At 35.8% G+C, this 576,716-nt stretch overlaps 11 protein-coding genes across 12 annotated transcripts; 4 read left to right on the forward strand and 7 right to left on the reverse strand.

Annotated features, from left to right (window-relative positions):
• Nucleotides 1–112,331: 112,331 nt before the first annotated feature.
• On the reverse strand, nucleotides 112,332–112,689 carry LOC129752835 (larval cuticle protein LCP-14-like). The gene is made up of 2 exons (XM_055748617.1): nucleotides 112,675–112,689; nucleotides 112,332–112,613 (listed from the first exon to the last, which is right to left on the reverse strand). The coding sequence occupies exons 1-2, from the start codon at nucleotides 112,687–112,689 to the stop codon at nucleotides 112,332–112,334; spliced, it is 297 nt and encodes a 98-aa protein (XP_055604592.1).
• Nucleotides 112,690–134,207: 21,518 nt separating this feature from the next.
• Nucleotides 134,208–135,800, reverse strand: LOC129758298 (toll-like receptor 3). The gene is made up of 2 exons (XM_055755778.1): nucleotides 135,660–135,800; nucleotides 134,208–135,596 (listed from the first exon to the last, which is right to left on the reverse strand). The coding sequence occupies exons 1-2, from the start codon at nucleotides 135,698–135,700 to the stop codon at nucleotides 134,312–134,314; spliced, it is 1,326 nt and encodes a 441-aa protein (XP_055611753.1). The 5' UTR covers nucleotides 135,701–135,800; the 3' UTR covers nucleotides 134,208–134,311.
• A 25,720-nt stretch (nucleotides 135,801–161,520) lies between these two features.
• On the forward strand, nucleotides 161,521–456,183 carry LOC129758299 (Krueppel-like factor luna). The gene is made up of 4 exons (XM_055755779.1): nucleotides 161,521–161,575; nucleotides 302,374–303,154; nucleotides 320,860–321,000; nucleotides 454,652–456,183. The coding sequence occupies exons 2-4, from the start codon at nucleotides 302,386–302,388 to the stop codon at nucleotides 454,825–454,827; spliced, it is 1,086 nt and encodes a 361-aa protein (XP_055611754.1). The 5' UTR covers nucleotides 161,521–161,575; nucleotides 302,374–302,385; the 3' UTR covers nucleotides 454,828–456,183.
• LOC129758301 (cuticle protein CP14.6-like) lies at nucleotides 162,047–162,819 on the reverse strand. Its single transcript, XM_055755781.1, has 2 exons — nucleotides 162,688–162,819; nucleotides 162,047–162,626 (listed from the first exon to the last, which is right to left on the reverse strand). Exons 1-2 carry the CDS (start codon nucleotides 162,700–162,702, stop codon nucleotides 162,168–162,170), a joined length of 474 nt encoding a protein of 157 aa, XP_055611756.1. The 5' UTR covers nucleotides 162,703–162,819; the 3' UTR covers nucleotides 162,047–162,167.
• On the reverse strand, nucleotides 215,525–216,346 carry LOC129752836 (uncharacterized). The gene has a single exon (XM_055748619.1). It carries the CDS (start codon nucleotides 216,344–216,346, stop codon nucleotides 215,525–215,527), a length of 822 nt encoding a protein of 273 aa, XP_055604594.1.
• Nucleotides 406,299–408,027, reverse strand: LOC129758297 (uncharacterized). The gene is made up of 2 exons (XM_055755777.1): nucleotides 407,877–408,027; nucleotides 406,299–407,817 (listed from the first exon to the last, which is right to left on the reverse strand). Exons 1-2 carry the CDS (start codon nucleotides 407,900–407,902, stop codon nucleotides 406,299–406,301), a joined length of 1,545 nt encoding a protein of 514 aa, XP_055611752.1. The 5' UTR covers nucleotides 407,903–408,027.
• Nucleotides 431,226–432,111, reverse strand: LOC129758300 (uncharacterized). Its single transcript, XM_055755780.1, has one exon. It carries the CDS (start codon nucleotides 431,979–431,981, stop codon nucleotides 431,250–431,252), a length of 732 nt encoding a protein of 243 aa, XP_055611755.1. The 5' UTR covers nucleotides 431,982–432,111; the 3' UTR covers nucleotides 431,226–431,249.
• Nucleotides 456,184–490,895: 34,712 nt separating the features above from the next.
• LOC129756060 (leucine-rich repeat-containing protein 15-like) lies at nucleotides 490,896–492,547 on the forward strand. Of its 2 annotated transcripts, none has more exons than XM_055752813.1 (2): nucleotides 490,896–491,019; nucleotides 491,091–492,547. In XM_055752813.1, the coding sequence occupies exons 1-2, from the start codon at nucleotides 490,979–490,981 to the stop codon at nucleotides 492,526–492,528; spliced, it is 1,479 nt and encodes a 492-aa protein (XP_055608788.1). In that variant the 5' UTR covers nucleotides 490,896–490,978; the 3' UTR covers nucleotides 492,529–492,547. The 2 variants fall into 2 exon arrangements, with proteins under 2 accessions (XP_055608788.1, XP_055608789.1); XM_055752814.1 differs by having other exon boundaries at nucleotides 490,923–491,032.
• A 29,523-nt stretch (nucleotides 492,548–522,070) lies between these two features.
• On the forward strand, nucleotides 522,071–523,098 carry LOC129752837 (uncharacterized protein K02A2.6-like). Its single transcript, XM_055748620.1, has 2 exons — nucleotides 522,071–522,468; nucleotides 522,525–523,098. The coding sequence occupies exons 1-2, from the start codon at nucleotides 522,071–522,073 to the stop codon at nucleotides 523,096–523,098; spliced, it is 972 nt and encodes a 323-aa protein (XP_055604595.1).
• A 10,586-nt stretch (nucleotides 523,099–533,684) lies between these two features.
• Nucleotides 533,685–539,573, reverse strand: LOC129756648 (breast cancer type 2 susceptibility protein homolog). The gene is made up of 6 exons (XM_055753570.1): nucleotides 538,771–539,573; nucleotides 537,902–538,700; nucleotides 536,166–537,641; nucleotides 535,235–536,019; nucleotides 534,955–535,172; nucleotides 533,685–534,890 (listed from the first exon to the last, which is right to left on the reverse strand). The coding sequence occupies exons 1-6, from the start codon at nucleotides 539,504–539,506 to the stop codon at nucleotides 533,787–533,789; spliced, it is 5,118 nt and encodes a 1,705-aa protein (XP_055609545.1). The 5' UTR covers nucleotides 539,507–539,573; the 3' UTR covers nucleotides 533,685–533,786.
• An 18,596-nt stretch (nucleotides 539,574–558,169) lies between these two features.
• LOC129752838 (uncharacterized) lies at nucleotides 558,170–558,919 on the forward strand. Its single transcript, XM_055748621.1, has one exon. The coding sequence runs from the start codon at nucleotides 558,170–558,172 to the stop codon at nucleotides 558,917–558,919; it is 750 nt and encodes a 249-aa protein (XP_055604596.1).
• Nucleotides 558,920–576,716: the final 17,797 nt, after the last annotated feature.

The following is a 576,716-nucleotide window of genomic DNA, read 5'->3' on the forward strand; positions in this document are numbered from 1 at the left end:
AGGAAAAAGCTTCGACACTGACACTCTTATTTTACTACTGTACCCAGAAATAATCTCCCTCGTCAGAAAGATAATAAACTTTAAAAAAAATCACTAAAGTTTCTCCACCTTCATCACTGATTCAAAATAACTTTCTTTGAATTTTTTATTCAAATCGATAAAAAAAATCCTTCCGGATCTAAATAGACATCTTCTTCACTCCACAAATCGACAAAAATGCACGGATTGAACTCGAATTCTATTACCGGTTTTCCCGAAAATCTATCTTCACCAACATCAAGAATTTTCGTTATGTTTAAGTAAATTAATCACTACAATGACTAACTTCGAAAAAATCTTAATAATGGAAAACAAAAATTTAATTTAAAGACCACAGAAGAAAAACGCGGTCGCGGAAAAACAAACGACCGTTCTCGAGCAAGGCCAACTTAGCCATTCAGTTTAATAAAAATTGGAATATTTGAAAAAAAATGAAATAATTTTGCACTGGGTCTTTCTTAATTTTCGCTGTCACTTTTCTCTCAATAAAGGTACTTAAAAATTAGAATTTCCAACCACATATATTTTAGAGCTGAACCCTTGAAAAGGTTATTTAAAAATAAAATTTTGATTTTTTCAATTTCAATTTGTAGATCAGACCCAGTACCAGTTTTAAGATGGAATAAGAGTATTGCGTTTCAGACTTTAATTGAATGCATTTGAATGTCGATTATAAACGATAATTTGGATATCAAATCTGAATAGCAAACTGGAACTTAATTTGAAATAGGAATACATAATTGAATCGTTTTCTCAAACTTGGATACTAGACTGCCCCAAAATTGTATGGGAAATTTAAAACCTGAAAAATGTTATGCGCTGCAGGCTAAAATTGATCCTAGGCCTAGTACAAGATCTCATGCCAAATTTGGGCCAGATCGGATCACGAGAAGGGTTCGCTCATACCACCCTAAAAAAATTAGCTCATTTTTGAAGCCAAATAATTTTTTTTTATCTCGAAATCCCATACAAACTTCAGACTCGTTGAGCGACCCCTTCCCGTGATCCGATCCAGTCCAAATTTGGCATGAGATCTTGTACTACACACTATTAATTTTTTGGTGTAAATTTATGTCAAATTGGATGCACAAAATTGAAGCATCATTTTTGACATAAATTTACACGAAATAAGACAAAAACGCTTGAAGACATAAATTCTCGAAGACATAAAATTGCAAAGAAAAGGATGTAATTTTATGTCAAACTGGATGCACATAAATAAAACATCGCATTTCACATAAAATTACATTGTTTTTGACATAAAATGACACGAGTACATAAATTCATTAATTTATGGCGCTTCTTTTTGGTTACATCATATGTGATGTAATTTTACAAAGGTTTTATTGTAGGGTTTTTTCGTTTCCAATAAGAAATCAAAAGAATTTGTTTTTTTTTTTAATTTTATAGGCATTTGTTTACATTTTAAAGATAGCATTGACCTCTACACTTGAAGATAATCACACAATTGAACCACTTATCTATATATTTTCAAAAACTACGTTCACGAAAGAAATTTATTAATTGGGTTCCATGATGGCAGATTTTTAGATGCACTTTCCTTTGTACTTGAAAAGCGCAGCACCTACGGCAGTTTCGCACGACAATCCGAGACGTTCCCCTTACGGTCCTTGGCCATCCTCGGTTTTACGAATGGCACCAGCGTTCTTCTTCTGGTCTACTTGAAAAACTTGACCTCCGTGGAAATCGTCGCTAAATAAAAATTTGTTAAAGAATAAAACAATAATAACTACCGGGTATAATAAATTGACAGAAAGTCTCACCTGAACAACTTCGATTAGTTTTTGAAGCAGATTTCCGATGGGTAACATTGTAGTGCATTTCTCTGCCAGCGACCGGCATAGATTCTTCCTTTAATTCAATTTCAACGCCTGTCTTAGCTTTTCTAAAGGTTGGAGTGCGAAACGAATCAATATTGGCTCCCCAGAACACCAAATCACATCCAGAAGCATCTAGATTATTCTTCCGATTTCCAATACCTGGCTTTTGGACCGCGACGACAGTAACTGTAGGGGGAATTTTAAATTATTGCTTGTTTTTCAAACGTTTTTTTATACTTACTTATTTCATCGATGTCAATCAAATTATTCACTTCGGGAGAGTTTTTCTTATGTTTTTTGAACATGCTTCTCAATATTTTTTTTGACCTTTTTTCAGTTCACACTTCGTTGGCCCTGGTGACCACTTCATTGGACGTAATTAGCGTACTTGCTCAATTCCACAGACTATTTGAAACAGTACGTAGTTCCTGCAACACAAAAAACATAAACAAAATTGCCTTGTTTTGTTATGATTTTTAGTTTAATTTTGGTAGTGAATTCTAATACAAATTAGGGATTCCGAAGACAAGAATATTTTACTGAAAGGGAAATTAAACATTTTTCTAATAAACAAAAATATATAAAAATTCTTGTTTCCAATAGAATTATTGTTTATATATAACTCAATTAAATTTATTTTACTTTACGTATTCCCGGACTCTAATCCTTAATTTAGATTCATAAAAAATACTACTATTCTACTCCGCAATCTTGTTTGAAATAACCTAGTATTAAAACTGTTGATGTTCAAACTAAATCAATTTGATGATTGGATTTAGAGTTTGGTTATTGTATTATTGTTGATTCAAATTTCAAAATAAAAAATTTAAAGCTATAAAATTTTAAATAAAAATTTCTAAAACTGATAGTTGATTCTAAGAATCAAATGCAGTAGTTGAATACATTTTCCATTTCGAATAACATTCAAATTGAAATTCTTTTGTAAAATAATTTTAGTTCAATCTTGATATTTGTTTGTTTTTGTACCGAATATAAAATCATGGAAATGTTTTAAAAAAGGGGACATTACACTTACCTTAGAGTTGTTCTTGGTCAATTTCTTAGATTTGAATATTTGATCGTAATGAAATCCACAATACTTCTGTCGTTCTTCCGCACCTCTTGTAAACCGGAGGAATCCGAGCGCGCTGTGGAATGGGACAAGTAGAATCGCTTCATTTGATAAGATCAACTGCACTCAATTCCTTTTAAAGGGTGATTATTACTCCATCAAAGCAGTCGTCTTTTTGTTCCGGAAAAATCTAACAGATTGTAATACTGGTGTGACCCTAACATTTCTACCAAACAAGGCTCACGGGTTAACTTCTCGAACTCTGGGAACTATGAGGCCAGCCAATAGAGGGTATCCAGGTTCCGATAGGCATTTGGCACTGGAAACATCTCTAGGTGCTCCATTTCCGACGTGCATTTTTTCGTCGGGTCTAGTATTCATAATTGAATAATTATTATCCACTTGAAGCACAGATCTGTCGAAAAAAAATTATTATCATGAACATAAGATGTGTACCTTAAAACCAAGTGTGGGAGGATCAGTACAAACTTTTGGAATTGGCGCTGGAACTTACCGTGCATCTAAATCAGCTGGACCACGTAGATATTTTTTTTTCTTTGGGTTTTGATGTCTAGGGCAAATTTGCCCAACTCGTCAACCCCAACGCCCCCAAATGTAACAAAATGTACAGACCGCACAGACAGATTTTCTTACAACATTCTGGCTGTTTACAATTCTTGTTTTTTTGTCTCGAGTTTGACCGTTTTGTTTACGTTGACTTTTCTCTTCTATCGGTGTAAGAGCGTACGGCGTAAAACAGGGCGTGTACAGCTTCGGGTGTGTTCTTATACCAATACACGGAATCGTCCATCTTGTGACAGGCAATCGTAATCGTAGGCATGGGAGGCGAACAATTAGCTGTCAAAAACCGCTCCGTCTCCACCCCCCACCAATGCGAAACTTTTGGTACCCCTTGCCTACTTTTCCTCAATATGCAACCACCCGTAGCTGTAGGCACGCTGGCGTAAACGGTGTTAATCGCGATGTTTAAATAAATCACGCGGTGGATCTCAAATAAATAAACACGATAAAATACTTTGTAGCTTGACTTTTGACAAAATCGTGTTCCATTTATGTAATATTAGTGTTATTAGATTTCAGTGCTGTTAACAGTTCAATCATTTTTTATTTTGTAATTTTACGTTAAGAAATCGCGTTCCTTGTAATGTAATGTTGAGGGTTATCAATTTCAGTGCTCTTAAGGATTCAGATTTTTTTTTTGCTGTGTAGCAAAAACATGGTGATATAATTTTTGTGACTATTTAATTATATTTAACATTTCATTCATAAAACAATCGAATGCTATTTATCAAATCAACTGCCTGGAATGAAATGCCTTGAAGGAAACGGGATGAAGGCATGAAGGTAATCAAAGTAAGTTTTACTGTTCGATGGAGTGTTTTGGTAAGTCGGATCTTAATAGTGTATTTGAATATTTATAATAGGCTAAATTAAAAAATCTATTCCTATTCAGCGACTGAGTCCAGCTTTGGATTTTAAAACTGAAAATGAGGCATAACTTAAAATCTTGCTCTCTTATTTCGTTTTCAATTTATTGTTCTGTTGTCTCAGTAATCTAATTCTTGTGCGTAGTAAAACCATTTTCAATCAAGTATCACACTTTAAAAAAAATATTTTAAATTGTACTACCCAATGTAAGAATGTGTTAACTTAAATGTTTCGCTTGCGGATTTTTTTTATGCAAGATGCAGGCGCATAGGAAATTCGCTTTTTCTAAACTTATATTCAATGTTTGTTAGAGGTTTGAGTCAGAAAATTTAACAATTTTAAAAGTTATAAAAATATTTTTTCCGCGAGCGAGTACTGTATTTGCTCATTCATTTAAAGGTTCAAAATTAACATATTTTGTATGAAACATTAATCCAACAAAAACTAATTGGTATAATTTTAAAATGACTAGTAGCGATATATTTACTGCGCAATTTTCAAGTATCGTTTTACCGAATTAATAATACAGATTACTTACGGTTTTTTATAGCCGTTTCAGCAATTTCCGCTCGATAGATTCGGTGTCGATATTGTAGGAACCCAATTAGATCCATCATGGTGCTGCTGGAATCGGATCCTCGGTTGTTGTTGATGAACGATGCTACTACTGCCAGCGTCAGTCAGTGTTCTGCTGTTGGTTCCACTTATCTAGCAGCTTCTGGAGATCTTCAAAGGCAGGCCTCGTTTCAGGGATCTCACTGCCTGCCAGCTTTGGATTGATGACGATCAGTTTAATTGAATCATATTATTTCTTTAGAAAACTAAATTAACGTGTAATCACCTTTTGGGACTGCCGCAGCAAAACATCCTATCCACTCGATTTCCCGAAACAATTGACTGTTTCGTCACTTCTTCGCTGAACGGGAAATAATCTCAAGCAGCTTTACTAACGAAATGATTCCGCGGGGACCATGCTCATTTTTTGGTAACACTCATTCTAAACGAAAGAGGGAAATGTTCTTATTTGTCCTTTAATTCTAACCCGCGGCATGCTACTTGAAAGGTTGTCAATGACTGTTTGATTTCAACTCCTGTTTTTCTTTTTCGCTATCGTTTTTAAATTCATGACATAAAAATACATCCTTAATGAAATAAATTTAAATCTTTTTAAGCTTAACATTCGTTCAAAAGTGTAAATTCTTGTGGTGTGTGTCGTTTAGATAAAGAATGATGTAAAATTAGATCTGATCTGGATTAGGTAAAGAAAACCATTAGGTGTTTAAGCGTTTCTAGCTCGTTTAATTTTAGAAAATTTTTGGTGTGTAGGCTTAGGATCAATTTAAGCCTGCAGCTCAAAACTTTTTAAAAAGTCGGGTCATTTGGGGCACTCTATTGGATACTTGATATTGATTTAAAACGTTTTATCGTACTTTAACCTAAATTATGAGCTCCAATACATTGTTCAACTAATTTCCGAAACAAATCGGAACACAAACCGGCATTTCCGGTTCCATCTTCTGTAGCCAACCTGGCACACAATGTATAAGGAAAAATCACTTGTTTTGGTAAATTTACAGCCTCACTTTGTTTCTGATTTTCGTTCTGTTTCATGAGAACTTTCTTCAGAGTTTGCCATCTTAGGCAAATAAACAAAAAAAAATAAATAAATAAATCCATTGCTGTAGTACCCTCAAAAGTTCAAAGTCATGATAATTGAATGTTTTGTTTCTCGTCGATCCAAAAACTTCAATTCACTACGACAAACAAATACAGTCAAATAGTCATCCTTTTGTTGTGAGTGTGGACAATTTTCTGGTGCAAAAATGGAAGGAAAACAAGTGTAGCGGCAAATAACTGCTAGCTCATCGGTTAATTAAAAATTGAACACTGCCACTTTAAAAGAGTCAGGAAGGAAAAGCGGCAAAGTGAAAAAAAAATAAAAAATAAAGAAAAGTTGAACCACTTCCCGAAAGCTTGTCCCAGCCAGGGGAAAATGAATCTCATTATTTTGTCATTAATTATCGCGGCGCACAAGTGGAGGTCAGAACCGTTTTTCTCTTTCCGGTTCGAGGAGACTTTGTGACGGCGGACGACTACGGGAAGAAAGGATTGAGGCAAGGATAATTTGTACCAAATATTGTAAAAATAATGCAGACCAAATGGCGGGAATCCATTATTTTTCCGCAAGTGGGTCAAATTGAGTGATTGATACGAGAGTCAGTGAGCTTTGTGAGATGATGAACTTATCTTTTATTAATGTTTTGAATTTAAAACAACAATTTTAATGTTCGAAAGAGCTTTAAACTTGTTTTTCAATAACAAATACCTACTGATATTGTTTCGAATCTTATTGTTAAACGATTCATCTCTATTCGTAGATAACCGTTAGGAAAAAGCATTGCCTACTAAAAGGCGTTGCATTTTTGAGAAATGAAACTTGTAAAAATTCGAATTATTGAATGTATTACGCTGTCCTTGTAAAAAAAAGAATCAATATTTACCTTTTCTAGTAATGTGTTTTGAATAATGACCTCACAGATCAAATTCATCTCGTGAAAAACTCGATTCCATGTTCCTTTGAACGCAGAACGTCCCGATTCCTCCCTTGAATTTGATAGCCAAGATCTGGCAGGTTTTCGAGAGTAGATAAATGATCTCGATGTGTCGTTGTCATAAAATACGGACACTTCCATCGATTCCCTCGACTCAAACCTTGATGAACTCTCCCGACTTGACAAAAGAAGTTCGCAGGACAAACATGATGCCGGAAGGAACCATCTTTGGCACCAGGGAATGGCCAACGGAACGCGAGCTCGGCGAAACACGATAACGACTTTTTGGGCTCATCTCTAAACACGCCACATATCCTCTCATCGGTGAGCCCGGTCGTTAATATTATCCCCTTTTTTTTTATCAAGAAGCCTCTTGTGGCCAACGGCAAATTCATTACATTCCTACCGTTCGTTGATGGACGTAGGCTGAGGCCATAAATCTGTTAGCCGGCACACTACTGTGCATGAGGCCGGAGAAGTCTGGTGTTGCCATTTTCTTTTTACAAGAGGAGCTGACGAGGAATGGGGAGATTTTTGCTGCTTTTATCGTGTCCGTGATTGAATCTAAACCAACCGCCATCCATAACCGGGCCACGTGGCGTAGTTTGCTCGAAATTGTGTTCTTTTTTACTGTTTCGTGTTCATATTTGTTAGTGCGTGCGTGAATGCGTGTGTGGGGAACATGTTTTACTGCCTTTTGCAGCTCAAGAAGTTTATAGTGTCCTCTTGAATTATGGGGGTTTGATTTGGTGGTTTTTTTTCAAGCCTATTTTTATAAGGATTTGCGTATAATCCTCGCGAAGAAGATTGTTCATTGATTCCAAAAGTAATTGATTCCATTTATTCCGGGACATTTTTGGGGAAGCACTTCGAAACTCGTTTAACGGAATGTTCGATATAGATTCATATGAGCTTTGAAGAATTTGCAGAGGAATCAATGGAATGATAAAATTAAAAATACAATATATGCTTACATTGTCATCTACAAAACAAACCCTTCCAATGAGTTATGTTATTTTAATTAGTATGTTTACATTGGGAAACATGAGAAAATAGATAGAAAAAATTGAAAGGAGGGACAAGCTTCAATTAGTATTCGAGCCAAACTTCTTACCCATTTTAATACAGGAGCCCGCACATACAGTTTCCTCTGAAGGGAAACTGACAAATATTTTCAGCAAACATCAAATTCCGAGCATTCCCTGGTGCAGCAAATAAAACTACCTTCGAATGCAAACATTAGGTTGCAGAGGTGGAGGCAGGAATGATTTTTCAAAAAGTCGAATGAAACAGTTACAACATTACCGATTTGGAACTACTACCCCGAAGGCTATTTTGTGTCCTGAAACAACTTCTTTTCCAGTTCCACGCGACCCATTGAATATTTATCACCAGGATGGCAAAAACATTTTGCCTCGGATTTCTGTCTATTCATTGCGAGCAGGTTGGTCTTTTGCAGCCTCCAGTTTGGTCCTCTGCAAATATCATCCCAAAAATAGAGCCCGAAACAAGCAAACTTCATTCGATCCTCTGTTCCTACACCTGTGAGAATTGAAACAGCACACCAGCGAAGAATAGTTAGTTTCTGCAGTTTTAGTGTTTGGTTGAACAAATTGCGAAGCATGGTTTTATGAAAGTCCCGAAATTATGAGAAAAACCCTCTATTTGCATTTATCTACACGTGCTTACCAGCTCTGTCATGAAACAGATTCTGTTTAGGTCTAGAGTCTAGACTTTGAAAATTTATCTGTACCTACATACTTTTAATATGTCCTAATATGTATTTTTCATTTTGAGAATTCATATAAATATTTTTTTATAACTCGTTTATTTGATTGGAAAACAGGAATAAAGAGTGATAAGCTAACTTTGGACCACACAAATATTCAAAGCCCCTTGCAACTGTTTGTATGATTTTCTATCAGAATTCGATTAAGGTTATCAGCATAATTCATTCCTTTCCGCCTGAGCAATATTGTTATAAACATTAAAACAGTTTCTCTCATCAATGGGTTAACATGAATTTGTTCAACAAACTTATGTCAAAAATGGCTACCTCGAATACCTCTTTAGCTGTTGGAAACATATTTTATATCCCCGTCGTATTATATACGTTTTCACCAGCGTTATACTTTAAAGCTTGAAATTAATCTGAATATTTGTCCACTACTAATTTTGGAAAAGAAATTAACAACTTAATTTTTTACACCTCTCAGAGCTACGACCAAATTTACTTGTGCCTCAAAAAGATATTCTACAGACCGGAAAAAAATAACAAACCATTTTTTTACACGCAAAAGTAGAAGTAAATCATTGTAGCGGTCTAGAAAATAACTATGAATTTTGCTTCTAAAGCCTGGTTTACACTTCCCGTAAAAATGAACGTGCATGAATATTATTTTATCAATAACTGAACAACGCGACTAAACTAGATTTCGTAACTTGGTGGAATTGATGGGGAATTGTTGAAAGATAAAAATCCAAAATTTGGATTTATTTAATGGCCTTGTTGTTTAAAACCTTCTAGACTTGTTCTGGCGGAGGAATCGGAATAACAACAGTTCATGGAGGGTTTAAACAACACAAACAGATGTATTTTGATCTTTCAACTTTCCCCCATTTTGACTTTTCATTCCCCATGCGCGGGCGCCAATCGAGTATTCTATGATAATGTTCAAGCTCTCCACAACTCTCTTCAGTTGCAAAATGTAAAATAGATTCTCAGATTTGTAAATTACTTGCTATTTTTGTCACTTCAACTCAAAATTTCTCTTGAAAAATATTTCGAACAATAAGAACTATAGATGAAAAAAATGGTGATAGTTATGCTAAATAATTTCAGCGAATATTACTAAGCAGCCAGAAAAAGTTTTGCGAATCACAATATTTCTACTATAATTTATTTAGAATTAAATATTTTCATTTACATTAAGAAAGTTTGCTCGATTGGCTCCCGTCATTATCTTTGCCATGGCGGCTTCCGCTTAACTTTAAAATGCTATAATCACTGAAAATCGCTCGAAACCCTCACAATATTGATACTGGGTGAAAGGGCTAAACGAGTAAAAGTCTAAATTCGCGTTCTGACGTTTTCTTGTAATCCAATATGGTGGCTTTCAATTAACTATTAATGCTGTAAATTACTGAAAATAAAAAAAAGCTCGAACCAACTACAGTCTCCGTTCGTTTTTGACAAAATTAAAATTAAAAATTATCAAAATTGGTCTGAAATTAATCGAAGATTACGTTAATTACAATAACAATAGTTTTTTTTAGTAATAAGTGAAAAAAAGAGATGAAACTGCTCGATTTTGGCAACACAAATCGAACGGGGTCTGTATTTGAACTTAGATACAACAAAATAAAACTTGATGATGATGATCCTGGATGATTTAAAACAAAAAAAAAACATGGAACTTCAGCATTAAACAACAATATTAAACAAAATTAAACATGACAAAACTTGATGATCGAAAGAAAAACTGGACAAAGCTAGAGCAAACAAGATAATTCAAGAAATTACATTATAAAACCGATCGATCAATAAGATTAACATGAAACATGGTTTAAAAAGACAAAAACACGATAATCAAGACAAAACTAAATAATTCAAAATTTAACAAAAAAGCAACATAAAAATATGACAAAATAAAATAAAAGAGTAAAACAAGGCAAAAAAACAAAAACAAAATAAAAATAAAGTAAACAAACTTAATAAAAATTAAATAGTTAAAACATTATATAAAAAACGTTATTAAAATTAGACGAATAAGAAATTGAATTGAAATAAAAATAAGAGTTTAGAGGCTAACCGAAGCCTTCAATTAGGATTGACCCAACTTTTATCTTTTATATATTTTTCTTTTTCATTTTAAATTACTGTTTTCTTTTTTTTTAGTTTTTATCTTGTTTTTATCTTATTTGGTCATTTAATTATTGTTTATATTAGAAAGGTCGGTATTTTTTGCTTGTATCATCCAGTTCCATCATGATTTTTTTAAGTAAAATTCGGTTTTATTTTGATAATTATGGTAATCTGTTATGAATTTTATAGTTTCCTATTGTTGTGTTTTGATTTATATTGTTCTATCGTTATATTTTACGTAATTTTTTTGTTCTGTCTTGTTTTGCCTTGTTTTAGTAAAAGTTTCTTGTTTTTTTTTATTTAAATATTATTTATTTCTGTCTTATTGAACCCCTTTCTTCTTGTTTACCTTGGATAATCTGGTTTTTGTTTTGTTTTTTTTTTATTGTTGATTTTATTCTACTTTATTTCATTTTTAATCTTTTTCTATATGATTTGACATTAACTTATCTTGGTTCATTTTGATTTATCATGTTTGACCTTATTTAATCCAGTTTCATTCAAACGCATTTTAATCCTACTAGTTTTGTTAAGTCTTGTTTGTATTTGTTTAGTTACGTTTTGTTAAATTTCACATTGTAGATTTTTTTAATTTAGTTTTCTGTTGTTTTTCCCCAGTTGAAATTAGTTTGATTTTTTCCTTAATTACATTTTTATAGTTTTTTCTTGTTTTATTGTTAACTTTTTTCCGAATAATTTCATTCAATTCGAATGCGATGTTCGACCATCCGCAGCATTTTAAAGATCAGCGGAAGTCACCATCTTGGGTGGCGTCAGATAGCCAAATGCAACTTTTTGTGGAGAACAGTAATAAGACTATTCTGTTTTAAACCGCTATTTTAATAACCATTATAAAGCTACCCAATGCTTAATTGACTTACGCCATGTTGGCTGCAAAATTTAAAATGTCAAGTATTGGAATATTGTTTGTTTGTTTTCTTAATTTTTAAAGAGACTTTAAATTTAAGTATTGGAATAATGGGTGGCCACTTAAATATTGGAATTTCTCTTTTATGCTGTAAAAATAAAGTCAAGTCTACTTAAAGAAGATTTGATTTATTGGAATTAAAGGTACGTTGTCCATTATTGAAAAAATCAATTGTTTGCAGTTCTTAGCACCAAGGTTGCCGAAAAAAAATCTGACTTTCTGTGATTTTACCCAAAAATTCTGTGATGGTTTTCTGTGATGGAAACAGCAAAAATTCCTTTGGAAAGTCATGAAAAAGCAAGTCTTTTTTACATTTCACTAGAGAAAAATCAATAAACTTTACCGATCTTGTCATGTTTTTCCTAAACAAAGTTAAAAATCCAAATTTTATATTGACATAAAAAATATAATTTTGGAAATACGTACAATATTTAAAAAAGATCTGTGAAATCTATGTATATTTTCAAAATTCTGTGTTCTGTGACACAGAATCTGTGATAAAAATTTGCTCAAAATTCATAGATGTTTCTGTGATTTCGGCAACCTTGTTTGGTACTCCAATTATTTTTATACACCAATGAGCTCAAAGTTCCGAAAAAAAATCTTCGATCATCTTCGACAATGAGAAAGATTTGTCGGGTTGTGGTTCTTGGGTACAAATGGGATCGAATGGGTATTCAGGAAGGGTTGTGTATTTTAGGGCCCTTGTCTTCTTTCGGCACCTAACTTTTTTAAATGTCTTTCCAATGCAATGTACTAGTGAGAACAATTGAACTTTTTGGTGGCATCCCGTTGGCTCAGTGGATCCTTGATGTTGAAGGCACGAGAAAGAGAACGAAGTCCTTTTGCGTCCATAATGCTCGCTGGTCTTCCACTACTTTGCTTGCGAGTAGTTGTTGGGGATTTTACGATATGGTCAACAGTGGAAACTGCCACATTTTCACTTTTAAAATGTTGTACTACTTATATACTTTTTGCCGAGAGTTTTGTTCAGTTCGTAGAACTGTACAGCGCGCTTGCGAAACGCTTCTTATTTCGATGGCATTTTGAGCAAAACTGGGAAAACATAAACAATACATAAAATGCGGGCATAAAGAGGAGAAGAAAAGCTAACACATACACACTCTCATTTTTCAGGTTTAAATTCAATGTTTGCGATGTCATGTATTACAATTATATAAGAAAAAAATGTCGCTCAATTTTTTTTTTCCCATCAAAATAAATATTTCGATAAAATATCATTATTCCAATGGTTTGACAAGGCGCATTCATTTCAAGATATCATTTCATTAACATCTACTTGGAATCTTAACAGGCATTAAAAAGAGGCTTAAAGCTAAAAATGTTATTTGGGAAGCGTCGTTCTCTGCAAAATGTGGCAGGAACATCAATTGGGGATCTCTGCAGAAACTTTTTTTTTCATCTCCAATCCTGATGCGGTTTTTGGTTAAAATGTTTGTCTCAGGTCGAAATTCTAGAAAATAAATCATGAAAAGCAATCGGGCAGTAAAGAAAAAAAGTTATCTATTAAAAACCAATATTTTTTACTCCTGACTGAGTAAGGTTTTCAACGTGGTTGTGCAAAATTGTTATCTCTTCTCTACCGTTCCTTCTTGGATAACTTTTCAATGCGTGTTCCAATCCTGACGAATTTTTCACCACCTTATAAACAAACCTTCAAAATCAAAACGCTGTCAAAAGTCAAATGGAGGCCCTGCACTAAATAAAAGAAAACGACCAATACTAGGTGGCACAAGCCTTACCAGCTTTATTAGTTTTAAGTTAACTTTGTTTACTTAAATAAATAAAAACATAACGTGCAACTTCCAAAGGAAAAATTTCAACAACGCCGCCGAAGCCGAGTGATCGACTGATAAAACAATCAATCGGAGAAGGGAAATTGCCTCTCAAATTCTAGTCGCGATTCCATCCACAATTGCCCACGAGCAACAATAATTCAAATTTGTCCGAACAAAATTCGATTATACGGCTATAACATCATTGCTTGGCCAGACCCGTCGTGGCGTGAAGCCTAGTGACACGGTCCTTGCTTGAGTAGGTAGCGTAGTAGTAGGAAGGACCGTAAACCCGAAACGGTGATGGTTCGGCTCCTCTCATCGATAATGCAAGCTGCGACACTTTCGTTATTTCACCGGCTTTTTCTTTTTTTTTCTGTTTGAAGCTGCTCCTTGCTGCTGCTGCTAGTCCAACCATGTTCTATATTTTCCCAAAACGACAGCTCTCACGACACGTGCTGTGAATTTTGATTAGTTTGTCGAGGCTGCTGCTGAGTCGCTCGAGCGAAACGTTATTAGTCAACACTCTGATCCACGTCAAGTTGGTTCATTCTTTCTCAATTATCGGTTTACGCGCCTTCGGATGCTGGGCTTGGACAAGAACAAAGTGGAAAAAGCCACCACCAATCGCTTAAATTTCATCTCAATTTGATTTATTCCGGTGGCGCTGAAGGCCCATAAACAATGCCACACGACGACGACGACGACGACGACGATGCGATGCTCAAATTCTGAGCAACAAAATTTTCTAGGCAAATTCTCAACAACCGGTCATCATTGTTGAACGCTGGGAAGGATAAGAAATTTAATACCATCATCGAACAGTTTGGCCATAAGCCAGTTGGTAGACAACGAGCATTTTTGGCCCAGCAGCTTCTCTCTCTGTAGATATTGGGCTTTCTTCCGTTTTGCCTTCTGGTAAGAGTCTTTTAACGATTCTGAACACGTAGGGTTAATTTTTGGTTGATATTATTTATTGCTGAGAGCACGCACTTCCTTAGCTTTTCCATCATCGATTTCCGTAAATGCCTTCGGAAAAACTGTCATACGATTATCCAGCTGCCAGTTTGGGAAATGTTTGGATGTTTTATCGCTAGACTTTTATTTACGGCTTCTTAAGCCACCGTCTCAACATATGTCTTTCGATTGTATTGTCGGTCGAATTGATTTTTCAGTTTGGATTTATGTTGTCTATTTTTCAATTGGATTACACATAAATCGTATAAATTCAATTTTGTACAATCTCAAACGCTAGGCACGTTTTTCAGTACATATAATTAAGGATAGATGTTCGTTCTATTTTGATCATGTGAAAGTGCAGATGACATAAAACCATATCTATAGATTCTGAAAATTTATTTTCTTGAAAAAATATTCTTGAATAAATTCCTTATTGGTATCGATTTCTGGAAAGGGCATATGTTCATATTGTACTAACATGAGGGTTTTAAACTTTCCATTATACATAGGGGAGAACTGTACAAGACGCACCAGTGAGGTAAAATGGCCCATGCCATTCTTTCTCAAAAATACACTAACCTCTGGCTCCGAATGGTGTTTTTCTACATTTTTATTGTAACAAACGAGCTTTTTCATCATTTTTTAGATGAAGAGTTCACACAAACGACTTTAATTATTAGAAACAGATGGATTAGTGGATTCTGCCTAAAACTTGTTATTTTTCTCGGTTAACATATAAGGTTTTATGGTAAACCAGTCAGCGCTATCTCATCAAACTGCAGCTTTTCGTTATAACACTAGTATGCACTTTCGAATGACTATTATTAATTTATTATATTTTACTAACTTCCCACAAATTTTAACTAAAGTTAATGATATCAAAATTGGGGCAGAATGCCCGCAAAACCACGTGTTTTGGGCTCAAATTTGGAATGCTGTTAAATTTTGAGAAAAACAAAATGTCGAAACAAAATGTCTTTCTTTTTATTTGCTGACTCCCAAACTACGATAAGAATGCATAATTATAACAAATTTCGTCCTTGTTTGAGTTAAAAAGGTGCACCAATATTTGACTCGAAAAAATTATTTGCGCCATGTTTGCCGCGATATCAGTCAAGAAATTGAAGTTCGTTGTCACCTGAAGGCGTTTTACCTATAAGGATATAAAAAAGTTAATTTTGAAAAGCAAAATTTTCGTTAAATTAAGCAATAATAAATGATTTTTGCCAAAGTATGGTTAGTTTACAAAAATACGATGAACATGTAATAAAATATTCCATTGTTCCATTTTTCACCACCCTTTCGGAATGGCGCGTTCTGTCCACTAGTTTTGACGTACTACCCCGCGGCTTGTTTTCTGGCTGTTTAAGATTTTCACAAAAATATTACTAAAATCGTGTTTTTTACATATAATTTCTTTTTGATAAGATGTAAATGTGATCCCTGAATCGTCGTGAACTTTCAATTTGGTTCATAGATGATGGGTATCGCTGTAAATAGCGATTATGCTTAAGTGGTGCGTCTTGTACAGTTTTCCCCTACATCTAAAAATAGTATTTTTTAAGAAGGGGCAGTCACGATGCTCTTAGCGCCGAAAACATAAAAACGGCAAAATCTGAAAAGAAAACGATGTTTGTTTTTATTGTTCTTGAGATTCAAAAACAATGTAAATTTGTTTTCTCTATTAGATATAGATTTCCGGAGACAATTATCATCAGAGTTGGAAATACGCGACCATTAGTAGTGCGGCCATTGGGTCTCGCACGGTACAACAATTAAAAATGTGTTTATTAAAACTTCTAAAATTTTAAATGCACATAAATGCAGGCTATTTCGTTTGCATAAATGTAATTGATATTTCCAGTTCCCTATAAGGCCGGCCCAAATTTCAAATCCTTCTTTTGACACTCGGAGTTGGAACATCGCGAGGGGGGGATAATAAAAAATAATGTGAAAAACAAAGGAATTGGAATAAAGTTCACGAAAGCTTGTATGCAACCAAATTGCATACTATATCATTCCACAAAAAATATAAATCAGGTGATTTTTTAACGGAAAATTCAATAAAACCACAGATGAAATAAAACCAAGAATACAAAAGGTGAAATAACTCCCATCTATAACAATTTGCGTTTTGGTCTGGCAATCTTTAGGATATTTAAATATTTTTTAAACACTTTAAACTTTATTATTTCCGCCTTCAGGTTTTTTTTGGAAATTTCGAAAGGGGGGGGGGGCTGACAAAAGAAGATTTGTTCGCATTTCTTATCATCCTCACTTAACTCTCTAGTGCCCAACCCCGCTTTTAGGCGGGGTATACTGAAATAGTCATAAAACCGCATCGATTAGTTGGTTTTACATTTTTCCTTGGCTAGGTAATTATTCTTATTACTCAAAATTGTTTGACAAGCCTTTGTTGAAAGTTACAGCTAAGAGAAGCTTAAAAACATGAGAAAACTGTAAATAGATCAATTTGGTAGCCTCTCAGAAATCCTTGATCCATGTGTTTTTCGATCTAAAAAAAATGATTGGCTTCTAAGAGGAATTGCAGTGGTTGCATTTGGAATGGTAATGATCAAAATTCCACAACTGCTTAACAAATTGCAACAATATGCAACAATAAGCACATTTTCACTCTCTCTAAGCACCGGTTTCTCTCATTTTAACTTACACCTTCTAATTCTTTCTAACAAATTACCACAAATTCAATCATTGGCTGCAAAATTTGTTTGATCATTGACGATGATTCTCCGTTTATCTCAGTCCCCTGGGTTGTTATGTCAAAAAGTTACAACCATTCTGGATTGATTTTTAGGGACAAAAATACCCCAAGTTAGAAAACAGAGATGAAACATAAACATCGTCTAAAGACGAGGATGGGAAAGTAGGACATCAATTTAAAAAATATGCACAATAAAGCTTAGTTTATTTAAAATTTGGACACTTAAATTTGGTTATAAATAAATTTCTAGTGATCGGACATGCAAAATGTTGACAGCGTTGTGTTACCTGTCGAAATTTAAAACTAGCGCATTGCCGAGATATGCAGATGCGAGAGAAGAAGACAAAAATCATTGTGCACAGTTTTCTTCAAATTCTGAAATCGAGAGCTGTCAGAGTGCGGTTGCGTTTTTTGTCACGGTCGTTATTGTCGTTTTGCTTCATTATTCTTAGAAATTTATTTTTTCACGCGATTTTTTATAGCTGCAAAATTAAAACTCTTTAAATTGAATAATATAAAGTGAACGTGACTGTATTTAAGTTAAAGATTCGTTGTTTTATAACCAGGTTGGAAAGTTTAAATTTTATCAGTTCTTGTGTGAAGATGTGAACTGTAAGTGTGATTGAAAAAGGGCTTCTGATCGCGAATAGATTTGGTTTACTAATTTCTAATAATAAGTAGGTATTTCAATTAATATGGAGACAATAAGCTAAAAAAGTGATTAACGCGAGTAAGAAAGGTTGAAGTGTCGATGTATTAACCCTTTCCTTCCCATGGCAGCACAGGTGATCCACAAATTTGCAAAGCTCGCATTTGAACTGGGCGCTTTGGATCAGCACCATTTTTTCACCGATTGTGTAGATATGAGTGAAGAAACATTGCACGAAATTTGAAGAAAATCGGTTAGCTAGGTTTTGCTTGGCAGATCAAAAGCTGCAAAAAAGTCGGATTTTTTTCAAATTTAAATCAAGTTGTCATTTGTTGTTCAATAACTTGACAAGTTTTTATAATTTCTTTCAAATAAAAATACTGACGTGCTGAAGGTTGCTTATGCAAGCAGAATCAAATGATGGTTTACTTAGATTTCAACTAAAACATGTAAATTTTTGAGTAAGTAAAGTGGATCACGTGTGATACACTGGGAACAAAACGTACTTTTCTTCTTGTGAAGCTTCTAATCAATACTCATGAAAATCATTTCGTCATAAAAAAAAATCGCTTCAGGATAATTATTTCATCTGCTTAAATGACCACATGTCTCGAAATATTTGTAAAAGTTCGTGATTTTCTCGAAAAACGGCATGTTTTGTTTTCCTTGAGCAAAGTGTCATGGCGGCCATTGTTCAAGGCAAAAATAAAAATTTCAAATATTTCAATAAATAGACATTCGAGGGATGCGCATACCAAAGAAGTTTTTTATCAAATAGGATCGTTTCTGTTTGTGATCAATCAAGTGATGAAATTCCATGTTTTTTTGCAATTATTTCCTGTTTTTCATTTGCACCCTATGTGTTGTTATCTTCCCAATGGAGCACATATGATCCACCTCAAAACCCAAATTTATCAAATGGATCATTAAAGTAGGCTTAAATTATGCATCTTTTGTTCTAGAACTTTAGCTATAAATCAATATTTCTATTTTTAAAACGTGAAAAACCTGGTGGGAAGGAAAGGGTTAACATCAGCATGTCGGTCGCGTATTTTTTGAGAAAAAAAAACCCATGTGGTAACCATATTTGTAAATTTTGTTTGTTGGCATATGAGGAGGAATTAATTAAACCGTGCACTAAGTATTACGTTTGAGCCCTGATGCTTAGCCTAAATTCCGTCCGATCTCTTCAGGGTGTTCGGTTGATCTTCACCAGGAAAGTACGGGCGATTCCGACCCAGACCTTTAATAAGACAGATTTCTGCCGTCTTGTGGCCTTTAATACGTTTGCATGGGTTCGTTATCTTTCTGGCAACCAAAATCTGTAGTTCTGTTTTTTCTCGAACGAATTCATCGGCAGAAAACACGTTATTCTCCAATTTTTTCATGCGCGGCCCGCGTAAGCTGCACCTTCGCCCTTTCTACCCGCTCTTGCTTCTGTTCAAACGAGAGGTCTTGAAATCTTAGGATCTTGTAAGGCTGAGCCCAAAGATCATCTTCCTAGATCCGTCGGCGATTTTGATCCGGTGTATTAAAATCTATCAACCATTTAGTATTCTACGCCAAAAATTCTCTCAGGGTGCATCCAAGGTTGCCGAAAAAAATTCTGTGTTTTGGCGAAAAAAAATTCTGACTTTCTGTGATTTTACCCATAAATTCTGTGACGGTTTCATTCAAAAATCATGTCAACATCACCAATTTTAATCATAATGTTTCAATTCAAAGATTAATATACAAAATTAATATTGACACGAAAAATTGAATTTTGAAAAAACGTCCCTAATTTCAAAATTCTGTGAAATCTGTGAATATTCTAAAAATTCTGAGTTCTGTGACACAGATTCTGTGACGAAAATTGCCTAAAAATTCTGTGAAATTATAGATTTTTCTGTGATTTCGGCAACCTTGGGTGCATCTAGATGATCTTCACCATGGTAGGTGTCGCCACTGTAGCTTGACGATCCCCACCATACTATACTTGGGTACTTCTAATCTCCAGGTATCTTCCAAGTGTGAGCCAAAAAAAAAAAACATACACTCATTGGACAACTCACGAAATATGTCTTTCTACCCTTTCACAGCCTGGAACTAGGCAATCAAAGCACTATGTTAAGGTTCGAGGACTGTTTTTACAAAAAAAAACACTTGATTACAAAATTAACAAAAATATCCTCTGACATCTTAGACATAATGTTAACAAGGTGACAAGGTGTTATCTAACTCGGTTTGGTATACTTCGAAATAATCACTCCTAAAGTTTTGTAGTAGTTCAATTGCCGGACCCTGTACATCCCAAGTAAGCATTTTAGTTTTATACTAACCTGCAAGCCCGCTATGAAATTGCGTTATAAAACAACTCCGAGCTATATAAACCGCATTAAAACATTTATAAAACACTTATCAGAGTAAAAAGGCCGACCTACAGAAGGTTCTGAAGAACTAATTTCAAGTATTTTATACAACCTTATTGGGGTTTCTTTGAGTTGTCAAGTTTTACTTCGAGTAGAAAAATTTCTGCGTGAATGGTTATTTTTCGAGCATTGGTTTTAAAATTGAATAGTTCAAGAAAAAATATTCTGGCCGAACTACTCACACGATAAGATGGTTCCATTTGATCATAAATAATAAAATATTTAGGAAAATAATAATAACTTTGATCTTTTTCGACATTCACTGGCATAAATTTTATGCGCATCAAATTTTATCGGTTAATTTTTCAAAAAACTCGCCAAAATACGAGCGCCAGTATAGTTTTTCGAAATAAAAGACTTAAATGCATAAATTTAAATAACAATCATCCAAAAACATATTTCGATTCCTGTATGGATGCCTATGTTGTCTATACATGATAATTTAATAGATTTGTTTTGCAAATAAAGCGGTAATTTTAGGTTTTCATGCGATTTTTTTAATAAAATGCTCAATTTTCATAAAAAAATATGGCGTTTCGTCTTAAACACCTATTTGACTTGTTGAAACTATTTACACGTCAAACTTGTCTCGAAAGTTGTTATTATAGGAACAGCTTTTCTTAAATTATAATAAACAAAGCAAATTTTCTTTTAAAAATTCATGATTGCATTAAATAAAAGAAAAAACAGATTGCGATTCACTTTTTATTGTTATCATTAATGTGACTCACTACATCCATACCACCATTTAAAAACCGGATTCCACCGTAAAATACACAAGATTCTCTTTGGGGGTCGTTGGCGGATCATTTCGATTTCCTTCGTCACAGCAACGCAGCAACTCTGACACCTAATACGACGGATCTTCCGGGTATTCTGCTTGAGAAAAAGCATCCTAGGGTACACACTTCCTCCACCACAGCCATGAACACGGAACATCAAGCATCGGGGCAATTCCGCTGATTTGAAGATGCATTTTTCCAGATATTACCTGCAGCTGAAAAAAAGATTAGAAACAACATAAAAGGATTATCAAGTAATAAAAAAATACCTTTTTGATTGAGGAAATCGGACGCAAAATTTTCGTTGCCACCTGATAAACTCACTTTGTTGTTTTCCCTCTTGTTTTTTTCTTGTTCTTCTTCTGTATCTCAATCTGTTGACACTTGACATTTTGACCGGGTTTTATAGCGAGGTTTAGAAACTGCTTTATAGCGGCTTTCAAAACCGCTATATACACGGAAGATAAAATATTCTGATTGAGGTTTTTAAAAATACTCTGAAGATAGATTGTGTAACGGTCTTGTCAAAATACGCTTCACAGCTATCAAGACTTCTGTAATTACATTATAAAACTTCCATTTTTGTCTATAAAACCATCAGGAGTTTAAAAAGTTGCTGGGGATAGGTAGCTGATGGTTTAAAGTACAAGTTTGCATAAAACCCTCCACAGCTTGTGCATTGATTTTTAAGTATTACCTCTATATTTTAAGCTAGAAATCAATGGAGAAAAACAAATCAAAGACAAGAAATAAAAGATGAGTTGTTTATTTTGTAGAATATTTAACATCAGACCATTCGATGGAATCTGTGCACCGATCTAAAAAAAAGTCCCTCAAATTTACTTCTGCCTAGAAATTTCCGAAAATGCGTCACAACCAGAGCGAAAATGGAAACAATAGAAGTGGCTGTGCTCACTAGTCCTGCCATTTTCCGCGCATAATGGAGCAACTGATCATTTTCCATCCAATTACATAGCAAAAGTCGCGTTCTTTGTAACTTTGTCTCAACTTCTTTTAGAGCAACAAGAGTCCACCACCATGGCCGACTTCCGCGTTTGGCACCCACCCTCGCCTCGCTTGGCCACCGCATCCCCTTCCACTCCTGATAAATTCCGGTTCGGTCCGATCCGGGCAGCAGCAAAGCAACACGAGGACGGCGACGACAATGATGGACAGTTTTTGCTCCAGGGATGGCCCGAACTGAACGAGGGAGAATGCCGTTTGAACTTTTACCCAGTTAATTTGCGTAACATTTTAGCTGCCGTAATGACGTTTCGTTCGCTGTTCCGTTGTCATCGAACCGTTTCCGAGTGTGCCCTTGATCCGAGCCAGGCCAGACTAGAAGAGAGGAAGGGCGGGAGAGAAAACACCATTTCGAGTTTTGATTACAATAATGATACCGTGTCAATGGTTCAGAGCCAGAAGACAACGAACCATGGCCATGTTTCCACGAACGAACAGCATCTTCAATGGCTTTTATTGTCGGTGAAGCGCGTGGGTCAGCAAACTGATACTTTAAATGTCGAATAAAGCATTTAAGGATTGATAAATGTGTTTCAGTGCTAGGGAGACACTCATTAAATCTGCCTACACAGAAAAAAAATTTGAATCCTTAACAACACTGAAATTGAAAAACCTTTAATATTACATGACGTTGAACGCAATTTATTGATGTAAATTTATAGATTGAAAAAAGTTGAAACCATAATAGCACTGAATTCGAATGACATGAATTTTACTTGACACGGAACGCGATTATTTGATGTAAATTTACATCACATATGATGTAAATAAAAAGAAGCATCACATATGACGGAATTTTCAGTGCGAATTAAATATTACACGTCTTAAATATTTACATGTCTTTCAAATTTTACACGTCTTTTGAAATTCATAGTCGTGTGATATTCAACTCGCTCTGAAAATTCCATAATATGTGTTACTTCTTTTTCGTTACATCATATGTGATGTAATTTTACAAATGTTTTTGGTCGCACACAATTCTTAACAACACTGAATAAGAAGTTTATTAAAATTACACGTCATGGAATGTGATAACGACATTGAATTTGTGTTTAATCAATATTACATATCCATGTCATGTAAAATTATAAACTGTCATGAACAGGACTATAGACAAAAGTAAACAAAGTGTCAAGTCAAGTTGTGCACCAAAGTATTTGTTTTAAGCAGTTTTCCCGCGAGTGAGGTTCCCGGAGATCTTCGTGAAGCAGGGATGCGGTTCCGTAAGCGGCTCCACGTTACTGAACTTAGGATCCGGGGAAGAAAATGAAAGGGTGAAGTGAATTCTAATAAAAAAAAATTGCGTGCTAATGCTTAACAAATTTTTGTTGCTAAATAAAATAAATTAAATAAGTTATAAAAAGGTTTAATTTTTATGAAGAGATGAGAAAATTTTATTATTGAATCATATAAACAAAAATAAAACAAAACAAATTCCAATTGGAAAGTTTCTCTTCCAATATTCAGTGAGATTATAATTTACATCATTTTTATTTTACACGTTGCAAAATTTTACATCTTTTCTATTTTACACGTTGCAAAATTTCACTGGCGTGTAATTTCCAACTAGCACTGAAAATTCCGTCATATATGATGCTTCTTTTTATTTACATCACATGTGATGTGATTTTACAGATTTTTTTCGTTGTGTGTAGGCCAAGAGTGGTTTGCTTGCAAACCAACCAGTGAAAAATGTTGTAATTAGATCCCTTTAATTTGATTTATTTCGTTCAAATTGAAATAGTCAATTAAGTATTATAAATTTTTTCAGAACGTCTTGGGATTTATCGGCTTCTGATATTTTACGTTACAGTAAAATTTCTTTGGAATTCTGACTTGATCCCATCATTTTAAGAACTCTCTTAACCTTCGACCATTTCTGGCACAGAACGTCACACTCGTTGGTTTTGAGACGATTATTCAGTCACGTAACAGCTAGAATGGTCTCATTGCGATAAAAACACTGTTCACGTAACGCTCGTCAACTTTGTCCTTCGAGTCGCAGATTGGGGTCAGTGGCCTTCCATTCGTTTTTCTCACTCTTTCGATGTTCTCACCCGCCCGGTCTGATCTGCCTTTGCCTAACCAGAACGCTCTCAGCTTGGTGCAGCATCCGATGCCAAACGTCCACTGTGATAAACCTTCCTACTTTACGATCCATATTTCCCTACCCCACTACTGGCTCCGCTCGGTCTAACCATTCACTGGATCTTTTTTTTTTGGAACATCCCCGGCCGGCTGGAGGTTCATTTTAGGCTCCCGGTTGGTTTCCTGTACAAGGTAAATAAACGCATTCTTATGGTCTATCACATCGGGGCGGCACTCTTTCATTTGGGGATGGCGAAATGCTTTTAATATGCACAGAATTTTCGTTTTCAGACTTGGAATAGGTACCTTCCTACAGAGAACACAACCAAACCTTACGCGACGATACGTGATATTTTCCAAATAGAGTAAGGTACCGACCCACATTAGTGGGAGATGTGGGATCACGGTTTCAGTTTCATGCTATCAGCATCACCACAAATGTCAGGCATTTACACAGCGCAGCAGTATGAACGCATGAAAAACGAGAAATCTTTATTTGGACACACATCACGCATTTGAGGAATTTGGATTCCTTAAGAGCAAGTTCACTGGTGTTGGGAAAAAGTGGTAGAAATTTTGACATTTTGAAAATTTTTCCATGCAAAAATGTTTTCAAGATCGTGGGGCGTTGTATTTTTTTACAACACTGTTTCTATTTCAGCCGTATGTGATAGAAATATTGCTATTTTTGTATCACAGCATGCGAAAATACAACACGTGTTGTAAAAAAACTAGAAGGCCACAGATCTTGAAAATGTTTTTGCATGGCAAAATTTTCAAAATATGCCGTAAGTGTCAAAATTTCTACCACTTTTTCCCAACACCAGTGAACTTGCTTTAAGTTGATAAACTGTGATCAACAGCATGGGTTACTATGATTAATTTGGGTGCCATGAATCCAAATATCAAATTAGAAATTTTTTTTATCAGCTTGTATTTTAGAAATAACCATTGAAAATGGGTTTAAATCATTGAAGAAATTTCTGCATTTCTGCAAAACCTCATAAATTGAGTAAATAAAACGGTTTCAAATCAATTGTCAACTTTTCTCAAGACCGAAAAGTGCAAATTTGATCTATTATTTTTTTTTTTCCTACAGTAATGCTAGTAATGAGGTGTTTTCAAATTTTGAAAAATTGTAGAATTCAACTTTTAAGGGAATTATTCATTACCTTGATTTTTTTCGCCTGTAGATTTGAGGCCCTTGGAGGGGTATTATAAGTGCATTATTTCGAGAAAACACGCTTTGAGTTTTTATGTCTGACCATTTTCCATTCATTTTTCAAAAATTTGTATTTTTAAAAATGAAATTTTAAAATTCAGAAGAAGACTCTGAGGACCAAATTTGTTAGTTCATCAGATATCAATTTCATCCAAAACGCAATTTAACTTCATTTCAAAACTTATAAACATCGTATCAACAAAACTGGAGGTGACAGACAAAATCTAAGAAAAGATTAGTGTTCAGGACGCCAAATTTTCAAAAGACAAGCTCCAAAATGCTGTTTCCATCATTAATCAACTAAATTCTTTCAATAAGTTTTTAAAATGGTAAGATGTTTTTATTGAAAAAAATCCTTCTGCAAAACTTATATTTTTAATCTACATATTTTGTTTAAGTTTTCAAATAAATTTTTCGAATTTTAAAGAATCGTTGTAAAGCTTAGTTCTTTTAGAAATGGTACACTTTCTTTTGCTGACAGCTCAGTTACTAGTAATCGGACATTCAATTTTGACAGCATTTTGTTGCCTTTGAAAATTGCTAACCGACCTATCTTTTCAAAATTTAAAATTCACGCGTTTTTTTAAGATATATGCGATGCAAGAAAAAACAAAAAAAAAATATTTTGCACAGTTCCTTCAAAAACATTTATTAATAAATTGATAACTGACAAAACCGTTGATTATTCAAAGAATTGCCGTGTGTGAGTGGTGGAAAAGTATGTAAACACTGTCCAAAACATCCGCAAATAAAGCATTGTATTGAGGTTCATGATCGGCAACTACGGTTAAAGGTCATCAGGGCAGTCTAGTCTTATACCAGAATTTTGAATTTGGAATAAGCAAAAAACTAAGTGTAGATCGCTGAAATGTCCAGCAATTTTATTCTCCGATAAGCTAAAAGTGTTGCAGTCATTCAATCCTAACCTCAAACAACAAAGTTTTGTTTGTTCCAGAGCTCGTAAGCTGTACAGCCGGTAACGGCTATGAGACAGATGATATCTGATGGAAATATAATGATTTTCCAAGACTCTGCTTCTGTGGAAAAAATAACGATTTTAAAAACAAAAACTTTGGTTTCTGCTGTTTTTCAAAGCCTAAAAAGAGTAAACTTGTATGTACCCTTCGCAAACCTACAATCTATACCAACCGATTATTCTCATGATGGTTTTTCTTCGTTATTGTCTGGTTTTATAAGCAGAAATTCCACTAAAACGCTTTTAAGTGGCTAATCAAGTTTTGTTAATTTCGAAACAGCAGCATCCACTTCATTGCAAACAGTTTCTTTTAAATGAGAAGTATTGGACCGAAAAATAGCAGAAATTGAAGGAGGAGAACTCAGCCACCCATAACACAGATTTGACAAAGTGAAAGATGGGAAAACTGATCAATATCATGACTGAAAAATGTGTGCGCCGGCCGATGCACTGTGGTCCAAAAGGGCTAAAAGTGGAACTTTTTTCGTAGCGCCTTTGTCTTTTATCTTATTTCTTTAGTGTCTTCAGAACATTTGCTCCTTCAAACATCAGGTATCAGGTATCAGAATGGGGGTAGGCTTAATAGCGGCACGTTATCCAAACATACGGGAAAATTGTGCCTAGCCTTTTTTTTATCCAAGATTTCATCATTTACCTGAGAAACCTGAAAAACCTATAAAAGGAAGAAATAAATTCAATCTATTTAAGATGGCATAAAGCCTTTCCACTAGGGATTATTAGCATTAAAGCTCTTTTCTACATTCGGTAAGGAATGATAGAATGTTTTTTAAGTTTAATTTCTTAAACTCAGATTCGCTTAAAGCGTAAGATCCCAGAGTACGAAAACGTAGTCTGGCAAATGAGGGACAGTTACATATAAGATGGAAGGGATCTTCCACATCTGATTCACAACTAACACATACTGGAGATTCAGCACGCTGAATGTTGTGCATGTGATAGTTGAGTTTACAATGACCGGAGAGTGCTCTGATCAAGATGCTGCAATGAGATTTATTTAAAGTTAATAAGTAACTCGATATGATTGGAGATGGTTTTTCTAAAAATAATTTAGTTTGACGACAAGTGTCCAACTCTTCCCAGTATCGTTCATGCTGGTTAGAGGACCAAGTTTGAATTTGGTTTCTGAACCAACATGGTGATATTGGGACAGCCGGCTCTGGTCCGTAAAATTCCTTTTCCGACCCAGCTCTAGCGAGTTCGTCGGCGCATTCGTTTCCAAAAATTCCCTTATGTCCGGGTACCCATAGAAGGTTTAATCCATTGCCTTCAGCAAGTTCTTCGATTGCTTTCCGGCATGCGATTACCAGTTTTGATCTAGAACTGGAAGCACTGAGTGATTTGATAGCTGCTTGGCTATCTGAACAGAAATAAATTGTTCTGAACATAATCTTCTTTTGAAGTGCAATTTGCACTCCATACATAATAGCATATAGCTCAGCCTGAAAGACTGTACAATATTTTCCTAGAGGTTGAGCATATTCTATGTTCAACTCGTGACAGTAAATGCCTGCACCTGCACGGCCGTTTGATAATGAACCGTCAGTATAGAATACAATATGAGAGGACATTTGGTCCTCTACGAAACCTGATAACCATTCTTGAGGAGAAGGAAATTTGACTTTGAATCCCATGTAGGGAAAACTACTCGAGAGTGTTAAATCGTTTGGCGCTAGATTAAACTTGTTTAATCTAACTAATTCAGGCCACACATTTGTATGACTCGATGATCTTTCGATATTTCCTGACAGCCAGAGACCAACTGCCTGTAGACGAAAAGCACATGAGAAGGCTTCCTGTTTTAGGAACAAGTGTAGAGGTTTGATAGAAAACAGAGCCTCTAGTGCTGCAGTAGGAGTTGTAGTGAACGATCCGGACATCCCCAAAAGACACATTCTTTGAAGGTGATTTAGTTTAGTCCGAACTGTTGCAACTTCTCCTTTCTGCCACCACACTAGACACCCATAGGCCAGAATTGGTCTTACTATTGTGGAATAAATCCAGTGAATATGTTTGGGTTTGAGTCCCCAGTTTTTTCCGATTGCACGTCGGCATTGTCCGAAGGCCATGCATGCTTTTTTGATTCTGAATTCGATGTGATCAGACCAGTTTAATTTGGAGTCAAGAATGATACCCAAATATTTAACTTGATTAGACACGGTGATTTCGGAACCATAAAACAGCAGAGGGCGCACCCCGCGGGTGATACGTTTTTTAGTAAATAAAACCATATTAGTTTTTAGAGGATTAACTGAAAGTTCTACATGAGAACACCATCGTTCAACAGAGCGCAGAGCTTGTTGCATTATATCAAATAATGTGCTTATGCACAAACCTCTTACCAGCAGAAGATAATCATCTGCGAATCCATAGGTTGGTATTCCACGGTCATTGAGTTTTCTCAACAAGCCGTCTGCAACTAGGTTCCACAAAAGAGGTGATAGTACACCTCCCTGTGGGCAACCACGTGTGCTAACTTTTGTTATTGAAGCCTGTCTTAAAGACGAATGAAGATTCCTGTTACTTAGCATTGCGCTAATCCAGTTAGTTATAACACTAGGCACTCCATGAAGTAGTGCCGCATCCATTATTGATGTAAACGAGACATTATCAAATGCTCCTTCTATGTCTAGAAATGCTCCTAGACATGATTCTTTCTGTGAAAAACTATTTTCAATGTTATGTACTACGTTGTGCAGAAGAGTTAATGTTGATTTTCCTGTTTGGTATGCATGTTGTGTCGCATTAAGCAGATGTTGGGCAAGGCATTCTTGCCTGATATGATGATCAATTAAACGTTCAAGTGCTTTTAATAGAAATGAACTTAGACTAATAGGACGAAAGCTTTTGGCTTCGTCGTATGATGATCGTCCCCCTTTAGGGATGAATTTCACGGCTATCTGCCGCCAAAGTTTAGGAATATATCCATGAGCAAAACTGCTTATCATTATTTTTCTTAATATGTGTTTGAAATGATCGAAACCTTTTTGAAGCAAAACTGGAAATAAACCGTCACTTCCAGGAGATTTGTATTGAGCAAAACCATCGATTGCCCATTTGATCGATTCTGTAGTAACTATTTTCCGAGCAAAATGCAAGGAATCTAGACTTCCAGAAAAGAACTCAGGCTCTATCGATGAATCTTGATCAACACATCCTGGAAAGTGAGTATTGAATAGACAACTTAATGTTTCTTCGTCGTTTGATGTATAATCACCACTAGGGGTTTTAAGGTATGAAACCTGATAATCTTTTGATTTGGCTAAGACTTTATTTAACCTACTTGCTTCGTGCAAGCTTGAAATGTTTGTGCAGTAGTTCTGCCAACTTGAGCGTTCGGCAGCTCGTGTTGCTTTCCGGTAAGCTCTGCGAGCCAACTTGAAAGCATCAAAACCTTCCGTGCGCCTTCGGTTCCAAGAGCGTCTGCAGTTTTTTCGTAATTTACTGAGATTTGAGTTCCACCATGGTGTACTGTTTTTGTTGAATTTCAACGTTCGTAAGGGACATGCTTCTTCATAAGAATTTAAAATAATTTCGGTGGTTTTTGCAACCACTTCATCCAACTCAGAAGGAGTAGTAATTTCAGGTGTATATCCATGAAATTTAATAGCAATATGCTCCAAATATAGGTCCCAATTAGTTGTTCTTGGGTTTCTGAATGTTATTGTTTCTAAAAACTCACCTGAGTGTTCAAAATAGATAAACCTGTGGTCAGAAATCGATTCTTCGTTAGGCACATGCCAATTTGAAATTTCCTGAGAAATTGTTCTAGAACAAAGTGTGATGTCAATCACCTCTTCTCTGTCACACCTAACAAAAGTTGGTTTATTTCCTACATTTAGAATTTCTAAATCAGTGCTGCTTAAATATTCCATTAAATTTAAGCCTCTCAGATTGATATCTGAGCTACCCCATACAAAATGATGGGCATTGGCATCACAGCCAATTACAAGAGGTATATTTTGTGATTCACAGAATGAAATGACATTTTTTAAATCATCCGTAGGGGATGATTGTTCATATGGCGAGTATGCTGAACAGTAGACGTATTTTCTATCAGGCAGCGAAACCTGAACGACGCAAATATCTCTTGTTGTTAGATTGGGTATAAGTGTTGCATTTAAAGAATTGTTTATCAATATACATGCACGAGGCATCATTCGGGCATTAGTCATTCCAATTACACTGAACACAGTAAAGTTAGGTTTGAGCAAATTCCCTAAGTAAAAAGTTCCATTTCGGAAATAGGGTTCTTGGACCAAGGCGATTGATGCAGTTCCATTAAGGATTAAACGACATAAGTTCAGTGTAGCGGTTCTTTTGTGCTGCAGATTTATCTGTGCAACCTTAATAGAAAGCATTTCTATCAAAGAATTCCACACATATTTCCATCACACACAAGAACCTCTGCACCTTCATATCGACGCATGAAGCGGGGTATCCCATACAGGATGAAAATTTTAAAATCGTGTGTATAATCTGAATCCCACGAGTTGCCAGGAAAAATACGGCCCTTTGCACCAGTGCCTGGCTATAGTGCAGACCTTAACAACGTTCTGCTTAAGATAGGATTATTATACACCCTCCTACCCCCACTTTGGGGCCCGCAGGCACAGAACCACCTTGAAGCGGGTGTTTACAAAATTTAGGAGAATACAACTCGTGCATGCGCATTAATAGCAATAAGCACAATTGGTGAATCCTCCCTGAAGAAACTTGGCTTGGAACCAAGCCAAGGTTCCCCCCTCCCAATGTGATAGTCGCATTTGAAGAATGACTAACGCATATGGGAAGTACTGGATAAGTCGCCTTTTACGACGTGGACCAGTATCCCAGTGGTAGTATTCTATAAGCCGCCACCACACAGCAACATCTTATTTCTTTAGTGTCTTCAGAACATTTGCTCCTTCAAACATGCTTCATAACTTGAAAACATCAAAAGTTAGTCAAAGATCACTATAAAAAAATTTAAAATTCTAACTTTTTTAATTCAATAGATAGAGCTTTACTTTATACTACAAAGTTGTAGAATACGTGAAAATATGAAACACATCAAATATATGCTTGTTGTGTTCAAACATAAGCGCGTGGAGACAAATGACAACAACACCAATTTGTTGCACTTAGTTTAAGCTTCAATGTGGTTCATTAGTTTTCAAAAATTTACTTGCACGTTTTTGCAATAAGCGCTCGTGAAGTTGAGTAAAAATAAAACTTAATATTGCATTAAGTTGGCTAGGAAACGTCGTAGAATGTTGAAATCTTTTTCAAAACGTGTGATTTGAATACTTCAACAAGTGTTCAGAACATCTTATTCATGTAAATCCTCATCCAATTATAGTTAAGTTAAAAAAAAACTAACTTTTAAATAACTTTCAAACAAAAGCCTTTATAACTCTGCTTTGAAAAGAGATAGAGTTTTGATGTTTTGAACAAAGTTTCATATTTTCACGTATTCTACAACTTTGTAGCATAAAGTTAAGCTCTATCTATTGAAATAAAAAGGTTAGGATTTTCAATTTCTTTTATAGTGAACTTTGAATAACTTTTGATGTTTTCAAGTTATGAAGCATGTTTGAAGGAGCAAATGTTCTAAAGACACTTTCATGGGTGGCCAACATTTTCAACAGGCGGGCCAAATTTCAGAATTTTTTTGTGGCTGGCGGGCCACAAAAACAAATTGTTCTGGAGTATTCAAAAAAAAAAAACAACAGATTTCTGAAAACGCTTAGGAAAAAACATTTGCATTGGTCACATCGAGTTAAGATTCATCATAATAAGTAAATTTTGTTACTTGCATATTTTTATAAATTTCGCTCCATTTGAAAAATAGGAGAAATATAATGCAATACGAAATGAATTATCCTTCCCAACTTATGTATGTTGTCAAGGAATTTAAAACCTCTACGGTTTATTCATCCCAAAAATATCAAATTTCCTGACAACATTGGACAACAGTCAATTTTATGGTCTTCAAATTGAAATAAAATGACCGCCTTTTTCCAAAGATTTCAAGTTCACCGTTCTTCTTAGAATCATTTGATAGACAAATTAGGAAAAACTGCAGAATTGAATTGTTGAAAAAAAGTAACGGTCACAAGCTTTTGACATTTAAAAGAATAATTATTTCAAAATTTTAATTTCACAAAGTAACATCAACTCAATCGAATTATTTTCAAATTTTCTATCATCACGATTTGACAAGTGTATTAGGAAAGATTTCTTCAAACAGGGTGAATACGAGTTTGATTGTTTTATTATCATTGCACCTTCTTTAAGTAATTTTTTTTAAAGTCGTTCTTCTGAGAGATTGGTCAGTACCAAACCTGTTCTAGTTTAATTCTACTACCCAACTGCAAAATCTGTCTAGTTTTTCATTATTGATGTACATAAATACAAAGCACGTTTCCAATTAAAATATGTTTGGATTCGGTTTAATTTCAACAATATACCCTTTTCTGAAAAGATGAGCAAAAAATTAAAAATAGGAAAAATTTGCAGAGCCAACTTTCAATATGTTACATAATTTGCAAAAGTTATTTAATTTTTATGGATGATCGATGGTTTTGAAATAGAATTTAAGTTACGAATGAATGATTGAAGTTGTTGTGAAAGTACAATTTCAATGTTGATGTTGATATGATTCGGTGATTTTATTTTTAATTTTAACAATATTGATAGGGTCTTATGCACTATCTTTCTGAGGCTATCCAAACTCCTCAATATTGAAACGAGAGTTCGCTTGAACGCTCTTCATACCAACGATATGTAGCCACCAAAACTTAATCGAAAAACATTGAAAAATGTGTGATGGAATTTACAGATAATGTGTTAAATGCCATACAATTTTGATATTTTAAAAATTGTAATTGCAATCGTTTTTTTCCGTGACGGTAATTTTTTTTGTAAAGATCCCTAAAACTCAAAAGGGTATAAGTGTAAAAATTATTGATTTTGAGTCAATAATGCCAAATAATTATTCATGTTTCGAATAATATTTGGTGATTTTTTTTCAGATTTTTTTAATTACATTTGGATCATTTTACGTTCGTCAGAAAATTGCAAATGTTCGAAAAATGTATGGAAAATGGCCAAACACAACAATTTAAAAGCGCGTTCTTTCGAAATTAGTTTATAAACACTTTTATTCTTTTGCCTTATATCAGTTCCAAGAAATGGCCAGATATTTGTTTTGAATTTAGCTAGTTTTGATTCAGATATATTTATGCAAATGATATATGAAGAATAAAAAAACGTTCAGTTCTTAGAATAAGGGTTTTCCCAAATTAGCTTCGCGGGCCACAAAAAGTTGGTCGCGGGCCACATGTGGCCCGCGGGCCATGTTTTGGCCACCCATACTTTAGAGATAAGATATAAGACAGAGGCGCTACGAAAAAAGTTCCACTTTTAGCCCTTTTAGACCACTGTGCGATGGGAGATACCGAGAATGAAGTAGAAATTTTTCTTGCAAAAAACGATAAATAATTTTTTTTTCAAGAACTATCATTAGATTACCTTCATTTCCTTTTTTTTTTAGTCAAGCTATTTAAGTAATAGTAGGGGAGAGTAGGGTAAGGTGGGCTATGGGGAAACGTGTGCCACTCTGAATATCTAAGATGTATGTTGAGATAAAGATAATTTTTTTTTCAAATCCAAAAAATATTGCTTTTTTCAAACAGTCAGAACTTGGGGAAAATAACTTATTAAAAATTAAAAAAAAAGCCAAATGATACCTTAAAAATGTAGAAAACCAGACCATTTTATAATTTTCATTTTATCTTTTATAATAAAGAAGTAATGGAACAAAGAAAAAAGTGGCCCACGATTCCCCACTCTTCCATAATATTTTTGATAAGTTTTACTTTGATTTTCAATCCTGATTTTTATGTTTATAAAAAAATATTTTTTCGGAAACCTATAAATCTAAGTTTTTGATAATAAAAATAAAGTTTCTTTATGTAGTCTTTTCCAGGACCCAAGATTCCAATAAACGGCATCGATTAATTCAAAGCTTAAAATTTCAAACTTCAAAGTTAAGTTTAGTAGCTTAAGCAAAGATCCTGAGTTCTGAAATTTCATAAAAACCATGAAACTGAACTTTAGTAACTGAAGAATCGACACAAAATTTGATAATCTTAATGAATTGAATGTGGAAAAAGATAAGATTAAAAACATATAAATATCTATATTAGAGCAACTTGACTTTGAGATCGTTTTTATAATAAAAATAATTGGAGAATGATCATTTGGAAAATGATATGCTGAATTCAGGATATTTACTTCAGTAGAGGATAATCTTTTGGTTAAATCACTTGAAAATGTTTTTCAATACGTATTTCAATTCCAAGACAGAAATTGGGGTGGAAATTCAATAAAGAAACTCAGTGTTGCCGATTGGTCAAATATAAACAACTACAGTTTTTTTTTATAGATTTTGTTTTCAAAAACAGGTTTTTAAGAGACATAAAGGTTTATAATTTTTAAAAATTCTCGGAAATACCCGATATTAACCTGGATACTACCAGGTAAAATTCGGAAATGTTTATCATACAGCTTCTCTGTTCTCTTTTAGCTCTGTTAGCCAGATTTGACGAAATTAGCTGCTATTTTAGTGCAGTAAGTAACCATTACTTGGAAAGTTAATGTAATAATAAATATTATGATCGTGCAAGTCGTTTGCAAATATATAATGTTAATGAGTAGATGTTTTTTTTTTCTTTTTTTACCTGTTCTGTTCAGAATTTCCTGACTGCTATGTTTCGATTTAAAAAAAAATTAAAAAAAGAGGTGTTTTTTTACATATTCTTCATATATTTTTTTCGAATTCGGTTTACATTATGAAATTAAATACCAAGATTTTGATATTTTCTGCCCGCCAAATGCGGAAGAACTCCTTCACAGCTTACTCTAGAGGCCCCCCTTAACTTATGTAAGAGAAAAGCTTTTCTAGGTATTATATTATATTTCAAGTTTTAATTCCGATTGATGTTCTAGTTTTGATTTCATTTCATAGATTTGTAGAAATTGAAGTAGTATAATTAAAGAAATGTTGAATTTTTTTCCCCTATAGACCCCCTCTCACCCGCAAGGAAATTGCCGCCTTTGCGCCCCCCCCCCCACTTAGTCCTTATGGCAATGTGTACTCAATTATTATATGCTTCGTGCTTCCAATATTTACAATCAAATTTTCAGTTCCTGATTGATCATTCAAGAAATCACTCATTACCCTTTTTCAGTTTTAGCTTTCATTGATGAATTGAACATGTTGTTTAATAAACCTTCCAATTGAAACTGAAAAAAAAATTAAGATCAATAATAAACAAATATTTTCTTTTTGCTGAACAATTTTTAATCATGGTTAATTTCTAACCTCTTTTTTTTACAAACGCGTTTTGATTTCTTTTTTTAATCTGGTGTTTTTTTGAAATTTCAATTCGCATTATTTTTCTGGTGTTTCAGAAATATTGATTTAAATTTGTAAAACTGCTTGAAATCTGTTTTCAATCAAATTTCTAGTTAAGAATGAGGATCATAATTTTAAATAGTTTATGACTTACAGGAGATCGCATTTATTGAAAACATTGACTCTGATTGATTTTAAATCGTATTAGTAAAACTTATTATTTTTTCGAGCATTTTTATGGTCGTACATGAGTAACCAAATGGTTTAGACATGAATTTATTGATTTGATGAGCTTTTTTGATATTTTTATTATTTCTAGCTGAATTTAAATTCCGACCCCCCTTTGCCGGGTCCTTCGCACGGGCCTGACACATTTAATTTCAAAATCAAAAGATTTCCATAAACAAGTACCTAATGTTGGAAAGGTCATTTTTTAGTGGTTTTCATTAAATTTGTAGCTCTTACTCTGTTTTAAAGTATGTCATGAATCTTCAATTTAACACTTGATTTACCAAATATTTGTTCTACAAATTCTGTAATCTCTCGATTTATTTTATCTGAGCATGTTTGGTGGTAACAACGTCATTGTATTTAAAATATTTTTGCTCATAATCTGTGCTATTGCATGTTAGTTTTAATCCTTCAACTTTTTTTTCACGAAAATTAGATGTTGTTTTTCTACATTCTGCAAAAATATACTTGTATCAATAATTAATAATATAGATGATCTTCAAACTTCACTAATTTCGGATTACTTGCAAATCCGTCCACCAGGAGCGCCACGATATAAGCAAAAGTGTGTTTCTATTTTAAATGAAGCAACAGACTGAGTCGATTTGGGGACATTTTTGAATTTCTCAAACTCTGGACTCTGATGTCTAAAAAATTTCGTTTCTGTTTAAAACTCATCCATTATTTTTTTTACAGAATTTTAAAGTAACGTTTATATGATTAAATTTGAACTTACTTTTCATGCAATACCTTTCGAGGCATCAGCAGTGATGTCAGTCAATGGGGTGAGTTTTTTTAAAAAAAAGTTCCATTTCCCAATAAGAGATGGCACTGATCAAAATGGTTCCTTTAAGCCTAGTCCACACTAGGAGACGGTTCGTCTCGAAACGGTCTCAGCGTCTCCCATTTTCTTCGGGAGACACTGAGACCGTCTTAGGCTTCCAACAACAACAACAGACAACAAAGTTCGTCTCATAACAAAAATCGCAGTTCATGTTGCCTAGTGTGGACTAGGCTTTAGACAAAAATTTGTATGGAAAAATTGAGAGTCGCATTTTTTTAATTTTTTTGACGTACCTGGCACACTTTTTAAAAACTTCTAAAGGTTCCCACACATTTTCCGGATCGATTGCCCCCGGAGCTGATATCGAACGAGGTGGTGAAAGTAGTTAAAATCGCGAAAAACTGTCGGTGAGAGAGTAATTCTTTTTGTTTTGAATTTCTATTCTGGGGGCAGCAGGGCTGCCAGTTGGAATGTATTTTTATGTTTCGTGAAATTTTCTTAGTTTTAAGCGGGCCATATGACTACACCACATTTGTACGAATACGATGAAATTCGATGACATTCTGTCGCTGTAAACAGGATTTGCATCGTGTATGGCACTGCTGGAATGAGCGCTCACACGGGTTGGGTAGAAGCGGTCCTGAATATTTTGTGCAAACCACCCTCTGTGGTGGTTTTTTGTTGTTGCTATTGCTCTTTTCGCCACAATCGTTTGTGTTCGCACGAAATTTGTTTGTATCGTGTGTGGGCGAACAAAAATGAAACAATCGTCGTAAAATCATCGAATTTGTACACGCCATTTGTGTAGTCTATGGCCCGCTTTACACATAAACATATGAAGAAAATTTTATTATTGGATTTGTTTTTTTTTAATGATACCAGTTTAAGTAAATCGTAAAGGCTGATGTTGAGCTGTCCTGATAAATTCATGATAGTACTGTTACAAGGATGTGATTGACTTTGGTAAATTGTAAACAATTCGTTTGCATCAGATTTGTAACTTATAATCGGCTCCCAGTTATTAATTTAATATTGACGTCTACGATGTATTTTAACCATACGCTCGTATGGCTCTCTTAGAATTCATTTATAGACCATATTAAAGCTCTAAATCTATTCAGTATTTGAACCAATTATGTAATATGATTATCGTCAATATTGTTTGAGTAAAATCTATAATTTTTTAAACGAGGTTGTAAGCTTCTTCATGAAATATGGATTACTTAGTAAATGTTATGCTACAAAACAATATTGTTATTATTATGCCAACTGGGTTGGGTTATAGTTAAAACTAGAAGACGGCATTCTGTATTGGTCGGAGAAATGGGTTGGGACTAATTCCAGCAACCAATATTGATAAATCAGCAGTTCTACATAATAAATACGAAATCATATTTTTCATACTTCAAAAGGATTTAAATGTTATCATTTGGCAACCCTTTCGATTCCAATCCGTTTTTGTTTTGCTTTATTCTCTTTTTCTACACGATTGTAAATTTTTACGTAATGAACCAAAATTTTAACCCTCTCTCACTAAAATAATGACACCAGCGTAACTACAGCTACGGGTGGTTGCATATTGAGGAAAAGTAGTCAAGGGGTACCAAAAGTTTCTCATTGGTGGGGGGTGGAAACGGAGCGCTTTTTGACAGCGAATTGTTCGCCTACCATGCCTACGATAACGATTGCCTGTCACAAGATGGACGATTCCGTGTATTGGTATAAGAGCACACCCGAAGCTATACACGCCCTGAATGACACTTTACATCAGGGGTGCCAGCTGGTTTTGTCAAAAATCAGAACACTCCAAGAGAGAAAATAAAGATTTTTAAGGACAGCACTAAGTTGATGGAAGTAAGGGGCCGTTCACTAATTATGTAAGCACGATTTCGGAAATTTTCGCCCCCCTTGGTAAGAAAAAGTAAGATTTTTCTAAACCCCCCTCCCTCCTTAGTAAGATCTTACGCTTTTAATTCTATAAGAAATTGACACGTTTTTTTTTTCAAAAACTGGCTTAAAATATTAAAAATGTGTCACCCATGCTTCAAAGCAGAGCACTTTTTAAGTAAAACTTAATAACTGCATTTGAAAAGCATAATTCATACAAAACAATAGATGAAATGTCTTAAACGATTATAGAAAAGATTAAGTTTTAAGGACATAGCATGTTCGGGGTTACAATAATCTTCAAGAAATTTCCAGAATCGAATAAACAATATAAAATCTAAATTCCGATTAAAAAACAAGTGAGAGATCAGGTGAGCGTAAGGTACCATAAAAAATGTTTTGTTTTTCAACTAAAAATCAAAAAAATATATTATTCTATGCTTCTACAATTGGTGCGAAAATGTTTAACGACAACTACGTTGTTAATTGACCTAAAAGCTGACGTTTACTTCAGCGATAAGCGATAAATTTTTACAATTTTTTTTCGGTAAATAGTTTGTAAAATTTAGAGTTGATAGTGGCTTGGTTGGTATCACTGAAAAAACTGTCTAGAAATTTATCATCTTAAAGCCCCCATATCGATTTTTAAGGACTTCTGATTGATGAATTCATTTTCGAAATAAAATGTTTTCAAATCGTGGTTTCCGAACGCACCATTTCTCTTTTTGTTTCCATAAATTTCTCAATTAAAAAGATTTTTATGGTGAAAAGCGAATAGCGACGATCTTTATAAATAATTTGATTTAGTGTTTCTGGTGACATGTGTGTTTGTATTGGTTCTTCATTAATTTTCTAGAACCTGCAACTTTTTTTTTGATTAATTAAAAAAAATAATTAAAAGATTAAGAACATAACATCAAAATTACCAACAAATAGGTAGTGAGAAATAAAAATAAAACCTGAGTAATATGGTTTCGTATGGCTGTGACGAATTATCAATGTAACATTTCTTACGTAAGATTTTTGGAAACCTCCCCTACCCCCCTAGTAAGAGATCGTATGCAAATGTGTAGACCCCTCCCCCCCTATGTGCTTACGTGATTAGTGAACGGCCCCTAATATGCAGTTATGCTTAGAATGCATGAATAAAGACAATGAATATGGTTATCGCTGGTCCACTGAGTGCATGGTTTCGATTCCCACCTCGGTACTGGGTGTTGGGTAAAACTTAAGATGTCCACGTTTATATTCACTTTGTTAAGTCTACATCGGCTATGGCCACGTAAGTCTTTGAAAAAAAAAACAAGTGCCGTAGAAACCATAAATTCTGAAACAGGAACAGCTTCTTGGCTGGCCTGCAGTTTGAATCGAAAAATACCACTTAAATATCATCTGATTCAGAGAATGCCGTCAGTGATTTGGATTTAGCTTGGAAATTGGCATTTTTTTTTTTGAAAATCAGGTCGTTTTAAAAACCATTTTCTGAAAACCAGGACATTTCTAAAGTCAATGAAAATTCTGGATGGTTTCTCAAAAAGCAGATTCTTAAAATTTAGGACACCTGGCACCTCTGCTTTTAAATAAATTGGTTAATTTTGGAAGGAAAAATCAGTTAAGTTTAATAACCGTGTAATTAGAATGAAGGAAAAACGTAAACAAGTGCTGAAAAATAATATTATGTGAAATGGATAAACAAAACAGGTGTCGTCGAGCTGCGCCGGATCTTCGGTCGCTAGCTGGGACATCGGTCACTTTCAAGAATGCGGAAATTCAACTCAGTCTGGTCTATACACCATCAAATGTTGACTCCAGCTACAATATCGCCAAGCAGCGCGACCGCCTTGAGGGAGCTGATAGAACAGCGCCGGCTGTGACAGCTGAAACCCATTCCGAGGATGGTAAGATCATCATGAATTAGTGGTTTTCATTGCTTAGTTCAGGTGTGAACAGGAAAAGATAGATAAACACAAGTTCAACGCAGATTTTTTTTTTCAAAATTGTCTATTATTACATCGACTAGTGATTGCTGACTAATACATTGTTTTTACAGGATTGTTTCCCTGATGATGATGTTGATTTGGGCAGTGCAACGGACCGCTGAAACAATATTGGTCGATATCACATCGATTGCGACATGGCCAACGAGCTAGCCACCACTTCAGCGGGGAGAATAGAAACGAATAGTCAAGAAGAAAAATGTTGATGTAAGATTGTGAATAATTTGAATCAATTTTAACTAGAGATGCGAAAGACCTCTGAGGTCAATAAACAATTTAAAAAAATCATTTCCAAATGCCTTTTGAAAATACTAGAAATCCGAAATGCCATTTTGTATATTAACATACAATAATTTCAATAACATAAGTATCGTATTTTCGAATTTATTCTCGGTAAGCTTCCTGTTCACCTCTTGCACAATTTTCGGAATTGGAGCCGGAGCAGCTGCTGATATAGAAAGTTGAAAAACAGTTTCTGTGAATATCGCGTGGAAAACGGTGTTCCGGGATCACTGCAGTCTTCCTGGAGCAGATCTCCCTGTGATGCTTCCGGAGATTTTTCACGGAGGAATTCCATGAACGTATCAGCACAAAGATGACATGATGATCAGTGGCCACTGTTTATTCGAAATCTCTCTTCCCAAAACTAAATATAAAATGATCGAAACGGATTGAAACAAAAAACTTGTCACGAATTTTTGTTTACCTTGTTAAACTAAAAATTTATTACATTGAAACTTGAAAAAACTAACCTCAAAATTCGTGTAATGTAGATTTTGTTTCGTTTACTTTTTTATGCCTGTTTTGGCAGTCTGTATTTTTACATGAAATTATCCCGTTCTTTGTAATATATTTATATTATTTGAATTCCATGTTCTTATAACAATCTGTGTCGTGTAATTTTAAGACCGTAAACCGTATTAACAGCGACAGAATTTATTCGGATGTTATTTCATTTGCAAAAACGAATGTTGAAAAGTTCCTTTTTTTGAATTCTCTAAAAAATTTAAACTTTCTGTATAATACAGATAAGAAAATGCGTGAAAATTTATATTTCTTAATTAGATTTCATTGTTTTACCTTCCTCAAACTGAATTTTGAGTTCAATTTCTTGGCCGTGCAACTACAAAAAATATCAATTAATAAAGTGTTCAAAGTTTAGCGTGTAAAATCAAATTGGAAAATCAAGATCATAACAAAATGGATAAAATTTTCTCTCTTTCAAATGATTCCCTCTCTCCACTGAGAGGGAACTAGTGGCGGCTCCAAGCGGTCGTTATGTGCGGGCGCTTGCCGACACAGGCCATTGAATTTATTGTTTATCAATGCCAAAAGACATACCCCTGTTAAACACCTTCTAACTTTTTTTTCCTAATAAGATACGAAGTTACGGCCTTCAACAAAGTTGTTCAACGAAAAATTTTTCATGAGAAAATTTAGAAAGGCAGGCTCGATTCCACGGAAGAAACAAAAATAATGTTGATTGTTCATTACAAAATATTCTATTTTCCCATACAAACAAAAAAGTTAAAAATTACTTATATAAACCGTACTTAAAAATTCTGCCAAAAACATGGATGAGTTCAAAAATTCAAAAATGACCCCAAATTGACTGAGTCTGATGAAGCAAGCTTTAAAAGCAGTTGTTTGTTTGACAGAAATCGTAGTTTATCTATTTTTCTGTTACTATTTGAATTAAACTTTTTGATTTTCAATAAAAATATAAATCCAATCATTGAATCAGTGTCTCAAAATTATTCAAAAAAAATTGGTAATAATCATCAGAAACCTTTTCAAAGCACCATTTCAACCGTTTCCGACTTATCTCTTAAATAAATCTGTTTTTAACCTTTGCAAGGCCCTAGAACGTTACATTCTCGGTTCCGAACAGCCCAGCTGTGCCATGGTTCTATGCTGTGTACGTACACCCTGGTCTAGGAATGATTCATACCCGTCCGTCCGTGCCCGGATCCACATGCATAGGGATGACATTGCGGTTGAATTTCTCGTCGTAAAACTCCGGACCTCCGACCGGACGAAACCCCCAAAAGACGTATCTCGTCGAAAGAATGCCCTTCCTAGCATCTCGTTGCATCCATGAGTGGGACCAGTGCAGCGCAGACGGAAATGATGACCGGATGCTGTTGAACTCGTACGGTTGTTCCTACTGAAAATTTGACAAAATGCAACAGTCAGTGGTTGGCGGATTTGTTCGGAATGACCACTTTTTAGGCCAGTAGACAAAACTAGTTCATTTTTTTCTTCTGTTGCCCTCCTGCTTCTTTCTGCCTCCTCCATCATCGGCCAGACCAGACGTTGCCCTAGTCGACCAAATCGAAATCCCTGCAATGCCCCGAAACCCCGGAAGGTCCCACGCCGATAGGCCAACAACAGAGCGTTTCGGGGCAGCTTTGCAAATTTATGCTTTCAACGTGAGTCGATCCATGTCGGCAAATGATTTCCATACAAAGCTGTTCTACATTGTTCAACTGCCACAATCACACGAACGCAAGCAAAGCAAGGATTGTATGTTTGTATGTGTGTGCTGGGCATGTGTAGGTATACATTCAGGGGACTTTGAAATGCTATCGCATGTTGCTATTGGAAAGATATATATTTTTAAAGATAATAAAAGGGAACCGAAAACGGCCCGACATGATGGTGGTATTATCATTGGTCAACCGAGCGACCCAAACCACCCACCAGATTTGTTCTATGGCCGGGGTCTAGTCTGGCCTATGTTTGCAACTTTTAGGGGGGAGGGCCTTAGGTGGATCCCATTGCAGGAAGGTGGGTACCTATAATTTCAAGCTAGGCCGTTCGAGAAGGGGATCAAAACAGGCAGCAGCGCAGCGTGAGGTATATTGGGTGTGAATGTTTTCATCGTTCGATGTGCATATATTTGTAGAGCAAATATTTTCTAAAGGATAAAATGGATATCGGTTGTCGAAATTGGATGTTAACAATTGGTGAGTGGGGCAGTGGGTTTGGTTTTTTGGCCATGACGATACTCGGGATTGCGAAATGATGTTTCTGAAATTAAACTGCCCTCGTTAAAAGTAAGTTTGGGCTGTGATTGCGTTGTTTCACCCGGCTCAAAGCCGTGAAATCAATTGTTCAAACATCCATTTGCGTTTTAACAAGTTTTGTTTGAGGATTCGATTATTTTTGTCTGAATGTGTTTTAAATGCAGCGCAGTAATTGTTCGGTTGAATGTGTTTTTTAATAAAAAAAAAGTCTTTAGTGAACAACATCAACTATCAAATTGGTTAAGAGTTTAAAAATTAGATTCTCGGTGTTTAGCCGAACTTTGTAAAACGATGCTTAAAAAAGGGAAATCCCTTGTTGCTTTACAACTTCACGGTGTGTATCGCAAAAGCATTTAAGGAAAAAAATATTTACAGTTGCCACGGTATGTATATAGAAGATATTTAAAAAAAGAAGAAAAAAACAGTAGGTTACACTATTTTTTCAGAAACGGAACTTTCAGGCAAAATTCGAATATTTGGTCGGTGAGTCTCCATACCCTTTGTTTTTTTAAAGATTTGTTGTCCATATTTATAAATTTTATTCTGTAAAAGCATTGTTGTTTTCTATTTTTTTTAATTCAAGTTTTTGTCATTCTAGAACATAACAAAATTCCACGCTTGGAAAGATTAGTGATTTGGATTTTATGAAAAAATTTTTAAACATTTTTTAATTTTTTTTAATTCATTATTTTGAATATCTTTGTTATGATAGGTGATATCAAAATGTAACATGAATGCATTTTCATATATGTATTTTTTTTTGTTTCGATTATAGTCGTTTTACGAGCTTTATGGCATTGGCGACTTTATCAACGTTGCAGTTGGCGGATCGTTATTGAAAAACTTATCCGGTACAACTGCGTTCGATGTTTGCTCTTGGGCTCGAACTTGCGGACATCGGCTCAGGAGACAACAGACTTGCCAACTGAGCTATATCACAAGCCCATCATATATGTATATCTTGGAAAACTAATTCTGGTGAAATATAATTTTAAGATACATGAATAACAACATTCCAACATCCTTTGATTGGTTTCTATGTTTTTAACTTGTTCTCTGAAATAATTCCAAAATATTTTATGCTGAGATTTATGAATGAGGCATACCTATGGATACGCACTTAATGATACCACTCGTTTATGGCATTTTTGAAATTTTGTTTACATCAGTTCAAATTTAAACAAATCTCAGCAGACCAGTTTTCAATAGAATTTTAGATATAAAAGTAAAAGTACTTACACTGAAAAACCGTACACCTTCGGCTACATAATATCAATTTCAATTTTTTTTCTCATATTGAAGGTGAATAAATTTTATATCAATCTTTTGATTTTCATTTTTGCGAAAGACTTTAAGTACTATTTATATCTTTGAGTTCATGATCAACAAAACGATGAAAAAGTTTTTTTCAGGAAAAAAAACTAATTTCAATCAGAATTATGCATTTTGTTTTTTTTTTTTTATTTCAATGGAATTCTTTGCTAATTCAAACTAATGATTTTTAGAAGTTTTTATCATAATTAGTATAACATTGAAGAAGTCATGAGTTCTTTTCCATAACATTAATGTCCATTAATGTTCTTTTTAGTAAAGAAAACTGCAGTGTACAGTAGAATAACTAAACTAATTAAATAAGGGATGAACAAAACATGATGAATCTAACAAAAAGATAGAAATGCATTTTTATGGAATAATTTCAAATTTATCCCAGTTTTAGACAAAATTGATCCAATAAAAAAAATTTCCTATTAACTTCAAAATTCAATTTTAAACAATGAATTCAAGAAGTTATTATAATAATATAAACTGTAGAAACTAAGATAATTTTACCTTCATTTTAATGCTAGCTCTTTTAATAAAATTGAAGAAACGCAGTGTACAGCAGGGTTTCTAAAATTGGGCTAGAAAAAAACTATAAAACTCGTTTAATAAAACACTTTTGGCTATAAATGATCATTGCGTCAAAAAAAAGTAACATGCCAAATATAAGCTAAATTGAACTGCTGTTGCGACTAACATTAAGTCTGAAGTGCTAATGTGCTATTGTGATTTAAGACATTTTACTCAGAAGAAGTATAAATACTGATTTCTTATCAAAATTTGTTTTTAGCGGATCATTTATTTTTGAATGTAGATTTTCTTAAATCAATGCTTAAATTAGGACAAATGTTTCTACTCCAGATCGCAACACGATAAGCGTTATCACAAAAAAGTTATAGCGATTCCTTGTATTGGCTGATTTTCTTAATCATTGAGTATATTTTTAAATAAAATTCCCTCCGGTTTTTTAACAATCAGAAAATCAAGAGTTAACGAATTCAAAGAGATTCATTTATGGAGATGTATTATTCCAGATAGTTATAATAATTTTAAATAATTTGACAAGATTTCCCAGCAATCATGAAATCGCATTAAAATTGATAGCTAAATCGTTATCAATGATAATGCATATCGCTACTCCTACCAATTTAGTAAACGATCGTTACAAAGAGTACTTAAAGTCGGTATGAATCGAATATGATAAAAACTCCGCCATATTTGCAAATTTATTCTACCGCGCGGGAGTCAAAAGAGGAAACAACCTCGTTGTTCTCTCTGCGATAAGCAGTGCAACCAGATTGCTGAAAACCAGATGGTTTATTTTTATAGAAAATCGTTAATGAGAGAGGCAGCAAATATTGTCACTGGCCACGGTTTGCATGCATTTAGAGTAAAATTTATGCTTTCTCGCATACTTTCAGTTGTATAAATTGTATAAATTGTTGTTCAATATCGTCCTGTTTGTGTAATTCTTATTGCTTAAGCCATATATGTATGTATATTGTTTCCACTTTGGTAGGTAAATGCTGTTTTTTTTTAGTTTTGTACGATGATTCTATGATGTTTATAAAACGTATAACAAAGTTTGTTGAAAAATAAACCTTCAAAAATGTTTGCTGGGTCCCCAGCCTATTTTTAAATTTTTTTATTTACTTCAAGTTTAAAATTTATCACATTTGTGAAAAATATTGCAACGCTAAAGTTTTGGTATGAAATGACTTTTCTGGTAAATATGAATTTATAGCGAAAACCTTGCGTGAATACACTCAAAATCCAGTGCAAAATTTAATCAAAGTTTTAGAAAATCTGAGAAATTGCAAATTGACAAAAATTCTAAGTCAGCTACCTTTTAAAATTTGTCAAAAATTCTGTGTTTCGTATTTTGAAAATCTTAAGATGCGAAAATGTTCCGCATTACGTCAAATTTTCAATAATCTTTTAAAAATTTATCTGATGTGACTTAAACAATTTTGACGGTTTATTGATTGAAGAGAACGTTTTTCACACCACTTTTTAACATTTTTGTAGTCATGATCTTAATTTTTTTTTAAATATATCCTCGTGTGCAACGTATAGCTAGTTTCAGCTTTCTTGGACACTAAGTGATTTATTTAGCATTCCGTAGCATTCGGATTTTTTTCTTAAACTTTGAATAACGAAAAACAGAAGTCATGAAGGTGAATTACGTCTGAGAGACATAATTTGTTTGAGTTACATTACGAGGTTTCCAAAACTATTTATGTTGTAAAAATTGGCTGAGGAACCAGAGAGGTATAGCGGTTTAAAGCTAGGAGTGTCGAATTGACACTCAAGGTTTGATTAGAGAGTTTTTTTCCTGGATTTTCAAGGTGCGCCCATAAAAAAATTAATGATTTAAAATTGAATATTCCAAGAATTCATCGAGGGTTTCCGAAGAAATTGTTATTTGAATGCACTCGAATAAAGTTACAAGCCGCCAAACTTCCAATAGTGTCATATTGACACTCACGAGAGGATTGGGGATAGTGATGATCCTCTCAGGCCTCTAAAATTAAGCTTTCTAAGTGCCGAGAAATATGCAATACAGTGCCCCAAATGACCCGACTTATGAAAAAGTTAAGTGCTGCAGGCTATAATTGATCCTAGGTCTAGTGCAAGATCTCATGCCAAATTGGGGCCAGATCTGATCACGGGAAGGGGTCGCTCAACGAGCCTGAAGTTTGTATGGAATTTTGAGACATTTTGTTCTGAAGAAACATGATAAACCAGTTTTTCTTGAATAACTTTGGTTTCCTTCGGCCGGTTTCTTCCGGGCTAACTTTTTTAAGGGTGGTATTCATAATTGTTAATCAGTCGGGACGTAATGAACACCACTCTTAAAATAGTTAGCCCACTTTTGAAGCCTAATAACTTTTTTATATTAACTCGAATCGATTTGCAGTCCTCGGATTAAATATTTGTCATAATTTGGGCTTTAAGAAAACCCGTTTTTAAAAGAAATCGGCCGAAGGAAAAAAAAGTTATTCATGAAATACTGGTTTTTCATGTTTCTCCCGAACAAAATGTCTCAAAATACCATACAAACTTCAGGCTCGTTGAGTGACCCCTTCCCGTGATCAGATCTGGCCGAAATTTGGCATGAGATCTTGCACTATGATCAATTTTACCCTGCAGCGTTTTACAAGTTTTAAATTTCCCTTACAAATTTGGGGCAGTCTAGTGTGCAATATTTCGTTTTAATCTAGCTACACAATTTTGATTTCAAGGTTAAAATTTGTGAATCCATTAAATTAAATTTGTGCACTTTTAGCTTAAATTGTAGGAAATTTTGTTACAGCATTTTGTAGTTTTTTTCCTGATGCTTTTAACTTGTTTTCCTGACACTAGTAAAACTATGTTATCGGCGTAAACAAAGGTTTGAATTCCACGAGGAATTTTTTCGAATATTGTCTCCATAGCAATGAGGAAAAGTGTCACAGCAAGGACCGATCCTTGAGGTACTCCATTTCTTTGAGATTTTAAATCAGAGAGGGTTCCACCAACTAGTACTTTAAAAGATCTATGCGTTAAAAAATCTTGTATGAACATGTACAGATTTCCGCTAATTCCCCATTTTGCTAGAGTAGCAAGGATAGGTGCTCTTTGAGCAGTATCATACGCTTTGCTAAGGTCGAGCAAAGCCAACTCTGAATGCTGTTTATTTTCGAAGGGTGTGTCTAAGGCGGCTTCCAGTTCTGCAAGGTACTGTTCTACCCCTCTTCCTTTTCTGAACGCGTATTGATTTGGGCTCCACAATTTCCGGTCTTCTATCCACTGAACAAGTCTTCGGTTCACCATGCGCTCCATCGTTTTACCTATACAACTCGTGAGAGATATTGGCCTATGATTTTCGACTTTCTTTGGATCTTTCCCCGGCTTTGCCAATGGTATAATTGTCGCTTCTTTCCAGTTGGATGGAAAAACTCCATTCTCCCATAGCTCATTAAAACAGTCAAGGAGTTGTGTTTTTGTTGCAATCGGAAGGCGTCGTATCATTTCGTTGCTGACGTTGTCTGGCCCGACAGATTTGCCTTTTTTTGATTTGGTTGCAACAAAAAACTCCTGAATTGAAAATTTTCTTTCCATTTCAGAAACGTCTTTCCTATTTCGTCGGTTTGTTCTCGGTGGAAGAGGAAAAGGTAGTTGTGGTTGGTTGGACATTGTTTGGATGTGGTCACCTAGACAGTCCGCAATCTGTTGGTGATCATCGGTTATCCCTCCTGGAGTTTCAAGAACAATTCTCGGAGGTTTCCGTTTCCCCGAAAAGCGATTAAAGTTTTGCCACATCACAGATGTTGGCGTGTCTGGTGAAAAAGAAGCGACCAAATTTTCCCAACTAGTTTTTTTTGCTTTTATGATTCCACTACGTGCAGCGTTGCGAGATGCTTGGAACAAACGTGATCAAATGGGCTGATGGAATTAAGTTCACAATTTCGTCAGAAAAATCTAACATTCTCCACATTTGCAGAAGAAGACGACACAAAGCAATTCCGTCAATCACGATTGATGGAAAAAACGTTCCAGAAGTGAAAAAAGCCCGTATCCTTGGAGTGACATTCACAAAAACGCTCAACTTTACCTCCCACATTTTCGAAACTAAGGCAGCGCTAGAATCTCGCCTCAACCTATTACGTGCAATTGGTGGTCGACCTTATGGTGGTCAAAGGAAATGCCTACTAAACGTGTTCAGTAGCATAGGTGAATCTAAGATCTTTTATGCGATCAATACTATAGGGCGAAAAGGTCCCAACTCACTCAAACCACTCATGCCCAACTATAATGCTGGTATACGCATCGCTGGCGGAGCCATGCGTAGCAGCCCCGTCCTGTCTATCCACGCAGAAAGTGGAACACTTCCATGGAAATACCGCCTTATCGAGCGTTTGACAACAAATGCCATTCGCATGCTTGCAAAACCACATGGAACAACCACTCCAGCCTCGGAAAGGTCATTGCAGGAGTTTCAATCGTTAACTGGAAAAGCGGTCCCCATAGTTGCTCGCTCTAATATGGTTTGTACCCGACCATGGAATTCCAATATGCCCAACGTTGACTGGTCGATAAAACACAGGTTCAAAGTAGGAGAAAGTAACCGAAAGGCCGTCCAACTATTTAAAAATCACCAGGAACAACGATATTCGAATTTTTTGCAGATCTACACTGATGGATCAGTTGCGAATAGGCAGGTTGGCATTGGAATATTAAGCAGAAACAAAGAGCTCTCCTTCCAGCTACCAGAGGAATGCACCATTTTTTCCGCAGAAGCCATGGCCATTTTGTTAGCCCTCAAGAACATAGCGAAGAAATCAAGGTATCCTGCAGTTGTTTTCTCGGATTCAGCCAGCGTTTTAGCAGCAGTAGAGTCGGGAAAATCGTTCCATCCTTGGATACAAGAGATTGAAGAGAAATTGCATCAACTTAAAAGCACTTTATGTTGGGTCCCCGGTCATGTGGGCATTGAAGGCAACAGCAAAGCAGATGAATTGGCCGAGAAGGGTAGGAGTGGCCCGAGGATGTCAGTTGAGATTCCGGCTCAGGACATTATCACATGGGTTAGGTCAGAGATAAGATCGAAATGGGAAGCAGAATGGATAGATAATCGGGAACTCTTTTTAAGAAGGATAAAAAGTAACACTCGGAATTGGAAGGATAGAGGAAGTCCTTTAGAACAACGTGCTTTGACCAGGCTACGAATTGGGCATACGAAGTTGACACACCTGGAGTTCTTCACGAGAGGAATAACAACATGCATCACCTGCAACAAACCGCAAACGGTTTCCCACATCATCGGAGAATGCAGATTATACGCAACGGAAAGGCAAAACAGCGGAATTAGTTACGACCCATCGACAGCGTTAAGCGCAATTAACGAAGACAAACTAATAATTTTTCTGAAAAGTGCTAGAATATTAGATAAAATCTAGAGTTAAGAAACAGTGTAAACGTTAAAAATTTCCTAAGAGGACGAATGACCATGTTGGTTAAAATCCTCTATAAATAAACAAATTAGAATAGAATAGAATAGTAGGAAATTTTTGGGATATTGAAAACGAAGCATTGTGTTCGTACTTTTTTGATATTTTAATATTTTAAACAAAATTATGCCATTTTTGTGGTTCTTGTTTGTATGTTTTAATTTTTGTCGATCTTGGTTCTTCTCTTTTTTTTTAAATTATGGTCGTTCTTGACATTATTTTCAGTTGGGTCATTTTTTTCTTATTTTTCATTATTTATCATTTTTGTCATTTTTGTCATTTTTGTCATTTTTGTCATTTTTGTCATTTTTGTCATTTTCGTCATTTTTGTCATTTTTGTCATTTTTGTCATTTTTGTCATTTTTATCATTTTTGTCATTTTTGTCATTTTTGTCATTTTTGTCATTTTTGTCATTTTTGTCATTTTTGTCATTTTTGTCATTTTTGTCATTTTTGTCATTTTTGTCATTTTTGTCATTTTTGTCATTTTAGTCATTTTTGTCATTTTTGTCATTTTCGTCATTTTTGTCATTTTTGTCATTTTGTCATTTTGTCATTTTTGTCATTTTTGTCATTTTTGACATTTTTAATTTTTATCATTTTTGTCATTTTCGTCATTTTTGTCATTTTTGTCATTTTTGTCATTTTTGTCATTTTTGTCATTTTTGTCATTTATGTCTTTTTTGTCATTTTTGTCATTTTTGTATTTTTATTTTTATTGTATTTTTATTTTATTTTAGTCATTCAGGATTTATCTGATCCAAGTTTGATTGATAGCTTCCAAAAATTCAAAATCTTTTTGCATGGATGCGCCCGCGATTTGCATCTACGTTATTTTGAACGCTGAATCTATCATTCTTTGCGCATTTCAAGTTTTTCCTCAAAGATTGAAATCAATGATTTGCAATCAGATATGCTTACTCTTTTGACTCTCTGTAGTTAAAAGTGTTCAAAGGTGCTCTCCTCCAGAATGCACAAAGTGTACAAGTTTTGCTTCAAGCTTACAAATATTGCATGCGTTTGGCATAGTTACTCCAGCCCGTTTGATGAGCCTAGCCACAACTTCAGTTGGGGAATGATTTCAGGAAACCCGGGGAAGAAGGAGCAAATTTGAATTATTATACATCCTTTATCATAATAGAAAATCATTTCATATTCTGCATGTTACTTCCATCCAGCATCCGGCAGTAGGTATATTGAATCCGAACCGATTCGCATTATCGGTGGGATGCAGACTTTTCTTTTGGGCCCCAATCTCGTCCTGGGGTTTTCTTCGGATCCGGAAGTTTCTGCCGGAGAAGGCTTCCCCAGCTTGAGACGTTGCACAAAAGACACGTGTAAAAGAACAATTGCATACTCATGGGAATTATGAATTTACATCAATTTTTTTTTCTTTTGTTTTTTTGTTTTTTTTTGTACTTTTGCATTATGGGAAAGATTTCTTTTTGAATATATGAGCGATTTTGAGAACGAGACGTGATTTAATTCAGTTTATAGTTTTGTCATTCATTATATGAAAGAGGGAGAGACTTGTGTCGAGGAAGTTGAAATGGATTGTGTCATTGATACTTGGATGAAATAAAAAGCTTTTCGTTTGAAATCTTTACTTCAGTGGCAATTTCAAATGAGAAATTGTTCTGAGCACAACAATATTTCTTAATATCAATAATCGGGGCAGATTTGAGTCAATTTTATAATATTTCTTTCAAATTCAGCACTTTAAGCCCACCATTTCGAATTAGATGGTTTAATTTGTAGACTTAAAAAAACTGAATGAAAGAAGAAAATACTCAGGGAAACAAATTTGAACTTTTAATAAACAAACAATTTTAACTTTAGATGATCAGTATCGTGTAGCGAGTCATGTATCTCAGTTATTTAGGTGCTAAATTTAATTTTAGCTATATTTTTAGAACAACCATTAATCAAACCATTTTTATTTATCAGCTTCAAAACTTTGACGAAATTTGAGCGACTCAATACGCCTGATCATGCAAGAATTTGTCAGAGCAAAACAAAACCTAATTAAATCATTGTTTTATGCAAAACAAGTGCTTTTCAGCATCAAACAAGTTTTATTAAAAATCACTAAATAAGAAAGTAAAATTTTGAACCTTCGCACTGGTCGGTAGATTGATGAGAGAAATTTGACGTTTAAAAGATTTTTTTCTTTTTTTATTCAGTCTTCCTCCCCCAGGTTTGAGCCCCCTGGAAAAAGATGCTTCTGTCCCAGCATGTCGACAGCACAAAAACAATAACAAACGCGAAAAAAACTCTACTCATGCTGGGAACCAATTTTTTTTTTATGTGAGCTCGATGTGAAAGAATGTACGAGAATAAATACTATATTAACAATTGCATGTGAATCTCAGTGGAAAAATATCCTTTTAAGAGATTCACAGAACAAAATAAAAATTTACTCGATTATGATAAACTTAAAATAAGGCTATACTAACATTAAACTAATGCTGTCTTAAAGTATAATTAAAAAGTTTGAGAACCACTACCCTAGCCGAATGAAAAAATAAAATAATAAGAATGATTTTGAACGACAGTTATTTTATTCCACCAGTGATATTGCTATAAAGCTATTCAATAACATCTATTTGCTGGTGTTTTTCAATGAAAGGTAATTGCGAAACGGGGGCTACGCCATTGTTGAAGATTCCATATATTATCTTAACGCCACATTTATCTCCTCTGGAAGTGAGTTCTGTAATTGATTTTGGGAAAACGTATCGCACCATTTATTTCTTATCTCTTTCAATTTTTTGTTCTCTTTCCCGGATCCTTAAAAACACGGTTCCGGAAAGCGTACGTATCTATACACGTCCGGTTCAATTGGCGGCGCTCGCAATTGATTCCGACGAGCGAGCCAGAGAAGGGATCCCATTTGTATGCTGCACGTTGAGTGTGAACATGTGTAGCTCATTTTTTACTTTGATGTTGTTCTATTCCGGATGAAGTAAATCTAATAAAGGATATTTCATTCGAAACCTGTTAAGTTCGTTCGTGTCAACTGTCAGGCGATTGTTTCCGAGTATTTAGAGGAAACGGTGTTTTTATTTCATTTTGTTTGCACGTAATGTTTCCATATTTTTTATTTTAGAAAGCATCGTAATTCTATGTTACAAATTGGACGTCAGCGATCATTTGACTACTGAACTATTGATTGAATTGAAAAAGTTTTAGCCTGATGATTAATTTATTTTTTTCTTCTCTTTTCAGGTATGCTTGAACGAACTATGATCAACTTTTACATCAAAGGCAAGTTTTTACAAAAAAAAATCGTGTCATTCGAATCCATTAGTTTGAAACAAAACAACGTATAATTTGTAACATATTTGTAATTGTAACATCACAGCAAAAGAATCGTCATGATTCACGAAATCGATAACTAAATCCCATCCATTTACTTGCAACGACTCATATTCGCATTCATTACTAAGGAATGGATTAAAAAGCGAATCTGAAACCCCGATTCAATATTGTTTCCTCGTAAAACTTTAGAACATTATCACCTTAAGCCTTTGTTGATAGACGAACAAAACCAAACCCAAACCACCAAAAGCTCGCCGATTGTTCAACGTTTAAGGTTGTCTGTTGGTCGTTCGGGTCTACCCGAATAAGAAAATACTGTTACCAAACAGTTACTATAATAGTTATACAACTATTTAGAACAGCGTAAAAAAACTTTTAGTAAACGATAACTGACATCGTAAAAAACATTCCACTAAATGTGAAATCCAAAACGACGGTCTGTTGAATATGGCGTTAAGTTATGTTACTGTTTAAAACTGTTAAAACAATTGTATGGGGCAACTGTTCTACAAACAGTTTGATAAAGGTTTATAAAACGCTTATGAACAACGTTTTCAGGGTGTTGGACTGTTTCTCGAATAAATATATGTGCATGCCTTTTTCGATGATTTATCAAACCGTATCCAAAACTGTTATAGTAATCGAAATGAAGATTATACGAATCGTTTGTACCAATATTACTGTATATTTGATGGTGTCTAATATAACGAACCATAAAAAAAAATGTAAGATTAGATCATGTCGTTAAACTTTTATAAGACGATAACCTCAAAGCTTAATAAATTCTAAAGAATAATGTTCATCAATCATCAAACTATTCTCAAAACCTTTTATTTTTCCGTAATTGTATGATCGTGTTATAAGTTTTTCATGACAATTTTCTATCCAATTGAACACTAACACTGGGTTAAATTTAGATATCCTTCAGAAGCTGTGGATCCTAATGTGAGGCCGGTTCAGCTAGGGGGTCGAGTTGGTCCATTGAAGGCTTCGTCACCGGGATAAGTGGTGCTTCCGAGAGATCTGTGATATTGCCACTCAAAATTGGTCACATTCTCAAACACGGAATGGCACGTTTCTCGAAATTTTTCCTCCATCAGTATTGCTGAAACAAAAACAATAAAATATTAGTACCTATTTAATTTCAAAATTAAGAAATAATTAACAAGTTTCCAATCATATTAATCTTCACTAACCGATGATGGTTTGCAGCTTCTTTGTCCTACTTCGTTTACATTTCATCAAACCAGGGAGGGGCAGGAAATCATCCATCCTAACCAACCGACTGCTGCTACCTCTTCGGAAGTGCTGTTTGCTCGTTCCCGATCTCCGAAAGCCGGTGTTCCATCTCCGCACACCTCGATAGCAAAAACAAAATCGCCAGTGCTGTCATTGTAGCTTATTCCACCTATTTTCATCATTTTTATGCTACAGTTCAATGGTAAAATGATGTGGTGTGGTTCTTCCGGAGACAGTCGCATCGGTTTTGATTCTTTGGATTTACACGAGCTGGGATTCGTAGTGGTGGCCGGCTGCATTCTGGAGTGGTGAGGAAACGCTGAATCCAAGAACCGGATGAGTAGGTGCTTATTGAAGAACTCCGAGAACGCGAGACAAAATAACAATGAAATGAAATGCGATAAAAATGAAAACAAACTCAACGCCATTTTGAATTCTGATTGTCCTCTCTGATGAAGGCAGTGATGCCAGTTGACTGGTATTGAAAATTTTTCAGGAAATTCGAATTAATTATTTATTTGAGCCATATTTGTTGAAGTTGTTTTTGATAATATTTATATCGATTGAAAAAAAAAAAATTGAAATACAGTACTGATCATAATTGTATAAAGATTGGAAGCACGCGCACTGTCACTTCTACTTTGAACATCCATAACATTTTTTACTCTGAAGATATTTTTTGATCAAATTTACTGCGTAAAATAGATCAACTATCACACTATTATCCCCTATTATATCACAAAATTTGAGTTTTCTGAAGATTTTGTGGTCAGAGTTGTTGATCAAAAAATATCATCAGAGTAAAAAGTTATGGAAGTTCAAAGTCAAAGTGACATACGTGCTTTCAATTTCTATGCAATGATGAACGGTACAGTATGTTAAAAGAAGAATGATAAAGTTGAATGTTTACGTGTTTACTGAGTTTTATAATAATCTTCATATAAATATGAAGATGAATATAAACGTATTTATGCCACAGTTTAAAATTTATCCTTTATAAGTATAAATAGAGATGAAAAAACGATATGAACTAAAATACAAAATAATGTTGTTCATTCATATTTTCTTTAAGTTGTAAACTCATAAAAAAATTCTAAGAAAAATACAGATTATTAATTTATCGCGAATCAAAATTATTTAAAATCTTCCTGGCATCTCGGACTGCTAGTTTCGCTGAGTGAAAAATGCGCACGTTCGAGGTTTTAGTTCAAGATCATCTTTACCTTTCATATAAACATAACTTTTTACATGAACGTGAATGATTCGTTTTATTCCTTCTTGAAAAAAAAATCAAACAAGGTTTCACATTATTTCTACGACTACATGAACAGTCACTATTTCTGGATTAGTTTAATTACAGTATTGATTATACAAGTTAGGGTTTTTTAACATGCGGGTAAATATTAATTTTTCGAAATTACCTCAATCGTTCACGTTCGGAAGGAATTACCTATCTATCAGAGGCGAGGAGGAGGAGTAGAAAGTGGGCAAGCTGCCATTCTGTAACACCGAGATAATAACCTCGACAACCGACAAAGATTATATCGCAAACTTTTTCCCACGGTCGGTGGTGTTGAGGATTTGCCGAAAACGCCATTTCCGGTTTCAGGAATAATTCGACGAATACGGATTCAGCCGTTTTGCTGAGGGCGTGTTGAAGTTTGTTGATAGATGTCATTTAATAAGACAATTTATTCAAAAAACATCTTGTGTAAAGTCTGTTGCAATATAATAGATTCATTCCCGAGATAAGTGAAACCTGAAAAGGGTTCAACTATCTGTGTAACAATATAATTGTCTTCACAATTTGAATTTTACATTACAGAATTCAATACCTACTGTTTACTTTTATTTCTCTGTGCTTTTATCATAAGCATGCAAATGCAAAAAATGACCAAGGGATTTTGTTTAAAAAAAATCCTATTTTTTCCATAGAATCCAGGCCTATTTTATTTAAGCAAACATGAAAATTATGTTGATGCACATCTGAACCAGTTCATGACATAGGTTTGCCTCAGACTCAGTCGATTTTGGGTTATCTTTGAATTTTTGAAATCCTGAGATCTTTAAACATATGTTTTGGTTCAAAACATATCCATGATTGTTGGAGAGAAATCAACATAATTTTCATTTCTTCTGTGAAAAAAGCCTTCAATCGTTTTTTGAACCAAATTTAATTTTCAATTTGGCAAGGACAAATCAAGAGTTAGTTTTGATTTTGTCATATGAACCCCTCGGCATGTTTTGAGAAAATCGATTTTCAAATTTCGAATCACGTTTTCAATTCTCATTTTATAAGTGCTGGTCTAATTCGTTTACAAATTTGCAAGTTAATTTTAAATTGGTCGCGAAACATGCTGATGTATTCTAAATTCGCAAATATTAAGTTTTAATGAATGAAGATTTTCTTACGCCCAACTTACAGTCAAACGATAAGTTTCATTCCAAAAACTGACTTAATTAACTCAAATCTTCAGTAATTTATTCGGAGTTACTTGTAGAAAAGCTTTAGACATTAATCGTATTCATCCTAACCGCGGGAACCTTGCTTACTGGGAGTGACCTTTTAGAACCCACCTGGACATTTCCGACCACAATCTGAGACGCCACAGGCCAATCGAGGAATGTGAAAAATTACCCACAGTTTTTAATCATATTGGCTGCCTATGCAATGTCAAAAATAATGCGAGCTATTCACACAGAGAAAAGTTACCCAGACAACCAGAAGTCGTATTTTATTTTACAGATTACATCGTATAGAATGTTATTTATACTCATTTTCGTATATCTGCACCTACAATGTGCGGTCCATGCATATTCTTTATCGTATTTAAAAGCATTGCATGATTTTATTACGACAAGAAGTATTTATGTACAAATAAACTCGACCTTTGTGTACGACAATTCGCAAAAAATCCGTGAAACGACCTATATACGGTGATCAGCCGTGATTGAGAGATTTTGTCGTGCTATGCATGAAAAAATTCGAAATAAAAAACGTATATAACTGCATTGATTCGTAATAATGTGCATGCAATCGTATACCTTTGCAAATTAATTCGCATGTCTGATTTTCGTAAAACGTATTTGCTGGCAATCGTAAAAGAATACAAAACAGTTCAATAAAATCGTTTATGATAATGGGATTCGATGATTGGAATCGTATTAAAGGAGGCTTCAAAATGTTGGTCTATTTTTAGATCATCGATGACGCGTTCTACGATTTAAAAGATTTAAGTTATAGAAATATACGATTTGCTTTTGGTTCAAGGGATTTTGAAGCAAATCCCCTTGAATTTATATATTCCAGATAGCGTCGAGGAACCATCATGAGCTTCTGATCGAATCGTCAGGGGATCAAGTCCAAGCGCTAACAATAAATTCATGAACGTGGAAAAAAATCAGCAATCAGGCAAATAATAAATGTGTACGATATAAACTTGAATTTGACAGCAAAAAAACACATTTCTTTGAAACAATCTTAATTTTATTATTTTTTGGGGATGAATAAACCAATTGGTTTAAAATCCCAAAAAAAAATATATTTTTTCAACTGACGGAAAATGAGAGCCCTGCCCTCAAGTCGCAAAAGACGACCAAATAAGTCGTCAAACTTTCCATATTGTTACGAAAAATGTCGTATATTACAACCTCAATCATCTATATGATGATGTGAATTGTCATAGTATATTCCAAAAAGAATCAGGGTAGTCGTAAATGATGCGCATGACAAGTCGTGCAAATCGTAATTTAATACAATCCAAATCAAGAATATGTTTGCTAATGTACCTATATGGCCTCCAAAATGATACGTATATACTGGTTTTGCTACATTATATACGATATGTTTACACGTATATTTGCACGTATATTTGCGTTGCAAATTCGAAATACCCACCAAATGGTTGTCTGGGTAAGCTTGTTGTACTTACCTGACATCTATTTGCAGCGTCTCACTACTTCTGTTGACCGTTTCCTTTACGTTTTCGCTAAATTTTCAACACTTACCCAAGCGACGATGCACAACGTCGTAAAACCACCTCGCCGAACTGTTTATTTTGCATCCTATTGCATATAGCTCACGGCGGCTGAGCAAAACGACGAAAAAACCCCAATTGCTCTTAAAATCAGATACGTCCTTACTTCAAATGATTTTGATTAAGTTATTCATTGATCAAACGAAACCAAGTTTTTGCCGAACATAAAATACGTTTTAATCAATCGTTTGCAGTCAATAAGTCAAATTTGTTATTATTGATTCAGACGGCCTAATCCAAACAAACTCTAGAAATCTTCTTAGACATAGAAGTTATAAACTGGCATTCGAGGTTTGTATTATGACATTGAACAAATAAAAAATCATCTGTCTTGGCATCAGCAGTCATGATTTTTTAGTGACACAAGAAATATCTCTAAATATTCACCATATTATAACTTATTTGCATTGAATGATTAGAAGCTACGATCTTCGACAAAGTTGTTCAGCAGGAAAATTTAAAATTAAAAAATTAAAAAAAAAACTCGGTCCCAAAAAGCTTAGCTTAGATTGTTTGATTATCCACTAATAAGCAAATTTCCACTTTTTTCTTGAATGAATTAATTTTCAATTGATTATTCGTTAATATTTTTCACGATGAGTAATAAATCTCAGTTAGTAAATATACAATTTTGTATAAATGTATCCTATCAATACTATCTTTCTTCTCTTCTAATATATAAAGATGAGTTGGACTATATATGTTTGTTTGTTGGTTTGTATGCACCTTATACAAATCCACACCGCTGAACCGATCAGCCTGAAATTTGGTACAGAGATGTAGTTGAACCAGGGTAAGGTTTTAGTAATAGTTTTGAGCTTCTCCCACCTAAGAAAAGGGACCCTCCCATACAACGTTCTATTTTATTCCCACGAACCAAAAGTCATGGCACCCATTTTGGCAGCCGATTTTCGTTTCCGTTAGCGGGGTTTTTTTTCACCATCATTATGGGCCGAGCATTAGCAACGACCATTCAAAGTTCACGTATAGGTACTGGAAAGCAAATCAAAGCTTGCTGATCATTGAAAATTTGAAAGGGGGAATTTTGGCGGGTATTTTTATTCCTTCTTCTATTCTAAGCACGTGGTACTGGTAAGAGGTATTTGAATGCAATAATGAGCCTACATTTTGGATTGAAAAATACAACTAGCCTGTAAGAAATATATTGAATAGAGTTGTAGTGATTTTCAAAGTGCTCCCTACCGCCGCTGGGGTGCTTTGAGAGTCTACATAAATATGCAGTGAACAGTGAATTGACTTCTTCAGCTGAAAGAACCGATTTTCATAAATTCCAGCTTTTATGAACCAACTATTGTCGAATTTTTAGAATCTCTCATAGAGAAAGAAAAAAAAATAATAAGATTCAGAGTTATAAGTTGAAGGCCTTGATTTCAACGCTTTAATAGCCGTCGGGAAATTTTAACGGGGGATTAGAAAATTGATCGTGTATCTGGAAAAACTTTTGGTTCCGTTGGAAACAAATCCATTACATGAAACTTTAATTAATTAAATCTGAGGTTTTCAGTTTTATGCAGTTCTATTTCTATGGCCAATTTATAACTTTTGAGACAATTTGTTCAATTCTACCATCCAATTAAGATAAAACTTATAGTAGAACCGTTTAGTACTGCGAATTTGAACAAATGATCTTTAAAATTGATCACACTTCACAAGCATTAATGGGATGAATTTCCAAGAATAGGAACATTGAAATGTAACTCACATATAAAATTAGAATGGTTACTTCGGTTCAGAGGTGGTTTGTTTTCAAAAACTTCAAAAAAACTAAATGTGGAACTTTCACATTTAAGACCAAGTACCCATAAAACAGTGTGAAATAAAAAGCGAAAAAAGTTCACAAATAGTTTAAAACATGCAATGTGATTCTTCAACATGGTTTAACCAGATTCGGATGATAGTTTAGAAATTTCAAAGTAGATTAAGGTCTAATATACCATTGTACAGGGAGATCATCCGTCTTGAAAAATGGAATGATATCCTAAAGAGATTTTTATTAGAGGCAGGATACGAAAGATATCAAAACAATTTGATCATTTGAAGATAACAAATAAAAGTCCAAATCTTTTCCAGCTTCCTAAAAAATGGTGGTTGAAAAAAATGTTTATCGTGATGAATAAGCTTTCAAGGAAAATTATTTTGTATGTCTTTTAATTTAAAGCTTATACCTTTAAGTTTTTTCATAATATGAAAACGATAAACACAGTGAATAATTTCAATAAAAAACTGAACAATGGCCAAAGATGCGCAAAATTGCTTATAATGATATAGTTTAATATAAAAATTCTGAAATTCAAACGACTCATTTTGATTTATATTTTATGAGAACCCGAGCATAGCCGGGTAAAATCAGCTAGTTCTTATTAAATTTATGAACTTTTGAAAATAACATCCACGCAGAAAGCTTATTCGTAGGTTTTTATTTTTTGCGGAAGTTAAGTGAAGTTAAGTTTTTAATTTTTATTTTTTTTAATAGGGGAGAGTGGGGCATCGTGGGCCATGGGGAAACGTGGGCCACTTTTAATATCTCAGATGTGTGTTGAGATAAAAATCTCAAACCAACTGTCATCGTCGTCGCTTTGCGTGAGCATATATTCCTATATGTTGCTGCTTCTTTTATTTATCAAGCTAAAAAAAGTTAGAAAAATTTACTTACATAATTAAAAAAACACCCGCTAATTTCATCGATGGGGAACCTAAAGTGCATAACAAAAATATGCTAATACGCTTATGATCTTAGTTTTGTCATGATCTTTCACATGGAAAAGGAATTTTTGATGAAACATCAATAAGTCACACAAACGCAACCAATTTGCAAATCATAGCTTGTGGGGAATCGTGGGCCACACATCTTGAATCAACTATATTTTTATGTTTTTATACACCTTCAGAACTTAAAATACGTTTTACCTATCTGTAAAGTTTTCTTATGCCAAATAAAGAGTTATGAAAAATATTTTGTCCATCCCATATAAGAAATTTTGCCAAAACGTTCTCGAGCCAGGTTTTAGAATCTATGCGATCATACACAGCTCTCTTTTTTATTTCATCATCTGAAATTGCTTTAAAATAACAAAATGAATTAGGAAATCACAGTTTTGGGTCAACTCATAAACTTTGCATGTTATTTGGTCAATTTGGAATAGGTGGCCCACGATTCCCCACCATTTTTCAAAATCAAAAAAATATTGCTTTTTTTCAAACAGTCAGAATTTGAGGAAAATAACTTATTAAAAATTAAAAAAAAACCTTACGATACCTTGAAAATGTAGAAAACCATACCATTTTTTATTTTCATTTTATCTTTTATAACAAAGAAGTTACGGAACAACGAAAAAAAGTGGCCCATGATTCCCCACTCTCCCATATATATTTCTATAAACTTGAAAAAAATTAATGGAAATTTATTTCAACCTGTTTTCTGCTAACTTACAACGTATTACAGATCTGGTGGGATTATTGGAAAGTCGGTTGGTTGATAACTATTGATTAGTGAGCTTAGAAGACTGGATCCAGCAGTTTTGTTGATAACTTGATTTCTACACATTCCTTGTGCATTTTTTCTATAAATTCTCTGTTGGATCTAGCTGACATATGTGTGTATGGTTCGATTTTTCAACAATTTTATACCAAGACGTAGTCCCAAGAAAATCGTGCGATGATCACGAGATAGCATAGCTAGCTTAACGGTCGTTATAAATTCCATTTAGCTCTTCGCTTTTTTTTCTCAATAATTTTTTTTATTTTTTTTAGCCTGTAGGTATTACCTTTACCCTAACGACCTGGGGAAAACTCCATCGAATGATGCTAAAATCCATAACTAGTAACATGAGTATTGAATCTAAATGAGCTTAAATTCTGTGAGACCAATAAACAGTTTCAGCCTCAAAGTTTGGATTTTGAGACATAAACCAAGATTCTTTTAGATTTCTTCAACCCTGGTATTGAAATCCAAGAAGATGCCGAGTCACTTGCGGGTGAAGCGGTTCGATTACGCCCGTAGGATCTGTGATTGAGTGAAATTTCAGCAATGTTTTCGAAGAAAATGAACATTTTCCTTGAAAAAACAGCCTGATTGAAACTATTAAACTCAGAGCTGAGAAGACTGATGACCAGGGTGTCCAAGATCTACAAAAAGTCAAATCCGACTCGTCCCGTTGGGAAAAAAAACTAGGCGCAGTTTCTAACCCTACCAGTTTTTTTCGACCATGGCCGTAGGAACCCCCTCCATGAGGGTCCAAAAATGTCCAGCAAAATGTTCTTCTCTAAAGTCGAATTTTTAAATTCTTAGTCAAATTTTGAGGAATGACAAAAGTGAATCAAGAGTAAAAGTCTCGATTCAGAACTAAGGCCAAAATGTCGAAATCTTATCCCAGGTTCAGAATTCTACTACAATTTTTCAAACATTTTCTCACTTATTGATGGATATTTAAAGAATGCACTCGAAATTTTTTTGACGAAAAATGCTATCAAAAGTAAATTTAAAAAAAAAATAAGTTGGTGTTTAAACTTTATATACAGTCTTTAGTCCCGAATATCGAATTTTTAGTAAAGATTAGACTTACTAAAGTTGCCAGATTACCTGGATTTGGCGCGAATGTTTTCACTTTATTTGCAAGATCAAGAAAATTTAAATTACGTATTCGTAATTATGTATTTTGCTTCCAAAGCTGTTTTTTGTGCATACTTTATTCAAATAAACTATATAATTTGTTTCGATGAAATCAAAAACCATTTTTCGAGTTTTATACTTCTTGGTTTTAATAGAAAATTCCCAAATTTGCTTGAATATTGCCCAGGTATTGGGTCGTAAACTTATAATAGTCCGGATTTTTCCTGCCCGGATAAGTGCGGAAAAATATCTATTAAAATGTGTAGCCTGTGATCGGATTATGGAATCTGTATCCAGTTCAATATTTTTGATTTTAAGTTCGGTTCATCGTTGGGACAAAATCCAGATTCGAAACTTGGATTTGCATTCGAAGCTAGAATAAGACTCGTTTTTCATGTTCGAAACTCATCATTCCGGAATATTTAAAGGAAATATGCAAAACTACAAACCATTTTTAAGACTTGGATTTGAAATTTTTACTCTTAATCTAATGCAGAATTTAAAAACCTATAAAAATTGATAAAAGTGATTCATAAATGAAATATCAGAGTCTAATCATTCGGTATTTTCATTCAGATTCACTAGTTGAATTACGAATAAACAATTGAAGGACTTATTGATAAAATGCATATAGAAAATCAACGAGGATCATAATTATTCGGAATTTTTGTCTGGAATTTAGATTCAGAAAGCGATTTCAATTCTGGAATTTCCCAAAAAACACAAAACAGATAAAAACCACTTCATTTTCAAAATTGCGTTCTTTGAAAAATCTTAATTTTAATTTAATTTTGTTTCTCAGCATTTCAAAAATGCAATAAATTATATTGATCATTTTTTTTGTTGATAAGGTATCTTGTACTTAATCTTCAAGTTCAGGAAAAATCAACTGGAAATATATTTTACTGGTTATTTATTTAGCATTTATTTTTATTCTTGATACTTCAAAAACAAAAATTGAAACAAAAATTCGAATGTATCGAGTTAACAAGAACTGGAAATAAATCTGATTAGGAAGCCAAACTTTAACTCCATCATAAATACAATTTTGTGGTTATGAGTTAAAGACAATCATAAAGAAAACTCGCGATCTTTTAAACCTTTCGAAAAGTTTACTTGAAACAATAATAGATATTTTTAAATGTCATTATCCATTACGATTGTTCGAAAATAGGGGTCTTATCCAGAACCAAAACCACGTGGATTGAAGTCATTCCCTTGCCTGTTAAAAGACCTCATGCCAAATTTCAGATCATTTGGTTTACTCTGGGGAGTCGCTCAACGGCCCTCAAGTTTGACACCATTTGCATCGGGTGATCTCTCAAGCAAATGTATACGTCTAGATTAAGAATACTAAATTTGCAGAGCAATCGGTGTCTGTGTATGAAAGTTAAAGCCGAAAAAAAAGGATTTTGCAGATTCATGTGTTAAATTTACATACAAACTTAAAGCCAGTTGAGCTAAATACTCCTAAGAGTTAATCAAACTAACTAAAATTTGGCATGGAGCCTTCTGGCATGCTCAAGATCGGTTTCAGCTTCGAAAGTTTTGATTCCAGAGCACAAACATTCTTTTTTTTATCAATGTGACTACAATAATCAAAGTTTCTACTGATCAGTTTTCTTGAGGAAATGCGATATTTTTTAACTTTTGAACACGACCCTTAGGCAAAAAATACTAGAATGAACCACAATGATTAAAAAGCCCATAAATTTAACTCGAAGTAAAACGTAATTAAACTTTTTTTCTCAACCATCAACAAGCCCTGCTTGATTATGAAAATTCATCCGAGAATTATTCGTTTAGCATCCCTGGGATAACCGAAGCCATTTTCCTTTGCCCAATGGGTCGGGGATTTCTTTGTGGGGTTTTGGTTTTTTTCCTTCGCAGACAATAACAGTTGGTAACCCAGCAACGATCGCCAAATCCCTGTCTGTGGGTAATTTTTCTCTCTTCAGCTTCTCTTTCCTAATGCTATCGAAAAAGGTAGGACTGAACTTTTTGGAGCTCGGCTCAAGTTTGGACACAAGTTTTCTTCGGTTCTCTGCAGCTGGGTCTTGCCATGCGAATGGTTTTAGCACGATGGACAGATGCAGTGTTCCAGTTTTTGGTCCAAAAGACTTCGGTGTAGCTTTTTTGGACCGCCATTACGTACTGTTGGCAGGAAAAGTTGAGAGAAAAATCAGCCTCCGGTCAGTGTTCCAAGGATTCTTGTCTCCCTCAAAAGGGTGTTGCGGAAAATTTTATCATTTTACGGTTTTGCATTAGGAGATTCCCGTCCGGCGTCGTGTTGTGTTCTGCTTGCCTTTGGCCTCGTTTTCGGGAGAACGAGCTTGGGAAGGAGGCATTTGAATGGTTGCGTGCATATTTTTGCCAGAACCAGGGAGGGTTGGCTTTCATTAAAATATTTGTCGGGATTAGCCGTAAAACTTTGCCCTGACTAATATTCATTTATTATCTAAATACGGAGCTGAGGGTGATAGGAATCAATTTTTAGTGCAAAAGTTTCACTTCCGAGTTGCTTCCTTCGGTTCAACTTTATTCGTCGCATTCAATTACAGATTGTGGTAAAGTGGACCGAAAAAAAACTCACTATTTATGTCTGAGGATTGAACGAGTTTTCAAATAAATTTCCACTGGATGCAAAGCGTAAATTTAAAGTTGTGTTTGCGGAAATGGGCGTGAAGATGAAAACAGTTGAAACAACTTGTATTTGTTGTGTGGGTGCTATTTAACTTTGAATAGGTTTTCTATTTTTTAACAATGTTAATTTCTTTTTTCTTCTTCTTCTTCTTCTTCTTCTTCTTTTACCAACATAGCCAAAACGTGTAAGCATCCTGGAAAATGAAATGACTTGCGTCCTTCATTTTTCTTTTCAACGTTATCTCTGTTACATAAAACATGCATTGCAGAGATAACTACGGCCAGGCCAACCATGTGGTAATTACCGCAAGAGATTCTGGAGCAAGGGGAGGAATAAAGCGTGGAGTTCCCTACCAAACGCTTCATATGGATTACTTAAATACCTACAGCATAATTTTAAAATAGCTACACTAATCTAATGACAATGTGTATTCGGAAAATAACGTTTAATGTAATAGAAAAGGTTTGATCTCACCAAATAAGTCTTGGGAGTTCTCGTCAGAAAACTTTTCCTCTAGTCCGGAGCAGCTGACTTTAAAATTCCTTCTGAACTCCCCCAACCAGGATTCAGCATGCCGAAACAAAGTACGAACCACTCCGGAAACAACCACCAGTCACTTAATCTATCATTTTACACTGTTTAATTTTAATATTTCTAGTTTTATTGAAATTTAATTTAAAAAAAATCATGGACGAAAACAAATACGCGTGCGATGCCAAAAAATCATGGCTTACTCCTCTAACAATGTTAATTTCTTTTTTCTAGAAAACTGAAAATCCTGTCCATTACACTCCACCGCATCAAATGACTCAAACTATATTACATTCAGTACCGTTCATAGCTCTTCGAAAATTGGTTATGAACACCTATAACATGCTACATAGCTTAAAATTTACATTTTCAAAGGTGATGAAATGTATGTACTATGCCAAAGCTTTTTCATAATCCCCAGTTAATATAAAACGATCGCGCATAGCCATATCGGCTAAATTTCAACTGAGAATACCCTGTTGCATAACTGCCGGGCGCAATGAATAAGACCTGCTCGACTTGTGACGAAGCGATTAACGGTATTGAGCAAATAGTTTGCAGAGGTGTTTGCGGCAAGCTTTTCCATTTCGGATGTACGGGTATAACAAAAAGTTTGGCACGACAAATCGATACATTTTCTAAGAATGTTTTCTGGTTTTGTAACGATTGTGCCGAATTATTCTCTAACAATAGTTTTCGTTCTATGGCCTTGAACAAACCGCCTGAAATTAATGCCCTGGATCAGCTTACAAACGCAATTACCGAAATGCGCTAGACATACAACAGCTTGCTCCAAAACCTATTCCTGCCCCCGTATGGAACAAGGCGACACCTACGTCAGAATTAAGGCGCCCACTTAAACGAATTAGAATTCCTGATGCCGCCTCGACTGAACCATGCAAACTTGGATCAAAACAAGCGACAGGAGATATTGCATCCATTCCATTATGCGATGAAGAAAACTCGAAGCTATTCTGGATCTATTTGTCTCGTATTAAACCCGATGTGACTGAAGATGCAGTTAGGGCTATGGTCCAAGCCAACCTTGGCGTGAATGAAATAAATGTAACAAAACTAGTTCCTAGAGGCAGTGACATAAGCTCGTTCCGGTTTATTTCATTTAAAGTTGGCGTTTCTCCCGACTTAAAAGTGAAAGCGCTGGACCCTGAATCATGGCCAAAAGGGTTGTTCTTCCGCGAGTTTTTGGATTACAACTTCAGACAATTTCGTGGACCGCTGTAGAGATCGCCATTTTATACCCACCATTCCTGCTGCAAATGAAATCAAAAACTACGAATCTGTTTCGCCGCTTTCTTATTGGATATCGGGACGCACTTCTCAAGCCAATTCGGAAGCTCTTTTCTCTGGCCACCAACGACTGATTGTTCCTGCATCAAGCCGTCCCGTTTTTCGGTCAGGTGGTCCAGGGGGAGGCTTCCAATTGCCATTTCAAGGCAAGTATTTGTCCCATTTGAGCACTTCTTCCGGTCATGCATCTTTGCCTTCTAGCCCCGCTTCATGCGCATCCGATGTTACTATTTTTTCGGCTTATTACGACATTCGAATTCTCGAGGACGTCAACTCATCGCTTCAACCTGCCACTAGCAACACCTCGGACAGCGAAACTATTTCGCCATATTCTCAATGGTCACCGGGACGCACCACTCATGCCAATTCGGAAGCTCTCTACTCTGGCCACCAACGATCGATTGTTCCTGCACCAAGTCGTCCCGTTTATCGATCAGGTGGTCCAGTGGGAGGCTTCCAATTGCCATGTCACGGCAAGTATTTGTGTCATTTAGGCATTTCTCCCGGTGATGTATATATGCCTTCCAGCCCCGCTCCGTGTACATCGGATATGATTGTTTCTGTCGTCGAGGATATCAACTTAACGCTTCAGCCTGCCACTGGTTCACCGGGACGCAACGGATTGAGCACAATGGAGTCCCCAGAGCCCTTCGTCACAGTCGCGCAGTTTCCAGCCAGCGTCAACAGTCGTCCCGGCCCTGTGTTCGAAGAAGGCAACGGGGTTCTCCAGCCTGTGCGTTCAGGCAAGTACCCATATTTATTTCCCAATGCGTTCAGTGATTGTCCATCGCCTTCCAGCATGCACCCCATTCATCATCGTAATACTGCGGAAACAACACATCGTACTACTGATCCGCATGGTTTGCGCGTATACTATCAAAATGTTCGTGGGCTGAAATCAAAAATCTCCGAGTGTTTTATCTCAACATCAGAGCTCGGTTACGATGTTTACACCTTTACCGAAACCTGGCTTGACTCTTCTGTACCTTCAAGTCAACTTTTCTGTTCAGACTACACTGTTTTTCGTTGTGACAGAAATATTTCCAACAGTAGGCGTAGTCGTGGTGGAGGAGTCCTTGTAGCTATTTCGAGCAAATATAGCTCATCCATCGTAACAATTGGAAATGCCAGTAGCATTGAAAACTTGTGGGTGAAAGTGTCTTGTGCACATAGTTCGTTTGATCGGCTTAGCGTATATTCCACCAGAAAAAAGCCAAGACATATCAATTCTAGATCTTCAGATTCTTCTCTTTCGGAAGTTAGATTGCAACATTCTTCATGCGGTATGATTTTTCTAGGCGATTTTAACCAACCTCAACTACTGTGGATCCCTGGTCATGGCAACAGCCTGTCGGTCGATTCCACATCAATGATGAGTACGGCAAGTGCCTCTTTAGTGGATGGGACTGTCTTGAATGGAATGCATCAAAGAAACGGAATACGGAACCAGTATAATCGAATGTTGGATTTAGTATTCACTGATGAGTCTATTTTGATAAGCACCATCATCGAGGCCTGCGAAGTTGTTATTCCAATAGACGTGCATCATCCTCCGCTTGAGTTTGACATTTCTTTCCCGAAACCTGTAGGTTTTGTTGATGAATTCGATGCATCTGCTCGTAATTTTCGTCGTGCTGATTTTGAGTTAATGAACCGAGCGCTTTCTGAAATTGACTGGACGATTCTCCAAAGATGTACTGATGTAGATATGGCTGTGAGTACATTCTGCTCCATTATGACTGAAGTTTTCGATAATTCTGCACCGCTGGTTCGGCCTCCGCTCCGACCTCCTTGGATAAATATTCGACTAAAACGGTTAAAACGGCATCGATCAAAATGGTTACGACAGTTTAGTAGCTCCCGCTGTCAGTTTATCAAAATGAAATTAAATGATGCCACCAGAAGATATCGGATCTACAATCGTTTTTGCTATCGTCGCTATTTGGATCGCACGCAATCTAAGCTTCGCCGCAACCCAAAAACGTTCTGGAAGTTTGTTAACAATAAAAGAAAGGAGTCTGGTCTACCTGCGATGCTTCAATTGAAAGACAGAACTGCCAAATCTTCTGCTGAGAAATGTAACCTCTTTGCCAGTCATTTTTCCAGTGTTTTTCCGATGCATTCGTTAAGTACAGATCAAATCAATGCAGCCGTCACTCTGTTACACAGAGATGTGTTAGACCTCGACATCTTCGCGATTACTGAAGAAATGGTTCTTGATGCTATCAACAATTTGAAGTTTTCTACCTCAGTCGGAAAAGATGGAATACCTTCGTGCGTTTTGAAAAGATGTAGCGCCATACTAGTAAAACCTCTAACTCACATATTTAATCAGTCCTTCGATCAACAAAAATTTCCTGACATCTGGAAAAGATCATTCATGAGCCCTGTGTTTAAAAAAGGTGACAAATAGGATGTGAGTAATTATCGAGGTGTCACGTCGCTTGCTGCCTGCTCGAAGGTTTTGGAGAGGATCGTCAATGATGTAATGTTTTCAGCGTGCCGGAATTGGATTTCTGAAAATCAGCATGGATTTTTTCCCAAACGATCAGTAACCTCAAACCTGACAGTGTTTACCTCATTATGTTTATCCAATATTGATGGCGGAAAGCAAATTGATGCTATATATACGGATATTACAGCTGCGTTTGATTCAGTGAATCACGAAATTTTGCTCAGAAAGTTACGTCGTTTAGGATTTTCGGAAAGACTGTGTATATGGATCAGAAGCTACCTAACAAACCGTCATTTAGCAGTCAGAATTGGCTCCACTGAATCAACAGAATTCAATCCGATTGCAGGGGTACCACAAGGTAGTAATTTGGGACCATTATTGTTCACGCTGTTCTGCAATGATATAAACACGCTTCTTGCTGGATGTGGAGTACTCATGTATGCGGATGATCTGAAAATATTTCTGATCATAAACAGTCTTGCTGATTGCTACGAATTACAACAATACCTTGATACAGTAGTGAACTGGTGTGCTGTCAACTGTCTGGTTTTGAGTGTTGCTAAGTGTTGTATCATAACATTTGGACGCAGGAAACAGCCTTTTTTGTACGATTATAATATTGTTGGCGAACAATTACATCGTGTAGACCGAATAAAGGATCTTGGTGTTATTTTAGACAGTCATATGACTTTTAAGCACCACTACTCTGCTACTATTGAAAAAGCTAACCGGATGCTGGGATTTATAATTCGTATGAGCAAAGAATTTACTGATCCTGCCTGCCTGCGAGCTCTATACTGCTGTTTGGTTCGTTCAACATTAGAATCTGCAAGCCTTGTTTGGTGGCCATTTGAAGCTGTATGGATTGCACGTTTTGAAGCTATTCAAAGAAGATTTGTGCGATATGCTCTTCGGGAGTTGCCTTGGGAGAATCCTCTAAACCTGCCACCGTATGCCCAGCGTTGTGCTTTACTGGGTCTTCACACTCTCTCGGATCGTCATGTCATCGGCCAATCACTGTTCGTGACGAAGGTTTTACGAAATGAAATCGACTGTTCATGGTTGCTATCTCGCTGTAATATCTATGCTCCAGAAAGAGCTCTTCGAAATCGAGACTGGCTTTCACTCGAATCAAGAAGTACGCGGTATGGTAGTAACGACCCTTTACGGTCTGCAAAAATTAGCTTCCTACGATTTTATACGCTTTTCGACTTCAATGTATGTACCACAACCTTTAAACGTCGTATTGAATCTTATCTAAGAGACGAATTGAGAAATAATAGTTGAAAAATCATCGCTCGAACAATTTATTTATTTATGTAACCTTAAATTAAGTTTTAGCATTAAGACAACTATGTCAGACGATTTAAAAGCAACAATAAACAATAAACAATAAACTAAAGTATGTTGATATTTAAATAAAATTGTTTTTTTTTTAAATATGTACAAGAAAACTAATTGTTTATTTGAAAATGGAAAAAAATATGAATTCACCTCAATCGCTTCCAAAAATCAATACAAGCAGAGAATCAATAATAAACTGATTGCTCTCCAGCTCCACTTCCAGTCATCCATTAGCACTTAAACAATCCGTTTTAAAGTAATCCCATAATTGGTGCACCCAATTTTATAGCAACTCTGCATAAAGCATTTTCGCACAGGCACTGACTGTTTTCCCTGGGAGTAAATTGAAATTTTCATTAAATTTTCAACGGTTCAACGAGTGCAGGTGGAGAACAACAAACAACCCTTGGAAAGCCTACCACTTACTTTGGCCCCATCCAATTCCAGGGCGAACGGGAGGCAGAAAACTCGGCATGGGAAATCCTTTCACTTTTTTCCTGTTTTTGCAACTTTCAACAAAGTCGCACAACTGAAGAGTTTGCGAGAGAAGCTCAACGATGGCAAAACAATCGAGCGAATAAAAATATAGGCAAAGTCTGAAAGCAGCAGTTCTACTCTAGTGGAAAATGAAACAAAAAAAAAGAAAACGCTCCAAGGTAAATAAAGATCTCTGCCGCTCGGCTCGTTCGCCACATCATAACATTTTCCTTTGCCGAATCACGAGGGGGTGACTTCATTCAGGTCGGTCGGATGATTCCAGTTTTCAGTCAACCTTCTGGAAAAGGACCTTGCGACGAAAAACCACCCACCCACCAATCTTCTTCAGACTTGTCCACGGGAAATCACGAAGAAAATAGAAAACAAAAAAAAAACTTGGCATTGAAGGAGCGAATGAAGGAGACAATGACAAAGTTCCCCATTGTCTTACAACTTATAAGAATGTTTAAGCCGCATTCTAGTCCACGTTCTGGGCGGTGTTTTTCCATTGTTTGTCGCCACTTCTTTGGGTTTCGGATTTGGTTTTGTGTATCAACAACGGAAACCGCCCGGTTTCTTCATTTATTCGCTCAGTTGAAGTTGAGGTAGGTATAGTTTTTTTCCGCTATTATTACCGTTTGGAAACAGATCATTTCCCAGGTCGGCGGAAGTGGGCCACCCTATACTTCCGGCGATACTTTTGCTCGAATTGATTCAGATTGGACGATTTTAAGCTGCCTAAGTGCAGTAAATAAAGACTGTCAAATAGTTGTCAGATTCAGAAAATTGTTACTTGAACATTTAAACCAAAACTAAATTCTTCAATTATTGCATCAAAATCTAAATCTAAGTTTAAAAAAAAAACTGAATCTGAAATCTTAATTTGACATATTAAATTTGAAATGGATAAATGTAGCATTTGAACAGTTTTAATTTAATATTAATATCGAGGTGCCTAGTGGTAAGATTTAGCCTTTTTAAGGATCCGTAGATTCTGCTACATTGTTTGTTTACTTGCCTTTTCCATGACAGTTCATGATCAAAGATTACGCCAAGATTTTCCGCAAAATCGGAGAAAATAATTTCAGAGTCTGCCAAATGAAGTCTCGGAAGATCTGAATCCCTATTCCATCTATTAAAAACCAGAGCTTTAGTTTTTACTGGGTTTATAGGTAGAAGGTTTAAGTAGGACCATTCATTAACTTTTAGTAAGTCATAATTAATTTAATCACAAACATCACTTAGGGGCACTGATTTGTCAGAGCAAAAATATATTTGCACGTCATCAGCAAACATTTGAATATTGCAATATTTAAGAACTGTAGGAAGATCATTTATGAAGAGTGAAAAAAGAAGTGGACCTAGAATTGATCCTTGAAGAACTCCTGACTCAATGGGCATCAGGACAGACAAACAGCTATCAAGGAATACAGCCTGTTCACGACCCTGAAGGTATGATTTAATCATTTTCGCTGCGGGTCCAGAAAAATAAAATTTAGAAATTAATTTTTCGATGAGCTTCTTATGGGTCACCCTGTCGAACGCTTTAGCAAAATCTATCAATAGAAGAACTGCTAACCCTTTTTTATCAAGACAAGCGGCAATATCATTACGCACTTTTATCAAAGTAGTTTCTGTACTATGGTGAGCTCTAAATCCAGATTGACTATTGCTCAAAAGGTTATTCTCATTGATATAGTCTGAAATTTGTTGTTTAATCAGCTTTTCGAATATTTTTGAGATGGAGCTTAGAAGTCTAATAGGTCTTAAATTAGTTATATCGTGATTATTCGATTTTTTTGGAATTGGAATAACTTTAACTTTTTTCCATTGAAACGGAAATTTAGATGTTCTAATAATTGTATTAAAAAGATGGTTTAAAATAGGCAGTATATAGGGAAGAACAATTTTTACAAGTTTAATAGGGATATTATCGGGTCCAGTAGCGTTGGATTCAATAGAGGCTATTGCATTCACTATTTTATATTCATAAAACGATTTGAATTGGAAACCGGTTGAGGTTTGTGGAATGAAGATTTCTTCACTATTATCAGATATAAAATATGAACAAAAGTAATCATTCACATCTGAGACTGAAAAATTAGAAATGGATGAAATTTTTTCTTCTTTACTCAGACCGAATGCTTTTAAATTATTCCAAAACTTTTTAGCGGGTAAATTTATGTTTAATTTAAGCCTGTCGTGTGCAATTTTAGCTTTTGAAATTAGGAAATTGACTTTATTACGCAACCTTTTGAATAACAGTTTGTCGTATTCAAATTTTGTTCGTTTCCATGTTCTATAAGCTAGATCTCTGTTGATCATAGCTACTTCTATGTCACGATTAAACCATGCATTTTTCCGATGTTTTCTTAGCTTCGGAGAAAAAAGGAATCGTGCAAAGATTCTAAAAAAGAATTTAAAATTTCGACCAGTAGGTACATATAGGTATCCGAATCATCTATGCTGAAAAAAAGTTCCAATTCATATCATTCAGATATTGGGAAAGTCTACTATGATCATAATTAATGTAGTCACGGAACCAGTAACCATCACAATCATTCTGTTTAGAGAAATTGAGGGCTGCAAAAACCACGCTGAAAACCTCGGAGTCATTTTCGATCGGGATCTTTCTTGGAACCGTCAGATCAATGCTCAATGCTGTAAAATCTATGGTGCACTCAAAAGATTAAACCTAACGACAAATCACCTGGATGTCTCTACTAAACTTAAACTTTTCAAGACTTATGTTTTCCCCTTGTTCATTTATGGAGATTTTCTTTATTCTAATGCTTTAGAAAGATCCGTAAACAGAATGCGCATTGCTCTTAATTCCTGCGTAAGATACGTTTTCAATTTGTCGCGTTTCTCTCGAGTGTCACACTTGCAAAAATTACTCATCGGCTGTTCTTTCGATAACTTTCAGAAATATCGCTCATGTGTGATAATGCATAGGATTTTAAAAACAGGAAACCCGCTTTATTTGAAAACTTTACTAATCCCATTAAGGGGGGGTAGGGTCTAATGGGTATAAAAAAACACCATTTTCACGATTTTTTTCTAGAGCTATCGTTCAAACAAATGTATTCAAATTTTTTGCATTATACAAAGCATTGTTAAAAGAACATTTAGTAATTTTTTCGTAGAAAAATATTGAAAAAATGAGCCGGTGACGGAGCATTTTCGAGGATGCCTTTTAGAAAACAGGATTTGCGGTGGACACTTTATCTCAGCACAGAATCATCTGAAGTCAAAAAATCAGAGCAAAATATTTTTAATAGATGTTTTTCTGGACCCCAACGTTTTTATTTAACTTAAAAATATTTTTAAGAAATTTTTGTGGCTGTTTGAAGTAAAAACTACGATTTTTCACTTAAAAATCCGCCATTTTTCACCTCTAAAATCTCCCCAAAGTAAAAAAATCAAAAAAGAAAAACGTTGGGGTCTGGTATTTTATATGTAGAAAATATACTCCAAATTTGAAAAGAATCGGATAAGTAGTTTTCAAATGACGATGTCCACGGACTTTAAAAATGTGCTTTCGAGAAAAACGCGTTTGAAGTTTTTGCTCTTGCTTTCTTGCAGTATTAGATAGGAGGAGATAAAGGCCTATAACTTCTACAATTTTGCTTCAATTGACTTGAAAATTTGACACAACATTCTTGAAATGTTTTACTATAAGAAAACAAAAAAATAAAAAAATCGATTTTTTGAAAGTGTTAGACCCTACCCCCCCCCTTAAGGAATTCTCGAACTGGTAATATTGTTATCCCTCCGCATAGTTCGACTTACTACGGTAGATCCTTTTTCGTTAGAGGTATTGTTAGTTGGAATAATCTTCCTCTCAATTTAAAAACAATTCAAAACAAATCAGAGTTCAAAAGGTGTTTGCTAGAGGAATTCGTGGAGTAGAACGGCATTTAAAACGTAACAAATTAGGAACGATTAGTTATTAGTTATAAAAAATACAAGAAAACAACCTACCACATTGTAACAATTAAAAAGATTGTAATCTTACGTTGCAAGAATGAAATAAAGAGATAATAATAAATAATAAAAATCAATCGTGGTTAGACACACCGGGTAAGGAAATTTGACTAAATTTGTGGATGCTTTCTGTTGAATCCGTCAGTAAAAGATCAAGTAGTGAAGAACCAAAGTTATGGAAAAAAGTTGGTTTCCTATTAACATTTGTAAAACTTGAGCAAGACAAAGTATCCTTGAAGATTTCGATTCTTGGAGATCGTTTTAAAAGAAGTCTCTGATCAAAAACGAATTATTATAATGTATCGTATATTGCTGAAAATGATCTTGAAGAGCGTCTTGTTAACAATCATCTTCTTGTTTTATGTTCAGAGCATTTTTTTTTCTGATGCCAGGTTCAATTTAAAGCTCCGTAAAACGTATATTTGATCGAAAAAACTTTGGTCCGGATAGTTGGCCCGAGATGCAATTTCCATTCCCACATAAACAGCAATTTGCGTTAAACAGCACCTGACACATTGCTGAGAAAGTGAACAAAAAAAAGCGCCAAATTACAGCGTGCGATAACACGTGCTCCAGATATCACCGGTAATGGCACTTTTTTGGGTCCTTCTACCTGTTCGTTGAAAATGGTTTCCCAGAAAAAGCATTCAAGCTCCAAGATTTTTGCCGGCTCCTGGAGATGTTAGTAAGTGAAAAAATAAAGGAAAAATCGATCCCGATGCGCTATATCGTTAATCAGTAAGAGGCTGCATGCAGCAGGATGGTCTTCTTTCTACGTCTCCGCTGTCGGCCAGAGCTTCTGTACTAAATTTGAATAAAGCTCCTTATAACCACCACGATGCTGGCAAATGGGCATGGCACGGTCCTAGACTTTAGTATCTTGACTTTCTTCTCGGGGTCTTGGTCGAGCGCCTTTTATGCTAAGCTACACGGACTAAACGATTTCACTGATGGCTATCTTTCTGCAGCAGCGAAGATCCTGCATCTTTTACGCTAATCTATCGCGCGGGAATAACGGAATGGCTTTTGGCGCTATTGCTATAAAGCCAACCAGTCTGGGGTTTTGAGGAAACGAGAAAAAAAACAGCATCACCACCAGTTTCGAATAAACCAATATAAGAGTGTATCGCGCGCTTTTATCTGCGGCGATATAGACAGAGTGAGGTTAGAGAGAGAAGAAGTGATATTAAAAACAACCTTTCGCAGCGCTGGATCACTTTAAACGGCAAAACGGGGGCTCCGGACGATACACAAATTTCATGTAGTCTAAACAGAGTGATAGAGTAGGAAAAAATAATATCGAAGTAGATGAGCAACAAAAAACACATCGCCCAAATCCACCGGACGAGAGACAGACAGCTTGAAAGTCGTAAAAAATCGCAGCACCAAAACAATTTTGCAACAAACATCGCTTATGGGAGATCATGAAAAAAGCACACCATGCCAAGCCAATCGAGGGAGAAAACCAGAGTTTAGGAGGTTATTATTATGGCAGCGAACCGATATGGAGTTACCCTTCTCCGGTGGATGGTGGCAAAGCTGATACCTATACACGTGCTCCAAACTCGATGAATGGAAGAAACATAACGCTTCACATACCGGTAGGCGCAAGCGATTTCGTAAGTTTTATACTTTGCTACGCTTCAAAGGTTCAGATCGATTCACGCTTATGGCAGGCAGCAAAGCGATGATGTACCTACCTAGGTGCCCATGTATGGTAGATGAGTAACATGGATGCAGCAGAAATCTCGACCCTCTGTATTGCTGTGAACACGAAAACTGTTTTATGAATGAAACTTTGCAAATAATAATAATAAAGTCACACAGTGTACAAAATTGTAAAAAAAATTAAAGTGAATATTTTTTTGGAAAACGTATGCCAGAAGCTATTTGGAGCTTTGAGCAGTTTAAACTCTTAGCATCACCTATCAAACGCACTAGGATTGAAAAAAAATCTATCATGTGAAGCCAAAAAACATTCTTTGAAGGTGTGTAGACAAAGAATTAGACAAAAAATAATTTTAGAAAATTTTGAATTCCTCATTTTTAGCTCTAAATGTAATCAGATGCATTCAAAAGTTAAGATTAGTTGCGTTAATTTGATTTATGACGAAAATGAAAAAAAAATAGAACTAAACTTCAAATAACATAAATAGTAAAAATCTGTCATGCACTCCAGCAGAATTCGTAGCCAAAAAACTCACTGTTGTGCAGTTTTGTTCTTTATGTTCATTTTTATAGAAAGCAGAATGAAGTATTGAGTTCAGATAAGAAAGAAACAACTTCTGTTCAGCATAATATTGTTCAACAGCCTTCAGAAGCAATGAAAACAACCGCAAATTCTTCAAATTTAAACTCATATACTGCTTAATTTTACCTCAGCCAAACTACCTTGTCAGATAATTTTTAACCTTTTTAATAAGGTTCACCGGCTCAAGTGCAAACGGATTTCACCATAATTCTACATTCGTGTCCTTGTTGAGGATTTAATAAAGAAAAAGCCGATTTTCGAAAGCAGTTAACACAGCTTAAAATTTTAGATGTAAAATCTTATATTTTAGATTTTTGTTAAATTTAATCCTTGTTACTTACAATTTCAGTGTTTTAAGTGGCTTTCGCGTCCGAACAATTAGATTTAAGTACTTTTAAATACAATTTGAATTAAGTGTAATTGTAATGTTGAGTTCTCAACTCGTGTGTTCTCTAACTTTTCTGTTTTGGTCCAACGGCCGTCGATAAGAGTCCTTTCACAGAGAGTCGCTATGAAATGGAAGACAATTTTTCAAAGAGCCGATAGTCTTCGATGTTGTTACGACGTCCAGTGTTGCTGATGTTAACAGTCCTAGAAAAATATGTATATTAGACCGCTGCAAAAAATGCATTTTTGCTGCCATATTTTTTTTCGATGCCTTTTGGGTCACCAAGCTTCAGTGTAAAATTTGAGATGATTTGGTTGATTTCTGTATTAGCGTCACAAGATTCAATTTTGTATGGAAATTGGTATGAAGAAGAATTTTTCTCGTACTAAATCATCCAGAAAATTAAAATAAGCTAAAATGAAGTCTGTTAATTATTGATTTGCCTATTCTTAACCTTCCAAAGCCGTTCGCTAAATATCCGTTTCAGGGAAATATGCGTTGTAATTTGATTTCGTTCTCCTGGCTGTAAATGTTAACCGATTTTGATGATATTATATTCATTATGTAGGCAATTTATTCTAATTACTCAACATTTCAAAATAAAGTCGATATGTATTACCAGGTTTTCAGAAACTGGTTCAGAAAGTTAAAAGTTCGAAAAATCAATTTTATTTTTAAAATACTCATAGCTTCTGACAGATTTTCTGTATTAAACTATTACATTGATGTTTGAAATTGTCAAGAATCCATCTATCCGACAATGTATAGATATGTTGGGGTCCAATGAAAGTTTTTACCGCTATGACAGATCTTCCGGTAGAAAAAAGTCTTACTTTAAAAAAACGACATCCAGTTTTGGCTTTGCTTAGCTGTATTTCATTTCTCAATGAACCGATTTTAAAAACTCAAATTTTAGTTTTTTAGCGTTAATTTGATCATTATTTTCATAGAACATACTTGGTATGTCAAAACTACCAGTTCATCAGTATATTGGAATGATGATAAAGATGTTTGAAATATGCGCGTCGGGTCATATTGACCCGAACGGCTTTGGAGGGTTAAGCTTCATTTTTTGCTTACATGAAAAGAAGCTAAATAAATCATGAAAAAAGTGATAATTATTTTAAAATGAAAAATTTGAATCCATTGGAAAGTGTTCAAAACGGCAGTTTTTGGTTTCTAGAGCTTTCAATAGTTTCAAGAAATATTATTGCAAAGGTTATTAAAAGAAACTAACTCATTGGCTATGTAAATCAGTTTTTTGGTATTTTTTTATATTCATCCTTCAGTAAAATAGCTTTCAAATAAGCATTCAAAAATGCTAAAATTAAAAAATGGACCTTTTGAAAACATTTTTTTGTATAACTTTGAATCTCTTTTCCAGGGTACATATTTTTTTTTTTGTTTTTGATAGGAGTTTAACCCATTTAGGTCATTCTTCCTCGAAGGGTACATATTAGGTTTGTGGTTTGTTTACAAAAAATGTAGGGGAGATAAGGGCATAAACAGCACCCGGGGCATAATGAGCACTCCTGTTTTCTACAAAAGTGCGTATTTTCTTGAATAAATTTTCACGAGGATTTGTTTCGTACTTCCTGTAGTATTAATTTTTCACCAAAAAAGAAATATGCTCATCGTCTTTACAAAAATATTTTTAAAAAAAACCAGCTAGGTTCTCAAGTGACGATATTATTATAATATTTGTGCACCACGAAATAAGCTTTCATGACCTTTAAATCATCTTGATCTAAAATGTACGCACTACAACATGATGTACACATTGTTACTCAATTTTTACCATCATTAAATTTTTGATTTTTACTTTTATCAATTTTAAAACGCGTTTTTACTTAAATTTGTTGACTCGGGGCGAACAGAGCACTATCAATCGGGGCACGATGAGCGTTTTCTGCCGTATAATCTAGCAGCGAATTCAACTCGATGTAGTCCACTGAATTGTAGAGCTACAGCTTGACTAGTTTACATCTGAAGATTTGGCCTATTGGTAAGGTGACACCGAGCCGGAGAAGTAATCAGACTTGAATTCGATTCCTGTTCGCGGTGATTTTTTTTTTTTCATTTACCATTCATGATCGATTGTTATGATAGTTACATTATACGGCTAGAAGCATCATCCGCCAAACAAATCACCAGAAACAGCTATGAGCATGCATGTGTGAATTGTTTGTACTCTACAAACAGACCTAGATTATTTGGTTATTGCTTTGTTTGATGGATCTACGCCTCACCATTTAGTGCAAAATGCATCGATCATGAATGATAAATGAAAAAAAAATGTCGAATCGAACTCGAGTCCACTGATTATCTCTACGACACCTTACCAATAGGCCAAATCGTCATATGAAACAAGTCAAGCTGTAGGTCTATAATTCAGTTGACTTCATCGAGTTGAATTCGCTAATAGATTCCCGGCAAAAAATGATCATCGTTCCCCGATTTATGGTGCTTATACTGCCCCGGGGGGGTTCTCATTGTGCGCCTCTAGTGACTGGTTTTCAGTTTTCGGCAAAAAAAAATTAAAATGCATTTTCGAACGTTTTTATCTACTTTTTTAAGCTTCAGCCAATTAGGAAATATACTATTTAAGTGTCTGAACAAGAAACAATGATGTAATACATTACACATATTATAGCTGTTTCTATGGTTAAAAAAGCATTTTACTAAAGGTGGCCGGCCATTATGCCCTTATCTCCCCCACTGCAAGAATCAAGGAATATTAATAATCCAAAGTTATATTTTTCTGAACTTCCAATTTTGATTTTTGAATGCAAAGATATATGTATGTTATCCCATAAAAATTTCCATACAAAATCAAAACTCTTTGGGCCAATTCAGTACTCAACGAATCGCTTCCGTAAATTTATTGCCATTTTCAGTAGCCAAAGCAACCCAAAAAAGTCATGGGAGGTGCAAAACTTTATAATTTTTCAAAAATGCTGTTTTAACATGAAGGAATAAGTGCTTTGGCGATATAATCTAAAATTCAACTCCAGAACTTAAAATAAAGAAAAAAAATCACTTTTTCCTAGATTCAAAGAATTTTAGAACTGATTTTGTTTAATTTTAAGGCGCTGAATCCAAATTGATTTCTTTTTCTATTAACTGTTGTTTCGATAAATCTTTTAAAAAAGGTATGAATTAATCTGCATTTTTTTGAAAAACTGTTGTGCATAACAAAGATTTAGAAAAAAGTTTTGATTAAATTTTCAATTTTCCCGAAGACCATGAGTAGTTGTGACTTTTAAGAAAAAGATTACAGAATTTCTTTTCTCAATATTTTTTATTCAAAAAGCCTGGGTTTTGCAGCAAAACCAAACCAAAATCTTAAATTGAGTTACCATAATCCATCATTATTAAGTCAAATGTATTTTTTTTTACTTTTGTCATTGAAACTTGTAATCATTTCTAGGAATTGAAATTAGATTAGAACGCCATTGACTTGATAAATAAATTATTTTACATGTATTTATTTTTATCTCTTTCTCTTGATTTTTTTTTAGGGAAACCAGGATTTTTAAGTTGAATATTTTGAAATCTTTTGCCCAGATTTTGTCGGTTGTTTGTGTCCCGAATATGCCCGGCACGGATACGTTTAGAAAAAAATCTGGAAATTTTATGTAGTAGACAAAATTCTTGAAAAAAATTGGTTACATTTTCATGCGTTCTAGTTCGAATAAAATGAAAAAAAATCGTATGTATACTTGAAATTCGGAATCAAATCATTGAAAATGAAGTTCCAAAAGTATCGTACGTGACAATCTGATTTTGGTAATCTTATTTCATAAAAAAAATATTTGGAAATAACGAGAGAGGAAGATCGAGAGATAACCAGGACTAACAATGAGAATTGTATTTAGAATTGATGATAATAATACGATATTTCCGAATCACTTATTCAGTAAATATTTCAGAATAATTTTGAAGTATCACAATCACGTTTTAATTCATTAAATTTATTTTCAAAAACTAATCTCAATCACTTTTTTTTTTCAAACGTATTGCTCCTATGAGAATAATTAAAATTCTGTTGTGAGCCTTGCGCTGATCTGAAAGAGCCCAGAAATAAATAACAAATAGTTTCATCTTTATTTTCTTATTCATTTATATTATTTTCATTACAAATAAGACCCTCAGAGCCAAAGGGGTATAAGTGACAAAATAGTCGATTTTGAGTTAATAGCCCAGAGATTTTTCATATTTCAAACTATATCTGGTGATTTTTTCGAATTTTTAGAAATTGTTTTACATACTTTTACATTTGAAAGAAAAATAAAAATTCTCGAAAAATGTATAGGAACTGACCAAACACAACAATTTAAAAGCGCGTTTTCTCGAAATAAGTTTTTATGCACTTAAACCCCTTTGGCTCCAAGGTCCTCAAAATACATTTCTAACGACAAATTCCATAAAGAGCTCAAAAGCTGATAACTTTTTAAATTTTCAGATCACACAAATTATGAAAATCTTTTTTTTTCTAACATAGCATATTATAGGTTCACAGATTTAAATTGATATGAAGGATATTGAATAAAGTATGATTGGAAATTTAGATAAACAGATTTTCAATTCATGTCAAACAATAATTGTCACCAGATATTTCCGTTCCTTTATATTGACTGATTTAAGAAAATTTTGGAAAATCTCTACTTTCGTAGTTTGGAGAATTGGAGGTATTTATAGCAATTTTATTGATTTATCTGATTAGTTCAAATTTAAGTTGGGATACCAATAAAAAAATGATAAATGTTCCTTTTACAATAACATTTTGAGGAAAATTTCACATCTCTTGATATAAATATATTATTGTTTGAAAGTTTTTTTTATTCAATGAAATGAAGACTTCGATTCAAATAGCAACATTTTCAAACCGTATCTCCAACATTTATCAGGAACCAATTTCGAATTTGTGGAATACCATTAAAAGAACAAAATCCTTCCTTTAAAATAATTGGCTAAACTGAACATGAATGAGCTAGGCTTTAAGTAATCTGGTAAACCAAACTAAAAATACTTTGAATGAAGGAAGTGCTATGGGAATAATAAAAACTCATCCTCCCCATGTACAATGTTTTGTCAAGTCTATTTCTAAAAAGAGCCAAAAATCTGGAACTATATCGTGAAGTGGCAAAATTAATTTTCCGCAGCTTCCGTTTCCGTCCGACAAAATTAGAGCAGCATCCGGAGAGTCCGAGAAGAACAGATAACAGGAAAAGAGATGACCGAAACATTAAAAAAAACTAAATCCTATAAATGGCAAACTCGAACGCTACCAGAGTGGTTTCGCTTCCGCTTTCTGAAGCGTTTAATCATTTTATCCCCTGGAATTTTCAGTGATTTGCTTCTGCAAAGATTGATATTTCTGGTTATCATTTTAAACGCTGTTGCAAACGGAATTAACACATTCATAAGCATGCATATGAATGTGGATAGATTCTGATCAAATTTATTTCTAACAATGTTCCTCGAAAATATAAACCTGCATTCTTTTTAAGACGTTTTACTTTGAAAGTTTCCCAGTTTTTCATTTGAATTGGATTGGATAGAGAAGAGTTTCCTCAACGCAGCATCTGTCATCTTGAAGAAATCACCCTGGAAATAGAGATCCATTCTCATCTTAATCATTGGGAAAGCTACAATAACAATTCTTTGTTCCCTCCTGAAAACGAAAAACTAAACCACTCCAAATTCCATTGAAGCATCTTGAAGGGCTTCGGCCTTTCTGCGACTGTCAAGCGACACAGTCGGTGTGATGAAATAAGAATCACAAATTGAGGTCAACCATCGCCATTTGTTTCATCCGGTTGCTGATTTTCATTTTCATCTCTATCATCACCTGCTTTATTCATTCGAAAGAAATGCTTTCGTTGTTCTTCCTTAGACCTATTCAGAGAATAGGTAGGTTTAGTAGATTGCAGACCAAGTTACACTCTATATTAGAAGAAAATTGAAACCTACCGTCGTCGTCCTCGCGTCTGTGTCTGGCAAGGACAGAAGGCATTTTTCCGAAGATTCCTGCTCCTGCCCGAAAGTGAAATGCTTTTGTTCCATTCATCGGCCTAGCTGTTTTATTTAGGCTAATCTACTTTCACTTTCGCTGGGGCGTTTTGGTTCCTTTATTCGTCGACACTTTTCCCACAGATGGTTCCAACCGATTCAATTTGGATTTTCTTTCTTTTTTTTTTTGGTGCGAGGGTGGATTCTTTCATTCCGACTACTCCGTGTTTATATTTTCACGCCCCTGCTCCCAAATTTGAGAAGGAGTGACGCGACGGCTTTTTTCCTCCCTCCCCCGGCCTCATTTCCTTCATCAGTCTATATTTTCATTAGGGCGATGAAATCTCATTTTCCTTCGACTCAGGATATCAAATGAAACTGAATGCGATAGTAGTGGCTGGATGCTGCTGAGCCGCAGGTTTTTGGCTGCCACGAAACTCCACCTTTCTCGTTTATTTGGTGTTTTTTTGGCTCTCCTTTTTTCCGCACGGGATGGGAGCAACCTTTTCATGGCCACAGAGCAATATTTGGGTAGGCTTCCCGAATGAGCCAAAATATTACAATGAAATAAGACTGCCGGAAGCGACTGTGCGGCTTAAAGAGATCCTTATTTGTTGCCAGCGAGAAAAAAATCGATAAAGCAAAATGGTAAGGTTGTATTCAATGAAGAACAAAGTCCATTTTTTAAACAAGGCCGAAATTGGATTCATAAACTAGAGACTTGAGAAAACAAGATTTTTTTTTATCGGAGCAATATACACATTTTAAAATTAAAATTTATAGAACGAGATGCTACATAATTAAAATAAAATTAAAATGCTCATGATATGGCTGGCACAACTATGCGGCAAACACATTTGAACAGAAATTCGTGTAGTGTGTTGGAATTATAATTATTTTTCATTGAAAAATATTGAAGTATTTTCAAACTAAATTTCTTAGAATGTAATCATTAAAAGTTTTGTAAACTTGAATGATAAACATATTTCGTGCTATCTAACGTGGCATCGATATATTTCAATTCGAAGAGCACGGTTTTTGGCCGTCTTCAGTTGTCGCAGTTGATTAGTGACCCAGGAAGCTCGTGGGTTGGAGGGTAAGCTACGTTTCGGAACATGGCGGTCAATTATATAGTTCAGTATGTTTGAAAAAGTCGCAGCGGCTGCATCGGGATTAGACATATGGAGCTCGTTCTCCCATTCGATAGATTCTAGGACGAGTGAGATAGCTTGGTAGTCGACGTTTTTGAAGTCCTGGTAGAAAGGAGCGGTTTACTCTATAGGAGCGTTAACTCTAGTGACATCGGGTGAGACCACTAAAGCTGGGTGATGGAAAACAACTTTAACAAGAGGAGCGGGAGCTAAAACAATAGTCGGATTCCTGAAGCCTTTGTTTATGAAGCAGAGGTCTAGCATACGGCCGTTTTCGTTTAAAAAGCTGTTGATCTGGCGAAGAGTCGCGGCGCTCAAAGAGTCCAGGAAGATGTTGGAAGGAGCCGAGAAATAGGAGCGCATAGGATCTGGGAACAAAAAGCCGCCATTGGAAGGGCACCATTTCAAGCCAGGCATGTTGAAATCACCGATAACAAGTATGTCATCTTTGGGAGAGCAGATTGAGCTTACTTTGGATAAGCACCGCGAGAAAGACTGAGCTACAAGCAGGTCACTAGAGCGATCAGGAGACACGTACACTACGCATAAGTATCAATGTGGGCCCAAAGAAGCTCCCAGAAACTGTCTTCGATAAGCTGAGCCGGGAGTCTAGAGTTGACAGCAAGTAAAACTCCGCCTCCAGTTGACTTTTTACTGTTCAGGGGGGTCCGATCGCAACGGAACACTGCATAATCACCACAGACGAACTCAGGGCCGGGACGCTGGCAGGAAACGGCGCAACTGAGTCGAAGGGCTCAGAGGTCTCCGTAGTTCCTGATACGTTGCGTCCCGGTGCTGGAGGCCCAGTGGAGGTACTTGCTTAAGAAAGCGGTCTGGAGAATCCCCTCGCCACAAACGAACTCAGGGCCAGGACGACTGAAGACGCAGGCGGGAAACAGCACGACTGAGTCGAAGGGCTCCGGGGTCTCTATAAAGCGATCGTCGCTGCGTCCTGGTGCTGAAACCCAAGATATGACCGAGATACTTGCGGGCGGGAATGAGCGGTGGTTTGCGTAGCGTCTGTGTTCGGGTGAAATATTATCGCATAGAGATAAAGTTCTTGAAAGGGATGAGTAGGTACTTGCCAGGATATGTAGGCTGGAGGACCTCATCGCCAAAATCGAACTCAGGGCTGGGACGGCTGATGACGCTGGCTTGAAACAGCGCGACTGAGTCGAGTGGCTTTGAGGCCTCCCAAGTGTCAAATTCGTTGCGTTCCAGTGGAGAAATCCAAGAACCACTTCCCGGAATCGATGAACCATCACAAAACAATCGGCAGGGAGCTACGGTCTCTTCGTCGTTATCAGCTAAGGTGGGAACTGGGCGAATTCCACCAACTAAGATTCTTGATTCGTCTACTTCGGGGGCACCGTTGCGGTCGTGGATCGAGCAGTGTTGATTATACGCGGGGTGATGGCTTGCGGCTGGCTGGATAACTTGAACCGATGGGGCAGAAGTCAAAGGCCACCGGTTGAAGTTTTTTAGCTGGTCCACAAATTCACGGAAAAGGATCCTCGTAGGCCAAGTCAATGGACTTAACGCGACACCTTTAACTGTTGGATCTAATCCGATTTTGAACGAAACGAAATTCCTGGTGGAGCCATCCACACCTTTTGGGAGCAATCGCTTCACATCTACCAGCAAAGTAAGGTCAAGACAGCGGGATAGAATTTTGCTGACATCCTCATCCTTTATCTGGGGCTGAAGTCCTGCTGAATTAAGCCAAAACTTCGGTGTCGGAGGAGGAGGTACAATGAACGGAACAGAAAGATCACTGAGATCGACGGACTCGGTCCCAGTCATTGTAGACGACACAAGTGAAAAACCGCCATTGTCACGGCGACGCTTATAGTTCAGTGATGGGTGCGCTTGTGGTGTTCCTTTTAGTGGTGGAAATGAGTGTATCGTCTTTGGAGGGTTTTTCTTAGAGGCTATATCATCGACCTTTTTCGATAATAAGTCGAGCTGGAGCGTAAGCTTATCGAGAACATTACCAGGGTAATCATTAATTGAAGCGGGATTATCTTTCTTCAACGCAAAATTGTCAATATAGCAACGAATGCTACGCCCATCTAGATCAGCACGGCATGGGGTACAAAAAAATATTACCTTGCCCTGTGTGAACAGTTCTCTATTGAGCCGGATATTAAACCCACAACACTGTTGGCTGATGTGAAAAAGTTTACCGCAGAAACCACATCCGATCGGCTCAAGATCGTTGATCACCAATTGACATTCCCCACACAGCTTCTTCTTCTTTATATTGGCAGTTTGGTTGAAGGAAAATGATATCGAAAAAAAAAAATCAAAAATCTTATGCGTAGAAAATTTTTGGTGCAGTTCCTCGTCTGTTCTAAACGAAATCTGTGCCAACGGGACCAGATCAAAACAAGACAACAACAACAATTGTGTAATTTCAAGTATTTTCGCGTGGAATTCAATGTGGAGACAATAAACACAAAGGACAGAAACAGAAACGAAACTAACAACGGGAGAAACAACTTCATAAAATGAAAAAAATACGTTGTTTTTTTCTGATCAAATGTCTTTCAACAAAAAAAGAGTACATTTGGTAAAATCTCACAAAAAGAAGAGTACGCCCATATTTCGATCGAATAAAAGTACATGTACTCTTCAAAGAGTACGTATGGTATCCCTAATCAAATTCGAAAGATTATGAGCTGAAGCTTCATGATCAGCAAATTTGTAAAGGCATTATTATGAACATTTTTTGGCAACTAGTTTTATAAATTAGCAGTATTATTTATTATCACTACTTTCAATCGCTTCAACGAATATGTAGCAATAAATGGCAAGTTAAGATGCATTTTCTGGCATTGAATTCAGCGATTGCTGATTTTGTTTTTATCCTTCACGACTTAAGCATTTTTATGAGTTGAATTGACGTTGCATGTGACTCGCAGTCTAGCGAATTATGAAAATTAAAGAAAAAAAAACAAATAAAATTAGTCAGGATCAAATATGTCCCAAAATCTTCATTATTTCCGCAATGAAATTATTTACCTGAAAATGCAAAGCCAATCCATGCCGCTTGCCACAGCCGAATAATAATATGCTTATCAACCTTAATTTCATACTAAATCCATCCTTGAGCGAAACTTCAGTCTGACCATCTGAGTCTCATCCCAAATAATCTGCCCTACTATTTTGCATTGCAAATTCCGGTTTTCTTTCGGTTGCAGAAAAAGAGCCCAGACATTCTGTGCCGGGGCCGGGAAAGAAACGGACCATCTTCTTATCATATGATGGCATTGCAATGCGAGTGACCTGTTCCGTTCCTTTTTGCGTCTTTCGATGCGGCAACTTCCCCAAATCCGGAATACGGGAAAAAATAACGGAAAACACGTCACCAAACATTCCGTCTCTTCGCCGAGGTAGAAATTGGAAAATGTCTAATTCCGGAAGATCCACTTTCCTTCTGGGAAAGTCTGTGCTGGAGCAAGCTCTGACACTCGCCCGACAGGATGTCATCATGGAATTTCCATCTCGGGGAGACATGCGAAAAACCGAAAGGACTTCACCGATTACGGTTCAAGCAAAAATAAACCAATTGTCTCACAAAGGCGGGGGAAAACAAGGAAAACTTGGCGGAAAAAATCCAGACATATTCTCCCCGGACTTGACTTGAGAGATTTCCAACCGGGCGCATTTCTTCTTGTTCCTTTATTTTTCCCATGGCATTGCATAAATCTATGTCATTCTGGTTTTTTCTCCAGCTTCCTTTCGGTTGGGCGCGGTAGTGGATTTTATTTTTTCGACAGTTCAAGAAAAATCCCACTTCATCAGAAAGGCAAATTCTAAACCGTTCGTTCGTTCGTTGGCTGTTGCATACTGAAAAGATGCACCTGCTGCCCTTTTGTGTCTGCTTCAAGGCTCCAGCTTATTTCTTGCCATCGTCATCCTACTAGTCGTAGTCCTCTTTCATCGGCAGCGTCGTTCTTCGTAGAGCCGTTCATTCTGGGAGGCTATTATAAGAAAGATCCACTTTTATGAAACTCATTGTCTTTATCGCGGGGAAAATGACTAACTCACGGGCTAAGACGACTTTAAGCGGTTGTTAAATGGCAGAATTAAAAACAGATTACAGCTTCTCAGTTGGGGTTCCACTTTCTCTATTGGCGGGATTTACCGGAATGGAGCAGACAAACAGCTTTAACCCGTTAATCTGCTGGAATTTTATTATTTCTATCCATTTTTATCTATACCTGTGGAAATAAATTCTGACTGTTCTCAAAGTTAACTGTTACGTTATGAAGACTTTCTATTCATATTTAGTATTATAATCCATAATCTTAAAAGAAAACCTTAGGTACCGTAAACGAGGGAATAGATAGTCATCATTAGCTAAGTCTGAAGTTTGAATATATGAAAACTGTTTTCTACGTTTGAAAGCCTTAAAATTGGATTTCACATAGGCTAAATTTGGTTTGTAGTTGGAGATTTTTTTTGTGTTATTTAAAATCTAATCTTGAAGTTTTAAAATATCTGTTTTTTTCGAAGACTCACAAACAAACACCTCTCATGATGAAATGATAGCATTCAGAAGCAAATGGGTTGTTTTATATGAAAGTTTAAATTCTTTCCTTTGTATAAGTATAGTTTTAGAGTTATTTTAATGGTTGTTTGGATCTAGGCAGTAAATAAGTAACACTTATTTTGATAGCAAGTTGCTTCATCAAAGTGTAAAGCGATACTTGTCAGAATGTGTCCTGTACATCTACAGTTAAAGATACACGAGTACACCTAAGAAGTTCAACTTTACTTTTGGAGATTTCATGAATTATCCAAAATGATTCGATAAATTTGACAAGTCTGTGGTTGTATAAATTTAAAAAATAAATATTCGTCCTATTAAGCAGAATACTTAACTCAACTAAAAACCATATAAAGAACATAGGAACAGTAGGAGGACCTAGGGGATTGTATGTTGGTAAAATTTCATTTGTTTTTGAGGCCAAAACATATTGAGAAATGTTTGTAATTCTTGCCCCTAAATGTATGCAGCAACATTGTCCATCTTTTGAGTATATTTGTTTTTGAAAGAAAACGTAGAAAAATTCAATTGAGTCCAAACAAAAAATTACTGTTATTGATGTTTTAACCCTTCTGTGCTAATTGGCATCAAATCAATAATTTCAAAGATGATAAGATACGTTAAAACCAAAGTGATCAATGTTACCCCGAAACATGAAATCTGGTTTTGTAACAAACAGTCAGTTAAAGCCACTTATGTCGTTTGAATATTCTGCTATCAATGATCATGTTTTATACTCCTTATTTCAGTAAGTATTTGAAAACTTTAATGTTTAACAAAAAAAGCAACCCCTTCCAAAATATTCGAAAATGAATTTAAAAAGTGATCAATGTTTCCCCAGTTTACAGTACTCGTTGTTTTGTTTGTTGGACAAATCTTACTTAAGATTTACCATTCTTAGTATTCTTGCCTCCATAGAGTAGAACATCTGCACTTGCCAATTTGTGGCCCGCGGAGCATTGATGAGCTTCCGAGTTATGAAAACAACATGATTCTTATAGAACAGCAAGGACATAATATTTTTGAACTTCTTGTAAATGGGAAAATTTTAAAAAACCTCGAATTAATTTCAAATTTTTGATCTTTTAGATTAGAATCAAGTAATTCGTTGCATTTGAGTCATAAAAATTGAACATGAAAATCCATGCAAACTATTCAACATATAAATATATTCAAAGCCTTGAAATAAAAGCCAAACATCACCAAAATGCCAAAATATGCTAGTTTTGAACTTGATATTGAAATTTGAGATTATTTCAAGATATTAGAAAGCATCATGTGCTTTTTTATGCAATTAGAACACAATTTCAACGTAGGCTTATTGCCAGGATTATTACAAATGGAACACTGCGAAATGTGCTGCAATACTCAGTTAAAAAGAAATATCATCAGGTTGGTCTGGAAGGACTTCATGAAACAAATTTGGATAAAGTGAAGTATCCTGAATTTTATAAACATGGTTTGTTGATGAAGAGTTGCTAGCAAACCGGGAATTTCGGGAAAATGTTCGATATCTCACTACTTCACCAGCAAACCAGAAATGAACTGGAAGGTTCAGCGAAAAATCGAGAAAATTGTTATTTTTTTTAAATTTTCCTACAAATTAAAAAAAATGTTTCCATCCAAGAATGTAAGAAATTGTGGGTTGTGATGTGATAATAAAAGAGCTATTTCAAAAGTATAGGAATATTTTACATCGGAATTTTTTAAAGTTTACAGAACTTTAATCGCAGACGTGTGAATGAATTGATTTGAACGAAATTCGGCTTAAAATCATCTCAGGCATCATTTTTCATTTAAAACAACTTGAGAAAATTTTAACATCTATGTAGAGAAAAAATCTTTCTCAAAGACTCCTGTCCAATAAAAGTTTCAAGCATATAATTTTCATATCGAAAAGAAAACAATTTTTTTTTTTGAAGAATAAAAAGATATCTTTATTTATCACTCAAAAACTGCTTCATTCCATGTTCCAAAAAGTTTAAAAAAATTTAAACCAAACTAACATAAAACTAACAGTTTCTATAGATATTCACGTGTCAGTAAAAGTTTGGGGGTGAATTTTTTATATTGTTGACGTGATTTTTAATTTGAGCTTTCGTTTATTCCATTCGAATCGATAAGCTGATGAATGATTTTCTTTTTAAATCGTCACAATTTTTTGTCAATTTTCCTGATTAGGATCGTATTTACTTTATGTTGTTTTAACCCTTCGTTTCATGTTTTTTTTTCCATAAAATTTATTTAAAACAGTTGAAAATGATGAGTACATCAAGAGAAAAAATTAAAATAAAATACGATTTTTCCATTTTTTCATACATTGATGGTTGTAAATTTGTAACTTTATGAAACGAAGGGTTAATAAAAGGATAAACCAACACGATTTTTGGAAAAAGTCTCTTTCTTCATATTATACATTTTCGATAATTTTCTGCTATTAACATTTTAGTACAGCTCTGTAAAATTTTCATGAAGCCAAATTTTAATTTTTGTGACTTGACTCGAAGAGGTTTTAAATTGCAGAACCCATTCGATTTTGGCAAAATCCGTGCAAAAACGTTCGTTTTTTTGGCAACATCCAAAAAAGATGGATATTTTTGTAACTTTTATTTATTTTTATTTTTATTTTTATTTCAAATAAATCCAAATTAGTGTAAAACATAATATGAGCATGAAACTTTTAAATTTGGCCTAATAATATTAGTTTTATACAGTAGACAAATATTTTTTTTTATTTTTGCCAAATTATAAAAAAAAATGGTAATAGAATGTTTGACATCAATTTTGATCAATTTGAAATAAAAGATAATAAAAAAGTGACAAAAAACCGATCGATTTTGGCAACATTCGATTTGTGCTACATAAAATTTGTGGGTGTGTTGCCAAAAACGAACGGGATTTGTATTAATATTCCAAAATATCTCGTATTCTCAAAACTGTTAATATCTTTGATAAGCCATATGTTTTCATATTAAAATCTTATGAAATAAGAACTAAAAAAAATCATATTTTTTCCCCAAGAAAAACCGGAAAAAAACGAAAAATCGCTGGCAACCCTTGACATCTTTTTTTATGTTTTGATTATAGCCATTCGATCATCTTTGTGGCATTTGAAACTTTATATCATCGATGCAATTTGCGGACAGTTATTGAAAAACTTATCCGGTTCAACTGTGTTCGATATTTACTCTAGGGCTCGAACTCACAGACATCGGCTCAGGAAGCAACTGATTTGCCAACTGAGCTATATCGCAAGCCACTACTTTTGATAACAATTTTTTTAATGAGTTTAGCAATTATTAATACAGCAAAAAACATAATTTTTTTTCAATAACACGACTGAACGAGTTTGAAGTTGTTATTTTGAGCCCTATAAAAGTTTGGCTTCTAAAATTAAAAAAAAAATGAAATTGTTTCGGTCAAACATTCATTGTTCATGTTCATTGATTACTGGAAGATGTTTGTTATTCATTGAGATTAAAAAGATTTATTACCGTCAAACGAGGCATCATGCAAGAGCAGGGGTAGATGCAACATTTGTATACCACAACACTCATTAAATTTTTATTTCAATATACTGTAATAAAGTTATCATTGAATGATAACAAATTGATGATGATATTGTTTTAAATATCCTGAAAGAGTTTTTTAAAGTTTTTGATTCTCCTAAAAAAATTTAAAAAATCGAGCAATTGATGTACAAATTTTTACATTTTTCGGTGCCGTAAAAAACATTGCCTAGTATGACGGATTGGCTTAATGATATCACCTGCAAACTTTATATTGCTTTTATTATCCTATACCAGCACTGTTGGTGTAAAAATATGTTTCGAACAATCACTAATTTTTTTAAATAAATATTTTAATAATGCACTTAACTGTCTGGGGCAAAATGCAACAAAATTAAAATCAGAACTAAACCTCATAAATCTCGTTTCCATATGCTGGAAGATGATTGTTTTGCATTATGCGTTTGCTAACATTCAAATTTCATCCATTCTAAGATTTATTTTCATGATTTAAGCTAAGAGAATATTTGAAGTATTTTTTTACCCCTAAATGTATGCAGCAAATTAACACTTTTTCCAGAAAAAAAAATTTTGACAGAAAAAATATAAAATTTAATTAGAACAAAACCAAAAATTACATTACAATGACATCACAAATGTATCAAAAACTTTAAACGTTTTCATTAGATTTTTCATCAATTACAGAGTTTGTTGCAACTTTCCGCTTTTTCTTAGTAGGGTGAACATCGCATGTTTTTGTAAATTTAAAAATAACTGGTAAAACCAATAATTTTTCTGACTACGTTAGTTTGGTGTCTCATCAACCTTAAAACTTTTACTTCTGGTACAGTATGATTATCTGTAAACATTAAGATTTAAGAAACCATTGAAGTTGAAAAATGTTGCATGTTGCCCCAGTTGACGGTATCTGGAAAAAAACATCATCAAATAAGAAAAATCTATTTTTTTCTGCATATTGAAATAAAGTAACAGAATATAAGTTATTTTTTTTAAACTCTGGAATATTTCAAAAAATTTTAATGGTTTTTTTTTGATAATTTTATATATTTAAATATGTTGAAAACATTCTTTGAAAGTATGAAAGGAAAAAATATGTGCTGACAAAAAAATTTTGACTCGCAGATAAATCACATTTCTAAAATTTCGCCCGCTAGCTGGAAATGTAGGCGACCCATGATTTAGTTAGACCCTTATGAAAAATGGATGATATATTTTCTCTATGGTTAAATCGACACTTTGGCGTTTATAAATTAAGTGGGAAAAATATTTTACTCACTAAAACTTTAAAGATCAATTAGCGATTTGAGGATTGGCGTTTTTGTGGCACTGAAAAATATTATGTCGTTTGCCAACCTTTATCGTTCTAATGTGAAAGAGTGAAATGAAATTTTATTTCGAAACAATACTTGTAAATATTGGAAATAGATTTTCTTGGACTCTGTTCCGAATAAGTTGAAAGTTTAAGGATTCATTCTGCTTTAGTTTCTTTTTATATTGCTATAAATCCCAAAAGCAAAGAAAAAAAGTAAAACTCTACAGCCCGAGTATGGAGCGAAAGTTCAAATTGAACTTCATTGCATTAATTTCTGCTACACATTTAAGCAGCAGCTGGCGATAAAAACAAAGAAAGCTCCCAAAGAGAGTCAGTCAGAAAATAGGAACAGTACATTACATTTATTTTTCCACCGATGCCATTTAGCGTAAGTGGATTCCCTGGTTTTCGTCCGTACATATATGCGTTCTCACTCTTGTAGTAGGAACCGGAAACGGTGCAGTTTCCGCAATGACGGGCGAGAGAGAGAGTGAACAAAAAACTCAAAGATTCTCAAGAAAACGAAGGAATCAAATAATGCTCTGCCATCGTTGCGATGTTCATTGCTCTGACGGTTCAGTAGTGCACTTTAGAGATGCCAGATTCAGTCAGATAGAAACCTTAAAAATCGATCCTACTGATGAAAAGAGGTGAACGTTTTTGTGGCGTACATTTTTGTAGGCAGTTATGTGAATGAGTTGTTTTGGGAACTTTCGTTTTATATACTGAAAAAATTACCTTATGCACTTTGAAAAAGTTGTCTAATCAAATCTTAACTTTTAAATTATAATTATATAGGGAAAAAAGCACTTCAAATTTTTAGAATTAGAACTAGTGTATTGATATTCTCTTAAATGTTTTTAAACTTTTTAATTTTACAAAAACTGATTTTTTGCAACCAGTCTGAGATAATATCCGATGCCGTTCCCAGTTCTCTTCTCAACGTAAGAACTATTCCGGAAGCTATTAGCCTCCAAGATTCCGATGCATATGGCACCCTATTGCACATAAAGGAAAGTCAAAAAGAATCTACCGCAATTGGGCGCTAGAATACGACCGGATACTCAGTCTCAGTTTTCCCCGAAGCTTGGTGCATTGAAACTAGATTGAATTTAGCGCGGCTAAAGTGAGTTTTCTTCACCACATAACCTGGTTTTAAGAGGGCCACATTCTTTCTGTAGATGTCTGCTCCTCGAAAGAAAGGTGGCATTTTCGCGGGATATCTCCTACCGATAGAAAGAAAAGCTACACACCTAGCTATAAGAAAGCTTTCAGCTCATACGACTGTTGAAATGCGAAATTCACTTTATCTCAACTATTGCATTATCGTGCTTTCGTTCTGAAGCAGCTTCCTGGTGTTTGCTGGAATTAGATCTAACCTAACAAATCGTTGAACCTAATGCGCTTTTCAACTCTGACAATGAAAAACATTATTGCTAGCATCTCGTCAGCTCAATTTATCATCATAAAGATAATCTCTAAAACAACCCACCTTTTGAAAAATCACTTTCACTAACGACTGTTTTTTTTTCTTCTCTTCATCCGTTTCAGGTAATTCATTAACATTCCAAGCATTTCAACCGAGAATAATTTGGATCTGGATCATCCCAGAAGAAATTGTCCTGGATACACGGGGAAAAAACTGCTGCCCAAAGTCATCATCAACCATCCGCCAGAGGCAAAGCACGAAAGCCCAAAACCGAGCCTGCAATCCTATGAACAAAAAATATAATTTAACATTTTTTCAATTTTGCTTTGTTGACGGGTGGAATGACGAGCTCGTCCACAAAAGGTAGGAAGCCCGTGTTTTTATTCGCCTTTAGTGCAAATTGTTTTTTTTCTTCTGTTCTTTCAACTTACACCATTGTCACTGACCTCCATCGAGAATCGGAACCGGAAAGGATGGATCAAAGGGCACAAAATTGGGTTTTGATGTTGGTTTTTTTTCTGTTTGTTTTAGCTTGAAGAATTTATTATTTTCCGGTTGTTATATTTTAAGAAAAACAATTTATTTTATCATTAAAAGTTATAATCGATACGAGCATTCGGCAGGATATCTTTTACAGAAAACAAGTAAATTAATATTCATAATGTCGGGAATACGCAATCAGATTTAGCAAAGATGAGGAAATATTTCTGAGGATTTGAAATTGTTTTAAAGTCGAACGAATCAAAGTTTCTCTCGATTGAACAACTAAAGGCGACCCTCTAACGCATTGTTCGAGTTAAAAAAAAATTATGAAAAAGGTACAAATTTCTAAAAGAAAATATAATTAACCCAAGAAATACTGTTATTTATTTAAAGCTTGATTGAAATTAAGTGATTGAAAAACTTTTAGAAGACTGCAAGTAGTTTTGAACTAAGCGTAACTTTAGACATAAATATAAACCTTCCTAAAAGTTTTTTTTTAATTTTCCATACATTTTATGAGAGAAAAAACGAAACGAAAATGTCTGCATTTTTTTTGTTATTTTTATTATTGTTTTCATTGAGTCAAGATATGTTAAGCAGTGTTTGCAAAAATATTAAAAAGATTCAAATTAGAATTCTCACTTAGTTTTAGGGATTTTTTTTGTAATCTGACTATTTGCGCCGGGAGATCTTCCCCAAAATTAAAAATTATGTTCAGTTTTACGACTTAAAATTCATTCAGATTTCTAACATTTTTATTTTTCGAGTTAGATTCGGTGAATTTTTTCTGTGAATAAAATATTTAAATTAATTTAAATATAAATACAAATTAATTTTCAACAGAAATCATAAAAAAAGCACATCAAAATGCATTGAAATTTTATCAGCTTTTCAAATAAAATATACAAGAAATTTTGAGAAATAACGTTTGACACGATAAATTGCAAACAAGCTTTATATGGTGATGAAGACTGCACTTTAAGAGAACATGTTTAGCATATCAACAATTTTTCATGTTAAAGGTCAGTACTTAAAATTTCCTAAACATTTTATTTGAAAATCTGATAAATTCTCAATGCGTTCTGATGTGCTATTTTATGATTTCCGATGAAAAGTATAACAGTTATGTAGCGTTGAAATATGGTTTTATTTTGTTTTGAAAAAAAAAAATCTTACCGAATTTTATTCGAAAAATTTTTAATTCAGAAATTGTTAGAGCAAGTTCACTGGTGTTGGGAAAAAGTGGTAGAAATTTTGACATTTTGAAAATTTTACCATGCAAAACTGTATTCAAGATCTTTGGGCGTTGTATTTTTATACAGCACTGTTTCTTTTTCAGCCGTATGTGATAGAAATATTGCTATTTTTGTATCACAGCATGCGAAACTCAACACGTGTTGTTAAAAACTTGAAGGCCACAGATTTTGAAAATGTTTTTGCATGGCAAAATTTTCAAAACGTGCAAAAAGTGACAAAATTTCTACCACTTTTTCCAACACCAGTGAACTTGCTCTTAGAAGTCTGAAAAAATACTGTCGTAAAAATGAACCATTTTTCAATTTTCGGGAAGATCTAAAGACCCCCGGCGCAATCCCTTCAGATAATATAAAAAATCCCCTCCTCTTAATCCTTAAATGCGAAGTGTTGTTTTAAGACAACACTAATTAAAATCCAAATATCATGGAAACGCGGGATTTTTAAGTAAGGCGTAAAAAATAATATTTTTGGAATTAAAAGAAATTAGCCTATGGTATTTTTTTTAACGATATTTTAATCAGTGTGTGAGATATCGATGAAAGTATGCAGACAAATTTCAAAAATAAAATTTATTTATTTATTAGAAAAAAGAGTTTTTGGAAATTCGCTATACTTTCTTCAAATTTGTAAGTTCTATAACATATTTTAATCTCAATTAATCACAAACATCTTTCTGCACCTAATGAACGATGTTTGGAAGATTTCGAAAGCAATTGCATTATCAATGATTTTACTTAGGTATGGTCATATTAAGATATCAATCAATAAAGCAGATATCAAAGTTTAAATTCAATCGTACCTTTTTTAAGTTATATTCAAAAATGAAATGAGTTTAAAATTTCAAAATCTCAGGATTGCCTTGAAATCTAAGGCCGTGCGAAAAGGGGGGGGGGGGGTTTAGGGGTTTTACCCCCCTCCTCATGAAGATTTTTTTCAAGTGAAATTTTCGCGGAGTTTGGAAAATTACTTAACCTTAAAAGGTGTTTAAAAATAAGTGTTAACCGGCAAGTCAGAAAATTGGCTCGCCCCCGGCGGAATTTACTATTAAATCACCCTAGGCTTGAGACATTTCATCTTCCGACACTGTATGTCGTTCACAAATTGAACTAATTTTTAATTGTAAACTTTAAATTGCAATTCAATTACCCTTTTGTATTGAATTTCTAAATTAAACATACAAAAACCTTATCTCGTCTTTAGAATGGGTTTTTATTAAGAAGTGTAACGAAACAAGAACCGAGTTTGAAACGAACAATGTTAAATTCAAAATCAATTCATCGGATATTAATTTTATACATCAACAAGTTGGAAACTATGTAACAGCCGTTTACCTCTGACGATGGTCAAAAGAATTAACAAAAAAATCTTAAATCTAACCCTCTTCCCTATCACTAAAAATTTTGATTAAAAAGGTCATTTATGTCATTGAAAATGTTATGCTGGTATGAAATATTCTTCAAGAAACCCATTTCAATCTCAATTTTTTTTTGTGTTTCTTGTTTTTCTAAATACTCAACATCAAATTTGAAAAGGTTTGGATAAATTACACAATGTCACAAAATTTACATTTTCCCATCAGCAATGAATTTAAAACGTAAATTTGATTAATTTGGGTGCCCTGAATCTAAATATGAATTTTCTATCAGAGTATGTTTTTCAAATAACTTTTCAAAATAGGTTAAAATTATTAAAGGATGTTCTGCGCTTTTTTGACAAAACTTGAAAACAAAAACATAACATTTTAAAATAAGAGTTTTCAATCAGTTATCAACTTAACCCAAGACTTCAAATATTTTGAGAAAAAAATTTAGAAGTTTTCTATTTGTTTACTTTTTCTCACCAAATTTTGTATTCAAAAATATTAACACACTATCTAAAATTCAGATTTAAGATTTGGTACCGGATAGTGTTGTCTCGAGCATTTAGTCGTTGAACTAAGTAAAAAGACGAAAAATGAAACATAAGAATAGAGAGAATTAAAAAAAAAGGGGGCTCACAACTACATATAGACTGTAAATTGAACTAATGAATAAAAGTCGCTCCAGACCAGAACTTGAATAAAAATCAAATTTATGTTCAATATGTTCAGATGAGTTCAAAAGATTCAGAGTCCCTCTGTATTCGAAAATTAGTTATTTTGCCAAAAACTAAAAGTTACAACTTGATGTTGATGAAGTACCGTAAAACGGGGTAGCATTGATCACTGCGGAAAATTTTATCAACTTGAAATTTTTCCAAAAAATCATCAACTACTAATTCTAAAGTAGAAACATCTCAAAACTTTCTCCCACGTTTAAAAACCTTTAAGTTGAGTTTTAAATTGGGAAATTTTGGTTTGTTTTTGAAAATTTCAAATGTAAGTAAAAATGTTATTTCAAAATCTTTAAATATCTAATTTTTCGAAGGCTCGCAAACAAACACCCTTTCTGATGAAATCAAAGCGTTTAGAAGTAGCAGGTTGATTTATATGAGGGTTCCACTTTTTTTCCTTAGTAAATGTTTAGTTTGGGGGTAGTTTTTGTTGTATTTTGAGGTTAATTTTTGATATTTAAAAAATAGCGACATTTTCCAAGAGTAAGGAAGTCTGGAACAATAGGCAAGAAATCCTATCAAATGGTAAAATTTGAAGGAAACATCAAAGGGGAAAAGTGCGAGGGCCTAGGAAATTGAATGAAGGCAAAATTTCGTTTGTTTTTGCAGTAAAAACTTTATAAGGATTTATTTAGCCCCTGAATTTATGCAGCATCATTGTTCATCATTCGATTTTAATTGTTGTTCGACCTTAACGCATTAAGGACCGCGAAGAAATCTAGACCAAGAAACACCGAAATTCAGCATTGTATATTTCAGAATTCACTGGACCAAAAGTTACAAATTAAGTCTCTTTGAGCCACCGAAAGTGTTGTATTCAATTTTGTAGAGTTTCATGATTAATTTTATATCATTTGGGTTTGTTCCGAACTGCCTTAGCAATTGATAAACTAGCATTTGTAAATATTATGAAGGTGTTTTGTATCCTTTATAATCAACAAAACTCGTTAAAACCGTCAAAACAGAGACTGATCAATGTTACCCCAAAGCATCAAATTCTAAACTAAATCAAAATTGATTTTTAAATAAAATTTAAAGTAGTCTAATAAATTTCTGCAACCATGTTGTACAATCATAGAAGTCCAGTACCGTCAAACGGGGCATCATGCAACAGCGGGGTTCGATGCAACATTTATATAACACTACATTGAATCAATTTTTAATTTAATGTATTGTAATAAAGTTATCTTTTAATGATAACAAAATGATGATGACATAATTTCTCGCATCTTAAGCTAGTTGTCTTAAGTTTTTTATTTTTATGCAAAATTTGAAAAATCGAGCAATAAATGTACAAATTTTAACATTTTTTGATGCCGAAAAAAACTTTACCCAGTATGACGGATCGGCTTGATAAAATTACCTACAAACTTTTTACAGGTTTCCTAATATTATACCAACATTGTTGGTGTAAAAATATTTTTCGAACAATCACCCAATTTTATTAAATGAATATTTTTAATATTCAGTTAGGTGTCTGTGGTTAAATGCAACAAAATGCAAATCAAAGAAATACCTTGTAAATCTCGTTTCCATGTGTTGGAATATGAATGTTTTGAATCACATTTAAATTTCATTCATCCAAACATTTATTTTTATGATTTCAGCTTTTAGAATTTTTCGTAGTATTTTTTAACTCCTAAATGTATGCAGCATCCTTAATTTCAGAAAAAAATGTGAAAATTTGTTATTACAGACCCAAAAACTACTGCAATTGGTGTTGTCATGCGTAATGATCTTTAAAACATCGCAAATATATTAAAAATTATGAATTTTCGTACGTGTTCATAGGATTTTTCATTAAAAACAAAGTTTGTTGCAAGTTACCCCATTTTCTAAGAAGGGTGAAAATCGCATGTTTTTAGAAAATTAAAAATAACTGAAGAAACCAATAATTTTTTTAACTATGCCAATTTGATGTCCGAGCATCCTTAAAACTTTTGATGCATAAAGGATACGATTAACTGTGAACATAAGTTTTTTAGAAGCTATTGAAGTTGAAAATTGTTGCATGTTACCCCAGTTGACGGTACTGATTTTAAAAATATGAAACATGCCACATTCCCCTTAACAGAATATTAATCGTAAAATATTGGAAAAGGTGATCAATTCTATGCAGTTTTACGGTACCTCCTTTTATTCACTTATTCATCGATAAATTCGCAATGTAATCCGCTTACAGATTAAATTCATAAAAACACTCTTCCAGTGACAATTTTTGTTTGACAAACCCAATCCTGGATTTGACATTCGGCTCTTGTACCGTGGGATGATGGTCTGAAATTCTAGCACACATTTGCTTATCCCATAAATCGGCCACAGATCTGTCCCGGTTAAATCGGTCCCATTCTAAGCTGGCAGCCAAGCCTTTCAAGAACATGACCCCCGATAAATGGATTCGGTTTCCAAACTTCCTTATCGCGATGGCATTTGGATTCCGATTCCGTCAAAGGGATTCCCAGGAGTCCAACATTTTACTTAGCTTCGTTCCTTCGAAACGACGACGACACTATTCCTGATGATGGCCACCATATGTGTATGTTTATATCTACATGGGAAAGTTGTTTACGCTTCATCCGTCTGAAAATCCGGAATCCCATTTCTTTCCTGGCAAATATCTTTCCGAATGTTTTATCTCTCGTAGACATCCCCATTAGAAGTCAGTTTAAATCCTTTTTCGGAAGGAATATTGGCTGAATGGTGGAAGCTTAGAATGGGAGAAAAAAAAAGTATACCTCGGAATGATCTTTGGCTGAAAACGTAAGTAGAAAGCTTCTTTTCCCCGGCTGCAACGACAACGTGGCTTCGCTAAGGTTGTTGGCAAATGTTTCTCGATTTTTGATTATCTCAAATCGGATTACCATCAGAGGCGAGTCTCCTCCGATGGGAATTTGGGAGGATGTGCTGCTGAAATCATTGGGTCAAGTTATTTGCTCACATAAAAGACACTAGCTAGATACATGAATGGCTGCCATCCAGCCAACAACGAACGGATGGCAGGACTTAAGGCGAGTAGCAAAGGTAGAGCAGGAATCCATTTCAACCTTTTCTGTTTTCACCTTTTTAAGGGTGAAGCTCCAGGATCTGTCGGAATTGAGGACAAGGAAGTGCTCAGTTTGCTACGGGTGTGGAAGACGATGAATAAATGGTTGCTGTGGGAAGGGATTACACTAAACTAGTTAAGTTTGTTCTATTAGGTCGAGCCTAGATCCAGTCTTAGAAGGTCGGCGATGATGATGGCAATGAAATCTGGGAATGGAAACCTGAACGAGCTCATAGATTATTTAAGGCTTATTCGAAAATTAAAACTTCAAGCAGAAGACCGGAAGATTTTTGTGTTAAAAGTCATATGGATGATATTGAAAGAAAAATCTTGAAAAAAGGTGAAGTGTTGTTGTTTAAGGATGCAGCCGTTACAAATTCGAATGCGTTTTCCAATCTGAACCATGTTTTGAGATTTTAATTCATGATTTGTTGAATTAAATCTGGATCTAAACTTATGTTGAATGACTTCTGTTTCTATTTATATGTCTTTAATCAAGGGATACGTACTCTTTTTAGAGTACAGGTACCCTTTTTTGATCGAAAAATGGGCGTACTATTCTTTTTATGTTCAATGACATTTGATCAGAAAAACCAACGTATTTCTTCCATTTTAATTTGTAGTTTCACATCGTATGCTAAAACTACGGAAGGAATAAAGCTTACAACAAATTACTTAAACATTTTTGTTTTAATGAACATGCATTTTTAGCCGTTATAAACAATGAGCGCGATGATCTTCTTTGAAAATGCATACAGTAATAAATATGCACAAATTTTAGTTATAGTACAAGAAAAAAAAGGAAATTTAAACATAACCTCCAAGACATTAACAGTATTTGATTAAATTGAAATACCTCGGTGCTACCTAAGATAGCACGAAATATGTACAGTAGAATCCCGCTTATCCGAGCTTCCGCGTTATTCGAGCCACCATTTTTATCTAAAATGCAAGGAAAAATGTGATTTATTCTCACGATGTATTGTTAAGCTATTAAAATGACGTTTTTGGCTAGTTTAAGATCTAAACTTACCAGAAACGTTGAATAAATAGGAAAATAAAATCCATGGAAGAACCGAGCTATGCGCCTGGATGATATGCAATATCAGCACAAAAGGATTCGTTTAATCCGAGGTGGTCTCTACCCGACTACCTCGAGTAAGCGGGGTTCTGCTGTACATTCTCTTGCATACCATCCGGGCGCAAGGCTCGATAAATATATAGGTATCGAATTTTTAATAGGCGAATGCGCCAACATCGCTGTTTCGAGAAAAACGCGTTCAAAGTTTGACAGCTCCATAAGCTGCCAGCAAAAATATTATTTTGTTCCCTTCATTTCTCGAAAATCAAATATCCTTTAAATATCAAAATGTAGGTCTTCGAACGTACGTTTTCACCCAGCTGATAACTCAGTTTGTTTACATTTGGCGTATTCGAAAATTTGCTACCTATTCAAAATTTGCTACCGATATGCATCTCGTGTCAACCTGGTGGCTCTTCTGTTTAACGTTTCTCCTGACGTTTTGGTAACCCTACTTAAAACCCAATCTTTCCTTGGCACGATGGACGGTGCTGAGAGGGAATGCCACTTTTTTGCCACATTCCAAACTGAGGCAGCCTTCCTACGTTAGCATGCACGACTTTCCGGTCCAAAGTTTTGTCCACAAAGCTGCTTTCCTCTCCATACTGCCGAATCGCATTTCGGACCGCTCCAATGCTTATTTGTTCCATTTACGCCAACTGACTCAGCGAAATGTTGAGCAAAGTTCAACATTTGTGCACGATTTTTGGTGCGCTTCAGGGAAAATGCTTCTCGTTTTCACGAAAATGAAGAAAACTGGAGCTCACGATTCGCAGAGTTTTACGTTGAACTGTAAACCACTACACACAGCATAAATCACTTGTTTCTCGTTATCCGGAATGAGCAGGGTTCTATAAAAGTCGTGCTTGGACATAATGGGACACTCTATAGTTTCCCAGCTAACATGAAATCGTAATAGAAATGATAATCCAAATCGATTAGTAACACATTTTCAATAACCGTCGTAATCAAGTTGGTATTAAGTGCTTTTCTATCATTCATTTACGACAAGCTTTACCCAAAAAAAGATGAATCGGATAGCAGTTTAAAGTCAATTCGTGAATATGTCTCCAAAAAGTTGAGAATATGCTAATTCGAGTTTTACGATTTAAGAGAACTGATTTACGATAAATGGGCGGTCCTTCAATTGACACTCTATCCTGTCTCTTCCTTTGACCGGTTCATAAAAAGAAAATCAGACCTATAGAGCTATAGCGTGGATCATTTCAACTGAAGAAATGGCATCGTGGTAGGATATCGGACAGCGAACTCGGAGGACTGAAGTTCAAATCTCGATCGGGGAATTTTTTTTTCGTTTTATTTTGCTTTTTGTGGGAAAATCGAATCGTTGGAATCTTGTCATTGTAGATATATCGCCTCCACTTCTGTAGCTATATGTTATTTTGGTAAGTTTAATACAATCTTTTCATCTGGTAGATTTGTTTGAATAATTCTGTTGTTCCTGCGTTATACCTTCATAAATTTTTGCTGGGTTGTGCTGCTGATCGTATTCGTATGTTGAATACCGTCGTGTGAAAGTCTCAACAAAACCGTATCCTAAAATTAGCTACAATCTTATGCAATTTATTGATACAACAGCTGAAAAAAGAACGAAATCGAACAGAGCAGCGCATAAACTTCCGAATTTTACAGGCTGAACATTCATCATGATCTAGGAGATTGATACTGTTTTTTTAGCAAAAGAAGGAAACATTGAGATTGAAATTGAAATTGAGATCATGAAATTTGTAATTTTCTAAAAAATTGATAAATATTTTAATTTATGTGTTCATAACTAAATTTTTTGAGCAAGTTCTACAGTAATAATCATAAAAGGGTTTATGGAAAGCTAAAATGCGATATAGACTCGGGTGTTAAGTTTTGATGAAAAAAAAAATTCTTGATTTTTGTTGAGTCATTCCTGGGTTTTGACCAAATTTGCCCAGAAATTGCACACCATTTTGGTTGTCAATTTTGAAATCAAAGGCGGGATTTTACCAGGTCTAAATAGAAAATAGCACGGATACGTGATGAAAAAATTCTGACAACCTTCAAGGAATATTCAAATAAGGTAGTGCCGAGAGCCATATTGGACTTTTTTGTGACGTCAAAAAAATGATAGTATCGAAAATTTATATGAGAATGGTAGGAATTTCAAAGAAAAACACCTTTTAGAATGAAAATGCATTCGAATTTCATTTCGATTATGTTGTAAGGCCTCTATTTCACTATGTTATGAAGTTTTTTGGTCCGTTGAAGATTGCATTCTGTTTTTTTCTTATTTTATCAATGAATGCAACGTCGCCTTTAAGATAAAACGTGCAAAAATGAAGAAAAAAACAGCTTTTAAAAGGTCTAGCTAATAGATATTGGGTGTTCAACTGATTGTCATGATTTTAGTTCAACTGGTTTACCATGTTCAATTGTTATGTAGAACAATTAACATCAATAAACGATTGTTAACCCTCATCCGCATTAGATTTCATTACCCTAATCAGCACTTGTGACACCACAAGCTCAAATCGTTATAACTTTTGGCGTGTTAGACCGATTTAAACAAAACTTACATCAATAGAAACCTTGTAATGTCAGTGAAATATGTTTAGAACATTATATATAGCTAAAGTTACTAGTTTTCTCGTTATTCAGCATGAAAGAAAAAAAATCTGAAAAAACATGCCTCACAAAAACTGCTGTAGTTTATATGTTACAGGTCCAAAAAAATATTTGCCTTATGCATTTGAAAGCTGAAGTTAATGCCTACATCATGAAGACAAGAAATATTTTTTTAATTTTTTTTTAATGAAATGGTCACAAAAAGTTAAAAAAAAGTGGTCTAAAACCCTACTTTTCATTCGATTGCTAGTAAATACTGTTTGAGCGATGGTAGAGTTTTGAAAAAAATATGACTACAAAATATATAAAAATTCTAACATTTTGCGGTCTTTAGATTTTTGATGCAACGAAAATTGAATTTACTGGAATTTTTCAAAGTTCACTACTTTGCGCGATTTTTTTACAAATTGAAATTTCATCTCTTTTTGTGGTCCACCGTCAGGTTGTACCCGGATTATCAGTGCTTTTACTTTGTTTGGACCAACCAAGAGTATATTCATTGGAAAGCACATTTAATCTTCATTCTAGTGCTGCAATTCACGCTGTGAGATTTCACAAAAATATGAAAATTATAAACGTAAAATCATTCCTGAATTTCTAGAACTACAAGCACCTCGTCCAGCAAAACGTGTTTGTTTGCTCTCCGAGTAGGTACGGTGGGTGCTGATTCGGGCAGAGAGCGAAGCCGACAAACGAAATAATGATGCGTGTCGTACATTTCTTGGTTGAAAATATTCTATTGAGAGTAGTTTGCATTTGCTAGTCACGACACGCATCATTATTTCGTCTTTCGGCTTCGCTCTCTGCCCGAATCACCACCCACCGTACCTACTCGGGGAGCAAACAAAGTTATATGAAGTTCATAATAGGTAATTCAAACGACTTAAATAGATTTTACTTTTGTGGTGTCAAAATGACACCAAAAGTCGAAAAAGGGAGTTTTTTTTGTCCAGGCTTCCAGGGTTCGTCCATAAAAAAAGTAAAGATGCAATATTGAAGAACTTTTGAATTCATTTAGGGTCCCCGAAGAAATTTTTGTATTTTGAAGCTTCTGAAAAAAGTTACAAGCCTTCAAACTTGCAATGGTGTCAAAATGACACCCTAATGCGGATGAGGGTTAAATCAGTTTACTAAAATGCCAATAAAAGATTGATGTTTTGTATAAAAATTTGTGTTTTGATCACTATATTGCAATGAGGAGCTTAAACTGTACTGATTTGAACATTTTCATGTAAGACTTTGAAATAATTTTAAAGTTCAGCAAATTTCAATGGGGGAAATGCACCATTTTTTCTAACTTCGATGGTCTAATTTATAGAAAAATTATTCGAAAATGCAACTTTTTTGTACCGATCTTGAAAAGTAAGAATCCTTCTGCAATAACATGTTATCAAAGTGAAAAATTTCTAGCAGATTTGTCGAATTATCAACGAAAATGATAAGTTTCCTAATAAATTAACAAATTTTGCGTGATTGTGACGTCTCAGCCTGTACCAATACTAGAGCAGGGCTGCCTTGGCACTACCTTCTTTAAAAATTCCTTGGGCAACCTTAGCATAAAAGCAGTCACACCACCTAGCTTTCTTGCCAAGGAATAGGGATAGCAAAAGAACTTAGTTTATAAGAAAATATTCATATTGCAATTTTTTAATTTTGAAATTTCTAGCTTAAATAAAGTCGTGGAAATTTGCAAAAGAATTTTTTTTTTAAATCTCAGTCTTGTAAATTTTAACAACATGAATTTGTATAAATTTCATTTTTAAAATTGATATAACACTTTCGGAGGCATTCCTCCGATAGATCGAATCACGCTTGGCAAACTATGTGTGATGGAAGATTCAACTTTACCTGTATAGTATTTAGTAGTTGACCAGTACTGAAAAAATGGTATGTGATGATGATGCCTCTAAATGAAATTCTACTCGCTTATTTTCTCCATTCTTCATTTCTTTTAATTTCCTATCCGTCTATAAAATTATCCTAATCTTTATACATTACGGATCAAATACGAGATATCTCGTTTTTTCGCTTGATGCAAGTGTGCTACACTGAGAAGCATAACTCAAAACTTATACGTTTTATAAAGAAACTTTATTCTGCCTAATTGTGTACAACACTTTCGATAACTCAATAAAACGCAAAATGTGTAGATTTTTTGTCCACTCGTTTCTGAGATAGAGAATTATAAATTTTGGTATTTTTTGGGCTAAGATTTCTTTGCGGTCCTTAATGTGTAAAGATGACCTTGTTTTAGAAAAAAAAGTCACTTTTCACCGATATGACCGATAAACTAAGTAACGAACAAATTGCGGGGATTGATCTCTTCATTTAAGAATAACTTGAATATAAAGCAATAGCACGACTATTTCTGAAACAGCAGTAATTTTGACAATATAATGTTTTTTTTCATCTCACCACAACAAAATTCTGTATGCTTATAGATTTTCCACTGATTCCAATCAGCAGTTCGTTTGTTTTCAAAAATTTTTGCAAATGGGAGCGGTGGCTGAATAATGCTTGAAAACTACTGATTCAGAAAACACACTGATTAATCTCCTATGTTTTTAAAAATAATTGATAGGTATTCTGACTACAAATTCGAACAAATCTTGTGATTTTAAAGATATGTATACCTATCTTTTAAATTAATATTATCAAGTTTTAAATGGACATGAAATGTGCTCGGAAAGCACATGATGCTATGACATAAGATTTATGTATACATACGCGTTGAACATGGAGAATCCGATCAAATATCAAAAGCCAATAATTGTGTCGGCCTTCGAGACAGTTTGGGTTGAAACCATAAGCAGAAAATCATTCCCAGTTTCTTAGGAAACTTCCTGGATATTGCACGGACTCAATCACATTATTTGCTAAATTTTACATGAAACTCAAGCCGAGCTATGGTAGATTCATATTTTTTAACCTAAATCTATTATTTTAGAGTTATTCGCAATAAATTCAAAATAAAAAAGAAATAAGCAAGCTTTGAATTTGATTTAGGATTTGGTGATACATATACTTCGATGAAAAAATATAAATTTGGAGTAATTTCATGTTAAGTTTGTCTTTTTTTTTTAAATAATGCTTGGATTTTGCTAACATTTTCCCGTTTTTGGATTACGAAATTAGAAATTAAATGCTCGGTATTTACCAAGTTTTTCCTAAATTTCCCTGGATTGGCAATCCCTGATAAGTTTCAAAAAAAAATGGACTGCTATATTCTGACTGTCACCCTTCACGCAGCGAAATCTTCAAAAAAGTGTGTAAAATTTCAAATATTGACATCCAAAAAATACGTTGAACGAATTGAAACAGTGACATCTATTGCGCCGTTCAAAAGTAACAAATCAAATTTTCAAGTGCCCAGTTTTCGAAAAGACTTAATCGCATATGAGCTCATTAATAAAATTAAACTTATACAGCTCTAAAATAGACGGGTTCAATTTATTGCTAAATAAATGCAATAGGAGTTACCTTTGGCTCTACAGAATTTCACTTTCTTTATTTCTGCACTACTGAGGCAGTCAAAACAACTAACAGTTTTGGTATAAGTTTTTGCACTTCTCAGCGTATCGGCTATATCCAGTCAATTAGCAACATTCTTGACGATCAGTCTTACCATCAGAACTGATTCTTAGTTATCTCAAAGCGGGTTACTTTCGAGTATCGCTTTTGCATCTCACTGTTCAAAATTTAGTCCTTCTTGCTTGAAGGAAATAGCGATAAACTTTTAAGATATTTTTCCATGATGCAACGTTACGAAAGTGTCAAAAAACTTCAACAGCGATTTTCTTGAAGCATGCTAAACAGTTCATACAACCTGTTCAAAACTGACCAAAATTTTGTTTGTTTTTTCTTAGTTTGTTTTTGACATTTCTCTTTGCTGTGTTTGGAGACATTTGGTGGCCCAGCCAAAAAACAAAAATTGGTTCAAAACGGTAGTTGGAAATTTTATACAAGTTTCGTAGGCTAGCTTGTACGTCTGTTCTCTGTGCCCATATTCAGAATCAACACTCCTTAATATAAAATGCCTATATATTATTAAACATAAAAACGGTTGAAATAAAATCTGGGAACTCTTTACTCTTTATTAGAAAAGATCTCAACTTATTTCTAACCACGGATTATCTCCGGACGGAAGCCCATTTCATCAGCCACGTATCGAACCGTGTAGAGAACTCCATCCGATCCGGTGTAAGAATATTCACCGGTAATACGAGCGCCATCAGTACTGGCCGCATTTGCCTTGATCCCGTTGCTGGTTTCGAATTCGTAGCTGAACGATCCATCCGGATTGTTTGTTTGTTCCTGCCGGACGATTGTGGCCGCAGCATCATCCGGACCTGGCCTGGCAACAACCAGCACAATCCCCACCGATAACAGGAAGGTGATGAACTGCTGGTAAAATTTAGAATGAGAGTCTTTTACGATAGCTTAGCGTAGAGTTTAAACTTACCACAAATTTGACCATTTTGCTGTACTTGTGGCGGTTTCGAATTGCTGCGGAAATATGACACCAAACTGCACGCAAACGTATGGTTTTATAGTGGCTTGCCCAAATCTTAACGTGCTCAAGCGATTGCTTAATTTAGGCAGAAATCCGAAACAAGGATTCCATTAACAGGCTAACTTTTGGTTTGAAGAGATAAAAGCAAAACATCGGTATTGCAACAAATGGGCGACAACGAAACCCCATCTTACCCCCAACTTCAGAGTTTTGTACAATTTGCGCTAGAGCTCTCTAGGTCGTCTAGTGGCAAATAAACCGAGCGAGTGAGCAAACGAGTGATGAAAAAGGAAAGGGGAAGACGAGAATCGGTAACCGGATCCGAAAAACGAAAGAACCTTCCTTTGGAGATGTGAAGATGTACCTTACAAACTCCCCCTCATGTTGTCGGGGTATGGAGAGATCCGTAAATTTCCAACAAAACCATCTAGCATCGGTTGTTTGCAATAAAAACACAACCTTTTTATCCGGTCTTGTCGGAGTCAGTCGAACGAAGCATTTGCCAACCGGTTGCTCTTGATGTGGATGGCTCTGAGAATGTGTGGGTGTATGTGTGTTGGGTTGGAAAAAACCAGCGCTTGAAGTGGGTGGTCGAAACAAACGGGACGATTGCGTAAGACGAGGGAAACAAAAATCTCCGGAAGGACGAAGGTCAGCAATGTAAGAAAAGTGCGTGATGCGAGAGAGATCGAGAGTTTCGTTTATTCTGAATGGAAGAAGGATGGCGAAGGGCGAAGAGGAGGAAGTCGGGAGCATATGAACAAAAACATGAACCCAGAAAACGTGATTTGCCTTATCAAATGTGGGGTATCGATTCGAGTGGAACGAATATCAGGAACCGATTTGCCGTTGCTTATTGCTTGGGTATTTTGTTGTGACGTCCGTTCTGGATGTTAAATTACGGAAGAAAAGTTAAGCGACTGGGAGGTTTCGACGATTCCTCGAAGCCAAGGGTTAGTCGTGTTGTGTTGTGTTGTGTTTCGGTCCTTCAGTATTACTTTCCTTCTTCCTGAGCTATCATCATCATTCTGGACATGTGTGTTGTTTCTTCATATTGAAACGGATGAATAAAATAAGCGTTTCTAATAACGAAAGAGGATATCCATCATCCAGTTGTCCATTTGTCGGAATCGATGGAGCCAACCGGAAGACTGCATTCGGAATCCATTTCACTTGATGGCTGCAGGTTATGGAGCAGACATTTATCAAAAAAGCATACTTTTTGTCATGCTGACTTCGACGATCTTGTACCAGAAATAACTGCTGCAAGATGTGTATCTGACAAATTGAAAAAGATAATGGCCTACCATCGATCAATCTAACGATATTTGCATCTTATGAGATAATATTATTTGTTCAATAAATGTATTAAACATTAAACATCAATTTGTTCGAAACATTTAAAAAACACTTGTTTATTTGTCTATCCAAACATTATCCACAGGTCTGTTGACAAATTTTTCCCTATTAGTTCTCATTTCACAGTTTGAAAGTATCAGACAAAGAAATTTATAAAAGTTTGTCTACTACCCTAGAGTTATTGCATAGGGAAGAGTGGGGTAAAATCGGCCATGGGGAGACGTGGGTCACTCTAAATATCTCAGCTGTGTGTTGAGATAAAAATCTCAATCCAACTGTCATCGTCGTCACTTGGCGTAAGCATGTTTTTCTATTTTTGTTGACTTATTTACGTATAATAAACTTCTTTCATTTCACTAATCTAGAAAAATGTACTTACATAATTAAACAAGCACTCGAAAAATTGCATCCCTTGGAGACCTGAAGTACGAAACAAAAATATGTTCATACGCTTATGATCTTAGTTTTGCCATGTTCTTTCACGCAGATAAGGATTTTTTTTATGAAATATCAATGAGTCACATAAACGCAACCAATTTGCAAATCATAGCTTGTGGGGAGTCGTGGGCCACATTTTGTGGAGTATTTCGGGCCACCTACATATATTTAGGTGTTTTTATACATATTCGGAACATAAAATACGATTTTCCTACCTGAAAAAATTTCTTATGCCAAATAAAGAGATGTGAAAAGCATTTTTTTTAATATTTTTCCAATACGATGGATACGAACATAAATCTTATATATGGAATTTTGCCGAAACGTTCGCGAGCCAGGAATTAGGAACTATTTGATCATACACAACTCTCTATTGTATTTCTTCATCTGAAATTGCTTTAATATAACTAAATTAATTATGAAATTTCAGTTTTTGGTCAACTCATAAACTTTGCACCTTTTTTAGTCAATTTGGATTTGGTGGCCCACGTTTCCCCACAATTTTTCAAAATTAAATAAAAAATACTTTTTAAAAACAGTCAGAACTTGGAAAATTGATCTATTTAAAAATAGAAAAAAAAAACGCCTTATGATACCTTAAAAATGTAGAGAACCTTTCCATTTATTTTTTTTTTTCTTTTTATCTTATATAATAAAGAAGTTATGAAGCAAAGGAAATAAGGGGCCAATGATACCCCACTCTCTCCTACTTTAAGGCGCAATTTTCTAGTTTTTAAATGAATACAGTCTTTGAGTAATTTTTTACAGATACAGTACCGTTCATAATTGTATAGAAATGGCAAGCACGCGCACTGTCACTTCGACTTTGAACTTCCGTAACTTTTGACTCTGATGATATTTTTTGATCAAATTTTCTGCGTTAGATAGATCAACTATCACACTATTATATCACAAAATTTGAGCTTTCTGAAGTTTGTGTGGCCTGAGATACAGTCATTCTACGAAAATCGGACTTTTTGGACTTTTTTCATTCAAATTGTAATATCTCAGAAACTACGCTACATTTTTTATTGAAATTTTGCAGAGTGATTGTTGAAATGTAAAGCTATCATGTCTGAAGTTTTTGAAAAGTTTTATCGATGGGATCAAAAGTTACGGGAGGTACAATTTTTCAGGCATGAACCTAAAAATGCGATTTCTATAGAATTTTGGACGATTGTTTTCATAGGAAACTCCTTTTTTTTATGTTTAACAACCAGTAAATCTATTTCAACCAAAAAATCAAAACAATATTGCGAGATTCTGATTTCAAAACACTAATTGATCTTTAATTTCATTTTTTCATTTCATCATTGGTTTTGCCCGACATTTTTTGACTGATTTGTGGATGGAAACGATTATGTTTTCTTGAATCGTCCAAAATTCTATAGAAATCGCATTTTTAGGTTCATGCCTGAAAAATTGTTCCTCTCGTAACTTTTGATCCCATCAATAAAACTTCCCAAAAACTTCAGACATGGTTACTTTATATTTCAACAATCACTCTGCAAAATTTCAACAAAAAATGTAGTGTAGTTCCTGAGATATTGCAGTATGAATGAGAAAAGTCCAAAAAGTCAAATTTTCGTAGAATTACTGTATCTCAGGCCACACAAACTTTAGAAAGCTCAAATTTTGTGATATAATAGTGTGATAGTTGATCTATCTAACGCAGAAAATTTGATCAAAAAATATCATCAGAGTCAAAAGTTATGGAAGTTCAAAGTCGAAGTGACAGTGCGCGTGCTTCCAATTTCTATACAATTATGAACGGTACTGTAATTACTGAATTAACATTAGTTATTGGACAAAAATTAGTAATTTCGTGATAATCTATATAATCTTGAGCGAAATATTCAATGCTATTCTACAGAACGATAGGCAAAACCTTACAACATTCAGGTTCAGAATTCTACAGTTTTTCAAAGTTTTCTCACCTATTGATAGTTCTTCATTTTTGAATAATAAATTTTACATAAGATTTAATTCATTTAAGAGATTCTTTCATATCATTATTCCTAATTTTCGAAACTCATACGCATTTTTTTTATATTGAGATAATATTTTCAAACACAGCAAAGCTTCAAAATGGCGATAAAGATTCTTCATTCGAAATTTTTATTTTTATTTTAACTTTCAAGTCAGTTTAGAAAAACATAATTGAAATAAAAAAATAATCATTGAAACCCAAAACATCAAAACTAAAAAAAAATATTCATGATTGAGAGCTTTGAAACTAATTTCAATATTTGGCTCATATTTGAAATTCTTATCTAGAATCTAAATTCAGAAATCGTTTTTCTTGTTGTAGCTTTCAGTACCGTAAAACGGGGTAACTTTGATCACCGGGGTAAATTTGACCAGCAATAAACCTTTCCACATTATCATCAATAACTCAGTCTATAGTTTGAATTTATGAAAACTGTTTTCTGTTAGTTAAGAATCACATTTCAAAATCTTTAAATATCTATTTTTCCAAGGTTCGCAAACAAACAGCTCACCTGATGATACCAAAAAGCATTTAGATGCAAATGGGTTGTTTAATGAGAAAGAACAACTTTTTTTTCTTTGAATATGAACAGTTATAGTGCTATTTTTATAGTCATTGATTGATAAATTTTTGATATTTAAAAAATAAGGACATTTTCCAAGAGTAAGCCCTTATTGGACAAATGGATAGGAACCCTATCAAATCGTTAACTTTGAAGAAAAAAATGAAAATGAAAATAGTGGAAGGGCCTGAGGAAATGTGTGATGGTAAAATTTCAGTTGTATTTTGAAGCTTAAACTATTTAGCAATTATAATTAATTTTGCCCCTAAATGTAGGCAGCATCATTGTTATTTTTTCGATCAAAAATATTTTCAAAATAAAACGATGAAAATCAAGGTTAAATTGATAAACTAGTATTTGTAAATATGATAAAGGAGTTTTGTATTATTTTTGGTCAAGAAAACTCGTTAAAACCGTCAGAATAGAGACTGATCAATGTAACCCCCAGGCTTATAACTCTGATTGCGAGTTCGACTTTAAATTTCATTTTTTTTTCTCTTTAAGAAACTTTTAGTCTTTGGCTGGTTCGTCTCTGCGACTCTGTCAAATATTTAACCGAACTCAGTTCGTTTGCTATTCAGCTAAAAAATGACAAATATAAGTTGATTTTAAAATATTTTGCAAATTTTGTCACATGAAAAACGTACTTTAAAAAAACCATTTGGAAAGTATGTGGTGATGAAGAAACATGTACCTTCTCTTAAAGAAATTTCAAGAAAATCCATAGGCTTTGACGTATTGTAAAACATTCAAGAGTCAAATTTCATACTTAAATCTTTAACTAGGTTCGAGTTTGTATGAATCTGGTTTGTACTGTGAAATTTTAATCATTCTTACTTGAATTTAATTTTCCGTTACGTTTAAATTCTTTGTTTTTGTTCAATAGTTTGACAAATTTAGCATTTAATTGAGCATAGAATTAACTTTTTATTTTAAATTGAAGGCTTTCTAAAAAAAAATTGTAAGTTCAAATCAAGTAAGCAAAATAAAAATAGCTAAATTATCCCTTTTTAACTCGTACTTGCCCGGATATTTAATTTAAAACAAATGTGAAAGGTCCAGCCTGTGCGCATATTTCATTTTTTTAAAAACCCTTATTTTGTTCGGATTTATTTAAATTTATTTTGCTAATTCAAACAATTATAAATACCGTCAACTGGGGCATCATGCAACACTTCAATGATTCTAAATCTTAATGTCATTAACTTGTATAAAAAAAAAATTAAGGTTTATCGGACATCAAATTGACGTAGTTAGATTTTTTTTAATTGCAAAAACTTGCAATTTCACCCTGCAATGAAAAAGAGGTTAGTTACAACAAACTTGGTTTTTAATGGAAAATCAAATGCAAACGTTTGAAGATTTATAGTTTTTTTTTTATATATTTGTGATGTCATAACGCTTATAGCACCAATGGAATTTATTTTTGGTTTTGTTCGAATTAAATTTTACATTTTTCTGTCTAAAATGTTTTGAAGAAAAAGCGTGAGGATGGGGGTAAAAAAATACTTCAAAAAATCCTACAAGCTGAAATCATGAAAATTAATGTTCGGATAGATGAACTGGTAGCTGATTTATGAAAATACTCATTTTAAAAAAAAAAGGTGATTGTCCGAAGTACAATTTTTTACCAACAGTGTTGGTATAGAACATAGGTCGGCAACCTGCGGCTCGCGAGCCGCATGCGGCTCTTTCTATGTATAACTGCGGCTCTTTAGCTGAATGTGTAAGAATTTTGAAAGTCCTCGAAATTTTCTAGAGTAAACGGACGCAACATAAGTTTTCTTTCGGTTCAGGTAATATTTCCCAGGATTCAAAAAGAAACCAAAAAACAATCATAAAACAAATTAACAGCATCTTGTCAGTAGGAAGTTTTCCATTGAATTTGTTTTCTTGGTTGTTCTAATTTAATCGGATTAAAACCGAGCATTTTTCAATCGATTAAGAAATTGAGTTTGTTTATCTTGAGTTGAATATTTTTATAATATTTTTTTTCACCACCGTTCTTATTAAATACGAATATCAGGCGATGATTTTAATAATGCTTTGAATACTGATGATAATTGTTATGTGTAATAAAATTTCTTTCTTGAATTTTTTTGTTTTTAATTCTTTCTAATATTGAACTCCATCTCTCAATAAGCTTTTTCAAATCCATGAAAGCATTTCACAAATATTCAAAAATTCAAGTTCTTCGTTCTAATTTTGAACATGAGTTCAAGTGAACAATTTTTTCAAGTTTGTTAAAAAATATTTTTGTAAACCGGGAGCAGAGGGCTGGGTCTAATTTGAGAATGTCATATATTATATGAATTTTATGTATTTATTCGAAGGAGCAACTTTAAACAGTAAAGAAGCATTTTATTCCATGAACTTTCATGTATCTTAGTACAACTATTTTTAAAATTTAAAAACTTCATGATCCTTATAAAAGTTGATTTTGATTTCTAAGTTTTTATCAGAATTTTGGTTTTGGTTTGTTTTATGAAGCGATGATCAACACAACGTCAAAAAACTAAAATTTGAGTTTAAAAAATCGGTTCGATATAAAAAGAAATACAGCAAAGCAAAGCCAAAGTTAGATGTCTATTATTATGTAAGATTTATTATTGTGCCGGGAGATCCGAAATAGCTATCAAAACTTTCTTTGGACCCCAGCATATTTCTACATCATCGGACGAATCTATTCTTGACGATTCCTAAAATCTAAGATGCACTGAAATAAGCAAATTTGTCATGGATTATAAGTATTTAAAAAAAAATTTTGGCTGCTTGAAATATTTTTAATTTGTTTTGTTTTGAAAAATTGAAAAATTAAAATAAATTATTCACACAACGAATCTCATATCATTAAAATCGGTTAACATTTTCGGCCAGGGAACCGCCAACAAACTTCTTAAATGGTTAACATTACAAATTCGTAAGCGAAAACTGAAAATTAATTCAACAAATTAAAATATTTTCTAGAAAAAATTTAATAGATTAAGTTCCAAATCACTAATTGCATAAAAATTTAAAATATGAATTTGTTATTAGAATTCATAGATATTTTGACAGAAGGATCAATCTGAATCCATGATATATTTGAGACTCAGAGGTTTAGACGTTATTTCATTAGTATGGAGAAGAAACAACTTGAAAAGGTTACGATTTTGAACAGAATTGAGAATTTAAATATTCCTTATCGAAAAATATATTTTTTTCCTGTTTCTATTTTATCAGAAATCTAAATGAGAACTAGAGAGCTGAATCGGAATGCTGTAATAAAACAAATTAAAAGAAATTTTAATAAATTTTATGAGGTTATAATATTTTATAATAAATGAACCTTAATGGCTTTTAACGGACGTTTAAAAACAAATAAATTTCAGGCTTATTAGTAGAATTTGAAGAAAAAAATAATAGTGACAAACCATCGTTTAGTTAAACCTCTTGTAGTATGTATTTTTATGATATAAAACTTTCAATGCTTCTTTTTAAATATTCCAACAAAACACATAGAAAGTTTTTTTTTATCTGGGAATAGGTGTTAGGAAAGAATTGCACCAAAGTTTTAAATTATACATTTTATCAGGTCACAATGGCAAATCGCCAAAACGTTACTAAGCTATACTCGCTTTGTAAATGTTTTCATTCAGAAGTTGCCGATAAAACAACGAAAATCTGTGAGAAAGGATAATAAAACTGAGTTCACATCAGGATGCAATGTATCTCAGCGATCACCACTATTTGCAGTAAGGATGAAATGAAATGCGGCTCTTTCAAACATGGAAATTTCATTAATTTGCAGTTTTTGGCTCTTCTGTCTCAAAAGGTTGCCGACCGCTGGTATAGAATAATAAAAGCAATATGAAGTTGGTAAGTGATATCATTAAGCCAATCCCGTCATACTGTGTAAAGTTTTCTACGTAATTGAAAAATGTGAAAAATTTTACATCTATTGTTCGATTTTTTAAATTTACTATGAGAATCAAAAACTGCTGTTGCATGATGCCCGTTTGATGATACTCAATAAGATACAGAATTCGATGTTATGCTCGATTTTAGATAGCTAAAATTTGAAAAATCAAAACTTATAATATCTCTGTTTCCTGATCTAAATCAAACAAGGATAACTTTGTTATCAATTTGAATTCAAAAATCGTACTTTTCTACCTAATCAACCTATTTCATTCCATGAAAAATAATTTATTCATCCAAATAGTTTCATATGTTTTCAGAAGATCAAGAGGATTAAGATTTTTTTTTATTTAATGAAGAATTTTTATTGTTGAAATTTTTGAGGGTTTCATTTATCAGAATTATCGATTTAACTACAATCTAATGCTGATTCCATTCTATAATTCCAACTTCTGTGTTTATTATACCGGTAGTCTCTTTAACGAATTCGTTCCTCAAACTTCATTCTGATTTTGATATAAATTCTAATGTATTTTTAATATTTAACCTGAACAATGATCTCGAATGGATATTTAGCAAAACTATGTTTAAAGATTTACTTCTTATTTATTTTTGGAATCTTAAAATTCAATCGAATATTTCAATAACAAATCTTACTACATAAAATGAAAATCCGTGAAATAAATATTGCACTTCTTGCTTAACTGAAATTAGACATTTAATTCTGGATGCAGAATTCCAAATCTGGATTTTTCAATTTCATGCTGATCCTCGAAATAAAATCGTGAATCAGATAAGGTGCTAAGTTCTTTAAAATAACGATCAATTTTCAAATAGGGTCTTGAATGATTTTCCTTTTTTTAATTGGAATGATTCACCTGCCTTCGTTAAAATATTTACAATTAGTGTCTAAATACAAAACAGATTTGATTTCAACGTTTTGAACTGAGTTTTTAATGAAAAATTCAACTCTAATATCACTTCACAGTAGGATCGGATTCGTAATTTGATTTTTAAGTATAGTGTAGTGTATCTCTTCTTCGAGTGTTGGAACATAATGGAGTAGGGGTGTTTTAGACCGAACCACCCCCCTCCCCCTGTTTCTACGGCCATGTTAGAGACAATAATGAAAAAGTTGCTTCTTCAATTCATCACGTAGCTATATCAGAGTTTTTTTCATAGCTAAATTTACAGGTTCGATGGCTTTTCTCTTGCATGTTTTTAGTTTTCTGATGACTTTTAATTTCAGCTGGGATGCTTTGACAAGTATGTAATAAAGCTTTGAAACAAACAAAATCGTGTGTGTGTGTGTGTATAATTTTAGCAGAGTCCTTGTAACTGTAATGAATAAATTGTATATGACGTTTAATCTAAACTTTAGATTTAAAGAGCCTGTTTGTAAACGTTTTCTAGAGTTTCTAAAAAGCGGGTATACAATTGTGAAACATTGAAAATACCTCTATTATACAATAAAAAATTCACTAAAGCCAAATGGCCTAAACAGGCATGTCAAACTGGAGGTTTGCGGGCCACATGCGGCCCGCGGCCTCGGTCAATGCGGCCCGCGTAGCCCCGTCTTAAATTGTCACAAAAAAAACACCACTGATTTTTATGTAAAATATTTCTGCAAAAAACTAAAGTTAAGTGTTACGTTTTCAACTTCATTAAAGTTCCAGCATGTGCAAACCAGTTTCAGATACTATAAATTTCTATCCGTTCTCGTGGCTTGAAGCATCGCCAATTTTCGACATTTTTGGAAGACATTAGATATGAATAAGATTGTGTTTCCTACTACACAGAAGTACGCTGGCTTTCCTGCTGCGAGAAGAAATAATAATTTTCGGAAATGAAAGGTGAACCTGATGAACATTTTCAAGCAGAGCAGGGCAGGGTTCAAGATTTGGCAAAATAGTTCCTCTTCAGCCTTGATCGAGTTCGGTTGTTTTTTTTCTCTACTTGAGTCTAAAGGCTATAGTCATAGTTTTGGTGCGGTGAAGATCACCTTGTGGCCATGAGCCCTTCTCCCGGTTGTCATCCAGATAGGACGATTCCTATTTGGATGGACCGAAATAACCTGTACGGTCGTTTACACTACTTGTTCCTTCGAGGAACGGGTGATAAAGGTCTTCCTAAGAACCCTTTCGTGATTGGGAAGTCAGTCGAAAGACATGCCGGTAAGGTTGACAGTGGATATTACGATTCCAAAAGTCAATGGTACGTTTTGAAAGTACGAAGTGAAGAACAGGTTGAAAAACTTGAACAGCTTACGAATCTGATCGACGGGACACCAATCGAAATTGGGAAACACCCTCGGTTGAACTTTAGAAAGTTCGTGGTTCAATGCCACGAGGTTGGAGATATGACGAATGATGAGCTTCTCACAGAACTAGCACCACAAAAGATAACCAAAGTTCAACGGATAACAAAAAAAAAAACGCCGAGTGGAGCCGTTGGAACTCCAACGTTTATTTTGACTATCAACAGCACTATCGTGCCTGAATTTATCGATTTTGGTTTGCTTCGCTTAAGAACCCGAATATATTATCCGTTGCCCATGCTCTGCCGCAAATGCCTACAATATGGTCATCCCAAGGCCAAATGTACGAGTCCAATCGCGTGTATAAAATGTTCCGGATAGCATGAGAGCACTACGTGTCAAAATGATTCGTTTTGCTTAAACTGCAAAGAAAACCACAGCCCTCTTGACCGCAGCTGTATTATCTGGAAAACCGAAGTATCTTTACTCAAACTCGCCACAGATCAAAATATCTCCCTAACAGAAGCAAGGAAAAAAATCACATCCACCACCAACCAACCAAGTACTAGCTACGCAAATATTGCAAAATTGCAACAACAAAAGCCAGACAACAAACCACACCGAAGGCATCCAGCATCAACCCGAAAGAAGTCCAACAACAGCAGCAACAATCCCACTTTAATTCAAAACGAAGCCACCAGAAGCCGACTTTATCAGCACCAGCTTAACAAACCAGTGCAAAGGCGCAAACGGATTCTCCACCGAAGAAAAGGAATGATCCGAAACACACTTGTGTGGGGCGCCAATGCATCGATTAATCAACACAACTATGCAGCCCTTCCGAGCGGCACTCAAGTCACTCCAGGTTTAAAGTGATAGCGTAGCAGGTAGGCATCAGCTTGGTGTTGGTGACGCAGCGTGTTCCGCGGTCGAAGAATATTGTACGGCTGTGTGAGTAAGCGCCACACAGCGCAGAGTTTGCTTGAGTGTCCTCGTCAGTAGGAACGCGCCGGCGAAGGCAACAGGCCGCTAAGGCTTAGTGCCATCAGTTATTATGATGTGTGGTTTCCTTGTCGATATCGAGCTACACATTTTGGCGACCGACAGGCATTTTACGGTATAGTTTAAGAAACGGTAAAAAAAAGAACGTGTTGTGGAAGCCACCCATCTTAAAGTTAATCAAAAAGTATGACCACGTGATTTGAAAATTGAAGAGTGAAAATGTGACCAGTGTTGTAAAATTTACAGGAAGTTATAAATGTTGAGAATTGAAAGTGTTGGAAAAAAAGCGTTTTCGAGAAGAATACAAATAAATGCATTTCCGGCAGTGGTGCAAAAATCACAGTTAGGCAGAAAAAAAGTTAAAGATTATCAAAGCTTAGTGATATTAAAAAAAAATGGATATTAAACTATGAATAAGCGTTGAGGAATGTTTATAAAAAGCGCATTGGAAGGACAGCTTTGAGAGGAAGTGTGTTGGGAGGACCACTTCAAGTAATAAATGATTTAGCGAGTCGGGAGGACAGCTAAAGAAAAATGCGAGTTGGGAGGACCGCAAAAGGCAAAGCGCGTCGGGAGGACAGCTTTGAGTGTGTCGTTAAGAACATTATTTATGAAAAATGTTGCACTTTAAACAACAAATGAAATAGCGAGTCAGGAGGACAACTAGAGTTAACTGCGAGTTGGGAGGACCGCAAAAGAAAAATGCGTGTCGGGTGGACAGCTTTGAATGCATTGAAAGGATCACTCTTGTGTATTTTTTTTCTCTTTTTAAAAAAAGAAGTGTGTTGAAAGGACCACTTCAAGCAATAAATATAAGCAAATCCAAGGACAGCTGAATTCTAGTTAAGAAGACCACATGAGAGAAAGCCTGACACGATGATAGTCCTGGGTGTGTCGGAAGGACCACTCCGGGGCCGTTCAAATATTACGTAACACATTTTTCGGTCATTCTCAACCCCCCCACCCCCTACGTAACGCATTTGTCTCAGATTTTCTATCCTTAATCCACAAAGCGTAACAAACTCTTACACCCCCTCCCCCCCCCCCCCCCCCCCCCTAAACGCGTTACGTAATATTTGAATGGCCCCTCCTTAAAAATCACTGAATGGCAAACTAAGCATATTGGAAGGGCTACTTACTTGAAACAATGAATAAAGTAGCAAATCAAGAGAACAGCAAAGAGTGCTTATTGGGAGACCGCATATTAAGAAACAAAAAAAGTGTGTCAGGAAAATAGTTTTACCTCAAGTTTGTTTGGATTGAATGCATGGCTGATTTTAGCCAAGTGTGCTGAGAGGATCACGGAAAAAAAGGACGTAACACGGGGACTAGATTCATAAAACATGTTAACAGACTCAGTAAGCTGTGCAAGGAATATTTCGGAAATCAGAAAAGAGCTTAGAGTCAATTTAAAAAAAAAGCAAAAAATCTAAAGAAAGCGAAAGAATGTGAGCTGAAAGGAAAGTTAATATTAGGTTCATTTTTTTCTGTTTTCCTTTGATTAAGAGTGGAAACAAAACAACAAAAACTCTTAAAAAAAACAGACTTTATTAGAAACAGATTGCACAATAATAAAAATATGACTGCAAATGTTTTCAGTCGTTTTTAAGAACTTCTGCTTGGAAAATTTAATACGAAAACGAAAATTGCTGTGCATGAAGTGCATTTAAATCAGAAAGAAATTTTAATTTGGCCAGGGACAACTTGAATAATCTAAAATAGAAAATAACGTGATTTTAAAACTCCATTAAGTTAGTTCCTTTTTTTTTTCGAAAATAAATATCAAAACAATCTAACATATCAGAAACATACAATTTGGCAAGCCTGCCTCTCTGATTTGAAACCACAAGTTTCTTTGTTTGCATAGCTTTCGATAGTATGTGTGGGGCTATAGTTCGTAGTGAAGTGGGATCGAAAAGGAAAGAGAAATGATTCCTTCTACATATATACAGTTTGTCTTTGTTTACCGCATACCTTGAAAAGTGCAAAGTTTTGAGCTCGTTTTCACTACATAATCAATATCTATAGATGACAGTGTTTTTAAAGTTTGGTGCAGACTGGTGCAGAATTTTTAGCATATTTAGCACAGCAGCTTTAAACATACCAATAAAATTATTCTGACTTCAAAAAATATTAATAGTTTAACAAAGTGACTGAATAAAGAAACTACAGGAGGTTAAACATCAAAAATTGAAACACTGAAATTGCGAAAAATAGCTAAACCTCCATGATGATTGTAATTAATTCTCTATTTCGTCGGTACAGAAATTGGTCAAAAAACGTATAGCTGTGAGACTTTTTTAGGAACGTACAGAAATCGATGTGGCAACGCTAGCTATGCCTAGGGGATAACGACACGAAAACAACATGCCAGCCCAGTTATTGACAATATATGCGTAGCTGATGGAGCTGATGATGGGTTTGAAGGTTTTGCATGACTGGGAGTGTGTGAGTCGGATGCAGCGGATACAGCGGAGAGAAAGAATGGCTAAAGGTTATTCCATCCATACGTATACATACATAACGACATTGTAATGGTACAAGCGTTGGCTGTTGCGCCCAGGAAAGGGAGAGCGTTCCATTGCGCACGCGACGGACTTTTCAGTGGATGCGTCGCTCTTTTAGTTTGCTCTGTTACACGACGTATGTATGCCTGAGCCTATGAGATCGAATTTGACGATTTGAATTTAGTTTGATACTATTCTCGATTCAAAAATTAAGCGCGCTTGAGAGAAGCTAAGATTCTAATAACCTCCTTGTAAAAAAAAATGAATTAAATTCAAGTAAAGTGTATCTTTACTAAAATAAATAACTTTGGTATTCTATCATATCCAGAATAGCTATGATAATAGAAAAAAACTATAGACTGTAGATTGACAATTTGTACATAAAAATTATCTGCATGCGGCTTTTTAAACTGGTTTTTCTTTCGTCGTATAATGATTCACTGGAAAATAAAATCTTTTTCAATAATTAAAAAAATCTTTGAGAAGAAGGAAGATGTGTGGGGCGCCAATGCATCGATTAATCAACACAACTATGCAGCCCTTCCGAGCGGCACTCAAGTCACTCCAGGTTTAAAGTGATAGCGTAGCAGGTAGGCATCAGCTTGGTGTTGGTGACGCAGCGTGTTCCGCGGTCGAAGAATATTGTACGGCTGTGTGAGTAAGCGCCACACAGCGCAGAGTTTGCTTGAGTGTCCTCGTCAGTAGGAACGCGCCAGCGAAGGCAACAGGCCGCTAAGGCTTAGTGCCATCAGTTATTATGATGTGTGGTTTCCTTGTCGATATCGAGCTACACAACACTAACTGCTCTTCCTCCGATCCAGAAATGGATGGTTATAGTGATCAGAGCAATATTAGAAAACCCCCCATCTTCACTTATGAGAAGCAGTGTAAATCAGCCACTGTCTCTCATGATAGGAAGCCCAAACCTAATCCTTTCCCGTTCCCCATCCCAAATAAACCCAAATTTAGATTTAAAAAAAAAGAATTACTATATGCTGACCAGCTGCAAACAAAAACTTTGTATAAAGTGAAATGCCTTATAAATAAAGTGTTAAATAAAAAAAAATAATTGCTGAACATAATACAGCACTATCTCCTTACAGTGAAAAAATAATTTTCGTATCTAAGGAGTTTTATGAACCACCACAAAATGTTTCATTCAAAAGTAGCGCCTTGTGATGTTGTACAACTTTGTCTTGGACACCAAATGTCTTAAACCTAAGGCAAGAACGCAAATAATTGTTTCCCGCTAAATTTCATTTCTGGACCACTGTGCACTGGCCACCTGCAAGATTTGAACTTTAAACTTCAAGGATAAAAAAAAAATATCATAGCTGCTTGTGATGATTGTAAAAAACTTTCAAGCGAAGTTACGGTTATGGATCAACCAAATTTCCAAAGAAAACCATTTGCACTTCTCTAAGTGTCAAGAACTGAAAAAATCAAATGAGGCTTCATCATTTGGTAAATACGTACTTCACCTAGAATCGTTGCTAGATGCATTTAAAAGCCGTTTTCGCGACTTTAATTCATACGAGCAAGAATTTTCGTTGTTTGTATCTCCATTTTCGTTTGCTCCTGAAAATGCTGCTGATAATTTGCAACTAGATTTGATAGAGCTGCAGTGCGATTCATTATTAAAAGCGAAAAACATTGAAGTGGCTGTACCAAAATTTTAAAGCTACGTTGAGTTACGGAAATTTGTTGCCAGAATTCTTGCAATGTTTGCAAGTACCTATCTATGTGAGCAGTTTTTCCCACAATGAAAGCTACAAAAACTCCTCATCTTTCGAGATTATTGTCGTGTCTGGCCGTTTATCTTTCCATGGAACATCCACCATGTTCCCTCGAAGCGGCTTCACCAATAATTTTTTTTTCTGCAAACCCACTATCAACTGCTTTTCTTCAGCTCTCTCTGTAAAACTGACACTTTCATTTTCTCTCCCAAATTTCGAACTTCGAGAACTATAACCGAAAACATTCTCTCTCTCCCTTTTCCAGAATGAACTTTCTTCTCAATCATTGATATTTTTGTATCCCTTTTAGCCAAGTCGCTATCTACGTGGCTATAGGGTGAATGGTGAATATCTTGTATGATTTGTAATTAGTTTCTTTTTCTTATATCTTATTCAATTTGATATTTACATCAAATTATTATACATATTAATTATTATAACCCAATATTCTCTACATTCGCCTTCACCTCTATTCCTAGTCTTAAAATACGTTATGATTTAACATATGTTGTTTATGTTGTCAATGTATCGAACCATGATCAAATTAAAAATATATCGAAAATTTTATTTCGTTTATCGTTTCACTTTTCTAATGTTAGTATTAGATTTATCATTTTCCTGGTATCTCAATATCCATCCCTTTGAAAGTTAAATAAAAGCGCTTAGTCACATAAACATATATTTTAAGCTATAGAGTATTTAATAAAATTTGTAATTCATATTCATATTGTTTGTAATTGGCTGTTTGAGTTTTTACCCATTTCTTATAGTAACCAACCTTATATCCAATACATTTCATTCCCTGAATTTGTTTCAGTGTTCAACTTGCGTTCAATCTTGAACGAAATAACAGTAGAAGATCCAAAAAATTGTTGTTCTGTTTGAAAGAAAACAAAACAAAGCAATTTCGGTTTAGTAAGTAATGACTAACTATTTTAAGCATTTTACAGAAAATTAAATATCAACTTCTTGATTAAATTTAGGTTTACGATTCTGCACCTCTAGTGGTACATATTCTACCATTTACGGACCTGGCGGAAAGGAAAAATTACGAACGTCTCTACTGACAAGAACCCATAGCGCCCTCGAAATAATATGGGTACTTCCAAACACAGCTTGCCAGTCGATATTCATCGAAGATACACCAATCCAGCTAGATGGCCAATCCATATTCAAATTAGTGACCATATCACCATCTTCATTATTGCACCTTCCCCACCATGTAGGTACACAACATATTAGTTACTTTTGAATTCCAAGGACTCAGCACGATGGATAAAAAAATATCCTAATTTCTGTAGCAAATCAGTCAATAACTACTTCCTTTTTTTAATATTAAATTAACCTTTTTGTGTTTGATTGTCTACTATCTATTATAATAATGGTTATCAACGAAGTGGTCAGATATGACCTATCCTATTCTTATTTTAGGATTTCATAGTAATTTTTTTTTTAACCAAAAACCATTGTAATATTTGCTTGAACTTTAAAGCATCTTCTGCTTTCAAATAATACAGGCTTAAATTAACTAAATCTTTTTCATTTGATCAAAACATACAAATAACCTGTATCACCTGTACTATGTACGCATGCTAAAATCCAACTTTATTGTTTTCTTTTTTAAGTTTCAATCATTAAATATGATAAATTTATTACCATAGATAATTGGTATTTTAATTTTAGCTTTTAAATTTATGTTTGATTTCTGTCAATACAACTAGAACAAATATCAAAACTAGTTTTTTTTTTGAATATTTAAACGTCTACACAATTGTATTTATGAACTGTTTCTAACCGCTAAAATGTTAAAGAATTTTTTTTTAAAATTACATGAATGTGAACTTTCTTGTTAAATAAGTGTTAATGTCATACAACCAATTATACAACAATTGCGAAGGTTGCGAAATTTCAACCAATCTACCTATTTTTTTTTACATCCCCTTGAATTGTACGACACGAATGTCAGAAAGATGGTAAAGAGCCACTTATGAAACTTAACAACAACATTTCAATTGCATCAGTTTACTGAATGTCTTTATTTCAAGTAGATTATGATTTAAATATGATAGTCAGTTTTAATGTCAAATGACAAAAAGTGTCTCAAATTCATAACATCTTGTTGTTCCAAATATAGATATGTAAACTTCTCGAAGTTTTCTTTATTCGAAACTAATGTCAAAAGAAAAATTGGTGTTTATTTTAAATCCGAGAATGAATAAGTATGTGTGAAAATGAGGGATCAATTATCAACAAAAGGTTTAGAAAATTCAGACGATTCAAATCAATGTCTATGACTTAAGTTTAAATTTACAAGATTTTATAACAATTGTAAACTCTACTTTCAACGTATCTCATAAGGATAAAATTTGAACAACAACAAGAACTGTATGGTTCTCTCATAAAACTTTATAATGATTCAACTTCCGAAAACAGAAAGTCAATTAGTTTAAAAAAGTAATCTTTTTAATTTGGCATTAGTATCCATTCCATGTATAAAATCCTCCTTAGAAATTTTCTAAACTTTACATTGATTAATCTACGATAAAGGTTGTATATCTGACTTTTCCTTTCTTATAATGAAACTGTTAATCCTTTGGGGATGTTCAATCACCCCAACGGGACTTTATTCAGAATATAATTCGACTGATCTTCGATCAACCCTGTAGGGACTTTCATTAACCCTAAGGGACTATTCATGACTTTCTCAAAATGAAGCAGTTTACCCTTTGGGGACTTTCAATCAGCCCAACGGGACTTTATTCAGAATATAATTCGACTGATCTTGATCAACCCTGTAGGGACTTTTATTAACCCTTAAGGACATTACATGACTTTCTCAAAATGAAGCAGTTTACCCTTTGGGGACTTTCAGTCACCCCAACGGGACTTTATTCAGAATATAATTCGACTGATCTTCGATCAACCCTGTAGGGACTTTCATTAACCCTAAGGGACTATACATGACTTTCTCAAAATGAAACAGTTTAACCTTTGCGGACTTTCAATCACCCCAACGGGACTTTATTTAGAATATAATTCATCTGATCTTGATCAACCCTGTAGGGACTTTCATTAACCCTAAGGGACTATACATGACTTTCTCAAAATGAAGCAGTTTACCCTTTGGGGACTTTCAATCACCCCAACGGGACTTTATTCAGAATATGATTCATCTGATCTTGATCAACCCTGTAGGGACTTTCATTAACCCTAAGGGACTATACATGACTTTCTCAAAATGAAACAGTTTACCCTTTGGGGACTTTCAATCACCCCAACGGGACTTTATTCAGAATATGATTCATCTAATCTTGATCAACCCTGTAGGGACTTTCATTAACTCTAAGGGACTATACATGACTTTCTCAATATGAAACAGTTTACCCTTTGGGGACTTTCAATCACCCCAACGGGACTTTATTCAGAATATAATTCGACTGATATTCGATCAACCCTGTAGGGACTTTCATTAACCCTAAGGGACTATACATGACTTACTCAAAATGAAGCAGTTTACCCTTTGGGGACTTTCAATCACCCCAACGGGACTTTATTCAGAATATAATTCGACTGATATTCGATCAACCCTGTAGGGACTTTCATTAACCCTAAGGGACTATACATGACTTTCTCAAAATGAAACAGTTTACCCTTTGGGGACTTTCAATCACCCCAACGGGACTTTATTCAGAATATAATTCGACTGATCTTGATCAACCCTGTAGGGACTTTCATTAACCCTAAGGGACTATAAATGACTTTCTCAATATGAAACAGTTTACCCTTTGGGGACTTTCAATCACCCCAACGGGACTTTATTCAGAATATAATTCGACTGATCTTCGATCAACCCTGTAGGGACTTTCATTAACCCTAAGGGGCTATACATGACTTTCTCAAAATGAAACAGTTTACCCTTTGGGGACTTTCAATCACCCCAACGGGACTTTATTCAGAATATAATTCGAATGATCTTGATCAATACTGTAGGGACTTTTATTAACCCTAAGGGACTTTACATGACTTTCTCAAAATGAAGTAGTTTATCCTTTGGGGACTTTCAATCACCCCAACGGGACTTTATTTAGAATATGATTCATCTGATCTTGATCAACCCTGTAGAGACTTTCATTAACCCTAAGGGACTTTACATGACTTTCTCAAAATGAAGCAGTTTACCCTTTGGGGACTTTCAATCACCCCAACGGGACTTTATTCAGAATATGATTCATCTGATCTTGATCAACCCTGTAGGGACTTTCATTAACCCTAAGGGACTATACATGACTTTCTCAAAATGAAACAACATTTATCTCTTTTTTCATAACTCTTAAAGACTATTTCACTCATTTTTTTCTTCTTAAAAGAAAAATCAATAGCTTAAAAATTTATCTTGAGGATAAAATTCCAAATTGTAACGGACTTTCGATCATCATCCTTGTTCGATCGTTAAGCATCATTAAGTCTGAGTAACCTATCAGAGCTACCATTACTTCTATTCTTTTTTTTTTCTTTTCACATTTCACAATTTACCCATCAATGAATAAAGAATTAAGTCTTTTAATCACGATCAAACTCACTCAGTTGATGATCGTGTTTGATGTTTTTTCTTTTTCAATTTCTGAAAAATATACTTTCATCGACATAAAGCTATGTGAGTTCATGGCAAAATTTTACTAAAATGTGCGGAATTAAAGCAATTGAATAATCAATTTGAAAAATTTGGCCACATTACCATTAAACAGCAACACTTCTTTTATTTTTTATTCATCCAGCTCCGCCATTTTGTTGTATCAGAAAGCGTTTTTTTTAACTATTACTTCTTATAGGCACTTAGAGCTATGTTCTCTATACAATCAAATTTTTAAAACATACCTTCAGGGAGACTTGACCACGCCATTGTCGTGTCTGGCCGTTTATCTTTCCATGGAACATCCACCATGTTCCCTCGAAGCGGCTTCACCAATAATTTTTTTTTTCTGCAAACCCACTATCAACTGCTTTTCTTCAGCTCTCTCTGTAAACTGACACTTTCATTTTCTCTCCCAAATTTCGAACTTCGCGAACTATAACCGAAAACATTCTCTCTCTCCCTTTTCCAGAATGAACTTTCTTCTCAATCATTGATATTTTTGTATCCCTTTTAGCCAAGTCGCTATCTACGTGGCTATAGGGTGAATGGTGAATATCTTGTATGATTTGTAATTAGTTTCTTTTTCTTATATCTTATTCAATTTGATATTTACATCAAATTATTATACATATTAATTATTATAACCCAATATTCTCTACAATTATGTGATAAAAATTTATCAAAAATAATGAAAGTGTCAGTTGCAAATAAACTTCAACCTGATATAAATAAACTAGTAACTCAGAAAAGATGTCAAGTATCAGGACAATAGATATAATGCATTATAATAAAATAATGTTTAATATTAAAAGCTTTGATTAATATTTAACTCAAAATTTCATTCCAAGTTTACTTGTAACTATATTCCATTGCATTGTATCTAATCTCCGCGAAACTAATATGTTATGTTTTCTAACTGATTTTGGCTGCGGCCCTCTACGTCATAGAAAATTTTTAATGCGGCCCGCACACTTAAACGAGCTTGACATGGCTGGCCTAAAGACTATAGAGTGTTACTGAAATCAAACTTTTTTACGGTAGGAACTTAAACTGAAGGAATTGGATGGTCATCATGAGAGAAAATAGTTATTTCGTTCATTCGATTTTTCCCTCCACTGACTTTAATAATCTGCCAAACCCTCACATCCTCACACACAATTGATGTTATCTAAAATCTAAGAATCCATCCATGTAATCGTCCCTCAGGAGCAGCAAATTCCATTCGACAGGCGTTGACCTTTCTTGCACTTATCCACCTCGACTTTGTACTCGGTGAAAGTTTGCTTGAGTTCCTTCTGCAAATCAGCAATTTTATCGCACCGGAAATCGTTGCCCTCCAGCATCATTCGAACTAGGACCGGGAATTTATCGTTGATTTTCTTCGCCGTCATCTGAACGAGCTTATTGTGGCTCAAATTTAGGGTGATGATTCGAGGCACCGTTCTCAGGATATCCAAATCCAGATGCGTTAGCTGATTGCGAGAAAGGTGGATGTACTTCAGGTGAGTTGCGTCACTCGTTAGGGTGTTGGAAATCGAAGACAGTTGGTTTCCATCCAGCTTGAGAAGAATCAGTCCTTTGAACTTGTTAATCGATCGGAAATCGAAGCTAGTCAATTGATTGTTGGATAGATCTAGCGTCACTAGCTTGTTGAAGTTCGGAACTTGATCAATGCTTGTCAATTTATTGTGCGAAAGCCTCAAGAATATGAGGGCCGGATTCTTTCCAGTAACTGTCAGTGATTGGATCTGATTGTTTGAAGCCACTAATTTACGTAGATTTTCCGGAATATTGACAGATTTCAGCTTATTGAAGCTAACGTCAACGGCATCCACTGAGTATTCCTGTTGGAGTTGTTGTAAATCGAAGCTTTGTAGCTCATTATGAGAAACGTTGACTGAAACGATCGATCGACAAGTTGCGAACGTTGTGTCATCCAATTGGGATAGTTTATTATTTTGCAGTTCAACAGTTTCCAACGATTCCAGAGGAACGAAAATTTTCGAAGGCAAAGAAGTTATTTGGTTGCTCCCCAAGTTAAGGACCTTCAGCTGTCTCAACCCTTTGAAGGCATTCGGTTTAACACTGTTTATACTGTTTTGAGTCAAATCTAGACTATTCAACTTTGATGTTTCTTCAAACAGATTGCTTTCCAGTTCCGATATCTTGTTCCCGGTAAGATTCAATTCCCTTAATTTGCCTGCACCAGCCAAAGATTCTTTCGTAAAGTGTTTTATATCACTGAAGCTGACATCCACTAGTTCCAAATCGGGAATGTTTCGAAACAGCACTGCCGGGAATTGAGTTAGGGAAGACGAATCGAATTTTACGTTTCTTACTGAAGGACCCGATGCAGGGCTCGAAAATTGAGCCTGCTCCGCCTGATTGGAAGCCTTAAGCTGCACATCTCGGAATGTACAAAGCTTTTCTTCGCCGATGGTGCACGAATATTGACGGGCAAAGTTTGCCTGTATCAGGAGAAATAGTCTGCGGAAAAAAACAAATTTTGTTTTAATGTTGAAAAAGATTTTGAATTCGAGATATACTCACGACAAAAGTTTCACAATACGCCTGACGTTGCTCATTTTCATGCGTTGCAAGCGCTGTTCCGGTAACTACTGAAACAAGATTTGCTCTCACTTGCGTTTTCTTTTATTAATTTTGTTTTTTTTTTCGATTGTTTTCCCCCATCCATCATAAAATAGTAAACTTTCCTATGTATAAAAAGCTCTAACATTCATCAGCTCCTGTTAATGTTCCTGGTCGCATCAGCTACGTTTGTTGTTATTATAATAACTGATAACGCTGCGCTCGGTTATTTATTGCCACACTCTTTGAATCTGTTCCTTGGGGTTTACCATTCTGAGGTAGAAAAAACACTTATCAGCATTGGCGGATTTGACCTACACTGATGAGATCAACAGAAAAAATAGTAATGATTCTTGGAATTTAGGGTTAGTTGCCCTACTTTGGACCCATTAAGCGGTGGTTTTTGAATTATCAAGGTTTTCTCACGAATGGACGGGAAATTTATATCCTTCAGGAAGTTCATTTATAAGTCATGATCTTATCTGCAAGTTTCAATGAAAATTTTCAACATGGGTTTCGCCATTATTGAGAGATTTGCAAAGATATGGATGATTTAAATTTCCAACTTTGAACCTACTGTTCCTATTTTGGTACTGAGCCGGTTCCTTTCATTGGACCTAGAACTAAAACTCCTATACAAAGTTTGATTTTTCGAAAATAAATAAACAAATTTGTTGTAAATGTAAACTTAAATCAATTAATATCATAAAATAGTATTACAGCTTTTTAATATTTAAAAAACTGAAATTTCTGTTATGAATATTTCCAACACTTTTATTCCCCGTCAGCTCTATCAGCAAAACGATAGCTGAAACTTGATTGTGTTTACTTACTTATAGTTTATTTGCGTAAATCTGGCAAAAATGTTGGAAATATTCAGTATTGGTCCTGAATTATGCCCCAATTAAAGATTCGCAAGATTGTTGATTTGTTGGTTTTGATACAAAGATTTGGTGATGTCAGGTCTAAACATGGAACATCAAAGTCGAAAGTTTCCTATATTTGGACCCTTTGTAAATTTTCCGAGTTTTCCATTGATTTCCATGAATTTTTTGAAAAATGGGTAATATGGTTCATATTCTTCACAGTGAAAGTAATTTCCCTTTAAATTTTTGCTTGGAAAGTAAAAAAATCGTGATTTTTCCTTAAACACTCCAATTTCTCAATACGCGCCCCACTAAATGAGCTTTCTGATTTACCACTGATGAAGAGGTACATTTTTAAAAACGTTGAAAATTTTATCAGAAAGACTTTTGATGGCAAAAAACGGTATGGTAGGGTTCAGGAAGAATAAGAGTTCATCGTGTGCATAGGAATATCTTTATTTTATGCCAGCAAAATGAATTATTTTCAATTTTCGGCATTTTAGGACTAAAGTAGGCTCTAGGTCCAAAGTAGGAGCACTCACCCTACTTCCAATCATACATATGAATGTTGTTCAAAACACCTGATCACAAACTTTTCCTGAATGGAGGAGTTTGATAGTGAATTGTATGATGACATGCAGATGCAAATCACAACTATTTCAGCCTATGAATTGCGGAAAACACTAGGGGGGAATGGAGATACTTGATTCCATTTTCTTATTTTCATCATATCTTATGAAAATTTAAAAAAAAACTCGCCGTTGATTACAGATTCTGAAAGCATATAATTTTGAATGCATCAAATATATGGACGATGCTTGATCCCGTAATGTTTTGAAACATTTTCGCAGAGTGAAAAAAATGTGATTTTTTTCCCAGTTAAAGGAGACTTGATCTTTGATTCAATGATACCGTCAACTGGGGCATCATGCAACACTTTTTAACTTCAGTGGCTTCTAGAAAAATAATGTTCACAGATAATCATACCGCTTGTGCATCAAAAGCTTTAAAGTTGATGGGACATCAAATTGGCGTAGTCTTAAAAAATTATTGGTTTCACCAGTTATTTTTAGAATCTAAATAAACATGCGATTGGCACCATTTGTGAAAGAAAGGGGTAAGTTACAACAAACTTTGTTTTTAATGAAAAATCAAATGAAAACGTTTGAAAATTTATAGCTTTTGATATATTCGTGATGTCATAATTTCGTCATATTTCCGTTTGCACGAATAAAATTTAAGATTTTAGATTTTTTTCAGTCAAATATGTTTTTAAACAAAAAGCATATGGGTGCTGCATACATTTAGGGGTAAAAAATATTACAAAAAAATGTACTAGCTGTAATCATAAAAATTAATGATTGGATGGCTGAAAATTTAACAAACGCGTGATGCAAAACAATCATATAACAGCACATGCAAACGAGATTTAAAAGGGGATTTTTGATTAGCATTTTGATGAAAATATGAAAATATTTATTTAAAAAAATTTGGTGATTGTCGGAAAAATATTTCTACATCAACAGTGTCGATATGGGATAATAAAAGCAATATGAAGTTTGTAGGTGATATCATTCAGCCAATCCGTGGCATCGAAAAATGTTAAAAATTTGTACCTTAGTGCCTTTTTTTCTATCAAATTATTTGTTAATTCTCAGTTTTAAAGTCTTAGACAAAGAGAATTTTAAAAGTTTTTCTTCAATCCTACAGTCATAGCATGCTTTCAAGCGAAAATGTATTTTTTACAAATCAATCGTTATTTTTTTCACCAGGCTAACATTGGATAGGCTGAACACTTTACGGATGCTCTGGTATTACGTCATAATGAAGTTCACTTCATTCCTCAATGATTGACATACTGGAATGAATATTAGTGATAAATTTGGCTTCATGTTGGAAACAATTTGAAATGATGAAAATGATCTTTAAGTCACATTCAGTAAAACTGTTGTCATTAAAAAATTAATAACTCAGAAAATTTATATTTTTTTAATAATTTTTTTTGAAGTAGGTAACAGCATTTTTTTGCTCTATTTGGTATACTTCTCTAGAACATGACATTTTTGATAACGATTACAGTAACGAGATATAGCTGAGAGATACCCTCATTCTCCCCTTTCTTAAAATGGGCTAATCGGTAGTTTTCGGACCATTTTCGTTTTTGTTTCATAAAATTTTGCTTGTTCATCTCACGATTTGTTTAAGACAATGTTTTTTCAAAATCCAAATTAAACAAAATCAATGAAAATAAAGTAACAAGGATACAAATTCAGAACAGTTGTTTTGTCGCCTTCGGAAAGGTTTTGAATTATGGTACCTTTATATTAGGCTTGCCAGATAATTTCAGAAAAAAGCGGAACATTTAAAATTTATATAACCTAACTAATACCTTTAGCCAAAGTTGTTCAAAGTTCACTCAGTTTTTCTAAAATGCGTCGGTTTACACGGTTTTTAGCCATAAGCACGGTCTTTTTCCACGGTTCTCGCGAAGGAACAAGTTATTTGAGAGAAAATATTTCAAATTCTACATGCTAACGCGTAAAAAGCTTCCTGTACCGTGGTTGAATTAAAAGGAATCTTTCGATTGCTTTGATTCAGCTTCCTGTAATTATAAAATATATTTCTAATTTTTTTTTAAACTTCAAAAACTTTTGAAATCTCCCATCATTGTTTACTTTGGACAATTGAGACGAAAAACGTGTTGTTTAATAAAAAGCAATTTTATTAGTATTCCGGTGAAAATTTAATATCTATAATCATTTGGAAGCAAGATCGCTCAACTGAATCAGAATGTAATGCTAAAAACTTCAGGATTATTTAATTTTGTCTTTTATAAATTATGAAAAATGCTGATTATTTTGAGTTGACGTTTCTGAAAGATTTTCTGTGCTGAACCAATGAATTGAAATTGAGGCTAAAGATTGATTTTTTCTAGTGTAAGGCAGTGCACTTTATCAAAGTTTTCCAAGAAAAAAAAGCAGGACATTTTGAGGAAAAAGCAGAACGGTGGGACATTCAATAAAAAAGCGGGACATGTCCCGTTTTTCATGATTTTTTCAACCTAGCTGTCATCTTCCATTCTTTAATTCGAAAAAATGTTACTAATGGTGCCTACTTTCAGGGGCATAAAATTTCAAAAAAAAAATACTTTGAAAAAAAATCTGTATTTAAAAAACGGTAAAAGCCAGAAGTTTATTATTAACTTACGTTTTCTGGGATGAGAAGCTTTACAATTACTCATTTGAATTGTGAAGAAAAAAAAAGGTCAACAGAAAAAGAAGCAATTAACCAGTTAAGTTCTTAAGTGTATCCGCATTTGAATAGAATTTTGTACTTAAGAACTTTGTGAACAAACAATCAAAAACACAAAAATTTAAAAAAATGAATTGTACGGCAGGAATCAAGAAAAAAATTTCATTTAAAGATATCTTTTTCAACTTTCAGTATATCTCTCTCGATTTTTGAATAAAAATTTTGTGTTTCTCACATAATTTCCAAAAGCAATTAAAATACTTTGCACTAATTCAGAACTGGACGGGTCGCTTCTACAAATTTTATAGCTATATCTGGCAACAAAAACAACCAAAAAAGTCATGGGAGGTGTTAAAATTTAAATATTTGATATTTCCACCCAAAGCTTGCAGCGGTCTTGTGTACCTAAGCACTGTCAACTGGGGCAACATACTTTTGAACTTCAATGGTTTCTAAAAAAATAATTGTCCAAAAGTAGTCATACGGTATATTTATGAATCAAAAGTTTTAAGGTTGATGAGACATCAAATTGACGTAGTAAGAAAAAAAGAATTGGTTTCCTCTGAAATTTTTAATTTTTTAAAAGCATGCAATTTTCATCCTTCTCAGAAAAGGGAGTAAATTGCAACAAATTATGTTTTCAATAAAAGTTCTAATCAAAACTAAGGAAAATCTGTAATTTTTGATGAATTTATGATGCCATAAAGCCAAAACGCAAAAAAACATCAATTGCACTAATTTTGATTTTGTTCTAAGTAAATTTTTAATATTTTTTCTGTCATCAAAGCTGTTCCATTGTTTTGCTTAAATTCAGGGATAAAAATATTATAAAAAATACTTGCTGAAATCATTAAAATAAATATACGGATAGATGATATTTTCATGTTAAAATACACGTAATGCAAAAAAAATCACATTCAGCATATAGAAACGAGATTTATGAGGTGCCACTTTGATTTGCATTAAAATTTTTTTTTTTTTTAAATTTTGAGGATTGTCCGAAAAATATTTTTACACCAACATTGGTAAAGATGTTTTCCATGCAAACATCCGTCAAAAAAAAAAATGAAATCGTCCTTTTTGTGATCATGAATCTCTTTTTCTAGCCGGCACCATTTTTGATCGCGTTAATCGATTTTGACGAAACTTGGCCTGGGGCTAGATCAAACATTTTTACATCTTTGGACTTAATTTCAAGATTATTTAATGAAAATTGTCATAGATACAGCAAATTTGGTGAAGCAATTCCCAATTTCCCTTTTTTTTTTGAGAATAGCTGTATCTTTGTTTCCAGTCATTTTAAAGACTTCAAATTTTGTAAAGCATCAGTTGGATAGTTGAATTGAATTTGTTGATTTCTCAATCAGTTTGGTGTCAGCCATGTACATCCGAAGAATTTATACGGCTGGGTTGTCGTAACGAGTCAAATGTAAATTACCGTCATTATTTAAATCTATAAACATCAACTTATTAATTACTTTGTTTCTTTGCTTGCTTTCGGCAACATTTGGCGAGGAATTGTTTGGCAGAAACTGATTCTTCTTCTGACATTTGCCTCTCTAAGAGTCTCATTATTTCACACAATTTCCTGTTTTAAACGCTTGTTGCATAATTGCTTATTTCCTAAATTTGTGAAATATTTTGTCAGTGAAGCACCTTTTAAACTTGAACAGGGACAAAACTTGTTATAATTATGCATTCTGATCTTGATTTGGGAGTCAGCATATACAAAGAATGATATAATCGTTTTGATTCTCGGGTTTTCTCAAAAGTAATCGTTATTCAAAAAATGAGCTTAATTAAAATACGTAGTCTGGCGCGCATTCTGTCCCAATTTTAATATGATTGTTTTTGGTAATTTTTTTTGGGAAGTTAGAAAAATGTATTTAAAAAAATACCTATAGTCATCTGAAACTGCATAATGGATGAAACGGTCAAAATTTTGTCAAGCCTGTAAATTTGGTCAAGTACAGTACTTCATTTTCAAGTTTAATTAGTATAAAATTCAGGAAAAATATTCAGTTAGGCTTCCGCTTTTTCAAATCCGAAATGCCGGGCCTTACGCTTAACCCTTGCCATCAGATTTCGCACAGCCACCTTGTCCACCTTCTTTGCAGCAGAAAGCCAGTTTGCCTTGAACTGCTGCTCGTCCTTAGCAGTTTTTTTGGTTTTCTTTAGGCTCCGCTTGACAATAGCCCAGTATTTCTCAATTGGGCGGAGCTCTGGCGTGTTGGGAGGGTTCTTGTCCTTGGGAACCACCTACACGTTGTTGGCGGCGTACCACTCCATGGCCTTTTTACCGTAATGACAAGATGCCAAATCCGGCCAAAACAGTACGGAACAACCGTGTTTCTTCTGGAAAGGCAGCAGACGTTTATTCAAACACTCTTTCACGTAAATTTCTTAGTTGACAGTCCCAGAAGCTATGAAAATGCTGCTTTTCAAGCCACAGGATGGCTTGCCAAACCAGATTTTTCTTCGCGAACTTTGACAGTTTCATGTGCTTGAAAATATCTGCTACCTTTCCCCTTCCTATAAAACTCCTGTCCCGGAAGCTGCTTGTAGTCGGCTTTGACGTAGGTTTCGTCGTCCATTACCACACAGTCAAACTTCGTCAGCATCGTCGTGTACAGCCTCCGGGATCGCGCTTTTGCCGTCGTATTTTGTTTATCATCGCGATTTGGAGTCACTACCTTCTGGTAAGTCGATAGTCCTGCTCGTTTTTTGGCTCGATGCACGGTTGTAGACGATTCACCCAGCTTATTTGCGCCATCTCGGAGAGAGAGAGGTTAGGGTTTGGCTTGAAACTACCGGCAACTCTCTTTGTCGTCTCAGCGGCTTCCGGTTTTCGATTTTCCCCCAATCCAGACTTCCTGGCTGTCGACAAACGTTTCCCAAACACTTTAATTACATTTGTAACGGTTGATTTGGCAACTTTTAGCGATTTTGCCAGCTTTGCGTGCGAGTAGCTCGGAATTTCGCGATGCGCGAGCAAAATTTTGATACGCTGCTCTTCTTCCTTGGACGGCATTTTGACAACTGAAGAGTGAATTCCAAAATCAAAATACTAGCAACATTCTACACACATATACACACCTTCAAAATGAGGGGTGTTCAGGTTTTTTAAATGTAAAATTCAAAGAAATACGTCAAGTTGATATTGACCAAATTTTGACCGTTTCACCCTTTACGATTGGAAAAACGAAAAGCTACAGTTTTATCAAAAAGAAGAAATTGATATTTGTTCCGGCCTTACAAGTTTCACGCCGATTCGATTAATCCTTCTGTTTATTTTATTTACATAGTAAATCCTTCTGTTTCTTAGAATTAAAATAGTTTTAATGAAATTTCCACCAAAGAAATCAAAGAAAAGCATATTTGTCGCAATAAAAAAGAAGAATAATCTAGAAACCATAGGTTAGGGTATTTTTGAGAAATAATGACATGGGCCATTTTGCCCTGCTGGTGCGTCTTGTACAGTTCTCCCCTAAACCGCCTATGTCATTCGGATAACCGGAGATTTCTTTTGGTTGTCAAACAGCGGATTTCGCATAACACCATAAAAAAAAATCCGGAAAGGCATGATCACTATGGGAAGAGTCTCGGTATTCAAAGTCTAAGTTTTATTTTTTCGATCGCTCAACCATGCTGCTGTCAATGGTTTGTGCAACCCTAAAAATTCCCATCTATTACTATACCATATTTCTTCCTCTGCCAAATATGGGGTTTGGCAGCGAAATAAAAACACACCAGTTAAGTTCGTGAAATTTGTCAAACAAACTATTTTATAATTAATGCTACCCCCTCGGTCGGCACAATGGGAAATCGGGCTGTCGTCGTCACACCGTTTTCTGTGGTCAGAACAATGTCTCGGCGAAAATTTGCTGAGGTAGCTAAGTAAATAAAATATCCCTACCAATCCAATTAAAAGTTTCCATCGCGCGCGCTTTTGTGTAGAATCGGCGGCGCCGCCCGCCCGTCAGTTTCGGTGGACGGAAACAGGAAGTGAGGGAGGATGCTGCACGAGCTTGTGGGGGAAGTTCCGGACGACGACAACAACGGCTGGCAGCAGATGCAAATGCAGATGCAAATCATTTGTCGGTATTTGCAGTTTGAAATCGTTTTTCTTTCAAAATTTCAAGTGATGGAAGAAAAACAATGAACAAATCGGTCACAGCAGTAAGTCGAAGACAAAAACAAGCAGTTGACGGAAGTAGTTTCTCGCAGTTGCTATTGAAGTTTGAATATTTATTCAGGTTTTTTTTGTTAGTTTTTGGAAATAAATTTTGTTTTAACAGGAAGCATCCTACTGGTAAACCCGAATCAGAATTTTATCACGACGAAATTATCGACAGTGAACTATTTAATCAGACCACAAAATGTAGAATTTTAAAGTCTCACCACCCACCCGCGACAAAATACTTTCTAGATAAACTGCACGTTCGAAAGTCGCGATTGTGCCCTTTGGCACAATTTCCGGTTGGGTTTTGGTATTTGCTGTACACCCAGATGCTACAAACTAGCTTTTGGTGCAATGCAGCAGCAGGTGGGAAAACATGAAGAATCCTGTTATTTAAGAAATGAGCGAATGAGTTAGTCTAGTCACAAACACTCTAAAGTGAAGATAACAGAATGTTCTATTGTACTTTGATGAACATGAGCGGCATTCTCAGCCTTACCGGTAATCTTTGTTATGTTTTCCGCAAATGAACGACGCATTTGCTACAAGTATGCCAAAAATAGCATTTTACAGAAACCGCTTGAAGTCACACGCATCAAAAGCATTTGGCAACCCTGCTTTGCGAGCAGCATCATAAAAGCACCAACCGTTGACAAAACGCCATAAAACTGCTTGTTACATGGACTTTGTTCTGATCGTCCTTCCGCGAGGCTTTTCAACGTTGATGTGTTCTGTTTATGTCTGCAGTTTTGGAATCTCGGCTGTGAAATACGCGAAATCTGTTCCATCGTCGGCCGCAAATGTTTTCCTCTGTATGAAGGTAACATCGCAAAAGGTTGTCGTCCTAGATATGGAGCAACGGCGCTGTTGGAAAAATCATTCGCGATAGGCTCCACATAAAAGTGCACGGAACACGGACGCACTTCGAGCATGTTATGTTACCTACCGAAGGAATTCTGCGAGATTGACAATCCTGCCATGTGTGTGTGTGTGGGAGTGTGGGAGGAATATGATGGTGGAATCTGAGGTAGGACAAAGTTTCAATACCGTTTGGTTCCGGGCTCAATGCCGCGGGTTGTGTTTCGCATATTCCACATAACCTTCCCGGGCCAAAGTGGCTGACTCTTGGTGTGTGCGCTATTTGTGGTGATGGCAACAGAATTTGCAAAAACCTCCTGAAAGTAGGTAATAGGAATGCTCGGTGAAAAGAGAAAAAAATGGTGTCATTAAGGGCAAAAAGCTTGACTGTATTCATCTATCGGATCGAGTAAGTTTTCCGAAACAATTTGTTGAATTTTTTTTTTCAATTTTATCGCTATCATATTAGCACAAAATAATAGATTCATTTGAACGTTTATTAAAATAAGTTAAACTAGTAATTAGTAAATAAAAAATTGTGTTTTCTCCAAAGTAGAAATCCCAAGAATAGTTTTCTTTTGCCAAGAATCTTAGCAAAACTTTCATTGATTGTATTCCATTCCAACCTAATGCTGAAAAGTGTAACACCTGCTGATTGACGAGGTTGCAAAAGCATTTTAACAGATTTCATTTTCGGTTGTATGGCAGCATGAAGCCTGAAAGCTGGCGAAAATCCGGAAGCACTCGCGTTAAGTTGATAAACTCATTTCGGGAGCTTTTCCCATTTATGCTCAACAATAAAAATCGATTAGGCTGCTTGTGTGACATCATCGCAAAAGGGGCTCCAGCAGCCAAACTGAGATTGATCCAGATTTTGAAATGTGTTTATCGAGCTAAAACTCCCATCAGCTGGATGGATTGAATGATGAAAATTGTTGAACGTAATTGAATCTTTGAATTTTTTTTGGGATGGAAATCTAAACATTGGCACTCAAACCCAATTTTATGTTTTGTAAATTCCAGATTGTTTAATTCGCCAAACGGTAAACGGGAGTGTAGTAACTTTTCATTTAATATTAAATTTTGTTTCTCTCTGAAAGGACGCTCGACGTTCCTTCCCAAAATTCGTTAACTGAATGACGCATTAAAATGAATGCAACACGCCAGAAGATTAAAACACATGCTTTTTCATTTATACCTTCTCATTCACCGCCAGCGAACACGATTCGCGAACAGTCGTCTCGCTCCCACCTCATATTTCTATTGATAAGTTCACGCACAAATTTCGCAAGAGAGACAGACTTTCAACGTTCCATATTATCTCTCGGAGCGACCACTCGGCTCTCAACTTTCTTTTCCTTTTTTCCGGTTACACACTAATACTGTTCTGGTCATTTATTAAAATATACAAAACTCATTTTATGATTCATTCAGCTACTGTATACTACAGGGAGATGATCTAAATTTAAAACGTGTGTGATGTGATTTATTGAACTTTAAGGAAAAGATCAAATCATGTTGCATTGAAAGTATATTTAAGACATTCCGTTCAGTTCTTCCATCAAGCTCTCCATAATTCCATTTTCTGACAAATAACTCATGAGTCTTCTTGACGATGAACCATAATACTCAACTCTAGATTCGATTTCCGTATTGCAAACTGAACGGATATGTTCATTTTGTACAGTTTAAATCAGTTCACCCTTTTGAAAATTGAAATTTTAAGACCTGAGAAGATATATTCAAGGTTTGAAAATTTGAAAAGCGCTTTTGCCAGGTTTATTGTTTCATTGATATATTTGAACGTCGTGTATGATTACAATTGGAACTACATTATTAGAAATTTGACATCGATAAATTAACTAAAACAACAAAAATATCTCGAATATCCTAATCTTCATTCCTGATACCTTGTCAGTTTTTCCACACCATCATTTTAACTCGCAAACCCTTTTCGGGGACCTAGGTATGCATGTTCGATCCGGAAACGACCAGAAACGAACGGATATTCAAACGGGATATTCACTTTATCTCTTACGAGTCGTTTCGGGGTGGATCCTGTGCCAAACCATCTATTGATGGTCATGATGGGTGTCGGTCGGTCGGTTGCTGTCATTCGAGTTGGTGTAACTTTTCATCATTTCCCCCTTTCGAATGACCCGATGATGGTCAATGCAAAGACGGGTTTGCATCAGCCCATAAGTCCAATAGAGGGCAGAACGAAAATAGAGAGTTTAATTTTACACCGAATGCATGACGACCAATGAATCCAAATTAGGGTATCGGCTTAAACCATGACCTAAAAAAGGAAAGAAAAACTATGTTTTATGTAGTACTAGTCAATAACATTGAAATAGATGTCATTTAATTCTAAATACTTACATAACGATGCCTTAGAAATCGCAGGAGCAACAAGACTGGCCTGTTCACCATTATTCACATTTCATGTGACTTACTGAATATTCGGTAGAAAGTAGATCTTCAATACGGACGATTACGGACGGAAGCTCTGCGAGAGGCGCTGCCAGGTGCAGCCAGAGCTGCGCAAAATGAGACGAAATACATAAAATCGCACCAGAAATGATATCTAAAATCGTTAACAATGTTAATGCGAATCGCAATTCCTACCAAATAAGTAAAAAAACGTAAAAATGATTAGGTTTAAAGTCGGCATGATTCGGATATGATAAAAAGTGTTGGATTTAAGTGAAAAAACAATTTTGTTGGGGTAGATTTTGTCAATTCCGCTTTATCGAAAAATGTTGGGCAATAGTCAAGCAGAAGATGAAAAAGAATGGTAGGACGACTCGAGATGCAACAGAGATGAAGAGATGGTGGAACAAAATGGCCGCTGAGGTCAGCGAACAGGGTTTCCAAACTATGATGAGTGGTATTTGACGAAAAGTTCGGAATTCCATCAAAACCACATCGAAATATTTTGTTTCCTTTAAAGTGCAATAAAAACCTACATTTTGAGCACAACACATTTTTATTTCGTTTACATAGCTCCGAGATAGACCCGATATAATGCTTCCAGATTTAGGATGATCTATGCTCTATTGGAGACCTCCCCCACCACGAACACTTGTTTTGCTGAGAAGACATCTTTGAAATCTTCTTCAAATCACTTAAGGCTTGAAGTAAGAATTTTGTCTACCGGATGTTCCGGGATAGCGGCCAATACTTCCTTTGGACCACCAAAAACTTATACATCCATGGATAGATTTATTCTTGAAAATTCCAAATATTATAAAATCAGCGCAATATTTGGAACCTGTCACAAGTTATAAGCATTCTAAAAAGAGCTCTTTTTCGGGACTTTTTTCATTCGGAATCAGCGCTTGGTGATCTCGTCAAATATTTCGACTTATTTTTTGGATATCAAGAAACTAGAATAAATTATCTATACAATGAATAAAAATTCATCGAAATCGGTCAATATTTACGGCCAGGAGAACGTACGTAAACTAGAGGTCGAATTTATCTAAAATAGATTTGTACGGAAATTTTGCGAACGGCTTTGGAAGGTTAATTATCCATCGAAAATAAACTGTGGCAAAATGAGTAATTCAAATACTCATTATATGGAAAGTTGTTGAAACAACTGCCCACATTGAAGTGAATAGAAAGAAAACGTACCATATTTACATATTGTTTAAAGAGATTTTTGAAAATGTGCTGGTTATGAAACAATGCCGAAACTGAAATTGATGAATCCAATTCCATTGAGAAGGCAACATGAAATAAAACTGAAATTTTAAGCAAGTCGTGAGGACAGCTTGATGATGTTCATAGTTTCAAGCGGGTTGAGAGGACAGCCTGAACGTATCGATAAAAATTTGAAGCGAGTTGAGAGAACAGCTTGAATTTAGAAGGCGAGTTGAGAAAACAGCCTATGCTTGCGAGTTGAGAGGACCGCAAAGTAAAAACAGCGTGTTGAGAGGACAGCTGTATTGAAATCTAAAGGCAAGTTGAGAGGACTGCCTGAACGTATCGATAAAAATTTCAAGCGAGTTGAGAGGACCGCAAAGTAAAAACAGCGTGTTGAGAGGACAGCTGTATTGAAATTTAAAGGCGAGTTGAGAGGACAGCCTGAACGTATCGATAAAAATTTCAAGCGAGTTGAGAGGACAGCTTGAAATTAGAAGGAGAGTTGAGAGGACAGCCTATGCATGTGAGTTGAGAAGACCGCAAAGTAAGAACAGCGTGTTGAGAGGTCAGCTGTATTGAAATAATGATGAGTTGACAGGACAGCCTGTGAATTGTGAGTTTTAAGGAGCGCAAAATAAAAACAGCGTGTCGAGAAAACAGTTGTATTTTATTACAAGACGAGTTGATTGGTCAACCTATGAATTGTCAGTTGGAAAGACCGAAAAATAAAAACAGTGTGTTGAGAGGACAGCTGTATTGGAAAAAGGCGAGCTGAGACAGCAGCCGATGCACTCGATTTAGGGTAATCGGACGATGAGTTGTGAGACGGTCCGAAGATAAGAAACTAGAAAGTTGAAAGTAGGAGAAGATGCTTTGGTAGAAAGGTAGCAAGTTGAAAACAATTGATGGAAGAAATTGTGTGGGAGCTATGAGTAAAAGAGATGAGTACAAGATAAGAAGTTGATATGATGAGAAAATAAGTTTATTAGAAGATTAAAAGATCCAGAAAATTAAAGGTGAATATCAGAACGCAACAAGTTTCGAAAATGAAATAATTATTAGTAAAATAGATGAAAAGTGATAATATGAGATGAATGGCAGAATTAATCAAGCTTCAAATAGTCGGTGAAAAAGAGAAAGAGTGATAATTCAATAGAGTTAATATGGTTTAACTTTTTTTTTTTCAAACAAAACTTGTTCGAACAGTTTTTCTTCTGAGAAAAAGGGAGATGTGAGGCACACGAATGGATGTATGTGTATATCATACATTCCCTCTGTGTGAATGGGTTAAACGCATACCGCGTCATCCCACATCAGCCTGCGGAGAGTCCGTCAGTCGGTTGGTGAGCAAACGAGCAAGCCGAGTAGAGCGTGCAGTTCCCGCTGCAATAAGTGATCCGGTGCCCCCCTGGTGCTGCTACCGAGCTTCGGAGCTCCGGACAGATCAGAACATTTGGCGACCGTGACAGGACTACCATCTCCCATACCACCTTATTATTTCATTAAATTTTTTCTACTTCTCAGCACAGGCGCTGGCTTTCAATATTTACAAGAAAAACAAAAATGGAATTTCTTAGTTTGATTTTTAACCGGTTTCTTATTGATTTAAAAAATCCTTACCTATACTTTGTCAGTATAAGCTTTCCCCGATGAATAAATTTAATTCACTGATGGTTTAATTTAATACCGTCAAACGGAGCACTATGTAACAGCAGGGTCACCATTTTTTTTTTTAATTAGGTAACCAGTCTGGGCTAAAAGGCATCAAAGTGCAAATCACAATTTCAACCATTCAAATATCAATTTTTATGAATTCAACTAGTTGAAATTTTTGAAGTATTTTTAACAACTAAATGTATGCAGGACCCTTTTGCTTTTTCTTTAAAAACATTTTTGAAGAAAAAAATGTTAAATATAATTCGAACAAACATCACAATTATATAAAAAAATATAAATTTTCAAACTTTTTCATTCCATTTTTCATTAACAACAAAGTTCTTTGCAATTTACCCCTTATTCTTAGTAGGATGAAAACACAGGTTTTTGTAAATTTAAAAATAACTAATGAAACATACAATTTCCCATTAACCTTCCAATCTTTGATGTACAAGCGGTATGATTATCTGTGGTCATTAAGTTTTTAGAAGTTATTGAAGCTGAAAAGTGTTGCTTGATACTCCAGTTGACGGTATCCATTTTGTTAAAATCGATCAACAATCAAGTGAGTTTTAAAGCAATTATTTTATAAAACGCTTTTTTCATAGGAGTAAAGGGGGGAAACCAGCGTCCTATTATCTATTCATCTATAAATGGTCCCCTTTCTAAAATATTTCTAAAAGTTTTTGAGAAATTTTTTGTTCGTTTTATGAATGTTCATGTTGCTTTGACATATAAAAGAAAAAGCTTACTCCTGAGTTAATATGATAAAAAAAAATTCTAGTCAGATAGTTGATTTCAGTTTCATAAATTTCAGGTAAGTAACGTACTTTTCTGGGCCCTCAAACCTGCAGCTTTGAAATTTATGAGATTTTGAGACCATATTTTCTCATTGTCCATTGCATTGCTCTGAAAATATGGCATTGTGAAATTTACACCTTCCTCCAACAATTGTCATACTGAAATGAATGTGTTTTAAATTTAATTTTATTTTGAATGTTGTTCGGCACATTCTAGAACATAAAATAATCAGTTTTATTCTTTATGACAAAACGTGACAAAAAAAATTGTTAAAAGCACGTTCAAGTTGGTTCGACGTAGTCAAAAGTGAAAAAAGTTGGGTATTTTTATCCAGAACTAGCTGACCCGGTGTGCTTTGCTACACCTTTCAAAAACAAATAGTATTTTCAGAAACTATTCAAATTTTTATTGTTTTGTTGGCATTATTTTAAATCAAATTATAACATAATTCTAAAGCAACCGCTATAAAATGAGAGCTGCAGCTGGAGTTTTGAATTGCAGTACAAAGATGACTGAAACTAATTTTTTGAATCTTGAGCTATAAATTTGTGTTAAAGATCTGAAAATTTTAATCTGTTTCTTTAAACTTCACCCTGAGCTGGGAGGGCCCAAATTAATCGTACACAAACAATCTAACTTATAAAATATGGTTGTTTTTGCTTGATATGTTCTAGATTTATGCTAAAAACTGATAAGAGAGCCCCCTCCCCTGTTCTTTCTTTCATCTCCTGCTGAATGGAGGTCGTGATCTTTAATAATCATACCCATTTTTTGCGTTCCCGAAAATCCTCTTATTTCAAATATAGTTCTATTGATTGGTTGATAAGTTTTTAAGCTTTACAACGAAATGTATATGGAGCCTTCTCCTTTCTTCCCCTCTCTACACTGTAAAGCGTAAGGGTCTAAAACAATCGTAGAAATATATCTCGTAACCAAGTACTTTTCCATGTCATATTTGTGTCCATTTGTTGGCTTCGTTAGAACTTATTCGTTGAGAACTTATGCTAATAAAATTGTATTGGGCTCACCTCCCTCCTCCTTTGTACCTACTCACTGAAAGTGTGTCATATAATCATAGAATCATACCAAAATGATTTTCATGTTAAGTTTTGTCCATTTCTCGGATTTTGTAAAAAAAAAGTTAAATGTAAGCCTCCTCTTCCCCTCCTATATTCCTAATTCTATCATCCTATTGCAAGAAAGGAATTGTTTCACATTGAAAAAGTATTTTTCGTACTCAAATGCTTTTTGATGCCAAATTTGGTTTCATTTGCTCGATTAATTCTCGAGTTATGCAAAAACATTGTATGGAAGCCCCCCTTTCCTCCTTTATATCTTTCCGCTAAAAAAGATGGGGCCTCAATTTATAATAGAAACATTTCTCGTATCCAAATATCCTCACATGCCAAATATGGTTCAAATTGATCGATCAACTCTCTAGTTATACTGAAAATTGTAAGGGAGACCTCTACTCCCCCTATTCATCCACCTCTTTGAAGGAGTGAGGGATACCAAATATTCATAGAAGAATTTCTCGTACCCAAATATCGTTCCATGCCAAATTTGGCTCCATTTGCTGTTGTAGGTCTTGAGAAATGCAGTAATAACTGAATGAAACTTCCCTCCCTCTTTCCTTTCTCCCGCTGAAAAAAAGGAAGGGGTCTTAAATAATCATAAGAATATGTCACGTTCCCAAATACCCGCCCATGCCAAATTTCGTTCCATTTGCTTAATTAGTTATTGTGTTTTGTAAAAATTATAAAAGAGGCCCCCTCCCCTCTTTATATCTCCCTACTGGAAAGAGGGAGGGGTCCCAGATAATCATAGTAATATTTGTCGTATCCAAATACCCTCCCATGCCAAATTTGGTTCCATTTGCTTTATTAGTTTTTGAGTTATGTATAAAAATATGAAAGAGGGCCCTCCCCCTTTCTACTGAAAAGAGGGAGGGATCTCAAATAATCATTGAAATATTTTTCGTATCAAAATACCTATCCATGCCAAATTTGGTTCCAATATCTTGATTAGTTTTCGAGTTATCTCCCCTTCCTATCACCCCACTGAGAGGAGGGAGGGGTACCTTATATTCATAGAAATATTCCCCGTCCCCAAATACCACCCCATGCCAAATTTGATACCATTTGCTTGATTGGTTCTCGAGTTATGCAAAAAATTGACTATTGTTTGGGAGGCCCCTCCCCCCCTTCCTGTTAGGGGGAGGGGTCTCAAACCATAATAGGAACCTTCCCCTGCCTCCAATACCCCCACCTACCAAGTTTCACGCAAATCGGTTCAGTAGTTTCTGAGTCTATAGGGAACAGACAGACAGACAGACAGACAGAAATTCATTTTTATATATATAGATTATGGTAAGAAAAAAAAAGCATGCTCTTTTTAATAAGAAAGTCTAGAAGGCCTACTTGGAACTAAAATTTATAAGAAAGAAATATTAGAAACAGTGAAGCCCTCAGATGTATTTTTTACTCAAAATGAGCAACTTTCACTCTAAAACCTTTTTATAGCCGCCTTCTATCGAGATACTCTTCTCGGTTCATCCGAAAATTTACTCTAAACAAGCCATTGCATGACACCTTTTCCAAATGGAAGAAAAATCCATCCAATTTTTCTCTCAATTCGTTTGTTTTTGTTTTTTTTTCGGACTATTGGATTGCCATCACCCAATTGTTTCCTCCTACGAATTTCACTTTAGCACTACTGTCGTTGGCCGTTGCCGATTTTCTGGGAGTAACGAAAACAAATAGTAAATATTTACGGTAACGACGGAAGTTGCAATCAATGGCCTTCAACCTGGTCTCGATGATGGTTGGTCGGAATTGGGATTGAATAGAAGATATACAGAAAAAAAAGAAGACAGAAACAAATACAAGCAAGGGCACAACTGGAAGAAAGCCAAACATGCCAAAAAGTCACCACGAAAATCAAACAGTCTTTCCATTCTTGGCTGGACCTCGGGAAGTGTTTTGAAATTGGAAAAAAGTGTGACGATTTCGAAACAAAGAAGAGCAGGTGGAAAAAATGAAAATGCAATCAAGCCAAAGCGATGGAAAAAAAATTATAAAATAGAAAACAACAGAAACAAGTACCTATAATTCGTCTACCCTAAGTTGTGACTTGCCAAGTTAAAGTTTCGTTTTTCCTGAAACTTTAACTTTCCTTACCATTAGTGTTATCTTTGTTTTCAAACACAACGTAAGATCTACAATCTAACTGCAGTCTAGTCACAAAATTGAAGGGTCGATTTGAGCCAGTCCAGGAAATAAAGTCGGAAGTATCGATCTCCCTTTTGCTTTCTGATTTTCTGTCGGGTACGAACCATTTTAAGAACAACTTTATTTCTTATGCCGCGCCAAGCCGTTGTTTTCTTCCTGCCCATTTTTATCGTATTTTTTTTACTCTCTCTCTCGGCTTGGAATAGGATAGCCGAAAGGCTCCCGGGGTTGCCACACAGTTACTAACCGGTAGCAGACAGCTTCCGAAACAAAACGGAAATTTAATGGAATTACACAGTCCTGTACCTATCCGGTATTGATCCAGATTTTACCTCTGTGCGATTTTGGCTGTAAGTTAGCTGATAACCGAAACCATTGAAGTTTCCATCAGTTTTGGGGTAAAAAGTGTTTTTGATCAGCTGTTTTCGTGAATCCAAAGTTGTTCGTGGAATCAAAAGGGTTATTTTTAACCCTTCATTTATTTATTTTTTTGTTTTTCAACTATCAGTTCAAAGATTTTTAAATAAAGTGTTACATAAAAAATATTTGAAAATACATTTTTTTCTCTCACTTTTTTATTTATTTCGCCAAACATTGTTGGCCACATATATAATAACTTAAAGCTAGGGATTACAATTTTCAAATAAACTTAAAGATAATGATTTTTCTTTACATTTACAAAGTCAGGTTCTTCGGTGCCTGTTACCGTAAAAACCTTTTTCAGCTGCTGTTTTGACACAGTAAAGTCTATGTTCTCATAATATTAAACAATTCATTGGACTATATTTTCCATAATCAGTTTGAGTAGAGGTTATAATGATAAGATTTCTTGTTCTTAAATGACGGCAAGGACAATAAAAGTTTAATTAATTTAGTAGATAAGCAGAATGAACGCGGTGATTAATTATGTCACGAAACAGATTGCAGCAAACTCTCTTCTTACACTTAATGTTTCTATGCTTATAAGCAGGCAACATGATCCATAGCTAGGTAATTGGCTGAAACCATCCTAAATTTTGTAAAGCGAATAGAACAAATTGTTTCTGGACTGATTCCAAACGGCTTTTATGTGAAATTTGAAAAGGCGACCACACAACGCAACAATACTCAAGAATGGATCTAACATAAGCTGTGTACAATGATTTTATTGTGTATGGGTCTTTGTTTTATAAATGCTTACATACTGTTTGATTTCTGTATAATTGAGGTAAGTTTTGAGTCCAATATAACTCCAAGGTCTCTAATCTTTTTGACTCTCTCTACAGGATCATCTCTTCATCATCATCTCAGGATCATCTTACAATTTCATAAGACAAACGTTTTCTTCTGGTAAATTCAATATTTGAACATTTTGCCACGTTAAGTTTGAGCAGACTTTTAATGCACCATTTGTTAAATACATTAACTTCATTTTGAAACATTCTAAAGTCGCTATTTACTTTCATATAAAGTTTCATATCATCAGCATAAATTAGCACATTTGACTGCTTGAGAAGACAAGTTATATCATTTACGTATAAAATAAATAATAGGGGGCCGAGATGGGAGCCTTGAGGCACACCAGAAGTAACGGAGATACTTTTTGAAAGTGAACCATCTAACAACTTGTGAGCGGTTCGTTAATAGGTACCTCATCCATTTCAGTAGGTGTGAACAGAATCCCTGTTTATTTAATTTAAAAATTAACCTGGGAATGTCAATTCTATCAAAAGCTTTACTGAAGTCCGTGTATGAAGCCTGTACAGAATTACCGCGATCCATACAACTAATATTATAGGTAACAAACTCGAGTAAATTAGTGGCTGTAGATTTTCCTTTATTAAATCCATGTTGCTTTTCAGTAATTAGTGTTTTAATTTGGTTATATATTTTTTTCTTTCACTAAAGCTTTGAAAAGTTTTGGTATGCACGATAAAATGGCTATGCCCCTGTAATTTTTTATGTTAGATTTTTTTCCTGAATTAAATATGGCTACAAAAAATGATTCTTTCCATAATGAGGCTTGTCGGGAAGCGCCCTAAACTAGCGACCGCTTGGAGTCGCCACTCTCAGTGCACGCTCACTCCAGTATACTCAAATCGATACACGCTGACTTTTTTTTCTTAATCTAAAACACACACTTAAATTTATAAAACTTTACACATTATGCAGTTTTCGAATATTTAGAATGGAATGGAAATATAAGTTTTTAATAACTGATCGTTGCAGATTAATTTTTGAGTTACAAATGTTACCATTTATCAAAAGCAATGTTAATAAAAAATTTGATATCTTTTTGTATTCGACATCCCCAACATTAAGTTTCAAGCTCCTCGATCAGAATATTCGGCATAGATTGTTCTGTGTGAGGATCTGAACGCGGATGTCAAAACATAAATTGAATTATTCAAAAAATTCAAATAATTGAGAAATGTCCGTTGCATGGTTGGATTTTGTGAATTGTTGTGCAGTTGCAGCCATTTCTCCAACTTGCCAACTTTCTTCCACTTAGTTTTTAAGGTAAAATTTATTTAATACAATTAAACTTTGGAAAAATAAGATAGCATCTAATCCAATTCTAGTAGTGTTAGTTTGAGTCATGGTTACGTGCGCTGCATACCTATCATGATTTTCTCATGACTTGAGACGACGATGGGGATGGTTCGAACTTTGGCTCGACGACTATTGGAGACAAAACAAACACAATGATTTTGATTTCACTCACTTTTTACTTAATCCTCTAATTTTGATAATTTGGAATTTGTAAGGTTATTAAAAATCTCATTCCGGTTTGACAGCTATATATTCGCTAATTATGTGTGGAGTAATCGGTGTAAAAAGTAGATGACTTTTCTCGCTAGCTATGGATTACTCAGATCTCGCCTAAAATAGCGCACTCGCCTGCGCTATCATCAGGACGATGACAAAGTGAATATAAACAAATAAACATGATCAATTAAATAGTTAGATATTGTGTCTAAAATTTTGATCTACAAAAAAGACAAAGTTTTTTAATCATTCGAAAGGATTAATCGTTGATTTCAATTCTATATTGAACTAAATCTCTTGAAGCAGCGTCGAAAATGCCGACTTTAGATCCAAATCCTAGCTCTTTGATTTGGAAGCGTTAGTTCCATGTGTGTATTTTTTTATGCTTCAAAGTAAATTCTTTTTGAGTTGATGGAATTTATTCTGTCAAATCGAACGCTTTCATCCTTATAAAATATGAATTTGTTGCGATGTCAAATAATAATTAAAAACATATTTTTATATAAACACATTAAAACCCAATGTTTTATTTCGGATTCTTGCACTACACGCACATATAATCCCCCGGCCATTTAATGACGATAATGATGTGTAGAAATCTTTTTCATCCAGAGTTTGCGTTGCACTTGAAAATATTTCCAAATCTAGCGGTCCGAATGCATAGTTGTTTATCACCGGAGACGGTGAAAAGACAGCCATTTCGTTTGTCCATCATCTTTCAGATTCTTGCCTGGAGATTACTGAGGCCGCCGCAACCTAGGGCGCAGGATTTTGATATGTTACCTTGGTTATAGATGTGCCCTTGTAAATTTACGTGGCCCTGATGAAAAAAAAGAAACAAGCGCTAATGATAAAATTTCAGGTTTTTATTTTATTTTATATAATCACCATTATTTATCTAAACTCTTTCCGGGTGAACTTTTGATTGATTTAAACACTTTTCGTTATTAATAAAAAAAACAGCAACAAATTTCCACCCGTCTTCCTACTTGAGTTGTTGGATCTTCTAAACTTGACTGCTGCGATTAATTTCAAACTGTTCCAAACATGAGTGCGCACCCATTTTCGAATATGAACTTCAACTTGCACAGTTCAACACGTACTTCGATGGTACTGTACAGGTGTGTTTATGAACTTCGTTACACATCGCACATGGGTTGCTCTTTGAAGACTGGTTACTAATGATTAATTGACTAGAAACTAATGAATTTGAGCATTTTCAAGCGCCAAAATATTAGAATTCAGAATATCAGACAATTGAAGATTTGTTTTGAGTCGTAGGAAACAAAAATGATGTTTGCTGTGTAAGTTATAAACAGTATTCAAAAACAACTATTGAATGATTGATTGAATGATTGTATTATTTGAATTGATAAAACACTCATTTGAGTTTCAGGATTCAAACCATTCAAAATCTAGCCAACTATTTTTTGATTTCCTTAACTTGAACTAATAGTTAATTGTAACCGACAGACTGCGTTAATAAATTACAAATTACATGAATGATTCCTACAATAACATATTATGTGAGTAAAATGGAAAACTAGTTAATAAATCAAAATGAGTGAGAAAATTGGAGCGTGTGTTTATGTAAACAACAATTTTCGACCACGTGGCGACGAAAATTCAAAACATTATCAGGGATGCCAATTTGATGAAAATTTCATTATTCCTCAAAAATCTTGGGCCACAATTCAATTTACATTACTTTGGGATAATTCCTCTAAAGAAATGGTATCTAGTGTAATGATACCGGATTGGCTGGTTTTACGCGGATTTTCAAAGATAAAAATTAGGAAAGCGAGGTTTGGGGGTGGTATGCATTTAAAGGAAAAAATTATAAATAAGATCAATGCCACTCAGGTGTCTCGAGAAAATATAATTTTTCATGTTTAAATTTCGCAATTCCTGAAATTCGATAAAAATATTGGGATTTGGACTGATTAGCCCGGTTTTTAATTTGAAAATTTTGAGTTCCAATGAGCGGATTTTGCAAAGATTTCTGGTCAATATGTCCAGGTTGGTTCGGCCTGGATACGTTCTGGAGAGGTTAATCATGTGACATTTTGGATTTTGTCACTGTTCTGAATATATCCAAAATCTATATAAGATTTCACAATCATTTAAGAAGGTTTATCGTAGGAACAACAAAACTTTATATAGAAAACAGCTACAAAAATAGAGACAAAATTTCTATAATTTTCCAACAAAAACTAAATATCACTACTATCATGTTTGCGATGGTGATCAAATAAGTCTTAAAAGTAAGTTTGGATAACCGTTTCTACTACGATTTCATGTAAGCTGGGTTGAAGTGTCAATTTAAAAGCAAACAAAAACTATATTTAAAAAAAAATAAATTGATAAGAATAAATTTCAAATTATAAAATCTTTTCAATAATTAATCACAATTATTTCGTCTATAAGCGGAAATTTTTGGTTAATTTGAATTGATTAATATTTAATCTTTCTGAGATATTTTTGTTTACAATATTAGACAAACTTGGTTTTCGAAAGAATTTCTAGTAAATTAGAAATCGACGTATCTCTATATGAAAATTCAATAAGTTTATGTGGTTTATCACAGTTCGGTTTGGCAGAATACGACACGGTTGTAAAATTTTGTCATTTTTTCAATGTAGATGCTAGATATAGATAAAATTCGGTTTTCCAGCTCCCAGCGTTTGTTAATTTCTATTCACTTATAATAATATTTAGAATTAAAGAAATAATAATTTAAGGAATTATTAATTGTGGCAAAAATTTTACGAAAATAAACATACTGCAACTGGCAACTTTGCCACCGTCCAAAAAGTAAACAAACCGGGAAAAATTCGAAAAGTTTTTCGCGATTTCAACCATTTTCACCACCTCATTCGGCATCAACACCGAGCGCAAATGATGCGGGACATTAATGGAAATCTTTGGAACTCTTCAAAAAGTGTGCCACCCTCACCAAAAAAAATTGAAAAATGCAAGTAGATTTTTTTCCATACAAAGTTTTATCAAAAAGAACCAATTTGATCAGCGCCACCTGTTAGTGAATAGTGAACTAGGGTGTCAAAAATCATACGCCATTGAGGAAAACGCCTGATTTTAATGAAAAGTTAAATAGAAGAAACAATGGCATACTCAGTTCATTTACTAGATTTTTCAAAAGAAGTGGAGGAATTCCATCAGGCCCGGGCCCTTGAGTGCTGTCTAAGGAAGAAATGGTTTTAAATATTTCTTCAAAGGAAATTGATTCTACTACAGTTAATGCCGTTTAATCAGAGAGATAACTAAGAATCGTAGCAAGCCGTGCTCGGGAACGGATGTGATTTTTCTGACGTCGCGTTTTTCCGCTTGGGTTTTCTTGAATAATTTTTTGTGCATTTGAAAGTTTCTTGATTTTTGCGCAGTTATAATTTTTACATCATTTAAGCGTTGAACAGGTTTTAAAGTAAATATTTGGTCCGCTTGAAACCTCATTATATTTTGTAGATAAGAAAGTGAGATTTCAGTGAAGTAGTCCAAAATAGCATTCATTTCGGTTTATAAAGTTAAGATACCAAAGTGAAGAGGACTGAGCTAAGCCCGAGGACCAACCTGACCCAACTTTAAGTCTCCAGCTGCCGTTGAGAATAGCTTTATACATTAATATCCGGGTCGAAAGATAAGTGGTTAAAATTATGCTTAGTTTTATGAAGGATTAATCACCGTAATTTATGTTTGTAGATTTAATTTATCGGCCTAGCGATGAAAAGTGATGTCTTTTTTAGTAGGGACATCTAAAGATAAGGATTTTTTTTTTCATATAGGTGGATAGAAGGTTAGATGAAATGAAAGATATTGAAAATGAGCGGGTAGAATTTATTTAGAAGCATATCATCACATATCAAATTTTTGTTCCTCACGGGCCTACTACTATGAAGCGGTAGATACAGATAAAGTTGCATCTACTACCACACATTAGTAGGCCAAGCGTGGTCCGCCCCACAAGGGAAAACTTGCAGTTCGTCAAATTGAAAAATGCATGTGAGCACTTATTTTGATAAAACTGCGGTGAATCCGTGCACCCATGATACATACAAACAGACATACATATATACATACATAAGATACGAAATTACAGTCTTCGACAAAGCTGAAAATTTAAAGAATTTTTAAATTGGTACAAAAACCATTAGCCTACTCGGCTCCACAGAAGAAACAAGACGATGTTGATTTTTTAGTACAAAATATTCAATTTTCCCATCAAACATAAAAGTTCAAATCTACTCATGTAAACGTTACTTAAAAATTCTGCAAAAAATTATGGATGAGTTTCGAACCAATTTGAATTTTTTAAGACCCCAAGGTTTGAGAAACTCAAAAATGACGCCAAATCGACTCAGTCTACTACTTAATATATTGCATTGGTTCTCATTCGAAAGTATTGATAAAACTCAAACATAACAATTCGTCAAATTAAATTTGAGCCATTCCTAAGATAAATCCAAATTTTAATACATATTTTTTCTTTTCTCTATTCCAGGTAATCTCAATTTCCGACTGATGATTCGGAATCCGGTAATGAGCTCGCTGAGAAGCAATTTCCATTTCACCCCAATCCACGGGAAGTGGAATCGATAGAAGCAAAACACCATCCACCAGGTAACTGATGAAGTCTCCAAGGCTCTCGTCCCTGGCAATGCCATCAGTCTGCCGGGCGAACCATTTGTAAATAAAGATTGCACATTAAAATTTCACCGATAGATTTGCTCACCATGAATAATTAATCGCTATCTGGACTCCGGTGGGGGTGGGCGAAGAATGTTGTGACTCATCTTCTCGTTCAATTTTATTTTGCTTCTCGCTTTACGCTTCGGGCTCCGGCTTCGAGAGAAAGTGGAAATTCTAACCGAAGCGAACTGTTCTCAGCGTTGGGGATGGAAAGCTTACAATAAAAGTGAAAATTACTGGCGAGATTGAAATACTTTTCGTTTGTTGAGCTTTTTTTTTTGTCGAGCCAGAGTTCGCCAAACCAGAGACAGAGGAAAAACGATTGCAAAATAATGCTGACAAGGCAAGTATTTCAAGGATTTTCATTTTACATTCACCTGAAAACAAGTTATTTTTGAAGATGCGCGGAAAACAATTTATCTATTTAAGGCAAAGTTTGTACAGAACAGAGAAATTGAGCTACAAAACTTGGGGAATGTTACATTTGCTTATGTTTGTCGGAAATTTATTTCCAACCTTCTATCTAGCCCTGGAGTCCTCTCAATCTGGCTAGAACGGCGTCCAGGAAGGCAGCGTTGTAGTTGGGATCGTTTGGAGGATTGGCGCGGATTTCTTCCAAACTTTTGATGACGTGATCTGGCACAGCAGGTTCCACTGGCAGGTGAGATCCTTGAGGCTGGAATCCACCCTGGTCAGCAACGTAGGTTACCTGAATCCTATCGCCTTCCGGAGCTGTGTAAGAAAATTCTCCCGTAGCTGCCACACCATCTTGACTGCTGGCGGCTGCCCGAATTCCATTGCTAGTTTCAAACACGTGACTGTACGAACCATCCGGATTAATCTGCTGCTCTTGGGTAATCACAGTTGCATCAGCATCTGGTCCACCGGGTGAAGCAGCTCGTCGCTGCAGAGGAGCGGCGTTTTGCTGATAGTATCGCTGAGGGATGGCCAAAGTACACGATGCAATCAGCAGGATGATTCCCTAAATTGAAGGAAAAAAAAAAATATTACAAGGAAGTTTTTCAATTAAGCGTTTGCCTTACAGTTTTTTGGATCATTTTGAAATTGTTTGAACAGTTGCTACAAATGTACGAGAGATAACCGAATTGTCGACTGATAGTTCTGTGAGCATTCGTATTTGCTTATATAGTTAACCGGTAAAGGCATGCGACAGAGGGTGGCATAAACGATTAGCCATATTCACAAGAGAAAAAAAAACCCGAAGAATTTTAGATGCGAAACTAATGTGATCAGAACACACCCGATTCAATCGTTCATGGGCAACCGATCATCGCGAAAGCAAACGAAATCATGATGATCATCGTGGATGGGGTTCACTGCCATACGCAAAATATGATCTGCCTTCTTGTCGGCAAAACAAGCTGAAAACATGCAGCAAAGTTGGATGACACCCCGGGTGACGATTTTGAACCCCTAAACGCAGCTCCTTATATGTGACGGGTGGACGTGCCTGGTTTACTAGTTAAATACCTACTGCTTTAAGAAATTATTTTATGTTTATTTTTTTCTATTTTTTTTTATCCTATTGAAACAGGGCAGAAGAAGAATTTGTTAAACAGGTATCAGATATAGAGCACTTCCGCAATTCGTAATTTGTGAAACTAGAACTTATGTTAAAAATTTGAAGTTGTGTTTCGACTGTCATGGATGAAGAAAACAATCTTTTTGTGATTGGAAGGAAACTTAGATAAAAGACTAGAGTGTCCTAGCAGGGATTTCCCAACTGGGAGTTCCCAGGAATAAAGAAAATTTGGAAATTTCTGAATCCCGGAAAACGCTGAAAAATCTCGGGAATATCCGAAACCAATAAATTATTAAAAATTCACATGATCGTTGTTGGAAAAATAGATCAGATTAAGCAAGGGAAGTTATAGTTTTACCTTGATATAACACTTAGACAAAACTTTTTTTTTCTAAATCTGGTTTATACATTGAATTTTATAAAAAAAAATGTTTTTTCGTTCGAAAACTTAGTGTAAAATGAAAAACGAAAGAAAAATCTATAAAACCAAACAATTCCATTAAAGAAACGCTACGAGAAAAATTTGAATGTCCTATTATGTAACACTCATCATTTGTAACTTCCGTATCACAAACTGTAACTCACTGCAACATCTCATTTAGGCTTGCCAGTCCGATATCTTACCCAGTGCACAATCTGAGCCAGTTTACAAACGAAAGTTCATTGTCATAGTCTTTTTGCCACCGCCGATTACCAAAAAACGGACTGTATTGGCTCTGTCGTTTGGTCGGTGTTTTTTCATCCTGCTTTATCTGTGATGAGAAAAAAATTAAAATGGGGTGGGAATTGAAAACTAGAAACTGTTTTCTATTGCCAGCCGGTTTAACACGTTCGTCGCCACGCTCATTTTGGTAGTTTTGCTAGCCGGGCCCAAAGAAATTTTCGGAGAGAGAAAGCAAAGAGGGAGAATTCCCATATTTGAAACGTGTGGCGAAGCTGAGCGGTAAACTCAAGTAAGAGAGCGTCACCTGCTTTTTGATGTGACGGGGCCCCCCAGGAAATACACCCGTCTGCCGAATATGGGTGACGTGGCGACGAACGTGTTAAACGCACAGCTCATGTTGGCTGGTGTTTTTTCTGCCGTCGGTTGGAAACAAAGTTTTTTTTTCTAAGCCTGTTTACATACGCACGCAGCGCTCAGTACATCATTGGACAATAGGGTATTGGATAGGTTTTGTTTGGGTTCTTTCAGACATATGCAATGCGGTTACGCCGAGAGGACAATGAAAGTTATTAGAAAGCTTGATAATGCCGATCTGGCATAGAACCTTATACCGATAGTTCCACCTCCAAGGAAGTTCATTATTGGAGTAGAGTTTGATTAGTGGTTGTAGTTAATAATGCCAAACGATTCTTCGTATAAGTATTAGTGTTAATTTCAAGTTTTTATATTTTAATTTATATTTTTTCGTTTAAATGAAAACTGTAACCACCTGGAATTTTCCTCAAAAATCGTTTTTATTTCCTATTTAGCTCTGGGGGTTTCAAACTGTTAACAAAGTTTGGAAATGACAAAGTGCGTAACGGAATTTCTACACAGCTTAGCTTCAAAATTGATGAAAATTCCACGAAAAATAGAAATCTATTGAAGGTACGTTGCGTATCTAAAAGTTTCGAGGAAATTATTTCACTTTTTTTAACGACAGAATAAATAAAACATATTTATATTGAAAGGTGTACTAGTGAAATTTTTCTCATGATTTCTGATGACGGTAAGCAAAATGTAGTGGTAAATACACTGATTGGAAAAGGGCACCCATATCAAAAAATCTACTACTTCACATGATGATTTTACGCTTCTGTAACTATTTTTTATCTTAAGTTTGTGACTTTGAAAATTATCTTTTGAGATGTTTGATGATGAAATCATCACTTAGTACTTAGTGATCCTTCCAACGTATTTCTTTGTTCCAACGCTTCCTGGCAATGTTTTCGATTATCAAAATCATAAACTTTAACAGAAATAAATTGAAATAAAATTGGAAAAATGTTTCAAACTAATATAATGTATATACATATTTTTTTCAATTTGCAATTGAAATCAAATCGCTCGGCCCCCATAATTCATCGCAATTTTTCGACAACGAAGAGGAAACTGACTTGCAAGAATTTGCATTACACCAAAACAAACAATGTTTTGGTTCTGCTGCAATCGCCAGCAATGTGGATCCGCCGAAACCGTGAGTATCAACACCTCCCCTCAATTCGCAGATTGAGGATGCTGAACAGTTTCGCGTACCTCGCCCTTGGTAACGCCTTCGTGAACGCATCAGCTGGCTGATCCTCAGTAGAGATGTGTCTCAAAGAAAGCTGACCGCTTCTTACGATCTCCCTGATGAATGCATACTTCACATCCAGATGCTTCATCCGCTGATGGGTTCGCGCCTATTCCAGGTACTGGGTGCATGGGATGTTGTACTCCATCGAAGTGAAATCACTTAGGAAGTTTTTTCACCGCATACCACAGGGCTCCAGACGATGACGTTTCGTTGACCACGAAATAAGATTCTCGAAATGGATCCGAGTTTGCGTATCTGGGGTATACCAACGCCATATCGGTTATACGTCGAAGGTATCGCAGAACACGCTTCAGGCCTTGCCAATGTCTATCGGCCGGGCTGGCCTGATATTTGCTAAGTGAGCTTACTGCAGCACTGATATTCTGATGACTGCAAACAACCGATCAAATCGTTGAACGGCTGCTCGGTGATAACCGCACCGTTGTTGAACTGCGTCCATCAAACATTCGTATCAGAGACAGAATGGGTTTCCTGTAACCTGGGATAAGCTAACCGCTTCCCAAATCTCGCTCTTATCCGGGGCTGCGTGATAGTTGCTTAGTGCGCTAACAGCAGCACTGATGTTCGGCCTCGAAAACAGCAAACAACCGATCAAACCGTTGAACGGCTGCTCAGTGATAACCTTACTTCGTTCAGCCCGAGTCTAGTTCCTTTCTGAGCTTGTTGACGATTCGAAGTTGCTCTTTCTCATCATGAGCGGATACGTTAGCCACGTAGCGTTGATGAGCTTCTCCTGTTCGCTGAATGCTTCTCTGGGCCGGTTCGGGATTAACGGAATCTTGATCATCATCGTTGCTTCCGTTGAAGTCGCTCTCGTTTCGCACCCTACGCTGACGGGCACCAGAATCGCGAATCTTGCGTTGACTGGGGTGGCTGATAACCTCAGCGTGCGATCGTACAACATATCTTGAGTGTTGTGTTCTGGTAACCCCAGAAAAGCATTCCCTTGTGGCTAACAAAGCCCTCTCTCGGTGGCTCCGAGAATTAGCCAGACTTCGATCGACAGAACTGATTCAAAATGCCTCAGAAATCAAGAGGTGGATGAATTCGCTAGCAGCGAACCACCTCTTCCGAAGCACCCGAAGCAGCTTCCATCCATCGAAGACATGCTACAGACACAGCTACAAAGCACGAGAATGATCTTCTCGACTCCAACCCTTTGATCGCTACAAAAAGCGGGAAGGCAAAGTTCAGCAACAAACATCCAATCTGACTCTGTGTTGCTAAAGTTTCTGGTAACTAACCGTCGTCGAAAATACTTCCTCCTAAGCCACAGAAAAATCAAACTGTAGGCTTGGATAAGCTCATTCGTGCTGACTACAGCGTAGCTCCACATCACGAGAGTAACCCTCTCGAACAGCTTCTTCCAATCTCCGATCCGGGCTAATCCTCCATCTGGAGCATTCGGACCTGACCAATCCTGGTTACAGATCCCGAGAGTCCTGCTCCCGGCCGTCGAAAATGAAACCATTCTGCTAACCGCAGCGCGGTTCTTGTTGGCATCGAGAGTGACCCTCTTGGAACCCGACTCCCCGGCCTCGAGCTCCAGTGGCACCTTCTGGCTGACCTGAAGCATCTCGTGGCCTCTACGCTGACGATCCTCTGCGCTGTTGGTTTTCTGCGATTGGATCAGCTCATAGCTGCTGACCACAGCGCACAACCACAGCACGAGAGTAACCCTCTCGGCTATCAGCTCCACCCAATTTTTCCGGGGTGGACCTACCGACTTTCGCGCTGAACCATCTCGGTTGCGGATCCTGGGACTCCTCCCGGCCGTCGATCGTGAGCTCACGCTTGCTAACCGCAACGTGGCTCGTGACGGCATCGAGAGTAACCCTCTCAATCCGTGAACCTCCCCGGGCTCTGGCGGTACCTCCTGACTGGCCGTGGACTTTTGGCTGCCTGGCCTCTGCCCTGGCTGGTCCATCTCTGCTGGCTCGGGGACCCTAGGTTTGCTCGTCTCGGCGCTGGCTGGTTCTCCATTAGCTGGCTGGCCCTCTTCGGTGGTCCTCTGGCTGGTGGCTGGCCCCTCGACCTGGCTGGTCCTTCTGCACTGATCGCTGATGAACTTACTAACCGCAAGTATTGAGAGTACCCCTCTCACTAACTCTTTGTTCCTTAATCCAGACGTATCTGGGCCCATAACCTGTTGAAAACGCAGGTTCCAGTGGTGGAATAGAGTTATCCTTATTCATGTTTTTGGACTTGTGATAAAGCTCAGTTGACAAGTCTGTTGTCTCCGGAGCCGATGTCCGCGAGTTTGAGCCCAAGAGTAAACATCGAACACAGTTAGACCGGATAAGTTTTTCAATAACGATCCGCCAACTGCAACGTTGATAAAGTCGCGAATGCCATAAAGATGGTAAAATGAAAATAATCGAAACAAAAAAAAATAATTTATTCATGTTTCGTCTGTGAGGTCAGTAGAATACATCTATATTAATTAGCGATAGCTAATTGTCACTTTCCACTTCTTATATTCCCTAACCGGGAAATTACTCATTTCTCAATGAGTACTTTGATATTCTTACCCAGAATATCTGGACATACTGTTGTGTTACCACAAACCCAATTCGAGTATTCCCGCCTAACCGTGTGATGATGCAAACATTTGTACTGCGTTTATCATCATCATCTGTCATCAGCAATCATTGATCTATTGTTCTCGATTGCGAATTGGAAATAGCAAGAGGAACCAAAACAAACAATATTTTGGTTCTGCTGCAACCGGCAGCAATGTGGATCCGCCGAAACCGTGAGTATCAACATTGATAAATAATATGAATGTAGGTAATCAGCATTACTAACAACGCACGGTTTTGAGTGAACAATGGAATGATAGCATAGCTATGGTTGATGCACAATCAAGAGGATTGTTTTTGAGATAATTACCAAATTGTACAAATTATTTACTAACTGTAGCGTACATAGTTCCAAATAAATTGAAGTGCTTAGACATACATACATATATCTTCAAATTCACACATTTTTAATGTTTCATTCCAATGATATGGTATCTTTAAATCTTCTTATATATAAAAATGGAGGCGTTTTCTTTGTGATAACATCACGTATGAATGGTCGCTCGGAATGAAGTGAAATTTGGTATCCGAGGGTTTTTTGGGTCAGAGATGGTTTGTATAATACTTTCAAGAATCTCGCTTTTTATGAAAGGGGGGTCCCCATACAAAATTATCTCTTCAATCTTCTTATATATAAAAATGGAGGCGTTTTCTTTGTGATAACATCACGTATGAATGGTCGGTCGGAATGAAGTGAAATTTGGTATCCGAGGGTTTTTTGGGTCAGAGTTGATTTGTATAATACTTTCAAGAATCTCACTTTTTATGAAAGGGGGGTCCCCATACAAAGTTATCTCTTCTTCACATCTTATATATAAAAATGGAGGCGTTTTCTTTGTGATAACATCACGTATGAATGGTCGGTCGGAATGAAGTGAAATTTGGTATCCGAGGGTTTTTTGGGTCAGAGATGGTTTGTTTAATACTTTCAAGAATCTCACTTTTTATGAAAGGGGGGTCCCCATACAAAGTTATCTCCTCTTCACATCTTATATATAAAAATGGAGGCGTTTTCTTTGTGATAACATCACGTATGAATGGTCGGTCGGAATGAAGTGAAATTTTGTATCCGAGGGTTTTTTGGGTCAGAGATGGTTTGTATAATACTTTCAAGAATCTCGCTTTTTATGAAAGGGGGGTCCCCATACAAAATTATCTCTTCAATTCTTATATATAAAAATGGAGGCGTTTTCTTTGTGATAACATCACGTATGAATGGTCGGTCGGAATGAAGTGAAATTTGGTATCCGAGGGTTTTTTGGGTCAGAGATGGTTTGTATAATAGTTCCAAGAATCTCACTTATTATGAAAGGGGGGTCCCCATACAAAGTTATCTCTTCTTCACATCTTATATATAAAAATGGAGGCGTTTTCTTTGTGATAACATCACGTATGAATGGTCGGTCGGAATGAAGTGAAATTTGGTATCCGAGGGTTTTTTGGGTCAGAGATGATTTGTATAATACTTTCAAGAATCTCACTTTTTATGAAAGGGGGGTCCCCATACAAAGTTATCTCTTCTTCACATCTTATATATAAAAATTGTTACGGACTCTCCGTAACAACTGGGAGAACCATGTATCGGGAATTAAAGGCAAACAAATTTTGAATTGTATACTTAGATAGAGTAGGATATTTATCTCAACTCCCAGGTCCTTCGTTCTCCATTCCTATCCCCCAGAAGCTGACAGCATAATTCGGTGAAAAACTGAAGCTCAGACAGTGTAACTGGCAACGCTGTTGGAAATTTGACGTTTGCGAAGAGAGGAGAGAAAAAAGCCCGGCAAGATTGCGTGGCGTGGCAGGTTAGCTGGCGGGTCGAGAACGAAGCCACGAGGATTTTGTCTTTGTCGTCGTCCGAGAGCAGACGTTTTTCCCCGTGCACCCAGCTCCGTGGAACAGTCAACCCACGTGCTCAGGAGGTTCTCCAGACTGACCGTCAACTAAAGTCTGCGTTTCGGAAGTGCCCTTAGCTCTCGATTATTGGCTTCCTGGCAATTCCGCACATCCGGTCCTGATAGCCGCCAGGGGTTGTTAGGGGGCGGACCAAGGGTCCGATAAATCCGGTTCTGCTAGCTGTGACCGGGCGCCTTGGCATTCGGTGCTTCCACGTCAAGGAACGACCAAGAACCTCGGGGACCGAGCCTAGGAGCCTCTGGCCGCCACCGAGCTACACTGGTGGCCGCCCTGGTGCAAGACGTCATCCACGTGCCAGCTATTTTCAAGGGGCACCCGCGCGGCACCCAACACCCGCCGGGGATACCCACCGCCGTGGACAAGAGCAAATGAAACGACCAGGCCTATCGTCTATCGAAGTCATCACGCTGGACCCAACAGCCGGCTATCCTCTGGTTTCCGTCGCTACGCACGCTCACACAACAGCAAGTATAAACCTCCTAAAATTGTCGTACGTGTTCCGCCAAGGGCCCCAACGTTCCTGAACGGCCGCATCGTCCCTTTTCCCCTTCCCTAACAAAAATGTGACCCAATAAATAACCCCTAAAATGTACATCAACGTGTTATAAATGCATGCCCGAAAACCCCGATTCATTGGCCTCCCTGTTTCGCTGCACCCTACTTCAGAGTTGTGAATTCGCCTCAGGTAAGAGAAGCCGACCCTGTGTATAACGACGACTGAGCTAGCCATCGTTACACTTGGCGATCCGCGAAAATAGTTCAAAAAAATATTCTATTTCTTTCCGGAAATCGTATATTTTTTCGATGCTTACCAGGGGTGATTCACGATTGCTGTTATCGTGACTGTTTCGTTGTTCGTCAAAACCGCATAATAGTTCGTTCCATAGATCCGTTAAATTCGTTGATTGTTAAATTAACTGTTCGTATCATAATATAAATTTTCAGAACCCAAAACCTTTACCATTATCTAGTTTTTGATTTATCATAAACCAGAATAATCGATCAGTGTTTTCAATCATATCGAGTTCAATAGTTCAAGTGCACCAGCTGTTAATTACAGGATTCAGTGATACGATCTGTTTTTTTCCATTGTCCCACTTCAAATATTTTGACAGTGATAAACATGAATTTAATCCTCGAAAGCGAACTCGAATCCTATTTTTATAGGGTACGCGTGGACCATCTGGAGGAAGATGAGATCGAGTTCGAGTTAGAAATAAGAGACATTGAGTGTGAACAATTCGGTAGCAATATCTCTAGAAAAAAACGTTGCCTTAGGGAGCGGCTAAAGCTTGAAAAGGAAGAAACATCCAGAATCGAAAAGAAATTTAGACGTGATCCGTTACAGGAGATTCAGGTTTGTGAGAAAAAACTGGTACAGGTTGAAGAAGATTGTTTTTACACAAACGTGAAGAAAGTATCGCAAAGATACCTCTCTTTGCTTTTACATTTGGGATGCCGTGTTAAACTTATTAAACAACACACCCTAGAAGATAAATTCGAAATTCTAAATAACCTACTCCAACGTGTCCTATTTATAATTAATAAATATTTCATGGGAAATACGGACCTCGAAGAGGCCCAGGTGAATGTAGGAGAAGAAGGCCTGCCAGCTCTCTTCGAGGAACCTTTACCCGAACCCACAAACGTTTCACCGGCTAGAGAAGAAACGAACCAAATCGCAATGCTGCAAATCGAAGAACCAGATCCGTTTGTGGATCAAGATCTGGTTAACTCGTTAACAAGATTAGGTCTTCTGGATTCCGGTTCGGTAGATCGAAAGAACCTTCGCGACGGTATTCTTAATCTTGAAAATGAACTATACCAGCTACGACGATTGAAAGATAAACGGCTATCCTCGCAAATCGATAATGTCACCCCGAAATCATCGTCGAGAGGGGCGATTCCAAAAACATCAGAAATTCCGATGCCACCTTCAATATCAACAAGCATGACATCTTTTCCAATCCCATTTCCCTCGGTTCATTCATCGTTGAGCGTAACGTCGAATGAGCCTTTGAATGTGAGCTTTCCGACACCATCCACAAATCGAAATCCACGAAACTCAATTCCACTGACGACCCAATCGTTGACAGGTAGCTCACAATACCCCACGACCAACACGAACCCACCGATATTCACCACAGGGACTCGCCCGAGCGTCTCGGCGAGCTACCCAACAGAATATCCGTTCCCGTACTACGGTCAACCGTATTGGCCCCCATATTTTCCAAACGTACAAAACATCACACCATATTCCCCATGGCCAATCCCAAGCATGCCCCCCGCGGTTCCTAACGGTTATTTCCCGATGTCGGGAACGGGATTGGCCACGTCTCACTCTTTAGGGCTACACCATCAGCACATAAATTTTATCCCGCAACCGACCACATGCAGTGGCCCCAACGCGTACAGCCCTTTACATCCCCGGGATCAGCCCGTTGACCCCGTGGTATCTTATGCAAAACCAAACAGTTCAAGTTTTCCCATAGTTTCGCAGAATAACCAACTAGACTTAAACCCCAGCGTTAGGAACATCGGTGACAACCATCCCCGCGTTCGTTCCCACAAAGCCCTTCCAGTATCGAAATGGAACTTGGATAAGTATTCCGGGACGGACCAGGGCTTAAAATTGAACGAATTTTTGATGTTGGTTAGCCAACACGCACTATCCGAGAGGACCTTAGACGATGAGTTGTTTGACTCAGCCTTTCATTTATTTTCAGGCCCGGCGTTAAACTGGTATATGACCATGAGAGCCGCAGGGCGGTTAAATAATTGGGAACATTTAGTAACCGAGTTGAGAAACACGTTTGTTCACCCTGAACTTGACTCCTTAGTCCGTAATAGAATCTATCAAAGACGTCAACAAAGGAACGAAACATTTCAAGACTTCTATTACGACATGGAGAGTATGTTCAGGTCCATGAACCATCCATTCGATGATACTGAGAAGCTCAATGTTCTGAAAAGAAACATGCGCTCGGACTATAAGAAATCGGTTTTATGGCAGCCCTTAAACAGTTTAGTCGAACTACTAGATGCTGGTCATCGCCTCGACGCGTCTAATTTTTCACTTTATACGAAAGTCTTCGGAAACGAAAAATCAGCCAACGTAGTTTCGGAAACCCAAGCCGGCCGTTGGACAGCTAGGGACCGAGACAACGATAACCGTGCTCGAAAAAAAGATGCAGGCCTAGAAAACAAGAATAAGTGGGGGAGGAGTAAAGAAGAACACCATAAGAAGAAAGGGGAGTCCGAACGGAATCCACGTATGGACAATAAATCAAGGGGTCTAAGCCCTAAAGACGACCCCCAAGAACCTAGTTCATCCAAGCCGAGACGTACTTTAGAGTACCTGATCGAGGGTCATAGACCCCCTGACCTTAATCAGTGTCTTAATTGCCGACTAACAAGCCACACCTTAGAGCAATGTAAGGCGTACAGAGGAGCAATGTGTCTCGTTTGTGGGTTCAAAGGCTACGAAACCCACAATTGCCCGTATTGCCGAAAAAACGGGTTACAGGCGACCGAAATACGCCGGTCGCCGAACCCAAAGGCGTAACCCACATTCCCAAAGACCACCCTCTTAATGATTTTTGGGAACTAGTTCCCAGTAGTTACTATGAGTCAGATTCTTTAGAGAGCATGCTCATATCTTTACAGGCTTACAATGACAATCGTCCTTACGCAAGCATTAAAATATTCGGAATTCCAACACAAGGGATGCTGGACTCCGGTAGCCAGCTTACTCTTATAAGTAAAGAGATTTATTCTAAGTTATCACGAATTAAACTCAAACCACTAACCCACCCTACAACCGTACGATCGGCAAACGGGTCGAATTTGAAAGTGCTAGGTCAACTACAAGTACCGTATCAGTTTGCCAGTCAAGTAAAATTAGTACCGACATTAGTAATCGAAAAATTGACCGTGCCATGCATTTTGGGCATGGATTTTTGGGTTAGATTCAAAATCTGGCCTACGATCCAAAATTGCGCCTTAATTGAGGCTAAACATGCCGAAGGTGATCCACCTACACCAGCCCACCATTCTGTGAAGGAGTTGGAAGAGCTAGAGGCCACCAAACTTCTCTTCAAGGTCGCGAATCCAAACGAGCTTCCTGTCACCCACCTGACGGAGCATCATATTGAAATCGCCGACGAATGGCGAGGGAAACCTCCAGTTCGTCAGTTTCCATACACGCTTTCCCCGAAAGTACATGAGAAGGTTTCACAAGAGTTAAAACGCTTGCTAAATGCGGGGATAATCGAACGGGCTAGCTCGGATTGGTCTTCTAACGTAGTGCCGGTTATAAAACCCTCGGGTAAAGTTAGACTTTGCCTTGACGCCAGAAAAATCAATGAACGGACCGTACCAGACGCGTACCCGTTACCACACCCAGGGCGGATCCTAGGACTACTTCCGAAAGCCCGACATCTAAGTACCATCGATCTGTCGGAAGCTTTTCTCCAAATTCCGTTGGAAAAAGCTTCCCGACGGTACACTGCATTCAGTGTACAGGGCCGCGGAATGTTTCAATTCTGTCGGTTGCCATTTGGCTTGCGAAACAGCGCTCAGGAGCTGTCACGCCTTATGGACAAGATTCTCGGACACGGTGAGTTGGAACCGAACGTCTTTGTATACCTTGATGACATCATCATCGTAACAGAGACGTTCGACGACCACCTCCGCCTTCTCCGAGAAATCGCATCTCGTTTGTCCCAGGCAAATCTAGCGATAAACATAGAAAAATCGAAGTTCGGGGTTCCGGAACTGCCATTCCTAGGATACCTGCTGTCCACAGATGGGCTACGAGCTGACCCGGAAAAGATTAAGGCCATAGTAGACTACGAACGACCATCCACTATCACGAAGCTCCGCAGGTTCCTAGGGATGGCCAATTATTACCGGCGTTTCATCGACGACTTCAGCGGCATCACTGCGCCCCTGTCGGACCTTTTGAAAACTAAGTCAAAAGTCTTGAGCTGGACGGAATCGGCCGAGGAAGCTTTCAGCTTGGTGAAAGAAAAACTGATATCGTCTCCGATTCTATCATCTCCTGATTTTGACAAAGAATTCCAGATCCAAACAGACGCCAGTGATGTCGCAGTGGCCGGGGTCTTGACCCAAATCCAAGAGGGTAGTGAGAAAGTAATCGCTTACTTTTCTCACAAACTTTCTTCAGCTCAGAAAAACTACCACGCCTGCGAAAAAGAGGCTCTGGCCGCGTTGTTGTCGATAGAGGCTTTTCGGGGGTACGTGGAAGGTTCCCACTTCCAGCTTATCACAGATTCCTCTGCGTTGACCCACCTCATGACCGCGAAGTGGAAAACTGCTTCGCGATGCAGTCGGTGGTGCCTTCAGTTGCAGCAGTACAATATGACAATCATTCATAGGAAGGGCAAAGAGAACATTGTACCCGATGCCCTGTCGCGCAGTGTCTCTGTAGTTACTCAGATTTCTAATGATGATTGGTATAACCATGTCCTAGAAAACGTTGTTGATAACCCTGATGATTTCGTGGATTTCCGGTTAGATGACGGGGTCCTTTTTAAATTTGTTGCTGGGAAGGAAGAGCCCCGGGACACCCGGTACGATTGGAAAAAGGTTCCACCCCCGCAAGAACGTCCGGATATCATCAGAGAGGGCCATGACGAGTCCATGCATTTGGGATTCGAAAAAACGCTTTTTCGAATACGACAACATTATTTCTGGCCCAAAATGACTTCCGAGATCCGAGATTATGTCTCGCGATGTAGGATCTGTAAGGAAATAAAAGCACCAAATGTTGCATGTACACCCACGATGGGAGAGCAGAGGCTAACGAAGCATCCGTGGCAGATAATAGCTTTGGACTTCATAGGCCCACTCCCACGAAGTCGCAATCAAAATCAATACATCCTCTCCATTGTTGATCTGCATACCAAATGGACCATGCTGCTTCCTTTCCGCCGAATTGACAGTATTAAGTTCTGTGCGGCTCTCAAGGACCAGTGGTTTTATCGAAATTCGGTGCCAGAAATTATTATCACAGACAACGCCACTTGTTTTCTATCGAAAGAGTTTAAGGCTCTATTGAGTAGGTTTGACGTCCGGCATTGGCTGAACGCGAAGTATCACTCGCAGGCGAACCCGGTGGAGCGGGTCAATCGCACAGTCAATGCCGCGATCCGTTCTTATGCACGCCAAGATCAGAAACTCTGGGACCTGAGACTTTCAGAAGTTGAAACCATTTTAAACTCCACTATTCACTCAGCCACGAATGTTACTCCTTTTTACGCCTCACACGGTTATGAGATGATCCATAAAGGGCCAGAACACAATCTTCCTTCGCCGAATGATGAAGGCGAGGGCCAAAATTTTGAATGTCAGCAGAAGGAGTTGTTCGGGATGATTAACGACCTCGTGAAACGAAATCTCAAGAAAGCTCACGAAGAGAGCAGAAAACGGTATGACCTCCGACATCGCCGGTTTTCAAAAAAGTACGAAGTAGGGCAGATGGTCTTCCGCAAGAACATGAAACCATCCTGTGCCATTGAAAACTATAACGCAAAATATGGGCCCCAATATTTGCCGGCCATCGTTCGTGCGAGAATTGGTTCGTCTTCCTACAGATTAGATGATCTCGAGGGCAAGTCCTTGGGCATCTGGCCAGCTGAACATTTAAAACCAGCATAGTATGTTTCGGTTCGATCAATATTCAGAAAATGAGAACAATCTCTGACTCTCAGGGGAAGAGTTGTTTCTTTTATTTTGTCATGCTAAATAAAATGTTCCGGTAAGAAAAACATTCATTATCCAAGAGCACCTATAAAGAAAAGGGAACAAAAACACATCAATAATAGGTTCGGAATCCGTTTAAAAATCACGAAGATAACGTTGATAAAGACTTACCAGATACAACAGGGAACAAAAGTAATAGAATGAATCCATTCTAGCACTGGCTCCGGGTCCGACCACCGGGAAATCCTAAAAGGTTTGCTAGGGAAATTCTTGGAAGGTTCATGGTGAGAAAGGCAAACCAATTATGTTTGTGTTATTCCTCCTGTACGCTGGCTCTTACTTGTTTCTAAACAAAACGGGTCACGTTCACAGAAAACAAAGCGCCGCGTTCGCGTCAGATTCGCGCAAAGCAAAAAAGGAATCAATTTTAAGAGGGGAGTATCCTCTCGTAAACGAAAAAGCAGAAAATATTATTCACCAAAAATTGGAAATTTGCTAGAGTTTCGTAATGTTAACATTAATTACAAAATAATTAGTTTTAATTCCAAATGGTCAGAGGAAACGAGTTCAAAGTCTATACCGCCGCAGGAATAAGGCTATTGATTTATGGTTTCTTTAATTTAACACAGCTGAAATTAAAAGTGCACTTAATTAGTAGTAAAACAAGGCAGATCATGACTGTCCTTGAAACATACTCTAGTAAGATAGAATATAGGGCCCTATAAGATTTAATCGTTAAGGAAAAGCGCTTCTAGAATAAGTTATTGATCGATTATGATTGACTTCACCGTAAAATAAGGTTGGGTACTGTTTAGGAGGGGTTAGGGATGTTGACTCTTTATCTGTTAAAATCGCAAGTCGCTATGCGGAACAGTTACGATAATAACGACAGAAAAAAATTATGATTTCATAATTTTTTTTTTTTGGAGAGAGGGATTATTGTTACGGACTCTCCGTAACAACTGGGAGAACCATGTATCGGGAATTAAAGGCAAACAAATTTTGAATTGTATACTTAGATAGAGTAGGATATTTATCTCAACTCCCAGGTCCTTCGTTCTCCATTCCTATCCCCCAGAAGCTGACAGCATAATTCGGTGAAAAACTGAAGCTCAGACAGTGTAACTGGCAACGCTGTTGGAAATTTGACGTTTGCGAAGAGAGGAGAGAAAAAAGCCCGGCAAGATTGCGTGGCGTGGCAGGTTAGCTGGCGGGTCGAGAACGAAGCCACGAGGATTTTGTCTTTGTCGTCGTCCGAGAGCAGACGTTTTTCCCCGTGCACCCAGCTCCGTGGAACAGTCAACCCACGTGCTCAGGAGGTTCTCCAGACTGACCGTCAACTAAAGTCTGCGTTTCGGAAGTGCCCTTAGCTCTCGATTATTGGCTTCCTGGCAATTCCGCACATCCGGTCCTGATAGCCGCCAGGGGTTGTTAGGGGGCGGACCAAGGGTCCGATAAATCCGGTTCTGCTAGCTGTGACCGGGCGCCTTGGCATTCGGTGCTTCCACGTCAAGGAACGACCAAGAACCTCGGGGACCGAGCCTAGGAGCCTCTGGCCGCCACCGAGCTACACTGGTGGCCGCCCTGGTGCAAGACGTCATCCACGTGCCAGCTATTTTCAAGGGGCACCCGCGCGGCACCCAACACCCGCCGGGGATACCCACCGCCGTGGGCAAGAGCAAATGAAACGACCAGGCCTATCGTCTATCGAAGTCATCACGCTGGACCCAACAGCCGGCTATCCTCTGGTTTCCGTCGCTACGCACGCTCACACAACAGCAAGTATAAACCTCCTAAAATTGTCGTACGTGTTCCGCCAAGGGCCCCAACGTTCCTGAACGGCCGCATCGTCCCTTTTCCCCTTCCCTAACAAAAATGTGACCCAATAAATAACCCCTAAAATGTACATCAACGTGTTATAAATGCATGCCCGAAAACCCCGATTCATTGGCCTCCCTGTTTCGCTGCACCCTACTTCAGAGTTGTGAATTCGCCTCAGGTAAGAGAAGCCGACCCTGTGTATAACGACGACTGAGCTAGCCATCGTTACAAAATGGAGGCGTTTTCTTTGTAATAACATCACGTATGAATGGTCGGTCGGAATGAAGTGAAATTTGGTATCCGAGGGTTTTTTGGGTCAGAGATGGTTTGTATAATAGTTCCAAGAATCTCACTTATTATGAAAGGGGGGTCCCCATACAAAGTTATCTCTTCCCATCTCTTCTTCACATCTTATATATAAAAATGGAGGCGTTTTCTTTGTAATAACATCACGTATGAATGGTCGGTCGGAATGAAGTGAAATTTGGTATCCGAGGGTTTTTTGGGTCAGAGATGGTTTGTATAATAGTTTCAAGGATCTCACTTTTGATGATAGGGGGTCCCAATACAAATTAAACTTTATTTGTTACGATTTCCATAAGAATCTATTGGCGAGCACAATGCAGTTAAGGACGTGTAGATGAAATTAAACATTTATTACGATTTATACTTTAGAAGGTAAAACGAAGTTTACCGGGTCAGCTAGTTATATATAAAAATGGAGGCGTTTTCTTTGTGATAACATCACGTATGAATGGTCGGTCGGAATGAAGTGAAATTTGGTATCCGAGGGTTTTTTGGGTCAGAGATGGTTTGTATAATACTTTCAAGAATCTCACTTTTTATGAAAGGGGGATCCCCATACAAAGTTATCTCCTCTTCACATCTTATATATAAAAATGGAGGCGTTTTCTTTGTAATAACATCACGTATGAATGGTCGGTCGGAATGAAGTGAAATTTGGTATCCGAGGGTTTTTTGGGTCAGAGATGGTTTGTATAATACTTTCAAGAATCTCGCTTTTTATGAAAGGGGGGTCCCCATACAAAGTTATCTCCTCTTCACATCTTCTTATCTTATATATAAAAATGGAGGCGTTTTCTTTGTGATAACATCACGTATGAATGGTCGGTCGGAATGAAGTGAAATTTGGTATCCGAGGGTTTTTTGGGTCAGAGATGGTTTGTATAATAGTTCCAAGAATCTCACTTATTATGAAAGGGGGGTCCCCATACAAAGTTATCTCTTCCCATCTCTTCTTCACATCTTATATATAAAAATGGAGGCGTTTTCTTTGTAATAACATCACGTATGAATGGTCGGTCGGAATGAAGTGAAATTTGGTATCCGAGGGTTTTTTGGGTCAGAGATGGTTTGTATAATACTTTCAAGAATCTCGCTTTTTATGAAAGGGGGGTCCCCATACAAAGTTATCTCCTCTTCACATCTTCTTATCTTATATATAAAAATGGAGGCGTTTTCTTTGTGATAACATCACGTATGAATGGTCGGTCGGAATGAAGTGAAATTTGGTATCCGAGGGTTTTTTGGGTCAGAGATGGTTTGTATAATAGTTCCAAGAATCTCACTTATTATGAAAGGGGGGTCCCCATACAAAGTTATCTCTTCTTCACATCTTATATATAAAAATGGAGGCGTTTTCTTTGTGATAACATCACGTATGAATGGTCGGTCGGAATGAAGTGAAATTTGGTATCCGAGGGTTTTTTGGGTCAGAGATGGTTTGTATAATACTTTCAAGAATCTCGCTTTTTATGAAAGGGGGGTCCCCATACAAAATTATCTCTTCAATCTTCTTATATATAAAAATGGAGGCGTTTTCTTTGTGATAACATCACGTATGAATGGTCGGTCGGAATGAAGTGAAATTTGGTATCCGAGGGTTTTTTGGGTCAGAGATGATTTGTATAATACTTTCAAGAATCTCACTTTTTATGAAAGGGGGGTCCCCATACAAAGTTATCTCTTCTTCACATCTTATATATAAAAATGGAGGCGTTTTCTTTGTAATAACATCACGTATGAATGGTCGGTCGGAATGAAGTGAAATTTGGTATCCGAGGGTTTTTTGGGTCAGAGATGGTTTGTATAATAGTTCCAAGAATCTCACTTATTATGAAAGGGGGGTCCCCATACAAAGTTATCTCTTCCCATCTCTTCTTCACATCTTATATATAAAAATGGAGGCGTTTTCTTTGTAATAACATCACGTATGAATGGTCGGTCGGAATGAAGTGAAATTTGGTATCCGAGGGTTTTTTGGGTCAGAGATGGTTTGTATAATAGTTTCAAGGATCTCACTTTTGATGATAGGGGGTCCCAATACAAATTAAACTTTATTTGTTACGATTTCCATAAGAATCTATTGGCGAGCACAATGCAGTTAAGGACGTGTAGATGAAATTAAACATTTATTACGATTTATACTTTAGAAGGTAAAACGAAGTTTACCGGGTCAGCTAGTTTTATATATTTCAGGTATGATTATTTTTGGATTTATTATCTGAAAACATTAAATGATTCTTACATTTTCTAACTTAAAGAGGGATACAGCAATTCTATGAATGAATGAAAAATTTGACGTTTTAAACTTCATTCGCTCAAACTGCAATATTTCACAAACGACCAAACACTTAGCTTCGCCGAAAGGTCACTGAGAGTTTTTTTTTTTTGGAAAACTCAAACCAATACTTCTCCACATTCTCTGTATGAGAATACTCAAAATTCTGTACAGAATAAAAGCTATGATTTTATGTCGCATTCATTCTGATCCCTTCTATAGAAGGAGGAATAATACTTGACATATGTTTGATCATTTGTTTTATTTTATTTAATAATTAATTTTCATCAAAATGGGTTTGGAAAAAATTAAGGAAAATCAAATCTATATTGAATTGCCGTATCGCAAGTCCCAAATATTCTATCTTGAAAACTTGCATTGGGCTGATTTTTTTGCAACTTTATACAACAACTTTATGTTAGAATAAAGAAACGAAGATTTCCTTTAAAAAGCTTTTTTTTGCGAAAAATTTTAATGCTCGATAAAAACTTGAATAGACGAGCTGAACCAGTCTAATGCTCATTCCGCACACAGGGTAGCCAGGTTTTTTATTTTATTTATTTATTTATTTCGCCAAACATCGTAGGCTACATATGTATTCTTAAAACTAGTAGTACAATCTTAATATTACTTTAAATACTACAATATTAGGTTCTTAAGTGCCTGTTGCCGTAAAAAGCACTTTTTAGCTGCTGTTTAGACATAGTAAAATCTATGTTCTGGTAGTTTTTATTATAATTCTTCATTAGACAATTGATTGGACTATTTTTACCATAATCAGTTCGAGCAGAGGTTAAAATAAACAGATTTCTAGTTCTCAACTGGCGACTCGGACAATAAAAGTTTAACTGATTTAGTAGATAAGTAGACTGAACACGCTGATTAATTATGTCGTTTACAAAGGAGATTGCAGCAAATTCTCTTCTAACAGTTAATGGTTCAATATTTATTAGTAAACAGCGTGATTCGTAGCTTGGTAATTGGCTCTGAGACCATCCTAGATTTCGTAAAGCAAATAGAACAAATTGTTTCTGAATGGATTCTAAACGGTTTTTATGAGAAATTTGAACGGGGGACCACACAACGCTACAGTACTCAAGTATGGATCGGACATAAGCTGTGTACAATGTTTTTACTGTATATGGGTCTTGAAAATTATAACTAAAACGTTTTATAAAGCCAAGCATACTATTTGATTTTTGAATCACTGAGTTATAGTGATCTACAAAGGTAAGTTTTGAGTCCAATATAACACCTAGATCTCTGGTCTTATTGATTCTCTCCACAGGCTCATTTCCTAATGTAACAATTTCATATGACGGATATTTTTTCCTTGTAAATACAATATGTGAACATTTTTTCACGTTTAGTTCAAGTAGACTTTTACTGCACCATTTGTAAAAAATATTTATTTCATTTTGAAACACCCTGAAATCTTCTTCGTTATTGACTATCATATAGAGCTTCATATCGTCTGCATATATAAGCACGTTTAGCTGGTTCAGTAAATAAGTAATGTCATTGATGTATAATATAAATAATAAGGGACCGAGATGGGAGCCTTGAGGCACACCAGATGTAACGGAGATGCTTTTCGAAAGTGAACCATTGAATCTAACAATTTGTTTACGGTTTGTCAAATACGACTCAATCCATTTCAGCAGTTGTGCACTGAATCCGTTTTTATGTAGTTTTAAAATTAACAAAGGGATGTCGATTCTATCAAAAGCTTTACTGAAGTCCGTGTATAGAGCCTGAACGGAATTTCCTTGATCCATGGAGTGGATGTTATAAGAAACGAATTCAAGTAAATTAGTCGCTGTAGATCGTCCTTTAACAAATCCATGTTGCTTTTCAGTTATGAGTGTTTTTATTTGATTATATATTTTTTGATTCACTATTGCTTCAAAAAGTTTCGGTATGCACGATAAGATTGCTATACCCCGGTAATTTTTAATGTCAGACTTTTTCCCCGACTTGAAAATAGGTACAAGAAAAGATTTGCCTGTAGAACACAGACTTTTGACCCTTCGCCAGATATTGGTCAGACACAGATTTTGCCCTATTTTTTGCACAGAGTGCCCAAATAAAAATTAGGGTAGTGCCATTGTTGAAGTATTTTTTTACCTTTGTTAAAAAATTTTTCAAGAATTTCGGACTCTAAGAGCCACAATCTGCGAAAATTTAATATTTGCTCAAATTAAGACATAATTCTTTGACTAAAAAAATAAAAACAGCCATTTTTGATTGGGAGAAAAATTGGCTAAAAAACAAATAAAACTCTACAGCAATATCATAACTGTTTGTCAACAAGTCTTCTTTAATGAATTCTGGAAGAGTTCACAAATTAAAGTGATCAATCATTGGTTCACAGAAAACGCCACTGTTTTAATTGTTGAACGTTCAATCTTGCAGTACTCGTTTCGTAAAGAAATGCATGTACCAGTTATTGAACAAACATCGGTTGGTGTTGGGAAATATAAACAAACTGTTTCTTGGTTGCTATCCCAACCAAAATCGCCCTCTTCAAAGCATACAATCAAGCGAAATACCCCTAAATATATACAATGATTCCAATGTTTACGTGTTCACCATTGTCTGTTCAATATTGGAATTATTGTGTTCAATAACTGGGGCAAAATAAATTTTGAATAAAAACGCTTAAATGATGATTTTTAAACATATTTCCGTGAAAAAAACATGTCGATTCGAAGCTGTGGAGCAAGTTACACTATCAAAATTTCATCCAGAAAATCTTTCGTTATTTGTTGTGGGCCACAAATTCTCTGAATCCCAAAGATGGTGTTCAATATCATAGTGTTCTTACCCTATTTTTTCGAAGAGAAATAACAATAACGGATTAAACTCATGTCTTAAAAAAACATGTAGTTTCGCTGTCAAGACGATTGAGTTAGTACCTGAGAAGTAGGCGAGGCTTTTTACGCAACGCACGCGTTTTTTCATCCGTCCGCTAAATTTCTGAATTTTATCAATAAATAAAAGTAAAACCGGTGAAAAAATGTTATTACCGAATAACCGGGATCCAGTGATAATGTGGCCACCAGTTTTCAGACAAAATCAGAAGTTTCGTGTTCTAAAAAAAGGATGAAATTTGAGGAAAATAGAAAAAATTGGTTGTTGGAAAAAACACGTGCAGGGGTTGAGACTTTCGTTAATTTAAATCTCGTCGTAAACTTCCAATTGGTAAACCAGTAAAGATTCTGTCTATTTATGTGTAATTTGTGTTGAAGGATGCTGTTAAAGAGAGAGGGTTGGAAAGGGATCATTGCGAAATGGGGGAATTGAGGATGATGAGAATATAACTATTTGCCAGCCATTGGGAAATTGATAAATTTTGATTGGCATAGATGCGCGATGTTTTAAAAAAACTAGCACTAGGCAATCTAAGGTGGTGTAGAAGTGAGAGGGGAAGGAAAATGGTTTTTGGTGAGTAGGGAGTGAAACGTAACAGGTTTGTTTCAACTGGAGACGGAACAAGTGGAAATGGAAATAGAAAAAGGAAGAAAATATTGTCTAGAAAAGTTTAAAAGTGCGGTAACTGAGAGGGAGTGAAAAAGAAAAGTGTTCCTTTGCTGTCTCGGCTGTGCTGATTGCTGGCCGAAAACCCTGGCTGTTGGTTTCGCTCGGATTGCTTCGATTGAATTTCCTGAGATTTCGTGAGCTAAGTATATTCTTTCTGTTTCTAATTCAATTCAATTTATGTTTGAAGTATGACCCTTACCATGGAGGGGCCAGGGCAGTGGTTTTTTTTCTCATTCTGTACCATAGAGACAGATTGGTGTCCTAGCTAAACACATTGAGGCACATTTTTCTTCTGTGGCACGTTCTAAAATGCTTCGTTTTGTTGCATCTTTGTCCCGCGATATGGTGCTGCATATGAATGCTCGCTTTTTCACTATTTCGAAGTAATAACGACTTTTATGCCTAAATTTTCACAGAATCTTCTGAAAGAGTGAGGAAGGGGCAATTATAGTTCAAAGAGTTGTACTATTTGTACTTTGCAGATAGCGAAGTTCAATGCAGGATCACCTAGTGGAATTTCTGCACGTTGTAAGGAAAATTAACACGTTGTAAGGAAAATTTTTAACAAGATCAAACTATGAATAATCAACGTCAACATCTTAACCTTGCACTCATATAAATGAAGTGCTCATATAAAAATTTATCCTCTGAATATACTTATACTATAGAAATTTTCTCAACAGAATTCCCCTAAATATTATATTCGTAGTTTGAACCGCATTTGACGTTGTATAATGTGCTATTTGTTTTTATCATTAAATTATTGTGAAAGAAGTTTTTCTGGGAGAAGGGGGTTGGGAACACTAATCATGATTTTTTTGTTCTTCTAATGTTTCTTTTCAAGAGCGAGCAAAGGCGCTATATCCTAGGTCAATGACCAGAAATGACAGTGCATCGAAATCTTAAACTCCGAATTTTTACTATTATATGCTATTCACGATAATATTTAAATTGCAGTTTAAAAATAATTATAGTTAAACGAAAAAAATAAGGAAATTGAAAGAAAATGTTACCTTTACAACGGAGTTTTCGATTTCTGTGCAGAAAAACATCATTTCCATCCATAGAAGGACGAATCCACACGGGCCATCATCAAGGAGCACATAAAATTTAGCATATGTGCTTCCAACGTTATAATCTTAGTTGTTGCCATGGAAACGTATGGTACTGTTGTCCACGTTTCTTCCTCCCTGTGTTCCAGTTGTCTCTGCGTTCAATACTGCACAGTGGGCCCGGCCATGTTAAGATGAGTAGTAAATGTACTTTTACTACTCACCGGGATGCTGACAAGATCTGGCTGTGTATGTATCATAAGCATAAGCATAAGCATAAGCAAGACGATTGAGTTAGTACCTATTCATATTTGTAGAAATAACAACAAATCTGCAAGAATCAACACGGTCTGGCTTATTATTTTTGCCATCCCGTCTAACAAGCTTCTTTCTTGACCAGTTTGGTCGGATATAAGAGGTCAGCAATAGTTTTTTTTCCTCTCTTGTGCCCCTGTACAAAGTTAGGGGTTAGCCAGCAGTAGTGTCGCATCACCGAAGTGCATCATCATCATCGTCTTCTTGATCATCCCCCAACAATAATAATGACCCACTCATCATACTCAATGTGAAGTATGGATATTCGCCATCACACGAACGACACCACATCTCACATTCGGTTGTTTCTCTTCGGTCAGCAACAAGTTTCCTTTTGGTGGTCTTTGGCTGCTTCTTTCACACTTTTCGATGCAGTAGTTCACCGAGCAAAGGTCAATCTGGCTCGGATAAATTAAGGCTTTGATTGCCCCGAAGAGAACCGGTATGTCCTCTCTTGGCGGGGCAAGTTTTGGGCCCAAAGTCGAGTGTCCTAGAAGAGGCCATGCAAGGCAGGCATGTTCGTTCGGTCAATGAATGCGTGCGTTATGGGCACTAATTTTCAACTGATCTTTGAAAATGTCACATTTGATTGATAAATGCTCACATTGAACTTGATTGATTTGCATGATCCAAGTTTAGATAAACGAATGTGTTAAAAATCACGCTGTCCGAATCCTGAATTAGGCTTTGAGTAATGATGACTCGAATGCAAATAAGTTGCACTCTGTGTGAAGTGGTTAACAATTGTTATCCGTGGAATTGATTCGTAAATGAAGGCAGTACAAAGTCTTCAAACTACAGTAGAACCCATTTTATCCGAGGTAATCGGGGGAAGGATCACATCGGATAAGTAAAACCTTGAATTACAAGAAAAACATATAAATCTCTATCCTTTTGCTCAGTATTTGCATATCTTCCAGGCGCATAGCTTGGTGAATAATGTTAATGTATTGAGTCAATATTTTTCTACATTAAACTCGCCAAAAACTTTGATTACATAGCATAACACTATTTTCAGGTGATAAAAAATAAATGCAAAATGATATTATATGGAAATATTGGCTCTGAAGCTAGGATAACAGGAGTTCGGATCAGCGAGTTACTACTGTATCCATTGTTGTTCCAAACCAAATGTTTTCAGAATTCTAACATCATTTGATAATAATATCCATGATAAAAAAAAAGTCATACCCTCTGTTGAAAAAATTACACTTCTGAAAATTTTTCTCATCACTTTCTTCTTTTAGAACTCAATGATCCAACTTTGTTAACTGATCTTTTATTCAAACGATTTCACCCGACCTTGGCTGCACTTTAATTTTTCAGTGCCCAAGTTTGACTCGAATCTTTTCTTTGCGAAAACACTTGAAAGATTATCGTCGAGCAACTTAGTCCGACTAATTAAAACCAGATTCAGCTGAACAATGTCCACTCAAAAGCTCAAATTTTTCACTAATTGAGAGGTGAAAAGTGCCGGAGATCGTTTTGCTTCCTTCGAGAAAAGATTCCGAGCTTTGGAAACCATTTTGGGCAAATCTCCGCCTATCAACGCCAACCCATCTCCGCAGGAATTTTCGACCCCCGCGAGGAATGAAGATTGGAATGGCAGGAGAAGGCAAGAGCCGCGGAGTAAGTAAGGTACAGCGGAATTTCCCTGCCATTTTCATGCCATTTGAGCACGAAGCAATGAGCGCAACCACTCTTATCGCGAGGCAATTATCAAATTTCCTAATTTTTCGCCAGGGCTGCGATGTCACGTCAAAACAACCACGTGGTTCGGTGAAAGCGAGCGAGAAAATTGGATCCTGGCCCGGATAAGTTGTAAGAGAAGGAGAGTGGGAGGAATACCCCGGACCAGTTCTGATGCTTGGCGAAAAATCCTCGCGAGGGCAATTTCTCGAACCAGATGAAATTCAAACCAAACAACAACAACTACAGAAGAGATGAAGAAGATGACTCCTTCAACGGTAACAAGAATAACAACAACATAAACAAAAAGAAGCGAGATTGGACGAGGGCTGGCTGCCAGATCTACGAAAAACGAACGCCATATGCTCGTTTCCAGGGCTTTATGGCTGCCGATTTTTCACTGATAGCCTCCACTTTCGGGGGTTTATATCCAAGTGAAAATGATCTGATAATGACGAGATCTCTGTTGGGGTAAATGTGCGATAATTTGACGCTGTTCTTTTCAATAATAACTAGCAATAAAGAAGCATCTACCGCATACCTACCATTTTGAATTTTGGTGGTGGAGCTGTGGCATTAATTGCTCACAAATTGAACTAATGTCTTCAGTCAAATCAGATTATTAATCGTTTAGTGGGTGATTATTCTCGGATTAAAACTTTAAGAATTTTATACTGAATTAATTGTAAACTCATGTTGGCACAGTTGCTTAAGTTAAGCTTGTGAGAGGTCGATATTAAGAACATTGATATTTAATGCAATCGGAATTGAAGAGCTTTTTTCATTTAATTATGGAAAATATTTCCAATTTTAATCATGGACATTCGGTGATTTTTTACAGATTTTTTGGAAAATTTAAATATGAGTTCGAAAATTTTAGCGGATTCACTGATTATTTTTACGTAACATTCGGTAAATTTTACCGAACAAACTTTGAAAGTTCGGTGAATAACTTATCGTTAAAATAAATTACCGAAATCATAGTTTTCTAGGCAGTGCATGTTGATAGTTTTGAGAGAACTGAAACGTTTTATCATACACCAAGACCACTAGCCGCACCCCAAATTATCACATTTCCTCATGACAACCCTCTACCTTATCTGAAGTACCTTTGTGCACATTTTAGTATGTAGAAAACATAAACTTTGTTAAATAATCTACTGATTTCAGTCAATTAGTTTGCTAAAAATGTGTGTGAGTGTCCACGGTGCTTTAAGAAGGTAGTTGCTTCTGATGTGTAAAAAAAAAGGAAAATTTAAGAAATTGGTTGCTTAAGAAGAGTTATGTTAAGACCAACATAGGCTTTCAACTAAATATAACAATCTTTGATGTATTACATGTCAATATTCACTTCAATGTTAGCATCTAGCTGGAACGCCGGTCTGTCTGAAAGTCAAAAACCCGGCAGCCCGGCAGTCAACTTCCTGCAACAAACAAAACTCAAGACGTCGTATATTTACAAGGGAGAAAAATCGAACTCACCAGGCAAGAAAATGAAAGATGAGATAAATTTGATTAATTCTTGCTCACAAAAGTCTTGCCTAATAGCTGAAAACAAAAGGCAACCGACAAAGTTTTTCCAGCCAGTCGAGGCAGCCAGCCAACATTCCGGAAGTGGCGCCCCCTTGAAGGGCAGTTTATCTGATGGCTGCCTGCCTTTCAGTCAGTTCAGCCTGCCAGTCAGCAGCACCGGAAAATGGGAAAAAGCCAAATCAAAGGATTTCCAACTGAGCAGCAGCTGCCATCCATCGCTCCATCTGCTAGGAAAGAAGTCACATCGCAGTCGCAGATCTTCATCTCTCATCTGGCTTGCTCGTTCCGTGCTATTGGTTACGCAATGGTGGCGCCACCTTCCGCTGGAATGAGTGGAAACATCCTCCTACACGCTCGTTTTTTTTTTAACCATAAATGATTGTTTTTCATACATTTTATGGTATTTTAAGAAGAACTCCTAAAATTGTTGTTTTTCAACCGTTATGAATCGTTAAATTTCAACCATTTTCCGAGTTCATGAAGAAAATGTTGATAATGGTTAAAATTCAACAAAAAAATGACTGAAAAAACAGTCGCCATGTTTATCGTTCAAGTGCATGATTGTTTTGTTTTTGATTCCGCTTTGGACTCGCTAGTAAATTAAAAAAAACTGTACTGGATGACTTGAAAATACAAATTGTAAGTATTTGCTTGATATTAACAGTAAATATATTAAATTAAATGAATTGAATTTCTATTCCATTTTCAGACAAGAGTGATTCAAGAGCAACTATAGTCAAGAAGTCAAGAGCAGCAGCAGTTCCGCCGCAGACAGAAATTCGTCGGTTCTCTCAACGGAATCCTAACTTTATTTTGCTCCAGTTGCCGTCACGTCTTTGGGTAAGTACATGCCATTTTTGGAAATCCTGTCAACTGCATTAATACCCATAAAAATAAAAATTACAGGTTAACCGGAACTTCCTACATTTGCTGCATCAAGAGGTTTCGTTTGTGTCAGTTCAGAAATTTGCGAGGGAAAATACCAGCGCTAAAATAACAGTAGATCGGGGAGCGTGCTGTATAAACATCAGAGGAACAGCAGCTGAGCATCCGTAATTTAACTGTGACATAAGAGGCCGACATGAGGATAATTGATGCAATCATCCCTCAACCGGCTAAACTATCTTCCGCCAGTTCTTTCACCAACACCAACAGTACAGATTCCGAAGTAGGCAATTTAAAACATGAATTTTTTTAAATAAAAATCTGTTCAGTATCTCAGATTTCTTTTTGAATTTATAATAAGCTTAATTGAATGAAATTTCAGACGATTCATATTTAAAAAGAAAATATTTCCTATTAGTTTCGATCCATTTTTATTTTTTCGACCATGCTTGAAAAATAACCATTATCCTTAGTTCTCTATGGAATCTCATTTTATGAGTTTTCACTGAAAACTCATAAAACGACTTGATCCACAAAACTGTCATTATGGTTATTTTTCAAACTTTAATGGTTGAACGTGGCCCAGCGTGTAATGGATAAGGAGAAGGAGGTGTCTCAAGACGCAGAACTTTAGGCGTAATTCTATTGAGACAGACTTGTTTTTCGGTCACTTGAAAAGAGTGCCTCATTTATTGTCGGTAAGTTGCGGTGGAGATGGTTCGAATTGGATTATCAGATTGCGAAAAGCACGCTGTGAGGAGATTAAATTACAATAACGACAAATCATTCGCACGTGACGAGATCAATAAGCGGGTCTGTCAAAAACAACAACACCTGATTTTTTACAAATTATCAACAGAGAAATGTAGGCACAAACAAAAGTTGGTAAGCTACTGTGATAAACAGCAACAAATCGGTGCTTTCTTAAGAGTTAGGCTAAATCAATCTTACTTCAATCATGCTACAAATTGAGTTCATTTATTTCTTAAATGTTATGTTTTCGTATATTCAAATCGAATAAGCTTCATTTGGACTTCAGTTTCTGCAGACTCAGCAAACATAATTCAAACAAATAGGTATATATCAGATTAAATTATTGTATTAAACTTATCAAAGGAGCATAAAGCTACAAAAGTGGAGGCGATATATCTACAATGATAAGATTCCAAGGATTCGATTTCCCCACAAAAAGCAAAATAATCGATTTTAAGTAATTTGGGTAGAACGAAAAAAAATTTCCTTGACCGAGATTTGAACTCCAGTCCTTCGAGATGGCTGTCCGATTTCTTACCTCGATGCCAACTCATCAGTTGATTTGATCCACGCTATAGCTCTATATGTGAGATTTTTTTTTTAAAAACCGGTCAAAGGAAGAAAAGGAGAGACCGAATAGACTGTCAATTGAAGGACCGCCCATTTTTCGTAAATTAGTTCACTTTTAGATAGCTCAAATCGTTAACGTGGAATTATCATATTCTCAATTTTTTGAAGACAAATTTACGAATGGGCTAAACTGCTATCCGATTTAACTTTTCTTGAGCAAAGCTTGTCGTAAATGAATGATCGAAAATCACTCAATACCAACGTGTTTACAATGGTTATCAAAAATGTCTTAATTTAGTCGATTTGGATTATCATTTCTATTACGAGTTCATGTTAGCGGGGAAGAGTCGTGGTTTATTAGCATTCAAAAGCTCAGTCATACTTGATTGGAGGATGAGGATACCTCGAAGCTTTCGAAAGGGTTTCTACTTATACTCGAAACTCGACCTATAAGGTTTTTTGTTTTTTGAAAAAAAAAAACAGGAGGATTTCTATAGAATACATTCATCAGTTCCAACTTCTGCTTAGTTTTTTTGTCATTTTAGTATTTTTTCTAATTTTTGTCATTTTGTTGTTTTTTCGTCATATCTGCCATCTATTGAATTTAAGTCATTTCTGTGATTCTAACCTCTTTTGTCATTAATGATATTTGTGTCATCAATGTCATTGACGTCATTAATGTGTTTTATGTCATTTTTGTCGTTTATTGAATTCATGTAATTTATGTCATTTATAACATTTATGTCATTTATGTCATTTATATCATTTATGTCATTATGTTTGCGGTCGTTGTCCTGTTGGAACTGCCACTTTAGGGGCATCTCCCACTCGGCGTGTGGCAGCATTACCACTGATGAACTGATGTACAAGCTAAGCCTTGAAACGTGTGTAAAGTTCCAACGATCGTTTTCAATCAATTTTATGTGTTTTGGTTGAGACACCAGATGTCTCCAAGGACACCAGAGAGAACTGTCAAGAAGAAAGTGAAATGTAAACAAAACAAAATAACAAATTATTAGTCAGTTATGAATATGTCGAATTACTATTTGACGAGTTTTGAAGATTCGCAACACATTTATGATTTGCGTAATGGAAATTTTTTAGCTTTAAGCTGTTTTTCTAATTGTTTCAAACTAGCATGAAGCACTAAGGGGCCGTTCAGATACCACGTGGACAGAAAAATGAGATTTTTGACCCCCTCCTCCCCCTCCGCGGACAAGCGTGGACATTTGGCTAACCCCTACCCCCCTCCTCGGATGTCCACATGGACACATTTGAAAAAGTTTTTATTTTAAACTAGCTGAACCGGTAAACTTCGTTTTACCCGTTACTTGATAAATCGTTGGAAAATGTTTCCAGATCATTAACTTCTTTGTGCTCGTTAATCAGTTTTCATGAAAATCGTCTTCAAGTTGTTCGAGTTTTTCCCGTTTCTAGTTAATTTTGTATGGGGACCCCCCTTCCATAAAAAGCGAGATTCTTGAAACTATTATACAAACCATCTCTGCCCGAAAAACTCTCGGATACCAAATTTCACTTCATTATGACTGACCATTCATACGTGATGGTGTTACAGAGAAAACGCCTCCATTTTTATATATAAGATATCTATAATTTGACAGTTAGAAAATACCACTTTTTGCCTTTTTGTTATAGAAATGGCTGATTTTAAAACCGATTAAGAATGTCCTGATATAAAAAATATTTCAAAATTTTAAATTTCTTAATTATCATATTTATAACTTGCTTTCAAGTAGCTACTTACTGTTTAAACTTAAACTGATAAAGTATGCCATTCTAAGATTTTGATTTAAACATAAAGATTCTTAATATTTATTCACCTTTAGAAAATATTTTGAAAGTAAGTTTGTCCACGTGGACATGATCCAAACCCCTACCCCCCTCTCCGTGGACAAGCGTGGACATTTCCATACCCCCTCCCCCCCTAAGTTGTCCACGTGGTATGTGAATGGCCCCTAAATAGAAACAGATATAATACGATAAAATGCTCGCTCAGAATAGCCTAGAATCGGTATTGTTTCATGAGATTTTTAATTTTAAACTCAACTGGATAAAATAACTGGTTCGTCTGGCTTGTCCGAAGTTCTTAGTTAGTCTTTTTTAGTAAAAAGAATGAAGATAAAATGAAACAGGCAAATTTACCTTGCTGTGAATATATTGAAGCCGCCCATTCTACTACGATGTTAATTCATCAATTTTTGAGATCATATACGATTGTGCTCTTCCAAGAATGAGGTACTTCAAAAGTTTAATCGGCTTGTTTAAATGATAGCATTCGAAAATTTGTACTGGTTTCTGGAATATAATAATTCAAGCTTGTACATCTGTTTGTTATTTCGGCAGTCTTTGTAGTGAAAAAAAAAATGATAATGCTATTTTCCCCAGCTTAAAATTATTCGTGGTTAATCTAATTGTATAGAATAATTCGTCTTATTGTATTTAAATTTATTCATTTTTGAATTCAAATACCATTGCGTCCTTTCGAAAAATTGTTACATTTAAAAGAGCTATCTAGAAACAGTGCCATCTATTGCACCGTTCAAAAGTTAGAAATCTAGCAATAGATGGCACTGTTTTTCGTCATTTTTTAACGGCTTCTTTAAAATAGAGCACTGGAAATTTTACACAAGTTTCTGAAGATTTTTTGTTCGAGCTTGTACATCTGTGGCATTACTTCCCGAAGTATCTGCGCGTAGAGATGCTGGTCCATAATCCGGTCGATCCAGTACAAGGGACCCGCCCCGTACCAAGAAAAGCACCCCCACACCATGATGCTACCTCCTCCATGTTTGAATGTTTTATTTGTATACAGGGGCATATACGCACAGCCGAGTAGGCGATGTACCCAACTCTTTCCGTCCGAGCCGATGAGGTTCACTTTGGTCTCATCCGCCTACAGCACATTTCTCCATAGTTTCTCCTTTTCCGGACCGACCCAATCGAAGTGGTCCTTCGCATACTTCAGACAGGCCTTCAAGTGCTTCGGCGTCAGCATCGGCACCTTCCTTCTTCTTCTTCTTCTTCTTCTTCTTCTAGCACCAACATGGCCAATACTTGTATGCATCCTGGAAAATGATGAACTTGCGTTCCTCATTTTTCTTTTCAACATAGTATCTGATACATAGAACATGCATTGCAGATACTACTACGGCCAGGCCAACCATGAGATGTAAAACGCAAAAGATACAGAAACAAGGGAGGAATGAAGCGTGGAGTTCCCTACCAAACGCTTCACATGGTTATGTTGGATTTGATAATGTTCAGTTTGTAAAGTTAAAATCATAATGAAAAACAAAAATATTAAATGGATTGATCTCACCCGAAACTTTCAGAGTTTGACGTCAATACCACAGGTAACCCAACCTTATTGCAGCCAACAGGATTTGTATGATGTTTTTTTCTTACGCCCATTTTGTTTATCACAATCGATATCACTGATAAAGCTTTCAGTTTGCCACAGTTCTTCCATTTCTATAATTTTCACTGAAACTTTTGTTTCTTCAAACTGTGATTTTGATTTTTTTCCTCCTAAATTTTATGCAGATTCACGATGTTAAAAATTTTTGAGCGGCTGTCAAACACCTCGGCGTCAGCATCGGCACCTTCCGGAGACTTTTTCCTCCTAGTCCCTTCTCCGCCAACCGTCGCTGAACCGTCCGGGAACTCACAGATAAGTTCAGCTCATCTCTGATCTGCTTGGACGCTTTGAGAGGGTCCTTTTGCGAGGCCCGCTTGATTGCCGAATCGTCCTTCGGCGTCGTTTTGCGGGGGCGGCCGGTCAGTTCCCGTTTGCCGGTGCTGTGAAGCGCGTTGAAAACGGAAGTTTTCGACCTTTCTAAGTAGTCGGCAATCTCGCATTGGCTTTTGCCAGCCTTGTACAGATTCCGGATGATCGCTCGCTGGACCTCCGTGGAGTGCTGTGCCCGACCCATCGCTTTTTCGCTGAAAACAGAGTAGGAGGAAGCAAATCTTTATTTTTTGTTTGTTTTCATGACACCGAAAACAACACCTTTTCTTCAAATCTAGAGCGCTGAAAATGCTGGAACAGCCGAACCGATGAGCTGGTCTTATTTTATGACGCGACTTTTTTCACCCTCTGACAGCTTTCTGGTCGAGTAAAACAAAGTTGGCATACTACAATAAGTGCTTGCCGCTAGGTGTCGCATATTATTATATTTGAATTGGCAGTTTAAAGGTGATTTGAATACTTTGCATTAGAGCGGTCCTATTCTATTGTCCGACACTGTATGTCATTTATGTCATTTATGTCATTCATTTCATTTATTTAATTTATGTCATTTATGTCATTTATGTCATTTTTGTCATTTATGTCATTTATATCATTTATGTCATTTATGTCATTTGTGTCATTTATGTCATTTATGACATTTATGTCATTATGACATTTTTGTGATTCTTTTTTTAATTTTTTCGATTTTGTTGTTACTGTCTGTTTTTATACCTAAGTGTTATAATTTTTTATGAAATCTTTTTTATTTATTTTTTAATAATTTCAGGAACATCCTTTCGAGAAAATAATTAAACTACCCTAGTTCAGAATTGAAAATCAGGTGCATACAAGCATAGTAATGATAAGTTGAAATCAAATAAATACATAAAAAGTCAATTTCCGGCCAAAACTTATTTCAAAATAACATCAGATATCCAAATATTTTACATTTAAAAAAAAATAGCACTAGCACAAATGTTCCATTTCCCTGATTAAAAATCGAAGCTATGAGGCATCCACAAATTAGGTCCAAATATGCTGAAACTTTACGCAGACCAGTTTTTGGGCCAATCGACATCATTTTTATGACCGGTTTTTGACATAAGGTACACCGGGGTAAGTGTGGACGCGGGGTATGTGTGGACGATGGCTATTAAAACAATACTGTGCACTATTTTTTCAAACTTTTAATGCAAAATGTTCAATTTACTTGTAATCTATCCAATAACTGTGAAAAAGATACGATTCAGACAGTAACGGATATTTACAGCGACTTTTTTTGAATTTTCTATTTTCAACTACGTTGTAGAGTTGATGTGCATCTTTTTCGATCGCAAATTTCTCCTAAGCTAGCTGGCTCTCGACGAAAAACTTTACATTGAAACAATCCTCACATTCCAAACAACCAATTAGGAAAAGAAACGACGGTTAAAAATGAAGAAAAAAGAGTTTATTTACAAAAAACTAAAATTTTGTCTCCAACCCCTACCTGGGGTAAGTGTGGACGGCTTTAAAAAGACTTGATATTTTCAATTTTTTTTCAATTTTCTGTCCTTCATCCTTCATGAATTGGATTATTTAGCTATATTTAGCATTCGTATCATGAAAAGTTGGGTAAACTACTTGTTTGTTCTGTGTTTTTGATAAAATCGAATCTCGTGTGTTGCAACATAAATTACACACAATAATTATTGAAAGTTGCCTTACTAATAGTATCATGAACTTTTTTCAAAATTTTGGACGGTTCGAGCCATAAAGTAACGTATTCAACCAAGAAAACACATTTTTTTTGGAAAATTTCCTGAGAAATCAAAAGGAAAATCTACCGTCCACACTTACCCCATAAAGCGGGGTAACTGAAGACACCAGCCGTCCATAACAATTTACGTGATAACTTTTCTCGCTTTGCTTCTATCGAGCTCATCTCTTCAGCGTTTGTAAACAACATGTTCTGCATCCCATTGAACGTAATTTTATGAAAATTGCTCCACTGCTGATTTTTCAATGATTTTTTAAAATTGAACTATACGAAAACCCGTCCACACTTACCCCGGTGTACCTTAACTAGTTTTTCTGCCTTCCTACTGTGTTTCTTGAACTAGATTTTGGTGCTTTAATTCCATGGAAATCTTTTTTAAAAAAAATAAATCTATTTGTCGTTCAAGCTTCACTGACGATAAGTGGATTAGCGTTCTTGGTCGGATACCCTCGAAACTCCTTTAATCATCAATTTCAACACACTATCGACTACATTGAGTATACCAAACACTATTATTATCTTTTTATAAATGTGAGATAAAACATGCATTTCAGTTAGTTATACTATTTATCATGAGGCATTTATCAAATCTCTTACCGATACGATGAAAAAAATGTATGTTAATCTTTTTTAGTAAATCCAGCTCCTGCTGAAGAACAACAGCCCGAAAAAATTATTCCTAGAAAAAAAAAATGAATCAGACATTTTCAAAAGAACTTTGCTTGTGTATTTGAAAGTTTTTTTTTTAGTTTTCATTTCAACCGATTTTCAACCAAGAATCGAAAACAGCAAAACTTTCCCAGGAGTTTGACGACAATCGAGCAAAACAACTGCAAACATCTCAACAATACTTCAATTTATTAAACTTGTATGGATTTTGACAGCACATCCTTTGGCACCACACAAGTACCCTAAAGTTTATTTCCTTCATCAATAGAAGGGAAAGGCAAAGTGTAACCATCTCACAAAAGCTCGATTCTCGAAATGGCAAAGTGAAAAATATTGCGGAACAATCCCGTCACCGTCACCATCTTCATCTTTAGAGCCACAGCCAGGCAGCGCAGCGGTAGGGATTTTTCTGGTTTTTTTTCTTTCTCTCTCATTTGTAAAATATTTTCTCTGAAAGCAGAAGCTCGATGCAATTTCCACCGGCAGCAATGGCAACATTTCAGTTTTCTCCAATCAGCCAGCAGTAAGCAGCAACTGTTTGTGTTTGGTTTCCGATTTCTTATGGACAAAATCGACCGTGAGGAAAAGTCTCGACTAGCTTATTCTTATGATTCTTTCCGAAGTTGAACTTATCCCGCCAGGCAGCATTTCTATTTTGGCGTTCGAAAAGTGGCGTCGTCGCCAAATGGAAAATTATTTCTCTGCCTGTGACGTTTCGGAAATAGATTCGTTCCTATTGATAAAATTTTATGAAACTGTTTATGAGAATCCACGTGTGTATCCATCCGAACAGCTGGACCAAGCGAGGTCGTTCCTGGGTAGTTGGACCCAGAGGAATGGGAAGGGTTTTTCCTAGCACAGGGCAACAAAAGTTTCCCAATCGGTTCAAGTGGGATGTCCTGGAGCGTGCCTTGAGATGTCTGGGTCTGCTGTACCGGCGATTCCACCCCCAGCATCATTTCTTAGCCCCCAGATTGTCCGTTGGACTTCCTTGAGGTTCTTCCTTGTCGGTGTCGGACTTTCTCGGACTTCTCGGGAAGACCTGGTGGGGAAGAAGGAACCTATACTGACGAGCTGGGTGCTGGTGATAAGACTTTTCCTTTTCCTTTGAATCGACCGACCGAACCAAACAGTTTCATACCTACCTTCTACTTGCTGGCTACAGCAAAGCTAGTCCACTGTAGTGCAAGCATCTTATTGTTGAAGCAAGCACGAGGGAAACTCCTAGAGGGAATGCCGAATGCTGCACAAAGCCAAGTGCAAGAAACTCTGCCATAGAAAGAAACCTCAAACAAGAAAAGCAGAAGAAACCCGAAAACTATTTCATGCTGGGTTGGTTGGGCTAGTTTTTATTCAGGAGTATCTTTCTTATTCTACTGTTGGATTGCTCTAAATCAATGAAGTGGTGCCATCAAATGGATGCTTTCGGATGATACTAACATTCGATCATAAATTTTATGTTTTGATATTGGATTATAAGGAACTGTCTTATCCTTATAACTGGCACAAATCGAGAATTTATACACTATCAAAGCATATAACATCAAATTCAAGTCAATGTCTATATGGAATAAATTAGGAAAAAAATATTTGTATAAATCATTTGATATTTGATAACAATGTTATATCAAGTAGGTATAAGGTATCCTCAAGGTAGGCCACGAATTTTGATTGTCGGTAGAACAAGACCATAATGTTTTGTTGAAAGCCTAAGAAGGTTTTGTGGCCATAGTTAATTTCCAACAGTTTCTCAATTCTGAACATTATGAAAAAAAACCTTGGTTGAAACTCACGCTTTGAATGACTTATTTAAACCTATCCCAAATCTAATTCTTGTCATAATTACCTAAGAAATTGTTACTAAGCACTATGAATTATGTAACACTATAAAACACTTACGAGAATTCAAGAGGATTTAAATGCTTGTAAAGCTGATTGAAGATTCTTGATTCAGAGTACGAAATCTATGATTTTTGGATCAATATATTTTTATTTGTTGATCCCAAGAGTAAACATCTATCACAATTGCTCCGAATAAGTCGCGAATGACATAAAGATTTTAAAACGACTATAATCGAAAGAAAAAAATATTTTTATTTGATATGAACCATTTCAATTTTATTACAAACTAAGGTCAATTATTTTCTTTTGAACAAAATATTTACGCATAATTATTATCAATTTAAAACCAGTTTCATCTCTTGAATATTAGCTATTTGATCAATCAATTTGTTGAAAAACTATTCAATAAACCTCACTGTAATTTGAATTGCGAATAAATTTCAGTTTAAGTCTCCTAGGTCAGTATTTGTCTAGATTTATAACTAATAGAGTTTTTCATTGGGGTCATGGTCATGAATCCTTAATGGAAGGGACCCAAAAATACCTTTCAAATTGATGGATCAAAACGTGATGTATGTCCTCTCAAAAGACGAAGTAAATAAAGAGAAAATGTTCCAAACCAAAAAATTTATTTTAGAAAATGAGAGTTATTTCACCTATTATATTCTTGATTTAATTGGATTTTTCTATAAAAAATTACTTGATTTATAGGTTTTGAGCAATGATTTAGTATGCAAGTTTGTTACATACAAGCTTCCGTGTAATTTATTCCTATTTATTTGTTTTTGGCGTTATTTTTTAATAAAACCCCCCCTCTCGCTATGTTTCAATTCCGAGTGAGAAAAGAAGGATTTGAAATTTGTTTCGGCCTAATTTAACTAAATAATAAAACAATTCGATTTTTTTGAGAACCCCGAAGAGGAAAATAATTAACGTTCGTGGCTTTCGAATTTCATCGCCGGTGTCATCGAAAGGCGCTAGAAATCGAGATTCGAGAACGTAAGTGGAGATGGATTGGGCACACGCTGCGAAGAGATGAAAACGAGATTTGCAGAGAGGCGCTTGACTGGAATCCAGATGGGCATCGAAGAAGAGGCAGGCTCAAAAGCTCGTGGCGGCGAAGTCTAGCCGCTGAAATCCGCACAGTTGACGAGAACCTTGGCTGGCAGCAAGTGAAGACGCTGGCTCCGGATCGCCAGCAGTGAAGATCTTTTATCTCAGCCCTATGCGCCGGTCAATCGGCGCTGGACCCTTAGGTAGGTAGGTAGGCTTTCGAATTTGAAAAAAATAGAATATTCAAACGGGTATTCTATTCCCTTTTGTATTCCAGATTTTTTCAAGTTTTCGATCAAAAATAATTCTTGTGCTGATTGTGTTTTGTGCAATTTTATTGCATACAAGTTTTTGTATAATTATTTAAAGTTTATTGAAATATTGCACTATTTTCAATTGAAAAATCCCACCACCCCCCACAGAATTTTACATTTGTACCGGATCTATTGCATTAACAGTGTCGGAAAATAGAATAGGACCACAGCTCAATCCAAAGCAGAAAGTGACAAAACTTTGAGAAAAAAAAAAATTCCATTTAAGTGCATCAAACCATTTACAAATTGTAAATTCCATTCTTCGAAGAAATTAAAATCATCCGTAGTTAAAACAATTGTCCTTTATTTAAAAATGCGTTTTGAGCATACTTACTGTCTAAAATAACGCGACATAAAATAGCACCGCTTTAGAATTCATGGTAAAAAAATTTAAAAAAAAAGGAAATTCATACCGTGATCGATTTGCAGGGTTAGTACATGGTAGTATAACCCTTAATACGCACCCGGTTCGGCATCGACTCCACCAGCTTTTGGCACGTTCTCACCGGGATAGCGTACCACACCGTCTGGATTCTCTCCCACAGCTGCTGCTTGTTTTTTGGTTTTTCGGTGTACACCTTACGTTTAACTATTTCCTATTGGTTCTCTATGGGATTGAGATCAGGGGACTGTGCCACTCCATAACGTCTACCTTATTATCCTGGAACCACTTTTTAACCGTTTTAGCGGTATGTTTGGGGTCGTTGTCCTGCTGGAACTGTCACTTTAGGGGCATCTCCCACTCGGCGTGTGGCAGCATTACTTCCCGAAGTATCTGGGCGTCGAGATGCTGGTCCATAATCCGGTCGATCCAGTACAAGACGTCCTTCGGCGTCGTTTTGCGGGGGCGGCCGGTCAGTTCCCGTTTGCCGGTGCTGTGAAGCGCGTTGAAAACGAAAGTTTTCGACCTTCCTAAGTAGTCGGCAATCTCGCATTGGCTTTTGCCAGCCTTGTACAGATTCCGGATGATCGCTCGCTGGACCTCCGTGCAGTGCTGTACCCGACCCATCGCTTTTTCGCTGAAAACAGAGTAGGAGGAAGGAAATCTTTATTTTTTGTTTGTTTTCATGATTTACATGATTAATTTTATGGGAAATTCTTACCAGGAACACGAAAATGGACAAACAACACCGAAAACAACACCTTTTCTTCAAATCTAGAGCGCTGAAAATGCCGGAACAGCCGAACCGATGAGCTGGTCTTATTTTATGACGCGACTTTTTTCACCCTCTGACAGCTTTCTGGTCGAGTAGAACAAACGGGTTACTTTGATTGCAACAAATGTGCAGCATACAAAGTTGGCATACTACAATAAGCGCTTCCCGCTGTTAAATTCCTTGAAAAAAAAATGCTTGCCGCTAGGTATCGCATATTATTATATTTGAATTGGCAGTTTAAAGGTGATTTGAATATTTTGCATTAGAGCGGTCCTATTCTATTGTCCGACACTGTATAATGTTAATACAAGCAGCTTTAAACAGAACAATTCCACAATGACAAAAATGACAAAGAATAACTAAAAAAATATGGAGAAGGACAAAAATAGCAAATATGACAAAAAAGTAAACATTAAAAAAAAACAAGAATGCATTTAAAACATGATAAAAAATGTCTAAAAATGGTTTAAAATTTACTGAAAATTGCGTTAAAGATAATAACAATAGTTTTTTTTTGTGGTTATAGAGCATTTCCTGAGACAGATGGTGGTAGGGTAGCAGTTTGTTTTTGTTTTGAAAAATGTATACACCTACTGGTCGCCATTTTGAACTTGGGAGATTAGCACTGTTTAATTATTTCTTCAAAAGATATAATTTTTCCAATTAACGTTACATAACATCAACATTACCTTCAAAGTATGTCATGTCTACAATTTTTTAATTTTAGCTAGTTACAAAAAATTAAGAATTTTGCAACCATTACTATTGCACCTCCAATTTGGTTTCGTTACTATTCGGCCATTGAACATGCGTAGTGATGTTGTTATTTTTACCCTACCACCAAATGCCGAAAATTGTAAACATGAGAAATCAGCTGTTCGGTTGACAAGTCGGGAAATACCTTATAAGTAAAAAAAATGTTGAAAAAAACATGAGATGTTTGCAAGACATATCTTATGCTCGGGCTTGTTGTCAAAATCAAACGGGGTCTGTATTTAGAATTTTATACAAAATTGTATCATACAACTTTAAAAAAAAATCTTTTGAAAATTCCATACTAAATGTTTGCTTTTTTAACGATATTAACGGTATAAAACAACGTTTTGAGATCAAAATTGGGACACGAAAGTTTTCAGGGACGGGTAATCGATTTCAAGTGTTCAGTAGTAGTATTGGGGAGGGGGGAGGGCTCGGAAGAAGGGATGGTCCATATTAATTGTTCAACGCATTTGAGCTATTATCGTGATTGAATTTTAAGGAAAATTTGAATAATTTCGATACTATGCATCGGATTGACACAAATTCATACATGAGCGTTTTACAATACGGATAATCTGTTCTTGATTTAAATTGACTGTTGATTGTTTTTGCAATTATTCCGTCATTATTCATCGGAACAAGAAAAACATTCGTACTCAGCTGTTTTTTTTCTTGACGGTCAAACAGTTTCTTATATTAAATTTCAGTTTTGTGTTTTCGAAATTCTAATAACAATACTAAAATGCCTAATAAATTGCTAATAAATTCGGTAAGTCATTGAAAAAAATATTCAAAATTATGTAATTCCATGTTTCTTTGTAAATATTGAAGGAACAAAGCACTTTAAAAAATTAAAATTTTGCTTTGAAGTTGCTAATTGTAATCATTTCTGAAATTTTTCTTAAATTTGCTAAGAATTAGTGATCGATTCAACAGAATTAATTCAAAATATTAAAAATAAGTGGAACGTTTATAAACTCTCAAGTGCAGATAATAGAGTAAAAAATTTCAAGCTCTAAATATGTTTTCGTTGCCAATTAAAACATAAGGTCTGGCAGGAACCTGACAAGGAGAAAGGGTTGAAGATGTGTTTATCTTTTTAAAATTTAAACCAGAACATGTTTTGAACAAACAAAAGTTTCGAATTATCAAACAAAGAAAAACTTATTCTAAAATAATTCAATAAATTAAGATTCAATAAATTCAAGAAAATTTAAAAAAAAACTATAGGGGAGAGTGGGGTATCGTGGGCCATGGGGAAACGTGGGCCACTTTTAATATCTCTGATGTGTGTTAAGATAAAAATCTCGAACCAACTGTCATCGTCGTCGCTTTGCGTGAGCATTCATTTCTATATATTGTTGACTTAAATACGCATCATATGCTTCTTTTATTTATCAAGTTAAAAAAGTTGGAAAAATTTACTCACATAATTAAAAAAAACACCCGCTAATTTCATCGATGGGGAACCTAAAGTTCATAACAAAAATAAGCTCATACGCTTATGATCTTAGTTTTGTCTTGATCTTTCACGTGGAAAAGGAATTTTTGATGAAACATCAATAAATCACACAAACGCAACCAATTTGCAAATCATAGCTTGTGGAGAATCGTGGATCACACATCTTTAACCACCTATATTTTTATGTTTTTATACGCATTCTGAATTTAAAATACGTTTTCCATATCTGTAAAGTTTTCGTATGCCAAATGAAGAGTTATGAAAAATATTTTGTTCATCTATATAAAGAATTTTGACAAAACGTTCGCGAGGCAGGTTTTGGAATTTAGTCGATCATACACAGCTCTCTTTTTTATTTCATCATCTGAAATTGCTTTAAAATAACGAAATGAATTATGAAATCACAGTTTTGGGTCATCTCATAAACTGTGCATGTTATTTGGTCAATTTGGATTTAGTGGCCCACGATTCCCCACCATTTTTCAAAATCCAAAATATATTGCTTTTTTTCAAACAGTCAGAATTTGGGGAAAATAATTTATTAAAAATTAAAAAAAAACCTTGTGATACCTTGAAAATGTAGAAAACCATGGAAGCATGGAACTACGAAAAAAAGTGACTCATGATAACCCACTTTCCCATACTAAAAAATCAGTAAATTCATTTAAAAATATAAATAAGTTATGAAAATCAAAAAGATAAATTATTAAGAAAATAAAGTTTCAATAAAGTTTCAATAAAATGTCTAGCCATTTAGAAAATGTATTTAAAGAATTTGATTAAAAACTCAAGATAGCAACATTAGTTTATTTGGTAAATTTTGGCGTCCTGAAATCGAATCTTTAAACAGATTTCGTCTATCGCCACTAGTTTTGAGGATATAGAGTTTATAAGTTTAAAAAATGAATATGAAAGTGAAACGAAGTGAAATCAATCGACTAAAAAATCTATATAAAAAAATCCGGTTCCGAATTTCATTTAATTCAGGAAAAATTTTTTGATCTTGATGATGATGAATGATCTAAAACGGTTAAATTCTACAGTTTAAAAAATTGGAAAGATATTCCAACAAATGTTGCTAACATTTCTGAAGATTAAATAAATGTTTTTTTCAGTTGAACCTGTTTGTTGAAACCTGATAATATCTAATTTTTTGCTTTTGAAAATATCGAAAAATCAATTATGGTTGCAACTTCTTTCGAAATTTGTTAAAATTTCCTTATCCAACAGAATTGGGAAAAGTAAACAAATAGAAATCATCTCTAATCTTTTTTCACACTAGTAGAAATAACTCGCAGTCTTAGTAAAAGATAATAATAAATTAAAATCGTTCATATTGATTTTTTTTTAAATGTTTTATCAAAAAGTTCCGAATATTCTAAAATGATTTTTACATATATTTAAAGTTACACAACAAAAGCTGATAGAAAAAAAAACTAATTTGAATTTTGTTAAATTTAAATTTTGTTAAATTTAAATTTGCCCTAAAGTTTATTGCACCTTGAAAAAATGTGAGGTTTGTGGCACTGCCAAGCTAAAATTTGTTTTCTGAAGATTTTTAACATTATTAGCCAAAAAAACAGAATTAGCCAAAAAACTTAAACCTCAACTTTATTATAGGGGGAAGTTGTCTACTACCGGACACTTAAGGTTTTAAAGCAATAACTTCAAAAATAGATTTTTGTATATAATGGTTTCTCTACTGATTTGAAGAGTATCAATATTATGATCACTTAACAATATTAGAAAAAAAATTAATTTACAACAAATTCATGTGGTAAGAGAAATCATTTTATGTTAGTTTTCACTCATTTCGAAAAGTGTCGTCTATGGCCGGACACTTCGAATTTCATCCCCAAAGTTGTCATCAATGGCACATAAACGTAGCAAAATGACTGAAATCACTTGCTTAGGTCTTGTGAGTACGTGTTTTCCAATATTGAACATTCTATAAGCCATTCATAAAAGTTTTTTTTGACAAACCAGAATGTACATTTGTTTCGAAAAAACTAGAGTAAAATTGTCTATGACCGGACAGCAAAATTTAAAGTTTATCCGAGGAACAAAATAGTTTGTTTCTTGAATCCGTATCTTCAGCGAACCATTTGAGGGTGCTATAGAGATGAAATAATGAAAGTTTCAAGTTGAAATCATTCATAATTTTGAATATTTTCTTGTCCGGTCATAGACAACAATATGGTGTCCGGTCATAGAGAAATCGCATTTTTTTTTATTTTCCTAATATTTTGTTTGAACTTCCGATTTGTTATCTTACATCTACTGAAGTCGAAAGATAACCAACCAACGATGACGTTTATGTGCAATTCACATTTGACAAGCCGTAAAAACTGATCACAATATAAATGTAAAGTTTGGGCGATCCTCGCCGAACTACTAGGTGAAAGCTTTCAAAGCCTATAATTGGTTTACCTTTTCAGATTGGATTACCATATTTCTAACACCATATCAGGCTTCTATTTACTTTATTTTCATGGTGTTAAAATATTTTTAGGATAATGCGTTTTCGAAAAATCAATGTTGTCCGGTCATAGGAGGTGTCCGATCATAGACGACTTCCCCCTACATCACTTTGATTATTTACAAACGTCATTACAAAGTTTCTGCTAGTTAAACTTTGTAATGACGTTTGTAAATAATCAAAGTGATGTATAATAAAGTTGAGGTTTAAGTTTTTTGGCAAATTCTGTTGACAATCGTAAGTTTTATAAGCCTGTCACATGGCTACCAATTTGTTGATATGTAAAATTAATATTCGATGAATGAATTTTGGAATTTTAATGGTTAGCTTTAAATTCTGAACTTGAACGTTTACACTTGTTAATAAAAACACATTCTAAATACAACCCATTTTCTTGTCAAGAGAAAAGTTTCAATACAGATGGTCTTTTGAATTGCAAAGTGAAATTTACAATTCTAAATTAGTATCAATTTAGAAACGTCTTAAAATTAAATGTCTTAGGCCTTGATCGATCTATACTTAATTCCGCCGGAGGCTAGTGAATTTTCTGACATGTTTATTACAATAATTTTTCAACACCTTTTGGGATCAAGTAACTTCCCATTACTACGGTAAATTCCTTTCTTGAACTGAACATTTTACTTGTAAAAATTCTCCATAGGGGGGTTAAACTCTTTGGTGCAATGCTATAGTAGGCGATTTTGTTGTTGTAGGATAAAAACGATTATGAAAGCCAAATAATTGAAGCTTAATCTTTAAATGAGCTTAAACCATATTCTGAATAAGTGATACAAGTGATACTTACATACATATGTGCATAACACATTTACGATTGAGGTAATCCTGTTCTTTTACATTTTTAATGAAAATGCTTGTCAGGCAACTCTTCCTGTACTGTCTGACAAGTTCCTTCAAGGAAAACCTGTTTCACAGATAGTTCTGCATCTTATATCGCTTTTTGAGTTCAATTATGGTTTTCTCGGAATCCCAATGCAGCTCCCGCACACCCAGTCCATGCACTTCTCCATCTGCTCGCCCAAATTTCGCCGGTTTGCCAAGGAAATCAGTCCAACACACTTGGGCTAGCAGAACTTTCTCCATTGGTCACCTTCCCTTCGAGACTTTCTTCTCGAATTTTCTTCTTGGGCCAAAGGGAAAATCCCTTCGAAGAAGACAGGACGCAGCTTCCTCCGTGCTTTCGGAAGTTTCATAGTTCCAAACCCAGCTCCTACACACATACACATGCATTCAGAAGGAATAAGAAGAAGTATTGTGCAATCACTTTTATGATTTATTAAAGAACCATTCATAGATGACTCGGGCTGAATTTGCCAAGCGCAGCGGGATTTCGGCCAAGATCACCACCAGAATTGACCGAGGGACTTTGTAAGAGTTGATGGGTCCATTCAGGGTTTCGTTTTTTTTTTGCTCCTGCCATGAAGTTCAGAACACGCGGGTGGAATCGTAAAGTAGGGTTTCGCTTTTTTTGTGAAATGAATTTCAACTAGCGCTGCAAGGAATCATTCAATAAGCCCAATCAAGAGAAAACTTCTTCTTTTTTTTAATTTGATATTTTCAAATAGTTTGGTGCCTGTTTTGGACTGGAATTCTACTTCATTCGCTTCTTCCAAATTCAATAAATACTGCCTTCCACTTCAGCTGTTGGATAACAATTGGGGGAAAAAATGAAAATAAAATCACTTTAGCTATAAATTATCGAAATTAATCAAGTTCTAGATTATTCATTGCGCTAATATTCCTAGTTCAAGCTAGAGCTTAGATAAGCTTAGCTTATAAGAATCTTCATTCCACAGCAGATGCTGCAAAAGTAATGAACCTGAACATTCCAAACAATCTAAATATTTCACTTCGGAAACCGTTCCGCTTTCCCGAAAAAGATCTACCCAAACCGAAGACAAAAAAAACCCTTGTCACACGAGCTAATAAATACAACCTAATCGTGTACCTGTTATTCGGCCTGTTTGACTGAAAGGAGAAAATTTGTACTCAGATTCCTGCCACCAGAAACCGAAGATCCGAAACAGAGAAAAATCTGTTTTCCGCCGTTGTGAACATTTGGCGTTTAGCATTGTCAAGATTTTATCTGCCAATTTTCAACTTTTCCCCGGCTCCAACCCACGCAAAAGGACAAAATGAAGAGAGAAAAAAAATCCTCCCATAACGAAGCTTTGCGAAAAATGACCGGTTGTCCGGTTTCGGTTGAGGAAGAAACTTTGTGTTCCCTCTTTCGTTTTATCTAATATTTAATTTTGACCGCAAAAATGATAAAGTCCATCTCCGATTCACCACAAGGCAGGAGGAACTTTTTCGGTCTTGTGATTTCCGGATCCGAATTTGTTTGAACCCTTTGTTGTTACGGTTTCTCCTCTTTATGATTAGATCAAATTATTTTCCGACTTCGCAAAGGGACGTTTTAACTAAATGCTGCTTCCATTTAACATCATCTTAGTGGGGTCTTGAAAATTTGTTGATGAAGTTAACATATTCTTGAATTCTTGAAAATTGAATCGATTTAACTTTGTGAAGGAAGAATCATCATCACGATTAAGAACTCAACAAAAAACATGTTACCTGTTTTAAAATATTTCATATACGCATTAAAAAAAAAAAGCTTTTTAGAAAATATGCTTTCTTGTATTTAATACCGTCAATTGGGGCATCTTGCAACACTTTTCAACTTCAATAGCTTCTAGTTAAAAACTTAATGATCACAGATATCCATGCCGCTTTAACATAAAAAGTTTTAAGGTTTATGGGAAAACAAATTGACTTTGTCAGAACAACTATTGGCTACACAAGTTTTTTTTTTTAATTTACAAAAACATGCCATTTTCACCCTACTATGAAAAAAGGGTAAGTTGCAGTTGGAAAATTCAATGGAAACGTTTGAAAAGCACCATTTATAGTAGTTTTTGGTTATGATCGAATTAAATTTTACATTTCACCTGTCAAAAGCATGAGGGTGCTGCATACATTTAGGGGTAAAAATACTACAAAAAAATCTACTTCCTCAAATCCTAAAAATTAATGCTTGGATGGATTAAATTTTGAAATTTGCAAACGTGAGATGCAAAACAATCATATTCCACCATAGGGAAACGAGATTTGAAAGATGAATCTTTGATTTGCATTATGATGCGTTTTAGCTCAGACTGGTAAGTAAATTATAAAAATATTTATTTAAAAAAATGGTAACTGTACGAAAACTATTTTTACACTAACAGAGTTGCAATATAAAGTTTGTAAGTGATGTCATTAAGCCAATGCGTCATACTGGGTAAAGTTTATATCGGCATCGAAAAATGTAAAATTTTTTTACATCTATTGTCCGATTTTTTCTTGTTATTATTCTTTGTGAGTCAAAGACTTAAAAAACTATCTCACGATGGAGAAACTATGTCATAATAATTTTGTTATAATGATACAATTTGAGTCGGGTCAAGCTTTAAGCCAAAATCAGCCCTTTAACTTAAGTTGTCACAGATTAAAAAACATTCATTTATTTTTAGTTACTTTGAATGTACAATGTTCAAAACATGTTTATCTAAAAATCCATACTAATGACAACTGTTTGACAAGCATTTGTTTCGATTATAGTCGTTTCACCATCTTTATGGCATTCGCGACTTTATTAACGTTGCAGTTGGTGGATCGTGATTGAAAAACTTATCAGGTACAACTGTGTTTGATGTTTACTCTTGGGCTCGAATTCGCGGACATCGGCTCAGGAGACAACAGATTTGCCAACTGAGCTATATCACAAGCCCTTATGGTAGAAGAGATGAAATATTAACCCCGTCTGAAGGCGGGGATGAAAAAAATGATAACAAATCAGCAAATTTGTTATATATTTTACTTCTCGTATAAGTTGAAATATCTCAGTTCTCAGTTATTTGTAAAACTATTATAAAATACCTGCAAGTCAGGCTTAATATGTTTCTAAATTTAGGAAGAAATTTGCTAGACAACTACAACCAAAATAGCATAGAAAGTGAAGTTCCTTAGCCCCAGTGCACAATGGGCAAAAAGTGTATAAACCTCGAAGAAATTCAATATCTTCCCTCATACTCGAAACAAATCCATGAAAAAGAACTTTCCTTTAGTGAAAAATTCCAGAAAATAATTGGACATAGTTTCAGACGCCGCACAAGCTTACGAACGGAATTATAGTGCCTTTTTAACCCCTTATTCCCCTATATTTTGTAAACAATCCAGAAAAAACTTACTTAGACTTCAAAACTTTGAACAAAAATAGATTTATCTTGTGTGATTTTTTCTTAGAAATCGAATAGAGATTCAGTCACCGCACGCTTCAGAAAATGGAGCTATGGCCGTTTTTACCCTCAATTCCCCTATATTTTTCAATTACTTAAGATGAAAGCATGTTCGGCCTTCCAAATTCAACCAAATTGATTTTTTCCGAGGAATCCAATGAAGGCTGTTTGAGTCACTGCCAACTTCGGCAAATATAGTTATGGCAGTTTTATCCTCAATTCCCCTACATTTTTCAAATAGTTGAGAAAACGCATGTTCGGAATTGAAGATTTTGAACCAAATGGGGCTTATCTTATGTGATTTCTTCCGAGGAATCCAATGAAGGCTATTTGAGCCACCGAACGCTTCGGAAAATGGAGTTAGGGCTGTTTGTATCCTCAAATCTTCCACATTTTTTAATTATTTCTGAAAAAAGCATGTTCGGACTTGAAAATTTGCGGACTTATCTTATGCAATTTTTTCCGAGAAATCCAACGAAGCCTGTTTGGGCCACCGCACGGATTGGAAACTGGAGTTATGGCTGTTTCACCCCCAATTTCCCAACATTTTTTAAAATGTTCAGAAAAAGTAAGTTCAGACTTTGAAACTTTGAACAAAAATAGACCTATCTTGTGTGACTTTTTCAAAGGAATCCAACGAAGCCTATTTGAGCTACCGCACGCATTGGAAACAGGAGTTATGGCTGCTTCATGCTCAATTCCCTTACATTTTTCAAATATTCAGAAACGCATGTTCCGACTTGACAATTTTGACTAAATGAGACTTATCTTATGGGATTTTTCCAAGCAATTCAATGAAGGCTGTTTGAGACACCGCACGCTTCGGAAAATGGAGCTATGGCTATTTTTCCCTAAATTACCCTACTTTTTTCAAAAAATTGCATAAGAGAAGTCTTATTTGGTTCAAAATTTTCAAGTCTGAACATGCTTTTTTCAGAAATAATGCGGCGTCTGAAACTATGTCCAATCGCTTCTCTAGAATTTTTCACTAAAAGAAGTTCTTTTTCATGAATTTGTTTCGAGTAAGAGAGAAGATATTGAATTTCTTCGCGGTATATACACTTTTTACCCCATTGTGCAGTGGTTATGCAATTAGTTAAAAATAGTTAAACTAAGGGTGACCAATATTTTCTGCTGGCGTGCCAGATTTTAGGAATATGATTTATCTGCGGGCCAAAAATTTCTGGTCAGCACATTTTTTTTTCCTTTCATGCTTTTAAAGTATGTTTTAAAATACTTAGTTGAACAATATTATGAAAAAACGCATTTACTTTGAAGTTGAAAAAAAAATTAAGATGATATGCAGAAAAATAAAAAAAATCAGTTTTTTATTAAATGCTGTAATTCTACAGATTGGGAAATCTTTGAATCTCAATGAGTAACAAACACCTTCCAGTAAAAAATGAAAAATGTTTGATAGAAATTAGGGAAATAGTATGAAAATAATTTAACAATTTTAATTTTATATGTTGCTGCATCGATAATTGCTACACTCATTTAAAAAAGCGATATCCAAGGTAGTGGGTTGTGATAAAGCTCAGAGCTGTACTGAAATGTCAATTGCTAAAAATAATCGGAAATGTATCAAGTGAAGAAAGAGACTTTTTCTCCAAAAATAAAGTCGGTTTATCGTTATATGAAAACTACATAAAGCTGATCCAAAACAAGAAAGTTTGATAAAAAAAATTGCGACTATTAAAAAAAAAATCATTCATCAGCATATCAATTGAAATTATCCTCAAACTTTAATTTTTCAAAATTAATATTGAACATTAGCCTTCGTAAGTACTGACATGTTGATATGTATAGAAACATAAATTGAAGCAATAAGAGCGACGAATAAAAATATCCAAACTAACTCTTTCAAATAACTGGTTTGCTTTTCGATGTGAGAAATCATAAGCTTAAAAACTTTGCAGGAAAGAAAACTTTGAGTACGCTTTTTTACTCCTAAGGTGAGAAATTAGTATTAAGTATTTTAGAAAAAAATAAGCCTGATATAATTTTTAGCCAAATTTCGTTCAAATCAATTCATTCGCACGACTGCGATCAAACTTCTGTAAACTTTAAAAAGATCTGATGAGAAATATGATGAGAAATATGAAAGAGATTTGCTACTACCATATTAAGTTGAACCCAAAAATTTCTTAAACTCTTGGTTAGGCATATTGTTTGAAATATGTGTGACATTTTTTTCGTTTTTTTCGGTTTCCTAGATATTTCAAACTTTTTCCTGGATTCCCGGTTTTCCCGGATTGCTAGCTACCCTTCATCAACAAACCATATTTTTAAAATGCAATATACTTCACTTTATCCTAATTTGATTTAAGAAACCCATCCCGAACAACCTGATGATTTTTTTTCTTTATTTATTTAAGTTACATTTGTAATAATCCTGGCAATAAGCTTACGTTATGGGGAAATTGTGTTCTTAACGCATACGAACAGGCCCGTGCGAAGGACCCGTCCATGGGGGGGAGGGGGTAATGTGAATTTCCGATGAAATCTATTTAAACTTAAGAGAAATTATTGAAAACACATAAATAATGATTAAATTCAATCTGGTAAAAATGAAAATATCATTCAGTGATTATTCTTATATTTATCGAAATAAATGTCTAAAATGTTTTATTGAAGTTCACAATAAAAACTTTCTAAATTTAAAATACAACATATTCAATTCATCATCTCTAACAATTTACAGGTTGTGAAATGGGTGATTTCTTGAATGATCAATTACAAAACTGATAAAAAAGGTATTCCAAGAGTTGTTTTAAATATTGAGATCTTAAAGTATTTATTAAATTAATATTTGCTTATTGAAATTAACTCTTAAAGTTACTAATTAGAATCGTTTTTCGAACTTTTCATAAATGATGGTCAACTCTAAAAAGATGATTAAAGATAATAAAAATAAATGATAGCATATTAAACTGATGAGCTAACAAATCTACATAAAAGTAAAAACTGACTCTGAATTTATTTATTACACTGTTTTAATAAGGAAATAATATTTTTATAATGATGATGACGATGAATGATCTTAAAAGTTAAATTCTTCATATTTTTAAGTTTGGAAAAATAAGTATTTTTGATATGACTGAAAAAAGTTTTAAAAATGGTTTTATTTCATTTAAAAAAATTTTTGAAGTCTGCAAAACGATTAGAATTTTGCTCAGAAATATATATTAAATTCAATTAAGTTAAAACTTACTGAAAATTCTTTAAAATTCTAATATTTTACAGAATTGGAAAAATTTACCAAAAAGATAACCTCTCTAGGTTTTTTTCGCAGAAGCATAATTTGATTGCGGTCTTGAAAATAGGTGATTTACCTATAGCTTTTTTTTGTTTTTCTTCACAGTTTTGTCAGAAAAGCGTAGAATTTTTAGAAATAATTTTTGCCTTTGTTTAGGATAGCAAAATAATTAAAACAAAATTAGGGTCTAAATTCTGTGCACCTCAGAAAAAGATGAATTTTGTGGAATTTTTCAAAACCCTTTTGAATGTGGAGTTGAGTTGGATTTAGAAGAATAAGAAAAACAAAATAAAATTAAGGTGAAAAATGGTTTTCTGAATATTTCATATCAGCATTAAATATGTTATGAAATAAACTTATAAAACTTTTTCCTGAGAGATAAGTAATAAAGTAATGGATGAAATTGTTAAGAGATCTTCTTGATAAATACTAATTTTAAAGACGAGGTAGGGGTTTTTTTTTGTGTCAAGATTTAAGTTTGAATACAGATGGCTTATAAAATTGCCAATCGAAATTAACAATTAAACATAATTTTCAGATCTTGAACGACGTGTAGTGTCGTTCAATAAAATGTGTAAGTTTTTGAGTGATATATGAATGAATACCGCCGGAGGCGAGGCAATTTTCTGACATGTTCATTTACACTTATTTTAAAACACCTTTTGGTATCAAGTAATTTCAACTTTCTACTGTAAATTCATTTGTTGAACAAAAAACTTTTCTTGGGAAAAATCTCCATGGAGGGAGTTAAACCCCTAAAACCCCCCGCGTTCGCACGACACGAAAGCACACGAGACTTTTCAATATCTTTAAATCTGAATCTGTTCTCAAATTCCAATGTCAAGTCAATATCAGCGTTCTTGTACTTTTTGGTGATGTTTCGCTTAATTCAAACTCTTGAATAAATTTATACGTTCAGTAGTTCGCACGGATTTTCAAGTTCAATGAACCGACTTTTTCTTTTGCCTCCAAAGGTACGATTAGTTATTTGATTTAAATTCTAGAAAGCGAAAATTTGAAAAAAATATCGAGAATTTTTATTTTTTTTTTTTTATTTATTCATTCGATTTGCAGCTAAGAAGTTTTTCAACTGTTGAAGCCACCACACTGGTGAAACATTTTGTGTGCAAGTCTTACTAACTAACTTTTTTTTTTAGATATATAATTCAACAATTTAGCTCTTAATTATTATAATTCAAATGGAACACCGCATCAGAGTTTATGAGGGAATAAAAAGGGAATCAAAAAAGGAAACTAGAGAATATTTTCAATTAACAATTGTTATCTGGTAAATCATGAACGTCACTAATTTTCAATGCATTTGAGTTTTCATCTTTTTTTATGAAAACAGAACCATTCGAGAACCAAACAAACTTATAATTGTTATCATTCCTAAATTTTCTCGCTATTCCCAGCAGCCGTTGATTCAAGCTCGTTAGTCGGTGGTTAAAGTAGATTCGTTGGTCGATGTTCAGTCCTATATCGATGCAGTTTAGCGGTTTTGCACGACCCATCCTCATGATTTTATCCTTCAGCGAAACGTTTATGAAGCGAACCAAGATCGGAGGTACACCTCTTGCATTTGATGAAGTTAGACGCGTGATACCAATGGTTTCGTGGGAACTGCAGGATAGCCCCAACGCACTCAAGATGTTGCCAAACAGGTTATCGAGATTTTCGTTCACTAGCTGCACTACATTAGAGATTAATAAGTGACTCTCTATGGAACATTGTTTTATTTTGTTTAGCTCATAGTTCAACTCCTCAATATGCTGTTGTGCTTGATCTTGATCATTCTTCAGTTCGGTTATTTCTAATTTCATTGATGAAACCAACGTTTTCTGATCATCAACAGAAATTTTAACGTTCTCGAATTCATCCGAAATAAATTGTTGAGAGGACTTCACTTCTTGAACTTCATGTTGTAGCTTTTCGATTGACTTCTCAATATTTTGCGCGATGTTATCAATCCGTGAATTAGTTGATTTGCTGGCATTCATGATATCCTCTTTTATCATGCGATGTAATTCCAGAAGAGTAATCTCTGAACCACCCTGACCTGCATCCAGCTCATGATGATCATCGCTGTTCATCTCACTAGCGGTTGCTTCAACTCTTTGTTTTTTTCGGGTTTCTTGGGCGGCATCCATAAACTACGTAACGCAAAAAACGCACTTTTTTGACCCCCTCCCCCCCCCCCGTATGTCACAAATCGTAACGCTTCGACGTACCCCCCTATGATAATTACGTAACGCTGAAAATGACCCCCTCCCCCCATTCTTTCATGACTTTAAATACTGATTTTCAAAGGTAAGAAAAGATTTAAACATACATTTTTTACATTCTTCAAAACGGCATTAACACCTATCCTAATTTTAGATTCATTCATGATAGCTCTCTGATAAAATAAAATGATTGTCTTATTACAAGTTGTTCTGTGCTTGTGAACAGATGATCTACCTTGTTTTATTTATTTTGTTCACGGAGCATAACTTGTTATGCAAAATATACTCCACTTAATATTATTCGTTGGAATATCCAAAATTGCACTTTTTAAATCAATTGAGAAAAATAGTAAAATTTCCGTCTTAAGGTTGAATTGAGTTCTTGGGGGTAAATTTATAGAATATTCGGTTTTTCCAACGGTTATTTCCTGGTTTTTTCGACATCCAACATTTTAAAAAGTCTATCTCAGAATTTTTATAGAGGTTACAAACAAGTTCAAACATGCTGAAGCTTGCAAATTTTAAGCTAATTTTGGTTTGCTTATCATTCTGCAAAAATTGCATGACATCAAAAGTGCAGCGATTAAACTGAAATTCTTAAGGAAAAAATCGTTACGTAACGATGAGCATACCTCCCCCCCTCCCCTATGTCACAATTCGTAACGCTCGAGCTTACTCCCTCCCCCCCCTAGAAACGTTACGTAATTAATGGATGCCCCCTTGTTGCTTGTCCGGTGAGAGCGTATCATCAGTAGAATTGTTTATTTGCAGCTTGTTTTTGTTGCGTTTCGTCATTCCGTAACAGCGAGAGTCTTGCGATCCCGAAATGATGACCAAAAACAATGGAATGGAGATTCACCAATTGTTCAACACAGAAAAAGGCTTAAAAATTAACGAATTTAAGCAAAACTGGTTGTACTTCAATTGTCTGGGGTAAGTCGGAAGTTTCTTCAAAGCCTTGCACAAATTTGAGCGGCGTATGCGAGATAATACACTTCAATTAGTGATAGCGAAAGCAGCACGTAAAGAAACCGGTACCGATACTTGCACACGACGTTTAATTTTTATTTACAAGTTGTAAAAAGTTTACAAATATTATGGCCTTGCTCTGTTTCATAAGTTTAATTCTTTTTTCGCAACATTGGCCACCCATTAGTTAAACATTTTTCCTCGGCGATGAAGTTTTTCGAAGAACAAAATTTTTTATAATCATTAAAAAAAAAATTTGTAGGGAAAACTGTTCAAGACGCACCATCGGGGTAAGATGGCCCTTTTCATTATTTCTCAAAAAAAAAACGCTCAATTATGGCTTCAAATGGTGTTTATCTTCATTTTCTAATGTAGCAAACAAGCTTTTCCATCCTTTCTTTGGTGAAAAGTTCATTTAAACGACATACATTCTTAGAAAAAGAAGGAATAATGGAATCTACGTGAAAGTTAAAAATTTTCATTATTAACATATAAGCACAAACAAAATATAAGGTTTCATGGTAAACCCGCCTGCGCAGTCTGATAAAACTGCTGCTTATCTTTTTTTTCCACTCGTATGCCTTTTCGGATGACAATACATGTTTTGTCATATTCTACTAACTTCCCACAAATTTGAACTAAAAACAATCATTTCAAAATTGGAGCAGAATGCCAGCAAGGCCACGTGTTTTACGCTCAAATTTATAATTCCGTTTTATTTTTCAGAACAACCGAATATCGAATTGAAATGTCTTTCTTCTTATTGGCTGACTTTCTAATTACGATAAAAATGCATAATCCTAACAAATTGCGCCCTTGTGCACCAATATTTGTTTCGAAAAAATCAACTGCCGCCATATTTGCCACACTATCATTCAATAAGCTAAATTTTGTTGCCTACTTAAAGGCGTTTACCTATAAGGATATCAAAAAGTGTATAAAATGCAGAATTTTTTATGAGTTCAGCAATAACAAATGATTTTTTGCCAAAGTATGGTTAATTTACAGAAATATGTTGAACATGTTACTAAACATTTGGTGTTAAAATCATAATATTCCATATAATCAGCATGACATTTCTGTCCACCCTTATGGTATGGTGCGTTCTGTCGGTTCTGTCCACTAGTTTTGGCGTTCTACCCCACGGTGTTTTTTTCAACCGTTCCATTTAAATATCTATTTAAATATCATCAAAATCAAGTCTTTAACATTTTTTTTCTTTTTAGTAAGACGTAAATTAGATCCGTAAATCGACAGTTACATTCAATTTGGTTCTTAAATGATTTTTAGCGCTGTGAATACCGTGCTTGACTGTTGCGTTCTGTACAGTTTTCCCCCATATTTTTTTTAGCGGAAACCAAAATTTTTATTTTGTAGGGTTAATATTACTGGCGTCACATACCTATCACCAAAACTAATTTAAATCTTGGCATGTCTTGGCTTCAATAAGATTTCCGTTTTTGCTTTGAAGTATAAAACCTCGTCTTAAACGTTTTTTAATTCGGGAAAACCCTTAACAACGCTTGATTGACAAGATATTGGTTCTCATCATTAGATATGCAGAAAAAAGACCCACCCATCCTCTTGATGCTAAAACAACCCTTTCCCCAATGTTAACAATTTTTTCCCACTTTTCAACCGTTTTCTTACCCATCCTACGAAGAGCAAATTAGAGTAAATACGAAAATTACCCTTTCAGATCAGCGGATAGAGGGCACTTCTACTCCTACAACATGGCATGGCACGTGGATGCTTTTGGTGGCTGGGGCGGAGGAAAAAATATGACACGAGGGCATAAAAAACACTTGAAGAAATTATTCAGCATCAACGAGCCTCTCCTTTCAGACGTTTTTTTCCATTAACATTTCCTATCATTTGCAGTGAACCACAAATAGCTGCAAGGGAGGATCGAATGGAATGTAGAGCAGTTATATTTCTGCAGGAGGAAGGAAAAAAAAAGTCTTGAACGCTGAACCACCAGAACCAGTCAACCAATAGCAGAGTGTTTACGCTACTACACAGAAAAAAAAGAAGTGGAAGGGCGAGAAAAAGCTTCAACAGAACACAATGGAAAATAATGATGGAAATTTTCCACTAATTTGTGCGAGAAGCTTAATTACAGCTGAAGGGGAAAATTAAAATCATAATGCTCTAACCGTCATCGAGCTGGGTGAGCGATGGTGTTTTTGCACAGCATTTCCGTGTATTAGCGCAGGCTCTTCTTCCTCGTTCTCTCCACCCTCTCTCGCAAATGTCTCATTCCCTTTCGGCCAAAGTTCTTTGACTGGTCCTGCCACGTCCAACTCAGTCAGTCAGCAACGCGACGATAAAAAAAATGGGAAAATTTAAAATAGATGTGAAAATTTAAAATACATTTCAGCCAAGTGAAATGCGCGTTATTGTTAATTAAATTAAACTGTCCGCTGCAAATGAAATCGGGTTTCATATTTTTTTTCTGCTATAGAAACAGCAAAATAAATTAACATGAAAGTGAAACCATATTGAATCAGATGAAACTGGTTGTTGCTATATGTTTCCGATCATAACATTTAACGAGATTAGTAAATGAAAAAAATTGACTCGGCCATTCATGCTGAACTGAACCCAGGTATGCGGAGATAGCTGAAACTGGTTAAGTTTGAAAAAAGTCATTCGACAGATTTCCAATCACTCATCAGAACCCTTTCGTTTGTACAATGTTAAGCTACAAACTTAATTCCTAAAAGTTGATTTTTTTTTTAATTCAATTAACCATCTCTAAATTCCATTTTTTTCCTTCGCTGAAAATGAACAGAGGTTTAGTTATATGATAACAAGCAACTTTCGTTTTACGAAAACGTCAATTTTTACTAAATTTGCATAACCACAAGGGCTAATGAATTACCTTTCAATGCTTTTTCGGTTGTAGTTTTACACACTTCAACCATTTCTTCCTAAATTTCGGAACGTTTTAAACTTTTCCACAAATAACTAAGACATTATACGAAAAGTAAGAAATGTGCACATTTGTCTGTTTTTTTTCGTTTTATCCCAACCCCTCATTTGAACGGGGTTGAAATTTTATATCTTTTACCTAACTTAAGATCATTTTTGTCTCATAAATTTAATCCATAATGGATGTAGCTCGTAAACCTGAATACCGATAAGTTTTTAAGATAAAAAACAAATGGAACAAGGATTCAAGATAACATATTTTCCCGACGTTTTGTTCTTTTTTAAATAATTTGGCATCAACATTTTAAACGGAGATTTTTCTATTCCGATTTTCAAAAAGAAGGGAGACAGAATCAAATCTGTCACTTTCCCATAACTTTGTCAGATATTGTCCGATCTTTTTTTCCAAACTAGGGAACCCTTAGCGACTTTTTTTTGTTGCTTCGATTATAGTCGTTGTAACATCTTTATGTAATTCGTGACATATACTAACGATACAGTTGGCGGACAATCATTGAAAAACTTATCCAGTGCAAATGTGATCGATGTTTACTCTTGGGCTCGAAATCACGGACATCGCCTACTGAGCTATATCACAAGCTCTACACTTTGAACACTTTATATTGGTCCAACGCATTTTACTCAGCTGCCAGAAATTATTTCGACCCACGCTTAAGTTAGAAAATCAGAACCGAGCTAACTTTAAGCCACACATTTTCTTCCAGATAACTTGTTATGCCGACGTTTTGTGCATTTTTAAGTCATTTGGCATCAACATTTGAAACGGAGATTTTTCTATTTTGATTTTTAAAAAGGAGAGACAGGATCAAATTTGTCACTTTCCCATAACTTGGTCAGATATTGTCCGATCATTTTTTCCAAAGCTAGGCAACCCTCACACACTTACAATTATTTTGAAAACCAGGACCTAGTTAATATTTAGCCACCAATTTTCTTCTAGATAGCATGTTATGCCGAGGTTTTGTGCATTTTGGCATCAACATTTGAAACGGAGATTTTTTCTACTTCGATTAGATACTATCCGATCTTTTTTTTCCAAAGCTAGGCAACCCTCAGAGAACATTCTGAACACATTCCGATTTGTCCAACACACCTTCAATTATTTTGAACTGCTGCCGGATAATTTTCGATTCCTGCGAGCCGGGTAGAAAATCAGAATCTAGTTCATTTGCAGTCACACATTTTCTTTCAAATAACATGTTATTCCGAAATTTTATGCATTCTTAAGTTATTTGGTATCAACGTTTGAAACGGCGATTTTTTAGCTATTTCTTTTTTAAAAAGGAGAGAGGACGTATATTACAATCTGTATGGTTTATCTTTTTAGCAAGGACATGTAGGAACAAATAAACAAAATTCAGCTCTCGTCAGAGGATTTGCAGCACATGCAGCAATTAAAGAAAATACCTCACATCTTTATTTAAACAAATGTTTGGCTAAATAAGTTACATTAACTGTTAACATTGCCTTAAATGATAATATTATCATAATTGTTAGTATATTAGATTAACTTTCAATTTTTACATTATTTGTGAGGAATTTTATAAATATGTTATTATTGGATAGGTTCGTATATGCTTAAATCTATCACCAACTTGTGATAAATTCATTGGCTTCATTGGTGAAAAATGACGTCCTTTTTAGAAAAGCCATCTTAAGATCATGTTTTTTTTTTATATATGGATAGAAAGTTAGAAGAAATGAAAGATGGAGAAAATGAGCGTGTAGAATTTATTTTAAATTAAATAACAAAAATACATTACATTGACAGGTGTAAGCTGTCAAAAAGGTGGGCTGAAAAAAAATTGTACTGTTATTTACTGTAAAGGAATTGTTTCATTCTCAAAATACTGTACACAGTTGGCTTGAAGAACAAAGAATAATTTATGTTTTAACTCATTGTGGAACTCCTGAACTCTTGAGAACGACTGTTCAGCTTCAGTCTGCATGTGCAACTCAATATAGCCACTTAGATCCACCCCTAAAAGATCGTCTTGCTCCTCATCCAACTCCCACCCTTGCTGATGCTAGTTGAATGATTCTTCTAATAAACTCATCCTTCCTCAAACCAGGCTTGTGCGAGAACTTAAGAAAGTGCTGCGAAGAAATCTCTGTCCTCTTTGAAAAAAAGCTCAGTGTTGTGTAGACACGCTAACATCCAGCTCTAACTGGTACTTTCAGCTCTTCCGTTGAGCTTTCCTCTTTTTGCCAGATTGTAAAAAGATCATCCGTTTTTAACGTTTTTTTTTGGTTTTGTTTCGTTTGGCAGGGCTCGAGTGGAAACGACGTAATCAGGTCAAAAATTGTAATTCACCCACAATTATTGAAGTTTGAAATATTCCACATGATAAAAACAGTTTCCTAAAAAGTATGAAGCAATAACTAGACTGTGCTTCCGAAGTTTCCAATAAAATAATGATCAAGCTTCAATTCAAGATTGCGTTTGCGTCATTCATTGTTATGCCCCGTGTCATGACTATGACGACGACGACGACGACATTGCAGCCGATATTCCGCCCTTGTGAGAATCGTTTCTAATTCACGCCTGTCCAACTGAGATGGTGCTGGTCCTGGTCCCGGTGATGTTCTTCGGTTATTCTCGAACGTTCCGAAGAGAAATCTTTCGGCGAGAAGGCGTGTCAATTGGTGTGTATCGTTCTAATTTATAGCCCGCAATTAATCCTGGTCCGGGTTGCACCCACGCTACGCCAAGCCACGCCACGCCAGGCATTCCCAGAACCGTTTGCGCCAAGAGGGCTTTTCTCGCCGACCCACCACGGCTAAACGATTACGAATGCGTTCTTTTTCCGGTTCGCTCTGCTAACCCACTGAGACGGAAGCATCCAGACAGTCAGTAGTGCCTTTTGCTTTGCTTTCGCTGTGGTCTAGAAGAAAACTTTTGGTGGAAAAAGATAAGACAACCTCCGGCAAAAACACTGATGCACACTACCCATCTCAACTACTACAACTAGTACTGGTGCTGCTGACTGCATTTTCGGGAAAATTTGTTACGTCCAACACCACGGGAGCTGGGAGGGTTTTCCAAATGTTAAAAGGATGTAAATGAAACTGAGTTTGTCACCGGCCGATGAATTATGGCTAAACGTTAAAGCAGTTATTCAACTTTTGGGGTGGGCAGTTTTTTTATGGTAATGGTTTAGGAACAGTTACGAAAATTGTTCTTTAAAATCAAATGCATTTATTTCTTGGGAAATAAAAGTTACAACTTAAATTCACCAAGAAACAACGCATTTAAATACTTGCAAATTATAAGGAAATGGATCAAACGGCGAAGATTGGTGAAGAATGAACATAAGTTGATCCTAGGAAGCTACATAGGTAGGTATATGAAACTCAGTTTACATTATTTTTATCATAATTAAAATTTTGGTATTTTATATAAACTGGAATTTTAGCGAGGCGGGACAACTATAAAAAGGCACCACAAATTTGTTTCAAAAACAAAAATTTTAGAGGAATTTGAAAAATATGATGATCCGATAAACTCTACAGAACAAATCTTTTTTAATGTTAAAACTAAGCCATTTTAAATATTTTAAAAATCTCCAAGATCATAGGGAAGAATTTAATTTTAAATTAAATCCCTAAAGATTCTAGCTTCCTTTAAAAGGGTGAGTGATGGCAAGAGGGACAATATTATTTATGATTATTTTATAACTTCTTTTAGTTCAACAGTCTCGTGTCTCTGTTTCTTTTTTTTTCTAGGACATTACCCGGTTAACACAGATTAAGTCAACTTGCATCTGGAAGTTTTATCATGGTCTTATTATGGCAATTTTTGTGCAGCTCGTTTTATGACGGTTTTGATTATGGTCATGCAAAATGCTTATATTCTTGTTTCGGCCATATGACAAAAATCACATTTAACCGCCACTCTATAGGCATTGGGTGAAAGGGCTAAACAAGAAAAAGTCGAATCATTCCCTTCCGACGACATCTTGAAATCCAAGATGGCGGCTTCCGCTGATCTTAAAATTAATGTTAATCACTGAAAATCACATGAAACCCCCAAAATATGAGTATTGAGAGAAATATCTAAACTAGAAGAAGTCAAATTTTGCAATCTTACGCCATCTTGATATCCAATATGGCGGCTGCCACTGAACATTAAAATGCTGTTAATCACTGGAAATCGCATGAAACTTCCACAATATGGGTATTGGGTGAAAGGGCCAAACGAATAGAAGTCGAAGTTCGCTATCAGACGCCATCTTGAAATCCAAAATAATATTAATCACTGAAAATCAAATGAAATTCCCACGAATTGTCGAGACCGATCGTTTTGGCGGCCATCTTATCCTTACTTTTCTTTCCTTCATTTGTTTCTGATTTTACCACAGCCCTCCTTACTCACAGAAATTAGTCTATAAACTGAACTCCTTTATTCTCTACACTTTTGTTCGACCTATCCTTTATTTGATCTCTCTCACGCTTCCTATTGGAAAAAAAATACACCGTCTTAGCCGATTTAGGCTTAACAGAATGAATAAATGACGCGGACAACTTAAGATTAACATTTAACACCCAGTACCGAAATGGGAATCGAACCCATGCCATCAGTGGACCAGCGATTACCGTCGTACCACGCTAACCACTCGACCACCGAGACGTACAGGCCTATTGAAACTCTCCGCAATCTTCCTGTTCTCTTTTAATAATACTCAGAGACTCAGGTATGTAATTCAAATCTGAATTTGTTGGCTCGTTCTTTTGAACATGTTCCCGAGAGCCAAATCGTTCGATATTTCCGAGTGGCTTTGCAATGGTCTTTTCTGATTTTGTTATACTTATATTATTTAATATCGATTGCCAATAAGTTCATATTTATTCCTTTTCACTTAGAATTCCGTTGATTATATTTATTTTCTATGCCTAGCCCACATCTTATTTTCTAAAACCAGAGTATTGGATGGAAGCAATAACAAGAAGTCGTCGAATTTCGCTATCTGAAAAATTCGAATTTCGCTTTCTGATGCCATCTTGAAATCCAAGATGGTGGCTTTCGATTACCTTTAAAAATGCGCCCAAAACTCTCCGTAGTGAACAACACGCGAAACCGGCGCCCGCCTCGGTTAAATATCGCGCGACTGAAGCAACCTGAGGTCGCGGCAGACTACGCGCAATCGGTCTAAGCAGCGCTGCCGGCAGAGGGCGAGCTTGACGAAGCCCCTCTCGAGGACTGTTGGGATACCATCAAAACAGCCATCAACAGTGCTGCGGAGAACGTCATCGGTTATGTGGAGCGATCTCGACGGAACGACTGGTTCGACGAGGAGTGTAGGAGGGTGATGGACGAAGAGAATGCCGCGCGGGCGGCAGTAGTGCAGAGAGGCACCCGTCGAAATGTGGAAAATCACCGACAGCGGAAGAGGCAGCGAGTCCGACTTTTCCAGGAGAAAAAGCGCCGCCTGGAGGAGGAGGAGCTCGAGGAGCTGGAGCAGCTGCATCGTTCCCAAGAAACACGAAAGTTCTATCAGAGACTCAACGCATCCCGCAAAGGCTTCGTGCCGCAAGCCGAAATGTGCCGGGATAAGGACGGGGGTATCCTGACGGACAATCGTGAGGTGATGAAAAGGTGGAAGCAGCACTTCGATGAACACCTGAACAGCGCACATGCAGGAGATCAAGACGGTGGGGGAAGGTACATCGCCGGCGTAGCCAACGACGAAGACGAGCCACTCCCAACGATGAGTGAAGTTAAGGAAGCCATTCGCCAGCTGAATAGAAACAAGTCGGCTGGGAAGGATGGCATCGCAGCTGAACTCATCAAAATGGGCCCGGACAGGTTGGCCGATTGCCTACACCGGTTGATAGTGCGGATCTGGGACATAGAACAGCTACCGGAGGAGTGGAAGGAGGGGGTAATATGCCCCATCTACAAGAAGGGCGACAAATTGGACTGTGAGAACTACCGAGCGATCACTGTCCTCAATGCCGCCTACAAAGTGTTGTCCCGAATCCTACTCCGCCGCCTAACGCCACAAGCAAACAGATTCGTGGGAAGTCATCAAGCCGGCTGCATGGAGGGACGGTCAACGACGGAACCGATATTCACATTACGGCAAATCCTCCAAAACTGCGAAATGCGGGGCACGATTTTCAACAGATCCAGTCAACTTATCTGCTTTGCCGATGACATTGATATTTATAGTCGCGACTCTACGGCGAACCCAGTATCCAGAAGGTGGGGAAAGCTGGCCGGATACGCTGGGCGGGACATGTTTGCGAGAATGCCGGTCGACTGTCCTGCAAAACAGATGTTCGCTACGAATCCGGTAGGAACAAGACGAGCGGGGACGCAACGAGCGAGGACGCAACGAGCGAGGTGGAGCGTGATCTGGCGAACGTGGGGTGCCCGAGAAATTGGAGAACGGTTGCCATGGACCGAGTGAATTTTAGGAATTATGTTCGTCAAGTTATGTCGTGAGACGGAATACTATGTAAATAAATAACTAGACAAACCAGTGAGAAAAAATTGACTTTTTTATCACTTCTTCATTCATATTTTCGGATTGAGCTTAAAAAACCTCTCACATTCCTATCTTTTTCTCAAATTTTAGCTAACTTTTGGGTTCTTTAGGACTTCTTAAATGATTAACCATGTGAACTTTGGTCTAATAGCTGATTTCCAGCTGTTTTTGGCCTCCCACGGGGACATTTCTGGATTTTTCTCGATCCTGGCCAAAAAAATTTGCCAATGAACTTCAGTGTTGGACGCTATCTCAAAAACCACTTGACAAATTGTCACTAAATTTTTAGCACGTAAACATTACATTACTTGGTAGCTTCACTGAAAATTTCATCAATTTTAAACACGAATTCAACAGTTATTCACCAAACAATGTGTTTCATTTTTTTTTTCGAATACACATTTGAATTAAATCCGATTTCAGGTTTTGAATTTTACTTTTGTACTCCCATGTCTGTATTTCCTTGGAGTTTGAATTGATTTCTTTTTTTTTAACCAGCTGACCCGGTAAACTTCGTTATTCCTTTTACTTAATAAATCGTTGGAAAATGTTCAACTTTATCTTCATGTCTTTTTCGTGCTCTTGTATCAATTTTCATGAAAATCGTCATAAATTTGTTCGAGTTGTGTCTCATTTCAAGTTTATTTTTTATGGGAGCCTATCTTCCATAAAATGTTAGATTCTCGAGTCTAGTATACAAACCATCTTTAACCCGAAAAAGTTTGTCGGAAAAACCCTTGGATATCTAATTCTACTTCATTCCGGCCGTCCGTTTAAACGTGATAGTGTTACAAAGAAAACGCCTCCATTTTTATATATAAGACCCATTCCAAGCACCCCTCAACTGGAGAACCGATTTTTATTTTTCATTATCCAAAAATAAATTGCATAGCGTTAGAATGGTTATTTCTTGAGTGTCGTTTTCCATTAAAAGATTTTCAGCTACCTTTTTTTAGAATTGCGTATGTTAACGTTGAAATTTAAAAATTTTAGTATGAAATTAAATTCATTTTTGCAAATATTTTTTATTTATAACATAACTTTGTCAAAAATCTAGCTATGTCAAAAACAATAATTGCAAAATGATGGTAAAAAGCCATCTTTTAAGCATGATATAAGATAAATAACAGTCACTGCAAGTTTACGCTCCAGAATCGTTGATAAAGGTATCTATTTTTAAGCGTTGTGACGTCACGAAAATTCTACTGTTTTTAAATTTGTGATTTACTGAAATTTCACATATTGTCGAAAATTGGAGGTCTCTTAAAATTTTTTGAGTGGAATTTAATGCAATTTTAAGATTGAAAATCGGTTTAGCAGGTTGTGAGTTGCACCCGGATAAAGAATGCGTTGTGACGTCACGAAAATTTATTTACTTTTTTTCGAAAACGTTCAAGACTTTTTACTTCAACACTATGATAGTATTTCTTCAATACAAGTTCAGCACAACAATGTGCTTCAATAAACGAATTCTATTATCAAGTTTTTAAAGAAACTAGTTTTTTTGCATTAACTCAGTTGTTTTTAATCATTTCTAATAAAACATATAAAACAGCGCTTTAAAACGCTTGATTCAAGAGTAAACAAACTATCAAACAAATGAAATCCTCATCGATTTTGTAAAAGAATATTTGTGAATCATAAAGCAGGTAGTTATCTGTGATTTGAATAAAAATCTTGCAAAAGATCAAGTTCTTCATATATCTATGTTAGAATGAAAAACGCCGCTAGTAGCTTCTATTTCTTTCTGGCATTATGTTAAAAAAAAATATGTTCCATGAAATAAATGTAATGAGATTAAAAAAAATCTTTGAACATGGTAAACTTAATAGATTAATTTTCTTATTAAAAAATTCATAACATTTTCATAGAAAATTAATTAATAAAATTAATTACATTATTTTAATAAAAAAAAACTGCCTTTATTGAAATTTTCAGCTCAAAGAATGTCACTAGAAAATCCAAATCGAACCCCGTGTTCACATAAAATCTCACAAAAGAGACTTTGAACTGAATTACAAAATTTAATAAATTCAAATATGTACTAGGCTAGGCTACTACTAGCACAAGGTCTTATGCAAAATTTGGGTCAGATTATTCTAAGGAAAGAGGTTGCGCAACGCACCTGAAGTTTGTATGGAATTATGTAGATTATGTTCGGCATGATAAAAAAAAACCGTTTTCCGTCAATAATTTAGGTCTTTATCAACCAATTTTTCTTTTAATTTGAATATTTTAAAGCTCTGATTATGACAATATTACATCTGAGGAACGCGTTTCGATTAGAGTTATCATAAAACAGCTATAACGTTCAAAATAAGCGTCGATTAACGATCATTCAGGTATTTTTTTTTTGTATTTGACCCATCAGAAGCTAATTTTTGAAACTCAAAAACCTTTTTAACTAAACCATTTTTGAAATGGGATCTTGAGATAAACTATTTGTCATAATGAAGGTTTTGTGAATGACTATAATTAAAACAAATCAGCCGATAGGGACTTCAGAAATTGGTGCATAACTTGGTTTTAATGTCCTTCCAAACCCAATTTCTCATAATTCCATACAAATTTTAGGCTCATTGTGTCCTTTATTTCCGTAGGCCAATCCCCAAATTCGGCACTGGACTTTGTGTTAGGCCTAGAATCTATTTAAGCTTGCAACTTATAAGATTTTCATTAGATGGCTGATTTAGGCACTCCAGTGTCGATTAACTATCTTTGAAAAGATCGAAGGCTTTGAAATTATCATTTATTTTTCCTTTCCTTTGCAATTAAAGATTAAAAAGATTCAGAAACACATTTCAACGCTTTTACGAATAAATATTTCCTAGGTTTAGTTCTGTCCTAAATAATATTCACATGATCGCACAAATAAAAACTCCGAATAAAATTGATGTGAGCAGTGTTGCAAACCTTATCTGCTTATATGGGCCTTTGAGATTTAATTTCTTTTAATTTTTGGGAATAAATGGATCGATTTCATCACCAAATCACATTATTTATTGAGTTTTTGAGCATTTTTAGTAAATTAAGCATTCATTTTAAGATTATACTTTGATTTATTTCATGTAGCTAACCATAAAATTTCGTGACGTCACAACGCTTTGCAAAACCCTGCTTAAAAAAAATGGTGCGTTGTGACGTCACGAAACTGAATCGCCCTAAAATAAATTGAAATCAAAATTTGAAAAATCAAAAACAGCGATTTGTTCGTTGTAATGAATCGATACTTTCCTGAAATTTTCATAAAATTTGATCAAATAGAAGAGCAGAAAAATGCGGCGAATTAAATTTTGACCTTATAATGTACAATTTTTAACAATGTGCGATATGACCTGTAAAACTTACATACAATATACCAAAAAATTGTTTTGCAAACGTTGTGACGTCACGCTGGAATGGGTCATAAGGTTTTGGATTCTTAGTATGAATGAACTTTTTTGATGCTACTCCCTAAATGCCATGATGGAAATATTTGTACTGTTTTTGTTTATGATACTAGACATTATTGTTATTTGAATGCCATATATTGAAATCATTTCCAGTTCTTATTCTCTGGGACGGCATAAATATGAAAAATATGCTTTATAGCCCCCTCTCCTCAGAAAATTTTCCCCGGGCTCCTATTGGCTTAATCCGGCTCTGATAATGCCTCAGTTGACGGTAACTTCTTTTAATTCAGTAGATATCAGTAGTTGTTATGTTTTCCCCTGACGGAACAGCCTCGTGTATCGGTTTTTTTTTCTTGGACATTAGTTTGATAAGGCAAGAGGCTTTATCCTAATTCGGGAAAAGAATTTCATTCATTACGAAGTTTCAGTCTGCCTTTGAGTAGTTTCGCAAAACCTCCTGAATTGGTACGTAATACGTATAGATATCTCCAACGTCGTCTCAAAAAAATCTTGTATAAAATCTAAGCCTTTTCCTAAATTATAGGAGCTAAGACTTCATCACTACTTACTTGATTAGAAAAATGTTAGTTTACTTTTTGTATTCCGATGTTGTTGACATACTTTCGCAGAATTTGTCCGTTGCTTCAAGGTTTCAGTACACAAACGAGTGCAACAAAAACTCGTCATGAAATATTGTCAATCAAACATTCCCCGAAACGGATAATCCTACCAGACATATCGCGAAAATGCGCTCCTCCCTTCACCCAGTAGGAAGGACTCTGAGTGCGTTCCTCAAAACAACAAACATCCCCCCAAGTCTGTACGAATCGAGGCGCTTCCAAACCGCCCAGTCCAACCAGAGAGACGATTAATCATTGCCCGGGCGATGAAATTGCTGCGAAATTGTTTTTCACGCTACATTTGGCTCTTGTTGTAGCAAATGTTCCTTCCTTCAATCAATTTGACTGTGGGACACTACTTCTCCCGGGGGATGATCATATCCGGACTTCGTCTGTCTGTTTCATGTGTAGGAACCATAGTAAAATTGCTGTCGTATTTGCCTGAACGCCCAGCCCAAGCAAGGACCACTGCACTACATTTGGTCGGAGGGATGCTGTGGAGTAGGTACAGTACAACAGCAACTTCCGCTCACTCGCTCGCTATGGCAACTTTAAGTGGCCAATTGCTTCCTGCAAAAGTGGAACACCAATCTCTTTCCTCTGGCGGCAAACACATAGCTGGAATCGATTCTTCGGTTTTTCCCCCTCAACTTTGCTCTGCAGTTGTGACTGAAGCTTATTCGGACAGCATCGTAAAAAGAGGATACGCTGTTAGCTGTCATTTTCGGGAGGAAATACAAGCGAATTAGGCCAAGCGAGTTGGCGAAGGTATTCGTCAACTAATATCTGAGTACAGCTCATTACACAGAATGATGATTCTAAGTTTGGATTCGTGATGTTTTTGGATTCACATTAACCAACCTAGTTCATGATTATTGACAGTTAAAATAAATTACTACAAAACCATTTTAAAACAGTTGAAACAACTAAGAAACTATCTTAAGTTAATTTCATTAAAAACCAAAAATGTACATCCACTGCAAAGGAAACAGACATTCTGCTAATGATGAATTTTGATTTTCACTACGAATCTACCAGCTTTGAAACCCGGTAAGAAGAGAAGCATTTCTCGCTTCAGTTCCAGTTTGTCTGACCACAGCTGTGCGACTCAACTTAAATTTTATTACTGACAAAAAATAGGTTTCACATGTGAAGGCTCGAGTCCTTAACGGGATGAAGTACACGACGAAATCCACGTAGCACATCCTCGTACGACAGAATATTCCCATCCATTCATTCATTCATTCATTCATTCAGCCATTCGTTCGTGTAGGAGTGAGTGGAGTCTTTCATGAGCACACAAAAAGTCATTCTGGCAGATATCGCACAAGAGATGGCAGCCCATGGAGTACAATTGAATAAGTGCAGCACTTGCATGGAATGAAATTTAAATTACATCAGAGTGACACGTAGCTTAAATTATTAAATTAACAGCAGGGAATTACTCGTACTGAATCATGTTTTGATCATCTTCCTCTGTTCCGGATTCTTTTCTGTGTTTTCGCCAGCATCCCCCATCCTGGCGAAGGAAGAAAAAAAAACTTCCAGGATGAAAATCGTCGGATAAAACGCCAAGTGTGATATTCTTTCAGAAGTGGTTTAGTCTGCATGTGTTGTGTTTGAGCTGAGCGGATGCTGCAGAGTATCGCGTACATCAGACACAGCAAAAAACGCCCGCTGTGATGTGGTATTCCGGTACCTTGTAATGATTCTTCGTTGTTGTTAGCAATCATGACAGTTTGCTCGTGCAAGGCTACCGATAAGGCCAATCCGTTCGATGGATTTTCTCCTATTTTCGGTGGAGGCGCGCTGCGTATCTGATCCAGCAGCAGCCAGAAAACGTCTACCCAAGCCAATATCGATTGATTGGAAATTCCAACGGTTCGGTTTGACGCATCCCAGACAGGAAAGAAACACTGGAGGTTGTGAACTTCGGGGAAAAAAGATGTTGCGCAATTTTTCGCCGATCAATTAATTATTAAAGGTTAACGGTCTAAAGTTAAAGCAGTACAGCTTATTCAGAAAATATTGTCCTCTATTTGCTAAATTCGCATTTGATACTCATTTTGATTTTTTTTTTTAAATTAATAAAAAACTTGGTTGAAATCAAAACATCTTTGTGTTATAGACAATTCAAATTCCTGATCTGAAAAAATATTGTAATAGAAATACTTATGCATATGAACATTTGTGCTGAAATATTAACGAATTATTTTCATTTCTTTTTTCAGGTAAACAAAAAAAATTATAATTCAGACACAGGTGAGTGTATCGTTATTGCGTAATACAATTACTGCAATGAATAGTATAAAAAGCAAATGTTAGAACCTTTTGATTTCCTTTTCATTGACCTTATTTTAAAAAGAAACTCATATAAATGTTCGATAACAACATCCGAAAACAATCGATTCGAAGAGGACAACTGACTGGTAGTAAGCAACAACTTTTCTCCCGTCGTTGTTTGGTCAACCACACGTCGTTGGCACCATTCGGCGGAAAAACAACTTTTACGCACGTCATACGGGTGAAATCCGGTCATCAGCAGAGAACACAAAACCAAAACCAAAAAAAAGAAATCCAACCCACAACTCAGTTTGGAAGTACGACGGACGACGGTCAAAGGCGACGACATCTTGTGTTTTTTCATCTATTATTTCTTCTAGCCTTCTCTGGGCCCCTGAGGAGGTTCCTACAAACCAGGACCCGGATTGTTATTTGGCTTTGAGGCAATTAGGATCGTATAGCGCTGATGTCGCCGCCCCACGCTAGCTCTATTTGGATAGGGATCCAAACTTTGATGTTTTTCTTCCTGCCGTCGGTCGCCGGTGGAAAAACCACAGCGCAGCAGGAGAAAAAATAAAGTCATTCGTGTCAAAACAATCAACGCACCGTTTCAGGCAGATTAAAAGAAGATTATCTACACACAAAAGGACTATTTTTATAACGAAGTTCTTTGGGAGTCGACTTTAAGGACTTGGTGGAATTTGGGGTAGAATATACGTGACATTGACATTAATTGTCGATTGTTTTGATAATTAAAGTTCCCGTGGAAGAAAATCAGTCAGGAACCTTGCTTCGTACTCTACGCGAAAATAATTGAGAGAATTTCCCTAATTTTTTTGAAAGGACCAAAGTTTATCTTAAACATTAAAACAGACGGATAATTTTTTTTGGGAAAAAAAAATCATACCTAGAGAGCATGAAATCAATTTGGAGAAACAGTTTTCTTCTATTTCACTCGTTCATTACAGATGTAAAAGATCTTGATCACTGTTTTGAATAAATTTCGAATAATCTCGAAACAAGAAAACCAGGTAAAAGTTTATTAAAACATGTCACGATTTAAGACAATTAGAGTTATATTATTTGGTATACTTTATCACCAAGTTCAGGTGAATCATGATAACTGAAACAGGAGTTTTATTTAAGTTGGCTCATTGCATTTTCATTTTAAATTCAAAGTCAATTCCTGTATTCAGAAGATTTTTCATATAAACAGTTGCGTTCGAAACAGAGAGGACACTCTTCCAACTTTGACAAGCTGCCATTTCTCTCTCGGTTGATATTTTTTCATTAAATGTTCACACAATTTAGGTCAACTAATCAACTAACGTTCTACAAAATTTGAAGTCCTTACAATCGCTGGAAACAAAGATACAGCTTTACCCGTAAAAAAGGGAGCTTGGAATTGCTTCACTAAATTCGCTGTATCTTTAACCATTTTCATCGAAAAATCTTGAAATTTGATCCAAAGATGTGAAAATATTTGATCTAGTACCAGGCCAAGTTTTGCTAAAATCGATGATCGTGATCAAAAATGGTGCCGGAGAGAAAATGAGCTTCATTATCGCTTAACAGACCACCATTTCTTTCTTTTTCGGACGGATGTTTGTATGGAAAACATCGTTATCAACTTTTTTTCACAAAATCCAAACTTATCACAAAGTTTTTTTTTTCTAAATTGATAAAAACCTCATCCGTACTATGTTTAGGCATAAAAAATGTTTTAACAGAGTTCAAACTAAGAAGAACATTGACGAAACTTCGCTTGGCACTAGATAAAACATTAATACATCTTTGGACCAAGTTTCAAGATTTTTCGATGAAAATTGTCAAAGATACAGCTAATTTAGTGAAGCAATTTCAAATTTTGGTGAACGTTAGTTTAATATTTGAACTAGATTGTGTGAAAATTTTATGAAAAAATATCAACCGAGAGGGAAACGGCAGCTTGTTAAAGTTGGAAGAGAGTATGCGATTTCATTCTATTTTGAACGCAACTGTTGGTACCGTAAAACGGGGTAACTTTGACCATCAATAAATTTTTCCACATTATCATCAATAACTTAGTCCATAGTTAGATTGAAAACTGTTTCCTACATTAGAAAGTCTATGATTTGAATTTGAAATAGACAAAATTTGATTTATATTTGAAATTTTTTTCAGTAAGTAAAAATGTAATTTCAAAATCTTAAAATATCAATTTTTTCCAAGGCTTGGAACAAACAGCTCTCCTGATTATATCAAAAATTATTTAGAAGCAAACGGGTGGTTGAATGTGAAAGAACAACTTTAATTCTTTGTATATGTATAGTTATAGTGCTATTTTTATAGTCATTTAATGATAAAATTTTGATATTTAAAAAGTAAGGACATTTTCCAATAGTGAGCCCTTATTGGACAAATTGATAGGAACCCTATCAAATGATTAGCTTTGAAGAATAAATGAAAATGGAAATAGTGGGAGGGCCTAGGGGAATGTATGGAGGTGAAATTTCTTTGTATTTTGAAGCTAAATTTATTTAGCAATTATTATAATTTTTGCCTCTAGAGGTAGGCAGCATCGCAGTTATTTTTCGATTATAAATATTTTTAATATAAAACGTTGAAAAGCAAGGTAAAATTGATAAATTAGAATTTAAAAACAATTATGAAGGTGTTTTGTATACTTTATGATCAAGAAAACTCGTTAAAACCTTCAGAATAGAGACTGATCAATGTCACCCCAAAGTATCCAAACCTGAACAGAGACGAAAACGATTTTAAAATCAAATTTAAAGAGGTGTAATAAATTTCTGCACCCATGTTTTACGTTCATAGGAGTCCAGTACTTTAAAAATATAAAACATGATTCAATTCAAGTTTAAACTACTGTTACTATACGTACGCTTTTAAGAGTACATGTACTCTTTTTCGATCGAGAAATGGGCATAGTCTTCTTTTTCTGAAATTTTACGAAATGTTCTCTTTTTTTATGAAAGCCATTTAATCAGAAAAATGATCTTGTTTGTTTTAGAATCTATATAAAGTGTGTTTACCACACTAATACCAGAAATACGATAGAAATGGAACTTACAAATACTTTCAATATCTTACCTTAATATTCCATATTTATGTAGGCATCTTTTTATCGCCATTTATAGTGAGCGCAATAAGCGCCTATGAGTATGCAATAAATCAACAGTTATCAAATAGCACAGAAAGAGAGAAAAAGTGAAAAACGATCACATGAACAATTTTTTTTTTTATTAAATCACATCAAATCAAAGTTTACAATTCAAGAAAATGTTAGCACGTGTATTTCGATGAAATAAGCTCAAGAAACATACATTTAAAAAAAACAGTAGTTTTGAGTTGGATTTTGCTGAGATTTTTGATAAATCTGGGCATTTTTCCTCGATATGTAGGCAACCGGACTAATTCTTTTTTCTCTCTTTGAAAATGCATACAACCTGGAATGCTTAGTAATTCCTATTACTCGTGAAAAATTGGCAGTATTTGAATAAATTGAAATAACTCTTTTTTTATACAGTTTTTCTTACTTCTTTGGAAATTTTTTTCATTGTACTCTTTTTAGCATTGCGGGATATTGTAACGCTAGTTTAAACTAACATCTCAAATTCTTTCTGAGGTCTGAAAAAAGCGTTCAAGATGAGTTTAAAAAAAATTTTAACCTTAATTTAGAGTTAAATGCAAATATGTAGTGAAGGTTCAAAACCCGGACAAGAATTTACATAAATTTTGATTTAATTTGACATCAGCACTAATTACACTAGTTTACATCATTTTTTTACTTTTAACTGCTGAACATTTTTAATGAAAACAATTTAAATATATTCAGTGAAACAATTTTTAATACTGCCAATATGGAATTTTTGAAAATTAAAAATGGAGTTGTACTTACATCCAAATAGAGATGTACCGAATAGTGGTATTCGGCGAACGGCCGAATACCGATTATTGACCTTTTCAACTATTCGGCCAAACGAATATTCGGCCGAATATTCGGTCGAATGTTCTTTTGAGTTTTAATTAAAAAAAAACTTAAGCGATTATTTCAATGCTTTCTATTAATTCCATATTAATGCTCCTCATGTTTTTAGTCGATTATTTTCAACCAGATGATATCAGATTATTACAAGATGTTTTAAGTGGGAGTCTTTCTGATTTATTAGATGTCCACCAATAACTGAAAAGATATCAGATGACTAGTCGCTTCTCGGGCGTTTATCACCAAAGAGTTTGCTTTCCTGTGAAATCTGGGATAAAATATGTCGAAACAGGTGCCAAGCTATTTGAAATTGCGTCTCTGATATTGAATTAAATGAATTGAAATTGAATTGAAAATATTGATTAAGCATACCATACTTTCAACCACACGAATCCACACGGTCGGACATTCGGGACGATTTTTGAAAAAAAAATTCAAAAAATCAGAACTAACGTATATTTTGAAATTTTCAAAAAAATATTTTTGAACACAAAATCTTAAAAATTTTAAAGAGGAATTTGACTTTTTTATTTGATTTTGCAAATAATCTTAATAAACCCGAGCAAAACTCGGGAAGTTTTAATCAATATCTGGACATCCCGGCCATATTTGACTTATATGGATTCTTTACTGGATTTATAGGCAAGCCTAAGTATATCCAGGAAATCTGGAATAAACTATAATCAAAGTATAAAGCGATACCGTTCAGCATTCTCTTGTACGATCTACAGTGAAAGATACGCGGATACACATTAGATGTTTTGCTGAAACCATAAGTTTTTAATGATGGTGTTGTTTTTACAATATAACTTTTGGATATTTATAAATTATCCCAAATTATTCGAAATATTTACAAGTCTGTAGTAGATATTCGGCCGAATACTTAGCTCAACTATTCGGTGAGCCGAATATTCGGTTTAACGGTTTTTCGGCGGTATTCGGCGCCGAATATTCGGCCGACCGAATATTCGGTACATCTCTACATCCAAATATTTGGGATTTCTCAACACAAAATTGATTTTTTTGCATATTGAAGGTGAATGAATTTGCTATAGGATATATGAACTTCATTTTAGCGTATTATTTACTAAGGATTTTTAAGGATTTTTTTTTCTTCGGTGGTTAAGGATTCGATGGTAATATTTTAAAAATCTTATAATCTATGGAACTTAAATGTCAATTCAAATAAAAAGTTTCAATTTGTTATCTATCAAAATCCTTTAAAAGTTGTAGACAAAGCCGAATTAAGGGGGAGGGGCAATTGCCCCGATCCACCCAGCTCAGGGGGGGCTCCGAGAACAAAAATGTTTTAGCATTACTTCAATCATACTACTTTAATTTCTACAAATCTATCAAAAGAAATCAAAAATATAAAATCGGAATGAAAACTTGAAATATAAAAACTAAAGGGGCCCTCGTGAAATAATATCTAGAATAGTCTTTTTCTTACATAACTTACGAGGGCCCCCTAGAATAAGCAGTGAAGGAGATCTTGGTGTTGAATTTCAAATTTTCCAACCCAAAATCTAGACAAAAATTAGGGTTAAAATCAGGATAGTCTGTACCGACCAGGAAATATAAAGAAAAACATCTCATTTTAATTACATACATTTTTTTTCTCTATAATAAAGAAAAAAAAATTACATACAAACGTCTTGCTCAATAATAATGATTATTATTACTTCAACTTTTCAAGAAATGGAAACTGCACTATAATAGCAGATAATTTCTCAAAAACTGGCTCACAGTGCTAAGAGAGAATAGAGAAGCTTTATGTAAACATTTCAGAATTTTACCCGGGCTATATCCGGGTTAATGCCGGATTCACTTTTCAATCATTATTATTGACATTCTAAAACATTTTCCCTCCTTATTTTTGAGAATAAAACTCAGACAAAACTGTAGTTGCTTAAATTGAACCAATCGACAATACAAAGTTTCTTTATTGAATTTCCATCCCAATTTAGGTCTTAAACTTGAAATTTGTATTAAAACATTTTCAACTGATTTAACCAAAATTTTATAATCATAAATATCCTGAATTCAGCATATCATTTTCCAAAAGATCATTCTCAAATTATTATAAAAACGATCTCATAGTTCAGTTGCTAATATCATTGAGTGATTTTTTGAACATGAATTTTTCTGTTTTCAATCTTATCTTTATTCAATATCAATTCATTGAGATTTCCAAGTCTTGTATTGTCTAATTACTGAAGTTCTGTTTCATGGTTTTTTCTGAATTTTGAGAAATCAGAATGTTTGTTTAAGGTACTAAACTGATTAGAATTCCTTATCTGACTTTTTTCAATGATAACTGATTCTGTGATTAAGTTATTTAATCTTTATTCTTATCTTTATTCTGTTTTTTTTTTTCAATTGATCATTTTTGCACTTATACCCCTAAGGCTTTGAGGGCATCGAATGAAACTTTTGTTACATTTGGAATAACAATTTGATAACAATTTTGTTTATCTGATGAGAATCATATTTATTCGCAGCTCATGAAAACGTTTTTTTTTTTGTTTCAAAGATAATAAATTGAAATTCACATTTGGTGCAATTTCTGCTTTGGTAACTTTGACTTCTCTCTTTATTTTTTTTTTTAATTTAATTCATATTTTGTATATCAATACTTGATTTGAAACTATGATTTAAGATTTGAGACACTGAATTGTGGTTTTGAGTATAAGTTGATTTTAAGTCCTGAATTCTTAAACTCTTGTATCTGTATCTCTATGGAATTTGAATTTAATCATTTTATTTAGTTTTTTGAATTTTGTGTTATATGTTTCAAATCTTCATGATAATTCCCAATTGTCATCAGGTAAATATTTCGCGATGGAGTACAAACCAGACGATTAATGATGAAATGAAAATCATATAAAATATTGATCCGGTCATTTTTCTAAATCAGAGAATTTTATTTGGTAATAAGGGTTTTAAACAGGAAGAATAAATTTTGCATTTTGCAGCTCAAACCAGAGCTTTCATTATTTTTTTTTTAACGGGCTTGTGATATAGCTCAGTTGGCAAGTCTGTTGTCTCCTGAGCCGATTTCCGCGAGTTCGAGCCCAAGAGTAAACATCGAACACAGTTGTACCGGATAAGTTTTTCAATAACGATCCGCCAACTGTAACGTTGATAAAGTCGCGAATGCCATTTTTTTTTTTTAAATATGTCTTTATTTGTATCAAATCATGATTACACTTATATTACATTATTGCATTAAACTAGGTGTTCAGCTCAATAATGAACTGTTCATAGCCCTATAAGTAACTAGATTATAAAAATTTATTTATAAGATTTAAATTTGCTGAGCGCAATCAAATTTTTAATGTAGGAGAACATCCTGTAATAGCAAAAATATTTTATACTTAAAACTAAACACTATCTTAAAATTAAACTAAACATAAAGAGAACGAATCTCTGCGATGGAAGACTGCATCGATTTGCCTCTGAAGTTGGAGATGATTTTGTTGGCCATCTCTTCGATAGATTCAATGCCTGCAATCCGATGAAGATCTTCGGTGCTGTGCCAAGGTGGAAGCCGCAAAATCATTTTCAGAACTTTGTTCTGAATCCTCTGGATGACTTTCTTCCTCGTCGCGCAGCAGCTAGACCAAATCGGAACTGCATACATGATCGCTGGTCGGAAAACTTGTTTGTAGATGAGCATCTTATTTCGCAGACACAACCGGGATTTCCTGTTGATGAGAGAATAAAGAGATTTAGTGTATTTATTACATTTAGATTGAATATCTTCAATGTGATTTTTAAAAGTAAGATTCCGATCAAGTGTAAGTCCCAAGTACTTCACGTGATCAGACCATTCTAATGAAACCCCATTAAAAGTTATGGAATGATTTTCATTAGGTTTTAAAAAATTTGCTCTTGGCTTATGGGGAAATAAAATAAGTTGAGTTTTGGAAGCGTTAGGAGAAATTTTCCACATTTTCAAGTAATTCAAAAAGGAATTTAAATTTTGTTGCAATCTACTGCGTACCACCCGTAAATTTCGACCTTTTGCTGGAAGCAAAGTATCATCAGCAAATAATCTTCTACCTTTTCCTTCTGGTACATCAGGAAGATCAGAAGTAAAAATATTGTATAAAATTGGCCCAAGTATACTGCCTTGAGGGACACCAGCTCTAATGGGTGTCCTTTCAGAGCATGAATTTTGATAGCTTACTTGTAAGGTTCGGCTAGTCAAATAATTTTGAATAATTTTGGTGAGATATACAGGAAAATCAAATCGAGCTAATTTAGCTACTAAACCTTTGTGCCAAACACTGTCAAAAGCTTTTTCAATATCAAGAAGAGCAACACCAGTTGAATAACCTTCAGATTTGCTAGCGTTAATCATATTAGTTACACTCAAAAGTTGATGTGTAGTAGAATGTCCATGACGAAAACCAAATTGTTCATCAGGGAAAATGGAATTCTGATTAATGTGAATCATCATTCTATTCAAAATAACTCTCTCAAATAGTTTACTTAAAGATGGAAGCAAACTAATTGGTCGATAACTTGAAGGCTCTGAAGCACTTTTTCCAGGTTTCAAAATTGGAGTTACTTTGGCATTTTTCCATTTATTGGGAAAATAGGCCAAGTGAAAACATTTGTTGAAAATTTTAACTAAAAAATTTAAAGTGCTTTCAGGCAACTTTTTAAGAAGAATATAGAAAATCCCATCTTCCCCTGGAGCTTTCATATTTTTAAATTTTTTGAAAATCAATTTAAGTTCATCAATATTTGTCTCACAAGAACTTTCAAACACATTTTGCTTAGAAAGAATATCATCAAATTCTAGGGAAATTTGAGCATCAATTGGACTTACAACGTTTAAATTGAAATCATGAGCAGACTCAAATTGTTGGGCTAATTTTTGAGCCTTTTCTGAATTAGTTAAAAGAAGTTTATCCCCATCTTTCAAAGTAGGAATTGGCTTCTGGGGCTTTTTCAAAATTTTAGTTAATTTCCAAAATGGCTTTGAGTAGGGTTTTATGTCCTCTACTGCTTTAGCAAAATTTTCATTACGAATGAAATTTAAACGACGTTTGATCTCTTTTTGAAGGTCGCAATAAATTAATTTCAAATAAGGATCCCTAGTACGTTGATATTGGCGTCGACGAATGTTTTTCAGTCGTATCAAAAACTGAAGATCATCATCAATTAAAGGTTGATTGAATTTATGTTTAACTTTAGGTATTGAAGCGGCTTTAGCATTGACTATTGCAGTTGTCAAATTTTCTACAGCCAAATCAATATCTTCTATTGAATTCAGTGGAACGTTTACATCTAAATTACGTTCAATAAAATTCATATATCGCTCCCAGTTAGCCTTTTGAAAGTTAAAAGTTGATTTTAAAGGGTTTTCAATGGGACTTTGGGATAAAGAAAATGTTACTGGAAGGTGGTCTGAATCGAGGTCCGCATGAGTAACTAATTGACTACAATGCTCGCCTAAATCCGTTAGAACCAAATCAATTGTGGAGGGATTTCTAATTGAAGAAAAACAAGTATGCCCATTAGGATATTCAACAGTATAATAACCTGCAGAGCAGTCATTAAACAAAATATTCCCATTTGAATTTGATGAAATATTATTCCAAGATCGGTGTTTTGCATTAAAGTCACCAATAATAAAAAATTTAGATTTATTTCTGGTGAGTTTTTGTAAATCTCCCTTCAAAAAATTTTTCTGTTCACCGCTACATTGAAAAGGCAAATATGCGGCAACAATTATAATTTTCCCCATAGAAGTTTCTAATTCAATTCCAATTGTTTCTAAGACTTTTGTATTGAAAGAAGGAAGAAGTCTAAATTTGAGACGACTATTGATGACAATAGCTACACCCCCACCTTGTCGATCAAGTCGATCATTTCGTAAAATTGCAAAGCATTGCTTTTCAAGTTATTGTCTGGCTTTAAAAAAGTTTCAGTGATGGCAGCAATATGTATGTTTTGAGTTTTCAAAAATAAAAAGAATTCATCTTGGTTAGCCAGCAAAGATCTAGCGTTCCAATTCATAATATTTAAACATCTATTTGGATCCATGAGGGAATCGCAAAGTCATAATAATTTTGTTAGCATAATTAAAAGAAGTTTGGAAAGCTTCAAACATTGAATTTGCTTTCAACATAAGTTGCATCATTTCCATTAAATTTTGATGCAAAAATTTTAATTTTTCCTCAGTAATCTCACCCAAATCAACAAAATTGTTAGAATCAGAAGAGGAAGGAGAAGAAAAAGTATTTGAATTTCGGGGATTTTCCCAAGCCTTCGCATGAACGTTGAGACTTGGTTTTTTCCCATTTTTATTAGTTAAACCTGAAGAGGGCAACCCATTTTCAACCACCTCTGAGAACGATAAACAACGAGTCTGGGGCGCAGAATCAGCCCAGGTAACATTAAAATCACTTCGGGTATTACCCAGCCGTGATTCCAATGTAGACCGAGGCTGAATGCGAACAGGCAGGTTGTTTGCCGGCCCGACGTGTGAAGACGAAAAAGAGGAAGGAGGAGAAGAAACTTTTCTGGAAACTTTGGGATTTTTCCTAGAAGCAATAATTTTTGCCCTGATGGGACAGTCTAGCGAATTCGAGGAATGATTACCTGCGCAATTTGCACACTTAAAAAATTCTGTTTTTGGCTTATCACCACCAAAAAGGCATTTAGATTTTTCATGATCGAATGAGCCGCAAAACATGCATCTGGCATTCATTCTACAATTTTTAGTGCCATGACAAAAAGCTTGACAACGACGACATTGCGTAATATTTTGAAGAAAATTGGTAGAAGATTTACGAAAAGGTTCGAATTTGATTCGACAATGAAACATAAGACGAGCCTTTTCAAGAATTTGCAAATTATTAACCTGATCCTTTTTAAAATGGATCAAATAAAGTTCAGGAGCAAAACCAACACTACTGATATTATTCGTGTTGGTTCTTTTCCTCATTTGAATTACTTGAATTGGAGAAAAACCTAACAAAGAATTTAATTCAGCTGTGATCTCATCCGGTGTCTGATCGCCAGTGAGACCACGAAGTACCACTTTAAATGGACGATCACTTCTAGTGTCGTACGTAAAAAATTGGTGTTTTTTATTATTCAAATAATTTAAAACCTTTTGAAAATCATTAAAAGATTCCGCCAATATACGAGCAGTTCCCCTTCGACCGATCTGAAAAGAAATCTTCACATCCTTGACGGAAGCGACGATTTCTTTTCGAAAGGCATTGAAGTCAGGAATCGTGACCGTTATTGGTGGAATCTTTTCGTTTTTAAGAGTATAAGAAGAAGAAGAAGGTTTCTTAGTACTCTTATCAGAATTAAATATGAATATTTCCTCATCACCGATGTTATGAAGGACATCGAATGAATTGGAAATTTCAACTTTTTTGGCAGATGGCCCTGGATTAGGTTCAGCAATCCGTTTTCTTCCGGCCCTTGAGCCGGCCGAAGACTTCCCCATGCTGGAAAGAAAAGAGAAAATATGAATAAAAGAAAATGAAAATAATTTTAGCACTGAAAAGTGCTGATTGAAATACAGGTAAGGAAAAAATAAATAATGTAAAATGTTCCTGCAGGTACACAGCAACGATACGATGCTCCGGCGTACGTGTTGACGGCTCAACGGTACAGATGGAAGTGACCGCGAATGCCATAAAGATGGTAAAACGACTATAATCGAAACAAAAAAAAAAAAAAAAAAAATTTTTTTTTTTTTTTTAATTTCTAAACTCTTCCGCAATGATTGCACGTGATTTATTAACAACTAGCTGACCCGGTAAACTTCGTTTTACCTGTTACTTATCAAATCGTTGGAAAATGTTTACAGTTCTTTAACTTCTTTGTGCTCGTGAATCAGTTTTCATGAAAATCGTCTTCAAGTTGTTGGAGTTTTGTACCGTTTTTAGTTGATTTTGTATAGGAGCCCCTCTTCCATAAAAAGTGAGATTCTTGAAACTATTATACAAACCATCTCTGACCCAAAAAACCCTCGGATACCAAATTTCACTTCATTCCGACCGACCATTCATACGTGATGTTGTTACAAAGAAAACGCCTCCATTTTTATATATAAGATTTTTATTTGAAGGTACCGGAAACTATCTTCTACGCAGACAACAGACAGTAAACTGAACTCATCTCCAGTTCTTTTTCACTTTTAAAATGTTTTCTATTCTCTTGGAAAACAGTTGAAAAATAAAGAATCATAGGGCCTCCTTGAAAAATTGCCCCAAGCCCCCGGGATGGCTTTATCCGGCCCTGGTTGTAAAAGTTATGGTTAATTTACCTCAACAGAAATGCTTACTGTGTTTCATTAAAAAATTTTAAAGGTTAAACATAACTTGTTGGAAGAAATTCTACAATTTCTTATCGATTTTGATAGATAACCACTTGAAATCTTGTTCAAATATCATAATTTTTCATAGAAGTCATTGAATTTAGAAAAAATAACAGAATTTCAAGGCTGTGATATCAATTTTATTTTTGAACAGCCTTAAATATAATTCAGAATCTGCTATGTGTTTCGATAGCAAAAGAACAATGTTTCGAGAGTTTTTATTCTAAATTCCTGGATTTTTCCTTAACTTACCGTACATTGCCCATTGTGTACATTGAAGACTGTGAAACGTTTGGATTTATGTGGGCTTTGAAAATTATCAAAGGTAATTTTGGCAGAGATATTTGGAAAAAGAAATAAAATAATAAATAATTTGTGTGGGAGTTCAAAAATTTGAGAATTTCTAATTTGCCATACAACCTTGAAGCGTTGAATTGGGACATACATTCAGGGGTAAAAAACATTGAATTTTTTTTTTTCGCATACTTATGATGATACCTAAAAGGATTCTAGTGGAATTAAGGAGCCACCGTCATTTGAAATTCAACACAACCTTATTTACTTCGGTTAAACGTGGTCTTTGTTTTAAGTGCGTAGGCAACAGTCAAAAACTGAATTTTGATCGAAATGAGAAAAAATGTTCTATAGTATCGGTTAAATTCCCTGGCTTTTTGCGGTTTTTTTTTACTTTAAGGTGCAGAGACATTTTTTAGCAAAATATTTTCAACATCAGCTTCAGTATTTCTTACGAACCCGAACATCCGCATACATATGCGTACATTGCTGTTAATAACCGCAACAAACCCTTACCTCGATGCTCTGCGACAGGACGGTTCTGTCATCAAAAGTTTATAAAACTTGGTACAGAAGCTTCCTACAATATTTGAATCGGCACATGGTGGCAATGAATTCCCGGGAAAAAGAGTAGGTGATTGGGTTGAAACATGACCGAAAAGGTAGGTTCTTATGAATGTGTATCGAAGACCCTTTTCGAACCTGCAACGATTTTACGATTTCCCTACGCCACTCCGGTTGAATTATCTACACAGAACGGCAATAACGCCATGTACCCGGGGATAATTCCGTTTTTTTTATTCTCAGTTTGCGACTGGAAGAAAAAAACGAATCAAATCGATTCCAACTGAAGCCTCAAGAGGATTGATATTATATCGCAGTCAATGCCAATTGAATGTATCCCTTTCCATTACTTCCACAAACAATTTTATACTATTTTAATTGCCAACCGACGAGCAAAAATGGTGGAATCAGAATGAAGAACAACATTTTCCGGAGAATTGACTACTGATATACAAAAGATCCAATCGGAAACTTTTCATGTGCTTCATTAACTTTTCTCCATCCTCTTTACATCATGGAAGTATATCTTGTTTGTTCTGATCACATGATTCTGCCTTCACAGCCAGCCAGAAGACTTCCCTCTCGAGTGGCACCGGATGCTGGCTTTCCGAAAACTTGGCATCGGTAGTGTGAATATTCATCCTCTGCTCGATAGACTGTGTGGAATGGAATCTATTTTTGCATTCACCATCGACGCTGACGAGACGAATCCAATCACCAGTATCTCTTTAGAATTGTTATATGTATTATCCATTCTAATGAATTTGTTTAAGTATCATTATCTGAGATTGTTTGTGCTCTGCTCGACGATTCCTTTAAAATTAACGGTGTGCAATAATGACCGGAAAGAGTGAAAGACTCGATTTGCCATTGCTGAGTGGTTTTGCTGCCATATGAAAAGCCCTCGGGAAAATTCTGATCAGGAGTTTCCACCGGATGGCAAGAAACCGGATGCTGGTCCATTCAGACTCAGACTCACAACTGATACCTGTGCGAACTGATACTCAATTGGCAATGGAATGTATGCGGTGATGATGAAGAACTTCCGGGATCAGCGAGATACATAGCAGTTTACTATATCACTGTCGGTGCTTTGATTCGTTCTCCGGGGTCAAATCGAATGGATTGGAATCGTTTGATTGGTTAAAGTTTTGCTGCTGAAGAGTGATTTGGCCAAGCTCAGGCGGAAGCTGTGGTTTTACGACTTTGCCTTTTATAATTTTCTTATGGATTGTGGAATACTTAATACGAAAATTCATTAGATTTTTCCTAAATAAACTCTAATTAATTGAATAAGCCGTTTTAAAATATTGAATTTTTCATCTGAAATAATGAACTGTGTCATGGATTGAGTTTAGATTATAATGTTTTAAGATGATACGAATAAGTTCTAAACTATTGAAGTGTATTCCAAATCTTCATTTGAAATCTTCTATCTGAATTAAGGGTTCAACATCGTCTTAAAGTGCTCACAATTTATTCAAAGATGAGGACAGAACATCAACTCAATTTTTTTTCGTTGAAAATTTTTTCTCCAAGACCCCATTTACAGCAAATGCCTAACACCTGCTCGTTATTCTGCCGTAAATTAGCAAATCCCTGAGGGCCAACGTTCTCCCCAACAGAAACAAGCTTGTAATTATATCTGATCCAATTTTCTTCATTTCGCTCATCAATTTTGATCGCTGATATTAGCTGGGAAAGAATCTTCCTCGTTTTTGAAAGCTAGAAAACAATGACCAATCCCAATTTGCGGTAGCCGCCATTCCTGTGTAATTGGTTCATCAGCGGTGGATATTTTCAGCAAGGCATAGTTGAAATACCACCCCGAAAGGAATGATTTGAAATTCATTATTCTATTACTGCAAACTAGGACTAGCCAGCCTTAACAGCTGGTTTCCTGATTATCCGTCATTTATCAGTGCCAGAATTACCAAATTACTTTCAAATCGCTTACCGCTGAAGCCGGGATACGAAGAAATTCTTGGATCCATCAAAATTTAAACCGCCTTAATTTAGATACCCAATTTTTCTGCCCACTGCTAGGAGTGTTTCAAATTCAAGATTATCGCTGAACAACCGCAAACGATTATCATTTAGTAAGGCCATTACCATTTTCGTCTAAATTACGCTAGAAATGTTCTACGGGCCGCTAGGATCTGTGTGTTGTGAGAAATCGCTTTGAGTTCGATAGAAATAAAAACAGTAGATGAGCGCTTTCTGGAAAATTGGTAGGAAAAAACTCAATTGAAAACGCTTTTAAAAAGGGCTTCACAAAAAAAACAAACCATCTCGTAATAACTAGAGTAAACCAATTGCAGAAGTAACTTCCGCCATCAACGTGCGCGAGTGAGTGAACGTGTTTGTACCTTCCTACCGACATGTTAGGAAGAGGGAACAAGATGACAGTTATTTATTTATTGGAAATTCTTTCCCGTGTCCTCGTCGCCCGCCATTTTGAGCTCATTGCTCCACTGGGAAATGCTTCATCATATTTTCGTCATCCATCGTCATCGTCTTCGTCGTCTTTTCAACTTAGGCGTTCGTCGTCGTCCCTCGGATGAAAAGATGAAGATGATAGCATCGACATCGGTGGGCAGAAAAGAGACTCCATATATTTTACAGGTAAACCTTAACGACATTCCTCGCGAGAAGCCCGGGGTGGTTCTAGAATAAATTGTCGGATGGAAGAAAAATATTTAAAATGAATGAAGAAAACAGCAATGTGGGTTAAAAAAAATTGATTTGTTCACTTAAGAAAACCAAAAAAAATGTCAACACACATGGTATACAAAATAATTTTTATTTCTTCAAAAATTACTATCAGACAATGCAAAAAATTAAGATCTTAAAATTACAAATTAGAAATCATACTTTTTAATGAGATCTTGAGACTGAAAGCTGACAATAAATCCTCAATTAATACAACAGTCACATCCAAAAACAGAATTTTTCTTTTGAAATCAAAATGACATTTTGAGAAATGTTGAGTTTTTTTAAGAAGTTTTTAGTTCATCAAACATCAAACATTATTCTGAACTCTAAAATCTCATATGAATGATAACTTTGACAGTGCTTTAAATATGACTTATTTTATAACACTAAGAAAATCTTCTTCGTATGCTGAAATGGAACAGCAAACAATAAAACCTTTACATTTTACATTTTTACAATTGGGGACGTTTTCTTAAATTCATCATATCTCTTTGGAAAAAATTAGCAGCTCGATAACTTTTGCATTTTCTGACAACGGGTAATTTCAAGCTTTTATGATCCAAGAGTTAGAACGATACATGAACCCATAGATGAACTAAACGCATTCGTGAGACGTAAACAAATTTTGATATTTTCAAGTTATAGAGGACTTGGTCCTTTATTAAAAAAGCACTGACATTAGGCAAAATAGAAATATTAAAGTTCCATTGACTATTTTTGGTCATTACTTCTCATTTCAAAGTTTCTAATTGTCAGACAACGAGAATTTTAAAAGTTTGTCTTCTATTCTGCTGTCATTACATAATTAAAGGCGCATTTTCTAAGTTTTAGACAAATACAATATTTCGAGTTCTTTTTATCAGGTAATCACTGGGTAAAGTTTTTGAACAAATATTAGTAAATTCGTGCTAAGCAATGGATCGTGACATCCACAGAAAAAAAAAATCTTTTTGGACTCTAGGGATCAATTGAACCCATATCCTACATTTCGGAAAACTTTTTCTCAACAGAAATTGAAAGTTGAACATGGCTTACAAAATACGGCATTGCGAAGTTCATGTTACAATTTAACGATTTTCGTGTTGGAATATATTCTTTTAATAGGAATTTTTTATGTGAGAAACATTTTAAATTGATCGAAAAGGAACTTCAAGTCACATTTAGTTACATTTTTCAAAAAAAGTTCTGAACTGAACTGAAAAATCATTTTTTTCAAAATGGGTTGAAATAAAAGCATTGCTGTTTTGTTCTTTCTAGCGCATTTTTCTAGAACAATTGATCTTTATAAGACGTTCCAGTTTAGAATAGGGTTACCATTTCAATGCCGAACAAAGTACATTGAGATAATTTTCATTGTTTTGTTTACATTGTATACTCAACGGCGCTTAATGTCTTAAAATTTTAGACCGATGCACACAGGAGTATGTAGAACAAAAAGTTGGCCAAAAGTGTTTTTGATGTTAATACGCAGTCATACATTTAAAGATCTTGGAATAAGTCTATTAAAATAATATAAAAGTTTATGAAAATTTTTTTAGCCAATTCAATCCCCTAGCAGTGATTTTTAAGCTTTCTGATTTTAATAAATAATCGATATCAGTATTAAATCCGCTTGATACTTCAAATATTATCCTGCACCTTGAACGATACAAATAACAATGAATTATTATAAAAAAAAAAATCCTCTTAGTTTTTTACCACTTGATTGTAATGATTTCTTTTCAAATTTGCATCAAAAATTCTTTTAGTTGTTTTATGTAATGGGCTTCAAAAAGACTCTGCATTTCAGCTGTTTTTACAGGTGTCTTAGAAACTTTTTGATTATTTCCAAAGCATGCGTATATCCTGCTGCCGCATAGCTTAAGGAATGTTCTAAGGCACGATTGTATGGAGGTTCTGTGTTTTTCTTCGCTATTTTCGTCTATTTAGAGCACAAATGAGCACATCGCGCAGAATAGAGCAAAAAATTTCAATGAGCCTTTTCTCTAAAAAAATAAGATGTGCTTCTATAGAGCGATCTCTATACTCTATACTGCATGATTATTCTAAACAGCTAAGCTCCTTAAATTTAACGTTCATTTTGCAAACAAATATTTTCAAATTAATTTGAATAAATACACATTTTCGTAGATGACGGAAAGAATTAAAGAAACATAAGCTATCAAAGAACGAAAGAACATAAGCCGTAAATATCATGAATTTTTCGAAAAAGATACAACGGCTCACCGGCAGGACTTGAACCTGCAATCTCCGCTTCAGTACAACGGCGCGTTAGCCAATTTCACCACGGTGAACGTGAACGGTGAACCCGAGCAATCGAGCTCTGCCGATCAACTGCTGGACCTTCTATCGATAACACAATGTATATCCCGCATGTGATCTTTCCCGCTATTGATCTCTCTTGTTTCTCTAACCCCACCCATCGACTCGGGATTTAAGCCGAGCGAGCACATGGTCGATTGCTTCGGGTTTGCCGGTTTCATCACGTTCACCGTGGTGAAATTGGCTAACGCGCCGTTGTACTGAAGCGGAGATTGCAGGTTCAAGTCCTGCCGGTGAGCCGTTGTATCTTTTTCGAACAATTCATGATATTTACGGCTTATGTTCTTTCGTTCTTTGATAGCTTATGTTTCTTTAATTCTTTCCGTCATCTACGAAAATGTGATTATTTTCAGGTACAAAGATGTACCAAACGATTTTATAACATCAGTATTGATTTGAATAAATACTCGACTAGGAACCCGTAGCTTAAAATCAAACAGTTTTCTTTGTTAACATTTTTAAAAAGAATAGAGAATAACAACACAGCAACTTTTATACATGTTACACGAGATTAACATTAATGAAAATGATTCATTGGGTAAATAAATTATTTGCAATAAGCACGAAAAAAAAATTCAAACTATAATTCGTAAATCAATTTTTTTTGAGCGTCTCAATTTTTCAAATTCAACATTCAAAATATCACGAGTGCGGAAGTATGCGGAAATTTTTTCTTCTGTCCATGATTAATGATGTTACGAATTTTCAAATGATCTAAAAATTTGTTGCTGGGATCATAAAAAAAAAACACTTATGTATTTAACAAAAAAAAGCCTTGAAAACTGCAAACAAAATAAAGAGTTTTTGAAAGCTTCATATACAGCACCTGAATCATTTTTTTTTTGCTACCACTTTAGAACAAATATCAACTTCTTCTTTTGTTACCCCCACCCCCCCCCCCCCCCCTTTGAAATTTTTTGAAAGCTTGAAGTATTTCATGGATTTTTATCCAATATCCGAAAGATTGTAAGAGCAAAAACCAAATTTTGGAAGATGAGCGTTTTATAACCTTTTATATTCTTAGTTATATTGAATTTTTCGAAAAAAAAAATAGTTGATTTCTCTATAGCTTTTGTTCAATGATATGGTTTGTAATTTTTTTAAATACAAGCTTTCGTGCAATTTATTCTAGTTTATTAGTTTTTTGCATTATTTAAAATAACGTTGTAACATAAGCTTCGCAGATTGCCCTGTTTTATCCGGGTTTGTCCGGATATTTGATGGAAAATTTCGAGAAAGTCCGGTCTGGCCTGGTTGCCCGGATATCGTGAAAAAAGTTAGGATATTGCCCGGATTTTTTCACAATTTTCACAAAGAAACCAAAAAAAATCAAAGTTTTTGAGTAAGTTTCAGCCCAATCGATTAACAGTATGGAAATTTTTAACGATTATTTCAAATAATTTTGCTGATTTACTTTTATAAACCTTTAAATATTTAAGTGTTCAAAAAGTTTTTGGAAGTCTGCAATTACATTAATAAAATATTAATTTCATTTTTTTTGCATATTTTCTATGCTTTTTTATATAATAACACCTAAATTTTGCCCGGTTTTTGCCTAGTTTTTGGGTTTGAAAAATTTTAATTCATGCCCGGATTTTGCCAGGTTTTTTAAAAAAAATTCCCGGAATTGCTGGGCCCGGATGGGAGTGGAATAAATTCTGGCAACCTTATTCTAACATTCATTCAAATTCTTCTTTTTATATTTTGTTATCAAGTCACTTCTAAAACTTGTTACCACATGTTGAACTGGGCGGCAATTTTTATACGATTTGCTGTAAAATTGCAGTTGATAGAAATATTGGTGTTCCACCAGACGCTATTCTTCGTAAAAAAAATACTAAATATTGAAAAACTGAATGGTAGATACATGGTGTTAAATATATTCAAGAAGCAAATAAACTTAAAAATCATATTAAAAGTTCATTTATTAATTTTGACTTTTTGCCAGGTTTTTGGGTGAAATACTCCTGTTTGCGATGGCTAGATCATGAAAATTTATTATTCATTAATTAAATCTGCACTCCGTTGTCATTAGCATATTTATCTACTCAGTGCTTTGAATTTTTAGATAGAACAAATTTACAAAAAAAAAATGTGATGGGAAATAATTCCGAACTGATTTTGATTTGTTTAGGGAATCTGATCCCAATATGAAAATTTACAAATATGAATTTTCTCTAACAGCTTCAGTTTCTGAGAAAAAATGCATTTATAACAAAAAAGGACGTTCCAATTTAAATCACAACTCAAATGGATGTATGAATATTAATTATTAATTTTTATGACGACAATCTAGCTTCTGAGATAAATGTCAAATAAAATGTATTTTGGTTTGTTTTCTGTTTAGTCTGTTTAGTCTGTTTCTTGATTAACCTCATTTCCGTTTATACTCCGTAGAGTTACAGACAATATTTTGCACTCCTTAGAGATATTTTGCATTCTTTTAGACTCCGAAGAGTCTACAATTCCATTTTCGTTTCTTTTTGTGTTACATTTTCGGTGTGTATTCATCTTTACGTCAATGGACTTGCAATTTTTCCTGAGCTTAGTTTGAAACCGGAGGGATTCGATCTCCAGGATTATAATTGGCTAGCGCAAGAATATCCTGGATTTTTGTATTCTAAGTTATTCTTAGCAAATTCAAAAGAAACTATTTGAGTGTTATAAACAAGGTCGTTATAAAAGACATAACCAGCAATTGTTCAAGAGCTAACAACTCTCTTTAGAGGCTTTTCTTATGATAGCTGGAGTGGAATGATTCAAGCTACAAGTTTTGAAATTGTCAATGTCCCATTTCAGGCCTTTAAGTTAAGGTTGCCTAATTGCTTAGTTTGCCCGGATATTTTACTCAAAATTTTAGTAAAGTTCGGTCCTACCCGGTTGCTCGGATGTCATTGAAAAAAGCCCGGATTTTTTTCGGATTTATTCACTTTATCTGACAAACCATACAACAAAAAAAAAACAAATAGTGTTAAATTTTGTTTATTAATGGGTCCAAAACAAAAATTCTTAAGCGAGTTTTATAAAAATAATCATAAAAGGTTTTTTAGAAACCATAAATATGATTTAAAATCAGCTGATAAGTTTTGATGAAAAAAATTTATTGTCAAGTTTTTTTTTCTTGATTTTTGTTGAGTTATTTTCGGATTTCGACCAAATTTGCCCACATGTTGCTCAGAATTTTGATCGACAATTTCTAACTCCAATGCTCGGATTTTGCCAGGTTTTAGATAAAATTTCCCGGATTTGTCCGGTCCGGATATGTCCTGTAAAAAATCTGGCGACCTTTGTTTAAGCACAGAAAACAAAGTTTCAGTCAGTTTTGAACAGGTCGTATGAGGGCATGATTGAAGAAAATCGCTGTTTAAAGTTTCGTAACACACTTTTCATGTTGCATAACGAAAAAATATCTTAAACTTTTTTGCTATTTTCTTCAAACAAACTTGAAGTACCGTAAACTGGGGGAACTTTGATCACTTTTTTCATTCGTTTTTGAATATTTTGAAAGGGGTTGTTTTTTCGTAATACCTAAAAGCTTTAAAACCCTTACTGATGTGAGGAGTATTAAACATGATCATTGATTGCAGTAAATTCAATCGACATTGATTAAATGTTTGTTACAAAACCAGATTTCGAGTTTCGGGGTAACTTTGATCACTCTGGTTTTTACGTATCTCAACGTCTTCAAATTTATTGTTTTGATGCCATTCAGCACAGAAGGCTCAAAACATCGATAACAGTAATTAATTGTTTGGACGCAATTAAATTTTCCAACGTTTTTTTTTTCAAAACCAAAAATGCTCGAAAGATGGACAATGTTATTGCATACATTTTGGGGCAAAAATTATAAACATTTCCCAATATTTTTTGGCCTCAAAAACAAATAAAATTTTACCTTCATGCAACTCCCTAAGTCCTCGTACTGTTCTCATTTTCTTTGTTTCTTCAAACTTAACCGTTTTATAGGGTTTTTAGATATTTTTTCTATACGGGCTTTTTCATGGGAAATGACCGTTTTTTTAATATCCAGAAATTATCATCAAATGACTATAAAAATAACACTTAAACTTAACCTAAACAAAGAAAAAAGTTGAACTTTCGCATAAAACAACCCTTTTGCTCCTAAATGCTCAAATTTGATCTGGAGAGATGTTTGTTTGTGAGCCTTCAAAAAACTAGATATTTTATGATTTTAAAATTATATTTTGAGTATTGTTAAAAATATCCTAATAAAAACGAAATTTAGCTCATTTGTAACTCAATTTACAGGCTTTCAAACGTAGTCAACAGTTTTCAGATATTTCAACTTTATACATAGAAAATGATGATTATCTGCAAAAATTGCATGTTGATCAAAGTTACCCCGCTGATCAAAGTTCCCCCAGTTTACGGTACTAAATTTTGAAGAATGGGATGCAAAAGTGATACTAAGCTAGAAAGTAACCCGTTTTGAGATATCTAGAATCTGCTGGCTGAGACTGATCGTCAAAAATGTTCCTATTTGACTGGACATTTTCGTCCCTCTGACTCAGATCATCTTTTAAAAAGTGCAAAAACTTATTCCAAAGCTGTTAGTTATTGGGACTGCCTTAGAATGCAAAATAATGGAAATAAAACTTACTTTACACTTATTTAGCAATAAACTACAGCCGTGAATTAAAAGTGAGGCAATGATTAATTTATTATTTATGAGTTCATGTTTGATTACGCCTTTTCGAAATGTGAGTACATTGAAAGTTGATTTGTATCTTTTGATCGTCGCAATAGATGGCATTGTTTCAAGTCAATTTTTAACGTATTTTTCTGATGATAGCATTCGAAATTTTACATACTTTTCGGAAGATTTTTTGTTCGTCAGTTAAGTGTATTGGTAAAGATGACAATGCGGAAGCACTTTATCATTCGAAACGATCTGTTCTGTTGTTCATGTTTGTGATCTTAGCAGTCTTGAGTAGATTTAATCCAACCAAAAGTTTTTGGCAGTATTTACGGTAGTGAATTATGTTTAAAAGATTCACATTTACTTAAATAAAACCTTAAAAGATTTAAATCTTTGCTAAGATAGTTCAGTGGCACCACCCCAGGATCGGCTTGGAAATTCAAGGAGAAAATCCAAGTGGGAAAGTCCCTTTCGGTTGACATCCTCTGGTTTTGTAAGCCTATAATGTTTTCCTCTTTCGTCGTCGAAGTAATGTTTTTCCTTGCTCGACTAAGAGGGGAGCACCGAAGACCAAAAAAATAGCACTGGGAAATCTTAATCCTCTTTCGCTAATCGACCTACTCAGAAGTGGCAAAGGGAACGTACGGAACGGTGATCCAAAAGAGCCCTGAAATGAGAGGAGCAGACCACCTGAAGAAGGGTGGGGTTAGATGGAATCCGGCCAAGGTTTGGTTCGCTTCGGAAGATTGACTTATTTATAAAGCCTTTTGACGATGATGGCAAAGAATCGTGCCGTTTTGGTGAAATATCGGGGGCTATTTGTGGATTTTGTCTGGTAACGGGTGTCAATATGAGAGCACAGGTGGATGATAATCCACGTTAGTCGATGATGGAGTGGCAAGGTGTGATATCTGTCAGGCTATAATCAGCCCCGTTCCATATTAAGCGAATGAATGTTCGATAACGAAATACAGTCTGTGAAATTTGATTTATTGCCTCAACGGCAGGGCAATGTCAGGAGCATCATCCGACTGCCGAAGGTTGATGGGGTTAAAGGCACATCTTGAACCATTTATTGTTGGCGCTTTCCAATATGTGGGTGAACGTGAGCAAATTGGCGAAATGTTTATTGATCCCTTAGTCGGAAATAACGAGTCACTTGTCACCTCACTACCATATATCCTGGGCCTGTCATTTGGCAAAGTTCCACGTATGGATCATATTTTATTTATCGTTGGTTAATACCAACTCATTTGCGTTCCCCGATAAGCTTCCTTTTAAATCACGTGATTGTTATAGGAATCGAATCTGCAAATCTCATTCCGTCAACTTGCGGTAAACTTCCGGTCTTATTTAAACAAAAACTATACTGTCCATTTCCAGAGTTTTCTCGGAAAATGTTTAACCCAAAATACCATTTTTGTTCCCGAAATTCGCCTTCAACTGGACTCACCACATGAAGCATTGCGAAGCTGAAACCAAGTTAATTAAATGAACTGTCAACACAAATATAATTTTGCACACCAGAAACCAACGGTTCTCTTCTATTCGAAATGATCGGAGACGGGTGATTTTTTTTTGTTTTTTTTCATACTTTTTCCGCCATTTCTACCGAAAATTGCGACACTGGGCAGTGAGTATATCTGGAGCCGCCACACTCCAATTTCAAAATGGCAATGAGAGCATTTGGCCACGCTACGCTGCCATTCAGGGCATCGCTGCTGCTGCTGTCCGTCTGCCGTTCGTTGTTGGTCAGCCGTGGCTTTCGGAGCAGTTTTCACGTTTTCGCCTGCCGTGTACCTCAATTATGGTCCAGCCAGCCAGCCAGGATGGGTGACGGTCAATTTCGACGACAGTCGCATGACCAGTCAGAAACAGTCGGCTGTCATGCCGAGTCAACTACCATCCATTCTTTTCATGGTCTCTTATTTCGCGGTCGCCCTGCCTTGCCTTGGCCTTTCCTCTTGCAAGTCGTTGTTGTCCACTCCGATGTGTTGAATTAAATGGTAGATTTCGTGGTTCCAAGGAAGTTATTTTTGATATGTTTACAGTTCTGCCTTGGCTGTAAACCTGGAAATTACGTAGATGAACTTGACATCAATGCGCAAAAAAGCTAATCCTAGTGGAAGTGAAAATGAGCGTATTTTTCTAGGCCATAAAACAAGAGTAGTTTCGTTCTACAGCTAGGCGCTGAAGATTTTTCAGCCTCAAATTAGAAATGGTAGAATTCTGTGCTTTTCTCCTCAATATTTTTTTATTCTTTAGAATAAAATTAAACCCTTTTTAAAGATTTTATTCCTTGGTGTTAGTGAAAATAGCATATTATTTTAAAAATTTACTAACTTATCAATTATTCATTTTTTAATAAATAAATGGGATCCCATATTTCTGAACTGGTTAAACGCTTGTTGAGAAAAAAATGTATTTTTATATTACATTCTATGTTAACTACAAAAGAGTTATGCGGTACAAATGCTTAAAATTAATAACCTCTTTTTGAAGATTCGAAGCCTAACTTCAACTAATGTTAGAAGAAACATTGATTTTATTTCTTATTCCTGCTTATTGAGGATAATTTCTCTCACTTAGTCTTCTCTCTGCTACTTTAAGAAAAAGTCACTCATAAATTAACAAAGTTTATCGCTATGCTCTAGTTATTTAAAAATACAAAATGTGTAAAATTTTTCCAAGGGATTCCTGTTTTTTAATTAAAAAAAAAACATTCCCGGTTAAGATTACGCCTACATGTAGGCAACCTTTAGTAATATCCGGGGTACCGATGACCAGGTTAACGAACTTACGTAGGCTTCGAAGCACAATCAGAAATCAAAGCTGTACCCAAAAGCGTACAGGGCCGCAGGAAGAGCTGTTTCCAAGAGAAAGGGAGGGAGGTGGGTTTGAGTGGACTTTTTTGTTTTCCATTTTTGTGACTCAATTGTTGCAAAAAATAAATTTGTGCGAATATTACTGTATTAAAAATGACTAAATTGATTTTCGTTGATTTGAGAAAAAACCTTTGAAAAAAATTGTATTTCTTCATCCGACGATTCGGCATTCATTATGCCTTTTTCAAGGAGTCTATCAATATGACAGTATTTAATAATGTAATTAAAAAAGTTTTAGTTTTCGTTTTAATTGTTCAAAAGGTTATTTTAATCTGCTCAACTGTCTGATGGGCGGAACGAATAGCAGAGCGCACGCACATCAACTATCAGCGGGATAAGTTGGTGAAAAGGATATTCCGGATTGATAGGGAGAAAACACTCGCGTTAGTTTAATACAAAAGAACTTTATTATAAAGACGCAAAACGATGGCGACTTGTCGTGTGAAAAACGCGGTTAGTAAAGATACACACTCTTAATGTATTCTAGTCACTTTACAGCGAGGGATAAACCACCAGCTGGACTAACGTATACGAAGGGCTTAATCATTGTACTTCGACACTGTCTAATCGGAAAATGTACCTATGTACAATTGTTTGTGGTATACCGTCAACTGGGGCAACATGCAACAATTTTCAACTTCAATGGCTTCTAAAAAACTTATGTTCACAGTTAATCGTATCCTTTATGCATCAAAAGTTTTAAGGATGCTGGGATATCAAATTGGCGTAGTTAAAAAAATTATTGGTTTCTTAAGTTATTTTTAATTTTCTAAAAACATGCGATTTTCACACTCCTTAGAAAATGGGGTAACTTGCAACAAACTTTGTTTTTAATGAAAAATCTTATGAAAAGGTACGAAAATTCATAGTTTTTAATATATTTGCGATGCCTTAAAGATTTTACGCATGACAACACTAATTGCAGTAGGTTTTGGGGTCTGTAAAAACAATTTTTCATTTTTTCTGAAAATAAGGATGCTGCATACATTTAGGGGTTAAATAATACTACGAAAAATTCTACAAGCTGAATTCATAAAAATAAATGTTTGGATGAATGAAATTTAAATGTTTACAAACGCGTGATGCAAAACAATCATATTCCAGCACATGGAAACGAGATTTACAAGGTATTTCTTTGATTTGCATTTTGTTGCATTTAACCCCAGACACCTAACTGAATTTAAAAAATATTCATTTAAAAAATTGGGTAATTGTTCGAAAAATATTTTTACACCAACAATGTTGGTATAACATGAAGAAACCTGTTAAAAAATTGTAGGTAATTTTATCAAGCCGATCCGTCATACTGGGTAAAGTTTTTTTCGGCATCAAAAAATGTTAAAATTTGTACATTTATTGCTCGATTTTTCAAATTTTACATAAAAATAAAAAACTTAAGACAACTAGCTTAAGATGCGAGAAATTATCTCATCATCATTTTGTTATCATTAAAAGATAACTTTATTACAATACATTAAATTAAAAATTGATTCAATGTAGTGTTATATAAATGTTGCATCGAACCCCGCTGTTGCATGATGCCCCGTTTGACGGTATAACAAAAATGTTGAATGATTTAAAAATATGAGCTTTCTACTTTTATGCAATTTTCCTAGGAACTCTGTTCTACATATTATTTTGTGTGTTTGATCTATCATTATGTGTAGAGTAAGGTGGGGCAAAAGTACGACCTTAGTGATGTCCTTTTTTTTATAAAAATGTTCAGTTATTTTTGCAAAAAAAACACAAAAACAGCATTTGATTTATTGGAATATAATCTATCATCTGAAGTTGATCGATTGGCGGATTTCATTGCAGCAGTGAAAATGCCTAACAGCTATCGAAATGTACTTTTAGCCCACCAGTGGGGCAAAAGTACGAATGCCGTGGAGAAAAAGTAGATACGACTATTTAAAATTCAATATTTATGAACAAATCAAGGTAAAAAAATTGATATCAATCTCTGCTACTAGCAGAAGCTACGGTCTTATTTTTGTTATAGAAAGGTTCCAAATTGATTAAATAATGGTTCTGAGAAAACTTCCAAACTCAATTTTACATCACCAGCTGCGCAAAGATAGGTTCGTATTCCAAAATTCTTTATTTATGCATGAAATAAACTTTAAAATTCATTCTTTCTCAATCTTTACTCTCTTCTCAGTTTGCAACGGTTCAACAAATAACTTTTAGCGTTTACCGGTTAGTTTTAACTGCTTCTGCGTTTGCTCAGTAGCTTTGAATTCTAGTTGTTCTTTAAATGGTGTAGCGTAATCCGGGGTAATATTGATAACTTTTTTCAATATTTTTCGATTTTTTTTTCTGTTTAGGGGAATTTGGCATGTTTCATATTTTTAAAATCAGTAGGTACTGGACTCCAACGAACGTAAAACATGGTTGCAGAAATTTATTAGACCACTTTAAATTTGATCAAATAGTCGATTTTGGCTCTGTTTTGAATTTTATGTTTTGGGGTTACATTGATCAGTCTCTATTTTGACGGTTTTAACGAGTTTTCTCGATCATAAAGGAAACAAAACACTTTCATCATATTTACAAATGCTTGTTTATCAATGTTATCTTGCTTTTTAGCGTTTCCATTTAAAAACGTTTTTAATTGTAAAAATTATTATTATGTTGCATACATTTAGGGGCAAAAATTAAAACAATTGCTAAATTGTTTGAGTTAAAAATACAAATGAAATACCTTAACACATTCCTCTAGGCCCATCCCCTATTTCCATTTTCATTTTTTCTACAAAGTTGACCATTTGATAGGGTTTCTATCCATTTGTCCAATGCGGGATTACTCTTGGAAAATGTCCTAATTTTTTTAAACATCAAAAATTTATCTGTAAAGACTATGAAAATAGCACTATAACTATACATAAACAAGGAAAAAAAGTAGTTCTTTCACATTCAACAACCCGTTTGCATCAAAATGCTTTTTGATTTCATCAGGAGAGCTCTTTGTTTGCAAGCCTTAGAAAATGTAGATGTTTTAAGATTTTGAAATGACTTTTTTATGAACAGAAAAAAATTTCAAATACATACCAAATTTTATTTATTAGATACCATTTATAGGCTTTGAAATGTAGAAAACAGTTTTCAAAAATTCAAACTACAGACTAAGTTATTGATGATATTGTGCAAAAATTTATTGTTGATCAAAGATACCCCGATGATCAAAATTACCCCGATTTACGGTACTGATGATAATTTCAGATCGCTGGCCTTTTTTTGTAGTTGCTGTGCTTCTTTTCGTTTCGGTAGAGGTTTTCTGATTTCTGAAAATAAAACAGGTTCTGTCTGTTCGGATGATATTGTCGCTATTGATGTTGAGCAATTTTCTGCTAATACTGCATTTAAAGACTGCATGAAGTTTCGAAGGGAAACCAGATGAGGATTTAGTTTCTCACTCAGCTCTGTTTCCTGGTCGTGAGCATTGAAAGAATCTAAAGAGGTATCGTAGATCTTGTTTTTGAAGGAGTTTGATGATTCGAAAGCATTAAAGAATTTCTCGTAGCACGTCTTCAAACCTGAGAAGAAGAATTGTCGTAGGATGGTTTTACGGATGTTGCAAACGACGTGGACGGTCTGGTTCGACATTTTCATTCATCTGTTGTTCCATGTTTGTTACAATACTTGGGGCGAAATCTTCCTCGGTGAAAACTCCAGGGTTGATCGGAATCCTAAAAGCAATGACAGCCTTTTTGATAGTGGTACATTGGCAGTAAACAATTTCGAATAGTTGGGCGACCAGAAAACCAGCCAATCGTTTCATACTGCAGCATATTTGATTTTTAGGGCTTGAAAACAGCGGTACAAAGGCTAAAATTAGATACTGCTGTGTGGGGAAATTGAAAGTAAAAAAATTCCCACGTTGGGCGCCAAGTATAACAAATGTGTCGGCTAGCGGGTTCAGCGGTGCTGAAACTCCCTAGTATGTATGCCTCAGGGTTGGCTTAAGCTAAGAGCGATTCGGCTAGCCAAGAAAACACTTTAATTTGAATCGAAACCTCCCACGTTTATTTTCACCTTTTTAAACTCTAGATTCGGTATGCGCACTTGGGGCTCTGTCCCACCCCTTATTGCTACCTCCTACCTCTTGGTTGCTGCAATGGCACCTGTGGTGGGTCTTTTAATGGCGACTTAATTGGCTACCCCAATATTGGACCAGGTTGGTTGTAGGTCGGTAACCTCAGCTGCGTACTGATGCCTGACGATTTCGGGAAGCCCCGGCTGGTGACCTTTACAGCATTCCCTGACCGATGCTTGGGTTGTTAACGGACCGAGGCATCGGTTGCTGGCTTCGGTGAGTATGGCCACTGGATTAGAGAGCGGCGGCAGCAATGCGGATTTCTATACAATCCACGAGACAAAAGGCGTTTGCGATAAAGGTAAAACCTCGGGGTCCAATGGGGTATCACGATGAGGCATTACAATTGCGTTGAAGAACGGTTGTCTCAGCTGCTACGGGGCATGGTTAGTTCATTACCAGGATATCCTGGAATCTAGCACTTCCGGATTCCGTTTGTTTTTTACTACTAGCACAATATTAAGTACGCGTAATTTGCGCCGTTGCGTGCTGGCGTCCTTGGCTGTTGCAGTGAAATGGCCAATTTATGGCCCTTTATGGAAAAACGAGGCGTTTCATACGGCGATTGAATATTCCATATTTATAAATGAGCATCAAAGACCCAACGACTGCGAATATGAAGAAGTCTTTGAATACCGATCTGCAAATTATGAAAACATTAAGAATAGATTAAACAGTGTCAATTGGCAAGAAAGTTTTAGGAATGAAGGAATTGTCGAAACTGCTGTTGACGTCTTTTACAAAATTTTATTTGGAATTATCTCACAAGAAACACCATTGAAGAAAAGAAGACGTCACCGAAACTCTAAGTACCCGGTCTGGTTCAATAGACAAATCATGAACTTAAAGAATCGGAAACAAAAAGCACACAAATTTTACAAAAAACACAATACTAATGAAAATTTAGCATCGTATTTGAACTTATGCGATCAACTGAACTTGGTCATTAGCAATGCACTTGAAGAATAGAATGAGAAAACTGAACTTGAAATAAAGACTTGTCCAAAGGTAGGGACACAAATACAGTGTCTTCTTGGCACATTTAACATTTCGCGAGCAAGAGATCAACTAGCACTTACACTACTAACCGAGCACTTGTTACAAATTTCATCCGCGATAGACCATAGAAAGAGCCATCAAGGCTTTGACAATGCCGGGATAGTTTTTCCTCCTGGTATCTAGTAAAAAAGTTCTGAACCTGCTAAGTTGATCATAGCCTGCAACCAGGAGAAAAAAAAACAAATAAAACTACGATTTACTTAGTAAACTTTAGAGAGATTTATCTGCTTCAGTCTTTTTCGCAGTGCGCCTTCCGTGATTCCGAGACCCTTGGCTGAGCGCATCTTCCAGCATAAGGGAAGAACAAAGCTTCCGTTAGGATATCCGTCGTTAGACCCTACATAATCATATATAAAGAAAAAAAAATGATTTTTTTTTATTCTGTACTACATTTTGAAATTTGAAATCTGATACTGTCATTTGACATCAGAAATCTGAAATTTGAAGCTTGAAACCAATAACCTAAAAAAATGAAAAATGAATCCTACAGGTTTTTTTTTGTAAAAATAATACAATTTTAAAATTTTAAACTGCAAAAAGGTCAGATCTCACCAAATAAGTTGTCATCGAAGGGATACATTCTTCACTGATTCGGATCCGTTTAGTTGGCACGAACAGGGCTGATGATGTTTTGATACTGGGTCCTATTGCAACCGAAATTTCTCAAACCGTTTTGTCGTTTCTCCCGGCCTTCCGGTTTATGACATATCCACGGGATTTTCCCATTTGATACAGCGCACTTCACTTTTAGATCACAATTATCACATTCGCAGTTATAATCAGCTGGATTCCGTGTTCAATAATTTGTGTTTATCCAATTTTTTTCCTTCTGGAAGAATACTTATTTTACGGAGCGAAAATTTTGACGTCCTTGCTAGGCAACGCCTACTTGGACACCCTCCAAAATGGTAATTAGGATACCTTTAAATGTGTATTTGAATTATAGATTTAATCCTGTTTTTTTTTAATTCAAATTATTACCTGGTACAATTTTACTCACAAATTTCAAACAAATAATTTGTTTTGCAATAACATTGTCAGAAGAGCCCCATTAGCTTAAAAAAAATCTCCTGCAGCCTAGATAAGAATACTCATTACAACGGGCCCACTTCTGCAAAAGGGGCGATAAAGATGTGTCGACGTGACTGTTTTTGACATGCCGACCACCACGGAACCATCAACAGCGAACGTGTGAATCCCACTTGGGTAAACCCCGAGTGTATCTTTGCCCGTGTCACGGATTTCCATCAGAGGGAACTGCACGCAGACACACATCAGCATCAGCAGGCAGCAGCTCTCGAAGCATGTGTTTTAACAGCAATCAGAAGAGGATCCATCCGTCTGTTCGTTGGTCCATCACAAAACGGTTCTCGTCTGCGTCTGCTGGCCATCATCGTCGTCGTCGTCGCCGGAGTCAACCAGAAACCCATTCCGGAGGACCAAGACCAGGCCAGGCCAGGCAAACACACATCATCAGGAAGAAATGTTGCGAGGGTTGGGTAAAAAGTTTTGCTCGCCGTTCCCAGATACAGAAAACAAATTGCTCTGAGGTTTTGGTTGGATGTTGATCCATCGCGTCTCTCTCTCGTTCACTCACTGTTGCTGCTGCTGGTTTTTGGGAAAGCATTTTCACTTCTAACATGTGGCTCCCGGTTGACCTCCGTAAGGTCTGGTTTCGGTTTGTAGGGCGGGGGTCGGAAAAGGGAAAAGTTTTCCATGGAACTCGTCACGCGGTTGTTTAAACTGGACCGTGTAAATTTGCGCTGCTGCCTAGATCTTGTTTCCGGTTCAGGAGACATGTAACCGGAGAAAGAGTGAGAGATTGAGCTGAAAGTTCAGCTATGGAAATGATGAACGCCCTCCGGCTGTGTTGAGGTCGATGTGAGATGGCCCTGTGCGGATTTTTGCTGCATGATGGCACAGCTCAATGTGCGGCGAACTCCCGCACTTGGTAGGAGGGCAAAAATTAAACGCGCGCGCTTGGTCTGAGTATCGTGGTGAGGGATTGTTGGTTTTTACGCACCACTGCATGCGCTACCCTCCAGCATCGGAGTTTAGACCAGATTGGCTCAGGACCGAGGAGAGGAAGTTTAATCTGAGTATAAGCTGACAGCGTGATTACTCGTGGGACGCTACTGGTTGGTTGAATTCGTGGTTCCTGCCCTGATATAGCTGCCGGATTCGCCCCGGTGAAGACGAACAAGAGAATATTGAGTGACAATTACAGCTGTAATTATTCGAGAATGGGTGAAGACGGGTGCATGTTTTTTTGTACCTAGCATAGGATTTCATAGTTGTTCCTGAATATGCAGCTGAGAACTCCCCAATTTTGGTTTCAGTAGGGTAAATATGTACAAAACGCACCAGCTAAGCATAATTGCTATTTATAGCGATACCAATCACCAATCACCAATACCAATCACCAATACCAACCAAATTGAAAGTTGACGACGATTCAAGGATGAAATTTACGTATTATCGAAAAGAAAAAATATGATATAAACTCGATTTTGACTATTTTTTTGTAAAAAAAACTAAAACAGCCAGAAAACAAACCGCGGGGTAGAATGCCAAAACTAGTGGACATAACGCACCAATAAGGAAGGGTGGTAAGAAAAAGAACAATGATTATACGGAATGTAATTATTGAAACACCAAATGTTTAATTACATGTTCATCGTATTTTTGTAAACTACCGTTCTTTGGCTAAAAATAATTTAGTATTGCTAAACTCAACGAAAATTTCGCTTTTCAAAATACACTTTTTAATATCCTTATATTTAAAACGCCTTCAAGTAGGCAACGAAATTAATTTTTTTTGACTGATATAGCGATATCGCGGCAAACATGGCGGCCGATTATTTTTTCGAATCGAATATTGGTGCACCGTTTTAACTCGAACAAGGACGAAATTTGTTATAATTATGCATTATTATCGTAATTTGGGAGTCAGCAAATAAAAAAAATGGCATTTTGTTTTGATATTCGGGTTTTCTCAAAAGTTATCAGCATTCAAAATTTGAGCGTAAAACACGTGGTCTTGGGGGCATTCTGCCCCAATTTTCATATGATTGATTTTTGATAAAATTTGTAGGAAGTTAATAAAATACAACAAAATATTTATAGTCTTCCGAAAGTACACATGAGTGGTAAAACGATAAGCTGTAGTTTGGTCAAATTGCGCAGGCTGTTTTACCATAAAACCTTATATGTTACTTATGAAAAATTAAAAGTTTCACGCTGATTCAATTAATTCCTCTGTTTCTAAGATCTAAAGTAGATTTTGTGAACTTTTCATCTATTGAATGATGAAAAAGCTTGTTCGCTACAATAAAAATGAAGAAAAACATCATTGGAAGCCGTAGGTTAGTGTATATTTGAGAAAGAATGACATGGGCCATCTTACCCCGCTTTTGCGTCTTGTACAGTTTTCCCCTACACCTCTTATGTTGAGCCTCACCATTTGGGATGTTACAGGATGTTTTATTAAGTTTGAATAGAAATTAAAATTTGAAATCAACTGATTAGAATATTTCTTTTTAACTCGAATGAGGCAATTTTATAATGGCCAATAACATCTTTTGTGTTGGAAAATTTTTACCTTAAACTAATAAAAAGAGCTTCAGAAGTTTCTCAAGTCCAGCGTACGTGGCACGATCCCTATTATTTACATTTCGTGCCTTTTTGGAATGGTAACGATTTTATATAGAGTGAAAATAGGTGTCCTGTATTTGTTTATTCTCGTTTATATGTGCGATATAACTTAACAATCCAAGAGAGTTAGATTTCGAGGGCAAGGCGCCTTTAATTTTGGCCAAAATTTCTAAAATCATGTATATTTTAGTTTAATGGCGTTTAAAAATTAACAATACTTGTAAGAGAAGTCAAAAGAACCATAAACCACCAAGCACATATTTGATGTTTTCGTCTATCAATGATGTGTAAGGTAAATGAACTTGAGTGGAACTACCTGAAATATGATCTTGAGCGGAACTATTTACTTTTCCTAAGATCTAGGCAATGATCTTATATAGAAAAATTGAGGCGTTTTCTCTGTAACACCATCACATATAAAAGATCGGTCGGAATGAATTGAAATTTGGTATCCGAGTGTTTTTCGAGTCAGAGATGGTTTGTTTAGTAGTTTAAAGCATCTCAATTTTTTTTTGGAAGTGGGTCCCCATGTATAATCATCTTTAAATGAGACACAAACCGTACAATTTTGTAACGATATTAATTGAAACCGATTCGCGAGCATGATGAATAGGGTGGACCAAAATTTGCTTTTGTCTGGAATTGTGGGGCTCAGCCTCCAAATGGTTGCTTAGGGTGTAAGAAACAAACTTTTAAAAATGGCAGTGACTCAGCAAAATTATGTTTAGAGGTCGCACTGGGTCGATTTTCAAACGACATTGGTGGTTCTAATTAAATGTTTGTTACAAAACCAGGGGCGGGATTATGGAACTCGAAACAATCGAGTTTCGTTCGATTCGACCAACTTTGACATTACCGATCTCGATTCGAATGAAACGTTTCGAGATGATCTACTACCGATTTACTCGAAATCTAATACGTTAAAATTTAGAACTCGAACGAGATTCGTAATACTGATTCTAATTCGATTCGAGTTCAACTCAAAACTGGTAACTCGAATCGAAAAGGATTCATAATTTCACCCCAGATTTCGAGTTTCGGGGTAACTTTGATCACTATGGTTTTTAAGGGGAGAGTAGGGTCTAACACTTTCAAAAAATCGATTTTTTTTATTTTCATTTCAAGAATGTTGTGTCAAATTTTCAAGTCAATCGAAGCAAAACTGTAGAAATTATAGGCCTTTAGCTCCTCTTATCTAATACTGCAAGAGAGAGAGAGAGAGAGAGAGCAAAAACTTCAAACGCGTTTTTCTCGAAAGCACATTTTTAAAGTCCGTGGACATCGTCATTTGAAAACTACTTCACCGATTCTTTTCAAATTTGGAACATTTTTTTCTAAATATAAAATACCAAACCCCAGCGATTTTCTTTTTATTTTACTTTGGGAAGATTTAACAGATAAAAATTGGCGGATTTTTTCGTGAAAAATCTTAGTTTTTACTTCAAACAGCCACAAAAATTTCATAAATGTTTTTTAAGTTAAATAAAAACGTTGGGGTCCAGAAAAACATCTATTAAAAATATTTTGCTCTGATTTTTTTACTTCAGATGATTCTGTGCTGAGATACAGTGTCCACCGCAAATCCTGTTTTCTAAAAGGCATCCTCGAAAGTGCTCCGTCACCGGCTCAATTTTCAATATTTTTCTACGAAAAAATTACTAAATGTTCTTTTAACAATGCTTTGTATAATGCAATAAATTTGAATACATTTGTTTGAACGATAGCTCTAAAAGAAATTCGTGAAAGTGGTGTTTTTTTTTATCCGTTAGACCCTACTCCCCCCTTAAGCTATCTTAACATCTTCAAAACTACTTTTATGGTGCCATTTAGCACAGAATGCATAAACATTAATAACAGTAATTTTTGTTAGGACCAAACTGATTTTTTCAACATTTTTTTTCAAAAACATTTCTAATCAAAAGATAGGCAATGCTGCTGCATACATCTAGGGGTAAAAATTATAAACATTTCTCAATTTTTTTGCCCCAAAAACAAATGAAATGTGGCCTTCATGCAACTCTTAGGTCCTCGCACTATTCCCATGTTCTCTTTTATCTTCAAGTTTAACCATTTAATAGGGTTTTAGCCATTTTAACTATACGAGCTTTTTCATGGAAAATCACTGTTTTTTTTTCAATATCCAAAATTTCTCACCAAATGACCATAGAAATATCACTTAAACTAAACCTAAACAAAAAAAGTTGAACTTTCACATAAAACAACCCATTTGCTCCTAAATTCAGAAATTTGAGCCGAGGAAATTTTTGTTTGTGAGCCTTCGAAAAACCAGATATTTTAAGATTTTAAAATAACATTTTAGGTAATATCAAAAATGATCTAAGAAAAACTAAATTTAGCTCATTTATAACTCAATTTATAGGCTTTCAAACGTTTTAAACAGTTTTCAGATATTTTAACTTTTCACTTAGTTAATGATGGTTATTTGCTAAAATTTCATGTTGATCAAAATTACCCCGGTGATCAAAGTTCCCCCAGTTTACCGTAGGAAAAAATTACCGAAGAAAGTATGTTGTTTATTTAAACATTTAAAAAGTTATTGATGATGTACTGCTAGGCAACCTTTATGAAAATTTTTTATTACGGAGTTAATAAACCAACCATCAGCGGTTTGACACCATATGTACGCTCTACAAACCGTTTTCTAACCGGAAAATTCGCTCAGTGCTCGGTGGTTTAGGATTCAAAGCAACTTTCTTAAAGAAGGACAAATAAAAAATGGCTGTTGTGGTGACTGGAGCAGATTCATTCGAGCAATTAATAAGTTGCAATTTTAATGAACGCGACACAGGAAAATCAATTGCAGAAGAAGTACACCAAAGTTTCAAAATATGGAAATTAGAAAAAGTGAATTGTGCCAAGTACTATGATACAACAAATATTAACTCGGATGAAAAGAACGGTGCCGCCCATTTTAGAACGTCTGCTTGGGAGAAAACTGCTTGATTTTCTTGGCAGGCACCACATATATATACTCGTTTTAATGACAGCGTTTCGAACCTGTTTTGAAACTACCGCCCCTGTGGACAATTTTTTTTAATCAGTTCAGATCTGAACGGGACAGAATCAACAAAAATCATTACGCTAGATTCAGTGAAGGTAATATTTCTAATATCTTTTCATAATCATAATTGTTTTCCCTTTTAAGGAACAACCAATAAAACAGAATAGCCTCTTTGATTTCTTTTTGCAAAAGAATGATGCTTCAGAAATTCGTTCGTGAAGATTATCTAGCACTTCTTCAACAAACTTTGGTTTGTTTATATGAAGAACATAAAGTTAAATTTTACAGACCAGGTGCTCACGCATCACGCAAGGTATATGGCTAGAGCAAATTGGCCTGAAAATGTATTTGTTTAAAGAACAATTTCAAGTGGATATTTTGAAACTTGAAAAGTTCGTCCAGTTTGTAGTACGAGTTTATTTGAAAAAGTAGTATCGAGCTCCTCTTGCTATTAGTGCACCGATGAACGATCTTATATTTATAAACAACCTCAAAAACTAAGATTATGAAGAGTTAACAGGGTGTCGACTCATATCTGGTAATAAAATTCCCTGATTTTCCCTGATTTTCCAGTCGTTTTTCCAGAAAATTCCAGGTTTGAAAAACAACCTGAGGAAGCAACTTAAAGTTATAAAAAATATATTTCCCCCGAAAATAAACGCACAGAAAGCTTTGAATCGAGAATACTAATTTATTACGATAATTTTAATGGAAGTATTATTTGTGATATTGAACATTTTAATATAAGTAAGCCAGTTCGAATCCACTTGTAGAAATTCTTATGATTTCAGAATAACAATTTTCTCTTGCAACTATCAGTCTTCTTCTGTGCGTCTTCCAAAATTTCCTCCGTTTCACCTCAAGCGATTTTGCACCCGCTTCTCGATGACGCTTCATCAGCCTTGTTTGATCTGATTCAAGAGCTTCCTTCTTGCGGCGATCTTTGTCTTCCAAATACAGAGCATGTGAATTTCGAACTCTCTGAATAAGTTTGTTGGAAATTTGGACTGATTTTATCCCTCCAGCATAAAAAACAGCATCATAGATTTGTCGTTTAGCCACCACTGATTCTTCACGAATATTTTCGAAGAGATAATTTACTGAAAACCCACGTTCAACATTCGCCATGTGAAAGACAGCAGATCATTTTGACGATGTTGAAGAATTCTGGACACTTGGCATTTGCTAGCACTCCACTCCGAAAATGATCCAGCCTTTCTTTGCTACGGTCATGATTATCAAATTTATCGCCTCTGGCAATCACTTCGGAATACTGCCGTACTGCTAAATCTGCTGAGGATCCACTAACGCGTCCAGTATCTATCAATATAGTCAAAGTCTTCTCAAATCGTTTTTGGCCAATTTGGTATCGCTGCTGATAACTGATTAAGGCAAGAGGCAGCCTTGGTCAGAGGATGAGTTCATGGCGATCGCTTCATTAACTTAAGTACAATTGCCTTCAGCATTACTTTGCATTCGATACGAAATTGTAGAACTTGCTTTTCGGTGAGCTTAGGACATTTTTTCATAGCATTCTTAGTATCATATTCGAGAACAATGTCTTTCGATGGTAGATGCGGGGAAACGGTACGATACAATAAACTTAATTTAGACATGAATCTCAGTGGAAAAAGATTTCCTTTTGAGAAATCCATTTTATTTAACAAAAACATCATAAATAAAACTAGAATCTTTTAAACTAATGCTTTACAAAAGAAAAATTAAAAAAAAAGTTTTACTACTTAATTAAAATTGACAGATTAAAAATAAAATTATTGACTAATACGCAAAAAAACTGGCAAGATGATTTGGTTATGGACTAGAGTAATCCTTTGAGGTGACGAATGAGTTGGGTTTTGAAAGAGCTACGGTTGTTAGTGCTTTTAAAGACTACTGGAAGACTGTTGTAAGATAATGGTCAAATGTAGGAGATTCTGCGTTGACCGAAAGATGTTGAACAGCGACTTTGAAGGAAATGATTTGACTGACGAGTAATTCGAGAGCGAGTACCTGAGCTAAACAATAAACTACGGTTATTATCTGTGGAGTTTAAATTATCGAACACATACATTAATGTTTGCAAGCTGCACAGTTTAAATAATGGCAAAACATTATGAGATGTACTTGAATAAAGTGATGGATAGAGGAAAGGTAGTTTAAAGATAGTTTTCATACAACGATTCTGTAACGTCTGCAACCGGGCAAGAAGGGACAAAGATGCCCTCCCCCACACTGCGATAAGGTAGTTAAACTGGGAATGAATGAATGCAAAATAAAATTTCATAAGAACATGATGCGGTACAAAACTCCTAAAATTCTCCAAAGAATGCCGCTCAAGGACGATGTTTTTGTGATTATGTTGTTTATATGGAGACTCCAGGAAAGTGTTTCATCCTGTGTCAACCCCAAGTATTTAAGTTGTCAACTTTTTCAATTGTAGAATATGCGGAAAAAGATGATTACTGCTGGTGATAACTCTTCTGGACGAGCGAAAGATCATGTACTTGGTTTTCGATAAGTTTAATGTTAGAAGGTTGCTATTGAAGTATTTGTGAAGAATTTCTGAGTCTTTTTCCATTTGCTTAACTATAATCTTTGGGCAAATTTCAGGATAAAACAAAGCAGTGTCATCCGTAAACAGTCTGGAAATGCCGTGTAAAGGTAGATTGCTTAAATCGTTGATGTATAGTAAGAATAACAATGGCCCAATATTACTGCCTTGTGGTACACCCGCATTAAGGGGTTCCAAAGAGCTTTCTGTTTGGTCGATAGAAAAGAATTGTTTCCGACCTGTAAGGTAGCTTTTAATGATGGTATTAGCAACACCCCTTATACCATACCGATCAAGTTTTTTGAGGAGGATTTCGTGTGTTCAGTCCGACCAGTCGACTGAAGTTAGAGAGAGCGACGAAGAAAATACGCGAGAGTACCGCACTCAGAGAACAAGACGGCTGCTCTCGCTGAAAGCGCCTAGAATGTTCTAGGCGGTTCCATCTGGCGCGAACACGTGCTTGTGTGCTTGCTCGTCCGCCTATTAAAGGGCGCATTCTTTATGCGCTATAGAGTCAGTCGTTATCAAACCGTCAGACCGTCAAGATGGGACGGTAGTGAATAGTGTATATAGTGTAAATAGTTAAGTTATAGAGAAAATAAATAGAATGTAAGCCAAAATAAGTGCCTTCTTCTTCGCTGCTTCGCTCCAAAGCCTTGCTCCCGGGTCCAGCTGCCACAATCGGCTCTTTTCAGAGCCCCCATCCAGAAAGAGTTTCGGATCTCGGTCAACCAGGCGATCGAGATCCCTTCGAGCCTCGGCCGCCAGGCAGCGTCATGAGGACCTGCCTCCACTGATGGGACAATCATGCGTGGTTGTCTCTCAAGGTCCAATCCCACGAGGGGAGCGGACCATCAGTGTTAGTTTTCCCGAGCGCTCACATTGCCCCGGCCTTGGCCCCCAGGCAGACAGTCTGTGGACCTGCCTCCACTGTTTGGCAACCACCAGGAGTTGTCAAAGCCCAATCCCAGAAGGGGAAAGGGCAAGCAATGGTAGTTTCGCCAAGGCCCTCCTCCTACAGTCCAGTGGCTTTTCATGGCCACAACAGTATCAAAGGCTTTTTTCAAATCTAGAAACAATCCTCCAACGATTTTTTTTTGTGTCTATATTTTCTATAACAGAATCAATCAGTTCACACATTGCTATCAATGTACTGCACCCGGCTTTGAAGCCGTATTGCAGGTTGTATAAAATAGTATTTTCATTAATGAATTGGTTTAGTCTGTTTATTAGAAGTTTTTCAAACACTTTACTGAATACGCTAAGCGTTGAAATTGGACGGTAATTGTTGATACATGTGGAATCACATGATTTAAAGACGGGAACAATTTTTGCGATTTTTAAGATTTCTGGATAAATTTCCGTTTCCAAAATATTATTGAAACACTCAGAAAGTATTCTTGAAAATTCCAAACTATTAGATTTTAGCAGGCTGCTAGGTATTTCATCAGGACCACTACTTTTTTTTGTTTTTTAAAGATGGGATTATAAGAACAACTTTACTACTTGCAGGACGTAAAACGGAAAAAAAAATCTTCAAATAAAATCAGGATCATTATTTTTTCCCTGATTGGTGGAAAAATTCCCTGATATTCCCTGATTTTCCCTGATGCTAATTGAATTCCCTGATTTTCCCTGATTTTCCAGGTTTTTCCAGGTAGTCGACACCCTGGTTAAGTCTGAAAACCGATTACCTAAAAATGACCTATTATGATGATTATTTCTATTTAAATCAGCAAATTTATGTTGTTTACACCGTCTTAAACACTGCATTCGATGCCGTTGGTCATCAAATTCTACTTGCTAAGTTTAGCTTTCATAGCAATATGATTGATTGGCTAAAGTTGTTTTAACTGCAAGGTGAACAAACTTTGTAATAGAAAAGTGAAAACCTGTAAACTTTCCATCGCATATCTAACATTAACGAATATTTCAATTTTCGCATACAACATAGATATTCTGGATATTTTTTTTGTTTCGATTATAGTCGTTTTACCATCTTTATGCCCATTCGCGACTTTATCGACGTTGCAGTTGGCTGATTGTTGTTGAAAAACTTATCCGGTAAAACTGTGTTCGATGTTTACTCTTGGGCTTGAACTCGCGGACATCGGCGCAGGAGACAACAGACTTGCCAACTGAGCCATATCACAAGCCCAATTCTTCTGAATGTATGAAAAACCTTTTGACATATATAGAAGTGTTGATACATGGACTTGTTTTGAAGTGGACAGTATTGAAGTGTTGATATGTGGACTTGGGAATTATCTATGCTCCAACAGTATTTTTCATCTTTTTAAAACGTTAGCTTGATTTTGTTCTGTTACATGTTGAAGACTTTTTATTTAAGGTTGTTCTGATCTTTGTGTTCCCTCCAAACAGGACATCATCAATTTCAAATTGCAGTTTCTTAATTCATCTTACTTAACGGGCAGCCTATGGACAGTCAAGATAACGAGAACAAATTTATAGTGATTAAATTCAACTCCTGAGAATGAAAATCACGTTTTTTTCTCTGTTTCTTCTCATGTACTCCCTGGTGTCTGTTTAATCTCCCTCCGCCGCCCATGCCAAGTGTTAATGAAGTGAACATTAATTACGGATCCATTTATTTTCGTTTCCACTGCCGCTGTTCGGCCATCTCCCACAAAGATTGTCCGTCCATTCATGTTCGGAGCTCTGCTGCTGGTATCCATTGAACTGGATGATGTGTAAAAATGTTCACCTCCTCCTGCAATAAATAAGAGGTGTGGTTTTTGAATTTTTTTTATCCCATAATATGAAAGATATTGGAATTTTTCTCTTAACCCTCATCCGCATTAGGGTGTCATTTTGACACCATTGCAAGTTTGAAGGCTTGTAATTTTTTTCAGAAGCTTCAAAATACAAAAATTTCTTCGGGGACCCTAAATGAATTCAAAAGTTCTTCAATATTGCATCTTTATTTTTTTTATGGACGAACCCTGGAAGCCTGGACAAAAAAACTCCCTTTTCCGACTTTTGGTGTCATTTTGACACCACAAAAGTAAAATCTATTTAAGTCGTTTGAATTATTATGAACTTCATATAAAACTTATATCAAAAGAAACCTTGTAATGTCAGTAAAATATGTTTAGAACATTATATACAGCTAAAGTTACAAGTTTTCTCGTTATTCAGCATGAAAGAAAAAAAATCCGAAAAAACATGCCTCACGAAAACTGCTGTAGTTCATATGTTACACGTCCAAAAAAATATTTGCCTTATGCATATGAAAGCTGAAGTTAATGCCTACATCATGAAGACAAGAAAATTTTTTTTAAATTTTTTTTGATGAAATGGTCACAAAAAGTTCAAAAAAGTGGTCTAAAAACCTACTTTTCATTCGATTGCTAGTAAATACTGTTTAAGCGATGGTAGAGTTTTGAAAAAAATATGACTACAAAATCTATTAAAATTTCAACATTTTGCTGTCTTTAGATTTTTTATGCAACAAAAACTGAATTTACTGGAATTTTTCAAAGTTCACTACTTTACGCGATTTTTTAACAAATTGAAATTTCATCTGTTTTTGTGGTCCACCGTCAGGTTGTACCCGGATGTTCAGTGCTCTTCCTTTGTTTGGACCAATAAAAACTATATTCATTGGAAAGCTAATTTAATCTACATTCTAGTGAGGTGCAACAAATCACGCTGTGAGATTTCACAAAAATATGAAAATTATAACCTTAAAATCATTCCTGAATTTCTAGAACTACAAGCAGCGGTCCAGCAAAACGTGTTTGTTTGCTCTCTGAGTAGGTACGGTGGGTGGTGATTCGGGCAGAGAGCGAAGCCGACAGACGAAATAATGATGCGTGTCGTGCGTTTCTTGGTTGAAAATATTCTATTGATTGAAGTTTGCATTTGCTAGTCACGACACGCATCATTATTTCGTCTGTCGGCTTCGCTCTCTGCCCGAATCACCACCCACCGTACCTACTCAGAGAGCAAACAAACACGTTTTACTGGACGCGGTGCTTGTAGTTCTAGAAATTCAGGAATGATTTTACGTTTATAATTTTCATATTTTTGTGAAATCTCACAGCGTGATTTGTTGCACCTCACTAGAATGTAGATTAAATTAACTTTCCAATGAATATACTTTTGATTGGTCCAAACAAAGTAAAAGCACTGAAAATCCGGGTACAACCTGACGGTGGACCACAAAAACAGATGAAATTTCAATTTGTTAAAAAATTGCGCAAAGTAGTGAACTTTGAAAAATTCCAGTAAATTCAATTTTTGTTGCATCAAAAATCTAAAGACAGCAAAATGTGGGAATTTCAATACATTTTGTAGTCATATTTTTTTCAAATCTCTACCATCGCTTAAACAGTATTTACTAGCAATCGAATGAAAAGTAGGTTTTTTAGACCACTTTTTTGAACTTTTTGTGACCATTTCATTAAAAAAAATTTTAAAAAATATTTCTTGTCTCCATGATGTAGGCATTAACTTCAGCTTTCATATGCATAAGGCAAATATTTTTTTGGACGTGTAACATATGAACTACAGCAGTTTTCGTGAGGCATGTTTTTTCGGATTTTTTTTCTTTCATGCTGAATAACGAGAAAACTTGTAACTTTAGCTGTATATAATGTTCTAAACATATTTTACTGACATTACAAGGTTTCTTTTGATGTAAGTTTTGTTAAAATCGGTCTAACACGTCAAAAGTTATAACGATTTGAGCTTGTGGTGTCAAATTGACACCACAAGTGCTGATTAGGGTAATGAAATCTAATGCGGATGAGGGTTAATCCTTATCGGTTTTTTGATATGCCCAAATCTGAAGTTTTTTATGGATTATTTGGGTCACTATATCCATAAGCTTTGAGACGATAAATGATAGAAGGGCTTAAGCTTTTCATAAGCACATGCTAAGCACTGAAAAAAAGTAGACAAACTTCATGCATACAAATGAAACTATATGAAGATTTTTTTCTTTTAATGAGATTTAGCTAAGCTCTAAGCGTATATTTTTCAAGGACATGATAGCAGCATTTTAAAATTGTATCAAGTAGCAACTCAAGGAAAATGTAATAGGTATGTCAAAATTAAGATTCTATCCTATGACCATAGTCGCAGAAGACTTGAACACTACCCACTATTCCACAGTCGTCGACAAATTCGAAAGATGTATTGAAAATCGCTCAACTTGAAATCTTTGGATCGTATTTTCAGGAAAGCAGATTTCATATACTTATACCCTTAAACTTTAGAAAGCAGCGAATAAACACAGTCGTTTTTGGAAGATATTCTATTTCCAACTTTGGATAACAACAAAGAGAGAAATCGCACTCGGTAGATTTTTATCAATAAACAAATCTAGCTACAATAACCTAACAAATGTTTCATCATTCAGAAATATGGTTGCAAAGAGAAAACTTTTGTTTCAAAAGTCTTGGAATCACCAAAACAATTGATCTACAGAAGTAAATAAAATTATTTATTTTTAAAAAGGGCTACCATCATCTAAGGGCTATCAGATAATTTGAATTTCTTACATTAATAAATCGATTGACATTAACGCAGTTCTACAACTATTATTTTTTAGCTGAGTTTAACTTATTGTCAAAAATCCATAACTAAAACTCTGATGAATCTTGACAAAACTAAAAATTAGCTAAGTGATTTTACGTGCTATAGTAACCAAGAAATTCTTAAATTAGGTATAACTAAAGTCACGGTAACTGACTTTTCTTGTCCACAGCTTTTAAACATCTCACAAATAGGTTTCCGTTCCGGTTTTTCCTCAGTAGGGATATTTCACTTAACTGTTGTAACAAACTCCCTGACAAGAATCTATTGTTTCCCAGATGGATAGATCGTATCGAAAGTTACAAATCCTCGAGCTCATCGTTCAAACAAAATGAACACTGTCGTCCAAACAGAATCCAATCTGCCGTTTGTCCTCAGTGGCAGGCAGAACCCTTCTACCAGGACAGCCGGATGGGAGAAAATGTCCCTCGAAAAGGCGAAACTTTCTTCCCTTTGCTATTCGGTTCCCTCGAACGGTGATGTACGTGGGTGGGTAGTCGGAGTCCGGGATATCAGGGGTACTCAAAGTGACGAGGGTTCATCGGTGACACTGGTTGACATCGAGCAAAATTAATTGCATTTCATTAGGAAACGCAAAACTTTTACTCCAGTTGATTTTTTTCCCTCTTCCGGTAGTGCGGATATTTGGACGGACAATGTTGATGACAGTAATATGCTCTAATTTTTTGACTTTTCTGCAGCATGATAATGGAGAAAAAATGCTGAACAAAGGGACGATTACATTGGGTAAATTAATTTGGGTCCAATTATACCGTCTGTTCTGAGATCAATACTTAGTGATCTCAAGAAAAAAGTTGCTGCTTTTGATTTAAAAGTTAACAGAGGCAGCTGAAATTTAAAAATATTTTTTTCTGCAGTGCAGGTGGTTGAGAACAGAAAATTTACTGAATACAAAATGGACCAAACTTTTTTTTTAATAATTGTTATTAGTAAACAAACAAACATTACTCTTAAATCTAGTATTTCATGAGATAAAAAGCCATGACAAGAAAACCGGTGACATGAAAAATTTACCATGAAGGCAGAACAATTGCCATTGCAACCTATCTTTATAATTTGCACGAATCGCTCAGCAGGATTTAAGACCAAATTACGAAGAGACCGCGTGAAGGTCAGAATTCCGAAACAACATCCCAACCAAGAAGTCACCACAGCCCCAACAAGTCCATGAAAATCCGTAACAAAGTCCCATCAGGAGGTTTTCCAACTGAACTTACGTGATTTTCGAACGAGTTTCACTTTATCATTTTCCACGGATCACGGACTACCTTATACATACTATGATGCTGTCGAGAGCAATGCTCCGGCCAAAATGTTCTTCTGCAGCTTCTGGGGGAATCGGTTCTGGTTGTTAACCTTCTTCTGACACCACACCATGAATGGCGCCGCGCACACATTCACGTAACTCTGGGCAGGAACATGTTCCGCATCTAGGGTATCATTTCATCACGGTCGAGACGTCTCGGACATGTTTCTTCCCGAGCTCAATTTTTCCTCCAAGAATGGAATGAAAACTACTTTTTTCTCACCGACTAAGAAGTGAAAACTAGCTGGAACACATTTCCTCGGGTGAAATGGAAAGGCGTGATGATTTCCTATTTTTCGTAAACTTTGTGCAAGTTTAATGATTTTTTTTATTATCATTTTCAATATTCACATTTTTTTTTTAATATTCCCTTATAATGTTTCAGAAATGCCGAAGAAATTGCGCGAGTCTGAAGAATCATAAAAAAAAATCTACCAGTAAAAACTGTTGCAAGATCCGGCTGATATGAACAATCAGTAGTACGGTTGAACCAGGGATTTTTCAATTTGGACATTGAATATTTTTTTCGATAAATATTTCCATTCAGCTAGAGCTATCTGACATCTTATTTACTAAAGCTCAATGTTTATCTCAGATGACAAGAAATCTTGAACCAACTTTCAATAACAGTCCTGATTTGGATGCAATTGTGTAGCTTTGATGAGTGCTTCAAAATTGTGATTGACTTCAGATACTTCTGTTTCATGAATAACTAGGCTACCTACACCTTTTAAAAGCTGAATATTCAAGTAAGTTTTATTCCTGTTTTATTACGATAAAATTCATTACACTTAATTCTATACTCTTTAATGACAGCTCTGTTTCAAGTTTTTCTTTTAATGTATGCTCTTGAATAGAACACCAAGCTTAACTAAACCTAACATCACAGACAAACAGACGGGACACTCCTGTTTCATTCTTCGCAAACCGGTTTAGATTCTTTAGAAGTTAGGCAATGTCGACACCAGAGTGCACAGCATTCGAATAAAAGATTTTCGATCATGGTAACCTTCCGATCTTGTACATATCCATGGTTTCCAATATCATTCAGTCTACTATTTGAAAGCCCAGAATCCAATATTTCAGGAATCCAGGAACGATAGCCCAGGCGATGTGAAACTATTGTGTGGATAAGGTCAGAGAATTGAGGCTTTGAAGAGAGGTCCGGAAGTGTTGGTCCAGCCGAATGTGTGTTCTTGAAAATGCGAAAACTTAAGCAAAATTTTATCGAAGCTACTACAGGATGTTTTCCTATCACGGCCGCTCTTGTTCAAAACATTTCGTTGTAAAATAATGGTGCGGGGATATCGAATCCTAAGACTGATTCCGAGGGCACAAAACAGCGAATTTTGGAAAAGTGTCGAGATGAGAATTCCCAGTTTTTTTTAGACTTTTGTATTAATAAAAAGGCTTTCTGTTGAATGAAAATCCGCTATTAATTCCTTCTTTTCCCATTTGCTAATTGCCCAGTTAGATTTTCGGAAGCAATTGAAGATGAAGTTTTTTGAAATTAATGCTTTTTTTCTGGTAGAAAGAATTGAATCTGAAAAAAACAATCTAACTAAAAAAAAGTTTATAATACACCTACATTCATTGATAGCCTGTATTAGATGAAAAAAGATCAACCATGCTTGTGCAGAATGTTTATCCGTTATCTTCATAAAGCTGTCCAATTTTAACCATTTTGTATTGCAAAATAGAAAAATGAAACTGAAAAAGTTTTATGTATAAAATTTAAAATATAAGCTTTTCAGCTTTGGCTGCTGATAATCACTGCGATCACTACCTACTAAAAGCATTCTTTTCATAAGATACTGGAATGCTTGGTAGAGACCGGTGTTAACTCCAATCTTTCTCTGAGAGGTTTCTGAAATCTTCTAATCTGAACTTCTTTTAATGAACTTGATTGTTACTCGTCAGCAACAGCACAGCACACAATATCAATAACTTCTGAAATACAAAATTTTTAATTAGTTAATAGATGAAAATAAAAAGTTTTTTTTTACAAATGATAAATTGATTGTTTAAGCGAGAGAGAAAGACCAAATTGTGATAGGTGACCATGATCAATTCTTGAATTTTAATTAATTGGTAGGCAATTTCGCCGCTAGATGGCAATGTAATCGTTTTGGAAAAAATCAACCAGTTTTTCTTCTAAGTGTCCTGTCTGTTTGCCTGTTTGTACCTATGTATGTACATGTCAATAATGCACGGGTTAAAACAAAACAGGTATACAACTGAGGCTAGTCGATTTTGGAAAAAAATCAGTACTCACGCACGCAAAATAAAAAAAAACCAATTACACCTCGACTGGATCAATTTGTTGCAAAATTCTGGCATTTCTTGCAAAAACTGTTTCATTTGATAAATCTGGGTTCAAACCTTTCAAAGTAGACAAAAAGCAATTCTTTCCAGAAGGTACTCTAATAGTCAGTCTATGAAAACCAAATATTTTTATTCTGATTCTTATCTCCGATATTCAAAGAGCGTTTTGATATTCATAATAGATTTTTTCCTGGACTATTTATTCTTCTTGAATGCAATAAACGTGTACAGTTAAAAATTTTAAACTATAAAAAAAAGGTTTTCATAGCTTTTTTTCTATCAATTTCTTTTCTAAAGTTTTTGGTTAATATGATTTTTAGACAAAAATGTCAAAACCTTTGAAACTTTGAAAAAAATGTTTCATTTACTCCTTCCATGTCTAGGAAGCAAGTATGAGGTTTGCGTAATCATTCTCTGTAGTTAATCATACATGTTCTGTAGTATAGCTTGAAACAAAAAAATCCTGTTTCCATACGAGCTTTGAGTGAAATTCTGTTCAATTCAGCATTGAAGATTTTAAAGCTTTAGTGCAAAACAAATCAAACATTGTATGCATGGAGGCTTGTGAAATAGCTCAGTTGGCATAAATTTTGCCAAAGTCGACATAAAGTAGTCGTGACATGCGAAATTGACATGCAAGTTCACCATTTAACATCAGTTTTGACAAGCATGCCACTAACCTTGAAAAACTTTGAAGTTTACTCTAAGCTTTTATCAATTTATTCATAAATCATTGAGTGCACAATTTTGCATTTTTTGACAAAGTGGTAAACATAAAAAGATAATATTATCATCACCATTCCAGCCATAATATTTAAATTAAAATTAACTTTTTTGTCAACTTTTTCTGATTTTGAACGAATGTGAACAGGATCAAAGCATTAAAAACTTGAAGCCACAAATGCAATTCTTCAGTATTCTTCAGTTTCAATAATAATCTTCTTTTTGACCGACTCACTCTCATGTCCTTATTGATTCCATTTCACACTTTTATATTTTTTGACCCAGTAAATGAGCTTACGACGTAAATATGAAAGGGTCCTGTTTTATTGATCTCATAGAACTCCGATTGAGGTATTGATTTCGGTTTACGTAGCCAGATATCTCACACACTTTTTGGCTGATTTAAAACTACGTCATATTGCTTGTTCCTACTCAAAACTACCTATTGGATGTTTTGTTCAATTTACTTATTTCGGTATTAAAACTGGAAGAGTAGGCGTTGTTTGAAAGTGTCAGACCCTTTTTTCGGAGCTGGTAAATTTTCAATTTTTTTAAAATTTTAATACATTTACAGTTTTTAAACGACGATAGGTTTGAGACTTATAATACAGTGGACGACTGGAAGTGTGTTTGATTGAGTTTTGCAATGGGTCCACAGTGGGAAACTTTCGGGATTGTTTGGCGTTTTCCATGGTGGAATAGTGCTGAAACCACTTAAGTATCGTGACTGATGTTGCAGCATATACCCCATAATTTCAAGATGTTCATGAGCTCAGCTGATACAAAAAATTGGTGAGCTCTTTCCATTTTTATTTGTGTATTCGTGTAATTTTGAAAAATCTTTTGTTCATCAAACTTGTCTGCCAAGTATGATTTCCTATAGCCATAAATATCCCTCCCCTTACCTATCTGAAACAGCATCTTTAAATAGGGTCGCATGAGTTATGAAATTTGGCTGTTTCAGACCATTTCTATTTGGTTACATTGACTTGACATGGTGTGCATTACGGTACCAGACTAATCCTCAGTAGCAACACTTTAAATGATTATCCACTTTAAATGATGATCCAGATTCTAATTTTGGCATCTTGTGTTGGGTTTGATTATTAGTTGTGAATTAGCCAATTCAAGAGGTGTGTATTTAGTCACCAAATGCTATGATATGCTATGCTTTGCTTTACTGATATCTATATTAAGACTTTCCGTTGCCTAACTGACGACATATTGGTTGTGAATTCTTACTGAAAAGAAATGAAAAAGGTGTTGATGATATACTTGAAACTGTTTATTTTCCAAAATTTTACTTTACTTTGGCAATTGCATAATGTTTTTCTAATATTTAACATTAATTTCTAAAAAGATTATTGCATTATTATGTCGAATAAAATTTTCCACTCAAAACTGATTCATTCTCGATAGTCCATTTTTTATGTTAAGGCACGCTCATTGTTTGATACTTTTTATGTATCAGCTTTGAAAAGTTAAATTTTTTTTTTGTTTTTTTTTTTGTCTTTATTTGAGAGGTTTTCAGCTACAGGCTGGTTCGCCTCTAAAAAAAAAATATTTATAATTCATACAAAAGGATTACAATTCGTTGTATAAACATGATTCTTTTAAAAAATTTAACAATTTTTCTTCGTTTGCTGGGTTGTTTGATAGTGCGTTGCGGAGAGATTTATCAATGTCGTACAATTCTCTAATGTCATGGAATCCGGGGCATTCTATGATGATGTGTTCCACATTCAACCTACAGTTGCAGTGCTCACAAGTCGGGACAGCTCCTCCTTCAATGGTATGACGATGTGTTAACCTTGTGTGTCCTACTCGAAGTCTTGACAAAACGATTTGATCTTGTCTAATATCTCGGTCGTTCCAAATTGAAGGTTCTTCTTTGATTTTTGCCAATGATAGATTTCTGTTGGTTCGCCAAGAATTAAGCCATGTTTCCCAAATTTTGTTTTTGACCCACAGATGTAGGTCCGAAGCAGGGATATTGATAGGATCAGATTCTTCATCACGACCAAGTGCAGCTAGTTTATCCGCTTCTTCAAGTTAAAATTTAAAATAGTATATTTCATCGAACATTTTATGTGAAAAAAGTCAGGACCTAAAAAAATATATCATTCATTGAAAGCCTCTCGATGGAAATTACAAGCAAAATTTTTATCAAAAACATCCAAAGATCTTAAAATAGCTTAATTGGCTTATTTAAATGACCTTTTTTTTTACCTATGTATGCTTATGAAACTTGTCTTTAATATGTTCCTAGACAAGGACCAACTAGTGGCTTCGTTGCAGTCCTGATGATGCAAATAATGCACTTTGACATTTAAAGTGTTTTTTGTGATTACTTCAAAGAAATTGAAAATTGCAATAAAACAAATTAACGCTCGAGAAATATCAAAACGAAACGTTCCTTACATAGTTCTGCGAATAACTCGGATCTTCTACAATTGCGTTTTTTTTTTATAGTAATTTAACACATAAAAGTCATTTTTCATTGGTCAACAATGTCAAGCATAAGCAAATCTTCTTTTAAGTTGATATGATAAATGGCTTCCAGCTCTTGCTTCAGAAAAAGAGTTTTTTTTAAACCTTAATTTATGCAGCTTTAACAGCATAACATCGAATGTAAACGTGGATGAAAAAAATGTGTATTGGAAAATGATAAAATATCCTATAAACAAAAATTCATACAATGTAGCTTAAATTTTGAGGTCATTATTCCGATTCGTCTCTCTATTTAGGGTGCTATAATTTCATATAGTCTGGCAAAGATAATGCCGGAAGCTAATCGAACTGTCATTGGCGGAAGCCAATCGAGCAAATTTTCTAAATATTGGAAATTCATGCTTGAAGTATTGTGATTAACGAAGCTTTTTGGCTTTTAAGTAACGTTTACTAAAGTTATTTAGCTTCATTTTCACTATTTCCTTTCATCTATTGATCTTAATGATAGAGATATTTTTCAAAGGCGATTTCGAGTTAAAGTGACAAAAATAATGTGTAATTTAAGAATCTGGTAAACTATTTTTTATTTTTCAACTGGAGAATGTTACGAAACTTCATTCTTCTTCTTGTTCTTTTATAACATAGCAAAAACATGTAAGCACAGACAAACAGACAGGACACTCTTTTTTCATTCTTCGCAAAACGGATTTGGAGCTAGGCAATGTCACCACCAGATTGCACTGCTATAGCTTTGGAGAAATCATATTTTTTCATCACGGTAGCCCTTGCGATTTTGTTTGTTTACTGTGACAACTCGAAACCTCATCAGTTTGATAAAAGTGGAAAAAATATTTTTTAGAATGTTTTTTAAACCCGTATGCGGTGATATTTGGCGGAAAACTACAACAGATCGATTATGAAATGGCAATCGTTATTTGATTTATCAGTATCATCCTGAGCAGAAATGCATGTAGTATTTAAATCCCGAAAATCTAATTCTCAATCATTCTTTCAGAAAAGATGGAGACAAATGAAGCTCATTTTTTAGGTGTGACAATTTAACTTGAAGCTTGATGTTAAGTGGATGAATAAGCCGTAGTCGCTTAAAATCCCGGAGAAAAGGACCTAGGTGTTATCTGTTACTTGATGTCGACAACCCCTTACCAAATGAGTAATCACTGAAGTAAAGTAAAAACTTCTCTCCTCTTGTGCAAAGCGCAAAGGATGCTTAATGCTATTTTTCCCGGTCCAGATGCCCTTTAAACTTTCAAGGTTTGATTACACTGCTCACTGGTTCAGCAGCAATTATGAGCAGCAACAGATAGAATAGATTTATGTACGGGATCTTACTTAATTTAGGAATAAAAAGTTTTGAAAAAAATGAGAATGTTTCAAATTTTGTAAGAATTGATAATTCTATAGAAAATAACATGATAATTTCTTATCACAATCTTGAAATATTTGAATACTTGGCTTTTGAAAAAACTAATGAAGGAGTAATGAGAATAAGAAATTTTTCACACATGTAATCTTTGAATATCTGAAAAATACCCTTTTTTTTTTGAAGAGTTTCACTTATGAATGATTTTAAAAACAATTAACAATTTAGTTTCACTTATGAACTTCTTCAATACAATTTACTTCACAACCTGACATAAGATTAGAGTATTGCGTTGCTGGTACCGTAATTTGTTATTCTCGTGAGATGATTGTTATGGTATTGATAAAATGTCGGATTGTTATTGGTGCTACACGAGGCCGAAATCCCGAAAATTTACTAACTATTGTAAAACTGCCACTAAAAAAGATATTTCCAACTCTTCAGTTTATGTTGTGTCTTGGCAATAATCGAAGATCATGAAATAGGGCTTTTGGCCAACGGTTTTGTTCTGGTATTTTCCAATTATTTGTATCTGCAATATAAAATTGTATGTTAAAATAACTTTAAAAACACTAACGATACATTGATGCATCCGATGCCAGAAAATTTGCTGTGAGGTTTTTTGGTTTTTTTTTTTCATCTTCGGTCTCAAACAGGACACTTCTCAACTCCTAGATTTGTTGTAATTTGATCTTCAATGATTTGAAACTTCCTGATCAAACAAATTGTGAAGCAAATTTCAGAACAATTAAAAATTCTCTTTTGTTTACATTTTTTGGTAACATCATGATATCGTAGGCTACCTAGATCAGTTTTTGTGTACATAGCTGATTGGTAGGCAATACCACCGGTAGATGGCAGTGTAATCTCTTGCGAAAATTCTTATCAATTTTCTTCAGAGTGTCCTGTCTGTTTGTCTGTGATGTAAGCATCCTGGAAAATGGCAGACTTGCGTCCTTATTTTTTCTATTCAGCGTAATCTCTGTTACATTTAACATGTATTGCAAAGATTACTGCGGCCAGGCCAACCATGTGGTAAATACCGCAAAGATACTGGAACAAGGGTAGTAATATAGCGTGGAGTTCCCTGCCAAACTCTTCATAAGGTTTTTTTTTTTTCAAATAAAACAATGTAAAATCTAAATCTTTTCAGGTTGGATCTTACCTAAAAAGTTGACATAGAGTGGATACATTTTTCAGTTATTCGGATCCGTTCATCTTAAGTTGGCAGGGCTTATGATGTTTCGATACAGGTACCTTTTGCAACCGAAACTTCTGAAGCCGTTTTGCCTCATCTCATGACTTTTCGGAAATATCCACGGGATTTTCTCATTTGATACAGTGCACTTCAGAATTAGTTCACAATATTCACATTCGCAGTTATATTCACCCGGATTCCACGTTCGATTTTTTATATTTACACTATAATTTATATTAAAAAAAAACCGCTAATTTTACGCAGCGAAAATTTTGACGTCCTTGCAAGACAACGCCTACTTCCCAACCGCAACTGGAGAGCAGTATGAAGCTTGAACATTAACTTTGAATGCTCAATTGGCTTTCGCGAATGACAGTTCGATTGGGTCCAGTAAATTTCTTCGCACTCTATTAAATTATAGCATCTATAGTCTAGGGGTATAAAAAAAAAACAACTGTTTGAAAATTGATTCGAAAAAAAACTTTTTTCAGAATCTTTGCTTAAGTGTTGAATGCCTTAAAGCGTCTTAAACAAATCGAAGGTAAAAAGAGCCAAGTAAGAAATCTGAATTACAAAAAAATATCCAAAAACGGTCCAGGTACACTTCATTTGACAGAATTATCTGAGAAAACTGTAAGTTCAATCATTATAAGATATTTTCTAAAACTGCAAAATAAGTGTTTACGGGAATTAATTTTAATTACAAGTAAATAAAGATTTTCCGTTAATTTCCTTCCTTTCCTTCTAGGTAGTAAACCCAATAATAAATAACAAACGGAATAAAAAAAATTTACGTTTTTTTTAAATTTTGTTTATTAAGTTTATATTATTGAAATAGGTCAGATTCAAAAGAATCGTCATGGCAAAATCAATAGAAAAATAATTGAATTGAAAATATATTTATTTCACTTTCATCAAATTCATCGACAATGCTTAATTGCGAATTGTGTTTCATTTTGTACGCCAGAGTGCACTTGAAATGCAGCAAACGTATGCCGCAAAACGTAACGAAGTGCATTAGAAAAATGGCAATCCCAGTCTCTTCCTTCCAGACTTCGTTCGGCGATACTGAGAGGGGGTAGGAATCTCGCTCGTTCCGGTTATGTTCCGTTGATGACGAAGCAAATGTCTGTTATGAGAGGGATGAAACTTAACTAGCTACTACGTGTTACTAGTGAAGAAAACGACCAGCTTGTCAAGAATCGGTTGATGAGCGCGGTAGGTATGCCATTTTTGGGGAGTAAAAAGAAACTGAGAAACTAAACGTGAGATGCAAAAGCAACTAAGTCACGAAGCTGATTCAAAGTATGCGAAGATTTATCTTTGATGTAAATCACTGCCATTTAAACCAATCAATATTTTTTCGATGATATACCTACTATCCCTTGATAGGTTAACGAACTTCAACTGGAAACTACGTGATGTTTTTGCAGTTGAATAAATTCGACAAAAACTTTTTTACTTTCGAGATTGAGAGGTCATACAGAAGGTCGTTTAAACATTCAAGTCGGAACATCAAACTTGTTTATTAAATTAAAAAAATACCTCTCCAGTCAATTATGTCCTAAGGCTTCTGCTAACACATCCGACATACGATACCGGTGTTTTGACTCTAATACTTTTCAACAAAAAGTCGGAAGCTTATGCCCAATCAAATTAAGTCTAAGAAATGGGAAAGCATACACGCTCGTTTGGGCTTTGGAAACTCTTTTCCAGCGGCTTTTTATTTCTTCCACCGAACAAGACAGGAAACGGAAGTACCCTCAAGCAACACGCACTCATTTTCCGGAGCGGAACCAGCCCAGGAAGGAAGAAAAGCGAACCAGGGCGAGACGAAGCCCGACACCGTAGCATTTAAACGGCGCTAATCTTTGCGAGCCAGCGAACCAAAAACCCTGTGAACTCAACTCATCCCCCCGCTTCGCTCTTTGATGAAGTGGATCCTACTTTGCATATAATTGTTTGACACGCAACTGTCTGAACGGTGTTGTAGTCTGGGGCACTTTTCTCGCGGGCTCGGCAGATGTTTGCTAGCCTGGAAGACACAGCAACGGCCGTAAAGGTAGCGGCCTCCATGGAAAAGAGAGAAGAATGATTTTTTAACATTAACATTTCTCTGTTTTTGAAGTACCGTAATCCGGGGTAAGATTGATCATTTTTTTCAATATTTTTCGATTATTTTTCCTGTTAAGAAGAATGTGGCATGTTTCATATTTTTAAAACCAGTACTGGAGTCCTATGAATATAAAACATGGTTGCCGAAATTTATTTGACTACTTTAAACTTGTTTTAAAAATCGATTTCGTCGCTGTTCAGGAATTGATGCTTTGGGGTTACATTGATCAGTCTTCATTTTGACGATTTTAACGAGTTTTCTTGATCATAAAAGATACAAAACACCTTCATAATTGTTTACAAATTCTAATTTAACAATTTCACCTTGCTTTTTAACGTTTTCTTTTGAAAACATTTATAATCGAAAAAAACTATGATGCTGCATACATCTAGGGGTAAAAATTATAATAATTGTTAAGTAGTTTTAGCTTTAAAATACAAATGAAATTTTACCTTCACACATTCCCTTAGGCCCCCCACTATTTCCATTTTAATTTTTTCTTCAAAGTTAACCATTTGATAGGATTCCTATCCATTTGTCCAAAAAGGGCTTGCTCTTGGAAAATGTCCATCCTTTTTAAATATCAAAAATTTATCATTAAATGACTATAAAAATAGCACTGTAATTATACGTATACAAAGAATAAAAGTTGATCTTTCACACTCAACCACCCGTTTGCTTCTAAATACTTTTTGATATCATCAGGAGAGCTGTTTGTTTGCGATCCTTGGAAATCATTGATATTTTAATATAAAGAAATTACATTTTTTACTAACAGAAAACAGTTTCCAATACAAACCAAATTTTGTCTATTTGATACTCAATTAATAAGCTTTCAAACATAGAAAACAGTTTAAAAAATTCAAACTATAGACTAAGTTATTGATGATAAAATGGAAAAATTCGTTGATGTTTAAAGTTACCCCGGTGATCAAAGTTACCCCGTTTTACGGTATTTTTATAAAAAGTTTTTTCGTTAAATTTATCTTTTAGTTTTTCACAAACAATACATTTCGTCGCGATTCAATGTCACGTTTCTATTTTCACCTACCACACTTTTGGTTTTACCGGAAGTGTAGCGCGGGAAGGCTCCATCCTGGAATTTTCTCCGACCCCTGCGGCCTTCTGCTGGCACGGGAAATTGAAATTGAGATCATTCGCGTGCTGCGTCTCGCTGCGAATCATCCCGGATTTGGGAAATTGGCTTGGCAACACCAACAACAATAGGTAGGTGGTACCGGAAGACTTGCAAGACGGCGGGGGATCGCGAAAGGCGAAGAAAATGGGACACAAACTCGGAGCGACCTGCAAAGTATTTTGTAATTAAGAAGTTCTCAGATTTCCTGACATTCTGGCTGCTGCCGGCTGTATTTAGCATATGTATGAATAAACATATAGACATCAAAAACAAGACGGTTGCTGCCAGGCGTGAGGCGGGGGATGTTGTGAATGGATGCTGGCTGCTGTTGTGTTGCTGTGATTCTCGGGAGCTTTGGGGTGAGGAGACAGGGATTCGTCGGAACAGCATCAGCAGCACCCCGGCCAGAGTTCGAAGCATTGTTCCGAGCGGAGTTTCTTCATTACAAATTTTCGGGTTCTGCCAGATTAAATTGAAGAAGTTTTCCGTCGTTGACATTGTTTAAATACAGTTTGAATTTTCTCGGTATATTCACTATTGACCTTTATGCTGCTATGAAAAGTTATGATATCGCAGACTGTTTGATGCGAGCTCTTTTACGATCTGTTTAGAAAGCATCATAATAAAGAGTTTGAAAGACGCTCATGTACTTATTTGTATATGTATGTACCAGATGATAGTTTCCTTTAGACATGTGCTCTGTGAAGTTTATTATGAACCGATGGGTCCAAGTAAAATTTGAAGCTCCTGACACTTTGGTTTAGCACAACTACAACCATAATTTTTCAAAAATCGAAAACACACTTCAAGTTTAAAACGATTCTTCGCCAAAAGGTTTTCTAGATGAAATTGAAGTACTTATACAGGATTAACAGTGATTATTGAAAAAATGTCGCAATTCACTGATAAAACCTCTTACCCACATCTTTAATCAGTCCCTAGTACAACAGAAATTCCCTTCCATCTGGAAAAAAATCGTGTATGAGTCCAGTCCACAAAAAGGTGACAAACAAGATGTTCACAATTACAGAGGTGTCACATCGCTAGCTGCATGCTCGAAGGTATTGGAGAGGATCGTCAACGATGTTATGTTCTCAGCTTGTCGGAACTGGATCTCTGAGAATCAGCAGGGATTTTTCCCAAAACGAGCGGTAATTTCAAACCTAACAGTTTTTACATCATTCTGTATATCGAAAATGGATGGTGGCAAACAAATCGATGCTATTTACACAGATATATCAGCTGCATTCGATTCAGTGAACCATGAAATCCTCCTGAAAAAATGGCATCGCCTGGGATTTTCCGAAAGACTGTGTGCGTGGATTAACAGTTACCTAACGAATCGCCGACTAGCTGTTAAAATTGGTTCTGCTGAATCCTTTGATTTTATTCCAAAATCTGGCGTACGGCAAGGCAGCAATCTGGGTCCATTATTGTTTACGCTGTTCTGTAATGATATAAATTTGCTCCTCATTGGAAGTGGAGTTCTCCAGTATGCGGACGACCTAAAAATATATTTAGTTATAAACAGCCTAGCTGATTGTTACGCGTTACAACGTTTTCTGGACATAGTAGCGAGCTGGTGTGCCTATAATTTACTGGTTTTGAGCGTTTCTAAGTGCTGTATTATCACATTTGGGCGCAGGAAACACCCGTTCTTGTATAATTACAATATACTGGGCGTGCAAATGCATCGTGTAGAGGAGATAAAGGATCTTGGCGTTTTATTGGACAGTCGTATGACTTTTAAACGTCATTACTCTGTGGTACTCGAGAAGGCAAACCGCGTGCTGGGATTCATCATACGTTTGAGTAAAGAATTCACCGATCCGATCTGCTTGCGAGCTTTGTATTGCTGCCTGGTTCGATCAATATTGGAATCGGCGAACCTGGTATGGTGGCCTTTCGAAGCTGCTTGGATTACGCGTTTTGAGGCAATTCAACGACGATTTGTGCGTTATGCTCTTCGTGAGCTACCCTGGGAAAACCCGTTAAACTTGCCACCATAAGCTCATCGTTGTGCTCTGCTTGGTCTTCAGACGCTATCAGATCGCCATTCCATCGCCCAATCTCTATTCGTGGCAAAGATTTTACGAAACGAAATCGATTGCGCATGGCTGCTTTCCCGATGTAACATCTACGCACCAGAACGAACTCTTCGTAATCGAAATTGGCTCTCTGTGGAATCAAGAAGCACGCGCTATGGCAGCAATGATCCTCTACGTTCCGCAATAACTTGCTTTTTACGCCATTTTACACACTTTGACTTTAATGTATCCATTTCAATCTTTAGACGTCGGATTGAATCTGATTCAAGCGAACAATTACGAAACTAAGAATCTTGTTATGTACAAATAGTATTAACCTTCCCATGCCGTTCGCAAAATATCCGTTTCGGGGAAATTTGAGTTGTAGTTTGATTTCGTTCTCCTGGCTGTAAATGTTAACCGATTTTGATGATATTATATTCATTGTGTAGGTAATTTGTTCTTATTACTCAAAATTTTAAAATAAAGTCGATATGTATTACCAAGTTATCAGAAACTGGCCCAAATATGAAATAATCCACCGGGGGGTCTAGAACATTTTATTTTTTTGAAATTTTTTTAACCTATTTACCGGTTTTTTCAAAGATAAAATCATACTAATCACTGTGAAAACGCTCGTCTTACCTTAAGCGTAAATCCAACATCATATGTCAATAACATGATCTAATAGGAAATTTTCCTGGCTACAATTTCGTAGAAGACATTAAAGTGATACAAATTGAGAGAAAAGAGTTGGAATGTCACAAACAGAGTGATTATTTTTTCATTTGAAAAATCTAATAAAATTTCTCACCACTGATAGTACTAAGACCAGAAAAAGTATTCTACGAGCTTAGTTATTGATTCTAGAGTGTATAAATGTTCGGAACGGTTTATTTACATTAAAAATTAATCTTTTGCAAAAAATTGATCAGGGTTATCTGAAGTTATGAGCATTTTTGGGGTTTTATTATTCCGGAAGTATTATCGTATTCTTTTTTTTTCACTCCGATTTTTAAAAAATTCCGAAGTGGGGAATAAATAAAGTTTATGTCAAGGTATTTTAAACAAAAATTCAAAAATTCAAACAGTTGAAAGAGCGAAAGCTAAACTGTAGAAGATGAGAGTAATATCACCTGTCGTTTAGAAAAAATTCAAATGTTTGATCTACATTTTTTTCGATTTTTTGATTTTGTGCAATGTAGATTGTATACAAGTTTGTTGCAAGTCAGCTTTTGTTCAATTTTTATTTGATTTTTATTTGGAACCCCCCCCTCCCCCCCTCTCTTTTCTCCTCGTGATGTTTCAACTCCAAATGTCAAAAGCTAGATTTCAAATTAGTTCCGGCGTATAAAAAAATGGCACTTGAAAATTATGTTACTCATTTGATACTTTGAGCAATGTTGAACAATATATGTAGAAAAATTATTTTAAGCATTTTAAGCCAATCCTTTTCATACTGTTCATGGCAGCATTTGTAATCTTCTTTTTCCTTTTTATAAAAAAAAAATCCGTGTACTTCTGAGAAAAATGAACAATCTAGAATTTTTGCTTGAAAACTTAAAGTTGACCACATTTTTACAAACACGAGTGTCTCCAAAACACTAACTTATGCAATCAAACATAAACAATAAGTTGAATTTTTTTTTTATTTTAATTATGACCCTTTATCATACTTGTGATACCCGTGTCTAAGGTTTTACAATCAATCAAAAGTGAAAAGTATCTTTCAGAAATCATCAAAAAGGATGAAATATTTTCAACAAAGATGTTTGATTTTGAAATACAGATGAATTATTAAAAATGTTGGCTTAAGTGTAAGAAGTACATCTAATTTGTTTCTTAGTTCCAAATGTTTGTTTTTAAAGTATTCAAACTAACTTAGCTCCAATCATAAATATCTAAATTTTCAAGAAAGGCGGGAGACATTTTTTCCAGAATAAAACCCTACAAATGCTTATAACTGCAGATAATCCTGATCAATTTCATGTAAAAGATTGATTTTTTAATGTAAATAAACCGTTTTGAACATTTATGCACTCTACAATCAATAACTAAGCTCGTAGAATATTTTTTCTGTTCTTAGTACTATCAGTGGTGAGAAGTTTTATTAGATTTTTCAAATGAAATAATAATCACTCTGTTTGTGACATTCCAACTCTTTTCTCTCAATTTGTATCACTTTAATGTCTTCTACGAAATTGTAGCCAGGAAAATTTCCTATTAGATCATATAATTGACAAATGATGTTGGAATTACCGTAAAAGTAAGACGAGCGTTTTCACAGTGATTAGTATGATTTTGTCTTTGAAAAAACCGTTAAAAAGGTTAAAAAATCTTCAAAAAAATAAAATGTTCTAGACCCCCCGGTGGATTATTTCAAATTTGGGTTCAAATGAAAGGGGAATGTCCCAGCTTTCAAATGGTGCAAAAATAAGCGATGCTAATTTTTGAAAAATAAAGTTTTCTCCCAGAGACACCGTGTAGATATGTTGGGGTCCAATGAAAGTTTTGACCGCTATCTCAGATCTTCCGGTAGAAAAAAATCTAACTTCAAAAAAACGTTATCCAATTTTTGCTTTGCTTAGCTGTATTTCATTTCCCAATGAACCGATTTTCAAAACTCAAATTTCAATTTTTTGACGTTAATTTGATCATTATTTTCATAGAACATACTTGGTCTGTCAAAATTCCTAGTTCTTCAGTATATTGGAATGATGATGAAGAGATTTTAAATGTGCGCTTCGGGTCATATTGACCCGAACGGCATGGGAAGGTTAAGATCATTAAGACACCTATGTCAGATGATATTATTTTCAATAAACAATAAACAATAAACAATAAATCTAGATAGCTTATCCCCTTAACAGAGAACAAATTCTTGCGGCAATTGATTTTAAAGAGATTTGGTCTTATAGAAAAATACTTAACTTACAGTTCTTTTTTTTCAAAAAACTTCAATACCGTCAAACGGAGCATCCTGCAATAGCAGGATTAGATGCAACATTTGTATTCCATAACACTTATTAAATTTATAAAAATTATAATGTAATAACATTATCATTCACAACGTGAAATAGTTTTTAAAAGTTTTTGATCCTCATAGAACATTCAAAAAATCGAGCAAAAGATGTTCAAATTTTTACATTTAAGATGCTTTTAAAACGTTACTCAGTATGACGGATTTACTTGATGACCTACAAACTTAATACTGCTTTTATAGTCCTGTACCAATACTGTTGGTGTAAACATATTTTTCGAATAATCACCACTTGTTTTAAATGAATATTTTTATAATTCAGTTACCTATCTGGGCTAAAATGCATCAAAATGCAAATTAAAGATTCACCTTCTAAAACTCGTTTCCATGTGTTGTAATATGATTGTTTTGCATCACGCGTTTATAATTTCAAAGTTTCATCCATTCAAACATTCATTTTTATGATTTCAGATAAGTAGAATTTTTTGTAGTGTTTTTACCCCTAAATGTATGCACCCTTAAACTTTTTCTTCATAGCCATTTTTGACAATAAAAGTGAAAAATTTAATTCGAAAAAATCCTAAAATTACTACAATTGGTGATTTATGCGTTATGAAATTTCAAATATATAAAAAACTTTAAATTTTCAAACGAGCCAGCTGATGGTTCTTGTGCCAATTTATAATTCCTAAAGGAAATTTTCCGCTGAACAACTTTGTCGAAGGCCGTTACTTCGTATCTTATAAAAAAAAAGTTATTAGCTTTTTAACAGGGGTATGTCTTTTTGCACTGATAAATAATAAATTCAATTGACATCCCTGCAGGGCGCCTAGCGAGGTATTGCGTGACTACATTATCGCGAGGCTCAAGCAGTGATGTCAATTGAATTTATTGTTAATCAATTTTAAAAGACATACCCCTGTTAAACAGCTGATAACTTTCAGTCCTAATAAGATGCGAAATTACGGCTTTCGACAAAGTTGTTCAGCGGGAAATTTCCTTTAGGAATTTTATAAATTGGCACAAAAACCATCAGCTGGCTCGGTTCAACAGACGAAACAAAAATGATGTTGATTTTTCAGTACAAAATATTCAATTTTCCTATCCAAATCTAAAAGTTCAAATTTACTCATGTAAACGTTACTTAAAAATTTTGCAAAAAATCATGGATGAGTTGTGGACCAAGACGAAGCTTTTAAGACCCCAGGGTTTGAGAAATTCCAAAACGACCCAAAATCGACTCAGAATGTGGTAGCTCAAACCATTATAAATAAATTGAAAACTGGTAAAGCTTGGCAAGGGTTGGCTTCCTAAATCAGAATCTCATCAGTGCAGTGTACCTATACTCAAAATATCAACAAAGCTGCTCTTGGAGCATTTTCATACCACATTTTGTATTTGGCCCTATCTTCCCTGAAACTGTTGTTGGATGACAATGTTCAAATCAGTAATGATTATCATACAAAATCAATAAAAGAGGAATCATCGACCATGAGCAAAGATTTAACATATTTTTAATGCTACCGAATTTCTTTTAATATATTTCCCTTCGATCGATTCCTCAAAAAAATCATTGAATTTCGACAAAATGACAACAGATAAATAAACTTAAAGACATAATTAAACTCAATAGGGTGAAATACTCTATATTAAACACTATCTTTGGAATTTCGTCTATTTGTGGCAAAAAAAAAATAACAATAGTTTTTTTTGGGTGAAATTTCGTTAGTGTAGCTCAAGCTTGATCCGGAGTTTCGAATCGATATGATTTTTTCGTTGAAATTCTTTTTAAACCTTTATACTGATTTTTTCTTGCCACAAATATTGAACACCATGATTCTGGACTTGGTAGGCTGTGGCTGATCAGAGCTGACGCGTTTTTTCTGATAGCGAAAAATTCTAGAATTTCAAATTGTTTTATAGATTTAATATAACATAGTGCTATAAATATTGTTTAATAAGAAGTGATTGAGTGACTGCAGTTGGAAAATTTTCGAAACCTTTGTTAACTTACTTCTAAAGTTGGAGAAGTAGCGGTTTCAGGTGATTTATCACAGAACAGCGACGCAGTTTTTCAGATCCTTTGTATATCAGACCGGCGTTTTACAATTCTTCGGTGAGTCCGTTCCTTATTAATTTTGGAGATCTTCTTATTGTTGTAAATTCACGTTTTTCTTAACTGAGAGATTTTTTTATTGATTTGTTCTATCAGTAGATTGACTTTTACAAAAATCTAATTGGAGTAAAAAATTATCTATATCAGTCAAAAACATACATAAGTAACATTGTTATGTTTGATGGAAATCTTAGTAAGGAACATTGGAGGACATTTTGAATTGATTTTTATTCTTGGAAAATACAATTCCATATCCCAGAGCTTGTTTACAGTTTACGTGCTTTACAACAAAATAAAAATATTTTCTTGTTTACTGTATTCTTTGTATAAAAAATCAGGCCATTCTAAACTAATCTAATCTCCTTCAGGTTGGTATACGTCGTTATTATGCGTCAAAACGGAATTCCTTTAATAATAATAATAAATTAGTGGGCTTGTGATATAGCTCAGTTGGCAAGTCAGTTGCTTTCTGAGCCGATGTCCGTGAGTTCGAGCCCAAGAGTAAACATCGATCACAGTTGTACCGGATAAGTTTTTCAATGACTTGTTCGCCAACTTCATCGTTGATATAAGTCGCGAATGACATGAAGATGTTAAAACGACTATAATCGAAACAAAAAAAAAATAAATTAGCATTATTTGTTTAGAATCAATTAATTTAAAATCATGCCACCGTGGACTTTGAATGTTCCAATGTTCAAACGTTCAAGAATTTGATTATTATGAGCATCTGTAAAATGCTGAAAAATATGACAGATACAGAAAGCATTAAAATTGTGTTGCATTTTTTTTGTTCCGCTTAGTAGGAAACTGAAAACTTATAGTTTTTGTGTTAGTAAACTTGCGCAGTTTATAATTTGATAGGTTTTTTTTTAATATCTAAGGATTGCATATTCTGATGAATTAACCATTTATTTTTGTTTTTGTTTGGATACACAGTTTGATACATTTGAGGCTTTTTAGCTAGATTTATTGTCAAAATTTCTAAACTATTTATATGCATGGTATGATTAATAAACAATGCCAACTTATTTAAATATTTTTATCATGTAAAAGTACTTTTATGAAAATTTATAGTTTTTGCCTCATAGTTAGTGTTAGGAGTTTCAGTAGGAAACATTAGGAGCATAGGAGGTGTAGGACAAACATATAACTCGTAATGCTGGCCTAGCATCTCCCAAAGTTGAACCTTCCAAAATTTACTAACAATGCTCCAAAACCTCCTCACATTTATGGATGGGTCGTAGAGATCTCTGCATCTATCTATAAAGTAAACGTTGACTAACATACCTTTTCCCTTTTCCCCACACAGTCCTTCAACATTCTGTGAGGACTGGTTTTCCATTTTAAGAGATTTTATAATCTGAGGCAACGAAATGGGAGACCTAGCTTCTATTGGAACTATAAGTCAGAAAATGTACCAAAATCTCGAAATAGATAATGTTGCAATTCCGAACGACTGTAGTTTCATAAAACGGAGAGTTGATGCGTAGCGCCAACCGAAGTTTTAGGCGAATGTTCCTGCGAATGCGAATGCGAATGCGAAATATTGAACACCATGATTCTAATATTGAACAGGCATTGTTCTAATTATTGAACACGTAAATATTGGAAAACAAAGAATACATTTAGGGGTATTACGTGTATTAGAATACATTAGTGGGGCAATTTGGGTTGAGCTAGCAACCAAGAAACACATAATTTATATTTCCAAGCGCCAACCGTGGTTTGTTCAATAATTGGCACATGCATTTCTTAACGAAACGAGTACTACAAAATTGAAAGTTCAATAACTAACACGTTTGCGTTTTCAGTGATCCAATGATTGAACACTCTAATTTGTACAGTTTTAAGAGAAAAAAAAAAACAAATATTAAAGGCTGTCACTCTTCCAGAAATCAAAGACAAATTTGAAAAGGTTGCCAGATTGCTCGGTTTTATCCGGGTTTGGCCCGGTAGCCCGGATTTCATTGAAAAATGCCTGGATTTTGCCAAGATTTAATCACTTTATTTGGCAAATCAAACAAAAAATAAATTGTGTAGTAAATATTTTTTATTTATGCATCCAAAACGGAATTCTGTTGATAAGTTTTGATGAAAAAATGTTTTGTTCAATATTATTCCATTATTTTTGTTGAGTAATTTCTGGGTCTTGACAAAGTTATGCGCCTGAATAAAGATACAAGCCGCCAAACATCCAATAGTGTCATATTGTCACTCATAAGCTGGTGAGGGTTAAAGTATTGGATCTAAGAAACTAGAATAATCTTGGAAAAAGTTTAAATAACTGATTGAAAGGAGGCCAGAAAAGGATGAGTTCATCAGTGAGTAGGTGATTTATTGGTTTTACTCAAAACTGATAGATTTTGAAAGCCAAATCACAAAACATAAGGTGATGTTCTAAATCTGAAAAAAAATATGACTTTAGAACCAAAAGCATTATGCCGCCGACCGTGGGCTAGAGGATAGCATTTAAGTCTTCTAAGCCAGAGGTCATGAGATCGAGTCTCGGTCACGGCATACATAGTACTCTCTCTGTGGGTTGGTGGTGTAAGCATTAGTCAGATGCTAGCCATTATATCACTGAAAGATGTACGCTTTAGTCTTAAGTAGAATTTCTGCAAAGAAACATGAAGTTTCACTAAGATCCTATATGTGTGTGTTCATTTTTAAAAAAGCATTAAAATTAAAAAAATTGAAGCAGACGATCAACATTTGCTGCAAACGGTGATGAAAAATAATAATTTACATCTCCGCGTCGACAGTTTTCAACCATTTTTTCCACCCCAACAACATCACTATTAGTAGGTACTTGCCGTTAAAACTTTCCTGCAGTGTTACAAAGGTTGGTCAAGAAACAAGCAGCTTCATTAATTTACTCATGAGACCTCGCTTCCGAATGAAACTTTAAGGAACCCAGAAAAAACCACAGCTTCCAGACGGCACATAAAATGCTCACGGAAACCTCAAAACTTTACCAGATATATCTTTCACATTGAACATCCCGTTACCGGACACGAACCGTTCGCCGTAGCAAACCGAATCGAAAATGGTCGAAATTCGAAGGGAAGTGGTTCTTCTTCCGGTTCAATTCACCAGTCCCAACAACGTTGACGACGGACGATGATATTGCTGCAAGAAAGTTTTGCATCATGAAATTTCAAACTACACCCCCAGCTAAGCGTTGGGTTCCCAGCTTTCCCTCTTTTGACCATCTGTAACAAAGTGTGAAGAAAAGTTCTGGTGATTTTTATTTCCCTTTCATAACCTCAACACGGTGACGGTGCGGCGCGGCTGGTGGGTTTGAAAAAAAGTGTTTGCATATAATATTTGTTCCTGGTTGGACTTTTGCCGACGACAGTTCGGTGACTCAAATGATGAATGTCATCGACTAGAACGCGGGTCAACTGGAAAAGTTGGGTGCCGGGGATCAATTTTCTTTTTAACAAATTTTCACATTTTGATTTATTCTTTCCGGGTTTGGGTAGAGACGACGAAAAAGTTTTTGGTCCTGAACAGGAAAGATTTCGATTTCAAATTTTGATTAAATTCTCACTTCTGCTTCGACAATCGATGAATCGCAATTTAAAAGGGATGTCACCGACAATGATGAGATGTACTTGAGAAGTACTTGAACAACTTTACTTAAGTGATTTTTTTTGTTTTTTTTTTCAGACTTGCTACGAGATGGAACGATACCTGAAAGATGAGCCAAAACTACAGACTTTCAAGAAGCTGCCAGCTGATCTAGACACACCATGGGACCTGTTTGCCACGCCCGGACCAATTTCGGGCTGGAAAGTAGAAGTAGATTCGTATTGTTTAGAAGAGTTACACCTGAACGACAGGCACTCAGATTCACACTCCAGTTCGTCATCCTCCTCGTCGTCGCCTTGTTCCGGATCTTGGGACAACAGTTCTGCGCTAAGTTGTGCGGTTGTGGTGAAAAAAGAACGTCTCGATCCGGACGACGACGATGGTAACAATTCGGACAGTTACGACAACGACGAGCAAAGTGAAAAGTTCAGTAAAACCTTACACCATCATCATCACCATCACCACCACCATCATCACCATCACCATCAGAACGCGATCGAATTAAGGCTAGTGGCACGAGCGACGACCTCCGACCTTCTACCAACTCTAACGCCTCCCTCCTCACCCGAATCGCATCTTAGTATAGGGAACAAAACCACCCAGACGACCTTGGCAGCAACAGTCAAAACGGAACCGGAAATCGCACTACTCGACCATCAGGGCGGCATTCTGAGGGTATCGACGGGGACGGGGACGACGCATCTGCCACGAAATGCCGCCATCGTTCGATTGACCACGTCCAGCAGTAAAAACGGAACCGTGGGGTTGACACGAGTGATACAGGTCAGCAGTCCCCAGCTACAAGCCGCCATCGCCCAGAGGAATTCCAGCGCGTCACCCAGCTCGTCGCTATCGTCCGGTGAGTGTGACATGCATTTCACATTACTAATTTCCGATTCTGAAAGTTCATCGCACCAAAGCACAGTTTTATTTTGTTCCATTTAGAAACAATACAGAAAAACGCTTTTTTTTTGTTCATTTTTTACGAAATGACACTGTCATTGATATTCATTGACACTGTCATTGATATTCAGATTCAAATCTGAAATCTTAATCTGATTTCAAAATAAAAAATTCGAAATAGAAATCTTAATCTAAATTTTGAACATATGTTCTATATTTGAATTATGAATCTGTCTTCTTAATCTGAAGCTTAAGCTTAGAATAAAAATATAAAAAAACGCATTTTTTAGAGAAAATTTTGTTTAGTGAAAGTTTTAGACTTGATGGTAATATTTAAAAAATCTGATTTTCTATTGCTCTTAAATGTCGATTCAAAACAATGATTTCAAGTGGTTACTTATCAAAATCGATTGAAAATTGAATGGCTACTTTACCATAGCAGTAATTCTTGAATTTTTTTTTAATCATTTAACGAACCGCAGTACACTTATCATAGTAAATATAGGAAGAAATCAACATGGTAATCTCATTCGATCCTAGTCAAAATTATTTATTAGCTTACCAGAAGGTCACATGCCAAATTTAAGAAAGACCTGACCATACGGAGTGGTTGCTGGACGTGAATAGGATTCTAAGGCATTTTGCCCAGGAGCAACAAAAATACTGGTTTTTCGTCAATAACTGTTTTCTTCACTAGCCGATTGTTTTCTCCTGTTTATTTTCTTAAGGCCTGAATTGAGACAAATATTTCACCCGAAGACAAATATTTCACCCGAAATTAAAATAAAAAAGCAACCCCTCCGTATGGTCAGATCTTTCTGAAATTTGGGATGTGACCTTCTGGTAAGCTAATAAATAATTTTGACTTGGATCGAGTGAGATAACCATGTTGATTTCTTCCTATATTTACTATGATAAGTGTACTGCGGTTCGTTTAATTATTAAAAAAAATTCAAGAATTATTGCTATGGTAAAGTAGCCATTCAATTTTCAATCGATTTTGATAAATAACCACTTGAAATCATTGTTTTGAATCGACATTTAAGAGCAATAGAAAATCAGATTTTTTAAATATTACCATCGAGTCTTAAACTTTCGCTAAAACAAAATTTTCTCTAAAAAACTGCGTTTTTTTATATTTTTATTCTATCATATAGTCACTAATATCAACAATACGACAATCAGACGCAAAAATGGTGTTCGGATGATCGATAGAAAATTTATTGACCTTTAATATGCAAAAAAAGGATTTCAAATTTATGTTATGTAGTCCAAGATATTTTAATCTAAGTACAAGTACTTTTTTTATTTTTCCGAAATTTCATATTTGGAGCATAGCTCAAAAACTGTTCTACTGAGATTTTTTGAATTTCATTTTCGGATTTAGCGCCCGATTTCACATAAAAAATATAGGCTTAACATGAATTCTCAATATGAATTTTAAATCTGAATCTGGGTTTTGAATGTGAATCTGATTTTGGAATCCTGATCTGAATTACGAACAGAAATTTTTTTGTAATCTTATTTTTGTTTTCGACTGTGAAATTTTGAAATTCAAAGTCTTATCTAAGAGTCTAGATAAAATCGAGGCTAGGTCATTCGGCCGAAAGTCATTTGGCCGAATGGTCGTAAGGCCGAATGTATGCTAGGCCGATACGACATACACATTAACGTTTGTTTTCGTGTTGGGGTGAATGGCAGTAAGGCCGAATGGTCATAAGGCTGAATGATCGTAATGATTGGTTGCTAGGTCTATAAGAAATCTTTTACACTTGCCTGCATGTTAGGCATCAGGCCGAATGGCCGTTAAGCCGAATGGATGATAGGCCGAATGGTCGAATCTAGCCTTGCATCCATTCGGTCTGATGACTATCCGGCCTAACGACCTTTCGGCCTGACATGCAAAAAAAAGGTAATATGTCTTATAGACCTAACATAAATTCAGCTCAACAACCATTCAGCCTAACAACCATTCGACCTTACGTCCATTTGGCCTAGAGACCATTCGGCCTAATGACCATTCGGCCAAACGACCCTTCAGCCAAATAACCATTCGGTCAAATGATCATTCCATATCAACTTATGATATTCAGCCTTACGACCATTCGGCCTATCGTATCTTCGGCCTGATGACCATTCGGCCTAACATCCATTCAACCAAACAATATTCGGCGAAATAATCTTCGGCCTAATGTCCCATTTGCCCTGTTGTCCTTCTCGGCCGAACATCCGTCCCCATTCGGCATAGCAACCTTCGGCCTAACATTTTTCGAACTATCGGCCTTCGGCCGAACGTCCGAACCCCACTAAAATCAACCTGAATCTCATATCTAATCTGAATTTACAATTTGATGTCCGAATTTGAATTTCGAATCTCTACTCTGATCTGAATTCTGAAGGTGAATGCAGAACTAGAATCTGGATTCCGATTTGAATTCTGAATGTCAATCCAAAATCTAAATTTAAATTTTTGTTTCACAAATTCAAAAAAAAATCTAAACTGGACTCTGAATTCAAAAGCTTTCATTTACTTTGAAATTTCATAAAATCGATTTTTTATAATCTTACGTTTCAATAGAAGCTTAGCTGACGAAGTCAATTCATGAAAAAAGTTCTGGAAAAAAGTCTGAATCTGAACTTTAAACCTAAATTTTGAAACTTAAAACTAAAGGTAATTCGAAATCTGAATTTGTATTCCTTATCGACGGCTAGTTCGGCTTTGCTCCCACGACGCTCACGGTGGAGTTAATTTAATAATCTGAATTCTGAAAAGAATGGTGAGTTCTGAATTTGACCTATGAATTTGTTATAATTGTTATATAAATTATTGAATATTACAATCCATGTAAAAAGAAAACTATGTACACTATAGACTGCCCTAAATTTGTATGGAAAATTTCTTGCTTGTTAAATGTTATGCGCTGCAGGCTTAAATTGATTCTAGGCCTAGTACAAGGTTTCATGCCAAATTTGGGCCAGATCGGATCACGGGAAAGGGTCGCTCCACGAGCCTAAAGTTTGTATGGGATTTTGAGACATTTTGTTCTGGAGGAACATGAAAATCCCCTTCTGCATTAATTACTTTGGTCCCCTTAGGCCGATTTCTTTTGACGAAGACTGCATTTCAATTTGACTTATGGTAAAAAAGTTACTAAATTTCAAAAATGGGGTAACTTTTTTCAGGGTGCTATTCATAACTGTTAATGCTGTGCAAAATGTTCGAAGCAGTGTCTCTCATTAAAAGTGATAAATGTCACTCTTAAAAAAGATAGCTATTTTTTGAAGCTCAAACACTTTTTTATCATAAGTCGAATCGGAATGCAGTCTTCGAAATATTTTTCATAAATTATTTATTTATTTTTTTGTTTTTGTAAAAGATAGGTGCAGCCTAAGAGCAGCCTTATGCTGAAGTAAATAGTGAAAAACGATATTTGATTATCAAATGTATGAAAAATAAAAAATATATGTTTTCAAATTCGACATCAAAAAGTTTAACTTTTCATGACTATGGTTGAGTGTTTATCAAAACCAGAATAAATAATGCATTTCTCCATAAATCATACTTTCATGTTCAAATTGTTGTAGCAGTATGGATAAAATTAAATAATTCCATTTTTTTTTACTTGAACATCCCTGAGTAGACCGAATGAACACCTAGCTGAAAATAGCCATCCCTGTAAAAGCCGATAAAATATCTATTTATAGAACTAATGAACCAAGAGCATAGCCGAGTAGCAGAGAAATATTTTGGAGAGTAAACAAAACTCTCGACGCACCCCATCGAGAGCGTGACGTCACGGAAAAACTCTTTTTCTTCGTAAAGCGGATCTGGGTGTTTTAAAGGGATTTGGCGAAACTTTGCTAGAGATATCGCCACCAGCTGATGCATGTCCGGGCGTTGACCCCACCAGATGATAGGTCTTATGGTTGTATTGGTAAGAATCGGGAATTAGAATCTACACCCGAGATCGGATGTCAATATCTCGGGTTGATTACCAGAAAAACATGTGAAAAAGAAGAGGGTTTTTCGTGAACATTCGTAATCGTTCGCTAACGATTACGAAGTTCCGGTCAGGAAATTAGATGACTGTTCTGATCTGAGGGCTGATGCAAGTACTCGATCACTTTTCCTTGGGCTGTGGAGTAGGCTGGACTGCAAGTTTTTTTTTATTTCGGGTTCGCATTGGTACCACAAGGTACTTGTTAAAAAAACGTGGGTTTTAATTTTTTTTATAAAAATGTCTTTTTTAAAACCTTCCCAAAATAGAGTGCGATTAAGAGTGTCCTAAGTGCGAGCAATACCGTAGGGTGATAGCTCAAAGAGCAGAACACGGTAATTTTTACTGGTTTTTTGAGTGCGTTTTTCCCCGTAACTAATGTTTGAAACGGATCAGGTACGAAGCCCACGCGAGCCTACAACAACGTCATCATCACCTGGTCCAAGGAAATCCGCTGCGGGTCGACGCATACCGTTACCGCCGAAGCCACACATCACGGCAGCGACGCAGTTTTCCCGACACCACCCGGCGACGACCATACCAGCATCGACAGCAGCAGAAACGACGGTCTGGGGATCAACCGAAAGCTAATTGAGGTTTGATTGCCCAGCAACGTGAGTACTCGAAACCATATTATATCATGCGCATGATTGGAATCTGATATTGATTCCCTTTTTGAAGCCGTACACCCATATGAGCAAATAGCTCACTCGGCTACGTACCCAGCTGAGGAACTAGAGGGCCCGGGTTCAAATCCCCCATATCGATATACTTTTTTTTATATGTATAAAATCCATGGTCCACCGATGAGGTTAGAATAACCTCCGGTGGTGAAAGAAAACGCACCGTTTCCTCGTCAAGTTAAAGGAAACTTAAGAAAAGCACTCGCACAAATTTACCGACAAATACCCCCATCCGGGGAAACTTTGGGAAGTTAGTATGCCTAGGCAGCACTAGAGGCGCTAACGTAGGACAGGAGAAATCTCAGAGGAGAAGCCAGATGTAGAAGGAAGTTAGAAGCCAAAACCCCCATCAAAAATGTAAATACACATCCTACTAATCCTACAAACAACAAACCACCACCTAGAAACTAAATTCGAAAATATGAATAAATAAGTTGTTGCAACAAACGTTTTTTTAGCGAAAATAAACGATGCTTTCATGAAAAGTTAAGATTCACGTTTTTTCCGGTTGTTCGGTAGAGTAGAGTTTTTGAGTTGGGTTGACGCTAGTTTGTTTCGTTGTTTTTTCATCCAACCCCTTTCCAGTTTCCGAAGCAATCCTGGGGAATTTGTTCGGGGAAAGTGGGTCCACTGAAGATACTTCTGGAAACATAGTTTTTCCAGTCAGTTGATATTTTTTGGCCAACCGAACAACCAGTCTTAATTTTCGTATATTTTCGACCAATTAGTCTGGGATATTGATGGATGATCGACGGTTGAGGTCGGTAGGTTGAGTCTGATCTGGGCCAATACAATATACACCCACCCTATGTTGGGTCTCAAAAGCCGGGCAAGCAATCAAAAGGCGGCTGGTCTCCTCGGAGTGGCGCTTAAATCATCCGCTAACAACCCAGATCCCAATTCGCCCACTGCCTCCCGTTGCAGTGGCGCCCAACGTTTTAAAGGCACGAATAATCATAAGAGTAATTTTCATGGTAATTTTCTCATTTAGTTTTTTTTTTCGGCTAAGGAAAATAGAATTTATTTTTCTTTTTGAACTTTTATTTTTGCATATTTTTTTTTTATCGTTGCCTTTTTTAATACTAGCTAGTTCTTATTATTTTAAGAATACAATTATCAGATTGTACAAACGGCTTGAGGAACCAGTTCAATTTTTTCCTTCAAATATTTTTCCCATATTTACATTCGTTATCATATTTTTTGGCTATATTTTTTTTCTTTCTCACTTTTACATATCTTTAGTTCATTCATTTCTTTTTTCAAATACATATCATTAAGTTTATTGTTACCATTTGCTACGTTTTTGTTGATCACAAGTTCTATTAATTTAAATAAAGAAAAATGGATCGGTTTCCGTGTGCGGAACATTTAAACAACGAAGAGGTTAACTACGAGTTACAAATACGCGGTAGATTTGGGGATGTAACCAAAAGTCTCGATTTAGCAGGAAAGCAAAGGCTTTTACGAATGATTTTTCGCGATGACTTGTCTAAAAAACAAAACTATCAGTCAAGTGAATCAGTGTCTGATTATTTTTGCCTCCTGGGGGAACAGTTGTCCAGCATCGAGAAATCTATTCATCGGAAGAAGATGGATGCAAAAAATGAGTCCAGGTTGCTGCATTATTGGTATCGAGCTAAACGACTGCAGGCAGCTTCTGAAGACCAGAAGAAAATGCGTAGGGATTTAGTTCGGCGGATCGAAAATGTGATGAGCGCAAATAAAGTGGTCCTGCCAACAACACCTATGAAAGATCAAATCCGAGAGCTTCTTACTCAAAATATAACTGCACCAGGAACCAGTAACCACGAACAAACCGGAAACCCAAGGAATAGTCTAGGGACGATTCCAAAACCGACTGGAACTCCTGCGAGGACCGAGGTAAAGGATCCTGTGGACCAACGTCTCAGTCATATGGAGGAAATGATAACCGCCATGTGGACATTGATGTCAGACTCACAAGGAAACCGTACCAACTCCCACGAAACTCCAAGTTCTAGCAAATGGACACAACACCAATTGAACGCTAGCCCAACGGTTCGGAAAGGACATCTTGAGGACGACGAAGACGAAAGTGAAGAAGACGATTCATTTTACGATGCCAAGAGGGATAACAGACCCAGGGACAAAGACAGAGGATATGGCCAGAGCGATTCGGAATCGGAAAGCCATAGAGACTACAGGCCACGAACTCGGCATGGAGGTAGGGGGGATGATTCGCATCTAGTAGAAAAATGGAAGATCAAATTTTCGGGGGATTCTCGCTCACTTAGTGTTGAGGACTTTCTTTACAAAGTTGACAAACTATCCGAAATTGAAGGAGTTCCCAAAACTAGGTTGTTACGAGACATCCATTTGCTTCTAGAGGGATCGGCCTCCGACTGGTTTTTTACGTACATAGACAATTTCCACTCATGGGACAATTTCGAGAAGCTGATGAGAACCAGGTTTGGTAACCCTAACAAGGACCAAGGGATTCGTCTAAAGATTCACAATCGGAAACAGCAAAGGGGCGAATCTTTTATCGCGTACGTTACCGAGATCGAAAAGCTGAATCGTATGTTGTCGAGGAGAATGTCTAAAAGAAGGAAATTCGAAGTCATTTGGGACAACATGCGACATCACTATCATGACAGAATTTCTGTGGTAGATGTTGAAAATTTGAACCATTTGATAAAGCTGAACCATAAGATCGATGCAACAGACCTATCCCTACAAGCTTCTTGGGACCCTCAACCTCGGCGCGGAATTAATAACATGGATGTGGGTTCAGATCCAGAGGAAAACGAGAAGTCAGCAGACGTGAATGTGATGAACAGCCGTTCATACCATCAAATTTCGAAGGGGACGAATCTGTATCATCAGCAGACACCACCGCCGAAGACTTATGGACCACAACAACAAGCTAACCACCCACCCGTTTTCCAGCAGCAACAGCAATTTTCCAACAATCACCTTCCAACAAAAACCGCTTGTTGGAACTGTCAACAGGAAGGACACGGATGGAGAGATTGTTCGAGACCAAGAGTAATATTCTGTTTTGGTTGCGGTAAACTTGGTCGCACCATTCGAACATGTGAGAGTTGTTCTGCGAAAAACTACGCAAGAACAAGTCGTCAACAACAGGGAAACTAAAACAGGGGTTTGAAGTTGAGAGTTCAAACATCCCTGAGCAACATTGTGTTCCCAAAACTCCAGAATTCGACCCATTATTAAAAATTCATCACATTAGAATAAATACCAATAAATGTCCACATATCCGAGTCCAAGTTTTCGACACTGAGATCAACGCTCTTCTTGATTCAGGGGCAGGGATAAGCGTAACAAATTCAGCGGAATTTGCCGAGAAGTACGGGTTGGAAATCCAACCTGCAGCAGTTAGGGTGAGCACAGCTGACGGAACGGAATACCGGTGTTTAGGGTACTTAAATTTACCTTTTCAGTACAAAGGCATAACTCGAGTTATACCAACAATCATCGTCCCCCAAATCTCAAGAAAGCTGATTCTAGGAGCTGATTTTTGGGAAAGTTTTGGAATCCATCCGATGATCGATGTCGGAAATGGACTCGAGAAGCTTGAAACCTCAGACACGGTACCAAACTCTCAAATCTGTTTCAACATCGAGCCATCAGATGAATTCCCTAACCTCACCAAAAATGACTCCGATAGCACACTCGATATTCCAACTTTTGATATACCAGAAGAACCAATTCCGGAAAATATAGAAACCGAACATGAACTACTCGAACATGAAAGAGCGGAATTGATCGAAGCGGTGAAGGAGTTTGCTTTCACAGCGCCGGGAAAACTTGGTCGAACACACTTGATCGAGCACGAAATTGTGCTCAAAGATGACGCCAAACCACGAAATCAACCTGTTTACAAATGTTCACCGTACATACAAAAAGAGATCGACGCGGAAATCGAGAGGTTTAAGGAGCTGGGAGCTATAGAGGAATGTTATAGCGAATGGACGAATCCACTCGTTCCTGTCCGGAAGTCGAATGGCAAGATCCGAGTTTGTCTCGACTCCCGGCGAATAAACGCGATGACGGTGAAGGATTCCTATCCGATGCAGAACATGCAAAACATATTCCATCGTCTTGAGTCAGCCAAATACTTCTCTATCATCGACCTCAAGGACGCGTACTTCCAAATTCCACTGAAGAAAGAAAGCAGGAACTACACAGCCTTCAGGACCTCTAAAGGACTTTTCCGGTTTAAAGTTTGTCCCTTTGGGGTCACCAACGCGCCTTTTACGATGTGTCGTCTAATGGGAGCAGCTCTAGGGTTTGATTTGCAGCCTCATGTCTTTGTCTACTTAGACGACATAGTCGTCGCCACGAAGGATCTTGGCGAACACCTGAGACTGTTAAGGGAAGTCGCGAAAAGATTGAAGAATGCAGGTTTGACAAGATCTCTTGAAAAATCACGATTCTGTCGCAAACAAGTGATGTATCTAGGGTACTTGTTGACAGACCGCGGCGTGAGTATCGATCAATCAAGGATTCAACCAATATTGAATTACGCTCGACCGAAATCCTTGAAGGATATACGTCGCTTGATGGGACTCGCCGGGTTCTATCAACGGTTTATTCCGAACTACAGTCGAATAACCGCGCCGATAACCGATCTGTTAAAAAAGGAGAAGAAAATCAAGTGGACCGCAGAAGCAGAAGCAGCTTTCCAAGAGCTGAAGTCAGTGCTGACTTCCGCCCCAATCCTAGCAAACCCAGACTTCACGAAACAGTTCATTATCGAATCGGACGCCTCCGAGAACGCTGTAGGTGCTGCATTAGTCCAGGTCCAAGATGGGGAGACCCGTATAATAGGTTACTTCAGCAAAAAGCTTAGCGCGACACAGAAGAAATATGCAGCCGTAGAAAAGGAATGTTTAGGTGTCCTGCTAGCGATCGACAATTTCCGCCATTATGTAGAGGGCACTCGATTCAAGGTCGTCACTGATGCGCGAAGTCTTCTCTGGCTGTTCAAAATCGGAGCCGAATCAGGGAATTCCAAACTCCTCAGGTGGGCTTTGCGTATCCAGTCTTACGACATTGAATTGGAATATCGCAAAGGGAAAAACAACATCACAGCTGATTGCTTGTCACGATCCATCGAGGCCATATCCGTAACAACACTCGATCCAGAATATGAGGAACTCATCAAGGACATCTCTTCAAACCCGGAAAAGTTCAAGGACTTCCGCGTAATTGATGGGGAAGTATGGAAATACATCAAGTCTGCAAACCATCAGGACGATCCACGTTTCACCTGGAAACGATATCCACCACAAGCCGAAAGAAATTCCATTATCCAACAGGAACACAACAAAGCCCATTTCGGTTACGAAAAGACTTTGTTGGCCATCAAAGAGCGATTCCATTGGCCAAAGATGAACGCGGAAATAAGGAAATTTTGTAGACAATGCCTCCCTTGCCAAACCAGCAAAGCCGTGAATATCAATACAACACCTCCTATGGGTTCCCAAAAACCTGTTGAATACCCTTGGCAATTCGTCACTCTAGACTTCGTCGGACCTCTTCCAGCTTCCGGTAAAAACCGCGCCACCTGTCTGCTAGTAGCAACTGATGTGTTCTCCAAATTCGTGTTGGTGCAACCCTTCAGGGAAGCCAAAGCAGAACCACTAACCGAATTTGTCGAAAACATGATATTTCGCTTGTTTGGAGTACCGGAGATTGTTTTGACAGACAATGGTACTCAATTCACATCAACCAAGTTCACCAACCTTCTGAAGACGTACCATGTTAACCACTGGTTAACACCAGCTTATCATCCGCAAGTTAACAACACGGAACGTGTTAACCGGGTCATAACGACTGCGATTCGAGCAACGCTTAAAAAGGAACACAAACACTGGGCGGATGATATACAGGCAATTGCCAACGCAATCCGCACAGCCATTCATAACTCCACCAAACATAGTCCGTATTTTGTTGTTTTCGGCCGTAATCAAATATCTGACGGAAGAGAGTACGCAAAAATACGAGACAAGCACCAGGCAGTTGAAAAAGATCAGGGAACTATAGTAGAGGAACGACAAAATCTTTTTGAAGAAGTGAGGTCGAACTTGGCAGCTGCTTACAAACGACACGAACAGACTTATAATTTACGGTCTAATCAAAGTTGTCCTCGATACGTAGCGGGAGAAAAAGTGCTAAAAAAGGCTTTCGACCTTTCAGACAAGGGTAAGGGATTTTGCAAAAAACTTGGGCCAAAGTATGAACCATGCGTAGTTAGGAAGGTCTTAGGAGCTCATACGTATGAGCTAGAAGATGAGCAAGGGAAACGAATTGGCGTCTACTTTGCTGATCAAATTAAAAAACTGCACACAAACTCCTAACCAAAAGTTAGTACCGCTATGTAGTTTAGTTTAGAACAAATGACAACAAATCTTCAAGATGACAAAAACACCTACGGGTCAAAAATAACACACCAGTTCAAGTGAGCTTCGATGTCGACCAGATAGTCTTTGTTGATTCCGTTTGAAGTACGAACTTAGCGAATATTGAAGTGGTAAAGTGATGACCTATCAGACATAGTACGGCGACAAGCACGAAGGTAGAATTACCTCTCCCAGGATCGACGATTTCTGGGTGAAAGAGCTCCTCTGCTTGCAAGAAAAATCACGCCGCGAAATCCGACGATTGTGGAGAAATAGGGATATGCCAAGTCTGAGTGAGAGCTTTTCAAAATCGGTCGACTTAGTAGTAGACTGTTCAGTCTTCTACTAAATTGATGTATTTTGGAAAGTGGTCTTCTAATTATAAAGAGCGAGCTGAGCCATGGATAGATGTCGCCAAGAAATGAAGCAAGGAGGAGAAGCTATTTGATAACGGCTCAAGCAAAACCTTGACTGGGGTATTTCATGAAAAAAAGAAACAGCAGTTTCTCCTAGCTAAAACCGGAAAACGACCCTTTCATATAAACCTTAGATGCAAAGCAAACTGAAGTCCATCAGTCAGTCATCATTGATTCCGAAAAAGTATAAAATTTTCTTGAAATCTGATGAGGTCAAGTTATGACCTGTAAAAAGTAGTGAATTTATTCACGAAGAATAAAGCGAGCTAACCTCAGAAGAAATCAGACAAATAAATCGAAGCGAGGAGGAGATGCTGACTGAAATACGACCGAAGCGAGCGAGCATCGAACAACCATCATAAACGACGATTGTCACGTCTTGTACATATTTTGTAAGAATTTTTGAATTTTACTCCACGTCATGTAAATATTTTTGTAAATAGTAGATGAGTTTAGATTATTAGTATTTTGATTCCTACGATCAGTCCTATTTTCTTATTTTAGTTTTAGTTTCCTTATTTTAGGGTTAGTACTTACAGCTAGAATTTTGAAAAACTCACTCATATCTTCGGATACAATTTGATTTTCGCTTTTGAGTTTCCATCCATTTTTCAGTTTTCCTTCGATTTTCCGGAAATTTTCCTCCATTTTCAAATAATTTTCCTTCCATTTCTGTTGTACATAAATCCATTTTCCGGTTTTCCTTTTGGCGAGCGTGCAGTCAAGCTAAAAGAGTAAATTTAGAATTAGTCGATAAAGTAGAGCATGGTTAATATTAGTTGCTAATTGAATTTTCAATTTACCTGATTTTTATTCCGTTTGGTTAACCGAAGGAGGAAATTTCCTCTACAACTAGGGGAAAAACATAGGGTAGAACATCCAGTCGACTTCCGGGTCCGAATGGTCCTTAGATTGCTGTGCAGACTCGGCAGATGGATCGACACAGTACGGGTCTTCTTCTTCTTCGCCATACCATCACGACGGGTAGCTGGAGGAAGTTTTTTTTAGGCTGAAACGAGAGAAAAAGAACCTATCAACTTACGGTTTCATTACGGAACGATGTAGGAAACTCTCCTGCAGCAGCTTAGCACCATCACACCGGATCTTCCTGGGTTTTCCAACTGGTTTTCGCGATTTCCTTCGGAACAAAATTTTTGGCAGCAAAAATAATCACACGCGAAGTACTTATGACGGTTTGTTTACATTTGGTTGGATTTGTGTTAGTGACAGATGAGTGGTTCATCAATCGTTCTGCTGGAGAGGAGAGCTCTGTACTAGGGGTGCTCATGTTTTTCATGAACACGGAGTATTTTGGAAAATTTAATTGGACAATATTTCTTGAAAGTTTTTTCAAGGCAGATGTCCAAGCAAATTTTTGTTGTAAGATTGTAGATTGGGGTGATTTGTTTTGCTCAATACATTTTGAGGTTAAAATCAACAATTACATTCGAGTTTAGATTTGTCATTGGTTTTTTCTTATCGAGAGCTTTAGATTCGTTTTTCTTGAAAGCTGAATTTTAAGGTTGAGTCTAGTTTATCGGAAAGGAGTTTACAATGATAATGTTTTTTATGGTTTCCGTCGAGGATTTTTTCTCTCACTGTTTTCTGTTTCAGCTGATGTACTGAGTAAAGAAAACAGTGAATGAAGCTTTTATATAATGTATGCAGCAGTTTAGGAGGAAGAAAATTGTCATCAGTCATAACACAAAGAAAAACCAAATGTAAATATTCAAGTTTTGTTCAGAAATAAGTTAGTAGATCTTGTGTTGATAAAGGTGTTTCTCTAAGATTACGTTAAGAATTTAATTTCATGAACTTTTTTTTTGTTTCTGCTGGAAACCGGAGTTCGACGAACATTGATGGTCAGTTACAGGAGTAATAATTCTTTTACTACCTGGAAATAGAGGATGAGCCATTTAGTTGGTGATGAAAACATATGACCCCGGAAACATCAATCTTTTATGAAATTATTTTCGGATTAACCTTCGAAAATTTGATTGGAACAAACTAAGTTAGTTCCAATCAAATTTTCGAAAATCTAGTGAGGAATGATGTAGCAGTATGGATAAAATTAAATAATTCCATTTTTTTTTACTTGAACATCCCTGAGTAGACCGAATGAACACCTAGCTGAAAATAGCCATCCCTGTAAAAGCCGATAAAATATCTATTTATAGAACTAATGAACCAAGAGCATAGCCGAGTAGCAGAGAAATATTTTGGAGAGTAAACAAAACTCTCGACGCACCCCATCGAGAGCGTGACGTCACGGAAAAACTCTTTTTCTTCGTAAAGCGGATCTGGGTGTTTTAAAGGGATTTGGCGAAACTTTGCTAGAGATATCGCCACCAGCTGATGCATGTCCGGGCGTTGACCCCACCAGATGATAGGTCTTATGGTTGTATTGGTAAGAATCGGGAATTAGAATCTACACCCGAGATCGGATGTCAATATCTCGGGTTGATTACCAGAAAAACATGTGAAAAAGAAGAGGGTTTTTCGTGAACATTCGTAATCGTTCGCTAACGATTACGAAGTTCCGGTCAGGAAATTAGATGACTGTTCTGATCTGAGGGCTGATGCAAGTACTCGATCACTTTTCCTTGGGCTGTGGAGTAGGCTGGACTGCAAGTTTTTTTTTTATTTCGGGTTCGCATTGGTACCACAAGGTACTTGTTAAAAAAACGTGGGTTTTAATTTTTTTTATAAAAATGTCTTTTTTAAAACCTTCCCAAAATAGAGTGCGATTAAGAGTGTCCTAAGTGCGAGCAATACCGTAGGGTGATAGCTCAAAGAGCAGAACACGGTAATTTTTACTGGTTTTTTGAGTGCGTTTTTCCCCGTAACTAATGTTTGAAACGGATCAGGTACGAAGCCCACGCGAGCCTACAACAACGTCATCATCACCTGGTCCAAGGAAATCCGCTGCGGGTCGACGCATACCGTTACCGCCGAAGCCACACATCACGGCAGCGACGCAGTTTTCCCGACACCACCCGGCGACGACCATACCAGCATCGACAGCAGCAGAAACGACGGTCTGGGGATCAACCGAAAGCTAATTGAGGTTTGATTGCCCAGCAACGTGAGTACTCGAAACCATATTATATCATGCGCATGATTGGAATCTGATATTGATTCCCTTTTTGAAGCCGTACACCCATATGAGCAAATAGCTCACTCGGCTACGTACCCAGCTGAGGAACTAGAGGGCCCGGGTTCAAATCCCCCATATCGATATACTTTTTTTTATATGTATAAAATCCATGGTCCACCGATGAGGTTGGAATAACCTCCGGTGGTGAAAGAAAACGCACCGTTTCCTCGTCAAGTTAAAGGAAACTTAAGAAAAGCACTCGCACAAATTTACCGACAAATACCCCCATCCGGGGAAACTTTGGGAAGTTAGTATGCCTAGGCAGCACTAGAGGCGCTAACGTAGGACAGGAGAAATCTCTGAGGAGAAGCCAGATGTAGAAGGAAGTTAGAAGCCAAAACCCCCATCAAAAATGTAAATACACATCCTACTAATCCTACAAACAACAAACCACCACCTAGAAACTAAATTCGAAAATATGAATAAATAAGTTGTTGCAACAAACGTTTTTTTAGCGAAAATAAACGATGTTTTCATGAAAAGTTAAGATTCACGTTTTTTCCGGTTGTTCGGTAGAGTAGAGTTTTTGAGTTGGGTTGACGCTAGTTTGTTTCGTTGTTTTTTCATCCAACCCCTTTCCAGTTTCCGAAGCAATCCTGGGAAATTTGTTCGGGGAAAGTGGGTCCACTGAAGATACTTCTGGAAACATAGTTTTTCCAGTCAGTTGATATTTTTTGGCCAACCGAACAACCAGTCTTAATTTTCGTATATTTTCGACCAATTAGTCTGGGATATTGATGGATGATCGACGGTTGAGGTCGGTAGGTTGAGTCTGATCTGGGCCAATACAATATACACCCACCCTATGTTGGGTCTCAAAAGCCGGGCAAGCAATCAAAAGGCGGCTGGTCTCCTCGGAGTGGCGCTTAAATCATCCGCTAACAACCCAGATCCCAATTCGCCCACTGCCTCCCGTTGCATTGTAAGCGCGTTAGATAGAAATAAGTCTAAATATTGAAACTTGACTGATTAAAACAATTCTTTTTAAGTTACGCTGTTGTTCTTAAAACCATCAATTCAGCCACAGGTCATGGTACCAAAGTAACGTGTTCAGCTATCATCTGGAAAACTCAAGTTCAATTTTTTCAAGTGTAATTTTTAATAAGAGAGCAATAGAAAAATAAAAATTTAAGGAAAGTAATAGTTCAAATGTAGATGTGAAATTAACGGTTTATTTATTTTTCTACGATTTTTTTTTTATTGTGGTCTCATATAAAAGCTGAACAGTCTTCTACCAAACTTCGACTATAAAACTTGAATGTTTCGATAAGAACTTAATTCTTGAGCTGAGTAAAATGCTATAGATGCTCTGTTTCAAGCGACCGTTTTATGGAACTTTCGATAACCTGAGCTTTCGATTAACGGTCAGGTATTCCTCAAGAATATGAGGTAAAAACGCTATCTATTAAGTTGGTCGCGAATATTTTAGGCAATGTAGCACCAATAATGAATAGCAGTCTTCCGAATGATGCAGGCATCATTAATTTGTCACGAAGCTGAAGCTCAAAATCTCCGGAATTAGTAGAAAAAAAAACTTCAAAAGACCGAAAGATCGGATCGAAAATAAACAGATTTAATCGATTTTTCTAAGGCTAAAGAATCGATCCGAAAAATCGGAAATTTGAGTTCAAAAGATCGATCTCACCAAAATCGATCCAAGATCGACCAATCCTAATCAGCAAGCTTTGTCCAGTACTCATGAACCCTGGAAGGTTATTAGGAAAACCCCTGCCCAGATGGTGATTAAAAACAACCTCGGCAAGGTTTGATGGAGAAAAGATCTAAATTGTTGAACTGAATTGAAAATCTGAACTCTGTATTCTAATCCTGGTATGAAACATTGTCTTATTCTGAATTCTTTCTCAGTATGTTGATTTGAATAAATTAACTTAAATTATACTTCAAAACGGTTTAAAAACCGAGGTTCAAAAAATCTTCTAATCAGCTCTAATCAGTAAAATAATAAGTACGAACTGATACACAAATTTGCCCCTTTAGCTTAAAAAAATGTCCGTTGTGAACGTTTTGGTGCTAAAAGTAGTGCTCTACAGAATATTTTTTCTTACATACCTTTACAGTATTCACAGTGGTCTTGTAAATAGGTTATTCAATTGTTATAGATACCTACTAAACATGATTCGAATATGTCTCTGTTCGCACAAAATGAACAAGCTGAACCTAATGAAAAAAAAGCACATAAAGTGATATATTGCAAACTTTATGCGAACTCTTTTCAACGTAAAAAATAAAGTTACTTACTAACTGAAAATCTATATTAGTGTTTACTCTAATGCCCAGCCCCGACTTTAGACGGAGTTAACTTAAATGGACATATAATCTGAACCAATCATTATTTTTACTTACATTTTTCTTAGAATGTTAATCTACCAATCGGTGCAAATGATACCTAATTGTTCATGCGGTTGTCGAAAGCTACAGCTAAGAGAAGCTTCAAAACATGAGAACATAGGAAAGGGACCTTTTTTTGGTAAATCATCAATTTAGTAGTCTCAGAAATCTATGAACCATGTGTTTTTCGATCTAAAAAATGATTGGTAGATACATAGGTTTTAATGTTACCAACAATCTGATTTGATTTTTTAAGAAGAAAAATCTAAGTTAGGTAGGAGAGATGAAACATCGACAAAATATGTTTATCATTTACATTTCAATTACATAAATTTAAATATCTCAGTACTTTGACGGAAAATTTCGACAAAATGAGTCAGTCCTCAAGTGTTTCAAAAATTTAGAAAAAATATTTGAAGCGTGTAAAAACTACAACCGAAAAAGTAGGTAGTGAAAATCAAGGTCTTTAGCCCCTGTAGGTATGCAATAAAAAAAATCGACATATTTTTCTATTCTTAATAGTTTTCCAAGTTCTCTAATAACGAAACCATTCTGTCTCAAATCTTATTATCTGAAATATTTTTCATCAAAATGAATTAAAACAATAAATATTTCATTTCAAATATTTCTATTTTCTCCCTTCTATTACAGTGACGAGTTCGAAACACCACCAGCGGCTGCACGATCACAGTCCGGATTCGAAACGACGGATACATAAGTGTCAATTTCTTGGCTGTAAAAAAGTCTACACCAAAAGCTCCCACTTAAAGGCCCACCAGCGAACGCATACAGGTGAGAGAATTTAAATCAGTTTTCATGCATTTGTACAAACATCAGCACACACACATAGTTGTGTATGCATTCTAAGAAGTTCGGCAGCCATCTTTTAACATATGTTAACGACGCTGTAATGGCTCCGGCAAAAAACCACCCGACATCCTTAGGAAAAGTTTTCCTAAACAAAAGCCCATTATTGCTAACGAACCACTTCGTCATTGACCAATATGACCGCTGGCCATACAAGCAACGTCAACAGGAATGAGGAAAAGGAAGAAGAAGAAAAAAAAGTAGTAGATAGTCAAGTATAGTCTGCTGTAACTTTACTAATTGCCTTCCTAGATGAAAGTCGAAGGAAGGAAAATGTTTCCTATGCGATGATGCTGGGGCTATAGCAAGTGATTTTTCCATCATAACAAAGGCAACAACCGGCTGACGACGATGCTCGGTGGCTTCTTTAACTTCTTACTTATTTTCTTAGCCAAAGGGCAATAAACAACAGACGCTGTTGTTGTTGCAAGGTGAATCTGCTTCTCATAAACTTTCACCTAGGGCACAATTTGGAACGGTTCCAAAGTTAGTCACCGTGTAGTATACAACACATCTTCCTCGTCCTGGTTCCCGATTTCCCGGTACATGGCTTGTGCCTTCCCTCAGAGTCTTCGCCACAATAAAAGTGGACAATCTTAGAGTGGTAAACTTCTCCACCAGTAGCCACATTACCATCTATTGGATTGTTTTCGCCCCATTCTCCTTGAAAGTCCAACACTGGTAAGCAGATCTTGAAAATGTGACACGATGTCATCTCAAAAGTTGGAAACTCGGCAAGCTTTCCGAGTAACAAAACTGGGGGAAGACAACTTTACTCGAAAATTAGTGAACCAGGTCACATAAAATCCCATCCGCCACCCCTAACCCTTATCATAACCGTACGGGACTCCTGTTCCGACGAGCGGGAAACTTAAAGTTTTCTTTTACGATCTACCCTTTTGGACTTTCTGCTCTAATTTATTCAACTCCAATCAGGTGATTGGCGTTGGACTCCACCAAAAGGTCTCCCTATTTAGACTTCCACTTCTATACTTCTTACGGAGGGTGATAATCCAGTCAGCATCAGTGGCATGATGAATGGCCACCATAAGTTAAGCTCAATAAACAACCGGGTCTACCGCAGTTTTGGTTTTCGATTAAAACCGATAGTTCCAAGGAGGATTGCTGATTTGAATAATTTAATTTCGGTTTTAATAAAGTGGCTACAATCAAGCTGGGCTAGAGTTGATTTCACTCCTCTAGAGCTGACCTGACGTTGGTCTACCTCAGCAATAGTGGCTTTAAGAGGTTTGTCAAAATGGGTATTTTTCGAATTCAAAAATCCTTTCAGTCTTAAAAGTTCATTTTGGTTAACATTAAATTTTCAAGCTTTTACAAAAATTTCAAATTAAGGTGGATTAAGCTTTTTTCTTTCAAAATTGTTATTAAAAACGAAACAAAGCTTACAACACTATATAATTTAAAGCATTGATGTATTTAGCCCAATCGACAGGCACCATATCGGCTTGTATCCCACAGATATTATAAGATTTTCATAGTCTGAACATTACCTGATTTGCTTGGAAACTGGGGCATCATGCAACACTTTTCAACTTCAATGGATTCTATAAAGTTTATGTCCACAAATTATCATATCGCTTTTACATCAAAAGTTTTAAGGTTGTTGGGATTACAAAATGGCATAGTCGAAAATATTATTGGTTTCAATAGTTCTTATACAAAAACGTGCGATTTTCATCATACGAAGAAAACGGGGTAAGTTTAGGCTTGCCATCCGTCCCGCAAAAGCGGGACATGTCCCGCTTTTTTGTTGAATGTCCCGCCGTCCCGCTTTTTACTCAAAATGTCCCGCTTTTTTCCATGGAATTTTTTTTTTCTTATTTCACTGACTTACACTAGAAAAAATCAAACTTCATCCTCAATTTTAATTCATTGGTTCAACACAAATAATCTTTTAAAGACGCTTTTTTCTCAAAATTAGCAACACAACACAAAAAAAAAATAAATAGTTTTTATTCTCTAAGCAAGCATGAATTTTTTAATGTTTTACATAAGACCCTAAAGTTACAATAAAATTCAGATTCAGTGAGGCGCTCTTGAAGCACGATTAACCAATGCAAACTTTGGTATGAAGAAAACATTGTTTAAGTTGCTTCCAAATGATTACAGATCATAATTTTTCGACAGAATCTTAGTTAAATTGCCTTTTATACACCACCTTTATTGACTCAATAGTCCAAAGTATATACAATGATGATAGTTTTCTGGAGTTTTCAATTTTTTTAAACAAATTTTAAATATATTTGTCATTGCACAAAGGTTTTATATGCGATAATAAATCCATCGTTTATATATATAACTCAAAATAATTCTCTCAAGTAGCGTGTTAATTTGCGGGAATCATTTAAAATAACCGTGTGCAAAATGTAAATAGAAGTCATGTGAGAAAAACTGAGCCAAATCAATCCACGTTGAAAGCTTTAGTGTACTTTCCATGAATAACTTTGGCTGATGGAATACGTATAGGTTGGGCAAGCTGTGTTTTAAGAATTTCTTAAATGTCCCGCTTTTTTCGACTGTGTCCCACTTTTTTGTCGTGAAATGTCCCGCTTTTTTCTAAAAGCATCTGGCAAGCCTTGGTAAGTTGCAACAAACTTTGTTTTTGATGAAAAATCAAATGAAAACGTTTTAAAATGTATAGTTTATGTCCTATTTATTATGTAATAACGCATAAAGCAACAGTTGCAGTAATTTTTAGCAGAAATAAACTATACAATTTTTCTGTCAAACATGTTTTTAAATAAAAAGCATAAAGATGCTGCATACATTTAGGAGTAAAAAATACTACAAAAAATCTTCCAGCTGAAATTATTAAAAATAATATTTTGATGGATGAAATTTGGAAATTTACAAACGATTGATGCAAAATAATCATTTTCCAGCATATGGAAACGAGATTTAAAAGGTGAAACTTTGGTTTGCTTTTTGATGCATTTTATAAGCGCCCAGACTGGTAACTGAATTACAAAAACATTTATCTAAAAATATGGTGATTGTCCGAATAATATTTTTAACAGCAACAGTGCTGGCACAGTGTTGGTATAGGATAATAAAAGCAATATAAAATTTGAATCCAAAAGTAATGTTGGAAAAGCTACCCAATAACAAAAACTCAAGGTTTCAGTGAAACATGTTAGGAGTATCTCTGTATCTTTCTCTGTAGATCGTGCCGGAGAAAACTGACGAGTATCACTTTATACTAAGGGTGCCAGAATTTTTTCCACTCCCATCCGGGCCTAGCAATTCCGGGCATTTTTTCAAAAAAACCTGGCAAAATCCGGGCATGGATTTCAATTTTTGAAATCCAAAAACCGGGCAAAACTGTGGAGTTATTATATATAAAAGCAAAGAAAAAATGCAAAAAAAAAAATAAATTAATATTTTATTATGTAATTGCAGACTTCCAACAATTTTTTGGAACACTTAAACATTTAAAGGTTTATAGAAGTAAATCAGCGAAATTACTTGAAATAACCGTTGAAAATTTCCATACCGTTAAACGATTTTGCTGAAACTTACTCAAAAACTTTGATTTTTTCTGGTTTCTTTGTGAAAATTTTGAAAAAAATCCGGCCAATATCCGGACTTTTTCCACGATATCCGGGCAACCGGGCCGGACCGGACTTTCTCAAAATTTTGCATCAAATGTCCGGGCAAACCCGGATAAAACCAGGCAGCTTACTTTATACTTTGATTACCTACCGTTTATTTCTGATTTTCTTGGATAAAATCTGGCCAGGATGCTCAAATGTTCTCGAATTTTGCCCAGATTAACTTACATAATTTGCTAAATCAAATAAAAAATTTCAAGTCCCTCTTTGAAAAGTTGTAGTTATCGTGTCAAAAAACGATTTTTCAAAATTAAATGAAAAATTAAAATTAATTATTTTAATCCTTAGATACGATTTGAATTCTGCTGATGTGATTCGATGGAAAATTTAAATTTAAAAAAATCACTTTCCTCTTGTATGTTTTGGAATAATGCCTAGATTTAGTTTAGATTTGCCGTTTTTCCAAATTTCTCAACAAATCGCCATGCGAATAGTATTATATGCTTATGGTAAAGTGTTATAGTTTTTTTTGACCCATCTACTACCTATTATGAAGATATTTTGTTCAAATTCGAACTTCATCTAATAAGATATAGATAATTGATTTCAAATTGCTTGGCACCTGTTTTGATAGACAAGAGATCTCGAACTAGATTTTATCCATTACACATCTGGTTGAAAATAAACGACTCTCAAACAGGAGGGGCATTTAAATGGAAGAAATAGAAGGAAATTGAAATATTTACTATCTTTTCTTTCTTAAAAACTGCACATAATAATAAGCTGAATATTCCTTTTCTCTGAATAGATGAAAAAGTCAATATGCGGTATTCAGTAACACTGTTTGGTAAACCTTTAGTTTATAAGTTATTCCCATTAAATCTGGCGTGTAGCATGTTTCATATTTTTAAAACTAGTACTGGACTCCTAAGAACGTAAAACATGGTTGCAGAAATCTATTAAGCTTTGATAAATTTGGTTAAAAAATCGATTTTGTCTTTGACGAACTTTCTGTGGCCCTCGAAGCTCTTTTTGGAAAAACCATATTCTAAGAATTGAATTTTTTTCTTCATATGTCATTTGGATAAATATATCTTAATCTACACTCACTAAATTTAGAACTTAATCTCTTCGCTTTTAAACTGTTGTGTTTGGCCATTTTCCATGCATTTTTCGAACATTTGCAATTTTTTTTCGGATGTAAAAGAATGAGAAAATAATTTTTGCACTTATTCCCCTTTTGGCTCTGAGGGCAACAATATAATTTTACAAAAAAGGTTCCCGTCACTGAATAAAAAAAACAACATCAATTACAATTTTCCAATTTTCAGAAAAGTACGGTATTTGAAACATTATCTGTTAATTCCATCCCACATTTTCAATGTTTTCCTATTGGGTTTTGGATTGAAGAGTATTCAAGTGGATTCGAGTTTGAATATTGAGGAGTTTGGATAGCCTCAGAAAGATAGTAAGTTCGTATCAAAATCGTTTAAACATCGTGAAAAAATCACTTAATCATATCAACATATTTAATGTTTATTACTTTTACAAAGACTTCAATCAGTTGTATCTTGAATTCTTTTTTAACAACTTCGTTCTTTCATCAAAATTTAATGTACAATATCGAATTTTTAAATTTGTTAATTTTTGATAAGCTTTTACAGAAAAAGGCGTACTTACGTAAATCAAATCAAATCCATTTATATTTTAATTGGCAGCGTGCTCTTTATTTATGAACATCAAAAATGAAAAACTAGACAGAATTTACAGTGGGATAGTAAAATTCAACTAGAACCGGTTTAGTACAAACAAATCTCTCAGAATAGCGACTTTTTATCAGCAAAATTTTGACTTAAAAAAGGTGAAGTTGTTAAAAAAAGACTCAATTTTGTATTCATCCTGTTGATAGAAGGCTTTTCTTGTCAAATCGAGATATTGAAAAATTTGGAAAGAGTTGGATTGAGTTGAGGTCGAGTTCCGTACTTTAAAAAATCTATATTTTTTATGATATAACTATAGTTGGATGGAAAAATTATTCTTTCGAAAGCTTTTAAACGCTCTTTTTTTCAACACTTCCATTCTGCGTTTTTTTTATTTGTCTATCAATTTTTTCTAAGGAAAACGGTATACTTGAAAACTATGAAAAATGGTCGGTCGTTTTTTTATATTTGGAGATCATAAAATTGATCCATTGTATGTAGTCACGCCATTTGACATTTCTGGGATGAATAAACCGAAGAGATTTTAAATGCCTTGAAAAGATTGAAGTACATACATACAGAAGTTGGGAGGGATTATTCATTTCGTATTGCGTAATATATATACTTTTTTTTAAATGGAGCAAAATTTTGTTTAAATATGCAAGTAACAAAAACGACTTATTAAGATGAATCTATACTAAGGTTACCAGAATTTTTTCAGCACGTATCCGGGCCGGAAAATTCCGCATTATTTTCATCTAATAACCTGGCAAAATCCGGGTTTTTGATTTCAAAATTTTCGACTAAAACTCCAAGCAATATATTGATATTGATATAGATTGATAGCAAATCAATAGCAAAAAAAAATAATACCTTTCATGATTATTTTTATGAAATTTGCAACTCGATGCTCGAGTTGGACCGCTCTTTTTCCAAATTTTGTAATAATTATCCGGGAAAATCCGGAGGCAAATGTTTTTACAGCGTTTTTCAAAAATATGTTTTCTTATACTCAAGAACCATTTGTTTTTTTTAGGCCGCCTGCCAATCTCGTTGCTGAAATTTGGCCCGCCTGTTGAAAATGTTGGCCACCTATGCCCTAGGCCAGCGGTCGGCAACCTTTTGTGACAGAAGAGCCAAAAATGGCAAATTAAGCAAATTTTTAAGTTTGAAAGAGCCGCACTTAATTTTATCCTTACTATGATTAACTGTGAACTCAGTTTTATTATCCTTTTTCACATCGCCACAGATTTTCGTTGTTTTATTGGCAAACGGAAGCGATTTTCTTTCGTCTGAATCAAGCTATTTTCAAAACGAGTACAGCTTAGTAACGTTGAAATTTTGGCGATTTGCCATTGTGACCTGATAAAATTTATCATTTCAAACTTTGGTGCAATTTTTTCCTAACACCTATTCCCAGATAAAAATAGACTTTCGATGTTTTCTCTTGAAATATTAAAAAGACGCATTGAAAATTTTATATCATGAAAATGCATACTACACGAGGTAAATAAATACAAAAAAAAAATCTAAACGAGGGTTTGTCACTATTATTTTTTCTTCAAATTCTACAAATAAGCCTAAATTTTTATTAGTTTTGAATATCCGTTAAAAGCCATTGAGCACAGAGAACAGACGTACAAACTAGCCCAGGAAATTTGTATAAAATTTACAACGATCGTTCTGAATCAATTTTCGTTTTTTGGCTGGGCCACCAGATGTCTCTAAACACCAAAGATAACTATCAAAACCAAACAAAAAACAAAATTTTGAGATGTGGTGTTATAATATGGTTATAAAATTTCTTTTAATTTTTTTTACAAGCTTTCCGATTTAGCTTTCTAGTTTTCATTTTAATTTCTGGTTAAATAAAAAAAAGTTTCAGAAATAAAATTTTTCGATAACGAAAATTTAAGTATAAATTCTCTATTCTGTTCAAAATCGTAACCTTTCCAAGTTGTTTCTTTTCCAGACTAATGAAATCTTAAAAATAATGTCTAATCCTCTGAGTCTCAAATAAATCATATTTTGTGAATTTTAATCACAAATTCACATTTTAAATTTTTATACCATTAGTGATTTGGAATTTAATCTATTTGTTTTTTTGAACAAATATTTCAATATTTCAAAACAAAACAATTTCGAATATTTCAAACAGTCAAAAAAATATTTTTAAAAAACTTTCAATTTAGATTCATCCGATGCTGTAGAAATATGCTGCAATGAAAGTTTTGAGAGCAATCTCGGATCTTCCGGTACAATAATAAATCTTACATAATAATAGACATCTAACTTTGGCTTTCAATGAACCGATTTTTAAAACTCAAATTCGAGTTTTTTTTTTACGTTATTTTGATCATCACTTCATACAACAAATCAAAACCACAATTCTGATTAAGACTCAGAAATCAAAATCAAATTTAAAAACAGTCATGACGTTTTGAAAATAATTGCAGAAACATGATAAACGAATTAACGAATAAACGAATCAAAAAAAGGATGTAAAAGTTGTTAGAAGATATATTGAAGTTTATGGAAGAAAATGCTTCTTTACCAAATAAAGTAGCTCCTTCGAATAAATACCTCAAAATATTCATATTATACATGAAATTCTAAAATTAGAATCAGCACTCAGCTCTCGGTTTACAAACATATTTTTTAACAAACTTGAAAATTTTGTTCACTTGAACTCATGTTCAAAATTAGAACAAAGAACTTGAATTTGTGAAAATTTGTGAAATGCTTTCATTGATTTGAAAAGCAACATTGAGAGATGGAATTCAATATTCGAAAAATTTAAAAACAAAAAGTTTTAAGAAAGAAATTATAACGCGCATAACAATTATTATCAGTATTCAAAGCATTATTACAATCATCATCTGTTGATCATATTTGATCATAACGGTGGTAAAGCAGATTAATTTTTAGAATATTCAATTCAAGAAAAACAAATTCAATTTCATGATCTCAATAGTGAGGACTTTATTCGACGATAAATAAATGCTCGGTTTTTATTCGATAAAATCAGAACAACTAAGAAAACAAATTCAACGCAAAACTTCCCGTACCACCGAAGAAAAATTTCTCCACGCAACTTGGTTGCAAACTGACAAGATGCTGTTAATTTGTTCTATAAATAGTAGTTTTTTTTTTGTTTATTTTCGAATCCTGGGAAATATTATCTGAACTGAAGAAAAACTTATGTTGCGTCCGTTTACTCTAGAAAATTTCGAGGATTTTCAAAATTTTCACACATTGAGCTAAAGAGCCACAGTTATACATCCAAAGAGCCGCATGCGGCTCGCGAGCCGCAGGTTGCCGATCTATGCCCTAGGCCCTTGCACTATTCCCCTTTATTTTTTTTTTCAAACTTTAGCGTTTGATAGGATTTTTAGTCTTGTGTCTTAGACTGGCTTGCTCGTAGAAAATGTCCCTATTTTTTAAATATCACAAATTTACCTCAAAACACAACAAGAACTACACCAAAACTATACATTTACTAAGAAAAAAGTTTAACTTTCACATTAATCAACATGCCGCTTCTAAACGCTTTGATTTCATTAGGAAGGGTGTTTGTTTGCGATACTTCGAAAAAATATATGTATATTCCAAGATTTTGAATTTACATATTCACTTTGAAATTTTCAAAAACAGTCACAGTTTTTCCCAATTTGAAACTCAACTCATAGGGTTCTGAACGTAGAATTTTTTTTAGAGATATTTTAATGTTAGACTTAGTTATTTATGATTGTGTGGAAAAATTTAATGTTGATCAAAGATACCCCGGTGATCAATGTTACCCCGTTTTACGGTACTCAAGAAAACCAAAACTAACATCAAGGATTTTTCTTGTTATTTTTTAAATCAAAACTCCTATTCAAAAACCAGGAAAATTGACCACATTTCAACAATAGGGATAAACATAACTTAAGTATGTTTCGACTTTTTAGGCTTCAAAGATTATAAAATTTAAAAAAAAGGATCGATTCGAAGAGCCCAACGGAGGCTATAAGTCTGGAAAGCGTCTAACGAATAATGCAAGGAGCCAAATTACATTCAGGACATTTTCCTGAATGTAGTGTCCGTTTTCTCGCTTCCTCAGAAGATACAAAATGAAGTGGATTTTTTGGAACAAAATATTCAATTTTCGTATACAAACTTTAAAGTTCAAATTTATTCATGTAAACGTTACTTAAAATTTCTGCAAAAAAACATTGATGAGTTTTGAACCAAAACGAAACGTTTTAGATCTCAGGCTTTGAAAATTTAAAAATGACCCCAAATCAAATTAGTCTAGTGAAAAAAAAATTAGGAAAAAAATGCTTCAACCGTTCGTTTCATAAAGTAACAAATTTGCAACAATGAATGTATGAAAAAAGTTGAAACTAGTTCTCATCTACAAATTTTTCCGTAAAACAAAAGTTGTTTGTTATTATAAAACCAAGCTTTTGTGAACATTTCAGCGAATAAAATGGGTTTCTGAGAGCTAAGTTACTGTGACCAATATGTTAGGTTAAGATTGCCAGATTTCCCGGTTTTATCAGGGTTTTATCCGGATATTTAATACGAAATTTGGGAACATTCCGGATTGGATTTCATTGCGCTAGTTTTGCAAAAATATTTATAAAACGTATTTTGGAAGCCGAAAACACGTTTTAAAATCTGTCGATTAGATTTGATGAAAAAAATTGAAATTTTTCTTCAATTTTTTTCCATGTGTTATGTTGAGTAATTTTATGGTTTTGACAAAATTTTCCCGGACATTGAATGGATTTTGGCCTGTAAACTCGGAAATCAAATGCCCGGATTTTGCCAGGTTTTTATATAATGTTAGGTACTTTATGAAACGAAGGGTTTATTCAAATCTTTATTAAATTTTGATTTTTGCATCCGTTTATTGAAAGAAAAAAGGCTCTTTATTTAAAACTGTAAAATTAAATTTGAATTCAATGTTATGAATCATATCTCGATTGATTATCAAATTAATGAACTTGCAAAGAAACATGCTTAGGTAATTGTTGTCAGAACGTTTGACAACAATTATCTAAACATGTTTCTTTTCAATTCAGCTCACTAAAATATCTTTAAAACTTATGAATCACCAGCCTTTCCCTATGCCAGCTTGAACTCAAAAATTAGAAACACATTCCGACCCACGAAACGAATGCTACCCTAGCTTAAATTCCTTTCCCTTAGCGCAGCTACATAGCACAAAATGATGAATTCCTTGCCTGACATGGAAGCTTTGCATTGCGTCTCCGGAATGTGCATAGTGCAAGATTCAATATTTATTTTCGCTTGCTTAAAATTATTCTTCCCTCTATGAATAATGCAACCTCCACCTACTACATAGTTCTCCTGGGTCCGGAATGGGTGTCGTGTCAAGAAGATGGGAGCTGAACAGAGCAGGGAAAGACTGGCATATTTTACGAGAAACGTGTTGCAGCATCACTAAAGCTGCTTGCTTCTTCCGGGAACGGAGGACCCGATTGTTTGGTGAGAAAAGGGACAATTGCTGGCTGGTGAGAAAATGCTTCCTCCGTGACAAGTACGCAGAACTAGACCCACTCCTAGCTCCTAGCTGGTCGTTCTCCATCCTGAAAGAGGAAGCGACTTGCTAGTTGATGAAGTGCCCCTGTACTTCAATATTTTGCTACTCTCCAACACCAACGAGCTGTTAAGCAGAATGGCACTCACGAGTCGGTTATTTTTCTTTCCACAGATTAGCCGGAGTGTCGATGTTGAATGGCGTATAAATTCATTCCGGAAACAATAGACCGAAATCCCATTCAAAGCAGACAGCAGTGTGAGCCAAATACCATTGGTTGGTTTGGTTGGTGTTCCCTTTTTGAATTTCATTCCAAATTACATCTGCCCGACGACGTTTCCCCCTGCAATGGATCTTTCCCCATCACGCGATCGTTTCTGTCACCGACACCAGGAATTTTATCATTTCTGCCAGCCAGCAGTGATAAGATTGTAAAGTGCGGGGGCGTAGACATCATTAATGGATTTTTCATTGAACGCTCTCCAGCAGTGAAAACTAGGGCAGAATAAATTATGGCCATTCGGTTGGGTAATTTTCTCAAAATGGACTCGGAAACCGAAACCACTCAATAAAACTTTCATTATTCTCCTCGGCTTCGGTCTCATCTCATAAATGGGTGCTGCCGAAAGTGACCGAGGCGAGATCGGAAGCCCTGCCTGGTCAGGAGGTGTCGTCAGAATGGGGACACATTCCTGTGGCAGGGAAACACATTTTAATTTGATATATTACATCAATCAGAGAAAGGAGACCCCGGGTGACTCGTAAACTGGATCATTTTGTGAGCTGGATTTCAGTTGTTTTGGGGGAAATCGTTTGTGAGGGGGAAAACTAACGGATTGTTGTTAGCTTCCATATGACCGACCAATTTGTTGCGGAGGCTGTTTGTTGGTTTCTCTATCGCATTTCTATGTAACTCAGTAATATATTTGCGATTTTAATTTGTTTTTAATTTGCCTGGAACGTTTTGCTACGAACAAAGAAGAAAAAAGCTTTTGATGAAGAATTCTGTTGATAATAACTTTATGGAAAAAGATATAACTGTTCAAACTGCTTCGAATTCATACAATTCAACAAACATGCTGGTTTGCACACTTATTCTAGGTATACATATATCCATTAAATTTACATTACTTAAAATTCACTTCAGTTTTATTTTGGACTTTTTTCAAATTTAAAAAAATTCAGGAATTTGGTGAAATTCAAAGAATTTTTTTGCTGAAATGACATCTTAAACCAGAAATTTGAAAGAAATACAACTTACAAACACTTTCAATACCTTACCTAAATTTCCCGTATTCATGAAGGCATCTTTGAATCGTTATTTACAGTGAGCGCAATAAGCGCCTTTGAGTATGCAATAAACTCCCTAAAGCACAGAAAGAGAGAAAAAGTGAAAAACGAAAACATGAACAATTATTTTTTATTGAGTCACATCATCGGTGATCAATTCAAATTATACATAAAAAAAAAATGTTTGCACGTATATTTTCATGAAACAAGCTCAAGAATCATACTTTATATAAAAAAAGTAGTCTTGATTTGAGTTTTGCGAAGGGTTTTGGATAAATCCGGGCATTTTTCTTCGATATCTAGGCAACCGAGTCGGAAAATGCTTTCACTCTTTTTTTTTGTAAAAAAAACATGGCATGGCAAAAATTGGCAGTATTTAAATGACTTTAAATAACTCGGCTATTTTTTTATAAAGTTTTCATTACTCCTTTGAATAATTTTTTTAATGTACTCTTTCTAGCATTGCGGGATATGGTAGCTCTATTCTAGATGGTTAATTTTCCAGAAAAAGGTATCTCTGTAAATTTTTTCTTTTAATTTTTCGGCATATCGGTGTAAAGTAGTTCTGAAATTGATAAAGATTGATAGAGAAGTGAGAAGAAAATTTACAGATGTTGGAAAGAGCGAAAGAGCATTTTTGCGAGGAATCTTATTAACGTACACCATACTTTACCCTGCAACATTTCATTATTTAGGAGAAGTAGTACCGGGATAGAGGTGGCACTACCTTAACCTATAGGTACAATGAAATCTGGTTGGTCCGAAGTCTACATGTGGTGAACACGTATACCCCGGACGGGCTATACGTGTTCACCTGTCCGGGGTATACGTGTTCACCACATGCAGACTTCGGACCAACCAGATTTCATTGTATAGGTTAAGGTAGTGCCACCTCTATCCCGGTACTACTTCTCCTAAATAATGAAATGTTGCAGGGTAAAGTATGGTGTACGTTAATAAGATTCCTCGCAAAAATGCTCTTTCGCTCTTTTCAACATCTGTAAATTTTCTTCTCACTTCTCTATCCATCTTTATCAATTTCAGAACTACTTTTCACCGATATGCCGAAAAATTAAAAAAAAAAATTACAAAATTAATTAACGGTGGTTAACTTATCTTAAAAAAAGAAAAGGTATCTCGGAAACTAAAAAATCTAGAAAAAAAAACTTAATCCTAAATAAAATGGTTTATAAGTTTATCAGCTACCAATGACTGATTTCATTAAACCATTTTTTAAATTTTAGAATATCAGAATTTTCGATGCCATAAAGATTACCTAATATTAATAAATATTGTGTAAATGATTTGGAAACAATATTTATGATATCATTGTTGTGAATCCGTGTTATTCAAAAATCATTTCAGATCTTTGAAGCAATCGCCTCGTTGCTGAGAAAATAGTCGAAGCATTCATTTCGTGATATTAAAACAGCGTTTGTTGTTATACTTACTTCTTTTCTCTGTAAATTCTAAATGAACACAATAGTTATAAAACTCACGATCAGATTATTGTTGCAAGAATCTTAAGAGATTTAAAGTTCTAACTTGAATTCATAAATCCGTAATATTTTATATTCTACTTTTGCTTTACAATGGCTGTATTTCTTCATTTGGATGACCATTAAATAAAAAAATGTAACGGAAAAATTTTAAATGTTAAAAATTCTTAATATTTAAATTAGTTTTCTTAATTGAAACGGTCTAGTGAGTTCGATTACCTTTTATTGAAAACAATGAATGAGATTTGGAGATGCTTTCTGTCGGAATCGGGACTAGCAATTACGAAATTTACATAGGTAAACCAGCCTGTGGCTGAAAACCTCTTAAATAAAGAGAAATTAAAAAATTACGAAATTTATAATTGAGATTTATTTAAAGTTATAACAAAAAAAAAAAAAACATATTGACTCTCTTCATTTAAAACTTTTTTCATTAAAATCTTCTTAAATCTTATGTAATAGGAATTGATTTACATTAAAGGAAAAACAACTGAAAATTTTTTGTTGCCTTTATCTGTTATTCATGTCTGTTTTTAATTTGTTGTATAATGAAAAAAAAAACTGAATTTTATCAAACCCTCTTAAAACCAACCCGCGTATAGACGAAGTTAACTAAAATCAGCATTAAATAAAAGCCAATCATCATTTAAACATATTATTTCAGCAGAATGTTTCAAATTATGTAAATCTAACTATAGGGGAGAATGAGGATACTTGATCCCTGGGGATACTTGATTCCTTAGCTATATTTCGAAACTGGAATGTCTTACAAAGATCAAATGTTCTAGAAAAATGTGCCAAAATGAGCAAAATGACAATGCTTATAGTTTAAAAAATTTTGACGAAATAGTTGTTTGAGTAATTGAACTTTGTTTGAAAAATTTCCCAAAATGTAACTTGAAGATCTTTTTTCATCACTTTAAAATGTTCCTTACATGGGAAAATTATGAAAAAAATATTTGTTCCAATGTATCAATCGTTCGAGCGTAAAATGAACTTCATAATGCCATACTTTCAAATCAATGGAAAACTCTCAACTTTTTAAAGAAAAAGTTTTCTAAAATGTTGATTATGGGTAGAATTGATCCCCTAGATTTGGGTACAATTGATCCCCCTTCCAAACGGCATATTCTTCTTTTGAATTGATCGTTATGATTGCTGATTACGAAATTACTAATATTTATCAAAAAACTAATATTTATCAAACAGTTGTTTGAAGAAATGGGCATAATAATTATTTTTTTCTTAATTATAAAAATAGTGCCTTTAAGTATGCAATGTTATTAGCGTTGAGACAAAGTTATAGAATTTTCTTCTTATGGCTGCTATAAATTGTGAAATGAGAATAAACACGACCAAAAAAGTCTTGGGGTTTTGTTTGATTTTTATACAAGGATTAGGGCTTCCTGAATAAAAGATCAAGTCTCCTTCAATAGGGGATCAAGTCTCCCCTAACTTCAGAAAAATCGCAATTTTTTTACTCCCGCGAAAATGCTTCTAGTTCATCAACGGGTTCAAGAATCGTTCTAATTTTTGGAGCATAGAAACTTGAAGTTACAAGCTTTCAGAAAATGTCAAAGACGGCGAGTTGCTGAATTTTTCCAAAAAGATATGGTGAAAATAAGAAAAGGGGATCAAGTATCACCACTCTCCCCTATCCATATTATTGGCCACTGTTTGACTGTTAGAGCAGTTTTCAAAAGCTGCATCTCTAAAAAACCATGGGAGAACTGGACAAGGACCGATTTTTCGTAAAAGTTATCATTTTGGTAGCGTTAGAAATCATAGGTTTATTTTTTTTTCGATATAGGTATAATAGCTATTGACAAATAGTCTACAACTGACACTAATTCTGGAATAATTTTTAAAAAAAAGTTATGATAGCTTAGGTTGAAAAGAAGCAATAAAATGCCATTTGAAAAGCGGAATAAGGAAAACCGACTTCAAATCGACAAATATGTTCGATATTTACAACCGAAAAAAAATACTGAAAGTAAGTTATTTAGCCCATAAGGTATGCAATTTTCGAAAAATATAATAAAGTTTCCTTTGAGATATAGTTTATTGTAGAACTAAAGCGGTATGTAATCATGAAATAAGCTTCTGAAAATTTATGAGCAAAAAAAATGGATTTTTAAGGTTTAACATTGAATAATGATTACAATATTAGGAGATAGATAAGAAAGTTAGACTGCCAATATTTAGAAGTCCTACACTTCTGAAGCCTGTTAGGAAATTTATAACCCAACAACATAACTTTTTTTTGTTGAATAAACATTCCCACAGAATGTAAAATCGGGAGAACCAAGCGTATATCGACTAGGAAAAGTTCTAAAGTTTTATTGAAACTCAGGCGTTTCCTTGTATTTTGAACCGTTTATTCTCGCTTGGTCGCGATCATCCAGAATCTCATGTTTTGAATTTTCGACTTTAATAGGTTTACTGGTAGTAGCTTTGTTGTAACGCTATGATCATTTAGAGTCCAGGCTGTGTGTATTTTAAAAACTATTCATTTGATCGGAAAACTTTCTATGGAGGAAATGAAGGTGTTAATATGACATTTAATGTAAAATTATAAAAAAAATATTTATCAATGATTTCAAGAAATACTCTTACTTTATCATAAAATTTCTTTTTGTATCTTTGCACACTTTTTGAGGTCATGTGACACATTCCACGCGCTTGTACCGCTCAAAAGTGATTTTTATCCGTTCGCGTATCGAAAAATCTCAAAATTGTCTATAATTTTGATAATTCAAATCACACAAAACCAACGGAAAAAAGACAAAAAAGTTTTTTCACACATGTTTTAGATGATTTTGAAAATCAGTTTTTTTGTTGAAAAAAGTGGTGTTTTTGACAACTTTTACAAAATCATTAATTTTAATATATGGATGATTTTTTTTTGGAAATATTTTTAGTATGTTCAGAAGCCAAAAAACACGGCTTCATTATGTAGAAAAAAGAATTTAATTATATCCAATGTAGTTGTTTTGATCGTCGAACGAAAACAGTCGCATATGAGTGAATTCACGTCACAAAAAAAGGGAAGTTTTTAATTTTACAAGAAAACTCTGACATTTTTTTAAAATAAAAAATGAGATTTTCTTTGAAAATGATGAGACGATTCTAAAACACTAAAATTTATAGAAATCGATTGGAATCTAGTTGAGTTACAACAGCGCGAATGAGTAAATTCACGTCACAAAATTTGATTTTTTGTGAAATTTTATATGAAAATGTGCTCAAAAAGCTGTTTTGACCCTCCAGATGGTCGAATTTTTACAAATCGAGCATAATTTAGTTGATTTTTTTAATAAGTTCATTATTTTCAAATAAAAATATCAAAAGATTGAAAAAAAATATTTTTTTTTTTGGTGTATCTTTAAATGAAGACAGTAATGTAGTAATTTTAACATATGATCCCTCAATACGTTGCTATTCAAATGCCAATCAAAATAAGGAAAAAGTTAGGTGCAGATACTGAAAATCTATGATTGTAAAAGTCGGAACAACAAAATATCGTTTTTGGAAGTGTACAGAAAATTTGAAGACTCCAAAGAATGGTTAAGTATAACCACAGTATAAATTTATATGTCGTGACGTGAATTCAGTCAACTACCCTGTTCTGTTTGAACTGAGTGAATTCACGTCACAACTTCAAATAAGCATAACTTCGTTCGTTGTTGTTCAATCGAGAAGCTTTGTACATCAAATTCTGGGTTATTGTTTTCTTTACAACTCATTCGAAGACATCGATATTCTATTTCCACAGAGAGAACAGGAAATCAAAGATGTATGTACTAAAGTCCGAAATGGTTAATTCTAGCGTGAATTCACGTCACAAAAGTAATTAATCACAACCAAAACAACTTAAATTTTAAAATGACCAAATTATATTCATTTTGAAGGAAATTCAATTTGCGACCGTTTGCTACAATTTTTTTCATTTTCAAGTAAATTGGTTGACGTCTAAAATGATAACAGTGCAGGAAAGTCCGGAAAAGCGATTTCACGTCACGGTGGAATGTGTCATGTGTTGATCTTTTATTTTTATCACAGAAGCAAAACCTTCGCAAGATCATGATATTTTACACAAACTCACCTGGAAAAAGCAATTGAAATCTGGTTGGAACCTTTTCATGAGTAGGCATCTCGAAGAATTTGATCTCTTAAATCCGGTTTTAACATAAATTTGTTTCACCATCAGACAACATCTGTCACATCTTTTGAACTGCTCACTATTAGTTATTTGCATGGTGTCTACTAGTCAGGCATCACTTTTTGCCTGCCGGAAATGGATTTATTGCATTATTTAAGGGGTCTGCATTAAGTTATCGGTTATCCCCAATAACCATAGACTTTTTACCATATTTAAGATCAAGGGTTCCACTCTGATGCTCGGTTTGAACTTTGTGTGGATCCTAGAGTGGCTCTTTATACTTTTTAACCATTTGGTCTAAAAAAAAAATCAGAAAAAATCAACACTTCATGAGTTTTCAAGTCGACAATGAAGAATTTTCGTGGCGCAAAATCTGCAAAAGGCCCAAATTTGTGCAAAATTATTTTTCTATGTCCTTTTGCACCGTAAATATCTAAAACACACGCTAATTTAAAAATCTGGCAAAAATAGACAGGATAGTCCATTTCATAATCAACACAACGCTGCATATTCGATCTCTGGTAATCTAGCTATTACCGAAATAAAATGTCCGGATACTAAATGTACATAGCTTTATTTAGCTTGTTCAATAGGAATTTTCAAGAAAACATCTTTTCACTGATGTATAAATAAGTGAGGGTCCAATGGAAGTTTCGACCGCTATCCCAGATCTTCCGTTAAAAAAATCCTTTTTTAAAAACAGGGACATCCTATTTTCAATCTACTTCACTCTATCAAATGTTTCAATCAACCGATTTTTTTAACTCATTTTTTCGATGATTTTTCATTTCGATAATTCGATTATTAGATTATTATTCAATGTAACATGGTTTTCCAAAATCTGAGTTCTTAAGTTTATTGGAATGATGCCATGAAAACTAAACACCTTGGATGGTTAAACTAGCCTGGGAAAAAATTTCGAGGTCGTTCTCAAACTGTTGGAAATGTGTACCTTAAAACTACCCGACGAAAGTTCTGACTCTTCGATTTTCCCAGAAAATTTTAATGTGGTTGATAATATTTACATTTGTCGGTCAATCTGAAAACATAACCCACATCCACAACAGAAGGAGCATCAAAGTCTCGGAAGAGCAACCGTTACAAATAGTTTGTGGACTTCATAGAGTTGTACAGGAGAACGCAATCAATATTCAACTGAACTATTTTCCACCAGCGTCATGCTTCTCGTCGGTCCCTTGGAAGAAAACTGTCGATGCCCATCGGCAGCTTTGAATATCACGTCCGTTATGGAGCCAGTTACGGATCATCAAGTGCAGTAGATACAGGCACTCAAAAGCTCATAAATCGGTTCCAAACCATGCATATCGACACCCTCGCCGTCATCCTTTACTTACATCCCAACTGTTGAAACAATACCTTCACCCTTCCATTCAAGCATCCATTCGATTCGATCGAGAGACTTGACTTCGTAGGAAGGACAACAAATTCTACCACTCGGAGCGTTTTGTGCTATGATTTCTCACACCCACCCACCCGGAAGTCGAATTAGACTTGGCCACGGCCAGTAGTTTCAGCAGCTTCAGCAATGCGATGCAATAGTTTGGTCGTTGCTCTTCTCGTCGCCCATATTCTGATTGTTCATCGTAAGTAGTCGGAAGATGCAACGAGGACAGAGCATCATGGCCCGATGATGTTGCTTGCACAAGGAAACATAATTTCATAAATATGATATAGTTATTATCACGAGACTTCATAAATATAATAAAACTGTATGCCGAGCGTGATGTGCTTCCGTGTTCTTCAGCTCTTGTGCAGCATCCAGCAGCAGCAACAACCGGAAACGACGAGTGAAACCCGTGCAGTTTCGCTACTCTTCCTGGTCATCTTCCGGGACACAATGGAACGGCGCTCCAGGGCTATGGATGGCTGTTGGAGGTGGATGGACTGCAGTTAACTTTTAAGTCATCGCCTCCAAAGTCAGTGCAATTCACACGGATGCTGGCGACTAGCCCAAGCCCAAGTTACGATGACTAGGGATTTGTTTGCTGGCTGGCGTAAGCTGCTTGCAGTTTAGTGGAAAAATAAATAATTACACGATTGAGGAAATTTCAGCGAAAATGAGACAAGTTTCGGAAACTGCGATAAACAGGCATTAGGCGAAATTTTAACTGTTGATAACCAAAACTACTCGAAATTGCAATTGTTATCAAATCACAGAAGCTTTTTTTTAATGTCTTTATTTGTATCAATTCATCATTACATTTATATTACATTATTACATTAAATCAGGTGTTCAGCTCAATAATGAACTGTTCAGAGCCCTATACTGCCGTGTTACGCCGAAGTGACGTATAAACCATTTTCGTTTTAAGCGAATAAAAGCGATTTTCTCTTTTTCCTCTTTATTCGTTAATCTGAGACTTTTCATAAAATGTGATCTGTAGAATTTATGCAGAGATAGATGACAAATGCAGCCTTTTGAAACACAACTCTTTATTTTGCGTAAAATTCGTATAATTACTTCAAAAGGATATGCGTTCGGCGTATAAACGTTTGTTTTGATTAGACGATTCTCCGTCGGAGTGACGTTTATCCTTAGTCTTTTCGTGCAGTTGGAACAAATTTCGTTCTTAGTTAAAATGGCCAGTGCGTTTGATCTTCTTAAATTGTATTCGAGTGAGGAAGAAAATTTTAGTGATGCTGTTGGAGAAACTTCTCAAGGTATGTATTTCTTTGTACATAAAAAACAATTTCCGTTTGTTCGTTTGTGAGTTTTTTTATTTGACCTCAATTGCCCTCTCAGCCCTAGTTTTAGCGTTAAGATTAGACCTAGAGAACTGAAATTCGATATAAGTGGGTGCTAATTATTACCAGGAATGAAGGAAAATGTCAGATTTGTAGATGACTCATAATGTTTTACATTGGATTTAGAAGAAATACATACAGTTGCGTTCAAAAAAGAATGAATTTGCGCGAAGCGGCGTACCCACTTCCAACTTTGACAAGCTGCCATTTCTCTATCGGTTCATATTTTTTCATGAAATTTTCACACAATTTAGTTCAATTATCTAATTAACGCTCTACGAGTTGATGAAGATGTTGTAAATTCATGCCCAGACTTAGACCCTTAAGGAAGAATGCTACTAGGAGGACAATTCCCGAGATAACGACTAAGATCCATACAATTGACACAACTTGAGAGGAAAATAAGCCAATATTGGTCTAGATTTAGTTTTTGGGCACCTCTTGTGTTCCTAGAATTGAATCATTTAGCTTTATGAAGCATTCGTGGTGAAGCATGATCGTCAGCGAGTCGAGACGGCGCCGAATTATACGACGCCGTCTTCGCGCAATATTTTCATCAAGAGCGAATGATGATTGTTTGATGGTTACCGATAGTAACTCAGAAAATAACTGATCACTAGAGGGGGGAAGAAAAACAAACTAGGTATGCGTCGTTCGATGCTGAAAAGCGTCGTTGGTAAAGAAAACAGCGTTTCCATGTTGAGGAGTAAATTCATTGGTGACTAGGATGGGGAGAAAAAATCATTCTGAACGAAGATCCGCAACCTTGATGCCAGATAATAAGAAAGATTTTTGGCAAAAGCTCGAAGAAAAAAATTCTAATTTATAACTATTGTTTTTTTTATGATTTTCTTACTAAATAAATATTTGAATTTTTTAAACATTATCTCATCTCATTCTTCTCGTTAATAAAATTCGAGTGCACAGCTTTAAAAAAACAATATTGTTGCTTGTCAAACAAACTTACCACAAACAAATGACCACACAAACAAATTTCTTTGTAACAAAAACAACGCAAAATTGATGAAGAATTAGTTTTGTTCTACAAATGTTAAATAATTTCTCGAATTTTTTTTAATAAATGTAGATGTCGACGTTTGCATTCAAATTTTATTTATCAAAAAGGCTCGACAACTTCTTTGTTTGAGAACCCCTTATTCTGAGGAAAGGGGGAGGGGGGTGGCTTTTTTATTTTATTCTAAACCGATTGTCATGTTAAAATATGATTTTTTTTTTCAAATCTGAGGAATGTCGCCTGTAAATTATACGGATTAATGAAATTGTTTTGTATCACTTTCAAAAAAGCATGGATATACGTCACTTCGGCGTATAAATCGCACTTTTGGCGATTCGTTTTTATCGATTTTCTCAAAAACTGTTTGATATTTTCTAAATTTGTTGAAAGCATTTGATAGCTCATAGGAAAACGCACACAACAGCGTCAAAAAGTCAAAATCGAAAAAAATGGATATACGTCACTTCGTCATATCACGGCAGTATAGTTAACTAGATAATAAAAAATTATTTATAAGATTTAAACTTGCTGAGCGCAAGCAAGTATTTAATGTAGGAAAACATCCTGTAATGGCAAAAATATTTTAAACTTAAAACTAAACACTATCCTGAAATAAAACTAGTTATAAAGAGAACGAATCTCTGCGATGGAAGACTGCATCGATTTGCCTCTGAAGTTGGAAATGATTTTGTTGGCCATCTCTTCGATAGATTCAATGCCTGCAATCCGATGAAGATCTTCGGTGCTGTGCCAAGGTGGAAGCCGCAAAATCATTTTCAGAACCTTGTTCTGAATCCTCTGGATGGCTTTTTTCCTCGTCGCGCAGCAGCTAGACCAAATCGGAACTGCATACATTATCGCTGGTCGGAACACCTGTTTGTAGATTAGCATCTTATTTCGCAGACACAACCTGGATTTCCTGTTGATGAGAGAATAAAGAGATTTAGTGTATTTATTACACTTAGATTGAATATCTTCAATGTGATTTTTAAAAGTAAGATTCCGATCAAGTGTAAGTCCCAAGTACTTCACGTGATCAGACCATTCTAATGAAACCCCATTAAAAGTTATGGAATGATTTTCATTAGGTTTTAAAAATTTAGCTCTTGGCTTATGGGGAAATAAAATAAGTTGAGTTTTGGAAGCGTTAGGAGAAATTTTCCACATTTTAAAGTAATTCAAAAAGGAATTTAAATTTTGTTGCAATCTACTGCGTACCACCCGTAAATTTCGACCTTTGGCTGAAAGCAAAGTATCATCAGCAAATAATCTTCTACCTTTTCCTTCTGGTACATCAGGAAGATCAGAAGTAAAAATATTGTATAAAATCGGCCCAAGTATACTGCCCTGAGGGACCCCAGCTCTAATGGGTGTCCTTTCAGAGCATGAATTTTGATAGCTTACTTGTAAGGTTCGGCTAGTCAAATAATTTTGAATAATTTTAGTGAGATATACAGGAAAATCAAATCGAGCTTATTTAGCTACTAAACCTTTGTGCCAAACACTGTCAAATGCTTTTTCAATATCAAGAAGAGCAACACCAGTTGAATAACCTTCAGATTTGCTAGCGTTAATCATATTAGTTACACTCAAAAGTTGATGTGTAGTAGAATGTCCATGACGAAAACCAAATTGTTCATCAGGGAAAATAGAATTCTGATTAATGTGAATCATCATTCTATTCAAAATAACTCTCTCAAATAGTTTACTTAAAGAAGGAAGCAAACTAATTGGTCGATAATTTGAAGGCTCTGAAGCACTTTTTCCAGGTTTCAAAATTGGAGTTACTTTGGCATTTTTCCATTTATTGGGAAAATAAGCCAAGTGAAAACATTTATTGAAGATTTTAACTAAAAAATTTAAAGTGCTTTCAGGCAACTTTTTAATAAGAATATAGAAAATCCCATCTTCCCCCGGAGCTTTCATATTTTTAAATTTTTTGAAAATCAATTTAAGTTCATCAATATTTGTCTCACTGGAACTTTCAAATACATTTTGCTTAGAAAAAATATCATCAAATTCAAGGGAAATTTGAGCATCAATTGGACTTACAACGTTTAAATTAAAATCATGAGCAGACTCAAATTGTTGGGCCAATTTTTGAGCTTTTTCTGCATTCGTTAAAAGAAGTTTATCCCCGTCTTTCAAAGTAGGAATTGGCTTCTGGGGCTTTTTCAGAATTTTAGTTAATTTCCAAAATGGCTTTGAGTAGGGTTTTATGTCCTCTACTGCTTTGGCAAAATTTTCATTACGAATGAAATTTAAACGACGTTTGATCTCTTTTTGAAGGTCGCAATAAATTAATTTCAAATAAGGATCCCTAGTTCGTTGAAATTGGCGTCGACGAATGTTTTTCAGTCGTATCAAAAACTGAAGATCATCATCAATTAAAGGTTGATTAAATTTATGTTTAACTTTGGATATTGAAGTGGCTTTAGCATTGACTATTGAAGTTGTCAAGTTTTCTACAGCCAAATCAATATCTCCAATTGAATTCAGTGGAACGTTTACATCCAAATTACGTTCAATAAAATTACTATATCGCTCCCAGTCAGCTTTTTGAAAGTTAAAAGTTGATTTTAAAGGGTTTTCAATGGGACTTTGGGATAAAGAAAAAGTTACTGGAAGGTGGTCTGAATCGAGGTCCGCATGAGTAACTAATTGATAACAATGCTCGCCTAAATCCGTTAGAACCAAATCAATTGTGGAAGGATTTCTAATCGAAGAGAAACAAGTATGCCCATTAGGATATTCAACAGTATAATAACCTGCAGAGCAGTCATTAAATAAAATATTCCCATTAGAATTTGATGAAATATTATTCCAAGATCGGTGTTTTGCATTAAAGTCACCAATAATAAAAAAAAAAATAGATTTGATTCTGGTGAGTTTTTGTAAATCTCCCTTCAAAATTTTTTTCTGTTCACTGCTACATTGAAAAGGCAAATATGCGGCAACAATTATAATTTTCCCCATAGAAGTTTCTAATTCAATTCAATTGTTTCTAAGACTTTTGTATTGAAAGAAGGAAGAAGTTTAAATTTGAGACGACTATTGATGACAATAGCTACACCCCCACCTTGTCGATCAAGTCGATCATTTCGCAAAATTTTAAAGAAAGCATTGCTTTTCAAGTTATTGTCTGGCTTTAAAAAAGTTTCAGTGATGGCAGCAATATGTATGTTTTGAGTTTTCAAAAATAAAAAGAATTCATCTTGGTTAGCCAGCAAAGATCTAGCATTCCAATTCATAATATTTAAATATCTATATGGATCCATGAGGGAATCGTAAAGTCATAATAATTTTGTTAGCATAATTAAAAGAAGTTTGGAAAGCTTCAAACATTGAATTTGCTTTCTTTATAAGTTGCATCATTTCCATTAAATTTTGATGCAGAAATTTTAATTTTTCCTCAGTTATCTCACCCAAATCAACAAAATTTTTAGGATCAGAAAATGAAGGAGAAGAACAAGTATTTGAATTTCGGGGATTTTCCCAAGCCTTCGCATGAACGTTGAAACTTGTTTTTTTCCCATTTTTATTAGTTAAACCTGAAGAGGGAAACCCATTTTCAACCACCTTTGAGAACGATAAACAACGAGTCTGTGGCGCAGAATCAGCACAGGTAACATTAAAATCACTTCGGGTATTACCCAGCTGTGATTCCAATGTAGGCCGACGCTGACCGCGAACAGGCAGGTTGTTTGAAGGTCTGACGTGTGAAGACGAAAAAGAGGAAGGAGGAGAAGAAACTTTTCTGGAAACTTTGGGATTTTTCCTAGAAGCAATAATTTTTGCCCTGATGGGACAGTCTAGCGAATTCGAGGAATGATTACCTGCGCAATTTGCACACTTGGAAAATTCTGTTTGTGGCTTATCACCACCAAAAAGGCATTTAGATTTTTCATGATCGAATGAGCCGCAAAGCATGCATCTGGCATTCATTCTACAATTTTTAGTGCCGTGACAAAAAGCTTGACAACGACGACATTGCGTAATATTTTGAAGGAAATTGGTTGAAGATTTTCGAAAAGGTTCGAATTTGACTCGACAATGAAACATAAGACGAGCCTTTTCAAGAATTTGCAAATTATTAACTTGATCCTTTCTAAAATGGATCAAATAAAGCTCAGGAGCAAAACCAACACTACTGATATTATTCGTGTTGGTTCTTTTCCTCATTTGAATTACTTGAATCGGAGGAAAACCTATACAAAGAATTTAATTCAGTTGTGATCTCATCCGGTGTCTGATCGCCGGTGAGACCACGAAGTACAACTTTAAAAGGACGATCACTTCTAGTATCGTACGTAAAAAATTGGTGTTTTTTATTATTCAAATGATTTAAAAATTTTTGAAAATCATTAAAAGATTCCGCCAAAATACGAGCAGTTCCCCTTCGACCGATCTGAAAAGAAATCTTCACATCTTTGACGGAAGTGACGATTTTTTTTCGAAAGGCATTGAAGTCAGGAATCGTGACCGTAATTGGTGGAACCTTTTCGTTTTTAAGAGTATAAGAAGAAGAAGGTTTCTTAGTACTCTTATCAGAATTAAATATGAATATTTCCTCATCACCGATGTTATGAAGGACATCGAATGAATTGGAAATTTCAACTTTTTTGGGCGATGGACCTGAATTAGGTTCGGCAATCCGTTTTCTTCCGGCCCTTGAACCGGCCGATGACTTCCCCATGCTGGAAAGAAAAGAGAAAAATATGAATAAAAGAAAATAAAAATAATTTAGCACTGAAAAGTGCTGATTGAAAAACAGGTAAGGAAAAAATAAATAATGTAAAAATGTTCCTGCAGGTACACAGTAACGATACGATGCTCTGGCGTACGTGTTGACGGCTCAACGGTACAGATGGAAGTCACAGAAGCTTTATTAATGACTTCATTAGTTTACGGCACTTATTTACTGTCGTAACCTTAGCAGTATTTAAATATTAGGTTAATTACACTTTCTACTTCACATGAAAATAAAAAACGCGGACCGTGAGCGCTAAATTTCGTCAAAACGCTGCCTCAAAGTGGGGCTTATTCTGCGACTCAAGTGACGTGGCTCACAAAATTTCACATCTTCGTCCTGACTCCAGAAAATGCTTCAGAAAAGAATTTAGTGTATCGATGAGCTCTGAAGACTAATAACAGCTCATCCGAACGAACATTCTATTTGTAAAGCGGCCCACCACACTCCCCCACACCAAAAGGCTCCTTTGATCCCCCTGGTAATGGACGCTTTCTGTTTTCAGCATGCCTGACAGCATAAACGAATTATCAACAACTAAACGCGAGCAAAATTTACTCATACCTTAAAAAAAATATTTACATTATGTGGGAAAACGGTACAACACAATACACTAAATTAAGACATGAATTTCAGTGGAAAAAGATTACCTTTTAAGAGATCCATTTAATATAATAAAAGGAGAAGGTTCAGCACGTCTTTGCACAGAGCAGAGCAACCGGGATCCGAAAATTGGAAAATTTAAAAAACATGAAAGTCAACGAAATAAAACAACAACCCAACTGGATAGAAAACACCACGAACACGGAAATTCCTGACTTTCTTAAAAGAGTTCTTCTCCTGGGGCCGAATTTTAACATACAGAGCAAACACAACATACCGTATGTTAAATTTGTTGCCGACGTTGAGAGCGCAATCGCCAAAAAACCACAAGCAGAAGACATACGAGCAGAGGTGGCAACAGCTGTTTTAAACCACCTAAACTACCAACACCAACCGAGATCGAAAGAAACGGATTGGATCAAAAGAGATATTGTAAAAAGCCGCGCGTATCTCAAAACCAACAACGATACCTACATCACCAAGGCTGACAAAGGTAACAAAACAGTGATACTAACGGCTCAAGAATACCGCCAAAAAATGTCTTTGCTGGTCTCGGATACCACCACATATCAACAAATAAATAGTGATCCCACAGCAAAAATACTAAAACAAATCAACACAATTGTGGAGCAATGGCACCGAGACCAACACATAGATTACTTTACCAAGACCAAATTACAAACTTTTCACTGTCACCCACCAAGAATCTACGGTTTGCCAAAAATACACAAACCCGATCGCCCCCTCCGACCGGTGGTATCCACAATTGGATCGGCTACCTACAGCATGGCGCGTTACCTAACAGAAATCCTCAACAACATCGTCGGCAAAACGGAATACCACGTAAAGAACAGCTTCGTGTTTGCAGATGAGATTTCAAAAGTTGAAATCCCCGAAGGCTGTGTGATGTTTTCGCTGGATGTAGTCTCACTGTACACCAACGTACCAGCAGCGAGTGCGTATGACTTCATCGAGGACCAATGGCACCGATTGCGTAAATATACAACCCTTTCTCTAGCCTCTATCCAGCATGCGCTTAGTGTTGTTTTGAATTCTTCTTTCTTCAAATACAACAACAACTTTTACAAACAAATACACGGGGTACCTATGGGTTCTTCCATATCTGGGTGTATTGCTTCGATCTGCATGGAGAGACTCGAACAAAAATGCATCGATAATTTAAAACAGCAAAATATCCATTTGACTGTCTATAAGCGATATGTGGATGATTGTTTTGTTGTTGCCAAAGAAGCTGAGGTTGATGTGATTTTTAATGAATTCAATAAAGCTCACGGAACTCTCAAATTCACACTTGAGAAAGAAGAACAACAAACCATCCGCTTTCTTGATATGACACTAACGAGAACAAACAACAAAATCAAGAAAAAATGGTTCACGAAACAACCCAACGGGCGATATTTGGATTTTTATTCCGAAAGTCCATTCACACATAAACAAAACACCGCTTATGCGTTAATCGACCGAGCCCTAAAATTGTCGGATGTCGAAACTAGAAAAACTAGCATCGACTCAGTGAAAAATATCCTGCATAATAACAACTATCCACAAGAAATGGTAAATCAAATATTAAAAAAAAGGACCCACTCTATGTACAACACGCTCGAATCCAGCAGCGTCGTCGAATCAGCACCCCCGAAGATGGCATCCATCCCATATGTTCCTGGGCTGAGCGAGAGAGTGGCAAAAATACTACGCAAGCATGATGTGATCGCCGCATTTAAGCCATGTGATAAAGTCAAATCGACCATATTCACAAAACTTAAAGATCCCATCCCCAAAATGCAACAAACGAATGTTGTGTATTCGATTCAATGCTCATGTGGGAAAGAATATATTGGTCAAACTTCTCAAACCCTGGAGAAAAGAACGAAGCAATATGAGAATAACATTCGTTTGAAGAATACGCAAACTGGCCTGGCGCAACATGCGCTTCAAGACGACGCTGATCACAAATTTAATTTCGACAAAACGCGCATTCTGGAGAGAATTTGCCACAAATCCCACCGATTGATAGCAGAGAAACTACACATCAAGCTACGGGGAAACCAGGCAGTTAATCTCCAGATCGACACCAAAGGAGTATCCAGTGCATACAACGGGCTCTGGACTAAACTGCGAGAGGAGAATGAACGAGAGCGCGTGGAAAGTTTAAAAAACAAGACGCCCCGACGACAACTAGCAGCAGCAGCAGCAACAGATTGACGCCCAGTTAGAGCAGAGAGACGGCCCTAGCAAGCGGAAAAATTGCTTTTTGTGAGTGTTTCCCAATTTGTGTTTTAAAATTATTTTAATTAGACTTTTAAAATTGTAACTTAAAAATTTTTTTTCTCTTTCAACATTTATTTGTAATAAATATAGTTTCTGAAGATGGTCGAATAAAGTAGACCGAAACGTAAAACTAGCGAATTTTTGTTAAGAACATCACCGAACAAAATCAACAAAAGAAACCCCGAAAAATTACATCCAGCGGTGATTTAAATGGTCGTGAACAAGTATTTGAATAAAGTAAGGAATTTGAATAGAAGAAAGGTATTTGAAAGATAGTTTTCATACAACGATGCTGTAACGCCTGCAATCGGACAAGAAAGGACGAAGATGCCCTCTCCCACACTGCGATAAGGTAGTTAAACTGGGAATGAATGAATGCAAAGTATAATTTCATAAGAACATGACACGGTACAAGATTCCTAACTCTCCAAAGAATGTCACTCAAAGGCGATGTTTTTTGATTATTTTCTTGAACGAAAATGTTTAGTCCAGTGTCAACCCCAAATATTCAAATTTGTCAACTTTTTCAATTCTAAAATTTACGAAAAAAGGGTGAATACTGCTGTAAATAACTTTTTTGGCCGGGCGAAAGATCATGAACTTAGTTTTTTAAAGTTAGAAGGTTACTATTGAAATATTTGTGAAAAATCTCTAAGTCTTTTTCCATTTGTTAATCTGTGGGCAACTTTCAGGATAAAACAAAGCAATGTCATCCGCAAACATTCTGGGAATGCCATTGAAAGGTAGATTGCTTAAATCGTTAATGTGTGATAAGAATAACAAGGGCCCAATATTACTGCCTTGTGGTACACCCACATCAAGGGGTTCCAAAGAGCTTTCTGTTTGATCGATAAAAATGAATTGTTTTCGACCTTTAAGGTAGCTTTTAATGATGGTATTTGCAACACCTCTTATACCATACCGATTAAGCTTTTTGAGGAGGATTTCGTGATCTAAAGTATCAAAGGCTTTTTCTAGTCTCGAAACAATCCTCCAACGATTTTTTTTCATGTCTATATTTTCTATGACAGAATCAATCGGTTCGCAAATAGCTATCAGTGCAGTGTACTGCAGCCGGCTTTGAAGCCGTATTGCAGGTTGTATAAAATATTATTTTCATCAAAGAATTGGTTTAGTCTACGGATTACAAGTTTTTCAAACACTTTACTAAATACGCTAAGCGTTGAAATGGACGGTAATTGTTGATACATGTGGCATCACCTGATTTAAAGACGGGAACAACTTTTGCGATTTTTTAAATTTCTATATAAATTTCCGTTTCCAAAATATTATTGAAACACTGAGAAAGTATTCTTGGAAATACCAAATAAAAAGATTTTAGCAGGCTGCTAAAACGTATTTTATCAGGACCACTGCTTTTTTGTTTTAAGATTATTGACTTTTTAATCATTCGCGCATCTCCCATACGAGTTGCTTGCTCATACCCGATGCATTGAAAAAATTGTGCTTTGAATACAGGAAAAGTGTGAATATATGAAGAAAAGAAAAATAGAAGCAAACGCGCAAGTAGTAGAGCTAGATTTACGTGGGGCAGGTGGCGGCAAGGAATGAAAGGAGTAGTGGCTTGCGATTTTTTTTTTTTTTTTGAAAAAGCGGTAGTTTAGTTGTGAGAATAATTTTTGCGCTGCTCCAAGGTGGGGGAGGAAATAAGATTGAAAAATATGTGAGGTTGTAAGGTAAGGTAATTAGAGTTGCAGTAAGAAGGTAAGATGTCAATTGTTGATTGATTTTTTTTTTCATATAACTATCAATATTCGAATGATCAACCACCTGCCAACTATCCAGGTATATACACGGATGCCGGAATACCTGATGAAATTTATAAAAATTGTAAATTTTTAAAATTTTTTGAATGGTTGTGGAGGTGGTTGAAATATTCCTCCAAAAAATACCAACACTGATACGAAGTACACACAGCCACAACAGATAACACGAAGCCATGGTGCCGGGTATGGAAAATTCTGCATTAGAGATACGCGGAATTTATAATAAGAAGAGTGCAGAAGTGTTTATAAGCGCCGATGTGGTCTAGCGGATAGGCTGGCGCGAGTCTGGTATTGGTACGCCAGGCGTACTGGGTTCGATTCCCGGTATCGGCAAGAAAAACTTTTGGGTTCGAATCCCGTATGTGGGCCGACAGGTAAGATGTGTTACTGACTAAATAATTGGAATGTTCAATCAGTTGCCAGCTGGCCAGGTATATACACGGATGCCGGAATACCTGTAAGTAAACTAGCCCACCTGATTGACTCGTTCTTCCAATATAAACCTACATCAACACAAAACATTCACTCCATAACAGTTCATACGAAGCCATGGGGTCCGGGTATGGTGACGCGCTGCATTGGAGATTCGGTCGAACCTAATAATCTAAGAATGCATGTGAGCACATACTTAGGCAGAAACTGCGGTGAATCCGTGCACCCATGGTGGATAACCAACATACATACATACATACAGAAGAGTGCAGAAGTGTTTATACTTTGGTAAAACTGCGGTGAATACGTGCACCCATGGTGGATTACCAACATACATACATACATACCACTGCTTTTTTGTTTTAAGATTGGGTCATGAGAACAACTACGTAACTACTTGCAGGACGTATAAAAATTGTTCTTGGAACTGTATTTATAAATGACAAATTATCAAAAGATGTATCGACCACAATACTATTGGCCAGATTCTTTCCAATGTTTGTAAGTTTAAAACCTACCACCCCACCGGCGTTACAGGGACTCCCTTTATTAGGCCTCAGGGCGGCTCGCTTATCAAAGGAAATCGCAGGAAGTTCGAACTCTGACATCAGGAAAACCCCAATTATGCACTTTCAAATTTTATTTAACAATATGCCACTACCACTCTATTTCGGTAATCTGCACAACTAACAAAATCCCCAGATGGTTACGGTACCTTTTAGGGCCAAGCCCTGGTTGTCGCTGTTGAAATTGGCGGATCTACGGCGATGGTGACGCTACTGCCGACCAACTACTCTGTCGGTCTAATTCCGGCTGGAAATCGGAATTTTCCTTCCGTGAATCTCCACGGCGAGGACGAATGAGCGGGTTGGAGAGCTGGTTGTTCGATCCGAAGGGTTCGTAGTGCGGAATCGACAACCACCTTCAACGTGTGACCGTCCGGAAGATAACTGCTATCCGTGACGACCGGAACTAAAGACCAAGGCCGATTCAGGACCAGGGTTCAGGGACCAGGTTGGCTTTCGTCCCGCCAAATGGTTGGGTTTTGGCCAAAGACTTAGGGGTCCTGTTGATGAATCAGGCGTTAGTGTTCCGGAAAGGAACAAAATGGCGGTTCGGCGTCTCCTGGCTTACCTGGTGTCTGGCTTTTATCACTTAGATATGGGTTTTGTGTGCTGGATGTGTCGTGCACTTTGTACTTCACAGTTTCGTAGTACTAATCGAAGTGAGCCAGCACCAGGAAGCCGCCTTTGCCCGGCCTTGAACCGCGAGTATAGGTCGTTGATCTTCCATTGTGGCGGACACGATCGTTCGCCTTCGTGAGCTCGTCGGGCGTCGCTACCGATCGGGATGGTTACCAAGCAGCGCGGGTTACCATAGATGGCCCTCTGGTTGTCAGGTGTTGAAGCTTCGTGGCTGCATACTGGTGGCTTGTGGCGCTGTCGTCGGCTTTGAAGACTACATTATTCGGGGAAAACCATCACCCATCATTTTCCCTCACTGCGATATTTGAAAACTACAATTACCCGCGACAAATCACTACAACCTCGATGGAAGTGTTATCTGACGTTTACACAGTGAATTTTCAACAAAAGATGTTTTGTCATTTTTGACATATTTCGGTTTGAATGAAAAAGTCGAAAAGTAAAAAAAAACTCGGAAAGATGAGCTGAACCAGTCTAATGCGCATTACACACATCAACGTGGCGTTGCTTTGTTTCGATATCCTTCGCCAGGGTTCCCACATGAATAAGAATACAAATGTTGACAAAACGCAAATGTGATTCTGCCTATCCTCAAGTGTCTTACTTTTCAGTCTCATTACGTAGAAAAACATATAGTTCTATTAAAAATGTTGATGTTCTTTAAATATGGGTAGTTTCTGTGTAAATTTGTGCATTGTAATTTGTGTTAAATGTCTGTATGAATGTTATGAAATTTTATCTTACAGACAAATCCTGGATCATGGCAGCCCTGTCCGTTGGAGAGTGTGTTGGTAGAAAATACATTTACAGGGTGGATTCAATTTGTGAGGTCTAATATTCTGCTGCCTGCAATTGCCTTAGCCAAGCAATGGTACCTAGCTACAATAACGCTACCTTGAGATTTCTTGGCAAGACCATTTTATTGCGACTTAGATCTCATTCGAACTTTGCAGTTATCCTGCGCGGTTGATCCGTGCGAAGTAAATAATAGCATTTGCATGAACCGCAACCGCAAAATTTCAAATCTATACCTCATGAGGGAGGAATAGATTGAGAAAATTTCGGTATAATTGAATAGAAGGTATAATATTTTGCTGCCTGCAGACGCATTAGCCAAGCAATGGTAGACCTGTTTACAATAAAGCTATCCTAGTTTCATGGCTTATTGCGACTGGTTACTTGAAAGAACTTCTGCTGTTATCCTGTGCGGTTGATCCGTTCGATGTAAGCTAATGCCAATTGCATGAACCGCAACCGCAAAATTTTAAATGTAATCCTGAAGAGAGTAGAATAAATTGAGACAATTTCGGTCTCCTTGTACGACGGAATAAGGAACCTGGTACGACAATGAAGGAACTTGAATGAGGAAAATAAATCATAAATTGACTAAAAAGTACGTAATGGATTGATCTATTTCCTACATAGTTTCAAAAAACAGTAATAGAAATATAGTTCAATTACTAAACATCAGTTTTAAATCAACGTGGAAGGCAATTCTATTGAAATAATGAAAACTGCTTCCTTAAGCCGTTGTCTTAGGGTCCTTTACCCTACTTTCTAAACTTTTAATGTAGAATCGATTGCAGCAGAAAAATATCTAAGAAGAACAGTTTTAGAGATACGATTTCTTTTTATTTCATATTCAAGGTGAGAAAATGAGCTACCGTCAAGACTTTTTAAGTAAAATGGTTTCTGAAAAAAAATTATATCCATATAGATAATCATAGTACCGTAAACTGGGGGAACTTTGATCACTTTTTTCATTTATTTTTGAATATTTTGGAAAAGGTTGCTTTTTCGTAATACCTAAAAGCTTTAAAACCCTTACTGAGGTGGGGAGTATTAAACTTGATCATTGATTGCAGTAAATTCAAGCGACATGTGATGGTTATAATTAAATGTTTGTTACAAAACCAGATTTTGAGATTCGGGGAAACTTTGATCACAATGGTTTTTACGTATCTCAACATCTTCAAACCTATTGTTTTGATGCCATTAAGCACAGAAGGCTCAAAACATCGATAACAGAAAGTTTTTGTTTGGACACAATTGAATTTTTCAGCGTTTTCTTTCAAAAACAAATATACTCGAAAGATGCACAATGTTGCTGCATACATTTAGGGGCAATAATTTTAAACATTTCTCAATATTTTTTGGCCTCAAAAACAAATAAAATTAAGCCCTCATGCAATTCCTAAGTCTTTGTACTGTTCCCATGTTCTTTTTTTCTTCAATCTAAACCATTTGATAAGTGTTTTAGCTATTTTTCATGGAAAAATGACTGTTTTTTTCCCTATCCAAAAATTATCATAGAATGATCATGAAAATAACACTTAAACTTAACCTAAACCAAGAAAATAGTAGAACTTTCACATTAAACAACCCATCTGCTCCTAAATACTTAATTTTGGTCAGGAGAGATGTTTGTTTGTGAGCCTTCAGAAAACCAGATATTTTAAGATTTTAAAATTATATTTTAAGTGATGTAAAAAATCTCCTAATAATAACTAAATTTAGATTATTTGTAACTCAATTTACAGGCTTTCAAACGTAGTAAACAGTTTTCAGATATTTTAACTTCATACTTAGTTAATGATGCTTATATGCAAAAATTTCATGTTGATCAAAGTTCCCCCAGTTTATGGTACCTGAGCATTAAAAGTTATAACGTTTATGGAACACCAAATTTATGTAGTCAGAAAATTTATTGGTTTCTTCAGTTTTCTTAAAACATGTGATTTTTGCAATGGTTCTCAGAAAAACGCTATTATTTCGAATCCTTATTAAATCCGAAATGGTCATACATAATTTTAAATTAATTTGGCAACGTTAATACATTGCAATAGCAGTAGCGATCGATAGGCTCATAATTCACGGCGGAAGCTTAGCAGCACATAGCTTTATCCACGACTTCCAACTAACAACCTAAATACTGGATGGCACAGGTGCGTTCAAATTGCTCGTCAACTAACCATCCGCATACCGAAGGCTGCGTTGCTGTGCTGTTTAGATTTGCCTATTTCGGAGGGCACTCAATAATCTCGATTCGTTCCGAAGTAGCTAGCAAACATTCATAACTGACCAACCACGCTAATTACATCATCGGTATGTTGGGCAATATAATTGACCGCTCGCTCGCCCTATTCAAAGTCGGTCTGTAATTATGGAGGCTCATTTTGGTCAGTTATGAACGGCCTTTATTATTGTTGGCTGAGAAATCACAGTGAAGCGTTTTGATGTCCGTCCAATTTCCCTGTCCCAGGGTTGTCGAGAGGGTTGAAATTCAAATTCAAAGGCATCTCCTCAGCCGTATTAAAATCCGACAACTGACCGACCACAACAAATTCCAGCAGCGGTCGATTATTGCAGGAACGGCGCCGCATTAGCCTCCGATCATCTCCATTGGCACCGCAAACCCATTGCTGATGCTGGGGAAAGATCCGGGTGGGCCGATATTCCGGAACCGGTTCGACGCCCAATAAATTGCTTGTTGTTGAATGATGCTTTGAGTTTTATGCGGTCCATTTGATGCGTGTTAGTCTTCGAAATTCGCTTCCAGTGGCCCGCAGGGCTCTCCATACTTTTTGGATATTTGTATTCGCAATTGCCATAGCGCAGATTCCTCCACGTTCCGTGGAATCACCGATTCGTGCCATCCGCAGCGCACAAGCCTCCATTTTTGGGATGCTGTCGTTTTTCCATGCTACGGCACAATGAAATGGAGAAATTGTGAACTCGGCGAAAGAGTTCCTATTGCAACCCAAATCGAAACCCAACACAGCCAAACGATTTGCAAATGAACAAAAACCCCTCCATCGAACAAAATCGCCGACCGACGAGAGTAGGCAATAAAATTCAAAAGTGATATCGACAAAATAGATTATAGTCGAATCAACGTTTACGACGTGACGTAAATTACATCCCCCGGACGCCGGCAGCCATGCTCATATGGCCCCAGCTTTGAGAGATGGTATGGATCGGTCATAAAAGTGTGTGTGATAGTTAGTAAGGGAGGCAGATAGAAAGAGAATGGACCACCCCCACCATTTGGGGCACATCACATCATAAACTAACCCCTCCAGCAAGAAAGTTAGAGCAGAGCATACCAGTAGTAGGTACATAGTGGTGCCAAATGGGAATCGGAAACTTTAGCGGTTAGGAAGCAATTTGCCTGAAGGGCTGGCTACCCCGACCATTTTTGTGGTCCCCATTGATGGTCCCGGGCCGCACAGATTTAGATCGGGATCTCGTTTTTAGTGTGGTCAATAGGGTATATGGCTCTTTAAATATTGAAACGATCCATTACTGACCGACATTGAACTGGTGCCCTGGCATGGGAAACTCATCCTAATTCTGGAATGTTTCCGTTCGATCTCGCCCGTTGTAAATGGAAATGGTTTATTCAGGTGGAATCCACCTGGCCAGGAAATCTCAATTACACGAGAGGGTGATGGTCATAAAACAATGCAATCACATGTGGTAAATTAATAAACCGAATTCTGAAAGATGTGAGGGTAAGGTGGGTGTGGAGAGCGTTTCCAAACCGTAATAAAGCTACAGGTGATTCCGGCTACAGAACCTACTGGAAGAAAACAACTGATGCCAATTGAATCCTGAATAAGTTCTATGATATGCCGGATGATTTGAATTGTAGTCTCGGTAGGATGTTATTTTGCTTTGCATCATTGTTTTTATATTAAAGAGCGAAGATCATTCTCATGAAGCTTCGAACGGCTAGAATGGAGCAAATCCGATGGTAAGGTCAAATTATTAATCTTACTTAATTTTGTTAGAAACGCAGGTTTCAATGGTGGAATATTTATCTTAATTTTTCGTTCTCCACGATTTTCATCCTTTAGATTAATCAATTCATTCATCATAACTAAAGTTAGTTTGTCAAGTCCATAGATAAGCATTACATAAGCAATAGCTGTTTGTTACTTTCCACTTCTCATATTCCCTGACCTGGAAAGTACTCATTCCTCAATGAGCATTTCGATGATTCTACTGATTTTTCCCTGCCAACACTGCAGTGTAACTGCTAACCACAGTTTGAATAGTCTTGCTTTACTGTGTGATGATGTAAAGATTAGTAGCGCGTTAATCATCATTTCATTTCATTTCGTCGCACTCGGCTACTTGATCTGCGATTTCGGTTGATGAAACTTGTTTATGTTTATATTTTGGTTGCTGGAAATCTTTCATACTTGTCGGGAGACTTTCATCTCTTCGTGTAGTTCAAAATGTAAACATAAACAAGTCTCAGTATCCGAAATCGCAGTTCAAGTTGCCGAGTGTGGACTAGGACAATCATCAACGCTATTGTTCTCAATAGCGAATTGAATGCACACAAAAAGAGAACCAAAACAAACTGTATTGGTTCCGCCGACAGAGCAGCAAATTTCCTTTGCTGGAAAAAGGGATTTCGTGCGGAACAGTTTCGAAAACCCTAAGTTTCAACAAATTTAAAGCCCGATACTAGAACAAATGGGTTCTATTTGTTTCATTAGTTCTCGAGTTATTCAAACATGTTGTCTGAATCCAAATCTAATATAGGCCATTTCAGGCTTTAAAAGCATGGGTGGCAAAACTCCTCAGATCGGCTTGTCCAGTGAAAGAGAGTGCAATTTTTTTCGTCTGCTCCCCCAATCGGTGCGGGGAGAGATAAATCGCACTGAAATGAAGAGTGAGATTGTCAACACATAAGAGTGAGCGAGAGTATTCATATCCGCTGATGAAGAGAATTTCCTTCTCCGGAAAAATCTGTTGCGCAATGTGCTGAGGAGAATTCGAGAGCTAACTCAGTTTATTCTTGGTACGTTCACGAGAAAAGATGCTACTTTCCGAATCAAAGCTCCCAGCGGTGTCCTGATTTTCTAGAAGCCGTCCTTATCTTAATTGCAATTGATTTTGCAATAAAAACAGTTTAACCTCTTAAACCAATGGTAATCTTCGGTTCAGATGATATTTGAAGGGTGTTTTTCGGTATAAACTAAAAGCCACCTAACTTCATATCTCTTCTGCTGCATAAATTAAGGCGTATATGGCACCGCTATTTCGCCTTAATTTATGCAATCTAAGAAGAGCTGCATTTCATTTCCACCAATCTACTGGGGCCCTGAAAAATCCTGGTTTTTGTTCTTCGCGGTGTCCTAATTTTTTGATGAAACCACCTGTCACCTCTTTTTCGAACGCTACCTTTTGCAAAAAAAAAATTCAAAACAGCTAACAGCAGTAGGCATGGTAGCGGAGTAGAAATTGTTAATTTTTTTTCTACGTTGTGTGGTGGGAGTCTAAATATTTTTTTTCTTCTTTACTCTGAGATGTATGACTGAAACACAGGGCGCTCTTTGTTTAGAATTCTCTTTCTCCCACTCGGATGCAAATGCTCTCACACTTGCCGTCCGAGTCACTTACAGCTCGTGTAAACTCGGGTAACGAGTGGAGCACGATCAGCGAAAGAGGATTACACTCGGAAGCCGAACTGAAAGCAGTGTTGGTTACTCCCGGCTCTTTGTTGTTTGAGAAGAGCCGACCAACCCTGTTTAAAAGTGTTCACCTGTCAAGTTTTACGAAAATTGGCTTAGTAGTTTCCGAGTTTACTAAGCGATGTGCGGTCGTTAATATCAGTAACTGATTTGCCTAAGGCACAACCTCATAATTGTACAATCCAGAATTTGTTGAAAATTTTCAAATTTCAAAAAGCTAAAAATTTGAATTCATTATAAAGACCTCCGTAATCGATGAAGGTACAGGGTGACAAAAAAGTCCGGTCACACTTTTTTGGGGTCGCCTGTAGCCTATACGTTGCATCTCTCTGGTGCCATCTATATGCCAAATGAAAGGGCTAACTTTGCTGCCCAAAGTGGCAGAGTTTCGTTTCTGTGCAGTTTGTGTACAACTTATTGTACAGTCATGGCAGAGTTAAGAGCAGCTGTTATCGCTGAATATGTGAGAGGGTACGAACCCGGAAGCACCGAGGACAAGGCACGATCTGGACGTCCAAAGTCGGTGAGAACTCCAAGCCTGAAAAAGATTATACGAGCCCGGACGTGCGCGTCACTTGTGACGACTTTCTCAGACGTCTGCAGCTGGTTCGATCAGAGAAAAGTGGTGCAATTCCCAGATATCGTTTGTGAAGTATCTTTATGAGTTACTGAATAAAGCTATAAAAGTCAGATTCTGATTTTCTTCTTCTTCTTAGAAATATTGAGATTTTTCTGTGTGACCGGACTTTTTTGTCACCCTGTAAATTGTACAATTTTGTTCAGATTAAAGTACCGTTCAATTTCACATCTGACAAACATCGACCGGGAAGTTGCAAGGTCTCTGCAGTAAGGAAAATGGTTTTTCAATAATGAAAACATGGCATATATCAACATAATTTAAAAGGAAATTTTGAAATTAAACGACTACAGATTCAGTAGTTGATATAAGTTGAAAAACCATCGGGATCTTTAAAAAAAAAGCCACTTTTAAAACATTTGATTTCAATTTAATAATCGATCATGAATGGAAAAACGCCTTGACCAGGAATAGAATTCGAGGTTAAATCATCAGATGACTTGTCAAGCTGTAGCTCTATAATTTTGTTGACTTCATCGAGTTGAATTCGCTGTTAAATTCTACGGCAGAAAAAGCTCATCGTGCCCCGAGCAATGGTGCTCTTTTCGCCCCAATTTTGATGATGGTTAAAAATTGCAGTACAGTGTGTACATCATGTTTCAGTTTAGTTCATCATAGATCAAGATGAATTAACGATCATAAGAGCTTATTTACCGGTGTTCAAAAATTATAATATTTTCGTCACTTGAGAAGAACGTTGATTTTTTTAAATATTTCTTTAACTTTTTATGTTATTCAGATTTCGACTGGTTTTTGTTGATATTGGTTTTCGTTTTGAAATCGAGAAGTGGATCTCTTAATAGGAAAACTTTTACCGCTGAGATTCACTGTATTTGTTTACTTTTTAATAAATTTATTAATGGCGGGCCATTAAAAAATATTTCAACATTTACAAAAAGTAAATAATTTTTTTGTCGATTTTTCCTCAACCCAGTTTTTAGATGGGATTTTTATTTCATCTTTTCTACCTAATTCAAGAACCTTTTTATCTAGAAAATCATAATAATTGTAACTCTTAAATTTAACTATCAATTTTTTTTAAGTAAAAAAACACATTAAACAAAGATTTTTGAAGTTAAAAAATGCTAATTTATCGAAAAATATGTCTAAGGCTATGATCATTTAGTATCCGGGCAGTTACAAACGTGTGTATTTTAAAAACTATTCATTTGATCGAAAAACTTTCTATGGAGGAAATGAAGGTGTTAATATGACATTTAATGTAAAAATATAAAAAAAATATATTTATCAATGATTTCAAGAAATGCTCTAACTTTTTCATAAAATCTCTTTTTTATCTTTGCACACCTTTTTCAGTTATGTATTGATATATATTTTTTACCACAGAAGCAAAACCTTTGCAAAATCATGATATTTTACACAAACTCACCTGGAAAAAACAATTGGAATCTGGTTGGTGTGGTGACCGAAGAAGGAATTGTGATGACCGGAGACGGAATTACTTATTGATGTTTCTCAACCACTCGCGCACGAACTTTTCTTCCCGAAAGACGCCAAAAGAATGACCGTTTTTTTTTTCATTCGATTGCATCATCCTTTCTCCTCGCACAGACACTTTCAATACCATCTTAATAGGATTCATTCTGCTCATTTTCTCACACCCACACTTCATTCGATCAATGAATGCGTTACCGAATCATAGGCCCAATGATAAATAACATGCCGTGTTGCCAGAGAACGTTTATAAGCATAAATTATAAACAGATTTAAATGTTATATGTATATTATAATTTATTTCATATCGAACTGCTTATTTGTACTCATATCTACCACATTCGCCCTTTCCTCTACTCTTAAAGATTCGGGGTACACATTTATTTTTAAATATGTTCTTGAACAAATAATTATTGATTTTTTTTAAATTTTACTACTGAAAAAAATATATATATTTTTATCATTGCATTTGAAAATCCCTTTTTTGTAAATCGCTAAGCAAATCAAAGTTGGATGAAACTGTTTTTTTTTTCTTTCCTCAATCACGTTTTGTTTTCTATGACACAAACAGTTCCATACGAAGATTGCAAATCATTTTTGTAATAGTATTTATGGTACCAATGTTTTAATAGCTATTTTGGAAGATTTTGTTGTTTTGAATTTAAAACATTTGCCATATTCTCGTTTCGAAAAACAACGCTTTAAAAAAAATTCCTATATTTTTTTAAAAATTTGTATCACAACATTCTCTAACATCACTGAAGGACGTCTTTTAATATTTGATATTAAAGATTTTCATTCATTCAAGAACTTTATTGGAGACTTCAAACGATTCTACTTATAATTAATAAAATATCTAATGTTCAATTTGAGTTTAAATTTCTAAAAAAAATCGTGTAAATTGCCGTATTTTGCAAAATTGTGAAAATAAACGATAAGAAAACTTATATAACTTTTTCTCAAAAGTCAAAATTATTCACGATTTTGGGGAAAATTGGTCATTGATTTAAAATATTTGGTTTATAAATCTGTGTGCAAAATTGATTTATTGATTATTTACAGATTTTCCAAAGTTATCTCGAAAACAAGGTCTGGTACGAAAAAAAACTATTGCATATTTTGGATAAGTGCCTTTAAAAAGATCAAAATTCGATCTTTAGTTCTTGCACTTCGGAAAATGTAAATTGTGTTGCCTTATTGTATCATCAATGTTTTAAAACGTGAAACATTGCAATGCTTTAACACGCTCTGAAGTTCATTTAAGTTTATGAGAATTATTCATTGTCCAACTGCTGGTCTAAGTTCAATAAAACGAAAACCGTATAAAGTCGTCGTAGTCCTTTTACAAATTTACGGGTAAATTGTAGGGTATTTGTGTTGAACAAAAGTGCTCTTGAAATAAATATCTTATAGTATTAAAAAATCGCCAGGTATGAAATAAAACAAATGTAATAATTAAATTGAAATTCAAAAAATTATTCACTACGGTGCTTGATTCTATGAAAAATAATTGGGACTTGTCCTCTGCAAGCCGTCATAGTTCAAATCATTAAAATTTCCATGGGGACTTGTCCTTAGCAAGCCATCTTTTAGTTCAACTCATCCAAACTTCCATGGGGACTTGTTCTTAGCAAGCCGTCTTTAAGTTCAACACATTCCAACTTCCATGGGGACTTGTCCTTAGCAAGCCGTCTTTTAGTTCAATTCATCAAAACTTCCATGGGGACTTGTCCTTAGCAAGCCGTCTTTTAGTTCAATTCATCCAAACTTCCATGGGGACTTGTCCTTAGCAAGCCGTCTTTTAGTTCAAAATTTTCCAACTTCCATGGGGACTTGTCCTTAGCAAGCCGTCTTTTAGTTCAATTCATCCAAACTTCCATGGGGACTTGTCCTTAGCAAGCCATCTTTTAGTTCAACTCATCCAAACTTCCATGGGGACTTGTCCTTAGCAAGCCGTCTTTTAGTTCAACACATTCCAACTTCCATGGGGACTTGTCCTTAGCAAGCCGTCTTTTAGTTCAATTCATCAAAACTTCCATGGGGACTTGTCCTTAGCAAGCCGTCTTTAAGTTCAATTCATCCAAACTTCCATGGGGACTTGTCCTTAGCAAGCCATCTTTAAGTTCAATTCATCCAAACTTCCATGGGGACTTGTCCTTAGCAAGCCGTCTTTTAGTTCAATTCATCCAAACTTCCATGGGGACTTGTCCTAAGCAAGCCGTCTTTTAGTTCAATTCATCAAAACTTCCATGGGGACTTGTCCTTAGCAAGCCGTCTTTTAGTTCAATTCATCCAAACTACCATGGGGACTTGTCCTTAGCAAGCCGTCTTTTAGTTCAACACATTCCAACTTCCATGGGGACTTGTCCTTAGCAAGCCGTCTTTTAGTTCAATTCATCAAAACTTCCATGGGGACTTGTCCTTAGCAAGCCGTCTTTAAGTTCAATTCATCCAAACTTCCATGGGGACTTGTCCTTAGCAAGCCATCTTTTAGTTCAATTCATCCAAACTTCCATGGGGACTTGTCCTTAGAAAGCCGTCTTTTAGTTCAATTCATCCAAACTTCCATGGGGACTTGTCCTAAGCAAGCCGTCTTTTAGTTCAATTCATCAAAACTTCCATGGGGACTTGTCCTTAGCAAGCCGTCTTTTAGTTCAATTCATCCAAACTACCATGGGGACTTGTCCTTAGCAAGCCGTCTTTTAGTTCAACATATTCCAACTTCCATGGGGACTTGTCCCTAGCAAGCCGTATTTTAGTTTATCTTATTCAACTTCTATGGGGGAAAATCGTCTTTAAGTTCAATTCTTTCAATCTTCCATGAGGAGCCCTCTGCAAGCCATTTTTATCAAAATACATAAATATAAGGACAAACTACATAAAAAATTGGGACCTTAAAACTTTTACGGGGACTCTTTGAAAATTGTCTATTAGGTCAATATTTGTTTAAATATGGGAATTTGTTCTCAGCAAGCCGTATTCTAATAATTTGTTTTTGAGTCAACAAGTTTATTCAAACAATTTATTTTTAATAGATCCAAAAAATAAATTTTGAGATTTTACATCACCTTCGAGTATGATCAGCAAACCGTCTTTAGGTAAGAAACTATTCATAAGAAAAGAATGGTCTTTTGCAGACCATAATTAAGTTGAAAATCTGCCATGTTTAGGAACTCATTAATTAACCTTAGTTCAAACCAGTCGACATATCGTAAGAAACTATCTGATGTTATCGTATGTTGTTGATGTGTAAAGATCTATTCTTAGGTTAAAAGCACTCTTATATTCTAACCTTTTAAAAATCAGCGGAGCTTGACATCATTTTAAAAGCCATTGCAGAACTTTCAGAAGCTAGTCGCAAGTACTTCCACTATAAAACTGTTACATTATCAAATAAATTTCAACAAACAATAGATTCTTTGCAGAAATCATGGGGTATCTGTTTAATTGGAACGTTATCGTTTTTTTTTGTAGCCATTCGTTTAGCAGACCATCATTTTGCTAGTCATAGTTTCATTAAAATAAGCTGATTGAAAGCAATGTGTTTTTTATATTGACTTAGAATATCTCTAAGAGATTCTCGAATGAAATTGATTGACATGAAATACATTATAATTGGTATACAAAAATAGCATTTTTCATCACTGTCAAAAAAAAAAACGTTGGAAAAAATCTGTTTTAGCCAAAAAAAGAACTTTTATGGTTAACGTCAATTGAAAAAAAGTATTCAAAAATTACTATTTATTATATTTAGTGACGTAACTTATCAAGTTAAGCTGGATTGGACGTTCAGAATTTCTCTTTGACGTATTTAAGTAGATAACGTAATTTCTTTTCGTTTTCCCTTTTTTTATTTGAAGTTTTTTTTCCCAGATTTAAATTTTTTTTATATCTGTCTATTAAGATTTTTATTTGAAGTACTAAAAATCACTTATGAAGATTTTAAAATGTGCAGCTCACTAATAATATTTTAAGTTAAATTGCTGTCGATGATTAAAATGATTGTTCAACCCAGGTACGAATTGTGTAAGAAATATAATAATCGATTCTTTAGGTCCGGTCAACTTAATTATCTAATTGAATAAGATTATGAAATTGGTATTGTATCTTATATTTATAATATATTATTATATTTATATTATATTATTTCATTTATATTATATTATTATATTCATATTATGTTTTATTATATTGTATTTTATATTTATATAATTTTTATATTAAATATTTTGCTCAAAATTTACTTGTTATAAAAGTAATGTTTTTTTTTTGGTTGACAATTAATCTGTTTTTAAAGTTGAAGAATGATTACAGGAGATATAAATAACGAGCTTTGCCATGCAGTTCAAATTTTCAAGATTTTTGTTTAATGTTTTTAAACTTTCCCCAATTTTTTTATAAATTTTAAAATTTACTTTGAAATATGTATATTTTTTTTTTTTGAAGTCAAAGGGATTAATCAGCAGGATAAATTAACAATACTCAAACACAGTACTTTTCATTGAAGTATTCAATGGTGGAAAAAACTTTCAAAAAAATTAAAAAATCTTTTTACAAACCAATATTTTGAAGGTTCTTTTTCAAAAGTGATTTTCGAATCCTAAAAATGACCTTAAAGCGAAGATATATGTTTGAACTATTCAACATTCAAAGTTTAGAAAAACGAACCCACTATCAAGTCAAGTGAATATAGGCCTTCTACTGCCTTTAAATTTTAATCAGTGTATTTCAAATTATCGAAAATTATGAGTAAATTGTTATTTATTTTCCGGAAATGCTGAAAAATCAAGGCGTTACCTGCGCTCACATACATATGTCGGTGCAATAAATAAGATATTGATTTCTTTTAAACAAACAAAAAATACTTAGCTCTGGGTTTTGCAGCCGCCGTCCAATATATAGAGATCTTTAAATCAGAACACTTGGTAATCACCTGGCTAAAACTTTTTTTCAATTATCAAACACTTTCTTTTTCACTACAGATATCCAGTCTTCACATAAAATAAACCAAACTATAACTTATCACCGCCCGAACTTTCTTTTTATTCTCTATTCCGGGAGCATGACTTACGCCATTGTGGTGACCGGAGACGGAATTACTTATTGATGTTTCTCAACCACTCGCGCACGAACTTTTCTTCCCGAAAGACGCCAAAAGAATGACCGTTTTTTTTTCATTCGATTGCATCATCCTTTCTCCTCGCACAGACACTTTCAATACCATCTTAATAGGATTCATTCTGCTCATTTTCTCACACCCACACTTCATTCGATCAATGAATGCGTTACCGAATCATAGGCCCAATGATAAATAACATGCCGTGTTGCCAGAGAACGTTTATAAGCATAAATTATAAACAGATTTAAATGTTATATGTATATTATAATTTATTTCATATCGAACTGCTTATTTGTACTCATATCTACCACAGTTGGAACCTTTTCATGAGTAGGCATCTCGAAGAATTTGGTTTCTTAAATCCGGTTTTAACATAAATTTTGTTGTCTATCAGAACACATCTGTTATATTGCGAAAAAACCGGATGTACAGATTGCGATCTTTGGAACTGATCTTTATTAGTTATTCACTTGGTGTCTACTAGTTAGGCAACACTTTTTGCCTGCCGGAAATGGATTTTTTGCATTATTTAAGGAGTCTGCATTCAGTTATCCCCAAAAACCGTTGACTTTAAGATCAAGGGTTGCACTCCGATGGTTGGTTTGAACTTCGTGTGGATCCTAGAGTGGCTCCTTATACTTCTTAACCATTTGGTTCGAAAAAAAAAATCAGATAAAACTAACAGTTCATGAGCTTTTAAGTCAACAATAAAAAATTTTTGAGGCGCAAAATGCGTAAAAGGAGCAAATTTGTGCAAAATTATTTTTACCATGTCTTTTTGCATCGTAAATATCTCGAACACACGTTAACTTAAAAATCTATCAAAAATAGGCAAGATAGTCCTTTTCATAACCAACACAACGCTACTAAAGTTTTGCATATCTGAGCTCTATTAACGTAGCTATCACCGAAATAAAGTGCCCGGATACTAAATGATCATAGCCTTATATCCTGTATTCTTGTGATTTTCAGCATCTCTTAACGGCAGTTTTCGAAAATTATTTGTCTAACAGTTTAAATTAGTACGGATTATTAGATTAAAAAGTTTGAAATATTCTGTAAGTAGTAAAAGTAAGTTAAAATAATGATTGGCTTTGGTTGAATATCGATAAGGTGTTAACCTTGGGTTGCCAGCCGTCCCGCAAAAACGGGACATGTCCCGCTTTTTTATAAAATGTCCCGATTTTTCTGAAAATACTTTTGTGGTTGACTTAACCCTCTCCGATTCTACCACTTCAAAATAGTTGGTTCGTGCTTGATGAAAACGCTTCTCATAAAATTTCACCTCAATCATTTTAAACTACTTTCATTTTTTTTCTCTAATCTTCTTCTATTCATCTATGATTTCAAAAACTAGAAAAGTTCTTACTTAAATATTATGACATTCATCGATAAGGCTGTAAAAATTAAATAACACCTTCATGAAGTTTCACTGACTTACTTTGAAAAACCTAAATTTCGGCTCAATTTATTTGAATTCAAAATCATTCAATAATGTTTTTTTTCTCAAAATTAGGAGCATTTTTTTCAAAGTGTACATATGACAAGGTTAAATAACTCGTTTAGTTCTTAAGACTCATTAACAGTTCCATGAAAATGAACGTGAAAAATCTTATTTCGTCAACTCAGCAAAGCGACGAAACTAGGAATGGTTTCGTGGTAAAGATGAAATTCCAGCCGGACTAGTTCCGCGGTGAAAACCGGGGGAATCGAAATAAAAACAGTTCTAGAAGGTTTTAAGAAAAAAGTCCGGATAGAATTTTAGCTTTCAACCATTCCCTATCGATTCCATCATGTTACATATGCTAGTTGTGTCGCGTTTTTGAGTTATTGATGAAATATAATTTTTTCACTATTCACTGGAATTGTAAATTGGGCTTTAGCATTTAAGGTTGCCAGGATATTTTCCAGCCATATCTGGACCGGGCGAATCCGAGCAATTTTATCTAAAAACCTGGCAAAATCCGATCATATGATGTCAAATCTTCAACCCAAAATCAGTGCAAAATCCAGGCTTTTTTCTACAAAATCCGGGAAACCGGCCCAAACCAAGCTTTTCTAAATTTTGTGTCAAATATCTTATCATAGAGCATCATCTGAATAATCTGGTTCAGTTAAGCGTTCCTCGAGAACGTTCTGGCGATGTTAATATTCTTCGATTTTAGAAAATATTCTTTAAGTTGCTTTAGATGTTTTGCGGAATCCTAGCAGAATCCCTTAAATGAAAAGCTTAAGGAAAAAGCGCGGACACCAGATACCTGGTATCTGCGGAAAAAGTTAAATGCCGGATAAAACAGAACAGAACTACCGAGTGACAAAAACTATTTTCAATCAACAAAATTAAATAAACTTGGAAGATGGTCGAAAACGGCTGTTTAAAAATTTAAAAACTTTCATCAAATTTCGGATTTTGAATTACTTTGAATTACAACATTTTCAACTTGAGTGTTCGCAGTATCCAATAATGGAAGTTTTCTTGAGAATTTAATTTTTATTCATATTTTACTACTTTCTTTGAACTATTTTAGCAGAAGAATCATATACATATGTAAAAGAATGGTCTTGATGACCAAGGTTTTTTAAGAGTTTTTAAAATGTCCTGCCTTTTTTCTGAAAGTATCTGGAAATCGTAGCGTTAACCACACAATATTTTTGCTAAAGGGCGGAAACGAAATTATTGCCACGCATTCTACAGGGCATAAGTTATCAAATCGTATTAAATCAAATCAAATTATCAGTGTCAGACAGTCAATATCAGTCGACTTTGATACAGCCTACCATGTCTTTTTCATGCGATACTGATTCTTGGTCAGCGACATAAGCTTACAATGTCATGACCAAGTTGAATGAACGACATCATGCTTGTTGTTACTTTTTTCTTCTAACAGCCAACACTTTTCAACTATTGCGCTGCTTATAAAGTAAAATCCATCCCAACACAGTCAGAAAATGAAAAAGAAAGACGATCGTATGTGTGATGCGAGTGCAGCCCAAAAATCTCATTCAATATTGACATTGCTGCCTGACTGACATTGTAGTTTGGTCATTCAACTGGTAGACGACTTTGATATTCTTCCGAAAACATGGGCTAATAGACGCTTGTCAGGATGGTACGATATTGACTGGAATTTACCAGCCTTGGGCATAATTGTTGGGTAAAAATGAACCAAATTTTGCACACTTTCTCATTGATGTGTATTGTTTACATGTTGTCAAACTCGAAGTCTTGTTTATCGATTCGACGAAAATGGAGGTGAACCAAAGCGAGTCGAAAGAACCTATTCTTTGCAAACACCTGGAATTTCCTGACCTGCCGCACCGGTAGCGTTTCATGAGCGGTTGACGTTGGACCACAGCAAAGGAGCTGGAAGAAAACCGGGACCGGCGAACAAAAAGGCAATTAACGTCTCAAGCCGTGATTTGGCTAAATAGATCAGCATGCCGTTGAGCTACGTCCAGAATGCAAAGAAGAGAGCTGGACTACACACGTATAAGGTACAGAGCTTCCTAAACCGCGATAAGCGTCAACAATCGACGGCTAAAACTCGGGCACAGAGGCTCTACGAGAAGATGCTGACAAAATATGGCTGCTGTGTGATGGACGACGAAACGTATATAAAAGCCGATTACAAGCAAATTTGATGTGGACGACAAATTTAAGAAGAAGAAAATGTCGAAGTTCGCTTCCAAATATCTCGTTTGGCAGGTCTTCTGCTCTTGCGGACTGGAGGAGAGCCTTTCGTGACAAAGGGCATCGAAAATGGCGAGATCCACAAATCTGAGTGCCTCGAGAAGCGCATTTTGCCGTTCTTGCAGCAGTACGACAAGGCTTCGCTATTAAGGCCAGGCATCATGCCACTATTCTAAACATGTCCTGGAGTGGTATGAGGCCAGTTCTGTTCATTTTGTTTCGAAGGAATCGAGCTGCGCCCGGTGGGTGGTAGTACTGGGCAATTATGAAGCGGGAACTTCAGAAGAGCAAGGAGACAGTCAAAGACGAGAAGAATATGTTAAGAAAATGGAAAAAAGGCTGAAAAACTTGTACCGGATGACACTGTAAAGACTTTGATGGAGGGCATCAAGCGAAAATGTGTTCAATTTTTCACTCAAGGCTCCATCGATCAACTTTTCTTTTGATTTTTGAAGTAAATATATGTATAAAACTACCCTAAAATTTTGATTAGATTCTAAACATTTTCGGTGTCACAATAATTTGTGTTCGCCCTGGATGAGGTCAGGAGGAAATTAAAGTAGCACTTATCCTCCATTTTGGAGTTTTTCGTTGTTTTTTTTATTCGAATTACTTGTTAAAAATTTACCACTCATGTTTCATTTCCGAAATGAATCATTTAATAGTTCATTATTAGTATAAGAGGGTAATTCAATGATTCGTTGCGTAAATGATACACAAAAAATCGAAAAATTCAAAAAACGATAGAACCAACTTCGTTTTTGCCGATAAATTATCGTTACAGGTGAAAGGGCGATAACTTCTTTCTCACAGTGATTTCCCTTCGGAATATCTTCGATTTGTAATTGGACAACTTTTTTTCGCCGTCGTCCCTTACGAAAGTCAGCGAGTGATGCCACCATTAAACAAAAAAAAACTTTTTTCTAATCTTTTTATTGTTTGGTATGTAGGTACCTACCTAGTGTGTGGTTGTCCTTCGTCGTTTTTTTTTTCTTTGCTCCTTGAGTAGCCCAGTTGATGGATCTCCCTCTGGCAGTAAATTTGTTTCCCATCAACAGTGAATGCCACCCACAAGGCCAAAACTTGCTGGAATAATTGTATTTTGGGGGGTGTGTGTATGTGTGTACGCTCAGGATTTTTGGTCTCGGGAGATCCGAAACGGATTCATCTCATGTGCTGAGCAGCGGCAGTACGGTCGAGCGTCTTAAATTGCGGATGTCTTTGGGACACGAAGCCACCTACAGAACAACACGTTGCTGATGGATACCTACATGTGACGAATCTCCCAACCTAACCTAAACTTGAAGAGGAAAGTTACCGAAACCCCAGTGACACTTGTCATGTTGTTGGAAAAGTGACTTCATGCCGCTTTGTGGCCCCAGGAGGCCCTCGGGCGCTGGGAAAATTTCGTAGGCAGCACGCATATTCTTTCATCTTTCTACGCACGAACAGCGGAATGGAATGTTGGCGAAAGCCTAAGCTAAGGTGGGATGGCAATGTGGGAGGAGGTAGACCCTACCTAAGTATAGAAAAGTCACCCTGGAAGCTGAAAAAAGGACAACCAAAATGGCCGACGGATTATCTTGACGGGGATCATCCGCTGTGCACTTAATAGCGACTAACTGTGATTCATCTAGCGTAATGGCAGCCGGCGTTTACAGTACGTAGTCTTTCTTCTCGTTTTTTTTTTTGCTGCTGCGGTGAGTTATAAATTATTCAAGACGGTGATAGCGATTGAATAATACCAGGCAAATATTGAACAAATTCGCATGACGACAAAAGGCGACATGCGAGGTATTGTTCCGAGTTCAACATGGGACATTAATCATTCCGGAACTCGAGGCTTCTGCGAGTAAAAAACATTCGTCCCTGCGTCCGGGATAATCCTAGTGCCATGTGTAGGGATGGAAGGATCCCAACCTGATCTGAATATTTGTTTTTTTTTCTTCTAGATAATTGATTACAGTCTGGAAATTAAAAATATACAAAAGATACAGAGTATAAAAGGATGATGCTATGTTTTTTGGTATAATCTTGAGTTTCTAAATATTATTATACGCACTGAAAAGTAAACAGGAATTAATAGATTTGAAGTTATAAGCCTTGTTTCTAACTTCATTCGAATTGAAGGAAGTGTGAAAATGAATTTAAAAAAACAGATATGACTCATCATTGCTTCTTATACTTCCAAGAAATATTAATGCAAGATGGTAGTTTTCATAATCAAGAAAATGATCGAATGGCGTGATTCAGATTTTTCCATTAGTAAGTTTTACTATCAGATGTCTAGTGGGTAAATTAACTGTTCAAGTTGAATTAGCCATAGAATTTGAAAACTTTTTTTTAAGAAAATCTCAATTTCAACGCGTTTGAAGTCACAGTTTTGAATCGAAATCAGCATGTTCCAATTTACGTTTGAGATTTATCCAGTAGTTTCAGACTCCCCATTTACCAACCAAGTCTCCAATCAACGCAGATTAGGCGGGCAATGATGCGTAAAATCTGCATGAAACCGAGAGGACCGAAAAAGGATTCCCAGCAGACACGCGATCGGAAATAGCTTCGACTCATTCCACGCCAATGGGTTGCGTGTTTTTGTTCTGTTATTGTACGATAAAAGCTCAGGCAACCCATTTCGGCAACGCTCGCTCGAAGCCCGCCGCAGAAAATCATTGATCCGAAAGCCGGAATTCTCGCACTTTTTTCCCGCACAATAAGTGCTTAAACGATCTGCTAAATGAAAAGAAAATCGTGGAAAACTGACAGGCACTGAGTTAAATATTCTTTCTGTATTTGTGAAAAATAGCAACCTCACTCTTCTGATTTCGATGAAAGTTTCAAAAGTAACAGAAAATTGGGGAAAATTAACCTTAAAGCGTAACTTTCGTTAAATTTCCTCTAAACAATTGAGCTCTGTGTGAGCTGTGAGAGTGTTTCCGCCCACACAGAAGGAGCAAATCAAGATGCGGGCCAAAGGAAAAGAAAAAGGTGAATTTGGTTCGCTATTCATGGGAAACAAATTGGTCATAAAGAAGATGCTTTACAGCTGCTTTGGCTGGATTTAAGCACATTTTCTTCCTGTGCCGGACCGATGGATGGTTTGGTTAAGGTTGAGGAAAATCCGTAGCAGCACGAAAGCATTTATGCGAATGCAGATGGTTGTAAATTGTGATTTTTATTGATTTATTCCATAGCGGTCGATGGCTGGTAAAACGATACATTTAGTGCCCCGATTATTTGTTAAGTACCTTTGTTAGATTGGTAAAACATTACTGGAACAGTTATCAATTGCATTTCAAAGAAAAATCGACGTAAAATCTACGTAAAATATACGAAAATTTCTTAAAAGTACTATGTTTAAAATTGGACCATTTTCCTTAAAATTTCACAAAAGAATCCAATAGAGCATTCATCTTACTACTAACATCATTTTTATGAAACAAAAAATGGGGTAAATGGAAGTGAATCAGAACAAAAAGTTAAAAATAGTCAAGATTTATGCTGCTTAAATTTTTTGAAAATATCATTCATCTTTTGGGATAAACAAGCATTTTGAATTAAAAATTTATTTTGTAATGATTTTGCTTTAGGTAAATTAATTTTTAAAACAAATTCAACAGAACTTTTTTAAGAATATCTGCAATGGGGTGACCGGTAGGATGAGTCGAGTTTGGGTCATTCTTGAATATCTCAAGGCCTGAGATCATATAAGTTTCGCTTGGGTTCATAAGTCATCCATGATTTTTTTTGAAAATGTAACGATTACAAGATGAATCTTAACTTTGAGGTTTGTGAACGAATTTTTCATAATAGGCTATGAAAAATCAATACGATAATTCCTTTTACTGCGGAACTGAGCATTCTATCTCTATAAAAATATCGACATTGTAAGAATTTTAAAAGTTAATTTAATTTGACACATTTTGGCAATATGATATTCTTAAAGCTTAAAAATACGATGTTTTGAAGAATTTTTACAGGAGCTGTTTTTCAAACTTTTTGCCGTTTTAATTTTCTCCGAATGTTACACATAGAATATATTTTCACCTAGATTTCAAACTTATTACGAAGATTTTCACTATAAAATTATATTTATAGGAAAGCATATTTCAAACCAATTCAACAAAAATACGATGAATAGAAATGTGAGGTAATTTTGTGAAAATACTTGATCCCAATAGATTTTGTAACGAATTTATAAAAAAGTGTTAACTAAATTGAATTTTAGGTATTTTTGAAGCATAAATTAAACAGTTTTGGCGGATTTCATCATATTTGAGAAATGAAATAAATCCTTTTATAGACTTTTTACAAAAACTGTAGAATTGAATTTTCAGGTCAATCATATTATCATCATCACCATTATCATCATCAAAATATTGTCATTTAATTATATAGGATATAATAATCTAGTTCTTATTCAATTTTTGGCATTTCGGCGAGTTGTGAAAATTCAAGGTAGAATATTTAGAAAGAACATGAAAGTATTATAGGTGGAAAGATCAAAGCTAGAGCGCTTTGGGTAGAAGAAATTGAATAGTTGGTGAAAATGTGAGCAGGGCTTTTGTTTTGTGAACAGCTTTTGAACTACTTGCGTGATTCTTTGCCGCGCGCCGTTTCAATGTTGATAGGAAGCGATGAAGATTTTAATAAAATAATCTAGTTCAGAATCAGTTTTTTTTTTCTTTTCTTTTGTGGATATGGTAGGTCATCAGTTTTGAATGATTCTATTCTACATGGCTTGAGCAGCTCTCAAAACTAATTCATTTTTAAACATATAAACTCAGTATCAACAAAAAGAGAAGTGATAGACAAAATTTAATTCTAGCTCAGGACGCCAAAATCTACCAAATCAATCACTAAAAAAAGGCACCATAATTCTGTCTCTTGAATTACACTAGAAAACAGCATTTTTGGTGCCAATGATTAAATAACTGTTTTCGGAAAAAAATGGCGTCCTGAAATGGAATTAATTGCCAGATTGGGTCTATCAACTCTTGTAGTGAAATGGCATAAGGAAATTTTAAAATTGGTCGATTTTCAGTAAAATTGATGATTGATAACTGGTGAACACACCCACATGAAAAACAAAAACTGATTATAGATCTTTTCATTATCCTGCATTTAATCAAGGATTTAGATTTTGCCATGATGTTATAGATTCAAAGATATTCAAAAACATTGAATTCTACTTTTTTTTAACTTTAAATAGATAACAATACAACTATTTCTGATACCACTAAAAATATTTTTTGTGTGTTCAGATATGTGAAGATTTTAATTTATTTTAGAACTTTATCGAAGACTGCGGAAGGATTGAACTTATGGCTTCTAGATTTAATTTGGGTAATTTTGGTTTTTTTTCCGTATTTTGCAAATTTGGGAACAATAAACAAAAAGTAAACTTCTATGAAGTCCAAAATACTCGCGATCTTCATGAAAGTTGACCATCGAATAAAAACCATTAATTTCCAAATTTCCAAATAATGATCTTCAGTTCAGTTTCATTTCCAAAGTAACCTGAATAACACAAGAGTCGTATAAAAAAAACTTATTGGATTCTTTAGTCAGCGCCCTCAAATAAGTTTAAATTAGTTCTTAAGTTCTTTGCACCTCAGAAAAATGTATATTGCCTTGTGTTATCCACGGTGAATAAATGATCAAATATTGAAATTGATTAGAAGCATTTTCATCACATGTGATCATTTTTTCCTCATAGAACAAATTTTCATTTTAATAATCTTGAAATTTTCTCACTTAAAACATAACTTTTACCGATATTGCCGCTAAATTGAATTGAAATTTTATTTTAATTTTCAAATGAACTAACCAAATTTAACTGATGAAAACATATCTTCTAGGAAATCTAAATTTAAATGGTTTTAAATTTCGTTTCTTGCTATTGTCCATTCCAAGACCCAATATTACAATTGACGGCGATAAAATGTTCAGTGAAATATTGAATTATAACTGCGCATGAAAATTTATAAACGTTTTACTTATTTTTATTGTTTTAAATCATTTTTTGAAAGATCATGATTTTTCAATTCTTTTTTGTTTTTCAATACATACACCGTCTTAGCCGATTTAGGCTTTACAGACTGAATAAATGACATGGAAAACTTAAGATTAACATTAAACACCCAGTATCGAGATGGGAATCGAACCCATGCTAGCGATTACCGTCTTACCACGCTAACCAATCGACCACCGAGACGTACTATGATAATTCTTCTATGAAAAGATAGAAAAACGGTCCAAAGTAGCTACTTTAAAGCTTACTTTTAATGCGCAATGTTAACATAACTTGTATTTGCTTGGAGCTTTCAATATTTACAACAAATATCTTGGAATTCCTTATTTTTATTTTTATTCGTTTCGTGTTTGATCACCCATTTCCCAACCTATACTCTGTCAGTTATGATGAAATGAACATGTTATATGTTATATATATAGGGGAGAATGAGGATACTTGATCCCTGGGGATACTTGATTCCTTAGCTCTATCTCGAAACTGGAATGTCTTACAAAGATCAAATGTTCTAGAAAAATGTGCAAAAATGAGCAAAATAACAATGCATGAAGTTTAAAAAATTTTAACAAATTAATTGTTTGAGTAATTGAACTTTGTTTGAAAAATTTCACAAAATGTAACTTAAAGATCTTTTTTCATCACTTTAAAATGTTCCTTACATTGGAAAATTATGAAAAAAAATATATATTCCAATGTATCAATCGTTCGAGCGTAAAATGAACTTCATAATGCCATATTTTCAAAGCAATGGAAAACTCTCGACTTTTTTCAGAAAAAGTTTTCTAAAATGTTGATTATGGGTACAATTGATCCCCTAGAGTTGGGTACAATTGATCCCCCTTCCAAACGGCATATTTTTCTTCTGAGTTGATCGTTATGATGGCTGATTTCGAAATTACTAATATTTATCCAAAAACTAATATTTATCAAACAATTGTCTGAAGAAAAGAGCAAAAATAATTAATTTTCTCTTAATTATAAAAAATAGCGCCTTTAAGTATGCAATGTTTTCAGCTTTGTGACAAAGTTATATAATTTTCTTCTTATGTCTACTATAAATTGTGAAATGAGAACAAACATGACCAAAATAGTCAATAAACATTCTATCTTGGGGTTTTGTTTGATTTTTGTACAAGGATTAGGGCTTCCTGAATAAAAGATCAAGTCTCCTTCAATAGGGGATCAAGTCTCCCCTAACTTCAGAAAAATCGCAATTTTTTTTACTCCCACGAAAATGCTTCTAGTTCATCAATGGGTTCAAGTACCGTTCTAATTTTTGGAGCATCAAAACTTGAAGTTACAAGCTGTCAGAAAATGTCAAAGACTGCGAGTTGCTAAATTTGTCTGAAAAGATATGGTGAAAATAAGAAAAGGGGATCAAGTATCCCCACTCTCCCCTAAAGTAATTGTTGTAAAATTCATTCAAACATAAACTTTATTGGCCTTTTATTTTGATAACTCGAAAAATATGAAAATAAACAAAAAAATTAACTCGTTTTTTACTACTGACATTTTTTAGCTTTCTTAAAACAAAATATAACATTTTCTTTTTTTATAAATAAAATTTAATCATCATCTATCTATTTAATATACTATGTGTTGTGAATAGGTTCACTTAAGTTCGAACGGATTTTGTTTTTCTTATCGAAAACCCACATTTCAAATCGTGATTAAATATTATTGAAATTTTGAGATATAACAGAGGAATTTATCAATCAACCTTTAATTGAAAATGAAATAAAGAAATAAAAAATATTATGATTAATAATTAACTATTGTTATCATTTTGCTAAACAATAATTAACCATGTATGATTTCTTACCTGATCTGACATTAATTTTAAAATTCAAATATAGTTTCTTTTAAAATCAGGTGTTTTGTTTTATTTATTCTACTTCTTTGCACGGATTCTATGTCCAAAGCTTGACACTCTAGTTCAATTCAAAACATCAATTTGCATTCGTTCTCTAGTGTTTTGAATATATTGACATAGAATTTCTAGGATCATCATTTTGAATAATTTTTTGATAACTTACCGGAAATAACATTGATTTGAAACTATGATCCTGATTTATTTTGAATCGTATCAGTAAAATTTATATTTCTTTTTCAAGTTTGTGTGATGGTCATCATGATAAGGTAATGGCTTAAGGAATGAATTTCCTATTTTATTGTGAATTTTTTTACAGTTATTATTTCTAACTAAATTTATATTTCGAAATTTTTTTGTGATTTTTTAATTTTTTTTAAACATTTGTAATCTAAAAATGAAGGATGATGCTGCATTACATGCATTTCTGAACAAAAATTAGATGCATTACAAAATATTTTTAAGTTTTAAAAAAATAAACAAAATTTTACCGAAATTAAGCCCCTCCCACCATAACAATTTTCTTTTTTCTTCAAATCTTACCATTTGATAGGGTTCTTAGCTATTTTTACTATACAGGATTACTCTTAGAAAATGTCTCTATTTTTTAAATATCAAAAGATTATGACTAAATGGCCTGAAAACCAATTCAAATGCCATTTAAATTAATAGGAAAAAAGATTATCTTTCACATAAAATAACCCGAATGCTTCTAAATGCTTCTAAGGCGAACTGGGCTATAGACAATGGGCTTCTCAAATGAGGCTCTTGGAGCCAAAGGGTGCATAAAAACTTTTTTTTGAGAAAACGCGCTTTTAAGTTATTGGCTTAGGCCATTTATCATACATTTATTTTAAAATATACTTTAAAATTATAAGAATATGACATAATCAACTCAAAATCGAATATTTTGTCGCTCACGCTCTGAGGACCTAAAAAGATTGCATTGCGAGAACATATTTTTATGGTATATGGAATAAAATGGAATTTGAAATTTTGAAATTACGAGATAAAAATTACGATTCCACCGTTTCAAAAAAAAAAAAAATTCAACTCTTATTCAGTATTTTACTCTAATATACAGGGGTAACGTGAAAGTGATACACTTTGTTCATGTATGTATGTATGTTGGTTATCCACCATGGGTGCACGGATTCACCGCAGTTTCTGTCTAAGTACATAATATATATATATATATATATATATATATATATATATATATATATATATATATATATATATATATATATATATATATATATATATATATATATATATATATATATATATATATATATATATATATATATATACAGTTGCGTTCAAAAAAGAATGAAATCGCGTGAAGCTGCGCACCCACTTCCAAATTTGACAAGCTGCCATTTCTCTCTCGGTTCATATTTAATCACGAAAATTTCACACAATCTAGTTCAACTATCCAACTAACACTTCACAAAATTTGAAGTCTTTACAATGACGAGAAACAAAGATACAGCTTTTCCCGTAAAAAAGGGAAATTTGGAATTGCTTCACTAAATTTGCTGTATCTTTGACAATTTTCATCGAAAAATCTTGAAATTTGGTCCAAGGATGTAAAATCGTTTGATCTAATACCAGGCCAAGTTTCGTCAAAATCGATGAATGTGATCAAAAATGGTGCCGGATTTAAAATGAAGTTTATTATCGCCCAGCAGACAATTTCATTCTTTTTTGGACGGATGTTTGTATGGAAAACATCGTAATCCATGTATTCTTGGTTTTTTCTTCCACAAAACCAAAAGTTATCACTAAGAATGTTGTAAATTGCTAAAAACTTCATTCATACTTTGTTTCGAAAGAGAAAATGTTTCAACAGGGTATAAGACAACAAATAAGAAAAACAGGGTTTTAGAAATGACCTGCTAATTATACCGATAAACAAATTTGATCCACAATTAAAGCGAATATTCCATTCTCTGTTTTGTTTCAATACCAGCTCTGTTGGAACAAATTCTATTTCTAAACAGAGCAAGGATGAAGTTCCTATCAATTTACAACATTTTTTGTAATAAATGTTGGCTTTGTGGAAGAAAAAACCAAGAATACATAGATTACGATGTTTTCCATACAAACATCCGTCCAAAAAAGAATGAAATCGTCTGCTAGGCGATAATGAACCTCACTTTAAATCCGGCACCATTTCCGATCACGTTCATCGATTTTGACGAAACTTGGCCTGGTATTAGATCAAACATTTTTACATCTTTGGACCAAAGTTCAAGATTTTTCGATGAAAATTGTCAAAGATACAGCAAATTTAGTGAAGCAATTCCAAATTTCCCCTTTTTACGGGAAAAGCTGTATCTTTGTTTCTCGTCATTGTAAAGACTTCAAATTTGGTGGAAAGTTAGTTGGATAGTTGAACTAGATTGTGTGAAATTTTCGTGATTAAATATGAACCGAGAGAGAAATGGCAGCTTGTCAAATTTGGAAGTGGGTGCGCAGCTTCACGCGATTTCATTCTTTTTTGAACGCAACTGTATATATATATATATATATATATATATATATATATATATATATATATATATATATATATATATATATATATATATATATATATATATATATATATATATATATATATATATATATATATATATATATATATATATATATATATATATATATATATATATATATATATATATATATATATATATATATATATATATATATATATATATCTTATATATATATATATATATATATATATATATATATATATATATATATATATATATATATATATTATGTACTTAGACAGAAACTGCGGTGAATCCGTGCACCCATGGTGGATAACCAACATACATACATACATGAACAAAGTGTATCACTTTCACGTTACCCCTGTATATTAGAGTAAAATACTGAATAAGAGTTGAATTTTTTTTTTTTTTGAAACGGTGGAATCGTAATTTTTATCTCGTAATTTCAAAATTTCAAATTCCATTTTATTCCATATACCATAAAAATATGTTCTCGCAATGCAATCTTTTTAGGTCCTCAGAGCGTGAGCGACAAAATATTCGATTTTGAGTTGATTATGTCATATTCTTATAATTTTAAAGTATATTTTAAAATAAATGTATGATAAATGGCCTAAGCCAATAACTTAAAAGCGCGTTTTCTCAAAAAAAAAGTTTTTATGCACCCTTTGGCTCCAAGAGCCTCATTTGAGAAGCCCATTGTCTATAGCCCAGTTCGCCTTAGAAGCATTTAGAAGCATTCGGGTTATTTTATGTGAAAGATAATCTTTTTTCCTATTAATTTAAATGGCATTTGAATTGGTTTTCAGGCCATTTAGTCATAATCTTTTGATATTTAAAAAATAGAGACATTTTCTAAGAGTAATCCTGTATAGTAAAAATAGCTAAGAACCCTATCAAATGGTAAGATTTGAAGAAAAAAGAAAATTGTTATGGTGGGAGGGGCTTAATTTCGGTAAAATTTTGTTTATTTTTTTAAAACTTAAAAATATTTTGTAATGCATCTAATTTTTGTTCAGAAATGCATGTAATGCAGCATCATCCTTCATTTTTAGATTACAAATGTTTAAAAAAAATTAAAAAATCACAAAAAAATTTCGAAATATAAATTTAGTTAGAAATAATAACTGTAAAAAAATTCACAATAAAATAGGAAATTCATTCCTTAAGCCATTACCTTATCATGATGACCATCACACAAACTTGAAAAAGAAATATAAATTTTACTGATACGATTCAAAATAAATCAGGATCATAGTTTCAAATCAATGTTATTTCCGGTAAGTTATCAAAAAATTATTCAAAATGATGATCCTAGAAATTCTATGTCAATATATTCAAAACACTAGAGAACGAATGCAAATTGATGTTTTGAATTGAACTAGAGTGTCAAGCTTTGGACATAGAATCCGTGCAAAGAAGTAGAATAAATAAAACAAAACACCTGATTTTAAAAGAAACTATATTTGAATTTTAAAATTAATGTCAGATCAGGTAAGAAATCATACATGGTTAATTATTGTTTAGCAAAATGATAACAATAGTTAATTATTAATCATAATATTTTTTATTTCTTTATTTCATTTTCAATTAAAGGTTGATTGATAAATTCCTCTGTTATATCTCAAAATTTCAATAATATTTAATCACGATTTGAAATGTGGGTTTTCGATAAGAAAAACAAAATCCGTTCGAACTTAAGTGAACCTATTCACAACACATAGTATATTAAATAGATAGATGATGATTAAATTTTATTTATAAAAAAAGAAAATGTTATATTTTGTTTTAAGAAAGCTAAAAAATGTCAGTAGTAAAAAACGAGTTAATTTTTTTGTTTATTTTCATATTTTTCGAGTTATCAAAATAAAAGGCCAATAAAGTTTATGTTTGAATGAATTTTACAACAATTACTTTAGGGGAGAGTGGGGATACTTGATCCCCTTTTCTTATTTTCACCATATCTTTTCAGACAAATTTAGCAACTCGCAGTCTTTGACATTTTCTGACAGCTTGTAACTTCAAGTTTTGATGCTCCAAAAATTAGAACGGTACTTGAACCCATTGATGAACTAGAAGCATTTTCGTGGGAGTAAAAAAAATTGCGATTTTTCTGAAGTTAGGGGAGACTTGATCCCCTATTGAAGGAGACTTGATCTTTTATTCAGGAAGCCCTAATCCTTGTACAAAAATCAAACAAAACCCCAAGATAGAATGTTTATTGACTATTTTGGTCATGTTTGTTCTCATTTCACAATTTATAGTAGACATAAGAAGAAAATTATATAACTTTGTCACAAAGCTGAAAACATTGCATACTTAAAGGCGCTATTTTTTATAATTAAGAGAAAATTAATTATTTTTGCTCTTTTCTTCAGACAATTGTTTGATAAATATTAGTTTTTGGATAAATATTAGTAATTTCGAAATCAGCCATCATAACGATCAACTCAGAAGAAAAATATGCCGTTTGGAAGGGGGATCAATTGTACCCAACTCTAGGGGATCAATTGTACCCATAATCAACATTTTAGAAAACTTTTTCTGAAAAAAGTCGAGAGTTTTCCATTGCTTTGAAAATATGGCATTATGAAGTTCATTTTACGCTCGAACGATTGATACATTGGAATATATATTTTTTTTCATAATTTTCCAATGTAAGGAACATTTTAAAGTGATGAAAAAAGATCTTTAAGTTACATTTTGTGAAATTTTTCAAACAAAGTTCAATTACTCAAACAATTAATTTGTTAAAATTTTTTAAACTTCATGCATTGTTATTTTGCTCATTTTTGCACATTTTTCTAGAACATTTGATCTTTGTAAGACATTCCAGTTTCGAGATAGAGCTAAGGAATCAAGTATCCCCAGGGATCAAGTATCCTCATTCTCCCCTATATATATAACATATAACATGTTCATTTCATCATAACTGACAGAGTATAGGTTGGGAAATGGGTGATCAAACACGAAACGAATAAAAATAAAAATAAGGAATTCCAAGATATTTGTTGTAAATATTGAAAGCTCCAAGCAAATACAAGTTATGTTAACATTGCGCATTAAAAGTAAGCTTTAAAGTAGCTACTTTGGACCGTTTTTCTATCTTTTCATAGAAGAATTATCATAGTACGTCTCGGTGGTCGATTGGTTAGCGTGGTAAGACGGTAATCGCTAGCATGGGTTCGATTCCCATCTCGATACTGGGTGTTTAATGTTAATCTTAAGTTTTCCATGTCATTTATTCAGTCTGTAAAGCCTAAATCGGCTAAGACGGTGTATGTATTGAAAAACAAAAAAGAATTGAAAAATCATGATCTTTCAAAAAATGATTTAAAACAATAAAAATAAGTAAAACGTTTATAAATTTTCATGCGCAGTTATAATTCAATATTTCACTGAACATTTTATCGCCGTCAATTGTAATATTGGGTCTTGGAATGGACAATAGCAAGAAACGAAATTTAAAACCATTTAAATTTAGATTTCCTAGAAGATATGTTTTCATCAGTTAAATTTGGTTAGTTCATTTGAAAATTAAAATAAAATTTCAATTCAATTTAGCGGCAATATCGGTAAAAGTTATGTTTTAAGTGAGAAAATTTCAAGATTATTAAAATGAAAATTTGTTCTATGAGGAAAAAATGATCACATGTGATGAAAATGCTTCTAATCAATTTCAATATTTGATCATTTATTCACCGTGGATAACACAAGGCAATATACATTTTTCTGAGGTGCAAAGAACTTAAGAACTAATTTAAACTTATTTGAGGGCGCTGACTAAAGAATCCAATAAGTTTTTTTTATACGACTCTTGTGTTATTCAGGTTACTTTGGAAATGAAACTGAACTGAAGATCATTATTTGGAAATTTGGAAATTAATGGTTTTTATTCGATGGTCAACTTTCATGAAGATCGCGAGTATTTTGGACTTCATAGAAGTTTACTAAAAGTGTTGAAAATAATATTTACTCCTGTCATTTCACACGGTGAAACAAGTGGCAATGCGCCTTTAAGTCATGAAACATATTCCAGTTTTTCTCTAAAATAGTCAGATAGGGTATCCCGAGTGTTCAATCTGAACGGATATTTAAAATTTTTAAATGTTTTATATATATATATATATATATATATATATATATATATATATATATATATATATATATATATATATATATATATATATATATATATATATATATATATATATATATATATATATATATATATATATATATATATATATATATATATATATATATATATATATATATATATATATATACAGTTGCGTTCAAAAAAGAATGAAATCGCGTGAAGCTGCGCACCCACTTCCAAATTTGACAAGCTGCCATTTCTCTCTCGGTTTATATTTAATCACGAAAATTTCACACAATCTAGTTCAACTATCCAACTAACTCTCCACCAAATTTGAAGTCTTTACAATGACGAGAAACAAAGATACAGCTTTTCCCGTAAAAAGGGGAAATTTGGAATTGCTTCACTAAATTTGCTGTATCTTTGACAATTTTCATCGAAAAATCATAGATTGTGTGAAATTTTCGTGATTAAATATAAACCGAGAGAGAAATGGCAGCTTGTCAAATTTGGAAGTGGGTGCGCAGCTTCACGCGATTTCATTCTTTTTTGAACGCAACTGTATATATATATATATATATATATATATATATATATATATATATATATATATATATATATATATATATATATATATATATATATATATATATATATATATATATATATATATATATATATATATATATATATATATATATATATATATATATATATATATATATATATATATATATATATATATATATATATATATATATATATATATATATATATATATATATATATATATATATATATATATATATATATGTATATATATAGGTGAAAAATTTGAACTCAACTTCTTCGTTTGTAACTGCTGATATATATATATATATATATATATATATATATATATATATATATATATATATATATATATATATATATATATATATATATATATATCAGCAGTTACAAACGAAGAAGTTGAGTTCAAATTTTTCACCTCGGTGTTTAATAATGACTAATATGTAGATCTTGGTCTCTGCTGAAGACAAACGCAGGTCACAACGTTTTTTTTTTTGACGAAATGTTGTTCACTCTGATTGATCGAGGCGTCAAAACAAACAAGGAGTAAGTACAAATTTCAACACACATGCATCCTTGCGCTTAAAAGCTTTTTGTCAAAGACAGTTTAATGCATAAAGTATTTTGATTGTTCCGAAATGGTGAAGACAGAATTTGCCATGTTTCATCAGTTTTTTTAAATGGCCTCCATCTTCACTGGATTCGAACGAACTTCAACGAGACTTCAGTATCTGGGGGATTCATGCTAGGAAAGTTGGACGACGTTGAACATTCGAGGTACGACACATTTCAAAACGTTTGTTGAAGATTTGGGACGAAATGGGAGCCGAACTAAATCTGTTTTGAGTTTTATAACAGAAACACATGATTTATGACACATAGGCCACCCTGAAAATAAGCATAATTTTCTTGTTACACTAAGGTTTTTTTTACGCGGTATGAATTCCGTCGTTTACGTATAGGACTTGGGATATTTTTGCTCAAAAATCGTGTTGATATGCGATTGCCGTGTAGAAGAATCGTATGCATGGCAAAACACCGTGTTAAAAAAAGCTGTGTTAGAAAAACTGAGAAAAATCAATCCGTGTAAAAAAACCTCATTGTACATATTAACTTAATGTTTTGTTGATACATCAAACATTCTTTAACTCGAAAGCTAGGCTAGGTTTATTTCACTGTTTTAAAGTTGTTCAAAAATATCAGTCTACAGTGTTGTGCCATTTGCGACGATTGTTCTCTACCCAATAAGACTTTCATCAATCTTCAGCTACGCATATTTCAACCTGCTAAACCGTAGCTTATTAAAATCATATTTTATGTACTTGTGAACCGAGATTCCCGGCGTACCATCAAACAAGACTTCGGTAGCTACACCGGGCTTCATTCCTGGGTCCAAGCAAGAAAATGAACATGAACCGAGCGACGACGACGACGATGAAGAGTCTCGCAAAGGCCAGCAACCACCCAAACAATGTAGCAGAAAATGTACAGCAGCAGCCTCGGCAACCAGGTGAGGAGAACCCGAACCCGGTGACCATCTACGGAAAGCCGAAGAATACTTGCTCCTCATGCCTCCCACCTATTCGAATCTGCCACCAACCTTCCCATCTTCTGCCTGCCTGACGGCAGCAACAAAACTAAAGCCATACGGTCGGATGCGCAAAAAACCGCAAACAATTTAACCTCGGAAAAATTTTCAAGCGTACAGCATAAAATGCCATTTAGTACCCCCGGGGAGGAATATTTCCTCGGATACGTTCGCTCACTCGCCGGAGATGTCTTGCTGAGGAGCGAGGCGGAAGCGGGCGGGGACTTTTACAGTACCAAGAGCAAACCAGAGCGGGGAGAAGGAGGAGGTTTGGGATAACATTCGGAAGCAAAAGGCAGCATTACCGGTAACATTTCTTCCGTCGAGAATTCCTTTCATCTGAATGTTCCTAAACAGGTGTAGCTACCGACTACTTACGCAAGCTGAGGAGAGGAAAAACGATGGCACGTGTAGGGTGGGGATGGGTTCATTGTTGGGAGAGGGGGGTGGGGGGGGGGGGGAATCTACTATAGCCTGAAGGCAGATGGTTTTCGTATACGTATTTTGTGGGGTGACCTTCCGGAGTACATGGTCCATTTGAGGTTTTGTTAATTCCCGTCCTGGTAATGGTTTTGATAATTGTTGAAAATGTGTTAAAGCGCAGCGAAAGAGTGTCTGCAGTAATTATTGTCATCTTTGATTTAGGTCTTGCTTGGAAATCACAAAAAAAACACTCACACCTGAACCGACAATCGGGGTGGAACCATTAAACCGATCGGTATTCGGTTGCATACTGAATGGGATGTGTATTAGTCTGATGAAATACTAAGATCAATCTCAGGTGTGATATTTTCATCAACAGTAGAAATACTTCATGTTAAATTGCAAACATACAGACTTCATTATCTCTGTAGTAAGTTTTCTAACGGTATACTTGCTTTAAATAGTGATTAATTTTAACGTTCAATGAGAAGCTTGTGAGTTAGTAATATTCAGCATCTTAACGCTCGTCTGAGCTAGAGTGTCGATTTGGAACTATTGAAAGTTTGACGACGTAACATTTTTCAGTCGCACACCAAAAAATGAAATTCATCAGTTACCCCCAATGAATTTATCAAGACTTCAATTTTGTATGAATACACGATTTTGTCACGCAGCGATTTCGTCTGCCCTCGATTTTGTCTATCTCCGATTCTGCGATGTCACACATACCGATTTTTCGGTATTCAAACCAATTTTTGGACAAAATTTACAGATAACAGTTTTTTGGCAAATCATACCGATTTCATACCGAGTTTTAGAATTTGTATCCAAACATCAAAATTCACTTTACTTTGCTCATAGGCTCACTCTCACTCCTAGGGGAATTCTTGAGTCTTGCTTAAATAAAAGGTGTCAGAATATCATACGAACTTGGGGTTTGATGAAAAAAATTAGTATGCGTCTTTTGGACAGTTCGAGGAGCATTTCCAGAATCCAAAGATTCTGGTTTGGGTGGTGTTTTTAAGCCCACCCTGACGGACAGCATGCAGAGGAATTCCTGAATACTGTGGTTAAAAAAATGTTATGTATGTAAAATCATGTTGATAAATTCTGACAGTTTTGTTGTATTGAGCTGATTCAATAATGTTTGGAATTTTCAAAAATAAACCTATCCATAGATGCATAAATTTAAGTTTAAATTTGCCGAACGGCGGCGTGGAAAGGGCCATATCTTAGAAACAAAAAATATAATATTTGGACTATGATTGAAAAGTTGTAACAAAAACATCGTTGCAACATTTAAAATGAAAATAAAAGGACACATTCCTTGAGAAAACTAACGGTTTTATTCGATTTCTTTGTATTGGCGTTTCAAAAATATTTTTTTAACGTTAATAACATCAACAAATATTTTTTTATGGAATCCTTAAAACGTTTTTGTGACTTTCTTTACGTCTAAGCCTGGAAATATTGCATTTTGAAAAATGATGACGTATTGAAAATCGTGAGAAAACCAGTCATTCCCAAAATTTGAGGATTTATTTTAATGGCCATTGCGAACCTTTCGGCCAAGCTTGGCGAGTTATAAAAGTTCTCTACTAGTTTTCTATTGCCGGTTTTTTTTGTTAGGAAGATTACTGTGTATGCTTTTTTATACACCTCAAAATACCGATTTTGCTAACGACTAACATGACAATTATAAATTTTCTTTTAAAATATTCTTGTAACTAAATTTTGTGCATACTGATAACTGCTTGCATACTTAAAGACGCCTATAACGCTCACTGTTTATAACGACTAAAAATGCATGATCATTAGAACAAAGTGTTAAAGTAATTTGTTGTAAGCTGTATTACTTTCGTAGTTTTTGCATAAGATGTAAAACAACTTCATAAAATGAAAGAAATTCGTTGGTTTATCTGATCAACAAAAAAGAGTACATTTTGTAGAATTTCACAAAAAGAAGAGTACGTCCATTTCTCGATCGAAAAAGAGTAGGGGAGAATGAGGATACTTGATCCCTGGGGATACTTGATTCCTTAGCTATATCTCGAAACTGGAATGTCTTACACAGATCAAATGTTCTAGAGAAATGTGCCAAAATGAGCAAAATAACAATGCTTGTAGTTTAAATTTTTTTAACTAAATAATTGTTTGAGTAATTGAGCTTTGTTTGAAAAATTTCAAAAAATGGAAATTGAAGATCTTTTTTCATCACTTTAAAATGTTCCTTACATGGGAAAATTATGAAAAAAATATTTGTTCCAATGTATCAATCGTTCGAGCGTAAAATGAACTTCATAACGCCATATTTTCAAAGCAATGGAAAACTCTCAACTTTTTTCAGAAAAAGTTTTCTAAAATGTTGATTATGGGTACAATTGATCCCCTAGAGTTGGGTACAATTGATCCCCCCTCCAAACGGCATATTCTTCTTCTAAATTGATCGTTATGATTGCTGATTACGAAATTACTAATTTTTATCCAAAAACTAATATTTATCAAACAATTGTCTGAAGAAAAAAGCAAAAATAATTAATTTTCTCTTAATTATAAAAAATAGCGCCTTTAAGTATGCAATGTTATTAGCGTTGAGGCAAAGTTATAGAATTTTCTTCTTATGTCTGCTATAAATTGTGAAATGAGAACAAACATGACCAAAATAGTCAATAAACATTCTATCTTGGGGTTTTGTTTGATTTTTGTACAAGGATTAGGGCTTCCTGAATAAAAGATCAAGTCTCCTTCAATAGGGGATCAAGTCTCCTAACTTCAGAAAAATCGCAATTTTTTACTCCCACGAAAATGCTTCTAGTTCATCAATGGGTTCAAGTATCGTTCTAATTTTTGGAGCATAGAAACTTGAAGTTAAAAGCTGTCAGAAAATGTCAAAGACGGCGAGTTGCTAAATTTTTCCAAAAAGATATGGTGAAATTAAGAAAAGGGGATCAAGTATCCCCACTCTCCCCTACATGTACTCTTAAAAGGGTACGTATGGTAACCCTAATCATGGTAACCATAACATAAACCAAAAGTTTTAAGGTTGATGGGACATAGAATTAACGTAGTCAGAAAAATTATTGATTTCCCCATTTGTTTTTAAATTTACAAAAACATGTGATTTTCATTCTACTAAAAAATAGAGGGAAGATGCAATAAACTTGGTTTTTAATGAAAAAAATAGTTTTTGATATATTTATGTTGTCATCATGCATAAAGTACCAATGGCAATAATTTTTGGTTTTGTCGAATAAATTTTATTTTTTTTCCTGGCAAAATATTATTTTAAAAGAATAAACACAAGGCTTCTGCAAAAATTATGGGGTAAAAATACTACAAAAAATATACTAAATAGATGAAATCCTTATAATTAATGTTTGTATGGATGAAATTTTGGAATTGACAAACCCGTAATGCAAAATAATCTTATTACAGCATAGGAAACGAGATTTAAAAGGTGAATCTTTGATTTGCATTTTGATGCATTTTAGCCCAGACTGGAAACTGAATTATGAACATATTTATTTTATAAAATTTGGTCATTGTCCAAAAAATATTCTCACTCCAATAGTGTTGGTATAGGATAATAAAAGCAATATAAAGTTTGTAGATGACATCATTAAGCCAATCCATATTGCGTTAAGTTCTTAACGGCATCGAAAAATGTAAAAATTTGTACATCTATCGTTTGATTGAGGATCAAAAACTTTGAGGATCAAAAACGTTTGAGGATCAAAAACTTCGAAAAAACTATCTCATAATGTAACGAATTGTGACATTGGGGATGGGGGAGTTGTGTTCAACGTAACGTAACGATTTTTTTTCATAGAGGGTAGATACTCTAGATTTCGACAAATTTTTTATGAAAGGCTTATCATTATCATTATCTTATGATTCTAGCTACACTAGGGATCTCATACGTACTCTCTTAAGGGGGGGGTAGGGTCTAACACTTTCAAAAAATCGATTTTTTTATTTTTTTATTTTCTTATTGTAAAACATTTCAAGAATGTTGTGTCAAATTTTCAAGTCAATTGAAGCAAAACTGTAGAAGTTATAGGCCTTTACCTCCTCCTCTCTAATACTGCAAGAAAGCAAGAGCAGAAACTTCAAACGCGTTTTTCTCGAAAGCACATTTTTAAAGTCCGTGGACATCGTCATTTGAAAACTACTTATCCGATTCTTTTCAAATTTGGAACATATTTTCTACATATAAAATACCAGACCCCAACGTTTTTCTTTTTTGATTTTTTTACTTTGGGGAGATTTTAGAGGTGAAAAATGGCTGATTTTTAAGTGAAAAATCGTAGTTTTTACTTCAAACAGCCACAAAAATTTCATAAAAATATTTTTAAGTTAAATAAAAACGTTGGGGTCCAGAAAAACATCTATTAAAAATATTTTGCTCTGATTTTTTGACTTCAGATGATTCTGTGCTGAGATACAGTGTCCACCGCAAATCCTGTTTTCTAAAAGGCATCCTCGAAAATGCTCCGTCACCGGCTCATTTTTCAATATTTTTCTACGAAAAAATTACTAGATGTTCTTTTAATAATGCTTTGTATAATGCAAAAAATTTGAATACATTTGTTTGAACGATAGCTCTAGAAAAAAATCGTGAAAATGGTGTTTTTTTTATACCCGTTAGACCCTACCCCCCCCCCCTTAAGAGTACGTGCACCTACTCTTTTTCAATCGAGAAAGGGGCGTACTCTTATTGTTGTGAAATTTTACGAAATGTACTATTTTTTAGTTGAAGGGCTTTTTTTAAACGAACTTATTTCTCCTACTTTCCATTTTATGAAGTTTTAGTGCGACATCTTATTCGAGAATGACAAAAGAAATACAACTTACAAGAACTGAGTTAAATATCGTGTATTCAAAAACACATCTTAGCACGATAAGCCCTTTTGAGTATGCAATAAATTCCTATACAGTAATCAAAATCATAAAAATCAATATGTTTTGATGCCTTGTACACAAATTAAAAGGCATAAATCTAAGCTTTGCTCTAATCAACAAAACACACCATTTTACCTTAAATAATCGTGAGCTAATAGAACTTATTTGTATTGTTCGAGATTTTAGACGTGTGAGTCGATTTTATGATTTTCTAAGACTTTAAAGATTCTCAATACTCTCATTGAGACAGGGTTTTTTTTTTTATTTCAAATGCTTAGTTGATGATTTTCGTTTCTGAAATCAATTTATAAAATATTTAAAATTTCTATCAACATCACCGAGATAATAAATGAACTGATAATTTCTTTTAAAGTTTTAACAACGGACGTCAGCGTCAAGAAAGGCTGTTCGCACCAGTTAAGTTCAGCGTTCGTTCGTTTGTTCTCGCTCAACGAGCAAGTAACTTAACAAGGTAGAATAGGAACCCGCCATGGTATGATCCTTTTTTGGATGTGGAATTCCAGGAATCAGCAACTCAGTAGCAAAGTTAGATGGGTACGCCAAAATTCTGGCTGCTTCCACGGATGGAATTATATGAAAGGCATTTTTGCTTCAAAAACCATAATGAACAAAAAAAAAGCAGGGATTCACGGAAACTGTTTTGCTGAGAATTTTCATCAGATGAGTAATGCTAAATATTTTTTCCGGTAGCGAGAACATTAAAGGCAACCAAAGTGCTTTCAAATTTAGAGTCGAGATTACAGAAGTAGGTAATTGAATGAATAACCTGGGGCGGGATTATGGAACTCGAAACAATCGAGTTTCGTTCGATTCGACCAACTTTGGCGTTACCGATCTCGATTCGAATGGAACGATGATCTACTACCCGATTTACTCGAAATCTAGTACTTTAAAATTTAGAACTCGAACGAGATTCGTAATACTGATTCTAGTTCGATTCGAGTTCAACTCGAAACGGGTAACTCGAATCGAATAGGATTCATAATTTCACCCCTGATTTAGAGTGAATTAACTTCGTCCAAGTATCGATGAAATGATCCGATGGATATAAATAAATTGAAATGATCTTTAAATGAATCTTCAAATTTGAAAAAAAATCCAAATTAGATTACACATTTCTTTATCCTTCGTTGCTTTTATTCGAAGAATACTAATGATGCTGCATAAATTAAGGGGTAAAAAAAAATAAAAAGCAAATTTTTACTGGACATGCAGCGAAAATCGTTTTTATCGGAATTCAATTAAAAAAAAAAATTCTGTGATTCGACACTTTTTAAAATCTACAGTTCTAAGAGAACTCTTGTCATAAATGTTTCGTTCACTAGTGGTAAGTGTGTTAAAGAGCAAAAAATAACTTTTTAAATTTTATTTAAAATGGTTCACAAGGTTTCAAGTTCTGCTACGACACAAAACAATTTTCAACTAATCTTTAAATAAAATAAGAGCCAATATTGGAAAAAAAATGCAAATCTCTAGAGAAGATTCCCCATTCCCCAGAAATTGACTTAAAGCTCTAATTAAACAAACTTCAAAATGTGTTTCTACAAAGGATGATTAAAATTTATCTTATAAAATGGGGACCAGAACATGAAATTAAATTATCCTTACTCTTATCCGGCCACCAACTGCACCGGAAAACCAACACGATACATTCCATTAACAATCTTTTTATCTCTTTTTCCTTACAGGTAAGCTACGAAGCTGCATCCAACAACTTCTAATCTAATGTTTAACACCGAGACGAGGTGAGAAATGCTGCACACCTCGAAAGGAAGTGTAAAAATTAACCTCCACTATTCATCATCCATCAAAGGTCCAAAGCTCACATTTAAATCAATTTACTCTTTCATCGCTGCCTGAAAGCCAACAGAAGCCACTTCTCCGTACATATATTTCAGTTAGTCCACGTCCTATCCCGGAAGGACTCAATTGTGGCAACTCTACACCAACCGACGTCGACGGCAGTGTCCTATTCCCTGCCTGCCTTTGCTTTGCCTTTGCGTCGTGGCGAGAGATTAATAAACCTGGAGTGAAAACTCTGCTTCTGCTGTTATATAGACACGCAATTCTGGACAGTATAGTGTGGAAGCTTAATGAAACTTTGCTCTCTGCCCGCTGCCAACGAACGAACGCGAGCATTATAAAAGAGTTTCGTGTTGTATATCCATCGTTTCTGGTCCAGTAGACATTTCCGGTTTCCTCCAAGGTTCGACACCATTCCCTTCCCTGATCCGGATCCGGCCCAGTCCAGCTGGCTAAGCTTTATTCTGCTGACTGCCTGGTTGCCTGTCGGATTCACGCCAAACAGCCATGCAGCCTCCGTTTCGACTTCTTGGACCCCGTCAACGAGACTACGAGCTACGAGGTCCATAAAATTTATAGCTCTTTTAATGGATAATCATATTTCATTGCACATTTTAATATGAGCAAAAAAAAGTTCTGGAGAGCGAAAGCGGAGAAAAGTGCAACCTTACTTATGGTGTGCAATGAAACGCGCGGTTTGTGAGGAGTTTTCTTTCCATCATTGGCACTTTGCTAAAGTTACATCTTGGTGGCAGTCGACTTTTGAAGCCTTCCACAACTGAAAGGATCAGCTGGCTTGCTCTCTTAGTCATGACAAATCAATTATAATTTTGCGATTTTTATCCCATTCCCCGATAACATCAAAATGACTACAAATAATAACGGTGGGGCATACGTTCAGGGGTAATAACAAAGCTCCGTTACTAATGATAGGCTTTTGCGTAGGTATATCATGGTAAATGATCTAAAGAGGAACTAGCCGCAATCTGATCTTGAGCAGAACTATATACTTTCCCTAAGATCAAGGCAATGAATAATTATGAATCTTATCGAAATGTTGAAAAAAAAAACAGTTTTTTCAAGATTTTTTCATACAAGCTTTGTCATTTTTGCTAAATTTTATCAAATGAAATAATTTTATAAGAAGCTTTAAAAACATATGCCTTTTCTGCTGTCGTTTTTACCAATCTTTGCTGACTTTGATCGTCAATTTTTGTAACCCTTGACCGTTATGAACTGATTCTTAATGGTAGTAAAACTCATAAAAAGCCTTATTCGGATTTTTGTAACAAGTTTTCCATATAAATATTAATTAATCGCGTAGTTTCTAAAAGTAAAATATGATCTTAAGTGAAACCATCTTTGATCTTGAGCGGAACTACTAGCTTCCAAAATAATCCGCGTCGTACGCAGCCTTATGCCTTATGTCACACACGCTTTTTTACCCCTGAATGTATGCAGCACCTTTGTATTTCTCTATATCAGCTTTCGGGACAGAAAAGATGTCAATTATGTTCGAATAGAACCAAAAATTACTTTAATTGCTGTCACAGCATACCAAACAAGGCACACAAGAAGTTTAATTTTTTGTGGGTACAAGAAATGTTTTTTGATCCTTTCTTTAAGAGGAAAGACAGGAAGGAGGAGGAAGACTTTCATACATATTTTTTGGCATAATTCGAGAATTTATTAAGCCAATAAAGCTCGAGTCTTAATCAGGGCTGGATTAAGCCATCAGGGAGCCTGGGGCATTTTTTCTCGGGGGGAGCCTTATGATTCGATTTTTTTCCAAATGCTATCCCAGAGAATACAAAACATTTCAAACGTGTAAAAGAACTGGAGATTAGTTCAGTGTCTGCGTAGAAGATAGTTTCTGGTACCTTCAAATAACAATTGTTAATTAACCACGTGCAAACATCGCGGAAGAGATTAGAAAAATTTTAAAAATGAAAGCTCTGATTTGAGCTGAGAAATGCAAAATTTAATTCTGATCTGGTTTGTGTTTCATCGAGAAATGTTTACCTCATGATAATTGGGAAGTATCATGAAGATTTAAAACATAGAATATAAAATTCAAAAAATATAAACAAAATAATTAAACTCAAATTCCAAAGCTTAAGAATTCAAGGCTAAAAATCTGATTATATTCAGAACCACAGTTCAGAGCCTCAAATCTAAATCATAATTTCAAATCAAGTTTTGAGAAACAGAATATGAATTAAATTAAAAAAAAAAGAAACTCAAAGCTATAATCAAAGCCAAAGCAGAAATTGCACCACATTTGAATTTCAATTTTATATCTTGGAAACACAGAAAAACGTTTATGAGTATGTTTATGAAAATGATTCTCATCAGATAAAAAAGGGTTTAACTTGTTATTCTAAATGTGACAAAAGTTTCATTCGATGCCCTCAAAACCAAAGGGGTATGAGTGCAAAAATGATCTATTGAAAAAAAATCAGACTACAGATTAAATGTTTATAACACAGAATCAGTTATCATTGAAAAGTTCAAATAATGAATCCAAATGAGTTTAGTACCTTAAACAAAGATCCTGAGTTCTCAAATTCAGAAAAACCATGAAATTGCACTTCAGTAACTGAAGAAACACCACAAGACTTGGAAATATCAATGAATTGAATTTGGATAAAGGTAAGAATAAAAACATAGAAACATTCATGTTAAGAAAATCACTCAATGATATTAGCAACTCAACTATTAGATCGATTTTATGATAATTTGAGAACGATCATTTTGAAAATTATATGCTGAATTCATAATATTTACTTCAGTAGATTATGTTAAATCAGTTGAAAATGTTTCAATACGAATTTTGAGTCTTAGGAAGAATTTGGGATGGAAATTCAATAAAGAAACTCTGCACTGTCGATTGGTCCAATTTAAGCAACTACAGTTTTTTTTAAGATTTTATTTTCAAAAATAGGGAAGCAAAAGGGTTAAGAATTTATAAACCAACGGAAATACCAGTAATAGTGATTGATAAGCGAAAAGTTATAATAATACCTGGTAAAATTGGGAAACATTTATCATAAAGCTTCTAGGGGGCCCCCTTAACTTATGTAAGAGGAAAACTATTCTTGATATTATTTTACGGGCCCCTTCCATTATATTTAAAGTTTTCATTCTGATTTTCATAGATTTGTTGAAATTCAAGCAGTATGATTAAAATAATGTTAAAACTTTTCTCTCTAGGGGCCCCCTAAGCTGGGGCAATTGCAAATTAAGTTAACTAAGTAAGAAATGGTTACGATAAAGTTGTTTTTAGACCAAGTTATGATTAAAATTATAAAAATAAATTTCAATTAGGGGGATTTATGATATTAAAAATTCACATTAAAAATATGAAACTAATATTATTGGTTGAAACTTGATATCAGTTATACTTCAAATTACAAAGCCCGAAAAAAGTGTTTGTTTTCTAAGCAAAAAGTGAAATTTATTTTCAACAATTCATTCATCACTTTCAAAATATTATTCACAATGATATTTTTTGCAAAATATTCGGTGATGCAGACGTTACTGTTGAACACATTTTAAGCTTATTTACGATTTCTCACGTTCATGCTATTTATTTTAAGAATATTAGTTTCACCGAATACTTGAAAAAGGCTAATAGTCGATATAAATCGAGTTCAGAAATATATTTCCCAAATCAGTTTTTAAAGCATAGGCTCCAACAACTTGCCTTTGTTTTAATTTTTACCAAGTGAGATAAAACTATTCCGTCATCCCCGACTGTTTTCTCGGAAACAGCAATCGCTCAGTAGAGTTAAAAAATCTACTCTTTATTCAATATTCTTTTATTTAATTCAATCATTATACAAAAAGCATGGAAATATCGAGAGCATAAAGAAAAAATACGCCTTTTCACTTTTTTTCATAAATTATTCGTTTCAAATAAGTAACTATTTCTTTGGATTCAGTTCCAATAAAATTAAAAATCTAATGATACAAATAAAAATGAAGTTCCAAAAGCTATGACCTAAGAACATGATTTTGATGATCTTATTCAGATTTAAATTTTTATTTAAAAATTGAAGAATTGGAACAAGAATTAATAATAATTCGATACTTTCGAAAAAACAATTCAGCAAAATACTTTAGAAAAATAATTAAATGTTCAGATTTTAATTCAAAGTAATTATTAACAATCACTTTTCTCAAATAATTGTAGCAAAATGAGAATCATTAAAATTTTGGTGAGGATCTTACGCTGATATGAAGATGCTCATTAAAAATGTTGTGGAAAACTTGAAGATTTTTTTTTATATTTTCATCTATGAAAATGTGAGTTTAATTTTAATTTGTAAAATGACTTCTATAACGCAAAACTCCTTAAAGAATTTTTAAAGTTATAATTTTTAAACTACCAATTGTAAAAATTACGAAAATTATCTCTTATCGACACTTTTTCGCAGTGAATATTGAAGATTTGCAGATTGTTTTATAGAATCATATCAAAATAAGAATATTAAGAAAATTTGTTTAAAATTTTCCCAATTTTTCTCTAATTTCATATATTTCAAATTACAAACCTACAAATAAAGTGTTATTTGCAACTGTAAAGTCCCCCCCAAGAGCCAACTCTAGGACCGCCCCTGAGAACAGTTGAGACCTACCTAAGCTTGCCTTTTCATTTTAGCACACTGCCAGATAACGAGCATCACCCTACTTCACCGCTCTCTTCACGTCTACTTACTCTAAAAGTTAGAGAACCTAGTATTTTAATGACCTTGGTTTCATCTATTATATGGCCGGATAAGGACAAAACCGATCTGAACGCCAAGTTGAAAAAAAATTGAGTTATCTATCGCAATGGATGCAAACCTACCCTATAAAAATCAGGGCATTTTTCAAATTTATTAAGATTTTGTTGAAAAAAATCAATGTTTCAGGCTGTGGAAATAGCCAAAATGTATTGTGCCAAAGTGAACTGAGAGCCCACTCGAAACCAAAGATAATAAGTACATTTTAGGCAAGAACATTGTTTTTACTCGAAACTATCTTTCTTCAGTCTGTTCGTTTTTACGGTTCGATACTGTACTTCAACGCGTTTAGAACTTTAATCTGATAAATTTAATGATGAATGACGCTCTCGTGGCTTCAAACTTCCGGTTGCAGATTGTTAGCATTTGAATAAAATTTCGTTCAGCCAGACCAAACTGAGTCCCTTGAATCTTAAATATTTTTCAAACTATCTATTGAAAAGTAGGATTTTTTATAATAATAAAAGAAGTTTACTTTATTGCGTACTATCGTTTAGAACACAACCGGGAAGTTAAAACCTTATATGTTTCTCAATCAGAATGTTTTCGTTTGCCGGTCAATTATTGGTTTTAAGAATTCTGGTTTAAGTATTTACAGTTCATTATTTAAAAACTAATATAGCCAAAAAGAAGGAAGAAAAAGATGAAGAAGATACTTAAACGTGGAGATCGATAGATTTAAGATAAAGATATATTTCGAACATGTAGTCAAGGTCTACCGCAGCCAGCACATCCCTCACCGGAACGCTAGGTGGTTTCCCTCGGGCCCGAAGGGAGTCTATCAAATTCGCTCTGGCGATAAGATGGTCCTCACAAGACCAAACAAGATGCTCGATGTCATGGTAACCTTGACCACAGCGACACAAATTGCTGCCAGCGAGATTCACACGAAAGAGTAGCGCGTCTAAGGAACCATGATTGGACATGAGGCGGGAAAAGGTTTTAATAAAATCCCGACTCAGGTCCAATCTATTGAACCAAGGTTTAAGGCTTACCTTTGGGATAATCGAATGAAGCCACCGACCCCACTCATCCTCATCCCATTTGCGCTGCCAGTTGACAAGAGAGTTACTTCGAACTAGAAAGTAAAATTCGTTGAAGGCGGTTTGACGCTGATAAATGTCGCCTTCAACCGCGCCCACCTTTGCCAGCGAGTCTGCCTTCTCATTGCCCATTATTGAGCAATGTGAAGGCACCCAAACAAAGGTGATGATGAAGCAGCGTCTAGATAAAGCACTCAACGTTACCCGTATCTTCTCAAGAAAGTACGGCGAGTGCTTTGCAGGCCTTATTGAACGAATAGCCTCAACAGAGCTAAGGCTATCCGTTACAATGATGTAGTGTCCAACGGTTCGTGTGGCTATATTTTCCACTGCCCAATGTATAGCTGCTAATTCGGCTATATACACTGAGCATGGAGATTGAAGACTATAAGACGCACTTGAAATTTGGTTGAACACTCCAAACCCGGTACATTCGTCTATCAGGGAACCATCTGTAAAGTACAATTTTTCAGCATTGACGTGTCCATATTTTGCATCAAAAAGCCTAGGAACAATAAGAGCACGATGTTGTTCCGGGATCCCACGGATTTCATGCAGCATGAACAAATCAAACTGGACAGAGGCAGAGTCGTATTCAGGGTGAAAAACACGAATGTGAGAGAACGATGAAGGATTAACCTGCATAGACATGAATTCATGATATATAGTCATATATTTTGTATGAGGATTTTGCTCTAGTAGCTTCTCAAAATTTGCAATCACCAATGGGTTCATGACCTCACACCTGATGAGGAACCGGAGAGACAATGAGTAAAACCGATCTCTCAGAGGGAGTACGCCTGCCAAAACCTCGAGGCTCATAGTGTGAGTTGAAGGCATACAACCCAGCGCTATTCGGAGGCAACGATATTGAATACGCTCGAGTTTAATGAGGTGTGTTTTGGCAGCCGATTGGAAACAGAAACTACCGTACTCGATTACTGAGAGAATAGTTGTTCGATACAACTTGATCAGGTCTTCCGGATGGGCTCCCCACCAGGTGCCGGTAATTGAACGGAGAAAATTTATTCTTTGTTGGCATTTTCCTTTCAGATACTCAATATGGGCCCTCCAGGTACACTTGGAATCAAACCAAACCCCAAGATACTTGAAACACCTCGATTGAGTGATCGTTCTGCCTAGGAATTGGAGCTTTGGTTGAGCTGGTCTATGTTTTTTAGAGAAAACAACCAATTCTGTTTTCTCTGGGGAGAACTCGATCCCAAGCCCCAAGGCCCAGAAGGACAATCTGTCTAAAGTATCTTGTAAAGGCCTGTGCAGATGAGACTCGGTAGATCCTGTTACAGATACGACGCTATCATCCGCAAGTTGTCTCAAAGTGCAGCCTTCAGAAAGGCAATTGTCGATGTCGCTAACATAAAAGTTATATTGTTAACGTTATTTACTGTTAATTTTCCTTGGGCCATCATTCGCATGCTTCAAGTCTCCTAGGAAACTCGCGATTCGTCGTTATGATGTTCAACGTCGCGACGTATACAACGTGTCGCTAGTAGGCAAAACTGCTATGGTTATTAGCGTTCATATTTTGGTATCCATCTATATGTATAATACTATCTTTATGGCATTCGCGACTTCATCAACGTTGCAGTTGGCGGATCGTTATTGAAAAACTTATCCGGTACAACTGTGTTCGATGTTTACTCTTGGGCTCGAACTCGCGGACATCGACTCAGGAGACATCAGTTTTGCCAACTGAGCTATATCACAAGCCCAGTCAAATGATATGAATGACGGACGTATAGTTGTTAAAATCCGATTGGGTTAGGGAAGAATGACACTCCGTGTTAAACTCCCATAACAAACGAAAATAAAAGTTAAAATCCGATCTGCTACTAAATGTTATAGGTATCAGAAATCGACCAGTATAGCCTCAATGCCTTGAACTCAATTCAATCTCGAAATCAAGTTTATGGCGTTCAGTTCGGTCTGGTCGAATCCCGACCATATTATAACTGATACTGTCATTCGAAAAGAAGCAATACTTCATACCATCAGTTTAATAAATGGTCTTATCTCAACCAAATTCATCTGTACCATTCATCCTGAATGATGTAAGCCAGTTTTCCTCAAACTTTTGACCGTTCGCCGTATTTATCTTAGAAATAACTTCTCACAGCAACTTCTGAAAAATGCCTCAACTCCATCCAACGTGAGAAAGGAAACTTTTGCTTGCCAACACTCTCGAGCAGCGATTCTGCCTGTAATATAATTACAAAATACTACACTTTGGCATTATACTTACGGCAAACATTCAACCGAATTACCGATCCTGGGGGAGGCAACTCGAGGAGCTTTGAGTCGAGCCACCCCCAAAGTGTACTTCCGGCATGATACAACCCATCCGCCATACATACATCAAGCATTGTTTGAACGTGGCCCATTATCGCAAAGAGCTAAGCAAATAAGTTTCTGAGTGCACTGAACATACACCATGGTTAATGTGAATGGATGGTTGTATTTATTCGCCTTTTTCCAAGTAGCTAAGCGCATTTGCTGGCTTAGTGAAAGAAAAGAATATTTTGACAACTTGATCCTGCAGGGATTTTTCATTATATCACATTACGAGATACATAATTTATTCTATAGGGGAACTTAACTCCTCAGGAAGCATTCATCCCTAATTAGGGAGTGTATTCGAAAAAAAATGCAACACTATGTTTTGTTAATAGCTTCCGCATGCATAAATGAAAATTGATGAAGTTTTCAGTAGAAGTACCTACTATTTAGAGTAATGATTACATGTGCAATTTTTTGTGACGTTCTGTGAAGTGGTTTTTTTTAGATATCGTCCAATGCAGAAGGGCTTTGAATAAATTTTCCAAGCAGGATCGTGAAAAATTCAGAAAAGTTCCAGTGGGAGACTCAAAATTAACTGGAAATGGATCAAAGTTTTTATGGTAAAGCGGTTAAGAAGTCCTAGAGAATCTAACAGCGAGCTAATTCATTCTTATTTTCATTATTCATGAAGTTTAGATGTTTGATTCCATGAATATAGGGAATATAAGAGGTTTTATCGAGCGCAAATTAAAAAAATCGATTGAGGAAGTGACCTAATTTATTTTTAAACAACTTCATCTAGCTGACTAATAAACAGGCCTGACTTCATTTCTAAACGGGTAAAAAGCTGCCCACCGTAAAAATAAACAAAGTCAGTGGTCAAATCGTGGACAAAATATTGGAACCGCTAGCGGGAAGATATTTTTAAAAAATACGTGAAGGACAGCAAAACGAACTCTTAAGGGGGTACCTGCGAGGTTTTCAGCCAGAAAGTTGACAACGTTGACAAGTCTCGCCTGGATGTTCTCGAGATAAACAAAGAGAAAAAAAGAAAAAAAAAGTCTAGCACTTGAATAGGTTAACGATCTCTGGAAGCTACAAATCAATCAGTGTTACAAAACTATCTACACAATGAATTCCTAAATATACAAAGAAGGTAACTCGAAAACAGAGGTGGAGTGTGTAGTAAATGAGGTAAAGAATAGTAATGAACAATTAAGATAGATGTAACTTTACCGGTGAATGACATAAGAAATAGAAGAGAATTTTATTAAGTGTTTTAGCTCAAACGCCTCGGAAACCGTTAGAATGAAATGGTATATTGACGAGAATTGAGAATCGCAGGAGTAAAAGAGAGGTGAATATATAAATCGGATGGATAAGGGTGCTGGAGAAAATACGAGAGCATTCTATCTGTGATTGTTACTGAAGGTAGACGCGCCGAGATTAACAATTTGAAACGCGAAAAAATCCGTCACAAAAAGTGAAATTTACACAGGATACGACAGAGTGATTGAAAGCCAAAAAGGTTGATTTTGTGCCGAAGGCGGGAACCTGCTAAAATTGTCATACCATCGATCAAATGAGAATTTTTGAGTAGTTTTGAAAGTCAAGCTTCAGAAAATAGAACAAGTAATTGAAAAAGTCCTGATTTGGAAACAAGGGTTGTTCATAGCATGCATTAAAGTTAGAGCACGTGGCGCCCAAAAATAAGAGTCGATTTACTTCTTTATTGGACGCTATCTCAAAAACCACTTAACAGAACGTCACAAATTTGCACATGTGAACATTACATTACAAATTTGTTTACTGAAAATTTCAACAATTTCTATTCATGCGTTCGAAAGTTATTCACAGAACAAAGTTTTTCGAATACACACAGTAAACGAAAATTACCGAGTTCGGTAATTTTTTTTACGGAAATCCCAACATGTGCAAATTGTTAAACTGTTCGGTAATTTTTTCGGTAAAAAATAAACGAACATCGGTAAATGAAGAGGCGATTTACCGACATTCGTTTATTTTTTACCGAAAAAATTACCGAACAGTTTAACGATTTACACATGTAAGGATTTCGGTAAAAAATTACCGAACTCGGTAATTTTCGTTTACTGAGCACTTCTTATGAGTACCGTAAAATGGGGTAATTTTGACCAACAATAATTTTTTGCACATTATTATCAATAAATCAGTTTATAGTTTGAATTTTTGGAAACTGTTTTCTACGTTTGAAAGCCAAATAGGCAAAATTGGGTTTGTATTTGTATTTTTTTCTGTTAGTAAAAATGACATTTCAAAATCTTAAAATATCTATTTTTTCCAAGGCTTGCAAACAAACAGCTTTCCTGATGAAACCAAAAAGTATTTGAAAATAAACAGGCTTTTGAATGTGAAAAAATTACTTTTTTTCTTTGTATATGTTTAGTTATAGTGCTATTTTTATAGTCATTTAGACATAAATTTCTGAAAATTAAAAAATAAGAACATTTTCTAAGAGTAAGCTCGTATAGGAAAAATGGATAGGAACCCTATCAAATGGTTTACTTTGAAAAAAAAAATAAAAACGGAAATAGTGGGAGGGCCTAGGGAAATGTTTGAAGGCAAAATTTCATTTGTATTTTGTAGCTAAAACTATTTAAAAACTATTTTAGTTTTTGCCCCTAAATGTATGCAGCATCAATGTTCTTTTTTCGATTATAAATGTTTTTAAAAGAAAACGATAAAAAGCAAAGTAAAATTGATAAACTAGCATTTGTAAATATTATGAAGTCATTATGTATCCTTTACGATCAATAAAAACCGTTAAAATAGAGACTGATTAATGTTACTTAAAAGCATCAAATTCTAAACAGATACGAAATCGATTTTTAAATCAAATTTAAAGTAGTCTTATGAATCTCTGCAACCATTTTTTACGTTCATAGGAAATCAGTACTGATTTTAAAAATATGAAACATGCCACATTCCCCTTTACAGAAATCAAAAATCGAAACATATTGAAAAAAGTGTTCAATATTACCCCGGATTACGGTAGCTACATAAGTGAATTGTAGAATGGAAGGAGCATATGGGCCAAATATCCAAATGTTTGTAAAGTTTTGAATAAAATTTGGGAACGTTGAAAATTGAAATTTCTATCGTTTTTCAGAAATAAAAAGTACTTTAAGATTAAAATCAGTCAAACTTGCAGAAAAAAGTTTTTTTACAAACACATTTCAATCAAATTTTTTTTTATTAATATTTTTAATCAATGAGAACTGTTTTTCCAGAGCGTTGATTGGTTGATGATTTGCAGCGGTTCAACTTTTCAGACACAGCAGCCAGCTCTTGCTGCATTCTGGCTAAGGACGCTTTTAGCGTTCGATTTTCTTCATTCAAAATCGTTATTTGAGATTCCAGCAAAGCTATTTGATTCTGTTTCTTCTCGCCAGAAATATGATCGACTCTCGTAGGTGGTTTTGTTGTAGCTGTGTTAACTCTCTGTGTTACAGCAGCTTGTAAAGGCCTCACAGTTGATGTTGCTAAACTTCTTGGGGTTGTAGCGCTCTGCTGAATCTCAGCAAGTTTTTCAGATTTCAACAATACCACCTCCTCAAAAGATACTCCCAAATCGCGGCAACAAAATCCATTTCTTACCACCTGATACGATCCACAAGTTGACTTACCACCAGGGGTTATAGTGACTTTCTTAGTTTTAAGCTGCATAAGAATATCGTCCAGATCTTTGCATATCCAATCATTTCCGTCAAGCGATACGGCTCGAAGCCTTTGAAAATTGGTGGCACCTTTGGCCAATTCAAAGCTTACAAGATAGTTCCCGTCCAAATGAAGAGTTTCCACTGATCCAATCCCAGCAGTGTCAACAGCCTTTAAGTTTGTCAGCTCGTTATGTGACAAATCTACCAATTGAAGGCTTAACGGCTTAAGCTCCGAAGTAGTAACAGTGAAAATGTTGTTATAAGCCAAATTCAAAGTCTGCAGTGATCGCATGTTCTTGAACAGTGCAAAGTCAACACTCAACAGCCGATTGTAGGAAAGGTCAATGTAGGTCATCTTTCCGAAACGGGCCAAGACATCGACGTTCCTGAGGCGATTTTTGGCTAGATGCAACTGTTCTAGAGCAAAAATGAATGAGTTGTCGTCAGTTTCCAGCGTGTGAATGTGGTTGTTGGAAGCGTAGATGTTCTTGACGAATTTTGTAATCGTTAAAGTGGGAATTAAATTATAACTTAAATCCACAATCTGAAGTGATCGCAGATTGCTTACAGCATCCCAGCTAAAATCAATCAACTGGTTCGAAGAAACATTCAGCTGACGAAGTTTACTGCAACCAATTAGTTCAATTCCACTGAATAAATGAAGCTTATTGTTGGCCACGTTCAGTTCTTCCAAGCTCATACACGAGCCATACACATTTGTCGGTATAGATTGAATTAAATTAGAGGAAGCATCCAAACGCCTCAGCTGCAATGATTTAGCGAATGTGGATGGGAGTAGTTTTTTCAAGCCTACATCAACCGTGCGTAATTCATCCAACTGCGGAAATTGATTCAGAAGCTCCTCCGGTAGAAACTCTAACTTGGAGTTTTCAATAACCACATATTTTGCAGGAACGGAAGCCTCTCTGCTGGGAACAAAAATGTCACCGAGCTGTACTTTCAGCGATCTTAACGTGCACGATCCTGGTTTGGCAGGGGTTGCACAATTTAACGAAAGTGTGCTCGTTTTTGCATTCTGACCAACAGTTAGTGTTAGAAGGGTACTGAAAATCAGACAGTTAGATTTACAAATTAATTATTGATAGAAATTTTTATAACTCACCAGCCAACCAAAATCCGGTACCACATCTTGCGTCCAATTAAGTTCTATGTGCACTTATTATAAATCAAAACAGCTGATAAGAACAAACCAAAACAGTTTTGAGTTCACGCCAATTATACTTATCTATGACGAGTAGTCTCATTGTTACAAATGTGAGTTTGCTCTGCAATATAAAAATCAACATCGAATCTAAAATGATTCAGCTAAATTTAAGATAAAGTTATGAAAATTCGACAACAACACAGACTACTTTTCGCGTAAAATTATCTAGTGGTCAGGTATTGGTATTATTAATAAGCGATTTGAAAACAACACACGAAAACAGTTTGATGTCAAATATCTTGGAAAATTCTATTTTTATTACACTAGAAAAATAATTAAAAGAAAAGATTTTCGTTTGCTATGCGAAAACTAATTAGAAATTAGTTGATGTTAATTGAACGAAATAAAAAAAAATCAATAGAAAAATTAAATTAAAATCTTCACTTTTAAAACAAAGTGTTGTAAAAGAACACTACAAGAAACTAATTAAATTCCAAATACCTTGAAAACGCGTGGATATTTTTGAGTTATATATTCACAAACATATTTAAGAGATTAAAAGAAAGTTACCTATAGTATTTTAAATATGATGTTCTAATGCATGGGTGGCCTACATTTTCAACAGGCGGCCAACTTTCAGAAATGTGGTTGGCTGGCGGGCCAAAAAAAAACAAATTGTTCTGGAGTATTAAAAGAAAAAAAACAACAGATTTTTGAAAAAGCCATATTAAACATTTGGCTAGGTCACGTTGAGTATAGATACATCTAAATAAGCCATTTTCGTTACTTGCTAATTTTTACAAAATTAGCTCCATTTGGAAAATAGTAGAAATATTACGTAATATGAAATGTATTATCCCTCCCAACAAAAAAACGCAGAATGAAATTGTTGAAAAAGAGTGAAGTTTACAAGCTGTTGACATTTAAAAGAAAAAAATGCTCAACGAACTTTAGTTATATCATAAATAATGTTGATTTATTAAAGAACGAACCTCAACCTCAACTCAATCCAACTCTTTTCAACTTTTCCAGTAATCTCGATTCGACAAGTGTATTGGGGAAGTCATCTATAAATAGAATGAATATGAATTCGATTATTTTATCATCATTGCACCCTTTTAAATTAAAAATTTTCTGAGAGATTTATCAGTACCAAGCCAGTTCTAGTTGAATTCTACTACCCAACTGTAAATTCTGTTTAGTTTTTCATTAATGATGTACATAAATACAGAGCACGTTGCCAATTAATTGATTTTCAACTGGTTGAATTTTCATAAATATACAATTTTTCTTTTAAAGCTTAGCAAAAAATAACAAATTGGGAAAATTTTCAAAGCAAACATTCGATATTTTACATAATGTTTCAAAGTTATTAATTTTCATGGATGAACGAAGTTGTTGAAATAGAATTCAAGTTACAAATGGTTGAAGTTATTGTAAAAGTATAGTTTAAATTTTAATGTTAATATGATTTCCTGTTTTTACGATTTTTATACGATCTCGATACGACCTTACTATTTTTCTAAGGCTATCCAAACTCCTCAATAATAAAACTAGAGTCCGCTTGAATGCTCTTCATACAAATGATTTTTAGTCACCAAAACCCAATCGGAAAACATTGAAAAAAAAATTTATGGAATCTACAGATAATGTGTCGAATACCGTACAGTTTTGATGATTTAAAAATTTATATTTTTTGTATTCAGTGACGTTAACTTTTTTTTGTAAAATTATATGAGGCCCTCAGAGCCGAAATGGTATAAGTGTAAAAATGATCAAGTTTGAGTAAATAATGTCAAATAATGTTCTAAGTATTGATTTAAATTTGGGATTTTTTCCGATATTTTGAATTATAATTGCTTTTTTGTTTCGTTCCGATTGTAGTCGTTTTAACATCTTTATGACATTCGCGACTCATATCAACGATGCAGTTGGCGGACAGTCATTGAAAAACTTATCCGGTACAACTGTGATCGATGATTACTCTTGGGCTCGAACTTACGGACATCGGCTTAGGAAGCGACTGACTTGCCAGCTGAGCAAATTTTAGACAAATGTATGGAAAATGGCCAAAAACAACAATTGAAAAGCGTATTTTCTCAAAATTAGTTTAGTTTTAATACAAATTGGGCTTATAATAAATTCAAAGAGATCTTCAGATCATTGTTTTGAATTAAGTTAGTCTAGATTCAGATGCGGTTGCGTTCAAAAAAAGAATGAAATTGCGCGAAGCTGCGCACCCATTTCCAACTTTGACAAGCAGTCATTTCTCTCTCGGTTGATATTTTTTCATGAAATTTTCACAAAATCTAGTTCAATTGATGCTGATGGTCCCACCTCATTCCCCTACACATGTTTTAGCTGGTCGTGTATCTTTATGATAATTTAAATATGAATGAATATTCTATCAGAATCAGTATACAAATAAAACTTAAAAAACGGGACTGATTTCTGTTTTGTGCTTGCAATGCACATTCAAAACTACTTTGTTTTTTTTTTTAATCTAGTATTATTTCGCGCGCGTGGCTCAAACATGTGTAGACTTTCTCTTTATTTCTAACTCTACTTTACTAACGGCAGAAGGCCACAAAAATCCATTATAAAAGCAAATATCATCATCATCATCGGACGAAAACAATGATTTGCTTGTCTATTCACTCTCTACAAAATCTAAAGTCTTAACAATGATTGGAAACAAAGATACAGCTATTCCCGTAAAAAACGGAAATTTTGAATTGCTTCACTAAATATGCTTTGACAATTTTCATTGAAAAATCTTGAAATTTCGTGTAAAGATGTAAATGTTTGATCTAGTACCTGGACAAGTTCGTCAAAATCGATGAACGTGATCCAAAATGATGCCGGGTAGGATATGAGATTCATTATCGCCCAACAGACGATTTTATTCTTTTTTGCACGGATGTTTGTATGGAAAACATTGTAAACAATGTTTTCTTGGTTTTTTCGTCAAAATCCAAATTTATCACAAAGAATGTTGTAAATTGATAAAAACTTTATTCCTGCTTTGTTTAGGAAAAGAAAATGTTTCAACAAAGTTCAAAATGAGAAGAACATAGCACTGACCATACTGACTGGACACTCGATTTCGTTTTCTGGATAATTTTTCCAGAAAAAAAACAAAAAAAATCATTTTTCCAACAGTACGCAATGTCGATTCCAGAGTGCGCATCGATCGATTTGAAGAAATGCTATCCCAGTTAGGAAATGCCACCCATCTTTAAAAATAAAACACGCAATTTCTACGATAAAATCGGGCTAAACAGGACCATTTTTCCTACAGGGCATTTTTTGTCAAATTTTTCAGGTTCGCCACCTGCCGTCGGTATTGCGAACCTGCAAAAGCTGACAACAAAAAATTAGACAGAAAATGGTTGAATTTTTGTTCTAAGAGTCAAGTCAGTGTGGTCAGTGAACAGAAGTGGCCTGCCAAATATACTGGTAAACAAGTTTGATACACTTTTAAAGGGAGTATGGGAGAGTGGGGAATCATGGGCCACTTTTTTTCGTTGTTCCATAACTTCTTTATTATAAAAGATAAAATGAAAATGAAAAATTGTATGGTTTTCTACATTTTCAAGGTATCATATGGTATTTTTTTAAATTTTTTAATGACTTATTTTCCCCAAATTCTGACTGTTTGAAAAAAAGCAATATTTTTTGATTTTGAAAAATGGTGGGGAATCGTGGGCCCCCAAATTCAAATTGACAAAATAACATACAAAGTTTAGGAGTTGACCCAAAACTGTGATTTCTTAATTCATTTCGTTATTTAAAAGCAATTTCAGATGATGAAATAAAAAAGAGAGCTGTGTATGATCGCATAGATTCCAAAACTTGGCTCGCGAACGTTTTGGAAAAAATTCTTATATAGGATGGACAAAATATTTTTCAAAACTCTCCATTTGGCATAAGAAAACTTTACAGATAGGAAAAACGTATTTTAAGTTCTGAATGTTTATAAAAACATAAAAATATAGGTGGTTCAAGATGTGTGGCCCACGATTCCCCACAAGCTATGATTTGCAAATTGGTTGCGTTTGTGTGACTTATTGATGTTTCATCAAAAATTCCTTTTCGACGTGAAAGATCATGACAAAACTAAGATCATAAGCGTATGAGCATATTTTTGTTATGCACTTTAGGTTCCCTATCGATGAAATTAGCGGGTGTTTTTTTAATTATGTAAGTAAATTTTTCAACTTTTTTTTTGCTTGATAAATAAAAGAAGCATATGATGCGTATTCCAGTCAACAAAATATAGGAATACATGCTCACGCAAAGCGACAACGATGATAGTTGGTTTGAGATTTTTATCTCAACACACATCTGAGATATTAAAAGTGGCCCACGTTTCCCCATGGCCCACGATACCCCACTCTCCCCTATTATATTCGCTCTTTTGTTTAACTACCAGCTCTGTTGGAACAATTTCTATTTCTAAACCAAGCAGTAATGAAGTTCTTATCAACTTACAAGATTTTTTGTTATAAATTGTGATTTTGTGAAAGAAAAAACCTAGAAAACATAGATTATGATGTTTTCCATACAAACATCCGTCCAAAAAAGAATGAAATCGTCTGCTGGGCGATAGTGAACCTCATTTTCTACCCGGCACGTATCACGTTCATCGATTATGACGAAACTTGGCCAGTTACTAGTTCCAACATTTTTATCGTATCGTAGTAAAGACTTCAAATTTTGTAGAGCGTCAGGTGGATAATTAGTTGATCTAAATTGTGTGAAAATTTCGTGAAAAAATATCAACCGAAAGAGAAATGACAGCTTGTCAAAATTTTAAGTGCGCAACTTCACGCGATTTCATTCTTTTATCCCAATGCACTAGGTAAATGGAGAAAACTTAGATGAGAATTTGATTTCTACTTGTTTGTATTGTTTCTATTTGATTAAGTTATCAATGCTTCCTTCTATGTGCGATGCCTATAACTTATTGATGTCGAGGTAGTACGTGTTACATAGTCGATAAATTAATCAAATGATTTTTAGCAGATTTCTCCGACGTGTTCCATTATGAAAATCAAACTTCAAGGAAATTTTAAAAAAAGATTCGTAAATTCAAAGATTTTTATTTTACACTAGATTACATATTACGACTTTTCAAGTTACGGAAATTGACTGCTGTACCCTAATACCCTTTCCAGGCATGGAAGATCCCTTCAACATCATTTCTCATCTAGATTCTAGGGACTTCCTGGAACTAGAGATGAAAATATCTTCTAATAGACCTCATGTGTGCGTTTGTTCATATGTAATGTCTGCCTTGCAAATTAAAACACGCAATTACGCAAGCTAATGTGATTAAGATAAGAGCTGTTTGGTTTGCCGCTCTTTCATCGTAGACAAACTTCCGGGGGCCGAAATCTGGGCGAAATGTTCCATCTTCCGATTCATTCATCTACATCCACATACATAGGTACCGATACCCAAACAGGCTAAACGAACGTTAAGTTAAGGAAGAAGATGCTCTCGGATTAGTGCCGGTTTTGGTTTTCTCGGGCCATGTGGCATATGTTTCTCGTGTCTTGCTGGCTGCTTGCTAGTGAGTCCTTTCTACTGGACTCTTCCGTTTAGTCATGGCGCTTCCAGAATATTCGCTTGGAGTGAAATGCGGCCAGCAGAGTCAACACTCGTAAAGAATGTTCTCCCGTACAGAAACAATTAGCTTCGGCTTCTACTTTCTCTACTATTAGCACTCTGCTGCCCGGGTTTTGTCAGAATATGTACAAGAAACACCCCAGCATCGCTGGGAGATCTTTAAGTAACAGGATTTGTGTTTTGTATTCCCCAGACGCAATCCAAAAAAGCCAGAGCAAACTTGGAAGTCTCGAACACAAAAGCATAGAAGCAGATATTCCCAAAGCAGTTCAGCAGCAAGTAAATTAAATCTCAAATTTAATCACATTCTTCCCACCGGCGGCGTTGAAATCTGGGACGGTTTTGAAACTGCACCGAACGCAAATATTTGAATCATGAACAACCGAAACGGATGCGAAGAAAACATGTTTTCTCTAAATACTAGGAATAAAATCTTTTTTATTTATAAAATTTTAGGTTTAGAGGTATTTTTTTTTATCAAATTCAGTTTTAAATAATAAGTCAAAAATTTAAGCATCGATTGGTGTTCTGGAGTAGGTTCCTACTACGAAAAAAACAACTTAAATTCGTTTTCCCTCACATGTCCTCACCATCGGAGACAAAACATTGTTGTGGATCACATCCCAACTTGACGGTCTTGAGTAATAAATGCAAACAAATTTAAGGGATACCTTTGCTTAATTCTAATAAATTATGTTCATTTTTCTCCTCTGACGCTTGCCGTTGGTTGGCTGGAAGGATGCTTTAGTTGTATTTATCCCTTGAAGAAGAACTTGGTTTGGCGCTAGCCAGGGCAGAATGACAACCAAACCGTTGCGTTGTTGGCATGCGAGAAATGTGTTCGGCTCTGTGGTGTTGTCGTCAACCAAAGATAGTGAACCCAGTAGGTATCCGAGTTCTATTCTGGCGGGAATTTGGAACAGAAACGATGTCGTCCGGTTTCGAAATCTGGTTTTTAATGCAGCTTATGTACCTAAAGCTCAGCCACTTTTTGGATGCTGCCAAACTGACTTTTGTGCAGCTGAAGTCAGTTAACTTGTCATAGTCGAAAAAGGCGTAATAGTTGGATTCTTCATTCAAAAAATCTGGCAACTCTGAATGGCAGAACCAGACTCGTTGGGACGTTTATTTGCAGCAATCCATTCACCAGGGGGTGCTTTGGGAGAACAAGCTCAGCGCTGTGGTCTTCCCTAGATAGCGTTCCATGGGTAGGGTGTGAAAAATGCACTTCAACGAAGTGCAAATGACTTACCCCATGGTTTAACTTTTGGTGGAGTGACGGAGCAGATAAATTGGAACGCTATCGCCGCACGACGACGTTGGTTTGCTTTCTTTGAAATTATTTCTTTGAATGAACAAAGCCCAGTGTAGAGACAGAGCCATAGGTTTCCAAATCCGTTCGTTTTTGTTTGAGCGTAGTTTTGAATAACTTGATATTTCACAACAAAATTCAAATATTTCCTCAATATTTCAACAAGTTTTAATAAAGTTCTGTTAAATGTCATTAAAGGTTTAGAAATAAAATGCCCAGATTTTGCCATGCTTTTTGAATAAATATCCCGGATTTGCCAGCCAGATTAGCTAGCCAGACCAATGCATTCTATAAACATTTGACCGTTTAGTTTTCCAAAGACTTCTATGGGAATGATATTTAGGATAGAAAAAATTAATCCATTGATCTAAATTAAAAAAAAAATAAATTTTTTTCATTACAAAGTTGGGAAACTTTGAAGCGACTCCCTAACGCTTTGAAGTTAAGAAGTTTGAGAAAATGGTTGAATAGTCCATCAAAACAAGCAAAGTTATTGCTAACATTATCCAACCATATTAAACTGGTGATTGTAAGTCGGGAAACAAATTTCTAGAGGACAGAAAAAAATTAAGGTGTTGTGTCTATTTTTTTATATTTTTTCTCTTTGAAAAGGGGAGAATGGGGATACTTGATCCCCTTTTCCTATTTGCATCATATCTTTTTGGAAAAAATTAGCAAATTTATTTCTTTTGCATTTTCTGACAGCGTGTAATTTCAAGTTTATATGGTCCAAAAACTATAAAAATACATGAACTCGCAGATGAACTAGAAGCATTTTCGTGAGACTCAAAAATTGTGATATTTCTTAAGTTACAGGAGACTTGATCCTTTCCTAAAAGAGGCTTGATCCTTAATTCGGGGTGCCCTGTCCCTAGGCAAAAATCTAGTAAACTCTAAAGATAATGGGTCCGTTGACTATTTTTGCCATGATAGTTCTCATTTCACAGTTTGTAAGTATCAGACAAAGAGAATTCTAAAAGTTTGTCTTCTACCTTTAAACCATTGCATACTTTTAGGCGAAATTTTCTGGTTTTTAGATAAATGCAGCATTTTTAGTCCAATCTTTATTTTATTTACATAGCATTCCGTCTCACGACATAACTTGACGAACATAATTCCTAAAATTCACTCGGTTCATAGCAACCGTTCTCCAATTTCTTGGGCACCCCACGTTCGCCAGATCACGCTCCACTTGGTCTAACCACCTCGCTCGTCTTGTTCCTACCGGATTCGTAGCGAACACCTGTTTTGCAGGACAGTCGTCCGGCATTCTCGCAACATGTCCCGCCCAGCGTATCCGGCCAGCCTTCACCACCTTCTGGATACTGGGTTCGCCGTAGAGTCGCGCGAGCTCGTGGTTCATCCTTCGCCTCCACACTCCGTTCTCCTGTACGCCGCCAAAGATGGTTCTTAACACTCGTCGCTCGAACACTCCGAGTGTTCATTCTTCGCCTCCACACTCCGTTTTCCTGTACGCCGCCAAAGATGGTTCTTAACACTCGTCGCTCGAATACTACGAGGTACGCAGGTCCTCCTCGAGCAACATCCATGTCTCATGCCCGTAGAGAACAACCGGTCTAATGAGCGTCATATACAGGTTACACTTCGTGCGAGGGCTAAGTCTTCTCGACCGCAGTTGCTTGTGGAGTCCATAGTAGGCACGACTTCCGCTGATAATTCGCCGACGGATCTCACGGCTGGTGTAATTGTCCGAGGTCACCAGTGAGCCGAGATAGACAAAGTCTTCGACTATCTCCAGCTCGTCGCCGTCGATCGTGACCTTGTTATTACTGGAGAAGCGGGTTCGATCGGTCTCGGATCCGCAGGCCAGCATGTACTTCGTCTTGGACGTATTAATCATCAACCCGATCCTTCCTGCTTCGCGTTTCAGTTTGCGGTAGATGTCTTCCACCGCCGCAGATGATCTGCCGACTATATCAATGTCATCGGCAAAGCAGATGAGTTGACTGGATCTGTTGAAAATCGCGCCCACCGCATTTCGCCCACCGCATTTCGCCCACCGCTCGTCGAATAACACCTTCTAGCGCCACGTTGAACATCATGCAGGATAGACCATCACCTTGTCGAAGCCCCCTGTGCGAATCGAATGTACTCGACAATCCGCACACAGCACAGTGTCCATCCATCGTCGCCTTGATCAGTCTGATCAGCTTCCCGAAAAAGCCTTTCTCGTCCATGATTTTCAATAGCTCGTTACGGTCGATCGTGTCGTATGCGGCTTTGAAGTCGATGAATGGTGCGTAGGGACTTGGTGTTCCCGGCATTTTTGGAGGATTTGCTGTAATGTAAATATCTGGTCCGTCGTTAACCGTCCCTCCATGAAGCCGGCCTGATGACTTCCCACGAATCTGTTTGCTTGTGGCGTTAGGCGGCGGAGTAGGATTCGGGACAACACTTTGTAGGCGGCATTGAGGACAGTGATCGCTCGGTAGTTCTCACAGTCCAATTTGTCCAATAGTCCAATCAATTATACCCATAACATACATTTTGGAAAACTTTTTCTTGAGAAAAATCTGCGAGTTTACTAACGATAAACACATTGGAATCAATATTTTTTTTCAAGTGAAAATATTTAAAGTAATAAAAAAAAGATCTTCAAACCAGTTTCAGGCTTGGTGTGAAAATGCTATTTCTTTAGGATTTTGGACGATTGTTGGCAAATGATAATAAGATTTTCAAATTAATCAATTTCGATGATTTTGTTTCTAAAAATCACTAGATTCTGATTCAAATGCATAAATAAATCATTGGATTTTACGGATTAAGTTATTAAACAATTATCATTTAAATTGCCATTTAGACAGACAGATTTCGAAGTAACACCGTTCAAGAAGAAGACGTTCAGATTGATGTGAGGAAAGATGGAGAAATTGTGAGTGTTTTGAATCTCAATATTGATTCTTCATTCTATGATGACGATGATATACCAAAGTTCGAAACCAAACAATCATATTAATGTTAATAACTGATAAATCTATATATTTTTCGCCGTGTATTGACTATTTCTCAAATCATCTGTTGTATATGCCAAATACGCAAGTTATTTTTGAAATTGTTAAGGTAAGTAGTTACAATTTTTTGTAATCGACTGTAATTTAGTTCGTATCAGATTTTGGTGTCACTTAATCGATCAAAAGAGGCTTTAGCTTCAACTGTTCTGCAAATTCTGTTTTCTGGAAAACGTAATTACAAACAAGTGGCTCGAAACCCGGCCAAAGGAGCTGAAATTTAACATGGCTTCTTGTGTTATTCCAAGAAATGAATCCAGTCCCCAAAGTTGAGATTTCGAGATTAACCCTGTTTTTGACTACCCTACCTAATGTACAGACACGTATGTACATTAGAGTGCCCCAAATGACCCGAAATTTAAAAAAGTTATGCGCTGCAGGCCAGATCGGATCACGGGAAGGGGTCGCTCAACGAGCCTAAAGTTTGTATGGGATTTTGAGACTTTTTGTTCGTGAGGAACATGAAAATCCAGTTTTTCATAAATAACTTCGGTCTCCTTTGGCCGATTTCTTTTGAAAATGGTTTTTCTTAAAGCCTGAACTATAAAAAATATTTCATCCCAAGACTGTTTTTCGATTCGAGTTAAGATAAATAGTTATTAAGCTTCAAAAAAGCTATCTTTTTTAAGGGTGATATGCATCACTATTAATGAGAGACACTGCTTCAAACATTTTGACGCAGCATTAACAGTGATGGATATCAGCTTGAAAAAAGTTACCCCATTTTTTAAGTCTAATAACTTTTTTAACATAAGTCGAATTGAAAAGCAGTCTTCGGATTAAATATTTGTCATAGTCATAGTCAAAAACCGTTTTCAAAAGAAATCGGCCAAAGGTGACCAGAGTTATTCATGAAAAAATGGATTTTCATGTTTCTCTCGAACAGAATGTCTCAAAATCCCATACAAACTTTAGGCTCGTTGAGCGACCCCTTCCCGTGATCCGATCGGGCCCAAATATGGCATGAGACCTTGGATCAATTTTAGCCTGCAGCGCATAACATTTCACAAGCTTGAAATTTCCCATACAAATTTGGGGCAGTCTAATGTACATGTACATCTAAAAAATAAATATCTGGAAGTTGTATGCAAAATTGGATGAAATATTTTCTGGATGTATTGGTAAAAATTATAACCCTTGATTGCCTTTGAATTACTTCACGGCTCAAGCGTTGTCTTGGAAGAATCACATGTGGTGGAATGACTTCACCAGATGCGCTGAATGTAAACCTAACCGTTACCTACATTTTTTGACCTTCAGCGTGTTCCACTTCGTATACATTTTTACTTAATTTTTGGGCTATAACTTCTTTTGTCTTTGGATTAAAAAAAAAGAGGTTTCATCACCGTTGAAGATTCGCGATGGATCTTCTAAGGCCTGTGCAAATCCGTTCTCAACAAGCCAAGTCGACACCGTTTTAAACCACCAAGCTCGTATATCATGTTCTGAAACATGAGCTGACGTTGTTTAAACAGACTCAGGCGTGCGAAGGCTTAGTTACTTATTCCGTCTAAGTAACGCAGCAAACCATTTCCGCCCTAAAAATGGAAAGTTAACATTTCGAAAAATTTTGCAAAATATACAACATCTGTTATTAGCAAACGGATTATCCTGTGGATTTTTTTTTATGAAAAACGCTTCTATTTTCCGAATGAGAGTTTCTTTTTGCACCGGAAATTCCATTGCTTGCATCTCGCATACCCAGTGAACGAGTTTATCTTCTTCGTCTTTTGTCAAAATAGGCATTCTACCGGATGTTTTGTTTAAAACGCCTTTGCCCAGATGATATAGGATGGTGGAAATCGGTACACCGTAAGTTTTGTACGCTCCATATACAGTCTTTATGCCCATCGATATAGCACGGATACTTTTATCCAGCGCTTCTGGAACGTACTTGACAACTTTTGTAGCACGACTTTTCCGGATTTTTTTTCCGGATCTCGTTTGAATGACATTACTACAAATGTTTGAACTTAATTGACTGATTATTCAACTTATTTACTTATGCTTACCTCATTTTCAACACCGCACACCGTTAACTGAGCACACAATTTTGTTGGTAGTATTTATAAAGATAACTCTCATCGTTTTCACTTGCACAAACAAGAATGACTTTTCGATTATATCTGTCAAACTTAAAACAATAGAATGCACAAGAAGACGCTATTTGACTCCCGATGGAAAATGCAATGTTCTTTTTGACCTATTTAGTGGTGTCACGTATAGGGTACGTTCTATACAACCTGGCAAAAATATGTTTTTGACATTTTTAGCTTTAAAATACTCTAAAGTAAAAAAAAAATGTTTTAACTTAAAGCAGTTTATTTTAACAAGTTCGAGGAAAAATAATTTAAAACAAAATTTGTTGTGTCAGACCATTCGGATATGGGATAAAAAAACAACTTGTTTGAAGAACGGTTAACACTAAAAATAATTTTCATTTGATTTGAATTCATAATAACAACTTATCCCGTGATTTTGAGCAATACAGGAATATATTAACGGAGTGGCAACATTTTAGCGTTTAAAAATATGATGAAAAATTGCATGTCTACTTTTAGGCGTTATTCATTCCCGGTTTACCAAAACGATCGGGATCGAACAAAATTAGTGTTAACAACTTTACGTCAATCGTATTCATTTCAAATACATTCTATGACTTTGATATAGTTTGGAACGATTTGACTATGTCCATAATTAGGAACACATTGAAAATAATGTTCCTAATTGATAACAACTTTAGCGAGTTAAGATAACGGCTTTGAATTAAGAGACGAGTACAGCCTTAATCCTTATCAAATTTGAAACCTAGTGGGTTGAAAGAACAGTTTGTGATGAAAACGAATTATGATGTTTGAGGGAACAAGCTGAATTAAATGTTTAAATGTAGAAGTTGAGATAACAAGATGAAATTAGAAAGTAAGTTGAGAAGATAGCTTCGGTATTTTAAACAATTAATGATCAAGTAGGATAAGGGGACAGCTTGAGATACAAGAAAACAATGAAGCGAGTCGTCACTTCCATCTGTATCGTTGAGCCGTCAACACGTACGCCGGAGCATCGTATCGTTGCTGTGTACCTGCAGGAACATTTTTACATTATTTATTTTTTCCTTACCTGTATTTCAATCAGCACTTTTCAGTGCTAAAATTATTTTCATTTTCTTTTATTCATATTTTCTCTTTTCTTTCCAGCATGGGGAAGTCTTCGGCCGGCTCAAGGGCCGGAAGAAAACGGATTGCTGAACCTAATCCAGGGCCATCTGCCAAAAAAGTTGAAATTTCCAATTCATTCGATGTCCTTCATAACATCGGTGATGAGGAAATATTCATATTTAATTCTGATAAGAGTACTAAGAAACCTTCTTCTTCTTCTTATACTCTTAAAAACGAAAAGATTCCACCAATAACGGTCACGATTCCTGACTTCAATGCCTTTCGAAAAGAAATCGTCACTTCCGTCAAGGATGTGAAGATTTCTTTTCAGATCGGTCGAAGGGGAATTGCTCGTATATTGGCGGAATCTTTTAATGATTTTCAAAAGGTTTTAAATTATTTGAATAATAAAAAACACCAATTTTTTACGTACGACACTAGAAGTGATCGTCCATTTAAAGTTGTACTTCGTGGTCTCACTGGCGATCAGACACCGGATGAGATCACAGCTGAATTAAATTCTTTGTTAGGTTTTTCTCCAATTCAAGTAATTCAAATGAGGAAAAGAACCAACACGAATAATATCAGTAGTGTTGGTTTTTCTCCTGAACTTTATTTGATCCACTTTAAAAAGGATCAGGTTAATAATTTGAAAATTCTTGAAAAGGCTCGTCTTATGTTTCATTGTCGAGTCAAATTCGAACCTTTTCGTAAATCTTCTACCAATTTTCTTCAAAATATTACGCAATGTCGTCGTTGTCAAGCTTTTTGTCATGGCACTAAAAATTGTAGAATGAACGCCAGATGCATGTTTTGCGGCTCATTCGATCATGAAAAATCTAAATGCCTTTTTGGTGGTGATAAGCCAAAAACAGAATTTTTTAAGTGTGCAAATTGCGCAGGTAATCATTCCTCGAATTCGCTAGACTGTCCCATCAGGGCAAAAATTATTGCTTCTAGGAAAAATCCCAAAGTTTCCAGAAAAGTTTCTTCTCCTCCTTCCTCTTTTTCGTCTACACACGTCAGACCGACAAACAACCTGCCTGTTCGCATTCAGCCTCGGTCTACATTGGAATCACGGCTGGGTAATACCCGAAGTGATTTTAATGTTACCTGGGCTGATTCTGCGCCACAGACTCGTTGTTTATCGTTCTCAGAGGTGGTTGAAAATGGGATTCCCTCTTCAGGTTTAACTAATAAAAATGGGAAAAAACCAAGTCTCAACGTTCATGCGAAGGCTTGGGAAAATCCCCGAAATTCAAATACTTTTTCTTCTCCTTCCTCTTCTGATTCTAACAATTTTGTTGATTTGGGTGAGATTACTGAGGAAAAATTAAAATTTTTGCATCAAAATTTAATGGAAATGATGCAACTTATGTTGAAAGCAAATTCAATGTTTGAAGCTTTCCAAACTTCTTTTAATTATGCTAACAAAATTATTATGACTTTACGATTCCCTCATGGATCCAAATAGATGTTTAAATATTATGAATTGGAACGCTAGATCTTTGCTGGCTAACCAAGAAGAGTTCTTTTTATTTTTGAAAACTCAAAACATACATATTGCTGCCATCACTGAAACTTTTTTAAAGCCAGACAATAACTTGAAAAGCAATGCTTTCTTTAAAATTTTACGAAATGACCGACTTGATCGACAAGGTGGGGGTGTAGCTATTGTCATCAATAGTCGTCTCAAATTTAGACTTCTTCCTTCTTTCAATACAAAAGTCTTAGAAACAATTGGAATTGAATTAGAAACTTCTATGGGGAAAATTATAATTGTTGCCGCATATTTGCCTTTTCAATGTAGCGGTGAACAGAAAAATTTTTTGAAGGGAGATTTAGAAAAACTCACCAGAAATAAATCTAAATTTTTTATTATTGGTGACTTTAATGCAAAACACCGATCTTGGAATAATATTTCATCAAATTCAAATGGGAATATTTTGTTTAATGACTGCTCTGCAGGTTATTATACTGTTGAATATCCTAATGGGCATACTTGTTTTTCTTCAATTAGAAATCCCTCCACAATTGATTTGGTTCTAACGGACTTAGGCGAGCATTGTAGTCAATTAGTTACTCATGCGGACCTCGATTCAGACCTCCTTCCAGTAACATTTTCTTTATCCCAAAGTCCCATTGAAAACCCTTTAAAATCAACTTTTAATTTTCAAAAGGCTAACTGGGAGCGATATATGAATTTTATTGAACGTAATTTAGATGTAAACGTTCCACTGAATTCAATAGAAGATATTGATTTGGCTGTAGAAAATTTGACAACTGCAATAGTCAATGCTAAAGCCGCTTCAATACCTAAAGTTAAACATAAATTCAATCAACCTTTAATTGATGATGATCTTCAGTTTTTGATACGACTGAAAAACATTCGTCGACGCCAATATCAACGTACTAGAGATCCTTATTTGAAATTAATTTATTGCGACCTTCAAAAAGAGATCAAACGTCGTTTAAATTTCATTCGTAATGAAAATTTTGCTAAAGCAGTAGAGGACATAAAACCCTACTCAAAGCCATTTTGGAAATTAACTAAAATTTTGAAAAAGCCCCAGAAGCCAATTCCTACTTTGAAAGATGGGGATAAACTTCTTTTAACTAATTCAGAAAAGGCTCAAAAATTAGCCCAACAATTTGAGTCTGCTCATGATTTTAATTTAAACGTTGTAAGTCCAATTGATGCTCAAATTTCCCTAGAATTTGATGAAATTCTTTCTAAGCAAAATGTGTTTGAAAGTTCTTGTGAGACAAATATTGATGAACTTAAATTGATTTTCAAAAAATTTAAAAATATGAAAGCTCCAGGGAAAGATGGGATTTTCTATATTCTTATTAAAAAGTTGCCTGAAAGCACTTTAAATTTTTTAGTTAAAATTTTCAACAAATGTTTTCACTTGGCCTATTTTCCCAATAAATGGAAAAATGCCAAAGTAACTCCAATTTTGAAACCTGGAAAAAGTGCTTCAGAGCCTTCAAGTTATCGACCAATTAGTTTGCTTCCATCTTTAAGTAAACTATTTGAGAGAGTTATTTTGAATAGAATGATGATTCACATTAATCAGAATTCCATTTTCCCTGATGAACAATTTGGTTTTCGTCATGGACATTCTACTACACATCAACTTTTGAGTGTAACTAATATGATTAACGCTAGCAAATCTGAAGGTTATTCAACTGGTGTTGCTCTTCTTGATATTGAAAAAGCTTTTGACAGTGTTTGGCACAAAGGTTTAGTAGCTAAATTAGCTCGATTTGATTTTCCTGTATATCTCACCAAAATTATTCAAAATTATTTGACTAGCCGAACCTTACAAGTAAGCTATCAAAATTCATGCTCTGAAAGGACACCCATTAGAGCTGGTGTCCCTCAAGGCAGTATACTTGGGCCAATTTTATACAATATTTTTACTTCTGATCTTCCTGTTGTACCAGAAGGAAAAGGTAGAAGATTATTTGCTGATGATACTTTGCTTTCAGCAAAAGGTCGAAATTTACGGGTGGTACGCAGTAGATTGCAACAAAATTTAAATTCCTTTTTGAATTACTTGAAAATGTGGAAAATTTCTCCTAACGCTTCCAAAACTCAACTTATTTTATTTACCCATAAGCCAAGAGCAAATTTTTTAAAACCTAATGAAAATCATTCCATAACTTTTAATGGGGTTTCATTAGAATGGTCTGATCACGTGAAGTACTTGGGACTTACACTTGATCGGAATCTTACTTTTAAAAATCACATTGAAGATATTCAATCTAAATGTAATAAATACACTAAATCTCTTTATTCTCTCATCAACAGGAAATCCCGGTTGTGTCTGCGAAATAAGATGCTCATCTACAAACAAGTTTTCCGACCAGCGATCATGTATGCAGTTCCGATTTGGTCTAGCTGCTGCGCGACGAGGAAGAAAGTCATCCAGAGGATTCAGAACAAAGTTCTGAAAATGATTTTGCGGCTTCCACCTTGGCACAGCACCGAAGATGTTCATCGGATTGCAGGCATTGAATCTATCGAAGAGATGGCCAACAAAATCATCTCCAACTTCAGAGGCAAATCGATGCAGTCTTCCATCGCAGAGATTCGTTCTCTTTATGTTTAGTTTAATTTTAAGATAGTGTTTAGTTTTAAGTATAAAATATTTTTGCTATTACAGGATGTTCTCCTACATGAAAAACTTGATTGCGCTCAGCAAATTTAAATCTTATAAATAAATTTTTATAATCTAGTTACTTATAGGGCTATGAACAGTTCATTATTGAGCTGAACACCTAGTTTAATGCAATAATGTAATATAAGTGTAATCATGATTTGATACAAATAAAGACATATTTTAAAAAAAAAAAAAAAAAAAAATGAAGCGAGTCAAGAGGTCAGCTAGAATAAATTCTATTAAACTCCAAGTGCGATGGGAGAACAGCTTGGAAAAACATATCGTGCGGAAAGTTTATTGTTATAAAAGTGTTAAAGAATACCTGGACAGCATGTTAAGAGAACAGGTTTTGTTTATAAGGAAAAATGGTGATCATCCGGATTGTGAGTGTCGTGATTTGCGGCTTGTTTTGTCGACCCACGTCGCGAACCTTTGATGCGGACCCTTGATACTGACCCTTGATACAGACCTTTCATGCGGACCCTTGGTGCGGACCTTTGATGCGGACTTTTGATGCGGACCCTTGATGCGAACCTTTGATGCTGACCCTTGATGCGGAACCTTGATGCGGAACCTTGATGCGGACCTTTGATGCGGACCCTTGATGCGGACCTTTCATGCGGACCCTTGATGCGGACCTTTGATGCGGACCCTTGATGCGGACCTTTGATGCGGACCCATGATGCGGACCTTTGATGCGGACCCTTGATGCGGACCTTTGATTCAAACCTTTGATGCGGACTCTTGATGCGGACCTTTGATGAGGACCTTTGATGCGGACCCTTAATGCGGACCTTTGATGCGGACCCTTGATGCGGACCTTTGATGCGGGCCCTTGATGCGGACCCTTGATGCGGACCTTTGATGCGGACCCTGGATGCAAACCTTTGATGCGGACCCTTGATGCGGACCTTTCATGCGGACCCTTGATGCGGACCCTTGATGCGGACCCTGGATGCGGACCTTTGATGCGGACCCTTGATGCGGACCCTTGATGCGGACCTTTGATGCGAACCTTTGATGCGGACCTTTGATGCTGACCTTTCATGCGGACCTTCAAGCACAACCACTACTTGTTGCTCATAAGAGCTTTGATTTCAGAATGACCTCTTAAGCGACCGGGTTGCTTTATTTATAGCGAGTGATACCCGCGCGTCACGTTTAAAACACTCGGGTGGGCAGAGGAAAACGCGAGTAGATTTTTCTTTTTCTTTACTTCTTACCAGAACGCGTGTTCGCGTTTAAAACCTAAAATGCATAGGGTTACCAACGTACAAATATAGCATTAAATTTTAATTTATTATTTCTTATTTTATTAACTCTATTTCTAGTACATTATCCTACAGTGAGGACAGTTTAAGATGAGAGGGAACTGTGAATGTTTCGAAGGACAGCTTGGATTTATTATATTGGAGAGTATAGCTTCAAAATGAAAAAGCGTTTCGATAGCATAGAATAAGGATCTCACCGAAATTAACCAAGCCTTTTATTAGAACAGTAGATTCCAAGGTGAACTCAACTAGCAATTATACAGCAAGTAAGATGAACACTGAAATGAAATAAACCAGAAAGGAAACGCATACAGATGATTTTCTCGGCCAAATGATTCATGCATTACAATAAGAAACAATCCTCTATGCGTGCGCACTTGGCTAATTTGAGAACTAAGACTGGGATAAGAGTGCATCGAGAATAAAATTGATCCCAATAAGTTTTATTTCAGTGATTTTAAAGATGGTGATTCATCCATGGATGTTATTAGCAGGAGTTTTTATAGCAGCGATTCTTTAACACTCGAAATGCAACCTAAACAAAATCAGGAATGTTTGCCAAAGTAGCAGCGAAAACCCTGAGCTGTGAGATGATAATGTGTTGTTTCTTTCGGAGAGATTATTGAATAATCTCTGAATCTTTCAAATATTGATATTCATTTGATCGAGGAACCTAACGAAGACTTAAAGTTTGAATACGAATGAAGGACATTTATTGAATGAGTTCCACATGGTCGAGTTATTTATTCATACATTTTATTCATTGGCTTATTCATTGCCTAGACGATAAAATTGAGGGAAAATTCTTCAGTAAGATTCCCTCAACGGTTCATTAAATTTCTTAAGAAAAAAAATAATCTATAAGAGCTAAGCTTTACACTTGATAAATGATTTTCCGCTAAAAAATAACTAACGCAAACGGTGCAAATGTAGCGCAAATTTCTTACCATATTTTGATGCTCAGCGCCAACGGCCCAAAACATCTCAGAAACGCAATGAATGAGCTCGAAGGTTTCCCCCGGATGAAGATCAGTAAAGGGGACATAAAAAAAAGTGAGACCCAATTTACAAAAAGGTGGGCATCCCCGCTGGCTGTCTTATTCCGATGATTATCCGACGACAGCTGTTGGCTTCCGGCTTAATCTTTTCGATATTTTGTCAGTTGAAGCCTACACACTTAATCTTTTCTCCTGTGATCGGGACAATTTCGTCCTGTATTTTCAACAGCTGAAATTACAGGACGATCTCAGGACAGAAAACCACTACAGGAAAACAGCTGTCAAAATCACCTGTAGGGTCGAAACGATGTTCTCCTGTGGCTTGCAGGAAGGTTTCGAAATAATCCTGTAGAGTGTAGCCTCCTCCTGTAGCCTTCTTTCGAAATTTAAATGTAAAGAGATATATTAATAGGGATATATTTCGCACAAAATACCAATTTAAAATTAAAAGCACTTTTATTGATGATTTTTTATAATATCACATCGCTGTTGTATTCCGTTTGTATTCTCCGGTATTTTGCCTAAAAAAAAACAATGAAATGTTATTCTTTAAGTAACTTCATTTTGATAAAAAAAAAATACCTGAAACTTGGTATGGAACAAAGTAAAGCTTAGTTCTTTTAGAAATGGGACACTTTCTTTTGCTAATAACTCGTTTACTAGTAATCGGACATTCAAAATTTTGACAGCATTTTGTTGCCTGTAAAAAGTACTATCCGACGTATTTTTTTCAAAATTTAGAATTTACGTGTTTTTGAGATATTTACGATGCAAGAGAAAAAGGAAAAAATAATTTTGCACAGTTTCATTCAAAATTCAACATTATCAAATTGATAGCCGACAAAACCGTTGATTATTCAAAGAACTACTGTATGTGAGTGGTGAAAAAGTATGGAAATATTGTCAAAAATGTCCACTAAGTTCAAATCAACCATTGGAGTGAAGCATATGATCGGCAACTTCGGCTAAGGGTCATCAGGGAACTCAAGTCTCACACCAGCATTTTTAATTTTCAATTAGCGAAAAACTGAGGGTAGATCGCTGAAATTTCCAAAAAAAATATTCTCCGATAAGCTGAAAGTGTTGCCTATTAATGAGTCATTCAAACCTAACCTCAAACAAACATTTTTTGCCAGATCCACAGCTCGTAAGCTGTATATCTGGTTCCGAGGCTATGGGACAGATGATTTCTGATGAACGACAAAACTATGAAATACCCTATTTTAAACAAATTCCAGCGTTTGAATCCTATACCACGTCTGCTCGTGGCAAGGTCCAGAGTATATTAAAGTATGTATTTGCTGGCTATTTTGTATAAAATATAATGATTTGCCAAAATTATGCTCCTGTGGAAAAAATAACAATTTTCAATACGAAAACTATGATTTTCACTCTTTTCAAAAGCCTAAAAAGAGTAATCTTTTATGTACCCTTCGCAACCTACGATCTATACTAACCGATTATACTTTAAGTTCAATCTCCTCATGGTTTTACTTCGTTATTTCCAGATTTTGCCAGCAGAAATTCCATTAAAAACGCTCAAAAAGTTGCTCAAAAATAATCAAATTTGGTAATTTCGAAACAGCTGTATCCACTAAAGTGGCCTCAGTTTCTCTTAAAAAAGAAAGATTGGTCCAAAAAGTAATAAAAATTGAAGGAGAGGGATGTAGCCACCTAAAATACAGATTATTAGAAGTATTAGTTTGAAAAACTGATCATTATCATGACTGAAAAAAGTGTGCGCTGGCCGAAGGGAGGTACCAAGAATAAAATAGAATTAATTCTTACAAAAAAACGATAAATATTTTTTTTCAAATTTTTTCATGAATTATCATAAAATTACCTTCATTTCCTTCATAGAAAGTATTTAGATCAAACGAAAGGTTTTTGAGATACAAGCATTCGTAACTGTCCCATTTCTAAAAGAACTAAGCTTTATGTTGCGACATCCAATTTTCTCGATCAGTTGGATTTGAAGTCAAGCTCCGCCGGTAAACCCTCCCGCCTGGCTACCAGCATCACCGATGTTTCAGCTGAATCCTGGCCGCATCTATGAAACAGAACAAATAAGAATGTTCTATAGTTGATTTTTAAACACAACACAATTTTACGGCTCACTTTTTTCACTGTTTTTGCTTGGCTGATGGATAGCTCGTCTGGAGGAAGTGTCCTAAATGGCCGTAAGAGCAACATTTCGCAGCTGGTTTCCTTGCAGATTCCTTTGGCCTTTGTCGTCACAAACGGAAACTTTACGTAACTTTCCGCCAAAGGTGAAAAAGAAAAACTATTTATAAAAAGCGAGACAAAAAACGGTTGACAGCTGAAGTTCTCCCGTGATACAGGGCGATTGTTCGATCACTTGTGCGTTCGTAGGAATTTCATCGCGAATTTCAGAAGAAATGAAGCGCCCGGAGATTCGAAAGGGGTTTCGTTCGAACTTCGTTTAAATCAAGCCATTTCCCTGTGATTCAGATAGTCATTATCCCGAGGGAGAAATTTGTAATCTTAGTGTGTAGGTTACTTGTAATTACGCTAAGCAATCTTGAGAGAAGAAAAAAAAATTAAATCAAATTTGTTTGAAGAATTATCTACCAAGGAATATATAAGAAAAATTGAAGGTTATGAATATTTGTTAGAATTTTGCAAAAGTTCTCAATAGCCTTAAACTTTGACCTCATGCTAAATAGAACATTGTTATGAGATCTAGTGAAAAAAAATGCTAAATAATAATTGTTCTCACAGAATACAATAAACATGCAAGCCAAGTTGAACCAGAAGCAACGAAGACGGCAACTTCACTCTCAGGAGAAAATCACAAAATATTCACACCCTTATCAAAGTAACAAGTCAACATTACGAAGGCGAACCAGGCTTAAAAAAATTGCGATTTTTCTGAAGTTATGGGAGACTTGATCCCTTTTTAAGGAGACTTGATCTTTTATTCAGGAAGCCCTAATCCTTGTATAACAATCAAACAAAACCCCAAGATAGAATGTTAATTGACTATTTTGGTCATGTTTGTTCTCATTTCACAATTTATAGTAGACATAAGAAGAAAATTCTATAACTTTGTCTCAACGCTAACAACATTGCATACTTAAAGGCGCTATTTTTTATAACTAAGAGAAAATTAATTATTTTTGCTCTTTTTTTCAGACAATTGTTTGATAAATATTAGTTTTTGGACAAATATAAGTAATTTCGTAATCAGCATTCATATCGATCAATTCAGAAGAAGAATACGCCGTTTGGAAGGGGGGATCAATTGTACCCAACTCTAGGGGATCAATTATACCCATAATCAACATTTTAGAAAACTTTTTCTGAAAAAAGTTGAGAGTTTTCCATTACTTTGAAAATATGGCATTATGAAGTTCATTTTACGCTCGAACGATTGATATATTGGAACAAATATTTTTTTCATGATTTTCCCATGTAAGGAACATTTTAAAGTGATGAAAAAAGATCTTCAAGTTACATTTTGTGAAATTTTTCAAACAAAGTTCAATTACTCAAACAATTATTTTGTTAAAATTTTTTAAACTACAAGAAATGTTATTTTGCTCATTTTGGCACATTTTTCTAGAACATTTGATCTTTGTAAGACATTCCAGTTTCGAGATATAGCTAAGGAATCAAGTATCCCCAGGGATCAAGTATCCTCATTCTCCCCTAAACCTAACCTGACTTCGATGGTATTGTTACTGGCTGGAATCGGATCAGAAATAATAAGAACACATTCCTTTTCGTCACTGTTTATACATTAATAATCATTTGAGTTACGAAGATCAATGTCAGGAACAGTATCACCATTTTGTCTGCCCGTGGAACCGTTTGATGAAGAATTTACAGAAGGAATTGCTTCGTCAGTAGTTGTTGGCGGGATGAATTCACTTTCAGCTGGTACTGTCGTTGAATTGATGGGTAGCTCAACTCCTGTCACCTGTCCTGTTTGGCCATGAATCGCTGGAGAGTTTTTGGTGATCCTAGATTGCAATTTTTTATTTTCGTTTTCTAGTTTTTTATTCTTTGCCGTCAAGTCTTTGATTATTTTTGCTTGGGCTGTTATGTTAGCTTTCATTTCATCAAGCTGTTCCAGTTGGTCGTATTTTTCATCCTCACACTTCACTTTCGATTGTCGTTCGATGTCTGTTTCCCTCAATTGGTGTTGATTGCGTTCGTCCAAAAACTCGATTAGTTTTTGAAACCTGGTCAATCCACTTTCCAAACCTTCGATTTCAATGTCTCGGTTTCTGCTTTCATTTGTTATATCCTCCTCCAATTGTTTGCAATTTCCATTTATCTGGTTCAGAGCATAAATAGCTTTTTCTGAATAGGATTGAAGTCGATATGGTACAAAGAAACCGTTTTTCTGCGCTTGATTGTATACTTCATGATTTATCTGATTCAGTTGGTTCAAGTAATTTTGACATGAGTAACAATATCCACTACTCAAACAAAACCCTATCAGCACAACTATCACCAATGAATTCATTGCGGAAAGATAATTGGAACTCGGCACTTCAACACACACCCCGTACTGATAGAGAATCAGAACTGACTTCTAAAGCGAACAGCAGACGATCGTTAAGGATGGAACGGCTGCAAAAATGAACTGGCTATTGGATCGTAAGCAGACCTTTCATCTCATCGCTCTAAGCATTGAAACGTAGCGCAGCGAGTGGGATTCCCCAAGAATGGGGATTTTTTTTTTCAATTCCTCATTTGTTACCGACAGATAGATCATGCAAAGTGCTTCGATCGGTCCTTCGACGCTTGTTTTTGTTCCAATTTCGTGCCAGTGTGGTGTGAATAAAAGCCCATGTAAGTAAAATGATACTTCTTAGTAACATAATTGAATTATGGGTACCGTAAAATGGAGTAAAACAATGCAAAAAGTGACAAAATTTTGGTGATACAATGTTCAGTAAACTATGGAGAATGTCATTCTTCCTTGGAAACAAGGTAGTACTATAAGCTTAAACGTAGAACACTTCAATTAAAACTATAAAATAAAAAAAAAATTTCAAATTATTACAAAATAAAAAAAGACAAATCGAAAATTTTATTAGTTATTTTGGTTTAAAAATCCAAAAAAATCAAAGTTTTTAATGAATTCATTCACTCGATGTTCATTGCTGAAAAACTAGTAATCGATCTGTCAAACTCGAATTTGTTTTTGTTTATGCTAGTAATTTTTCGTTGCGCGCGAAAAGTGTTTGTTTGTTTCTCGTGTATGCAACGGTGAAGACATCGAATTTTATTTTATTCTATATTCCAGCGATGAAGTATTTAAACCAAAGGTAAATTATTTGAAGAGATAAAGTATTTCACAAAGAAACTAGTAATTTTATTTTTATTTCTGATGAAGCATGGTGTCCAAAACTGGACCAAAAGTGGCCAACCCACTGACAGATATTATTTTATTTGGTTTTAAAAATTTATACAAATGAAGCTCAAGAAAAATGAACAAACCAATTTCTAATTATAAATATGACTGCCATGAGGGTTTAATATTGATATTTAAATTTAAAATCTAATTTAGTTGTTGAGCTGAGCTAACAGGTTTCAGCAATTGAGATTGTTGGATTTCCAGCAAATGTTTTTGGTTTCCAGCAAAAATAAATCCTGTGTAGATTTGCGTTCAAAAAAGAATGAAATCACGTGAAGCAGCGCACTCTATTCCAAATTTCACAAGCCTCCAATTCCGTGTCGGTTGTTATTTTTTCATGAAATTTTAACTCAATCTCGCTAAGTATTAGCTTAGCTTATCTTTATTGACAACTCACATCCACCTTTAATCATTGAACCCGAAATGCTTCTTCACTAATTTTGCAATCGTATTTTTTCAAATAAGGTTGTTCATGTTATTAACCTATCGAGGGCGATTGTTTTATTTGGGTCATGTTACTTTTGCACTCATAGCATTTCGAACTACATGATCGCAGGTGTGGCTCAGTAGAACAGGTTCCACATCGCCAATGATTGCTACACCGTGATTGACCGAGGCCATCAGTTTTGATCAGAGATCAAAAGAATGGTGCCTGAGATTGGCAACACATTCACAATGTCCAAAACTGATGCTCTCTCTTTGAACATCAAGAACGGCGCCGGCCACGTCTTAGTAGTCATTTGATAGAAGGAAATGAGAGAAGAGGGATTGAGAGATTCATAATTTATGCTTTAGGACCGAGGTCACCTCTGCATCCTGAAAGCTGAAGTTAATGCCTACATCATGAAGACAAGAAATTTTTTTTCAATTTTTTTCAATGAAATGGTCACAAAAAGTTAAAAAAAAGTGGTCTAAAAAACCTACTTTTCATTCGATTGCTAGTAAATACTGTTTGAGCGATGGTAGAGTGTTTTAAAAAATATGACTACAAACTTTATTAAAATTCTAACATTTTGCTGTCTTTAGATTTTCGATGCAACAAAAATTGAAATTACTGGAATTTTTCAAAGTTCACTACTTTGCGCAATTTTTTACAAATTAAAATTTCATCTCTTTTTGTGGTCCACCGTCAGGTTGTACCCGGATTTTCAGTGCTTTCACTTTGTTTGGACCAATCAAAAGTATATTCATTGGAAAGCAAATTTAATCTACATTCTAGTGAGGTGCAACAAATCACGCTGTGAGATTTCACAAAAATATGAAAATTATAAACGTAAAATCATTCCTGAATTTCTAGAACTACAAGCAGCGCGTCCAGCAAAACTTGTTTTTTTGCTCTCCGAGTAGGTACGGTGGATGGTGATTTGGGCAGAGAGCCAATCCGAGAGCCGAAATAATGATGCGTGTCGTACGTTTCTTGGTTGGAAATTTTCTATTGATAGTCGTTCACGTTTGCTTGTCACGACACGCATCATTATTTCGTCTCTCGGCTTGGCTCTCTGCCCAAATAACCACCCAGCGTACCTGCTCGGAGAGCAAACAAACACGTTTTGCTGGACGCGCTGCTTGTGGTTCTAGAAATTCAGGAATGATTTTACGTTTATAATTTTCATATTTTTGTGAAATCTCACAGCGTAAATTGTTGCACCTCACTAGAATGTAGATTAAATTCCCTTTTCAATGGATATACTTTTGATTGCTTCAAACGGCGAGAAAGCACTGAAAATCCGGGTACAACCTGACGGTGGACCACTAAAACAGATGAAATTTCAATTAGTGAAAAAATCGCGCAAAGTAGCCAACTTTGAAAAATTCCAGTAAATTCAATTTTTGTTGCATCGAAAATCTAAAGACAGCTAAATGTTAGAATTTCAATAAAGTTTGTAGTCATATTTTTTAAAACACTCTACCATCGCTCAAAAATTATTTACTAGCAATCGAATGAAAAGTAGGTTTTTTAGACCACTTTTTTGAACTTTTTGTGAACATTTCATTAAAATAAATTAAAAAAAATATTTCTTGTCTTCATGATGTAGGCATTAACTTCAGCTTTCATACGCATAAGGCAAATATTTATTTGAACGTGTAACATATGAACTACAAAAGTTTTCGTGAGGCATGTTTTTTCGATTTTTCTTTCTTTCATGCTGAATAACGAGAAAACTTGTAACTTTAGCTGTATATAATGTTCTGAACATATTTTACTGACATTACAAGGTTTCTATTGATATAAGTTTTATAGGAAGTTCATAATAATTCAAACGACTTAAATAGATTTTATTTTTGTGGTGTCAAAATGACACCGAAAGTCGGAAAAGGGAGTTTTTTTGTCCAGGCTTCCAGGGTTCGTCCATAAAAAAAGTAAAGATGCAATATTGAAGAACTTTTGAATTCATTCAGGGTCCTCGAAGAAATTTTTGTATTTTGAAGCTTATGAAAAAAGTTACAAGCCTTCAAACTTGCAATGGTGTCAAAATGACACCCTAATGCGGATGAGGGTTAAATCTGAGCCTTTAAGAAGCTAGCAAAAAGAAAGAATGGAATTCCGAAAACAATAATATCAGTACAGAAATAAATCAAAATGAGAGCTTTGAAAACTCGTAAAAATATTCAACACTTAGAGATCACAAAAAATAATAACAATGGAATGTTCCGAATATTCTAAATGTTAATCTGACAATGTAAAAATGAATCAGCATGATTCGATTTTGAAAAGATGATGAATTTTTAAAGAAAGTTGTTGTTGATAGCAATAGCTGGACAAAATAAGTATTCCTATAAGTAATTGTGAAAATGTGAACTCCTAATAAGCAACACCGACGGAAATAGCTTTGAACAAGGAAAATATCATTTAACTTGCACGAAAACAAAATCATAGTAGAATTTACTATTGAAAAATCAATTGAGGAAAAAAACCCAGTGAATGTTTTCATTTTTAAACATTGATATCCTTAATCGAGATTATCAAAACTCTCTCCTATCTACACCTGAAATAAATTCTGACCATTTAAGATTTATGTTTAGTTAAATTTACTGCAGTTTTGATTTTCTATTAGTCAAATAAAAACAGATTTATTTGAACTCTCTTAGCTTGTTAATTAAAACACCTCTAAGCTTAGAAGCACGAAGAAGCTTTTGTATATTGTAAACATCTAGCAAGTGGTAAAAACTTGGAAAAATGAAAAAAAAATGTTCTAAATTTATTTTGCTGATATTCAAATATGGATCAAATTTAAAAAATAAAAGTAACATTAAAGTAAAACAATAATGAAACAAAATACTCATCCTTATTGAAATCGGAGATCTCATCGCAAATTTAACAGTCCTTGGTCTTTTCGGAGGGCGTATAATTTGGCACAAAAGTCATCAGCTGGCTCGGTTCCACAGAAGAAACAAAAATAAAGTTGATTTTGAGGTTCATATTCAATTTTCCCATACAAACCTAAAAGTTCAAATTTGCTCATGTAAACATTACTTCAAAATTCTGCAAAAAATCATGGATGAGTTTTGAACCAAAACGAAGCTTTTCAGGTCCCAGAAATTCAAAAATGATCCCAAATCGACTCAGTCTACTGTACTATGGCTAAAAAAAAAGAAACAGCAGTTCTTGTGAAAAAAAGAAAATTTGAGATTGCTTCACTAAAGTCACTGTATTTTTGGCAATTTTCTTTTAAAAAAACTTGAAATTTGACAAAAAACGCAAAATTGGTTGATCAAAATCTTTTGACGCAATCAAAAATGGTGCAGGTTTGGAACTGTGGTGCATTGTTGTCCAACAGACGATTTCATAATTATTTGGACTAATGTTTGTATAAAAAAAATCATAATCATTGTTTTCATGAATTATTCTTCCCAAATTTGTCATCAAAAATGTTGTAAAATGAAGTAAACCTCAATCCCACTTTCTTTGAAAACAAAAAACTTTCCAATAGAGTTCGAAATAAGAAGAACAAAGTTTCAGAAATGCCCTGAAAAAATATGGACAAACAAATTTGATTCAAACGTAAAGCGAGTATTATATTCGCTTTTGTGTTTGTATTCCAATTCCGTCGAAATATATACTATAAATTAAAACAAAGCAGAAATCAAATTTCTTACAATTTGCAACATATTTGGTGATAACTTTTGGTTATGTGAATGGATATGGATTCATGAATGTATTGATCACGATTTTTTCCATACAAACATTCGTCCAATAAAGAACGAAATCGCAAGTTGGGCGATTATGCACCACATTTCCAAACCTGTAAGGGAGAATGCGGATACTTGATCCCTGGTGATACTTGATTCCTTAGCTATATCTCGAAACTGGGTCTTACAAATATCAATTGTTCTAGAAAAATGTGCCAAAATGAGCAAAATAACAATGCTTGTCGTTAAAATTTTTTTAACAAAATAATTGTTTGAGTAATTGAACTTTGTTTGAAAAATTTCACAAAATGTAACTTGAAGATCTTTTCGCATCACTTTAAAATGTTTCTTACATGGGAAAATTATGAAAAAATATTTGTTCCAATGTATCAATCGTTCGAGCGTAAAATGAACTTCATAATGCCATATTTTCAAAGCAATGGAAAACTCTCAACTTTTTTCAGAAAAAGTTTTCTAAAATGTTGATTATGGGTACAATTGATCCCCTAGAGTTGGGTACAATTGATCCCCCTACCAAACGGCATATTCTTCTTCTGAATTGATCGTTATGATAGTTGATTGCGAAATTTCCAATATTTATCCAAAAACTATTCTTTATCAAACAATTGTCTGAAGAAAAGAGCAAAAATAATAAATTTTCTCTTAATTATAAAAAAAATAGCGCCTTTAAGTATGCAATGTTGTTAGCGTTGAGACAAAGTTATAGAATTTTCTTCTTATGTCTGCTATTAATTGTGAAATGAGAACAAACATGACCAAAATAGTCAATTAACATTCTATCTTGGGGTTTTGTTTGATTTTTATACAAGGATTAGGGCTTCCTGAATAAAAGTTCAAGTCTCCTTCAATAGGGGATCAAGTCTTCCCTAACTTCAGAAAAATCGCAATTTTTTTACTCCCACGAAAATGCTTCTAGTTCATCAACGGGTTCAAGTATCGTTCTAATTTTTGGAGCATAGAAACTTGAAGCTACAAGCTGTCAGAAAATGTCAAAGACGGCGAGTTGCTAAATTTTTCCAAAAAGATATGGTGAAAATAAGAAAAGGGGATCAAGTATCTTCACTCTCCCCTAATGCAAAAAATTTGAATACTTTTGTTTGAACGATAGCTCTTTAAAAAAAATCGTGAAAATGGAGTTTTTTTTACCCGTTAGACCCTACTCCCCCCCTTAAGACAAATTTGATAAATTAAATAAAAAATATCCTAAATTGTGATTTTTATTGAGGATTAAACTGTGAATAGCTCCTCACACGATGATACAAACAACATGTTTTGTTCAGCAAAGCTTAAGTGCGCAAAAATCCGCATCTTTTGATGGCATTAGTATCAAAAATATTTAACGCTTGGTACATATTTTGGTCAGATGAATACAAAATTTTGGGACCAAAAATTTTTTTTTTTGGAAATAGCTTGCTTGTTTTACATTTTGATACAGTTTGGTTCGTTTTTCATTTCATACGTGTAGTATTAACCTCAAACAAAATTTAAAAAAATATAAAATATTTAAATTTTATGAAAATTTTTGGATCCAGAATTTATTTAAAATCAAATCTTTTGAAAGTGGACTTTTTTCAAAGATCGCGCTTGCGGAACCTCTAAACATGATTTTTTTTTAGTCGGCCCCATACAAAGGTTTGTTCTGCACATCCTTATCTACCATTTGGAGGGTGCTGGGGGCTCAGATTCTCAGAAGTTATGCAATTTTGGGATACCCTACTGTTCAATCTCGGTTCCATATGCTGGAATATAACTGCTTTGAGTCACGCGTTTGTTAATTTCAAAATTTCATCCATCCAAACATTAAATCTCATAAGATATCAGCTAGTCAATTTTTTTGTAGTATTTTTTACCCCTAAATTTATGCAGCATAATTATGCTTTTCTTTAACAATATTTTCTACAGGTAAAATGTAAAATTTGATTCGAACAAAATCAAAAAATTAGTGCAATACGCTAACCTAACCTAACCTAACCTAACTAAGTACAATAATCTACCCGAAGAATTAAAGATAATTAATAATAGGAATATTTTCAAGACCCAACTGATGCAACACTTTAAGAACTTATTAAACCAATAAACAATGAATCACCAAACAAGCTTTGTTTTAAATTTGTATAGAATATTTGGTTTCAACTTGTTTGTCTGTAGTTTAGTTTAATTTGACCTTATTTTAATTTATTTTGTTTTAGTTTAATTTATTTTAAATTTTTTTTTAATTGTTAATACTCTTTAAGCTCTTCAATCGAGAAGTGGATCTCTTAAAAAGAAAACTTTTTTCCACTGAGATTCACTGTATTTGTTTACTTTTTATTACATTCTTCCGCGCTTAAAAGTTAGTATATATTGTGTTCTCAGCATGCGTAAATTTTGTGTTTTTGCTCGCCTTTTTTAAATTAAATTTAACCTGATTGCTGCCAGACATGCTAAGGGGGAGTGTGGCGGGCCAAAAAAAAACTATGGCTTCGACTGATGTTGTTCTTCATTTTTATGGTGGGAAACAAGCTTTTCTTACATATCTCAGGTAAAACTTCTACTCCAGATCGCATAACTATAGGCGTTTGTTAAGAACGTCGACGACTACTATTGAAGCTACAACGGCGGAGTGGGGACAGGAAATTTGGCGTGTCGTTCTTCGATCCATTGGGATTGCTCGCAGCGTTCGTTCTACATGGGAAGATTCTACTCCAAGACGTTTGGCGCGCTGGAACTCAGTGGGATGAAGCCGTGGGAGACCAAGAATACGAGAAATGGTTGCGCTGGATTGAAGGATTTCCACTCATTGATGATCTGCAGATCCCTCGATGCTACTTCAACAATGTCGACTACGACGATGTACAACTTCACATCTTTGTGGATGCCAGCGAAGATGCTTGCGCTGCCGTTGGATACTTCCGTGTTCCAAATAATGCCGGGGGATACGCTTGTGCACTAGTTGCAGCGAAAACAAAAGTCGCTCCTTTGAAGCATTGGTCCATTCCACGCCTGGAGCTTCAAGCAGCCGTAATGGGTACCCGTTTGAGGAAATTCGTCGAAGAGGGGCACACTCTTTCCATAAAGCGATGCGTTCTGTGGTCAGACTCCAGTACTGTGTTGGCCTGGATACGCTCCGATCATCGGAGATATACACAATTCGTGGCATGCAGAGTAGGCGAAATCCTAACCAACTCCAGCATCTCGGAGTGGCGATGGATCCCATCGAAGCAAAACGTCGCCGACCTCGCCACCAAATGGGGACAAGGCCCACCACTGACATCTCATAACGCCTGGTTCTGTGGTCCAGCTTTCCTCAAAGAAGACGAGTACGAATGGCCACAACCAAGGAAGCCGAACGACACCGAGGAGGAGTTGAAGACGACACGCCAAATTTCCTGTCCCCACTCCGCCGTTGTAGCTCCAATAGTAGTCGTCGACGCCAGTAGGTTTAGCAAATGGGAGCGAATACTACGAACTGTCGGATACGTGCATCGCTACATAAATCGCCGAGTCAAGTTAATCCCCGCTGAAGCAGAAGGAATCCATCTCAACCAAAACGAATTGGTAGCAGCTGAAAACACGTTGTTCTGGATGGCACAACAACAATCGTATCCTGCTGAAACATCCCTACTTCAACGAAGTCGACCAGAGAATTCAAGCCGGCAGCATCGTCTCCCAAGACACAGTCAACTTCACCATATAAACTCCTTCTTAGATGAAAATTCCGTTCTCAGAGTAGATAGCCGAGTTGGAGCAGCCAGAAACGTCGCAATGACAGTCCGATATCCAGTTATTCTTCCTCCGTCTCACAGAATCACGGAACTGATCATCGACTTCTATCATCGAAAATTTCTACATGCCAATTTTGAAACTGTGGTTAACGAACTTCGCCAGTCCTTCCACATATCGAAAATAAGAACTACAGTTAAGAAAATTATTCGTCAATGTCAGAACTGTAAGGTATACAAATGCAAACCCCAGGTACCAATGATGGGCCCACTGCCCGAGGCTCGTTTAGCCTCATTCGTACGACCATTCAGCTACGTTGGTCTAGATTTGTTTGGTCCGATCTTGGTAAAGAGAGGAAGGAGCTCGGTGAAACGATGGGTGGCTCTATTTACCTGCTTAACGATCAGAGCCGTCCACGTCGAAGTAGTCCACAGCCTCACAACAGAATCCTGCATTATGAGCATCCGGCGCTTTGTTGTTCGCCGAGGCGCACCACTGGAAATCCATTCGGACAACGGAACCAACTTCCGTGGGGCTGACAACATCCTTCAACAACAAATAGGCCAGTTTCAGGAAGATTTGGCAGCGACCTTTACCAACACTCACACCAAGTGGATTTTCATACCTCCAGGGACGCCGCACATGGGTGGAAGCTGGGAGCGTATGGTACGCTCAGTAAAAACGGCCATGGAAAAAAGCTTGTGCGTAGGACGGAAGCTCGACGACGAAGCCCTGAATACGTTCGTGGTGGAAGCTGAAGGTGTTGTCAACTCGCGTCCTTTGACGTACCTACCACTGGATAGCGAGGAAGCTGAATCACTGACACCGAACCATTTCTTGCTTGGCAGCTCCAACGGCGTAAAACAACCGAGCAAGCAATTTGTGGATGGAGCTGTTGCTCTGAAGAACACCTGGAACCAAATAGAATCACAGTTGGACATGTTCTGGCGTCGTTGGGTCCGGGAGTACTTACCCACATTGGCTCGTCGTACAAAGTGGTTCAACGAAGTCCAAGAGATTGGTGTGGGGAATCTAGTTGTGATCGTGAACGAATCTAAAAGAAATGGGTGGGTGCGAGGTCGGGTTCTGGATGTCTTCCCCGGCACTGACGGGAGAGTTCGTCATGCAATAGTGCAAACAAACAAAGGGTTATCAAGGCAATCGGTCAGTAGATTAGCGGTGTTGAATGTTGAGCAAACTGGTGACTCTGAGCCAGATGCTGGCAATGGTCAGCGTCACGAGGGGGAGGATGTTAAGAACGGCAACACTGGATAAGTAAGGCGTCGCGGAGAAATGCAGTTCAGTGGCGAGTCATCTGACAGCTAATCCGACTCGGCGTATTTCTCTGTTTCTTTTCTTCACGTCATTCGGAACGGACCTGTTGTCGAGCATTACGAGTGAGAAATTACAGTAATTTCAATTTAAATACTAAGTTTCTTGTGACACAATTGCGAAGATCTTAAAACTAATAGTACGGTTTGTTAGTACGGCAAAGTTCTGTTGAAACGGACAAGCTCAGGTACAAATTTACTACTAAGACTAAACACAATTCCTAGCTAACCTAACCTAACTTAGTTGCAGGAAAATAACTAAAAACCGTCCAGTTTTAGATAAATTATCCACTATTTAAAATACTAAATTGTTTGCTACATAACAACGGAACTAGTTATACTAGGTATGAGTTGGTTTAAAACTTAATACTAAATTATTATAAAACCTAATTACATGTAGTTACAGCAAACAAACACACACAACAAACACACAATCATAGAAGTTGTTCGGGCGTGAAAGGTTAATTTGCGCACTGAATTTGTAAGTTCCTATCAATTTGTTAACATTAAATTTATAACAGTTCTAAAAAGCTAAATATATTTACAGCTTGAAGCTGTCTTACTGCTGTCAAGACCGAGCGTTTTTAATTTCACTTTCGCCCGCAACACGTTATAAGAAGAAAGTTAGAGTGGTTCCTAGTATTAACTGATTTTCTTAATCATCTTTTTAAATAAAATTCCCTCCAGTGTTTCCACAATCATAAAATCTAATGATAAAGGATTCAAATGGATTCATAGATAGATTCATTATTTTCCAGATAATTCTATTCATTTCAGATAATTTGACCCTCTCAGACTGCTGACAGCATTTGTCAAGAGTCTTTTAAATTTTATGATTAGAAGATATTTTGTAAGCAATTTTTTTGTCTTAATGGCTCTGTAGCTAGTTTGAAATAATTTTGAAAAACTATCAAAGTTTTCTGTGAGATTGTTAAGTTACCAGTTTAATTTAAAAATATTTAAAAAAAATAAGAGAAATATCACTTCTGAAATCATAAAACAATGCTGGATAGAGAAATTCAAGTTCTACGATGTATGGATACCTCTAAAATAATCAGATCAATACATTTTCAATGTTCATTTGTAAATTTTTAAACAATTTAAAAAAAAAACCCGGAAAATGACTCATCATCTTCCGCTATTGTCGGTATACCCCCAGCAGCATTAATGTTGATCACGCAGTTTTTTTTTCCTAAGATGTATGCCGTGTTTATGAGACACCGACTCTCGACGACTCCCGTTCAACATTCCAAATTCATATTGCATCCTCGTCTTTATTAGCATTACGTCTAATAAACTGTGATGCATTTCCATCGTTTGACAGGCGGTTATTCCGGTCACGTCCGGGTTTTCTTCCGCCAACAATGAGCCAACCAAGGACACGTTCTGGACACCAGTCCTTAGTTTTTCCTCCGAACGCTCCCCCCACTTCATGTGGTTACACCCACTGACGAAAGACTGCATCGGATGCATTCGCGAATAGATCATGCTTTGTTTCCAGCATTCAATTCTTCTGGGAAGGCAAAAACTTCCACGCCTGATGGTGCAAATCGTTAAAGAGAGCTCTTCCTGGTGCATTTCCTTACATCCCAGAAGAAAAATAAAACTAGGTAAACAAGAGAGCATTCGAAACAGCAGTAGAATATTTAATTTTGTGCTGATTTAACCTGATATGCATCCGGAAGTTTAGATGTAACGGTGACTGTTTGTTGTTTTATGGAGGTTCACGTAAAACATTCCAAATATTGTTAATTGTTCGACTTTTGGGACAGAAATTTTTACAGCATTTTTGTTGTTGCAACTTTTGGTAACATTGATCGCATAATCTGGCATTGTTTAGGCCGTTTACATTCCGAAACTCGGAGCAAAGTTCTGCATTCAACGGAATAGGATGAATAAATAACTGCAATCATCCCTACAAAACGACGCTCCCATTCCAGCTTTTTATCCCTTTGCTGGTGCCAGCTAGATACATACAATTAAAACTTTTAAAACAAACATTCAAAATGTGAGTGCGGGATGTACACAGACAGATCTCTCTGTATGTATGTGGAGCTCTGCTGCCGGCAATTAGAGGAAACGGAAGCTGTGTAGCTCTGTGGTTTTTCCTGATAGTTCTGTTTGCTTCCTTTCTCTTTTGCAAACTCCATCCTTTAGAAGTTCCACAAGCGCATTTTAACTATGAACATCGAAGTAAAAAAAAACATCGTAACTTGCAGAATCGAAATCTGAATCCTGATGGGGGTTGTTCTTTGGGCAATCCTTGGGTGGTCTTCCACATCGAAAACTTTCAGAGCAAATATGCATACATGGCGGTGTGAGTGTATGAATGTGTGTTTGACATTGCCTAAAGATATATGTATGTATGTATGTATTTGGTACATGTGTCCTGTGGTGCATCGTACGCCTAACCAGCAGAATCAGAACTGTTTACCCTCGCGTTGAGCTTCGGCGCCTCGAGACGTTAGCGAAAGATAAAATTTGAATGTATTTCACTTGGTTGAAGCTATAAATTAGGGTGGTCTAACCGGTTTTATCGAAACCGGTAAAAACGGTAAAACCGTCCATTTTCCAATACCGGAAATACCGACTATTGAGACGGTAAAAAACCGGTATTTCCGGTAAATTTATCATTATTCTTTTGAATTGAATTAAATTGACCCTGCTAAATGATTTTTTTAACCAAATATGTTTGAGTGCAAATATTCAAATTTTGTTCAATCTGCTTCAAAATCTAAGCTCAATAAACCTTACTGCGAGGTTTATGTGAGATTTGATTATTGCTAAAACTTGTCGATGTAACTTTATGGATTAAAGCTATAGTGGCGTTCAAAAGAGCATTGACAAGTTGCCATTTCTCTCTTAGAAGATATTATTCATGAAACTTTACACATTTCAGTTCAGCTATCGAACTAACGCTCCACAACATTTAAAGACCGTTCAATTGTACAATGACTGAAGAAAAGATACAGCAGAAATTTAAGATTGCTTCACAATTATCACTGTATTTTTCATTGAAAAACTGGAATTTGGTCAAAACATGCGAAAATGATTTATCAATAAACAGGCCAAGTTTATCAAAATCGTTCTAAGCGGTGCCGGGCTTTCACAAATTTAAAATTTATAACCAAAAATATTGAAAACTGATTAGAAACTTCCTACTTTGTTTAAAAACATTAAATGTTTCAACAGAGTCAGCAGTTAAACACATGTTCAAATGTTTGTAAGAAATTTAACTATCAATATTTTCAAGGTATTGATGGAACTCTGTTGTTTTTATTTTTAATGCTGTTGAAGCATTTTCTTCCAGGCAAAGCAGTAACAAAGTTTTTATAAATTTACAACAGTATTATAATAAAAAACGTATGGATCAGATCCAAAGAACTATATTTATTGCTGAATTTTGACTGGATTTTGGATAGATTTTTATTCCTATTTGTTCGTTTTAATGTTAGAAAGGCAATCTGAATGCGATCACGACCTAAGTTGCGGGAAAAACATTCCTATTTTGAACAACAAAAATCGGAAATTCTGAGAGTCAACCAGATACTTTGTCACAGAGTTTTGTGTTTTGCCTTAACAAATTAAGTATTTTTTTTACCGTAAAATCTTTTTGTATATCAACACATATATTTTGTACATCATTTTCATGAAAGACGTTTTAAAACTTTTACTAAATTTGTAAAATCTGTTCTTAAATCTGAATACTGTATTATTTACAGAGTACAGGACAAAAATTCGTTGAAAATTATATGAAATTTGTATAATTTCTGCAACCTCACAGCGAAATTATAATAATAAAATGACGATAATAAATATTATGATTATCATGAGGATGATGATTGATTTATGACTATGACAAAGGGATAATTGAAAACACAATACCATATTTTTCAATCAAAAATCTTGCTAAATCTATTGCGTTATAAAGCATTTTATGCCATTACTCCTGCCATGAAACGAAACTTTTTCATTAATTCGATATGCTTTGAAAAATACCGGTTTTATCGGTTTTACAAATTACAAATACCGAAATACCGGATTTGAAAAAAACCGGTAAATCCGACCACCCTACTATAAATCTCTAGTTTTCATTTAAAGACTTAAAAAACCTTAAATTCAATATACCATGTTTATTTTTAAAAGGGTCTCAACAAGTTTGTTATCGACTTGCTGACAATAAATGATAAATTAAAATCGACATACCAATTGAACAAGTTCAAATCAAAAGCTGTCAGAAAAAACTTAAAAAACAACTTCAATCATAATCAACATTTCTCTGTACTAAGAGAACAAGGCATTTTAAGAGGGTTTAAATGAAACTTTGAGTTCCAATGGAATTCAAAACATTTTTGTAGGGTTTTGAAAAGGGAAGAACACGTTTACTTATTCATTCACTTTTAATTTTCCTTTTTAACAATACGAAAGAACCGTTAAACGGGACATCATGAAACAGCGGGGTTGGATGCAACATTTGTATACAACAGCTCTGTTTTAATTTAAACTTATTTCTGGTTCAATGATCCTGTACAAATACTGATGGTGTAAAAATATTTCGAGTTATCACCAAATTTTTTTCAATAAATATTTTTATAATTCAGTTACCTGTCCGGGGTAACATGCAACAAAATGCAAATCGAAGAGACACCTTGTAAATCTTGTTTCCATGTGCTGCAATATGATTTTTTTGCATCACGCGTTTGTCAACATTGAAATTTCATTCATCCAAACTTTTATTTTTATGATTTCAGCTAGTAGATTTTTTTGTAGTATTTTTTTACCCCTAAATGTATGCAGCATTCTTATGTTCGAAAAAAATTGTTTCAACAGATCCAAAACTTACTGCAATTGGTGTTTCTATGCGTAATAGTTTTTATGGCAATTTATTAAAAACTTAAATTAATATACGTTTTCATTAAATTTTTCATTAAAACTAAGTTTGTTGCAAGTTACCCCTTTTTCTAAATACTGTGAAAATCGTATGTTTTTTGAAAATTAAAAATAATTGAAGAAACCAATAATTTTTCTGACTACGTCAATTTGATGTCCCACTAACCTTAAAACTTTTGATGCATAAAGGGTATGAGTATCTGTGGACGTGGGTTTGGAGAAGCCATTGTAGTTGAAGTGTTTCATGTTGCCCCAGTTGATGGTACCTGACGGAAGGTAAAAACTATACTACCGTTGAAATAACTTAATCTAGAATTTACTTCATGAACATGGGTCAGTTGAAAGGCTCTAATAACATGAACACAATGAAAAACTGGTAATTAATTCTTCAAAATGTAAATTAAAAAAAGAAACACTTGAGACATAAAGTGGTATGAATAAAAAACAAGCAAAAGCATTATTAGCTTTTACTTGCTTGTTTGACCGGGAATTGGGATGGGTATTTACACAAAACACTACACACCGTGACAACAAAACTCAGCCTTACAAAGGTAACTATTTGTTGCTCACTTCACATGACACAATATCTACTACTCACTATGACAACTTCTTCTTCTTCTTCTACTTGAGCTGCTTCACGGGCAGGCGGCGGCAACGCTATTCAAACCGTATGGAGCACATCTCTCAGATTTCCCCTTTTTGACAGATTTAAGCTTTTTTCCTCAGATTTAAGCTTTCGTCTCCTATGCTCTCAAGGCAAAAAAAGCTTAAATCTGAGGAAAAAAGCTTAAAAACGAGATTCACGACCACTTATTTAAAAGATGTTGGTCACACGATACATAGACAAATCGTGTAACGTTGCAGGAATCTGTTCACGGGCAGCTCGGGTTAAGGGCCAGTGACTTTGACTAAATGCGCTCACTATGACAATAAAACTCATCCTTACAAAGGCTACTATTTGTTGCTCACTTCACATGACACAATGCTACACATTTACACATTACTCAACCGATGTAAAATACCCTAATACGGCTTATTGACAAGCCAAGTTCTGATTGGCCAGGGTTTGACTAGTCAGAGATCAACCGGAGTTTAAATGAGACACATTCTTGATCCGCCCGGTGTATTGTGGTCTCCTCCCAGTCCTACCCATTCTATTCACATAGTTTTCCCCCGCGGTGAGAAATTTTGACTTCACCTGCCGCATGAAAAAAAGGGATTATTAGCTTTTACATTGCTCTTATTGAAAAACGGAAAAATTAAAAACTTTTGGTCAACGATGTATGGAAAAGTTCAAATTTACTTTATACATGTTCTCGAATAAAAAAAAAAACCTGCCATGCAGTCATAAAAATTTCATTACAAAACTGCTCGAAAACAGCAAAAGCAATTTCTAAGGGGCCGTCCATAAATGATGTCTCACGTTAGGGGGGGAAAAGGGGTTTAGATTTTTGTGGAAATTTGTGACATGGGGGGAGGGGGGGGGGGGGGTCAGCTTGAACGTGACATCACATATTGTTGCAAAATAAAGCCAAAACAATAACAAATAATTTTATCATAAATTCAATAAAATTATACTACGTAGACTTTGTGAGCATAAGAAAGTTTACAAGAACACTTTCACCGTAACGCTCAGGAAAGTCCGCCCCAATAAAATTGTGGCTAAACGTGAACAGGAATGCTTGGCTATTCTAACCTTTGGAGAAGATTTGGATTGCTAATTGATTGAAGAAGAGGAACTAGATTTGAATGGTTTCTCAGACATCGTCGCTGACGCTGCTCGACTTCTCCGGTCATTGATATGGAAAATCATCAACATAATCTTTGGACTAATGATTGAAATGTGTTTTAAGCAATGATTGAAGGCTTGTCAAAAGTTGGTAACCTTTTTTCAATTCTTTGAATAAAACTGATGAATTTTAAACAAAGATGCATTTGTAATCAAATTTCTAAAGAGTTGAAAATGTTAAGCCGGGGTGGGGGAGGGATGGTTGTTTTTGAAAACATGACGTTATACAAAAAGGGGGGGGGGGGTGACGGAAGTTGTGACAATATGTGACAAGGGGGTCTATTTTTTCCATATTTTTCGTGATATCATTAATGGGCGGCCTTAGTTCATTTAGAAATGCGACATTTTCTTTTGCTGATAGCCAATTACCTAGTTACCGGACATACAAAATTTCGTTGCCTGTTAAAAGAACTATCCGACCTATGTTTACAAGTTTTTAAATTAACGCTTTTTCGAGATAATTACAATATAATAATAAAAAAAGAAGAAAAAAAACTGAAGAGATTCCATTGAAATCCATCATTATTAAGGCGACTCAAATTACCCAAAACTAACTGATAATACTTGAAATTCAATCTCATGGTGGTTTTGCTTCAACAAACATTCCAGTGAAAACGTTTATAAGTGGCTCAAAAATAATCAAGATTTGTTAATTTCGGAACAGCTGTATGTACCAAATCGCCCTCAGTTTTTTTTTTTTTCAAAACAGAAGTATTGCCGATGGGAGTTACCTAGAATAAAGTAGAAATATTACGTACAAAAAAGGACAAATAATTTTTTTTATGAATTATCATAAGATTACCTTTATTTCCTTCATAGAAAGTATTTCGATCAAACGAATGTTTTTTTTAGATACACGCATTCGTAACTGTCCCTTTACCTCAATTAACTACGCTTTAGTACTTTATTGATATCACTCATCAAGATTTGCTTTTACAAATTACAATTGTCATGCAACATTTGAATGAATCTTCCATATTTATTTAAATTTGTTCTGTCAAAGCAGCTTCACTTCTTTTTCAGTTATCCGCAGGTTGATTTGATAGAGCTTTGGGAAGAATGCCGCCAACTGGTAAATTTCTGGAAGAAGTGAGAGAAGTGCTCTTACGTATGCATTAAAAAAAGACTTTTTCCGAATGGTGATTGAAATGCTAAGACAGATAGTTAAGTTAAGTATTTAAATTTCACGTTCAGGTTATAGCTTGCTTGCAAAAAATCTACTCCATAGATGTCTCCCGGCTGTTAACCTGAAATTCAAGATGGCGAACGAAATTTGAGCGAGGCGACCAACTTCGATAATCTACCGTACCTAGAAACTCAACCCGCCACTGCTGCTCCTTCTCCGCCAACTCCCGCTTCATTCAACACATCAGTTCCCGCTCATTCCGCCACAATGAACTCAAACGCCCAGCTAATGGTGTATTACCAGAACGCCGGTGGTATGCGTACCAAAACCAATGAGTTTTTGTTAGCACTGTCTTCATGTGACTATGATGTCATCATGATAACAGAGACTTGGCTAAAGAACGACATCGGCAACAGTGAACTAGCCTCTAACTATAAGATCTACCGTAACGATAGAAATGCCAATACAAGCCATTTAAGACGCGGAGGAGGTGTGTTAATTGCAGTTCGACACGGTATAGACGTAACCTCGGTGGCGATACCAGGCTGTGACCACCTAGAGCAAGTAGTTGTGCGAATCAAAGATCTGCGTCGCAATGTCTATTTCTGCTGTGCCTATTTTAGGCCAAACAGCGAAACTACCATGTATGCGTCTCACATGTCTGCTCTCGAATTCCTGATGAATATGGTTAGTAATAATGATATAATCGTCGTAGCTGGGGATTACAACCTACCGAATTTGCTTTGGACCTTCGACGAGGATGCAGACGGATTTTTACCAGCGAACGCCTCCACCGAGCAGGAGCTTGCGGTCATCGAATCGACGATAGCCTGCGGGTTGTCTCAGATGTGTTCGCTTCCGAACGCCAATGGTAGAATACTAGACCTTCTGTTTGTGAATAGACCCGATTTAGCCGATATTTTACACCCTCCAAACGCAATTTTAAATACCGATCGACATCATCATCCTACTGTTTTACTGCTCGACTATTTTTCTGATGAGCTTACGGATCCCGGTAGCCCTCATAGACTAAATCTAGATTTTATGCGCTGTGATACCGATCGTGTTATGGAAATGTTACTGGACACAAATTGGCAAATACTTTTCGAGGGTCTGAACATCGATGTTGCTGTATCAACCTTCTATGATCATCTCTGGGACGCTTTACGCATTCACACGCCGCCTAAAAGATTACACCGACACCAGCCTTACAAGCTCCCTTGGTGGAATTCTGATTTACGGAGAAGCCGCAACTTAGTTCGCAAAGCCCGCAAACGCTACCTTCGTGACCGAACGGACCAAAACAAGTCAATGCTCTCAAGGCTAGAGATTGAATATTCGACTCTTCGCAACGCTGTCTTCAACCAATATATTTCTAACGTCGAACGCAACGTAAAACAAGATCCTTCGACATTCTGGAAATACATCAATAGCCGCCGCCTTACTAACTGTATCCCATCGTCTGTGACGCTTCAAGGACGAACATCGGAAAGCATCAAAGAGTCAGCTGACTTATTTGCTGATTTTTTTAGCAGCGTGTATAGCCCAGTCACTCCTGATTGTAATAATGTATACTTTGATACACTTCCTTGCTACGACATCAGTCTACCGCAACCCGTTTTCAGTGAACAAGAAGTTCTAAAAGTGCTAAATTCTCTTGATCCCTCGAAAGGATCTGGGCCTGATGGGATTCCAACGTCGCTTGTTGTAAAAATAGCTGCTTCGCTTGTCACACCGCTGTGCATGATTTTCAATCGATCGATCTCGGAAGGTACTTTTCCTACTCCTTGGAAAATCGCATCAATCTCACCGATCCATAAGTCAGGAAATGCTCATCGTGTGGAGAATTACAGGCCAATATCGATTCTTTGCTGCTTTTCCAAAGTGCTAGAAGTCCTGATATACGAGAGAATCTATTCAGCAGCCACTCCAATACTCACCGATGTCCAGCACGGGTTTATCAAGAAACGATCAACCTTGACAAACCCAATGATCTATGCCAGCGATTTGCATTCTGCAACATGTAAAAAACTGCAAGTGGATTCAATTTACGTAGATTTTGCCAAGGCCTTCGACAAAGTACCTCACAGAATCGTAAGAGAAAAACTTGATCGATATGGATTTCCCGAGTGGGCAACTAAATGGCTGTACTCGTATCTGCTGAACCGTCAAGGCTATATAAATATTCGTGGGACTCACTCCTCCTTGTTCGACATGCCGTCTGGTGTTCCGCAGGGAAGTCATCTTGGACCGCTCATCTTCGTGATTTTTATTAACGACCTGGCTACATTCCTTCAGTCGCCGAAACTGCTGTTCGCAGATGATCTTAAAATCTACCGGACCATTGATTCGATATTGGATTGTGTTGCGCTTCAGGAGGACGTCGATCGATTGCTAGTATGGTGTGGATTACACGGTATGGAAGTTAACGCCAAAAAATGTAAGTGCATAAGCTTTTTTAGGACCAGAGCCTCTGTTGTCTACGACTACGGTTTGAGTGCCACCTCTCTCGAAAGAGTAACCTTTATTAAAGACCTCGGAATAACGTTTGACCAAAAGCTCTCATTTGTTCAACACACCGCGACTACTGCCGCCAAAGCCTTTGCTTTGCTCGGCTTCCTGCGGCGGAATACACTCAGCTTTGAGGACCCGTATGCTCTGAAAACAGTTTTTTGCTCATTGGTACGCAGTGTTCTGGAATACGCGGTACCAGTCTGGGCACCCTACCACTCTGTCCACAGCGAAAGGCTCGAAAGGATTCAGAAAAAAATCCTCCGCTACGCACTGCGTCGATTGCCATGGCAAGATCCCGTACGGTTACCACCCTATTCTGAGAGGTGTGCCTTGCTATCAAAGACGTCTTTGAGCCAAAGAAGAACTTTTCTACAGCGCACCTTCGTGTACGACATCTTGACTAATGTCGTTGACTGCCCGCAATTGCTCCAGAGATTGAACATATACGTTCCAGCACGCCGACTGCGTAATCAAACCATGTTTTGGCTGCCAAGAAGCAGGACAGTGTTCGGACAGAATCACCCCCTCTTTCGATGTTGTGAAGTTTTCAATGCTGTTTCTCACTTGTTTGACTATCATGTTACTAAATCTAAGTTTAAATGTGCAATCCGTGACGTCACCTAACTTAATTGCTATGTAATTTAATTATAAGCTAATCTTAAGCAATCAGTCTGTATGACAATAGTCAAAGACTTCAGAAATAAATAAAAAACACTCGTTAGACGTATCCTAGGAACAATTTTCTCGTATATTTGGAACGTGCGGCTATTAAGCCTACCCCTTTTCTGATGCCCCTTTTCGAGACCAGTTGAAGAAACTGTCGTTTTCATAAATACATGTTTGTTCATGTTTGCAAGGTACCTCTTCACTGATTGACTTGTTATTCCGGTCAAACGACCTCAGCAATGTATTCCATACTCTGATTGTTGTCTAATGTCTATGTATGTCTAATTCAATGTCTAATGTAATGTAAATGTCGTTCACACTAAAGCTTGCTCGACGGGTGTCTTCTAATGAACGATGAAACCTATGTCAAGGTTCCAGCCAAACTCAAATTTGTTTTTGCCGACAAACTTGCAAGAAAAATTATGATTTGACAGGGCATTTGCAGCTAAGGCAAAAAAAAACGAAAGTTTTCGTTACAAATAAGACAATGACGTCGGAACTACACAGCAAAAATTATTTCCTGTAAAATTAAGCAAATTTCCTGTAACAAAAAGGAGCAGGATATTTACCGTTATTTTATAGGTCGAAAACATATTTACGTGACATTTAATTTTTAGTGTACAACTTTTTTACAGGACATTTGCTGTAATAATAAATGAATCTTCGTTAACTTTCAAGGAAAACAATTTAAAATTACAGGTTTCGTAAATAACAAGTGATTTATTTTAAAGGTTGCAGGTTTCAGTGACACGTAATAGTCAAAAATTTTATCTGTGTATACCAAAAAAGTGTCTCCAAAAACGGATTTTGCCGGTCATTCGATCCCACGACCATCCCGTAATGTTTTGGCCAGATTTGGCAAGCTGTCAGCAAAGCCGTTCAAGAATGGTATGCAGAGAAAGGGGTCCAGTTTGTTCCGAAAAACTCGAACTACCCTCAGTTCCACCCTGCTGAGAAATACTGGGCAATCATGAAGCGGAGACTCCAAGGCAAAGGGAAAGGTTGTCAAAGACATCAATCAGATGAAGACCTGGTGGAATAAGATAGCTTAAACTATGGACACTATGATTCCAATGTTTACTTGTTCAATATTCGGAACACAGCATAGCATGTTCAATATTCTTGGTGTTCAATAATTATGATCAAAACAATTTTCATAAAAAAAAGGCTTAAGTGATAGTTTTAAAATATATGCCCGCGAAAAAATAATACCGCTGCAAGTTCAAGCAACACTATCAAATTTCACCCAAAAACCCTTTCGTTATTTTTAATTGGCCATAAAATCGCTAAATCCCAAAGATGGTGATGTCAAACTTTTGTAGGTATGCCGCTTTCCGAGTCTTGACAAAGAAGGATATTCTGGATTTAAAAAAAGATTTACCAAATCTAATCTAAGTACACGGTGAGAGTTCATGAATGTTCATTCAAGTCACCTAAAGTGACTTAAAGCCATGGCATTCGCCTGCTAGAATAAGGTGACTCTTAAAACCAAGTCACTTCACGTCACTCGCCTCGCAAAATAAGTATTTACCAATTTACCAATTTAAAATACGTATTTACCAACAATTGCAATAACCTTTTTTTTCTTCTCTTCTTCTTTCAGGCGAGAAACCCTACAAGTGTTCCTGGGAGGGGTGCGAATGGCGTTTTGCCCGCAGCGACGAACTGACGCGACACTACCGGAAGCACACCGGAGCGAAACCGTTCAAGTGCAGACACTGCGATAGATGCTTCTCCCGTTCGGATCACCTGGCGCTGCACATGAAGCGCCACGCCTAAAGAATCCGCTTCCGGGCAACTTAAAGTAAACCTACCAACCCAACTGCCTTAGGCATTTTTTAAAAAGCTTGGAGAAGGTAACAAAGTGAAACAATGAGCTTGTTTGCATCAACCGTCATCGAAGATTTGAAAAAAAAAACAGAAACCGATATAAGCTATCATTTGCCGGAAACGGATCTTGGATCGGGGTAAGGGATTTCGAAGAATGTCTGTCTTGAGTTCCATCATTTCGCGATTGGATGGCGTTTGGGAGGACAGACGCAAGAAGATAAATTATGCCTGAATTACCCACTTTGTCATTGTGAACGTCAGCATCATCTACGTCAACCCAAAGCAAACACACATCATTATCTAGCAAAGTTTTCTCATTAGACTATTATACACCAGGACGTAAGTTTATAGAAATTCGAGTGAGAAGGAGCTAAGGGCAATTTTACATGAAATCTTTTTAAGAAAAACACTGAGAAAGAAAAACAAAAGTAAACTGGACACATTTGTGCAGATTCCAGGCATTTTCGTAAACAAGTATTGAATTTTATTGGTAGAAAATAATAGTAATAGAACGAGCGGGCGAAGAGATGTCCCTTAGTATTTTAATTATCTGTAGAATTCAACATCATCACTCATCATCATCGTCTGTCACCAATTCAAAAAAAAATCGCATTTCTCCTTCCGGATCCACATGGTTATAGGGGAATTTTTTATTTGTGTAACTACTCTTAAAACGGTATTAGATAAGCATTTGTTGTTATTACGGAAATCCAAACATTCTTTGCACTAGAATCTAATATTACCAGAAGTGGCCATTTTAGCATGTATTTGTTTGTTTTGTTCTTTATTAAGATTTTTTATTATCGTCCATTTATAAGTAAGAAACAATATTTCAGTCGTTAATAAAAAAAAGGCTCATCTATTTTTTTTAACGAGAAAAAAAAAACAAGAAATGTCCATGGAAGAACACAAACCAATTAGTAAGTAACACACTATGAAAGAAAACATCACTGCCAAGAAAACATAAACACACGCAAGCACTCACACACACACTCATACACAAAAAACATTTTCAACATGATTGAATAAAGAATTTCCGAGCACTTTACTGTTTATTTTTAAATTAATACGTCTCATGATTTTGAAAGCTAAGCAAAACATAATTTATACGTATATATAGTGTCTATGCATTGGTTAGCCTTCAATCTTTTAAAAGTCAATCGAGGATTTCGTGAAAAAAATCTCTTAAAGAAATGCTTCTAAACTAAGCCAAGAAGACATTGAATGTTCATTTTTGCATATTTGCGAGACTCGAACCAAACGATTGTTTGATTTGATGTGCAGAGCTTTGTTGGTTTTTGAGTTTTGAATGTTTTGGATTCGTGTTTCTGAAAAAAATAGTAATAATCATTGTTAGAATATCAACTTTCTTACTTTTTTTTTATATTAAAATATCGCATATTTTTGTTGTTGAAATATTTTTTTTTTAAATTAAGCATCTAGCAATGGCAGTGTTTTAATTTCAATTCATACAAAATGAATGAAAAAACCCCTAACAGTAATGAAAAAGGCCTAAGGAGTGTATTCGAAAAAAAAGCAAAACTTTGTTTTGTAAATAACTTTTGAATGTATGAATGTAAATTGATGTAATTTTCATGATGCATACAATGAACCATGTTTTTTTTACAAATCTAGACTATTTTTGATTACGTTTCTGTTTCCTCAATCTTGAGCTTCAAAATAACTTTTTTTTTTAATTTGGTCGAAGTTTTAACAAATTAAGTCAAGTGTCCTCCTTCGGCACAAAAATAACATATTAGATTTTTAATCACTCCACCGCCGATTTTGCGTAATGGCCCGATACCAGATCCAACTTAAAAATAGTATAAACTTTGTGGGACCTTTTGAAGTACTTTTCAGAGTAAACGGTCGCTTAAGACTAAAGAGTTCGTTTCGCATTACGATTTTTTTCAAAATATCTTCCCAATAGCGATCCATGTATTTTGCGCGCGATTTGACCACCGTATTTTGTTTATTCTAACGGTGGGCAGCTTTTCTACCTTGTAGGAATGAAATTCAGCCCTATTTATAAGTCAGCTACGCCAACCAGTCCGAAAAATTTGACTTTTTTATCACTTCCTCTATTCATTTTTTTCGGATTGAGCTTGAAAAAACCTCTAACATTCCTCTCACTTCATGGATTCTATCATCTTCACTTATATTAAAATTTAAGTACAGTATTGGATCCTCTAGGACTTCATTAACGATTTATCATGTGAACTTTGGTCGAATAGTTAATTTCCAGGTGTTTTAGGTCTCCCACAAGGACTTTTCTTGATTTTTCTGGATCCTGCCCAAAATAATTTGTCAAGGACTTCAGACCGCTTGACAGATTGTCTCCAAATTTACACATTACATTAGGGGAGAGTGGGGATACTTGATCCCCTTTTCTTATTTTCACCATATCTTTTTGGAAAAATTTAGCAACTTGCCGTCTTTGACATTTTCTGACAGCTTGTAACTTCAAGTTTCTATGCTCCAAAAATTATAACGATAATTGAACCCGTTGATGAACTAGAAGCATTTTTGTGGGAGTAAAAAAATTGCGATTTTTCTGAAGTTAGGAGACTTGATCTTTTATTCAGGAAGCCCTAATCCTTGTATAAAAATCAAACAAAACCCCAAGATAGAATATTAATTGACTATTTTGGTCATTTTTGTCTTATTTCACAATTTTTAGCAGACAAAAGAAGAAAATTCTATAACTTTGTCTGAACGCTTATAACATTGCATACTTAAAGGCGCTATTTTTTGCAATTAAGAGAAAATTAATTATTTTTGCTCTTTACTTCAGACAATTGTTTGATAAATATTAGTTTTTAGATAAATATTAAAAATTTCGTAATCAACAATCATAATGACCAATTCAGAAGAAGAATATGCCGTTTGGAAGGGGGATCAATTGTACCCAACTTTAGGGGATCAAATGTACCCATAATCAACATTTTAGAAAACTTTTTCTGAAAAAAAGTTGAAAGTTTTCCATTGCTTTGAAAATATGGCATTATGAAGTTCATTGATACATAGATAGATACATTGGAACAAATATTTTTTTCAAAAAATTTACCATGTAAGGAACATTTTGAAGTGATGAAAAAAGATCTTCAAGTTACATTTTGTTAAATTTTTCAAACAAAGTTCAATTACTCAAACAATTAAACTTCTAGCATTGTTATTTTGCTCATTCTGGCACATTTTTCTAAAACATTTTATCTTTGTAAGACATGCCAGTTTCGAGATATTGCTAAGGAATCAAGTATCCCCAGGGATCAAGTATCCTCATTCTCCCCTACTAGTTAGCTTTACTGAAAATTTCTTCAATTTCCATCCATGCATTGAAAAGTTATTCACAAAACAAAGTGATGCATTTTTTCGATAACACTCCTTAATATTTTCAGTTACGGCTTCTACGAATAAGGTGGTTCTACGTTTTTAAGAATTTACTGGACGTAGTTTGCGGAAAACTTCTTCATGATTTTTTCCACCCTTAAAAAATATCATATCCGGGGAAAAATTACGAGTTTGTTTCCTAGTTTTGAATTTCCTGGTTGATGGTTCCAGTTTTCTATTTGAATTTCACTTGTCTAGCCCCAGAAGCACACATTTAATTTGAATCTTCAACTGCCGACTGCTAAATTTGTGAAAAAAAATTAATCTCTCAATAAGAAACGTTTTAAGGACTTTTAGACATAGGTTTCAATGTATTTAAATTTTTAAAATGATTCTGAACTTTGCAAAGCAGATTGGATGGCCTTAGATTTCTTTCGAGCAACTTTCCATTTTTCTTATTTGAATCCTTTGCTTTGAAATAAACACAAGTAACAGTAAAGACACAGTAAAAATTGCTCAAAAATCTTTTCAATCCAAAGTTTCTTATGTATATGAATTTTCGACTCAATTCATCAAATACTCTAATCCAACGAATTCCGTTACCAAAATCAAGCACACTTTCACATTATTCTCTCATTACAACACTCAAACAGAATCTATACTTAACAAAACACAAAAATATTTGAAACCTAACTGATTGAAAATGAACAGTGAAAAAATGTGTCAAAATAGTATTAATCAAAGACTGGATAATTTTTTAAATATTTTTAACGAACAAAAACACTAGAAGAGTCTTTGTAAACACGTAAAGATAATAATTATGACTACACTCTAATCTAGGAAAGTAAAACCGCATTTATTGTTTCGTTTAATTTTGTTCGATTTTAGTTGATGTTTTATGTTTTTGAATGAAATTAGTTTTTTTTATAAATAAAATGCTTCCATTCACCTAAACTGTCATTGACCTAGCACAGCCAAGCAAATCCGACAAAAACTAGAGCAACATTTGAATTACTTTGTATCGCAATCAAAAGTTAAACAAAACTGAAATGCAATAACACTGAACAATTACCAAATGAATGACAGATAGCAGACAGGACAAGTTACTAAGGCAACCGGCAAACACACTGAAATAAGAAAAAAAAACAAAAGTTATTTATTTTCCTTCATATTTGACAGATGCGAAAAGTAATGTCTATGAAACGTAAAGCTTAGAAACAAAATATCATCTTTCATACTGTTTTAATCTAATTGAATGGAAACAAATAAGTAAAAGAATTATTTTAGGAATCAGTTTTGGGAACTGATCAAATCAAAACGGTAAAACCACCTGCTAATACTACTCAATAGACGTGTTGACAAAGTGATTTTCTCTCTCTTGTTATTTAGTAAAAACTATTGGAAAAGTTACGTGCGACAGACGGAAAAAAACAAACGAATCAAGAGAGTAAAATGTTTACTGAACATGAAATATCTAAACAGTAGATTTGAGATGGAAATGAAAGTGATTTAGCACTATAGATTATAGAGAAATGGCAATTGGAGAGTATTATAACGAGAAGAAAAAAAACTAGAAAAATCGTAGTTTAGACAAATATATTTTTTACTAACTTTTTTTTCTGAACATGGAGAAAACATCGCAACAGAAACGTGTTTACCGCAAAAGAAAAGAAAAACTGAACCGAACACAGAAATTCGCTGAGGCACACTTTTCAACTTTTAACAATTTGTTGAAAATCTTTTCATTTTGCAATAATAAATTTTTGATTCAATGATTCACCTATTCTGTAAAGAGATTGGTCAAGCAAGCTTCACATTGACACAAACTGAAAAGTACACGTTAACACAACCACAAAATAATAACACTCTGTAGCACCCTGTTTTATCGCTTTTCCTCGGAGAGAAACTCGAAGCAAGAAACCAGTTTTGTAAGTTTACATGATATTTTTCGAAACTAAAATAGTTTCAGTATAGGCATTAGGATCCCTAAACCTTCCCCCATTAGGTTTAAGGTTAGTACGTTTCCATCCCAATTGAATTATACCAAAAACTTCAACAAAAAAAAGAGGAAAAAAAACCAGAACTGTAAAGAAATGATAAGCAATCAGACGTTGAGTATTCGTTAAATTCGCATGTAAGCTTAAACCGTTATTTTTTTATCTTTTTATTTGCTAGAAAAATATAGTTTTTAACCCTAAATTATACCCAAGCTAATTTGGTGAGCCAAAAACGATAAACAAGAGAATGAGTATTTTAAAAATAAAAAAAAAAGAAAGAAATGAAAATTTTTCCAAAAGGGAGACCGAAAATGCCGAGAGTATTTTTGGAGTTCTATCAAAGAAATAGCGAAGAAAATAGGCCAAGGTAAACATTTGCTTCAACCTTAGGTTTGTCAAAATAAAGCAAGCAAAAACTCTGACATGAAGCAGAATAAAAGAAAATTCAATACGATTAAAATAAATAATAACAATAAAATAAAGAAACGAATTTTATACAAGCTGTATTTAAGGTAGAGTAAGAGCGCAAGAGAGAGTAAAATTCGCATAAAACGAAAGAATGTGAAGAAGATAAACACATGAAACTCTATGTTACGTAAGGTAAGCTTAATTAAGGTGTAAAATAGAAACAAAAATTTTTGTAACAAATAATAAAAAACAGAATCCAAGAAAAAGGGTAATTTAAAAATTAAAACCAAAACACTGAACACATGCTGCATTTTATCTGAGTAATTTTGATTAACGAATTCTCAAAGCGAACGTTCGGGAAGGCAGAATTTTGTTTGACTTTGTTGAATGTGGCTGATTGAATCTAGTCTTGAACAAGTGTGACAAGAAGATGTTTTATTCCAAGTTGATTGAAGAAATCGAACGAGAAAGATGTAATGATTGTTTTTGTGAGGGCATGAAACTTTAAATCGGTTATGTTGAGATTCATGCGTTCTTATAAAAAAACGACCTTCTTCAATGTTTGATTTTGTGCGACGTAAAATATTTTCGTTCAGATTTCTGAACTGAAAAGATAATTAACAAATTTCGTTTAAAACTTATTTTAAAAAAGCATTGTTGAAGGAAGAGGAATTAAAAGGATGAGCTCCGGGGTTTATCGTTTATTAAATTTTTAACGCAATGTAATATAGTTTCTCTACTAATCATGTACATATGTATAAGTTCCACTTCGCAGGATTAAACTTCAACATCGTCAACAAACTGTCACTGTTTTTTTTGACGGGCTTAGCCAATTTCTATGTCACATAACGCTGTTCATAGGTCGTTTTAAGTTGTTCGAAATTAAAAATGCATGTTTTAGAATCGTGTTAAGCATCCGGCATCCGAAATCCGGAACGATGTTTGTTAGGACATTTGATCAATCGCGTCATTCAAAACCGGTATGTTGCCATATGTATTGTGTGAGTACTGTTGCGCAGATTTCGTTACCTACTTACCGTGTTCGTTCGACTTTGGACTGATGTCATGATTCTTTGTGGAATTGGAACGATCAATCCGTTTTTGTGTTTCTTTGGAAAGCCGGCCGAAAATAGCTTAAAGTCACATGTAAACATCACAACCAAAGGCAAGGAAAACCAATCAAAAGTCGCAAAAGCCCAAATAAAAACGTTCAAATCAAGTTACGAAAATTTCATAGTGAAGCAAAATATTGATTACCATAAATGTAATTTGTTGTATTTTAAGGTACTTTATAATCGTAAGAGAAATGGCATTTCTTTTTTCATTTGCGGTAAAGAAATAATGATCGAAAGTGCTATATAGTTTAATCAACATTTTTTACACTTCTGTCATCATAATTATTATGGATCGTCTTCTTCAACCCCTTTCGTGTGTATTGTAAAATATTGTTCCCCAAATTGTGGCGGGCGAGATCGAAAGAGCTAACAAAAGGTGTACAATTTTTAATTTCTCATTTGTTGTTGAAAGAAAAAGTACATTGTTGGTGAGACAATGGGAAAAAGAGAGAATAGAAACGATTGGTTCGTCGTCATTAAGCCATTTTTATTCGATCATACATGAATTAATTCTCTTAAAACAATCTCTTTGATGAGTTGCAACAGTTAAATATACGACTTTATTTGTGTTGAACAACGTTGAATGATTGCAACTCAAGAACGAGAAATGATGAAACCGGATAAAGAGAGCGATAAAAACAATGAAACAAGTGTACATAAGAAACCGAGAAGCAAATAACTAAATATAAGTAAATAAGTGATATTTTTCAGTAGTTTCAAAACGAAAATATTTAGTGTGTAAGCAAAGGCGCGCAGGCGAGCAATTGAATAGATGAAAGAAAGAGATAAGCTATTTTTATGAAAATTTATATCTGTAACCCATATATGCGTAGGGATGCGAGAGTGAGTCTGAAATAGTCGATCAATGTGAATATTTTCGTTCATTTAGAAATGTCTTCTAGCGAAAATTAGATCAAAATGGTCAACAGCTAAATTTACATCCAGAAAGTCGATTGGTTCTGACCACTAACTTTGTGTAGAAAAATCTATAAATAATAAACCCTTTTATTCCGGAAGCGAAATAGAACGATACGAAACTATATTGATCAGTCAACCGAAGGCTCCTGTCGAATAAAAAAAACAGTTCTCATAGTTGTTGATATGAAATTGAAATCGAATATTTCCTTTTATCACACATCAGTCTGAGTTGCTTTTAAGACTTATTCGTATTGTATTTAAACATATTATAGAAATATTATCGATAAAAAGAAAGTACTAAATGTTTTGGCATCAAGTAAGATATTCATTGTTTGCATCTTAATGTTCTAGCTTTTTAAAACGGAAATCCACCGTGAATGGGAAAAGCAGTTTTACTGCGAGCATAATCAATCCGCTCATTTACTGGCTTTTCTGATGCTTACTCGAAGCGAGAAGGATATATTATATATTTACGAAATATCAAAACAAGAAAAAAAAACTACTCGTGCAAATAGAACAGAAAACATCTAAATTGATTCATCAATAAGAAAGCCAGGCTTTCGTTGTGCAAGAATATATTTAATATATAAAAGTGAACCGTTGAGTACATAAAATAATTTTAAATCCAACCGCTTATTACTATTTATCTATTGAAAAAAGCTTGATATTTTATCTCGTGAGCTGAAAAGCGATCCAACACACTAACTGCGTATCATGAGAAAAAACACAGAAATTCACTATAGATTGCATCATTGAAAGTAACCGAATTATTGCGAAGAACATTAACCAATGAATTTTCGTGACGGCAACCAATCGTTTCGTTCGACAATTGAGAGAGAAAAAAATAAATCAAAGATTCAACCCGAGAGGTGAGGAAGTGAATTGAAAGTTATAGCTTACAATTCTGCTATGTGCATATAAAATTTAAGGAAAAAATAAACGTACGTTCCTGTTACAAAAATGAATTAGCTCGTTTGTTCATTCCTTATTGCGCTCCGAACAATCCGAAATTCCTACCTTAGAATTTGTGTCTCTTTCCCGGTTCTCCTTGACGAATTCTGTCCCGCAGACCAGAAGACCTCGACGATCTTTCGCGGGTTAGAGGTAGGTAAAGAAAATGCCTTAATCGAACATTTAAGGTGTAGGTAGGCTTACCAGAATAAAATTTTGGGAAGTAGGACATTTTGATCAAAGTACTATGAAAAAGTAGGACGTTTTTGAATCTGAAGTAGGACGAAAAGTAGGACGCTTTATTTTGAGATTTTTATTTAAAAAAAAGTTTTTACACAAATTTTCAATAAGATGAGATGATATCACAACGAATTAAGATAAAAATGGTATTTTTCACATTTTCATGTAATTCTGTTTTTTGAATTCAATATTTTATCATTAGTATTTATATTTATGAAAAAAAGAAGTTATTCTTGTCTGGAGCATACTTCTCTGAAGAGCCGTTTTTTTCTAGCAACTCTTCATTTTTCAACAAATATGGAACTCAAAACATGAAATATTGCAGTAAGATAATCGCTCTCACTGTGTCAATAAGGAGTTATCCGCGTTTCTTGGTCCACTTCTTGGCATCCTCTCTACATTGGCGTTGTGAACCGAAATTGTGAAGAAATATTCAGCAATCATCAGCAGCTCGGAGTGATCGGTTAATTGATTTGATTGGATAAACAATTTCCTTTTTCATGAGTTAGTTTGTTCCTGAAATAATCTTGTTGCTGCGCAATGAACGAATTTAGGCAACTAAATTGATCATACGGTTTGATCTCGTTGATTTCAATACCTTTGTTCGCTAAAATTTTCACACAGTTCTCAAGCTGCTCGAATTTGAAACTATGTGGCAAAGACGGCCAATCGAAGGGCTCGAAATTACTCAATAAGCCAAACCATTTGCGAATATAATCCAGAGAAGGCTTGCAGATTTGGCAAACCTCCTCTATCACTTTTTCCGTTTCCGATGGGATATTAATTTTTTCCAGAAGGGCCTTCACTTTCATTGGCAGCAACCGATCGTGAAGACGATTTTCCAAAAGACGTGCAGGATTTTCCAAAGAGTGAATAACTTCTATCTGTGAATTATATTCGCGCTCAACCGAGGCCATACTACTATGAAAAGCATTCATCAATGAATGCGTAAACAAAAGATACACAGCGCCAATAAGGATTACGTGAAAAATGGATCAAAATAATAAAAAAAACCGCGAATTAAAAAAATCTACAAACAAGATAACGGTCCTATACGTAAAAAGTAGGACAATTTGGGTCCAAAGTAGGACGGTAGGACAAGGGTTAAAAAAGTAGGTCATGTTCTACCAAAGTAGGACGTCTGGTAAGCCTAGGTGTAGGTAAGTGTGAAACACTGATATATACTACACCGAAAGAATTCTTCACATGAACGCTACGTGAAAATGTACATGGATTTTTGCCACCATGAAAATCACGTGAAACCTACGTGAATTTCAGGTAGCAAACAGAGCTAGCGCAGCAAGCAGAATTCACGTAATTTTCATATGAGTTGTATATGAAAATAACGTAGGTCGAATGTGAAAAGGGATGCGCTCTGCTACATGCGGTTCACTTAGATTTAATTGATATATAAACGTAGTTGAGTTTTTCGGATCTTATGAATAAAAAATGTGTTGCTTTTGCATGCAGGACTTTTTATTTTTTCTAAGACATAGTGTCTTTTTGTTTTCAATGGAGACACTTTTTGTACACTTCACTTCACATACCTAACACACCGCATCAAAGATGGCATTTGGGTTCCCTCCATAGTGATTGCCTGGTCGTCCTAGCAGCCCCATTTCCGAATTCTGTTAAAATAACAAAGAATGTAAATAATGAACACAACAAAATTTTAACTACTTACCGAAAATCAGCTTCTTCATCACCTAGAACTTCTCTTTCCGATAGCACTAACTGTTGGATCCGCGCCATATTGAGAAGTGTATTCCGTCACATAGATTTTACGTGAATAACTTATTCAGAGCTACGTGAACGTCACATAGAATACACCAAATCCCTTTGTACTTGGTGGATCACTGGATTTTCACGTAAATCGAATGTGTCTTCGTTTTGACAGCAAACAGCCATGTGAATTTCACGTACGAATCAAGTGAATTTGTATTAGCTTCGAAGTGATTCACGTAAGTCGGGCAAAAATTCACGTAGTGATCGCCTACGTGAAAATCCAGGTAAATTTAAAGTTTTGATTTCGGCTGAGTGTAGATATATATGTAGTGTTTCTGATTCTTCGAAGAACTGCTTCACGTTACTTATCCCGTAACATGTGGAAAAAAGCTTTCAACACGATCGTATACATTCAGAATTACAAATCCATGTTCTAGAAACTTGTTTGCAATTGAAATACCTTACAAACTTTTGAAAGACAGTATTAAAAATAGACTCGACTAGCTGACCCGGCAAACTTTAATGAATCTTTGAATTTCGCAAAAAATATGTAGGGGAGAATGAGGATACTTGATCCCTGGGGATACTTGATTCCTTAGCTATATCTCGAAACTGGAATGTCTTACAAAGATCAAATGTTCTAGAAAAATGTGCCAAAATTAGCAAAATAACAATGCTTGTAGTTTAAAAATTTTTTAACAAAATAATTGTTTGAGTAATTGAACTTTGTTTGAAAAATTTCACAACATGTAACTTGAAGATCTTTTTTCATCACTTTATAATGTTCCTTACATGGGAAAATTATAAAAAAAATATTTGTTCCAATGTATCAATCGTTCGAGCGTAAAATGAACTTCATAATGTCATATTTTCAAAGCAATGGAAAACTCTCAACTTTTTTCAAAAAAAGTTTTCTAAAATGTTGATTATGGGTACAATTGATCCCCTAGAATTGGGTACAATTGATCCCCCTTCCAAACGGCATATTCTTCTTCTGAATTGATCATTATGATTGCTGATTACGAAATTACTAATATTTATCCAAAAAATAATATTTATCAAACATTTGTATGAAGAAAAGAACAAAAATAATTAATTTTCTCTTTATTATAAAAATAGCGCCTTTAAGTATGCAATGTTATTAGCGTTGAGACAAAGTTATAGAATTTTCTTCTTAAGTCTGCTATAAATTGTGAAATGAGAACAAACATGACCAAAATAGTCAATTAACATTCTATCTTGGGGTTTTGTTTGATTTTTATACAAGGATTAGGGCTTCCTGAATAAAAGATCAAGTCTCCTTCAAAAGGGGATCAAGTCTCCCCTAACTTTAGAAAAATCGCAATTTTTTTACTCCCACGAAAATGCTTCTAGTTCATCAACGGGTTCAAGTATCGTTCTAATTTTTAGAGCATAGACACTTGAAGTTACAAGCTGTCAGAAAATGTCAAAGACGGCGAGTTGCAAAATTTTTCCAAAAAGATATGGTGAAAATAAGAAAAGGGGATCAAGTATCCCCACTCTCCCCTACATATAGATAACTACCGTTCCAAGCATAACTGTCCCTTGTGACTTTTGGGTCGTTTTCACTTTTTTCTGGAAACGGTCTTTTTAGTGGTAGCTTTCGAATAACAACACAAACAAGTTCTATACTTTGTTCTGAACTTATACCTACATGGAATGTATCTAATATTCAAATAAATTGAATTAAATTTTATTTAAAAATACATTAAAATAATAGTTGTATTCGGCAACACTGAAGACAAATAAAATTAAATAAATTTCTATGTCAACGGTTGTTATTTCGGCAACATTAGACAAAACAAACAATCAAAAGTCAGTCAGTCCAGAGATGCCAATGTGCCTGATCTTTCAGAATTTACCTGATTTTGGAAGGTCCAGCCTGATAACCTGATAAGCCTCGTTTTTTCTATGATTTTTGAAAGTAAGCCTGATTATTTGGTTTTTATACAAAATTTTAATGTTTCAGTAAAAAGAATTCTGTACAGATCCGTTAAACATCAATAGAAATTCAGTGCTTGTTCGTCGTTATTCCAACCTTGAACTCAATAACTTCAAACTCTGTAGGATTAAAATCTTCTATTGTTGTTTTATAACTGGTTTTAATTTTGGCATCCTGAACTCGAATTTTTTATCAAATTTTGTCTATCGCATCCAGTTTTGCTGATAAGGCTTTTAAAACAACAGTTTTAAGATAAATGAATGATTGATATCTTTTTATTATTTTTTACTTCTTTGTTGAACACTTTTAAGCTTTTCAACTAATGCCTAATTCAGTTCTAACAGAACGAGAAAAAAATAAAAAAATGACTTAAATTTCTACATCTTCAACGTCAAAATTCCTTCCGATCTTCAATTAATGAAATCATGTTTTTTCTTCAGTTTTACCGAAAGAGTGAACAAATTTCTTAATGATTTTTTACCATCTTTCAAAAGTTAATTCAAAAACCAGAGGTGGTAGGAAAAAATTATTTGATATTTTCATTACACCTTCAAAATAGTCAAAACCTATTATAAAATGTTTGTCTCCTCGGGAAAATTTGAATATTTTTGCCTTTATCTGAGTCAATTAGACATTTCTAAAATACAAGTTGCTTTATATGCAAAAGTACTTGTAAGCAAGGTTGCCGAAAAAAATTCTTTGTTTTTGAAAAAAAAATCTCAATTTCTGTAATTTTACCCAAAAATTCAGTGATGGTTTTCTGTGATGCTTTTTCCTTTATTTTCTTAGAAAATTCATAATAAATTGGGTCTTTTTTGCATTTAAGTTTGGCAAAATCAATTTAAATTACATATCCCATCATAATTTTGTAATTTAAGGTAAAAAAATCTAAATTTTGTATTGGCTTAAAAATCATAATTTTGGAAATCGATTCAAAATTAAAGAAATCTATGAAATTGAATTTTTCAAAATTCTGTGTTCTGTGACACAGATTCTGTGATGAAAATTTGCTCAAAATTCTGTGAAATTACAGATTTTTCTGTGATTTCGGCAACCTCGCTTGTAATTAAATGAAAATTTACTAAATCTACAATATAACTGTTAGATATTAGGAAACTTCTTATACAGTCCCCCCACAATCATGGGTCACACACAATTATTAGTCACCGATCATTAGAACTGCTGATATCTACTCTAAACCAAAAGAAATTATATCATATTATTATTTTTAGTTAATCGGCAATATCATCAAAATGCATTGAAAATATTATTTGTGCGTTTGATAACAGTAAAATTGCTGTTTGAAAAGTTTTTATCAAAGTTGAACTATAAGCTGTGGAACTATCGCATAAAATTCCAATGTTATAAGGTTGACATCTGAGCGAATGAAATGCGAAAATTCAATAATATTTAGCAAAATAAAAGTAACCCATAATTTTGTTATAGAATCCACCAAGTTCCACACAATCATGGATCACTTTTTCGCAAGCAAAACAAAACATTTCTTGGTTGCTAGCTCAACCCAATTGCCCCTTGAACGTATACTAGCAAAGAATGCCCCTGAATGTTTGCCAGAAACTTGTTGATTTTCATGTTGATATTCGGGTGTTGCCATGGCCTTCTATGTGACTAATAATTGTGGGCAACATGACTAATAATTGTTACAAGCTTCAATTTTGACCAATAATTGTGGTTTTGAAAAACGTTGATTGTTTCGGTAAATTATTTTATTTTTCAACAAAATTGGAAACAAAATCATGTTTGAAATCAAAGAGGGATCATTTAATGACTGAAAATCGTGCAAAGCTTGATGTTTGGTCCACTAACACCCGAATGAACGAACATTTTGTGGTGAAATGATACGTTAAGTGACTAAAGATTGTGGGGGGACTGTATAAAGCTTGACGTTTTTCGGAAAAAAACATATCATGTTTTCGCCCAATAATCACTCAATTTCATAATTTCATTGATTTTCGGATTGATTGATTTGTCTTACAAAGTCTTAATCTTCGGCAAAGGCACTTTTTATGAAAATTAATTGAATAGAGGAAAATAATGAAAATAATCGTTCACATTTCTATACAAATCGGAATTTTTGAAGTTTATAAAATTTTTCTTGCGTATCTTTTGCTATAAAAACTTGTGAAATCTCCCACATTTAAACTCAACTTTGCGAGAACTACTTTGAAGAATTTCTGCAATAGGCTTTGATTAGTATGTCACATATTAAAGTTCGAATAAAACAAGTCCAAAACGGTAAATTTTCAAACAACTTCTGAATCGAACATCACCTATTTGAGAAACGCTACATGTCTTCAGTTTAACGTGTGATAGCTGATCCATCTTTGATAGGAAATATGAATAAAAGGCATGAAAAAAAAAATCTCTTTTAAAGGTTGAAGTGGCAGTGACAGAATTATGAACGGTACTGTGTTTCAGTACCACAATATTTTACAACGATGACTAAAAAAGGCACTCACCTCGATCATTTTATGCTAGCCTGATTTATCCTGATTTTTGTTTTCAAGCTCCCTAAGTTTTGGAAAAAAAATGCTGGCAACCCTAAGTCAGTCAGTCATCTATGCTTGTGAGTGAAAGACGTGTCTGAGTAGGTAAATCTCTGAATTGAGATTCATAAGAATCGTGAAATCTCGACAATTTGTGTGGTTGGTCTTATTCTACCAGCGAGCGCAGTTTGTCAAGGCTGCTGCTACGGAAAATTTATTTCTGATTCAGACTCCGGTAGAAAGACGGATTGGCACAGGGAGCACAGATTTTAAAGGCTGCTGCTACGTACAAAATTGTTTCTGATTCCGCCTCTGGAAAAAGGCAGAATATCTTTGGAAGCGTAGATTTTTAAGGCTGCTGCTGCTGTTTGTTTGTTTTGGTTTGGCTTTCTTGTGGAAAAAAACGGAAATGGCTAAAGAAGCGCAGATTTCTAAGGATGCTGCTGATTGTAATGATTTGGCCTTCCTGTGGTTAAAGACGGAATCGTTTAGAAGCGCAGATTTTTAGAACTGTTGCGGCTGATTGTTTGCTTTGATTTGGCCATCCGGTGGAAAAAGACGGAATGGCTTTGGAAGCGCAGATTTTGAAGGCTGCTATTACTGATTGTTTGCTTTGGCCTTCCGGTGGTTAAAGACGGAATTGGCCTAGGAAGTGCAGATTTTTAAGGCTGCTGCTGCTGATTGTTTGTTATGATTTTGTTTTCCGGTGGAAAAAGACGGAATTGGCCTAGGAAGCGCAGTATTTAAGGCTGCTGCTGCTGATTGTCCGCTTCGATTTAGCCTTCCGTTGAAAAAAAGGAATTGGCATAGAAAGTGCAGATTTTTAAGGCTGCTGCAGCTGATTGTTTGTTATAATTTTGCTTTCCGGTGAAAAAAGAAGGGATTGGCTTTGGATGCGCAGATTTTGAAGGCTGCTTCTGCTGTTTTTATTCTTATTTTGATTTAAATTTTTAAGGCTGCTGCTGCTGATTGTTTGTTTTGAATTGGCCTTCTGGTTGGGAAGGCTGTTACTAAGAATACTATCATATTATTCCGGCTCTCAGAGACAGGAATGCCAGGAACAGGTAAACAAAAACAGAACGACAGGAAAAGCACAAATTGGGAAGGCTTTTTTGAAGAATATTTTCGGATTGGATGAAGAATATGGGGAAAGTTTTTGAAAATTTAAGATTTGAAAAGCTTTTGCAGATAATGGAATGAAGAATTGAGAAGAGGGATATTTGAAATATATATATTTGTTTTCTCATAGAATAACAAAAGTCTGTAAATAAAAGATTCTATTGAGAATAGAGTTGAGAAGGAATGTAGAGATGAGATGCAGGATATGTAGAAATTGAATAAAATTTCTAGGATGAAGAATAAAGCTGTGGAATATGGAATAAAAATTAGGGATATCTGGTCGAAGACAGGCCATTTGTTGAATAAACTTTTGTTCTAGAGAAAAAAAAAAAACAAAAATCGTTGCGTAAAAAGTTTCAATTGAGAATAGAGGTGAGAAGGAATGTATGGATGAGATGAAGGATATGCAGAAAATAATGAAATTTAATCAAAAATAAAATAAACTAATTGTTGTATTCTACAACACTGAAGATAAATAAAATCAAATGAATGGCTATGGAAACGTTTAGCATTTTGGCAACACTAGGCAAAACAATCATAACAAATTCAGTCATTGATCTATACTTGTGAGTGAAAGACGTGCCTGAGTGAATCTCTGAATTGAGATTCATAAGAATCGTGAAATCACGACAGTCGTGTAGTCTAATGGCTAACGTGTCTGATTTATAAGCCAGAAGCCCATGGATCGAATCCCACCACCCTAAATCTAGTCTTGGACGTAAAATGAACACAAATAGATTCCAGATAAAGCTCATGAAACTAATACCGTATTTGTTTTCTCCCCTCGTTCAGTAGTGCACTTAATCCGATAAAAAAAAAACAAACAAAAATCGTGGCCAGTGTATTGCTATCTCACTCACTCACACGCTCCCTCGCAACACTGAGAAAATTTTCGGGGCACTACCGCCCGATGGCAGTGCGATACTAGATCAAAACCAGTGCAACACTGTTCGGATAAACAAACAAGATGACATCACTTAGCGGTGCACCAGTGCAACATTCGGAATAAACAAATACGGTATAAGTAGGTACCTAATAAAGAAAGAACCAGCTTTAGGCTGAAAGTCTCAAAAATAAAGACAAAAAAATGAAAACAACAAAAAAAAACAAAAAAAAAATGAAGGAACCTAAATTATAAGCACCAACCAAACATTTTTTAATAACTTTGTACTGTTTATTCAACTGCTATAAAATAAATATTTATTTTCAAATACGTCAAATTACTTGTTAACAAATTATAACATTTGTCTGAGTTTCATTGGATCTAGGTTTTGTTCACAATCAGTCTTTATAGATTTATTTTTTGTTTGTACGGATTTAAACGAAAATCATAAAATGTTAGTCTTTGTCAAACTCTGCTCCTCACTAAAATCTTCAGTAGTCATTTCAAGTTCACGTGATCGTTGTTCCACATCTTCGACATTTTCCTCCTGGCTAGTGCCATCTTCATCTTCATACACATAATCTTCCCCCGAATCTATCGATCCTGGTTGCTCGGGAGCTGAAGAAGATTGTTCTGAGTTGTTGTTCGATGTTGATATATGTTTGATCTGCTGAACCATTACGGTTAAGTTTGATAGCAAATTGTTGATTTGTTGCTGCATTCCTTCGACAGATTCTTGTAGCTTATGATTGAGCTTTTCCAAAGATTTGATCTCGTTCTCAAATTTCGTTTCCCGCTTGATGTTCATTTCGATCAAAAGCCGATGGTCAACGATATCGGTTGTATCAGCGCAGCAGACTTTATGAACTCCTCGAGTTCGACACTCTCCTTGCCGTATGATGATGCCATTTTCAAGAAGATATTTGCTAATCTGGGACAAATGCTGGCAGCCCCAATAGTTGTCATCGATAACTATGCTACGTATGTTTGGCACGATGGCACGGACTGGTTCCATTTCGACGAAAAAGAGTTTATTACCATTGAGCCACAAATGTTCTAGTTTGGGAAATGTTTTGAACAACTGCAAATCCACGTAGCTCAGCTCATTGTTGGACAGATCGATTCGCTTCAGCTCGTTGAGATTCAACTTCAAACTGTTCATGATCTTTGTCATGCCGGTGTTCTCTAAATCCAGTTTCCATAAATTACCCATCCTGGAAAATTGCGCAAAATCTATATTCCCCAAGTTGGGATTGTTTTCCAGCACCAGCACTTCCAAACTTGGCATGTTTGTGATATTAGATATGTCACTGACTAAATTAGATTCCAGATAAAGCTCTTTCAAATTATTCGACCCATTTCCGTCCACCACGATGGAAGTGATTTGGTTACTGCCGGCGTACATCTTCTCAATAAGCCGGGTGATGCGCAACGTTTCCACTTGACATCGGCGCACATAAAGCTCGCGTATATCATCGAAATTGCGATACAACGATGGCGGCACTGTTGGGAATTTCGAGCTCACGAATGCAATTTTCTGATAGTCCAAACTGCTGGCCATAAAGTCCACATTCCGTACGTCAGTGGCCAAAAATACGCCCTGGAACACGCAAAAATCGTCCGTCCGCTTGTGGTACATGCTGTCGTATAGTTCAAACTTTTCATAATTGCAAATCACAACACTAGCGTCAACTTCCATAACTGCCACCGAAAGCGCGAAAGTCAGTAATAGAAAGCCCTTGGCGATCGTTCTCCATTGAGCCATCCTTCGTTCCTAAGCCTTGTCGTATTGACGTCCCAATTTAGACTGTGGCCGCTGGCTTTCGCCGGAGTTGGTCCAGCCGAATGTGCTTTATTGACGATGCTGGGACGTCACACTTTTACTTTTATTAGCTCTGCTTCCAACCTAATCCCTATGTTCATGTTCATGTGGAACTGCAACCGAGTTTGGCCTCGTGGAGGCAAGAGGTAGCTGGTATTTTAGTTTGGAGCCATCGGTTTTAGTCCATCTCTCTATCGATGATGCAGTGGCAAACTAGCAAATACAACTCGATGTGAGCCCATTGTGTGCATAATTTGCAGATGAATGGCTGAGACGCGCATAATCTCACTGGAAGCTGATTGGCCAGTTGGCTGAATGGCTGGAAGCTACAAGCTGTCGAATACTGGGGTTCCACTTTTTTACGGAAGCCCATAACCAGTGGCAATCGAATCAAATAAATTGGGTTGATGATTTGATTTGAATCTCCCGATGAAAGAAATGTTATGGTCATAAAAAAAACTATTAATGTGTGAACATTTCTTCGCCGTCCGCTGTACGTTATCAGATCGTGTTGCATAAATTTGGACCGTTTTGAGTTACGTCATAATTAAAATGAGATTTTTTATATTATTCATTTGTGGACATGAAATGGACATATTTTTTCCGTTTCAAATCGTGGAAATTGAACATCTTTATTGATGTACAACTACTTTGAACTCAAGCTCTACAACTGTTCTTGTATCATCGAGTGGTCTCTTTCAAAAATGTATTTTCTAAGTTTGACACGATTTGAACCGGCTCAATGTATGGGTTGGGCATATTGTTAAGCATACTTCATCATAATGTTTTACCTCGCAATCTGTATTCGAGAGTTCAAAATTATTCCACATTTTTATTAAATTGGTACATTTTTCTGAAAATTACAATTGTTTTTTTTTTCGCGCAAAAAGAACTAGATATCACATTCTCAAATATTCCACTGTCACCTGATATTAAGCTTGTCACTCTACACATCTGAGGGCATACTTTTGTTTGCGCTTTTAATTCTGTAAATACTACTTCTCGTTTTTATCAGATTCATTTCCTACTAAAACAAGCGAAACAATAACAGGGAAAGTGAACCTTAATTAGGCATGATGCTTATCTCTCTTATCTCTCCAGTTATCGTTACGCGATAACTCTTTAAAACGTATGACCAACATCTTTTTGTTAAGTGTTAGCGAATCCCGTTTTTAAACTTTTTTTTGTCTTGGTTGCGTTGGAGGTACTTACTTACTTAATGATCCTGCGTCGATTGTCCAGCGCATAGGGCCGTGGTAAAAGACCTCCACTGTTGGCGATCCAGAGCCAGCGTCTTCACTTGGTCTCAGTCAAGATTCTCGTCGACACGTATTTCGGCGGCTTGGCTTCGCCGCCACAAGTTTCTGGGTCTGCATTTTCTTCGATGTCCTTAATGATTCCATTCAAGCGCCTCTCTGCAAATCTCCTTCTCATCTCTTCGCAGCGTGTGCCCAATCCATCTCCACTCACGTTCTCGAATCTCAATTTATAACGCCTTTTGGCCGGCAGGCTATGTTGGCCATCGCTAATTGTGACTCGGAAGAGTTGTTCAAAATGCTTAGTTCAACGCCTGAGCTGATCTGTTCGATTTGTTAACAGCTGACCTGCTCGGTCTTTCAGCGGCATTCTTGCATTAGTCCTCGCACCACTAAGGCAGCGAGAAATGTCATACAGTAATCGGATATCGCCAATGGCGGCGGCTCATTCCCCCTCTTCGGTTAGAGAGTTTGTCCAGGCTCATTTGTCTTGTCTACAAGCTCGTTTGACTATTTTTTCCAGCTCCACATATCGTAAGCGGATGGCCGTTTGGCTGACCCGGTACATGCCAGCTCAATTCCGACTTCCACATTTCTCCGATCATCGACCATCCTCCAGGTTTCATCCGACATCCTTTCACTTCCTTTCCTCTTCTACAAACTTTACCGAGAGTACCATGACTCGTCGTAATAAAGGCATTCTCGAATCCACACCATTGTTCTTCGTCTGTTCCGTCTGTCGCCAGTTCCGAGGCTCGGGATTCTAGCTGTTCAACGAATGGCATTTTCACCTCTGTATTCTCCAACCGACGGACGTCGTATCGATATCCGACTTTCTCCTCTCGCCGCTGGACCCGCGCGACTCTCAGTCGTATCTCACCAAGGACGACCCAGCTAACATGAAATCGTAGTAGAAATGATAATCCAAATCGTATATTAAGACATTTTCAATAACCATCGTAAACACGTCGGTATTGAGTGATTTTCCATTATTCATTTACGACAAGCTTTGCCTAAAAAAAGTTGAATCGTATAGCAGTTTAGTCAATTCGTAAATATGTCTCCAAAACGTTGAGAATATGCTAATTCATTTACGATTTGAGTGAACTGATTTACGATAAATGGGCGGTCCTTCAATTAACACTCTTTCCGGTCTCCTCTCATAAAAAGAGATAGAGCACCCATAGAGCTATAGCGAGGATCATATCAGTTGATGAGTTGGCATCGTGGTAAGATATAGGACAGCCAACTCGGAGGACTGGAGTTCAAATCTCGGTCGGGGAAATATTTTTTCGTTTATTTTGCTTTTTGTGGGAAAATCGAATCGTTGGAATCTTGTCATTGTAGATATATCGTCTCCAATTTTGTAGCTATATGCTATTTTGGTAAGTTTAATAAATCTTTTCATTTGGTATATTTGTTTGAATAATCTGCATTATAGCTATAAATGTTTGCTGGGGAGGTGATGGTCAGATGCAATGTCTGCGCTTCGTTTGTTGCGGACATCAAGAAGGAACCTTCTCCATTTTTAGCTGATGCAGATGTGGTCAATATGATTTTCTGTTCGGCCATCTCGGGATACCCAAGTGACCATATGTACTGGTCGATGGGGAAAGAGTGATCCACCGACTACCATGTTGTTGTTGCCACAAAATCCTACAAACATTTGTCCTAGACCATGGTGCCCCATGATGCGTTCAAGTCCGTGTTTTCATGATAAAAGTCGTTGCTAATGTTCCAGTTAGGTTATTTCTTGTCTCAGTTTCCGTAACGATTGATTTATCAGGAGCAGTAAGTTGTTAGCCTAAGGTCCCTATCCCGCTATAGGGCTCCCAACTTGAACGAACAGGTGAATAACCGATAATTTTCGTAATCTACTTCAATGACGCACTCTCGCTCCTTGAAGGCACAAAACTTGCTTATGCTGATGACCTGAAACTTTTTCACGCCATAAAAAACCAAGACGACATCGACATTTTACAGCAGCAATTTTCGTCATTTGCTCACTGGTGCGGCATTAACTGCCTGCCGTTGAACCGCAGCAAATGCTCGGTTATATTATTTTTCCGTAAGCGGCACACTCTTCGTGCGGAGTACATCCTTGGAAGCGAAACCATCACCCGAGTAGAACACATCAACGATCTAGGAGTTATCCTCGATCAACGGCTGGAGTTCAAGACTCACACGAACTATGTTGTTTACAAAGCTTCTAGAAACCTTGGATTCCTGTTTCGCATGGCCAAAGACTTCAAAGACGTGTACTGCCTTAAAAGTCTTCATTGCTGCATAGTTCGTTCCATTCTCGAGTACACTCAGAAAAATACTATTATGCATGCTGTGTGGTATGCCACAGTCTATTCGTGACATTGTATCAGTTCAGTGTATAAGTGATTGCTAAAGCCTCCACACTTCCTGTATCACTGTGTACGTAAGTGAATGCTTGCTTGTCGTGACGCTCATTGAGTAGTCAACCGTGATGGGGTTCAGTCGTGTGTTACAGGTTGAGTGATTCCTTGTGAATGTCCAGATTGCATATTGGCGACCGTGGCAGGTTATTTGCTCATGTTTACGAGGAATAAACAAACGAATCGAAATTTTATTTCATAGGAATCACTCAACGTGTAACATATTGGAAGTGAAAGGAATTGAGAAAAATGGTGAGTAGAAGTGAACGAAATTTCTAGTGTTGCTGGTTTGTAGTGGTGCAATAGAAATGATAAACACTGAGAGTAAATGGCAGTTATAAACTGGTAAGTTTATTTTGTAACGACGAGTCATGTGCAGCCAAATTGAAAGCAGCGAACGATCGAATCGTTACCAGCAATTATCAACAAAGAGATTTAAGCTCGGGACGAGCAATGATGTGAAAGATTTTAGCTCGGGACGAGCAATGATGTGAAAGATTTTAGCTCGGGACGAGCGATTATAAGACTGATTTTAGCTCGGGACGAGCAATTATATGAATGAATTTAGCTCGGGACGAGCAGTAATAACAGTGATTTTAGCTCGGGACGAGCAATCTTATGAATGATTTTAGCTCGGGACGAGCAATTCTATGAATGTTTTTAGCTCGGGACGAGCAACTATATGAATGATTTTAGCTCGGGACGAGCAATTTTATGAATGGTATTAACTCGGGACGAGATATTAATGTTGAGTTTAGCTCGGGACGAGCAATAATAATAACAGTAATTTATGCTCGGCACGAGCCATATTAAAAGATTTTAGCTCGGGACGAGCGATAGTAAGATTTTAGTTCAGGATGAGCAATAGTAAGAATTTAGCTCGGGACGAGCAACAGTAAGATTGGTAATAAATAGTAGTGATAATGACAGTGATTTAAGCTCGGGACAGTAACAATGTTAAATATGCAATGAAACATGTTTCTTAGCTCGGGAAGTACTAAGCGCTTAGAGTTAACTTGGTTGAAAGCTCGGGACGAGCATATGATAAGTTGAATGTGAACAGCTCGGGACGAGCATCTAAAAGAAAAAATAACTCGGGACGAGCACCGATATATTAATCGTAAGGACATGCACAGGAAAAACGATTGAATATGGTCAGTAACAAGTATCTACAGAGTAATTTGATGGATCAAGACGAGCACTTATTACTAATAGAAGAATTTTTAGCTTGGAAGTGGTTGCTGTTAAGGAAAATGCACCCATAGAAGAGGTTGCAAAAATCCAATGCCTATTTCGCACATCTCTGTGCCGATAATGCGCTGAAATGTGCACTGTGCCGAAGATGATATGTTTGAAAAACCGTAACTGGCATAAGGACTCGGCTCCCAACTAAAATGATGCATGACCACTACATTCAAGCAAAACAAGAAAAACATTTTATGGGATTTCGTTCCTATTGGATAATTCATCCCAGAAACAAGAAAATAAAAATATAAACCACAGGCGCCCGTAGGGAGAATCGAACTCAAATCACCAACCTTGTGGTCTTGCCAGACCGACATCTTAACCAGTGTACTATTCGAGCTTCATGCAGGAAGAGGGATATTTTTCATAGGCATTCTGCCACCGATCAATCACAAAAGAAACGCACGACAGTGGCTTCCCGGCGTTTGGCCTCCTTTCAAGGTATTCATTTGTCTTGCGATGGAAACGGGTAAGGGAAAGGGAACGGGAGTGGAGGAAACGGGAAACCCATTGAATGAGAACTGTGCTTTGCTTACTGCCTGCTATTACATACACACGCTACATATACACAGCTGCTAAAGCCGAATTGAAGGAATGTTTTTGTTGTTGCTTTTGCTACATACACACGCACAGCTTAGCCGTGTTTGCCGGTAGATTGAATTAGAAGGATGTTTTTGTTGTTGCTTTTGCTACATTCACATGCACAGTGCTCGGTTCGCTGGCTGCCTGGTGTTGGCCGGTATTTATTTCCATCCTTCTTCGTCTTGTGATGCGATAGGGAGGGACGTGAATTCGTTTTTATTTTGTTTCTTTCAGACATACGCAATTCGGTTAACTTGGGAGATTAATGCCGGTGGGAGTAAATCGAATCAGCACCGATCGCGTTATCTTCTTGTACCAATGATGCTATGTAATTGACTACACGCCATTGGCACACAGGCTGAATTTTGGGTGTGCTTGGGTAGCTCGAGACGAGAAATTTGATATAAAATTTAAATTTTAGTATTTGTGGCTAGTGCTAGAAAAATATATTGTCGGTTTTTAAACAATTTTGAATCGAGATTCAAACTCATTTCGGCATAGTGAGCGATTTTCGCTAAAATTAAGCATTACAAAGTAAGGTTGTTTATATATGGACTAAACGACTTTTTCTTTTTGTGTTTTAAAATAGTATGGTTTTACGGCATTGAGTGGCATGTTTGTTTTTAGCGTCGAATGAAACGAAATCAATTTTTTTTAGAACGTTGTTGCATGAGCTTGTGATGAGTATGAATAAAAGAATAAGCGAGCGTTGCCGAGATATAATAAAACATGTACACCCATAGAAGAGGTTGCAAAAATCCAATGCCTATTTAGCATATCTCTGTGCCGATAATGCGCTGAAATGTGCACTGTGCCGAAAACGGTATGTTTGAAAAACCGTAACTGGCATAAGGACTCGGCTCCAAACCAAAATGATGACCACTACATTCAAGCAAACAAGAAAAACATTTTATGGGATTTCCTTCCTATTGGATAATTCATCCCAGAAACAAGAAAATAAAAATTAAAACCACAGCGCCGAAGTGAGAATCGAACTCAAATTACCATTCAAAGCGTCTTACCAGTCCGGCATTTTAACCAGTGTACTATTCACGCTTCATGCAGGATGAGGGATATTTGTCATAGGCTTTCTGTCACCGATCAATCACAAAAAAACGCACAACGGCGGCTTCCCGGCGTTTGGCCTTCTTTCAATGCATTCCTTAGTCTTGCGATGGAAACGGGAAAGGGAACGGGAGTGAAGGAACGGGAAACCCATTGAATGAGAACTGTGCTTTGCTTACTGCCTGCTATTACATACACACGCTACATATACACAGCTGCTAAAGCCGGGCAGCTTTGCCGGTTGTTGTTTGCCGGTAAATTGAAGGAATGTTTTTGTTGTTGCTTTGGCTATATACACACGCACAGCTTAGCCGTGGTTGTTTGCCGGTAGATTGAATTGAAGCAATGTTTTTTTTGCTGCTTTTACTGCATACACACGCACAGCTTGGCCGTGGTTGTTTGCCGATGGATTGAAGGGATTGAATCAGAAGGCTGTTTTTGTTGTTGCTTTTGCTACATTCACACGCACAGTGCTCGGTTCGCTGGCTGCCTGGTGTTGGCCGGTATTTATTTCCATCCTTCTTCGTCTTGTGGTGCGATAGGGAGGGACGTGAATTCGTTTTTATTTTGTTTCTTTCAGACATACGCAATTCGGTTAACTTGGGAGGTTAATGCCGGTGGGAGCAAATCGAATCAGTACCGGTCGCGTTATCTTCTTGTACCAATCATGCCTTGTACCAATGATGCCGCCATTGGCACAGAGGCTGAATTGTGGGTGTAGGTATGATGTTCCCTGCATCAAAAGTTTTGTAAACTAAAATAGTGTTTTGCAGTGGAAGTTTTTCCTGTTTACATTGGCAACCTTTTGCGTATAAGAACAGAATGATACATCTTACTCTGATGAGGAAATTTGGACTAACGTCACATTGCACAGTCTGATAAAGTTCTACTTTCACAAAAATAGCGGTGGAATATTTATTGCGAGTTTGAGAATGTTTTGATTTAACATTATATGTTATCATCAAAATTATACAGCAAAATTGAAGTTCATTTGACCGTTTAAATTGTAAAACGAACATCGCCTACGAGTTATCGACACCTCGCTGGTCTTTGACAATAATCATATAAACTGTTTAAAACCATTTCTTGTTATTGCGGATGTCAAATAATTCGAGAACGAAAACTTTGATCATGAATTCTTGAATAATACTAAATCATAATAAATTTGAACTCCAAAAGATTGTGTTTGACTAAATAAATTTTTAGGAGAAAAGGAAAAAACATCTCAAACCACAACATTATTAAACACAAAAAAAGATCGAATTTATCTCAGTGTTCTCCATTTTGCAAAGAGTTGAATGCTTGGATGTGTTGGTGAATCCAGATCACCGGATGAGATTCTACGATTACTGAAAGAAAATTAGAGAGAGGGAATGTGTATGTGGATAGAGCGATCGAATGGAGGTGTAAGTATCGTGCGTGAGCAACGGATTGTAAGGAGTAGTAATGAAAAACTTAACTAAGAGAGACACGAACTATTGGACTCGGTAGTAAGACGATTGGTTATTTTGTATTCTACTTGTGCAAGTTTGACTGTACATTGGTGAGAGCACTAAAAATAGTAAAACACCGCGAATAACTTAGTTGCAATAGATTTTCTTTAGTATGGTACAGCTGGCATATGACATTACCACAATCGCCCGATGGGTATGCAACATGCAAACCGAAGCCAATGTAGCGCCCGATGTGATACAGAGGATTAGGTAGTGTTTGATAGACCCAGACAGACACATGGATTAATTAATAATAAGCGCGTTCAACAGCCAATCGAAATCGGTTTCAATCGATTTCGATTGGTGAATTGTTGTTCACTCAGCCAATGTTGTGATCGAAACTAATCCAATTGACGTTCAATGAAGCCAATCGAAGTCGATCGAAACCAATCGAAATCGATCAAGCTCGAGAGCAGGATTCGTTTCTATCGGTTTCAATTACACTAACACACATGCAGTTGACAATTGTCAAAAACAGCTGACTGGGTTTGTTTTTGACTAACTGCAGTGCAAATGAAAGTGTAGTCAATCGGTGGAGCGTCGTGGTGCTGTGCCGGTGGTGCTGAGTTATAGTGGTGTGACGGATGTCAGTCGGAGCAGTTGCTGCAGCTGCTCACAACAAGCTCAAATGTTGTGAAAATGAAAGTGGTGTCAGGAGAGTTCGTGTTGTTTCGGTGGTGCGGTGCTGGTGGTATAGGTCGATGCTGTTTTGGTGTTGCTGCGTTGGTATCGGTGTCAGTCGGCTAAAGTTGCACAAGAATTGTGATGGAAATGTAAATAAGGACTTCATTTTCACAATACATCTGTCAGTCAGTTTCGGATTATTATAATTATTAAATAGGTAGTGACCATCAAGACCCACCGAAGGAAATAGAAAAAAATGATCTATCTTGTGAAACACGAAATTTTTTTTTTAATAAAATATAAAATTGATCCACTATATTTTATTTTCATAATCGCAAGTTTTAAAAATAATAATTATTTTCCTAGAGCAACAATTTTTCGCTTTTGTGCCTTGCTTGTCTCTAAAAATTGCTCATTATTCTGAACACAATTCCTTTTTAGTATTCAAATTTAGTTCGAGTCGAACAACAACTTCCTAATCTAAAATTTTTCGGACAGCTTTAGTACGGGAAAGAATTGCCATTGAGATGGCCAAAATGTTGGAGTCATTCCAATTTGCCTTGAGTAAACGCCTTTTCGAATTATGAACGAAGCTGACAAACAATCTGAAAACACTGCGCCTGTATGTTAGTATTAGTGTCTGACTGTTCATTCAGCAGCCTGATAGAAATCGATCGAAGTCAATTGGAAAAACAGCTGATCAGCTGTCAATCCATTTCAATTGATTTCGATTAATATTGCTGCTGTTTGACAAAACTGCGGCTTGGAATAAGCTAAGTTCGCCAAAACAAAACTGATTTGAATGTATTCAAAATTCGCGATACAAGGTGGCAAAATAAAAATTTAAGATGTCCTATAAATAATTCAAAATTGACAAAAATACACCTAGAAACTATTCACAACGTTGCAATTTTGAAAATTGAATGAGTTCTGTGAAATATAAAATAGCGTTCCAATTCAACTTTACTCATTTAAAAAAATGCAGGTTTTCCAATCAAAATAAATCAAAAATACTTGTTTTTTTTTGTTTTTATCTCTTTTTTCTTGAGAGAAGAAGGGAGATGTGTGGTATGCCACAGTCTATTCGTGACATTGTATCAGTTCAGTGTATAAGTGATTGCTAAAGCCTCCACACTTCCTGTATCACTGTGTACGTAAGTGAATGCTTGCTTGTCGTGACGCTCATTGAGTAGTCAACCGTGATGGGGTTCAGTCGTGTGTTACAGGTTGAGTGATTCCTTGTGAATGTCCAGATTGCATACATGCCATAAGATTCTCTTATCAAGTGGCGCCATAAGAAAAATCATTGAATTTCATAAGATTGTCTTATGTCGTGAATGAATTTTGAAGATGAACACCTAATCCAATGATGGTTTGTAGCTTTTCATAAGAGGCTCTTATGGAACAGAAATTCAATTCTAATAAGAATATTTAAAGATATTTTACGTTGAAAACATTCACTTTATTGTTTTCCGAATTTGTTTCAAATAAAATTATTGAAAGTGTTATCAGCAGCACTTCAACACCCCGGCTCCAACAAAGATTTTTTTTTGCCGCAACCGATTCTTCGACCTAACGTTTTTTGTCGGTCAGCATACAGCATACTGAAAAGTAAACAAAAAATAATATATTTTTGTTAACAAATATATTAAGCATTCACATCAAAAACATCAACTCAAACTTACCAATCAGAAAGATCACAATGCCATTCAACTGTTAAGGAAAACTTATAACTAACAATAGCGAGTGCTTCGTACCGCTAGACGATGGAAACTTGACGGAATGAATGAATGTGTTCATTATATGTTCACAATGCCCTTTCTTCTATTTTTCATGAGATGTTCATATGAAAACTGAAGGAATTTCATAAGACTCTTATGAAACACAATTTTACACTCTAAAGAGCGGTTCGTAAGACGCATCTTATGAAAATTAAAATAAGAATTTGCCTGAGTGTACGCATCAGCTTTCTGGAGCCCCGTCAATCAAAACGGAGCTGAACGAATCGAGGCTATCCAGCGGCGCTTCCTGCGCTATGCCCTACGTCACTTGAATTGGCACGATCCGTTTCGTCTGCCAAGCTACGAAAATCGTTGCCGCCTCATAGACTTGGATACGCTTCAAGTTCGTAGGAACGCTACTCGAGCTCTGGTTGTGGCTGACCTGCTGACATCGAGAATAGACTCTTCCACGCTGCTGGGGGCTGTCCCTCTCAGTGTACGACCCCGAGGATTAAGAAACCAGCATTTGCAGCTCGACGTTCCCATTCGTCTGAACAACTATGGGGCCAACAGCGCTTTCGTCGGAATCTTAAAAACTTTAAATCGTTTTTCTGCGCATTTCGACTTTGACGTTTCGAGAAATGTGTTCCGAAGGAAAATATTAGACGTGTCCAGAACTGTGTCGAGTGGATTGATCACTAAATGCCAATATGGCGGCTTCCCAAAAGTTGAACCGGCTATCTTAACGCGTCATGTTCCGTAAACGTTACTCTATAAACTGACTGGAAAGGGAAAGGGCAACGCTGAACCTCAACGAGCTTCGTCGTTCGTCAAGTACATCGTGTTCTCTCTCAAATTCGAAACTCATCGCATTTTGGCATCTGCTGATTTGAAACCGAAGAGAAGTTCATCTCTCTCCAAACAAACGAAATTCAAATATTCGTTTGTTTTGTTCTAGAAAACTTATTCATTTATTTGTTTCCCGTTCTGGTTATTTATTGAATTATTATTATTACTTTCATATCATACTCTACATTTCCCTTCTCCCCTACTCTTTAAGTGAATTTCAATGACTGTTAATTAAAAAATACTCTGAAATTTTAATTATTAAATTACATTCAAGTTAAGCTATTAGTTTCATATATACAAACAGATTTTAGACTCCGCCGCACGTTCAATATTCCCACTAAGATTAAGCACAGGTTCATACTAAGGGTTCCATCCATATAATAACAGCAGTATCAACGTAAGGTTACAAATTCAGAGTTAGTATTAAAAGTTCAAGTTTTGAAATGGAGTCTCATCAAATTCAAATTCTGTTTATAGAATAACTGAATCATAAGATTTCTGATGCAGATTCGTTCCTCACATTTGAGCTCCGGTTAAATGTGAAATTCATATCTTTATCAAGACTTAGATTTTGCACTTAGATTCAGAATATGATTTTAGATGCAGATGTAAAAAAATGGATTTCATGGTGGTATTCAAACTCAAGTCAGAGTTAAATTTTCTGTTTCAGACTTTAAATCAAGTTCCTTTTCAGCATAAGAACAATCAACAATGCTTCAGCTAAACACAGAGAGTACCAATGTACCTTTTTTGTTTTCTGCTTGGCTACTTAATCCAGAATGAAGGTTAATTTTTCAGTTAATATTTGCATGATACGAAACCATTCACTGATGCCGGTATGAAACTCCGGATTCAATCACAAATCACTCCTGAGAATTTTATTGACAATTCTTTTTATTTTAATTGTACTGTAATTTTTGACTAGGGTTGAGAATTCATAAACACCATACTTTAGAATTCAAATTAGGATGACAGGCTTGAATTTCAAATTCAGCCTTTCATTTTATGAAACTCCGAGTTCAATCACAAATCACGCATTAGAATTTTTTTGACGATTCTTTTTAATTCAATTATACAGTATTTAATTCAATGTTCAAATTCATGTTAGAACATTATACTTTAGACTTCAAATTAAAATGACAGGCTTCAATTTCAAATTCAGCCTTTCATACAGATTTATACTAATATGCAGATGTTTTCCCATTAGGATGACTTCATTTCAACCGCAAGATTTCCTCCCAGAGAAGCTGCTTCCATCAGCCACCCAGAGCCGAGGTTGTCCCACTCGGAGGACTTAATTTTAACATCCAGACTCCCATTCAGAGGAGCTGCTTTCATCAGCCACTCAGAGCCGATGTTGTCCCACTCGGAGCACTTAATCTCAACAGCCAGACTCCCACTCAGAGGAGCTGCTTCCATCAGCCACTCAGAGCCGATGTTGTCCCACTCGGAGTACTTTATTTTACCAGCAAGACTCCCACTCAAGGGAGCTGCTTCCATCAGCCACCCAGAGCCGATGTTGTCCCACTCGGAGCACTTAATCTCAACAGCCAGACTCCCACTCAGAGGAGCTGCATCCATCAGCCACTTTATTTTACCAGCAAGACTCCACTCAGAGGAGCTGCTTCCATCAGCCACCCAGAGCCGATGTTGTCCCACTCGGAGGACTTAATCTCAACAGGCAGACTCCCACTCAGAGGAGCTGCATCCGTCAGCCACTTTATTTTACCAGCCAGACTCCACTCAGAGGAGCTGCTTCCATCAGCCACCCAGAGCCGATGTTGTCCCACTCGGAGGACTTAATCTCAACAGCCAGACTCCCACTCAGAGGAGCTGCATCCATCAGCCACTTTATTTTACCAGCAAGACTCCACTCAGAGGAGCTGCTTCCATCAGCCACCCAGAGCCGATGTTGTCCCACTCGGAGGACTTAATCTCAACAGCCAGACTCCCACTCAGAGGAGCTGCTTCCATCAGCCACTCAGAGCCGATGTAGTCCCACTCGGAGGACTTAATTTTACCAGCAAGACTCCCACTCAGAGGAGCTGCTTCCATCAGCACCCCAAAGCCGATGTTGTCCCACTCGGAGCACTTAATCTCAACAGCCAGACTCCCACTCAGAGGAGCTGCATCCATCAGCCACTTTATTTTACCAGCAAGACTCCACTCAGAGGAGCTGCTTCCATCAGCCACCCAGAGCCGATGTTGTCCCACTCGGAGGACTTAATCTCAACAGCCAGACTCCCACTCGGAGGAGCTGCATCCATCAGCCACTCAGAGCCGATGTTGTCCCACTCGGAGGACTTTATTTCAACAGCAAAGTGTTTTTTTCGCAGAGCTTCCAATTATGTCTCACAGGGATCGAACCCCTCACGGAGAAACACGTTCACCTGAACACAAAATTCAGGAACTCTAACTTCGAACCAATTATACTTACGTTTGGGAGCTTTTGTTTGCGCCATTGTAGTGTCCGTAGTTTATTTCTCAACATTTTCACCCGCTTGATCACTAAATGCCAATATGGCGGCTTCCCAAAAGTTGAACCGGCTATCTTAACGCGTCATGTTCCGTAAACGTTACTCTATAAACTGACTGGAAAGGGAAAGGGCAACGCTGAACCTCAACGAGCTTCGTCGTTCGTCAAGTACATCGTGTTCTCTCTCAAATTCGAAACTCATCGCATTTTGGCATCTGCTGATTTGAAACCGAAGAGAAGTTCATCTCTCTCCAAACAAACGAAATTCAAATATTCGTTTATTTTGTTCTAGAAAACTTATTCATTTATTTGTTTCCCGTTCTGGTTATTTATTGAATTATTATTATTACTTTCATATCATACTCTACAGAGTGGTAATGATAAAAATTCCACAACTGCTTCACAAATTGCAACAATTAGCACATTTTCACTCTCTCTGAGCCCTGGTTTCTCTCATTAGAACTCAAACCTTCTAATTTTCTCTACCAAATTGCCAAAAATTCAATCATTGGCTGGCTGCACAATTTGTGTGATCATTGACGAATTTTCTACCTTCATTTCAGTTCCCCGACATTGACCCTTGGCGGATATACGTTAATCCCGAAAAATCTATTCAATGTCTTCAGGATTATGGCTATTTACGATCGCCGCTCGTTTTGTTGCCCGTCATTCGGGTCTTGCTGCAACTTTCCTAACCCTTTCGAGAAGCTTTATGCAATTCCACCTTCAAGTGCAAAAGCCTGACTTTCCTCCCTCGATTCAGAATCGATGAAGACACCGAATCGATCAATACTGTATTGCATACAAAAAGGCGCAACCGAAAGCTAGTCTTTCGGTTTTAGAGAATTCAATTTTAACGTGGTGCGACTGCTACAATGGGACGAAAATTCGGAGGACGGGTGTATCTCCTGGGAGGCCACATCAAAAACGTGTGACGCTCTCTTACTCATGTTAGCTGCTCAGTTTAGCCACACGTTGCCAGTGATGGTAAATTTCGCCCGTCACGCTTGACCCGACTAGTTTTGTTTCATCAAATGACTGGCACTGTTCTCAATTGACGGAGCCTCACTACCTACTCGCATGACGGATAAAGCACGACAACAATCAACATTTCTCCATCATCGACTGGCGAAGCTCCTACACAAGGTCAAAATTTCTCCTGAGAGTGACTGGCAAATCTCTTCACACTTCGATCGGCTGCTGACGGCAGGTACAACTAATTGAACGACTTGCTGGCAGAGAGCAACAATAGCAATAAAAAACCGAAAACGGGCTTGCTGGCAGAAGCAACAATAATAATAAATTCTTTTCTTTTCGTCTTCGGTCGTCTTCGGCTTGCTGGCAGGAGCAACAATAATAATAAATGCGTTTCTTTTTCGTCATCGATCGTTTGAATGCGATTGCTTGACTAGGTCATTCTTTTAGCTTCAAATGACTGGGGAAGGAATGACTGGCAAACGAAGTGACTGGTCGTTAAGGAACAGTCCAGGGTTGGCATAATTCAACGGTCAACGGTAAAATGGTCCTTCAAACTCATTTGACTGTTCCTTAACGACCAGTCACTTCGTTTGCCAGTCATTCATTCCCCAGTCATTTGAAGCTAAAATAATAACCTAGTCAAGCAATCGCATTTCAACGACCGATGACGAAAAAGAAACGCATTTATTATTATTGTTGCTCCTGCCAGCAAGCCCGTTTTCAGGTTTTTATTGCTATTGTTGCTCTCTGCCAGCAAGTCGTTCAATTAGTTGTACCTGTCAGCAGCAGCCGATCGAGGATGTGTAGGAGCTTCGCCAGTCGCATGACGGAGAAATGTTGATTGTTGTCGTGCTTTATCCGTCATGCGAGTAGTGAGGCTCCGTCAATTGAGTAAGGTGCCGGTCGTTTGATGAAAAAAAAACTAGTCGGGTCAAGCGTGACGGGCGAAATTTACCAACCCTGGAACAGTCAATTGAGTTTGACGGACCAAGAGGCTTCACAGTCACAGCTTCACGCCTCATGATGATGACTTTTGCCAAGCCTGCACGTTGCAAAGCTGGGAGCTCTCCTTTATTTTTTAGGGATGAATCATCTGCACAGGATGAAAATCCCAGAAAAAGAAAAGAAGAAGAAGTCTCCTTTATTTTGTCACTCCGAGAATTTCTTTGGGCCCGACCTGGGGGAGGAAGACTGAAATTCGCTGTATCGTTTTCTGTATCGTTTTTTACTGATCGGCAAAAAGCCAGCAATTGTTGAAAAGATTTGTAATCGTTCAAATTTTAACTTTAGATGATCAGTTTCGTGTAGCGAGTCATGTAACTCTGTTGTTTAGGTGCTAAATTTAATCTTCTGAGTTAATTCCTGCAGATTCAAAAGTAAACATCGAAATCGAATACACCAGCTAGATTATCCAATACCATGCAGTCTGTCAACTCTGTCGTAAATATAAACTCGAAACTATATAAAAATGTTGGTCGGTCCATGGGAACTACCCAAATTTTAATCTATTATTTAAGCTATTTTTAGAACCATTAATCAAACAATTTTTATTTATCAGCTTCAAAAACTTCAACGAAATTTGAGCGACTCAATACGCCTGATCATGCAAGAATTTGCCAGATCAAAACAAAACCTTCTTAAATCATTTTTTCATGCAAAACAAGTGCTTTTCAGCATCAAAAAAGTTTTATTGAAACTCACTAAATATGGAAGTAAAATTTTGAACCTTCGCACTGGTCGGTAGATTGATAAAAGGAATTTGACGTTTGAAAGATTTTTCTCTTTTTTTATTCAGTCTTCCTCCCCCAGGGCCCAACAAGTAAAACTATAAAAATGGGCGGGGCGACGAACGTGTTAACAACCTATTAATAAAATTCATTCATAGCTTGAACAAAAAGTTATCCAACCGGGGAATAGCAATAGAGAGAGAGAAATCTTTGTATTTGGAATGGCAATGATCCAAATCCCATTTCTCAAAATTTGCAAAAATTCGCACGATTTCTTTCTCTTTCTCTTTCTGTCTTCATCGATGTCCTCCCGAACCAATTTTTTTTGTTGCCAAAATGTCTAAACAACAAGAAAACGTGGACCTATCTTATAAAACGTGTTCGAGCCGTCGATAAATATAGTTAGTTCAACAACATCTAAAGTCCGTTACACGCAACCGTTAAATGTTATGCTTTGTAAAATGGCGACAATTCACTAAGTTTTCAAAATGTCATGTTTAATCTATCTCTTTTATCGCTTGATTCAGCACATTTTTTAACTGTGCTTTTTCATCAATAATAATAAAAATTACTATTACCATCTGACATGAACAAAGATTGCTTCGCAGCATCTCCGCGTGAATCCATTCGTACTGATAAGGCCGCCAGTAATCGCTGTCAGTCGTGAGAATAAAATCAAATGTATACAAAACAGTAAGTTAATGATAGTGTTCAAAATGACAACGTCTTTCTGGTACTTTTTGTACGTTTTACTGGTAAATATGGTAGTTAATTGGAGGGAGAAATTTAACTGGATGATGTTCTACCTTGCAGCTTGATTGGCCTCTGCATTCTGGCACGGATCATCGATGGACGGCGGGAGATTAAATTCAATTGCACCCTGACGGCAAACTATTATGACTGTTTGTTTCGCGATGTCATCATAAGGAGTGAATCGGAAGCGGACAGCATATTTTTCGGCGAGCAGAACTTCAACGACACCAGTATTGCATTTCGAGACTGTTCGATGGTGGTGTTGCCAAAGAAAGTGTTCGAAACATTTCCGGCCATCCAATATTTGTCGAGCGACGCATGTAATATTCAGAAATTGTTGAGTGGAACCTTTGCCAATGCACAGAGACTTCAGGAGCTCCATTTGTATAATAACAAGATCTCGAAGTTGAATAATTTTGTCTTCAACGGGGCCCTTCAGTTGGAAATTTTATCGCTCTATAATAATACCATCAAGTATTTGGAAGAACATGCTTTCGATGGGTTGGGACATCTGAGACAGCTTTATATGGATGATAATATGATAGAAAAACTACCGGAAAGCTTGTTCTCTGGACTGGAAGAATTGCAAATTTTGGAGCTTCAGAATAATAAAATCAAGGAAATCAACGATGATCAATTCATTCTTTGTTCGATGCTACGAGAGCTGAATCTATCGTCAAATATGATTAACACATTCAACATGTCCCAACTTACCGGACTGAATAAGCTAGAAATATTGGATATTGGAAAAAACTATCTGGATGAAGTATTTGTCACCAAATATCTCCGAACACTCAATGCTCAGGAGAACCAGGTCAGTAAAATTCTTATGGATCAAGGTGATTTTTTTCAACTCACACATCTAAACCTATCACGAAACAACATCGCAAACATAAACAACATTTTCAAGTTTCGCAACCTAATTGAGCTTGATGTGTCGTACAATGAGCTAATTACGCTTGATTTTGTTATTTTCGCATTCATGAAAAACCTAAAAGACATCAAACTGAACAACAACCACCTGTGGATAATCGACAATGGAATACCAGCCCCGGCCAAATCACTCCGCACGCTCAATTTGGCCCACAACAAGTTCCTATTTATAGATCTGGTCGTGTTCGATACATTTCCTGCTCTCGAGAATATTTACCTCCATGGAAACGAGCTAATCGATATGCGTATCGAAGACGTGGAACAGAACTTTCCGTATCTCTCTTTGGTTTCCACCGACAACAATGACTGGGACTGCATCAATCTGATGAACATCGTGACAACGCTGGAACGGTCTTACGTCAAATGGTCCACCGGGAATCGCAACTGCACCAAACCCGAACAGCACAAATTCATTTGCTGCACCTCGACGGAACATCACCTGAGGGAAAAGATTGTCCGGCTCACCAAGGAAATTTACAAGTCCCGGAAAATGATCAAACAACTTATCATGGAAAACGCCGAACTGCGGACGGAAGTGGAAACGCAATTCCTGCCCACGGATTAGAATCTGGCATATGTTGCTGCGACAAAAAACTGTTGATTGAAAATAATAAAAAAAAAACTTTTAATTAACCAAAAATTAAAATATCTTTCATTCGTCAGCGAAAACATCTCAAATATTTTTTTTTTTGCATTACGGTTACATATGTTACTTAGGGCAGTGCGAAATTGCCAAAATGATTCAAAATGTAAAAAAAACGATTGTGAGTAAAGAGTTGGCAAATTCCAGCAGCAACCATAATTCTTGAAGATCTTGTGAGGGCGCTATGAATTTCTTTGAAATCGACGTCAAATTTTGTAAACCCTTAAAATTTTTATCAGTGTGAAGTGAATATGTTAAGTCAGGGATGAGCAAACCGCGGCCCGCGGGTTATATGACGTGATCAAATATACACTTATTTGTATTTGGGGATTTTTTTTATTATCTGACAATTTGCGCCGGGGGTCTTCAGATTTTCACCAAAATTGAAAATTTGGTTCATTTTTGCGACTTAAAAACACATGTATTTTTTCAGATTTCTAACATTTTTATTTTTTGAGTTAGCTTCGGTTAGATTTTTTTGTAAATAAAAAATAACCATTTTTCAAAGCTACATAACTCTGTTGTTTCTCAACGGAAATTATAAAATAGCACATCAAAATGCATTGAAATTTTATCAGCTTTCCAAACAAAATAGTTGAAAAAAATTGAATAATGACCTTCAACATGAAAAGTGGTAAATAAACTTTAAATGGCGTCTAAAAGTACCGTCTGCACCACCGAATATTTTGCAAAAAATACCATTGTATAGTTCGATTCATGATGCAACTTTCATCTGAAGACATCAAAGTGGGCCATTAACACCTTGAAGAGTTATGAAAGAAATAATGACAATAAATCTCTTTTTTTGCATTGAAAACAAACAATGGTGGAACAACTGCACTCACATAGCGAGATAGCAAACACTTCTAACAACATGGAAACAAAAGAAATTATCAAAGCTGGTAAAAAACACTACTTTTCGTGCTTTGTAGAGTGTTTGCAGCAAAACTGACTTTAAATTTTAACCAAAATTCTGAGTATCGTATTGTTTAAGTGATACAACTAATAATGGAAATGTTGCTTTTACAACTTGGTCATATACTATGTAACTTATTAATTTTTCGATCAAAGATCATTGAGAAGCATAATCAATGCCAATAGTAGAAGGTTCAGTTTCTGTGTTTGGGATCACAAAAATGTGATTTAAAAAATGAAATATAGACGTGCTTTACATAGTTTTTATATCGGGAGCTAAGCACTGGACACCAAAATCCTTTCCCATAGATCAAAAATGTATGAGAAAGTGGCACAAATGTTGTATAAATAATCAAAGAGCTCAGTATGGCCAGCCCAGGCTGTAAAATGATGAAAATATGATACTTTTACCGTATTCGTTTTCTACATTCGCCCAGTTTTGAGGTTTACCATACTAGAACGAACATAATTCGTCGTCAGTGTTTTGCTACCTCGATCGCTCACACACGAATCTTCAGTGTTCCACCGTCCATTTTAAATCAAATCTGGGGAATTACGGATGCAAAACTTAGCGCATAAACTTCTAAAAATGACAGTAAAATGTGCATAACTTGTTGTGACCTGGTGCAAAACTGGGTATAAACGAATACGTTAATAGATTTTTGGATATAACATGAAGTCAGTTAAGCTGCAACATTCTACCGCCCCTTTTTTCATAACAGTCCCATATACAAAAATAAGCAAGCGAGACAATAAGCTTTTTCTGTTTTGGAATATATTTTTAAATTGTGACCACCACTTTCAGCATAAACGAAAATCGTTTCTAGGTTGTCATAATAAATCGTTAGGCCTGAAATGTTCGAAATCGGGTTATTGGTAAGGTCGAGAGCACCATTTTTATTCATTATGGGACTGTTAATCGACCATATTTGAAACCTTTTTCGAATCTACTAACATAACAGTCCCATACAAAATATATTTTTCTCACCAACCTACTTTCTAAGACTTAAATTTGATCATTTTTGTACTTCTAAATGCAATTGTCAGAAAAAGAAACATACTTTTGCAAAAAAATATCATGAATTCCACATTGTAAGTTGAATCTTTTTACGATTTTTGATTGCATCCGATAGTTTTTCGCTCAGGAAGTCATTGCTAAGAAAGTCAGACCTGCCTTCGAAAACTAGTGTGCATCATTCGACATCAAGTGAGTTAAAAAAATGTTTAAATGATTCAAAGCAATAAACCAAAGACTATTTCGCCAAAAGAAACATTGAAAAGTAACCAAATTCGGGGTATTTCACATATGGGACTGTTATTCAGGTATATTTCATATAGGACAGCCACGAATTGATATTTTTTTTCGAAATTTCTAGAACAAAACCTCTTTTTTTAGTCTTTTATGTTGAAGCTTTATGTTGACCTAAAATGACGAAAATTCATATGGGAGGCAGTCTGAAAAGGACGAAAAAATAGTGTTTTTACCAGCTTTGATAAGTTCTTTTGTTTCCATGTTGTTAGAAGTGCTTGCTATCTCCATATGTGAGTGCAGTTGTTCCACCATTGTTTGTTTTCGATGCAAAAAAAGAGATTTATTGTCATTATTTCTTTCATAACTCTTCAAGTTGTTAATGGCCCACTTTGGTGTCTTCAGATGAAAGTTGCATCATAAATCGAGCTATACAATGGTATTTTTTGCAAAATATTCGGTGGTGCAGACGGTACTTTTAGACGCCATTTAAAGTTTATTTACAACTTTTCATGTTCAAGGTCATTATTTAATTTTTTTCAACTATTCTATTTGGAAAGCTGATAAAATTTTAATGCATTTTGATGTGCTATTTTATAATTTCCGTTGAGAAACAACAGAGTTATGTAGCTTTGAAAAATGGTTATTTTTTATTTACAAAAAAATCTAACCGAAGCTAACTCAAAAAATAAAAATGTTAGAAATCTGAAAAAATACATGTGTTTTTAAGTCGCAAAAATGAACCAAATTTTCAATTTTGGGGAAAATCTGAAGACCCCCGGCGCAAACCCGTCAGATAATAAAAAAAAATCTCCTAATGCACTAGTAAAACAAAAAATTTTTCGTCAAAAACTGGTACTTAATGGTACTGGTTCGGGTACTAACTGGTACTCTAGAGGTCTTAGTGAGATAAAAAGGCGAAGAGATAATCTTTATAAACAGTTTTTAAGAACTAAATGCGAACGAACTTGGCGTAATTACAAAATTGTAAGGAATGAATACTCGCGTAAAATCAAAGAAGCAAAAAACCAATCTATTCAAGATGAGCTAGAGAAGAACAAAACCAATGGAAAGTTAATGTGGAAGTCGATAAAGCGTTTAATGAATCCAAGTGGTGCCACACCTGAATCGATCTCGTTTAGTGGAGCTGAAATCACAGATGAATCTGAAATTGCAAAGAAGTTTAATGACTTCTTTATCGATAGTGTCATGGAAATTCATGATAGCATTCCGACAAGCTCTATTGTCTGCTTGAATCAGACCACACACAATGGCGGAGATTTTCGCACATTTGATACAATAAACAGCCAAGAGTTCAATGAAATAGTGAACAATATGAAACCCACGGCGGGTATTGAAAATGTCTCTCTAAGGGTTTTTAAAGATTCTTTATCTGTACTAGCGAGTCCGTTTCGAGATGTCATTAACAGAAGTCTTCTAACAGGGATTGTACCTGATACTTGGAAGTGTTCAACTGTAGTTCCTATTGAAAAACAGAGAAATGCACGAGAGGCAACATTATATCGACCGATAAACATGTTGGAAATCCAAGGAAAAGTGCTAGAATTAGCAGTTAAAAAGCAATTCTTACACTTTATTGAGTCTAAGGAAATACTTATTGCCGAGCAGTCTGGATTCAGAAAACAACATTCGACAAAATCTGCTGTGAATTTGCTACTTAGGAACTGGAAGATCAACATTGAAAATGGTAGCTACACAGTTGCAGTGTTTCTGGATTTCAAAAGAGCGTTCGAAACAATCGATCGGTCGCTTCTGATAAATGTGTTGCAAAGAGTTTGTATCAATGGAACTGTGCTTAACTGGTTTAAGAGTTATTTATATAACAGAATACAAAGAACAAAGTTTGGTTCATCTTACTCGCAATACAGAGAAAATAACTTAGGTGTCCCCCAAGGAAGTGTGTCGGGTCCCTTGTTATTCATACTGTACATCAATGACATGATACATTGTTTACAATACGGTCGTCTAAAACTATTTGCGGATGATTCGGTCTCCTACTGGAGCGGTGATGATTTAGAACTTGTTATACAAAAATCAAATGCTGATTTTAAAAAATATTGCAGATTTCCTGAAACAGAGAAAATTGTGTCTGAATCTCAATAAAACCCACTGGATGATTATTGGTAATCGCAAAATCGGAGAGTGTTCAAACTTGTTGATTGATGGTTTTGCAATCGAAAGAGTACATAAAGTCAAATACTTAAGAGTACAGATAGATGAAAAGTTAAATTTTATAGCTCACATTGACTACACTATTAAGAAGATTGCCATGAAATATGGAATACTTTGTCGGATAAGCAGATATATGACTTTCTGGTCGAAAATTATTTACGTGAAGTCTGTAATTATGCCACATTTTGATTATTGCGCTACAATATTGCTCCATGCATCAGATACGCAGACAAAGCGGCTGCAAAGAATACAAAACAAGATAATGCGAGTGGTGATACGATGCAGCCGATATACTCCAAGTGCTCTTATGCTTGATATGTTACAATGGTTGTCAGTTAAACAGAGGATTGCTTACAACAGCTTGATTTTCATCTTCAAAATGAAGAAAGGAATGTTACCATCTTATTTATTGGACGGTCTGCAGTACGGAATGGGAATACACGGATACAATACAAGGAGAGCTCAAGACTTCAGATTACCATACACGAAAAGAGAGATGACCACACGTTTTGTATTCTACAACGGACTGAAAATGTATAACAGCCTACCACAGAACATCAAAGAAAGTTCAAACTTGAATATTTTTAAGAGGTTGACATTAAATCACATAAAACAGACCATATAAAAAAGACTAATCCTAAAAAGGATCATATAATAGTGATGAAGATCTGACGAAGCATCAGATGGAAAATTGTACGGTGATGGACATACGCGGGAATAAGACGAATAAGTCGTACGTACAAATTAGATAAAATAAATAAACAATACATATTATCCTAAGGATAAACTGTCCCTCCCACTCCTAAAGAAGCGTATGGGGTGGAAGAAGGACCCAAATGGGCCTGTGGGACCATCACTAAAAAAAAATAAATGGAAAAATGCTAAAGTAACTCCAATTTTGAAACCTTTAAAAAGTGCTTCAGAGCCTTCAAGTTATCGACCAATTAGTTTGCTACATTAATCAGAATTCTATTTCTGCTGATGAACTATTTGGTTTTCGTCATGGACGTTCTACTTTTGAGTGTAACTAATATGATTAACGCTAGCAAACCTGAAGGTTATTCAACTGGTGTTGCTTTTCTTGATATTGAAAAAGCATTTGACAGTCTTTGGCACAAAGGTTTAGTAGATAAATTAGCTCGATTTGATTTTCCTGTATATCTCACCAAAATTATTTGACTAGCCGAACCTTACAAGTAAGCTATCAAAATTCATGCTCTGAAAGGACACCCATTAGAGCTGGTGTCCCTCAGGGTAGTATACTTGGGCCAATTTTATACAATATTTTTACTTCTGATCTTCCTGATGTACCAGAAGGAAAAGCTAGAAGATTATTTGCTGATGATACTTTGCTGTCGGCTAAAGGTCGGAATTTACAGGTGGTATGCAGTAGATTGCAACAAATTTGAAATTTCTTTTTGAATGACTTGAAAATGTGGAAAATTTCTCCTAACGCTTCCAAAACTCAACTTGTTTTATTTCTTCATAAGCGAAGAGCTCAATTTTAAAACCTAATGAAAATCATTCCATCACTTTTAATGGGGTTTCATTAGAATAGTCTGATCACGTGAAGTACTTGGGACATACACTTGATGGGAATCTTACTTTTAAAAATCACATTGAAGATATTCAATCTAAATGTAATAAATACACTAAATTTCTTTATTCTCTCATCAACAGGAAATCCCGCCTATGTCTGAGGAATAATTTAGTCATCTACAAACAGGTGTTCCTACCAGCAATGTATGCAGTTCCGATTTGGTCTAGCTGCTGCGCAACGAGGAAGAAAGCCATCTTCCAAGGTTCTGAAAATGCCAAGGTTCTGAAAATGATTTTGCGGCTTCCACCTTGGCACACCACCGAAGATCTTCATCGGATTGCGGCATTGAGTCGATCGAAGAGATAGCCAACAAAATCATCTCCAACTTCAGAGGCAAATCGATGCCGTCTTCCATCGCAGAGATTCGTTCTCTATACAATTAGTTTAATTTTAGGATAGTTTTAGTTTTAAGTTGTAAGTTTAAAATATTTTTGACATTACAAAATGTTCTCCTACATAAAAATACTTGATTGCGCTCAGCAAATTCAAGTCGAATAAATAAAGTTTAGTGATAAGTAAACTAAGGCTATGATCATTTAGTATCCAGACGTGTGTATTTTAAAAACTATTCACTCGATCGAAAAACTTTGTATGAAGGAAATAAAGGTATTAATATGACAATATGACACTTTTTTCAGTCATGTATTGATATATTTTTTTTACCACAGAAGAAAAACTTTTGCAAAATCATGATATTTTACACAAACTCATCTGGAAAAAGCAATTGGAATCTGGTTGGAACCTTTTCATGAGTAGGCATCTCGAAAAATTTGATCTTTTAAATCCGGTTTTGACAAAAAAAATTTTATCCATCAGAACACATCTGTCATATTGCGTAAAAACCGGATGCACAGATTGCGATCTTTGAAACTGATCATTATCAGTTATGTACTTGGTGTCTACTAGTCAGACAACACTTTTTGCCTGCCAAAAATGGATTTTTTGCATTATTTAAGGAGTCTGCATTCAGTTATCCCCAATAACCATAGACTTTTTCCATATTTAGGATCAAGGATTGCACTCCGATGGTTGAGTTGAACTTCGTGTGGATCCCTAGAGTGACTCCTTATACTTCTTAACCATTTGGTACGAAAAAAGAATCAACAAAATCAACAGTTCATGAGCTTTCAAATCAACAATGAAGAACAACAATCTATCAAAAATAGGCGAGATAGTCCTTTTCATAACCAACAAAACGCTACTAAAGTTTTGCATATCCGAGCTCAATTAACGTAGTTATCACCGAAATAAAGTGCCCGGATACTAAATGATCATAGCCTTATAGGGCTCTGGACAGTTCATTATTAAACTGAACACCTAATTTAATGTAATATAAATGTAATGATGAATTGGTACGAATAAAAACATATCAAACAAAAAAGATACTAATAGGTAGTTGAGTGATTATAGATCCGAGGAATTGCTTGTAAGCTTTTTTTTTTGGCAACACTGATATATCTTGTTGTTATGTGATATTTTTTAGCAATTTTAAACTGTTCTTTTTTATGAAAATACCTCTTTTTAATACGTAAATAAGTGTTTATGCTTTTATTGATGTGCGTGTTCGACTAAACATTGTTTTAGTTTGTCCCTAAAAACATTTGAAGTGTGCAAATTTCGTGCCGTGATTATCACCTGGAGGGCCGGTTTTGTTCTAGGAAGGCTTTATTTGTTTACGTCCTACGAGTTTTTTTCTCTCTCTCTGTAACTGGAGCGACATCTGGCGTGGAACATTGAAAGCTAAAACTTGCATTCAATTTCTTCGTTGCCTATTGCATACCTTCCGGGCGATTATGGCGAAAGCATGCTCAAGTTGTTGCGGCACGATCAATGGAATCGAGTTCATGGTCTGCCGCGGTATTTGCGGAAAGGAATTCCATCTCACTTGCGTTAGCGTCAGCAATGCTGCAGCCCGTAGCTTGAAATCGCTTCCTAAAAACGCATTCTGGATGTGCGACGACTGTGCTGGGCTTTTCGAAAACGCTCACTTTCGTAGCCTCGCCTTTGCGCCCCCTCCCGAAAAGAATGGAATTACTCAACTTACAGAAGCAATTTCTGAACTTCGTTCCGAAATAAAACAAGCTTGTGCTAAGCCACCACCCACTCCAATCCCTACACTGACACCTGCCCGCCCTGATTATCGTCGTGCACTTAAGAGATTTCGTGCTCCAGATGCCCCGATAAGCGAACCGTGTAAATTGGGTGCAAAACGATCCTCTTCCGACGTTGTCTCTGTTCCCATGTGTAGCAACGAAAAAGATAATTTATTTTGGTTATACATTTCGCGCATCAAACCAGATGTGAGCGAGGACGATGTCGCCTCGATGGTTAAGGCCAACCTACAAACGGATACCACGCAAGTGGTTAAGCTCGTATCCAAAGGCACCGATACAAGCACGATGCGCTTTGTGTCGTTCAAAGTTGGCGTTGATCTCGAGCTTAAGGATATGGCCTTAGACCCTGAAACTTGGCCAAACGGACTGAGCTTCCGGGAGTCCGTCAACTACGACAGAAACAATCAGTTTCGCCCACGATTTCAATGATCGACATCTGCTGTTTGGATCCCCGGGGCGCACCGAATTTAGCTTTATGGAAGCCCCTGAGCCCTTCGTCACAGTCGCGCAGTTTCCAGCCAGCGTCAGCAGTCGCCCTGGCCCTGTGCTCGAAGAAGGCAACGGGGCTCTCCAACCGCCGTTGCCAGGCAAGTATTCTTTTTTTATTTTGCGATTCGTCCAGTGACTGCCCTTCAATTTGCAGACCTCTCCAACTCGATTTTCACCTGAAATGTTCCAAAAAAATGCCGATTAACACACCTGACAACCACTCGCCAAAGGAACTATCTGAACATATGGCGATCGGATCATCGGGACGCACCGAACTCAGCACAATGGACGCCCCTGAGCCCTTCGTCACAGTCGCGCAGTTTCCCGCCAGCGTCAACAGTCGGCCCTGTGTTCGAAGAAGGCAACGGGGCTGTCCAGCCTGTGCATGCAGGCAAGTACTCATGTTCACCCTTTTATCCGACCAGTCATTGCCCTTTGCTTTGCAGACCTCACTTTGGCCCGTCAGTGAGGCAAGATGTTCTATGCATGAAAACGTCGGGAGTAAACTTCACCATCTCTACTGGGTTAACTACACCGGGACGCAACGAATCAGGCTTTCGGGAGTCCCCTGAACCCATCGACTCAGTCGCGCTGATTCCAGCCACCGTCAGCAGTCGTCCCGGCCCTGAGATCGATTGTGGTTACGGGGTTCTCCAGCCTGCCTCCGCAGGCAAGTACACAGTTCCGATTAGTTTTCCGCTTGGTGATGGAATTTTACCTTCCAGCGAACAACTACCCAGTATGCCTTCTGGACGGCGTGACTATATTAGCATTTTCTACCAAAACGTCGGTGGCATTAACTCTTGCGTTAATGAGTATTTGTTGGCCTCTTCCTGCTGCTGCCATGATGTTATTGCCCTAACCGAACCATGGCTGAACGCCAGGACCTTCACCAGTCAGGTTTTTAGTTCTGACTATGTCGTGTTTCGTTGCGATTGTGGCCCCAGTAACAGTCTGAAGTCAACCGGAGGCGGAGTTTTACTGGCCATCAAATCAACTTTGCAAGCTGTGTCTATCGACGACAATTCCTGGGATGATCTGGAAATTGTGTGGGTCCGCCTCGATCTCGGTAACCGGAAGCTCTTTGTGTGTGTTGTCTACATCCCTCCGGATCGTACACGAGATGTGAGTATTGCCGATTCGTTTTCCAGCTGCCTCACCAAAGTCACGTCGCTTGCCTCACCTGAAGACGACATATTAATCATCGGTGATTTCAATTTACCGGGTATCAAATGGTGTCCCTCTCAAGGCGGATTTTTATATCCTGACCCAGCTCATTCCTCATTTTCGGCATTCTCCGAAACTATTTTTGACTCCTTAAGCACAGCCACTCTCCGTCAGATCAATAGCGTCGCGAATGAAAACGGACGTATGCTTGATCTATGTTTCGTGAATGAAGGAATAAGAACACCGACAATTGAATTAGCTCCTGTGCCTTTGGTCAAATTGGTTCGTCATCATCCAGCTTTGCTCATCTCAATTGAAGTTTCCAGCTTGGATATTTCTTCTAGAAAACCAGCTGCATTCTTTCTCGATTATAAAAACGCAGACTTTCAAGCTATCTATGAAGTGTTAGACTCTGTAGACTGGGAATCCTAGCTTACACTTTCTGATCCCAATGCCGCGGCTGAAACTTTTTCACACGTCATCAATTACATTATTGATCGTCATGTTCCGAAACGTTTGGTGAATGAAAATTCAAGAGCTCCCTGGATCACCAAAGAATTACGCCAGATGAAAACTTTAAAATGCAAAGCCTTCCGCTATTATAATAGGCACAAAACACAAGACGCTAAAGACCATTACCGTAAACTTAATTCTGCGTATAAAAAAGCTAGCTGCCGATGCTATAGAAACTATCTGACGCGACTGCAACGAAACTTCAAGAATAGTCCTAAATCGTTCTGGAAACATGTCAAAGATCAGCGGAGAGAATTTGGACTTCCAACCAACATGTTCTTGGAGGGCGAAACTGCAAGTTCGGATCTCGGTATATGTAATCTGCTCGCTAAAAAATTCTCTAGTGTTTTTACCACTGGTTTAATCTCTGCCGATCAAATAGCTAACGCTGTTCGAAACGTTCCTTCCCTAAACGCATCTTTAAACATGATTGCAATTGAAGAGGAAACTATTTTAAAGGCGACTGCAAAAATGAAAAACTCTCTTTCCTCGGGACCGGACGGAATACCTGCCACATTTCTGAAACGCTTTATGTCCTATTTATTGTTTCCAATTAAACGAATATTTCAAGCTTCGCTGGACAGAGCCGTTTACCCTTCGCTGTGGAAGGATGCTTATATGTTTCCTGTTCACAAAAAAGGTGACAAAAGGGATATAAATAACTACAGAGGAATATCTGCCTTATGCGCAATTGCAAAATTATTCGAACTGGTCATTCTGGACCCTATTTTCTCATTCTGCAAGGAGTATTTTTCCAATGACCAACATGGGTTTATGCCCAAGCGTTCAACTAGTACGAACTTAATGAACTTTACATCCTATGTGCAAGAAAGTTTTACAGCGGGTATCCAAACCGACGCAATCTACACAGATGTGTCTGCCGCGTTTGACAAAGTTAATCATGAACTTGCTATTGCAAAACTCGAACGTCTTGGAATCTGTGGTTGCCTATTGAATTGGTTCCGTAGCAACCTGATCGGAAAAAAACTGACCGTTCGAACTAAGGATTCGTATTCCAGACAATTCCCTGCTACTTCCGGGGTTCCACAAGGGAGCCATCTAGGACCGATTGTGTTCCTTATTTATTTTAATGACGCTCTTCTACTGCTGGACGGACCCAAACTCGCCTATGCAGATGATCTGAAATTGTTCAACGTAATCAAAGGCCCCGAAGACACTGCTGCACTACAAAGGCAATTCGACCTTTTCGCTACCTGGTGCAACAACAATTGCCTGGCGTTGAACCGCAATAAATGTTCCGTCATTACATTTTCGCGCAAAAGGCATCCCATTTCCGCCGATTATTTCCTTTCGGACCACTTAATTGCCCGTGTGAACCACATCAAAGATTTAGGTGTGATTCTTGATCAAAAACTTGACTTCAAGACACATACAAACTATTTAGTGGATAAAGCTTCTCGATGTTTAGGCTTTATTTTCCGCGTGACGAAGGACTTCAGAGACGTATACTGCTTGAAAAGCCTCTATTGCAGCCACGTTCGCTATATCCTGGAATATGCATCGGCAGTTTGGAGCCCTTTCTACCAGAATGGCGCTGATCGGATCGAAGCTCTACAACGACGGTTTATGCGATATGCTCTACGCCATTTGAACTGGTCTGACCCGTTCCACCTTCCAAGCTACGAGAACCGCTGCAACCTCATTAGCCTAGACACGCTACAAGCCCGCCGAGCAGCTACACGGTCCTTGTTTGTCTCCGATATCCTGACATCGAAAATTGACTGCCCTTCGCTATTGGAATCAATCAACATTAGTGTCAGGCCTCAAGGACTACGGAACCGGAGTTTACAGCTCTACACTCCCCTTCGTCAAAACAACTACGGGGCAAATAGTGCATTGATCGGCGTGATCAAGACTTTCAACCGTTACTCTGAACATTTTGATTTCGGTACATCGAGGGATTCCTTTAGAAGAAAAATTTTAATAGCGTTTAGGTCAAGGTAGTTTGTGTAAACTTTTTTTTATAATTTTAATTATTTTGTTTTGTATCCATTTAATCATTGGGATCAACATGTGATCCGTTGATTTGTTACCAAATAAACAAGTATAATTGCGAAGTAAGTTACAAATAATTGCGAAGTAAGTAAGAATTCAGAATAGTAGCAAAGTTAAATGAAATAAATAAAAGTAACAAGAGAGATCGTGGCTGTTTTCATTATTTTAATAACGTAATATTTCATCTGAGACCATTTTCGTCTATTACCACCCACCTGAAAATAGCAATTTACCCATCTATGATCAAATGATTTACTAGTTTATTTTTCACTAGCACCATTTCCTCGGATGGGGGTCATTAATTATTAAACCATCATTTTCATCATCACAATCGTCATCAGCATTATCGTTCAGTGATGATCTGCAGGCCATCATGTTATTCTCAATGAAAGTTCCTCACGAATTGACCGAGCAAATTGTAAACATCATCTAACGGATAGAAAAATAATTCTGCTCTCGTACTGTTTGCGTTCGGGTTGTTTTTTTATCTTCCTTTCTTTTATTTCGTGCTAGCGAATCATGCTTGACTCCGAATCAGGAGTCAAATGGATCATTTGTGTTAGATTTTTCGGTTATTAGCTGAAAAAAGAAGCTTAATTTAGAATAAGATAATCCATAGGAACTGCATATTTCTACCTTTTTTTTGAATTTATTTGTTTATTGTTTATGGCATGCAAATGCTTAAACTTTTGGAAAACGAAAACGTGAAAAACTTTTAATTCCCTACCTCAAATAATACGACTCAAGAAAATATTATGAAACAGATGATGAAAGTTTGTGTAAAAGTAGAAGAGCTTTTTAGCACTTTGAGCAATTGGCAAAAAATTATCCAAATCAATTCAAATTGTAACGCATTCGACATTGTGTTCTTGACACTTAAGTTTATAGATTGAAAGGCCATTGGAACTAATCCAGAGAAAATAAAAGAATGATAGGTATATTAAGTTCGATTCGATTGAGAATGATACTAAGATTCTTTTTGATCTTCATAAACTTTTTTTGCCCCTGAATGTATGCAGCATCAATAGTATTTAAAAAAATATAATTTCAAGATTAGGAATTATTACCAAACAATTAAATGAGCAGTTCGATTAAAAAACTCAAATTTTAACACGAATTTTTTAGTTAAATGAAAACAATCAAACCAGGTACCTAAACACCCCGTTGTTCCAAAAAGAAATGCGTAAATTTCCTCCTCATCATCTACGCTAGAATCGGGGCACCCAAAAAAACATCCCACCGCTCAAGGATCACAGTCACGTACGCACGTCAAGCATCATCGGGGCTAATGACGGAAAAACAAAAGGATAATGGCTAGGGCCGAGCCGAAAAAGGAAATAATTTACAACTCTCCGGTCGGTCAGGACTCGAGATGGACGTGATGCTGAATTCAGGGCTCGAGTGACTGACCCAACACTTACAATACTTCATCCTTCTCCATCCTGGCAGGATTGGCCAGCAAAAAAACATAAACAACCACCCCGAGGGGGGCCAAGGCAGGGTGCAAGACTCCCGAAACATTTCGTATGCGGCAGAAGTTGCGACAGGACAGCAACAAGATGTCCTGCTAAATATTTCAAATCAACCCCATTTGCATCTCGTCAATTTTTCGCCTATTTTGCAACCTCCCCAAATATTCTGAGGATAAGTGTGTGTTCAGCAAGGCGGATGATGAATTGAACTTTGCCGTTGACAACTTCCAGTAAAGCAGCTCAAGCAGATGTTGGCGATGTGAATTGCAAACTACCATCAGCAGCTATATGGTAGGAATACTTACAGGGAACTCGTATCTTGCCGGCCCCAAAAGTGCACCGCCTCGGAGGAAGAGCTTTCAGTTTGCAGTTTTAATAAAGCTGTCGGTAGCCAGTTTGAAAATCCATGCAGAAGCAGCCAAATAAAATATTTGCAAATCGTTTCGTTCCAGAAATATCTCGTAAATCTTTTCTCTCGTGGCATAAACGGGTATGATTGTACATTCCAGCGAATCGAAAAAAAAATAGTTGTAAAGCAATGGCATATACATTTATGGCTGTAAGATTGTTTGATTACTGTACTCACTAATTTTATGTTATTTAAAAAAAATTATGCTATTTTAGATTGAATAGCTGAAAAAATCAAAATAATTTTCTAAAAAAATACTGGTCGCCGGATATTTAGTTGCTAAATTTTGTGCATTAGATACGACTAAAATTAGAAAACGGGATCAAGAAAAATTATTGCTAAATTCAATGCCAAGTTTTAAGCTGGTCAATTTGGAACAAAGTTTTTCTCAAAACTTCAATTGTATGTGTAGATTCCATAAAAAATGCTGTGTAATAAATAACGATTTAATCGGATGCTTTAGTGATAGTATTAACATAATATTATGTTCGTGTATTTGCAATACATTTTTTATGTTTCCTTTTATTTCTAGTCTCAAACAATCAATTAATTATCATCGTTTCAATAATACATGCTAAACACCCCACGTGTCCATGGCTTTCTCCATGCGTGCGCGTACCAGCAGCTCTGGCGTTTTAGGCCTCACAATATCCGAGGGTGGATGCAAAACCAAATGCGTATAGATGGGTATCTGAAAATAAAGCACTCTTTTAACCGATTTATAGCGTTCATTTTGAATTGTAGATTTTGCATTGTAAATGAGATACGACTCCGACAATAAAGGGAGTCCACGATGGAACTGCCACACTATGAAATTGCTCTGACTTTTTAACCGTTGGGTAGAATTTAATGAAAAATCGGTTGGATTTAGTTCATAGTGCACTGTTTACATCCTGCAAGTTTTAAAGTCCTGCGATCAAAACTCGCGGTAATGGCGTCGAAAGAACAACTCGTGCGTGATAAAATCTTGCGCATTCATCACGAGAACAAGGATCTCTCGTATCGTTCCATCGCTAAAACGTTGGGAATCGCGAATTCCACGGTGTCGCGAGTGATTAAGCGGTTCAAGGAACGGTTGACCACCGATCGGAAGCCCAGAAGTGAAGAAAAAATTATTCCGTACAACACCTAAAATCACAACCGAGTAGTTGGGGCCTTCAACAGAAACCCGAACGCCTCCGTTCGGGATTGGCTAAGAAGCTGCACCTTAACCGAAGTTTTGTTCAGAAGGCCAAAACTGAGGCTGGGCTTCAAACGTTCAAGGTACAAAAGGCCCCTAATCGCGACGAGAAGCAGAACAAGTCCGCCAAAATCCGTGCCAGGAAGTTGTACCTTAACATGCTGACGAAAGTTGAATGCTGCATCATGGACGACGAAACATATGTGAAGGCCGACTTCAATCAGATCCTCGGCAACATGTTTTTCACAGCCAAGGATAGGTTCAGCGTTTCAGAGCATGTCTGCACTCAGAAGTTGTTCAAATTTGCGAATAAATTCCCGCACGTGCGGAAAGCGGAGTACACTTTTCGTGACCCAGGACACGATGAATGGACAGGTGTACATGAAAGAGTACCTCCAAAAGCGACTGCTTCCTCCCCTGAAGACCCACATGGTCCCAACAATTTTCTGGTCGGATTTGGCCTCATGCCACTACTCAAAATAAGTGCTGAAGTGGTATGCGGACAATAGGGTCAATTTCGTGCCGAGAATGTTCAACCCTACCAACACTCGTGAGCTCCGCCCCATCGAGAAGTACTAGGCGGTTATGAAGCTGCACCTTCTTAAACGACCTAAGGTAGTGAAGACAGTCGAGGCTCTGAAGAAAGTATGGGTTTACATTAGACTGCCCCAAATGACCCGACTTTTGAAAAAGTTATACCCTGCACGATCCTGGGCCTAGTACAAGATCTCATGCCAAATTTGGGCCAGATCGGACCACGGGAAGGGGTCGCTCAACGAGCCTGAAGTTTGTATGGGATTTTGAGACATTTTGTTCGAGAGGAACATGAAAAACCAGTTTTTCGTCAATAACTTTGGTTCCCGTTGGCAGATTTCTTTCAAAAACGGGTTTTCTTAAAGGATGGTATTCATCACTGTCAATGAGTCGGGCGGTGGATTGACGCCTCATTAACAGTAATGAATACCACCGTAAAAAAGTTAGCCCATTTTTGAAGCCTAATAACTTTTTTATCTTAACTCTTATCGAAATGCAGTCTTCGGATGGAATATTTATCATAATTTAAGCTTTTAGAAAAATTGTTTTTGAAAAAAATCGACCGACGGGAACCAAAGTTATTGATGTAAAATTGTTTTTTTTTCTATTGGCATCACAAATCGTCCAGTCATGTTCCTAAGCCCCTGTGGTTATGCATTATTTTTTAAATTGTCGAGCATTTTTCCGCCCTTACTTCTTTCCGATCTATCAAGTGAATATCATCCAAACACAAATATTAGAAAAAAAAACATCAAAAACTGCAATCGAGCGCAACAACAATGGTTAAAATTGGTCATTATTTGACGAAACGGCATGCATTTCACATTGAGTGTCCTGGTCGGACATTTAGCCGCCTCATTAAAACAGAGATGAATATCACCCTTAAAAATGTTAGCCAATTTTTGAAGCTTAATAACTTTTTTATCTTAATTTTAATTGAAATAAAACTTTCGAATGAAATGTTTGTAATAATTTAGGCTTTAAGAAAACCCGTTTTTGAAAGAAATCGGTTGAAGGAGACAAAAGTTATTGACGAAAAACTGGGCTTTCATGTTCCTCTCGAACAAAATGTCTCAAAATCCCATACAAACTTCAGGCTCGTTGAGCGACCCCTTCCCGTGGTCCGATCTGGCCCAAATTTGGCATGAGATCTTGTACTAGGCCCAGGATCAATTTTAGCCTGCAGCGTATAACATTTTACAGGTTTTAAATTTCCCATACAAATTTGGGGCAGTCTAGTTTACATGCAAAAAACGGTTGATTCACAGGTTGTGCAAAATCTTATGGCTGGGTTAAGGCCAAGGTGCGGGCATTTGCGTGGACTGCAAATAAAATACGAGTAAAATGGTAAAATGAAGTCTAATAGTTATTTTTCAATCCCTGAAAATTTAATGCAATAAGATGAAAACTCGAATTTTGCGAATCAATTTTGTATGTGGCAATTTCATCGTGGACACCCTTTAGCGTATGTTTACAGCGACGTCTTGTAAATTTTCTATTTTTAACTAAGATATCGAGTTGATTGCAAATATCTCGTAAACTAGCTGGCTCTTGAAGGAAAACTCAACTTTGAAACAATCCTTACATTCATCCAATATAATATAGCTAAGTATATTTAACATTGCGTTCATGAAAAGTTGGGCAAAGTACTTGTTTGTTCTGGAATAAATATACATTTTCGAAAAAACCGGATCTCGTGTGTTACAACATAAATTACACACAATAATCATTGAAAGATGCCTTCCTAATAGAACCATGACATTTTTTTTTTAAATTTGGAACGGTTCGAGCAATAAAGTAACGTATGTTACCAAGAAAACACAATATTTTTGAAAATTTTCTGAGAAATCAAAGGGAAAATCTACCCTATAAAGCAGGGTAAGTGAAGGCACCAGCAGTTCATAACAATTTACATGATAACTTTTCTCGCTTTGCGTTTGTAAACAACATGTTCTGCATCACATTGAACGTAATTTTATCAAAATTGATCCGCTGCTGATTTTTTAAAGTTGAAATATAGGGAAACCCGTCCACACTTACCCCGGTGAACTTTACAGGACTTCCAGTAAAAAAAACTATAGAAAGTTTTTTGATTGGTTTAAACCCATGAATCTAGGCAAAATTCTCAAAAATACACCTTAACCTGATTTGATTAATAGGGATATGAAAGAACTATTCCGTCAAGTGGGGTTGCATCAGGGTCAGATTAAGCCAATGGGGGGGGGGGGGGGGGGGGGCAAGATTTTTTTTCGGGGTCCCTATGGCTCCATTTTTTAAATATGCCATTCCATAGAATGCATAAAATTTTGAACAATCAAAGGAACTGGAAATGATTTCAGTATATCGCCTTCTTATAACCATAATGCTTGCGCAGAAGGTAGTTTCTGGTATATTTAAAAATTCAAATAATTGTTAAAACATCACATGGAAACATTGTGGAAGGGTTTTATTACCACATAATCGAAAATGCAATTATTCACTACAGCTGTCAAATGCAAAATTCAATTCAAAATTTATTAAATAACTTAATCACCAAAATATAAAAATTCTCTGTTTTAGGGAAATTCAAAGATAAATTTTGACATGTTTTTCTTATTACTGTAGATCGCTTGGTGTCTGCTTTATCGAATGTAGAAAAAATGTCATCTTATGACAATTGGGTGGTAACATGAGGATTTCAGATTTAGAATCCAAATTCAAAACAATAATAGAAAAGAATTGAATTCAAATTCCATGAAGATGCAGGTATAAGAGTTCAAGAATTAAATCTATATATATAAAAAGCAATTTCTGTATGTTTGTTTGTTTGTTTGTTTGTTTGTTTGTTTGTCCTCTATAGACTCAGCCTTCTTAAGAGCTAGAGAGCTGAAATTTGGCATGGACACTCATTAGGACCAGGAAGGATGAAAAATGTTTTCAGATTTTTGGATGACCCCTTCTGAAGGGGGTCGTCCATACAAGACAAATATTGTTTTCGCGATATTGACGTTATTTTTCGTCAGATTGTGTTGAAAATGTGCACATGAGTGTGTTGAAAGACGAGGAATCGATTTCAGGTGTCAAATTTTGTGTAAGAGGACAGCCAAAGGGGTCGTCCATATTAACTCTTCGCTGTTTTTGCGATATTGACGTTATTATACATCGTATTCAGATGAAAATTGGTACACGATAGTTTTTAGTGACGTGCAATCGATTTAAGATATCAAATTCAGTGTAAGGGGCCGGCAAAAGGGGTCGTCCATATTCAATTTTCAGTATCTTAGTGATATTGACGTTTTTATACATCGGATTGGGATGAAAATTTGCACATAGGAGTTATTAGGGACAATGAACTGATTTCACTTATCCAAACTAAAATCAGGGATCGGCCAATGGGGTCGTCCATGTTAACTATTCACTGTTGATGCGATATTGTCGTTATTATGCATCGGATTCATACGAAAATTGGTACACGAGAGTTTTGAGAGATGAGCATGATTTCAGGTATTCAATTCAGTTTAAGGGGCCGGCAAAGGGGGTCGTCCATATTAACCTTTCAATATTTTTGCAATATCTTCGTTATTATACATCGGATTAGGATGAAAATTTGCACACAGTAGTTTTCAGGGACCGTCAATCGATTTCAGATGTCAAATATTTTGCCAGGGGTCGACGAAAGGGGTCGTCCATATAAATTAATTTTTCACATTTTTAGCAATATTGACGTTATAATACAATGGATTGCTTTGAAAATTTGCACACTGGAGTTTTGAGGGAAGGGCAATCGATTTCAGATATCAAAGATTATATAAGAGTCCCCGAAAGGAGTTTAGCTTTTCGGCAATAATTGCGTTGTTATGCAATGATTTAGTCGAAATTTATACACGTGGTTTTTGATTCCTGATTTCAAATTAAGTAGCAGACGACAGACGAAGTGATCGTCCAATATTTTTGCAATTATTACTTAACAATGAATCCGGAAAATTGACTTTCATACAAACTGTTCATGAGATATTCCAAGTTGAAAGCGAAACGGAGTTCGTATGGGATCAGCTAGTTCAAAATATAAAATCAACTTTGAAAAAAACAACACTACAGTTTCTCTTATCAAAATCATATTAAATTCAAACATAATCACTCAAAGAAATTTTCAATTCAACTTAAAGATTTTTTTCAACTGAAAACCATTTAAGAATGTTCCATTGGAAAATGGTATGCTTCATTCACGATATTTACTACAGCTGAGAAGAATTTCAGCATAGAAGATTGCCCGGTTTGATTCATTAACTCGCTGAAAAACTCATAATTTCTAATGATTTTCAATGTTATCCTTCACCTTTATCATATTATTTTTAATTTCAATAATACCCGGCACTGGCAATAATTCTGTTTAACGTAAAGTCTTTGCATAGTTCTAGTTACTCCTTACAAATATTATAAAAGCTTGAAGTAAATGCTTTATACATTTGTCTTATGGAAGAAATTTGTTCTTAGATTAAGCATTCCAAATTTTCAAAGAATAAACAATAAGAAAAGCCCGGAGAAAAAATTCTCGGATTTTTTTTGGTTTCAACTAAAATAAGAGCAAAATCTAAACCAAAACTACAATATCGTTAGCATTATTCATGATTTTTTGGGTTTTTTTCCTTCGAAATAAACTTTTAAATATTTTTTGGAAATGTATAATTTGAATTAAGCGCCGCAGATGTGATTCATTTAAAATAAAAATCAAAAATTTTAGTTGTTTTCTTCGTGAATTTTTATGAGAAAACCATGGATTTTGGTCGGATATTGCCCGGATTTTTATTACAAAATTTTAAAATTCAAGTTTTCAACAAATTTATTGCTATATTGAATCTATGCCTTACATCAATTTTAGTAATTTTTAGTTTTGTTTGAACTAAAGTTACCCAAGTAACACCGATTATTTTGTAAGACTCTTTAAGCCTCTTATGAAACCTAAATTTGGTCTAGATGCCTGCTATAAAACTTGAAATGTTACTTGGGTAATGCAAAAAAAAAACAGTGGTGTTACATACATTTAAGGGTAAAAATTATTACCAAAAGTTCTTAATCTGAAATTAAAGAAAAAAAAAAAGGTTGGATTGATGAAAATTCCATGTCAACAAACGTGTGATGCAAAACAATCATATTGCAGCATGTGGAAACGAGATTCAGAAGGACTTTCATTTATGCATTTGGTTGCATCTTACCTCGATAAGTAACTACATTATGAAAATATGTTTAAATAAAAATGGGTGATTGTTCGAAAGATATTATTTCCTCAACAGTATTAATATAGAGCATAGAGTAATAAAACCAATGTATCGATTACCTACTGACAAACTGTGAATGATACGCTTTTCCACATTAAAAAACTTAATTTTGATTTTTTATACATACATATACTGCCCCTACTTTCATAACAGTCCCATATGCAAAAACAAGCAAGCGAGAAAATCAGCTTTTTCTGTTTTGGAATATATTTTAAAATTGTGACCACAACTTTCAGCATAAACGAAAAAAAATTGATGGCATGTGTTCTAGGTTGTCATAATTAATCGTAAGACCTGAAATTTTCGAAATTGGGTCATTGGTAAGGTCAGAAGCACCATTTTCTTCGTTATGGCACTGTTGTGCGAGCATATTTCGAACCTTTTTTAAATCTACTCGCATAACAGTCCCATTCAGAATATGTTTTTCTCACCAAGCTTCTTTCTAAGATACGTTTGATCATTTTTGAACCTTTAAATACAATTTTCATTAAAAGAAACATACTTTTGGCAAAATATCGTGAATTCCACATTGTAAGTTGAATCTTTTTACGATTTTTGATTGCATCTGATAATTTTTCGCTTAGGAAGACATTCCTTCCTTCTTACTGACCTGGCTTCGAAAACTAGGGTGCATAATTCGACATCAAGTGAGTTAAATCTTATTTTAATGATTCAAAGCAAAATCATTAAAAAAAGATTTAACTCACTTGATGTCGAATTATGCAAATCAAAGACTATATCGCCGAAAGAAGCATTGAAAAGTAACCAAATCCGTGGTATTTCACATATGGGACTGTTATGCGGGAATATTCCACATGGGACAGCCACAAGCTCATATTTTTTTACGAAATTTCTAGAACAAAATCTCTTTTTTTATTGTTTTATATTGAAGCCCTATGTTCAAAATGACGAACTTTCAGGTCAGATGAAAAATGACGAAAATTGATATGGGACTGTTATGCGAGTAGGGGCAGTACATTGCTTGCTCAATCCTTACAACACTGTAACAATCAGTTGCTTAGAACAAAAACAAATTATGAACGACATTAACGTACATATATTGTTTTGAATTTAAAAAAAAGAGTAGACTATATGTATATTTAATCAAAAATTATGTAAATACTCACGTAGATAAGAGTTGTATCGAACACTGGATGCTCGTGAGGTTTCGAACGTTGGGACAAATTGAAGTGCTTTCCGATGATGGGTTCCGCTAAAGATTTGCCAATCAGAATCATATTAGGATGGTATCTCACTACCATCCGGTGACTCTGTCTACGGGAATCCAGCTTTGCTTAAATATATTTACTAGGTATCCGAAGAAAGGAAGAACGGGTTTGGGTTTGATTGAAGTGACTAGAGCGCTTGTTAGAAGGTAGCAGGAAAAAGCACCCTTCAGCGATAAAACTCTTCACACGACTGGCTCTCATGTCTAACGGAAGCACGCTGTTGTAGTTTTGGTTTCCTTTTTATGTGAAACAAATTCCATCAAGGGAATCAAACGTTTTCCTTTATTCATAAGAATATCATAAAATGCCCATGGAAAAGTTTTGTCGAAGTCGAATCGCTTATGTCAGGTGCGTTGTTAGAGAGTGCTAGGTTACATCAAACTGAAGAGTGTAACTATTTCATGACTGGGGAAACGAATCAAACAACTTGACATCAGTGCGGTGATAATAGTCTTCGACATGCGACGCTGTGTTCATGAAAGTGGAACTTTCGTTCGAGCTGAAAGAGTCAGCTCGTTCCAAAATTTGGATTTCAAACGACTATTTGACCTTATTTTGTAGACAGAATTTGCAACAACATTGCAACGCAAAACACAGTTCTAACTAAATCAAGATTTGAATTTAAAGTTCGAGGAACCACTTAATTTTTAAGCTCAGTGAGATTCGGAATTAAAATCTTTTATTACATTCATAAACATATGTATGTAGAAAATTCTATGTCTATTCACTACAAATTCATTATAATCATGATTCCACTGTAGCCTGCCAAATTTAATCTCGGACATTTATTGCTCTCATTGCAGTTCGGAGCGAACAAAATAGTTAGGCAACACATATTACATTTCAACTTTTATTGACTTTCCGTATTGGTTCTTCTGCACTCACTCTTCCAGTAAACTTCCCAAGGAGTGTATAAAATTTCAGGACAAAGTGCCAGAATACCAAAAGTCCAATAAATGTTGGATAAATTCTTTCGCATCACAGTGAGAGGAAAAAAAAGGACACCAAACGAGAAAGGAAACGGCAATCGTTTTTTACGTACCTACATACATATCTTCGAGTAAGATTATGCTCATGGACGCAAACATGCTGGTACCTATAGCATAAAATGCAAAAGTATTCCAACGATTGGATTTCGATGAGTGTCAAATAGGAACGCGTTTCGTTGCAGGGTTTGGAGTTAAAAAAAAAGGCATTCCGATGACAATCCAAAGAAAATTGAGAAAGTTTTAGCGAAGTGTTCAGAGAGGGTGATTTAAATGGTTACATTTCTATAGAAATGCAATTATGGGTATCAAGGAATTTTTCAAAAACTTAATACCTACCTATATGTTTATACGAACCACACTTCGACAACCACCAACATGGAATATTCTTTTGGAAAATTAAGCAGAAACTGGTTCAACTTGCCTACGAATTCTTAATGAACTCACAAAACTTAAAAAAAAAACCTTCCAATTAAATACGAACCGAAAATCGCATTGATAAACTTGAACCCATTCATGGGATAAATAAAAAAAAACTTTGCCTCTAAAATAAAAGTTTGCGATCTCTACACACGTTCCCCCCTTCCTTTTGCACAACATGTGCGGGGGGACCTTTTCTTGACTTCGATGGATTCGCTCTGTGAAGGCTCGTCTACAGGAGCTCTTGGCCATTAAAGGTTGAGAAAAAAGCCAATGAATCCCGAAGAATTGTGTGCTGCTGCTAAGAGTGAATCTAAATAACTAACGAACCGCAACTGAAACGAACTCAGATTCAATTTCGATTCCAGTTCTACGAATCTAACGTTGGTAGGTAATCTGCTGCTTCTATTCTTCGATAACTTCCACAAACTAACTCTAGGTGCCGGTACAATGGATAAGGAATGCAGACAGAAATTCTGCAAAGCCGAGGAAATCTTGGCACAAGTTTTCATTCAACTTGTACATTCCCTGTTGAGTTGAGACGTTTTTCTTCCACGAAAGAACGTTTGTTGGTTTTTGAACCAAAAATTACATGTTAAAAAAAACTCGAGTAAATGTTTTTTTTTGTTTTACAAAAGTTTTGAAAACTGCAACATGAAGATCGTGTTTGAGTTGTTCTTGTAAGACCAATTTAGATAGAGTGAATTAAACAAAATCAACGGGGCTAAGAGTTGGACACTTTTTAGAAACTACCATCATGTCACCATCTACCGCCCAGTTAAGCGGTTTTTCAACTTCAAACATGTGTAATAAAAAAACGAGGGCAGATTTTTATCCGCTTTCTTTTCCAATACATCTCAAAACTGCTCTACTTTAAATAAAAAAATTAGTGGAATGCGAAAAATGTACGCTTTTAAAAATAATTAACTAAACGTTGAGGTGTTCAACTGGCCCTATTACCGCCCACTCGACTTTTTCGGGTATCGATAATGTTTTCTTAAGGAAAAACTATCTAACAACACGGAAACTGTTCTTTTTAATATTGTCCATGTAACAAGCTGTCAAAACCATATTTTGGATCTTGAGAGAATACATTTTGTGAAATCTTTCCCGCAAATTTTGTACAAATTTTAACAAAGTGCGTTGACTGACAAAATGATGATTCCCGGCACACAGCCTCAAGTAATCGGTTACTTTCAGCGATAAAACATCATTTTCTAACGTAATCAAAATGAATGCTTCTTACAATTTACACTTTTGACACAATACATGCGTTAAAAACAAAGAAATTGTGCGTGACCAGTAATTAGGAACCCAAACTTTTATTTATACACCAATTACCGCCCATCACTAAACGCTTCAAAAAACAACAACTATTGAAAAAATCGAAAATTTTCCGATGCAAATCTGTTCTACAAAAATCAAACTATCGTTTCAAGTCGATTGTAGGACAAATAGGTACTATTTAGTAAACAAAACCCCTTTTTTCCCTAGGAGCACGTTATGCTTAGTTCGCTAACAGGCATCGAATTCAATAATTTGACCGGAAACAAAAACCAAATATTTTATTTCTGGCAATAGTTAGCATAATTAAGTGATGATTTTTCAGTGAAATGGTCGAACAATGATGCCGACACAGAACACAGGTCTTCTTTTTTGAGAAAAAATTCCAGTTTTTTCGAAATACACACAAAAGGGTGATTTTGGGCGTTAAATGGTGTCTGGGCGGTGAATGGTGACTTGATGGTAGGTCACTTTTTTTAAGCTGGAAACTCACCAGATACTTTTTTTAATTTGGTAACTGAAATCACTATAGTTTTGATAATTGACTTAAAATTATCTACATTTTACCTCTAAAAACTATCTTCTGCATTTTTGTTTCAATTTCATTTTACAGATCTGTCTGATTATCCAATATTCATGCATGAAAAACGTTTTTATTTCGTCTTATTCCATAAAGAATTAGACCAGTTTTCTTTAATTTTTAAATTTATTTTAAACTGAAGTTTAGCCTTATTATACATATGTTTAGGGCATAATGGCCACCTTGAGGAAAACGCTTATTTAACCATAGAAAACTGCTATAATACAGTACCGTTCATAATTGTATAGAAATTGGAAGCAAGCGCACGGTCACTTCGACTTTGAACTTCCATAACTTTTTACTCTGATAATATTTTTTGATCAAATTTTTTGCGTTATATAGATCAACTGTCACACTATTATAACACAAAATTTGAGCTTTCTGCAGTTTGTGTGGCCTGAGAAACAGTCATTCTACGAAAATCGGACTTTTTGGACTTTTCTCATTCAAACTGCAATATCTCTGAAACTACACTACATTTTTTATTGAAATTTTGCAGAGTGATTGTTGAAATATAAAGCTAGCATGTCTGAAGTTTTCGAAAAGTTCTATCGATGAGATCAAAAGTTACGCGAGGTGCAATATTTCAGGCATGAACCTTGAAATGCGATTTCTATAGAATTTCGGACGATTCATGAGAACAATATCGTTTCCTCTACCAATCAGACAAAAAATGTCTGGCAAAAGCAATGAAGAAAAGAAAAAAATTGAAGAAATGATCCATTTGTATTTTGAAATCAGAATCTAACGAAATTGTTGTGATTTTTCGGTTGAAATAGATTTACTGGTTGTTAAACAGAGAATATGATTTTCCTATGGAAACATTCGTCCAAAATTCTATAGAAATCGCATTTCAAGCTTCATGCCTGAAATATTGCACCTCGTGTAACTTTTGATCTCATCGATAGAATTTTTCGAAAACTTCAGACATGCTAGCTTTATATTTCTACAATCACTCTGCCAAATTTCAATAAAAAATGTAGCGTAGTTTTAGAGATATTGCAGTTTGAATGAGAAAAGTCCAAAAAGTCCGATTTTCGTAGAACTACTGCTTCTCAGGCCACACAAACTGCTCAAATTTTGTGTTATAATAGTGTGATAGTTGATCTATCTAACGCAAAAAATTTGATCAAAAAATATAATTAGAGTAAAAAGTTATGGAAGTTCAAAGTCGAAGTGACAGTGCGCTTGCTTCCAATTTCTATACAATTATGAACGGTACTGTATGTGAATTACATCATTGTTTCCTATTCCAACACTAAAATAGTCTATTTCCTAGTTGATTGAAACTTGAAAAACTAGATAAAAACAGTTAAAAATGCATTTTAAAAAAATTGACAAAAGCTGAAAACCAGTTACTCTAGGGGCATTATGAGAACCCCCCTCCCCCTGGGGCAGTATAAGCATCATTAATCGGGGCACGATGAGCGATTTCTGCCGGGATATCTAGCAGCGAATTCAACTCCAAGAAGTCAGATGAGTCGTAGATTTATCAAACAAAGCAATAACAAAAAAATCTAGGTCTGTTTGTAGAATACAAACAATTCACACATGCCGTATAATCTAACAATAAAAAAAATCGATCATGAATGGTAAATGGAAAAGAAATCACCTCGAACAGAAATCGAACTCTAATCTTTTGATTACCTCCCCGACACCTTACCAATAGGCCACATCGTCAGATGTAAACTAGTCAAGCTGTAGCTCTATAATTCAGTTGACTACATCGAGATGAATTCACTGCTAGATTATACCGCAGAAAACGCTCATCGTGCCCCGATTAATAGTGCTCTGTTCGCCTCGAGCCGAGTTTAAAGTGAAAAGTCAAAAAAATCATTATGGTGAAAAATTAGAAACAATGTGTACTTCATGTTACAGTGTGTGGTAGGCCACGACCACACATCCAATCAGAAGCCATTCTAGTTTGAGCCGCCGTAGCGCACACACGTAACTTTTCTTCTTAGGAAGCGAAATTAGAATCAAGATCCGAATTTTGAATTTCGTTTAATAATAAGCAGTGTTGAAAAGATTATTGATAGTTTGACCACTAATTTATCGAAATGAGTGTAGGGGTAGGTGCCCCATTAGGGGCACCTATGGATGTCGGTTGTACAAGTGATGAAAGGACGCCGCAAAACGGGAAAAAAGATGGCGGAAAAAGAACATTTGAAAAATTTCTTTATGCGCACAGTGATATCGGTCCATATAAAGTGATAGTGGAAAAGGGTGCAGATGAAAAGGAAGAAGGTGCAAATGAAAAAGAAGAACTGAAACCGCCTGGCATCAACAAGATTTCGGTTGGAATGATGCTGAAACAAAACGGGTTTACTAAAACAGTTATGGACATCAGAAAAATAGGTCGGTCGAAAGTTTTGGTCTATTTTGATGAATGGAAGGAGGCAAACAGGCTTGTAAATTGCAAAAATCTACAGCTGAAGAAATATTCAGCATACATACCGAAAGGTTTTGTTTCGGTAAAGGGAGTGATTAGTGGAATCCCGGAAGACATTAATGTCAATGAATTGCAGAACGAAATTGAAACAACTAAGAATATTGTGGAGATCTTCCAGATGCACCGTTGGGTTAATAAAGTTAAAGTCCCAATTCGAAAGGTAGGTGTTGTATTTCGCTCAAACAAGCTCCCAGATTTTGTAAGAGTTTACTCTGTGAACATGAAAGTTGAGCCTTATGTGAATCGAGCCATTATGTGCTATGCTTGCCTTCGTTACGGGCATATAGCAAATAACTGTAAAGGCAGAAAACGATGCAACAACTGTGGAAACGCAGAAGAAGAAGACCACGACATTGAAAATTGTGGGAACTCAACAAAATGTGTACACTGTAAGAATAATCACAAAGCGTCTGATCCAAAGTGTCCGGAACGAGCTAAACAAGCTGCAATTAAAAAGCTAATGGCATGTCAAAATTTGACATACCAGGAAGCCAAAGATGAGTTCAGGCTAGAAACTCAAAATGGCTTTGATGTGCTCTCTAACGTGAGGGAATTCCCAACCATATACGAAAGTTTTGCTACAGTGGCCGCAAAAAAGGTTAAGTCGGTTCAAAAACAGCCCGTTCAACCAAAAAAGCCTATGTCTTCTGCAAATTCCAGTAGAGAAAACAACAAACAAGCCAGAAATAATATCCAAAACACAACTAAAACGAAGCCAACCATTGAAAATGTTGAAGAATGTACCATACAACCGAAGAGAAGAAAAACCCACACAGAGTCACAAGATATTGAAACGGAAGACCAACAACAGATGCCCGTACAACGATACATTGAATTGCGTAAACGATGGGACGAAAAATTGCTTGAGTTGGCAAATCAAAGAGAAAATTTTAAATCGGTGATTAATCAAGCATTCAATAAACTCACGAAATACACGATAGCGCCAGACGAAGACGATGGACTTCTGGTAATATTAGAAGTTCTTAACGAGATGGGAACAGCACTTGGTCAAGTTTGACCAAGTGATCTCTAACTGCAGAAACGACCATTCTACGAAGGTAACGATAAATCGTTAACTAAACGTAACAGCCGTCAAATGACAAAAGCAAGAGCAGTGGCGATATGAGGCATCGTCCCTCAGGCCAAAAATTCAAAACCCAACAACAACAACAACAACAACAACAACAATCAGAAGCCACTAGAATGTCACAGCATTCTATCATCACGCTAGGAGTACCTGCTGGTATAAATACCACTACCTGTGTGAAAGCTCAGTCATTCAGTTGTCGCACTTGCTTGAATAAACATCAATCTAGTTTAGTCTCTTAGTACAGTCTTTTCATTCTTCTGGGAACACGACAAATTGGCGACGAGAACCTCAAAGATCCCGATCAGAAGATGACCGAAATGGATATCAAAAACGCTATCCTTCGGCTCACCGATATCCTGGCCAACCAGCAGCAACAGATTGAAGTTCTCCTGCAGAACAACGCAGTTCCTCAGGTTGGGAGCGAGAAAATTAACGAGTCGCTGGCGACGGGAATTCAAGAATTCCGGTTCGACCCAGACGGCGGAATTTTTTTCGACTCCTGGTTCGCTCGGTATGAAGACGTCTTCAGGCAAGATGGGCAACATTTGGACGACGCTGCCAAGGTCAGACTGCTCCTCCGGAAAGTCGATTCGCAGTTTCACGAACGGTATCTGGACAGCATTTTGCCGAGTCACCCCCGAGACTTTGACTTTGAAACAACAGTGACAAAGCTCAAGCGTCTCTTCGGTCGACAAAAATCGCTGTTCAACGCACGGTACCAGTGCCTGCAGTACAGGAAGGACGACGCAGATGTTTTCACCGCATACGCAGTTCCATCAACAAAAACTGCGAGGCGTTTCAACTCAACCGGCTTACTAGTGACCAGTTTAAAGCTCTGCGTTTCATATGTGGTTTACAATCGCCACGGGACGCAGACATACGAGCTCGGCTCATTAGTAAGGTCGAAGCCGAAGAAAGCGCCCCACTTGCCGAAGATTGCCAACTCACTCTGGACAAGCTGGTGGACGAGTGCCACAAGCTCCACAACCCGAAACAGGACACACAAATGGTTGAGAAGAAGGACCCCTTAATCAACGCTGTGTCCCTCCATTCAAAACCACCCGAGCAGAAGACAAAAAAGGTTCCGAAGACGCCCTGCTGGCTCTGCGGGGACTTCCATTACGTCCGTGAGTGCCCGTTCCAGAATTCCACCTGCGGAAAATGCAAACGCAGGGGCCACAAGGAAGGTTACTGTGCTTCAGCGGATTCCAGGAAGAAAACAACCGACGAGCATTATCCAAACCTTCGTAAGATAAAAGGTGTCACTCTGGTGCAGAAAGTGGACATTTCCAAGAGGCACAAGTTTGTTGATGTTCATCTGAACGGTGTCAACGTCAAGCTCTAGCTGGACTGTGCTTCTGACATCACCATCATCTCTACGCAAACTTGGAAAACTATCGGAAAGCCAACAATCAACCTGACGAACATCGTTGCTATCAGTGCATCCGGAAATATGCTCGACGTTTTGGGTGAATTCAACGCACAAGTAACTATCCGGAACGTCTTAAAACGTTCATGCATCTACGTCACCAACCATCCAGATCTGAACGTCCTTGGCATCGACCTCATCGATTCATTCAACCTTTGGTCAATTCCCTTCGATTCACTGGACGGGTCCACTTCGAACTCTCCAATGCTGAATGTTAGACCCATCAGTGCTGTACAACTAACATTCGTCGCTGGGGATCAAGTCAAGGCGAAAATTCGACAAAAGAGTTTGGTCAAATGGGTACCTGGCAGAATCATCGAACTCAAAAACGGAGGGAAGTACACCGTACTCCTGGACAACGGTCGACTCATCAGATCCCACACCAATCAACTGAAGGTCTGGTTCATTGAAGCAGTAGCACTGGTTCCAACACCAAATCTTCCATTGTCGGAGTTGTTGGATGATTTCGTTTGAGCTCGTACGATCTTTCTTAAAAAAAGGGAGATGTGGTAGGCCACGACCACACAACCAAACAGAAGCATTCTATTATCACGCTAGGAGTACCTGCTGGTATAAATACCACTACCTGTGTGAAAGCTCAGTCATTCAGTTGTCGCACTAGCTTGAATAAACATCAATCTAGTCTCTTAGTACAGTCTTTTCATTCTTCTGGGAACACGACACAGTGCGTACATTATAGATCAAGATAATTTAAAGATCATAAGAGCTTATTTCGTGGTGCCCAAAACTTATAATATTTTCATCACTTGAGAGCCTAGCTGGTTTTTTTTTAAATATTTCCGTGAAGATGATCACGAGATTCCTCTCCTGGCCGCTCCACCGTATCGTAGTTTGGACAGTGCTACGCTCGCAAGGAGACGTCTCTTGCTACTTTTTGGACCATGGCAGTTCGGCATAATCCAGGCCAATGAATCGATGACTTTCGATGCACTTTCACAACAGTATTTGACGTGTGCACCAAAACTTAAGCGATTGTCGACCATTACTCCAAGGTATTTCAGCTGCTGTTTCGAAGATGTCGTGTACCCTCCAACAGTAATCTCCATATGCGGCACAACTCTTTTATTGGTCACGAGCAGAACTTCTGTTTTATGGTGAGCTATCTGAAGCTTAGCTCCCTCCATCCACATACCAACCCTTTCTAAGGACACCGTTGCAAGGTCTTCTACCTCCTCGATTGTTTCGCCGGTGATCATGAGCACGATATCGTCAGCAAATCCGACTATCTGCACGCCTGCTGGTAGTTTCAGCGTTAACACCTCATTGTACATGGCATTCCAAAGCACAGGTCCGAGTATGCGACCCTGTGGAACACCCGCTGTTAGGGCAGTAGATCGTAACCCAGTTTCGGTTTCTTACGTCAGGACTCGATTTTCGAAGAAGCTTCCTATTATCCTGCAGAGGGTATTGGGAACACGCGTCCTGTGATGTGATTTGGCAATCGCTTCCCAGCTGGCATTGTTGAAGGCATTCTTAACGTCGATTGTCACAATGGCGCAGTGACGAACACCTGTCCGCTTCTTTTTATATGCGCGCTTCGCGTACTCTGTCACCATTCGGATGGCGTCCACCGTAGATCTCCCTTTCCGAAAACCGAACTATCTGTCCGACAGTCCACTTTCGCCTTCTGTGTTGATAATAAGTCTGTTAAATATTATCCTCTTCAGTAGCTTACCAAGGGTGTCCAGCAGACAAATGAATTTTCCAGGTTTCGGTAGTAGCACCAACTTCGCCGTCTTCCACGAATTTGGAAACGAACCCTCGTCGAGACACTTTTGTAGCACCACTCTGAAGGTATCCGTAATGGTCTGTACCGCCACCTTCAGCACTGCATTTGGGATTCCGTCCGGACCAAAGACCTTATTTACCGCAAGTTTCTTAGCGATTTCCACAAGTTCTTCGTTCGTTACTGGCTCGATGTCGTGGGCACCCGAGTCATACGGGATAAGTGGCCACTGCGTCGGACCATGCTGCGGGAAAGGATGTGCAACGATCTCTCTCAGTTTTTCCATATACTTTTCAGTCGGCGACCTTGGGCCACCGAATCTCGCCAGTGCAACTTTATAGGCTTGGCCCCATGGGTTATCATCTACGCTCTGGCATAACGCTCTGTAGCAGTTCTCTTTGCTTGCTTCAATCGCTAGCTTAAGTGCCACCCTGGCTTCTCGGTAAACGGCACCCTCGTTTCTCTATCGGCTTTATTTCTCGCCCGTTGAGATCGTCGTCTGGCTTTTAGACAGCAAGTACGAAGCTCAGCTATTTCTGAGGTGCACCAGTAAGCGGGTCGTCGCCACCACTTCGGTGTATTCCTTCTGGGCATGGTCATGTCGCACACCGCTACCACCATTTTCGTCAGCTGCTCAGCATTATGGACCTGCGATGCTTCCTGCATGTATATAACTTCAGTGCACACTTCCTTATCGAAAACTTTAGTCTTCCATCTCCGCTCATGCACTGGCAATTGCCTTACTGCCACCGGATTTCGATTTCCTACGCAATATAATCGACCATGTGACATAATCCGACCATTGAAATAATCTGACCAAGTAACATAACCGACCATGCGACATAGCCTGACAAAGAAACTTATTCAATCTTGTGACATAATCCGACCATGCAACATAATCGGACCATGTGACATAATCCGATCATGCAAAACAAAATCGGACCGTGTGACATAATCCAACCATGCATCATAATCGGACCATGCTACATAATCCAATCATGCAACATAATCTGACCATGCAACATAATAGACCAAGTGACAGAATCCGACCTTTTAAATAATCTGACCAATAATCCGACTATGTGACATAATCGGACCTGTGACATAGTCTAACCATGAAACATGCTCATATTCATGAAAAAACAGTTGTGGATCGAAAACTAGGTCATTTATGTTTGATGAAGCTACAAGCAGTGGCTCCAGAGACTATTCTCTGGAGCCGCTTCTATTTCTAAAATTGTATATTATGAAGGCTGAACTGCCGTTCTAAGCAAGAATGTCCCATGTGACTTTTGGGTCATTTTCGCTTTTTGCTGGAAACGGTCTCTTTTAGTGTTAACTTTCAAATAAAAACACAAACAAGTATACTTTGTTCTGAACTTCATCATTTTCAAATTTTCATCAAGGTGGTTGTCTCTATGTTGATAGTTCTACGCAAGAATGTCACACTAGAGCAAATTCTATGAAAAATGCAAATTTTATCAAAAAATTGTCTTAAGATGAGTTTAAACTGTTGAATTTAATGTTATTCACTGAAAAGAACTCTAAAATAGAGGGCAGAGGAGGAGCGAGAAGCCTTTAGAGTTTTATTCAGAGAAATTTTCACTAAACACTTTTCGGTAGGCACTACTTACAGGATCCATACTCAACTATACATTTTTATAAACAACTAGCTGACCCGGTGTGCTTTGCTACACCTTTCAAAATTAAGTGATATTTAAATTTTTTATAATTGTTTTATTGGCATTATTTTAAATCAAATTAGAACATAATTCATAAGTAAAAGCTATAAAATGAGAGCTGCAGCTGGAGTTTCGAATTGCAACACAAAGATAACTTAAACTTATATCCTGAATCTTGTTTTATAAATTTGTGTTGAAGATCTGATAATTTTAATCTTTCTGGAGGGTTTCAATATAATCGTACGTAAGCAATCTAACTTATAAAATATGGTTGTTTTTGCTTGATATGTTCTGGATTTATGCTAAAAAACTGATATTAGAGCCCCCTCTCCTGTCCTTCCCTCCACCCCCTGCTGAATGGTGGACGTGATCTTTAATAACCATACCGATTTTTTTCGTTCCCAAAAATCCTCTTATATCAAATATCGTTCCATTGGTTGATAAGTTTTTAAGCTTTACAACAAAATGTATATTGAGCCTCCTCCTTTCTTCCCCTCTTTACACTGTAAAGCGTAACCGTAGAAACATATCTAGTAACCAAGTACCTTTCCATGCCATATTTGTTTCCATTTATTGGTTCGTTAACATAAATTGAGAACTTAGGCTAACAAAATTGTACAAAACAAAATTGGGCTCACCTCCCTCCTCCTATGTACCTACTCACTGAAAAGAGGATGGTGTGTCAGATAATCATAGAATCATACCAAAATGATATTCCATGTTAAGTTTTGTTCATTTCTCGGATTTTGTAAAAAAAAAAGTTAAATGTAAGCCTCCTCTTCCCCTCCTATATCCCTAATTCTATCATCCTACTGCAAGAAAGGAATTGTTTCACATAGTAAAAGTATTTTTCGCACTCAATTACTCTTTGATGCCAAATTTGGTTACATTGGCTCGATTAATTCTCGAGTTATGAAAAAAAAATTGGATGGAAGCCCCCCTTTATATCTTTTCGCTAAAAAAGATGGGGCCTCAATTTATAATAGAAACATTTCTCGTACTCAAATTCCCTCACATGCCAAATATGGTTCAATTTCATCGATCAACTCTTCAGTAATACTGAAAATTGAAAGGGAGACCTCTCCTCCCCCTTTTCATCCACCTCTTTGAAGGAATGAGGGATACCAAATATTCTTAGAAGCATTTCTCGTACCCAAATATAGTTCCATGCCAAATTTGGTTCCATTTGCTGTTGTAGATCATGAGATATGTAGTAATAACTGTACGAAACTTCCCTCCCTCTTTCTTTTCTCCCCGCTGGAAAAAGGAAGGGGTCTCAAACAATCATAAGAATATGTCACGTTCCAAAATACCCGCCCATGCCAAATTGGGTTCCATTTGCTTAATTAGTTATTGAGTTATGTAAAAATTATAAAAGAGGCCCCCTCCCTCTTTATATCTCCTTACTGGAAAGAGGGAGGGGTTCCAGATAATCATAGAAATATTTTTCGTATTCAAATACCCTCACATGCCAAATTTAGTTCCATTTGCTTTATTAGTTTTTGAGATATGTAAAAAAAATATGAAGGAGGTCCCTCCCCCTTTCTACTGGAAAGAGGGAGGGGTCTCATATAATCATTCAAATATTCTTCGTATCCAAATACCTTCCCGTGTCAAATTTTGTTCCAATATCTTGATTAGTTTTCGAGTTATATGAAAAATTGTAAGGTAGCCCCCCTCCCCCTTTCCTATCACCCTACTGAGAGGAGGGAGGGGTACCTAATATTCATAGAAATATTTCCCGTCCCCAAATACCACACCATGTCAAATTTGATACCATTTGCTTGATTGGTTCTCGAGTTATGCAAAAAATTGTCAATTTTTTGGGAGGCCCCTCCTCCCTTCCTGCTAGGGGGAGGGGTCTCAAACCATAATAGGAACTGTAGTATCCTTTGAACCAAATTTCCCTTTTCAAGACGTTTTTTCTTCGCTTTTCGAAGAATTTATTGAAACTTTATTCTGCACTTCTAATTTCCGCAACAATCACGGATAGAATGACGTTTATATCTTTGTCGCTCTTTGATCAATACGATTGTATGATTCCTTTCTCTTTTACACCTTAACGTTTTCTATGATACTGAAAATTGCATCTCATTCAAACGGTATCTGAAGCGTTTGCATTAAAACACTTAACCAAATCATGTCCTATTTCTCACAAATCTTAAATCGTAATTTTTCATTCAAAGTAATCGTTTTTTTTACCAACGTATATCTTACTCACTACATTACTCTCCTCCTCTATACTTAGCGTATGTTTCTATCAAATTTTAATTTCGATCAGTAGTCCTAAAGTTTCCGATTTTTTTTAGTTTAAAATAATTGCAAAATATATTCACAACTTTGTTTATTTTTTTTTTTCATTGTTTCCAGATTTTCTTCCATTACCGTGGGTTACGCTAATAATGAACTTGCATGATCGCTTTTCAACTTGACTTTACTAAATTTTCGATTTCAACTAAACAAATTCATTTAATTTTTAACTTCTTAATTCATCCAAATTTTCATAATTTACACTGCAAAAAATCTACACTTTTTGTATATGTTCCTTCACACATAAGCTCATAAATATCTACGACTATATGATTCAAATAAGTTTTATATTTGACACATAGTTTTTATGAACATGATGTTTATAAAAGCTATGTGTCAAATATAAAACTTTGAAAGATTTCACACTTGCAAAATGGCTGCGATTGAGAAAAGACTCGTGGTACTGATGGAGGAGAATTTATTGAGCTTATTTAGGCGCATCAGGTATGTAAATTTAATTTTTATCAAAAACTTCGAAAAAAACGCGAAGACCACAAAGTGTATGTATGTTTCATTACCTCTCTCTCCCCACAGCGGGTGTTGGCGGCTGGCGCAGATTGCTGGTGGCCCTTGAACTAAAATGAAACGTGTTCGGTTAACAAACCTCGGGTAACTCGGATCATGAGCCACCGGAAGTTTACAACAGTTAAGCGGAAAATTTTTAAATTAAAAGATTGTGTGCTAAAAAAATTTATAAGTCAAAACACGTTATCATTGCAATAAAAACACAAATGTTTATCTCATTTTTAAACATTCGAAGCTTGATAAGAACAACAATTTTTATAACAAATAACTGCCTAGTTTTAGGCGTTTTTCAAACGAATAATTTTTATGTGTCGCACATAAGGTTGAAATATTTCCTGAATCTATGTGCGACACATATTTGTTATATGGGATGCCAATTGCAAAAATCTATATAGGCAGGCACATACCCCTAATGTGTGGAATTTTTGCAGTGTAGGGTATTTAATGAAAAAGAAATTTTTCCTTCTTCTATTCAATTTTTTTATTAATCTTTCTTCAGATTCAAAATTTTAAATGTCCTTCTCGGACTACATATTTCCTTGTGGAATTTTTATTTATGTGTTCGGAAGAATGTTTTCTTAAAACAAACCTACTAACTATGACATCCCTAGAAAAACCATTTCATGCAAAAGGGAAAAAAACATAACAGTTTACCCCTCGTACATCCCTCGTACAACCTTTAACACTCACAGGGGTATTTAAGAAACGCTAAGCCGTTCTATCCTTCGGAACATCTGATATAAAGAAGTTTCCTCCATCTCACTCTCTTACTAGTCAATCCGTTTTATCAACAGTCTTCAAATCAATAGGTCAGATGCAAAATCTCTCTTGCGTTTTGTTTTATCACTCGAGCCAAAAATACGATACCCAACAACAACATCCTCCAATTCTAACAACTTTCGTTTGTTTTGTCAAAATGACTGATTTTTGCATAAGAACTCCTGAAAGTTGAACTCAGATGCATTAAGCCACCTTACAATGCTTATATATTTGAGAATTTCAGGATTCAAACCGAAAAACTCAATGCTATGCAATGACAATTATGAAAAAAAATCTTCAAAAACCGGGTTTTAATGAAAAGGACTCTGTACATCCTCGCCTTTAGAATTCATTTTTCTCTTCGATTCAAGGATTTATCTCTCTCTATGTATATTCAGTCCCATATCTATCACTTTATTATTAGTTGTATTCTTGTTATTGTTACAGTTATTCGATCATTTCCAATAAACGAGTCTCAGGCTGCAAACCGAGAGCTTCGATTATTTGTTTAATTTTCGGGTACTGGAGGACTAGTAAAAAAAGCGTTGCCAATTGTGCTCTTTTATTTTAGAGTCTCTCGCTCTCTTTTTATTTTTATTCTCCTTTTTCTCTTTTCTTCAGAGTACTCTCGCTCTGATTCCAAATCCATCTTTCTTCCATCAGAGAACTCTCGCTCTGATTCAGAGTACTCTCGCTCTGCTTCCCCCTTTTCTCTTTCTCCATTTTGTAAAAAAACACATGGCTTCTCGATTTTTTTTAGTTTACCAGTACCCGAAAACAATCCTTATTTCCTTTGATTTAGTTCAATTCCGTTAACTTACCCAGCGCACTTGGGAGCAACTGCGCCATTGTAGTATCCTTTGAACCAAATTTCCCTTTTCAAGACGTTTTTTCTTCGCTTTTCGAAGAATTTATTGAAACTTTATTCTGCACTTCTAATTTCCGCAACAATCACGGATAGAATGACGTTTATATCTTTGTCGCTCTTTGATCAATACGATTGTATGATTCCTTTCTCTTTTACACCTTAACGTTTTCTATGATACTGAAAATTGCATCTCATCCGCCTTGCCAGGTAAATTTTTTGACGTTTCGGAGTTAGGACAAATGTATGGCCGTTTTCAAAAGCTTTCCAAAAGCTCCCTAACTAATCGAAACTTTTCTATGGAGGACATGGTGTCGCTAGTGTTTGCTTAATAACTCCCATTCAAACGGTATCTGAAGCGTTTGCATTAAAACACTTAACCAAATCATGTCCTATTTCTCACAAATCTTAAATCGTAATTTTTCATTCAAAGTAATCGTTTTTTTTACCAACGTATATCTTACTCACTACAAATTCTGCAGCGAATTTCTATTTGCCTGACCTAGGTAAGTAGTAGTGGTTTGGGATCTATGATCTATGAATGAGTCAACGACGGAAGTAATTTACCTTCTTACTAACTTTCTTACTTACATAAATACTTACTTATTTACTTACTCACTCACTTCTTACTTACTTATCCAGCAAACATGAAATAGTATCAGGAATGTGTAGTATCCTTTGAACCAAATTTCCCTTTTCAAGACGTTTTTTCTTCGCTTTTCGAAGAATTTATTGAAACTTTATTCTGCACTTCTAATTTCCGCAACAATCACGGATAGAATGACGTTTATATCTTTGTCGCTCTTTGATCAATACGATTGTATGATTCCTTTCTCTTTTACACCTTAACGTTTTCTATGATACTGAAAATTGCATCTCATTCAAACGGTATCTGAAGCGTTTGCATTAAAACACTTAACCAAATCATGTCCTATTTCTCACAAATCTTAAATCGTAATTTTTCATTCAAAGTAATCGTTTTTTTTACCAACGTATATCTTACTCACTACAGGAACCTTCCCCGACCTCCAATACCTCCACCTGCCAAGTTTCACGCAAATCGGTTAAGTAGTTTCTTAGTCTATAGGGAACAGACAGACAGACAGACAGACAGACAGACAGAAATTCATTTTTATATATATAGAAGAGGAACGTATTTCTCAAATTACGGTTTAGCGAGTTTTTGGGAAAAAAATTAACTACGCAAGCCAAATGATAGAAAAATTGTAGCCGTGTGACAGTTTTTCGTAGAACTAGCATTTTTGGCTCTAATTTGCTGTTTTTTGTAGGAAATGTAATTTTCTGGCAGAAATCATTGTAAAATGATTAACTTGAACTGTTCACTACGAAATAACTGTCGTTGAATTTTTAGTTTCAGAGAAAATTTGGAAATATAGCTGATATTTCAATCGCGTTTTTCTCGTTTGCACGTTTTTCCACATGGGACAATCTTGCTTAGAACGGCAGTGAAGGTGGAATAAGTTGGAACTCTTTTTGTTTCCATTGTTCCAAACCTCAAACTCTATTCAATACTTTAAACTTGATTTATGAAAACTACCTGACTGGTTGCGACAAAAAGGTGGCTCTACATTTCAAAACGTAGCCCCAATTTATGACATTTCTAGTAAACTAGCAGATTTAATCGGCTTTGCTCGTGTGCTCAAAAAGGTTTAAATCCAAGTCATTTTTTTAACAGTATGTATAACATTCAAACAAAATTAACGGTGGATTGGGCTTTGAACTGCTAAAAAGAATGAAGCTTGCTCTTTACTCTTAAACAGATTTCCATGAGAGTGACAGCGACAACTAATCGGAGTGAAATTCGAATGAAGGCTTTTTTTTAGGGGAGCTTAACTATGGTTAGTGGATTAACTCCCTTTATTCTTCCCTATGGGAGTGAAGGCTACTGCCTTCTCTGTTTAACACATGAGAAATCCGGGACTGCGAGCGCGCCCATCGCCAACTAGGTTCATATTTAAGATTAAATTGTATATAAACATTTTCACCGTTAAGTTTATTTTCAACGATCCTAACATTGTTGCAGAAAAGGTTTATATTATAAATATTTTCAGCTAACAGTGGTGTGCAAGAAAATAGCAGCACTACTAAGTTCTACGTAAAATGCTTTTAATCATTTTAGCCTATGTCAAATTGATTCAATCTCAAAAAATGAAATATAAGTTAGTGTAATAAAAATAGTTATTTTTATGTGTATCAAGCTGCAAAAAGTGGATTTTTTAAGCACTAGTCGTAAATTTATCTAACGAGGCTTGCCGAGATGAAAAGAACGTAGAGTGCTGAAAAAATCGCGTTATGCAACGAGTTGCACACACAATTTTATGCAGATTCGAAAAATACCTCTGAAAATTCATTAGTTATCCTACAAGAAGCGCATGTCAACAAATAACAACTAAAATTAAAATTAGAAAAATAAAATCCTCTTTTTAATCAGTCTCCTAATGAAGCAGTGAATTTTAATACTCAGCATCATATTCTAAAGTTTCTTTCAAGGGGAATTACAGCGTTTCAAAATTATCGAACAGATCGCTTACAAATCGAATTTTCCTTCAACACATCAGGTTCGGATATTTCATAGATTAATGTAACATTTAGATTTACGAAATACGCATCCATTTTTATTATCGAATGCCACAATTCAACTTAATGTTATATAACATAGCTATTTAATAATGGAACGAAAACAAGCGTGTCGATTCTAATGATCATCACATTCGGCACGGTTCATACGATCTTCCAGCCTGGCTGGATTTCTGAAGCTCTTCCGAACCCGCGGATTGCTTCGCATCACTATTGGCGTTAACTTTGGAGGACTTTTATAAGCAGCTGCCAGTTGTTCAATCTTTCGTTTCTGCAAGCTCACTGGTTGGCCAACACCCGGCGAAAAGTCATTGGGAGTTCCTGCAAACGAATTGTAACTTTTCAAAACCGTCCGCAGGGGTGTAGTAATGCCATTGTGATGGATTTGATCGGGTGTAAAAGTATTGCTTTGACGAGATAGTTTTCTATCTTTCATTTCTAATATTTTCATTCTACAGTTATCGTAAAATGTGTCAAAGTTCTGTGCGTTAAGTAATGTCTGGAAGCGAGTAAGTTCTTCTGAAAAATGTTCCAATTTTGAACACTCGCTAAAGGTAGTATATTCCGTTGCAAATGAATTGGGTATGGCACTCAAGGCATTGATTGTCCGCCATTGCAGATTAGAAATACACAGAACAGTGCGTTCTTTAATTAAGTCTTCGTAAGCGTATTCTTTGATACCAGACCAAAAATTAACGCACAGAAGATTTGACTCGCTATCTGCAAAGTAGACTAGCTGGAACTTTTTCGACTCTAAAACTCCAATCTGAACAACCACTCCGATGGTATCAAATTCATTGAATAAGGGTTTGAAGCTGAAGACATCAATCTCGGATATTTTGGTCAGTTTTCTAGTTTGGTCGACAGGCAGTTCGTATTTTGTTGGACTCAACATGCTGAAGGAACTGTTCTTTCCCGTTGTTAATTGTATCTCGCCGTTTCGAGTACCGTTAGCAGTAGCGTTATGAATTTTCAAAAATTTCTTTTCCTGTATGATGTCGCTTAGATATTCCGGAGGTCGCCAAATCGACAGTAAGAGAACTTTTTCTGGCTTTCTAGCATCCATTACTCGAACTTTCAGCAAGGCAGCAACTTTTCGCTTAAGTCCGTTTTGTCCGGCCATCCGTTCCTTAACTCTTCGGTTTATTTCATTCCTAATTTCTTCTTGCTTGTGTTGTTGATAATTCATTACTGCTTCTCGTTGGGTTGTTGATAGCTCAAACTAAAATTAAAATGATTAATAATCTGGTCCAACTGTTTTCGTTTTACTTTTCAAGTAAGCATACTTCTAAAACAGATAAATCCATTCCAGCATCCATCATCTCGATTAGCTCAGCAACGGTAGTAGACTTTGATATTTTACTACAAAGCGAACTTATTCGTTTATTACATTTTTCAGCTTCGACCTCCTTTTGAATTTGACTGAACAAACCTTGAACTATTTCTGATTGACTGGTGTCATCAGCCAGAGTTCTTTTTCTTTCAACACGTTCCGAGCGTAGAACTGAAATAAAAATTATCATATAAATTTCAGAAAAAGCTACAGGGAAAAAACAAAACTATTACCTGAGCCGAACAATTCCTTTTGTGATTTATCAACGTACATCAAAGGGTAAACTCTTACTATGACAACTTCTAACGATACAACCAGACCCCCTCGTTCTAAAATATTATTGCACGATACGTAAAAACTGGCAGGAACTCGATACAGCCCTAGCTTTGTCGACCACTTTACTCTTCGGGTGGAGTTTGCATGGATGCGCAACCGCACATCCAAAGGCACTTCCAGTGGGGGACATGCTTCAGCTAAGTTTAGAAGATCTGCACCTTGAGTCATTAATTTTGTGCCAACACATATTTTACCATTTAGAACTGCTTGAATAAGATAAGAATCAAGCACCGTTCTGATAGGGTACCATCCATCGCACAGTTCTATTTCTATGTCTGAAGGGTTTTGTCCACGAAACACCCGAGAGACAAACAAAACCATTCTTTTGCCTGCAATATCATCCTTTTCTACTATTTTCCTGATCACAGACCGTTTGGCGCAATCAATTTCCACATGATATCGGTACAGTAATTGATCCAACACATTTTGAGGGGTAATCATTTCGCGAAAGAAGTCAGAAAAATTTCGCTCCATTGAAGATAGCTTCACCAGAATCCATTTCCAAGAGTTGAGAATCCATCCGTCAGGAACCAGCGCCGGATCAATGCCAGCATGGGCGAGAAAAGCATTACTCATTTCTGCTACTCCCGCGGAACATGAATCATCGAGGTGGATACGTGTTTCTGTTTCCTCGCTTTCACCAACAGCAAAACCATCTACATTTTCTTCGCACTGGGATTTTCTGAAATTAAAAGAGTAATGCTATCACTAGATCTGCGTTTTAAAAAGTTACTTTTCTAAAATTGATCAAACTATAAATAAATCAAAAACCGAAATATTAGAAATCTATTTTAAGCTGTATTTAACAAATAACAAAAAAAAACTTACCCATAAACAGCCACCATATTGAACTTCAAATATTCAGCATTTTCTGCTGTGACAAAATTTGTCTGATTGACGTCTTCATCGGAAATTTTTCCTGGATTCGGTTTACAGCCACCAACAAACTGTTCTAGAGTGCAACGGTTGTGCAGCTGTTTCTTCTGCACAAAATCAGTTATTCTTGTCCGCCGCGCATCAACAGGTTTGTTTTGTATATATTTTAGTTGATTAAAGCGAGCCAGACGGCGGGTTTCCAGCGTTTGGGAAGATGGTTTAAGTTCGGTGTTTAGATCAGGACTTAGTTTTGCAACGATTTCGCCAAAGCTATCATCCCATGGAGATTTTTTGGGATCCGAACTGATGCGATCACATTCATCGAATCGATTAGCGAGGCACACTTGTTTCGATGGCCTAGATGAGCGCTTGCCTTCGATTGGGGCCGATTCTGGTGGACAGAAGAGTTGGTGGAAGTCTTGATCATCTAAATCTCCAAAGAAATTATCTATATCATAAGGTTTTCCAACAGATTCTTTTAATTGATGCCTATTGATCATCGATGTTTCTGGATCAGATCTGGATTTTTTAATAGGAGTTTCCACTTCTAAACAGTCCGAGTCTCGTCTTCGTTTAATATTAATGTGAGTTTCGAGTTCAATTTGATCTAAAATTGAACGAGCTTTGGCCATTCCATGCTCAGTAACTGTTAGAGATTTACCTTTCGCTGTTTGAAAACCATTCATATGAATATTTTGCAGTTGACCTTTACTCATTTCATCGTCTTTCTCAAGCTGTTGGAACACATATTGAGCTTTAGATAAAGCTTCGTCTGATACTTTCACTGCATTACCACGAGCAGTTTGAAAACCCAAACATTGATTACCAGTTGTTTCATTGAGTGTTTTTGAATTTTCTAATGCATTCCCAAAAACGGGTGAAACTCGATTGCATTTTTGTTTCGGCACAATTTCATTAGGATGAGTCGAACATTCCGGATTGTCCACCTCTAGAAGCATATTTTTTGCCTTGGCGAGTGAATGTTCAGAAACTGAAATCGATCTACCACCAGCTGTTTGAAATCCATTTGAAGTTGGTTTTGCTTGCAATATTTCATTGTCCATCTCTTGAAGCATAGTTTTTGCTTTGGCCAACGATTTTTCGGAAACAGATATTGACCTACCGGTCGCTGTCTGAAATCCATTTGAAGACATTTTTCCGTTTGTAGAACTTTCACCTTCGTTGAATTTTCCATAATGAGCTTTTAAATGATCCAACACTTTGTCTTGCTGTTGAGCTGAATTTTGGAAACCAGAAAAAGTTGCTTCTGCGCACAAAGCACTTTGAAACTTTGTCTCCTCTTCTTCCCAGATGGTTCGTGCTTTCGAAAGTGCATCATTTGAGACTTTTATCCCAGAACCGCCAGCAGTTTGGAAACCACCGGTGAATACGACTGGCTGGATAGGTGTAGCCCGAATTTCTGGTTTGCTAAAAAAAAGTAAAAAAAAATACTCAATCAGAGTTATCATTAAGATTTCAGCAAACCTGACACATAATGACCGATAATAACAAATTATATAATTTACTATCACTTGGGGACCCCATGATATGTTAAGACAGAAATTGCAAATATTCTCAAAAATAACTGATATTAAATTATTTATTCAAGTTGAAACGTGACATTTACCAAAACATACTCTATGCATCATGGAAGGAAAATTCAAATTAACGAAATGAAAAATACTTACACATCAACAGTTTGATGAACACTTTTACAGAAATCTCCAGGGTTCTTTTGTGAGGTGGTCAATTGCACCAAGAAGTCTTCATCATCGTCTAGCATTGTATGAAGGGTTGGACATGTTTCGAAAGGCTTGCAACTTTGTTCGGCTTCTTCCAGCTCTGATCCGGAATCTGTACTTTCTCGAAAGAGCCACGATATATTCAAAGTTTGTGGCGAGCAAGCATCTGTTGATCGTATAGAAATTGGAGTTGTTGGGGACGATGGAAATCCATAGAAAGGTGGTTCTCTATTCAATGATTCGGAGTTTCGTTTGTGTTTTTCATTCGAATCGACCAAAGACTGGGAGAAGAATTGCGACAGTTGATTAATGTTGGCTTTCATAAACACGCTCGAATTAAAATTATCGTCTATATCTGGAGTTACACTGGAAGCAACAAGCTGTTCTGCAGAAGGATCTCCAAGTGATTGCATTTCTTCATCCGATGAGACTGTATTCAATTCACTCGGCAAATGGTTAGCTTCACTTGAGTCGTCACTTTCGTAGCTCAACCGACGGATTACAACAGGTTTAGAAACAGGGCCTTTTCGTTTAGAGAACGTTCTTCGAATGCTAGCCTTTTTAACAGTTTGCGGAGGACTGTCGATATAATCTTGTATTTTAGACAGACGCTTCCTTAGCGGCGTTGACTTTATTATACTATAATCAACTGCCATATTAATTTCTTCGCCTTCACTGAAATCTTGCTGAATTTTAATCAGTACGTTATTTGTGGGAACGATTGAACGCTGTATATCTGAAACTTCTGAAAATATGGAAAGGGATATGGTTTGCCAAAAACAATTAGAAAAATCAATGGCACAATATAAATTTACCGTTAACAGATTCACGAGAGAAAGCGGACTGTCTTATATCCTTCCAGCGATCTTTTTTCCAAGTAGTCTGTTGTTCAGAAGTGACATTTTCCTTCGGTTTTTGACGCAAACCGTGCGGTTCCTCACTAGGAGCATGTACTAGCTGCTTCAAGGGACTGCTCCAATCTTTCATTCCATCTTCAGCAAGCATATCTGCCGCATCCCAGATACCCATCATTTGAGTGTCGAGATCGAATTGAGTGTAGCTATAGTTCGATTTCTTTGGTATAGAGGTATTTAAACGATCATTTCTATCTATAGCTGAACCACTAGACTTCTCTGGAGTTGACTCTAACACCTCGTTTACTTTCATAAATTTGTTTTTAACATTTGCTAGAAACTCATTCGACGGTCCAGGACCATTGCGGGATTCAAGCTGATTTGCCTTTTCTAGCAATGCAGCGGAAGCGAGTGGATCATCTTTAACTTGCTCTACCCGTTCAGTATCAACGTCGAAATAGAGGAGATCTGTATGACCTTTTTCCGCGGGTGGATCAATAGGAAGATTAACACTGCTTACCCGAGTTTCCAAAGAGTTAATTGTGTCCAGCTCACATTCCTTTAGCAAAATCGAGTCGTTTTCCGTTTCGGCGCCCCTATCATTATTCAATGACAGCCGAGAGCGACGTTTGGAACTTGTTTTTCGGCGGATCTTCTTCAGTTTCACCACTTCAGGACTAGGGGGTACTTCCTCCATAATTTGAACAGGAAATTACACGCTACAATACCCTTTAAACATATAAAATGAAGCAATAAACCATTAAAGGAATGAATAGAAGGGACCAAAATATTTTTTGCAGTTTTGTTTACATTTACACGTCTTCACGAAAAAACAAAACTAACCACTCTTCTGTTCCGCTTCAAGCAGATGACACGCTCAGAAAATATATTTTAAAAGGCTACTTTGAACAGAGGTGCCAAGTGTTCTGATTTTTCAATATTTGACCTGATTTCTGAGAGACCGCCCTATTTTTTCAATTGTGTAGCTTGATTTGTCCTCACTTTTTTTGTAATTTAACCACTCAAACTTTTAAAAACAAACAAAACAAATAACAAAACAAACAAAACAAACAAAACAAACAAAACAAACAAAACAAACAAAACAAACAAAACAAACAAAACAAACAAAACAAACAAAACAAACAAAACAAACAAAACAAACAAAACAAACAAAACAAACAAAACAAACAAAACAAACAAAACAAACAAAACAAACAAAACAAACAAAACAAACAAAACAAACAAAACAAACAAAACAAACAAAACAAACAAAACAAACAAAACAAACAAAACAAACAAAACAAACAAAACAAACAAAACAAACAAAACAAACAAAACAAACAAAACAAACAAAACAAACAAAACAAACAAAACAAACAAAACAAACAAAACAAACAAAACAAACAAAACAAACAAAACAAACAAAACAAACAAAACAAACAAAACAAACAAAACAAACAAAACAAACAAAACAAACAAAACAAACAAAACAAACAAAACAAACAAAACAAACAAAACAAACAAAACAAACAAAACAAACAAAACAAACAAAACAAACAAAACAAACAAAACAAACAAAACAAACAAAACAAACAAAACAAACAAAACAAACAAAACAAACAAAACAAACAAAACAAACAAAACAAACAAAACAAACAAAACAAACAAAACAAACAAAACAAACAAAACAAACAAAACAAACAAAACAAACAAAACAAACAAAACAAACAAAACAAACAAAACAAACAAAACAAACAAAACAAACAAAACAAACAAAACAAACAAAACAAACAAAACAAACAAAACAAACAAAACAAACAAAACAAACAAAACAAACAAAACAAACAAAACAAACAAAACAAACAAAACAAACAAAACAAACAAAACAAACAAAACAAACAAAACAAACAAAACAAACAAAACAAACAAAACAAACAAAACAAACAAAACAAACAAAACAAACAAAACAAACAAAACAAACAAAACAAACAAAACAAACAAAACAAACAAAACAAACAAAACAAACAAAACAAACAAAACAAACAAAACAAACAAAACAAACAAAACAAACAAAACAAACAAAACAAACAAAACAAACAAAACAAACAAAACAAACAAAACAAACAAAACAAACAAAACAAACAAAACAAACAAAACAAACAAAACAAACAAAACAAACAAAACAAACAAAACAAACAAAACAAACAAAACAAACAAAACAAACAAAACAAACAAAACAAACAAAACAAACAAAACAAACAAAACAAACAAAACAAACAAAACAAACAAAACAAACAAAACAAACAAAACAAACAAAACAAACAAAACAAACAAAACAAACAAAACAAACAAAACAAACAAAACAAACAAAACAAACAAAACAAACAAAACAAACAAAACAAACAAAACAAACAAAACAAACAAAACAAACAAAACAAACAAAACAAACAAAACAAACAAAACAAACAAAACAAACAAAACAAACAAAACAAACAAATTACCTACCTACCTAAGGGTCCGGCGCCGATTGACCGACGCATAGGGCTGAGATAAAAGATCTCCACTGCTGACGATCCGGAGCCAGCGTCTACACGTGCTGCCAGCCAAAGTTCTCGTCAACTGTGCGGATTTCAGCGGCTAGACTTAGCCGCCACGAGCTTTTGGGCCTGCCTCTTCTTCGATGCCGCAGCATGTGCCCAATCCATCTCCACTTACGTTCCCGCACGCTCGATTTTGTATAACCATTTATGGTTCTTAAACAACCATTTTATGATATTTACTTCGAAACCGCCAATATGGTTATTTTTCAATAATTTTTCCTGAAAGGATTTTAACCATTTAACACCAACCCCAACAACAACAACGCAACGTTAGATCTGAAGAGAGGAAGAGAAAAGGGAACAAAAAAACAAGCTCGAGAGCTTAAAGCTCGAGAGGATTCAGTAGCATTTGTCTTATTAGATTTAATTTGCTTTCACGGGCGAAATACTCTCCTGTCGTTGCTGCTTAAGAAAAAGCTTCGTAAGCACGAACGGCACGTGAGAAGATGAGAGGATGTACATACATCGTCCGCGTACCCGTGTTGTTTTCCCCTTCTCAGAGCAATCTGTTCCTGAATATAATGTTGGGCGAAGTTACTATCGCTTTCGTACCATGCAGTGTGGGCATGACGTACTCACCAAAGACTTCACAAATTTCGGGGTCGTACCCCTTGGTGAAAACCATTTTATGTTCAATAATTCGGAGCTTCGGTTCCGAAATTTTTGAAATGGTTCGGTTTCGAACTGAACCATTAAAATGAAAAAATACAACCATTAGCTGGGAAAATTAGAACTGTCGTCTTCCTCCTACACGGTTTCTGTCACGATGACATCAAACCTGAGTGGGAGTGAAGCCTGTCTGTTCTCCCTTCCACACATCGACAGGTCCATACTTTTAGATAGCAAGCGCGTATCTATGACGTCACGTATAATTTGACGTCATATATACGATAATCTTGATTTTAGTGATTGCTGGTTGTGGCTAGCAAGGCCAATTGACACGTTTTTTGGAGTGATTTTTTTTTTTTTTAAATATGTCTTTATTTGTATCAATTCATCATTACATTTATATTACATTATTTCATTAAATTAGGTGTTCAGCTCAATAATGAACTGTTCAGAGCCCTATAGTTAACTAGATACTAAAAATTTATTTGTAAGAATTAAATTTGCTTAGCGCAATTAAGTATTTAATGTAGGAGAACATCCTGTAATGGCAAAAATATTTTAAACTTAAAACTAAACACTATCCTAAAATTAAACTAGTTATAAAGAGAACGAATCTCTGCGATGGAAGACTGCATCGATTTTCCTCTGAAGTTAGAGATGATTATGTTGGCCATCTCTTCGATCGATTCAATGCCCGCCATCCGGTGAAGATCTTCGGTGCTGTGCCAAGGTGGAAGCCGCAAAATCATTTTCAGAACCTTGTTCTGAATCCTCTGGATGGCTTTCTTCCTCGTCGCGCAGCAGCTAGACCAAAGCGGAACTGCATACATTATCGCTGGTCGGAATACCTGTTTGTAGATTAACATCTTATTTCGCAGACACAACCTGGATTTCCTGTTGATGAGAGAATAAAGAGATTTAGTATATTTATTACACTTAGATTGAATATCTTCAATGTGATTTTTAAAAGTAAGATTCCGATCAAGTATAAGTCCCAGGTACTTCACGTGATCAGACCATTCTAATGAAACCCCATTAAAAGTTATGGAATGATTTTCATTAGGTTTTAAAAATTGAGCTCTTGGCTTATGGGGAAATAAAATAAGTTGAGTTTTGGAAGCGTTAGGAGAAATTTTCCACATTTTCAAGTAATTCAAGAAGGAATTTAAATTTTGTTGCAATCTACTACGTACCACCCGTAAATTTCGACCTTTGGCTGAAAGCAAAGGATCATCAGCAAATAATCTTCTACCTTTTCCTTCTGGTACATCAGAAAGATCAGAAGTAAAAATATTGTATAAGATTGGCCCAAGTATACTACCCTGAGGGGCCCCAGCTCTAATGGGTGTCCTTTCAGAGCATGAATTTTGATAGCTTACTTGTAAGGTTCGGCTAGTCAAATAATTTTGTATAATTTTGGTGAGATATACAGGAAAATCAAATCGAGCTAATTTAGCTACTAAACCTTTGTGCCAAACACTGTCAAAAGCTTTTACAATATCAAGAAGAGTTGAATAACCTTCAGATTTTCTAGCGGTAATCATATTAGTTACACTCAAAAGTTGATGTGTAGTAGAATGTCCATGACGAAAACCAAATTGTTCATCAGGGAAAATAGAATTCTGATTAATGTGAATCATCATTCTATTCAAAATAACTCTCTCAAATAGTTTACTTAAAGATGGAAGCAAACTAATTGGTCGATAACTTGAAGGCTCTGAAGCACTTTTTCCGGGTTTTAAAATTGGAGTTACTTTGGCATTTTTCCATTTATTGGGAAAATAAGCCAAGTGAACACATTTATTGAAGACTAGCTGACCCGGTGTGCTTTGCTACACCTTCCAAAAATAAATGTCATTTGTAAAAAAATATTCAAATTTAGATTTTGGTCAGCATCTTTTTTAATCAACTTGGAAATTTGAGCTGCAGCTGGAGTTCCGAATTGCAGTTCAAAGATGGTATATATTATTTACTGAAACTTGATCTCTAAATTTGTTTTTCAAGATCTGAAATTTGTACTCTGTTTTTAAATCTTCATAATGACTTAAATAGTGTCAAAATTTATGGATTTTCCATCTTTTTCCCCAAATGGAAAGTTACGAACTTCCATAAAATCATTTGTCACATCTATTTTTGAGTTTTGCCAAATATCCGTACGCAAAAAACCCTCTTATAAAATATGGTCCCTTCATTGAAAAGCTCTTTATCTTAAACTTACATGGGAGCTCCCCCATCTTTGCCAATTTTGTCCGCCACTGCTTGAAGAAGGTAGGCTTAATTACCCGGCTCAAGTTTACATAAATTTCTAATTGAAAGAAAAAGATTCGCATATTGGAATTTATTGCAGATTGTACTTGATGGAGATAGAATTTTGGAAACCGATCAGTAGCGTGAATCGGGACAGTTTTTTGAGTATATTCCTAATATTCTGTATTATGAGCACTCCAGCTCCTGATTAGCTTTATATGGTGTATTTTTTTGGAGTTGAAAGAATAAGCTATATAAATTTGAAAAAAAAAACGATGGAAAGGATTTTTAATCACCATTTTCAAAAAGCTTTTTTCACCATCCTCGCCCTTCAAAGCAGTTTGCATATCTATTTTTTTTGCGAGAAAATTATGTTAAAAAATGTTTCGCCATATGCCAAACTCGTGGACATGAGACATTAGAGCGTGAAGTTTTTCCACTTGTCATGTTCTGAAAATTATCGATTTTATACAGTGCAAATTTCTTTTTTTTTTTAAATAAATGTATTAAAACAAAAAAAAATTACTGAGGTAAAAATATATAAAAATATCAGTTGCATCACTAAATAAATTCTCAGCGTTTTTTTATTTTCTCTTTTAAAGTAAATATACAAAAGTGTTGGCAAAAACAAATTTCTAAGTTAACATTTGTCCCGTATATTGGGGCAAGTGTAAATGCAAAGCTTCTTTTCAGATGCGTCAGAGTAATGGCTTTATGGATTTACTATGACTAAATGGATTTAATAGGTATTTCTGTTTGTTTGTTTTATCAAGTTTCATTGATATATCTGCAGTACAAAGACATTTAAGAATTTCAAATATCGGCTTCAGTTTCAACATTCGAAATACCCCTTCTTAAAAAAAACATATTTTTTTTGTAACAGAGAAAAGTTGAACGTTGTTCCTTGAATGAAAATTCTTTGGGAAAATGAATTCTCTCACTTTTGGTCAATTAAAATAAGTTTATCTCACTGATACCTTTCACTCATGCACACGTCAGTCCAATCTTATCTAATTTAAAGAAAAGGTCAGTTCATGTGTCGGATCGGATTTTTTAATCTTCTTTAAATTTAAATGACGCTTGATAAAACTTCTGTTAATTACATTTTTACATGTTCAACTAAATGTTTCCTATCTACCTCTGTAGAAAACATCTTATTCATATTTCTGTTATCAATATGATTCATAAATAACCTTGTAGGCAAAATGGGTTAAAAAATTGTGTGTAAATTCGTTACTTTCTGTATTCTTTTTCAATTGTCCGCAAAGCGTCATACAATTATTTCATTAGCATCAGAACTAAATTTATATTTTTTAGACAACAAATGCTACCTACATTAACACGAACTAAATATGGAAGTATTTTAGCAAATCTTTCAATTGGTTTTGATTCGATTGATAAAATACCAATCCGTGTCACATCTAGGCGTCATTTAATTCCACGTGCTGTGTACAATTAAGCAAGTAAAAACACATCTAGGTTGCATATCGCCCCCACGTGCATAAGAAATATTAGTACTTGGTTGAGAAACAGGCGCCTAATTGTTAAATTTTTCCAGAGACAATGGACGCTTTGGTTACTATCCATTTACGACGACGTTTGCTTGACCATAGAGTCGAAAAACAAACCCCTCAAAGAAAAGAAAATCTCTAAATATGGATGTGATGACTTTTCAATTTCAGATTTTGACAAAAAAAGGAATATGTTTTATTCGATCGACAAAATGTTAATCTGGATGACATCTAGGCGTCATTCATAACCATGTGCTTTACAAATGAGCTAGGAATCAAGTAGAATAAAAACCTGTCAAGGCTTCATATCGCCTCCACGTGCATTGAAAATATGTTTGGTTGAGAAATAGGTACGCGCCAAAATATTCCCACTGATCAGTATGCTATGCCATGGTTACTATCCTATCCAAAGGAAAAAAAATCTCGAGAAAATGGATGTCATGACTTTAATTTGTTTCGAAAAACTACAAATTTTGTATGGGAGCTTCCCCTCCCTTCAGTCGGAGCGGTTTGTAACTATTATAGAAACCATCTCCGGCCCCAAAAACCCTCAGATGCCAAGTTTCACGATGATCCGTTCAGTAGTTTCCGAGTCTATAGGGAACAGACAGACAGACAAACATTCATTTTTATATAATATATAGATTTTAACTAAAAAATTTAAAGTGCTTTCAGGCAACTTTTTAATAAGAATATAGAAAATCCCATCTTCCCCTGGGGCTTTCATATTTTTAATTTTTTTGCAAATCAATTTAAGTTCATCAATATTTGTCTCACAAGAACTTTCAAATACATTTTGTTTAGAAAGAATATCATCAAATTCAAGGGAAATTTGAGCATCAATTGGACTTACAACGTTTAAATTAAAATCATGAGCAGACTCAAATTGTTGGGCCAATTTTTGAGCTTTTTCTGCATTCGTTAAAAGAAGTTTATCCCCGTCTTTCAAAGTAGGAATTGGCTTCTGGGGCTTTTTCAGAATTTTAGTTAATTTCCAAAATGGCTGTGAGTAGGGTTTTATGTCCTCTACTGCTTTAGCAAAATTTTCATTACGAATGAAATTTAAACGACGTTTGATCTCTTTTTGAAGGTCGCAATAAATAAATTTCAAATAAGGATCCCTAGTACGTTGATATTGGCGTCGACGAATGTTTTTCAGTCGTATCAAAAACTGAAGATCATCATCAATTAAAGGTTGATTAAATTTATGTTTAACTTTGGGTATTGAAGCGGCTTTAGCATTGACTATTGAAGTTGTCAATTTTTCTACAGCCAAATCAATATCTTCAATTGAATTCAGTGGAACGTTTACATTCAAATTACGTTCAATAAAATTCCTATATCGCTCCCAGTCAGCTTTTTGAAAATTAAAAGTTGATTTTAAAGGGTTTTCAATGTGACTTTGGGATAAAGAAAAAGTTACTGGAAGGTGGTCTGAATCGAGGTCCGCATGAGTAACTAATTGACTACAATGCTCGCCTAAATCCGTTAGAACAAAATCAATTGTGGAAGGATTTCTAATCGAAGAGAAACAAGTATGCCCATTAGGATATTCAACAGTGTAATAACCTGCAGAGCAGTCATTAAATAAAATATTCCCATTTGAATTTGATGAAATATTATTCCAAGATCGGTGTTTTGCATTAAAGTCACCAATAACAAAAAATTTAGATTTATTTCTGGTGAGTTTTTGTAAATCTCCCTTCAAAAAATTTTTCTGTTCACCGCTGCATTGATAAGGCAAATATGCGGCAATAATTATAATTTTCCCCATAGAAGTTTCTAATTCAATTCCAATTGTTTCTAAGACTTTTGTATTGAAAGAAGGAAGAAGTCTAAATTTGAGACGACTATTGATGACAATAGCTACACCCCCACCTTGTCGATCAAGTCGATCATTTCGCAAAATTTTAAAGAAAGCATTGCTTTTCAAGTTAATGTCTGGCTTTAAAAAAGTTTCAGTGATGGCAGCAATATGTATGTTTTGAGTTTTCAAAAATAAAAAGAATTCATCTTGGTTAGCCAGCAAAGATCTAGCATTCCAATTCATAATATTTAAACATCTATTTGGATCCATGAGGGAATCGTAAAGTCATAATAATTTTGTTAGCATAATTAAAAGAAGTTTGGAAAGCTTCAAACATTGAATTTGCTTTCAACATAAGTTGCATCATTTCCATCAAATTTTGATGCAAAAATTTTAATTTTTCCTCAGTAATCTCACCCAAATCAACAAAATTGTTAGGATCAGAAAATGAAGTAGAAGAACAAGTATTTGAATTTCGGGGATTTTCCCAAGCCTTCGCATGAACGTTGAGACTTGGTTTTTTCCCATTTTTATTAGTTAAACCTGAAGAGGGAATCCCATTTTCAACCACCTCTGAGAACGATAAACAACGAGTCTGTGGCGCAGAATCAGCCCAGGTAACATTAAAATCACTTCGGGTATTACCCAGCCGTGATTCCAATGTAGACCGAGGCTGAATGCGAACAGGCAGGTTGTTTGCCGGCCCGACGTGTGATGACGAAAAAGAGGAAGGAGGAGAAGAAACTTTTCTGGAAACTTTGGGATTTTTCCTAGAAGCAATAATTTTTACCCTGATGGGACAGTCTAGCGAATTCGAGGAATGATTACCTGCGCAATTCGCACACTTGAAAAATTCTGTTTTTGGTTTATCACCACCATAAAGGCATTTAGATTTTTCATGATCGAATGAGCCGCAAAGCATGCATCTGGCATTCATTCTACAATTTTTAGTGCCGTGACAAAAAGCTTGACAACGACGACATTGCGTAATATTCTGAAGGAAATTGGTTGAAGATTTTCGAAAAGGTTCGAATTTGACTTGACAATGAAACATAAGACGAGCCTTTTCAAGAATTTGCAAATTATTAACTTGATCCTTTTTAAAATGGATCAAATAAAGCTCAGGAGCAAAACCAACGCTACTGATATTATTCGTGTTGGTTCTTTTCCTCATTTGAATTACTTGAATCGGAGAAAAACCTAACAAAGAATTTAATTCAGTTGTGATCTCATCCGGTGTCTGATCGCCGGTGAGACCACGAAGTACAACTTTAAAAGGACGATCACTTCTAGTATCGTACGTAAAAAATTGGTGTTTTTTATTATTCAAATAATTTAAATTTTTTTGAAAATCATTAAAAGATTCCGCCAAAATACGAGCAGTTCCCCTTCGACCGATCTGAAAAGAAATCTTCACATCCTTGACGGAAGTGACGATTTCTTTTCGAAAGGCATTGAAGTCAGAAATCGTGACCGTAATTGGTGGAACCTTTTCATTTTTAAGAATATAAGTAGAAGAAGGTTTCTTAGTACTCTTATCAGAATTAAATATGAATATTTCCTTATCACCGATGTTATGAAGGACATCGAATGAATTGGAAATTTCAACTTTTTTGGGCGATGGACCTGAATTAGGTTCGGCAATCCGTTTTCTTCCGGCCCTTGAACCGGCCGATGACTTCCCCGTGCTGGAAAGATAAGAGAAAAATATGAATAAAAGAAAATAGAAATAATTTTAGCACTGAAAAGTGCTGATTGAAAAACAGGTAAGGAAAAAATAAATAATGTAAAAATGTTCCTGCAGGTACACAGCAACGATACGATGCTCCGGCGTACGTGTTGATGGCTCAACGGTACAGATGGAAGTGATTTTTTTTTTTTTTTGGAGTGATGATTTGATGATAATTACTATGAAAATTTATTTTTCAAACTATTTTGTTTTTTTTTTCTTTCTTTTATACATTGAAGAGGGAAAAAATCAAATTTTTTAAGACAAAAATCATTTTTATTGTACTTCCCAGTTTCGCAAAAACGTGTGGACAAAGTTTACAAAAAATCACACCAACACACACAAATACACTGACATCGTCTGAACTCGTCGAGCTGATTCGATAGGTACCTATAAAGGTATATCTAAGACCCATAATTAATGATCTCCCAAATCGACCGATAACTATACCTTTTTGAAAGAAAGGCAAAAATCGTAATCCATTGAAAAGTATTGTAAAATTGCAGGATTTGCTTTCTAAAGCTTTCAATAATTTCATGACATGTTTTTGCAAAAGTTTTAAATTATCACACTTATGGGCTATGCAAAGCAGAATAATGCGATTCTTATTTTAATCCGGTTAACCAGCTTTCAAATTAGCTGTAAAAACTCTAAAATTAAAAAATATGAACCTATTTTGAATTTTTTGTATGACTACGAATATCATTTCTGGGGTACAAGTTAGGTTTAGTTTTTGTTCACATGCAATGTGTTGCAAGAAACAAGAAATATTTTTTTAAAATACAAAATTATACTTTTTGAACTTTCAGTACAACGCTGATGGTTTTTGAATGAAAATTTGGATTTTCCCGTACAAGCCTCCTTACTAATTCAAAACACGTTGTTATAATCCAGGACTTTTTTTTCCTTGTAGGGGAGAGCCCACTGCGACCAGTAGTTGATCTATTGTGGTAATTACCCCGCGTTAATATATGCTATCAGGCTCACCTGCACTATGGGTTGAAGTGACAGTTGATTGCTGACTAAGCATTTTATCCCAATCGGGTATGATATCAAAGATTAGGGCTGATATGCAACCATATTTCGCAGCAGCAGTTGCATAGAAGATGCTCTGCAGTTTCTTTTTCGAGCCCGCAGAACCGGCAGTCATCGTTTTGAATAATGTTTATCCGTTTGAGATGTTGTTTTGTTGGACAGTGTCCGGTCAAGAGACCTGTGTAAGTACTTAACTCATGCTTACTTAGGTTCAGGACTTAATCAATCACTTCCAAAATTTTTATTGCTATTTTTAGCTGTAAAAACAACCAAACAAAGTTATTGGAGGTACAGACCCCGTTCGATTTTGGCAATATGCCTGAACATTTTGTGTTGCCAAAATCGAATGTTGCCAAAATCGAACGGTTTTTTTTCCTGATTGTTTTTCCTTCATTTTTACAAAATAACTATTTTTATTATCGTTTATGATATTTTTAGTCAATTTCCGACAATTTTTGTCATTTTTTGTTTATCCTTTTTTCTCATGTTTTGATGCATTTTGCACTACTCTTGTTTTGTTTACAATCTTGGTTGTTTTTGTCATATTTGCGGTTTTTGTCATTTTTCATCATGTTTTAGTTGTTTCTTGTCATTTTTAGTCTTTTGTTTGTATTTGTTTTTGAATTTTTTAAATTTTTCATCTTTTTGTCATTTTTGAGTACTTTATAATTTTTTTAAAAAACTTTTGTTTTTCTTGTTGTATTTTATCACCATTTCAGAACATAAAAACTTATTTATGGCGTTTGTTTCAATTATATTGGTCCTGTTATAGAGAAAACTAAAAGGTAATGTCGCTTCTAAAAATCGTTCGATTTTGGCACATGTGCCAAAATCGGATGTTGCCAGAATCGAATGTTGCCAAAATCGAATGTTGCCAAAAACGAGCCGGGTCTGTATATGAATTTATAAATTTGAAATTTTCAAACAAATTTTGCAGCGGAATTATGTACAACAATGGGGCAGGAGGAGATTGAGCGGACCAATTGTTGCACGATCCATCATATTTTCTGGTTAAGTATGGATTATAATTTTTTTTTCAAAATCATGGTGTTAAAATTGTCTAACAAACGTTTCGTATAGAAAACTGATACGAAAAATGTTTTGTTCTGACGTAAAACCTTATTTGCCGTAGAAGGAATGTTAAGGTTTTTGTTAACAATTAGCACAAAAACCGCGCGAAAAAAACAAGAAAAACTAAAACTGTCGTAAGATACACACTTACCAGCAGAAAATATCACAAAAGCCTCATTTCATCAGAAAACATTCCGAATCACATGATTCAGTATTATTTTTGAGAAAAAGTTGAAAAACAGCTGAAATATTGACAATTTAAGTCATGCTGTGCAACAATGGGTTAGGGGACAACGATTGGCAAATCACCCTATATAAGAAATGCTTTTGTTAAGATTAAAGCTCATCACCAGTTTCATAGCTGTGCTTTGAAATAGTAAATTTCTAAATAAAACTGTTATTAATACGAAAAATTGAAAACGTAATTTTTAGCCTTGTATTCATCTTAAAATTGCGATTCCCGACCATCCAAGTTTTGCTTTGAGAAAACATACGTGCAAAAATAAATTTAAAAAAAACGTTGTCAAAAATAAATATCGCTTCGCCGTTCTTTCTTTCCTTTTTTTTTGTTTCTACTGTAGTCGTTTTTCTTTCTTAATCTTTCAATCACATCGTATTGATTCCAATCATCTCCAGTCCTGACCTGCTGGTGCCTTAGAAGAGGCAAAAAGCAGTCGAAAACTCAAAACGAAAAAAGAATATCTGAAAAACGTGGTTACAGATAGCACCTGCTCCAGTGACTTTGAAAGACCCAAAATGTAGGTTTAGATTGTGACGTTCTGCGTTCTGCGTTGTTCATACTTTCAAGAATCTCGTGAAAGATAATACCGAAGAAGGAGCATGGCAATCAAATATTTGCCAGCCAGCGACCAGTTTTCAGTTATGATGAGGCCGACCGAAACCGAAACATCTCAACATGTGGGATATAGGCCATACTCTCGAGCTACGACGACGACGTAATAAACTATCAGCATCGCTGCAATTCGATTCCCGGCCGGCCCGGCAACCTGTTTTCATTTTTGGCAACTCTCATCCATCGGAAAATGTCATGCCTGCAGAAATACCTATATATACTCCATTTTTGGGCCTCGTACGGACAGCAGATGGCAGATTTTCTTAGGTTGCGTTTTGCCTCTCCTTGAGTAAATAGGCTGGTTCTCAAGTTCACTGATACTCGACTCAAATAAATTGGCTTAAACAAATCGAACTTTTAACGCTTGTAAACGCCTTAAAGTAGTTTAAGATTTTCTTCGTAAAAATAAATTATACTCTGAAGAAAGCATTAACCAAGACCCAGGTGATCGTATTTGCTGTTTGCATTCAGTTTTTTTTTAATCCATTTACGTCTTTGTAATATTAAGGAACTTAGAATACTTTTTCTTTTATTAATTTTAAAATATTTTTAAAGATATTTTTTTGTAGAATACCAGGGGAAACTTTTGTGTTCGTTTTAGCCTAGATTGGTGTGCCCGTTTCACTTAAGCTTTTTTTAAACGTACGCATCTTAATCCTTTAATACAATTAAGCAAATGATTGAGAAGTGAGAATTATTTTTATTTTCAAAACTTTGAAACTGTCTTTTGACGTATACCTTCTAAAATTGAAGCTAATTATTCTGAGCACCACTGACCGGGCAATCTTGCAATCAACAGTAGCTCCATCATGTCGAAACGAAACCCCCAAAATCCTTTCAATCCATAAGAATACGAATGTGGGGTTTAAGTTGAATTGATTCGAAATGGTTCGAAGACGGTCGTCGTCCGGATTGCCTTGTGTTAGCACCTGCCGATGACGAGAGAGACAGAATGCACGACATGCCATGCAAGCCAGCCAGCATAGTTTTAATTTTAATCATTTTAAGCCCGCCAGGATTGCGGGTCCGGCTGCATCGAAATACTTTTTCGGGCCAAAGTAGGTATACATAACTATACGTAACGAAAAATATCTGCGGGATGCAGATGTTTTCGGTCGATTCGTTTTGTTAATCATCTAATCATTCCTAAGAAGATGTTGGCTCAAAAATTGCACCTTGAGCGATAGCGTGGTGCACCTTTTTTTTTTTGACTCGAAAGTATTTATCGATTCGACTAATCGTCGCATTATTGCCACGTGCGTCTGAAGATTGTTTGATGAGTTGGTATTCATCCTCACGCCCTAAGAATTTTGAGAGAAATTTTAATCCAAAATTAATATTAATATTTTGATATTTTCAAAACATAAGTCAATTTTTTTAATGAAGTCTTCAACAAATGTGTTCAATGGAACCAAATATTTTTTTTTTATTTTAGTAATGCCAGAAATATTTGTAAAGAAATCTATTCAAATTTCTGGCAAAAAATGAAATCGATAAACACCCAACAAAACTAGTTGAAACTTCAAGTATATAAAAAACAATCGTTTGATCTACATCCAAGAAAGGAAAAACCAAGTTCAAATTAATAAATATAATTATTTAATATGAAAAACACTGCTTGTACCTTTTTCACGACCACGATGAAAATTGAAAGTTTTAAAATTTAAATTGTTTATATTATTTAAAAAATCTGGAAATTTATTAAATTTCCACTTTTATAATTCCTTTTTTTGATCAATTTTAAAACTAACTTTTAATGCTCAACGTAAACTAAATTAGTAGTTGCTTTGTGCTTTCAATATTGGCAAACAAAACTAGGAATACCTTATTTTTATTTTTATCTATTTTTTATCGCTCAGTCTAGGAATAAAATTCCCTCATTTTATTTTGCCAGTAAATGCTTTCAATGATGAATTGAAATATTTAAAGTTAATATTGTTAATTTTGAAAATTTACTTTTAATTTTACATTACCTTAAATTGATTCTTAGAAGTGATTAAGGATCGGATCAGATAGGGCTCTTCAAATAGCTAAGCCAATAGCGAAGAAACTAATCCATCATACCGAAATCATCAACATTCGACATAAACTAACAGAACAACTCAGTTATAGATCGCCCATACCTGACAATCTCATCACTGAGCTGACGACCTCCCGAATCCCAAATGCAAACGACAGCTTAATTGCACATGAAACCCCCAGGTCATACTCCGGACTACCCCAGTTCGGACAAAACTTTCAATTAATCTAGAAAGAAGCTACATTTTCAATTTTGATTATTTATTTTCTAATTCCTAACATTTTAATTATTCAAATTCTACCTATCCTAACTTGCATACAACTCTCTAAACGCCTAAATGTAATCCCCCCAATCGAACGTGTTTCATGCGACAAGCTTCAGAGCACCAAAACTTGTCGCGCCCTGGTTTTTATGCTTTAGGGGTTTTCCTAAACGGTAGTACGGGAAATTCGATTTCTCGACTGGGTTATGATCGTGACGGGGCTATGTTAACCGTCCGCAGGCATATTTCTCAGCAAAAAATCATATTTTAGTCATTCAATGACGACCCTTTTGATGCTATAACAGCTATCCAAAGGAATGGACTCACCAGATCATGTGGTCCTGTTACCTGGCAGCGATGAAGACCCAAGTAACTAGAGATGTACCGAATAGTGGTATTCGGCGAACGGCCGAATACCGAATATTGACCTTTTCAACTATTCGGCCAAACGAATATTCGGCCGAATATTCGGTCGAACATTCTATAGAGTTTTTAATTAAAAAAACTTAAGCGATTATTTCAATGCTTTCTTTTTCCTCCATATTAATACCCCTCATGTTTTTTAGTCGATAATTTTCAACCAGATGATATTATCGGATGATGATGAGATATTTTTTTAAGAAGGGGTCTTTCAGATTTTAATAATGTCACCAATAACTGAAAAGAAATCAGATGACTCGTCAATTCTAGAGCGTTTATCACCAAAGAGATTGCGTTCCTGAACGTGTCGAAACAGATGCCAAGCTTTTTGAAATTGCTTCTCTGATATTGAATTAGATGAAGGTCGAATTTGAGCAAGATATCTTCAAAATAGTTGTTGAAAAAATAGATGATCTTTAACTTTAAGCATACCATACTTTCAACCACACGTATTCACACGGTCAGGCGACGATTTTTGGAAAAAAAATTAAAAAGGGCAAAATTTATGTATATTTTGAAATTTTTGAAAAATCGTATTGAACACAAAATTTAAAAATTTTAAAGAGCATCTGAGTTATTTATTTGATCTAGCAAATAATCTGAATAAACCCGAGCAAAACTCGGGAAGTTTTAAACAATATCTGGATATCCCGGCCAGATTTGATTTATCTGGATTCTTTACTGGATTTATGGGCAAACCGGAATATATCCAGAAAATCTGGAATAAACTTTAATCATAGTATAAAACGATACCGTTCAGCATTCTCCTGCACGATCTTCAGTGGAAGATACGCGGATACACCTTAGATATTTTACTGAAACCATGTTTTTCCTTTTTTATAGGAATTTAACCCATTAAGGTGATTCTTCCTCGTAAATAACTGCTGAATCCATTAGTTTTCAATGGCTTTGACAACATTACTTTTGGATATTTTATAAATTATCCAAAAAAATTTGAAAAATTTACAAGTCTGTAGTAGATATTCGGCCTATTCGGCCGAATACTCAGCTCAACTATTCGGTGAGCCGAATATTCGGCTTAACGGTTTTTCGGCGGTATTCGGCGCCGAATATTCGGCCGACCGAATATTCGGTACATCTCTACAAGTAACCATTAAGCATTGAAAAATGGCCCTAAGTCAGCCTCATACCCTACCTACCTAAGGGTCCAGCGCCGATTGACCGGCGCATAGGGCTGAGATAAAAGATCTCCACTGCTGGCGATCCGGAGCCAGCGTCTTCACTTGCTGCCAGCCAAGGTTCTCGTCAACTGTGCGGATTTCAGCGGCTAGACTTCGCCGCCACGAGCTTTTGGGCCTGCCTCTTCTTCGATGCCCATCTGGATTCCAGTCAAGCGCCTCTCTGCAAATCTCGTTTTCATCTCTTCGCAGCGTGTGCCCAATCCATCTCCACTTACGTTCCCGAATCTCGATTTCTAGCACCTTTTGATGACACCGGCGATGAAGTTCAACGTTTGAGATCCAGTTGCCAGGCCACCAAGCGCGGATGATGTTCCGCAGGCACCGATTCACAAAAACTTGCAGTTTTCGCGTCGTCACCGCATATGTGCACCAAGTCTCACACCCGTACAGCAATACGGATTTGACGTTTGAGTTGAAGATTCGGATCTTAGTTCGTAGAGAGATCTGGCGTGACCGCCAGATGTTTCGGAGACTCGCAAACGCAAATCGGGCTTTTCTGATCCGGGTTTCGATGTCCTTCTTGGTACCACCATCAGGCGTAATCTGCTTACCAAGATACTGGAAGCACTCCACTGTCTCAACCTGTTGTCCAGCTACCACGAAATTGGAACGATTTTCTGTATTGATTTCCATCGACTTGGTCTTTCCGACATTGATTTTGAGACCTGCTGCCTTGGAGCTTTCGGTGAGGTCGTCGAGTTTGCTCTGCATGTCTTGTTGTGTTTGGGCGAGCAAAACAATATCGTCTGCCAGGTCAAGGTCGTTCAGTTGCTCCATGGTTGAAGGATTCCACGGCAATCCTCGGTTTGGTCTACAGTCAATCGATCCAGTCAAGATCTCATCCATTACGATGAGAAAAAGCAGCGGTGACAAAATACATCCTTGTCTCACTCCAGCAGTTACCGGGATTGGTTCGGACAAGACACCGTCGTGTAAGACCTTGCACGAAAATGCCTCGTACTGTGCTTCGATGAGATGGACTAGTTTCTCTGGGACCCCTCGTCGTCTAAGAGCAGCCCAGATGTTTTCGTGGTTCAGTCGGTCAAATGCTTTTTCGAAATCAACGAACACCAGCAGAAGAGAGTCCTGGAATTCGTTGATTTGTTCCAGTATTATTCGTAGCGTTGTGATGTGGTCCACACATGATCGTCCGGATCGGAATCCAGCTTGTTGCCGTCGGAGTGTAGCGTCGATTTTCTCCTGGATCCTGTTCAGGATCACTTTGCAGAGTACTTTAAGGGTTGTACAGATCAAAGTTATGCCACGCCAGTTACCGCACTCTGTTAGGTCTCCTTTCTTTGGGACCTTTACGAGGATACCCTGCATCCAGTCGGCCGGGAATGTTGCAGTATCCCAAATGTCAGCGAAAAGACGGTGCAACATTTGTGCTGACAAGGCAGGGTCGGCTTTGAGCATTTCAGCAGGAATGCAGGAAGTCAGCCTCATAGTCGAATATAAAAAATGCCACACAAAGCTAAAACGCATTTATTTCCGGTTAAGAGCTGTTCAAATGCCGATTTTGGCCTGCAATTCAACCGATATACTGCCTGTCCACATTTGTCAGGTTCGCCCATGCCTAGTGTCAATTTTTTTTTTCGGTGGGCGAAACAAAAAAGTAAATAATAAAAAAAATATTCTGTTTCTCTTCCTCTTTCGTGAAAAATAAAAACAAAATTAATTTTTTATCTTTTTCTTACACAAATATCTACTTTCGACCTGTGCTTCGTCTATGTATTAGCAGCACTTTGAAACTACTACAGTGAGAATTTGTTATTTTTTTGTGTTTCCTACTTGCATCCGGACTCGAACCGCGGTGTTTCTGCGTGCTTCTGTGCTCTGCTCCAGTGTAGTGATTACTCCACATCTTCGGACGTCGAAAAGGCATCATTTGAGCTATATGAAGCATAGCTCATAACAGTAAGTATCATTAGTAAGCTAAATACCATAATCATAACTCATATAATTTACTCGTAGTGTCGAGACCCATATCAGGAATGGTGCCGTATTTTAAAAACGCTTTTTCACAAACCGAACCGGACGAGGCTGCAGAGGAACATGACACTTTGACTACCAAGGTCAATAAATGCCTCTTGCTACTGTCCCACCTCAACGCAAAATTGGATGCGTTAGCAGGACGGCTAATGGAACATGGAACATCATCGGCTAGCCCAGTCACCATCAACGAACCGCCTCTGCAGCCCGTAAAAAGCCTGGCCGATCTTGAGGCTTTAGAAGACCGTTGCCGCGATAGGAAATTTGTGCAAGCTACAGTTGCATCGCTTGGAATGCTACATGGCCAAAACCGGTTCTATAAACAAGGCGCTACAGTGAGTCTACAAATTATAGACTATTTTTTCTGCCGTGCATTTTTAACAAAATGCTCCTGGACAGGAGCATCTCGAACTTCCACTTCTGCTGCCGGATCAAAACAGCAGAAAATACCTTTCATCAAGTTCGATAAAACAATCAATTTGTTTTATCGAACAGTGCAGTATTCGGATCCGCTGTATTCTCTTGACGAATGCAAATCTTTTCTGCATCGATGTTTGAAAAATTCCAAACAACGGTTCTTGGAAATGTCAGGAACTAGAAAGCCAGTCTCACGGCAACGAAAGAGGAAGGCGGTCGAGTCCGAAGACGAAAATAGGGACAGTGTTGAGAAAAGCATCGAAGACATGCAAAGTAACATCACATGGCAAGTTGAATTTTTGGAGGGCGATGAGGAAGTTAAAATTTTGCCTTAAAATAAAGTCATCATCATTTTAACTACCTCATTATTATATTTTTTTTATTTATATTAAATTTATTCAACTGAATTGATGAATTTATGTTATTATTATTTATTATTATATTGATTTTGAATTTCTCAATAAATACTGATTTTATAGAAAATTAATCACAATTTTATTTTTTAGAATATCACACTTTATTTTATTTTCTATTCCTTTTTTACATGTACGTATTATCATGAACCCGGTAAGGTATGAATTAATGGAATAAAAATTGTTTCTTCATGTATGTTTATGGAAACTAATTTACAAAATACGTTTTTAAATGAGTAAATTTGGGTGGGATTAAACTTATCACGTGACATAGTTCGATAAACATAAAAAATATCAGAAGGAAAAGGATTTTTGATGTGCACTTCATAATGTGACAGCTCTGAACCAACAATTGCGTTTTCTTGTGCAAAATCCATTGCTACGACTTTCTTGTCATTCGAAAGAAACCACTTGTCTTTAAATTGATTTGTTAAAGTACATCCTTGGTATAAAATGCAACACATGACTTCGTTCCATCGGTTTCTAAAGGTTGTATAAAAATCGGATATTGTTGAAGTGATCTTCTTGTAGTCTGGTTACTATTGCTTTTTTCTGAGATCCTGTTAATAATTTGGTTTAAAGGTAAACGTCCAGATCGTATCATTTTTTTTAATTGAAATAAATAGTTTTCGAATGGATAAGCGGATATTGACGGTAAGGGTCCAAACCTTTCAACTTCATGAACAATGTGCATTAGGTTGTGCGTATTACTTGAAATATTATGGAACATATTATAATAATTTTCTATGAAATTTTCCAAAAGGTTTTGAGCAATCGGTAAATATTGTTGATAATGTTGGCTTGAACATATAGTGACGGCATAAAACAAATTGACGAAATTTTCATAATGACTTTCATCAAGAAATTTTTTAAGGAGAACTATACCGATGTAATTAAGAAAAGCTGCACATTCTGATGCCTTCCAATGGCACAGATAACGTAACCCTCGGACCTTTCGGTGTATTTTTGTTGGTAACCTTATATTACCCAATACCTTATCTATTTGCAAAGTCTCGGTTGTTGTCCACTTCGTTTGATATGTTTGACCGTCTTTGTAAGTTGTTAAAAATTTTTTTGTGAGGCCTAAATGCAAAAGATGCAATGAATCAGCCACTACAATATCTTCAACCATATCGATTGGCAAACGCAACAATGGAGATTTGACAAAAACCTTTTTAAACTTTCCGTCTTCTCTTGTTTTGTTTATTGTTTATTGTTTATTGTTTATAAAAAAAGACCATCTGACGTAAGCGTCTTAATGGTTTATAAACTTGATGGTGGTCACCGTATGCCCAGTTGCGGAACCCTTCATCTGTTCGCAGACTGGCTTTCGCTAGCGGATAAACGTTGGTTCGTAGGCTCTGTGACCGTTCACCAACAGCAGTGCATTTCAAGCACCCGTGGAAAGAATTGAAGTTAGCCGTTCCTGTAATCAAAAAGCAGAAAATAATAAAATACCAACACCCTTCCACCAATTTCAACTTACTTTTGATGAATGCCCTAGCGGGGGAGTCGCAAATAAATGCTCGTATTCTCACTGACAACAGTTTGCCATTGATGGAAATGCCTGTTTGTAGAATTGGTAGAGCCTCGTTTACGAAAGGATTAAGGAAATCCTCAACGGAGGTCGGCTTAGACTGTCCATGAAAAATGCCGATAATCATGGGGTTCATGTATGGTATTTCATGAACGTCAAATAAAATAGGCCATATCTGTTCCGTGCCATTTTTGAAAAGGGGTAACCCGTCAATATTGATGTTCACAGATATGGTTCTGGACTCATCAAGGTCCACAAACGCTTGACGAAGACATTCTTCTGTAAATAAAATATGACTTGTTATGGTTATATTTTATATAAAAATTTACAAAACCATTACCGAAACCTTTATGCCAATATTGTCCTCCACCGATGTTGATCAGATCAGGTTGTTTACGAGGAGTCCCTAGAAGTCTCCTTGGATCCGTAGGAAGGGTACGATCCATAGTAGATAGCTTTTTCAGCAAAGGTCTCAACGCAGAGTGGGTGATTTTATGCTCCAAGCTCCAGTTCCGAATAAATGTAGTCAGGTTTGTTCCCACTTCTGGATTATCGAAATTATCCACCTCAGAATCTGTCACACCATCTGGGCTATAATATGACTCCTGATTGGAACACTCATCACTCTCCGAAATATCTGGACCGTCGATTTCATCTTCGAGTTGAAAATTTGAGGCTGCAGCTAAAGAAGTTCCTTGGCAGCAACTGGTGATGTTTCGCTGAGTTGAAGAGCCCGCTTCGTGATCCAATTGTACAGCATCTCCGTCGCCTTCAATCAAACGCTCATATGTTTTAAATTTCCTTTTGTAGCTACCGCTATTCAAATATTTTTGCCACTATTCTTTTCCTTCCATGGTGATTATTTTTGTTTCAATGTTTTGTTTACAGTATAAACATCAAGTCGCAATCAGATACTGACAGTTTAGTGCTTAAAAGCCCTCAGCCTACTGTAATACAACCGTTTAGGGCCTATTTTGCAATGTCAATCATCAGTGCCTATCGACATTTGAAAACATTGTTTAGAGCTAATGAGCACTCGAATGCTGTTCAAGGTTCCTTATGTGGCTTAGAACAGTACTTAATGGTTTGTTGGGGAGCTATTGGCGGGCCGTGATAACTACATGCAATGAGTCATTTCTCGGATGCAGATAGATGACTCAGATGCGACGGGATGATGAGACGGCGAATGCTGTTCGCACAAGCACGTGCTTTTGGCTAAAGTGCTCGGTGGTTTGACCTTCTGGACAAAACTTCGACTTAGGTGTAGTATCTTAGCCACATCCCGAACGGAGCCGTTCTGGTTTCGGTTGAAGGCCCCAACTACGCGGTTGTGACCTTCAACCGAAACCCGAACGCCTCCGTTCGGGATGTAGCTAAGAAGCTGCACCTAAGCCGAAGCACAGAGAACAGACGTACAAGCTAGCCCACTAAACTTGTGTAAAAAAATCCAAAACCCATGTTTGAACCAATTTTTGTTTTTTGGCTGGGCCACCAGATGTCTCCAAACACACCAAAGAGAAATGTCGAAACAAAGCTGAGAAAAAATGGTTCCAGTCAGTTTTTAATAGGTCGTATGAGCTGCTTGGCATGTTTCAAGAGAATCACTGTTGAAGTTTCGTAATACGTTCATCATGTTGCATGATAAAAAAATATTTTAAAAGTTATTGGCTTTTTCCTTCAAATTTGTTAGAAATGCAGGTTGCTGCAGCATTTTTTTACTTTTCGACAAAAAAATGAGCACTTTCTGAAAAGATTTGTAATCGTTTATGATAAAAATTCGTGCCGGAACCAAACAAAATCAACAAAGCTATTGTTTCATAGATGAGGCATGCTCAGTTTGGTGAAACTTGATAACTTATCCAATGTAAAACTCTCTTAACGACTTAGAAACAGTTATAAGAATGATCATTCTAATGAAACAAAATTTGATGCCTGCTCATTGGTCGGTGATTTAATCAGATCAATATGACATTTCTAGCGTAACATTTAAAAAGGGCGAAACTGCCAAATGTAAACAAATCGAGTTAACGGTCATTCCGGATTTACGCAGCTGCATTTTACCTAATAAACGCGGTTTCATCTTAAAATCGCTTAAAACTTAAAAAAATTAATAAAATTAAAATGGGCGAAACTTCATGTTGATGCATTTTCGTTGGAACGTGAAGTTACGTTGGGGTTTATTTTTCTATTCGTGTAGGGCCAATAGGCGTAACTGAGTTGACCGTGTGTGACAAAACGGCCTAATTAGTTTTTGCGTGTCAGGCTAATGGGCGTAACTTCAAAACCAAAACAAAAACGGCCGATCAATTGGGCGAAACTTGCAGGCGCAACTGAAATCGAAAACATAAAAAGGCGAAACTCGAAAATCTCGGAAATTTAGTGAAAAAAGTTAAAGATTTTGATAACCAACGAGCAATAAGTGAATATAATGCACTTTTTTTGATTTTGTTGAACAAAAAGTGGTCGATTTTTTAAATAGGATTTGATTAGATGTTCCGAAATTTCCAACGCGATTTTCTCGTTTCGAGCTAACTGCTCGTTTCGCCCTTTTTAAATGTTACGCTAGATTTGAGCGCGTTTTTTTTGTTTTTTCTTCTGTCCCTGGGTGAAAGTAGTGAACCTACATGTAAGAGAAGCGACGTCACAAACACAAAATTCCAATCGATACAAAAGAACTGTCAAAATCGATTCCAATCGATCCGAGCATTTGTCGCAGAGCTTTTATCTTTCTTATTGAAAACTCAACCAAGGAAGGCATTGTGATTGTTGTTATAGTTCAAACAGATAATTTTAAAGCTGGTGATATGAATTTATGATTAGTTGCAATTTTTTTCAATGCTTTGGTGAATCGTGTTCATAGTTAGAAAACTATCTGATTGTTAACGAAATTCAAGTCATTCATACCGTTTATCGCGATCCTTCGGGCATCGAGTTCAATGTTGTTTTGTTGTTGAAGGAACGTTCACTTTAGTTAGAGCTTAAACATTGAGCCAGAAAACAGTGCTGAGGATTTTTTTGTCCAAGATTTAGACGATCTTGCCTCATATTTCATTTTAAGAGGGATCAGATGTCGCTTCTCTTATATGAAGGTTCACTAGGTGAAAGTAACCCGCTTTGAGATGCCTAGATTCAGTACTGCTGGATGAGACTGATCGTCAAGACTGTTCTTATATTTGACTGGACAAAGGCGATGCGTTTTCTAACATAAATTATTGTTCAAGAAGTGCGAAAACTTATACCAAAGCTGTTAGTTATTTTAACTGTCGTTGTAGTGCAAAAAAAAAGGAAATTTCGCCCAATCAAAAGTAGCTCTGACTTTATTTTCCTAGCAATAAATTAAAACCGTTCATTCTACTGAAATATTGGATTGATTTTTGGTGAGTTCATAACACCTTTTCGAAAACTGGGCACTTCAAAGTTGATTTGTAACTTTTGAACGGGGCAATAGATGGCACTGTTTGTAGTCAATTTCTAACGTATTTTTTTGGTGATAGCATTTGAAATTGTACACACTTTTTTGACGAGTTTGGCCGAAGTTTTGTCCAGAAGGCCAAAACTAAGGCTGGGCTTTGTTCGTTCAAGGTACAAGAGGCCGCAAATCGCGACAAGAAGCAGAACAAATCCGCCTTAACCCGTACCTGGAAGTTGTACCTCAACATGCTGACGAAAGTTGAATGCTGCATCATGGACGACGAAACATATGTGAAGGCCGACTTCAAACAGATCCCCGGCAACCTGTTTTTCACGACCAAGGATAAGTTCAGCGTTCCGGGGCATGTTCGCACTCAGAAGATGTCCAAATTTGCGAATAAATTCCTGGTTTGGCAAAGCCATCTGCACGTGCAGGAAGCGGACTGCACCTTTCGTGACCCAGGACGCGATGAACGGACAGGTGTACACGAAAGAGTGTCTCCAGAAGCGAATGCTTCCTCTCCTGAAGGCCCACAACGTCCCAACAATCTTCTGGCCGGATTTGGCCTCTTGATTCATGGATTTTTGCAATGGTATAGTATGCAATTTTATTGCATGCAAGCTATCATGCATTTTATTCCAATTTATTAGTTTTTTGTATTATGTTTTATTATACGAACCCCTTTCCCCCCAATACAATTCTCATTTTCAACAGTTTGACTTATACTCTTTAAAATGTATGAATTTTAGAAAAATTCGTCAAATTTTTCAATTAATTACCTCAAACTTTATTACCCTCTTTGGGATTTGTGAAAAATAGAAGGGGGTAGACAGGGGGGTAAGACAAAAGAGGAATTCGATATTTGTTCTGGCCTTATTATCATTTTGATAAGCAATTCTTATGATTGATTTTTTTTGGAATTCGGATATCTTTTCTTTTTAAATCTGATGCTATATTTTATGAATTCTGTGCACTAATTCTCATACTCGAAGCTTAAAATTTTGATTTTATTCAAAATTTTGATTCGAGTACGTTTTTCGGTGTTTCTAATTCAAAAAAAGGAACACAATTTATTTATATTTTTGAGTTTGTGAGATGATTGTAAGTAGGAAAATGATATTAGAAATCAATTTTCTAATGTATTGGGTTTTTTTTTGTATTCCTATTATTTTTATCTATATTTGAATTTTGAAAAACCTTGACCACACTGCCCCCCCCCCTGGACGGGTCTTTCGCACGGGCCTAATGCAAATTTAACTGTTTTCCAAATAGGATTACTCTATGTGAAAACGATTTTATAATTTTAACATATCACTGTTATACCACAGAGAACCAGAGTTCGGGCTGGAGCCCCAACCGTGTGTAAAAATACCAACCGTGATTTCAAAATAAACGACGCCATTTTTGCAACTTAGCTAAGAGCCACCAGATGTCGTTACCGGTACTTTTATTTTTTCCATTTTTTCTACACGCTAAGGCGGTAATACCTTCAACGAATGAAAAATGCGCTCAAAGCCAAATTAATATTCAGTCACTCAATCGGGTATTAAAATAATTGTATGGTTTTTCAGTTTTTGGCCTGTGTTTATTTTTGTCGACATGAAATTCACTACATCATGACTAAATTATTTTTTTTTTAATTTAGAATAAATTTCGATGATGAACACAAATTTAAAAATTCGTTCAGTATTCTTTTTTCTTTCACAAAATTGTTATCTCGGTGGGATTGATGAAAAATTGGCGAATGGTGTTATCGGATATCTGTAATTAGTATACCTAATAGAAGGGGGGGATTATTTGAAGAGTTTATAAAATTTTGATATCGAGTTGCTTTTAAATGCCTTTTGCTATTCCCTTAAATTCTTAGGATTCTTAGGTGTCCGGGTAACCTCCATGCAATTACTTTGCTCTGTCTAAGAGGCCAAATTCGATATTAAGAAGCTATTCCAATTCTCGAATATTTTCGGAAGTAGGTACTGAAGTCTTATCCTGGCAGAAATGACGCATTTTTTACATGCTAGAATTTCGCAATGTTCGAACGAAGGTGGGTGGTGATACTTTCGATTAATTAGATGCTTGAAATGCTTCGTTATGAGTGAAATTTGATTAAAAAAAATCTGATCCTAAACAAAAAGTGGAGTTCATCCATTAGAGGGGTATCATAAATTAACACATCATACAGAAATCCTGCGGCAAATGTTGACTGAACTATTTTTGAAATTATAATTCTTATTAAAACAGACACATAATTAAAATCTTATATGAACTTTCTCTTCAATCAACTAAATAATGTTTGCTTTTTTTCTCAAACAAAATATAAAACGAGTACCAAATGAGGCAACAATGCTAAAAGAAAAAGATTTCGTTTAAAGAGCATAGTTCCTGCTGAAAATTTCATTATGTTGCTTTTTCTACACCCCAAAAAAAGAAAACTAGCTGAACTCTGTTTTGGTGCGACCTGGAAGTAAATTTTGGGTTATTTATGTTCTGAGTGTTCTCAACTGTTGACAAAAAAAATCGACAACAACAGCTGAGTCACTTAGCTAAGAGCCACTAGATGGTGCTGTTTTTAGGCCAATTTTAAACGGTTTTAAAATGGCCGACGATTCAAATTCTTACACACGGATTCGACACATATTTGTTCGGGGCCCGATCTCTGGTTCTCTGTGGTTATACCTTCACAAACATTAACATATTTAGACAAAAAAGGTTGAAAAAAAAAAGAAATTGATAATAATTGTTTACAGATGTTGTACTCCAAAAACTGCATATCTATGTCGACTTTACAAGATTTTCATACACCCACTGACGGACGCCACTTGAAACAGTGAATATGAGCTAAGAAACCTGGCATTTATTTTAAAGTGAGAGGTATCTTTACATTAATTCCGAGTATAGATTGGAATATGAGTTAATCTCAAGTGAATGGAAAGCAGGTTTTCTCCCGGATTAAAAGGTGTTAAAAAGATGCTTTCACCTGTATAACGAGTCGTATAGTACCATTCACAGATCTACTTAACACATGCTAAAATCGTTTAACAAAACCTTTTAAAGCAACCGAATACTATTCTGCTTACACTTAAATTAATTTCAAGCTCCAGTTCGCCAGAAAAATTATGACAAAATAATTTTTCTCCGATATAATAGAAAATGCATTAACGAGTGGAGTTTCTCGGTCAGCAGGTTCGACACAACTTGATAACGATCTGAATATGCACCTAAAAAGAGAAAATTTGGACAAAATGATCCAGTTTATCGCTCAATTAAAGCCGCAAACCGCTATTCGCAAGCAATTTCATGTTCGATGTCCTCCAAATTCCATTCACATCCTTGATATCTTCATTTCGTCACGGTTACTACCGAGAGGAAATTGTCATTTCGCAAAGCCCGGGCGGTAAATGGCATAAACTGGAAAATCCTGCTACTTGGTATCGGATGTGAAGGAAACGGCATAAAATTTAGAGGGTGGCGTGGCGAAAGGCATCATTCGACTTTTTTGTTCTATATTTTTCAGGAATGATCTCAATAGTTTGAGTATTTCTTATTTTATGGTGTGTATGATTCATTGTTACTCTGGAAGATCTTCAGAAAAGATGCTATTTGAATTTCAAGCTTTAAAAATAAGTATGATTCTTGTAAACAATCTGAAAAATTCTACTGTTAGTAGATAAAACTGTGAAGGTTCGTTTTCCCTTACGCGCCTCTAAATTACTTCATGGGCCAAGGCGCGGCTTATGATGAAATGCACCGCCAAATGAGTTAATTTAATTTCGTTTTATTCCCTGCAAATTGTTTCTTCGTTTGTGAGCGCAATAATTGTGGCAGGAAAACATCCTCCCGGGAGCCAAATGGTTGGCGAGGCCTGTTTTCACCATTTTTTTTTTTCATAAAGCTTAGTTCTTTTAGAAATGGGACAGTTACGAATGCCTGTATCTCAAAAACCATTCGTTTGAACGAAATACTTTCTATGAAGAAAAAGAAGGCAATGTTATGATCTTTCATGAAAAAATTTGAAAAAAAATATTTACCGTTTTTTGTTAAAGAAATTTCTACTTTATTCTTGGTATCTCTCATTGGCCGGCGCACACTTTGTTTAGTCATGGTATTGATCAGTTTCTCCAACTTACACTTCGTAAAATCTATATTTTAGGTGGCTTCACCTTCCTTCTTCAATTTCTGATACTTTTTGGTCCAATACTTCTCTGGAAACTGGAAACTGGAAGCATTTTAGTGGATACAGTTGTTTCGAAATGAACAAATTTGATTATTTTTGACCACATTTTTGAACGTTTTTTTTTTCGGTACCGGTTTTACAGCTTAAGAGCTTTGGAACTATCAAAAAATGGTTGTTTGAGGTTGGATTTTAATGAGTCATCACTAGGCAACACTTTCAGCTTATCGGAGAAAATTGTTTTGGACATATCAGCGATCTACCCTTGGTTTTTCGTTTATTGAAAATTAAAAATGCTGGTATGAGACTTGCATTCCTTGATGATCCTTAACCGTTGTTGCCGATCATCTGCTTCACTCCATTGCTTGATTTGAACTTTGTGGACATTATTGACAGTGTTTGCATACTTATCCACCACAAAAACTCAGTAATTCTTTGAATAATCAACGGTTTTGTCAGCTATCAATTTGATAATGACGAATTTTAAAGGAAACTGTGCAAAATTATTTTTTTCTTTTTCTCCTGCATCGTACATATCTCAAAAACGCATAAATTTTAAATTTTGGAAAAAATTGGTCAAATAGTACTTTTTACAGGCAACAAAATGTTGTTAAAATTTTTAAAATCCAATAACTAGTTAACGAGCTATTAGCAAATGAAAGTGTCCCATTTCTAAAAGAACTAAGCTTTACGCAGACACAGTGCCTTTCGAAATTAGAATGATGTAAGCGCCTATTTTTGCTATCTTATTTTTATGTCGGCTTTGACATTTAAATTAAATTTTGTTTCAATTATTTATTTCCCAAAACTGAACTCAACTATGTATTCCAAATGAAAATAAAACCATTTGGGACAGTTACGAAACTCATGATTCGGAGACATACATATTTTCTTTGGGCGCGTACTGTAAGGGTAGTTCGCAAGTTGCAATCATAATCGGTATGAAACATTTCCGTTTTCCTGCTCGACATAAACCACGAAAAATGCTGTTCCATATTTCCTTGCGGCAATTGTATGCTTGATTATTGTTTCTGTTCCAGTACCTACATACTGCTGATCCTGCTAGATATTGTACCCAGAGGGAAGCTTAATCTTGGTTTGCTTCCGCATTTCTCTGTCTGATTGTAATTATTCGCGTGTTTTTTTGTATGTGTGTGGGAGCTTTGATTATGGCCTACGAAATGATTTTTTCCCAAAAGAATGAACTTAAAATTTATCGAAAAGAAAGTTAAAATCAGAAAAAAATCATCAGGCTGTACAAAATGCCAGGGATTTTGTACTCAAATCGAAATTATGGTTTATTATTATTGTTTATCATTAGAATAAAATCATCGGATCATATGTAGATCCTAATGATAACTTAATAGTAATTACAATACAAGATAAAAATTAACACAGATTTATACATTTCTTGAAACAGTTAAAATTTTTTTCCGGAAAACGTTCCTCGAAACACCGAAGTCGAAATGCTCAGAAAAGCGATTGAACGTTTTCAATATGCCGATAAATGCGCTGTTCGCTCCATAGTTGTTGAAAGGAATAGGAACGTAGAGCTTCAAAAGCTGATTTCTCAATCCTCGTGGACGCACGCTGAGAGGAATGGCCTCCAGCAAAACGGGACAGTCAACTCTGGACTCTGGACGTTAAGAGATCAGCAAGAGCGCGCGTAGCGTTTCTGCGGCCTTGAAGCGTATCTAGGTCTATGAGGCGGCAGCGATTCTCATAACTTGGTGAACGGAACGGTTCTTGCCGGTTCAGATGATGTAGCGCATACCGCATGAAGCGACGCTGGATAGCCTCGATTCGTTCAGCCCCATTCTGGTAAAAAGGGCACCAAACAGCTGAAGCATACTCGGGGATGGAACGAACTATACAGCAGTAAAGAATTTTCACGCAATACACGTCTTTAAAGTCTACAGCCATGCGAAATAAGAATCCAAGGTTTCTGGATGCTTTGTCGACGATGTAGTGTGTGTGAGTCTAAAACTCCAGGCGTTGATCGAGAATAACGCCCAGTCCGTTGATGTGGTCCACCCGAGAAATGATTCCGTCTCCGAGAACGTACTCCGCATAAAGAGGGTGTTGGTTACGTGAAAATGATACGACCGAGCATTTACTGCGATCCAGGGGCAGGCAATTCAAGTCACACCACTGAGCAAACACATTGAACTGCTGCTGCTGGAAATTGGTGTCCTCTTGGCTGTTTATGGTGTAAAAGAGTTTCAGGTCGTCGGCATATGCAAGTTTTTTTGCAGTCAACGAGCGTCATTAAAATATATCACGAAAATTAGTGGTTCTAAATGACTTCCTTGAGGCACACCGGAGCAGGCAAGAAAATGATTTAATAAGGAGTCATCAATACGAACGGATAACTTTCGACCAGTTAAGTAACTGTGGAACCAGTGCAGAAGGGATCCACAGAAACCCAGACGTTCCGGCTTTGCGATAGCTATATCGTGGTTCACCTTGTCGAATGCAGCAGAAAGGTCAGTATATATCGCGTCAGTTTGGGTTTTCCTAGCAAAGCTGTCTTGCACAAAAGAGTAAAATGGTAAGTTTGTTAGTAGTCGTGAATCGTTTAGGCATGAACCCGTGTTGATCATTGGAAAGTTGGTGCTTGAAGAACGAATGAATGGGATCCAAGATAACCAATTCAAACAATTTAGCTATCGCGCATAGAGCTGAAATTCCGCGGTAGTTGTTAACATCTCTCTTGTCACCCTTCTTGTGAACAGGAAACATGTAGGCTTCCTTCCACAGTGAGGGAAAGACACCAACAACCAGAGATGATTGGAAAATATGCCGAATAGGAAACAGCAAAAGTGGCATAAAACGCTTCAAAAAAGTAGCAGGTATACCATCCGGGCCCATAGATGTAGAGTTTTTCAGCTTAGCTGTTGCTTTCGATATGGATGCATCGTCGATTATGATACCGTTAAACGAAGAACCTATCGGCAATATATTTCTCACAGCTCTAGCCAGTTGCTTAGGAGAAATGGATCCAGTTGTAAAAATGCTAGAGAACTTCTCGGCAAATAGATCACAAATTTTGGTATCAGAGTTCACTGTGTCGCTGTTCAGGACCATGTGAGACGCAAGCCCTGATTCTCTCCGCTGATTTTTCACGTGCTTCCAAAAAGACTACGGACACCTCTTGAAATTCTGTTGTAACCGACTAATATAATTCTGGTAGCAACGATTACTGGCTTTATTATAAGCAGAATTTAATTTGCGATATTTGTCCTTAGTGTAGAGGGACTTGTGCTTGTAGTAGTTCCGTAGTGCGCGCTGCTTAGCCGTCTTAAGTCTCCGAAGACTTCAAGTAACCCAGGGGGTCCGTAGATTTGTAGCCGTGCTGCGTTTCGGCACATGACGATCGATGATATAATTCAGGATGTTCGCAAACGTCTCGGCAGCTGCATTGGGATTAGAGAAATCGAGCTCAGCCTCCCAATCCACGGATTGCAGGACGAGGGATACAGCTTCGAAGTCAACGTTCTTAAAATCGTGATAGAAGGATGCGGTTTTCTCTTCTGAGACGTGTATTTTAGTGATATCGAGTGAAATCACTAAGACTGGATGATGCGGGACAGTTTAAACAAGGAGAGCAGGAGCAGATTCAATCGCCGGATTCTTGATCTCTTCGTTCACGAAGCAGAGATCAAGCATACGGTCGTTTTCATTTTCAATTTTGTTGATCTGTCGAAGAGTCGCGGTACTCAAGGAGTCTAGGAAGATGTTGGAGGATGCCGAGAATGAAGAACGAGCAGAATCCGGAAATAAAAAGCCGCTTGGGGAGGGGCACCATTTCAAAACAGGTAGATTGAAGTTACCGATGATGAGTATATCGTCTGCCGGAGAGCAAATCGAGCTTACTTTAGAGAGGCAGAGCGAAAAGATTCAGCTAAAGCCAAGTCTCCAGATCGGTCAGGGGGCACGTACACTACGCACAAGTAAAGTTTCCGATCTCCGAAATGAATGCGAATCCTAACAAGTTCTAAATTGTCCCAGGAATCGGCTGAGCTGGAAACGTAGATTTCACGATGAGTAACACTCCACCACTCCAGACTTTTTGCTGTTACGAGGACTACGGTCGCAACGGGACACTGCGTAGTCTGGTCCGATAATCTGACTAGAGAGGGTCCGGTCGTTGAGCCAGGTTTCGGTGAAGGCAATGACGTCGTAGCAAGAACACGAAGTCGCCAACAAGTAGTCAATCAAACAACTATTAACACCACCGACGTTCTGGTAGAAAATGTTGAAGGGTTCATACGATTCCAACGTAGCGCGGGATCGATGATCACTGGAAAGGTAAATTTCATCACGCGAGGAAAAACACTTAGTGATATCATACTTGCCAGAAAGCGCTGGCTGGAGAACCTAAATGACTTCAATATTTAAAGTATCTGATTTTTATCGTGTTTGAAGCTTGCTAGGCGAACTGAAATCAATGAAACGCGTAAAAATTTTACATTTACGCTTTTTTAAGTATTTGTATTATATCGTATTCGTTTTCACCACCCGAAAGTGTTACACTATCCACGCCGAAAACGAGCATGAATCGAGTTTTGCCCGCACCTTAGTTGGTGTGCGTGAAATCGGCAGTGTCAACAGAAAATATCAAGCTGTCAAAAATCCATACAGCTGGCATTTGTCTTCGTTTGATTTCGAAAATTGGATAATTTTATTAGAGGCTTGCTTGATGGATTCGCCTCTGGCCCTGATAATAACTGCAATACCGGCTGATTCTGGGCGGTCTGTTTGCTGACTGGAGTTACCCCAGCTTGATTGAAATTCGGGACTTGGCGCAACCGGGCATCGTCACCCTGAAACACAGTTTTTTTTCCCAATTTTCACGCACTCGGGGGCTTCAACGCTCGAAGCCGGCTTGCTGCAGAGTAGGCTCGAAGCAACTTAACGCGTCTACCTGCGCGAGATCAATTTCTGGAGCAAACCCGAATAGGAGAACTCTTCAGTTTGGGCGATTCCGCCAGATCTTTGGGTTGGACTTTTTGCACTCGGGTTTGCTGTCCTTCTTCGACATCGCCTGGAACCGATTGCAGCAAGCCTTATGGCAGGGGCGGTCCTAGAGTCGGCTCTTGGGGGGGGTGATTTTCCAATTTTCAAAAATCAGTCAATATAAAGGAACGTTAATATCTGGTGAAAAAAACAATCATTTGAGTGAGCGAAAGAAGAAGGGGGGGGGGGGGTTGCGGGGAGGAGGGGGGGAGGGGTTTATCCCTTTGGAAAACAACCAGAGAAGCTATAATAACCACTGCGAAAAAAAGTTGATTTTTTTTTATTTGTAGGTATATCTGGTATTATTGAATTATCACTTGAGGAGCTCTTTTTAAATTTTTCTCGTTATAAACTTTTTTTTTTTCAATGAAAAAAATACACACGTTGTTGAGAGATGAACACGTAGAAAAAAAATTCAAGTTATCTTCATTTTTTTGCTGAGCTTCTAAATATAAGCGCTCTGGTATTTTATAATTTATCGGAAGTATTTTACTTTTCACCTATAAGCCCGATAAACAAATTAACAAACATAACTAACGGGCATTGAATCCTTCATTGGGGTATTTTACTGAATCGTAATTTGGAAATTTAGTATTATAATTTTCATATTTGGGAACACAATATATAAAATCATTAAATTAAGTAGAAAAAAACGATTATCAAAATCAGTTTCTTAATTCTGGAACCTGATTTGCTCTTGAATTTAAAGTTTTCATTCAAAATTTTCAATTTTATTCATATTACAACAAATAAATTACATAGAAAAGTGATGAATCTTTGTTTACCTTCACATAATTACTATTTTTTTAAATAATTTTAAATTATAAAGAAAATTTCGAAATGAAGGGTTAATTCTGAATGTGAATACTCTTCGGTGAACAGTCTCAATTATTTGCAATTGAATAGCCAAGCTTTCAGATTAAGAATATCAAAACTTAAGCTAAATTTTAAATTAAAATTTCAATATTATTGTGTAGATGAGCTGAAAGCAGTATCGGTGACATAATTGCTGTAGATCTAGAAATCCAGGAGTGTTGGTTAAAAATCACTAAAAGATCTTCTGACTGTTTTGCATGATAGAATGCCTTGTTGCCGAAAAAATAGTGGAATGATAAGAAGATAGTTTAAATTCACAAGGGAAAAATTAAAACCGTGGCAAACTGATTTTGGAAGCTTTTTGCGTCTCCAACTCGTTTTTTTTTGTCTGTTTTTTCTTCCCATCTTATTTTCTGGCATTGAGTAATTTTAAAACTTAGCTGTTCAGAGTGAAATCGATCAATGATAATTGATGAAGTAACTAACCTGAACAACAAAAAATATGTTAAATCTTTTCATTATCCTTTATTCATTCAACGATGCAGGTCAGAGGGAGGAATGCTAAAAAGTAACAAGTTCTCGGAAAAAAAACAATACAGATTTCGTCTAGATAATTTTTGTATTTTACAAAATGGGGAAAGATACTTACTTCTTTAATTTTTTTCTCATGGTAAATATCTCACAGTCTTTATGAAAATTGATCATTAAGTTAATACCTTTTTTTCTATTTTTATTTTACACTTTTGCTAAAAAGTGCACGAATTTCTCCAATTTGCCTTGTATTTTAAAAATTGATACCGAAAAAAAGAGCTGATAAAATAATACAAATTTGCATTTAGAGCTCCTAAATAAGTTGAAATCAGTTTTCAAATTCTTTGCACTTCGGAAAATGTGAATCTTGTTTTCTTGTGTTACAGTTTTAAATGCAGATTTTGGGTTCTAGAGATGAATTTGAATCTCTATCTCCAACACCAATTCCTGAAACAGCTGATATAAATACTTTTTTATTCCTTTTTGGCACTAAAAACTCATAGGAAACGCAAAAGTCATAAAACGTAATCTCTTTCTTCGATTTATTGTTGCTGAAATCTCTTGAGAGGATTTTTTAAATTTAAACTCTTACTATGAATATTTCATATTCGATTTCTGTTTGGCAGTACTTGTATTTTTTTTCACAGTCATCCATAATATGAATGTTTGATGTGCTACATTTAAAACTAAAATAAAAGAATTAAATACAATCAGATCTAAAATTTTAATTTTTGGTTTTGAATTTCATCATGTAGGTCACTAATTTTAAGTTTTTAATTCATATTTGAATGGTGGATTAATTGAAGGTGAAAAATTCTCGCAAAAGAGAATCTTTACTGTGATTCAGAACCTGATTTTTTTTTATTTTGCAATTGAAGGCAATAAATTTATGATGAAAGAAGAACAAATATTTGATGTATTTCAGTGTTGTAACCATTTTCACCTCCCTATATGACTTTTCCAAATTTTTCATTTAATTAAAATTCAAAACAAAATCAAGAAGCTCTGAATTTGAAGCAAATACAAAAATTTGTTGCGATTTGCTCGTGGTAATTGAGGCATATGAGGGAAATTAGTGACAGTTTTTAAAAAAAAGTTGTCCCTACATTTTATTAATAGCTAATTCCAAATCAACACTCAACAGCACACTTTTGTTGAGTAACTTATCAACAAAAGTTATTTGGTATAATTTAGTCCAGGGAATCCTAAGTCACAGCTGCTTGAGTTTGGTGGACCGACTTTTTTTCCATATTGAGCCTTTTAAGTGACAAATTAACTTTTTTGTTGAATAAACACCCCCACGGAGTGGAAAATTTTTAAAATAAAATTGGAAAGCACTTCTACTAAGAAAAGATCTAAATTTATATAGTAATTCGAGCTTTTGCGAGTATTTCGTAACGGATTTTTGCCGCTTGGGGGGGGTGATCACCCCGATCACCCCCCCCCCATAGGACCGCGCCTGCCTTATGGGCACATTCCTTGCTCTTGGGAGCATCCGATCCGCATGCTCCATTTTTGCTTAAATATGAAAACTCTTGAGAGCTTTCCGACCCTCCAGTTGCGGTATAGAAACAAACCAGACCAGTTGATATTTGTTTACATCGGGAAGCAAGACCTGTTAAAATTCACGATAGTATTGGTGTGAGCGCAAGCAACACCAAATATTTTCAGAGTGTTCCACCGTCCACATTATGGTGCAGTACCAGTGGACCACTCATCGTGAAAACGAGCACGAAGACAGCAAAAAGTGCAATACCGGTAGTGCACCGGTGCACTACCAAACGAAAACGAATTCTCTATTAAAAACCCGCTCGCTCAATCCTTTCCCTTCTTTTCTGTCTTTGAGATGCGCTTTTCGAAATCTAAGCGAGCGTCCGAGTCCGACAGGCACGGCTAGTTCTCGAGCTTCCTAACCAAGGGGCGTGCGACGCCTCTCATTTGGCTCACAAAACAGTACACAGCGGCTCACAACGCAGCGCGTGGCGGCTCTGTTTTTGTCACCGGGCGGCGCACGGGCTCGAGTATGGGCCTTGTGTTATGTGTTTGCCGTGGAACGATTAAGAAATCTGTGTGTATAATTTTATCAGCAGGATAGTTGAAACATGGTAGCGCGCAATAGGCTTGGTGAACTAGTAAAATTTCGCAAAAAATTCCAAATCAAAGAGCTTTACGCAAGGATTGCTAAAACGAATGCTGGAATATTCGAGCAACTAGTTATAGTTACCAGCACTAG

Source organism: Uranotaenia lowii, chromosome 3 (assembly GCF_029784155.1).
Source record: "Uranotaenia lowii strain MFRU-FL chromosome 3, ASM2978415v1, whole genome shotgun sequence".
Taxonomy (NCBI): domain Eukaryota; kingdom Metazoa; phylum Arthropoda; class Insecta; order Diptera; family Culicidae; genus Uranotaenia; species Uranotaenia lowii.

Coding starts and splice junctions, on each gene's coding strand:
- LOC129752837 (XM_055748620.1), top strand. CDS start 522,071: ATGGATATCAAAAACGCTATCCTTCGGCTCACCGATATCCTGGCCAAC. Junction 522,469..522,524: donor AAATCGCTGTTCAACGCACG/GTACCAGTGCCT, acceptor CCGCATACGCAG/TTCCATCAACAAAAACTGCG.
- LOC129752836 (XM_055748619.1), bottom strand. CDS start 216,346: ATGAACAGCGATGATCATCATGAGCTGGATGCAGGTCAGGGTGGTTCA.
- LOC129752838 (XM_055748621.1), top strand. CDS start 558,170: ATGGTGCCGTATTTTAAAAACGCTTTTTCACAAACCGAACCGGACGAG.
- LOC129756648 (XM_055753570.1), bottom strand. CDS start 539,506: ATGGAGGAAGTACCCCCTAGTCCTGAAGTGGTGAAACTGAAGAAGATC. Junction 536,020..536,165: donor AATATGGTGGCTGTTTATGG/GTAAGTTTTTTT, acceptor TTTTAATTTCAG/AAAATCCCAGTGCGAAGAAA. Junction 535,173..535,234: donor AAAGGAATTGTTCGGCTCAG/GTAATAGTTTTG, acceptor TTTTTATTTCAG/TTCTACGCTCGGAACGTGTT.
- LOC129758299 (XM_055755779.1), top strand. CDS start 302,386: ATGGAACGATACCTGAAAGATGAGCCAAAACTACAGACTTTCAAGAAG. Junction 303,155..320,859: donor CAGCTCGTCGCTATCGTCCG/GTGAGTGTGACA, acceptor CTTCTATTACAG/TGACGAGTTCGAAACACCAC. Junction 321,001..454,651: donor CCACCAGCGAACGCATACAG/GTGAGAGAATTT, acceptor TTCTTCTTTCAG/GCGAGAAACCCTACAAGTGT.
- LOC129758300 (XM_055755780.1), bottom strand. CDS start 431,981: ATGAATTCATTGGTGATAGTTGTGCTGATAGGGTTTTGTTTGAGTAGT.
- LOC129758298 (XM_055755778.1), bottom strand. CDS start 135,700: ATGAAAATGAGCAACGTCAGGCGTATTGTGAAACTTTTGTC. Junction 135,597..135,659: donor CGTATTGTGAAACTTTTGTC/GTGAGTATATCT, acceptor TTTTTTCCGCAG/ACTATTTCTCCTGATACAGG.
- LOC129758297 (XM_055755777.1), bottom strand. CDS start 407,902: ATGTGGTACCGGATTTTGGTTGGCTG. Junction 407,818..407,876: donor TACCGGATTTTGGTTGGCTG/GTGAGTTATAAA, acceptor TCTGATTTTCAG/TACCCTTCTAACACTAACTG.
- LOC129756060 (XM_055752813.1), top strand. CDS start 490,979: ATGATAGTGTTCAAAATGACAACGTCTTTCTGGTACTTTTT. Junction 491,020..491,090: donor ACGTCTTTCTGGTACTTTTT/GTACGTTTTACT, acceptor TCTACCTTGCAG/CTTGATTGGCCTCTGCATTC.